Genomic DNA, 516,464 nt, shown 5'->3' on the forward strand with positions numbered 1-516,464 from the left:
CATGGATGACTCTTGATGACATTATGCTAAGTGAAATAAGTCAGCCATGAAAAGACAATTACTGTAGTATTTTACTGATATGAGGTGGGTGCCTAATGTAGCCCAATTCATAGAAGCAGAAACGTGAGTTGTGGTTGCCAGAGGCTGTGGGGAGGGAGAAGTGGGGAGGTGTTGTTTATTGGATATCACGTAGAGTTTCAGTTTTGTGACATTAAACAGTTCTTGAGTTTGATTGCATAAAAATTTAAATACATGTAATACTACTGAACTACATGCTTAAAGATGATTAAGATGGCAAATTTTATGTTATATGTATCTTGCCACAAGTAAAAGAAAGATCACCCAATATTCATGCCCTGAGGCAGAAGGTATCCTTCCTTCTCCTAGGAGTAGGCCCATGTTGCTCTCTTCTGTGTAAATAGCATGCCAAGTCACCTGAACACTGAGCCAGGTGTTTGCATTAGACTTGCAGAGTCATTCATTTCTGTGTACTGGGCTCACCCTCCCACTGGACTGGAACACCGCTTAGCAGAAGCTGCTTTGCCTCCTCAATCCCCTGGCAGCCCGGCTACAGTCTCCTCTCCATAAATATCTGTCACCTGCACAAAGTTAGGTGCGATGCCCACAGGGAGCCTCTTCCTCAGATGTGAAGGGCAGTGAGATTCAAGCATACAAGGCCTGACAGCCTCAGGGATCAAGGGTTATAAAAGACGCAGGTGAAGAACTAGTTCTACAGACTTTGAGAACATCACCCCGGAGGCCTTCGTGGGGGCTTAAAGACAGTGGCACCATGTCAGCCTGGGCTCGGGAGGGTTCCGATTGAGTAGATCTACACAGTACTGTCAAAAACACTAGATGGTGACTGGCAGAAGCATATACTAGAAGAATTTCCATTTGGTCTCCTTCCAAATACGTAGTAGGACATTATTGGCTTTAAGGTGTAACCAAAGGATTTACAGCATTTTGGTGCATCCAGTTCACTCTAGTTTGGGGTACACAGTCTCGAAGTGGATTGCCTTTCTTAGTCCATTTGTACTGCTACAACAGAATAGCACAGACTGTGTAATTTATAAAAACCAGAAATTTTTTTTCTTGCTATTTGGGTGGTAGGGAAGTATAAGATCAGTAGATATGGTGTCTGATGAGGGCCTGGTCTCTGCTTCTAAGGTGGTGTCTTGAAGATTTCACTGTCTGGAGAGGAGAAATCCTGTGTCTTCAGATGGCAACAGAGCAGAAGACAGGTCAAACTCAATCCCCCAAGCCCTTTTTATAGCAGCATTAATCCACTCATGAGGGCGCCACCCTCGTGACCTAAACACCTCCCATTAAGTCCCACCTCCCAATATTCTTGCATTTGGGGATTAAGATTCCAACAAATGAATTTTGGGAGGGAATACATTCAAACCGTAGCGGTGATCAACTGTCAGTTATCAAGATGACCCACATATTTGCGTATTTGGCATCAGTTGAATTGCTTTCTCTACAGCCATCCCCAAACTCTTAGCTTTTTATCATCATATTTTAGCATAGCCCTAGTGTTCTAAACAGTTTGCATACATTGGGTTGAGGGATTGGTAGGGAGGAGAAGGACAGAGGTAGGAAGTGGGGAAAGGACCAAGAGGGATGGGAAGAGAAGTGGAAAATATATTGTGTGAGCCTCTAAACCAGTGGTTCTCAAACTTGAATGTGCATCAGAATCACATGGAGGGTTGTTAACATGCCAGGTGCACCCGAGTTTCTAATTCAGGTCTGGGTTGGGGCCCAAGAATTGGCAGGAGATGCCAGTGCTGTTGGTCCAGGCCCACATATTTGAGGGTCACTGCTTTAAACAACAGTAGTGAGTCTTAATCATGGCTGAGCAGCAGACTCACCTGAGGAGCTTTGAAAATCCTACTGTCCCGGCCATACTCCAGGCCGATTACAAAGAATCTCTGAAGGCAGAACCCAGGCAGTAGGACTTTTCAAAGAGTCCCAAGTGTTTCCAATGGGGCAGCAAAGCTTGAGAATCACAGCTATAGGCTCTTCCTTCCGAATTTTGCAGGGCAGACCGGCAGCAACAGCATTGCTTGGGAACATCTTAGAATGCAGAATCTCAGACCCCAGCCCAAGCTGCTGAATTGGCACCTGCATCTAAACAAGCAAACATCTCAAGCCTCCATGTGCACTGGGAGCTCTGCAGAGAAATCGAGCAGTGAGAAGTAAGTCCAGCTGAGAGATATTTTGTGATGCTCACTATGGGATAAGAACCAAATATCTGTGATGGCGAGTGATGTTGAGCATTTTTTCATGTGTCTGTTGGCTGTATGAATGTCTTCTTTTGAGAAGTGTCTGTTCATATCCTTTGCCCACTTTTTGATGGGGTTGTTTTTTTCTTGTAAATTTGATTGAGTTATTTGTAGGTTCTGGATATTAGCCCTTTGTCAGATGAGTAGATTGCAAAAATTTTCTTCCATTCTGTAGGTTGCCTGTTCACTCTCGTGGTAGTTTCTTTTGCTGTGCAGAAGCCATAAAAAAGGATGAGTTTGTGTCCTTTGTAGGGACATGGACGCAGCTGGAAACCATCATTCTCAGCAAAGTATTGCAAGAACAGAAAACCAAATACCGCATGTTCTCACTCACAGGTGGGAATTGACCAATGAGATCCCTTGGACACAGGAAGGGGAACATCACACACCAGGTCCTATCATGGTGGGGGGAAGGATAGCATTAGGAGATATACCTAATGTAAATGACGAGTTAAAGGGTGCAGCACACCCACATGGCACACGTATACATATGTAACAAACCTGCACGTTGTGCACATGTACCCTAGAACTTAAAGTATTAAAAACAAAAAACAAAAACCAAATATCTGCAGAAACCGGAAGCTTGCTGCTGGTACTGACTCACTGGAGAGTGTGTGAAAGGAACAGAGCAGGCAATAGAATATGCTCGTGACTGAATCCACATATCAATGTTGATTTTTAATATGTCCAAACATGGTTTCTTGCAATGAGCCTTTCACTTAATAAATCAAATTGAGGCTGGGCACAGTGGCTCACACCTGTGATTCCAGCACATTGAGAGGCCAAGACAGGAGGATCGCTTGAGCCCAGGAGCTAGAGACCAGCAACACAGTAAGACCCCATCTGTAAAAGAGATTAAAAAATTAGGCCGGACACAGTGGCTTATGCTTGTAATCCCAGCATTTTGGGAGGCCGAGGTGGGCACATCACCTGAGGTCAGGAGTTTGAGACCAGCCTGGCCAACATGGCGAAACCCCGTCTCTAATAAATATTAGCCAGGCGTGGTGGTGGGCACCTGTAATCCCAACTACTGGGGACTAGTGGAGAGGCTGAGGTAGGGGAATCTCTTGAACCCGGGAGGTGGAGGTTGCTGTGAGCTGAGATCGTGCCACTGTACTCTAGCCTGGAAGACAGAGCAAGACTCAGTCTCAAAAAAAAAAAAAAAAAAAAAAAAAAAAAAAATCAGCTGGGTGTGGTGACACATGCCTGTAGTCCCAGCTGCTTGGAAGGCTTAGGTGGGAAGGATCACTTGAGCCCAGGATTTTGAGGCTGTGATTGTGCCACTGTACTCAAGCATGGTGGCAGAGTAAAACCCTGTCTCTAAAAAAGAAAAATCATAATAAAATCATATTGAGAAGAAACGCATTTTAAATCTTCATATGGATGAATTCCTTAGAGTAGTAAAACAGTCAATTTTACACTGAATGTGCTTAAAATACCGATAGCTACAATCGTTATACCTTGTAGCACCAAGAATAGCAGCTGCCTTCGTGGAGGGAAGGCCACCTGAGCAATTTCATCTGTGTAGCCCTTCATTTGGCCTCCCTGGCTCATGGCATCACCATTTTTCACATGCTGTTCGGTTCACTTTAAGGGTGATCTGAAAGTGCCAGATACGAGGTTCTGATCTTACCAAAAACAAAAACATCAGCAAACAATGACAACAACAACAAAAAAGCCAGAAGCGGCTCACATGGTGGAAAGTTACCAAAAGAGGCAAAGGGTATAGCAAAGCTTAGTGATTAGGCACAGGGGCTCTAGAGCCCAGCCTTGTGGGTTCAAACCGAGGCTGTGCCACTTACTAGCTGTGTGTCCTTAGCAAGTGACTTAATCTCTCTGTACTTCATTTTCTTCATTTCTAAAGTGAGGATGACAATGATAGTCCCTACCTCGCAGGGGTTTTGAGAGGATAAAATGAGTTGTTATGTGTGAAGCTTTTAATTCTGGCCGACTATAGTTGCTATATGATACTTATTAAATGTACAGGTTAAGAAACATAAGGATTTACATTGTTTTTTACATTTTTGTTTGTTTTCATTTTTTAGAGACAAGGATCTTGCTCTGTTGTCCAGGCTGGTCTTGACCTTCTGGCCTCAAGCGATCCTCCCACTTCAGCTTATGAGTAGCTGAGGATTTATATCCTTTTGCATAGCTCAACCCCAGGAAAAACCTGAAAGATAATATCTCAAGCTCTGATGCTGTGGTTGAGTCAATTTGGTGAATAAACTTCTCTAAAGAGGATGGGACATAACTCTCAGTTGTGTAGCTGAGTAACGGGAAGTAAGACGTCATTTGGAACAATGATAAAAAGGACATAAATTAATGAAGAGGACTATTTTTTTAAAAGGAAAAAAAAAGCACTAACAGTCAATAAGTCAATAATAACCTGAATAGTTAACAATAATCAATAAGGAGTTTAGAAAAGCCCCAGTTCTAAAGAAAAGGATTGGATACATTAAATTCAGAAAAAATAGGCTTTTGTCGACTATTTACACATAACAGAATTCATATTAGAATATTATTTTTTAAATGCTCTCAACAGACGAAATGAAAACTAAAACTTCCCCCACCCCTCTTTGGTAAATGGAAGGAGATGTCCCCAGCAGCCTTATTCAGAGGGTGTCCCTGGTCTCGAGGTTCTGTCTCTTGGGGCATGTGGGTCCCCCCAGCCGCACAATCCGAACATACTAGAAGCATGCACAGGAAAATAGAACCCAGGCTGTGTCCTCCACACCCAGAGCTTCCATGAAACCACAGGGAGCCGTACACAAGGATCACATCACATCCCCAAATCACACATTTCAAATGGGAAAAACAGTCTGGAGAGAAGTTTCTCCCTCCTAATTTGAAAGAAAGTTGCCTCTGGTCAATCCTTATCCACTTCTTTTGTTAGTTCCTTCTTTTCTTGGCTATCTTTTAAAGTAAAAGTCTCCTGTCCTTGACTTTCTTCTCGGTCACCACGCCCTCCCTCAAAAACCTCATTCTCATTTGCTTTTGTATCTCCAATGTAGACCTCTTTACTGAACTGCAGACTCATTGTACACAAGTGTCTACCCTTCCTCCGGCACATCTCTCAGATATCTGAAACCTATCACATCCAAAGGTGAACTCTGATCTTCTCCCCAAACCTCCCCCTTCTAAATCTCAGTGGAGAGCAACTTGAAGCTTCCAGATATCCATGCCAAAAACCTCAGAGCCCTTTCTAAGTCTCCTCTGTCACATCCAGCATTGGATCCACCAGGAAATCCTGATTCAGAAATTATCCAGAATGTGACCACGTCTCACCACCTCTGCTGCTGAACCACCCTGGTCTGTATCTTTCCTGGATTATTACACCAGCCTCCTAATCTTTTGAAAACATTACTCAGATCATGTCACTCCTCTGCTGAAAACCCTGCATGGTTCCATATTCTTTTTTTCTTTCTTTTTTTTTTTTTTTGAGATGGAGTTTCACTCTTGTTGCCCAGGCTGGAGTGCAATGGCGCGATCTCAGCTCACAACCTTCACCTCCCAGGTTCAAGTGATTCTCCTGCCTCAGCCTCCTGAATGGCTGGGATTACAGGCGCCCCCCACCATGTCTGGCTAATTTCTTGTATTTTTAATAGAGATGGGGTTTCACCACGGTGGACAGGCTGGTCTCAAACTCCTGACCCCGGGTGATTCACCCGCCTCAGCCTCCCAAAGTGCTGGGATTACAGGTGTGAGCCACTGTACCCGGCGGGTCCATATTTCACTCAGTAAAAATGAAAGTTCTCAGAACCTTCCATGCTCTGGTCACCCTCCTTGTTACCTCTCTGATGTCATTTCCCACAGCTCTCCCCCTCTCCTCTAGTTCTCCACCCATGCCAGCCTCCTTGGGTGTGTTCCATCCTAGGGCCTTTGCACCGCAAGTAGTCCTTTTCATTCTGGTCACCTGCATGCTCTTGACTCAGGTGACCACGTGGCTTACTTCCTCACTCCCTTACAGTCTTTGCTCAAAAATCATCTCCTCTGTGAGACCTACTCTGACCACCGTTTTTAAAACTGTAGTTTTCCCACTATATTCCCAATTCCCTTACCCTGCCTTACTTTTTGTTTCCCTTAGAACTTTTCATCTTCCGATACACTAAATAATTTACTCATTTACTATCTGTCTCTGCTTGCTAAACTGTAAGCACCGCCAGGTCATGGAAATTTGGCATATTTTATTCATATAGTAGTTACTCAATAAATATTTGTAGATTGAGTGAATTATTGATTGACTTGGCTCCTGGCATTAGGATTCAGCAATCCTATGGGGGCAGGGAGTCCCAACAATCCTGCTATGTCATCAGAAGGGGGTATTGCATTTAAAAGACTGAACAAGCATCCTCTTCCAGTAAGCTACACTGGGCTTTGTACCTCTGCAAGCCTATGCGTTTTCCCTGCTGGCTTCTCCCTCCTGGCCCCAATGCCCACTTGCCCCATCAAGTACCTGGCCACACTGATGGTAGTCCTGGTTAAGCTCTACCTCATACCAACCTGCTCAGGCTCTGGCACCTTCTGCCACCCAATCGAACCCAAAGGTATATAATTCAATGATACCAGCTGCCCTAGTATGCTGCGGCCAGTCCCTGGTCTAGCGCCAGGCTTCAGTAAATACAGGCATGTGTTTAGATCTGGTATCTTTAATTTTATACATTGTGTAATGTACATTCCCGTCACTGCCTTGGAACCAAAAGGAAAGGACAATGATACGAAACATAATGACACCTTATAGCCTAGCTCCTTCAGGGCCTCCATGAGGGCCATTTCACAGCCCTCCTATCTTTAGAATTGTAAAATGCCAGCTGGGCACAGTGGCTCACGCCTGTAATCCCAGCACTTTGGGAGGCCGAGGCAGGCAGATCACAAAGTCAGAAGTTCAAGACCAGCCTGGCCAACATGGTGAAACCCCGTCTCTACTAAAACAATACAAAAATTAGCTGGGCATGGTGGCATGTGCCTGTAATCCCAGCTACTTGGGAGGCTGAAGCAGGAGAATTGCTTTAACCCGGGAGGCGGAGGTTGCAGTGAGTCAAGATCGCACCACTGCACTCCAGCCTGGGCAACAGAGCAAGACTCAGTCTCAAAAAAAGATTAAAAAAAAAATTATAAAATGCCTATCCCTTAAAGCTGTAAGATTTGGTTGAGAAAGGTACAGATTCATTTCAGAACGAGTAGTCAGGGTGAGCCCCCACAGATTACTGAGAAAGCCATCAATCCCTGTCGTCTCAGAACCGCTGATCATCAGCCCATCTTTCTCTTTGCTCCAATTAACTCTTACTCTTTGGTTAAAACAAATAAGTTACAGGGGGAATTAAAGGAAATTCTGTATTGACAAATACATGGGGCTGAATGGTGAATATATGCTAAGTAAGAAAACATAGGTCTATTGGAAATTTAAGACTCTTTGCAGATGTTTACATAATTTATTTTTTCTTTCACTATACATACAATGATTTAAAATACGTTTTTCCACGAAAGAATAAATTATGTTTAAATAGTAAAATGACTATTGGCCTTGAGTTCTTCCAGGGAAGGCTACCAAGGTAAAAGCTAAGAAGTAACTAGAGAAGTCACATTGCTTTTGAGAACCCACGCTGTGCCAGCCACTTTCATATACATATGTCAACTTGTTAGATCTTCACAAGCACCATGAACGTTAGATGTTATACCTGTTTTACAGATATGGAAATGATGGTTTAGAGGGTGAAATAACTTGTCCAAGGTCACACAGCTAGTAAGCAGTGGAGTCAGGTTTTAAATCTGGGTAAGGCTATGCTAATACCTGGCTCATACCACACTTCTCCCCACTTGAGTCAAGGGCTACTGCAGTTGGGGAAATGACTCAGAATTAGAGATGGTGCATATGTACATTCTCTGGAATAGTTTCTGGTATTGAGTAGAGACTCAGTGCGTGTTAGTTTCTCACATCCTTTTCTCTAAGATGATTTCTGACAACACGTGAAGTCATGAAGGGGACACACATGAAGTGTGGCCTTAGATTAAAAATGTGCAGTGTAATCATAATAATACCAAATAGCCCCTACTATTTGGCAGGTGCTGTCATCACTTCAACAATCCCATGAAATATGTTCTACTTTTGTCACCCCATTTAACAGACTTGCCAAGGTTTCACATTATAGCTGGTAAATGAGAGAAATGGGACTTGAACTCAGGCAGTCTGTCTCGAGTCCAAGCCTTAACCACTATGCTATACTGCCCACTAAGTTATTAGCCTACTATAGCCTAGATACTGTGTACATATATGTGTGGGTGTGTACTCCACCCCTGAGAATTGCATTGATACGATTCACTGGGTTCATCTTACAATGCCATATCATGATTCCACAGTATGAGATTGTCCATTATCCTATTACAATGGCTTAATCAGACACATGCTATGAGCCAAGTGGTGGAGATGCCTTCAAAACACCCAAAGGAGTTGACCAAAGCCAAAGGGATTGACTTTTGGCCCCACCACTCTTCAGCTCCAAGCACAGCGCTGGAAACATGCACAATAAGGGAAAATTGACTTTGCAATTTGAGTTGCAGATTGTACTGATGGTGTGGTTTGAAGAAATAACATGCCCTTTGAAAGTCTTATCCTGTTACACTAGACACATGAGGGTTTTCCTATTCCTATTGCAGGCAACAGGCAAAAATCGATCTTCATCGCTGAAATCTGGTTTGGAATTCATTGCTGCCTTTCTGGAATGACCCTGTTTAATTCTGTCTCCTGGGTGTGTGACCCTATGGTCTCTACCTGCTTTGTAGATCTGTGAATAAAGCTCTTTGTAATGAGGCCACTTTTTGTGCAACAACAACAAAATGTTTCTGAGAAGGATGTTAGAGCCAGACTTTCTTTAAGCGGTGGTGTCTGGTGGTGTTTACTTTTAAAATAGTTTCTAGTGCAAGGGAGAATTGTGTCCTAGAAGAACTGTCCCAAGGAGCTCATGAACAGGAATAATGGTTTGTACCACTACTTTCTGGAAAGCAAATGGGGATTTTGATGTGAACCCAGAAAGGGGTCAGACCACATTGATATATATTTTCTGGTTTCTAGTCTTACCTCTACTGCCATTATGGACTGCATTACATAACCCTCTACCCTAAGGTCCAGCCACCCTACAGCCTTTTATCAGCTCACAGAATGGTCTCAGCACAGCATGAATCTAGATGAGGGCTTAGGGACCCGTGGGTGGCCAGACCTCAGGCTCTGGGCATCAACACCCAGACTTCCAGTTCTGTCCTGAAATAGAATTGTGATATCATTGTGAGCCAATCAAATTGCTGTCTGAGTCCAGTCCTGGATGCTCTGGGGTGGTAATCCCCAGATGATTTGATCTATGGTATTTTCTAGTAGTCTAAATAATTTGATAATGTCATGTAACTGAAAAATATTTCTCTCGTTACGGTTTTTTGTTTTTTTGTTTTTTTTTTTGTTTTTTTTTTTTTTTTTGCCAGTGTAGAAAGAAGTTAGGAAAGGGGGATTAGTTTTAATTTTTTTTAGTTTCACAGAACGTATACTAAGAAAAAAAAATCTCAGTAAGTGATGCTCACTATCCACTCAATTGTCCAATCCAAAATTTTAACTGGGAGTCATTTATGTGTCCTGTCTTTCACTCGCTGCTGATGTGCAATCCATCAGTAAGTCTTGTCCGGTCAATTCCTGAATTTGACTATTTTCATCATGTCCACTGTTAGGATTCTCATTCAAGGCATATCAACCACCCCATGTCTGGACCAATGCAACAGCCCCAACGCTGATGTCCTGCTCCCCTTCTTGCCTCTCTGTCTCCACACAAAGGCCAGAGAGGTCTTTGTAAAGAACGAGTCATATTATATCACTTTCCTGCTTCAAGCTCTTTAGTGCTTTCCCTTCCCAACCAGATGAAAATTCTGATTCCTTACAATGGATGGCCTGAAAGATATTGCATAGCGCCTGATCCCTGCCTCTCTCATTGACCCCATCTCTCTCCACTCACCACTGCTTTCACAGTATTCAGGCACATTAACCTTGTGCTTGTTTCAAAGCTTTTGCATTGATGGTCACTCTGCCTGGAATGCTCTTCTTCTAGATCTTTGCACAGCTGCCTCTTCCTTATCACTCAGGTCTAACTTAAATGGCACCTCCTCAAGGAGGAAAAATGCATATCATGGCAACTTGCACACTTGTAGAATTCCTGCTCCTGTGCTCCAAGTATGAACGCCATGAGGGTTGGGACAGTGCCAGTGTTATTCCTTCCTTTATCTGCAGTGCATAGCACCATGTCTTGCTCAAAAGAGGTGTTCAGTAAATGAATGAAGTAATTCATGGATCCCAGCTAGTTTGGTTGTTTGCTGCTGGGGAAGTTCTCTAGTATGACATGTAACAGGCACTTATGAACTGCGTTACACTGTAGTCCTATGATGATAATAAAAAGCACACTGATCTTTAGTTGTTTTAAAAACTTTTACAGACAACGCACCTTCATATTTCCTCCACGGCATGGGCCATTCCCACTGCCTTGCCTTTGGTATGGTTCTGGGAAAAAATAATACCCTTCCTCATAGCATTGAGGATAGAAGATAGAGTCAGCTGACCCATAGAACATAAAATATTCACATGAGAGGGAGTCACAAAGCAGGGTCACTAAAATGTGCAGAAATAAATCACTCCTGGTACATAAGCAATTAAGGATAGAAATTTTGCAGAGCATTTTGGAAAAGCATCTGTATTAGACAGGATAGGTAGGATTGTGCTGCAGTAACAAATGACACAAAAATCTCAGGGGATGAGCGCAAGTTTGTTTTGTTTGTTGTTTTTCACACCACAGTACCTGTTCAATGAGGATTGCTAAGAGACTTCCTGTTCATTGTAGTAACTATGGGACAGAGGCTTTATCTGAACATGGGGTTCATGTTTGTTGAAGTGGGAAAATGGAACATGGTAAAGTATGCACTAGCTCTTAAAGATTCTGCTTAGAAATGACACTTTTCACTTTTACTCATACTTTAATGATCAAAGGAAATTGCATGATCATCCATAACTTCAAGGGATCAGGAATATATAATCATACCATGCAACTGGAAGGAGACCTGGAACTATTTGGGGGAACTGCTCTAATAATAATCTCACTATCCTGGCAATCCAACTGATTAAAAAGCTGTACTTAGGGAACTCTGAGCAGCTGCAAATCTGCAAATGTATACAGTGGATGCATACACTGGCATGGGTCATACCGATATGGCCCAACAACATGTGAAATATGGAATCATAGAAGAACTATCAAATTGGGCATTAAGAGAAGAAAAATATGGATTGAATCAGACCAGAAACTATCCTTGTTACCAGCCCATATCAACCAGGATTTTATGAGAGAATTAATCCTTGATGTTATATGCATCTACAATGGTACTCTCCTATGTATCTTTAGGAGAATTGAAAAAATAGTTTTCAGTAATTTTCTCTAACAGCTTAATTCTCACATGGAATCCTGGTTGGAGAAAGGCTGTTTGTCATACCTATGTAAGTGTTTCCACCAAATCCCGAAGTAGGAGGGTGTGGTAATTCACCAGTGAAAATTATTTGAGATTACTTTTGTGTAACAAGGCTAAAGTCATCTAGAATGAGCTATACATATTTTGTTCCTTTCATGTGGATTCCATTATCTTCCATTTTTATGCAACTTCTTATATGCTATCAATTGCTATAACCTATCAGTCTTACTTTCTAAATTTCACTCCTTTCAAATTCTTTCTGTTTCTACCAACCTATCCAAGGTATCCAACCTCTATATCCTATCTTAGTTATAACGATAGCTTTCTAACTGGCTACCCCTCATGTGCTGTCATAACCCTCCAAACCAATTCATACACTGAAGCCAGAGTGCTTTTCAAAATTATTTCATGACACACACACAGCCAAAACTTTTTCAGTGGCTTTCCATTGACGATCAGGATCCTTAACCTGCTCTGCCAGAGCCCGGACTGTCTGACTCCAAACCTCTCAAACCTCATCTCTCACCACTCTGTCTCCTCTTCTCTGTTTGCCACACACACTGCCACTGCCCTGCCGCTGCTGCCACCTTCTTCTTTTTTGATCAGAGTAATAATGTATACTAATATATGATTAAACAAAATCAAACAACACTGAAAAGCTTACAAATGTAAAGACAACAGACAAGACCTCTATGTATCTACCATTCCTCCCCACCTAAGAAGCAACTTAACTTTTAGCTACTTCATATAATACTTATGGTCATATTTATATAGAATATGCTTATACTGCTACTTCACATATCCATTTTTATACATTACTTAGTTCCTGTTATTTGATGAGGGTCTGACTATTCCTCTACCATTCCCTTACCTCCTGTCCTTCAAATACTACTAATCACTACTTTATATTAAACTAAAACTTGAGTCAGGTGTGGTGGTTTATGCCTATAATCTTAGCTATTTGGGAGGCTGAGGCAGGAGGACTGCTTGAGCCCGGAAGTTTGAAGCTGCAGTGAGCCATGACTGTGCCACTGCACCCAAACCTGGGCCACAGTGAGACCCTGTCTCAAAAAAATAAAAAATAAATAAACTATCACTTGAGATTTATTGTATTATGATTATGTAAGTAAAATCCACTGCAGAACCAAGTATAGTATTATGATTGTCTTTCTTGTATGGATTTTTCCTAGGGGATCTAATTGCTTTATTATATTGCTTTCTGCTCATATATTTTTTATTTTTCTAAAACTCCATCATATTGACTTTTAAGATTCTTGAAAGACCTTCTTCCCAGGACTTCCACCTTTCCATTCCAATCCTATCTGATAGTTCCTAAGGTCTGCTGCATAGGTGTCATCCTAGGTTTTTCCTTCACTTATCTCCTGGAGTAGGTTCACTTATTGCTTCCTGTTTCTTTATTTACTTTGTTATTCTGTTGAATCATATTCTCAGGTAGTTCTTTTTTTGTATTTTTTTATTATAATACTTTAAGTTCTGGGATACATGTGCAGAACGTGCAGGTTTGTTACACAGGTACACACGCGCCATGGTGGTTTGCTGCACCCATCAACCCGTCATCTACATTAGGTATTTCTCCTAATACTATCGCTTTGCTTTCCCCCCCCACCCCACGACAGACCCTGGTGTGTGATGTTCCCCTCCCTGTGTCCATATGTTCTCATTGTTCAACTCCCACTTATGAGTGAGGACATGTGGTATTTGGTTTTCTGTTCTTGTGTTAATTTGCTGAGAATGATGGTTTCCAGCTTCATCCATGTCCCTGCAAAGGACATAAACTCATTCTTTTTTATGGTTGCATAGAATTCCATGGTGTATATGTGCCATGTTTTCTTTATCCAGTTGATCACTGATGGGCATTAGGATTGGTTCCGAGGCTTTGCCATTGTGAATAGTGCTGCAATAAACATACGAGTGCATGTTTCTTTATAGTAGAATGATTTGTAATCCTTGGGTATATACCCAGTAATGGGATTGCTGGGTCAAATGGTATTTCTGGTTCTAGATCCTTGAGGAATTGCCACACTGTCTTCCATAATGGTTGAACTAATTTACACTCCCACCAATAGTGTAAAAGCATTCCTATTTCTCCACATCGTCTCCAGCATGTGTTGTTTCCTGACTTTTTAATGATCACCATTCTAACTGCTGTGAGATGGTATCTCATTGTGGTTTTGATTTGCATTTCTCTAGTGACCAGTGATGATGAGCTTCTTTTCACCTGTGTGTTGGCCCATACATGTCTTCTTTTGAAAAGTGTCTGTTCATATACTTTGCCCAGTTTTTGATGGAGTTGTTTGTTTTTTTCTTGTAAATTTGTTTAAGTTCCTTGTAGATTCTGGATATTGGCCCTTTGTCAGATGGATAGATTGCAAAAATTTTCTCCCATTCTGTAGAGTGCCTGTTCACTCTGATGATAGTTTCTTTTGCTGTGCTGAAGCTCAAAAATAATGAGGAACGTTGTTTGCTTATTTGTTTTTCTGATGTGCCTGGAGTTTGCTGGCAGCATGATATGCTCTGGCTATTTCTTTGTTGTATGAGAAAAGCACTGACTCTCTTTGATTCAGTTTCTCTCTAAGAAAGGCCAAGGTGTGATCAAGGATGTGTGTAGGGTTGGGTTAGGGGAATTAAAACATTTTGCCACTGGAGGAAAACAACAACAACAACAACAACAACAACAACAACAACAACTGTATTTAGACTAACTTCCTTGCAGACAGACCTGCCTTGCCCTCCCTGGGGTCCCTGCCTAGATTCTTAGTTTGGGAACTTGGGCAAATCACTTTACTTCTGTGACTCTCAATTTCTTGTTCTGTAAATGGGAACTAATGGGAGGGTGTCCTACTTAACTCCAAAGGTGTTGTGAGTAACAAATGACATAGCAAATGGGAAAGGATGATGAAAAACTGCAAAATACTGGCCATAAATATCCATGGCAGATCATCTGAAATCTGGGCTGTTAACCAATTTAGCACATAAGCTTAAGGAGGCTGAAGTAAAATGGTTCAAGCTACTTAGGTTTTATCCTCAGGAAAAAGCTGTTCCAACACCCCTAGAGGTTAGTTATTCCCCCTAGGGCAGAAGGCTTAGGAGATAGATGAAGAACAACTTGGATGCTTTTGGAAAGAGAGGTTCTGAGAATCCAGAACCTTGAACAACCTGTTTCATCAAGTTTTTTTAAGGTTATAGACTATGTTGAGTATCTAAAGAAAGCTATGTCTCCTTCCTTAGGTTGAAAAATGCATCTCTGCATATGAATGCATAATTTTCAATATAATTTTAGGATTTGAATGGGGAATGTTTCTCCCAGAACCTCTGCTTTAGAGATATAGTGCCCGGCACTATGGGGGCACTGTCCATGTTTCCTCAGAATACTTCACCAGGATGACTCCATCTGGAGCTCGGCCGAAAGGGCTGGGTCTTCCAGCCTCTTTACTCATTTTTGATCTTCTCCTCTCCACAGACAGAAAGACAGAAATTTAGCTCCAAGAAACTAGTGTTTATTGGCCCAGCTTATTCTTTGAAGGCTAAATTGCACCAGCAATTCTCTGGACATTCACTTCTCTTCCCAACCTCTTTCTCCTTCTCCTCTTCCTCCTCTGCCTCTGATTCACCTCAGCTACTGCTGCTGCTTCTATCTCTCCTGCTCCACCTCCTCCTTCTTCGTTCAAAAAATATCCATTTAAAAATCATTTTACAAAATTGTATCATTAATGATAATATGCCTTAAAAGGCGTCTTAAAAAGGACATCACATAAGTAATGCAATCTCAGTGGAATCTTTTACTTTTATAGGAAAAGAATTCAGGTATTTATTATGTCCCTGCTGATGAGTGAATAGTATCACTTCATCCAAACTGCCCACCCCCTGACCCAGCATTTCGTGTTGTTGCAGAACGGCTAGTTTAGTTCCCCAGTATAAATGATTGGTTATAGGTAGACATGAACTCAGTTATCATCCATAGTATCCCACCTTTGAGGATATTTAGGGTTATAACCATTGAAGGATGAGGATCATCGGAAAAAATGAGCAAGACATAGAAGGACCAAGTGGGGGAAAAGAAACTATGACTCCAAAAATTCACAGACCATGACAATTGCAAAAAAGATGATATCAGCAAATGTGGTGATTTTTCTACGGCACTCAAATTCCTGTCCTGCATGTCAACTTAAAAGAATTTTGTCAGAAGGACATCACACAATAATCTACTCACACCCTGAGGTTTTGAAACTTTTAAAACAACAATTGAAAAAAAAATTGAATAGGGTTATATATTCCAATTAATCTGTGATCCCTCTTGATATTTTCTGATGATCAAACTGTTGACCACTTTACCACACTGTTTAAGGTCCATATTGTTTTTATATTTATTGTACATTATGTTGCTCAGGCTTAATTTATGAGCAGTTAAACAAAGGTGTTTCCTTTTTAAAGTACCTTTCTAGGTGTGGAAATGTTACTGAGTGAAAGTATAGCAAAAGGAAAACACTGTTGAACAATGTGTTTTAACAATTCTTTGAAGCTACAGACTCTACTGAAGACCCCATAAAAAGCTATGGCTCCTCCCCTAAAGGGGGCACAGTGCACCTATGCATATGAACCACAATTCTGAGCATAATTTCAGGATTTGGGTGGAAAAATGTTCCTAGAGTATTCATTATTCCCCAAGCTCTGGTAGGAAGATTGTAGTTTTCTCTAACTCATGCTTGTAGTTTCTATTTTATACTCCTTCAGGTAATAATAGTCTACTGGGAAGAATCATTAAATAAACAAACCAGGTGAAGTCTAATAGGAAACAGTCACTCTACTTAAAGGAAAATGAGAGTGAGCAACCGCACCTTTCTCTATGTTTCTATTTGGCTTTTATGAAAATCTTTTGGGTGTGGGAATTCAGTGTTTATAACTGTTAGATTTTCCATCCTTTGAACTTTGTTATTTGTACAGCAGCTGTAAAAAGAGGTGAAGGCCGTAAATAGGATCTTAATCGTCCATGCAAATTATATTTCATGGCATATGTTATCGTAGCATTTCAGAAGTTTTTGTAGGAAGTATCTATCTATTTGAATTGCCTGGTAAATATGAAGATGAACAAGGATACTACATGGACCATGATTTCCATACGCTCTGCAAGACTGTTCAAAAATCCCTACTGCCATTAACATTCATCTCTTAGAAGTGGTCTGAAAAAGATGTGTTCTGGAAGATGTTGTTTACTGTGGAAAAAAAGACTGGTTTTTTTTTGTTGTTGATCTCCTACTACTGAGAAACTTCACTCATTCGATAAATGTCTCATCTAATTGTCCTAGTTAGATTTTTCTCTGAAGAAACTGATTGCCTGTATGATAATGATCACCACATATTATCTCTATATTTTTTCACATTGGTAAAGATTAAACCAACTAGCCCTATAATACTGCACTTAAAAGAATTTACAAATAAGGGAAAGATTAGTCACACGTCCATGATTTGGGCTTCCAGTTCTGTTTCTTTTTCCCTTTTCTTGCCTCTCCTTAGGGAAATGTACCTTTAAAAAGTGCCCTTATTGAAAATGAGATGGAAGCTGGGAAAAATAAATCTCAGTGAATCAGCTGTACTGATTATGGACATGGCGTCTCATGCCTGTAATCCCAGCACTTTGGGAGGCCAAGGCAGAAGTATCACTTGAGCTTAGGTGTTTGAGACCAACCTGGACAACAAAGCAAGACTCCATCTCTACCAACAAATTTTTTAAAAACATTATTAGCCAGGCATTGTGGCTCAGGTCTATAATACTAGCTGCCTGGGAGGCTGATGTGGGAGAATCGCTTGAGCCCAGGAGGTCGAGGCTGCAGTGAGCTTTGATTACTTCACTGTACTCGAGCCTGGGAAACAGTGTAAGACCTTGTCACTAAAAAAGAAAATAAAACAAAAGAAATCAAAAACCATAATGACAATAATTTAAGGGTATGTTCCTCTATCACAAAGATAGTCACCACCGCAATCATTATTGTTATTATTGTCATTACTGGAAACATTATCAACTATTACCATGTGCCAGGAACTATGTTCAGTGCTTTCTTTGCAGGCCCTAATAAACTGCACTTTTATATGAAGTGGGGGCCTTTGCACAGGCTAGTTCCTTTGCTTGGAATGCCCTTCCCTGCCCCTTTCTGATGCACACTAGCCCATCCTGCTACCCATCAGACATTACGTCCTCTGAGAAGACCACACTGTCTCCATGTCCTTCTATGTCCCCTTATCTTTCTGGATTACTAAACTGCCAGCTGTGGAAGAGCAGGGACCATACGACTGTTTGCTCAATAGGCAGTATGCAGCACACAGCACACGACCTGGTACATGACACTTTGCGTTTGTTCAATACATGTGGCCCAATACATTGATATTAGATAATGACAAAGATAATCATTATCTAATATCAATATATGTGGCCCATATACCATATATGCAGCCATATAGCAGGAAGTGCCACAATGAGGATTCTATTACAGTACTTTTGTGGATCCAGAGATTTCACCACTGGAATTCCACCTCCTGCCTCCTCCTTCTCTTCTGCTGCCTCCTCCTCTTCCGCATCTTACTTCCTGTCCTCTTCATCACAACAGCATAGTGCGATGTGAAAAGTGCTGGCTCTACATTCAGAGTGTCTGCGTTTGAATCCAGATAGTACGTGCAAAACACTGAAAGCTCAATATTTACTGTTTCTAGAATTGCCCTCGTCCCCACTCCCAATATGTGGGTGGGGCGGTGTCATACCAGATGTGCTGGTGTGTCATTGGAAATAGCCAGGGCCCCTTCCAATAGAATTGATGCTCCAGAGAGGCATATAACACATATGTAGAACTGGATGAAAAATGACAAACTAACAGTTTACTAAGGCCATGGAAAAAGAAAAAGATCAAAAACTAATGATGCATCTAATGGTGATGGTAGAAGGATTCTGGTTAGAGAAAGCTTCAACCAATGAGGAAAATGTGGGAGCATGTGAATGATTCTAGGTTCTAGGTTACGGTGAAACCTTGGATACACTACTCCAATAACTGGGAAATGCCGAGAGTAGTGGATGAGAGAAATAGAGGGTACCTAGAAAAAGTTCAGGAAGTTGATGGTGGATATTAGTTAAGATACGAGGTGCACTGAGACGTTATTGCAAATAGAGAGACTGATCCAAATGCTAGGTGACAAAGATAATCATTATCTAAAAGGATGGTGGATTAGGATAAAGCATGGGTTTGCTACATGTTTGTTTCTTATTTTTCTGATGAGTATTTTCAAAGGTAGATTTTGCTAATTCACTGAGTATTTTATTACCCTTGACATTTGATAAGAATTCAAAAATTTAACCAATAAAGAAGACTAAACCAGCATCAAAACCTTTCTTAAGGCCAGGTGTGGTGGCTCACACCTGTAATCCCAGCACTTTGGAAGGCCAAGGCGATCTGATCTCTTGAGGTCAGGAGTTCAGGACCAGCCTGGCCAACATGGTGAAATCCCGTCTCTACTAAAAATACAAAACTTAGCTGGGTGTGGTAGCAGGTGCCTGTAATCCTAGCTACTCAGGAGGCTGAGGCAAGAGAATCGTTTGAACCCAGGAGGCAGGGGTTGCAGTGAGCCGAGATCACACCACTGCATTCCAGCCTGGGCGATAGAGCAAATCCTTCTCAAAAAAAAAGAAAAAAAAAGAAACAAACCTGTCTTAAGTTTATTAAAGTAATCATGATATGACAGACTCTGAATTTAAAAGGTCAACATGAATGATAAATAAATGAGAAAATTTTATATATTTGTGCACATGTTGCAAAATAGAGAAAAATCAACATATCCTAGAAATTGGTGCTATAATTGCAGGTTTAATTTTACCAGTGGTTACATTTCTCATAGTTTCCTGTGTTGGAGTATGGCATGGGAATGAATGACCACAGAATTAGCAATTATCCTGTAATTTTCAAAGTGTGGTTGAATTTGTTTCTGTTAGCATTAAGTTTTCCACTTACATAAAAACTTACTACACAAAAGCTTTGGGGAAAATGGATCAATCTTATGTTCTCTAGTGTTAGAAGCTAGTGCAGATAATGATATCATTAAACTCAATATCCTTATGAAAAAAAGAACAGTAATGGCTGATTTGTATCTCTAAATAGCTACATTAATTAAATTCTAGTCTCTTGAAACACTGAGATTTGGGGGGGAGAATACACAAAAGTTTTTAAATGTTAATTTTGTACAATAAAACTAAGGTTCTTCTGGCCATTCTTTTTTACTTATAGCACAGGGAGACTTAAAATAAAAAGCTGGAAATTCCCAAGATATATTATTCTAGCAATAATAAGTTCATGCTTCCATAGTGTTATGTGACTTTCCCTTGATTCTAGTTCCTAAGGGCAGGAAAACTGCAGTCACTTCTTTATATGTACGACTTGGCCCAGTGCAGGGCACAATAGTACCCAATGAGAATTTGCCGATGAGGGTGAATACATCTAGTGTGTTAGAATTCAAGTTCTGGAACATTGACTTAGTCACTAACTACCTTGGAAAGAATGTAGGTAGGAAACCTGAATTCACTATCATAGAAAATTCTCAGCATGCCATTTTCTCACTCCAAGATTCCTGGTTTCCTTAAGCAAAGGAAAGTGGGAGTGTGCAGCATTGGAGAAGCAGGAGAATTTTGACTACACAATCTCTCTAGACCTTGGGTTCTGTCTGGAACACATTGGTCTGTTACTTTGCAGTGAAGGTGGCTGGGTGGTGGCGCCCTCCCTCTTTAAGAAGACCTCGGAGGTGAATGGGCAGCAGGCAAATGTGTTTTCTTTCTGTCTGCCTGGTCCAGGAAGATGAAGAGCAAAGGCTTTGAGAGGGGAAAATTGTCCAATTGTCCCTTATCCAAGGGAGTTAGAGAACAAAACAGCTTGAAAGACTAGGAGCCTCAGTAGAAGCTCTCTTACTTTAGCTATGAGGGAGGCAGAGACATTTCACTTCTCTTCCTGAGGAACAGGAAGACCCAGCCCCACAGGAGGCTGACTTGACCATTGTAACCCATTAGCCTGTTGCAGAGTTGCAGAACACAGCTAGCTCTTTAGGTACTGGGGTATTTGGCTGGTTTGAACTTGAAAATTGAAAAAAACAAAAGGATCCTCTTTTTCCTGATTCTAAAGGTAATACATAGTGATTGCAGACATTTTGTAAAATACAGCAAAATAAGCCAGGCACAGTGGCTCACACTTGTAATCCCAGCACTTTGGGACGCTGAGGCAGGTTGATCACTTGAGGTCAGGGGTTGGAGACCAGCCTGGCCCACATGGTGAAACCCCGTCTCGGCTAACAATGCAAAAATTAGCCAGGAGTAGTGGCAGGTGCCTGTGATCCCAACTACTCAGGAGGCTGAGGCAGGAGAATCGCTTGAACCTGGGAGGTGGAGGTTGCAGGGAGCTTAGATCACGCCACTGCACTCTAGCCTGGGCAACAAGAGCAAAACTCCATCTCAAAAAACAAAAAAATTACAGAAGAATATAAATCAGGTAAGAATTACTTGGTGTGGAATCATCCAGAAATTATAACCTATTTCATTTTGGAAATTTTCTTCTTTTTTAAATAAAGTAATGAATAAGTACTTAAAATGGATGGGATCATAATATACATATTGTTTGTAACCTTATAGTTTCTCTCTTAGTATATTGTGAGCACTGACCCATATCATTACATGATTTTTAATAATTCCACAAAATAGGCATATAAATCACAACTCTATTTTGGGTTATTTACATTGTTTACAGCTTTGGAATTAAAAATAATGCAATGGGCAGTGGCTGGCAAGATGGTCAAATAGGAACAGTTCTGGTCTGCAGCTCCCAGTGAGATCAACACAGAAGGTGGGTGATTTCTGCATTTCCAACTGAGGTACCTGGCTCATCTCATTGGGACTGGTTAGATAGTGGGGTGTAGCCCATGGAGGGTGATAAAGGAGATATCACCACTGATCCCACAGAAATACAAACTACCATTAGAGAATACTATAAACACCTCTATACAAATAAACTAGAAAATTTAGAAGAAGTAGATAAATTCCTGGACACATACACCCTTCCAAGACTAAATCAGGAAGAAGTCAAATCTCTGAATAGATCAATAACAAGTTCTGAAATTGAGGCAGAAATTAATAGCTACCAACCAAAAAAAAGCCCAGGACCAGACGGATTCCCAGCCGAATTCTACCAGAGGTACAAGGAGGAGCTGGTACCATTCCTTCTGAAACTATTCCAAACAATTGAAAAAGAAGGAATCCTCCCTACCACATTTTATGAGGCCAGCGTCATCCTGATACCAAAACCTGGCAGAGACACAACAAAAAAAGAAAATTCCAGGCCAATATCCCTGATGTACATTGAGGTGAAAATCCTCAATAAAATACTGGCAAACTGAATCCAGCAGCACATCAAAAACTTATCCACCACGATCAAGTTGGCTTCATCCCTGAGATGCAAGTCTGGTTCAACATATGCAAGTCAATAAACGTAATCCATCACATAAACAGAACCAATGACAAAAAACACATGATTTTCTCAATAGATGCACAAAAGGCCTTCAATAAAATTCAACACCCCCTTATGCCAAAAACTCTCAATAAACTAGGTATTGATGGAACATATCTCAAATAATAAGAGCATTTTATGACAACCCACAGCCAATATCATACTGAATGGGCAAAGGCTGGAAGCATTCCCTTTGAAAACTGGTACAAGACAATGATACCCTCTCTCACCACTCCTATTCAACATAGCATTGGAAGTTCTGGCCAGGGCAATCAGGCAAGAGAAAGAAATAAAGGGTATTCAAATAGGAAGAGAGGAAGTCAAATTGCTTCTGTTTGCAGAGACATGATTGTATATTTAGAAAACCCCATCGTCTCAGCCCAAAAACTCCATAAGCTGATAAGCAACTTTAGCAAAGTGTCAGGATACAAAATCAATGTGCAAAAATCACAAGCATTAATATACACCAATAATAGACAAACAGAGTTCCAAATCATGAGTGAACTCCCATTCCCAATTGCTACAAAGAGAATAAAATACCCAGGAATACAGCTTACAAGGGATGTAAAGGACCTCTTCAAGGAGAACTACAAACCGCTGCTCAAGGTAATAAAAGAGGGCACAAACAAATGGAAAAACATTCTATGCTCATGGATAGGAAGAATCAATATCGTGAAAATGGCCATACTGCCCAAAGTAATTTATAGATTCAATGCTATCCCCATCAAACTACTGCTGACTTTCTTCACAGAAGTAGAAAAAACTACTTTAAATATCATATGGAACCAAAAAAGGAGCTCATATAGCCAAAACAATCCTAAGCAAAAAGAGCAAAGATGGAGGCAACACCCTATGTGACTTCAAACTATACTACAATGCTTCAGTAACCAAAACAGCATGGTACTGGTACCAAAACAGATATATAGACCAATGGAACAGAGCAGAGTCCTCAGAAATAACACCACACATCTACAACCATGTGATCTTTGACAAACCTGACAAAAACAAGCAATGGGGAAATAATTCTCTATTTAATAAATGATGTTGAGAAAACTGCTTAGTCATATGCAGAAAACTGAAACTGGACCCCTTCCTTACACCTTATAAAAAAACTAACTCAAGATGGATTAAGGGCTTAAGTGTAACAACTGAAACCATAAAAACCCTAGAAGAAAACCTAGGCTACACCATTCAGAACATAGGCATGGGCAAAGACTTCATTACTAATACACCAAAAGCAATGGCAACAATAGCCAAAATTGACAAATGGGATCTAATTAAACTAAAGGGCTTCCACACAGCAAAATAAACTACCATCAGAGTGAACAGATAACCTACAGAATGGGAGAAATTTTTGCAATCTATCCATCTGACAAAGGGCTAATTTCCAGAATCTACAAAGAACTTAAACAAATTTACAAGGAAAAAAACAAACAATCCCATCAAAAAGTGGGCAAAGGATATGAACAGACACTTTTCAAAAGAAGACATGTATGCGGCCAACAAAACATATGAAGAGAAGTTCAACATCACTGGTCATTAGAGAAATTCAAATCAAAACCACCATGAGATACCATCTCACGCCAGTTAGAATGCCGATCATTAAGAAATCAGGAAACAACAGATGCTGGAGAGGATGTGGAGAAATAGGAATGCTTTTATACTGTTGATAGCAGTGTAAATTAGTTCAACCATTATGGAAGACAGTGTGGCGATTCCTCAATGATCTAGAACTAGAAATACCAGTTGACCCAGCAATCCCATTACTGGGCATATACCCAAAGGATTATATATCATTCTAATATAAAGACACATGCATACGTATGTTTATTGCAGCACTGTTCACAATAGCAAAGACTTGGAACCAACTCAAATGCTCATCAATGATAGACTGAATAAAGAAAATTGGCACATGTACACCATGGAATACTATGCAGCCATAGAAAAGGGAATTCATGTCCTTTGCAGGGACATGGATGAAGGTAGAAACCATCATTCTCAGCAAACTAACACAAGAACAGAAAACCAAACACTCCATGTTCTCACTTATAAGTGGAAGTTGAACAATGAGAACATATGGACACAGGGAGGGGAACATCACACAAGGCAGCCTGTCATGGGTTGGGGGGCTAGGGGAGGGATAGAATTAGGAGAAATACCTAATGTAGATGACAAGTTGCTGGATGCAGCAAACCACTATGACACGTGTATACCTATGTAACAAACCTGCACGTTCTGCACATGTATCCCAGAACTTAAAGTATATATATTAAAAAAGGCAATGATAAACCTCTTTGTCACCAAACTTTTGTGCATATTTCTGAATATTTCCTTTTGATACATTTTCTACAGTAATCACATTTTTAAAAATTTATAGACATGACAAAAATGTTCTTAAAAGATCTTTAAAAAATTGTTTTTTAAAATGCCACTGACTACACATTCACAGATGCAGACACACAATAGAAAAGATTCAATAAATTTAAGAATACCCCAGGCCTCCCTCAAATCTTTAATGGCAGAATCTCCCACTTTTAACCTTCCTGTGCAGTCACCAGTGAATTGTGACCAGACATGTCTGAGAAAGACACCTCATTTAAAAAAGCATCACCCCGGGTGAGGTTACCCTGCAGTGGGGAATTCGTGATTTAGTGAGAATAATGAAGTAAAGTCCAATTTGATAAAACCTCTCAGTCCTTCCTTCACTTTCTCTGCCTTAGGGGAAGAAAAAAGAAAGCCAATTTTCAGACCTGATTTACTGACATTTTCCACAGTCTGGCTTTATGCTCATTTCCTCTCAGCCTGGTTGGCACTACTGGAGTCCTTCATTTTAAACTTCCCAGTCCTGCCTTTCACTCGGGATGGAAAAAGATCTCAACAGCTGTCCTTGCATTGTCTCAGTAAAGGTTTTGCAGATTTTAAGAGCCGTGAAGAATTTAGCAAATTGTCAGCTTTTAAATTCCACTCATGTCATTAGGCACGTGGAGTACTGAACAGGCTTCGAAATTAAAAGAAAACAGATTTTATTTTGGTAACCAGTAAGCCTTCCACAAGCCTTGAATGAACTCCACGGGGAGAACCTGTCTCATGTGACTGCTTCCCAAGCTGCCCTGATGTAACCACACTGAGGCAGCAGCTTGGGGACCCAGAATGGTGGCAAGGGGGAGGGAAGAACGGACAGAAACTGAACAGTATTAACACTCCAAAGGAATCTCAGTGCTGAGCCCATTGGTTCATCCATGCTCAGCTGGGATCAGGTCTGTAGCTAAGGCTGAGGTGGAGCAAAACCAAGATGGTGGAGATGTTGGCAAAATGGAATAAAATCAAGATGGTGGAGATGCTGATAAATGGAGCAAAATCAAGATGGTGGAGATGTTGATCTTCTAGCCATTCTCCATATTTATCCTACTTTAGTAGCTTTATTTTTCTCATATGCTCGTGGATTTTTAAAATATACCTGCATTATCAAGAGTTTCTTCCCAGAAAGAATCTGATAGATTCATTATCTCCACACTTTAGCCTTTAGCAGAAGTCAGAGATTGATAAACTGGCAGGGCAGGTGAGGATGGCTCGCCTCCAAAATGCTACCAGTCATAGGGGGCTCCGTTTCTTCTTGTAAGGAGAGTAACAATGGCTCTTTCTATTCCACCATTCTTGGAGAACAGTAATTTGTTGGAGAAAATGAAATGGAGTTTGTAAGTGAATGTGCATTTCAAGTTATAAACTAAAAAATAAAACTCTAGTACCAAATAAGGGTTTTCTGTGTATGTTTAAAGTCAAGAATAGTGGTGGTATAATAACAATAATCCAAATGGATCAGCAGATATACTTTTTCTCTTCTTTTGCTCTCCTCTACTGGGTGTCCTTGAATTCTGCTTCTTTGAGCAATGGTGTTCACTCATCTGGATTAGCATCTGGATTTTGGAACTTATATTCCACTATTGCTATTTGTTTTTACAGTTTTCAATTCAGCTCCTACTTAAGTTACTCAACGTCACTACCATAGTTGATCTGTAATACTGAGAGCATGCACTCTCCATGAGTTAAAAAACAATGTCCTTGTCCTTGAAACATATATTAATCCATAGGTACTAGAACAGTTGCTGTGAACTGCAGCTCAATAAGCAAGGAGGTTAGAACATCGTAACTGATGGAGAAAACTCATTTATTAAACATCTTCAACCCTGCCATTCCAGGTTGGTTGCAAGAATGCTGGGAAGGGAAGCTCAGGGAAAGGAATCCACAAGTTCAGCACGCAGCACTGGTGTGGGTCAGGCACAGCCAACTGCTGAAGGTGCGTTTTGTGTCCAAGCTGGGAGGTTTACTAGGGTATGCCTGTTGAAGATGGTGGGTAGCCTGGTTGGAGCCTAGAGTCAAGAATGTCAATGGGTTGGACTTTCTGATGAGTTATAGTATCATGTCCCAAGAGAGCTAGATTTTCACAAACTCATTTCCTCAAATTCAAGGTTTTAGAGAGTTTCTCTCCATGGCCAAGAGGAAATGAAAAGAATTAACTATGAAATAGTGATTCTGTCAGTCTTAGGGCTACTGCTATAAAACTTTCTGGCCATGTGGGAGGAGCTTGTTTCTCTGGTCTGATGTGGCCTGGTGTCACTCTCAGCATTGATGTCACTCCTGGCCAGGTGTGCACTGTCTGCTTGGGTATCGAGTCATGGTCTGAAGTTCATCTTCATTGATCATCTCACAGTGAAGTTAATTATTTCTGAGACTCTGAAGTCATGGTCTGTTGTGAGTTCAATTGGGATGAACCTAGAATCATTAAAAAATGAGGCGGTTACTTTCTTCCTGCACTCTGGAGAGTGATTTTCAAACACTCCTTAGCAGTAGACTCTTTTGGCCAAACACAACTTTCTGCAGAATTCCAATAAGGAAAATAGGTAAAAGTAGATGTTCTCTGGTACCCCTGGTGTCCAAACCACAGACTTTACCCCAAGACACAGCATGAAGCCTGCTCAGGAAGAGATGCCACTAACCAAAGTGGAAAAATCCTCTGCAAATTTGTACGGGAACAGAACCTGCTTGCACTGTGGTAGCACATGGAAAGAACCTGGCGACACTGAGGAATGTCATAGGAAGCAATTCTATGAAGCTTATTTCTGTGTTTACTGCAGGGATGTTGTCAAGGATGTGGTTGATGACATTCCACAGTGTTTCCTTTATGATGATCTGCTGAAGAAATTTTTCTCTCCCCTCAGGATGACGATTAACCACATTTCTCCTGAGCAACTGGGCAGCTGACATCTTGTAGGTACTGTAAATCGTGGCCTGTCCCTATGTGTACCTATAGGGCAGGGTTCTCAAACCTTACTGCACACTGGAGTCATCTAGGGAGGTATTTAAATGCCAGTTTCCAGGCTTACTCCAGACTAATTGCATCAGAATCTCAAGAGGGGGATCGGCATTTTTAAAGTTTTCTGGGTGACCCAATGTGTAGCCAGTTTTGAAAAAAACAAAAAAAGATTTATTTAATCAGGGAGCCTCTGAAGACACCAGTTTCTGTTGAATATATCTTTTTTTAAAAAAAAATGAGGGGAAATCCATGCATATGTATATATATATACTAGCTTATGATTATTAAATAAATGGTTAAAAATAATTGTCTTCTTTTAGAGTAAAATTCAATGATTCTTACAGCTTCCTCCTGTAGTAATGTGCTACTTAGGATTTTCCAAGAAGTGGACACCAAGTTGGAATTAGATGTGCAAGAAATTGACCAACAAGATGCCTGGGAGGGAAAATAGAGAGGAAGCTAGGAAGGGCTGTTACAGCTGACAGTGCCAGCTGTTGGTCTGACCTTTGGGAGGGAGAGAATGAAGGAATAAGGGGTGGGTGAAGAGTCCTAACTTGACTGCAGTTGTAGGTAAGCCTGGCAAGGCTGATGGGGAGCCTTGAGTGAAAGTCACCAGTCAGAGAAGCTTGAGGCTCCCAGGGACAGGCCAGACTTAGGACCCTGCCGTTGTCTCAGCTATTGATGGGGAGCATCCGAGCGAGGGTGGCGTGGGGGTGTGGGAGCTGGCCTTGTGCTAAGGCAATGGTGGATTTCAGAGCATAGCACTCAGGGCCAGCAATCCATGTGCTGTAGTTGTAGATCTGAGAAGCATGTTTTTCTGGCAGCCACAGTACATCACCTGAATTCCTTTCCCGCCCTGATTCTTCCCATCATTTGTGTTTAGAAATAGCAAAGGATTGTGAGGAATGAGGATGTGTGACAGGAGGATGAAAGAAAGCAGCAGGGTCAGGAGAGTGGCAAATGGGGCTCTGTGAAGGTGGCTGCAGGGCAGTAGATGGAGAATTAGTCCTGGTTCAGCAAGAGATCAAAGAGAAAGAGGCAGGGGAGAGGAGTGAGTAAAAAATTTGGAGCAGGAGTGAAAAGGACTGCTGGTTAGACCTTAGCAGAGACAGATAAAAGTGTGGGTGTTACTTGCTAATAAGAAATAGATGCATATTTTCACCTAGGGGTGGCTACCTCACCCCATCCAGCAAGGCACATTTCAGCTTTAATATGAAGAAACACACGTGATTTCTTTAGCATAGTGGTTTTCTTCCCTGGTCTTATGTTAGAATCATTTGGAGATCTTAAATATGCAAATATCTGAAACTTTAACAGAATAATTAAATGAGAATTTTTGAGGGCAAGTGCAGATATCAGCATTTTTTAAAAGCACCTCTGGTGGTGCCAACGTGCAGCTCAAGTTTAGCTGCTTTACCAAATGGGTCTAAAAACTATTAACAGAGCCTGTGAAGGACCCGTGAACAAAATGTGCATTTATTCACATAGATCTCTGAGAATATTTCAAGGGCACATGCATTGCATAAGATGCTTCAAAGTGCTAAGATTTTTAAACATTTAAATCATCCATGAAAACTGTGTTTTCAGCCTGACTCTCCCTGTTTGCATCAAAGACCATGATAAAAACATTATCTGCTCTGCCACGTCAAAACTGTGGATAGAACCGCTTCCCATTCCCTCTCACACATTTCTTTTGGAGGCAGAGTGAAAAGGGGTTTCCATTCTTAATAGGGCAAAACAGATCTGAAGCAAGAATGTACGGGCCCACTACACACACTGCAGAAGGCAATTCCTGGCTGAGGGTCCACTTCAACAATCATGCCTTAAATACTTACCCTGTGCTTGAGGGACAGTGAAGCAGATATGTGGTAGGACAGGATGACTTACTGGTACTCCTAGGACACCCAGACCCAGCTCTGCTTGAGAATGGGGAGGTCTGAAAATAGAGATCCTAAAAAGGTGGGGCCTTCATAGTGGAAAGAGGAACGCCATATAGATAGACATGAACCACCCAGGAGGCAGTTGTACATTGACTGAAGGACTAGTGGCGATGTGTGGTCATTTCGTTTTCAGTATAAATCAGCAGTCATTAATTAATGAAGAACCTCTTACGTGCGAAACACTGCAGGATGCTATGGAAATTTGTCTCACCTACTTTTTCAGAGTTCCCGGGTGCTGGCTTCTCCTTCTCCCGGAAATGTTTCTGTGGTAGGCAGAATAATGGTTCCCACCTCACAAATGTCCTAATCCTCTAAGCCTGTGACTGAGTTTCACTATGTGGCAAAAGGAACTTTGCAGATGGGATTCAGTTAAAGACTCTGAGATGGGCTTATTTAGGCAGGCTCAGTCTAATCACCTGTGTCCTTAAAAAAGGAAAACCTGACTGGGCACGGTGGCTCATGCCTGTAATCCCAGTGCTTTGGGAGGCCAAGGAGGGCAGATCACCTGAGGTTGGGAGTTCGACACCAGCCTGACCAACATGGAGAAACCCTGTCTCTACTAAAAATACAAAATTAGCTGGGTGTGGTGGCACATGCCTATAATTCCAGCTACTCGGGAGGCTGAGGCAGGAGAATCACTTGAACCTGGGAGGTGGAGGTTGCAGTGAACCAAGACCACGCCATTGCCCTTCAGCATGGGCAACAGGAACGAAACTCGTCTCAAAAAAAGAAGGAAAATCCTTCCTGGTTATAGTCAGAGAGGGGAATGTGACCAGGGAGGCAGATCAGAGAGATGGCAGTGTGACCGGCCATGGCTGGCTTTGAAGGAAGGAGTCATGAGCCAAGAAGTGCAGGCAGTTCCTAGAAGCTGAAAAAAGCCAAATCCTTCCATGGAGTTTCCAGAAAGGAACGCAGTCCTCTTGACACCTTGTCTTTAGTCCGGTGAGACCTATCTCAAATCTGACCTACAAAACCGTAAGGTAACAAGTGTATGTTGTGATAGGCCACTAAGTTTCTGGTAATGTGTTACAGTAGCAACAGGAAACATGTATAGTCCCTGAAGGATCTCAAATCCATTTGTAGCAAGAAGAGACATGCTGCTTAATTTCTTTAGGTTTTATTTTTAAAACTTTTGATTTTGAGATAATTATAGAATCACAGAAGAGTTGCACAATCAGAACAGAGTTTCCATATACCCTTCATGCAGTTTTCTATAACGTTAACATCATACCTACTAGTAAATTGATCCGTATTAAGAAATTAGTACTGATTCAATACACTTACCTGAACGATAGACTTTATTCATATTTTTCCAGATTTTCCACCAAAAGTCTTTTCTCTTTTTCTGTCCCAGGATCCCCCTTGGCATTTAATTGTCTATCTCCTTAGTTTCCTTCAATCCATGGTAGTTTCTCAGACTTTCGTTGTCTTTCAGAGGCTTCACACTTCTGAAGACTACTGCTGTTTGGTAAAATGTTCCTTGGTTTGGGTTTGTCTGGAATTTTCTCATGATTAGATTGAAGTCATGTATTATTGGGGAGATATCACAGAGGACGTGTATCTTTCTCAATGCATCCCCAGAGGTACCTGATGTTGACTTGTCTTATTACTAACCGTGTTAACCTTGATCACATGACTACAGGTTTTTCCAATGTAAAATTTCCATCTCTCCCTTTAAAATTACTCTGTGTATATTTTGGAAGATATGCTTTGAGGCTATACAAATATCCTGTTTCTCCTTAAACATTTGCTCACTTATTTTATCATCCATTAACAAATCTCGTCCTCAGCAATTTCCACTGTGCTGTAATTGTGGGGACTTTCTAGTTCCCTTATTCCTTCTACATTTACTAGTGGGAGTCTGTAAAGAAAAGTTATTTCTTCTCTGCCTTTTATTTATTCAGTTATCATTTGTATCAGTATAGAGTCAGGGATATTTATGTTATCCTTTGGGTTATGATCTAATGCTATCATTGTTTTGTGGCTCTGTTTTGCATTTGGCCATTGGAAGTTCTTTCAGGTAGGTTTCTGTGCCCTTTCAATATGTCCTCGTCCCCCCTCCCTCCTTGCCTTTTATTTATTTATTTATTTATTTATTTTGAGTACTGCTCATTTTGTATTTTCCCTGAGCATCAGATGTGCTCATTACTACTGGGGTGTCACTGCTTACAGGCCCTCCCAGCAGACAAAACTCGAGATATATGTATGTTTACTAACCCAATCCCCCTCACACATATTATATATGTGTATATATGTATATCTGCATCTATCTATGCATACATATGTATTTTAAAAATCAACTCACACTGATTTTTCCAACTTCAATCCCATACCACAAGGTTCATTTTAACCTTCTTTTTGTTTATTTCAAATTGTTGTCTCCAATTTCGAGAAGCCTGGCTCTCATTATCTATAATATGTTTACTTATTAGCTCATCCCTATTGTGCTTACAAAATTGTTTCAGAGTTGTGAAACCACCTCCCTGTGAAGAACAAATTTACCAACTAGACTGTAGTGTTTGTGTGCAGTTCTTTTCATGTTTAGCCTAACAGACTCCAGTCAAAATACTTTTAAAAAGATACTTAGGTTAATTGCTTTATTCCCCATTGCTTGTTTTTAAAATCTTCATTCTTGCAACTTTTTAGTATTTTAAAATGTGAGATGAATTGTAATTCATTCACTTTCAAGTGCTCAGCTTGAAAACATCTTTTTGAGTAGGAATAGTGCTTTTGCATCTACTCTAATTTTGTCTCAGAGAACGGAGTTGGAAAGCTGTGTCTTTAATGCTTTGACATCCAATCCCTTTGGCCTTGTTGGGGGGCATTCCTTATGTAATATCAATTTAATAAATCACTGTGCAGCACTTATCAATCCTGGATAGCGCTGGCAATTCCAACCTTCCATGGTTATTTGCCACATGTGTGTTTCTCACTCTTCCAGCTGGCTTACAAGCTTCCTGAAGGTCCTGAAAGAACTAATTCAGTCTTTCCACCCTTTTAGCAGACTACCTTGGCCACAACAGATGCTCAAATAGCTCCTTCATCTTTATCTATGGTCAATCTAAGTACAAGACTATTATAGTGTGTGTTGAATTTTCTGTTACAAAAAAGAGACAATCTCTTCTTCCACCCAGAACACTCTTGCCTGTGTCTCTTCCTGTTCACCTCTTGCCTAGCTGACATTTCTGGTAGGTTTAGATTGAGCTGAAGTATTCTTGGACTTTTCTCTCCCCTCCACTGTCATTAGGAGCTCTTTTTCTCTTCCATCAAATGTGGGCAGATGTAGAAAAAATCTGGATAAACCTTCTAGAGAGAACATATGGCTTTGTGGGGTAATTGTTGGTTTTCTGACCCATCTTCCTAAGGAGGTAATTGACTCATTGAGTGCTGGCCCTGGGTGTTCTTCACCTTAGTATCCCCATGCAGACGGTTGTAGCAAGTGGATGCCCAGCAGGTGCCCACTGAACAAGTGAGTAAATATGAGTGGTAAGAGGAGTCCCATTGCAGATGCACTAACATGTGTAGTCATCTTGTGTTGGGAGGACTCTCAAAGACTGGTGAGCATTTGCAGATAAAACCTAAGTGCACAGCTGTCTAACTTATGGGCATAGGACTCATTGGAACCAAAAAATAATTGAGAAGAGAAATAATATTTATCAAGTAGCTGTTATGTGACAAAAATTAATAGATACTTTTCATGTATCACCTCATTTTAACCTTCAACAATCTAAGTCAAGTGACTTTCTGTCATCACGTGGAAGAGAAACATCTAGTGTTGGGGGATAGGTGGTTTATAACTTGGCTACTCTTTTCCCCAGCTCTTACATTATGACACCACATTTCAACCCATCTCCCTCTTCTTGGTAAAGTCAACATGCTTCCTACCACATCATGTTATTTAGAGGGAAAAAATGCATTGAATTAATCTGTTAAAATACTAGACATGAATATCAAAGAACTTTATTTTATAAAATATAATAATGATTATTCAAAATGAACACAAAGCCTTACATTGAGGTCAAGCTGCTTTTCATTAGCAAAATATTCAGAGGCAAAATCTATCATTGCCAATACTACTCTTGACAAGTCTGCTAAATGGTGATTGAAATCCTTGAACTAGGTTTACAGGACTTGGAAAGCTCAAAACTGGCAGGCACTTAGATATCCTGTATAATCACCAGAAGTTTTTTGTTTTGAATATATGTCCTGTCATTTTCCTGAAGGTTCAAACAGCCAAGAGGTCATGGTACTGTTGATTTCCATACAAGAATCCAACAGAGCAAAGACTTCCCTTTGATTTCAATGGTCTCATGCATTGGATTGGAAAGCTGGATATCAACTCATTAAAATGTCATGCAATGTTTATGGGTCTAAACTTGGCTCCATGAGACTTGGCAGGGAGTGACGAGGAGTTATTTTTATTTACTTATTTATCTATATTTTTATTGATATGTAATAAAATACATATTTTCAGGATACATGTGATAAATTGACACATGTGTATAATCAAATCAGGGCAATTGGGATATCCATCAACTTAAATATTTATCTTTTCTTTATGCTAGGAGCATTTTAATTGTTCTTTTCTAACTTGTCTGAAATGTATGATAGCTTAATGTTAACTATAGTCCCTTTACAGATCTATTCAAATACCAAGTCTTATTTCTTCTGTTTACCTTTATGTATCCATTAATCAAGAGGAGTTTTTTTTTTTTTAATGCCCCAATTTTTTCAAATAGACTCTTCATAGACCACAGTTTCTGTTCTACAAATTATTATGATTAGAGTGGGGAAATTTGTTACAGTTCAAAATTTTCTCCAAATACTGTGTTGCAACTAGTTTTGCTTTCTAGCCAATTTTATGCTCTTGGGAAGCAAGTTATCAGCAAACACATCTTCAAATGAAACACGAACTTTCACTTCCCCATGGAAGATCACTCTTCCACTTCAGAGGACACTCACTGCCTCCAGAGTTAGACATGTGAGGGGTCAAGTCAATACTTTCCAAGTACGGCATTCCATTCAACAATGTGTAATTCTACTTTAATAAATAAAGCTGTTTAAAATGTTTACCAGTATTACATCCTTGTGACAAACAACTTTCTTACTCAGAGAAAACAATAATTGATAGTAAATGAGGAAGTGGAAAATGATTTAAATCATTTATTGGATGAGGAATGTAAACAAATAAAACAGACAGAAAAATGGTTAGCTGTTATTTGAAAGCCATCTTTACTGCAGCCAGTCTACCTAAAGAATCATGTCTGAAGTGATAAATTTTAGTAGTTTTTATTTAAGGAATGAAGAAAAAAACCCTTGGCTTTCTTTCCCCTTTACTCTTGCTTATACAAAATGAGAGACTGAAAATCTACAAAATAATTTAAATATAAAAGAAAATTATGAGGCTACCTTTTTGTAAAAGATATGCACATGAAAAATAAAAATCCACCCTTTGAACTGACAAGTAATTTTAATAGCTTGTTGAAGCTAAAGTCTTACAGCTGTGCTTGGGAAGCCTTTTTTTCTATTCTTTTTTTTTTTTTCTCATGCAAATAAAACCAAGAAAAACATACAGCCATGCAAACCTTACCTCAGACAAGTCTGAGAATGTATTATTTCTCAGAACTCAGTTGGACTTATGGTTATTTAGTGTGGATTCTGCTCTTAGAAGATAAATATAGGAAATAATTTCAAAAGGATAACACTTTTGCTTAAAACAAACAATTTTCTGGCTGTCCCTTTCTCTTACCATGCCGTGGCCCTAGACTTTGCTCTTCTCATTTCTAGCTCTTTTTTCTTCTTCTGCACTTCAGCTCTAGGCCCTAAGTGGGTGCTGAGTATGCCATACGTCCTCAGTACACTTTTTGGTATGAATTCTTGAGTTCTGGGGCTCCGTATAGGGATGTGTAATAAAAGCCTCCTTTTTGCATCAGACAAAAGTTGCTCTGCTATTACTTAGATTTTCTCCTGGCATAAGCCAGGCCTCCATTGCAAGGCATTAGATCTCTTCAAGTCACCCGTATATATATTATGGTATATTACTTAAACACCAGAGCAGTACACTAGAGTAACCACTCAGGGACTGTGATGGACACACTAGAGCTAAGTCAGACCCCAGCCAAACAAACTCAGAACCATCTTCCATTTTCTCATTAGAGGTGGCAGGAGATTACACTGGAGAGCTTAACTCTTAATATGGAACTGGAAAAAAAGAGTTGCAGGAAGCACGTTTTCCCCAAGCCCTCTTCCATGCTCCCATATACATCACATGCATGTGTACACATGCACACACATGTAAATATCAGGTGTTTATACACTATAAACAGGCTTGCAGTCAACTGTTATCGGAAAGAGCTTTAGTTAAATGGAATGCTGTTTTCTTGTAGCTGTCACCTGATTATCTTCCTTCTTCCCCTGGGGTGCAGCAGCCCTAAAGAAATATCTGCCATTATCCGAAGCCAGGTATCTCTTTGGTCAGCATGTTTGCAGATTTGTCTCTCGTGGACTAAATCACAGAAATATCAGGTTCAGCCTGCTTTTCATACGACCAGTAGCAGGTGGAGTCAGGAATATCAGATTGGAGATACCATATAGCAGGCTTCAGCTGGACTTGGCACATGGGCTCAGTAAGGCTTCAGTGGAACTGGGGTTCAATGGGCAGAGACTGACCAAGGCGGACCCACTGGCAGGGCCAGCAGCATCATATGGATTGTGGGTTGCTCAGAAACAAGAGTTAAGACCTGATAAGAGAATGAGGCACATTGGAGCTGAGGCTAGAGTAGGAACACAGAAGTTACTGTGGCAGAAACCAAGGCGGCCCTACAGATCTCAGGTTGACTTTTGCTGTTTTTCCCACCCAGCATCCACTCTCTCTTCTTGTGATTACAGCACTCTGATTTTATTAGACCCACACCTCCCTCACTATTCTACGTGTGGTTCCAGAGAAGTCGACTTTTCCCTATAGTCCAGGGTGAAGTTGGGCTAAGCCAGTCATTGCATTCCATCCCCCAGCCCCTGGGATTTGTTCAGGGATGGGTACAGGACCCAAATAAGGCCAACCAGGGGCCAATGACACTGAATTCCAGAATGACTATTTGAGTAGATGGGAAAGTGGACTCAGTATCTTTGGCTGGACCCAAAACCCAAAAAGATGTAAGGGCTGAATCTGGTGCCACTATCTTATTACCATGTGTACTCTCTATTTGATAGTCCTTGATTCCAAGGACTATGAAGAAAAATGGATCGAAGTCTTGAAGGAGTCGTCAACCAGTCATTGAAAACATTGGTTTCCAGTGGTCACTGAAAGCCTCTGAGACTTCTGCATCTCACGTATTCTTTAGTCCACTGCAAGTACCACCACGTGGCTGGATTTTTATTGTTTAGACTGTCTGTGGTTTGTGAAGTATAACCTAGTGAATTTCTCTGGATTTTCCAGATTGTCTCATACCCTTTGTCTTAGTGCTTTCTGACCTGGTGTTTTCTGCTGTTTCCTACTCTTACTGGTTGAGAGCACATAGGCATGTGCCCCTTTGGCAGCGGTTTCATATAAAAGCTTACCCAGTATTAAGGAAACAGGTACCTCTCTGCAGATCCATGTACACTTCAACCCAGGCTAGGAAATAGCTGAGCACTGCTGAGTCCCGTCACACTTGACTCAGGTACTTATAGAAAGAAACCAGGGCTGAGACCCTACGGCCTCAGTGTGGTGGTTCTGAAAGCCCTGGTCATGGGGTATTAGGTGATAGATCAGATTTGTGTCCATGATCTTCTTTCCTGTACCATGGACAGTGTGGGAACTGCCCTCCCACTATGAAGGGCTGGGAGAAGGGCAGTGTTTTTGCTGTGGTATCAGTGGGTCAAGTCACAGCGGGCTGGAGCTGAGATAAGGTAGGATGTTGGCCAAAAAAGTCAGGGAGGCAGTAGTGAGGGTGGACAGATTTATTGGCCGAAGTGAGGCCATGGGTTTGCTATCAGATGGACGACCTGACAGGACATGGAGGCTCTTTACACAAAAATCAAGTCCAGGGAGTGAATAGCACAGATCAGGCTTGAATAGCAAGGGAAATTAGGGTTGGAGAAGCAGCAGAAACAGAGCAAGATCAGAAGCAGAACTGGGATGAGCCCCCATGAGTGGACTTATTACTTTGGCAGGACACTGAAGATAACTGCAGATGTGTATTTTCCCTTAGCCTATTTCTGGGCATTGTTCTAGCTTTAGAGGGGTAAGACTCTGCATCTTTCTGAATCTCTTTTTCCCCCACAAAAAACTGTGGGTGCTGGTTAATATTTTCTAACTAGACCCCTACAGAGCTAATAAGGGAAGTCTGGCTCCTCTAGGTGCTGGAGAGGGAGCAGGTTCTTCCAAAGTCTGGAATTCCCAGTGGATTCTTCCTATCTACACCTACTTAATCTTGGAATGTGAGTTCTTGAAAGCTTGGTGGGTTTTATTTAAGCCTCAAGTGTTGCTGTCAGAGAAATCACTTTTATTACTTTGTTTTCTCAGATAACAGGACTTTTTTTTAAGAACATGAAATTTCTCACTGGCCATTGCTATTTGAGTGTTTTAAGCAATAATATAATGTATATAATGCTACACATATTTTAGAATTTGTATCCCTCCTACTTACAATAGAGTTTGAAGTAACCTGAAAAATAAACATTCATAAACTGAGACTATTGAAATTGAAAAAGAAAATTACAAACTATGCAGAAGGAGAAAACCAAATAGGTTACATTATCTGATATTTCTAAATAAACCAGGTCCTTGGGAGATACAATCTTTTTCCTGGTACTAAAAGGAACATATTGTGTGTGTATGTCCTAACACAAGGAGCACAGAACAGCTTAGATAATATCTTCAATAGCAGTTTCAGAAATGATGGAATAGTGTTCATGCGTACAAGCTTTGATGGCAAGTTGTATAGGTTCAAATCCCAGCTATGCTAATTTCCAGTTGTATGTCTAGAGAAGTTGCTTAATTTCCCTAGGTGTCAGTTCTTTAATTTGTAAAATGGAGACAATAGTAGAACCACTTTCATTTCATCTTGGGAAGATTAAATATATAAAGATATTAAAATAGTTTGTGGCACATGGTGTTTGCCCATCAATAAATGTTACTATTCTTGCTGTTTCTTGTGTGAATCCTCAATACAGATGAAGGTTCAACAAAGGTCTAGTTCGAGAATTGCCCAAGGGCCTCTAGAGATGAGTTTAGAGGCTCTAGGCTAACTATGTTTCATATTCCTCCTCATCCTTCAACTTTTGGGGGAACTTCTTTTAGAATCCCTGGCCTCCCCTTTCCCACAGACAAATTGTCTGCACCTCGTGCCCTCCCTGCCACCTTCCTGGTCTTGGACTCCCTGTAGCAGTGTTTGACTTGTGCTTCCTAATGTCAGGGATTCCTGTTCTGTTGTTCTTTTTACCCTTCCCTTCTTTTATACCTTGTGAAAATTAGCCTTTCCCAAGTACTGACCTCTCAGGAAACTGACAAATAAACATAATAAACTAATTTAAGCCAAGGTGTTTTGTGATCGTTAATCTTGTGTGTCAACTTGGCCAGGTTATGGTTTCCAGTTGTTTGGTGAAACACCGGTTTAGATGTTGCTGTGAAAGTATTTTTCAGATGGGATTAACAGTTAAATCAGTATACTTTGAGTAAAGCAGATCACTCAGTAAAGTGATCTGCTTTGAGTGATCTGCTCCATACATGGGTGGGCCTCATTCAATCAGTTGAAGGCCTTGAGAGAAAAGACTGAGGTTCTCCCACAGAAGGGGAGGAAGAAGGAAGGAAATTCTGCCTCCAGACTGTCTTTTGACTCAAGACTACATGGCCAACTCCTGCTGGAATTCCTAGCCTGCTTGTGTGCCCTGTGAATTTCTGACTTGCCAGTTCCCACAATTACATAAACCAATTTTATAAAGGAACCTTCATACACACACACACACACACACACACACACACACATCCTATTGGTTCTGTTTCTCTGGAGTCCCCTGACTAATACAGCATTAATACTTAACATGGCTAAATGTCTTATTTTCTTTGGTTGACATTTGCATTTTAATAAGGTCTCAGCTTTAAAAACTGAGTGATGTTAACATTTCTGAACACCATCAGAGAGCCAGTTAAGAGTGGAGGGGTGCTTCCTAGTGACTTTGAAATCACTTCATATAAGCAGTGGTCTATTCATGAGATGGCCCTGGGCTGGTTCCTATTTGGATTTATTTCCTTCTCCCTTGAAGCTGTGCATGGTACACGCAGAAATAACTTTAGCTATTGGTGCATACCACACACATTTCTTTTAGTCTGGGTTAATGTTTGGGAATCACATATAAATAAAAATAGCCTTTGTGTTGCTCTGTGCATCTGCTTTGAGTGTTGGTATAATTCACCTATTCATCATAAACATAACAGCAAGGTAAACATGAATCATTGTTTCCTTAAGAGTCTGAAAGGAAACAAAATCAAATTTTTCTCTGAAACTTCCTGGAAGAAAGCCAATCTTCTACCCATTACATTAGGGCAGAAAAATCAATCAGTCTAAAGTCAAAGTCTTTTTCTTTTTTAGCTATTCATGTGAAAGACTGTCATCAATAAATCCTCCAGAGTCATCATGGTTCTTACAAGGGTAGTAATATTGCATCCTTTCAGAAATGAGAGGACAATGATAACGGAAGGCAAGGTGGACTTTGGAAAAGAAATGAGCTCCACCTGAAATGTGATAAAATACCAAATGGTTTTGGTTTCTACAATGCAGACCACTATTAGGGGCATTTTTTTTCTCTGCATGAAAATCTTGAAAATTTGTATTCATTGATAGAACATAGTTACTATATTTCTTTTTTATTGTGACTGTTTTGACAATCACTTATTCTCATCCATTCGCACTCACTCGCCTGTTCTTTTTTCTGATTTTTTGTCTGCCTCGTGAGATCATGGATACCATAAATTGCAAGAAGCAGAGGTTGTGATTCCATATCTTGCAATAGAAACAGAGCATCCAGGCAGTATTCTCTATGACAATGAGGAAGGAAGTCTGCAACAGAAGAACAATGGCAGAAATTTTAAGAAAAGTTTACTGCCTGGGACTATGACTCACCTTTTGGGAGAAAATGTGACCCTTTGTGAGAGCTGGTTGAGAGCTCACTTTCCTGGGAGGAGTCGGGAGAAGGGGAGCATCAGCTGACGTAGAGGCAAAGGAGGCACCCAACAAGAAAAGCATAGAAGGACCAGGGATTTGGGATCAGGTCTTCCTCGTGATTCCAAGGGCTGGCATAAGATATTGCCAAGTGAAGGAAGCGAAGTAGAGCCAGCAAAGGAAGGTGAACTGTTGTTTCATTAGAAATAATATGTTGGGATAATTATACAAAGTACTAATTAGTAAATTTCTCTCCAACCTCAACACTCCAAAAATCCCTGTACTTATATCCTGAAGGCCTCTTCTTCCCCAAGCTGGAAGACACAGTCACTCATTAGTCACCCACTGTCACAGGAGTAACAGAGACTACAAACATTGGACAGGATGTAAGTGAGGGTCAAGCATCTGGATGCAGACGCATGAGAGAGGATGCAAGTCTTCCCAGCTCTCATGGACTTTGCAACAGATGCACGGAGTGAGGTAGGGGAGCAGACGAGGGAGGACAGTGCGGAATGCCACCATCTGTAGCAAGGCACTTCCTTGGCAAGAGCTGAGAGCTTGGCAGATGATGAGTAGCCACTGACTGGTCATTCTTGCTGCTGTCTTGTGGACAATTTCCATTCTGTGACTCAGTTACTCATAAGGCTGATGTGAAGGTGGGGACCTGTGCAGTGACAAGATGAGTCTAGACTAGGGTTGCTAGACTCTGGCAATATTGATATTTTAAGCTGGATGATTGTTTGTGGGGGGCTGACCTGTGCACTGTAGGATGTTTAGTAACATCTCTGAACTCTATCTACTAGATACTCTATCAGCAGCACCATCACCCTAGTTATAACAACCCCAAATGTTTCCAGACATCACCAAATGTCCCCCGGGAGGAAAAATTGCCCTAGCTGGGAACCACTGGTCTAGACTAAACTAGCTTAAAGTCTCCCACTGAGTCAGGATAGCAGTGAATAGACTGGTCCATTACAATAATCACTACATCTCTTAATTATATATGTATACATAAAATATCCTAAACACCTCTCAAATCTATCTTCTGTGCTCTGTCTCCAACACTGAGTTTGGAGCAGTCTAAGTTTTAGGCCTCTTTAGCCTGGACAACTGCTGCCTCCTAATGGGTCTCCTATATTCCCCCCTCTGCTATAGTTTGGATGTTTGTCTCCCTAAACCTCATGTTGAAAGTTGATCCCCAGTGTTGGAGGTGGGGCCTAATGGGAGGTGTTTGAGTCGGGGAAGTGAACCCCTCATGAGTAGGTTAACGCCTTCTGTGGAGTGGGTATGAGTGAGCTCTTATTCTTATTAGTTCCCATGAAAACCGGTTGTTAAAAAAAAAAAAAAAAAAGCCTGGAATTTCCCCCCACCCCCAACGCTTGCTTCCTCTCTTCCAATGTGATCTCTGCACACGCTGGCTCCCATAACTTTCTGTCATGAGTGGAAGCATCTGCATCCAGACGCTTGACTCAAGCTTATGTCCTGTCCATGAGTGGTCCTCCGGGTGCAGATGCCCAATCTTGAACTTTTCTAGACAACAGAATCTTGAGCCAAAGAAACCTTTTTTCTCTATAAATTCCCCAGCCTCAGATATTGCTTCATGGCAACACTAAATACATTAAGGCACCCTCTGAAAACCTATTCTCCACACTGAAGCCACCGTGATCTTTTAAAACATGTCTGTCTTGTGCTTAAAGCCCTTTGGGCCTTCCTATTTTCTTAAGATGAAGACAGAGTCCTCTGCTGCCTGGCATGGCCCTGTGTGGTCAAGCCGCTCTGCGTCCTCCTCTCCTCCCATTACTCCCTTGTCTTTTGGGCCCCAACAACCTTGCTCCACTTTCATTCTTCCGGTGTGCTGTGATCCATCCAGCCACATGGCCTGCACACATGCCATTCCTCTATCTGAGACTTTGTCCCACTTGTAGTGATACGTGCTTCTGGTGTTCATCTGTCAGCTCAAGCATCACTTCCTAGGGAGAGAGTTCTCTGACCACACAGAAAGAATCAGGCTCCGCCTGCTAAATGCACTGGTATCATCACGGAGGGCTCCTTTGTAGCACTTGTCACAGTCATGGTTTTACACTAGTGGGTAATTATGTAATTAACGTCTATCTCCTCTGGGTTGTAAGATGTAGAAGGCTAGTATTAACTGACTTCCTCCCTCCTTCTCTTCATCTTCTTTCCTTCTTTCCTTTTCTCTTCAGTTTTTATGGATACGTGGCCACCCAGGGCTCTCTAAAATATGACATCCATTTTTTCAGTTATTGATCATTCAACCAGCCTTTCCTTCTCTACCAACTGTAAGCTGTTCCCCAGCCCCTCCACTTTTCTGTGGAGAAGAAATCTTTTGAAGGACTTTTCTTTGTTTCCTTCTTTTTCTTTCTTTCTTTCTTTTTTTTTTTTTTTTTGATGACCTCTCGCTCCGTTGCCCAGTCTGGAGTATAGTGTCACAATCTCGGCTCACTACAACCTCCGCCTCCCAGGTTCAAGCGATTCTCCTGCCTCAACCTTCCGAGTAGCTGGGATTACAGGTGTCCATCACCATGCCTGGCTAATTTTTGTATTTTTAGTAGAGACGGGGTTTCACCTTGTTGGTCAGGCTGGTCTCGAACTCCCGACCTCGTGATCTGCCCGTCTGGGCCTCCCAAAGTGCTGGGATTACAGGCATGAGCCACCGCGCCTGGCTGAAGGACTTTTCATTACGGTCTTTTGAATGAAAGCTGCTGGCAAGATGTGCTGGAAGCTCTCTTTGTGGATCCCTCCAAGGTAAGAAAAAAAGTCCCAGTCTTTAGTTCAAAGGATAGGCAGTCCTAAACCTTCCAATCACATCTCAGCCACAGCAGTGCTGCTCAGGGCCCTAGCATGCATAATTGGTGATTTTTTAAAAATCAGATGGTGGCAGTTAAGTAAAATCTAATTCATGATTTTTTTTTTTTTTTCAGACAAACTGTACTTTAGCAGAACTTTTCACAGTAGGCAAGAAAAAAAACCAGTTAATGGTAACGGCTGATAGTGGTATTTCTGATGGGTCGTGAACTTGTCTGGCTCCTCAGTTTCTGGTTTGTGGTTCTATCCCAAGTCTGTAATGACATATAAAATAATAGACCACTTCTCCTGGTCATTCCTCCTCATTGCAAATCACATTTCTCGAGACAACACATGGCATTTACAGGATGTAAACGTGTCAGTACAGATGTGCATCATTCAATAGATTGCTACTGATTTAAGAACTCACACCTCATGTTCAACTGAAGCCTATTTCCGCCGACAGCTCCACTTTAAACAAACTCTCCTTGTTTCCATTTTGTCTACCCTCCATCTCAGCCCCTGCAGGCTGTTGAAATTCACTATTTATTTCCATATAAATGCTTCAGAATGTGTTATACACCAAGGAGTAATGAAGCCTTGAGCTTTTCCAGTCTTGACGAGACAGTGATGGGAATGTAGAGCTCATAATCATACTGCAGAAACAATAATGGGAATTTATTACAGATTTCTATAGGTTATATGACACTTTTCACATCCATTATTGCATCCCAATGACACCTGTGGGATGCAGAGAGAAAATTCAAGGCCCCAGGCATAGATGGAAGAGGTGTTCTTCTCCACTGGAAATTCCCTTTTACTTGGATTTCTAGTGTAAACTCCTGGGGCCACATTCTTGTTTGCTTTGCAAACTCAAGGAGAAATACTCACTGAGAAATTCACAGAGGAGCTAGATGGGGGATTTAGCTGTTGTCCTAGTAACTGGCTTAAACTCCATGATTGCAGAGACTGCATCTGTTTTGTTCAACCCCGTATTCCTAGAGCCCAGCAGAGTGCTTAGCATTTAATGTTCTCAGAAAATATCTGTTTATCTTCTGTATGTGTGGAAAGTAAACACAACATGGAGATGGCTGGGAAACCTCCCATGTAGACGGGAAGTAAGAGAAAATGTAGAAAATGAGGGAGAGTGGCAACAGGTGAGCTTACATTATTTTCTTTCATAATATTCCTTATTCAGTTATCTTTCCCAGGCTGTCTTTAAGACACCTTCTTAAAGGGATTGCTTCTTAAGGAATTGCTATTATTTCCATTGTTCACAGCTGGAGACGAAAGAACATAAAATCTGAGTTTCCTTGAGTGATGCAGTGAGTCTATTTAATCCTTTCTCTGTTTCAAAATATTTTTGCTTTTTTTTGACCTTAATTAGGCACACATCTGTCTAACATTGTTGGAAAGTTCTGTTAGACAGGGACAAAAACCATGCTACTGAAAACATGGTAGTCTAGACTAGTGAAACCTACAGGAGTGATTAGTTCCCAGTTTGTATGAACAAATTCAGTTTCTCTTTTGACCTTCCATGACACTGGAAGCCTTAGTCCTGTTGGAAGAATTTTCCTGGTGCTTGGGGATGGAAGTTTACGCATCTTTGTTTTCTCTTCTCCACTAGTATATAGTAGACATCATCAAAGGAATATGTTATAAACACTTTCTTAAGAAAGGGAGATGTCCATTAAGCACTGATTGGATGCCCTGCCCTATAAGATGTAAGGAACAGAAAATGCATGGTCCACTTTTTGCAGCTCAAATGTGGTGACAAAGCTAACAAGCTGGGTAAGGACAGTATATTACACAATAAAAAGACTGGCTTCTGATTCTCCTCTGAGGTTCAGGGCCTCGACAACTGCCTGCCACTCAGGCTTATATTTGCCACTCCCTGCTTCTATCTCTTTTCTAATTCCCAGGCTATGTCATGGTGCTAAAGCTACAAAGTCACATTACAAAACACACATACACAAGCAATTCCGTGGCTACTCATGATCTAATAGAACCACTCCACTGATTTTTTGAGTCTGAACCACTTGCTGCTAATTTGCAATTTAACATCAGTCAGAACACTAACCTTGTTGTCCTTTTTTTTTTTTTTTTTGTAACATTTGCCACTTGAAGATGTTCTTACTCATGCCACACAATATAGGTCTAGGAGATTTAGGGAGATATAAAGAACAAGAAACAAGTCATGTTTCTATTCCCAGAAGAAATTCAAATGCACTTAGAGTTGCTCCCGTATTTCATTGAATCTGCATCAAATCTGCATCAGTATTGCTTGTTAACTGCAGACTTATTGTATACGCCCTGAAAAAACCACAGCACGCAGCCAATTAAACTGTGGCACAAATGCTGTTTCTTTTTTTTAGAAAAAAAAAATGAGGTTCTACAGTACATATTGTTGTATTTATTTTTATTTTTTTAGAAATGGGGGTCTCACTGTGTTGCCCAGGCTGGCTTCAGACTCCCGGCTCGAGGGATTCTTCCCACTTACAAGGCATGGTGGTACATGGGACCACAGGCATGAGTCACCATGCCAGGCCACAATGGTGTTTCTCACAATAATTTTAATACATATTTTGATTTCAGAGATGTTAAAATATGAAAAAAAATCAACAAAACATGCATGTTCATTTCACCCATTGTTAGAGCCAGTAATATGGGCATTCCCAATGAAAGCTACATTTCATGCTTTACAAAGTAGGCATTGTCAATGATACCAACTAGTATTTCAGAAACACTCTGTTTTATCACAATTATCACGTGAATTCTGAAAGAACGGAAAGCTTGGACCTTCTGACAGCTGTTTTCCCGAGTGTGGATGGACACGGTCTAATGCTCAGCATTTCACTTACGTTACAGTTTTATTCTGCTTCCATGAGCCCATTTATTTGTTTTAAATCCAGCATTCTTTCTATGAGAATTTCTTTTAAAATAATAGCCACTCTTTGGTGCCGTCCACAAATAACCAGCCTTGCACGCTTGCTGCTGACTCGGCACTGCCAGTTAAACACCCTGTTTCCCAGGGCTGTTGGGGTTCCTTCCGTTCCACTTGAGGGATGCTAGGGCTGAGTGGGCCAGGATGTTGCAACCCTAACTGGCTTTGGAGGTACAAGCTTATCAATCAGGCTGCTGTCAGTCTCTGTTTAAAGGTGCAGTGAGGTTGATATTCTCCAAGGGAAAAATAGGAAAGTGTGGCTTGTTTCCTTTTTTCATTTTATAATAGGAAACTTTGCTTGGTGAAGAATAGTTACATTCAAAACTGTGAGAGGTGAGTTAGCCCCTGGGATCACTTTCATCAGGAATGGTGACGGAATTTTGATGGTTTGCTTACTTGTCAATCAGCCTGACTTTCGCCTGGGAGCAAGGCATAGGAGCTGTCAGGACAGAGGGGCCGGATGGAGAACGCTCTACGTTCCTCTGTCAATTTGTGTAACAGTAGCTATTATTTGCTGCAGGCTTACTGTGTGCCAAGCACTGTTCTAAGCAATTCACAAGCTTGAGCCACTTATTTCTGATAACACATACAATAGGTGGGTAATAGTACTAGCCTCATCTCACTGATAAGGAAACTGAGTGTTATGTGTTGCGTTGTGTCTCCTTAAAACTCATATATTAGAGTCCTAACTCCTAGCACCCAAGGATATGACTATATTTGAAGATAGGGTTTTTACAGAGATAATCAAGTTAAAATGGGGTCATTGGGGTAGGCCCTAATCCAGTTAACTGGTGTCCTTATAAGAAGGGAAAATTTGGACACAGGCATGCAGGAATAATTAACGTTAAGATGGTCATCTATAAGCCAAGAAGAGAGGCCTGGAACAGTTCCTTCCCTCACAGCCCTCAGATGAAACTTCCCTGCTGACAGGGGGTTTCTTCTAGCTTCTGGACTAACTAGGAAGGAACTCTCAGACTTCTAGCTTCCAGAACTATAAGACAGTAAGTTTATGTTGTTTAAGCCACCTAGGTTGTAGCACTTTGTTACAGCAGCCTAAGTAAACTAATCTACTAAAGTTATGAACTGACACAAGAACCTAGGTGTCTGAGTCTGGAGCGTGTGCTCAATTTGACACCACTCTCTGCATTCCTGACTGAGTTGGAATGAAATCTCTTCCTAGGCTTCATGCTCCATGAAAATGGATGAGTCCATCTGTGTGAGGTGCATGGTTCCTATACATTTTCAATATCGCACGGTAACCGGTTGTCTGCCATGTTACATTGTTGGTAAAATATCAGTTATATTATTATTCCCAACAGAGAAGCCAGGGCCAAATTGACCATGTACATTTGTCCTACAATCTGAAGACCCACACTGGCTCAGCACCAGAAACAGACTTCAGGGATGCTATTGTCCAGGTCAGCCTCTGGATCTGATGATTAGGGTCCCTATGACCTATGACTAGGGTGCACTTTTTAAGGCATTTAAAGTCTCCTTAAACTATATCTCTGATCATGTCATTCAATGCTCAAAGACTTAGATGGCCATCCATGTCCTTGACATGCAGAATAAAGTTGTTAGTCCTTTATCCAGCATTCGAGACCTCCTTATACAGCATTGGCTAGGCCTTTGTTGTCAGTCTTTGCTAGAATATCCATGCCTTTTCTCCCCACATGTGCACAAGGGAAGGCATGCACACACTCAGACCCATTCTGGGCTCACAGCCGTGCTGGCCTACCCCTGTTAGTCCAGGATTCACCATGTATTTCTCACACCTCGCCTCTGGCTCTAGATATTTTCTTGAGCTTAAACTTCTTCCTTTTCGTTTTTCATCTGAAGACATTCTACTCACTTGCACAGTCCAGTTCAAACCTCACAATCCCCAGACATTTCTCCCATCTCTTCATTTGAGTTATTTCCCCTCTAACTCAAAGTCTCAGGACCTGTTTCCCAGCCAGATTTCCAATGCACACAGTTATGACTCTTAGCCCCATGAGCTCTTGGAAGGCTCAGCCTTTGTCTTTTCAATTTTTGTGTCCTGCACAGTATTTAGCATGGCCTTCTTCATACAGTGGATACTCCATGAACTGTTGTTGGACTTAATGCACTATCTAGGTCACCCCAATGAAGGCTTCCAAGCAGTCTCCAGAAAGTTCACCAGCCTTCAGAGATGAAAAGTGGAGACTGGGAGCCTCACCCTTCACTTTCATTTTAAGCAGAGCCAGCTCATAAAGACAGAATCACTCTTTCTCATGTTTTTCCTGGAAGACAAAGTGTGGGCATATGATCACCAAGTGTGCTTTGTGGTCTCAGTTTCACTGCCTGCTAGCTTATAAGGTTTTATTTTGTTTCTAGACTTAACTACTTTGAACTCCAGGAGGAATATTACAGCATGCCCTGGCAATAACTCCTTTACCTTCGGTCAGGTAACAAAATGACAGCTCGGATAGCATGGTGGCCCCAAACAGAAACAATATTCAAGATCAAATTGGGAACTTCATATGGTCAAAGTTTACTGCATTTCTCTAGATTGCTTTCTTCTTAAGAAATGTGAAAGTAGCACCAAAGCAATATACTTCCCAGCTTATGGGCCTCACTGAGCCTCACTGTCCAGTTTAAAACTGCTCTTGAGCCTTGTGTCTTGATCGTGATAACAACAGCTTCATTAGCAGCATGATCCAAATCCTATGTCCCTTTGCCATGTGATAATTCATTTTGAATTTGATAGAAATTGTTCAGCCCTAAATGACAGCTGGGTGTAATTGTTTAGTCTTAACCTGGAGTCATTTGCCTGGGAACGAATCCCGGCTCCAGTACTTACTAGATCTTAGGGATCCGATATGTGACTTAACTTTCTGGACTTCAGTTTCATTATCCATAAACTGGGGGCATTTATTTATTTTAAACAAAGGACTGGTGTATAAAACTGTTATGTAAATTAATTGGCCAATACATGTAAAATGCGTTGACTAGGACCCTGGACATAGTAATTGTTGGATTTGTTAGATGTTACTATTTTAAAGTGATCTCTTCACTGAAAAAAGGGAATGGCAGAGAGTTCTATTGGCTTTGTTGTGAACTCTACCTCTAATTCCTTTCCCTCTGCTTCCTTTCTTTTTCTTTTCAGAACGTGTTGGAAATTATAAGCAAACATGTAAGTGATGTATGTATATTTAGTTTCATAGACAACCTCAGTGTTACTTTCTGGCATTCTTCCAAAGTATCTTACAAGTTATCAATCTTGCCAGCACAGAGTGTGTTTTCTGACCACTTCCCCTTTGCAATTAAGGACTGTGACCACTCGCTTACGCACAGACTGAGACCAGCAGCCTTAACCCCAAAGGAGGTCAGAAACTCCCAGCTCTCCCCGCCAAGGGGGCTAGCTGAGAACCCGATACTGTGTGTTTCAAGGCTGTGGCTAAGACTGTGACCATAGGAACTGGGAACACCCACCAACACCCTGTTTCCCCCAGCCCCACTTCCTTCGCTTCAATGCCATTAAGCATGGTTGCAGCGCCTTCGTGAATGTTTTGAGTAGAGTTAGGTTTCTGGTGTTTATTGTTGAATTGCTAAAGATTTGGAGAGAAGACAAACAGACATACAAAGAAGCAGATGGCAAACACCCCTGGACAGACTAGCACTATGAGCAGACACGCTCAGGATGACCCAGGGCGCTGCAGAGAGGTCCGGGAAGGTCTGGGTTCTCATCAGAACCTCAGGATTTGGTCAGTTGCTCTGCAAATAAAACCTGCCTTAGACATCCAGCAAAGAGGCTTTATTTGCATAGGAAATTTGCCAGTCTGGCCTCCAAGATAGTAGGTCACAGTGAGGGTGGTGGTGAGTTTTCCTGTTTACTGTCTACCTTTGTGGACACATCGAATGTGGGGGCTGAAAGGGGTCAGCAAGGGCTGTCTCCTCTCCTGTTTTCAGGTTTGGTGTCTCAGTGCAACCCAGTGCTTTGCCTCTTTGGTTGTGCTCTGTTTCAGTGCTCCTCAATAACATGTGAAGTGTAGAGAAGTAAAAGAAATGCACAAAGGTTTCTCTTCTGAAGGTGTGGGAGGGCATGGGAGTGGGGCTGGTTAGGCTGATGATAGAAAGGTCAGATTGCATTGTGTCGTCCACAGGCTTTCCAGCTGGGCAGGAAGGCTTCCCCCGCTGACTGCATCATGGCACTTCTTGTACATACTCACTTACCCACAGAAACTAAATTCCACGTGGGTAGAAGCCGTGCCTATGCTGTTGGCTACTGCACACCTAGCATCACCACAGTGCCTGGCACTATCAGACTCTTCCCGCCTATTTGTTGAAATGTCTACAAATAGACTAAATACATATCAATTGGAATGGTCTTGATTTAAAATATATTGAGCCTTTGCATCTACATTTGTGTTTGCCAGAACAATCATGCTGGCTTGGGGTTTTATCAACATGGTCGTTGCATCTGTTTTCCCTTTTCTGTGGTGGAAGCAGGGACAGTGGCCCTTCAAGAGCTGGGAAGAAGATACATTTGAGAACAGCATGTCCAGGCGTCTGTGATTTCCTGCGAAAATGGACTCCGAACGCTCTTCCCTCCTATTTGTGGAGTCTTATCACATGCAGCCTTCTTCATCCAGGATTGATTGTAATTCCTTGAGATCCTGGAATCCCATCTCTCCTTGGGGAGAAGTTAAAAGTTTAAAGAAACTGAAGTTACTGGATCTGCTGAGGAGGAAGTTGAATGGCCCACTTTAAGATGATAAAAGTTTACATTCTTTTGAAGATTGTGTTGGCTGCAAGACTATAAATTATAGCTTAACATAGGAATCAAGAGCCTTACGATTTTACCTTTTCATCGAGTAATTCTTTGAGGAATATAGCCTAAGGATAACATACGGAAATCAGTGAAAGATCCATACCCAGTAAAATTCATCACATTGTTACATATGCGAGCCAAAAGTGGGAAACAAGTTTAATGTCCAACAATGGGCAATGGCTGAGAAAATTATGGGGTACAGCTATTAAAGTGGGTAGTAGGACATTTTGTTGTGGCTCTTTTGATACCATGAATGTTTTCTGTCCCTAAAGAACAAACCACTGAATTTCTAAGTCAAAAAAAAAAAAAAAAAGAGTAATGTGTTTAATTCTTGCTGGTCTCTGGAACCCTAATTCTTTCTAGTTTTGACTCTAACCCCCAGGAGTTGGGGATTGGGTGGGTTTTAGAGATAGGATGAGGCCATCTACCTTTCTCATAATTTGAGATTTAGAATAAAAAGTTTAGTAATTTATTCTTAGTGCCACCAAATAACTGTGGATGTTAAAAGAAATATGACAACCAAAAACAGAGTCAAACTCTTACTTATGAAGATTCTATTTATTGATGATAAAATATATTTGTTGATGATATTGAGATAACTTATTGAGAAATACTTAGGAGATAACTTACTGAGAAATACTTATAACATCAAATAAAAGCAAGACACACATGTGCATACATTTACATAAATATACACAGGTATCATATACTCAGTTATTAACATTGATTTTCACCAGTAAGTGATTATGAATAATTATTACTTTCTTCTTAATATTTTTATATTTTTTCATAGATATACACTGATTTCACATTAAAGTAAAATTTTATGTTATACTTACATTAAATATAACATTGTATTAAATTAAAATTATAAAAACATTAAGATTATAGCATGATGGAGTTTGGCTAACTATAAAGAAAAACTTATTGATGGAAAATCAGAAAGTATTTAATACTGTACTTGAAATGAGCTCCTCAGGTAAAATATGTGGCTGCTTCTTCCTTGAGAGTTATGGAGAAAGAAAGCCAATTTTTCTCCCTGAAAGGTTAATGAATATGAGGGCTGGGCAACCCTGGACCACAGGACACCTCTTGTGTTCTAAACACCTGTTAAATGATGGTGACCCAGGAAGGTCGGCTTAGTGCTGCAGCCAGAAATGGGTCACTGTCTTGCTGGGCCATGTTTTTCTTTCTTTCTTTTTTTTTTTTTTTGACAAATGCTTTGCCAGTGAGGAGGCTCAAACACCTGTCCCAGGATATTTATTATAATGCCCTCTCTTAGTAAGTTTCCTACTTTTCACCTTCCTTAATAAGTTCCCTCCTTGTTATCACCTTCCTCCATTCAGGTCCCCTTTCGGTATAACCCCCATTACAGATGGTGGAACCCTGAGTGGTGGGGTTGATTTACTTCTCCCCACTGTTTCCTGTATGTTGTATTGTACTGGTGCATGAGTCATGCTAATGAAGTAAATGATAGTTTTAGTTGACAAAACCAGAAGCAGCCTAAGCTTGGCTCTGACCCTTGTTCTTGAACCGTGAGGTCCATTTTTCTCAGGGATATAGATCCAGACCAGGGTAGGCATCAGAACAAGGCAGAAGAGTCCTCTGTGGTCTTCAGTAGCCTTTGGGGTTCTCCAAATATGACTAACTGTCTAATAGAATGGCTGTAATATGGCCATCCTGAATGGTAAAAGGAATCACCTACTTGTGATGGGCAATAAACACATCTCATCTTTCAAGTAAAATGAAAGGCAATACACCTTTCATTTCATCAATAAGTTTGATTATTTGGGGGCAGTACACAGAAAAAAAATATTTTATGGAGCAGTTACTTTGTTCCCAGAGATCCTGACAAAACTACTACTGGGACTAGAAGAATCTGATAAGAGTTACTATTCATGGCAGCCTGGGTTTTCCTAGGGCCAACCTTGAACGAATTGACTTGGACTTGGGGAATCCTTCAGAGCTTCCCTGGCCCCCCTGGGGGCAGACTGGATCCTGGAGCTCTTTCCTGGACTAATTCATTCTGGGAAATGGGAGAGAAGAAAGAAAAGGGAGAGGAGTATCAAGTAAATTGACACAACTTATTTGTGACATTTAGGACGAAGGAGTCCAGGAAGGAAAAATAGCTCCAACCTAGGTCAGAGAAGTTCCCTGTGTTCCTCCTGGCTCTTTATTCAAGACAGTAAAAGAGGATCCCAAGCAAAGAGGTCCTATCCCTACTAAGAAGTCTGTGGCTTCACGGAGATGGAATGAGAAAAAGTCTGTATTTGTTTGCTAGGGCTGCTGTAACAAAGTACCAGGGACCGGGTAGCTTAAACAACAGAAACTTATGTTCTCACAGTCTTGGAGACCACAAGTCTAAAGTCAAGGTATTGACAGAGTTGGCTTATCCTTAAAGCCATTGGGGAATGATCTGTTCCAGGGGCTCCTCTTGACTTGTGAATGGCTGTCATTTCCCTGTGTCTTCACACTGTCTTCCCTCTGTATGTGGCTGTATTCAGATTTTCTCTTTGTATCAGGACAGTCATCAGATTAGATCCCAACCTAATTACCTCATTTTAACTTAAATACCTCTCTAATGACCCTGTCTCCAAATATGTCACATTCTGGGGTACTGAGGGCTAGGACTTCAACACAGGAGGGGTTTTTTGTGGGGGCTAGGGGGAAGAGGTGCAAAATTCAGCCCATTGACAAAGCCCATTTATTTCAGACTATTGTAAACTCTGACGTAGGAGTATCTTCTAATCTTTAGTGCCTATAGGTCTGAGGTCTTCAATCCTTTTCACCAGTAGGACAGCAGTGGTAAAACTCAGCCAGCAAACATTGCATGCAAGACTTCGCTCTTACAGCAAGTACTGAATGAACCATGTACTCAATGCCAGCCTAGTTGGACCTGCTGTCCTTCTAAATGGAGCAATTGCAGAAAAAGCAAAATTCTATGGTGAATCCAAACAGTCTGAAACCATGAAGCTGGGTAGTCTGGCTATGTGGTGGAGCCCATTCATTGTGGTGTGTCCTGATCATGTTTATTTGTCTAAACTCTTCTTGGTGTTGCCAAACTGCCCTCCTTGGACATTAAATAACAGAAAAGTGAGAAGCCATGCAGTTGTAGTCATCTGTGACTGCAGGTCTAAGGTGAGGAGGCCCAGCCAGACTAATAGGAAGATCTGGGACACAGGGAGCCATGCTGTGTCTCACTGGGATGGGGCCCTACAAGCCCCAGGCTCCATGGGGCACAGTTTTGGTGTGACTGGTGGGGTCCCTAGGGCCAACTGCCATCTCCTTTATCATCAGCCAAAAGTTGTGCAGGTTAAACTGATGGATTGGGGGAGGGGAATGGGTGATGAGGAGAGGGAAACACTCTCGAGTCCTTTCCTAAATGCCTTTTTCTGCCCCAGACTGTGGTAAAATAGAGCAGAGACCAGCTGGCCAGCCTTGTTTGTTTAAGTTGTTGACTAATCTCTGAGTTCATGTGCTGAGCTGGTTCATGAAGTTCTTGAACTTTTATTATCCTTGGACTTCTGACACAATGAGAATGAAATAAGAAACTGCTACTATATTTAAAAGCAGCCTATAAGATTGAGTGAATTAAATGTTTGACTTTGAATCCAAAGATTCAAGGAATTAAAAAAAGTTGTATAATATTCACTGAGAGTTACACTGAGCCAGGCACTTATTTGAAATATAATGCTTTAAATGGAAAATGCTCATAAGCAAAAGTAAATAAGAGATTCTAAAAAGTGGATATAGATCTGAGCTCTCCATTGTGGCAGCCACATTTCAGGTGTCCATAGCCACACATGGCTAATGGCTGCCATATTGGACAGTACAGATAGAGAACATTCTCATCATTGCAGAATGTTCTAGTGAATACAGATAATGAACAATAAATATGGACTCATATAGAATATTTTTTATTTCAAAACATTTTGCAAACTGCAGTTTATGACACCTGGAAGGGCCAGTTAAGACTGCTAGTTTATATGTCAGGACTGGAAATAACCTTAAAGATTACTGAGATTAGCTACCCACCCAATGATTAATCCACTCTACAACTTCCCCACCAAGCCTCTGTCCATGTTGGGCTTGTAAATTCCAACAATAGACATTTACCTTCAAAGGCAGTAGATTTTATCTGAACTTTTGTAGTCCAAGATGGTTAGTATAATTCAGTACATGGTTCTTAGAAATGCTAATTTTTCTTTGAAAATATTAAGAAATTTTATATTCTTATAAATGCCTTTAGAGATGAGTCATACAATTTCCATAAACATTGTGTATAGAAAGGGTAAATGTCAAATGTAGGTGTAAATGTCCACAATAAAATGAGGTTATGCAGTCTGCCCACTTGTCCTGTGGTGTCCTTAAGTATGTTAATAATAATAACATAAAAGAGTTTAGGCATATTAACATGCTAACAGATGACTTACTATGAACAATGACCTTATGTATTTCTCAATAATTTTTTTCTCAGAAAAATTTTACAATCGAAAAATAAGTAAATGTTCTAGATAAAAGATTAATCTTACCTTTTATAACACACATCTTGAGAGAATTATAACCAATCACAGTAGAAATACTTAAATATTATCTTTCTTTTTTTTTCTTTTCTTTTCCTTTCTTTCTGTTTTTTTTTTCTTTTTTCTTTTTTTTTTTTTTTTGAGACGGTGTCTTGCTCTGTCACCCAGGCTGGACTGTAATGGCACATCTTGGCTCACTGCAGCCTCTGCCTCCTGGGTTCATGTGATTCTCCTGCCTCAGCCTCCCAAGTAGCTGGGATTACAGGCATACACCACCACACTGGGCCACTTTTTGTATTTTTAATACAGACAGAATTTCACCATGTTAGCAAGGCTGGTCTCGAACTCCTGACCTCAAGTGATCCACCTACCTCAGCCTCTCAAAGTGCTGGGATTACAGGCATGAGCTACCACGCCCGACCATATTTTCATAGAATGCCTCTACTTGAGTAAACAGGGTATGCTGATGTACTCCGACTTTTCCTCAAGGTCTTGCCATGGTCGGCACCATGGGCCTGAATGGGACCATCGCCCTGCTGAGGGGCCCCTGCTGGGCGAGCCTGCAGCTGTCCTATTGTGTGCTCCTTGTTTCCTGTGGGATTCTTCTGGCTCCTCCCCAGCTTTCACCTATCATTTCTAACAGCCAGTGGCTGTCCTTTACTATAGGGGATGTCTAGCCTGTGCTTCGATTTTTCTCTCTTTGCATATACACTGGATTTATTTTCAAAGATAAGAGTCAGAATGATTACTCAAGATTCATTATGCTGCCACTAAGGAAAGTGCACGGACTTTGTGACAGTGCTTTTCCTCGGTGCCTTTCCTCCTACTTACGGGGCTGACTGATGTTGATGGAAATCTGACGGGCTGAATAATGATGCTGTGTAGTAGTCATTGTAACAACAACAACAAAATCATAATAGTAAAAAGAAGAATGGTGAGAACAACAACATGCATATATTAAGCACTGTTCTAAGGATCTGGTATAGATTGATTCATATTATACTTAACCCCATAAGTACTGAATCAGACCATTGCACCACTTAAGTGTACCAGCACTGGGACCCTGTAACCACTCCCATTGAGTGTTTTGTCTTTCAAATGATGAAACTAAGGCACAGAAATATCAACCAGCCAGTAAGTGGCAGATCCTGGAATGAATCACAGGACATGTGGGCTCAGAGTCCCTCTTTTTAGCCACTTTGGCTTAGGATAGATTTCTAAAGCTTTCATTCTGTAATGGAGCATAAATATATTCATGTGTAAGACAATCACTTATTTCTATTCTCTTATTTTGCAGGGGGTGACTTTGGTAAAACCTGTGTACAGTTTCATGAGAGGGAGCTTGTTATAACAGAGAGATACGTAAGATCTCCACTCAGACAGAGCTGATATGACATTGGTCCAGGCATTCAATCCTTCTTAACAAAGCTCCATCTGGATATCTCAGTTTTTACTCTTTTTCTTCTGCCTTTCCTAGAAGGCTGGCAGTACCTTGTTTGCATGTGATACATGTGTATTGTTGTGATGATGTCTGCCCCAGTGGGTATGTCTGATATGTGTTTGTTCAGAAACATCTTACCGTATCCATGTTTGCATCTGTATTACTGCTTCGATATTTTCAGATTCAGGAGGATCCACTGTATTCAACAACACTAATAAAGAGCCTACTACGTGCGGGCATTTTGCTAGGTGATGAGAGTGCAAATGATGAATAATACAGATTCTGTATCTTCAAGGCTTTTATAATCTACTAGAGAAGACACTCATATAGTTAAAGTCACTGTAATGAGGAAAGTGATAGGATAAGGTGAATGATAGGCCGGACGCAGTGGCTCACATCTATAATTCCAGCAATTTGGGAGGCCAAGTTGGGCAGATTGCTTGAGGCCAGGAGTTCAAGACCAGCCTGGCCAACATGCTGAAACTCCGTCTCTACTAAAAATACAAAAATTAGCCAGGCATGGTGGCACACGCCTGTAGTCTCAGCTACTTGTGAGGCTGAGGCACAAGAATTGCTTGAGCCTGGGAGGTGGATGTTGAAGTGAGCCAAGATTGTACCACTGCATTCCAGCCTGGGTAATGTCTCAAAAAGGTAAAATAAAACAAATAAAAAATAAAGGTGAGTGAGGAGCAAGAGAGGAAGGTCTCTTAGAAAATTCTGGGAATTTGGGAACAGCAGGAAGGAGATATCCTCTGGGCTGAGGTTTGAAGGTTGAAGAGGGTTGTCAATGAAACAAACAGAAGCAGGAAAGGCCTCACCAGCATCTCAGATACTATGAGTGTGAAGTGGAGCTTGGCTAACCTGCTCTTCCTCCAGACAGTTTCATTTCAGCAAGTGGCACCAATTCAGTTGCCAAAGACAGAAACCTGTGTGGCATCTTTGACTCCTTCCTCTTCCTCACCTTGCCATGGCCAGTCAGTCACCAAACTCGATGGACTCCACTTGGAAGGACTCCACTCCTAAGTGCCTCTGAGACCCATTGCCTCTCTCCACCCCTTCTGCCACCAGCATGCTCAGTCCTGGCCTGGATGTGGCCCGTGGTCTAGTGACCGGCTCTCTGAGTCCAGACTTGCTCTGCCCGTCTCTTTCTACCACCCTCCCTCAAACCTATTCTCCACATTGCAGTCAAAGCACATTCTAAATTACACAACAGACATGTCACTTTCCTGCGAAAAAAAACTTTCAATGACTCTCCATTGCTCCCGAATAAAATTCAAATTTTTATTGTGAGTGACAAAAGCTTTGTGACTCAATCCCTGCTTGTTTTCTAGTCTCATTTTTCACTATTCTTCCTTCCACTCTGATCAAGCTACACGAAACTTCTTTCAGTTCCTTGAATACATCCTGTTTTGCTTCTTGGCTTTTATATGTGTGTCTTCCCACTTTGCTTGGATAACTGACTCATCCCACAAGCCTCATCTTAAATATGGCTTCCTCCAAAAAGTCTTTTCTGGACTCCCAAGTCTAGGTTAAGAACTTCTCTCATGTGCTCCCAGGACACATTTTACTTACTAATTACACTATATGGTGAGCGCCTGTTTGCTTGTGGATCAGCATGTTAAAATGGAAACTAAATCCTAGGTGGCAAAAACTCCCATATTTCAAAGAAAGATACTTGTAGAGAAGGAATCTGGAAACCAAGTTAAGGATATACATCATTGAGGTTGAAGTAATCAAGCCATAGTTTGTTTAGAGAATCTGTGAGAGGGGCTTTGAGACAAGCAGTTGGAGAGGTTGATATTTGTTGTGAAGTTTCAGGTAACAAAGAGCCTGGGATTTGTCTCACATCTAAGAAGACTGAAAGCAAATGGTGTGGCTGAGGCTGCCTCTCTGGTGGCAGAGCTAAGACCAAGCTGCACGCAGTGAAAACAAACTGTGTTTTCGCTGACAACAAGGCAGAATGTGTACCAGGGATGTGACGTGCGCAACCAGGAAGGGGATAGTCTGAGGATCATTTTTAAAGGGACCCCATCCAAGAAGGTTTCTAGCCAGAGGCAGGCTGTAGCCAGAAAAAAAGAATGAGAGGTACTATTAGTTGCAGAAATTGAGGGGAGAATTGTAAACAGTCAGCTAGGGAGAGGGACTTTCAGTCAGATGTTTCCAGTGGGAAAATCGTTAAGAAAACACGAAAGAGTCCCATGAATGAAATAATTCACTCTGAACATTTTACCAAGCTCAGAGAGCACCAACCCAGGTTATAAATTTACTAGTCAAATAAGACCCCTCCAGCTCCATCCCACCCACAGCAGGCTCCCCTTCCCATAGTAAAGTTTCCAGACTGAAAGTTCTGAATTGAGGGAGGGAAGAAGATTTAACTTGAAATTGAATCAAAGCTTTTATTATTAACTTGGACCTCTTCTTTTAATTTTTGAAATGAGTGTGTTCTCAGGACTAAAAGTGACCAGAGGACTTTTTATTATTTAAGTAAGAACAAAGAAATTAGGCTGGATGTGGTGGCTCACCAGCACTTTAGGAGACTGAGATGGGTGGATTACTTTAGGTCAAGAGTTTGAGACCAGCCTTGCCAACATGGTAAAACCTTGTCTCTACTAAAAATACAAATACAAAAATTAGCCGGGTGTGGTGGTGGACACGTGTCAGACCAGCTACTTGGGTGACTGAGGCTTGAACCCAGGAAGCAGAGGTTGCAGTGAGCTGAGATCGTCGTGAGCTGAGATCGTGCCATTGCACTCCAGCCTAGGCAACAGAGCAAAAACTCCATCTCAAAAAAAAAAAAAAGAACAAAGAAATTATGAAACCTACCTGAGATTTCCAGCCAGAGGGAAAAAATATGGACTACTTGTTAGTTTTAAGGTTTTTTTCTTTGTCTTTGGGTTTTAGCAGTTTGATTATGGTGTGGCTAGGTGTAGATTTCTTTGTACATACCCACTTTGTGATTTTCTGACATTTTAAGTCAATGAGTTAATGTCTTTAATCAGTTTGGAAAGTTCTCACCACAATATACTTCTATGTTCCTTCTGTTGCATTTTTTTCCTGACCTTCTGAAACTCCAGTTATACATATGTTAGATCATTTCATAATGTCCTACATATTTCTCATGTTTTCTGCTGTTTAACTTTCTAATTATTTTTCCTCTGTTTTAGAAGTTTTCTATTGAATTGGCTTTGAATTCACTAATTTTTTTTGTTATCCAGTCTGTTATTGAGTCTAGTTAATTCTTAATTTTAGATATTTTATTTTTTTGTTCTAGACTATCCACATGCTTATTTTTAAAAACATACCATTTCTTTGTTGCAATTCTCTCTCTTCATCCATTTTGTTTACCTTTGCCTCTGTTTTCTTCACTGCATGTATAAGAATTGTTAAAAATTATTGTAGGCTGGGTGCAGTGGCTCACACCTGTAATCCCAGCACTTTGGGAGGCCGAGGCAGGTGGACCACCTAAGGTCAGGAGTTCGAGACCAGCCTGACCAATAATGGAGAAACCTCATCTCTACTAAAAATACAAAATAGCCAGGCATGGTGGCACATGCCTACAATCCCACCTACTCGGGAGGCTGAGGCAGGAGAATTGCTTGAACCCAGAAGGTGAAGGTTGTGGTAAGCCGAGATGGCACCATTGCACTTCAACCTAAGCAACAAGAGTGAAACTTCGTTTCAAAAACAACTATATATATATTGCCTACTATTTCCAATATTTGGGTCATCTGTTGGTCTGTTTTTAATTGGATATGTTTTCCCTCTTCATTATGAACCATGCATTTCAGCTTCTTGTCACGTCATGTGATTTTGAAAATTGTATACCAAGCACTGTATATAAAAGAACTAATGTAGATATTATTTTGAAGCTAAGGTGAGGACTTCAATCCAATCAGAAACTGAGCTGGGTTGTAGCTTTAAGTAGTTTCAGTGCAACTCTTGTTTCAAATATCCTGAAGGATTTTTTTTTGTGTTCTTATTTTGTTCTCTTTTTCTGGCAAGGTTCTCTCATACACTGGAAGATCTCTCTCTACCTTCCCAACCCAGTTCCCCAGCCACTTTGCCCAGTACTCAACAAAAAGTCTGTGGGAGAAGAAGACCAGTAATTGGAGAAAATAGTTGGGCATTTGTAGATTTTAATCTGTTACATTAGCTCCAGTAAAATCTCCCTGCCTACAGCAAACTCAACACTACACCTATCTGTGTTTATGCTTGACCTATGTTCCCAGGGAGGAAAGGGACCATTAATCTTTCTTACCTAGAAAATAATGTTCATGTGAAATTCCGTCCCTTTAGATTTTTTCTTTTTGCATTATCAGCTCATCGATAACTTTAAATATATATATATATATATATACACACACACTAAAGAAAAAAATATATATTTTTTGTAGTGTATCTGGGTGGCTTTGTCTAGTTGTTATTGTTATGGTAATGCCGTGGTCTGCTGAGATCTTCCATGTAATAAATAAAGCAGTTTACTGAATGGTTTTAAACTAAACTCTCACTGAAGGGAGGAAATAATATGCTTTATTTTCTCTTTGCATCTATTAGGTTCTATTCTTTCAATATTTCTACAACATTTGCCTTAGAGTGTGAGCTTTGTAGGCATGACAATTATCTATTTTATTCAGCATTATATTTCATGCCTACCAGAGTACCAGCCTCATGGTTGGTATGCAGTACATGTTTGTTGAATGACTACATTATTAGCATGAACAAAGAAATAGAGGTTTGAAATGAATAGTATGACATACAAGAAAACTACAAGTTATTCTTTATGTTTTAAAACTAGAAATTTAAGTGCAAGGCAGTGATGAATGTTAAGGCTAAAGACAGAGATGGGAAAAAAATTAAGGAAGAGTTTGTAAAGAGCCTGGACTTTATCTTAAGTGTTGGTAGGCTGCTGAGTGGTTTCAAGAGGGGAAGTTATACATACAGTTGTTCATGAAAAATAGATCAATCTGGAAGATGGGTTTAAGTGAGAGGAGACTGCTGGAAGGATGAAAGGGAAGCCATTTTAGTACTTAGGCAGGAAATGATGAGAGGCTCGTTTACAGACAAGAAGAAGGGAACAAGCACTCTGGGAATATGGCAGCATAGCCTTGTTCCTTGACACCCTCCCACTCCCATCTCAATAACACAGACAGTATGTGGGGATGCAAAGTCTACCTGAGGCTTTAGGACCTAAGGAGACAGTATAGGAACAGAAGAGCACAGGCCAACTTCTGGACAAAATTATTTACAACAATGAGCAGACCTAAGTATTAGTAGATTTGGGGAAGTCTGAAAAGAGAATCAATCCCATAGCTTATTGAGAGACTATAATCACTTGGCCAGGTGATCCCTATGCATCCCGAGAGACATATGGAATCTACTTGAAATTTCCAGCCCTGAGAGAGCCCCAGTCCTTCTTAAGCTGCCATCCTGGTGAGGAAGCACCTTCCTTACCCCTCACTTCATGGATGTCTACCATTGCCTAAGACCCTTCTAATAATCTGACATACCAGAAGCAATGGGGACCGACACCACTGGACACTGGTAGGAAAAGAAAGGTCAGGTATCACCCAAAGGGTCTCAGGAGCTTGCAAGAGGGACTTGAATCAAATAAACTCAGCAGCTTGTTGACCGAGAAGGTTTGGTAAAGAAACAGGTGAATTTATAAATGATTGTAAGGAGAATTATTGAGGAGGTACAAGAAGCTATTGTGAAAGACCAATTGAAGAGAAAAAAGGATTTCTTGAAATAAAATTTAATTTTGGACTTTAAAATCCAACAGATCACCTTAGTAATAGGACAGAAACTGCTGAAAAATTGAACATAGATCTAGATCAAATGAAGGAACATACTCAGGATGAAAACATAAACAAAGGCCAGGCACGGAGGCTCATGCCTGGAATCTCAGCACTTCGTGAGGCCGAGGTAAACAGATACTTGAGGTAAGGAGTTCAAGACCAGCCTGGGCAACAGAGCGAAACTCCATCTCTACTAAAAATACAAAAATTAGCCGGGCATGGTGGTACATGCCTGTAATCCCAGCTACTCAGGTGGCTGAGGCAGGAGAATTGCTTGAAACCAGGAGGCAGATGTTGCAGTGAGCCGAGATCACGCCACTGCACTCCAGCCTGGGTGACAGAAAAGACTCCGTCTCAAAAATAAATAAATAAATAAATACATAAATAAAATGAAACAGCAAGTTAAACAATGTACTATGGAAGACCTAATATGGTAAAAATAAGGGTTTCAAAGAAGAAATTATTAAAAAATTATTTTCTGAGGAAAACTCAGACAGATTCTGGCAACATTTAGGAAATGAATACAATAAGACCCTTTGATATTATTTAATTATGTTTTCAGAAACAGCGACAATCTTTCTAATTAATTTTTGTATTTCCCAAAAGTTTATTTAAAAGCTGTAATACTTTAGATTAATTTTATTTTAGGAATAAGTCTGAGATAATATTAATGAATTAAAAACCTATCATACAGAGTTGCTTTCTAGTAAGTAAGAGATAAAATGACTCTAAATATTTCTAGCATTGTGCATAGAAGAGATAAACAGTTATGGACAGGTTTACTTCCTTTCTACATGACCAAGATTTTTTTCCTCTCTCACCTCCCATACAGTTTTCCGTGATGTCTGATAATTTACCATTAAAAATGCACTCCTTTAGGGGTGAGAGCTAAACATAAAATCCTAAGCCTCCAAGCAACCGAATAGGCCCTGTTTGGCCAAGGGGACCTCAGAGAAACCTTAAAATAATTATAATAAAAAGACCCACCTGAGTTCCCGACCATGATGGGATGGTAGGTCAGACGCCTCATTATATTCCCTTCCTTTGCTGTTTAGACACAACAGCTGACAGCATTAATGTTAAAACAGAGATCATAAGAGTGACAGAATAGACTGTTTATGGCAATAAGATACCAAATTGTAAACAAGACCTATGGCCATGCCAGGCAAGGGTTAAGTCGCACACTTTGCACTTAACTGTGTTCTAATTCCCACAGGGTTTCTTCTCCCTCTTTCTCCAGCAGCTAAACAACACTGGCTTTGAGATCAATGATGTTGAAGCAGTTACAGCTCCCCAGCATCAGACACTGAATAACTGAGCCCCCACCTGTTACACAAGCCACAGTGACAGCTTTGATTGGACAAGAGACTGATTTCTGTAATTTTCTCCTGATAAGAGACCACCAACCATGGACTGGTTCTGGCTGGTTAAAAGGATGCACATTTGAGCGCCTTCCTGTCCCTTCTTCAACTAATTGTATACATTTAAATGTTAAATCTCCATCCCAATGGAACTTGGGACGCAGGTAACATGCATGTTTGCCTGTCATGCATGCTCACGCCCTTTCATGAATATTCATAGCTCTTCCTATGTCCTGTTGACTATGTATACTTTGCCAACCCCTTCAGCTTAAATTCCTGTGTTACTCTTCCCTCTGTTGAAGGGCTTGCTTTAGGTTTTTTCCAGTGACAGACTGCCCTTCCTGCCTGCAAGTTGTAATTCCATTCTTAGGAAATAAAACTCACCTTTCTAAATTTATAAATTGTGTGATTTAAGGTAACAAGGGTAAGGTAGTACATTTCCAGAAGACTGCCAATATAAAATTTTAATTCAATTGCCCATGGACACAGTCAATGTTAATTTGTTATCACTTATTAGTTAATTTGTTAGCTGAAGGGAATGTAATAAGACCAAGTTGCTTGTAAAGGGTAATGGGTAAGCTGGATTAGATTATTAGGGAGGCCAGTTCTATGTGAGAGGTTTCACTGGGTTTTCAGTGGGCAGCCTATGAGCCCAGACCTGAAATCAGAAGAGGGGGGAACAGAGAGAAAAGGAAGAAGAGTGATCAAAGGACAGATGGTAAGTACCAAAGACAAAGCCCACCAGTTTCATAAAGTTGCTCAGGCTGACCCCATTTCCAGGGTAAGATATTTTCACATACTTATTACTTATGATTATATACATTTTAAAAATTGTTATTAGCATGAGGGGCTGCATATATATTTTGTAATACCCACACTTATAAATTAGTTGTAACTGGCTTCAGATTTAGCAAATATATTATAAAGGGTCCTGGCAGGAAATAGGTGGCAAATCCAAAGGATTTAACTGAAAAGATTTTAATTTGAAGAGTCGCGGTCAGGATTAAGCACATTAACAAGGGATGGTAAGGAACCCAGGGGCCAGCAAAAGTGGGATGGCTTTCCCACACTGCAGTAGGTTGATTAATGCCCTCCGCCACCAAGGAATCCATATCCTAAGTCCCAGACTCTCTGAATATGTTACCTTACATCGAAAAATGGACTTTGCATATGTAATCAAGTTAAGGATCTGGAGATGCAGAGATGATCCTGGATAGTCTGGGAGGGCCCAATGTAATCACAAGGGTTCTTAATATAAGAGGAAGATATTAACCAGGCGCTGTGGCTCACGCCTGTAATCCCAGCACTTTGTGAGGCTGAGGTGGGTGGATTGTGAGGTCAGGAGATGGAGACCATCCTGGCTAACACAGTGAAACCCTGTCTCTACTAAAAATACAAAAAATTAGGCGGGCCTGGTGGCGGGCACCTGTAATCCCAGATACTCAGGAGGCTGAGGCAGGAGAATGGTGTGAACCCCAGAGGCGGAGCTTGCAGTGAGCCGAGATCTTGCCACTGCACTCCGGCCTGGGTGACAGAGTGAGATTCTGTCTCAAAAAAATAAAAATTAAAAAAAAAAAGAGGGAGATATTAGAGTCAGAGAGTAGTTGTGAGGACAGAATCAGAGGTCAGAGACTGGAGTAATGAGGTTTGGAGATGAAGGAACCAAGGAATTTAGGTGACCTCTAGAAGCTGGATCCTCTCTGGAGTTCAGCAAAGTGAAAAGTGTGTCATGATAATAATGAATGACTTCCTTTTTCATTTTCATTCATACAGTGAAGTTTTCTAGAGGCTGCATGATGTACAATATTGTAGCAGAGTGAGTGCAGGACTGAATGTGACTCTATCAGGCCAATAGCAGAGATGTGAAAAAATGTAAAACAGTGACACGTTTCTCCCTACTTATTTTTTGAAAATCTGTTTTTTAAAATAAAATAATTTTATAAAAGTATTATGAGTCAGTTATAAAATTATATTAACATTATGTTAACATGCTAATACGGTAAAATTTTCTGCTTGGATTTTGATTACACCGAATATTTATAAATATAACTCACACAAATAAAAGCTCTTTGTTGTTCTCAATAATTTTGAAGAATGTAAAAAGTTTGAAAATTGCTGACCTAGCAAATGACTGATCATGAACAGCTAGTATTTGTACCTGCCCAGCAGTGCGGCAATTCCTCATCCTTCTCATAGCTGCACTTTAATTTTCCTTTGACAAATATCTCTGCCTCCTCTCAGTCCATGACATGAGGTTCACATGGGGTTAACTTAATTCCCTGGCTCAAGGGAAAGGCACTTAATTCAGACTTGTATCCAGCCATTCCTGAAGCTAGACTTAGCCCTAGTTTTCAATAACATGAACCAATCCATTTTCACATGAGTCCAAAAGAATTCTATGTTAATACACTAAGGTAGTAGGAAATAGAGTTTGAGAAATGTTGATCTAAACATTGTGTTATTTATAGTGGAGTATTGACATAAACTTTGAATCTTCAATTATGTTCTGGGGTCTTGGCATCTCTTAATACCTATTAGCTTACAAGGCTTTCACTTAACTATTTTATTTAACTATTTTGTTCACATTAACTATTTTATAATTTTGATAAAGAATTGATTAATATATTGTTAAAATAAATATATTAATGAATGTATGATAAATAAGACAGACATGCAATTGGGAAGACATGTTAATAATACAATCACTCTCAGCTTAGGATAGCTTCTGGCCACTTTCTCTCTGGGTGGTGGTTACTCTGGGAGTAGTTCAAATCATTATCTTTGCCTAAGAGCTTTCTCTGACTCCCCACATTTGCATTGTACTTGCAAAGTCCAAGTACAGTGAGAGTCTTGTAATAATACTAGGGTCTAAAGACCTAATTGTATACATTTAAATGTTAAATCTAACATTTTTAATCTCCAGTCTAAAGACCCTAGTATCATTATAAGATTCTCATTGGACTTGCACTTTGCCTTCAAAGTACTAATCACGGTTTTGTTAGTGATTTGTGTGATGATTTGTTGAATCTCTTTTTTTTCCCCACTAGGGTGTAAGCCCCATGTTCTATCTTGATCACCACGTTTCTAGGATCCAGCCCAGTGCTGGCATATAGGGGTTCTCTCTGACATATCTGTAGAATAAAATGAAGAAATACGTGAGTGACATGACAGGAGAATTTAAGGGTGCCATGGGAGCATAAAACAGAGGGAGCCACCTGGGTTAGGAGACCTGAGAAAGACTTCTAGAGAAGCAACATTTGAGCTGAGTAAGGAAAGACAAGTGGGAGAGTCCTCCAGGTGTAGGAGTTGGAGAGAGGAGTACTCCAGTTAAGGGTAAGCATTTGAAGCTGATATAGAAAAGGAGTCTTGAGCCAACTTGTGAAGGAACATTAGATTTTTTTTTTTATCTTTTTTTTTTTTTAATTTTTGAGACAGAATCTTGCTCTGTCTCCCAGGCTGGAGTGCAGTGGCATGATCGTGGATCACTGCAGCTTTGACCTCCTAGGCTCAAGCGATCCACCTGTCTCAGCCTACTGAGTAACTGGGACCACAGATGTGCACCAAAATGCCTGGCTAATTTGTTCATTTTTTGTAAAGATAGAGTCTCCCTGTGTTCCCCAGGCTATTCTCAAACTCCTGGGCTCCAGTGATCCTATGCCTCGGCCACCCAAAGCATTGGGATTATAGGAGTGAGCCACTGCGCCTGGCCTATTGACAGTTTCTAATTTCCAGAGTTTCGACTTTATACCAACAACTCTTAGAAGCCATTAAAGAATTGCAGGTATGGAAATGACATATACTTTTTTTTTTTTAGAAGAAAATCCTGATCAGTATGCACAGAATTCTTCAGAAGGCTAGTGTGATTCATTCAGATAAGATGTAGTGTGGCTTAGACTGGGAGACTGGCAGAGGCTTTGAAGATTCTTTTGCTCAAATTTTATTCAGCAAGTATTTACTGTGCACCTACTATAGCAGGCAACAACATTTTAGGAAATGGTGAATGTTATAGAGGTGAATAATACAGCAGGAGTCCTTGAACATATGGAGTTTACCTATTAATTGGAGAGTGAATGTTGACAAAGGAATAAGTAAATACATGGGCAAGAAAAATACATTACCTGTGAAAGAGCAGCAGGTAGACTGACAGTGGAGTATCTAATACAGTCTATGGAAGCCAGAATATAGTAGGATGACATTTTTGGAGTGCTAGTAGAAATGTCATATGAAGAACTCTGTAGGAATGTAACATATGGTCCCATATATGAAGCTCCTGGGTCAAGCACACCTGAACATGATTTGAGGGACTTTCTTGCAACCTGAGGATCAAGATGTCAAGGAATTAAAAAGATGTATAAAACATTGTATAAAAACCCATTAAAAAGAATGGAAGACACTATAGTAAAGTCATTGTGGGTTTAGCTGTTATAACACATTTTTAAAATCTTTGATCCCAATAAATATTTATAAGAAAGAAGAAATACGGAATTATTTCCTGAGTCAAGGAGGGAGGAGAGAATGAGGAAAAAGAGGAGGAGGAGGAAGAGAAGAAGAAGACAATAAACCTACTTCCCAAAGTTAACAAACAAAAACTAGGAAGAGGCCAAAGACTACAAGTAGTAGAAGATTAACATCAATTGTTTGTATGTTTGAGTTTGAAAATTTTTTGTCCCTTCTCCACCAAGCTAGATACACATATAAATGCTAAAGGCATTTTTGAATTTGAATAGATCATTTTCTTTGTATGGGTGACTTTAAAAAAAAATCCAACCTGGTCACTCTTCTTTAACATTTACTGAGGTCTAAGTGTTCAATTTAGAACACATGCTTTAATAACTCGGAGACCTGTCATTTGTCACAAATGTTGCCTAGAGAAGTACTCATTAGCGAATTAGGCAGAAAGAGGATGCAAAATAAAAAGGCATAGTAGTCCCTTGATATCCATGGAAGGCTGGTTCCAGGACACCACCAAACCCCTGCCCGCAAATACCAAAATCCATGGATGTTCAAGTTTCTTAACATATCATGGCATAGTATTTGCTTTTAACCCACAGACATCCTCCCATATACTTGAAATTATCTGTAGATTTTTATAATACTTACTACAATGTAAATGCTATGTAACTAGTTGTGAATCATTTAGGAAATGATCACAAGAAAAAAAGTCTACACGTTTAGTCCAGACACAGCCATCCTTTTTTTTTTTTTTTTTTCCAAATATTTTTGATCCATGGCTCACTGAACCCACAGATGTGGAACCCATGGATACTGTGGGATGACAGTATTAATAAAAAAGTGGAAACATCCTAAGTTTCATGGGTGTTTAAATTGGTCAGCAACCTACTTCTGAAGTATCAGAATTTTGTGAGCAATGTTAATATTTTTGTTTTCTCACTAAGGGCCACAGTTCTGAATAGAGGTTTTTAAAAAGCCCTAGCAAGGTTTCTTTAGCAATGAAACTAACATTTAACTATATTATCAGCTTCGTGTTACATCTCTTTCCTGACGGTTGGGTGAGCCCTCCTCGGATGCTTGCTTCTGGCTACACACCCCTTTACCCTTTTCTCTGCACCGTTTTCACCTTTATAAAGTCAGAGTTAGTGTCTATAGGCTCTCTACTGCCACATTCAAGACCTGCCTCACTCAGTATCACGTTCAAGATGCAGAAATAGGGATATGGGAAGGGGATTCTGGAATTTTCGAAGTCTTCGAAAATACTTTGAGAAACTTTATTTGGAAGCACTTTGGGGGACGAGGTTGGACAGGAAGGGTCTTCAGAGACCATCAAATTCAACTTTCTAAATCCTAGGGAGGAAACCGAGACTCCAGGATGTGAACTGCAGGAGGAATGTCTGAGGTGCAATCCTTATCCTTTAGCAAAGGTCTCCTCTGCGTCTTCCTTAGGCCATCTCTTGGACCTCCAGAAAGACAGCTGAGAATGGCAGGCGGAGTCTGGAACCACTGGAGTCGCCCCCAGCCTCCTCCTCGGAGGGCCCCCACGAAGGAGGCCCTTCAGTGACAGTGATTGAGAGAGAGGGAGGGCGAAAGGAAGGAAGGCGAGCCAGAGGTGGGAGTGGAAGAGGCAGCCTCGCCTGGGGCTGATTGGCTCCCGAGGCCAGCGCTCTCCAAGCGGTTTATAAGAGTTGGGGCTGCCGGGCGCCCTGCCCGCTTGCCCGCGCGCCCCAGGAGCCAAAGCCGGGCTCCAAGTCGGCGCCCCACGTCGAGGCTCCGCCGCAGCCTCCGGAGTTGGCCGCAGACAAGAAGGGGAGGGAGCAGGAGAGGGAGGAGAACGCCGGAGCCAGAGGGCCGAGCGCCATGCGCCGCGCCAGCAGAGACTACACCAAGTACCTGCGTGGCTCGGAGGAGATGGGCGGCGGCCCCGGAGCCCCGCACGAGGGCCCCCTGCACACCCCGCCGCCGCCTGCGCCGCATCAGCCCCCCGCCGCCTCCCGCTCCATGTTCGTGGCCCTCCTTGGGCTGGGGCTGGGCCAGGTCGTCTGCAGCGTCGCCCTGTTCCTCTACTTCAGAGCGCAGGTGAGTGGCCACATTCCCATGGGCGCGCGGCCGGGAGCGCCCTTCTCCTTCCCCTGCACTTGAAAACTGAGTCCGGCCGCGGGGCTGGGCTCCCCAGAGCTTGCATATTCAGGAGGGGGAAAGTGACTCTGAGAGAGGGAGTGTCGAGTTTGGGGACAACTTGGCGCGGGGCTGTCGGGCACACTCTGCTCTCTCTCCGCGCACGCACCCCAGCTCCGCGGTGCGCCCAGAGCAGGCTCCCCTGGCCAGACGATGGGTTTGAATCTCACCTCGTCCCCAGGCTGGGAAACAACACTGGCCTCTCACCTCTTCTGGTAGTGATTGCATGCTTTTTCTCCCTGTCATTTCTCACTTGAAGTTGAGAATCAACTTCTGTTCATGTAGGAAAAAAATTTAGCGCCTTCACTTGGGCATCTACCTTTCTCTTCCCACCCACCACCCGGCGGATTTCGGTGCCTGCGCCTGGCTGCTCTGCAGGTGTGCTGGGGCCCCAGGGCTGGAGGGCTGCGCAGAGCGGGAGGTCGCGGTGCTCGTGCCCAGGTCGCCCAGTGGGTGGGCAGAATGACACGGCGCGACCAGAGAGGCGCGGGCTCGGCATGGGGGCTCTGCGGCTGTGGCGCTGTCCTGTGGGGGTGAAGGAAGAAGGACAGCCCCACGTGCCTGTCAGGGAGGTGGGCGGAGGAAGGAAGCGAGGTGTGTGTGATGGCACGGTGTTACTACAGTCTAGCAAATAACCAACCTTCGAAAAGATGAAGAGGTTTTTTGCACGACGGCTAGGAACTGCAGGGAGATAGTAGGAAGGAAGGGGTAAATTTGTAATATTATGCTTTCTGGTGGTTTATGCTCTTGTGTTTTCTTGGAAATTGCAGTGCAGTTGGTTGGATTCATTCAAATATTCTTGTCTGGTGCTGTGAACTCTTTCTCAGAGGAAGTGGGGGGCTGACTGTGCATTTTTTTTTTATGGGAAAAGAAAGTTGGGTTTGGACTACATTCGTTTTCAGATTCAAAGGTGATTACTAAACCAAACGGGATGCATCAAAACATGGCATTGCTTGGATTGTATGGTTTTTTGACATGTGCCAATGTCTCGAACTCCATTACTTTTAATCATAGGCTTTTTGTTAAGAATTCATTATCCGCTAGTTTGCATTTTCTAGAACTAGTGTCATTACCTACTAAAAGTAGAAATGCAATGAGCCACACTTAAGAAAATCTGCATTAAATATAATCTACCCATTGAGAGTTTTTTTCTAAAAAGACAACTTTTGAGTGATTTACTTGCAACACAGATAACACAAATCTATGTGAAAGGGACTAAACGTCTTTCTTTCATTGGAGTGTGTTGCAATAAGAATGGTTTACCCATTTTCCCATCCAGCATTTTGTTAATAATCATCCCATTTAGTGCTTGTGCATGGAATGCCAGCGTTGTGCATGGCACCATCACATGCCATGGAATGAATTAAGAATCATTTATTCAACACACAGTGTCCACTTACTATGGGCATGGAGCCGAGGGGCCTAATAAAACCATTAAAATTCTTAGTCAAACAAAAGAGCAACATTCAGAAAAGGGATCAAAGAGGCACTAGTTCTCCACTGTCTGTCTTTTCTAACACCTTAGGGATATGGCATTTTCATTGCCATAACAGTGAAGAGTGTCCAATGTTGAAAGAGCAGTCAGAAATGAAGGAGTTCTAGGAACCATGAACAGCTTGACTTGGCAGGAGCTGTGGAAATCGGTGGCATGGCTATGTAGGAAAGAGTGACCTGCTGGGCTCTTGTTAGAGTTGTTCAGCTTTTCCCTAGGAATTCTCGGTGGTCCCCGCGGGCTGAGGAGTCGGGGCTTTCAGTGATCTCCCATCATCATTTAGCAGTCTTGATGTTGTATGGATAAATAGTGAAACACTCAGAACTCTTTTTCAAAGTAAACATGTGAGTTAGTAAGTCTAGCCAGAAAATATTCCTTTGGAGAAGTTAATATCATCAGACTTCTGGGTACGGTTTTCTTAAATACCATGAAGATTCGGTTCCTTTGACTTGTGCAAAATAATTTAGCCATTACTCTGAACCCAATTTTGTACTGCATTTTAAAAAGGTCATCTCCTTCAGTAAAGAAAAAATATTAGGAACAATGTGTTCATATGAATATACCGCTAGATCTGGATGCATTTTACTGGCTATTGTGTCTACAATTGTTACCCAAAGGAGTCCTAATCATTTTGAGATACATTCTGAAATAGTTACAGATAAAACTGCTATGGTGTCTGGAATTTGTTTCAAAATAATTTCTGGTTGCTTACAGATGAAAAAAGATTTGCCATACATTGGTAATAGCTGAAGCGCTGATGGGTGCATTGGGGTTCACTCTGTAATTCTTTCCCGTTTTATATGTGTTAGATACCTTCTTTGAAAGTCCTAGCTAAGAGAATAGTCTCCATATGACCTGCCGCTGATTTAACATTTTCACTTATGTCGGCTCTTTTGGATTGGAACTTGGTACCAAATAAATCATAGTAGTTTTATGATTCCCACTAAAGTTGTGAATCAACTATTTGGGGTTTCTAAATGCATTTGAATGAGAACAAAGTATCTAGTAACATGTTTGTAGTTTACAGTTAAAAATGAGGAATTAGTTTTATTGTTTTTGTTTAAAGGTGGAGAAAAGGTATACAAATCCTCAAGGAAAAGCAGTTTGAGTTTTTAAATGCATTTAGAAGAATGCCCAGAATAGTGTAAAAATTACAGTGGCTATTTAAAAAGTTTTGTTTTCTTAAATGTGTGAATAGATAAAATTGAATCAGCCTCCTAAATGTTTGCAGATTGCGTGTGCCTCGATGTTAAAAAATATATATCTACTTGATCCAGTGTAGCTTGGCTTTTCCCCCACCACCCTGCCAAAGAGAAAATAGTGTGTGGCTTCTGCTATATATTTACCACATAGTATTCATACTTTGGTTTACAAAGAAAAAAAAAACCCTTTCAAAAAGTTGCTCTGTGTGTGTGTGTGTGTGTGTGTGTGTGTGTGTGTGTCTTTAACATCCGTATAACCATATTCAAAGCTTAGGGTTTAGCTATAAAGATAAGCTTTTCAGAAAACTCAAGATCTTGTGCTCTTTTAACTTCTTCCCTCGATCCCCCAATATGCACAAACCAACCTCCCTAGTTGTTTGTTAGCTAGGACAGCAGTCACTACTGAAAATCTGATGTAGAGGTATGCACTGCCTGTTTGAAAACACAGATAACGAAGTAGCACAAACGTCAAGCATCCTGCCTCATTTAACCCTACAAATGATTAAGTTTCAAGGAAGTTAAAAGAAAATGAGGCAGTTTATTTCATAGGCACCACGTTATCTGACAAATGCATTTTAACAGTCCATTTTAAGTAAGATATTCAAGATTCACTTCATGTTTTTAGACATGTCTAAGTACAATGAATTCATTTGCTACTCAGTTTACTGTGACTTTTGGTTGAATTTCTGCGTTCCTCAATGACGTGTAAGTTCCATAAAGACAGGGACTGCTTGCTTTGCACACCACCTTATTTTTGTTGTTGTTGTTGTTGAGATGGAGTCTTGCTCTGTCGCCCAGGCTGGAGTGCTGTGGCTGGATCTCAGCTCACTGCAAGCTCCGCCTCCCGGGTTTACGCCATTCTCCTGCCTCAGCCTCCCAAGTAGCTGGGACTACAGGTGCCCGCCACCTCGCCCGGCTAGTTTTTTGTATTTTTTTTAGTAGAGACAGGGTTTCACTGTGTTTGCCAGGATGGTCTCGATCTCCTGACCTCGTGATCCGCCCATCTCGGCCTCCCAAAGTGCTGGGATTACAGGCTTGAGCCACCGTGCCCGGCCTACCACCTTATTCGTAGCATCTAGCCCAGTGCCTTGTATGTCTAATTTACTGCAAAGTCTTTTCTAATAATTTGCAACACTACAGATATGTCTGTTTCTGATTGTAATATGCAGATTATCAGATTAGTAGTTAAAAGAGTATACTTTTTCAATCATGCAGTCCTCCAACCAGACTAATGTGTGCCAATAGATAAGTTGTTGGGTAGGTGATACATTCGTTCAGTCAGTTTGTGGGCATTTGCTGAGGGTCCAGCATCCGTCTGGCTCCCTCCCTGCTCTGCAGTTCCTTCAGCTTAGAGACCCTCATTTACCTGTGTGTGTGGCTGGCCTTGCACCCTGAACCTCTCCTCCTCCCTCTTCTCCTAGTATCCATTTTCAGGAAAGGAGAGCTGCAAGGGCACTGGAATGAGAAAGACATGTGGTTGTGGGTTAAAAATAAATTTCTAATGTGTGATCCTTGAGTAAACAAAATAAATGAGTATATTAAAAGCAATTATGCCATGCATTCTTGATTTCTTTTGGGAAAAAACAATGGATGGGGTTTTATACATATTTTAGCTCTAATGCTGCCTTCCAAAACAGTGGTTCTCAATTGCACATTTGAAGTATTTGGGAAGAGGTTCAATGATTGGACCCTACCCTTAGGGATGTTGATGAAATTGGCCAGTGAGGGTTGGGATAGGAGTGAGATGGGATCTGGATGTGGGCATTTTTTTTTAACAGAAAGGGGACAAAATCTTTGCATTGTACTTATTTGCATCAAATCAGTAACCGTGATTAACTGTTGGAGTATCTTTGTACTAATTGATGTCACTTGTGAAACAATTTTAAAATTGGTATCCAGGGAACTTTGGAATTGTTTTAATAGTAGAAAATCTATATTTTAAAGCATGACTTCTTAAACTGTAATGTGTGTAAGAATCACCTGGGATCTAGTTAAAATGCATATTCCCAGGCAGTATGCCAGGGTGAAGCCTGAAATTCTACATTTCTAGCAAGCCCTCAGTGAGCCCACGATGCTACTGAATGGACTACCCTGAGCATCAAGAATATAGGGGCCAGGCGCAGTGGCTCATGCCTGTAATCCCAGCACTTTGGGAGGCCAAGGAGGGAGGATTGCTTAAGCCTAGGAGTTCAAGACAAGCCTGGGCAACATAGCAAGACCCCATCTCTACCAAGAAAAAAAAAAGAAAGAAAGAAATTAGCCAATTAGCCAAGCATGGTGGCCTGCACCTGTAGTCGCAGCTACTTGGAAGCCTGAGGAAGGAGGATTGCTTGAGCCCACGGATTTCAAGGCTGAAGTGAGCTATGATTATGCCACTGCACTCCAGCCTGGGTGGGGGTGACAGAGCAAGACCCTGTCTCCAAAAAAAAGAAAAGAAAAAGAGAAAGAAAAAGAATAAAGGGGACTGCTGCTTCTGTTAGACAGCTCTTAGCTTGTTGGCAGGACTCCAGATTAACCAAGTTTAGGGTCCCCAGGCATTTCCCCACTAAGGCCACATTATTGCTTTGGCTCAGCAGTTTTCTGGTGGTGTGTCAATTCAGGCCTTTGCATGATTCTTCTTTCCTGAGGTCTAAACCCAGTGACCCTTCATATCAGTTGCCTAGGCTTTTCTGGTCTTGTGGGATACACACTGGCATAAGTAAGCCTTTTTTTGCCAAGTGTGTGATTGAAAACTTTCCTTGTATAAAAATTCACATATTATGACTTGTATTAATTATTCTAAAGAATATAGGAAAAATAAATACAGATTGTACACAGTTTTGCTTCACGGTGGTGTCTCTTGCGTGATGATTATAGATAGTCCTTATATGTGCAAGACTGGAAGAATAAAATTTGTATTAGTGAGTGTACATGTGTTAAAAGGCTATCATTTTGGCCAGGCGCGGTGGCTCACGCCTGTAATCTGCCTTGGAGGCCAAGGCAGGAGGATCACGAGGTCATGAGATTGAGACCATCCTGGCTAACAGGGTGAAACCCCATCTCTACTAAAAATACAAAAAAATTAACTGGGCGTGGTGGCGGGTGCCTGTAGTCCCAGCTACTTGGGAGGCTGAGGCAGGGGAATGGTGTGAACTCGGGAGATGGAGCTTGCAGTGAGCCGAGATGGTGCCACTGCACTCCAGCCTGGGTGACAGAGTGAGACTCCATCTCAAAAAAAAAAAAAAAAAAAAAAAGGCTGTCATTTCATTTTGAGATTCTCAGATATGGATAGGCTCTTTTTAGTTTATTTCTAACGGTTGGTTAATAAACTAACACATCATTCCGATTACTTTTTAAAAGAGAGAAAGAGAGACTTGTCATTAATTTGACTGAGCTTTGTAAACTTACGTAGCTTTTCTTTTTCGCCTAGTTTGTGCCAGCTAATAAGAGAATACAGATGAAGTACCTTGAATATTTAACAAACCAAGAGGACAAATTAAATTCTCATTATTAAAACAGGTGATAGCTAATTATTGCCACCCTTTACTTGGCAATTGAAACCGCTGCAAAGGCTTGGAAGGAGCAGGCTGACAATTTTAAAGAGTAGTCATTAAAGATATTCTAATGCTGGACACCTATTCTTAACAGGCAATCAGCTAATTACTCAATGAGTATATTTTGGGTGGAACAATTCCTTACATGACAGGAATCTTAGCATCCCTCCAGCACACATCTCTAATATCTGCTCATGCAGCCCCTCCACCCTAATGTGATGACACCAGATATCACCTGCACCCGTTCCCGAACACCCCCTGACAGGTATACCATTCCGGCTTGAGAAACACTGATGAGAGAGTCAACAAAAAAGAGAGATTACACGTCTGACTTCGAGTTTTGTTTAGAGGTAAAAAATGGATTTTTCTCTCCCTTCTTTGGCTGATTAAGGAAAAAAGGCCAGGCAAACATGGTGGTTCAAGATGATGTTGATTTCACCTGTTTTAGGTAGGCTTCATGCTTTGCATTTCAAAGTGGGCCTCATAATCCCAGCTAGCATGTTGCATCTAGTTGATTTAAAGACAAAAAGCTTCCTCTCCCTACAGTGATCACATGTGATTTCCTTGGTGCCCCTCCCCTCTATGAACACTTTCATGTTGTCAGACAATTTGACAATTTCCCCCATGAATCACGCACATACACTTCTGTCATTGTTAAAAGCCCACTGCAGGACTAACGGTGCCTTGTCCTGTGGATGACAGTCAGCTACTCATTCAAATGAATTAGAAGTCATGTTTTCACATCTTGAGGGTCATTGTATTAACTATTGATTGTTGGGGACATAAAGACTCTTGCAAGTATGAATTTTTTGTTCTGAAGTCACACTTCATTAAATAGCAGGATGATTAGTGATAAGCACTCTAACCTCCTTACTGTTTCTCCTCCCCAGATGGATCCTAATAGAATATCAGAAGATAGCACTCACTGCATTTATAGAATTTTGAGACTCCATGAAAATGCAGATTTTCAAGACACAACTCTGGAGAGTCAAGATACAAAATTAATACCTGATTCATGTAGGAGAATTAAACAGGCCTTTCAAGGAGCTGTGCAAAAGGTAAGTCCACACTGAGGCTGACAAGTCAAGGGCCCTTGCTGACTCTACCAATACTGAAAATTAAAACTGGCTAAGTGCTGTTGACTTTGTTCTTTTTATTCTAATAATTTGTAAAAGAGCTACAGGGAATGCTTTAAAGAGATTAGCGGAATTCTTTTGAAGTTGGTAGTGATTGATTATGGCAACCAGGGACATTCATGCAAATATTCTTTTCTTTCTTTTCTTTTTTCTTTTAAAGAGGAGGGATTTAAATTCCCGCTTGGAAGAGAGACTAAGGTGGCTGTGGCCTGTCTGTGAGTCAGTTTGCTAGTTTGAATTCCCTGACTTAGAAACCATCCGCTCAGTTCACAGAACTTTCTGGTAGCTGTTTCCTTTCTGTTTGGCTTCATAATGGCAGGACCCCCTATCGCACATCTGTTGATCCAGGGCTCTGATGAGAAGCAGTTGTAACTCTTGGTCCTTTGCTGTCATCTGCGGTGAAGTAGGGAGAGCAGGAAGCAATGTGAGATGGAGATTCTGTGTCCGTGTTCTCATTTTCTGGGAGAGCTGAGTGACAAGAGAAGAGCTAGGGACAGAGCAGACCAATGACTTCTCTTACACCGACAGCACCAGTTGGGAGACACTGTAATAACTGCCAGTTTTACTTTCCTGGACAAAACCACCTGAGAATTCTGCAGCCGGAGAATTATTTTACTCACTGACTCCACCAAAACCCAGATAGAACACAAACAGTGACCCCAGTGGAAAACCTGTGTGTGCGTTACATACCTGCATGCATGCATGCATCCATTTACACATCCCAGCCTCTATCTAGCAACTCCCTGGGTCTCTGGTCATTCCAGAGTAACTCTTGAAGTTCTCAAAGCCCTTACCTCTAAATTTAATTTTAATTTAGTTTATTTTTTTAGAAATCCACACGTAGTAATATAATTATTTAAAAAGAGGACATGTGTCAGAGGTAGAGGTAGGAAGATGTAGCTGTTGTGCACAACCAGCTAACAAAGGTGAACGTCTGTAATACCATCAGAAGTAGAGGTAGGAAGATATAGCTATTTTATAAAGCCAGCTAACAAAGGTGAACGTCTGTAACACCATCAGAAGTAGAGGTAGGAAGATATAGCTATTTTATAAAGCCAGCTAACAAAGGTGAACGTCTGTAATACCATCAGAGGTAGAGGTAGGAAGATAGAGCTATTTTATAAAGCCAGCTAACAAAGGTGAACGTCTGTAATACCATCAGAGGTAGAGGTAGGAAGATATAGCTATTTTATAAAGCCAGCTAACAAAGGTAAACGTCTGTAATACCCTGAAAGTTGAGATTTGCTGTATTTTATTGAATCTAAGATACCAATTTTCAGCCTACTTTGTTATTTCATGCATCACTAAGAAAGAAGAAACTGTTGATTAAAAAACTTAAACATGATCATCATAGGTTCTAGTTGCATCTTAATTCCAGAGCTATCAAAATGTTAAAAGTTGTGCATTGTAGAATGCATGAAGTACCTCTTAGTTTAATGTGTCTATAAGAAAACACATTGCTTATGAAAATTACTTTTTCCTTATAATTAGTGTGTAGGTGCTTGACTTTATGCAGAGTAGATATATATGTTTAAACTCAGTGATCCTTAATCTTACAGTATAATTTTTGAGCTATAGCAACAGCAATTCTGTTAATCTATTCATTTTTATTGTTCTGTTTTACATTTTGTTTTCATTCGTTTGCTTTTTATCCCATTTGTGAAGCTTATCTCTTAAATACTGAGTAATCTGTCTATAAACAACCTATTGACATGCACTAGGGGCAATCTGCTAGTTCAAAATGGCATTTCATATTAAGGTAATTCTGATTAGGCAAAAGATTGTGTCCTCATGTTCTGTTTAGATTGACCCATGTCGTAACTCCTCAAAATGACGAGATAAACTTTTTATTTCAGTGGTGTGCTGGTTCTTGAAAGTTACCCTTTGAGTTTCTTATGGAGGAATAAATATGGAAAATCAGCCAAGTTAATTCTGAAAATAAATAATATTATGAACGAGGGCAGGCGTGGGCTCACACTTGTAATCCCAGCACTTTGGGAGGCCCAGATGGGAGGATCACGTGAGTCCACGAGTTTGAGAACATGCTGGTCAACATAGTGAGATCTCCATCTCTACAAAAAGTTAAAAAAACATTAGCTGGACATGGCAACCTGTGCCTGTGGTTCCAACTACTCAGGAGACTGAAGTGGGAGGACAACTTGGGCCTGGGACCTGGATGCTGCAGTGAGCTGCGGTTGCACCAGTGCACTCCAGCCTGGCAGCCTGGGTGACGTAGCAAGACCCCGAAAAAAAAAAAAAAGAAAAGAAAGAAAGGAAGGAAGGAAAGAAGGAAGGAAGGAAGGAAAAAGATGATTAACATTATTTATGAGACTGCAAGAATGGTTCAATCCCAACGGGTTAAAGGAAAAAAATATATTATCATCTTATAGATCCTGAAAAGTGATTGACAAAATTTTGCACTATTTCTGATGTTTCAAATCCATTAGAAAACAGAACTGGATGGATTCCTGATGTTACTATGAATGTCTCAAACTAAAAGTTACCTAGTGATTAAACGTAAGAGCATGTTTCTTAAAGTCAGGAACACGACGAAGATGCCCACTGTCCTTACATTATTTAATGTCGGTCTGAAGGTGCCAGCTAATGTAATTACACAAGAGAATGAAATAAGAAAATATATAGAGAGAAAAGAGGGCAGAATTTGCATGTGATATGATTATATACTTAGGAAAATTCAAAAGAAGCTGAATTGCTACAAGCAGAATAAAATAAATCAGTTTGTAAAAATTAATAAGTAATAATCACTAGCTGTCCTTATTTCAAATAACTAGAAAACATAAATGAAAGATTTCATTCATAATTTTTTAAATGCTCTAAAAATAAACGTAACAAGAAATGTACAAGGTTTACAGGAATAAAACTAGAAACCACTACAGAGGCATTTAAAATACGATTGGATAATGTAAAGACATAACTATGCACAGTCATCATAATTTTTGCAGTATAACTTGGGCCAAGGATAGCAGACAAATCCATGGAAGAGAACAAATGGCTTACTGTGTGTCTCTCTGTGTGTGAATGTATGTGTGTGTATAATTTAATATAATACAACATTACTTTAAATAAGTGAACATCTTCTGAATTCTTAAAAAACATATTGTTTATCCTTTTTTAAAAGTTATAGTAATTTCTCTTGTCCTAAGTAAAAATAAATCCCAGATTGAGAGAGTACTTGGTAGCCAATTGTTGTTCACTGGCAATAGTGTCCATTAACACTTAGTGTGGCTTCAGTGAACTTTTCTACCACCTCCTCCCTCATCAGAACATCGTCCCACTTCCTTTGAGATTTCTAAGTGACTCAGGCAGTATGAAAAGCAATTTGTGTATAAAGGTGTTACTGAGCAATAATGGCTGAATTTTCACTAGTTTAGGATCCTTTTGGAGACATGATGCCTCATTCCAAATGAGTAACACTCATAATGAGAGATTCACTACTTGGCAAACCATAAGGAGAAAATTGGTGGTCAGGCGAGAATAATCAGCTGCACTTATTAAGGGCACATAGTCTTAATTATACTGATAGGTTACTATGACTCATAGGATGAGTAGAACTTTATTTCATCAATTTCACATTTGCTTTTGTTTTGTTATAGGATCTTAGCCTTTTTGCATAGGTAATAATATCAGACACAGGTAATCCTTTTTAAATAATTATAAATTAAAGCTGTTATACCAATGTGTGTTTGAAGGTAGAAGATGCCATTTCTTCCCCCAAGACAAGATGTTTAGGAAAGAGACGAGTCTTATTTATACCTTATCATTAGAATCAACCAATGTTCATTAAGTGCGTTTAATGTGCTCGGCACCTTGCCATGTCTTTCCCTATATCCAAGGATTTACCCTTCCCTTACTCTATTCAAATAATGATTTGTCAAATGTGTTGTCCTTCAATGAGGATTATCGGTTAATGTGACATTCTACACATCTTGCCAAAATAATCAGATTTCTCATTTCTCTTGCCAATGCTAAAAATAGGATGGATGCATTAGGCATTCTTAAGTCAGTTTGTACCTTAGTTTTATTTCTAATACAGATATTGAGTGAACCCTTAAAACAAAATTACATGTGTGGCTGCAATCATTATTGAGAGATCAACCCCTCCAGTGGTAACAGATACCAGACATAAGCACAATATCACATTATATGTGTGCGAAAGTGGTGTTTACCCAGAATGTCTTTGGTCAGACTTGTAATGCTGTTTTTTTCCCCATTTTTGTTTGTGGCTGGGTTTTCTTGGCTTCCCCCAACCCCTTTAGCACAGAACTCTGAAAGCCTCTTAGTGATCCAACCCTACCAACCACAATTTATAAAGTCTATCATAACAGTCTATGACAATAAAGAAAACACTAGTGCAAATATGGTGTCTGATTTATAAAGTGATTCTTGTTTCCAGTTTTGGCAGCCTCCCTGCTTCTGCCAGCCGGGGGGTGAGGAAGGAATGAGCTCAGATCCAAACGAGGACTCCCAGCATGGCAGAGAGGACACTCATACCATAGACCCCTGGCCAGACTGGGTGGAAAGCCAGCTGTGACTGCACTTGACTTTAGTGTGCTGGCTTGTTCATTTCACATCGGGTACCTGTTTGCAGATACCTTCCTGAAACTTACTTGCAGAGGTATTTGAAAGAATAATGTGCAGGAGAAAGGTCGATAAACAAATAGCACAAATCACTTTCTTCTCCAAAATGGGATGTTCAGTGCATTCAAGATTGTCTCCTGGGATGTGGGAAAGAAGCATAGGGACTTTCTGTATATGTATTTTTTAATATTAGCTTTTAAAAGCTGTGCTTTAGTAAATATTTTGTAATGTACAAATATACGGGCATGATTTTATTTAATATTTAAATAAATAAATATGTACATTTGAGAGCATGAAAACTTCTTTCCCTGTTGGAGCTGCACAGTCGGCCATTTTTGAAGATCATGGAGTGAAGCTGCAAGCTCCATCAGGACAAGGGCCACAGCCATTTCACACACATCTGAATACATCACTCTTAATTTATTCTCAGGAATGAACGGAGAAAAGCATGAACAAATGATCAATAACTTATTGAACTCTGTAAACTAATATTTTACATCAACCAACTCATAAAGCCATTCAGAAGGTTATGAGCCTGGTTCTCGTTTATACGATGCTGTCTTACCAGTCCTACAATTGATGATTGAGAATATGATAGCCTGAGGCAATAGTGCTTCAGTAGAACAATAACACAGGTTTATTTTTGCTAGAAGTTACCTCCAGCTGGCCCTCTCACATCAGTCACATTTTCATCAGGCTTCTTTGCCCTGCATAGCCTGCTATGTAGAGGGGGGCTTAAAATGTGAACTAAAAACGTGATTCTGGCTCCATATATGAGTTGAATTTTATAAAACTCTCTAACTTCCCTCCAGAATATGAAAAGCCAATGGTATTGTAATGACTGCCGATAAGTTATCTTGTTGTCATATCCTCGACCAACCATTTCCTGGAGTATAAGTCTTTGAGTCTCTAAAGACTTAACTGGAGAACAGAAAGTAAGACCAGGGAGCCATAATTATTCAACAATTCATTTTTACCTGAAATTATTTTTTTATTCCCTGGGAATCAGGTACATATTTGGCCTCATCTTCAGAATTCATAATGTAGAATTCAGAATTCACAGTATCCTCCAATATGAAGATTAACGTACTCAAAGATTTGTAGCACTTTGATCCTCAGTGAAGTACTCGCTGTTATTTGCTATAGTCTGAACTGGGTAACAAAGAGACCCATCCATTCTGTGAACTAACTAAGAAGCTGTTTCTCTCTCACATAACAATCCAGACATGAGTCATCCAGGACCAGTAGGGATGCGCCTCTGTCCTCAACATGAACCTTCCATCTCTGTTTCCAAGTTGGCTTCTCCATTTGCTGTTATTTCTAGATAGGGGAAGGGTAAAAGAAAACTGAAGACAGTACCTGGGAGTAGAGACATCACTTCTAGCAGCGTCGTATCGGCTGGAAGTTACTCATAAACCACATCTTGCTGCAAGGGAGGCTGGACAAGGTAGTCTCTAACTGAGCAGCCATTTGTCCACAAAGCTTGAGGAAGGGAGTTGCCTATAACTAATAGGCAAAAAGGAGTGGAAGGAGATGAGGGGACAATGAACAGTCTCTGACATTCACTAGACCCCATTTAGGTAGGAAGGTGGGCTTATCATATGAGCAAGAGTTAACTCTGAGAATACATAAGTCTACTAAAAATGTTAATGGTCAAGACTGTATTTCCAAAAGGTAAAAATACTTTGGGATTATTTAGATTGTGAGAGAGAGAGAAATTTGAAAGTGGATTCAACAGCATTCATCTTTTTGAGGAAGTTTTAAAGGTCTGTTTAGAGATTGCATCTGTGATTATTGAGTAAACCTGGATTGTCACCTGCACAGCTTTTGCTAGGTTTTGTAGATTAAAAAGAGCGTTAATTAAAAACTAGCAAGTTCATCAGTTAAGTGATTATGTTTTCTACATATGGGAAACAGATCCCCTTGAATTGCAATCTTCATTATTAAAGGAGCCCATTCTTATTTTAAGCTAAAGTAAATAAGAAATCAATTGAAATTTAGGTTGATTGTAACTGCTTGTGTAATTGTAATCATTGAAGTTGGTATATGCCACTATTTCTCATTTGCCTATTAGTTAAAAAAAGAGGGGAGGGATTAAACCCCATTCATTGCCTCTTTGCCTTTGTATACAAGAGTATGTGTCTGAAGAAAGTTTCTCATAAACCCACAAGGGTACTTGGGTTTTGGAGCACTCATGTTCCCAAGTCAAGATGTTAGTCATAGTCATGTAGTGGTTTTCCAATAGGATTTCATCTCTGTTTGCCATAATAGTTTTGGAAACTGCAATTCAACCCCAATCACATTTAGCGTTTATAAAAACTGTCTTTATGGGAAAGCTGAAGTAAGACCACAGAGTTTTCCTACAAAACCAAGGCCATCTATTGCCTTTAGCTCAACAATAAGTTATTGGCTTTGTACTCAACTTCAGGGGAGACCCAGGGAAGAAGGTAGGAAGCAGGAGGGTTTGCAAGAGGAAAATAACAGGTGAGTGATGTCAGAGGTGGGCTTTTCTTTATGCTACAAGTATCCCAGGATGGAAGAAAAGATATTCTGCATGGCATCTTCAAAGAAACAGAGAGCTGGAAGGACATGCCTGAAAGAGGAGCCTTCATTATGTGGCCTGGGATCTTGGGCTAACATTCCAGAAGTGGATGAAACTGAGGGTCCTTGGTTGGAGAGCATGACGACAAGGGATAGATTGGATTGTTCTACCAGCAGCGGCAGGAGAGGTACAGCCTGTGTAATTGAAGAGCAGGATGTGCCTTAGAGCAGTGTTTCCAAACCTGCTGGATCTTAAGATTCAGTTGGGGCCCTTGTTTTAAAAAGAGAAGAGAAAAGGCCTCCAGATCTATCAGTGGGGACTCTGATTTGGTAGTTCAGGGGTAGACTCTGTGATTTCTTCACAGCATCCTAGGAAGAGGTGAGAGGCACTGGTGGACAGGGAAGCCATGGTGAATGAAGTGACTGTATTTGAGAAGGAGGGTGAAGCCTGTGGTATAGAAGAGGTGGGTCCCGGAAATTGTCAAGAGCTGTCTGTTTCTGAGATAACCAGACAACAAACGCTTGCTCGAACCTTTACAAGTTCAGGGTGTGAGGGAGTTCCATTCTCACTTAGCTTCCGCATCACTAGGCTGCTACACCTGTCCTCAGTCTTTGCCCTTCAAGAACACTAGGTAGTGGCAGTGGTGGCAGTTGTAGTACCAGTAAAAATAATCATTATAATGATAAACCAGAAGGCTCATATGCATCAAAAAGTTTGAAAGCACTCAGAACTCTTCTTCTCAGTGCCCATGGCTGCTTCTTATTTCATCTAGTCTTTCATGGTGAATGACAATACCGTTATCTCCACCACCCCAAACTGGAAGTCAGAAGATGGTCTTATCCTTTTACTCATCCACTCTTCACCTCTCCCGGCTCCTGTGCATTCTACTGACTTACAAAACCTTCAAATATTGTCTCTACTCTGCTCACTGTGGTGGTCACATGTACAGAGTTCATCATCCTCTCTTGCCTGGGTCCTTGCACCTGGCCACCCCATCCTGGTCTCACTGCCGCTGGTCCATCCTTTCTATAGCTGAAGGACTTCTAAAATGCACATCTGAACAGGTCATTTCTTTTCCTGCTTAAAGCATCCTTCAGTAGATCGCTGTGGTTGTTGGGATGAAGTCTGAGCTGCTGAACGTTTAACAAAAAGTCTTCTGTATTCTGGAAAGCCTCGTTCCAGCCCCTGCCTCATCAGGCTTGTTACCTTGAGTGCTCCATGTCATCCCCTCCATCGCAACTTGTACTCCACGGTCTCACCACACTATGGTGCTGAATTCTCCTGACCTAGCCGTACCCTTTCACCTCTCCGCCTCTCTGCTGTAATCAGCAAGTGCAGAGAGGGCAGAGGGCATGTCTGTCCTGCGAACAGTGTCCTCAGAAACCCACAGGACGCCTGACTCTTAGCCTCCATCAGTAAACTTTGTTGAATGGATGAATAAATGAATGATGAGCCTTTGCGCATAGTCCTTTGTATGCCATTTCATGCCCTTCTTTGTGTAGTCGGTTTTGTAATTGTCTGTTAAAATCCAACGCAGGCATTACTTCCTGGAGAAGGAGCCCACGGATGCCCGCCCACCCACCTGTGGGGTTAGGTGGCCCTCCTGGACACACACAGGGCTTCTAGTAACAGCAGTAACCACACGGACCTGGGGTGGGCTGGTTCACTTGAATGTGAGCTTCCCAAGGACAGGGTCTGTGTGATGTTTCCTTTCTGTATTTCCAGCCCCAGTGGCAAGCACATAGTTGGTGCTCAATGAAAGTTTAAAGAACAAGTTTAATGAACACGCAAGTGACCTGTGCGCTCTGTGCACTTGGAGTGCTCAGGTGGCGAGTTATTTAATATTGCCAGAAGCTAGCCAGCCATGTGATCAATCCACAGGATTCTTAAGGGGCTGGAGGTCACTCGCAAGCTCAGTGTTTTCCTGCTTCTTGGAGAGGAGAGCGCTTTTCCTCTTTGGAGCGTGAACACGTGAGGGACCTTGGGGTTGGGGGTGCATCTTCACTGGCAGCCTTGGCGCTTTGCTTCCTGGCCTCATGGATCTAAAGCAGCTGGCCTGGTACCTCTGACCCCCTTTGCGTCTCATTCTTAGAGAGAAGTCTGTGAGAGCAAAGTCTTTCCCAGAAGAGATGAGGCTTTATCAACGTAGAAAGCACTGCCAAGGTAGGGTGGCATTATTTTTCAAATGGCAGAGGAAAACAGAGACATGGTAAATAGCACAATTAGTCCAAGATGCCACACTGCAGTTACTCTGCCAAACTTTTAGATGACACTTTTTAAACAATAGTATAGTGTAAGACATTTGAAAATTGGACTCTTTATGGAGACTAATATTGCTGTCATAAGACTACTTTATGAAAACCCAAGGGGACCTTTAGCTGTAGCAGAAGCTTCCTCATTTAAACCGTGAAGGTTAAACAATAAAAACTAATTTTCTATTCCCAGCATACCCATCGCACTCCCAGGAAAAGCATCCGTCTGCTTTATGAAAACAAGGACACACTATTCTTTAGCCCTTTGGTAGGTAGAGGACATGAGCTGTTTGCAAAAACGTGTCTCTTCCAGTTAGCAGACTCCTTTTGGAAGAAATGATCCACCAGTGACTGTATGTAGGGTTTGGGGAGGAGGCCAACTCACATATTGGTAAAGTGTTTCACTGAGGATTTTCATAGATGGACATGGGATGGTGGCCGGTGATTCAGTAGGAGCTGGAGCATTAGGAGGCTGAGTGCAGTGGTAGTGGTGGTGCGGAGTGTGTAGAATTCACGCTGAGAAGACTTTGGCTTTGGGAGAATTTGATTAGTCAGTACTTTTTATATTAAAAATAAAGAATTATAGGGGTCAGAATGTGAAGTTACAAATTTAAGATGAGGATGGCTTTTACCTTCAGGATGAGTGGGGTTTATACCCTACCTGCCTTCTCTCCTCCTGTCTGCCTGCTGGGCCACTGGACCCCTCGTCCACCTCATGATTTTCCCCCTGTCTCCGGGGAGGGTGAGGACCTGTGCTCTCACCTCCCGCAGTGCTCCTGTCCTCTCCCTTCCTGGTGTCATATAGGGCTCTGCTCTAAGGAACCTAGACTGAGAAGGGCAACCAACCATGATCTTTTATAACATGTATTTAGGCAACAGAGAACTCAATGAATCCTGCTCTTAAAGTTCCTTGATTTGGGTGTTTTTGCACTATGGACTCTTCATAAGGAACCTGTGGTCACCAGCTCCATCCAGGTGCATATACGTGTTCCCCCAGATCCTGTGGATTACAAGGTCAGTGTGAGCTTTAGGGGAGGGAGGAAAGCAAGAGGCTGAGGCAGCGATACTAAAGCCTATCTCATTAGCTATTGCACAACACCTGGCGGCTACTCTTTCTGTGCCTTGTTAGCCAAGAATGCCATGGAGATAAGAGCTTTGCAATTAAGGATGAGATATTGATGAAACACTGGCTAAGGCATCTTTCCAAGGGAGCAGCGTGTGCAAAAGTCTGCATGTACAGGAGGGTGGGGTTCTTGCAGGTGGAACTAACAGTAATTTCATGTGGCTGGAACCTATGGCATCCCAGAGCACCCTTCCAGGTGGTGAGGTTTGGGGATATAGGGGAGGAATAGTAGGGGGTTTGGCAGTGGTAACCAGACTAAGTGAAAAATTAATGTTTTTCTCTACACTCTCATAACCCGTCTGACACCAACTCTGTGGAGTTTGCCCTCACACGAAGCAGTTCTCCAACTCTTCAGACACTAACTGGGCGTTCTGCAATTCAATGATGACACTAACTCTTGGGAGGTAACACAGCCCCAGCAGGTTAAAGCCTCAGCCCCACAAGACTGCCCCACTTCAGATGCCAGTCACAAGTGCCAGGTTGTTGCCTGTATTTCGGACCAGCCAGCTACAAATTGGAGGTTCCCATGACCTCCTACTCAGGTTTGGTAGTATTCGTGAATGGCTGACAGAACTCAGGCAAGCACGTGACTTACTCTGACTGGGTTATTATAAAGGATACCATCAGGATCCACCCAATGGAAGAGATGCTTAGGGCCAGGTATGGGGATGGGGAGGGTCATGGAGCATCCACGCCTCTCAGGGCATGCCACTCCTTCAACACCTGGACATGTTCACCTGCTAGGAAGGCAGTGGTACCCTGGCTGAAGCCCATTGTTGAGAGGTTTTATAGAGGCTTCATTACATAGACATAATTTATTGAATCATTGGCCATTGGTGGTTAACGTCAACCGGGAGGTCAGGAAGTCAAAGGGTGTGATATGATTTGGCTCTGTGTCTCCACCCACATCTTACCTCAAATTGTAATTCCTATAATCCCCACGTGTCAAGGGCAGGACCAGGTAGAGGTAATTGGATCACGGGGGGTGGTTCCCCCATGCTGTTCTCATGGTAGTGAGTCTCATGAGATCTAATGGCTTTCTAAGCATCTGGCATTTCCCCTGCTTGCACTCACTCTGTCCTGCCACCCTGTGATGAAGGTATCTGCTTCTCCTTTGTCTGCTTCTCCTTTGCCTTCCACCATGACTGTAGGTTTCCTGAGGCTTCCCCAGCCATGCGGAACTGTGAGTCAATTAAACCTCGTTCCTTTATAAATTACCCAGTCTCGGCCAGTTCTTTATAGCAGTGTGAAAACAGACTAATACAGGCTAGGACTGAAAGGTCCGATCTTCTGATCACATGACTGGTCCCTCCGGAAATCAGAACCCATTCTCCAAGGGTCACATCATTAGCATAAACTAAGGTAAGGTTGGAAGGGGCTGATTATGAATAACAAAGGATGCTTCTATGACACCTGTCATGCAGGAAATTCCAAAGGCTTCAGGACCTCTGTGCCAGGAACCTGGGATGAAGACAAATTGCGTATTTCTTATTATATTACAATATTACACAGGCCTAGTTATGCAGGGCCTTCTAAGCCCTGGTAAGGAACGTGGACTTGTACCTGAAGTCTAGAAGCAGCCCCTGGAGGATTTTAAGAAGGGATGTATCCTTTAGGATGCACTCTCTAACCGCAGTGGATCAGCTTGAGGAGGGCAGGAGACAGGAAGAGGGGGTAGGAAGCTATTATGGTAGTCCTAATGAGAGGTGATGAAAACTTGAAGGAAGGCGGTGGTACCCAGGTTGGAGAGGAGGGAATGGATTTCCTAGCTCTTTACAAGGTGGAAATCTGCAGGACTTCTCTGCAGGAATTGGAAACTGGCTATTCATTTTCAGAAATAACCCATGTGTGGCATTCATGTGCTAACTCGGCTGATGAATGCACTATTCTTGTAACTAGGTTGGAGAAGAATTACATGAAGGGTATCATTAAGATGTTAAAATGAATGCATTACATATGTTAACAAGTGTATGAACCCTGTATTATATCTGGCAAACGGGGTGTTAAATCCTTGTTCAACCAGCCAGATGCCTCTGCAGCTGCTGCTGGTATTGCAGAGGGAGGCAGCCACCTGAGACCCCAGCTATGAGCTGGTGCCAGTGATTTCCAAAGCATCTGGCTGTACAAATTCCTTCTTCTATGCTCTGATTGACAGGTACCACATGGATCACACAATTCACATCACAACGCACAGGTGAGATTTTCAGTCTGATAAGCTCAGACTCCAGCAACGTCATTGACCTTTTCAGAATATCTTTGCAGCTGAGAATGTTCTCAGTTGGAGCTGAAATCTATTTATATTATTATTATTATTATTTTTGAGATGGAGTCTCACTCTATTGCCCAGGCTGGAGTGCAGCAGTGTGATCTCAGCTCACTGCAACCTCTGCCTCCTGGGCTCAAGCGATCTCAAGCCTCAGCCTCCCGAGTAGCTGGGATTACTGGCGCCTGCCACCATGCCCAGCTAATTTAAAAAATATTTTTAGTAGAGATGAGGCTTTGCTGTATTGGCCAGGCTGGTCTCAAACTCCTGGCCTGAGGTTGATCCTTCTGCCTTGGCCTCCCAAAGTGCTCGGATTACAGGTGTGAGCCCCTCCTCCAGGCCTATTTATATTATTTTGTAAGTTGGAAAAAAAAAAAAAACAAAAAAAACCAAACTGTAGTCAAACAATCTTAAAAACAATTTAATAACATTCTCTCCTGAATTGGAATGTTATCAAAGTCTTGTTTAGGGCAGTTATTCAGCTGAATTTACAAAGAGGGGCAGGCACATCCTTTGCTGTAAATGTTTAAATTGCCTGGAGCAAAATTCCCATAACTACTTAAAGGAGTTGAAAATATTCGTGTTTATATTTATTCTTACACAGTACCATCTCTCCTAAGTGGCCCTAGTTTGTTGAGATTGAGCCAGCTCTGAGATATCTCCCTCCTCCTTAAGTTTGGCAAATATCCTAAAACGTTTGAAAAGATGTTTAAAAGATCTGAAGGAAGCTGATCTCAATGGACCAGAGACAAAGTCTGCACAGCCAGGCTCCTGAGAATTGCACTTCTTGGATGCTGAGTTCAGGAGAGGCAGTACTAGAGACCACAGTTACACAATCACATTGATCTTTTGTGTACTTTGTTTCCTGGAGAAGAAATTGTGTAATCCCAGCATTTTTTTATGAGTCAAATAAAAGTTGAAATTAAAAAAAAAATCACATTGGTTGTTTTCCTGTCTGTTTAAATGTACTCTGACAGCAAAGATGAAAAGTTAATGCAGTCTAAATAGAAAAATACCACAATGAGAAGATTTTTAAAAAATATTGTGAAATGTCCTCATCTCTATTGTTTTTAGACATTGGAGTTTCAAATCTGCAAAGACTGACTGCGGCGATGTCCCAGGCTTGTCAATGTGGGACAATGTCCACTAGGTGGCAGTATGTCAGAAGGTTTCTTTTATCCTTGAATGGGCAGAGATTTCTTTGGTTGCTCTCTCTGGTAGTTTTTTTTGTTTTGTTTTTTGTTTTTTTTGTCTTGTTTTGAAGGGTTAAGTAAAGCTATCATAATTCACTTGTTTAAAATTGCTCTTATCTAAAAATGCATAAATTCGTTGCAAGGCCTACTTGTTACAGGGTGACCATGAATAAGTTTATTCATTCCTGTGAATTTTCTTGGTAACTTATTGTAAGTAATGATCCTAATTGTCATGGTTGCTTATAGAAACCACGGGGCAATTCTTTCTGCCCTTTGCATGTAACAGATGATGAATATGCTGTATCCTGAGAAGGTAGATCACAAATCCTCCTGGGGAGCTGGACATGGTGCTCATTAGCCAAGAGAAGAACTTAGGGTGCCCTTTGCCCAGCTTCCTCAGCCTGGGAACTGTTTCTGGCTTCTGCTCCAGGCTGTTTGTTGCTGAAGTTACCTGCACTTCTCTACACAAATCTACAGGCATTCTGATGGCGTGGGTAACATGTGGTTGTGTTGGATGTTTATTCAGAGTGTTAACTAACTGGTTTTTGTTAATTTACAGCTGGCTTAAAATAAGATAAAACATACATACATTTTTTAAAAGATCTCTTTCATGTGAATAATTTGTTCAGAAGAAAGGAGTCGGGATGTTCTTTTGTAGTGTTTTCCCAAAATTAGATTATCAGAACTTTCTGAATTCAAAGAAACCGGCAGTGCCGTCTGAATGATAAGATTTTGGAATAAAGAACTATAGAAATTTTAAAACACTCTAATTAATCTGACAGATGTAGAGGACTAATGTGGATGAAAAGAAATGTAAATGCAAAGCTTAGAAAATAAATGGGATTGTCAACTGGGGTGAAGTTTTGGGTTCTTAAGAAGGACTCCTATAATCCTGAAAATGAAAAATATTAGGGGGCCATCAAAAGGTCTGTGCTTGGCATGTGTGTAGCAAAGTCTCTGATCTTTGAGAAGATGGCAACACGGAATGGCTCCTGCTCTGTGGAGTGGACTCGAGAGGGTCATGTTTGGAGATGCAATGTCCCTTATCCACGTCCTGCACGTCTTAGTCTTGGGGGTTCATCAGCCATAAACCTGGGTTGGCCGGTTCTGAGCCAGTTGTTTTCTGAAGCCCCTGGAAATTCTGAGATCATGTTTTCTGATGTCCCGGCTCCTTTTTGTCAGATCCCAGGATCCCCCGATGCCAGTCAAGGTGAGCCACCTTTTCAGAGTTACTGCTTCAGGGAGGGAATCGCGCTAAGGATTCCTGGGCAGACTAGTGGTATTTTGTCCCAGCTTTCATGAGTGTGTTTTATGATGATACCTTGTAAAAGGATATGGGTGTATAGATCCAGAGACCAAAGTCAAGTCTCAGCTTTATTAGGTGAAGCCTTATTGTCTCTCTGCCTCTATTTCTTAGTCTGAAAAGTGAGGTTAGTAGTAGTTATGGTTTTCCAGCCTCTGATTCTAATAAAAATAAAATATGGTAACAAGGAAAATACTTTGCTGTCTACAAATGTAAGAGGTTATTAAATTTTCAATATGTGGAATATATATGCAAGTCGTGAGACTACAGTAAACCCTTAACTGAGATGTCACCAAACAACTATTCATGGGAACACTTAATTAGTAACAACGTTTCTCAGCACCTGCTACATCTTAGTATCATCTGGGAGCATCTTTAAAAAACTACCAAGTCACTGTCAGACTAATTGGGTTCGTTTTCCTGGCTGAGGTTGGGGTCAGGGTATGGGTATCTTCTAAACTGCCTAGGTGTTTCTGGAATGCATCAAGTACTACCTACAAAACTTCGGTTACAATCTCAAGGCCAGAAGACAGCCTAAAAGTGTAGTCTTAGAAGAATGTTATTTTTTATGATTGACATATGTGCACGTAAATAACAATGGTTTTAGAGCTCAAAAAGCTGGGGTGCAGATACAGATACTGGGAATACTTTCTTTGTACCTTGAGGTTATAGACACGTCATGTGCTCTCTTTTTGACTCTGAAACTTACCTATAAGGTTTCTGAGGGGAATTGCAATCCTTCGACACCCAAAAGATATAAAATGAGAGCATCATTACCTCATGGGTCTCTAGCTAGAGTTTTAATTCATCCTGGATCATGAAGCCTTTTTTTCTTTTCTTTTCTTTTTTTTTTTTTTTTTTTTTTTAAAGCAGATATTGAAAGTGCATCTGAGAGGTGCTGCTGGTTACTGAATTTTCTTGAAACAAAATGGATCTGTAGCAACTCTGACCTAGAAGTTTCTGATTAAATGGGAAAGAAAAGTTCATTCCCGGGTAGAAGAGGACAAACTTTCCCTGTCCCTTGAATCTGTGGCTTGAATCTGCTGCTGCTTTGGCCTGGGTCTCAAGCTTCCAGAAAATCTCCAGTCTGTGCCTCTGTGACTCTTTTAGGATGTGAAAGGGATTGTCATTCTTAGATGAGGCCCCAGGCCAGCAATGTCAGCTCACTGGTGCTGAATGCAAATTCTCAGGCCCCACCCCAAATCTACTGGATCACAAACTCGGGCTGGTCCCAGCAGCCTGTTTTAACATGCCCTCCAGGAGGTGGTGGTGCAATGCATACGTGCTCAAGTTTGAGGACCACTGAGCTAGGACAAAGACGCTTTTCCTGTTTTTCTTTTTCTTTCTTTTCTTTTTTTTTTTTTTTTTTTTTTTTAGACTGGGTGTTGCTCTGTCACCCAGGCTGGAGTGCAGTGGCACATCACAGTTCGCTTCAGCCTCTACCTCCTGGGCTCAAGCAATCCTCCTGCCTCAGCCCCCTGAGGAGCACAGGTGCATGTTGCCACACCCAGCTAATTTTTAAAAACTGATTTTTATAGAGAGGGGGTCTCCGTATGTTGCCCAGGCTGGTCGCAAACTCCTAGGCTCAAGCGATCCTCACACCTCGACCTCTCAAAGTAGTAGGATTACAGGCATGAGCCATCATGCCTTGCCTGGCTTTCTTGATTATAGGTGTGTTTGTATAGAAAAATCACAGAACAGGTATTTGTAGATATATGCCAGACTTAGTTCTGCTTCCTTCTCCCCTTCCCTGTCTCTCCTCTGATGGAAAGGCAGATCAGAGCTAGAGGGAAAATGAGGGGTAGCGTTAAATCTCAGAATTACTCTGTCACCAAGGTTCCTCTTCCAATCTGTAAGAGCCAGTAATCGAGTAAAGATATATTGTGTATATATAACCATATAAAGATATACACAATGTTTAAAGATACGCTGTATATCCAGCTCTGCTGGCACCAAAGTGAAGAAGAGATGAGCAGAGGAAGGTCTATTCCCTAAGGCCACCCATCCACCTGCGTGACAAGAGCTGGGTAGAAAGAAGAAACCGCTATTAAGGCACGTCCCTGTTGCACGTCAGATCCCTCCACACACTTCGACGCTTCCATTGCACTTGCACCTGCTGCAACAAGAAAATGCCCGGAAGCCACTAAACAAGTGGCAGCGTTGGAAGGATAAGGGGCCCAATGGCTGGGAAACTGCGGATGGGAGAAAGACAGCACAATTATACTCACATTTGCAGCAGGTAGTAGAGCACCATGAGCAGCTTACTAATGAGATTTTCCTATAGCCTTAAGGGAGAAAATAAAAACCTGCAGAAAGAAAGAAAGAAAGAAAAAAGACACACTATGTATAAGTCTGTCGTGAAGGCAGGGGAGACAAAACCAGGAAATTCTAGAAATTGGGCACCATTGAGGTCTTGAGGAAATCTTGGAAAACTGGAGGTCGACATGAGTGGGGAAGAAAACGAGGCCTGGTAAGGGCCACTCAACCCAAAAGGGGCCACCGTGTGCCTAAATACCCGCCCTACACACGGCGCTCCCAGAGCTGTGCAGTGCAGTGCCTGGGTCTAAGCAAAAGCAGAAGGTGGCTTTGGGTGAGTCCTAGGGTTTCTTTTGAAGTGTCAGCCACACTGTGACTTTAGAACTTCAGAACAGATCAGTGAAGACAGCTGTGCTGTCTCCTCCGATGGTCATTAAAAACAATGTAGATTCTTGTCTCTGTCTCAGACGTTTGGAAGCAGAAAGAAGAATAAATGTCATCTTATCTCCAGAATCCTTCCAGCTAATAACAATTGAAATTATGTTATTGCCTCTATCATCTATCTATCTATCTATCTATCTATCTATCTATCTATCTATCTATCATCTATCTATCTATCTATCTATCTATCTATCATCTATCTATCTATCTGTCTATCTATCTATCTGTCTATCCATCCTCTATCTCAAAGCACTCCTCTCTAGACAGTTAAAGAACTTAAGCTGCGTGGCCTGTCTTTCAAACATCGTGGGGAGAATGGTTAGCCTGAATAGTTATTCCAGTAATAGGGGAAATTAGGAATCTCTCTGGAGTGTTTTGTTTTGTTTTTTTTTTCAGTATCCATATAATAGATATCTCTTTTGTTTTTTGTTTTTGTTTTGAGATGGAGTCTCACTCTGTCACCTAGGCTGGATTACAGTGGTGCGCTTTCAGCTCACTACAACCTCCCCCCGCCCCACCTCCCGGTTCAAGCAATTCCCCTGCCTCAGCCTCCTGAGTAGCTGGGATTATAGGCACCCACTATCACACCTGGCTAATTTTTGTATTTTTAGTAGAGACGGGGTTCCACCATGTTGGCCCAGCTGATCTTGAACTCCTGACCTCAAGTGGTCTGCCCATCCCAGTCTCCCAAAGTGCTGGGATGATAGATATATAATAGACATCTAAATTTACCAGGCACTATGCTAAGTGCCTACACACATTATCTCCTTTAGTCTTCACAAGCACCCTGTGATGGGGTGCTGTTAATATCCTCTGTTTATGCAGGGACTTGAACCAAGGCGAAAGCCTGAGCTTTCATCCCCTCTACCTTACTCTTGCCCTAAGATGTGACATTTTAATGTCAGCTAATGGCTCGATACAGGTGGTTATGTGGTTACCTATTTCATCTTTTATTCTCAGGATTCAAATTGAGATATGCAATTACCTGTACTCTTTATGTTTTTTCTTTTTTCTGGCTTGTGCTTCTAACCCTCTATTTGTGGCAATATTTTAAGTTAATTATTGGTACTCTAAAGGCTCTTAGACTTCCATATAGTGCTTTAAGTACACTGTAACTTTAAAGTAAAAAATTAACCACTGGGAGCTAAGCATCCTTCTCTTTCCTGTGGGCTGAGCTTCAGTATTATAACAGAAATTCACTAATGAAATAGACATAAAAAGAGCCTTCCAGAAGATTTAAGAGGGTCATATATTCTGTGTAATTGTTATTTTCTTAGTTAACTTTATCTCCATTTGTGTACCTGCTGCAGATTTTTAATTATGTTTAATTATGCAATGGTTTATAATCTACATCATCTTTTATTTCCTCTTACTGCCCAAAGTATTTTGTTTGAAGTTGGGTATGGTCTCAAACATGTCAACACCAATTCTTTGGGGTGAACTGCCGTTGATAGCCACCTGGTACACATAGGAATTTCACTGCCAATGCTATTATGGCACCTTTGGAAGGAAAAGAGGGTGAATTTTTGCATATATAACAGCCCTGAATTCTTATTGCTTTACAGAAAGAATGATTTTACAAATAAAATTACTTTTCCTTTTTATTTCAGGAATTACAACATATCGTTGGATCACAGCACATCAGAGCGGAGAAAGGTAAGCATGGATCCATATGTATGTATGAAATGCCACAGGGTCACTACTCTTTCGGCTATAATAATACGGTTTCTCTCATCTCCAGCGATGGTGGATGGTTCATGGTTAGATCTGGCCAAGAGGAGCAAGCTTGAAGCTCAGCCTTTTGCTCATCTCACTATTAATGCCACCGACATCCCAACTGGTAAGCTCCATTTGCATCCAGCCTGAAAAATATTTTAAGAGTCATTTATCAGCCCATTTCAATACTGAAACCTGTTTTTAGTCTGTCACTGAATTTTTGAGAGCCCTTACTTCAAAGCCAAAGGAAAGACCATTCATCCTCAGGTGATGACTCACATCCCGGAAACCGTGATTCTCAAAAATGTCAGAATGGACATCATCACCCCATTCATTTTCAGATCATCAGAATGGATGCTTATTTTAAGTGTCTGTCAGCTGAGAGCCTGTAACCTGGAAGGACCATCCTTTGTTATGCTCATCTGTACTTTCCCAAGCTAAAGTTGACACAGCCCTGCTGCTGACCTCAGAGGTGAATGAATTCATCAGGTAGTCACATACTCAGCTATCTCCTGCAGACGTCCAGGGAGGACACTTTAGATCCCTGTTAAGTTCCTTAAGAGACAGTAACCCTCTAGAAAATGAGATCTCCTCCCCCTTCTCCAAGAGCTTATCATTTTCTCTGAGTAAATGTTCAGCTCAATGGACTAGAGACCTGATTATCTTGAAAATGAGGAAACCTGGAGCTCTCTGCCTACAGCTACCCTAATACACCAGTTATTCCATCACACAACCCCCACTGGTTACTTCGCCATGGGCTAGATAGCTATCAAAAATATAACAAAGAACGTTATGATAGAGTGACGATTGAACATTCTTGTTATCATCATGCCACTAATGGAACACTTGAAGATCTTAAAGGGAGATCTTGAAATGTCCTCGCTGGCACTCTGCAGGAGATGGCTGAGTCTGTGACTACCCGATGAACTCTTCCACCTGTCAATCAGGCATTTTCCCTTCCTCGTTACCTCTCGTCCTTACTGCAATCCTGCAAGGTAGGGATTATCACGCAGATTTTGCAGACAGGGAAACCGAATGATACATAGCTTGTCATTTGTTCCCAGTTCATGATGATGGTAGGATTAGAAGTTGAATTCCCGTCCCGTGGATTGCTAAGTCCGTGCTTTCCATGCTTTCTATTATCACATAAGCAGGCCACAAGGTATTTGTGGTCAGTTGGCTTGGCCAGAGGGAAAGAATTCAAAGCCCTTATGTTTCTCTTTTCCTGTGAGAAGTAGATTCATGTAACGTCTAATAACAGGGGTGCTAAAATCTGACTGCCTGGGTTTGAGGCTCCATTGTACTGGCTCTGTGACCTTGTACAATTCATTGGAATCACTTACGCTTCAGCTTCATCACGTCTGAAATGGGGATAATGATGGCATCTGCCTCAAGGGGCAGCTATGAAGATGAAATGATGTAGAGTCCTAACATTCTTGTGTGGACAAACAGCCAAGTAAGCACTTGTGAGTGTGACTTGTTATTTTTGAGTTTAATTAAGTAATTATACATACTCCACCTTTTTCCTGCAAATAATTTAAGGCAAGTCTTTCTTGGAGTTAAAGAAAGAAAGTTCAAGTTTTGCTGAATTATTTGGAAAACTTTATTACGGCATGGATAAGGGAGGGCTTTTTCCTGACCAAAGACACAGACGGGAGAAACCAATTCTTTGGCTTTTAGAGGATTTTCCAAATGACCTCTCCTGTCCCAGACACTTGTTTCATAAACAGTGTTTTCTCTCTGTGTGTCTATGCATGTCTTGTGATGGAGTTACACTAATTTTCTCCGAGTGGAAAACTGTTTTGCATGTTAGCAAAGGCAATCAAATAAATATGGATGCATATGTATTAATTTCTCTGAGTGGAAAACTATTTTGCATGTTAGCAAAGGCAATCCGATTAATACGAATGCATCAGCTGTGTGTGCTATTAATGTATTATCTTGTATCTTTTCTGTTCCCTTTAAATGGCATATGATAAATATTGCATTAGACTGTGTGCCAAAGTCTGTTTGGCAATAGCAAGCGTGTTTTAGTTATCAAACTCTCTCTGCAGGCACCTAGCATCAAATCGTTGCCAAAAACACAAGGCAAAACTCCTGGTTATTTTCTGACAGTTACTGAGTTTGTGACTGAGTGAAATGAGTTAGTGTATACTTCTGTTTAAGAAAATAGAATCTGTGGCTCTGGCTGGACCCACAATTCCTTGAGTCCATTTATTACCCAGTTTTGGCCAGTACTGGAGGTTTCAGAGGAAGTGGCTTTAAATTTGCATGTTCATTTTGGGGCTCTGTTTTATACTTATTTACACAAGTAAAATCAGAATCTGCTCTGCCTTATATGGACTGATACCACTTGCATTTTCAAAATGTCTTAGATGAAAATGCGTTGGGAAGTAGTTCATGAGGTCAGAATACATGGCTTTCTTTAGGAGGATACTCAGGCTAAATATTTGCAGAGACCTCTCCTGCAGCACTTAGCAGGAGGGTCTGAAGTGTAGGGCAGGGGAGGCTGGGAAAGCTGGCAGGCTGGAGTCAGAGGTTGTCGGTGTGCCTCAGTCATGAAAATCCAGGTTTCCATGCAAGGCCCGCCATGTGATCACTGCCTACTTTTCTCATGTGTTTTCCTGGCGTTGTCTGTTTCTGAGTCCTCTCTTCGCACTGACTGGCTGTGGTCCTTTTCACCCATACGTGCCGTGCATATTCCATTCTTTGCTCAGTTTCCCTCACTGACAATACCCTCCCTTTTCTCAGCCCATCCAAGTCTGACCCAAGGCCCCACTGTCCTCTGGCTTCTCTGTCCCCTTCCTAAGCTGAACTCTCCTGCTTGCCATGAATTCCTGCAGCTTTCACTTGGCAGTTGCATATTACTGAATGTCAGCCATGTGCTATGCAGCATGCAGAAGTGAAAATGCATTTTTATATGCTTATTTTCTATTTTCTCTACTATTAGTGGTAAGTGTCATTAGGGTACAGTTGGTTGATATAATTCTTAATTACGGACGGAGTGACTGTCCCTAGAAAGCACCACATACATATTGTGTGACTGATCAAAAGCACGAACCAGTGAATGTATGAGTAAGTCGGTGCACAAAAATAGAGAGATGTTTAGTGGGAAATAAGGGCACTTCTTCCATATGACTTACCTAACAATGGGAGTGGTAATCGGTCAAGGTTCCTGTCTTCTCCCGCCTCTCTATTTCATATTCTTTCCTTGCCTTCCTAGGCCATGTCTTGCTCTAACGCTAGCTGATTCAACCCATTGAGAGGGTAGACTTCTCTTCTGTTAAGAGATAACTACAAGAAAAAATCACTGATTGAACAATGAATTGACTATAAGAGTGGGATAAGAATGAGGGCAGCATGGGATAACTTGAGATGGGAAGCATCTTGAATTTCATGGGTTTTGTCAATGGATTCAAGGAATTGCTTTTACTAGTGTTCATGAGGGGCGTGATGATCATGCTCACTCATTTGGGACCAGATGATGGTATTTGTATCTGGGGTGCTTTAATCTGGGATGACCTGAAATAAGACCTCCAATGAAAAAGAAGTGTGTCTATTGTGGTGAGCCCAGGAGGCAAGAGGGCCTGTGATGACCCCGCTCCAGATAGGTTGTGGAGTTCAGGAAATACCGTGTTTCTGGACAGACAGATTGGAACCATTGAATTCTTGGTCTTCTCATGATGGGTTGCCCCACCATCAGATGGCCCTTGCTGCAATTTTTCTCCCAAGTGTTGAAAGAACTACCTATTTGGTTCCTGCAGCCTAGTTTTGAGGCTCCCAGATCACATCCCAGGCTCCCAGTTCTTTAGAGATAAAATAGTAGAACATTCTCTAACTTGTGGGTCTCTAGAGAAGGATGTAGATGTTCAAGGTCCCCCAAACCAGACTAGGCTGGGAATGTAACTAGTGTGTGTTTCCTTTTTTTCATTTGTTTTGTTTGTTTGTTTGTTTTTTGAGACAGAGTCTTGCTCTGTCTCCCAGGCTGGAGTGCCGTAGTGCGATCTCGGCTCACTGCAACCTCTACCTCCTGGATTCAAGTAATTCTCTTGCCTCAGCCTCCCTAGTAGCTGGGATTACAGATGCCCGCCACCACACCCAGCTAATTTTTTGTATTTTTAGTAGAGATGGGGTTTCACCATGTTGACCAGGCTGGTCTTGAACTCCTGACCTCATGATCCACCTGCCTCGGCCTCCCGAAGCGCTGGGATTACAGGCGTGAGCCACCGTGCCCAGCCATGTGTTTCTTTTTCTCTATGAGGCTCTCGTAAGGATTCACTCTAACCAGAGAGTTGTCAGTTTTGATGGATCTCTGGAATCCACTGTAAGTCTTCATCTCTGGGGGCTGATTTATCTCCCTCAGCATCTCAGCTACTAAGTTGTGGGTGGGTGTGACAGGCAGTGATGAACTTCTCGTGGCTGCAGGAACTCTCTCAACTCCAGTCTGAGACTCAACTCTGTTTTGTTTTGCTGATTTCAAACTGTTGACCACCTTAGTTTAGTATAAGTATTTACAAAATCCTCTGGAGCAAAAATGTATTTTTGTACTTTCCACAGTATTACAACTTTCCCACTATTAGTTACCAGCTTTTCCAGTTGAATAATACTGTCCACATCAATACAAATGTTTGATTAATTGGGTTTACCATAGAGGTATTGCCAATTTTTAATGACCCAGGAAATACACCAAGGAAAATACACCAAGGACCCGAAATATGAAAAGCACTGGATACACTGCTGGTTTAGAAGGTTCTTTAGAAATGTTTTACTGCACAGAAGCTGTAGCAAGAGGACCAGGTGCCACCTCATTTCAGGGGTGAGTAGGGCTAAATGAGAATTCTGGTCAGTCAGGAGAAGCTTTACAGACCTTTGGTCAGAAGGATTGTGTGAAGTTGTTAAGCTAGGGAGTGCAATGCTAAGAATATGTTCTTTTTGAGCTTCTCTGGGGTTAGCTTTTTAGTTATGCAAGCCAAGGAGGGAGATATTTGGGCTACTGGAGGTGAAGAAAATAGATTATGAGAATTGAGTTTAGATGTCTGACCTTTCAGCCAAAGTTACTGTGACCCAGTTTTTCATCTCCTACTTTCCCTCTTCATGAATTAGAAGAGAAGGTTGAGACTTGTGACATATGGAAATTGTCTTCCTATCCTAGTTTCTTGCTTTCCTGTCCCAGTTGCCTTTGGCGAATCTCTCCCTTCAACCTGGAATGACCTTTCTGCTCTCGTCTGTGTGGCTGAATCCCATTTCTCTTAAGTTCTCAGACTTAGCAGCAACTCCACAAAGGCATTCTTTACCCTTCTGGGTGGAAAGTTGTTCTTGTCTCTCCCTCCTTTGAGCTCCCATAGGAGTTACTGAACCTTGCCTATTGGTACTTATGCCTTACTTCTGTTGTGAACACATATCGTACTTACCCCGGTGCACTATAGGCGCCTTGAGGGCAGGAAAAATGGGTTTTCGTTTTCGTACCCTCTACCATGCCTAATAGAAGCACCAAGTACATCTGAATGTATTCCCCCCTTCTAGAAGGGAAATCCCAAGAAGTTATTCTCCCTTTGGAATAATGACTGCTATGCTATTTTTTTCTCCCTAACCTCATAGAATTGTGAAGACGTCCTTCTCTTTTAAGGACTGACTTTTAAATCATATGCCTCTCTTCTCCACAGGTTCCCATAAAGTGAGTCTGTCCTCTTGGTACCATGATCGGGGTTGGGCCAAGATCTCCAACATGACTTTTAGCAATGGAAAACTAATAGTTAATCAGGATGGCTTTTATTACCTGTATGCCAACATTTGCTTTCGACATCATGAAACTTCGGGAGACCTAGCTACAGAGTATCTTCAGCTAATGGTGTACGTCACTAAAACCAGCATCAAAATCCCAAGTTCTCATACCCTGATGAAAGGAGGAAGCACCAAATATTGGTCAGGGAATTCTGAATTCCATTTTTATTCTATAAACGTTGGTGGATTTTTTAAGTTACGGTCTGGGGAGGAAATCAGCGTCGAGGTCTCCAACCCCTCCCTACTGGATCCGGATCAGGATGCAACGTACTTTGGGGCTTTTAAAGTTCGCGATATAGATTGAGCCCCAGTTTTTGGAGTGTTATGTATTTCCTGGATGTTCGGAAACATTTTTTTAAACAAGCCAAGAAAGATGTATATAGGTGTGTGAGACTACTAAGAGGCATGGCCCCAGCGGTTCAAGACTCAGTATCCATGCTCTTGACCTTGTAGAGAACACGCATATTTACAGCCAGTGGGAGATGTTAGACTCATGGTGTGTTACACAATGGTTTTTAAATTTTGTAATGAATTCCTAGAATTAAACCAGATTGGAGCAATTACGGATTGACCTTATGAGAAACTGCATGTGGGCTATGGGAGGGGTTAGTCCCTGGTCATGTGCCCCTACGCAGCTGAAATGGAGAGGGTGTCATCTGGCACAATTGAAGGAGCATCTGAACGGGTAAATTCTTTTGAATTGTTACATCATGCTGGAACCTGCAAAAAATACTTTTTCTAATGAGGAGAGAAAATATATGTATTTTTATATAATATCTAAAGTTATATTTCAGATGTAATGTTTTCTTTGCAAAGTATTGTAAATTATATTTGTGCTATAGTATTTGATTCAAAATATTTAAAAATGTCTTGCTGTTGACATATTTAATGTTTTAAATGTACAGACATATTTAACTGGTGCACTTTGTAAATCCCCTGGGGAAAACTTGCAGCTAAGGAGGGAAAAAAAAAAAAAATGTTGTTTCCTAATATCAAATGCAGTATATTTCTTCATTCCTTTTAAGTTAATAGATTTTTCAGACTTGTCAAGCCTGTGCAAAAAAATTAAAATGGATGCCTTGAATAATAAGCAGGATGTTGGCCACCAGGTGCCTTTCAAATTTAGAAACTGATTGACTTTAGAAAGCTGACATTGCCAAAAAGGATACATAATGGGCTACTGAAATCTGTCAAGAGTATTTATGTAATTGTTGAACAGGTGTTTTTCTACAAGTGCTGCAAATTGTACATTTGTTGTTTTTTCAAAATAGAAAAGTTATTAGTGGTTTATCAGCAAAAAATCCAATTTTAACTTAGTAAATGTTATTTTATACTGTACAATAAAAACATTGCCTTTGAATGTTAATTTTTTGGTACAAAAATAAATGTATATGAAAACCTGCCTTGTGATTTTGTACTTCTCCTTCATGTCTCTTTTGCTGTGTGATCCTATTATTTTCAATATGGTAATGTGGCTTCTATCTCTTTCTAAAGGTTACTGGGAGAAATGCAGATTTAATTAAAAATTAGAAGCAGATTCAATTAAATTAATGATCCTTGGAATTTGAAAAGTAATTTGCAAGGAATTTGTATGCAAGGATATACCCAGATAGAAAATGGAGGCTTCTTCACTCAAAAAAGCCAAAATTTATATGATGTTGATATTGTGAGAAAAATACGGTGCTTAGTATAAGTTCATAATGTCTTAAAGAATAACTGTGCATGTTGTGCACATGTACCCTAGAACTTAAAGTATAATTTTAAAAATAGTAAGAAAATGCACACACACACAAAAGAATAACGGACCTGGAGGAACATCTGAACATTTTATACCTTACTATGGTAAGTAAGGAAGAATTAACAGTGTCCTGGACTCTTGTTCTCATGGAAATTTATACAGGAAAGCTGTCTGACCCAGGTTGGCTACTTATGTGGGAGAGATATAAGAAAATGAGCAGCTTGGGAGGCTTAGATTACACCGTAATCTAAGGCACTTTTCATTTATGGATAAATGTTTTTAGATGACTGTGACAGGATAGAAGGAGAGAAGAAACAGCAGATGTTACAAAGAAGAAACTGTAAAATTCACACAGCAGAGCTACAATGGTGGAACTCAATCATTGGCCAAAATAGACCTACTATTTAAAAACCATCAGTACGTCTAAGGTCAGTTGGTACAAAATACGACTTCTGTGTTGCATGTCCCAGTTGCTGAGCCTTAGTTTAAGGAAAAAATAATTTTGATAAGCAATCAGAGAGTTTCTCCACTCTCCATGGGCACTGTTTTCTTATGTAGAGTGCCTCATTAGCTACCCTGGCTCTCATGATACGATCCTGTTACGGGACTCACAGGTTCACGTGTCCACTGCACAGTAACAGTCCAAGTACACTGAGATAGCAGAATTTGCGGCAGAGAAAGAGTTTAATGATCTCAGGGCACCAAGTAAGGGGATGGAAGGGGACTCGGATTCATCTGCCCCGAGGAGTTCTGGGCTGAGGTTTTTAAGCAGATCAGGGAGGGTGAGGGGTTAGAAAATTGGGGTCATTGACTGGCTGGGGTAAGAGGGATGAAATCATCAGGATGTGGAAACTGCATTCCTCGGTGAGGGAGCTTCTCATGGGGTCCTCTTCAGACCAGCTGGCGTCAGCAGTTTTACTGATATGCAGGACCTGAAAGAATGTCTCAAAGGGAAAACTTCACATTTTGTGATGTTCAAGCTGTTATCTCTGGAGTATTTAAAGGGAACTATAATCTTAGAGTCTACATGATTCTAAGACAATAGGCAAATAGTGGTGAGGAAGGGGTCGGAGAGCAAGCTGACCTAGTGATGGATGCTGAGTGTGTTGCAAGCTTGCTTTATTTTTGTTTTCCCCACTCCTTGCTTCCCTGATACATTTTATAAAGTTTATAGGGACAGTTTCAAATCTGTCATTTCCAAAGGTGATTGACATTCATCCATTTGTTTGTTCCGTATTATTTCTTGAGTACCAGCTATGTGCTAGGCGCTGTACCAGGCACTGCAGATGCTATGGCACTCTCCTTACCCTTGAGAAGTTTCCATTCTGGTTGGGAGCCAGCCTAGCAAGGGTGTGTGTGGTCAGCCCTAGGGTGTGGACATACACAGTGGGCTGTGGGCACAGAGAGAAGGCTATGGAACCCATCTTGGGAGTCACAGAAAGTCTGAAAAGGATATCAGACTGGATAGGAAGAGGGGTTTTAAAAAGTTTTGAAAGTGGATATAGAATATCCGTTACCATTTTTAACTTAGAGGTAACTGAATGTGCAGTCTCTCAAAAAGGAGCTAAAAATCCAAGGTCTAGGAAAGAAAAAAACAAAAAACAAAAAACACCCCAGGACCTAGTGAGGTAAGACACGGTGGCACCAGCCAAACTGGAGAACTAACATGGTAGAGAGCCTGCAAAGCCAAGGGACAGCTCTTTTGAAGACCTCAGGCCGGGCGCGGTGGCTCACGCCTATAATCCCAGCACTTTGGGATGCCGAGGCAGGTGAATCAGGAGGTCAGGAGTTTCAGACCAGCCTGGTCAACATGGTGAAACCCCGTCTCTACTGAAAATACAAAACATTAGCTGGGTGTAGTGGCGGGCGTCTGTAATCCCAGCTACTCGGCAGGCTGAGGCAGGAGAATTGCTTGAACCCGGGAGGTGGAAATTACAGTGAGCTAAGATTGCACCACTGCATTCCAGCCTGGGCAACAGAATGAGATTCTGTCTCAAAAAAAAAAAAGAAGAAGAAGAAGAAGAAAACCCCAATAATGGAGCCTGCCTGTAATGTGAATTTTATGTACATTAGCACCATAGTAGGTCAGAGATGTTTTAGAGCTTTGCTGGAATGAATCTATGACTTAAGGAAAAGTGAGTATAAACTGGCCTATGCCTTGAAGGAGGCAGTGGTAGCAAGTGGATGTGCCAGGAGGTATGGAAAAGGCTTTTTCTCTTTTCTAGTCATGCTCAAGGCTTACCAAGCTGAGTTGTAGGGTCTAAAATGCAGGATGCAATACCCTACTTTCCTCTTCACATGCTACTTTTTTACTTCTGTTTTTCTTCTCACTCATCCCTTTTACCCTTTTGTGTGTGTTTGAACTCTTCCCTTTTTTCTTTTCCTGTTCCCTCCAGTGCCTGGCTCTTGCCGCGAATGAGCATTTCGTGTCTGTGGTGGGCCTTGGGGAATAAGGAGGCTGCTGCATCTAATAGAGACGGAACCAGGTCATGTCAACACTCAGTGACAGCTAAGTGTGTTGAGATGTGACAAAATCATGTCAGGAAACCAACACATATGATGGCAAACTCAATTGTTTGCCCATTTTAATGACTTCATTTCAATCTTATTCCTAGCACATGCCAAATCTGAAGGATGGAAAGAGTGTCAAATTTGAAGCCATCTGTCTTCTTGAATTGACTTACAACTACACCAGACCAGGCACCCTCGCACCTTTCAAAGCACCACATGTGCACCAATTCTTGTTTAGTATACTTGTTTCCCCCTCTTTGCCTATTCCCTTTTCTCTATTCATCTTCATTAGGCCATCCTAGAAAAAAACTATCCGGAGAGGATGATCTATTTCCCGAGTGACTCTGTGGGGAAGCTGGGCACCTCATGCCTATCCTTTCCCTCTGGGTCTGATTATTGGTTTGGCTTGAGCTAGTGCCATCAGGTTATACTCGTACATCTTGGGAGCACAACTTTGACTCAGATTTCACTTCTACGTTTAGCCTGGCCAAACATGTGCTTGCTTCACTTTTGGCTTTGTTAATCGATTCTTCAGCTTCCTTGCTATGAAATTGAAATATGTTTCCCAGTAGCTGCATTTATAAATGCTAATTAGTTATTGATTCACATTATTATGATTTAGCCTTGTGTCACTTTCTACAATAAAAAGCGTATACACAGTGAGTGTTAGATTTCAGTGATAAAGCAGAAATCTATCCTTTTGATTAATAACACTTTTATGATACTTCTACTCTTCTATTCTTGTAATTTACAATTTTTATTTCCTAATCATCTACCATCACCTCCCCTCTCCTTTGGTGACTGATTTCCTTTGTAGGGGCTTGTCATTATTGCACCTTGACCAGTGCTCTGGCTGTTTCTAGTGGTAGTCTCTTGATATTATCAGATGTGGACAAGTTATAACAATATTATTCATATTGATACTGGCTTTCAATGTCTGTAAAGAAAGCCTGTAGAGTCTTCTGTTTTGAAAATTCTTAGACGTGTCTCTTCCAGTTGACAAAGGAGTGAGCTAGAAGTTACTCCATTAGCAGCACCCAGGGGATCAGAGGTGGTTTCAGAGGCAAGGAGTTTTTCTAAAAAGGTTGATAGTTACTTCATTCTCCCTAAAGAGGGTCCTAGAATCACTGGATGTCACTCTCTTGGGCAAATGCCAGTTTCTTCCTTTTCCTGCAGACACTTCATTTTCTCAGAAGTGTGATCTCAGTAACCTCAGGTTGGTGGAACAAGACGCCTCATGAGATGTGAACATCTTTTGAAAGAAGGATTGCAGATTTAGGTGTCAGCCAGACCCAGGCCTGGAGTCTGATCTCCACTGCCTGGTACCCTGGGCAGGCGACCATCATTTAGATTCAGTTTCCTGCTTGTGAAGCACGAGTCATCCTGTCTGAGCTGAGTCATAAGGATTGGCGCAAGACAGGGCTCAGCAAATAGGAGCCACCATCACCATCCTCCTAGCCCATTTGCTACGTCCTTGTACAAAGCTTATGGTTTTTTTTTATCTCTAGATGCTGTGCAGGGCCTACATTAAGCAAAGTACTATGCTCTGCGTTGCGAGTGATACCAGAATAGATACGGTATTAATTCCCTACAGCTGCCTAGATAACAAATGACCACAAACTGGCTGGCCTAAAACAATAGAAATACATTTTCTCACAGTTCTGAAGGCTAGAAGTCCAAAAGCAAGGTGTGAGTGGGACCATACCCCACTGAAGACTCTCGGGAGGAATCCTTCCTTGCTTCTCCAGCTCACGGTGGTTGCTGGCAGCCCTGTGTGTTCTTTTCCTTGCAGCTGCATTGCTCCAGCCTCTGCCTCTGTCTTCACATGGCTTCGTTCCCATGTCTCTTCACGTGGTTCTTCCCCCTTGTGTGTTTTTTTGCGTTTGTGTGTTCTCTGTGTCTCCAAATCTCTCCCTCCTTACGAGGACACCGGCGACTGGATTTAGGGCCCACTCATCTTACCTTGATTAAGTCTGCACCGGTTCAGAAGGACATAAATTTTGGGGAAATGCTATTCAACCCAGCATAGATAAAAGGAACTTAGAGTCCAGGGGTGAAATAAATATTTAAAAGCCAAGCCATAAACAAACTAGAATGAAATAAATGCCACAATAGAAGCACAAGCAATGAGCTATTCAACTCACCTAACTCAGTGAGGGTTTGCTTTCATTGAAATATGAGTGAAACCGTATTTTGATGACATTTGAATAACTATAATGTGCTGGTGTGGGCTGTGTGTTTTCAAGAGATTATTTTGGGGTTGGGACAAGGCTCATATGCACTCCTTTTTACCTCCACTCCTTAGAAGATCCTTCCTACGTGCACACACACACATGCACGCACACACAATTCCCCCATCCTACACGAGGACATCCCGGCTCTGTAGGTGACTGCCACCTGATTTGTACTTGCTTCTTCCTTCTAATGGTGAGTGTGATTTTGCTCATGGGTTAGAGTTTAACCGGTTTGAAAGAGTCCATCTCTTTAATAAATATGGAATAAGATGAGAAAATGTGACTCCCTGGAGCTCCAGAGTGCAGAGGAAGGTGGACCAGCTAGACGGAGCTTTTCCCAGGGGGATTTGCAGGGCTGGAATTTAGTATGGTGCTCTGCCTGCATGCCAGGGGGCCACACGACGATCATATGGTGATGGCAGGAGGCACAGGTGAGCCAAGAGGACAGAACCATATTGGTGACTCTGAAGTCTTTGGTAAAGTTGCCAGCAACCTCATGAGTCTGTTATTGTTGCATTCCGGTGCGAGCCAGTGGAAAGGCAGAGTTTGACTGGCACTACCAGATACGGCATGCAGCAGGCTATAGAAGCAGGAGCAGAGAGAAGCACAAGGCCATGGCCCGACCTCAGGTGTGGCGACGCTGGTGCCTTGAGGCAGGGCCCTTGAACCTTCTCTGGGCACGGAGGCCTTCTTGTGTTAGTTAGTGTGCTCCAGAGATACTGAACCATAGTGTATTGGTGTAGGCTGGGAAGTCCTCTTCCTGCAAGCTGGAGGCCCAGGAAAGCCAGTGGTATAGTTCTAGTTCAAACCCAAATGCCTGGGAACTAGGATGGTGTAAGTCCAGGTCTGAGTCTGAAGGCCTGAGAACCAGGAGTGCTGATGTCTAAGGGCAGGAGAAAATGAATATCCCAGTTCAAGTTGAGAGAGCAAGTTAGCTCTTCCTCTATTTTGTTCTATGCAGATCTTCAATGGATTGGGTGATGCCCACCCACTCTGTGGAGGGTGAGTCTTCTGCAGCCAGTCCACTGATTCCAATTCTAATCTCTTCTAGAAAGCCCTTCACACACACATCCAGAAATAATGTTTTTCCAGCTATCTGGGCATCCCTCAGCCCAGTTAAGTTGACACCTAAAGTTAACTGTCATGCTGCACTGAGGACATTTGGGTCAGGTATAAAGTAGCTTGTTCAAATTTAGAAGGAAAACATCTTAAACCCTAATAGATGAAAGGGGAAAAGTCCACACACAACTCTAGGGGAAACCCAATAATAAACCAAACTTTAAAAAAATTTCTAAATGAAGCATTAAGTCATGAAATAGGGGATAAGAGTTAGTGTAAGTTTGCCTAAATAGCCAAGGTTCAGAGAGACGTTATCTATAGCAGCAGGGGAAAAAAAGACCCCAGATAGCGTCAAATACATGCAGCAGATGCAGGACAGGTGCAGCACCTTCCACTTCCCTCTGTTCTACAAAATCACCAACACAGGTGGCACAGGCTCCAAAAGCCGTATCTTATCTTGAGTTCAGGCACAAGTCAATAGCATAGAGCAATGACGAGTGTCTGATCCATGGGAAAGAGATAAGTGTGCAACTTGGGGGTGAGACTCTGTCGGTTGAAGCCTAACGGCAATTAACATGGAAACGATCTTAGTGAGTGGTCAAGGTCTCAGAAACAGGGATTCAGTTCTGGAAGAAGACTAGCAGAATCCCTAGAAGTGGGTCAGATCTCAGGTGACTGGGGTACAGGAAGTACCCCCTGTCAAGACACCAGGGAGCTGTAGGTGTGGGAAGAAACCCCAGGTGCCCATGATCACCGGGTAGAATGGGCCAGATAGGAAGACAGGCTCTCCTGTAGGGTAGATTCAGAAAGCAGCTATGAAATCTCGTCCTGGAAACTGTGAGAGGCTATTACCTTCTGTATTAGTTTGCTAGGGCTGCTGTAACCAATAATGACAAATTTGGTGGCCTAAAACAACAGAAATATATTCTCGTGCAGTTCTGGAGCCAGAAGTCTGAAATCAAGGCATTGGCAGGATCAGGCTCCCTCTTGGAGGATCTGAGAAGAATCCCTCTTTGCCTCTTCAGGCTTCTGGTAGCTCTAGGAGTTTCTGTGGCTGCTTCACTTTAATCTCTGCTTCTGTCTTCACGTGGCCTTCTCCCCTTCTCTCTGTATTTTTTCTGTTTTGGCTTTTTTTTTTTTTTTTTTGATAGGGTCTCACTATGTCACCCAGGTTGGAGTGCAGTGGCGTGATCTCAGCTCACTGCAGCCTCCTCCTCCCAGGTTCAAGCGATTCTCATTCAAGCCTCAGCCACCCGAGTAGCTGGGATTACAGGCATGCGCCACTACACCTGGCTAATTTTTGTATTTTTAGTAGAGGTGGGGTTTTGCCATGTTGGCCAGGCTGGTCTTGAACTCCTGGCCTCATGTGATCTGCCCACCTAGACCTCCTAAAGTCCTGGGATTATAGGCATGAGCTACTGTGCCCAGCCTGTTATTGGTTCTTATAAGGGTGCTACAGTAGATAGCTAGTCAGACATGAGTAGTGCAGGAGAACAACCCCCAACCAGGAATGTCAGACCACCATCAGATGATGGTCAGGTGGTTGTCAAACGCTCTAAAATAATTGGTCGCAGCTGGCGCCAGGGAAGGGCAGTCTCGCAATAGATAGAAACAACTGAAACTGGTGGTCAGCAGCTGCCCAGTAAGCTCCCTTAGAGTTGACCACGTGGGCTCACACATGCGCACTAAGAGGCAAAATGGCGGAGTTTAATAGGCATATGACCTTCCTCTAGGAACGCTCAAGAGGTAAGTGAATGACTCATCAAGCGAGCATGCGCACAGCTTTAGTAAACACACTGCACATGCAGCCCCTCCCAGGTGCTACTTCCCTCTATTCTACAAAATCACCAACACAGGTGGCACAGGCTCCAAAAGCCGTATCTTATCTTGAGTTCAGGCACAAGTCAATAGCATAGAAGCAGTGACGAGTGTCTGGTCCGTGGAAAAGAGGTAAGTGTGCAACTTGAGGGTGAGACTATCGGTTCAGGCCTAAGGGCAATTAACATGGAAACGATTTTAGTGTGTGGTCAATGTCTCAGAAAGAGGAATTCAGCTCTGGAAGAAGACTAGCAGAATCCCTAGAAGTGGGTCAGATCTCAGGTGGCTGGGGGTACAGGCAGTGCCCCTGCACATGCGGACAGCCCACCCCAAGAATCAGGGGAGAAAGGATGCAAGATCCCAGAAGTATGCCAAGGTATAAAACCCCAAGTCAAAGGTCAAACTGTGCACTTAGTCTCTCAAGTTGCCCACTTGGCCCTCCTCCAAGTGTACTTTACTTCCTTTCTCTCCTGCTCTAAAGCAATTTTTTTTTTTTTTTTGAGATGGAGTCTCGCTCTGTCACCCAGGCTGGAGTGCAGTGGGGCATCTCGGCAAGCTCCGCCTCCTGGGTTCACACCATTCTCCTGCCTCAGCCTCCCAGGTAGCTGGGACTACAGGTGCCCGCCACCACTCCTGGCTAATTTTTTTGTATTTTTTCAGTAGAAATGGGGTAAAGCTTTTAATAAACTTTCATTCCTGCTCTAAAACTTGCCTTGGTCTGTCCTTCTGCCTTATGCCCCTCAGTCACATTCTTCCTGAGGAGGCAAGAATTGAGATTGCTGCAGGCCTGTGCGGATTCATCACTGGTAACAAGGGCACTAGGCATTGGATTGAGGGTCTGCCCTGTTAATCCAGGATGTTCTCATTTCAAGATCCTTCACTTAATTACATCTGCAATGACCCTTTTCTTAAATAAGGCCATCTTCACAGGTTCTAGGCTTTAAGATGTGAATATACCTTTTTCAGGGTCACTCCAAATGCAGGCTGGGGTCATTCAGCCTGCAACACCCTCCGCTGGACTGTGTGCCAGTCCTAACTGTTAATGGGGCCAGGCACACTGCGATCTTTCCCCGGCTCCCAGAGAGAGGCAGGGAAACCTACTAGGAAGAGTCTGAGACTGGAAAACAATAAGTAAAATAAAGAATGATGCAAATGCCTAGATCTGCACATTTCTAAAAGGGTGACTGCAGGGAGACAAATCCCAGAGGGGAGAGACAAACATGAGAATGTTGCTGTATTGGAGAGATGGGATTACGGATGTTTTCTTCTTTTCAAAATTTCCGTGACTGTTGTTACATCGCCATTGAATTTAATAATAAAGAGCATTAAAACTGATCTTTTCAATAGAGAAATGAGATTGCAGCTTTTGGCGCTAAATGAATCTAGGCTCAGGACTGCCAGCCTGTGCTTTTTTGAAAAAGAATACACTAGGGGCTTGGGAAAAGCATGTCAGCCGGAGGAGAGAGGAGTGAGCAGCCAACTATTTAGAATGGGAGGAAGTGACTTCTCCCCAGCGTGCTGCCCTTCATTGTTTACAGCGTTTGACTTAGATTGTATTCAGAATTAGGGGTTAGAAAACCCTGCAGGAACTAGGTTTAGCATCCAACACCCCATTATTTCCTCCGAACACTTGTCTTCTCACCTTTCTTTCTTTTTTTTTTTTTTTTTGAGACGGAGTTTTTGCTCTTGTTGCCCATCTTCTCACCTTTCTTCCTGATTCCAGAAGACAAGATGAGGAATCAGGGCAGTATGAAAGGAGGATGTTTTCGTAAATGCCTTAAACAAACCCAAGAGGCTCAGAGTTAATTTTTTAAAGATGACTTGACAGCTTGTTCACCCTGTTTACTGACATCAACAAGGGAGTAAGCACGGCAGACAGAGAGAAATTAATTGAAATGTCCCTGTAGCATGTAAGCTGCTCGGGTAAAGATGGTATCCTTGTGGCGTGGCTGTTTAATAAGGTGTGTGTGTGTGTGAGTGTGTGTGTGTATGTGTGTGTGCATGCGTGTTTAATGAATTGTTGAAAGGAATTCAAAGTCAGCCGTACATTGTTTCGTGTGATATAATAAGGGTTTGTGAGAAAGTCTTTAAAATAGAAACCTTGGCATTTTAAACCAAGGAATTCCTAAGTAAGCCTCAGATATTGGCCCATAACATCCAGCTCTACAAGCTACAATGTCTGTAGAGCATCTCCTGGCCTGAAAAGAGCGTTAAGATTCTGGCCCAAGAGCGCTACAAGAATTCAGATTTCTTGTTAGTGAGAGCTGGCTAAAGGGAGAAAAACAAGCAAATAGGGTTTAGAAAATCTTTCTCATTTGTGCTTTACAATAAAATCCTTTGGAAATTTTATGCACTGTTAATATTAATACCTATAGTCTTTCAGTTATTAAGACAAGCAATTCTTATGACATAATTTTGTTTTTACAGGAGATTTAGGGAGATTTTTGCTGTCATTCAAGGTCCTGGATGTATCAGAATGCAGGTCCTGAACCACATGGGGCAGACCAATGTAGTCTACTTTAAATAACTATTTTGAGACTAGGCGCGGTGGCTCACGCCTGTAATCTCAAAACTTTGGTAGGCAGAGCCAGGCAGATCACTTGAGGTGAGGAGTTTGAGACCAGCCTGGCCAACATGATGAAATCCCATCTTTACTAAAAATAAAAAAAAATAAAAAAATAAAAAAATTAGCCAGGCATGATGGTACTTGCCTTTAATCCCAGCTATTCAGGAGGCTGAGGTGGGAGAATTGCTTGAACCCGTGTGGCGAAGGTTGCAATGAGCCAGGATTGCACCACTGCACTCCAGCCTGGGTGACAGAGTGAGACCTTGTCTTTAAATAAATAAATAAATAAATATTTTAAAATATCTGTTGAAGGTTTGTTTAGGACAGAGAAGAACAATGTATATGAAAGGACAGAGAAGAGTATTGCCGTGTTGCTGGTGGAAGCAAGAAGGCTCCTTTTGGCTGTCCTGAGCAGTTCAAATCTGGCCCAACCTTGCGTAGCTCACTCAGTAAAAGGATTCCTGAAGTCCATCAGAATCTCCCTTGATATCTGAGCAGCTCCCTTTGTTCGAGGAAACTGTTGTGGGAGATCAGAATATGTCAAACCAAAATATGAAGAGCTGAAGGCAGTCAAGAAGCAGATGCAGGAAAGCTCTGCCCTCCCTCTATTTGCTTTAAAGCAGGGCAGAGATTTACAAAAACAAAATGTATCCAGCCCCGCTCCCTACTCTACCAGGAAGAACAAAGGTTAGCCACTGAAGACAACTTTAGATCCTCATCAGACTGGAGATAATAGCAGAGGAATCTACATTAACAAATGGGACTAACTAGCCTTCACCTTTCATTTATTTCCCTTCCCCCCCTGTGGCTGCCTGTAGAGACTCAAATTCTTTTTTTTTTTTTTAACCTTTATCTTGTCACTTCTCTAAAAATTCTCTCTTATTTGTTCATGTTATATAAGCTGGAATTCAAACCACCGCTTTGAGAACTACTCCTTCTCTGGGTGTCTGCCACTTACATATGATATCTACATGTTAATACACTTGTTCATTTTTCTCTTGTTAATCTGTCTTTTGTAGTGGGGGTCAATTCCAGCTAAGAACTTATGGGGGTTATTATTTTCCCCCACAGTTCCCCTTTAGGAGCTTGACTCCTACAGGTGACCCCAGGAGCCAAAAATGTATTTCTTTCTGCATAGAGAAGTAAACATACTCTCCCCATTCCCATCTTCTTAAATTTCCAGTGCCTCAGGCACCAGCCACTCTGGTCCTTTCAATTTGGCCTTGTAGCACTGCAGTCACCAGTCTTTCCATAAACAATAACTTCCCTCTCATCACTGAAAAGGATTTATAGACTATTTTAGATCCAATTGTCAAAAATTATCAATTGTCTATTAAAGCATTTTTGTGTGTTTTTTGCTTTGTTTTGTTTTTTTTTGAGATGGAGTCTTGCTCTGTCACTCAGGCTGGAGTGCATTGGCATGATCTCGGCTCACTGCAACCTCTGCTTCCCTGGTTCAAGCAATTTCTCGTGCCTCAGCCTCTGGAGTAGCTGGGACTACAAGTGCCTACCTCACCATGCCTGGCTAATTTTTGTTATGTTTAGTAGAGACTGGGTTTCACCATGTTGGCCAGCTGGTCTCGAACTCCTGACCTCAAGTGATCCACCCACCTTGGCCTTCCAAAGTGCTGGGATTATAGGCATGAGCCACCATGCCATGCCCGGCTGTGTGTGTGTGTGTGTGTGTGTGTGTGTGTGTGTGTGTGTGAAACCAGGATCAATGCTTAAGAAATACCTAGGTTTGTTTCTTTTCAAAGATCCATGACAGCATATGTCTCATGGTTAAAAATTGTGAATTGGGCAGTAGCGGGACATGCTCCTTTTCTCTTCAGGTTAGCTAAAAAGTATGGAGACTCTCCTCTGTGCTGAGCATTATGCTAGGAGCTGACCTCATACATAATCTCTTTTAACCCTCACTATTATTCTGTGCTGTAACTGTTATTATTCCATTTTACAGACTCATAAATGGTAAGTGACATCTGGAGTGTGTGTGTGTGTTCGGGATCTGAATGTAAGACCACAGGGCTTTGTTTTGTTCACTCGGCTGTCACAGACAATGTGACCGATAGTTTCTTCTACCTGAACTGTCCTCCTACTTCTCACCTGGCCAGATTCCCACCGTCATTCAAATCTCTGTCTTAGCCCCGCCTCTCCATGAATCCATCAGTGATCTATTTCTTCTGTGAACTCCCATTGTTCTTTATGTTTTAATCACACAATCTAAGACTTGGTTATCTCTTGTCTTGGACCACCCATTAATTGTTTCCCGAGTCTTATCTCATCTTCCTAGAGGCATGTGAGCTGCTTCAGCACAGGGGGAGTGTGTTCTCTGTGCTTCTCTTGTGTTCCCAAAGGTGCTGAGTGCACAATGGGGGCAGAGAAGAGCACCATAGAGGCCTCTTGAATACATGACTGATGAATTCACCTGTGTCCTCTGTCAATTGTGGGCATCCGCAGCCCAGCTTTTGTCATGGGGCACTTAAGGGCCCTTCAAATTCTCACCCCAATTTCTTGCCGGAACCACATAGAATTAGGTGAGTGGAGGGGGTTAGGATGGAGACAAAGGGGCCATATTTCACTGTTGGTTTTTTCAGGTGTAGTGCCTTTACATATAATCCCATGGCAGTGAAGTATGGCAGAGTGAAAAGATGAATGAATTTGGTGTTGGGAGATAAGAGGTCTCGTCCTGTCTCTTCAATAATCATTTCATAACTTTGATAAGACACTTAAACTTTCTGTAACTCTACTTCTTTATTCATAAAATTGAAATATTAATAGCCACATCATCTATCTTGCAGAGTTGTTGAGAGTTCAAGTAAAACAATAAATGTGCAAACATCATAAAGAATAAAATGTAAGAGGAATTGAATAGAGTGCTATTCTCGAAGTCAGTAAGACCAGTTAGTTACACAGTTTGACCCGATGAACATCTCGCAGCTTTCCTGAGCTGCCTTCCCACTCTGGCTCCTTCATATCCCCTACCCGAACCAGCAATCATTTGCAGGGATTTGGTGCCACCTTCTGAACCAGAAATCATCTTTGGGAAAACTTGAGGGGCCAGTGGGGTCAATTCATGCCCTGGTCTCTATGGTAACCCAGATATTCAAATTAATTCTACCTTGATCTGACATTTGTAATGAGTTTTTTTTCCTCCTGTTGAGCTCTGGTTTTACATTCTAGAGAATGAGTTTGTCTCTTCAAACCTTTCTCTCTCCTAAATCAGAAGAGAAAGGAGGAAGGCAGGAAGGCAGTACCCTTGAATCACAGTTGCAATGGATCACTTTCTCCTTGCTGCAGGCAAAATAAAAATGTCCTCTAGGTAGAAATGAATTAGGGTCTCAGGGCCAAATCCATCTTCTTCTTCCTCTTCACTGAGCACTTCTGTACTTCCCTCTCTGCCTGGTGGAGCTGATTCGTCTGCAGTGAGCCTCATGGTGAAAATGAGGGGAGTCCAAGAAGATGGTGGCCTCTCCAATTCTTCTCCCTCATTTAAAAAAAATCCAAATCATTAAAGACCACCTCCATCTTTTCATTGTGTCTCTTAACCTATACTCTTCACAGCCTAGAGTGTCTAACATTTGGTAAGGATTCAATATATTATCAAATACAATTTAAAACAAACTTTAAAAAAATAAAGACTCACATTATATGGAAAAGACATTTGCACATGCATGTGTATAGTAGCACAATTTGCAATTGCAAAATTACGAAACAAATCTAAGTGCCCATCAACCAAGGAGTGGATAGGGAAAATGTGGCATATATACACCATGGAATACTACTCAACCATAAAGAGGAATGAAATAATGGCATTCACAGCAACTTGGATGGAGCTGGAGGCCATTATTCTAAGTGAAGTAACTTAGGAATGAAAAACCAAATATTGTATGTTCTCATTTATAAGTGGGAGCTAAGCAATGAGGAAGCAAAGGCATAAGAATGATACAATGAACTCTGGGGACAAAGGGGGAAGGGTGGGAGGGGAGGTGAGGGATAAAAGGCTACACATTGGGTGCAGTACACTGCGCAGTTGATGGGTGCACCAGTATCTCAGAAATCACCACAAAAAATCTTTTCCATGTAACCAGAAACCGCCTGTTTCCCAAAAACTATTGAAATCAACAAAATAAAATAAAATAAAAATAAACAGACTTAAAAGAACATTTCCCAGATATAGTAGAAAGAATATTCCCCAATGAAAGGGATGGTTCACTAAGGAATAGCATTTCTGACAGCAAGGACTGTCTAAAGAAGATAGATTGTGTGTGTCTCTGTGTGTGTGTCCATGTGTATTTGGGGAGTATAACTTACTATGCTTTTATTTATTAATATAAGTCACAAACAACTTAACTCAAAGTGGCTTAAAGAAATATAATTACGAAATTTGTTTTCTCAGATGGTAAGCAACCCAGTGGTAGATCAAGCTACCGGTGTGGTATGTCAGGGCTCCAGCTCCATTTATTATGGCCTTTGCTCTCTTCCCCTTTGTGTGTTGGCTTCACCCTTATGATGGTAACCAAATGGCCCCAGCGGTTCCAGCCATCAAAATCAGTTACAGCAATGTTCAGAGGAGGAAGGGAACTATCCCTTTATATCACTTTCTAAGGAGCAGGGGAACATTTCCTAAAGCACCCCAGGTAATATCTTCCTACTTCTGAGGGGCCAGGGATGGACCTAGGGCCAAGGGTCCCTTCTTAATCCCGTGTAGTGCCAGTTATGAAAGTTCTGAGGGTTCCAAGTGTGGGGCAAGATGCCACCTCTTAAATTCCCAATTCCTAGCAAAGTGTCCCAATGCTTGGTGACCCGTTTGGATTTCAAACATATCCCCGACTTGGACAGATGGCAGGCAGACAGTTTGTAGTCTCTTGCCCTACAGATCTTTCAACTACTTTGACGTTGATGGTGGAGACGGGAGCATAGTTAGGAAGCTCTTTGCGTTCTGAGTCCCACAGAGAGATCTAGAGTATAGGACTGTAGTTCCAGGCACCTTGAAGATTCCATCACAGTGGGAGTTGCAGACAGCCTTTTTTAGTCTACTACTTTTTCAGTGAGTAATCACTAAATAAGACACCCACACACCCACACATGCATCTTCCAAAGACAAGCATAAGTCATTAGGCTCATATAGTATAAATTCATTAGGAAGAGGAGGAACACATTACCAGCTGTTCAGACAATTTGCAAGACTCTCTTTTACCATAGAGCAAGAAAGGTACTGCTTTTCAGAACAATTGACATGTGTCCTTTTTGCAGATCAGAATTAACTCTTTTTCTTCATGTCCCTCTTCTTTCAAATAGTGTCATTTTTGCTCTCCTGGGAACAATAAACTGGCCTATTGCTGATTTATATAAAATGTAATGGTGGCTTCCTCAGCTAATAAAAGAACCCATGGAAGCTTTGCCAAGTAGGAGACTGAAGAAACCCCAAGTAGGGAATAGCTGTCAGTCCAGCAGGGTTTGGTGATGTGGGAACGGAGATGGGTGGGGGCTCTGTCTGGTTTCCCTCTTCTAGCAAGAGCTGCATGCCTTGAATCGGGACAGATCAATTCTTCTGAAAGCTGGCACCTTCCTTCTCTTTATGTGTGATCCCACTGTGGTCTAAGATTTTTTTGGCAGTGGTCCCAGGTTTTCCATTCTCCTTTTCACTTCCCTTCTCCCCTTTCCATAATGAGTTGATGCCAGAACAAGGGACTGTGATGGAAGAAAAAATGTTAGGAAAGCTCAGCAAACTTCCAAGTCTCAGGATGGAAATGGTCTTCCTGGTTCAGGTACCTGTTGTCTGCCTGGTGCTCTTTCTAGGTATTAGAGATTAATACTCCAATCTCAAAGACGCAAAGCTTTGGCATGTTTGCAACTCATAACTCTTGGGGTGTTTGAAATTTCTGTCTGCAGGAAAGGAGCATGAGGGATTTCCGTAGGACATTTGTTGGTACTATCCTAGGCTAAGAAGTTTCGCAGAAATTTAGGCCTTCATTTGTTTAGCATCTGCTAGTGCCAGGCAGTGGGGACAAAAGGATGAATGACAGGCCTCCTGACTTCTAGGACCTTTGAGGAGGAGACTGCAAATTTCCCTGTAAGGTGAAAAGTGTCATAATATAAATACAGTAGACCCCTCATTCATGGGGTATGCGGTCCAAGACCCTCACTGGTTGCCTGAAACCGTGGATAGTACCTAACCCTACATATTCTATGTTTTTTCTCCTATACATACATGCATATGATAAAGTTCAATTTATAAATTAGGCACAGTAAGAGATTAACAATGATAACTAATAATAAAATAGAACAGTTATGCCCAGTACACTGTAATGAAAGTTAAATAAGTGTGGTCTCTCTCTCTCTGTCTCTCAAAATATCTTATTGTACTGTACTCATCTGTTTTCAGGCCGGGGTAACTGAAACCACAGAAAAGGGGGTACTGCTGGATGCCCCTTAGGCTTTTGGAACACAAAAGAGAGGCACCGTGTCCATCCCAGAAAGTTCAGAGAGGGCTTCCAGGAGGAGATAACAGCTGAGTCAATCTTCCTAAAGTTTGGGTAGGAGTTAAGCAGGTGAAGGACTGGAGAGAGAAAGAGTGGAACTTAATTGGGATGGGTGAGAAGTAAAATGAAAGAATATAAAGCCACTGGGCAATTGAAGAGGGGAAAGGAGCCCCAGCAAAGGTAGAGCAGAGAAGAGGGTATGGAACTAGGGGTACTGGGCTGAGGCCCAACAGCAACTTCACAGTGTCTTTCCAGATCCTCCCTGTCACACCAGGGAGCAGTTCTCCATGCTCCCTAACAGTCAAAAATGAAGTCAACAGAAACGTTACCCTTCAGAATGGCTGTCTTTGAACATCAGTAGTGTAACTTGCCTTCATTTGTTTGGCAAAGCGCAGGGGGTATGCTCCCGTGGAAACTGAGAGTGAGGTCTGAAAGGGGCAGGTCACACCATAGAGCCGTCGCACCTGAGGCCTGTGGGAATCAGCCCCTCCACAGCCTGCTTCTTTTCCTACACTACACAATGAGATGCTCTCCCCAGGAGCTCAGCTCAGTGGATGCCTACTTCTGCTTTTGGTAGCAACTACTCGTCTTCATTTACATTCAGTTCTCTTTTCCTTTCCAATACACAGGCAGATTACACATCGACACCACCCTGCAACTGGATGAGGTCAGAACGCTGGTTCTAGAGCACGGGTTGTAGGCTTGGTGAGCATGGGTTGTAGGCTTGGTGCCATGTGTCACATCTGGGCCAGAGCATTTAATTCCTGGTGCAAAAACTTCTAGTGGTCTCTTCCCTTTGCTACCAAAATGGGTAGCTTTCCATATGGCATAGCTCCCAACATCCTGGGTCCTGGAGTGAGCATGAAGTAAGGCAGAGCCTCTCACTGATCCCAGTGGACATGGAATGTGAGCGATGAATCTTCTCTTGGTTTTTTGAATTTGGAGTTGCTTGTTGACGCAGCCTAATTGAGCCTACCCTGAAATACACAGAGGGCTACCTTTTCCCTTGGACTTAAGATGTTGCTTTCCTTTATGGCTGTTTAGTAATAAGAAGCACAGCTGGCCTAGGCTTGACCAGTGTCTTTGAGGGGCCCCCTGCGGTGAAAAGAATAGATTTGGCAATTCTCATAAACCAGCCTCTGGGTGGAATTCAAAGGAGAGCAGAGGGAGCTATATGCTTAGCTGATGGAGAAGCATATTGATAAGGACTTTTATGCCACTTTTGCATACAGAACACAAATTGGAAGATTTCTCTGCAGGAAAACCCCATTGAGCAGTCCTGCACTCACAGCTGTGCGACCCTCATCTGAACCCCCCCCACCCCCATGCTTACTTGGCTTACATGTAATGCTTTGGGGCTGAATTTCCAGCACATGTCTATTTTTCTGGAATCAAAAATTCCCTTAACATTTTCTGTTCTAGCCAATACACTGAGGATCTGGGATGAAATTGTTCTATTCCTTTAACATTAGCCCTTTCGGGCCTGATGGAGCCTAATTGAGGCTTGTTTTTCCAAATTTACTTGGCTGCTCAAAACATGAGATTGATAACGATTTTGGGTTCCTAGATGACTTGACAACTGCTTTGGATCAGCTGCACAGCTGGCACAAATGACTGCAGAAATTGGTCATTAGGATGACTGAGAAACATGTTTCAACTCAACAAGTCCATTTCGTGTCAGCAAGTTGATGTGGCCAAGCCCTAGTCTGCTCTTCTTAGCCAACTTTCACCTTGAGGAGGCTCTCAGCTCTCCTCCATAGCATCCGGCAGGATAATTTTCTAAAACACAGTTACAGGCCTATCACTCACTTGTCATGCCAACAGATTAAGTGTAAAACATCTACTGGCATCAACTTCTTTATGTGAGTTTTTTTCCTGAACTCTCTGTCCCCTGCTATGGCCCAGTCTCATCAAAATACCACCTGCTGCCTCATTAACCATGCAGGCCCTTCCACACCTGTAATTGTGCATTCTGATCCAGGCAGCCTTTCCCCTTTCTGTCTGGTTATCTGCTCCTCATCCTCGAGGTACACTCAAATACCCTCTTTAACATCCCCTCCCTTCTCCTTCCCTCCCCTATCCTTCCCTTCCCTTCCTTTTTTGTTTCTTTCTTTTTTTTTTTTTTTTGAGACAGGGTATCACTCTGTCATTCAGACTGGAGTGTAGTGACTGGATCAACTCACTATAACCTCGAACTCTGAATGCACCACCACACCTAGTTAATTTATTTTACTTTTCATTTCTTTGTAGAGATGGGGTCTTGCTATGTTGCCCGGGCTGGTTTTAAGTTCTGGCCTCAAGTGATCCTCCCATCCTAGGTCTCCCAAAGTGCAGGGACTACAGACAGGAGCCATTGTGCCCAGCCCACATGAAGCTGTCTTCACTCTCATGGCCGTAAGTCAGCCAATCCCTCCTCTGGACCCCTGTGGCACAGGGCTTGAGGGCTGTGTTGTAATTATTCAGTTCCCTATTTGCTCCCTCGCTAGTGTAGGACTTGTGTCTTATTCATGTTTCTGTAATGGTATCCACACACTGACCAGTAACTAGGGGCTAGCCAAGAAATATATATATATATATATATATATTTTTTTTTTTTTTTGAGACGGAGTCTCGCTCTGTCACCCAGGCTGGAGTGCAGTGGCGCGATCTCGGCTCACTGCAAGCTCCGCCTCCCGAGTTCACGCCATTCTCCTGCCTCAGCCTCCCGAGTAGCTGGGACTACAGGCGCCCACAACCGCGCCCGGCTAATTTTTTGTATTTTTAGTAGAGACGGGGTTTCACCGTGGTCTCGATCTCCTGACCTTGTGATCCGCCCGCCTCGGCCTCCCAAAGTGCTGGGATTACAGGCTTGAGCCACCGCGCCCGGCCGGAGCCAAGAAATATTTAATAAGAGAAGGAGGGAGGGAGAGAGGGAGTCATCACTTTGGGTGGGGGCTGTACTGGCTGTGAGGGGAGGGGGAGTGAGGAGAGGCATGAGCTGTGGGTGACACTCCAAGACCCCTAAGCATACTCCATTGTTCCATCAGACTTCAGTTGTAAAACACAAATTAAAATATAAAATTACTAAGAACTTCCAGTGCCAAATGTGGGGGGCCTTCTGCATGCAGGGCCCTGTGTGATGGCACTGGCTTCAAACTTGTGCTGTCCTCCAAGTGGCAGAGTTGGGCGCTCCCGGGCAAGTGGGCTTGGCAGAGGAGATGGTGCTGGCTCAGCCCCTGATGATGTCTAAAGGCAACATCAAAACACATATTTCAACATGTAAAACCCCAGTTCGGTTTCTTGCCTCAGGTCTACCTATTCCGTCTCCTCTGCCTTCCCTTTAGAGAAACTGCAATGGTCTTTCCTAGTGGTACTGGTTCTTGCTGACCATCACCCATGGGAGGAGGGGTTTGACAGTGATGTTCTGCAGACTGAAGTGGTTATGCTAAGTGAAAATCAACACAAATAAATCCCGCTTTCTTCACTGGGGTCACATGCTGGCTTTGGGGAGACATTTGCATCCATCTGTGTTTTTTACCGAGGCTTACAGTGGCAAAGTCACATTATTCACATGTCACTCTTAGACATGCATTTTATTAGACATAGACCCTCTAAAAACCATCACCCTTCAGCCAGCTTTGACACTCTGCTGCTACACAATTGCTGCTAACTTCACCTTCAGGAAGTGTCTTGTTTAGACAGGTCCTTTTTTTTTTTTTACTGGATTTATTCCTAAAAATGCCTCCTGAAAATGAATTGCTATAGAAGTGGGTTTCATTTCTCCAGATATATATATACACACATATATATATACACACATATATATACACACACATATGTAATATAAAAGCACGAATAAACTGCATCTTGCATAAAACTCCATAACTGACTATAAGTGTTCCTCATGCATTTTAAATTATGTGAACATTGCCTAAGAGTCCATTTCTGATGCATTACATACTTTATCTAAAATTATAATACTGGCTGTAGGAAATATTAATTAAACTCTTAATTAAGCAATGGAATTTTGTTAATTAATACAATGAATTGGATGATACAAATCTCCTTTAAAAATTATTCAGTTGAAAGGCATCAAGATCCTTAAAAAGTCCAAGTCCTTTCATAGAGAAATTCTATCCTAGAAGAATCAGAATTGGTGATAAATCTCTACATAAAAAGATGTGTGCTGAAGTGTTATTTGCAATTGCCAAGCACCGAAAACAACTTAGGTGTGGCGCATAGGAATGGTTATATAAGTGATGGCATTAGAAAGACAGTCTGGTCAAATGGTTAAAAGTGGGCTCTGCTGTCAGCCAGGTCTGAGTTTGAAAGCCAGCTCTTTCACTTACTACTAATTTTGTGACCTGAGGGATAAGTTAGTGTTGTCATCCATATATTATTAATTACCTATTGCTAAATAAAAAACTACCCCACAGCTCGGAGGCCTTAAACAACAATCGTTCATTGTTGTAGCTCACACAGGTGCATGTATGCTGGACTTGGCTGGGCAGCTTTGCTTCTCACTGCTCCACATCGCTTGTCCTCTTCTCTTATCCTAGTGGGACAGACAGAGCATGTTCTTCAAATGGTGTTAGCAGAGCCACAAGAGTGAAAAGTGAAAACACATAAGACAATGTCACATTGTAATTTCCACCTCATTGTATTGGTGAAAGCAAGTCACACTGGCCAAACCCAAGTCAAGAAGTGAAAAACAAAATTGCACAGTCAAAGGCATGATTCTACAGCACCTTGGCACCATTGGCCTTTTGGGTTCTTCACTGTAGGACTGTCCTGTGCATGGTAGGTTGTTTGGCCACATTCCTACCTCCCTTTACACACTGGATGTCAGTAGCACCCCCACAGGTGGAACAACCAAAAATATCTCCAAACATTGTTAGATGTGCCCTGGAGAGTGGACGGGAGAATCGGTTCCTGGCTATGCAAAAGGGTGAAGAATTAGGTACAATAATAAAATCTGCCACTGTGGGCTATAATATTATTGACCTTGTATTGTGTTCGGGACAATTAAATTCAATTGCTCTTATTTAATGAATGTTTAATAAATGTTAGTTTTATTATAGCCACATAATATAGTTATTAAAAATTAGATTTTTGAAGGATTTCTAGTATCATGGGAAAATGTGTAGGTATGCTTTTAAGTCAAAATGAAATGATATGAAACAATATATACACCAAAAAAAACAAAGTTTATAAAAAATACTTAGAAGGAAGAATAAGGTTGAGATACAATAAAGTATTAAAAGGTGATTTTCTAGTTTGGTCTAATTAGTATAATTCTAATTTTCTTTATGTTTTTCTGTTTTTCCCCCCAAATTTCTCACAATGAGACTGTATTTATTTTTTTAATTAGAAAACAAATTTCATACAAAAATATACGCAGCATAAAATTTGTTTAGGATGCTTCGGGCTGGCTCTTTTCTCCCCCTCCACCACTCAAATATTTCCTTAAAGCGAGAAGAACCTTTAAAAAATCGTTCTATTATCTTGGTTCTTTAGAGAAATATCGTTGTAGGTGGCCAATAAATAAGTTTGTTGTTGATTTTATTTCTTGCAGTAAAAAGCACTTACAAAGTTGAGGATGTATTAAATTGGGTTTTAAAGAGTTTTACAATATAAAAATATTAAGTATTGGAGATTATGTGAGGAGGGAGCAGATTTACATACAGCAGCCAGAATTACAAATTGCTACAATCATTCTATAAGCCATTTCGGCTTCCTTGAAAGTGTTTATAAACAACATTTCCATTTCTAAGTCTCTGTCTCTCCTGAGTAAATGATCCAGAGATGTATGGAAAAACTGCGAAATAAAGATGTTCACTAAAGCATTATATACTGCTGCCAAAATTGGGAAACAATGTTCAATGACAGAGGAATGTGATGAAATATCCTACAGCAAATAAAAATTTTGTTTGTAAAATCATTTAAGGATATTGGGAAATACTAATCATTCAACAGTGTGGAAGAGTTGCTCCTACTATCCATTTATGCATCTTGCATTCAGTAGTAGACCCCCACTCCCACCAAGTTTTAGCAAGGCACAGTTTCCCCTGCCTGCCTTGAAATTGAGATGTGACCAGAAATGACATGAGTAACTTGAGTCACATCCATCAAAGAAAGCAATTGCCTGCCCTCTCCTTCCTATCCACTCACCCTGGGCCAGAATGCAGATGCAGTACTTGTGGGCAAGCTTGAATAAAGCATTTAGGCTGGTACCCTAGCAGGTGAAGAAGCCACAAGACCACAGAGACCTGAGTTCCAGCCTGGCCTCATAAACAGAGATGCTTTCACATCCGCAACTCCTTATTTTGTGAGAGAACAAAATCAATCTATCTTCCAATACTGTGTTTTGGGGCCTTGTGTAACAGTAGGTTAGCCTGAATCATGGCTAAACATAAATTGGTACCAGAAATAGTACCCTGCAGGGGAAATAAAAATGCAAACTGTATCATTCTTGTGTAACTATTGTGTTACAGGCAGCAAGGAGACAGATATTGCAGGCTGGAAAGCTGGTGACCTCTCTGAAACCACGGCAAAGCATTTGGTAAAACTGGCCCTATGGTAACTTGGAAGGCAGGTGATCTATTTACCAAGCCTGGAGCTCTGGGGGAAACAGTGAAACAACATCAGAATGTTGGTTTCTGTTGGCTGCTCCTTGCTGCTTTTAGTAGAGAGAGATTTAGAGAGATAAAGTTTGGTAAGAATGTGTCAGTTTGCAAGTAGAGGTGGAAGGAAATACAGCTCTGATAAGGGTGTCTCCTGTGCTTGGGACTGCAGTGTGAATTGACTGTCCAGCAATTGAAGCTTCATGGAGCTGGAAAATTGGACTGCTCCAGCACCATAAACAGAAAGAGAGAATACTGTGTCTATGAGCCTTCCTCCAGGGCCCCTTCATGGAACCATGGGAGCCAATCCAATAGCAAATATACAATTAAACATATTGTTGTCTCACCCAAGCCTGTTATTTCAGATGGCCTCAAAGTTGCTACTGAGTTAGAAAGAAAATAGTCCAAGGACAGAGATGAGCAAACAAATGAGTGTCCAGGAACCTAAGATTTATGCAGACAAGACCTTTGGCTATCCTTCTATGTTCATGGAAATGATTGAAAGCAAACAGTTCAGAAAACTGCTAAGAATTTTGAAAGAATTATGGGATCAAAGAAACCACAAACCTGGCCTGCAAAAGCTGTAATTTTCTGATCCCTAAGGCAACCCCCAGGAAAGGAAAGTTGTCCATCCCCGAGGAAGGCATGTTTTCCCACACTCACTTTAGTTGTGGCCACAGAAGTGAATGGACAAGCAGAGTCTCCAAGAGGTCAGTGGACACAGGAGTTTCTGCCAGAGGGGGAGAACCGGTGTCTACTGACCAAGGAATTTTCTGCATTGGCTGAGACTTGTCACAATTTCAAACTTGTCACAATTTCTTCCCAATAAGATTACATTATTCTTTAGGACCATAATGACTCTGCTTCCCATTCACCTTTTTTTCAAATGGGAGTTTTTATCACTGCTTTCCTGTTTGACTCCATTATTGAACCATTAAGTATGGGGAAGGTGCCAGGAAACATGCTTATTAGTCTCTAAGTCCTCAGATCTCACCACCTTCAGTCCTGCTGGAGAGGACTTCATGTCATCCAGAAATCTTGGACTTTGAGTGGGAGTAGTAACTGGATAGTTACTACTCTGCCTCCCTTGGAGAAGGAGTATGCTCTATGTGGTTAGGAAGGCGCATTGAGTGATCAGGTGACTTGAGGCAGAGGCTGACAAATGTCTTCAGTATCTATTTTCCTCTTATATTTAGAAATAAGCTCTTTCATGCAGGGGTTTTACAAGATATATGGCTGTGCAATGGGTAACCAACTTTTCCCAGGCTCCTTTATAACTAGGTGTATTTATAACATGTTGTTAAATTTTGGCAAATGGCAAGTGGGCAGAAAAGAAGGGAGCAACTACCAGGGCATTTGCTTAAAAAAGGAAGCTGCTTGCCTCCCATTTTCTCTTCGTCTCCTTCTCTCTTTGGTGTGATACCATGTGGTACCGCTGGGTCTGCTTCAACCATAGGGACCAGCGCCACGCTCCTGGGAGTGTAGAGCAAGACAGTATAGACCTGGGTCTCTGGGCTAATGCAGGAGCAGAGCTGCCCAGGACCTCCTTCTCCCTACATGAGAGAGAAGAAAGCTTATATCTTATCGGAACCACTATATTCTTGTGTGTCTTTGTAATAGACACTTATCCCAAAACTCAATCTACCCTAATAAAGCAATTGTTTAGGTAAGAAAAAGAAACCGACATGTGCATGATGACCTAAGTTTTCTTTAAAAAAAAAGTACATCTGTAGAGAAAAAACCTGAAAACTTAAGTATCAAGACATTTATTTCTGAGTAGTAATATTACCAATACTTTGTTATTTCTTCATGATGTTTTTCCATATATTCCATTTTTTCACTTTGCATAGTTATTTTTATAATTAGACAGGCACCAGTATATGTTGTTATTAAAAAACAAATAACCACAGATCCCTTATTTCTGTCTCTCATATTATGAAAGACAGAACTATTAATATTTTCTCCAACTGCCACAGTTTTTTCAAAGCTAGGAGCATTCGACGACATAAATACCCTGAGGAAGCTCTAAGTGCTTTGTCTATCTTTTCACGCCAGGAGACCTGTTCAACACTTGGTTGATATCTATCAAAATACTTCAAGTTTCATGAAAAAAACTAGAAAAATAATTATCAGCTGATGACCAGAGCTTGTAGAAAGGCCCTCCTACAGCTGCTACGGACAGACGGGGCCGACAGAGTGGGCAGTGAATTACAAGGAGGCCAAACGTCCTGGTGAGGAACCCGCCTGCATTTGCTGTCTCTCCAGAAGCTTCTGACAAGCACGCTTCTCATAGTTTGCACGTGGTCATTAGGATTGTTTTTAAAAAACGTTTTTATGATACGCTCAAAACCTTCTTTCTCTCTTCCTACATCCAACCATCTAATAGGTAAATTGCTTCCAGATTAAATCATCTCTTTACCACACTCCTTCTCTGTGTCCTTGTTGCCATGATTCTATGGTTGGCCACTTTCGTGTCTCATTGAGGACTGCAACAGCAGCCACCCTCCCTGCCTCTCATCCTTTATCCTTTTAATAAAATCTCTGCCCTGCAATCAGAGTTGCTCTTTAAAAAGGCATATCTGATTTTGTCACTGTTCACCCTAATGCTTCTCTATCACTTTTATGATGGGGTCTGATGACTCACAGACTCTTCATAATCCAGCTAGTGTTTAAATCTCCAGTCTCCTCTCCAGACATTGTTCATCAAACTCTCAACCAGCAAGCACCACCCCCTCTACCCCAGAACAAACATCCTATCTGCCAGTCAGTGATTTAACTATATGGAATGTCTTTCTTCTTTATCAATAGACTTTAATTTTTAGAGTAAGTTTATGGAAAAATTGAGCAGAGAACACAGAGAGTTCCCATATATCTCCTACCCCTCACTCCAGTTTTCTTTGTTATTAAGACCTCACGTTAGTGTGGTACATCTGTTACAATTGATAGGCCAATATTGATGCATTATTATTAATTAAAGCCCATAGTTTACATTAAGCTTCACTGTTTGTGTTGTACATTTTATGGGTTTTGACAAATGTATCATGACATGTATCCACCATGATAGTAGTGTACAGAATAGATTTACTGCCCTAAAAATCCCCTATTCCCCATCTATGCATGGCTTCCTCCATCCTCCTTCCCCACCTGCCTGATAGCTATTGATCTTCTACTTACTCTACGGTTTTGACTTTTCCAGAAATGTCATATGGTTGAAATAATACAGTATGCAGCCTTTTCAGACCACTCATCTTGCTTGGTAACATGCATTTATGGTTCCTCTACGTCCATTCATGGCTTGGTAGCTCGTTTCTTTTTATTGCTGAATAATAACCAGTGTGTGGATGTACCACAGTGTGTTTATTCATCTCCTGTTGAAGGACACCTTGAGTCCTTTTAATTGCTGATGATTACAAATAAAGGTGCCATAAACATTCATGAGTAGGTTTCTGTGTAGACATATTTCAACCACTGAGTGTCTTTTAATTCTTCAAATGTCCCTTAGTTGGTTCTCTTATCTCTGGACCTCCAAGCATACTGTCCCAATGTCCTAGAATGTGCTTCCATCTTTGTTTACCTGGATAACTACTATTCATTTATCAGGTACAGCCTAGAAATTACTTTCCCAGGAAGTCTTTTAATCCCAGCAACCTGCCACTTCCAGTAGGTTAGTTGTATTTTCTAGGTGCTTCTGCAGCATTCTCTTCTATATCCTAGCATAGCAGGTATCATCCTAAACTGAGGATATCTATTTATTTCTCTGTATGATGCACTTGGCTCTGGGTCATTGAGGTCAATAAGGTCACTAACCATGTGTGCCTTGTCACCACTGTGTCTCAGTCATGTAGTACTCTCTGATACAGGGTAGGTGCTCAGTAAACATGTGTTGAATAAATAGCCACTGACCTCCCAGCATTGACCACCTAATCTCCATTTAGGAGTGTTTTACGTTGCTTGGTAACTGTTCTAAAGTCATCATGATCTTTACTTTTTAAAATATTTCTACCATCTTAAATCCAGAGCTTCAGTACACATCAAGGATTCCACAACGTTGCTGACAAACCAAGGGTTCTTGGTGAACTCTCATTTCTTTATACAAAAATAACACCAAATGTTTGCTCCTTTTCCTCAGAACTTTTCATTCAGTAAATGTTTTTCATTGTCCCTGAGACCCACTCTAAACCCAGAGATGTTCTCACCGAGGAATAGCCTCCTTCCATCATTACAATAATGACATTGCTATCATTTATGGGGAGCATTATGGCCAGGTATTGTGCTATGTACCTTCAAAGGAACTCAATACGTTTTACTAGTAATCCATTCCACTCATCAAGATTCCTGGAGAGGCAGGAAAACAGCATGGTCCTTGTTTCTGAATGTAGAAAAGGAAAGTCAGTGATTTGCTTGAATTCACCTACTTGGGAAGAGATGGTAACAGAGCACTCTCAATGCACAAGATCTTGGTCTGGTAAAACCCATCACACTTCACTCATCCACTTGCTCGGGAATCAATACTTCTGGAGAAGTACTCCACTGACAGTCACTGACTGCCTCAAATTTCTGTAATGATCCCACTTGCACAAAGCCACCCAGTTCTCAATAATTTCAAAGTCGTAATTTGAAGGACTATATTGTCTTTAAACCTTTTTCCCACTGTGCTGTACTGCCTTAAAAAACATTATTCAGTCCTCAGAAACACTGTAAAACTCATAGGGTTCATCGAATTATAAATCATGCTTGGGATGAGGGGGTGGAAGGAGGATGCCAAAAAATGAAGGCACCTCTTACCCTCTCCATGAGTTGACCAAGAGGTTTTCACAACTAAAAGTCACATGTAAAGAACACATTAAAATACATGTCAGCATGGTGTATGAATACTGTGAACATAGCAGCACATACCCATGATATAAGCCTACACATGGAGGAAGGACATACATCATAAATAAATATATCATCTCTCTTCACTAAGCAAACTCAGATACTGGATTTGTGCTTTTTTTGTTTGCTTGGTGAGGTCATTGCTTTGGTGAGGGCTCTTTTACAATGAAAGCCGACGGGCATTTCACCGAGTTGCTTGCATTGCAAACCCAGGAGCAAGGCTCAACCAGGTCACTTCCAGTTCTACCTTACCCGAGTGTTTCTCGTTTGATCTGTGGCAGCACGCTCAGATATTCTTAGGAGGGATGTCAAATTTCATCAAGGAAAGCTCAGTTTTGTTGTAATTAAAACTATGTCTGTTAGTGGAACTGTAATCGTAATAGGTTTGTTGCCCAATGCACACAGCAAGTCAATATTCTAAGACACCGAGTGGCAGCAGAGAAAGAGGTTTGATTGCAGAACAAGCAGATAGGCAAGAACTGCAAATCCATCTCCAGAGGAGTTTGGGGCTAGGGTTTTTAAGGGTTTTGGAGTCAGTCAAAGTGTGTAGATTGTTGATTGGTCAAAGAGAGCAGGATGAAGTCACGGGACAGGGAGATGAAGAAAGTGACTTCTCATGCTGATCCCATTCCCCTGTGGGGGGTCTTCAAACTGATTGGTGTCAGCTGTTTCCCTGAAATTCAGGATCTCAAAAACATCTTAAGCAATTTTTTTTGGAGACGGAGTCTCACTCTGTTGCCCAGGCTGGAGTGCAGTGGCACAATCTCTGCTCACTGCAACCTCTACCTCCCAGGTTCAAGAGATTCTCCTGCCTCAGCCTCCCAAGTAGCTGGAACTATAGGCACCCACCACAACACACAGGTAATTTTTGTATTTTTAGTAGAGACGGGGTTTCACCGTGTTGCCCAGGCTCATCTTGAACTCCTGAGCTCAGGCAATCTGCCCGCCTCGGCCTCCCAAAGTGCTGGGATTACAGGCGTGAGCCACCACACCCAGCCAACATCTTAAGCAATTATTAAACAAAAGACCTATGATTCTAAGGTCAGAAATCCTATCCATAGGAACAATGGGGATGCAAGTAGTCAGTATCTAGTGACTTTCAGTTACAAGGAAGTGAGTGAAAGTGCAGCCTGATTAATGCTCAGTTATAACCATTTCTGTCTAGAATTCTTGTTAACCTGTAAGGACGGCTTCAGAACATCATGCTGTGCCTGTTGTGTAGCTATGGATTGTGCAGGGCACAATTTACTCCATGTAAGAGAAACAAGGTACAGCAGAACAACAAGGCAATATCAAGGAAGATCCAGTGCTTTCTGGAATATGTGTGAACTTGGCCTCTTGAGCAGGGCAACAACAGTTCTGCTTTAACAGCCACAGGGCCTCCAGGTGAATAGCATGTTAATTGTGGGTACTTTTATTGGAATCTGTGACACAGTATAATGCTCTAATCTGATTATATCTAAATGATTGCTGACTTAATGCAGTTTTGAATCTTAAAATCTGTTTACGTCACTTTTTAAAGTTCTGTTATTGGAGAAAAGACGTCACAACACAAAAGACATTGAAAATTACTATTTCCACCTGACAAACTAAGTAGTTGTTTATTCTGGTTTGGAGTGTGGATTTTGGAGTCAAACAGCTCAAGTTGGCCACTCTTCCAATCACTCTCTACACTAAGCTTGGGTTTCCTCTTCACCCACCCCTTTATATTGCTGTGAGGATTAAACGAGACAACGCATATAAAACATTTCTTGCCATACCTGGCATATGCACCACACCTACCATAATAAAGGGTAGTTCTCAAAAAGAATTGATTTTAGACCAAATTGTCTCTCACCATGGCCCCAATTCATATGTTGGATCCCAAACCCCCAACATGACTGCATCTGGAGATACAGCCTTTAGGGGTATAACTAAGGTTAAATGAGGTCATAGGATGGGTTCCTAATCTGATAGGACTGGTATCATTATATTAAGAGGAATAGACAGCAGGTGTGGTGGCTTATGTCTGCAATCCCAGCACTTTGGGAGGCCGAGGTGGACAGATTGCTTGAGCTCAGGAGTTTGAGACCAGCCTGGGCAACATGACGAAAACCCATCTCTACAAAAAATACAAAAATTTAGCTGGGTGTGGTGGCTCGAGCCTATAGTTGCAGCTACTTGGGAGGCTAGGTGGGAGAATCTAGCCTTAAGCCCAGAAAACAGTTGTTTCAGTGAGCCCAGATCATGCCACTGCACTCCAGCCTGGGTGACAGAGTGATGAGACTATGTTTAAAAAAAAAAAAAAAAGAGAGAAAGAGAGGGAAGAAACAACATCAGGAATGTAGACAGAGGGAAAAAGACAATGTGAGGTCCCTGCAAGCCAGGAAGAGAGGCGTCACCAGACAACAACACTGTTGAAACCTTGATCTTGGACTTCTGGTTTCCAGAACTATGAGAAAACAGTTGCTCAGGCCACCCAGTCTGTGGTATTTTGTTACGGCAGCCTTAGCAGACTGTTACATTGAGAACTGAGTGGGTGAGTGAATAAGGCTGGGTGAGGTTGGGCCAGACAAAGCTCTAATATGTTGGGAAAGTCTTTCGAGGTCTTGAAAACTCAGTAGTCTAGTTTATTACCATCTCTCCCCAGCTAGATGAGTTCAAACAAATCGCTGAAACTTTGGGATTTTTTCCTTCCTACACTTCGAAACAAAGACCATGCTGCTGTTTCTCTGACTCCCCAGGAATCTTTATGAGTAGAAAGACTAGGAACACATCTTGAGTCCCAGTGAAGGTATCCTACAGAAGCAAAAATTTTCTTTAATGATTTCTTTAAATCACAAATGTAAAGATTTCTCTGTAGTGTTAGGAAAGACAACTGGGAATTCTTTGTGTTGTACTCCACACAGCCACCTAGAATGCTTGTGTTTGGGACTAGAAAAAGCTGCAGGGTGCTAAATGTGCCGGGTGAGTCAGTTGCATGCACATCAGAAACCACACCAAAAGAATAAACTTCTCAAATGTAGTCCTTAGTCCTTTCATCAATAATTTGAGATTCTCCCCTGTCAGACTCAATTGGCCTAGCTCTAAGTATAGCTTTGCAGGGAAGCTAGTTCTGATTCAAGCAGCTATAAATCATTGATGAACACAAGTGAACTCAGTTTTCTTCTGAGAGCCTGGCCTCAAATCATTTCTTACACGTACCCCTCAAACCAGCATATTTTAGCTGACTGCTGAAAAAAAAGAACATATCAGAAAGTCAATTGGCCTCCAACCCACACCCAGTGATGAAATCTCTGACTATAATGACTTTCATTTGATGCTTGAAGAAGAAAATAAATGTAAACAGAAAATACAATAACATAAAAATTGACCATGCAGGAGAATTCCTTCTCAACTACATCCAGTCTGTCAGCTCTCGCCACATGCCCACCATTCAGAGTAGGAAAACCATAGACTTCAATTTCTTTGGGTTCAGTGCTTCCAGGTTTTTAACCTCTTGTTTACTGGAGCAGAAGAGACTTTACAAGGCTGAGCAGCTGTCTCTGTTGGACAAATGTTTATACAGACAACATAAGAATTATTCATGTTGTGGGTTATCACTGGTGAATTCCAAACACCAAAAGACTGCTTTTGACTGGTCTCCTTTCTCCTTTCTTTTCATTAATTATTATGAGTTTAAAGAAGAGAGAGAATACTTTTATCACTCAATTATATTAGGAAAAAGCCCTCAAGATAAATTTGCCAAACTCCTAAGGCAATTCATTGAGTAGATAAGACCCCATAGCATTTCTCTTGCCTGATATAGTCTTTTTCCTAATCAATTGTCACTGTGATTGAGAGTTGATTGTACAAAGCCCATGTAAGTTACAAGGCAGGTGTCTCAGTCTATTTTGCGCTGCAATAATGAAGTACCACAGACAGGGTAACCTATAAGGAACAAATATTTGTTTAGCTCATGGTTCTGGAGGCTGGGAAGTCCAAGTTTATGGTGAGAACCTTCTGCTGTATCATCCCATGAGAGACAGTGGAAGGGCAAGAGAGCACGAAAGAAAGAGAGAGAGAGAGAGAGAGAAGGGAAGGGAAGGGGGTTGGGCTCATCCTTTTATTAGTAACCCACTCCTGTGATAACTAACCCATTCCTGCCATAACAGCATTCATCAGTTTATGAGGGCAGAGCCCTGATGACCTCATTACCTCTTAAAGGTCCTACCTCTCAACACCGTTGTAGTGGGAACTAAGTTTTCTTTCGTTTAAAAAAATGTTTAATATATTTTAAGGTCCAGGGTACATGTGCAGGATACGCAGGTCTATTACATAGGTAAATGTGTACCATGGTGGTTTGCTGCACAGATCAACCCATCACCTAGGCGTTAAGCCCAGCATACATGAGCTATTTTTCCTGATGCTCCCCCTCTCCCTGCCTTCCCCGACAGGCTCCAGTGTATCTTGTTCCCTTCCCTGTGTCCATGTGTCCTCATTGTTCAGCTCCCACTTATAAGTGAGAACATGCTGTGCTTGGTTTTCCGTTCCTGCATTAGTTTGCTAAGGATAATGGCTTCCAGCTCCATCCACGTCCCTGCAAAGGACATGATCTCGTTCCTTTTTATGGCTGCATAGTATTCCGTCATGCATATGGATCACATTTTCTTTATCTAGTCTATCATTGATGGCCATTTGAGTTGATTCCATGTCTTTGCTATTGTGAATAGTGCTGCAATGAACATATGTGTGCATGTATCTTTATAATAGAATGATTTGTATTCCTTTGGGATACCCAGTAATGGGATTGATGAGTCAAATGGTATTTCTGGTTCTAGGTCTTTGAGGAATCATCACACTGTCTTCCAAAATAACTGAACTAATTTACATTCCCACCAACAGTGTAAAAATGTTCCTATTTCTCCTCAGCCTCACCAACATCTGTTGTTTCTTGACTTTTTGATAATCACCATTCTGACTGGCAAGAGATAGTATCTCATTGTGGTTTTTATTTGCATTTATGTAATGATAAGTGATGTTGAGCTTTTTTTTCATGTTTGTTGGTGGTATAAATGTCTTCTTGGAAGTGTCTGTTCATGTCCTTTGCCCTCTTTTTAATGTTTTTTGTTTGTTTGTTTGTTTCTTGTACATTTGTTTAAGTTCCTATGGATTCTGGATATTAGGCCTTTTTCAGATGGATAGATTGCAAAATTTTCTCCCATTGTGTAGCTTGTCTGTTCACTTTGATGATAGTTTCTTTTGCTGTGCATAAACTCTTTAATTTAATCAGATCGCATTTGTCAATTTTTGCTTTTGTTGCAATTGCTTTTGACGTTTATGTCATGAAATCTTTGCCCGTGCCTATGTCCTGAATGGTATTGCCTAGATTTTCTTCTAGGGTTTTTATAGTTTTGGGTTTTACATTTAAATTTTTAATCCATCTTCAGTTAATTTGTGTATATGGTGTAAGGAAGGGGTCCAGTGTCAATTTTCGGCATATGGCTAGCTAGTTCTCCCAGCATCATGTATTAAATAGGGAATCCTTTCTCCATTGCTTTTGTCAGGTTTGTTGAAGATCAGATGGTTGCAGGTATGCAGTCTTATTTCTGAGTTCTCTATTCTGTTTCATTAGTCTATGTGTCTGCTTTTGTACAAGGACCATGCTGTTTTGGCTACTGTAACCAAAACAGTATAGTTTGAAGTCAGGTTGCATGACACCTACAGCTTTGTTCTTTTTGCTTAGGATTGCCTTGGCTATATGGGCTCTTTTTTGGTTCCATATGAATTTTAAAATAGTTTTTTCCAATTCTGTGAAGAATGTTAATGCTGTTCAATGTGAACAGCATCGAATCTATAAATTACCTTATTAAATTATAATATTTATTCTTCCTATCCATGAACATGGAATGTTTTTCCATTTGTGTACTGTCTACTTTCCTTGAGCAGTGGTTTATAATTCTCCTTGAAGATGTCCTTCACTTCCCTTGTTAGTTGTATTCCTAGGTATTTTATTCTCTTTGTAGCAATTATGAATGGGAATTCATTCATGATTTGGCTCTCTTCTTGTGACTTTTGCACGTTGATTTTGTATCCTGAAGCTTTGCTGAAGTTGCTTATCAGCTTAAGAAGCTTTTGGGCTGAGATGATGGGGTTTTCTACATATAGGATCATATCATCTGCAAACAAAGACAATTTGACTTCTTTTCTTCCTATCTGAATACCATTTATTACTTTCTCTTGCATGATTGCCCTGGCCGTAACTTCCAATGCTATGTTGAATAGGAGTGGTGAGAGAGGGCATACTTGTCTTGTGCTGGTTTTCAAAGGGAATACTTCCAGCTTTTGCCCCATTCAGTATGATATTGGTTGTGGGTTTGTCATAAATGGCTCTTATTATTTTGAGGTGTGTTCCTTCTACATCTAGTTTATTGAGAGTTTTTATCATGAAGGGATGTTAAATTTTACCAAAGGCCTTTTCTGTGTCTGTTGAGATAATCATGTGGTTTTTGTCTTTGGTTCTGTTTACGTGACGAATCACATTTATTGATGTGCATATGTTGAACCAACCTTGAATCCCAGAGATGAAGCCAACTTGATCATTGTGGGTAACCTTTTTGATGTGCTCCTGAATTCGGTTTGCCAGTATTTTATTGGGGATTTTTGCATCAGTATTCATCAGGGATATTGGCCTGAAGTTTTCTTTTTTTGTCATATCTCTGCCACGTTTTGGTATGGATGATGCTGGCCTCATAAAATGAGTTAGTGAGGAGTCTCTCCTTTTCAATTGTTTAGTTTCAGAGGTATCACCAGTGGATGCTGCAGAACAGCAAAGATGGCAGCCTGCTCCTTCCTGTGGGAGTTCCATCCCCCGATGCCGGAGGGAACACTCCTGTATAAAGTATCTGGCCACCCCTGTTGGGAGGTCTCACCCATTCAGGAGGCATGGGATCAGAGACCCTCTTAATGAAGCAGTCTGGCTGCCTCTTGGCATAGTGGGTGCATTGCTCTGGGTGGAATACCCCTCGTCCAGACTGCCTGGACTCTTCAGAGACAGCAGGAAAGAAAGACTAGGTCTGCTGCACTGCAGAGACCACGGCCATCTCTCCCTCTAGGGGCTCCGTCTCAGGGAGATCAGGGAGATCATTACAGACAGAATTCTGTCTGTGAACCCCTGGTTGGAGTTGCTGAAATTCCCATAGGGAGGCCCTGCCCGGTGAGGAGGGATGGATCCAGGTCCCACCTAAAGAAGCAGTCTGGTTATGATCTGCCATAGCCACTCTGCTGTGCTGTGGGGAATTCCTTCCAGTCCAAACCACCCAGTGTCCCTGGCACCCACAGGGGAAGATGGCCAACGGGAGCCACAGTGATGGTGGTCGCCCCTCCCCTGGAAACGAGATCATTTTAGGCAGTCTCCAGCCTGCTGCTGCTGGCTGCAACCCAAGCGGCTGCTGAGGGCCTGTGCAGCTCTGAGCTTGGGACCCAGGGCCCTGGTGATGTGGGCTCAGGAGCAGATCTCTTGATCTGTGTGTTTCACAGATCCATGGAAGAAGCATGGCTTCCTGGGCGGGGAAGCGCAGTTACTTACCACCTAGGCTGGGGATGGGAGCTCCCCTTGCCCCATGAGGCTCCCAGGTGCGCTGTCATTCCACCCTGCTTTTCTTCACTCTCCGTGGGTTGTGCCAACCACCTAGTCAGCCCCAATGAGAGAACCTGGATACCTCAGTTGGAGGTTCAGGATTCACTTGCCCTTTTCATTCTTCTGGCAGGGAGCCAACACCTGCAGCTGCTTCTAATCCGCCATCTTGGGGATTAAGTTTTCAACACGAGAACTTTGGGGGATACACTTAAACCATAGCAGCTGGGGAGAGGCAGAGGTCGGGTACCTTCTGTGTTTGCCCAGTATAGTAGGAGCTGAAGATTACACCTGGGATGATGGTCATTCGTGTCCTAAGAACTGTCACTTTTAGGACATAATTTTCCTCTGCTTGTAGAACAGGGGCTGCTTGTCTGACAGTCCTCCTTTGTATTACTATCCCGCTGCCAAACAGATTATATTCCTGTCATACAAGCTCTACACCTTTGCAATGGATTCCCGCTGACCTGGCCATTGACTGTAGTAGAAAGAACCCTCGAGGTGGTGTAAAACTTGGATTTGGGTCTGACTTCTGTTACCATTACACTATCTGGGCGACTTAAAATAATTCAGTGTCTGCACTTCATTTCTTAATCTGTAAAGAGAGGAATCTTTGCTCTGCCCAGCTCATGAGGTTATGAGAAGTAATGAAGCCATGGTTTGTATGTGCTTTGTAGAGCCTAAGGGCTGTAGAATAGAAGGGATGATGAGAATGCTTTGAGATACTGAAAGTGGAAGCTGCATTATTTTTCAGTGCAAGTTAAACTGTGAATACAAGACAATTTTGTGTCCCTGCTTGTTCATTTCTGCAGTAGAGAATGACACTTTTTTTTTTCTCTTTTTTTTTGGAGACAGAATCTTGCTCTGTCTCGCCCAGGCTGAAGTGCAGTGGCGTGATCTGGGCTCACTGCAGCCTCCACCTCCCAGGTACAAGCCATTCTCCTGTCTCAGTCTCCTGAGTAGCTGGGACTACAGATGTGTGCCACCACACCCAGCTAATTTTGTATTTTCAGTAGAGACAGGGTTTCATCATGTTGGCCAGGCTGGTCTCAAGCTCCTGACCTCAGGTGATCCACCCTCTTTGGCCTCCCAAAGTGCTGGGATTACAGGTGTGAGCCACTGTGCCTGGCCAAGAATGACACATTTTTAATCCAATTATTTTCCTTCTTCTCCTAGGCACATAGCTGGACTACATTTCCCATATTTCTTTGCTGTTGGATGTAGCTATCTGAGTAAATTCTGACCAGTGGAATGTGAATGGAAGTGACTATAGTATTTATGCAGATAGCCCTTAATTATTTCTCAGCACAATCCTCTATTCTCGGTTCATGGTGCTCCCAGGGACTTAGTAAATTTTTTGTTGTACTCCTCAGCCAAAGAAACACCTAACATTTCCAATTAAAATGTAGTTAGGTCCAAACAACTTAATAAATATTTATGTCCTAATAACTTTGTGCTTTGAAAAAATAGTACATGTGAATTAAAAGCCAAATGATATTTTTATTTCATTCTTAAATAAGCACAATTACTTCCTAATGGGATGCATACGCCTGTTTAAGCATTGCATAACTTCTTTAATCTGTAAATCACATTGGACACCACTATCTTCATTTCCTGTTGCGCACTGATTTTAATGCAGTACTTGCTTTTTATTACAGTGGTTGCTAAATACCCAGATTCAAAAAGATAAAGCATTATCAAAATTATTGTCGGATGATTTCATGATGAAATCGGGAACGGCCTTGAGATATTAGTTTTTGCACTGTCCAACAGATGTGGAGTATTGCTGGGTTTCTCGAAAATTTTTAAAATATCGCAGCATGACACCCTTGTGAATTCAGTGTAGCACTCCAGGGCACCTTGGTGCACAATTTGGGAACCATAGTGCCCTTCTTTTTCTCCATTTGCCAGTTGAATGGCGAGAACTTTGAGGATTTGGAGGATAATGAAGACAAAATGGAGCCTGAGTCCCTGAGTCTCCATAGAAGGAGAGGCAGCCGGGAGAACCACTCGACAAGAAACAACTGCTTTGGCCTATGACAGAAATGAGATATTGTGTTTCTTTTGACATTCCACTGATTTAGGATGTTGTTTATGAAGCAGTTAGTCTACCCTGGCTCATACAGTGTCCACATTCATGAATATCACTAGGGATGCTTTTGTAAATTCAAGCTTTGCTTCCTACTGGATATCTCTCTCCCATGGGGAATTAATGATGAACAAGTCAGACTATAGCCTTGGTGACTGACTTCCTGGGGAAGTCCAGTCAATACCCTGAGTAAGAGGCTTTTTCTCTAGAGGTAGGTGTTCCCGAGTCAGTGCAATATTTGTAAAGTGAGCAGGAGTATTTCCCAGTGACCACATTACCAACCAAAATGCAAATGCTCTTGGGGGGTTGGGGATGCCTGTTTTCCAAGAGAATAGAGCAGTGCTGAAGAAGTGAATTATGGCCATTTGTTCATTTGCATAGAGATGCCTTCTGAGTGGTGAGATGTAACATGCACCTTCACAGGAAGCCACACTCAAGCAGATTTACAGTCCCAGAAGTTTCCCCTGAAGGAACAACATAGCTCAGTTGTAGAATTATCAGTGTTCAAACTCAGTGCTGGGACCGGAGGAGCCATTTGCTCTAAAGTAGGTCACATTTTCTATTTAGGTCTTGTTTACTGACCCACGTAGAGAAAATGGTAGTTCAAAATCAGGTAAACCTTTCTGGGAAGCTTATATTTGATTATAACCTTTTTGGTAACATCTCTGGGAATTCCCCTCTCCCCTCAACTACCAATGATCCTCAAGAAGCATAGAGGCATTCTTTTCCTTCTCATGAATAATTAAATGTGACCAAACTTCAGAAAACCTCCTAGCATACATCTGTCTATTTTGTCTTGATTTAGGCAAGGTTTAAGCAAGATACCGAGACTCTTTGATTTGACATATTTAGAGCCCAGATCTTTCTTTTTCATCTGTTTATTGGCTTTCTTCATGCCCAGACTTCTTATTGGCTGAACAGAAGTAATACACTGCTCTCTGTGGATGGGAGAGTCAAGAATGAAGCTTTATTGGCCCAAGCCCCATGACTTTTGGAAAATATTCCAGAGAACATGTGACTCTCTGAAGGCATTTTTTTCTTTTTGAGACACAGTTTCTCTCTGTTGCCCAGGATGGAGTGCAGTGGTGCAAAACTGGCTCACTGCAACCTCTGCCTCCCAGGTTCGAGCGATTCTACTGCCTCAGCCTCCCAAGTAGCTGGGATTATGGGCACCCGCCACCACACCCGGCTAATTGTGTGTGTGTGTGCGTGTGTGTGTGTGTGTGTGTGTTTAGTAAAGATGGGGTTTCACCATGTTGGCCAGCCTGGTCTCGAACTCCTGACCTCAGGTGATCCACCCGCCTTGGCCTCCCAAAGTGCAGGGATTATAAGCGTGAGTCACCGCGCCTAGCCTGAAGGCCTCCTTTATGAAGAGTGGTTTGGGAAGCTGGTCTGGCATGGACCCAGTCACACCATTGAAATCCATCTCCATTGTGAGTTTTTCCAAAGAGAAAACAACTGTATTTTACTTTTAGATTTTTTATTTTTACTTTTTGTTTTATTATTAATGTTTTTAGAGATGGGGTCTCGCTGTCACCCAGGCTGGAGTGCAGTGGTGTGATTATAGCTCACTGCAGCCTCAAACTCTTGGGCTCAAGTGATCCTCTGTCCTCAGCCTCCCAAGTAGCTAGGACTATAGGTGCGCACCACTACACCTGACTAATTTTTTTATTTTTTAATTTGTAGATACGGGGTGTTGCTGTGTTGCCCAGGCTGGTCTTGAACTCCTGACCTCGAGGGATCTTCCCACTTTGGCCTCCCAAAGCGCTGGCGTTTTTTTCTTAATGTCGCATAATCAAATTTTTAAAAAATAACAGAATTTTTTTATTTTCTGAATTTTATTTTTCTTGCTGTTGAATCAAATTAAAAGGTGACTGATAAGAGAGCAGGTGGCTGACATTGAGACTGAAAATATGCCTGAAGAGAAACATTCAGGGGTGCTATGTAGAGTGCTTGGCATGGCGATCACAAGTTTATCAGAAACATTTAAAAGAAAATTGGGTTACTTTGGTTCTGTTCGTGGATAGTTGGGTGATTATAGTTACTTTCCACCATTTTTCAATACCTATTTGTAACAGGTAAAGAGCAGTGACATACATTTCTCTTTTTTTTTTTTTTTTTTTTGAGACGGAGTCTGGCTCTGTCCCCTAGGCTGGAGTGCAGTGGCACTATTTTGGCTCACTGCAAGCTCCACCTCCCGGGTTCACGCCATTCTCAGCCTCCGGAGTAGCTGAGAATTCAGGCGCCCGCCACCACGCCAGGAGTGACATACATTTCTATTCTACATGATACATCATGTGCTTGGCCAAATTTTAGCCCCAGTGACCTTCATGCCCTATTGTTATACCTTTGCATATGCTATGCTACAAGACAAAGGAGACTTTGCAGATGCAATGAAGTGACTAATCGGCTGACCTTAGACAGGAAATTATGCTGAATTATCTAGTTGGACCATCTGTAGTTATATGAACCCTTGAAAACAATTTTCTCCCAGCTCCAATTGGAAGTCTCAGATTCCAAGCATGAGAAGGAATTGTGTGCTATTGCGGGCTCAAAGACAGAGGGGGCTATGTGAAAAATGTAAGAAGGAAGTGAATTCTGCCAGCAACCCGTGAGCTTGCAGAGGACCCTGAGCCTTGGATTTGAACCACACCTCCTGCTGACACCTTGATTTAACCCGTGTGAAATCCTGAGCAGAGAATCCAACCACCCAGGCACTGAATGTCTAACCTACAATGAGGTAATAAATTTGTGTAGTTTTAAGTCACTAAGTTTGTGGTTATTTGTTATGGCAACAAGAAGAAACTAATATATGCCATGAAGTTCATTTGGAGTCAGGGGTTATAACCTGATATTAAAGGAATGTGTTGCTTCTCAGCTTGGTGAAGATGTTGATAAATACAGATGCAGGCAGAAACAGAAACAAATTTTTTTTTTATTTTTATTTTTTGCTTTTTATTCTCTCCTCTAAGGTCCAACGAATATTTATTGATCGCTGACAGTGTACCCTACACTAAATGCTTGTCATGCTTTCTTTTGTTTAGTGCAATGGATCCTGAAAATGACGACTTATCTTTTATGTAAGAAGAAATGGAGACTTTGGGAGCCGAGATAACTTGCCCATATTTCTGCCACTGGAATTTGTGATATTTGAACCCAGGGATCCTGACTATAGGCCATGGCTGTTTCCTTACTGCGTGCCAATTCCTAAGTCAATGGGGGTGATCTAAATATTAGTTGACAATCATGAAGATTAACAGAAGGTCACAAAAATAATGAATGATGGGGATTTTTATTTTAATGGAATATGGTAGATGTCCCAGATCAAAGATTCCTAGATTCTTCAGCTTGTTTGAAAATCTGACTCTCTGTCAGCAGTCAGAGCTGAGAAAAAACAGAATTCTGACTTCTCAGTTGCTGGCTTCCAACTGTTATTTCCATGGAAACCTATCAGATCTGAAAAAACAAGTTAAGTGCCTTAATATCATCAGCATCCAATGACTGAGACTTCCCATGTTTCAGTGTAGCTAATATCCATTTCCAGGGGTAAAAAGAGGAAAACTGGCCACACAGACTTGAAGGAGAATGCACTTATTTCATCTCAGCAGGTCGCTGCTGACCAAGAATGGGCATTGTTGCTTTCTAATTGCCATCCAATTTTAGGCAAAGATGAAAAGGCGCCTGTGAACTCTGCTTCAGGGGATAATGAACAGGAATCTCCTACTTACTTCTTGACAATCATCAGACATTATCATTGGCCAGCATTGCTTATTCGTTGCTGTAAATACCCAAGACCAATTTACATGCTACGGTTTTAAAAATGAGATAGTCATCACTGGCCCAGGAAATCAAAGAAAGCTTCAAATAATAGGGGGACCAGAGATTTTTCTATTCATTGTCTTGTGAATATCACTAAGAAACATATAAAGCAGGATTTGTTCCTTCTGTTGTTGCTCCTTTTCTATAGAGGGTTATATCACTCCCCAGCCACAATAGGAGGGCTAATAAGACAATGTGTCTTAAAGGCTTCAGAGGCTACAAATTGACTTTCTCTTAAGAAGGCTTGTAAACAAATACTGTGTCATTATAAGACCATTACAACATCTTGGGTGGGCTTTGGCTTTTTGCCCAGAGTTTGGAGGTTGAGACAAACAGCAGCATGATTACACCACTCTGTGGTCCATTGGTTCATGAGGCTGTTGGAGCTTTCATTACATCCATCAGTCAGCGACAACTCTGTGGCGCCCACTGTGTGCACAGCATTGAGCACTATGGGGAGCATCGGAGCAAAGAGAAAGCACAGCTTCTGCTCTTGAAGAGCTTGAAATTTACTGGGGCAGCCAGGACCACACAAATGAAACTGGGTAAGAAAGTAAGTGAGAGAAACAACCAATCCACCGCACCAAAACAAAATTCTGAAACACCACCATTTTCCTGACATAATTAGCTGTGTCGGGTTGGTTTGAATGATTGGATTGGCAAAATTAAACAGAGTTAGATGGAAATGTGGAGATTTTGAGAAGAAGAAGGGAAGAAGAAGAAGAAGAAGAGGGAAGGGGGGGAGGGGGAAGGGGAGAGGAGGGGGAAGGGGAGGGGGGGGAAGGGGAGGGGAGGGGGAAGGGGAGGGGGAAGGGGAGGGGAGGGGGAAGGGGAGGGGGGGAAGGGGAGGGGAGGGGGAAGGGGAGGGGAGGGGGAAGGGGAGGGGAGGGGGAAGAGGAGGGGAGGGGGAAGGGGGGGAGGAAGAGGAGAAGAAGAAAAAGAAGCAGAAGCAGAAGCAGCAGCAAAAGCAGAAGCAGCAGCAGCAACATTCACAAAAGAAGCAGAGGTTACTGGGCAGGCTCAGGGGTAAGAACAGTGGATGAGAAGTGGATGAAGCCGATGAGGGTTGCTTAGCCGACGAGGGTTGCTTGGATTTGAGCCATAAGCTCAGCAACAGGGGTGAGGACAGTTTCGTATGGGAGATGGTAAGTTATGGAGTGTAAAATTCTGGAACTGCAGATTGTTTTAATTTACTTTAAGACAGCCATTTCTAAAGTTTTGTGACAAAGAGCCAGATGTCATAGAATAAAGCCAAGAACAGAAGCAGAAAAGAGAAGAGGCACATTCTTCTGGATCACTTGGTGGAGAGAATTTGAGTCCAGGTCTTCCATGAAGCCCACCATGCCTCAATCTTTCGTTGAACATTTATAGTACTTAAAGGCTACGCCACATAATTTAACCCTCCATCACGCACATGTTTAGCCTATTTATATTAAATGAAATCAGTGCTAGGGACCATGCCTGACATACTATGCAACTCAATGATACTTACCAGCAATGAAGCATTTTCTAGAGGGAAAAGGGGAGGTGCAATAATTACTTTTCCAGGTTAAGAAAGAAACCTGTGAATGGGCACCAGGACCAACGTGTTGCTTTAAATTAGAATGTAAACCTCACAGGACTGAGGCAATCCAGTAGTTTGCATATTGGAGCAAAACAACAGTATTCACATTTTGGTATTTGTTTTGCTTAATGCTGGTATTTTAAAAAATGAGATATGGCCACCCTTGTCTTCTGCTCTTGTTGTTTAATGCGAGGCTGCCTAAGAAAAGCCTTGGTCCAGGACCAAGATTCCTTTGTCTTCTCAGCCTGAGCCTCACCTACAATGTTAATTGAAGAAGACACTGGTTAAAATAAATTATTTTAGGGAAGGAGTTAGACTCTGTGAGCCTAAACCAGACCCTAGGGGAGACAGTAGGATGGAGAGGAGCAGAGGGAATGTGGACTAGAGGGAAGGAAAGTGGTTGCTCTCCCTCCAGAATATCTATGAAATAACCTGAGACCCTCTCCTCCTCCTTCTGCAGGTAGATTTGGGTCCCAAACAGCTCTGGTTGAAATACAAATGACCAATTAAAACACATACAAAAAAACTCTCAGTGTCACCGGAACCCAATACATGGAAATTCCAAAAACATTGAATTATTTTTGAAAGATTTTCAATGAGAGAAATATAATGAGAATGCTTTCTAAATGACCTTTGTTTGATTTGAAATTTTAGCTCAAATTTTAACTAAGTACAGCCTCTACTTCAGATTTCAGATTTTTAACATGTTACAAACATTATAAATGACCATTTCTGTATTGAAAAATAGCTTAATAGCTGGGCACAGTGGCTCACACTGGCAATCTCAACACTTTGGGAAGCAAAGGCAGGAGGATCACTTGAGTCCAGGAATTTGAGATCAACCTGGGCACCATAGTCTGTAGATAGTCTATAGACCATAGTCTGTAGACACTCGTCTCTACAGATTAAAAAAAAAAATCCTTTTTTTAGGGTACTAAGAACTTTGAAAAATAATTTTTAAAAAAGGTAAAATAGCACAATATATCAGAACACCAAAATCTTACTGCAATGACAGCTTCAGCAGATTCAACTGAAGTGAGGCACATCAAAAATTATGACTTCTAATTGACGTCCCCACTGGAAATGATGAAAGCAGCTACACTTCTCCTATACCAAGTACTATGCAAGGCTTTGACAGGTGTTAGCTCATTTGATTTTCATAGGAACTCCAAAAAGTAAGTTCTTTTAGCTTGTCTCTTTTCCCAGAGGAAGAAACAAACTTTTTGAGAAATTAAAGCTGAATCATATAAAATTGCTAATGTTTGACTGTTTTTGACCCACAGATATGGCAATCTCATCTCACCTGGTTCAACCTGATAATGTGTCCGAGGTGACACAGTGGGCAAGTGTGGAGCAGAAATTATCCAAGGCATTGCACTCCGAACCCCACTAGGGAATATGACTTACTTCCAGCTAAAAGATGAGAGCAGGTGACCTTGGGGCCGAGATTATCAGACTGGTTGAAAAGTCACTGAAGGCAATCACATCAGGACACTTCAGAAAATATTTTTTGTATAAAGCCAGAGGAGTCAACTTGATTCACTGCAAGCTAGCAATGGTTTTGGATCAAGTGGAGTTCTGAACATTTCATTTCATATTTGCCACAAAATTGCCAAAAGTGACTTCCTCTCTGAGTCTCATATTCTCCTGTTAAATGGGTATGATAACCATGGTCATCTGAAGGATACTTTGGAAGGGATACATAAGCTGAATGGATCAGGAGAGAAGAGTCAATCAACATTTCTAGCAAGGAATGTCTAGGACCTGGGGAATGCTTAACAAAACGTCTGTCTTACTGTGTGTGTTTCACGGTGAGCAGGCCTATGAAAACCCACCCCAAAAGCCAAGGGAGCTGAGAGGCTGAAGAAAGAGGCTGACAACTCCAGTTTCTCAGAAAGAAATATTTAATGGGGACTCATTAACAGAAGTGATGTCTTGGGCAGCATTAAGATGGTGGATCCCCCAAACCTGCCCTCCAGAGAGCATCCTTTAAATAGCATGATTTTAGGTGGAAGGCATTAGCAGTTGATCACATTTCAGAGTTTCTTGCAAAACACATGACCACTAGGAAAGTTAGATAAGCATCTTTATGAGGGCTTATCTATACTACAGCCTGTTTAAAGATCTTGCTGAATACTTTGGTCTGCACAAATTAAACATCAGTTATCATGGTGATTTCACTCCAAGATGTTGTCACTCTTGCCATGCAACAGGCTGTTTTCTTACAGCATGGAAGAGAACACTGGACTAGGTACCTGTCAATATTCAGCAGAATGAATGAGCAGCCATTTTCTATTTCTAGATTGTTTGCTCCTTCAGAGTTAGGAGACCTTTGATGATTCAAGAGTTCTGACTCATTTTGGTGAGCCAGCTTGTTGTTAACATAAATGAGATGAAGTTGAAAGCCCACCTCAACATCACAAGGTCAGTGGCTGTTGTCACTGGAAAAGCTCCTGAGGCACTTGCTTTCATAACTGTATTTACTAAAAAGAGGTTTTAAGAAACATTTAGGTAAACAACATTTCACAGGGTATATGCAGCCAGGCTGCAGATGTAAACGATAACAATTTATTTTGAAATTTGCTCTTTAATTCTGATGGATTTTCTAAGCCAATGATTCTGAATCCAACAGCTGCTGGGTGAGCAGTACATACCTGGATAAATCAATCCATTTGTTACTTCTAGAGTAGTGAATAATATGTCTTAGTGCTGTAAAGATTTCTGCCTTCAAGATACAGAGCACCCGGGCACAACTTGCATGTGATTGCAAATATTCAAATGAAATGTACAGATCCTGTAAAAGTTGAGTAATAAATCATGTGTCAGGCAAGCACTTCCCCATTTGCATGGATTTCTGTTGACTTAAAAGAGACAGGAAACAAACTGGGAGCCAGCACAACACAAAAGCCAACTCAGGATGTCTGTTACTGTGTGTGTGACATGTGAGACCGGGTCTGGTTTTGCAAAAATTTAAATATAGGTTGATGTGGTCACTGCCTAGAAAACAGCATGATGAGAAGTGGGTCATAGAGTGTGCACCCCCTGGGGTTTATCCTTCTGCCTCTATGCCTCTGGGTGAGGAGAATATGAGCCAAAAAGCCCCTGAAGGGAAATGGATGTGGAGAAGTCCTGCCGTTCTCCCCCAAAACAGTATCTTGGAGTGGAGAAAGTGATAGGAGAAGAGAAATGTAATCATTGTATGGAGGAGATAGTAAAGCAATGGTCAATGAAAAGGAAGAAAACTCAGGAAAACAGAAAAAGGAGGTGAACAATTAATAATTATTTTTATTAATTTAGTAATAATCTTTATTACTAAATAAAAATTACTTTAAAATATTAATTTTAAATAACTTATTAATTTATTTTTATTTTCAAATTTTCTTATTTCTTTTATTTTTTCCTCATTTTTTTCTTTTTATTCCTCTTTATTGATTTTTTGCAAACACCAACTCAAAGCAGAATTAATGTTTTAATTGACAAAAATTGTATGTATTTGTGGTGTACAACATGATGTTTCAATATATATGCACATTATGGAATGGGTAAATCAAGCTAATTAACATATGCCTTACCTCACATACTTATCATTTATTTGCAGTGAGAACACTTAAAATCTATTCTCTTAGCAGTTTTCAAGTATACGACACCTTGTTATTAACTACAGTTTCCATGTTGTACAGGAGAAATCTTGAGTTTATTTCTCCTGTCTAACCGAAATTTTGTTGCTTTGGAACAGTATCTTCCTAATCCCCTCCTTCCAAGGAGTAGAATTTTTAGTAATGAGATATCAGGTTTTCAAAATGAAAACCCTCATAAAACTAAAGAGAATGCCTGCATGACACAGTGAAGCAGAGCTTGCTCACTAGATGAGGAAAGCACCTATTTCATCATTTATTTAACTTCAAAATCCTTCCAGATTTAACAGTTAGGATTTTAAAAAGCTGCATCTAGCTTTTCCTAGAAGTCTCGTTGCCTATGAATGAAAGGGTGTTCTAATTCGGAAAATTAGATTTCTTCACCCCATCTCTGAAAGCTTCCCTGATATTTATTGCAGACCAGAAGCATGAGTTGAAGGGTCAGAGGGTCTGTGCTTCTAATCTAAAGGTTTTGCTACAAAATGAAAAAAAGTGTAGGAATATAGAAAAGAAATGACCAAAGGAATCCATGTTTATATTTTAAGTCTTTGGATATCTCCATGGGATTGATTCAGATAGTTGTAAACACACAAAGCACAGTGAAAGTCTGTGTGCAGATGTTAAAACACGACTATTGGAAACCTATTATTTGGAAACCTATTATTCCAAGATCTGGGTGTTTAAAGTGGTCGGTGCGGTTTTGTTGGTTTTGCCTTTCTGGCTCCTTCTTAGCGACAGGGCAATCGTGAAATGTGTCCTCTTGTGGGATGTAATGCAGTTGTGTTGTGGTAGAAATGGAAGGACTGGAAAAGGCTCCTACATAGAACAAGGAGTCACGATTCCCCATGTTCCATCTCATGCCACTTTGGTCAGATTGCTCAGGTATCTGGGGCCAAAAGTCAGACCTAGCAGCTGGTGTTCCTTCCCCACCTGTCGTGAATACAGAGTCAAAGTGAATCTATCATGTCCATTTCCAAAACAATATAAAACACATCCTGAGCCAATGCTAATGTAGTACCATCTTTGTACACTTAACTCTGTTGGACTCTACCCAGGACCTGTCTTTTGCTGAAGTATATCCAAGTATACCTGTGCACACAAAGAGGTGGTTGTTGGAAATTTGTAGATGCCATGTGTCTAGATTTGGTCTGCATTTGCAGGCTAGTAGCTCACCCGAAGATTCTAGCTGCAATTCTGCTGGATGTTTTAGTTTCTAAGTCTTACCACTTGTGGCTTTGGGAAATCACTCACTGGGCTTTTGCATCCATATGTATAAAAAAAGAGCTTGGATTTCCAAAAGGTAGACGTTGGGCTGAGGAGTTTATAGCAAACTTGTATATAAACTAAAATTTCTTTGGTCTACTGTTATAACCGTCCTTAAACCAAGATTACTGCTAATAACTCTCCCAATGACCCTGTCTCTTGCCAGGCCGAGGTCTATTCCACAGGAAACAGTCAAAAAGGCTTTACCCTTTAAGCTCTGGTAGTAGTGGCCACAGCAATGCAGCCACCACTATCCTGTTGTCACAGGCAACTTGAGCTTTCCAAGAAGGGTCAGGCACTCGTCCTTATTCAGTAGTTTGCAGAAAGTCCTCCAACCAGGCTTGATCTAAGGGAACTAGCACTCTTTCAGATCCCCTTAAGCAGCTAGGGGAGGGAACCATGCTACAGAATCAGTATGACAATAGTTCTTTTCAGTGAAATTGCTTCAATAAGTCCTCTTCCTGTTATATCCTTTCTCGTTAAAGAGGAGTGTCCAAGAATGTTAAAATTCCACATGTGGGGAGAGTCAGCCTGATAATCTGAACCGAGGAGAGACTCATTTTAACATTCTGGAAAAAAAGGTAAATCATTTCAGCCCGCATTGAAATCACTCCTCCAACCACTGGAAGAGATACACATCTACACTCAAAATAAAAGCCTTCCCTTTAACACTCTTTAGCAAAAAACCTTCTAACACACAAATCTCAAGATTTCTATTACAATGATTTTTTCAAAGACTTTTGAAAGACACAGCCCATTCAACCAAGAATCATGCTTTCATTCCAGTTTAAAATTACATTCAGCCATTCAGAAGCGATTCAGAGCATCTACAGCCACACATTTCAGAACGTCTCTCAGGTACTTAATTCTACATTTGTGCAAGAATATATACTCCCTTTGTGCATCTGTTTAATACGTATTAATTGGTCTCACTATCATTTTTCGTGTTTTCTGAGATGCTCAGCCATCTCGAGGGGTATAGAAAAAGTCACCAAATAAATGTGAATTATGATGATTACAGAGATTCAAACTGAGGACAAAATCTCCTTATTCTACATTCAATTAAAATAATCTTCACGGGAGTAGTAAAGTGTAACTCCTTCCCGCAGAGGGCTGCAGTGACATAAACTGATGTGACAGATGGACACACCATAGCCCACCCTAATTAGCATTCATTAGCATACTAAGTTGTATCTTGATCAGGCAGCGAACACAAGGTGTGCACAGAAACAGCATTTTCATTAACCCCATCTGGCTAAGATACCTCTCTTCACCTTGGTGGGGGAACTTCATAGGATAATGATGCCATGATGCTTGGTGCTAAGTCCTGTGCCACAAACAGAAAACGTTTCAGGCTTAGGTGGAGGCAACCTAGAGAGGAGTGACTATCTCAAAAGAGAAACTTAGGTGAAGCAGGACACAGAGAAATGTGAGATTTAAAAGACATGAAGATCTCCAGAGATGGGAGAGGATTTGGAAGGGGAGTGGGAGAAAGGAGATCGTTTTTCACCTTTGTTTTTAGAGAAAAGTCATTCCCTGAAATTGAGGGGAGAGATCTTGTTTGTGTATCATTTCAGTGTGTCTATATTGTCTTTGCTGTTAGTGTGAAAATCCTTTTTATTTGAGCAGAAAAGAAATCAATAGAGAGAGGAAGAAAAGAAGGACAATGAGTGTACACCACCACCCGCTTTCCTGGGAAGATAGAAAGCATCAAAAGAAGATACATACAAGGTGTTTTGAGCACGTGTCTTTTTTTTTTTTTTTTTTTTTTTTTTGGCACTGCCCTTCAGGATGATGTTGGAAAAAAACAACAACTTTCTTCTTCTAGGGTTGTGGGGTCATCAATCGAAGGGAAATTGCTTCCACCAGCTGATGACGCCCAAATCCATACCTCTAATTTCAGATCCTTCTTTTGAGCTTGGTGCCTGTATATCTGGGGATTTACAGGACACTCATTCATATAGATGTCCAAGTATTTCTGGAGGATGTAGCGTGAGGCAGGAAGTGTGTAGTGGAGCATGTGGGCTGAGTTTATTATTTAGTTTTGGACAGAGACAAGTGAGAAGAAACTGTTACTGCCGAGAGGGAGAATCAATGCGAGGGAAGCAAACGTAGGTGCCCCACCCTGCCTGGGGCCATGGAGGCCAGGAAGTAAGTGACACTGGAGTCTAGACCTGAGATATGAGGAGGGACTGCCCAGAAGAAAGCTCAAGGAGAGGCCACAGAAGATGCAGGAAAACAAGTAAGGGCCACAGCCTTTTCAAACACCCGGAGAAGACAGAGATAATGGCATGCGTGATGGAGAAACAGTGATGTTTGAGATGGAAGGAATGTCTAGCAAGCTTCAGGCACTCCAACATCTAACTCTGCCCCTCCTTTTGTATTCTCTCTTCTTGTGAGTGACACTACGGCCATCCCACTCACCCACACCAGCCACCTGCACATCTTCCTGTTTTCTTTTCTTTCCATTCCTCCCGCAAATCCAATAAACCACCACCTTTCTTCTAAGAGTCTCGCAGACAGGGCTCCTCTTCTCCAAGCCCCTCCTCTCTCCCCTACACTACTGTGACAGTCTCCATGCTTATCCTCCTGTCTTTACCTTGTCCCCTCCAGCCCATGAGTCACATCGTTGTTGGAGTGCTCTCTGCAGAAAATGGAATCTGTCTCATCATTTCCCATCACCACTCCTCAGTGTCTACTCATGGCCCTCAGAGTTAGTTAGCATCTACTTCATCTCAGGGCATGCAAGGCTCGGTATGATCTGACCTCTGCTCAAACCTGCAGACCCCCCTATTTTCAGCCACTTTCCTGCATCTATCCTAAGATCCCATTACTTAGAGCTTCCTTCAGTTACCAGAGCTTGCCCAACTCTCAAATTGTGTATTTTGTGTTTATTCTTTGCTTAGATGTCTCCACATTTCCTGTCTAGTTAATTCTATTACACTATAATTCTCAGTGGAGACATCACCAGCTCTGAAATGCCTCCTTTGAAAGCCTCATTGCCAGTCTAGCTGGGGAAGCCTGCATGCTTCCAAGCAGCCTGTGCTCTCCTCTCCCATAGCACAAGTCACTGAGTCTGTCTGTTCCTCATCAGGCTCAAAGTGCTTTGAGGGGTAGGTATCCATTATTTCATCTGGTATTCATTTGAGCCTAGTACAGTGGCCCCAAGCATTCATTCACTCTATTCTGCTTTTTTAACCACCTCAAGACATTGTAGTATATTTCTGTGTAGTATCTGCCCCACTCTAAGGCAAGCTGGACAATGCCAGGGAGTTTGTTTTGTTCAATCCATTGTTGACAATGGTACCCGGCAGAGGATAGGTGTTGAAGTAATTGTGTATTTGTTGAATGAATGAGTGAATGAATCTGATGGTCATGCCCTGATCCTAGCGTTGGTCCATTACGACTCTATTTTTTCAGTTTTCTCTAACCCGAGATTCTCTAGTAAGTGGTTGCTGACTAACTATGTGACGTTGGACAAGTTGCTAATCCCCTCTCTGTCTCAGTTTCTCCTTTGGTGAGGAGAAATCTAGCTTCACTAAATTGACATGCAGTTAAATCTACTTCATTAAATTGACATGAGAGTTAAATTAGTTTATTCATGCACAATATTTAAACAGTACCTAGCACACAGTAAATGTCCAGTAAGTGCTAGCTATCGTCATCATCAAAATTACCTCCATCTTGTTTTTATATCCCACACTCCTTTAAAATCATCCTTTGGAACATTTTTCCTCCTACAAAGTCTTCAAGTAATAACTGTCCCAGTCATTTTAGGGGCCATAGGACAGCTTCATGCAGAGTCTCTAGCATAATGCTAGATGGTTATTAAATGCTTGACTAGAATGACAATTTGAAATTCCTCTTTTAAAATACTGGCATCTTGACGTGCAGGTCATCTTTTCAGATTGCCCCATACTGAACTGATCTGCACTATTCAATAGAAAATGAGTTTTGGGGAAACAAGGTTTTCTTGTCTATTCTCTCACTTCAGTTAGGAATAACAGTTATAAGCAGAATAACAATAGCATTTCTATTTTTATACATGAGATCCGTTCACCTATTTTTCAAAACCTGACACCTGAGCCAGATAGATTTCATCCTAGCTTTATTTTCTTTCTTTTTCTTTTTAATTTTTGGAGAGGCTGGGATAATACCTGCACAGTGAGAGCAAAGCCATGACCCCAGAAGCAAGGAGAGTTCATCCTAGGTTTAGAAAGGAACTTAAATGAGGAAAAAAACTTCCTCAGGTGCTCTAAGAACCAAATAAACACGTGGTCACAGTGGCATTTCCATAGAGATGTTAAAAAGCCAATCTGAGCATGCTATTCCAGTGAAGTTGAACAGGTGCAAGTTAAGCATGGCGTCTTGCATTCCTGTAATGCCAATAAAAGCTTTAATGCTCTGAAGATTTATTAATGATAAAAACAAGATCTTGCTGGCGTCTGTGATGGATGCTTGTGGGTATTGAATACATAGCCTGACACAGGTATGTGTGTCTGTATATATGTATCGAGTTTAAGCATTGTCCAAAAGATGGCACTGTTTGTGTTTTTATCATGTTTAATTGCAAACTTTATACTATCTGGGCATATTAATGAACTAAATTAAGACAGAGCAGAGATACCATCCTCCGCACAAATCAAACTGCTACTTTATTACAGGCCTTTTCAAACTCTTCATCTCGTTCCTCAGCAAGTGAATATACCCAAGCTGTTAAATGCAATAACGGCAATGTCAGCAAACCTTTTACTTATTAAATACTTTCTTTTCTATCTTAAAGGGGATTATAAAACTTACCTTTGAAATCATTACAGATACATGACAGAAGATGGATAATTGTGACATATTTAACTTTTCCATTTTGGAAATGTAACACACAACGGGTAGTTGCAGGTAAATATTAAAAAGCATTGTTCTTTGAGATTACTAACACAGCGAAAGGTGAAAGCTCCAAATAACTTATGAGGGCAAATAGGAAATTAGCTCCAATAACATTCTATAATCTCAAAATGTTCTGGGGATACTTCTGTGTGGGAGTGAGACATGCTGACAGATGGCCTTTTAGAAGCACTCTGATGTTGCAGTGGACATATACACTTTTGCCCGTACAGCATGTCTTTTGGAAATCACTATTCCTCATTCTTAAGTGACTTCCAGTCATTGTTCATTGGCCAAAGCAAGTCAAACGGCAACCCTAAATTCAATGGGTTGTGGAAGTGCAGGGCTGCCGTGTTTCTGAAAGACGGGGCTGGGAGGTGAAATATTTAGATAATGTGTACTATTACCTAAATTCACAGTATGATTTGCATAAGCCTACAAGCAAAAGCCAGTGAGTGGTTTCACCAAGTTGGCAGAGAAGGCGATTGTTAGATATGGAGATAAATAAAATTCCACAAAAAAAACCTTTCCCTAATGACAAAGAATCATCAGGGAGAAATGACACCGAATTTGCATTAATGTACATACCAGAGTGGGTTAGAATGCTTTTTACTCCAACTCCTACAGAGTCACTTATAGCCAAGGCTAGATTAGAGCTGTATAGAGCAGAAAACATTTTCCCTTTATGCAAGAAGTTTTCAGGGAACGAATGTTCTTTCTGATTCCAGCAGAAAGCAGTGTTAAGATCCTTTTAGTATGGTAGGTAGCGTTTGAAATATGTTCCCAGCAATGTGGAAGAGCAGCAAGGGAGTAGCCTGCTAAGAGTTCTGTAGCAATTAGGAACTTCCAAAGAACCAATAAAGATTTATGCATATTTAATAACAGCTGAAATTTTATGGTAGAGAACGCCAGGAATTGTGTGTCTTTGTGTTTGCTTTTCTTTATTTCTTGCTTCCTATTGCATCCTTTTTTTTTTTTTTTTTTTTTGAGACGGAGTCTCACGCTGTTGCCCAGGCTGGAGTGCAGTGGCGCGATCTCGGCTCACTGCAAGCTCCGCCTCCCGGGTTCCCGCCATTCTCCTGCCTCAGCCTCCTGAGTAGCTGGGACTACAGGCGCCCGCCACCGCGCCCGGCTAATTTTTTGTATTTTTAGTAGAGACGGGGTTTCACTGTGGTCTCGATCTCCTGACCTTGTGATCCGCCCGCCTCGGCCTCCCAAAGTGCTGGGATTACAGGCTTGAGCCACCGCGCCCGGCCTGCATCCTTTAATATCTATAATACTTCGTAATATTCTCTTAGTGGCTTCAGTATAATAACTTGTATTGGAATTATCTGTTTGTATTTTATGTTTCCTGAAGAACTGGGTATAAGCAGACAAAGATAAGATTCATTGGCATAGGGAAGTTGCTTAGATGCAGAGCAAGCACTGAAAAAATCTAAGACACTAACTGGGACAGATTTTTTTCCTATTAGTATCTGTGCATGTATGCATGAATGTTGTCGAACATTTGTTTTCCCTGATACTGTGTATCAGATGAGAACTGTTCAGTGACTTCTATAATGCATTTTAGGTGATCATTAAAAAGTAAACTTGGGGCTGGGTGCAGTGGCGCATGCCTGTAATCCTAGCATTTTGGGAGGCCAAAGTGGGAGGATTGCTTGAGATCAGGAGTTCAAGACTAACCTCGGCAAAATAGCGAGACCCTGTCTCCTCAAAACAATAAAAAAATAAGTAAATTAATAATAAAAACAAAAAATGAATTTAATAATATGGTTCACCTGCTGCAAGCTACGTATTGAATATTGTCAGGCTTCTGAGCCCAAGTCAAGCCACCGCATCCCCTGTGACTTGCCCAGATGGCCTGAATTAACTGAAGAATCACAAAAGAAGTGAAAATGCCCTGCCCCGCCTTAACTGATGACATTCCACCACAAAAGAAATGCAAATACCCTGTCCTTGCCTTAAGTGATGACATTACCTTGTGAAAGTCCTTTTCCTGGCTCATCCTGGCTCAGAAAACTCCTCCACTGAGCACCTTGTGATCCCCACTCCTGCCCACCAGAGAACAACCCCACTTTGACTGCAATTTTCCTTTACCTACCAGAATCCTATAAAATGGCCCCACACTTACCTCCCTTCGCTGACTCTCTTTTCGGACTCAGCCTGCCTGCACCCAGGTGATTAAAAAGCTTTATTGCTCACACAAAGCCTGTTTGGTGGTCTCTTCACACAGACGTGCATGACAAATATGAATACATAATAAGTCTTAATGTGTTTTTTTTGAGGTGGAGTTTCACTCTGTTGCCCAGGCTGAAGTGCAGTGGTGTGATCTCAGCTCACTGAAACCTCTGTCTCCCGGGTTCAAGTGATTCACCTGCCACAGCCTCCTGAGTAGCTGGGACTATAGGCTCCCACCACCACACCCAGGTGATTTTTGTATTTTTAGTAGAGTAGGGTTCACCATATTGCCCATGCTGGTCTTGAACTCCTGACCTCAAGTGATCCACCTGCCTCAGCCTCCCAACCACCAGCCTCAGCTGGGATTACAAGTGTGAGCCACCGAGCCCGGCCCAATACGTCTTAATGTATTTGAATACAGTAAAGAAGTTAAGTCATAGGCTTTGGAGTTGCCTATAGTGTGAGTTGCTCAGTGTGAAGCCCAGATGTTATTTGTTTACTGTGTAATCTTGCCTAAATCACTTCACCTCTCTGAGCTTTAGTTTCCTCTCCTGGCTTACCTAATCATGTTCACTTGAGTAATATTAAGGTAACCTCATAGGATTGTTTGGAGAATTATACAATATAACTTACGTAAAGAACCAGGCACAGTGTCTGAACATAGTAAGTAGTTAATAAATGTTAGCTATTAATGATTAAAGTACACAATTTTTTTTTCCAAAAAAATCTTCTTTGTCTCCTTAAGCCTTGTGCTGGGTAAACAGGAAAGGTATTATTGTGCTCTGCTGCAGGACACGGGGACTCAGAGGGTTTAAAGGATATACTTTCAGGTCACCTGAGGAGGTAGTGCAAAGCTGAGGTCTAGAGATGTCCAGCTCAGTGAAATTTTCCTGCCATCACCATGTGGATAGTTACACTAATAAGCACTCCCATCTGTAAGTCATCTACATCCATGGTTAGTTAGTTTTAAGTATCTAAATAGCTATACCATAGGATCCAGTGATTTAATCAAATGTGAATCTAGGTGTTATGAAAGTATTTTGTACATGAGGTTAACATCTATGATCAGGTGACTTTAGCTAAGGAAAATTACCCTTCATTATGTGGGTGGGCTTCATTTAATCAGTTGAAGGTCTTAAGTGGAAAAGCTGAGGTTTCCTGTAGAAGAAGAAATTCTGCTCTGAAACTGAAGCATCAGCACCTGCCTGAGTGTCCAGCCTGCTGCTCCACCCTACAAATCTTGAATTTGGCCAGTCTCTACAATCACATGAGTCAATTCCTAAGAATCATTCCTAATCTTTCAGCAGTGAATTTTAATCCCAGGCCTTTTCTAGCTAGTGTAGTCAGGGTTCTCCAGAGAAACACAACCAAAAGGAGAATACATATATATTCATGAGCCTCATTCTATGGATTATCCCCACCTTTCTTCCTCCTTCTTTGTTTATATATATGTGTATCTATCTATCTATCTATCTATCTATCTATCTATCTATCTATCTATCTGTCATGTCGGTTAGTTGTGTTTCTTTGGAGCATCCTCACTAATTCAATGTGTAAATTTAAACCTCCTAGAATATTCGTTTCTGGGGAGCAAGACAAACCCTGATTATAGCCACACTGTGTTAGTCTGAGCTTTACCTGTATCTGGTTACTACAGGAGATGGAGCCAATCTGCAGAATAGCTGCCTCCTCTCATTAACTGCAGTGCCTCAGACTGCTTTGAGTTAGAATTTTGTGTTGTCTCCTCAGAAGCATGGCATGTGACATTAACTGACCATAAAGACCATAAGCAAGAATACTTAAATGACAGCACACACCCACAAATGTGTGTACCTCCATTGGCATCTCAGCATCTGTAAGCAGGCTCTTGACCTTGAACACAAAAGTTCCATGTTGAGATGGTGTCTCCAGCCCCAACACATAGGACTTTCCTGGATCCCAGTCCCTACAGTTATACGATAAAGGGTCAGGAAGTGAAAGTGAAGCTTAATAGTACTCAAGTGAACATGATTAGGTAAGCCATGCAGATAATTATCTTACAGTTTTCTTTAAACCAAGAGATAGTGTGCTTTTCTTTTCCTTCCCAAACAGGTAAGTTTCCTATGTTTGTTTCCATCAGTACCTCATGACATCAAATCCAAGAGGAATGGTTATCCTTCCTGCTACCACACACCCCGCCCCCCACAAAAGCCCTATTACTTGTATTTTGGATTTCACTTCTTCCTGCCCTCTCAGGGCCCTCACTCTATCAATTGTCTCCTCCTTTCTGCTTTAACAAACTTTATTAGTGGTGGTGATGTTGTTGATGATGGTGATAATAGTAATGATGATCTCCACGTGTAAATAGCTGCACTGAATCAAGCTATAATCCTATGAAGTAATTGTTGGTCTTTTCATTGAATAGATGAGAAAACTGAAGCTTAGAGAAGCTGCCGGCCATGCCCATAGCTATGCTATTAATAGCTAGAAAAGACCTGGAATTTAAAACCAAGCCTGTTTGAATCCAGTGCTTTCCCCAATGGCTCCTTCATATCTTACTCAGCTTGCTCAAGTTTGTTCCAACAGTAATTTAGCACAAGGCATGAAGTCATGATTTCTTTAGCCTGTTTTAATTACAAAGCCTAGCTTTAAAAAAGTCTGCCAAACTGCTAAAATGGGGTCGGTCAAATCCTTACAAGTTCTGAGTTTTGCTACATCAGGTCTTCAGCCCAGGGTTCTCTCTCAGCCTGGTCTGCCAAGCACTAACAGCAAGGTTATGGGAGGGGGTGTTCTCTGAAGACAATTTTCTACTCTTTAAAAGCTGACGGTTGACTTCCGGTTTCTGGTCCAGCATATAAGAAGCTTGAAAGTAGCCACTATCTCCTAACAATAAGCAAAAAAACCAGAACAAACTGAAAACTCAACAAATCTTCTTAGATTTTGATACATTTTAGTATTTGTCCCTGCCCAAATCTCATGTTGAAATGTGACCCCTAGCTGGGCATGGTGGTTCTTGCCTTTAATCCCAGCACTTTGGGAGGCCAAGGCAGGTGGATCACCTGAGGTCAGGAGTTCGAGACCAGCCTGACCAATGTAGCAAAACCCTGTCTCCACTAAAAGTACAAAATTAACCAGGTGTGGTGACACATGCCTGTAATCCCAGCTACTCAGGAGGCTGAGGCAGGAGAATCGCTTGAACCCAGGAGGCGGAGGTTGCAGTGAGCCAAGGTTGCACCATTGCACTCCAGCCTGGGTGACAGAGTGACAGTCTATCTCAAATAAAAAAAGAAAAAGAAAAAGAAAAAGAAATATAATCCCCAATCTTGGAGGCGGGACCTGGTAGGAAGTGTTTGGATCATGGATTATGAATGTCTTGGGCTATCCCCTGGGTGATAAGTGAACTCTTGCTCTAAGTTCACACGATATCTGGCATGGCACCTCTCCCTAGCCTTCTCTCTCTTGCTCCCGCTTTTGCCATGTGATATGCCTACTCCCACTTCACCTTCTGCCATGAGTGTAAGTTTCCTGAGGCCTCCCTAGAAGCTGAGTAGATGCCAGCACTGTGCTTCCTGTAGAGCCTGCAGAACTGTGAACCAATTAAACCTCTTTTCTTTATAAGTTATCCAGTGTTAGGTATTTCTTTATAGCAATGCAAGAATGGCCTAATACAGATCTGTAAGAGAAGTGAGGTTACAGGGCAAACTGCTACCCTCACAAATTGGAGAGAGAGAGAGAGGTGGATACAGAGAATTAAAACCTATCAGAGCAGAAACCCATGAGCAGAAACCTCCACAAGAACCAGTGCTGGGTTCAAAAATCTTGAACTGTAATTGATAAATTTCTGGGGGCTCAGTACGGGCAAGAATGAGAATTAAAAACTCCAGGGGTCTCCAGTCACAGTGGTATCCCCACACATTTGTGAGTTTTACCTCCATGAGTTCAACCTGCTTCTCACAGTGAATATCAGAGAAAAATTCCTTCTTGCTCCAGCAGGGTGATAGGAAAAGAAGCCATTTTGAAATATGTCAGAGATTTCTATTGTTCTTAACAAGGTCTACTCTCAGGAGAAACTATTTAACCACAGCCTAATTTGCTGGGGTTTTAGCAAAGACTAACAGATCTGGGGAAAGGGAAATACCCAACTCCAGGTCATCTAGACATCTTGTCCCACTTAAAGGAAGGAAAACTGAGAAGCGCTTGAAAACTTCACAGTCCCAGAGGCACAGGCTCACAAAAAGACTTGAGAAGTAATCGTAGAAACTTAGAATGCTTTTCCTCCACAAGCATCTTATTACTACATTATGAAAGATCTATTTATAGCATTTTCTTCTACCCAGTGCATCATATCCAAGTTCAAAAATATTAGAAGGCACTCTAAAAGGCAAAAACACAGTTTGAAGTGATGGAGCAAGCATCAGAATCAGACTCAGATATGGCAGGGATGCTGAAATTATTAGACCAAGAATCTAAAACAGCTACGATTAATATGCTAAGGGCTTTAATGGATAAAGTAGACAGTATGTAAGAACAAACAATGTAAACTGAGATGGAAATTCTAAGAAAGATCAAAAAGGGATAAAAAATTGTGACAAATAGTGTATGATTTCACTGATATGAGATATCTTAAAAAGCCAAAATCATAGAATCAAAGAGTAGAATGATGTTGCTAGGACCTGGGGAGAGAAAGAAATGAGGAATTACTAACCAACAGTCATGAAGTTTCAGTTTAGCAAGATGAATAAGCTCTAGAGATCTGTACAATATTGTACCTACAGTTAACAATAATGTATTGCACACTTAGAATTTTGTTGAGAGGGTAGATCTCATGTTAATTGTTTTTACCACAATAAAATAAAGTTAAAACAACAAGAATAACAACAACACTGTAATAGAAATGAAGAATGACTTTGATGGACTTATTAGTAGACTGGGCACAAATGAAGAAAAATACCTGAGCTTGAATATATATCAATAGAAACCTAACAAACTGAAAAGTAAAGAGACAAAAGCCTGAAAAAAAAAAAAAAAAAAAAAAAAAAAGAACAGAATATCCAAGAACTGTGGGAAAACAACCAAAGGTGTAACATACATGTAATGAGAATACCAAAAAGAGAAGAAAGAGGAAAAGGAACAAAGGAAATATTTGAAACAAACAATAACAGAGAATTTCCCCCCAAATTAATGTCAGATATCAAACCACAGATCCAGGAAGCTCAGAAACACCAAAGAGAAAAAATGCCAAAACAACTGCATGTAGGAATATCACATTTACACCACATAAAATTAGAGGTAAAGAAAACAATTCTGAAAGGAGTCAGAGGGAAAAAACATCTCACCTACAGAGAGAGCAAAGATAAGAATTGCATCTGACTTCTCAGAGACCATGCAAGCAAGATTACAATGGAGTGAAATATTTAAAGTGTTGAGAGAGGGGGAAAAAATCATAACTGGAGTTATGTTCCTGGTGAAATAATCATTCAAAAGGAAAGGAGAAATAGATTTTCTAAGACAAACAAAAATTGAGGGAATTTGCTGCTAGTAAACCTGCCTTGCTTGCAAGAAATGCTAAAAAGAAAAAACAAGTTCTTCAAAAAGAAGGAACATTATACAGGTCAGAAATTTAGACTTACATAAAGGAAGGAAGAGCACTGAAGAAACAAAAAGTGAAAGTAAAATAAAAACTTTTATTTTTCTTATTCTTAACACCTGGGTATTTATCCCATGTATTCAAGGCTAGTTCAATATTCAAAAATTAATTAATGTAATTCATCACATCAAAAGGCTAAAGAATAAAAATCACATGATTATATCAATAAATGCAGGAAAAGCATTTGACAAAATCCAATACACATTCCTGATTTAAAAAAAAAAAACTTGCAGGAAAGTTGGAATAGAGGGAACCTTGCTGAACTTGATAAAGAATATCTACAAAATACCTCGAGCTAACATCACACATAATGGTGTGAAACTAGAAGTTTTCCCACCAAGATCAGGAACAAGGCAAAGATGTCCCTCACCATTCCTCTTCAACACTGTAGTAGAAATTTTAGCTAATGCAATAAGACAAGAAAAGGAAATAAAATGTATACTGAGAGTGAAGGAAGACATAAAACTGTCTTTGTTTGCAGATGACATCATTATATATGTAGAAACCCTGAAAGAATCATCAACAACAACAAAAAACAACTTCTGGAACTAATAAGTGATTATAGGAAGGTTGCAGGATACAAAGGTAATATACAAAAGTCAACTGCTTTCTTATATACCAGCACTGGGCAACTAGAATTTGCAATTAAATATGAAATACAGCTTATGCTAACACTTCCCAAAATGAAATACTTAGGTATAAATTAAACAAAATATTTATAATATCTCAATGAAAACCTATAAAACTATGACTAAAGAAATCAAAGTAGAATTAAATAAATGGAGAGACATTCTATGTTTATAGATAAGAAGACTCGATATTGTCAAGATGTCAGTTTTTTTTCAACTTGATCTGTAGATCAAATGAAATTCCAATAAGAAAAACCCAGCAAGTTAGTTTGTGGATAGCAATAAACTATTCTAAGGCTTATGTGGCAAATGACCCAGAACAGCTGACACAATATTGAAGGAAAAGAAAAATTTGGAGTACTGTTAATACCTGACTTCGAGATTTAATATAAAGCTGTAGTAATCAAGACAGCGTGATATTGATGAAAAAATAGACAAGTAGATCAATAGAACAGAGTCAAGATATAGACCCACATAAATATATTTAACTGAACTTTGACAAAGGGATTTAAGGCAATACAATGGCGAGAAGACAGTCCTTCAACAAATGGTGCTGGAACAAGCATGTATACATATATCAACACGTGAACCTAGAACAGACTTTATACCTTTCACAAAAATTAATTCAAAATGGGTCACAGACCTAAATGTAAAACACCCAATAATGAAACTTCTAGAAGATAACATAGAAGAAAATTTAGATGGCCTTAGGTTTGACAATGACTTTTTAGATATGACACCAAAGGAATGCTTCATGAGGGAACAACAGATACAGGGGCCACTTAGGAGTGGAGGATGGGAAGAGGGAGAGGATAAGAAGAGGGAGAGGAGCCTGTTGGGTACTAGGCTTAGTACCTGGGTAACAAAATGATCTGTACAACAAACCCCCGGGACATAAGTTTACCTATAAACAAACCTGCACATGTACCCCTGAACCTAAAATAAACGTTTTTCTTAAAAAAAAGAGGAGATTAGGACACACAGAGGCATCAGGGCCACACATGCATAGAGCGACAACCATGTGAAGAGACAGCAAGAGGGCAACCAGCTGCAAGCCAGGAAGAGAGGCCTCCCTGGAAGCTCAGGGAACAGAGCTTACCTTACGGCTGTCAGAGGAAACCAACCCAACCAGCACCTGATCTTGGACTTCCAGTCCCCAAAACTGTGAGAAGATAATTTTTTGTTGTTTAAGAAAAAAATAAAAAGGAATGCTTCATGTAAGAAAGAAATTATACGTTGGTCTTCATTAAAATTAAAAATTTCTGCTTTTGCAAAAGACACTGTCAAGAAGATGAAAGACAAGCCACAGATGGGGAGAATTTGCAAAACACATATCTGATAATGGGCTACTATCCAAAATATACAAAGAACTCTTAAAAATGCAACAATAAAATCCAAACGACCTGATTTAACATGTGCCAAAGACATTAATAGACACCTCGCAACAGAATGATGTCAAAAAAAATGTTCTTTATCACATGTCATCAAGGAAATGCAAATTGAAACAATCATATATCACTACATACTTGTTAGTGTGGTCAAAATCCAGACCACTGACAACCCCAAATGCTGAAAAGGATATGGAACAACAGGAATTCTCATTCATTGTTGGTGGGAATGCAAAATAGTACAGCCCTTTTGGAAGACAATTTAATGGTTTCTTACAAGACTAAACATACTCTTACCATGTGATCCAGTAATCACCTTCCTTGATATTTTTCCAAAGGAATCAAAAACTTATGTCTACACAAAATCTGCACACATATGTTTATAAGAGCTTTGTTTACGATTGCCAAAACTTGGAAGAAACCAAGATGTCCTTCAGTAGGTGAATGAATAAACTGTGTTACATCCAGAAAATGGCATATTATTTAGTGCTAAAAAGAAATGAGACGCCAAGCTATGAAAAGACATGGAGGAAACCTAAATGCGTATTATTAAATGAAAGAAGCCAATCTGAAAAAGCTACATGCTTTATAGTTCCAACTATATGACATTCTAGAAAAGTCAAAATGATAGAGACAGTAAAAAATTCAGTGGTTACCAGGGGTTTGGGAGTGGGAGAAATGAACAGGTGAAGCAGAGAAGATTTTTAGGGCAGTGAAAATCCTCTGTATGATACTATAATGGTGGATATGATATGTACCATTATACATTTGTCCAAACCCATAAGATGTACATCACCAAGAGTGAACCCTAATATAAACTATGATCTTTGGGTGATAATGATGTATCAATGTAGGTTCATTACTTTGTGTGTAACACTCTGTAAATAAATGTAAATGTATCACTGTGGTGTGGGATATTTTTAATGGGAGAAGCTATGAATGCATGGGAGCAGGGGCCGTACAGAAAATCTATGTATCTTCCTCTCAGTTTTTCTGAGAATCCAAAACCGCTCTTAAAATTAGACTCTATTAAAAATAAAGAAATAATGAGGGTTGCTGCTCTGCTATTTCCTATAGAGCAGAAAACTCATGCTTGGAGCTGGGAATTCTTGGCACTGGGGCCTCCCTGTGCTTTGAACTTCTGTTATTGTGGAGTGCCTGATAATATGGGCTCGCCAATCTCCACTTTTCTCCGTGGTCACTTGCCATCATGGACCCCTCCCATCCCTGCCATAATTTCTGTCTTGCCCTATGCTTAGGAATTTCAAGAGAGGTGATTTTTAAAACCCAATGTTTGTAGTTAAGAGCATGGACTTTAGAATCAGAAAGCCTTGAGATGGAATTCCACCTTAGTCATTTGCTATTTGTGTGACACTGGACAAACTGCTTAACCTACCTATGCCCTGTGTTTCCTCTGGAAATGCAACACATCCCTGCTTCAGTGGGTTGGCTAAAGGAATATAGTAGATTATGTGTGTAAGAAAGCTTATGTCACTCAGTGAATGAGGCAAGCTCCCAATATACGACATCTATTTTCATTCCTGTTGGATCCAGATGCTTGTACCAATTTTATGTAAATTACCACCTAACTGCATGTAGTCTTATGGTTTCCTCTTATTGCTCCATGAGCGAAACTACATGCTCCTTAAAGCCAAAAGAATGATGCTCACATTTCAGTACTGAACATACAACAATTGCTCCATAAGCATTTATCAAATTGATTTATGGAATTCCTACTGTATGTAGTGGGTGGTACATCAAATTAAATATTAGACTACAGATGTACCTATCTTTGAGGAATTTATGGTTTAACAAAGAATTTCTCAACAGAGCTTGTAATTCTGTATTTTCTCTCTTAACCAGTTCCAAATGTACTGATTGATAGAAATGAGTTAGTGGCTGGAAATGTAAGCGCATGGTATGTTTTCACATCTCCTCACATAAATGGACAGGCCCAATAAATCATAGAACCACGATCTGAAATGAAGTCGGGAGAAACTGTTTTCAGTACTCTAAGCAATGGCCTGAAACCCCTGCTCCCTGGCTGTATGTCTGCCTCTCTTAACACCAATGAGATGGTGAAGATATTTGTGTCATCTTTTACGTCCTGGGGTTTGCTCCCTCTTCGAGCCTCACAGTTTGCTCATTGGTAAAATGGAGTAATGAGAATACTTGTGACGATTACATTAGGCTATGTTAAGAAACGGCTAGCTTCTGACTTCTATTAGGCATTCGATAAGCAGCAGCTGGCATTTCTTGGCTTCACTTCTCAGTTGAGCTTTGGTGTCCCTCACCCTGGCTGCCCTTCCCCCATATGCCAACTTATCTCCCTCTGTTTCCCTTGGCAGGAATGGCTCCTGTCTTTTTCACTGCTGCATCCCTAGCCCCTCGCAGTGTGTGTACATGAATAGAGCTGTAAAGATGTTTGACAGCCAAGGATTACATTATAGATACAGGGGCAGCCTGGCTTCTTCCTATACTAATTTTCCCCATACAATATATGGTAGTTGCTCAACCTGCCACAAAAGGGCTTCTGTAAAACACTAAGAGGTTTTCTACATTTAAAATTTCTATTGGCTGGGTGCGGTGGCTCATGCCTCTAACCCCAGCACCTTGGGAGGCCAAGACAAGAGGATTGCTTGAGCCCAGGAGTTTGGCAATAGAGCGAGACCCTTTCTCTAAAATAATGTTTAGAAATTAGATGGGCATAGTGGCGCATCCTTGTAGTACCAGCTACTTGGGAAGCTGAGGTTGGAGTCTTGACTGAGCCCAGAAGGTCGAAGCTTCAGTGAGTCATGATCACACCACTGTACTCCAGCCTGGGTGACAAAGGAAGACCCTGTTTCAAAAAAAATTTTTTTTTAATTTATATGGTGATTCCTAAAATAATTAAACATAGAATTACCATATGACCCAGCAATTCCAATTCTGGGTATAAACTCAAAATAATGAAAAGTAAAAATGCAAACAAATTTATATACTCATAGCAGCATTATTCACAAAAGCCAAAAGCTGAAAAAAAAACCCAACATCCATCAAAGGATGAATGGATAAACAAGAGGTGTTATATACATACAATGGAATGTTATTCAGCCTTGAAAAGAGAATGAGATTCTGATACATGCTGCCACATGGATGAACCTAGAAAACGTGCTAAATAAAATGAACCATGCACAAAAGGGCAAATATTGTATGATTCCACTTACGCTGTATCTAGAAAATTCATAGAGACAGAAAAGAAGATAGTAGGTCCCAGGGACTGAGGGGGGCAGGTGGAAAGGGGAGTTATCAGGTAATGGGTACAGAGTTTCTGCTGGGGGTGATGAATAAGCTCTGGAGATGTGATGATGGAGATGGCTGCACAATGATGTGACTATACTTAATGCCACTGAACTGTACACTCGAAATGGTTAAAATGGTAAATTTATGTTATGTATATTTTATTGCACACACAAAGTCTTATTTAGAACAGTTCAACCCAGCAAGACAATCTGTTCTGCTCTTGCTGTTGGGGAGCAGGGGCAGGGAAGGAGCGCTTCCTCCCAGAACCAGCCCAGGCAGCATCCCCAGTGCTGCTTGGCACTTTTAATTATGACTAGCGTCCGACTGTTCCTCACAGTCTCAACTGGGGGCTGTGTCAGTTGGCCCCTGTCGCGTCCTGATTGCCCTGCAGAAACTGTCTTCCTGGGCTGTAACTGTCTTTTCAGATTACCTGGGTGCACGGACGGTAATCATTTGCTTGAACGTGATTGTGTCCTCAGCATGACACTAGCGGCTGGGCATAACAAAGCGTGAATAGAATTCTGGTGACTTGAAATTTGGTTTCCCCAATTGACTTTTTCCCCACCCCACTACCCACCCCTTCTCAGCTACATTGTGGCTTTCACTCCTTTGACAATATGGGCCGATTCTCTGGGTAGAAGCGGCATCTTGGTGCTCATTTGCGTTTTCTACTGATGACATCCATATCAGAAGAAACCTGTCTATACTGTAGATCAAAATGATTTTTTTCCATCCTTAGCTGCCAGAACAATTCTTATCACTGAAGATCAAATCTTCCATGAGCTCATATATCATCATTACCTACAATACAAATTCTGAAATCAAAGCAGACCTGGCAATTTTATTGATGTTCAGAGCGGAACAGAGCCCAGGTCACCCTGAATCAGTTGCACTGCCTTTGCCTTGCTGACAGCAACAAACATGTCACTGACAAAATTACCAAAGAAAAGATGACTCGGTAAGTTCCATGCAGAAGGTAACTTGTCAGTGACAGGGGTGGGATATTTTTATCCTTATAACTCAGTGCTAATGAAATTGGTGGGAAGAACATCTGACTGAGAATGTGTCCCCCAGGGAGCAGAGAGAAGCAGAAAGCACTGGAGTCGGCCTCTTTTCAAAGTCATTTTTCTCAATACTGCCATGATTTAATCAGGTGGTCTTAACAAGAGCTGAGGAGTGGAGGACCAGAAGCAATAACCAGTAAGGCCAGTTTTGTCATTCTTAAGCATGGCCTGTGGACAGCTCTGTAAGGCATGGACAATCTGTCATGCCTGGATCTCGGTTTTCTCATTTGTGCAGAATCACACTATATGGTCCTTTGCTATTTGGAGGATTAAATGCTGTTTGTCAAGTGATTTGAGATCTAAGAATAGAAAGAATTATAATACAGGCACATCTCACTCTCATTTTACAGTTGTTAGCAAGGATTGAGGTATGGAAAGAAAGATGCCCAGCCACGAGAGGTTACCATCTGCCCTTTACTGGCATTTGGGGAAGGAAAGGAAATTAGAAAAGAAAAAGATGTCAGTATATTAGAAGAAGATGAAGGGAAGGAGATAGGGTAAGACATTGTGCCGGTGGTCCCCAAGACCACCCTCAGGTTTGATGATTTACTAGAAAGACTCACAGGGCCCAGAAAAGCAGTTACACTCGTGGTTATGGTTTATTACAGCAAAAGGATATGGATGAAGCAGCAAAGGAGAGAGGTACATAGGTCAGATTTTAGGAAAGATGAGGTACAGAGATTTCAGTTGTCCTCTTCTGGTGGAGTTGCATAGACAGTGTTTAATTCTCTCAGCAACAACGGATGACAACATGTACAAAGTATTGCCAAACAGGGAAGCTCACCCCAGCCTTGGTGTCCAGTGAGTTTTACTGGGAACCAGTCATGTAGACAGGTAGTGCCCATAGGACTGGCCTTAGCTACTCAGTCTCCAGCTTCCCTAAAAGGCCAAACTGACACAGCATGGTCCACAACCTCAGGTGTACAAAAGCAGGCATCTACAATAAGGAACTGTGTCATAAACTATCTGGTGCAGCCCTAGGCCCCGGGTACACAAAGACAACCTTATCAGGCAGGATATTCCAAAGGCTCAGAGAATATCTTGCAGCAGCTGGTCAACAGCCAGTCCTTCCTTTGAAACGTGCTGGGTGTGGGGTCTGCTACACAGATATGTAAAGAAGTGAAGTCCAAATTCCTTCCAACTGCTCTCACTGAGGGCAGGACTGTGACTGCCTAACAGGTTCGCCTTGCCAGCTGCCTAGACATAGCCAATTTATCAAGACAGGGAACTGCAATAGAGAAAGAGTAATCCATGCGGGGATCACCGTGTGAGAGACCAGAGTTTTATTATTATTCAAATCAGTATCCTGAGCGTTTGGGGATCTGTGGTTTTAAGAATAATTTGGTGGGTAGTGGGGGCCGATGAGCAAGGAGTGCCGATTGGACAGGTTGGAGATGAAATATTAGTGAGTCAAAGCTGTCTTCTTGTGCTGGGTCAGTTCCTAGGTGGGGGCCACAAAATCAGATGAGCCAGTTTATAGATCTGGGTAGTACCAGCTGATCCATCAAGTGCAGGGTCTGCAAAATATCTCAAGCACTGACCTTAGGTTTTACATAGTGATGTTATCCCCAGGAGCAATTTTAGGAGGATCAGAATATTGTGGCCACCAGCTGCATGACTCCCAAATCATAATTTCTAATCTTTTGGCTAATTTGTTAGTCCTACAAAGGCAGTCTAGTCCCCAGGCAAGAAGATTTGTTTTGGGAAAGGGCTGTTGTCATCTTTGTTTTAAACTTTAAACTAAATTCCTCCCAAAGTTAGTTCAGCCTATGCCCAGGAACGAACAAGGACAGCTTGGAGGTTAGACACAACATGGAGTTGGTTAGGTCAGATCTCTTTCACTGTCTCAGGTATAATTTTGCAATGGCGTGGTTTCCGAACAATGTTAAATGTGCTGAAATCCTACATGCCGTGGAGCAACAGTTAAAGCAATATTGCAAACACATAATTCATCCATGACTATTCCTCTTTCTCAAACATCTTTTACTATTCTTCATTTTTCAGACTTGATTCACCAAATTTCTTGTAGAACTCAAGGCCAGGAAAACAATTACTCTTCATGTTCCCTTTTCACCGGCTTCCTTTAAAAGCCAATGAGAGCATCTTTCCCTCTTCCTTGGCTGCCAGGGTGTTCAGAGTGAAGTTTTGTGCTTATTGTCTGCAGCCTGTTTTCGGGCACAATTGCTCTCTTCTCTTCCCCTCCTCAGTGTGACAGAGTAAAAAGGCATAGTTTTGGACCCAAAGACATCGATTCAGATCCTGACTCTTCAACACACTGACTGTGTGGCCTTAGACCAATCACTTAACCCATTTAACCATGTGTCCTTGGTAAAATGACTTTTCAAGGTTGTTGAAAAGATTAGAGATAAGAACATAAAGGACCTGGTGCTTGGTAGGGGCTAAATAAAGGATAACTATCTTTTTTGTGTATTTTCTTTTCTTTTTTTTTCTCTAAAAAATGCTCTCCCAAAGTGCTGGGATTACTCTTTTAGTTATTTTTAAATGTACAGTAAATTACTGTGGACTGTAATCACTCTGTTGTGCTATCAAATACTAGCTCGTGTTCATCCTATCTAACTGTATGTTTGTACCCGTTAACCATCCCCACTCCCTTCCACCGTCAGCTACGCTTCCCAGTAACCGTCATTCTACTGTCTATCTCCAAAAGTTTAATTGCTTTAATTTTTAGCTGCCACAGTGAGAACATGTGAAGTTTGCCTTTCCGTACCTGGCTTATTTCACTTAACATAATGACCTCCAGTTCCATCTATATTGTTGCAACTGACAGGATTTCATTTATTTTCTTTTTTCTTTTTTCTTTTTTTTTTGGCTGAAGAGTATTCTGTTGTGTATATGTACCACATTTTCTTTATCCACTCATCTGTTGATGGACACTTAGGTTGCTTCCAAATCTTGACTATTGTGAATAGTGCTGCAATAAACATGGAAGTGCACATATGTCTTCAACATACTGACTTCCTTTATTTTGGGTATATGCCTAACAGTGGGACTGCTGGATCACATGGTAGTTCTATTTTTATTTTTTTGAGGAACCTCCATGCTGTTATCCATGGTGGCTGTACTAATTTACATTTTCACCAACAACATATAAGGGTTCCCTTTTCTCCACATCCTAAAGCGTAGTTATTCTTATTACCACATCTTTTTCTTTTCCTGCATTAATTATTTATTTTTAATCTTTGAGATGTTTTTGTTATTGTTGTTAATGCATTACTAAACCTCCTTAAATCTCCTTGATGCGGACAGGATTGCACACATGTAAATGACTTTTAAGAGGTCCTTTGTATGGTGGATGTGAGAAGAGGCCTCACAGGTTTCTGATTGCAGGAAGCAAATCGACCGATGGCCCCAACTGCTGTGCTTTGAGATCCACTGCTGCATTTGTGCTGAGGCCACCTTCCCGTTGGGCTGCTCCCTGACTAATACCACAGGCATACTAAGGAGGACCTCTTCCCAGGAAATGCAGTGTCCCTCTCATAAACAATTTTGCCCCATCAGGCTTCCCAAACTTTTCTTAGAACTGCCCTGTGGTCCAAGATGCATGCCCTCAACCCTCCTGTAACTGTAATAGGTCCACTGCCTGACGTGTGGCAAGTTAGTACACCGAGACACCAAGTTGCAGCAGAGAAAGAAGTTTAATTGTAGGGCTGCTGAACGAGGAGACAAGAGGGAACCTCAGTCTGTCTCCCCAAGGAGTGCTGGGCTAGGATTTTTAAGAGAGTGGAGATTGTTGATTGATGGAAGAGTGCAGGGTGAAGTCATGGGGGAAGAAACTGTATTCTCATGCTGATTTGGTTCCTCTGTGGAGGTCTTCAAACTGCTTGCCATCAGCTGTTCAGCTGTTTTGCTGGAATTCAGGACCTGAAAAACACCTAAGGCAATAGCCTCATTATTCTAAAGTCAGAAATTTTATCTCTAGGAACAACAGGGTTGCAAATGGTCAGTATCTAGTGTTATGGTGACTTTTAGCGAGAAGGAAGTGGGCCAGGGTGCAGCCTGATTACTGCTTAGTTATAACTATATGTCTGTCCAGAATTCTGGTTAACCCTGTGAGGATGGCTTCACTCCTTCCTTCTAGCCTTTCTCTCTCATTTGAGACAGACCTGCATTGTCACCTGATGGTTCTCTCAGTCTCTCGTGAATCCCTCCACATCTTCTGTAATACATTTTGTTCCGTGTTTAAATCTCATCTCAGCATCTGCTTTTTGGAAGCTCCAGAGTTGTCCACAGACTGTTGGCCTAGAATGTGGTGATTGACAGGGTGGGAAACTTCTCTCTTTATGGAGAATGAACTGTGCCCATTTGGGACGCAGTGTAGTAGTGGTAGTGCCTTCATCGAGCTGTGATCTCAGCACTCGCTCTGCAACAGATCTACATGTGTAGTAACTGGAGACATTCTTCTCACTCTTCCTTGGGGTGCCTGGTTGCATTCTAGAAGGAAGGAGTGGTCCACACCTTGCAACTTCCATCTTGGACACAAGATCTTCCCGGACCAAAAGAAGAATCACAAAGACCCTTTTTGTGTCTGGTCCTCAGGGGACTGAGCTATTTAAAAATTCTGATATGAATGTTTATAGGATGCATTTTCCTTCCTTAAGCAAAACACCTCCCACCATGGAGCATTCCTCCTTGACTGACTAAATTACATTTTAACGCAGATTCTCAGCTGTTTACCTGTCCTACCTTAATCAATAAGGCACCGAGAGCAAATAGCTTGACATCTATTAGCTGAATCAGTGTGAAAACATTGCGGAGCTTATTACTGCACCTCCAAGTCTGTTCAGATAACTGAAACTAATTGAAACTCTTTTACGAGCTCACGAATTTGGGACAGTTTTGATGCTATTCAGTCTCAGCCGAGACAGTGATTCTTCTGAATATATCTATATTACTAGAACATTACTTGCCATGTACGGCACTGTTAACCTGTTGTAGATACAAGCCCCAATCATAACCATGGCTCAGGCAAGCTCTGAACCCAAAGGACCCGCCTGAAGGGAGAGGGGAGCAAGTTAAGTGTGTGAAGGGTGTTCTAGGCAGCCAGAAGCAGACAGTTGGCCACACGTATACGACAGGTCAGGAGCTCAGCCTGAATGGGTGAAGCTCTGGGGCAAGGCAAGGGTATCTTGTAGCTGGTAATTGGTAGAAATCCAAGCACAGCAAATGACCAAACCTGAGAAGGCCCATCCGTCAGTGGTGTGGCTCCATTCCCTGAGATGGAAGGATCTTGGTCAGCAAAGTGCAGCAAAGACTCAGGTGGGGGCAGAAAAAGCGGGAAGCCAGTTATTAGCAGGAGACTGGGTAAAAAATAAGGCAGAATCCTACATGCTGGAAATGTATTCTGAGGTCAGATTGTTGTCCCACTCTGAGGACAGAGTGGAAGCAGTGTCAAAGCTGACAGTACTCCAAGGAAAAGCTTCTTACCTTCCTGACAAGGCAGAGGGTGGGTGTCTGATTGTAGAGTGTAGGAGAAGGCCGAATTTCCTATAAGTCTGTGGGGTGAGGCTGGGGACAGAGAAGGGAAGAAAAGGATCAGGGAAGGAAAGGGTTAAATTAAGAAAGCTCAGGAGATTGGGACACAAGCAAAACATTACAGCTATAAACTAAAAATAAAATCCTAAGCCTCCTAACCAACTGAACGGATTCCATCTTGGGCAAGAGAACCTCAGAGAAACCTGAAAAACTGAATTCTTGGCCCTGATGGGAAGGGAGATTGGACATGCCCTGTTATTCTCTCTCTTTTGGAGTTTAGGCATAACTGACCAGCATTAATGTTAAAATAGAGATCATAAGACTGACAGAATGGATTCCTTTTTTTTTTTTTTTTGAGACAGAGTCTCACTCTGTCACCCAGGCTGGAGTACAGTGGCGCGATCTCGGCTCATCGCAACCTCCGCCTCCTGGGTTCAAGTGATTCTCCTGCCTCGGCCTCCCGAGTAGCTGGCACGCACCACCACACTCAACTAATTTTTGTATTTTTAGTAGAGACGGGATTTCGCCATGTTGTCCAGGATGGTCTCGAACTCCTGACCTCAGGTAATCCACCTGCCTCAGTCTCTCAAAGTGCTAGGATTATAGGCGTGAGCCACGCACCCAACCCAGAATGGATTCTTGTTGCAATAAGATACCAAATTGTAAACAAGACCTAAGGCCATGCCGGGCAAGGATTAAAGTCATGCCCTACAAACCATAAAATCTTGTTAAATGTTTTTTTTTTTTAATTAACCTGGTATAATGTGGCTTATTTTCCAACATGACTCTGGTATAGCATCACGTGACAGAGAGCAGACCCCCTCATCTTAACTTAAGCATTCCTTTCTACTGACTTCAAGTCTTTAGATAAGGCTTAACTCTTTCAACAAACTGTCAACTAAAAAAATCCCTAAAACCCACCTTGATTTGTAAGACCTGTCTTCAAAATGTCCTGCCTTTTTGGACTGAACCAAGTATTCCTTCCATCTCTTGATTTTTTATTTTATCTCCAATTTCTGTCTCACTGAAACATATAAAACAAAACTGTAATCTAACCACCTTGGACGTACTTTCTCAGGACTTCTTGAGACTGTTTTCCCTGGGCTTAGAATAAACTTCTTTAAAATATATTACAGAACTTGGTTTTTTTATTAACACAGCAAAAATTAAAAAAAAAAAAAAATCAAAATCTAGAAAAAGGAAACTGCATTGTCTCTAAACTCCCACCAACACATTACTGTCAAAGACATCCAGGATATGAATTTCCTCCCTCTCAGTTCTCCAGCCCTCTGAGCAGGTTCAGGGATGGTTTCTGCATAAGGAACAAGGAGGCTATGTGGTTTCTTGTGGTAGACCAGCACCCCTCGGAGCCTCTGTAATTCAGCCCTCCTCTTCATGTTACTGTCACCCTAGATGCCAGTGCAGAGACTGGAGCTTCCATGGTACTGCAGCCAATTTTGTTAAAAGGAGCACTGACTTTAGGAGATTTACAAACAGAGGCATCACTGTCCATATATCTATAATATACCAAATTGGCCTCTTTTCTTTCCCTAGTGCCTCCAAACTTATCAGTTCATTCTTCTTCCCCCTTAATAGGGAAGTCAGAGGCATTTTCCCTTTGCCATTAGTGTGGCTTCTGAAACTATGAGCACCATGAAGCTGTGAGGTCTCCTGGTTCCACCCCTGGTCTCACCACTCATCCACTCTGCTGTATCCAGAAAGGATGATCCTGGTGTTCAGCCTCTGCTCCTACAATGACACCCCATTGTCATATCTTTGCTAACTTTTCCTCTTTTCTGGAAACTTCCATTTTAGCTGCTCATTTGCTTAATTACCTCTATTGCTGATACTTACAAAAAGACTGAACATGTAACAGATGGTGCCTTGGGATGGATGGATGTTATGGATGCAGAACTGTCAACACACCTATCTCAATTCCATTTTAACTTTCACATTATGTCCCCCCGTGGACTGTTGGCAATGAACTAAGCTGATGTGTGCTGCCGGCGCCCAGATTCACATCGAGCTCAGTAATTCTTTTTGCCTCCTGTGCTTCCTCCCACTCTCTCTCCACAGTATGTTTGGCTTCTCAGTGCTTTTGTAATGATCTCTGTAGCATCTTTAAAAACTATTCCACCTCATTTAAAATGTAGTATAAATGATGAGGTTTTGACAAATTAAATAACAATAAGAAAACATTTTCAATATTCTGTATTTTTCCATTAAGCTCCAAAAAAAAAATAGCCATTAAAAGAGCACCATTCTCAACCCACAGTTAACGACGTGTTAGTCCTGGTTTCATTAAACACCTCATTATTCAAAGACTTATAATTCAGTCCAAGAAATCTCCTCTGAAGTTGAAAATAAATCTGATCTCAGTTTAGAAACTTACTTTTACAGAATTTGAATTAAGATTGAGTATCCAATGAGGGCACTGGTTAATACAGAAATGTCTCAGGATATTGAAATGATGGACCAAAATCAACAGAATGAAACTTAGCATGGATTATTATTGAATGCTGTGTGAAAGCTGGAAAGTTATAAAATAGAAAGAGCAGATATTAGGCATTTGGGAGTGAAGAGGCCTGACTTTGATCCCGGCTCTGCTTCTAAACAGCTATTTGACTAAGCTATTTACTGGTGCTCTCTGGGACAAAGTTACCCCATCCATCTAAAGAAGACCTTTAAGACAGCTTCAGGCTCTTAAAGTGTCAATTGATTATCAAGTACAGATTTAATTCTCCACTAAAAAAGACTAGGGCTCTTTGGAGAAGTGGCTAATTCCAGGCTGGCATAGTGTAGGTAAGGCTGGAGAATAATCTTGCTCTGCTAGAAAGTAAGGAAGTGCAAACAAACAAACAAAAAAAACCAAGCAAAAACAAAAAACAACAACAAAAAAAGAAAAATGAAAAACAGGAAAAACAGGGCACGGAAAAGGATGCAAGAGCCAGCTGAAAGTGTTCTCACAGGTCAAGTTGGGACAATTTGAGCACCAACATAATTAAATATAATAATAAATTATGAGAAAGAGAGCAATTGATAAAGCAAGTGGAGTAGAATGTTAGCAACGGTGAATCTGGGTAAAGGATGTATGAATGTCCTTTTTTTTTTTTTTTTTTTTTTTTTGAGATGGAGTCTTGCTCTGTTGCCCAGACTGGAGTGCAGCGGCATGATCTCAGCTCACTGCCAGCTCTGCCTCCCGGGTTCACGCCATTCTCCTGCCTCACCCTCCCGAGTAGCTGGGACTACAGGTGCCCGCCACCACACCTGGCTAACTTTTTTGTATTTTTAGTAGAGATGGGGTTTCACCATGTTAGCCAGGATGGTCTCAATCTCCTGACCTTGTGATCCACCCACCTTGGCCTCCCAAAGTGCTGGGATTACAGGCATGAGCCACCATACCCGGCCATATGAATGTCATTTTTACTCTTATTCTTACAGGTCTGAAATTATTTTCAAAGAAAGAGAAAAAATTGCACACACGTGCAAGCATGTGTGTGTTTAATATGCAGACTCAGAGCTGCTTGACTTTAGAGCTCAGGTAAGAAAACCCAAAAACCTAGGTGACAAAATGTTCACTATGGAGCCAAAGTTCAATGTGCATGAAAATATCTTATTTAAACATTAAAACACATATCTGGGGTGTTGGAGTTAGCTTATTAAACTCATTGCTGAGTTTTGCTCATTAAATGGGAGTGAGAAACTGAGGTGCTTTTGCAGAAGGGTGACTAGTGAAGGGTTCGGGAATAAGCTATAAAAGGAAATGGAAAGAACTGGCAAGAGGAAACTGAGATGGGTGCGTGGGGGAGATGAAAGTTGTTATCAGATAGTTAAAAGACCAAAATACTCCAGAAGTAAGATTTATTCATTGTAGCTCCAGGGGACAGGAGCACAGATAGACTTGACTCCATAGAAGTAGTAATCCTTTCCTATTAGATTTTTCCGTGAATGAAATAGTTCCCCTACCAGGTAGTAAATTCTCCTTACTGAAAGTTTAGCCTCTCCAATAATTGACCCAGAAATGCTATCCAAAGAATTCTCACTGTGGGGGAAGGTTGGTCTAAATTGGTGCTTCCTAACCCGTTGACTAGATAATCTAGGAAATCCTTGAAATTATTTGAAGGGATGATTGATTAAATCCATGTATACCTCAAGTATAATCTTCAGATCCAATAAATAGTGTGCCTTCACTTTTATTCATTACCATTTTCCAAGTGTACATAGACGCTATTTGATTAATACAAATTTTCATTTAAAAATCTTTCAGAATTCATATTAGCCTTTTGATGTTACCCTTTGTTTCAGTATCCATCAGTGTTCATCCATACAACTATAATCATGTGTGAAATCTGTTATGTCCCTTCCTTTTTTTTTTTTTTTTTTTGAGATGGAGTCTGGCTCTGTTGCCCAGGCTGGAGTGCAATGGCCGGATCTCAGCTCACTGCAAGCTCCGCCTCCCGGGTTTACGCCATTCTCCTGCCTCAGCCTCCGGAGTAGCTGGGACTACAGGCGCCCGCCACCTCGACCGACTAGTTTTTTTGTATTTTTTAGTAGAGACGGGGTTTCACCGTGTTCACCAGGATGGTCTCGATCTCCTGACCTCGTGATCCGCCCGTCTCGGCCTCCCAAAGTGCTGGGATTACAGGCTTGAGCCACCGCGCCCGGCCTGTCCTTTCCTTTTTTAAAAAAATTTAAAAATGTGTTCTCCTGTGAAAGAAGCCTTAAATAAACAAAGAGGTAAACTATATTCTCCTACAGGAAAACCTAGCATTATAAAGATGTTAGTTTATCCTCAAAATAATTTATAAATTTAGTACACTTTTAATTAAAATCTCAACTGTTTTGTGGTGAGCAGATGCAGGGAAATTGGACAAATTGATTCCAAAATGTATTTGCCAGAATTAATGTTCAAGAGTGCTCCATCCCTCCAAAAAAGTATAATAAAAGGGTTCTTGTCCTACCAAATTGCAAATTCATTATAAAACTACAGTGTTTCAACAGTGTGATCATGGAGCTGAGGGAGATTTTGGATGAATGGAAAAGGAGAAAAGATCTTAAACCAGACTCACATAAGTAAGAATTCAGCATGTCATCAAGATACTGTACAGAAAATGAAAGTCACTTAAGGTGTTTTAAATACAAAAGGATTTAATTCAGACATCTGCTTACAAAGTTATTGAAAAAGCTAAAGGAGCTATTTCAGGGCAGGGTCTTTGGAATGACTTCCAGAATAACTGCAGGCCTGCCTGCCAGGAGCCCTATAATCTTAGGCCCCATCAGCAAGGGAGGAGATCAGAAGCCCCCCCACCCCACCACCACAGAAACTACAGAGTCTAAGAATGTGCTACCGTAGCTGGGATCCAGGAATCAGGAATGTGCCATCTCCGCAGCCTCAGTTTCTAGCTGAAGAGCTAACACTGGATTACGGCTGCAGAAATACGCCATGTTTCCAAAAACCTGCATGAGTGCACTTATCTTGCACAACCTAATTTGTGGTGAGAATTCTAGGTTCAAAATCAGTGCTTGGTTGAGAATGAAGATTGTAAAGAGTGCTTGGCTGATGGCGAGATACCAGAATATCTGCAACAAGTATTATCAGGAATAATGTATCATCAGGGAAAACAATAGTAATTTAATTATTTACATTTTGAAAAAAAGGGCCTGGGCCACTTATATTTAAAAAAGAAATAGTAATAACAAAAGTTGAGAACCTATGGTCTTGGTCAGAGGTTAGCAAACTTTTTCTGTAAAGGGTCAAATAGTTCATTTTTTAAGTTTTGTGACATATGGTCTCTGTCACAACTACTTTACCAGGACACCGTAACAGGTAAGCAGGTGATGCATAAGTGAATGAATGTGACTGTGTTCCAACAAAGCTTTATTTACAAAAACAGATGGGCTAGATTTGGCCCATGGGCTGCAATTTGCCAACATGTAGTCTGAAAAATAGTCATTGAAGTACTGTCTTCTGTTAAGACTGTAGCCCTGAAAAATGTGCTAATGTGATTATTGACAAGTGCTTATCTATCAAAAAAATTTTTTGTATATTCTGTCAGCTTGAAAATACTACTTGTAGAAATTTCATTTGACAGTAGAATAATTTGCTCCATGTGTTGTCAAGTTCAAAAAATAAAAGAAATTCTTAAAATGCCAAGCCATTTAACTTTAAAGTGTCTTTCAGCCTCAACAGTTCATTAATTCACACATTTTCACAGGGATGTATGACAGATGAACGGGCACCTTGGTTATGTCTTTGCGCTGAAAAGGGAGGGTAATCTAGAATTGGTATGTTTGAACTGAAGCATGACCTTGTATAAACTGTCACATTTTATCAACATTGCCAAAGAGCCTGAAAACGGGGTTTCTCTGAGGCAAGCTTACCTTTTCTCATCATGTCTATACCACTGTTCTTTCTTTCCTCTAAAATCACAAGCACACTTACCCACAAATGCTCACATACCTGCATACACTCTCACACAGAAGTGCATACATGTGAGTGCACACATACTGTCATTTTTTGATGACCTCAGTTTTTATAAACAAGTTTACAGTACACTCTCTTTGAGATGGTGAACTTCATGTAACAAGTTAATATGAACTTGTAATCATATTTCTATTCCATAATGCTAATGACTCCTACTATAGAACTACAGAGCATGCTGGGCTAAGAAGTAGTTGATGTTCCTACTGATGTTAGTTCATCTTAGCTCACCATTTATCCAACTGATCGGGGATTTTACAGCAAAACAAAAATTCTAGAATCAGATTTTTTTTGAGGTGGGATAGATTATAGAGATTATCAAGGCCAATCTTCCTCTTTTGCGTAATAAGAAACTGAGGTCTGGAGAGGGGAACCTACACAGCTTGTTAGTAGAGCTCAAATATTGAATACCTGCTCTTTTGGTGATTCAATCTTCTAATAAAAAGAGTTTTCTTACACAACAAACGACTTCAGAAATGTTTTAAAAATAGAAAGGACTGAGAGAAAAGCCCACTGGACTGCTCAAGAACATTTGGAAGAATTTCATGTTAATCAGTTTTCAACATAAGCTATTCACTCTTACCTTGTAGATGTCACAGGAGTCTTTTTAACTTCATCAAGTTAAGATAGATGGCTTATCTACATTTAAAATTTTTTAATATGTTCACTTAATCATATACAAATGACCAAAGAGTTTGGTTAATAAATAGAACCTCAAAAAATTATACCTCAGACATGAAGTAAAAGCAAAAATATAATGTCGAGTATTATTTTCAGATTTTATAGACAGAATACAATTCTATTTACATAAAAAAACTATAATCATCTCTTGCTTAATACTGGATGGTATTACCTTGGAGTTATTTCCACAACTGTCAGTATAGGGATGAAAATAACTCATGTTCTGAACATTAGGAAGGCTGATCTTCAACTCTGCTGCCTTCTTCTCTTAAGTGGGTTCTTGCCAACCTCTTTGGTCTGCACATTTGAAAAAAGATTCTTGTCAGCAAAATCTGGGAACTAGTTATCTTGGTGAATAATGGGAACATCTTGTCTCAGTAGAGGAGATTAATGCTACCTCTGTAGAATGGACTCTGATATCTGCAGGAAATTTAATACTAGAGGTCAAAGTTTCAGTAATGCACCTTTGAGAAAGCAGAGTTTGCTTGAAAATTTGTACTGCCCGAACATGGGATATAAGACAGAAAAATCATTCCTCATCACAGCATAGAAAAAGATCCAGCTTCTCAGTTATATTAAAAAATTACTAATTTTTCTAAAAGTGAAGCAAGGGACACATGCGGTTTAATGTGCTTAGCAAGTTTGAGGATAATGCAGAAATATCAGTAAACATAGAAATGAAGGTTATTGAGAAATTAATGCTAAATATATGTCAAGAAAGGCTGGGGAGTGAAATTCTTAAATTCCAAGGCAGACATGGCATTTAAGATTCTTTATCTCCTAAGAATAAAAGAGAATGATATAATAAGCCTTTTTGAGCAGAGTTTTTTTTAATTGAGTGTTTTAAAAGCAAAAATATTATCACATTTCTTTTCAAAGTGCATTTGAACCCAAGAGTTTATAAATAAGTTCAGGACTACCCATAATATCTACTGATTCTTCATTTACATTTATTAATTGATGTCAAGTTGTAAGAATGGAATATAGAATTATAGAAGTAAAACAATAGACAAGCTTAGCTTAAACATGTAATTTTCAAAAGAACTCAGGAAATTGACCTCTGATAAAATAAGGCAGACTATGTATAGAGTTTTTTTTTTAATCTCTCTCTCCCTGCTCCCTCCTCAAACCAGAACCATGCTAAATTAAAAAAAAAAAAATGATTCAGCAAATCAGAAACACTGAATTTATGGAAAATACAATGCAGATAGGAGCTATATAACCTGTTTGATATAATGGCTAGAGAACATTGCCAAAGAGCACTTTTATATGAGGTCAAAATAAGATATTTTCATATAGTCAAGGGTTTTGCAAATATTCTTCCCATGCTAGCCATGAAAAAACAACTTGAGTATATAGTCCAGCAAAACAAAAAAGGAAATCAAGAAATGAGGCACAACGTAGGTTCATAGAAATAGTGGAGCTAATCAGAAATGAATTGAAAAGAAATTTCAGTAAGAAATGTATGCAATGTGAGGACTATAGTAATAATAATGTATTGTATTCAGGAATTTTGCTAAATGGGTAGATTATAGTTGCTCTTGACACAGGGCAGAAAAATGGGTAACTGTGTGAGATGATGAATATATTAATTTGTTCCACTATAGTAACCATTTTGCTATATATGCATCTTATAATATCATGTTGTATACCTTAAATATGCACAATAAAATATATCTAAAAAACAGAAATCTGAGGGCTGGGTGCAGTGGTTCACGCCTGTAATCCCAGGACTTTGGGAGGCCAAGGCGGGTGGATCACAAGGTCAGGAGTTCAAGACCAGCCTGACCAAAATGGTGAAACCCCATCTCTACTAAAAAAGAAAAAAAAAAAAAATTAGCTGGGCATGGTGGTGCGCACCTGTAATCCCAGCTACTTGGGAGACTGAGGCAGAAGACCTGCTTGAACCCAGGAGGCAGAGGTTGCAGTGAGCCAAGATCGCACCACTGCACTCCAACCTGGGTGACAGAGCAAGGCTGTCTCAAAGAAAAACAAAAAACAAAAAAACCCAGAAATCTTTGTAGCCCCCACAGACAGAAATGAGTCCAAGAAGTCAGAGGGCTCCACGCTGAATATATTTAAGAATAAAATAGAGTTCATGCCACAAAACATGGATGTTTGAAATAATGGGGTGAAGGCATATATAACTTTGTTAACAACAAAAAAGAGGCAAAATTTCCAAAATGGAAAAAAAGAAAGTCTGAATAAGAAAGTCAAGATCCATGTATGTATGTATGTATGTATGTATGTATGTATTTATTTATTTATTTATTTTGAGACAAGGTCTCACTGTCTTACCCAGACTGGAGTGCAGTGGGGTGATCTCGGCTCACTCAAACTTTTACCTCCAGGTTTAAGTGATTCTCCTGACGCAGCCTCCCAAGTAGCTGGGATTACAGGCATGCGCCACCATGCCTGGCTAATTTTTATATTTTTGGTAGAGATGGAGTTTCGCCGTGTTGGCTGGGCTAGTCTCGAATTCTTGGCCTCAAGTGATCTGCCTCAGCTTCCCAAAATGCCGGGACTACAGGCGTGAGCCACCGCACCTGGCCAATGTACTTAGAAACTAACATAGAGTATGATTTGAGGTTCTGTAGAGTAAAAGAGAAAAGATTTAACATTATCTTGATGGCTTAAATATTCTCTTTGGAAAAGTTTAGTTATAATAACATAGGATTATATTTCTTTTCTTACGAAACCAATCATAATTCATCATTCTTTAACAAGTAAGAATGTCTTGCATTCTAGAATGTGAGCTCCTGAAGGTAAGAATTGGGTTTGTCTTATTTGATATGGTCTCTGTAATGCCTAGGCTAGCATGTGGGATATCATACATAGCAAATCACTATATGCAGACTGACTGATTATGGCAGCCAGTGTGGATTGCTTATAAAATAGCTATTCCCTGTCAGCAGCCCTGCTGCCTCCCCGGTTTGTTGTTAAAAGTTGACCGAGAACACTAAGATTTTTAAGCCACAGATTTGGCCAACTCTGGAACTTTTCAACTCTTTGTTGTGTGAGACGATAAATTCCTTTGGTTACTCTTTTTTTTTTTTTTTTTTTTAAGTGCTTTTTAAATTTCAGTGGAAGGTCTCCCAACTAATGCAGAATTTGTGGCCAGAAGTAAGGTGCTGGAAGTAACAGGTCCTAGAATGTGGAATGTGTTGAGGAAAGGAGTCATTTATAGAGGGGAAACAGAGCCTCTGCTTTCCAGACTGGGCAGCTGATGATCCTTGTTAGGTGAAGGTGAAACATGTTATCAAACTGGAAGCTTTTGTACCTTGGATTCAGAGCATTTGCTGAATGGAGTTACCATGTTAAATATGGTGAGAAGAATTACAGTATCATTTGCAGCTTTTAGATTTGTCTTAGAAAGACAAACATAGTCTGTAGGTAGTTCATCCTAAAAGCAGATTAGGAAGAAAATATAGCTTTGCTAAGATAGGATTTGCTGTTGACTTGCAATGTAAGTTAATGGTAAATACCATTAGCAAAGCTGTTATGATCATCTTTGAAGGCAGACGGGTCCTCACCCAAAGTTTAGTTTGAACGCCAAGACCGATGATGACACACACCAAGAGGACATAAAAAGCTTTGTTATTTACGTAAGTAGTGTCTCTGTAGGGAATAGGGAAGACCTCTTGAGCAGGTCCAAAATGGCTTGAGAGAGCAAGGAAAGGAGACTGGCTTGGGTTGCTATTGTGGTTAGGGGCTGGGGCTGGGGGTGGGGGTGAGGGTGGTTTGTGCACTGAAAAGGACTTGCATTGTTTGTATCTCCCATTGGAACAAAAGAAGGGAGCATCCTCACTTTCTTATCAGCTTGTCCAGATGTGGAACACACAGGTAAGAGGGAGGGGTGAGACTTAAAAACTGCAAGCAATAAAACATTTTAAAAATGGGGTTAGGTTTCTTGTTATGTAATACAAGCCAATACTTTATGACCTACTTCCACATCAGGTAGAGCACACAGAGGCAGGAAAACAATAGACTTAGCAGCAGAAGAAGATAAGACAGGAATTCTCAAAGGTTGTATGTAGGCAAGAGTCTAACCATTGATAGTTATATAGTTTATGGAAGTGGCTAGAAACAGGTACAATGAAAGTCAACTTAGTTGTTAAGGGGACTGTATTGCCAAATAAAATTCATGCGTAGTGACGTACACCTGGGATTGTTCAGCTTTTAAAAAGACACCAGGACTTTTGAACTCATCTGAGAGAAGTAGGGTGCTAAATCTCTGTAGCTCCTAGAACTCTTCAATGAACTGTGGTTTTAGAGTATAACAGGCAAGCACTGTTTTCCAAGATGGGATAATCAGGCATAAAAGATGTTGGGCAGGAGAAATCCTTCCAGAGAACAGAGTTAGCAAGCCACAGGACATGAGCCAGCCAGTCTTTTGTATACTTTCTTTTTTTTTTTTTTCTGTCCAGCTGCCTCTTTTTTTCCCCATAAGTTATTGGGGTACAGGTAGTATTTGGTAACATGAGTAAGTTCTTTAGTGGTGATCTGTGAGATTTTGGTGCATCCATCACCTGAGCAGTATACACTGCACTCTGTTTGTAGTCTTTTATCCCTCACCTTCTTCCTACTCTTCCCCTGAAGTCCCCAAAGTCCATTGTATCATTCTTATGCCTTTGTGTCCTTATAGTTTAGCTCTCACATACCAGTGAGAACACATGATGTTTGGTTTTTCATTCGTGAGTTACTTCATTTAGAATAATAGTCTCCAATCTCATCCAGGTCACTGAAAATGCTGTTAATTAATTCCTTTTTGTAGACGAAGAGTATTCCATCATATATATATATATATCACAGTTTCTTTATCCTCCTCATTGATTGATGGGCATTTGGGTTGGTTCCATGTTTTTGCAATTGCAAATTGTGCTGCTATAAACATGCGTGTGTAAGTATCTTTTTCACATAATAACTTCTTTTCCTCTGGGTAGATACCCAGTAGTGGGATTGCTGGATCAAATGGTAGTTCTTCCTTTAGGTCTTTAAGGAATCTCCACACCGTTTTCCACAGTGGCTGTACTAGTCTACATTTCCACCAGCAATGTAGAAGTGTTCCCTGATCACTGCATCCACACCAGCATCTACTGTTTTTTGATGTTTTGATTATGGCCATTCTTGTAGGAGTAAGGTGGTATCACATTGTGGTTTTGATTTGCATTTCCCTGGTCATTTGTGATGTTGAGCATTTTTTCATACGTTTGTTGGCCGTTTGTCTATCTTGTTTTGAGAATTGTCTATTCATGGCCTTAGCCCACTTTTTGGTGAGATTGGTTTTTTCTTACTGCTTTGTTTGAGTTCATTGTAGATTCTGAATATTAGTCCTTTGTCAGATGTATAGATTGTGAAGATTTTCTCCCATTCTGTGGGTTGTCTGTTTACTCTGCTGACTGTTCCTTCTGCCATGCAAAAGCTCTTTTAGTTTAATTAGGTCCCAGCTATTTATCTTTGTTTTTTATTGCATTTGCTTTTGGGTTCTTGGTCATGAAATCCTTGCCTAAGACGATGTCTAGAAGGGTTTTTCCAATGTTATCTTCTAGAATTTTTATAGTTTCAGATCTTAGGTTTAAGTTGATTGATCTTGAGTTGATTTTTGTACAGGTGAGAGATAAGGATCCAGTTTCATTCTCCTACATGTAGCTAGCCAATTATCCCAGCGTCATTTCTTGAAAAGGGTGCCCTTTCCCCACTTTATGTTTTTGTTTCCTTTGTTGAAGATCAGTTGGCTGTAAGTATTTGGGTTTATTTCTGGGTTCTCTATTCTGTTCCATTGGTCTTTGTGCCTATTTTTATACCAGTACCATGCTGTTTTGGTGACTATGGCCTTATAGGATAGTTTGAAATCAGGTAGTGTGATGCCTCCAGATTTCTTCTTTTTGTTAAATCTTGCTTTGGCTATGTGGGCTCTTTTTTGGTTCTATATGAATTTAGAATTTTTTTTCTAATTCTGTGAAGAATGATGGTGGTATTTTGACGGGGATTGCATTGAATTTGTAGATCGCTTATGGTAGTATGGTCATTACTATCATATAGTCTATCATGGAGAAGGTTCCATGTGCTGTTGAATAGAATGTGTATTCTGCAGTTGTTGTATGAAATATTCTGTATATATCTGTTAAGTTCATTTGTTCCAAGGTATAGTTTAAATCCATTGTTTCTTTGTTGACTTTCCGTCTTGATGACCTGTCTAGTACTGTCAGTGGAGCATTGAAGTCCCCCACTATTATTGTGTTGCTATCTCATTTCTTAGGTCTATTAGTAATTTTTTAAATAAATTTGGGAGCTCCAGTGTTAGGTGCATATATGTTTAGGATTGTGATAGTTTCCTGTTGGACAAGGTCTTTTACCATTATATTATGTCCCTCTTTGCCTCTTTTAACTGCTATTGCTTTAAAGTTCATTTTGTGTGATATAAGAATAGCTACCCTTGCTTGTTCTTGGTGTCCATTTGTATGAAATGCCTCTTTCCACCCCTTTACTTTAAGTTTATGTGAGTCTTTATGTGTTAGACGAATCTCCTGAAGGCAACAGATAGTTGGTTCATGAGTTCTTACCCATTCTGTGGTTCTGTATCTTTTAAGTGGAGCATTTAGTCCATTTACATTCAGCGTTAGTATTGAAATGTGAGGTGTCGTTGCATTCATTTTGCTCTTTGATGCCATTGTACTTGGTTTTTTGTTTGTTTGTTTTTTGTTTTTGCTTTTTAACTTGTATTTTTGTTTTATGGATCCTGTGTGATTTATGCTTTAAAGAGGTTCTGTTTTGATGTATTTCCAGGATTTGTTTTAAGATTTTTCTGTCTTTGTTGGATTGGGTTACATGTTGAGTATGTTTAGGTAAATAAACTGTCTATTTTAGACATAGGTTCCTGGGCCACAAGAAATCATATTTAGTTATTCTAATAGAGAATACTGCATAACTCCAGAGTTACATAACTTGGAGTTTAGTACAGCAACTGATGAGACTTGGGATCTTCTTCTTTGAGGAGTGGTTGAGTGTGTTCTGTGTGGCATTGATCATTTTTGAAAATTCTTTATGGGACAAAGTCTTTGTAGAGATGTTGGGTAGCAAAGATAGACACTGTTGCCTACTTAGCAATTATTCTCTCCCTCATTCTTTTCAACAATACTCAAGTTATGTTTAGAGATATATTACATGGGATTCACCTCAGTCCAGGGAATGAAGGATGATTGGTTTAAGCCAATCATGGAAACTCTGTTCTCCTTCCAAATGATTAGTGTAGGCACTGGCATGGGGTGTAATCTTGGCCAATGAGATAAAAGTGAAAATCTATTAGGAGGGTTTCCAGCAAAACATTTTCTCACTCCGTAAGAGGGACATAGGGAATGACTTGTTCCTTTCTTACTCTGCATGTTGTTTTATAAGGATATGATCTCTGAAGTCCCTATAGTTATGTTGCAGCTCTGAGGAAAAAGCCATGAGAATTATTTTACAAAAAAGCTCAAATGCTAAACATTCTGTAAATTCAAAAAAACTAACATAGTCTATTTATTATGTGAGGCAATAAACACTTTAGTGTTTAAGAGTTTTTAGCTACTATCAAAAGACAAACAACAAATTTAGTTATAGATCTAATTGGCTTTTATTTGCAATTCATGAATTGGAGCTCCCTCCATTCTACAAAATAGAAAGAGAGCTCACATTGGGCAATAGTAGAAGAGTGGGGTTTTAAAGGTCATAACAAGGAAACAGAGCAAAAGAATTTTTTTTAAAAGCTCATTGATTAACATCAGGTTACTGTTTTTTGGTAATGGTTAAAGGTAAGGGGACTTTCTTATTATGCTGACTCTGGTAGACTAGAATCTCCTGTTTTAAGGGAAAACTCATTTGTTTTTGGATCTGTCTGCTTCCTTAAAGTTCAGTTTAACTATGTGGCATTTAGCATGAGTGACTCCATTTTGGTTTGGTCAGGTCTGTTGGGGTATAGTACAGAAGCTCAGTCCAAAACAATGGCATTTCATATATTTTTTAACATTAAATATTCTATTACTTGCAGCTAATGGCAATCTAATGGAAACATTGATATTATCATAATACTGTAAATGCTGTTTGTTTCTTTCAATATTTAGAACCAATACATAGAAAGAACATGGAACACTTAATAGTTATAAAGAACAATGTAAATATTATAACCTTGACAATGTCAGAGTTGGTGGGTGGAGAAATAGAAGCTTTCAGTTTGTTATTTCAGCCAGTAAGCCCAGGCCTCAAGAGTCCTTGTGTGTTTCTGCTTGCTCTCCCTTGTACCTCTGCAGTCACTGTAAGAACACACCTGACCCAGCCCAGTGGAGGTTCAGAGCCACTCAGAGCAGAGATCCCACATGAGACGAGCCTGGATTTGCCAATGCAAGCTGTCTCCTGTACATGTGAGTGAGCACAATCAAAAGCAGCAGAGCCACCTATCCAACTGCCCCAGAAGCATGAGCAATAAACACTAATGTTGAATGCCATTGGGATATCTCAGTTATTTGCTATGTGCCATTACTGTGACAAGAGATAACTAATACAGGATAACTGATACATTCTGATTCTCTTCTTTTCAGGCACTTGGTAGTAGGTTGTTTTCGTTTGATCTTTTGAAATTAAGCACGGCCATATGGCTTGCTTTAATAAGTTAGATGTATGTAGAAGCAACGTGTGTCTGCTGGGTGCAGACATATGTAAGACTCAGGTATGACAAGGCAGCTCCTCTTTCCTCTGAATGGTGATAGTCTAGTACATGTTGAAATGGAACCATCATTAGCCTAGGTTCCTGAGTGAATAGAACAAGCAGAACTACCTTGGCAGCCTAGGTAGATGTATAACATGAGCTAGAAATAAATTTTTGTTGTGTTAAGGTGCAGAGCTTTGAAGGTTGTTATTATCAGAGGATAATGTTGCCTATCCTGACTGATGCACGTGTTCCTGGTAGGCTTCATTGAAGAGGTTGCATTTGAGCTTAGACTTGAAGGTGAAGGGGTTATCTGTATGGAGTCTTCTATTAGTTTGTTTTCATACCTCTATAAAGAACTGCCTGAGGCTGGGTAATTTAGAAAGAAAAGAGGTTTAATTGACTCACAGTTCTGCATGGCTGGGGAGGCCTCAGGAAACTTACTATCATGGCAGATGGGAAAGCAAAGACCTTTTTCACATGGTGGCAGGAAAGAGAAAGTGAGCAACAGCAAGGAAAACCGCCTTATAAAACCATCAGATCTTGTGAGAACTCACTGTCATGAGAACAGCATGGGAGAAACCACCCCCGAGATCCAATCACCTCCCACCTCGTCCCTTGACATGTGGGGATTATGAGGATTACAATTTGAGATGAGATTTGGGTAGGGACACAGATCCAAACCATATCATGTTCAGAGGCAAAATGTTGCGGGGAGAGAGAATAGCAAGTGCAAAGGCTCTAAGGCAGGAGCATGCCTGGTGTGTTCAAGAAGATATATGTATGGGGGCGGGGAGAGAAAGAGTAGTAGGAGATGAGGTTACAGCATCAAAAGGCATGGAGCCAAGGGATGGCACCCTCCAGATCATGTAGAGCCTTGCAGTTCATTCTAGAAATTTTCACTTTTGTGTTTCTGTGTGATGGGGTCTCACTTTCACCCAGGATGGAGTACAGTGACATGATCCTAGCTCACTGCAGCCTCAAACTCCTGGATTCAAGCAATCCTCCTGCCTCAGCCCCTTAGTAGGTGGGACTACAGGCATGGACTACCATGCCTGGCTAATTTTTTAAATTTTTTGTAGAGACAGGGTTTTTATGTTGCCCATGCTGGTCTTGAACTCCTTGGGCTCAAGCAATCATCCCACTTTGGCCTCCCAAAGTACTGGGATTACAGTCATAGCCACCAAGCCTGGCCTGAGACTTTGGCTTTAATATGAGTGAAATATAAAGAACTTGCAGAGGTTTGAGCAGGGCAGTGACATTCTCTGATTTAGAGTGTGGAGAATGGGCTGCAGTGATAAAAGCAGGGATAGTAGGAAAAAGCTGTCATCCAGTAGAGATGATTGTGGCGGCTGGGACCAGGTGGTAGCTTGGAAGTGATAAGAAGTGGTTGGGTTCTATATATATTTTGAGGGTAGAGTCTACAAAATTTTCTTAGTAGATTGGGTGTAGGATGTGAAAGCACAAAAGAATTAAAGGATGATTCCAAGGTTGTTGGCCTGATACAAAGGAAATTTGGAGGCAGATAAGGAAAGTCTTGAAAGTCAGGCAGGAAGGTTTGGATCTTTTGATGTAAACAAAGAAAAGGCATTTTAGGTTTGTGAGTAGCAAAATTTGGGGATTGTGAAGTGAGGAAAAAGATGCTGTAGGTAGATTAATCTGGTACCATACAGAGAAGACAGTGCTAGATCAGATAGGAGTGCTGATGTAAGAAGGTATCCAAATCAGCTCCCAGGAGCAGTAACCTCCAGGAATGGCTCAAGCCAAGTGTGAAAAAGGAGAGATTGAGAGGAAAGTTCAGAAGTGGACAATGAGGAAGAAGAAAGATGGCAAAGGGTACATTTTGCTTGGAATTAGAGTTTACTTTGCAGTGATGAAAAGCATTGTTGCAGCCATCCAGGTGGTTCAGGGAGAGGTCTGGTTTGTGCATCTTTTAAGCAGAAGATGTAAAGATCTCTTGGAAATGAGTAGGAAAAAAATGACAATGTGGACCCACTGTAGAGATTTGCTCCTTAGTCTCTTTGGTTTCATGCTGCTTTGGTTTAGATAGATAATGTTTCAATGGCAAGTAGAGGAACAGAAGGATACACAGATTCACTCATTTAGACTGAAGTAAGCTTAAAATAAATTGACTATGCTTAGCAATAAAGAAATAAATGGAGCTAATCCACTGATAAAAAAAGATATGCTTTGACCTTATCAGAGCAGCAGTAATAATCCCTTACCTTTATAAAGTACAACATGATAGAAATAAAACTGTGCTTGAAGATTTCAAAACAGTAAAGTGTATTTTTATAGCCCAAACCACATTTTATTCTAGGTATGCATTCTAAATTAAGCCTTTTATGAAAAGAATAACAACAATGATAACAAAAAGGTTATATATATCTATATGTATCATTCTTCTCTTGAGAAGCAAAAGCTCCTCATTCATTCCTGGCTTTCTTTCCTCCTGGTTAAATAAAGAACAATTCGAATTAGCCAGTAACTTGTCTTATTTATAAGAGTGAGAACTCATGAGTTCACTCATAAAGTAAAATCCAAGCTTCTTAGGTTGTCTCAAGGCCCCAACCGTCTGCCCCTGCCTGCCTCTCCACAATCATCTCAAGCCATTTTCCCCTTACTAGTGGGACTTCAGTCACATAGCCCTCCTAACTTCACAAACACTCCAGGCTTTTCCTGTATTGGGTCCTTCATCCACATGCTGTTTCCTCTCTTGCACGGCTCCTTCCAACTCCTTCACGTGGATCTCCTTTTTGTAACACTCAGGTTCTAGGCTAGAAACAGAATTCATACCACATGGACCAAGTTGAAGAGACTTCAGAGGCAAGGGCTGGGTTAGGGACAAATAATAAATGCGTCACAGGGTGAACCCCAAAACTGGAGAACTTGCAGGGGTTTGAGCAGGACAATGACATTGTCTGACTTAGGTTTTAACAGTCACCTCCTCACAAAGGCCTTTCTTGATCATTTTGTCTATGAAGGTCACTTCCAGAACTTTCAGCTGGGGAGGCCATAGAGGTTCTTGGCTTTGTGCGGAAGGAATTCCAGAGCGAGCTGGCAGAGTGAAGCGAAAGCAAGTCTATTAAGAAAGTAAAGGAATAAAAGGATGGCTACTCCACAGGCAGAGCAGCTCCCCAGGCTGCTGGTTGGTGTTTTTATGGTGATTTCTTCATCACATGCTAAACAAGGGGTGGATTATTTATAAATTTTTTGGAAAAAAGGTGGGGGATTCCCAGAATTGAGGGGGTTCCTCCCCGTTTCAGATCATATAGGGTAACTTCCCAGTGTTGCTGTGGCATTTGTAAACTGTCATGGTGCTGATGGGAGTGACTTTGAGCACACGAATATATTATAGTTAGTATAAAATGAGCAGTGAGGGCGACTGGGATTGCTATCATCACCATCTTGGTTTTGGCTGGCCTCTTTACTGCACCCAGTTTTATCAGCAGCATCTTTGTGACCTGTATCTTGTGAAACCAGCCTTGCCAACTCCTTTCTCAAAGGGTGAGACACTCAGAGACTAGCAACACCCCGAAGCCATGATCGGCCTGTGGGCTGAAGAAGTAAAGAGAGGAAGGAAGTGGCACTGTCTGAGCCCATTATGATCCGGAACCCTGGGGAAGGCTCTTCCAATGGGAGCTGCCTTGGGGAGGGATACAGCTACAGACACAGGTGTAATATCAAATCATGGGACACCCTGATCTCTATCCTCCTGCCCTCAATCTTTAGCCGCTGTCTCACTTTGTCAGAACCCACCAGCAAGCCTGAGGTCAAGGGAGCACAGGGAACGCGATCTTCAGGATCCAGGCCCCGCCCCCAGCATGAGGAAGGTCGAGAAAGGCAGAGAATAGAGTGCAATCTCTAAATGGAGGTTAAGTGGCACACTCTTCTTTACTTCTCTATTTATCACCTCCTCACAAAGGCCTTTCTTGACCATCCTGTGTATGAAGGTCACTTCTAGAACTTTCAACACCGTTCTTTCTCAGCTGTGATGATAGATGAGTCTAATTATTTATTTATTCGAATGCTCTTTCCTCCTAATAGATGCTAAGCAGTGTAAAGAAAGGGACCTGCTGCTTTGCTCAATACTGGATAATTGGTGGCTGGCTCATAGCAAATACTGAAAATATCTGTGGAAAGGAAAGGGAGGAAAAAAGAAAGAAGGAAAAGAGGAAAGAAGGAGAAAGGAATGTTCCTTTAAAAAGGAGAAAGATTTGTGTGTGTGCCTGTGTGTGTAATTTCAAACTCTTCACCTATCACATTAAAAACAAAACAGAAATGTTAAAAAATAAAATAATGAGAGAAAAATGTAGCAACCAAGTTGGGGAAAAGTGACAAAATAGTATGTATGGATTACTTATTTAGTACTGGTCACTCTTGCATGCTATGTCACTTAATTCCTGTGACAGTCCTGCAAGGCAGGGAGCATTATTCCCATTTTATATACGAGTAAACTGAGTTTCAGAGATGCTAAGTGGCTTATTAATGTTGCTTAGGTCTTAGGTGGTATTCAAGTCAGTTCAGATGAATTAAAAACTGGAACTCCCGTGATTAACTCTTGAGTATTCTGGGTATTGTGTGGACACATTCAGGGCCCTGTGTACCGTTTTTCTTTTTCAAAAAACTCAGCAATGTGTTCCTCAGGCTTTTATCTTAAAACATAATATCTATCTAAAAGTGACTTTTGTGAAAAGCAATTCAGCGAGATATTTTGTTTACGGGGGGAGAAGCAAAACCAACCATGCTATAAAGATGTTCCTCCTTGAGAATAAAAGTAGAAGAGTAATAGATTGGATGTTAATTGAGGCAGATGCCTGTGAGGATAATTTGAAGTAATCTGTGAGCAATAAAGCAAAGCGAGCACTCTTTCCCCTCCTCAAGCATCATCCACCTGATACATGTTCTTTCTTACAGTTGCAAGATGAGGAAAAATCCACAATGCAAAGCTCTTTGCTTGGTCCAAAAAGAGATTCTTTCAAACCAACCAACTACTCGAAGTTCTTAAGGTTTACATGACATAAACAATGTACAAAATATACCTCACTTCATTGTCATTCAATTTTTTCAATATGCATCAAATATCCACAGCATTCAGTGTGTTAGGAGCCTGGAGTGAGCACACATCTAGTGTGAAACCAAGATTTAAAAATTCAAATTATGTGTGTGTGTGTGTGTGTGTGTGTGTGTAGACAGAGAGAGAATGACTAGAAGTAATAACTTGCATAAGTAGCATACAGATATAAATACAGCAGAGAGAAATATGTTGGGGCATTGGAGTGTTTCTATTATCTTTTCCATTTCATTCTAAATTATTATTCATTATATTACACTAATTATTCATAACATTATTATTCTATTTCCCTCATTTCAAAATGTTAGGGTAGTCTAATTTTGACTGAGAATTTTCTCAACATAAGTTTCAATTTTGTTTTAAGCATAAGGTAAGTTATAATTTTTATTTTTCTTTGTTAAACATTAAAAGTAAATGTTGGCCTATTGCTTTGCACTGAAAACTCACAGAGTGTAATACCAAGACTTGGGAAGGTTATACTGATTTGATTTACTAACTGATGCTAATGAGATAATTTGAGCTTCCTAAAATTCTGCCTTTATTTACTTAAAAAAAACAAACGCTTGCTGGCTTTTTATATTGTCTCAAATTAGAATTCTTAGTGAAAAATTTACTTTCAAAATTTACCTACCAAAAAGTTATTTACCGATTTCTAAATAATAAGTAAATATTTGAAATGATTGACTGAAGCGCAAGGCTTGTACCATATTGGACAATACATCTCAGCTCTATCCATTGCTATTTACCATTCTACTTGGTTTGTAGTTCTCTACATGGATAAACAGGAAATCTTAAGAACAGGCTCTTCTTCTAGTAAAGCTGTAACAGACTGTGTTTCCCAAAGATAGCTGCACCAATATGCATATGAACTTTTCCTCCCTCCAAGGTCCTGGGACTGTGTCTCTTTTTGTCAAATTTAGTCAGAGCCTCGTGACTCTTCCAACCAACAGACCAATATGCCTGAAGGAATGCTATTTGACTTCTGAGTCTAGGTCATAACAGTGATTCAGCTTTTGCATTGCTTCCTCTCTCTCTCCCTCTTTCTCCCTTTCTCTCAGTTGCTTGTTCTTGAAACCCAGCCTCTTGGCTGTGAAGAAGCCTAAACTAGTTCATATGGAGAAGCTACATGAAGAGGCCCACATGTAGAGGAATGGAGGTTCCCAGCCAACAGCCAGCATCAATCACCAGCCATGTGAGTGAACAAGCCTTTAGTTGCCCCCACTGCCTTTTCACTGCCCTGGCCCACACCTAGTCGGGTAGAAATGAAATATTTTCATTGAGCCCAGGCAGGGTGCAGATTCATGAGCAAAATAAATACTAGGATTGCTCTAAGCTAAGTTTTGTTGTGGTTTGTTGCACACAGTAACTGCTACAATAACATTACCCATTAGAGAGCTTATTCAAATTAATTGGCTAAAGGCCTATTCACATTTTTTCTAAACACAGAGATAACCAAGTATTTAACACTCCACAACTTTCCCACTGCCCATTAGAATTCGTAAGCAAATAGGAATCACAGTTTGGGATCAGCATCCTAAGATGACCCAACTCAGCACTATTTTCTAATAGTGATAAGGAGATAATTTAAGAGAGAGTAAGATTTTTTTTCAAAGAACCTCCAACATTTGGTCTAAAACATTGTAGTTCCCCTGCCAACTTCTTATTGATAAATGTATCTTATACTTTAAAAAAATGTATTTATGCTTTTAGCTAAAACATTTCTTAGATTAATACAGTACAAAAGAATACATTTAAGATGTAAGTACTGGTTTTTGTGTTTGGGGATTTGGCTAACTAGTTCACATCGACCCTATCCATATCAGTCTCTTTCTGGTCTCTTATAGCTGTGTCCACTGGCATTTCCCATTTCTAAAGCCTAATCTCTTATTCTGTCCTTAAACAGTATTTTATAAATCTCCTCATCTAATTAAGCATCATCTCTGAACTCTTTTAGCTCTGTCATGTTTTTCTTAAGTTCCAATAACTGGAATTTTATAGAGTTTTCAATTCGCATTCAATTCCCTAACACATATTTATCCATTGCCAACTGTGTGTCAAGCACATTGTAGGAAAACAACAATTAACAAAAAAGAGACAACAGACAAAGTCTCTGGTCTCATAAAATTGACCATCTGGTTGGGGAAAACATGAATTAGATAACAATATAAATATTTAATTTCAAGCATAGATAAGAGCTATGAAGGAAAAACAGACAGCTATGAGATGATGTAACAGATGGATGTTGTACTTATTGCCCATTTATTCAACAGGTTGAACTCAGTAAAGTGCAAGTAGAGAACAGCTTTTTTCTTTCTCAGCCCTATCTTTTTAAACCTGTGTTATTTAATTGTTCTTCTTTGACCCTCATTAAAATTTTGGGCAGACCTCAGGCCTTTTTGAATCACTTTCAGATATTAAGTATTTAGAGTAGTCTAGTATCACAATCTTAATTTCTCACTCATTTTAAGGCTTTTCCCCTTTTGTAGTTGACTTAGCCTTAGAAGCCTGTACCAGGGAAGTGGGCATGGGAATTTCCTTCTTGTTTCCTGTTCCACCTCCTCTCCCTTGGTTAGAGGACATCCCTATGCTCTCTGGGTTTAGATCTTGTTGGGAGAGGGTAAAGACTTCCTTTGTCTGTTTTTCCTTCCATTGATCTTTCTGGTGATGTATACCACTTTGCGGGGCAGGGCTGTTGGAACAGGTCAAACAAATGTCCCCAGGAAGTAGTGGACAGGGCTGCTAGACTCTTTCCTAATATACATGGATTACAGCTCACATACTACCTTTGCTTCCATGTACCTGGTTTTATGGAATCTTCACAACATTTCATTCCAATTCATCTTTGTTGATGCAATATTTAGCTCTCAGGAAGGTCTAATATTGTTTGCAGTGATGATAATATCTTGCCACTTCCTCATTTGGATAATTTATAGATATGTTAAATAAAATGGGTACTACTTCCTGTGTCTTGGCAAGCTCTATCCTTACATTATTACATCCAACTTTTTGTGCTCTTAACTTCTTCTCCAAATCAATCCTCCCAGACAAAACTTTTTTTTTTTCCAAATCAGCGATGATGGCTTTTTTTTTTTTTTTAGTTTTGCTCTTGTTGTCCAGGCTGGAGTGCAATGGCATGATCTCAGCTCACTGAAACCACTACCTCCCAGGTTCAAGCGATTCTCCTGCCTCAGCCTCCCAAGTAGCTAGGATTACAGGCGCCCACCACTGTGCCCAGCTAATTTTTTGTATTTTTTAGTAGAGATAGGGTTTCACCATGTTAGCCAGGCTGTCTTGAACTCCAGACCTCAGGTGATCCGCCCACCTCGGCCTCCCAAAGTGGTGGGATTATAGGCGTGAGCCACTGTGCCCAGCCGATGACTCCTTTTTAATTGCACTGGGGGTGAAAGATTCTCAACTTTTCTTTTTAGACTAAATAATTTACATTCAGCAGTTAATACAATCCCCTTCCTTATTTATTCCTTCAGAAAAAAAACAAAGAATTAGTCAGATTTGTATTCTCCATCTAAAAACCACATAGTTTTCCTCTAGATAAGTTCTCAATAATCCTACTCTTTGTTATCAGTCTACCCATTTGCTAATATTGAAAAAACCCAATACGTAGGTATTCTAAAATCCTAGGGTCCCAACTATACCCTCGTCCATGAGCCACTCATTGGCAAACCACAGTCCTGAGGCATTGGGATCATTTGTAGTGAAGGTTGTAAGTTTTGGTCAATAGTTGCATAATTTCACTCTTAACTTTGTTCAAAACTTTCTTGGAGTAGTACTTCCTGAGTCAGCGTGGTGAGTCGGGAGGTTTTGGTGAACAAACCTGGGTTCAGATGCTGGCTTTACCACTTGGATATATCGTACTGTAGGCACTCAATAATGGTAGCTGTTATTGTTTTCTATACTAAGTTCATAAAATAGCTCTAGAATATTCTGGATAATAATTGGAATTAGGAATATCAACTTTTCCGATTCAAATGCTAATCTGGGAGTGGACATTATGTTAAATTCACCACTAGGAGCAAATTAGCCTATTAGTTGCATGAACATTAATGCTCATTTAATGTTCCCAGGTTAATAAGCCTGGACTTGCCCTTGGGCTTGCATAAGTAAATAATAATAGTAACACCATAGGTAGGGAGAGACCACTGTTAGAACCAAATCCTGAAAGGAAGGCTGCTGATCTGGGATCTCTATGCATGAATATGGAATCCTTCTTTTCCAGATATTTGTCTACAATAACATCTGGAAGAATTGAAGCTTTATGAACACAGTGTGAAAGAGAATCATGAATTTACTCCATAAAATGTATATTTTATGTATTTGAGCATATAATTAAAGAATAATTTATATAATGAAACAGAATATGACAGTGTTCTCATAATTTCCCATTTTCCATCCCTGCTAGTTGGAATCTATGCACATTTAAGAGACTTTCTCTTTGGTTTTGATGAATTTCTCTTCTTCTTCAGTCAACCATGTTCTAGTAACCCTTCTCTGACTAATGTGTCACACGTTTCTCAAGGCTGATGTAGTCACATAAGAAATTTTTCAATAGAATTCTCAAATAAGATTTTTTTCAATGTTACCCATAAGGGAGTTTTGTATCTTCCAACAGGCTCTGCAAATGGCTCCCACTAGTCACTTATCAGTCAGCCTAGGAATGTCACAGCCTTGCTGTCTACCCTGAGCAGCACTGTGTAATCAGCCTTCTGTCCCTATGGGTCCTGTCTAAACTGTGAAGAAGTGATGAGGCTTTTACCTACTTTCCAGCATGAAAAGTATTTTTATGACTGATGCTCCAAACTGAAAATAGATTCCCCTTTGAGCAGAAACATGGATGTTGCTATGCTTTCATGTTAATTCCATTAAGGTTCCGACCAGGCTGCTCAGTTCATCTTATACCCGCTCTAACGTGACTTGCCTTTTAAGGTTCAGTGTGTCCCAGAAAATATCTCCTGAGATGCTTATTGAAAAATAATTCCAAGGTAAGGCACACTGGGCAGTACTGCATTGCATACCATTCCCTTGGAAATCCTTATTGCACATTAGGGACTTACAGGCTCTGGTATGTCCTACAGTAAAGGCACTTGGCTTAACCTAAGCTTTCCCCAACTTAATTTGAGCTGGCAATTGAATTCATGTATTTTATTTTTGCAAAATACCTGTTAGCCTTTTTGGAGACTTATCTCCTTTTGGACACATTGGGAATGCTGGTGTAGGATTTTAAGGTAAAATGCACTGTCATAAAAACACTCAGCTAAACATCACAACATTTCTGAGATGCATTCATGGGCGAGAATCTAATTTTACAGAAGAAACTGATTCTTCCAGTAGTTAAGTAATAAACAGACAGCTTTCATGTTGGCAGCATCCGGTTAACTACTCTGCAGGCTGAAAGAAATGCTGATGTGGCATCACGTTTGTAAGAAATATGAATTGGTTTGTTGAAAAAGAAAATATCCCATCTGCTGAGACTCTGTGTGTGTGTTAGTGTGTGTACATGCACTTATTTCTGAGTGCATAAGCTTGAGTTGATCCCAACTAAGATTCTGAAAAGATGAGGATTGTTGAACTCAATGCATGGTCTGGCAGCATGGCCAAGTCCAGTCCCCCAGACCTGTGCTTTCAGAGCCTCCAACATCACAGAAGTCATTATGTTTTGTGGCCTGAGAAATAGGAGGTTACTGGTTTGAGCACAAGCCCAGAAACACAGACCCTCTTGGTACTCATCCAGTACTCACAGCACTTAAGAAAATTTAAAGATAGAACCTCTGTCAGTAATTTGGACACCAATCAGAGAAAACAAGCCATTGGTTTCTTTCTATTTTATTTTCCTCTGATTCATGGGAACTATGGTGCCACGTTGAATCTTACGTCTCTTACATAGGCAACCCCAGTTGTCAGATGCAGCCAGACATCCATGGCAGAATTTCCCTTTGTGAAAAGTAACTTACCAAAAGGATGTGTGGTTTGAAAAGTTCTTCCATGTCAGTCAGCAACCCAAGTGCCTGACTTCCCATTGCAGCTTATTAACAGGCAAAAGTCTCGTTAAGCTGGAAATGTCCTCGATACAGTCCTTCCAGAGCTTCTGCTGACGGAGCTTCAGCAATTCAACTGTGTTTTATCACTTTAAGTGACCTTTTAGCACAGCTTCACTGCTTTCGTAGCTAAAAGCTCTTTAGAATGAGGCTATTTTACCCAAATCCTAGTCTGATGAATATGCTTACATGCTTACTATACAGGAATTTTAGTAGGTAGAGTTCATGTTTTCATTATTTCTAAACTTATTGGAATAACTCATGGAAAGGGAGAACTGCAAACTTCTGGGATACTTATTTTTCTTTATTAGACTATATGTACATTTATAGATCTGGAGACCTGAGTTTAGAATCCAACTGGATCTCATAAAACATCAAGTTAAATCCTGATTCAGTTTGACACTTGTGTTCAGTTATCTAACATGGAGAAATGAAATGTATCGTTAGGGTAACCTAGGGTATTCTGACATCAAAGAGATGGGCAAATAAAAAGATCTGAAAGATATTTTTGAAAGCAGGGAGATTTCGTTTTGATTATGACACTAACAAAGCCTGTATGTTAATGCTAAAATGCACCTGAGACTCGTAGACAAATAGCTCCTGAGCCCAGCTCCCCGGCCACTCATTGCTGTTCTTTTTTAACAAATCCCTCCCTTCTTTTCCTTTACAACTGACCTCTTGAATAATTAGATATAAAATGTGATTTATATCTAAGTATAATTAGATGTAATATGTGCTACAAATGTCTGGTGCTGTGTGGAGAGTCTTATCAAGGACGCTGACTTGTCAAAAGTCACATAGCTGTTAGATGGCAGAGCTAAAATAAACTCTCTTAATTCTCTTGTTTAGAATATTTCCTACTCTGCCACCCTGCCTTCCTATGTTGATGAAACCGAGAAAGTGAGGGGTAAAGATGAAGGTGAGGAAAGGTGTATATAGCAGAAAAGAGATGACTGTGTGACTTGCAAAATAGGTGGAGAATAAAGAATTGGAGCAGCTACCCATAATATCTAGATTAAAAACACAAACACATTAGGATAATTGGAAGATGCTAAGTTGCTTACAGTAAGTGTATAATCAAATTGAATAAGTCTCCCCTTATCTGAGGGAGGATACATTCCAAGACCCCAGTTGATGCCTGAAACAGTGACTAGTACCAAACTCTATATATACCAATTTTTCCTATGGTAAAGTTTAATTCATAAATGTATAAATTAGGCACAGTGAGAATTTACAATAGTAACTAATACAGTGATGCATTGTTAATGATGGGGATACGTTCAGAGACGCTTGTCGTTAGGCAACTTCATCATTTTGCGAACACTGTAGAGTATACTTACACAGATCTTGATGGTATAGCCTGCTACACATCTAGGCTATATGTGTAGCCTACTACTCATAGGCTACGAACCTGTACAGCATGTTACTGCACCCAACACTGTAGACAACTGTAACATAATGGTAAGTATTTGTGTAACTAAACATAGAAAAGGTACAGTAAAAATAGCGTATAAAAGATTTAAAATGGTCCACCTGTATAGGGCACTTACCATGAATGGAACTTGCAGGGCTGGAAGTTGCTCTGGGTGAGTCAGTGAGTGAATGGTGAGTGAATGTAAAGGCCTAGGACATTACTGTATGTGACTGTAGACTCTATAAATACTGTATACTCAGGCTACACTAAACTTATTTTTAAAATTTCTTCAATAATAAATTAATCTTTACCTTACTGTAACTTTCACTTTACAAACTTTTAAATTTTTTTTAACATTTTAACCCTTGTAATAAATGCTTAAAACACAAACACATTATATGGCTGTACAAAAATAATTTATTTCTTCATATCCTTATCCTATAAATTGTTTTGTTGTTAATTTTTTTTTAATGTTAAACTTTTTTGTTAAAAACTAAGGCACTAACACACATATTATCCTAGACTTACACAGGGTACAGATCATCAAAGCATCACTAGATAATAGAAGTTTTTCAGCTTCATTATAAATCTTATGGGACCACCATGATATATCTGGTCCATGACTTTATATTATTACATGACTGTAATAGTATAAAGCAATTATAGCAATATACTGTAATAAAAGTTATGTAAATGTAATCTGTCTCAAAACATTTGATTGTACTGTACTCGCCTATTTTCAGAACATGATTGACTACAGGAAACCAAAGCCAAAGAAAGCAAAACCCTGAAAAATGGGTAACTGTTGCATGATGATCCATATTTCCTTATCCATAAAACTATTAAATATAATCAAAGAGCCCTGAAAGTAAAAACATTTTTGTTGATTTGCCTAAAAATCATGATCATTTATCAGTTTGATAACTCCTGACCTGAACTGACATTAGAAAAGTTATAGTCATAATTTTTTTGTATGAATATTCTTATTTTTGCCCTAGTGATATTAACATGCTTGATTTGGGGATGCTGGCCCAGACTCTCAAAGGATGTTCCATAAGCACCCTATTATTTTTCTAAACTTTGAAAAATTCTAACTTTGAAATATATCTCGTCCCAAGGATTTTGAATAAAGGATTATAGGCATGTCTTTTGTAAATTAATTGTTTTCACATAAAAAATTGTATGTACTCATTATGACTAGTCAAACAATATAGAAAAATTAAAGGAGGCAAGTTAAAAATTATTCCAAATCCTGCCACCCAGAAATAATCACTTCCTACATCTGGTGAACATTATCTGTGTTATTTTTCTATGCATTTATGCAGAGATCAAGATGATTAGGCATAATTTTCTAAAATAAGATCCTATTACGTAATAGAAGAAAACATTTGTTCATCATGAGTGCTATGAGTTTCTAAAATATTTCTCCAAGTTTAAAGGAAGATAATGAAAAACAACATGAGTTTCAAATCATGATGTGAATGTGTATTTGGTTGTGTTTTTCAGTGTTAGGCCATATCAATTGACTTCCCACTATTAATGTGAGAAAATTAATCCCCTTGTACTTATCCTGCCTCTCCTTCTCTTAACTCTCCAGTTTTTACATATACGTTATGTTTTGTCCTCATAATTCCATCTTTTTTATAGAATTTAATAAATAGATTCTATGTTGACTGTCAGGTCTTTTACCATAGCTTTTTCATTTCTGATTTTTATCTATTCTGATTCACTTATGGTTGAAAAGATACTGTCCTCAGATCTCGAGTATTTTTCAAGTGAGGCTCATGGAGAATGCCTTCTCTCATGTTCGAGAATGTCTGGGTGATAGTACTTGTATTCCTGACCCAAAGGACAACTTAGCTATGGACAAAATTTCTTGGGTTTATAACAAAGTTTTGTACACTCTGGACATTAAATATAATTATGAACAAGTTTAAGAGAATGTTTTTTTCTAAAATTTTGTAAATACTTTGAGTTTTCCACAGAAATTTTCCATGGGATATTTTCTTTATCCTTGAAATGCACTAACTTTTCAAATATTCAAGACTATTTTAAGAACATTTTGTAATAATGTACTGAACCCATGTACTGTTTGTTCTATTATTATTTTTGGATATGTCACTGTATTAGTCCATTTTCATGCTGCTGATTAAGACATACCTGAGACTGGGGAGAAAAAGAGGTTTAATTGGACTTACAGTTCCACAGGACTGGGGAGGCCTCAGAATCATGGCGGGAGGTGAAAGGCACTTCTTACATGGTGGCAGCAAGAGAAAGTGAGGAAGAAGCAAAGGTGGAAAGCCCTGATAAACCTATCAGATCTCATGAGACTTATTCACTATCATGAAAACAGCATGGGAAAGATCGGCCCCCATGATCCAATTACCTCCCCCTGGGTCCGTCCCACAACACGTGGGAATTCTGGGAGATACAATTCAAGTTGAGATTTGGGTGAGGACACAGCCAAACCATATCAATCACTTAGACAATGATGAAACTGCTTTGTCTTTAATATTTGTAATCTTATTTTGAATCATTTTTCCTATTTTTATATTATTTTACATGATTTTTTCTTGTTTTCCAATGTACTGCTGTTTTCAGCAATAATTAAATAAATACTTATAATTTAAATGTATATATGTGTCTTACTTATCTTTTACCTGTCTGCATTACTGAAATGTAAATTCTCAAGGGGATTAATTATTGTCTAGTTGTTCTCTGTTGTATTGCTGGTGCCTAAAAAAGCACCTGACACATCGCAGGTGCTCCATGGATATGTCTGATATGAATGAATGATGGTGCTATGTATATAAATGTCATCAACCGTCAGTGTGGCAACAGAGAGTAGTTGGAAAGCACTCCTACATCACATATCATGAAGGGCGAAATAGAAATAGATTTATTTTCAAGGCCCCTTTGAAACTGCCAGTCGGCTGCCATGTTTGCTCATGGATATCCTCCACTCCTCTCGAGGTGAATCTTCCCTACAGGGCTCAATGGGAATATGGATATGGATCAAGGGGCGAGTCCCTTTTTGCCCACAATAGTAAAGGATCTTTTCCTCAAAAAGAAGGGGAGTGGGTATGACAGAGGACTTCTTTCTTTTCTTGATGACAGGCAATTACATTTTCAGAAGGGATTCCCATGCACAGGAGAACTAGGAGCTGTCTTCCCAAAGGAAGTGTAGTCACCCCCAGAATTCAGTCAATCATCTTCAGGTATTGAGAGGACCTATGATAGAAGTACACAGTTTGGCGTGCCTGGATGAGTAAGGGAAAGAAGCTGTTAGTGGTTACATGTAATCTACTTTGGGATATCTCAAGGGCAGGATGAAGAAGAAGAAAACAAGATCAATTAGATAAGCAGAGGGTGAATTAGCCCTTTAATCAAGTACCTAAGCCATGAAGCACAGTTTTTCTAAGAGACACCATTATCCCTAATGGAGTTCTTTAGAACATCTTCAATTTTTCTAATGAAGACAGAAAGCCCCATCTTTAGTAAAGTGCCTCTCTTTGCTCATTTGACCACAAGATTATCTATTTCATTCATTCCCCTAGGGAGCTGATGCTCTCCCATTTTTGTTCCTCATAGAATTATAAAGAGAGGGAATCTGTCCAAATTATTTAATCAAATTATTCTTGATGAGGCCAATATGAGTGCTTCAATATCCACACTTAGTATGCATCCTTCTAATGATGTTCGCTTATCTAAAATTACCCCTTAATTGATAAGATATATGAGCAAAAATGCTATTAGACAAAATGTTGAATAAACTCGAACCATTTAAAATGTTTTCATCCCAACCCTTGAATTTACTTAATCTCCAATAAGCGGTCTAAAAAGGTAGGATTTAATCTTCACTCTAACTACCGTGAAACAGCGAAGGGAAATAGGTTGAAGACGAGGTAGCAGATAAGGAGGGGGGAAATGTTTTTTGTCTTTTGTGTCTTCACTGCACAAAACTGTATGATTTTTATTTGGTCCCTGCATTTCTCCATTTGAGAGAAGCATTGTAATATATTTGGAAATAGTGGTGCTATATGTTTCATACAAGTTGGCTAAAATGGTGTTGAAGTCACTGACTAGTAAGAATTACAACTTATTTAAAGCCAGGTTTACAAGGTATAATTTAAATACAGTACATATTGTGCTCAGTTTTGTGAGCTTTGACAGATGCAAATGTTATGTTACCACTACCATTCCAGTAAAGATATAACATATCCATCGCCTTCCAAAATTCTCTCCTGTCTCTTTGAAGTCAAACTTTTCCTCCCACTTTGAGGCCCTGGCAACCATTGATCTGTTTCTTCTCTCTGTAGTATCACCTTTTCCAGAATGTCATACAAATGAAACCATATGCTAGGTAGCCTTTTAAGTCTGGCTTCTTTCATTTACCATAATACATTTAAAATCCCCCATGTTGTTGCATGTATCAGTAGTTGATCTTTTTATTACTGAAGAGTATTTTATTTAATATATATACCAAAGTTGTTCATTCAGCAATTGATGGACATTTGGTTAGTCGTTTTTTTCATATATATTTCTCTGTATACATACGTTTTCATTCCTCTTACCTCGAAGTGGAACTTCTGGATTGTATGTCATGCGCATATTTAACTTTGTAAGAAACTGCCAAAATGTTTTTCAAAGTGGGTGTACTATTTTCCATTCCCACCAGCAATGTGTAAGAGTTCCAGCTGCTTTGCATCCTCACTAGTACTTGGTATTGTCATTAAAAAAAAAAAAAAAAAAAAATTAGGACCAGGTGTGGTGGCTTATGCCTGTAATCCCAGCATTTTGAGAGGCCAAGGCGGTGAGGATTGCTTGAGGCCAGGTGTTTGAATCCAGCCTGGGGAACAGAGCAAGTCCTTGTCTCTATAAGATAATAATAATTGAGGCCAGGTGCAGTGGCTCATGCCTGTAATCCCAGCACTTTAGGAGGCCGAGGTGGGAGGATCATGAAGTCAAGCGATCAAGACCATCCTGGCCAACATGGTGAAACTCTGTCTCTACTAAAAATACAAAAATTAGCTGGGCATGGTGGTGCACGCCTGTAGTCCCAGCTACTAGGGAGGCTGAGGCAGGAGAATGGCTTGAACCCAGGAGGTGGAAGTTGCAGTGAGCCGAGATTGCACCACTGCACTCCAGCCTGGCGACAGAGAGAGACTCCATCTCAATAATAATAATAATAACAACAACCGATAATAAAATTAGCTGGTTGTGATGGTACATACTTGTAGTCCCAGCTACTGAAGAGGCCGAGGAGGGAGGATCCGTTGAGCTCAGGAATTTGAGGTTGCAGTGAGCTATGATCACACCACTGCACTCCAGCCTGGGTGACAAAGTGAGACCATATTTTAAAAAATTTTTTTAGCTATCTACTAGGTGTGTAGTTATATCTTATTATGGTTTTAATTTGCATTTTCTTATTGATGAATTATGTTGATCATCTTTTTATGTGATTATGTGCAATCTGTGTATCTTATTTTGTGAGGTGATTATTTAAATCTTTTGCCTATTTTTTTTATTAGATTTTTTCTTATCATTGAATGACAAAAGTTCTTTATAGATTCCAGATACCAGTTTTTCTGGTAACTTTGCAGAGATTAATGGTTCCTCCACCCAAAATCTGGTTCAGATGTTGAGACTGATGTTGCCACACATGCACTAAGAGGGTAGGAAAAGATTTTTACTCACATAATGAGGCTTTCTGGGGACACCAGGGCAGGCTCCCAAGCAGGTCCAAAAATAGCTTAAGAGAGCAAAGAAAGGAGCCTGGTCTGGGGTTCACGGTGTTAGAGAAAGAGCTGAGGTGAGGGTTCCCACACACAGAGATGAGAGTTTGCAGGTTGGACATTCCTGCCAGTGCCAAAGAGGAAGCGCAGGGCCTCTCATCAGCTTCCACAGAGTGACAGAGAGGAGGGCAGAGCGGGGGAGCTCGGCGCTGTCAGCAGCAGACACCAAACATGGAGTCAGGCCCTTTATTATACCAGACTTTCCTCAAACAGGAGAATCATAGTAATCACATTTTTAAAATGTATACATAGTTGTGCTTTTGTCGCCCAGGCTGGAGTGCAATGGCATGATCTTGGCTCACTGCAACCTTCACCTCCTGGGTTCAAGTGATTCTCCTGTCCCAGCCTCCCAAGTAGCTGGGATTACAGGTGCCCCCCACCATGCCCGGCTAATTTTTGTATGTTTAGTAGAGATAGGGTTTCCCCATGTTGGCCAGGCTGGTCTCAAACTCCTGACTTTAGGTGATACGCTCATCTCAGCCTCCCAAAGTGCTGGGATTACAGGCGTGAGCCACTGCGCCTGGCCCGACATTTTTAACATCAAAAGAAACATGGCCGGGCGTGGTGGCTCAAGCCTGTAATCCCAGTACTTTGGGAGGCTGAGACGGGCGGATCCCGAGGTCAGGAGATCAAGACCATCCTGGCTAACATGGTGAAGCCCTGTCTCTATTAAAAATACAAAAATCTAGCCGGGCGAGGTGGCGGGCGCCTGTAGTCCCAGCTACTCGGGAGGCTGAGGCGGGAGAATGGCGTAAACCCGGGAGGCGGAGCTTGCAGTGAGCTGAGATCCGGCCGCTGCACTCCAGCCTGGGCAACAGAGCCAGACTCCGTCTCAAAAAAAATAAATAAAATAAAATAAAAAATAAAATAAAATAAAGAAACATTCAATAACATTTACTGTAGATGGTTTATCAAGTATATAGATTATGTCTGTATATATATACTTTAACATCTTTTAAATATACTTCATCTTTAAAAAAAGATTATCTAAACATATATTATTTGAATCTCTTCTAAGAGAAATGTCCATTCTAAATGGATTGGATTCAGATCTTTTGAAGAAAGGGCTGTGAATATTAGCAATAAAACATGAGTAATTAAGAGAACTGTGAAATCTCTTTTCCTTGTGAGAACAAGGCTCAATCTAATGGACTACTGTAATACCAACACCACTCATGCCCAGATGGGTGGCTCTGTCTCTAGTTCTGCTTTCTGTGGAAGGTTTGGGGTCTGATTGGTTATATGGCTGACTATAAAGCAGTGGGTCATATGGGGAAAGTCCCCTCAGGATGGTCATAATTCAGTTGTAAAAGTCTCACACATAATCCCTTTAATTGACCAAAAAAATGAGTTAAGCACCTACTATGTGCCAGCCATATGCTAGAATCTGGAGAATTAAAGTTAAGCAAGATAGAGTTTGGGTTGTCCAGCAATTTGATGTTTATTGAATGTGAGAAACATGAAAAAATACCAGAATCAAATCATTATTGAAATGCCTTGAGACTTAATTTGAAAGGACTATAAATAAAAGAGTGGGCTGCCTGGCCAATCATTCTTACAACTTCATTCCAAAATGAGCAATTTTAATTGGGAAATGCAATGGAATATATTTGGACCTCTTTCTCAGAACTATGCAAGCTGGCCTGGCATTTGGGAACCTTGCTTGTAACAGACATCACTAACCAGTATAATGAAGCATATTCCATACGCTGATGAAATTCAATGTTTGAAACAGATAAAATGTGTTTTTATATCTCACTAGGTTACTAAATTACAAAAGTAATATTTTTGTCAAATGTTTTCTTATGTTTGTGCCTAAATTCCTTTTTTTCCCGGGTGATGTGAAGGTAGCCATTTTAGGATCAATGCCATATAGGGAATGTAGGAGAGAGGAAGAGAGGAAACTAGTAGCTTTATTATTTATTAGTTGGGAGTCACGGCTGGATCCAGACATGCAGGTACTCTGAGCAAATTAGTAGTTAGGAATATCAAGAATGCTAATAACATGTCATTCATCAAACTGATTCTTTTTTAAAAATATGATGTTTAGGATGGAGAAGTAGCAGAGTAGTACTGCTGGTGACCATGATTGGCATCTTCTCAATGGTTTTCAAAGCATGTTCTCCACACTGACAACTTCATTCTCATCTGAGAAGTCCTTAGAAATTCAGATTCCTGGGCCTCATCCCAGAGCTGCTGAGTCAAAAACTCTGGGAGGGAGGCCCAGTACTATGTGTTAACAAACCCTCTGGGAGATGCTGATGTGTAGGGAAGTTTCAAAAGTATTCATCTGCAACAATTCAGCTTCAGCCACAAAATCACATTTGCCATTCAGAAAACCCAAAGTCTTACCCTACAAAGTCCATCTACCTACAAATCTTAGAAGATGACATAGCGAGCATTTATTGTTACTCAAGCCTGTGCTTTGGGGACCCCACACTTTATCCCTACCCTTGCCTCTGCTACCACCACTACCATTAACTCTCCCTGAAAGGAATTTTGTTAAATACACAATCTTTTTATTCTGTTGCATTTCCAGTGATATTTTAATGCCCATGAGGTATTTGTATCCTGATCCTGCTGGCCCTTTCTGGTTCTATGTGACAAAGTGGCAACTCTACTGGGCGGTTTGGAAATCTTCTAGAATGGTAGTGGGGAGGACAGGGAGGAAGGTTTTTCTACTTACACATCTATTGGTTGGTTTGTTCACCACTATTTTCCTAAAAGTAGTTGTAAATTTTGTAATGGAGTTACTGCTGTTTGGGGAAAACTGGAGACTTAGATCATAGATGTGATATGGTTAAAGGGTGAAGTTTTATGTTGATAATGTTTTCATTTTAGTTTATGCCAAAATAAAGATTTTAATAAATAAATAATAAAGTAATAATTAAATAAGTAAAATAAATGCTTGACAGATTACATATTATACACTTGGAAGAAGAAGGAGGAGAAAGAAGATGAGCAAAAAGGAGAGAAGTAAAAGGAGAATACACATATAATGCTTTGGTTGGGCCAGGTACTATGCTGAATACTTTACATCTATTGTCTCCTGTAATCCTCAAGACAAATTTCTAGGGCAAGGCTTATTATTCTCCCTATTTTACAGAGGAGAAAGTTGAGGTATTGAGAGATTAACAGATATGAAAAGGGTTCCATGGTCACATAACTATGTAGCACTGAGGTGTGTGGTAGAGTAATGGGTGAGCTATAAGACTGGAATGATTAGTTGGGATTAGGTTGTAAGGAGAATCAACAGCTATGTAAGGAGTCTCTAGTTCAAATTATGAGAATGGTACAGTAGAGAGAGACCTTGGAGATACTTTGAAGATAAAATTGATCTGACTTAACAATCAGATGGTAAAAATTGGGGGGAGTCTTTAGCTGAAGCAACTGAGTCTGATGGTGTCACTCAAGGAACAAAGGAGGAACGAGTTTAAGGGCAGAAGGAGCCAATGTGTTTAGTTCAATTATATCAAGTTTTGGGTGCCTGTGGAACATGTCCAGGTAGAAACGTCCAGCTGGAAATATAGCTGAGGCTCAGAAGCCAGATTAAGTCAGGAAGTATAGACTTAGCATCCATCAGCAGATTAACAAGTTCGGTCCACTGCAATCATGGAAGTGGTGCTATCACCCAGGAAGAAAATGTAGAACAGGAAGGGAAATGTACCTTGTGGAAATTGACTAAATGAGAAAGACAAAGCCATGAAAATGAGTATAAAATATGGCTAGAAGGTAGTAAGAGAATGAAAAGATGATAAAACTGAATGTCAAGTGAGGTGATAATTTCCAGCCCCCAGCATACCTATGACTGTGCTGGGTTCATGAAACCTTGAGTGAGCAGGCAATGGAAGTGACACTGAAGTCCAGGCATCCATCTGTCACCAAAAACCTCCTGCCTAATTGTGTAAATATTCTGAGGTCCTTTTAATACCTAGCTTGTTACTCTTCATCAGCAAGGTGCTGACCAAAGTAATATTGTAGAACTACAAAATAATAATTATTAACATATTCATCCTAAGTGAGTTAACAGATAGCTAATCCAAAATAATTTTGTAATGAGAAATCTGAATTATGCAACCCTTATATTCTATTCTGTTATATCGTGCAGTGACAAAAAATGGTGGTTAATGGAAAATTGTCAAGTGAGACTTGCTGGAGAGGGCTGCTTTGGTGGACAAGAAAGCAAGAAATATCTTTGCTTTTGCAAACAGACACCACTAGAAGATGTAAAGAATTTTTAGATACAGATTAAAGAGCCTCTTTGCAATCTCGTTTACAGGGTTTTTTTACTTAGGAAATTATTTTCCAAGGATAATTCAAAGGCTTCAGCCTCATTTTAAAAAACGATAATTTTTGTTGGTTAGCCCAGATTGATGAAGTCATATGAAATTTTCTGCTTCATTGTGCCTGTAGGACATTTTTCCTACTCATTCCTTTTTTTCCTTCTTCCACAGCCTCCTCAATTCCTTCTTGCCACCCCTTCAGATTTAGACAGACCATCTCTTCAATTCTGATGGCAACATTTCACACTAAATAACTATATACCCTAGCGTTGCCTCTCACACGTCCGGGTGATTGGCAGATGCTTGTTTAGAGGATTGGAAACAGCTAAAAGTCACATTCAAGGATTCAAAAACAGCTTGGTTGGGAAATAAATCTTTGCCTGGGAAAAATGTCTCTCTTTGCCAGACAATAGCCTTATAATTTATCATTTATTGGAAAAGAAGGATGCATTTTCAGAATTGCATCAGACTAAAACTGATTACGGATATTAAGCAATGTCTCTATGAGCCATTACTCACCGCGTATGTGAAAGCTGAGTGCCTCTGGAAGGCGGGCGCTGATGAGTCACTGAGTGTGCTATTGCACCATCGTAATTGTTAGCATCATAAACAACGGTATATGACAGGGTAGAGCAGATTAAAGAGAATGAAGTGTCTTGTGCAGTTCCCTCTAGAAAGAAGAAACAAGACGTTATTTCACTGTGACGTTAACTATTGATTCAGGTTTTTTGTTTGTTTGTAGCTCCTAATGGTTATGAGAGCTCAGAAGCAGTATTCACGGCTTATTCATTTCAAAAGCCACCATAAGTGATGGTTTAAGCTGTTCCAACTTTGTGCTGTTGTTTTTGAAATAAAAGGAAGGCTTTTTCTTTTCAGCGTTAGAAAAAGGGAAGACATTCAAGAGAGCTGAACCAAGTGCTAAGTGTTCAGGACCCCGAAGACCTTAGATTTGGCAAAAAATTATACCAAGAAGCAAGTGGTGTTATAATCAGAGGGACAGGGTAACGCTGAGCTGTGAACTCACAGAGCATTCATCCATTCCCTTCTGACTTTTGTCATTTTTTATCTATGTTGTATTTATTTCAGATCATGTTTTAGCTACATATTGTGACTAAAATATCTCAAAACAGAGATTGTGTATACTATTTCTCAAAACAGAGATTGTGTGTAGTATAGAAATACCATAAATATCTCAAAACAGAGATTATGTCTTAAAAAGTTTTGCTCTCTCCTCAGAACCTAGCTCATTTAGTAACTTGTTATTGCTGAATAAAAACTAATTTATTGATAAATGAATGTCATGAGTCACTGTATTTATTACAGCTCATCTCCCCATTTCCTTAATTCTGTGAAGACACAAAAGCTAGATTAACCAGTGCTGCAGAAGAGTAAACTAGGATGGTTCTCGAAATGGTCATGTGTAATTGTTTATATTTCTTTCCACCAGTCTTTAACTTATATTATTTTAAAAAGTGCTGATACTTAATAACAAACATATCATTTGGAAAGAGTTTTACTTTAGATGAAAAAAGTACACCTTCTGGAGAAAACATTTTAATGTCATGCCTTTCAGGCACCCACACCTTCCTCTTCAGAATATGAGGCAGTAATTATGACTACATAATTCCCTCTGGGGAAGCTAATTAAATGTGGATATTTGCTAAGGAAAAATAGAGAGCCTGTGAGTATAAACTCTGCAAATGCAAATATATAAAGGATCACAAATTCACATTAGTGCATTCTGTTAGACAAATCTTTCTGCAAACAGCAAGGCTAGCCCTGGAAAAAAACTGTGGAACAGCCAGAGGACAGCTTGAATATCCCCTGAAATCTTCTTTCTGGACACCTGCCCGCTACACCATGATCATCTCTGGTTATACTTTCCTTATGTTCTTTCTTATCTTTTCCATATTGAAAACCTGCTGTATTATTGTATAGTATTAACTAGTATGACAGTGACTTTCAGTAACAATGGTTAAACAATCAGAAGTTTATTTCTGGTCCAAAAGCCAAAACTGGAGCTGCAGCTCTGATCTGTGAAGCTGTCAGGGGCCCAGGCTCCTTCTACCTTGTTGCTCTGATATCCCTAGAGTGTTCTCATTATTGGTCTGTTGGTCTCATCAAAATGGCTCCCTACCCTATTGGCATTCCAGCTAGTGGGAAGGATGAAAAAGAGTTAGCAGAGGGAACTCTCCTTTTCTTTAAGAGCAGGACTTGCAAGCTTCACACATCACTGACTTTCTTACTCCATTGGCTAGTCACACGGTTTTCCTTAATAGAAATGTCCTTTTAAATATGGATCTACGCTCACAAAACTGTAAGGGAAATTCCTCATGGACAAATTGAAAAAACAAACTGTGCAACCAGAGGGGTAAACAAAAGCAAAACTGTAACAGCACTGGAGGCATTAGAGGATCTCGCTGTCAAGGTACTTAAGAGCTACGTGAAGGGCAGGAGACAAGACCTAGGCCCATGCAATGTGAGTAGCTGGGAGTGACACTCCACATCCAGCTGGGAACCTGAAAGGGCTATAATCTTGATGAAGGCATGTACTAGAAAATGATCCACCTAGGCTTTAGATTGCGGGAGAGGCTTCATTGGATATTAGTAATAAAGGCTTTCCCTCAGCCAGACCTGGGATTCAAATTCATATTACCTCCAAGATCCCAAGCCAAAATACCTAGTTCAAGGGGTGCTGGGTTGATAGGACCTTGTAACCACTTTAACCCTTTCTGGAGAGACCCACCCTCCATGCAGACTTCACAAAATCTTCATAGATAAATTAAATGATTATCAACCAAATACTTACCATATTACATTTTCATTCAGACATGAGTGCAAAATAAAGACATTTTTAAACAAAAAAGTACAAGTTACTTCCCATAGACTTTTACTAAAGGGACATCTAACAGACATATTTCAAGGAAAAGAAAATCATTCCACCTCCCCACTACACACAAAAGCAGATGTAGGAAAAAATATTGAGAAAATAAACAGGTCAACATGTAGGTAAGTCAAGAAATGCTGACTATATAAAGCATAAATAATATTATCCAGTTTGTTGTACAAAGGTACAAAAAGTACAAAATTACAAGATAGAACAAAAACACTACACAAAAATAATATGCAAGACATGGAAAAAGATGATTTGATTTAAAATGTCCCAATTCCATGTATTGTTCTAGAAGAGGGTAGACAAATGCTTAACTTGAAACTCTTAATAAGTAAAATATACACATTAAATTTTAAAATTATTCCATTAAGAAAATAGACCTATATTGCATAACTTGTGACCAGTATAAAGAAGCATAACAAAACTCTAATCAGTCCGAAAGAGGGAACAAAGGAAGAAAAAGTAAAGAAGAAGAAAATGGAGGAGCACAGACAATTCAGAGTACATAGCACAAGATAAAATGGTAGAAATTGGTTAAATATTCAGTAGCATATTAACCTCGCCAGTTACACAACAGAGATTATCCGTTTATAGTTTCAAAAATCCGTATGTAGACCAGCACTAGACAAACACCTTAATAAGACACACAATGCTTGGATATAAACCAGCAACTAAACAGACAAAAAATTAGTAGAAATATGTTTAAAAAATATTTGACCTAATACATCACATATTGGAATTTGAAATCTATAAATTAGTCATAAACATTCTTTCTGAACATATATATGGAAAAATTCGAAATATTATCTTTATACTAGGTCATAAAGCAATTCTCATCAAATTGCAAGAATTACAATCATGATCATGATGATTTTTAATTAGATTTTAAAAATCAAGAGCAATGACAAAAACTTAAAACTTTATAATTTGGAAATTCTAAAACTTGCTATTGGGAGACAATTCTTTATGGGTCTCTTTTGTTTCTTTGTGTCTGGAGAGCATAGGCACTGACTGTCTTTCTGGAATATCTTTTCATGGATATTTGCATAGTGAACAGCCTTGGAAAACATAGCGTCTCCCTCCAGAGCAAAGACCAAGTTGTTTATATTATGGCACAACAAAGTAAGGAAAATATCTTTCTTTGAGGCAAAGATTCAGTGACCCAATACAAAAAAATTGGTTTTTTTAAGCTCAGGATTCCACGGCTGTAGTGTAACCCACTGCATGTGAAGGCATCACCTGGCTCTTTTTGTGTTGGCCTAAGAGAATTGGGGTCCAGGGAACTGGCTCAAATGCAGATATTCTGGATACAATTATTGCTATGAATAATAAGCCCTCCTTTGTCTCTGACCCAGACGTCTCATGGCTTTTGCCAGCATCTAGCATTCTGGCAGACTAGCTCATAAGCTTGGAAGTAGGATGAAATCTCAGACCCTTCACTGTTCTTGACCTATGCTTTTAAATAACAATGTGTATTAGGAAATGAAATTTAAAAATACTTATATCTAAATGATAGCAAAATCTTCCAGGAGGAAGCAAAAGTAATGTTTAAAGGAATACATACAGACAATGATGGTAGCGGAAAAGGAAAAGCAGAAACTAAATGAGCTAGGTGCTCATATCAAGAAGTTACATTATAAAAGAATAAAACCAAAGAAAATACAATAAAAATTATTTTCTAATAAGAGCAGAAATGATTTAAAGCAGAAAACAAATGGAGAAGATCAGTAAAACAAAAACAGTTCTCTGGAAAGATTAATATAATAGCCACATTTCTGATAAGACTGATCAAGAAAAATCAGAGACATCACAAATAGAAAGTGTAACTATTAGAAATGGAAAAGGGGACACACTGTGCTGATATAAATCAAAGCAATGAGTCTTTGATGCTGGAATTTTAAGAACTGGTGATAGACTCCTTGGATCATAGAGAGAAGATTTCTTTCTGGCTGGAAGTTTTTGCTTTCTGTCTCAATTCATAGCCAATGAATGATTGCCTATTCACAAGCCAAATGTCATTATGCCAAGTGACTAAAGCTGAGGACTGTGTAAGATTAATTCTACAAAAAAACTTTATAAAAGGCAAGCTGGATCTTAATAAAGAATTAGCAAACATGAAACTAAATATAAAACACAGTGCCATAAAAAGACATTACTTCCAACATCTTTCATCATCCTAGCCATTATTCAAGATCCTTTTCAAAGGCCATCTACTTCATCCTGCTGTCTTTGATTCTTTTCTATTAGATATAATATTTTCCTTCTGTGACCATCTATAGCATTTCATGCTTGGTTTATGAGTCTAAAGCAATATTTTCACCTTCATGCTTACAATATTCTAAGCTTTCTACAAGGATGGACTGGGTCTTATTTATCTAAGTAATTCTGGTAAATAATAGTAATCGTAATAGCAAATAAACTACCAACAGCTGAGCGTGGTCAAAACTTCACTTGATAGGTGGTCAAGAAGTACAATGGAATTGAGTCACTAAAACTAAACAGCACTAGCTCTTTTATAGGAACTCTGGGATCCTGGAAGTGAACAAGTGTTAGAGCAGGAGGAGTCTCTAAAGTATACTTTATTCTACTGTCTGAACAATGCAGAGGATTACATTGATACTATCTCTGATGTCAGAACCCTTTTTGGGAATTTACCATGATGGGAACAGATAGAGCCATTTTAAGGTTGGTCAGCACATCCCATCTGAGGATGTTCCTACTCATGTTGGAATATCATCATCTATCCTCAAGTCATAATTCTGCTTTAAAAAAAAAAACTACTCAAATGTCACTTCCTCTAAAATGCCTTCCACATCCAGATCTGGTTTAGATGTCCTGTCATGTGCTTCTATAAGAAATTTAATAGCTACTTACCACATTGTATTGTAATTGCATTACATTGTAATTTACTTGTCTGGCTATGCCAGTAGATGATAAGCTCTTGGGGTGCCTACATTATATATCATTCTCTTTGTATTTCCAGCACACAGCACTGTAGCTGGACAAAATAACCATTCATAAAAAGTTCCTTGAATTGTAGAATGAATGATTTGGAAGTCTGCTGTGCTGAAAAGTTTTGGATTTATTCTTCGTGGGAATGTGGTTTCAGAAACTTCTAATCTAAACTGCTTCTGTTTGTCTCTAAGAGTTTGATTCGTATGATGTGTCCTCTAAGGTTCTGATGTAGGCAAGGACGGTTTCTGATAATATAGATTTTCTGTTTTGCTGTTGTGAAATGAGCGGTGTATGGGTGTTTTCACATACTGTAGTCCTGTGCAATGTCCTCATCTTCAATTTGTTCCCTGGGTACTACATTCTAGGGTTTCTAGTGCCTCAAAACAGGTCTCCAGTCTGTGAAGAAGGGTTGGTGTATTAGCTTCCTGTGGCTTCTGCATCAAATGACCACAAACAGAGTGGCTTAAAGCAACAGACATGTATTCTCTCACAGTTCTGGAGGCTAGAAGTCCAAAATCAAGATGTTAGCAGGGTCATACTCTCCAGAGGCTCTAGGGGACAGTCCTTCCTTTTCTCATCCAGCTTCTGGTGACTGTCAGCATTTCTTGGCTTGTGGCAGCATCACTCTGATCTCTGACTTTGTCTTCACACGGCCTTCTCTTCTCTCGGTGTTTTCCTTCTTCTCTTGGTGCCTTCCTTCTTCTCTTATAAGGACACATCTCATTGGCTTTAAGGCCCCCTTGGATAATGTAGGAAGATCTCATCTAGAGATGATTAACTTAATTATGTCTGCAAAGACCACTGTTTCCAAATAAGGTACGGTTTAAAAGCTTGGGATTTTAGATAATGTGCATATCTTTTGGGGGAGCCGCCATTTAACCCATTGCAATTGATAACTATAGGTCTGATTTCCAAATAGCATTGTCTACCTGCCTGGCAGCGCAGAAGTGCTGAATACTATTGAATATCTTTTTATAAACTCATGATATAAGCAGTATTTTATCTAACTTTCATCTTCCTAGTATCTTCTAGTGATCTTTAAAAAATTATTTTTGGTTATTAAGACTTGAACAATATAATTTGATTCTAAATTCCTGGGGGAAATGGTAATTTGGGGGGACATAAGTCATATTTCTATTTTTAAACAATTATTTTAGAATTCTGGTATTCAACACAATTACTTTTCATTGTATTGACCCAAGAGCCTACAAATAAATAGTGAGGTGATTTCCTTTTGCAAAGTCAGATATTGTGCTCTGAGTGCTTTGAGAAATCACCTGATTTTGATGAAATAATTTAATTTAAATGTTGTCATCAGGAATGAAGAATTTTCTCCATTTTTAAATAAGGAAATTGATGCCTTGGACATAATGTTTTACTCCCATAAGAGAACAATACGTATTGTTAGGTAGAATTTTTTTCCCCCCTAGCAAAGAAATTGCTACTGTACATTTTTAGAAACCAGGTCAATTTTTTTTTCAACTTCAATGTTAAAGGACTGTGTAGGGAAAACAAAATTAGAGTCATGAGTAATCTATGGCTCAAGGAATACAACAGGCTAAAGTATAGATTCAATAAGATGTGACCTTCACTTTTAAAAATATATATACGCTTTCCTAATTTAGAAGTCAAAGATGAGTTTGGGGAAAATTTTTTAAATGTAAAAAGCTATACAACTTGACTGGGCCAGGTGGCTCACTTCCATAATCCCAGCACTTTGGGAGGCCGAAGCAGGCGGATTGCTTGAGGTCAGGAGTTTGAGACCAGCCTGGCCAACATGGTCAAACTCCATCTCTATTACAAAAAAATACAAAAATTAGCTGGGTGTGTGGCGTGGGCCTGTAGTCCCACCTACTCAGGAGGCTGAGACAAGAGCATCGCTCGAACTGGGGAGGCAGAGGTTGCAGTGGGCTGAGATTGCGCTACTATACTCCAGACTGGGCAACAGAGTGAGACTGTCTCAAAAAAAAAAGCTATACAACTTAATGTAACATATAAAATGAGATTTGATTCTAGTGATTTGTATACGTCCCATTTCATATAGGTACATTTCTGATCAATTTTTATTAACAGATCCATTTTTTATTGAAACTGGTAACCTTAGTGAATGTGAGTATAGGTATGAAGAAATGCTTGAAAACATGTGTCTGAGATGAATTTAGAGCTTGGCCTTGATAGTGTGTACATAATGGCCCTAGTCTGTGGCTATATCATGCCCATCTTAAAGGGCTACTGCAGATTGTTGGCAACCTAATTAATTGCTGGTTGAATTGAATACTTGCTTCATCATGCAGCACATTACAAAAGTGATAACTATTTGCCTTTTCCCTGGAATGCCAACATTTTTTATTGCAGGGAGTCAACCATTTTTCCTCTTTCAGGGGTTAGTTCATATTTAGGTGAAAAATCACATTCAGAATTATCACATAAGATTGCCTTGGCCTCGTCTCTATCTTCATCAGAATCTTGAAGTAATACAATTTGGGATAGAAGAATATTCTAGAGGACATTCTTACCTGTAGATCTCACCGGTCTCTTCTGAGATGTCCAAGTAATGTACCCACCCCAGCCTCTCTTCTGAGTGTCTCCTTTGATATGGGTCACCATGTTTTATTCTATGTCCTTGCTACTTTAGCCTCAGCAGACTAGACCAGGGATAGGTCTCTACCACCTGTGAGCTGGCTGAGGGAGACCCTCCAGGTGCCTGGCACAACAGCTTTGCACGACAACTTGCCATATGCATGAGAACTAGCAGGCTTGGGCAGGGTCTCTTGGTGGGAGGTTGAATGAAAGACCTATGAAGTCAGCAGGGTGCAGAGTGACTCAGGCTTGGAGAGACAAAACATGAAGACAGTGTGCAGAAGCTGCGAAGCACCAGAGCCCTGAAAAGCAGAAAGTATGAAGAGTAGGAAGCATAAGAGTAGAAGGGGAAGAGAAGAAGAAAGTTGCTATAAAAGTAGCAAACAGAAGCAGTTAATAAAAAGCAGATGGAGGAACTGAAAAATAAGCTTGGCCCAGAAAAAAAAAATCTGTTTATGCCTTTAAGCTATTGTCAAACTATCAGAGCTGGTGCTGTAGGCGGCATGCAATGAACAGTATCACAATTCTCTGTGACCCCTAGCTCTGTGCTTTGGAGACAGCATCCAGTTTTTCATACTTTTCTTTGTATTCCCTTAACTAAAGTAACCTGCACCCGTTTCTGTTTTTTGCATCTGAAAGAGCCTAACAAACACGGTATCCTCAAGATGAAGCAAAGAACTGAGAAAAAATGAAAATTAAAATATAAAATCATAATTTTGACACTGAAACATAATCATTTATGGTATTTTCATTCAAAGCACTGTATGGCAGGCAATGTGCTTTGATGTTTCACATAAGGGCAAAGGACATACTCTGGAAAAGGCAGCCGTAAAAGCCAGAAAACTTATTTTAATTCTGGGTTTGAGTCACAAGTGGCTACTTCTGGAGCTGGAGTACCCAGAAGGTAATTAGATTGTCTGTCCAGGTACCTTCCAGACGAACAGGATTGCTACCTTTAGAAGTAAAAGCAACAGAAGAGGGTTGTCCCCAGAACCTTACTTTATTTCCTAAGGGAAGACCTTTACTTGCTGTATTATAAAATTAATATTACTTTGTCCCTGCTGGGTAGTCAAGAGCAATTTGTGGGTGATTGTCAGTCTGATGTCTCAGGATCAGCATTTCTTATTACCTCAGATGTGATGGAGAAGAAGAAGCGTTGTGTTGCTTTCCTAGTACACTAAGGGTTCCTCTCTTGTGACTCCAGCCTCTGATAGTGCCAATATCTGAACAATGTAAATTCACATTTTGTGTTTCCCTTTATATTTTTGTTTTCTTTTAATCAGGCTCATTTCTTTGCAGGCAAAAAACATGGCTTCATGGTCTTGCTTAGTTGAGTTTTCCTTAGCAGTTGAAAGAAATTATTTGAATTTACTAACTAAATTTGGAACAAATTGCATTTCTGTGGCAATAAATGGGTTATCTATCCCTAGTGGGGTGGAATATCTTCTTCATTAAGAATTATTCCATTTTTTGGTATGCCTTATTGCATTTTAGGGGTAAAACAACTGTACTGTTTTCTGTGGTGAGCTTAGAGCAGGCAAGTATTGATCCCTGGAACTTGTCATAAAAACCAAGGCTAGAGAAAGCGAACAATCACAATTATTTATTCACAATTTAATAATTTTCAGTGACAGTTTCTGATAAGGGCCTAAGATTTGAAATGAGAAGATATGGGCTGAACTTCCAGCTCTATTATTTCCTGGAAATGTGGCCTTGTGCAGTCCCGGAACAGCTCAGCTCCCCTGTAGGGACTTGGCAATAGCTACCTTATCTCCCAGGGAGGCTAGCTGTGAAGCTCCAAGGACAGAACCTTATGGAAAGTGCTGTGCAAATGAAAATCCCTCTCTAAAAGCAAGGTGTTAGGATGGTGAATGCTGTGACAAGAAGGCAGGCTTCAGTTCTTTGTTCGGAGTAATAATTATTGTGGATGAGGCTGGTGGGGGCGAGGGATGTAGACATAATGAGAGGTGTTCAGAAAGAAACGCTCAAAATACCCAAGACACAAGTATCAGCTCCTTCAGAACTCTACATTTACATAAATGTTTCTCTTCATGAAGTTTCCAAATTGAATTTGGGGCGACCACTCAGCTTTGTTCATTCTATTCACACCTCTACAGTATTGCCAGAAATGAGCTCAATTTCACAAAATGAAATAATAGCAATTTAGCCTAAGACTTGAAGACAATGTCAAGATGACAAATAAGATTCATTTTCCACTGCTTTTTTCTGTTTTTCACTCATTTATTTGAATAATTCACGTACTTTACATTTTGAAAGAAATAATTATAGTAATCAGAATCTGGCTTTTTATGAGCTATAAATTTTGAGAAGCTACTTATTCCTACTGGCATCAATATAATTTTAACTAATAAATATCTTTAATCTACCAATTATATAACATACATATAATGACACAGAGCTACACGATTCTGTGGTTAATCATTACTGAATGTGCAGGAGTTGATAATATAGACACTACCCCAGATCCCCAGATCTGAGTGAGTTATACATAAAAATATGTGGGAAAAGATAAATTTTAAAGAGCACTCCTTTTGGAAATAAAAGATAAAACAGAAATGAAAATGAGATGTTTTATTTTCCCTGAGCATTTTGTTCTTTTCAATTATGTGACAGTTTTGGGGACTAGTTTCTCTGTTTAGGATATAGACAAATGCTGGATTGCCAACTCAACAAAAGTGTTCCAAAGATCTAGGCCCTGAACTTGGGAGTGGGGGCACCGAGGTGTAGAGGTTATTCCTCTCTCTGGTCAAAGACATAGTTTGACATTTGAATACTATTTCTCACCTATAAAGCTATTTTTTCCATACTATTCCATGCCATTTATTTGAAATACAAAAATGTTTACTTTAAAACCCAGTCTAAATATCCTACTCCTCGCTAAGAAAAATTTTAGAGTGTGCATTCATGGTTAAAAAGAGATATATTAACCTGATAGGTGTACATTGGTTCAGCCTAAAGAAGTAGGATATTTTTTCTGTGCATTGTGATTCTGAAGTATGATACGTTTTCTGTGCATTGTGATTCTGATTATTCCTAAATAAAAGATGAAACATTTCATAGGTAGCACAGAGTGTGAATGAGGAAGGAAAAAGGAGATTCTTTATACCAAGGAGGAAATAAGTTTCCTGAGGCAGACTCCAGCAGCCTAAGGCCCCTGAGCAGTGGTTTAACATCCTCTTTCAATTGCCAAGAAGGCAGTCCAAGATGTACTTTCTATAAAATGAAAGTCTCAGGCGATCTCTAAAGCCCCATCTAGCTCTAAATTTCTAGAATTTTGAATGTTCCTGAATTTCAGCCTTTGCTTTACTTAGCCCAGGCATGTGTGGATTTGATCCACCTGATTTTTCTCCAACTACTTTTTCTCTTCCTCTGAAATCACAGTATGACTAGTTGGCTTTAGCTGACTGTCAGAAAAATGATCCTTCTTAGAAAAGGGCAAAAGAGAAAGCTAAGTGTTGTTGACAAGGGGGGAAAAAGCAAAATTTAAAAATTCTTTAAAATATTTAAAGAGGTTTATTCTGAGCCAACGTGAGTGACTGTGGCCTGGGGAATACTCTCAAGAGATCCTGAGAAAGTGTGCCTGAGGCAGTCAGGTTACAGGCTGGCTTTATACATTTTAGGGGACAGGAATTGTCTGTAACATCATAAACCAATACATGAAAGGTATACATTGGTTCAGCCTAAAGAAGTAGGATATTTTGAAGCAGGTGGAGTTCCCAAGTCATAGGCAGATTCAAAGATTTTCTGATTGGCAATTGGTTGAAAGAGTTAGCTTTGTTTAAAGACTTGAAGTCAATAGAAAGAAATGCTTAAGATGAGGTGGGGTTGTGGAAGCCAAGATTCTTGTTATGTAGATGAAGCCTCCAGGTAATAGCCTTCAGAAAGAATAAATGGTAAATACTCACTTTTTTTAGCATAATTTTTATATATATTTTATGCAGCTGGAAACCATCATTCTCAGCAAAATACTCACTTTTGAGTGGTAAAAGGTGCCAGACTCTTAGCAAATCTCTCCAGGTCTGGGAAAGCCTTGACTATATTAATGAAGATTCTCTACAGATGCAAATTTCCCCCACAAAAGATGGCTTTACAGGGCCGTTTCAAAATATGTCAAAGAAATATAGTTGGGGTAAGATATTTTGATTTCCTTCAGGGCCTACTATCTGTCATGTGATGCTCTACCATAGTCAGGTTGGAATTTCGTATCTTATTGCCACAAAGAGTCTGTTTTGCCAGTCTTATAATCTCTATTTTAATGTTAATGCTGATCAGTTGTGCCTAAACTCCAAAAGGAAGAGGGCATAACAGGGTGTGTCTAACCTTCTTTCCCACCATGGTCAGGAATTCCATTTCTCAGGCTTCTCTGGGGTCCCCTTGGCCAAGAGGGCGTCCATTTGATCAGTTGGGGAGGGCTTAGGATTTTATTTTTGGTTTACTGTCTTTACTCTGGGAATGGTGGACATTAGAATCTATATAGGTTACACTTTTGGTTGGTTTCTATTGACTGGGCTATTTCTGAGTTCTGTCAAGGTGGAATTAAGTTGTAGAAAATGAGAGAAGTGCATATAATTCTTATTCTTAGCAATGTAAATGGATTTTATCTGGTAAGCATATACATGATTTCTGGCCCGTAGAAAAGATTATGCCAAACATTACATTTTATTGCCTTTGAGAGTATTAACCAGCTTTGTATTTATTAGCAAATACTTTTAAATATCCCTGATTGCTCGGTCTTTAAATTCTTTAAACTTTCCAATAACGTCTTATTGGTTTACCCTTTAAATAAAGAGATAAACAAAATTTTTGACTTGTGTTGAATTGATATGAGTCATGATTTTCATCATTTTGAAAATTATACTTGAGCAGCAATTTAGCTAGTGAAATGTGTGTGTGTGTGTGTGTGTGTGTGTGTGTGAAAAAGAGAAAGAGCAGTTACTAAAGTCTTCTTTACTCATTTGTTAACATGTATAACCAAATATGATCAGCCACCCGCACTGGGCTTTAGCTATATTCACATTAAATCAGTATATTGTGTCTAATTTAGAAAGTTCATCATGGCCTAGGTGAATTGCTTTACAGCTTTATGGGGTTCAAGAAAGATCACAGAAGCTGGCATTTAATGTAATTATAGAATAATGATTACCACGTGTAAAAAATTTCTCAGTATAAAGAAGCCAGAACAAAACCTGTCTTCAAACTAAAGGGAGGTTATAAAAGGGCTAATTGGTTCAATTGTCATTTCCTCCCACTCAAGGTGTTCAGTCCTTGAACCTTTACCTTCCCTGGATGAGGAGTCTGTTTAGTAGCACTCTCAATGGAGAAAGAATTGGTGAGAGACACTGAGATAAAATAGATTGTGTTATCTGAACTTGAGAAATCTGAGAAAAAAGGACTGTAGCCCCACGTGGAAATTTTGCTACTTACACCAGGGTGTTGTAGTAAATAATGTAATGCTAATTCAATATTAGTCTTTCATTAAATGCGTTAAGGCTTTAACCTCTGCTTTTGCTGTAGGGTTTCAAATAAATGGGTATGAGATTAATTACCACTTGTATTTTGGAATCAGGGACATTAGACTAGCTAATCTAATAGCAATCTGAGGAAAGGGTAATAATCCCAACCAGCGAGAGGCATAGCTGAATCCCTCTTAATTCAACGCAATCTGCATTTCTGCTTAAAATGTATTAATACTGTGTGTACCCTCTATAATCTTTATTCATACCTTCCTGCATTATCAGTAGAGAGACATGAATTACAAATTAACCTCCCAAACCACAATTCACTTTAGGCTAATAGGTTCTTGAATCACATACTTAAAATTGAGCCAACTCTTGCTGAAAGAAAACCTCATAAAACAATTTTCCAATGTGGAAAGGATGATGAAGTGAGGAGATAGGCAAGAGACAGAGTCTATTTTCCTTTGCAGTGATTACAATAGGATATTAAAAATGTAAAATGCAAAACCCCAAATGAATTTGTGGAATCAATTTTTTTTATAAAGCAGAGATACTTTTTCTTTCACACCTTATTTTAAAATCCTAGAACATGATATTTATTGTGTTTATCTGTTTTCTACCTGAATAAAGTAGAAAACAGAGAATAGGTCTTACTCACGTTTGATCACTGAGATCTTACAATGCTTTTGGTTATTATCCTCATATGGTTTGGCTGTGTCCCCACCCAAATCTCATCTTGAATTGTAGCTGCCATAATTCCCATGTATAGTGGGAGGGACCCAGTGGTAGATAATTGAATCATGGGGGCGATTTCCCCCATACTGTTCTCGTGGTAGTGAATAAGTCTCACGAGATCTGATGGTTTTATAAGGAGAAACCCTTTTTGCTTGGTTCTCATTCTCTCTCTTACCTCCTGCTACCTAAGACACACCTTTTGCCTTCCACCATGATTGTGAGGCCTCCCCAACCAGGTGAAACTGTAAGTCCATTAAACCTCTTTTTCTTTATAAATTACCCAGTCTTGGGTATGTCTTTACCAGCAGTGTGAGAACGAATTAACACGTATCCTAAACTGTTGAGATGGAATTAAGCAATCACAGGGGAGGCAGAAGAATAGGAGACTGAGAAGAATCCAGGGCCATAATAAAACAGCAGGTCCCCTAGAATTGTGCAGTGCATAACCTGTACAACTGTATCTTTCAATCTTGAATGTTGCTAAGTTTAGCAATGAGAACTGGACTTCAAGCAGAATGGAAGTGTGATCCTAATTGGGGTGGCCAGACCTCAGAGACTCCTGGATTGACTACTTCAATGCAGTTTGCATCCTTTACCCAGCAATGAGCAGGACTGACCCATACTAGCTCTTAAGCAGATGAAAGAAGGATATAATTATCCCTAGGGCAAAATGCATTCTTATTCTCATACAGTCGAATAATAGTTTGCTCTGCGTAACAAGCTATTAAGTCCACCAGAAGCAGTGGACTCATAGTGAAAATTTCTACTTCCCTCTCTTGAAACTGTAAAGACGTGCCATAGAGGTAAAAAGACACCTTCCCACAGCCTGCTTCCCCCACCAACCTAGGAAGACCCAGATACATTCTGGAAGGACACTGAGCAAATGGTCAGCCTCATGTGGTGGTATTCTCCACAGTTCATGCCCTGGTATGGGAAATGTGGGGCTAAGGAGACTACATCTTCGAACTTCAGCTTGCTGCCGGACCTCCTGCCCTGTGCTCCACTCTTATTGCAGCAAAGTTCTTGCTTGAATCCTTTAAAGGAAAGGAATTTGTATTCTTTGCCTGTGTCTGTTGGCAACTTTCTGTCAGTCACTATCCCCCTAAGACAGCCACCCATCAGCACATCCCCGAAATTCAAACAACATCAACATCATCTACATCCCTGATGGGAAGTTTTGTTATCCTTTGCTTTTTTGTTTTGTGTGTGTGTGTGTGTGTGTGGATTTTTCATTCTAAGAATAGAGACTAGAAAATGAAGAGAAGATGAAAAAGGGAGTTTTATTTTACTGTATAATTAGTTAGATTCCTGTTAATGGAAGTTTTACATATTCTGTCTTTTTCTTTTCTTTTTTGACATCTCTGCAAGATTGATTCTGGCTGTTGCAGACCATAATTATAGGTCTATCCTCAGTGTATAAGATATTGATTTGCCTTCCTCAAGGAGTAAATTTTAGTGACAGGAATTATCTTTTGCCAATTTCTTTTGTACAATGCCCAGCTAGACATATAAAATAATTTTGGATATTTTTTTTGATGATAAGGTGATTGAGAACAAGTTACTCAACTTTTCAGTTTTGCTGTCTATGATAAAGACAGCATAAATGGTGAGCTAAATGTTTTAAGAAACTTACTCAGAGCAGAAGGGTGTTATTGTATTAATTTATGCAGGCTGATTAGCACATAGTGCCTGGCTGATAGAAGGTAATCAATAAAGAGTAGTTGTAATTATTAGTGTTATTATTAACGTAAGTTGAAAATGAAAGGATTTACCTTAAGAGATGGTAGGTAGGCCTAGGGCTGTGTGCTGATCCATGGATGAGGAGATCCTGATAGCGGAATCTACGGCCTGGACCTATGTCCTGGGGAAGAAAGAAGCAACTTGGATTTGGAATAATAATAAAAGTGAATGGCTTTGATTTATTAGGTATCTAATATATATTCTTTACCTTTGTCTCATGTAAGCTTCATAATAACACTACACAGTGTTTATTTTCCCTAGTTTTTGGTTAGTAAGCTGTAGCCCAATGACTTGCCCAAGGTTACACAGCTCATAAGCAATGGGGATGATCAACATGAAGTCACGTCTGTCTACTTGACTGTTTTTACTTTTCAACTTACTGAATGAAAAGAGGCCCATGCAAGCCTTCTTTACTACGGGTTCCAAAATAAATATAAAATGATGATGAGCCTGCATATTTATTTATGCCTGTTGCTACTTTCCAACTTTCGTGTTTACTCCCCACTGTCAAGACGATGTTTTTTGAGCTGAACAACGGAAGGCTGTAACAGGAGCCATGCCGTGCGCAGAGGAGGAAAGACAACTTACAATGTGATGATGGAGAAAAACTGCAATAGCAAGATGGTCCTCCAGATAAACCAAATCCCACCCACCTGTCCATATCAGCTGTCCCTACCGGAATAGGTTATTTTCCGTTATTCCAGTCTCCACACTCTCCATGTTGTGAAATTTCTGCAGCACTAAGACCCATACTCCAACACTCTTAAAACTGTATCATCTTGTATTACTTGCTGATTAGAATTTCAAAATAAAGTTAGAGGTGTCATAGATCACATGCCTAAATGGAACCTTTTACAGATAGAACCATAGAGCTTCTTGTATGCTGGGCGTGTCTTCCTAACTAGATCGAAGGGCAGGGATTATGCCCTACTCACCTTTATAGACCCCCTTTCTCACACTCTAACATAGCGGTGGGTACTCAGAATATACTAGATGATTAGCTCACTACCATATTTTACCAGGAAAACAATATACGTTAAAAAAATAGTTTTGTGGGCTTTTTCTTCCCCCTGTGTCTTTAAATTTTCAGGTTGTTTTACTCCCTTGCTCTGGGGAGTATGTATGTTTCACTTCGGACACATCAAAAGCCAATGTAGAATGTTTTATGTTCTCCAAAATGTCCTTCTCTCTTTGTTCAGCAGGCACACTGGGGTCCTCTTATTTCTTAATAATTATCTGTTGTTGAAATAATATTGTAGCTTTTCATTGATAATAAACTGGCAATCATGTAAGCACATAATGTAAGCTTTGACTTTAAAAAAAAATTGTTTTAAAAGGTAGTGTGTGGACACAGATTAAAATGTTAAGTGCACAAAGTTTTTTTAAAGTCCTGGTTTCCTTCCTAAAGAACAATCACTGTTACCCACTCTATCATTTCAGAAGAGGTGTGTTGTCTTAGTCTACTCTGGTTGCTATAACAAAATACCTTAGACTGGGTAATTTATAAACAATGGAAATTCATTTCTGACAATTCTAGAGGCTGGGAAGTCCAACATCAAGGTGCCGACAGCTGTAGTGTCTGGTGAAGACTTGCTCTCTCCTTCCAAGATGGCATCTTCTTTCTGTGTCCCCACATGGTGGAAGGGCAAAAAGGATGAACTCTCTCCCTCAGTCACTTTCATAAGGACACGAATCCTTTATAAATCACCTCCTAAAGGACCCAGCTCTTAACAGTGTTGCACTGGGTACTTTCAACATGAATTTGGAGAGGCGCAAACATCAAACAACAGTACATATATATGAAAAAATATTCTCTGTCTCTGTCTCTCTCTCCCCTCACTCTTTACTCTCCAACAAATATGATAGCATATTAGTCACATTCTTTTGCAAAACATTCTTTTTATTTTTTCACTCAACAATATATGTTGGTGATCATTTTTTAGCACAGACAGACCTACCTCAATATTTTAATGGTTGCTTAATATATCATTCCATTATCCTTCCAAAGACCCAGATATGGCCTCTCTCTTGCTTTAGGCTAGTTAGGGTATTTCCAATCTTTTGGAATTATAAAACGCTGCAATTAACATCCTTTTATACGTATAATTTCAAGCATGTAGGAGAAGTTCCCATAGAATCAAAGGGTTTTTGATGTGAAATTTTGAAAGATATTGACAAATTATTTTTGAAAATGGCTGTGTCCTTTCATTTCTCCATTAGCACTATTTGAGAGTGTCTTGGTAAGACAGTGTGTTATCAATTTTTTTATATTTGTCAATCCAATGGGTAAAAAATGGTTTCTTTGCATATTTTGTAAGTTGAGTGCTTTTGCAAATGTTTGGAGTTAATATACTTTCTTTTTCTATGAATTGTCAAGATACTATGGCCATTATCTATAGAGAGAGACCATGAAAGAAAGAAAAAAGCTTTTCCCCTGCTTTTGGAACAAAGGGAGCCCACACTTTCATTTTGCACTGAGCCCAAAAATTATATAGTCAGCCCTGGCTATTCTCAACCATATACAGTATACTTTTGTTATTTCTTTATCTTTATGTAAACCATATTATGTGTATCCTGCATCTTGCATTTTCATTAAATTTTTTGTATCAGGGCTTCATCTGTGTTAAAAGTTGTAATAGTAGCTCAGTACAGATAATGGTTCTTTGAATATACTTGGACATATCTCTGGGTGCCCCCGTTCAGGGATATTTTTAGGGATGGTGTGTACACATAAGCGTGTACAGTGTGTGAGTGTGTGTGTGTGTGTGTGTGTGTGTGGTTTCCTGGTCATAGGATATGCATATTTTTACTTTACTATGACAAAATTGTTATCCAAAGTGGTTGTAGAAAGCTACATAGCATAGATACACACACACACACACACACACACATATATATATACACACACAGTTTGTTTTGCAGTGATCTCCATCCTTACCAGCACTTTAGTATAAAACTTTAACTCATTGTGGTTTTAACTTGAACATCCTCGTTATTTAAAAGGTTGGGCACTGTTCATTTATTTCATAGCTATTTGGGCTGACTCTTCTGTGAAGTGTTTATTCGTATGTTTTACCACTGCTTTGTGGGGAGGCAGGCTTTTCCTTTTTGCTTATCTTTGCATTTAGGAATCTTTTGATTAAGAAGTGTTATTAATTTTAACTCCATTAACTTTCCTATTTTCATTTACATTTTTTCTTTTTGGGTCTTGTTTTCATCATTTTTTTCCTTCTCCAAGCTCATAGAAATATTCTATATTTTTCCCCAAAGTCTTAAGTTTGTGGTTTCCATATCTACATCTTTTTTCCCTTTTATTTATTTTTGTGTATGCTTTCTTGTGTCGTTGTTGTCCACATGGAAAAAAAAATGATCATAACATCATTTATTGAGCAACCCATTCTTTCCTCACTGATCTGTAGTGTCATTCCAGTTATACACTAGATTTCATTTTATGTACAGGCTTGTTTCTAAATGCTCTGTGCTGATCCACTGGTCTAGTCTATGTTCCTGAGCAGTATTATGCTCTCTTATATACAGGGCAATGAAAACTGGCAAAACAGCTCCCCTCATCTTGTTCATCCTCTACAGGAGTGTTTCAGCTATTCTTGTGCTTTGCTTCTCCAGAAAACTTTTAGAATCTACTTATCAAGTTCTATAAACAACTCTGGATTGAATGTGAAAGGAATTGCATTTAATTTATACAGAGCAATTTGAAGAGAAATGACCAAATTTTTAATATGTTGTATCTTTCTATCACAAACGTTTTACATATACAAAATAAATATAGGGCCAGGTGTGATGGCTCATGCTTGTAATCCCAGTATTTTGGGAGGCCAAGGTGAGCAGATCACTTGAGCCCAGGAGTTCAAGACCAACCTGGGCAACATAGTGAGAACTCATCTCAAAAAATAATGATAGATAAATAAATAAATAAATAATATATGCATCTAAATATGTTTACCTTAGTGTATTTTAATAACATACATAAGTTCAAAGAAGTCTTGCGCAAGTTTTGTTAGATTTTTTTCCTGGATGCATTATGATTTTGTTGGTATTTTAGGTGCTCTGATTTGTAAAATTATGTCCATATTCTTGAGGAGTTTCTATATAAACAATCTTATTACCTGCAAATAACAAAAGCTTAGCATTTCCTTTTATAATTTCTACGTTTTATTTTTCCTTATCTTACTGTACAATGTTAAATCAAAGGCATCGTTGTTGTTTTTTATTTTAAAGGGAATAAGGTTAATTTTTTATTAGTAAGTATTGTATGTGCTACAAATTTTTGGTAGGTACTCTTTCTAAAACAGCAATCATCACAGAGTAAGTTACACTGTGATAGCAAACAATATCCAGATCATGGGGGCTTACTGCAACAAAGATGTCTATTTCAGTTTCATAATGTGGAAACTGAGCTGGCCTCCACTCTGTTTCATTTTTGCTCCATGTGCTTTTTTATTGTGGAATGGAAGTTGAAAAAGCAACATTTATTTAGAAGTGAGACCTTTCAGGAGGGGATAGGAGAGAAGAATGACGGATAAAACATGTATTAGCTCTTAAAGCCTCTGCCAAGACTTAGTAAACATCATGTCTGCTTTCGTGCTACTCCTGGCAGAGCAAGTCACATGGCCCAGGCTGGATGTCAGCCAACCAGGAAGTACACTCCCCTTACAGGGAGGAGGTGTGTACAAATATTTGGGAACAATAATTCCTTGCTCCTTCTATTAAGAAAAACTATTATTTTAGTATGAGGTCTTTGGAGAGATAGGGGACCACATATGTTTAAAGTTCATCCAATACTATTGAAATAATTATTTAATTTGTTAATTTCATGAATTAAACTAGATTTTCCAATGCAAAATATATTTTGCATTTATAGGATGAATGCAAATTTATCATGGTGTGTTATATTTTTCATATATTCTTGGATTCAGTTTGCCAATATTTTTAAAGGATTTTTGCATCTATATTCATGAGTAAATCATTTTTTCTGTCTTGGCCCTTTTCAGAGCATCTCCTTATAAATAGACATATCTCAGAGGCAACTACAGAATGTGGACAGGAAGGAAGAAGTTTTCAGACATGTGGTAGAACTGGGCAAGTTCTGAGCTCAGTTCTGGACAAAGCACAAGCAGGTACCAGGTCCCAGAGCAATGCCTCATCTGTAATGGTCTCCTCATTAATCTGAAGCCCTGTGTATTGAAAAAAAGCACATGATAATACATAGATTGAAAAATAACAAGATGTGATTAGGAAATCATTTTGAAATACCTAAATTGGGAGATGCTATGAGGATAAAATATGTATATTCTATGCAAAGCAGAAAGCCCAAAATGCTCTGGTTCACTAATTAAAGTATTTTTCTATTTTCTCATACCTTTTCTTCCTAACTGTAGGGTGACTCCTGGCGAGATCTACCCTCCACTGCCGGCTTCTGCACAAAGTCGAGAAATCAATATTATAATCATGCACTGTTTCCATAGCAAGTGCTCCTGCAGCTCTGAGCAAAACAGCACTTTCCAAACCCTACCAGAGCATATGTGGCAAAGAAAGATTAATTAGCCACTCACTAATTGACAGTATTTCCCTCTACATCTGCTTGGGCCTGATGTGAGTTTAAATGTCTCTATTAAGTGCCTGAAGCTGATTGCACATGTATAAAATTTAATGTCCCTTCTGAAACCTCAGAGATGTCTGAGATCTGGGTTCCCTCTCTAAACAGTAGAGATGTGGGTAAAAGGCTTAGCGTGGACGGCAATTCTGGAGAGGCAACAGAGAACTGTTAGATTAGGGGTTGGGGTCAGCTAGAAGTGCAGTAGGGTGGAGTGGGAGAGCTGAGGTGTAGCTCTAGTTCTTCAATAACCTGCCATGTGGCTGGCAAACCACGCTGCTTCTGTGGACTTCTCTTCTCGCCCAGGTGTGAGATTCGACCAGTGCTTTTCTAACTGGGTTTTCCAGAATCCAAGAGAATCAGGGTCCCCTTAAGAAAATTCTAGACTCTAAAGCATATGATTAAACCAGGGCTGTTCAACAGAACTTCTGTCCAACAGAGCTTTCTGCAATGATGGAAATGTAAGATATCCATGCTGCCTGATGGGTAACCACTCATCACTTATGGCTACTGGGTCCTAGAATTGTGTATAATGTGTCTAAGAAACTGAATTTAAAAGATTTTTAACTCGCATAGAGCTATCTTAATTTAAATTAATTAAAATTAAATAAAATATAAAACAAGAATGGCTACCATATTGGACTGTGTGGCTCTGGAGGGTCTGGGCTCAGGCCTAAGTGAACAGTGTCCAGGGCTTAACCGAAACTGCAGTGATGTTATTTTAAAGAAAATCCTAAAGAGGAAGCAGATTCAATCATGAGGCTACTCCCACCCACCTCTTTAGCCTGTCAGTATCTCTATCTCCAAAGCCTACTCCTGCTTCAACCAGACACATCTGCCTTTGCTTGCAAAAAATTTGCTTCTGAAATAGTTTTCCCTGAGCAAAAGGACATTTGCAGCTAAAGGACAGCTAAAAGCCATTTGCAAACCACCGGATTAAATAATCTCCAGAGTTCTTGAACATTGCAAGATTCAAATCCCCCAGTCCTAATCTCCCTTTGTACATGGCAGGGACCAAACATACATTCCTGGGTGTGGCATGGGAGAGGGTGGCCTTCCTTGTGGTCCCACCCCACTTTGCCTGGCATGGGGGAGACGCCAGTGTCACTGATGTAGTGTCTAAGCTGAAGAGCATCCCGGCTCCTCCGACAGGGCAGAAGCCTTCCATGATGCTCACAGCTGCTCCCTCGGAACTGCTCATGGCTCTTCATAGCTTCTGCTCACCCTACACACTCAGACCATAGAAAGAAAACGGACCACAGGCCAGAAAAAATCTCAATGCATTTCTCAGCCTAAGTCTCTTTTCCCATACAGGTGAGAAGGAAAGACCAAAGATTGCCGAAGGAGTGATGCTCAGGGCTCTGCCACAGCTGCCCAGGGACGCAGGGAGGCTCTGAGGCCAGGCGCCCCACCACCATGGCCCTTTGAGGACTGTTGCTCCAGGGGCTGGGGCAGGGATGGTGATGAAGTGTGGGGGAGGTTGGTCAAAGCAGGGAGCCTGAGCTGCTCCTTTCCTTGCATTGAGATGTCAATGCCATCTATGAGATAGAAATCTCACATAGAAAAATATGTTTGGAAAATGATGGAGAAGTTAGGTTTAGAGTATTTCACGTCTCAGAACCACCTAAACAATCAGCAAACTACATGATGGAAAGCCTGTCTTGTAGAAAGTGCCAATCTCTGTCTGTGACTGTTGGAGAGAAGGGAGGGAAGGATTTTATAGCTCCTAGAGGCATCTTGCAGGTGAGGGGTTGTAGGGAAAGCAAACTTCTCAGACAGGCCAGTGTTCACATAGTTCCTTCAATTACAGTTCCTCGGTCTCCCTTCAAAGTGCCACCCCCAAAGGTAAGTAACACTCAGTAGCCCTCCAGAAGGTTTTTGTAAAAGGAAATGGCTTTGATATTTCATCTTTCTCAACCACACTGAAACAAACAGTGTGGCCTGTCGAAGTCAATATTTTCAAAAAAGAATACAACTGAGAGAACCACACTATTGTATATATTTTCCCAACCTCTCATTCTCACTTGGAGCTCAAATTGTTGACAGGAGTTTTGTGTTTTGCTGTGTGCTTGGGAGGGGATTTGGGGAAAACAGTGTGGCATTACGGGGAGGGCTTGTCACAAGAGTATCATTTGCTATAGTTTTTTTTTTTTTTTTTTGGCTTTATCACATTTCTGGTTGTCTCTTCTTATGGCTGGAACATGTTAAGTCACTTTCACCAAGCAAAATAACTAACACAATATGAATCTTAAGACACTAAATTATAATAGTAAGCATGGACACTTCCTTCTCTCCTGCCCTCTGGGCCTCTCTCATGTAGCACAGCCATTTACATCTCTGTTACACACACAGAAAGCAAACAGCCGCCCTTCTTATTCCTCTTGTTCCAGCAATATGAATATTCTTTACAACCAGTTAAGCAGAAAGAGAAGGTCTGAAGCCTGCAGCTACCCTGTTGTTTGGTTAGAAACACCGTCTGCCTGGGAGCGGTGACTCACGCTTGTAACCCCAGCACTTTAGGAGGCTGAGGCGGGCGGATCACTTGAGGTCAGGAGTTTGAAACCAGCCTGGCCAACACGGTGAAATCTCGTTTCTACTAAAAATACAAGCATGAGCTGGGCATGGTAGTGGGTGCCTGTAGTCCCAGCTACTCAGAGGCTGAGGCAGGAGAATTACTTAAACCCAGGAGGCGGAGGTTGCAGTGAGCCGGGATCGTGACACTGCACTCTAGCCTGGACAACAGAGTGAGACTCCATCAAAAAGAAAGAAAAAAGAAAAATAAGAAAGAAAGAGAGAGAGAGGAAAGAAAGAAAGATGAAAGAAAGAAAAAAAAGAAAGAAAGAAGAAAGAAAGAAAAGAAAGAAACAAGAAAGAGAAAGAATAAAGAAAAGAAAAGAAAGAAAGGGTGAGAGAAAGAAAGACCATCCACAGTCTTACCAACTTACTTTCCACCTCTTTATCCATCCACCAGCCACTGAGGGCTGTAGGGAGTTTCCTCAGGGTTTTCCTTCAGAGACAAAAGTCGATCAGATGGCCCCGCCTCAATCACTGATGCCAGGCACCGTCAATGCAAAGGTCTCCGTCAAGACTCTCCCAAGAGCAGCTGCGTTCAGTTGAGCACCATTCCCCTCCCCAACTTTTGGGGCAAGTTTTGCTGGCATGTCATCTGTTCAGTGTGTGTCTCCACTCAACTTGAGTCTCTAGGATAATGATAACATTTCCCCATTCAGTTAGCCAGTTACCTCCAGAAATGGAAGTAACCGAAACTGGAACTGCAACTCCAGTGATGTTATTTTAAAGAAAATCCTGGGCCGGGCGTGGTGGTTCACGCCTGTCATCTCAGCACTTTGGGAGGCCGAGGTGGGTGGATAACAAGGTCAGGAGATCAAGACCATCCTGGCTAACAGGATGAAACCTCGCCTCTACTAAAAATGCAAAAAAATTTCCTGGGCGCAGTGGTGTGCTCCTGTAGTCCGGTTACTCAGGAGGCTGAGGCAGGGGAATCGCTTGAACCTGGGAGTCAGAGGTTGCAGTGAGCCAAGATAGTGCTACTGCACTCCAGCCTGGGCAAGAGAGCAAGACTCCATCTTAAAAAAAAAAAAAAAAAGAAAGAAAGAAAGAAAGAAAAAAGAAAAGAAAATCCTAAAGAGGAAGCAGAATCAATCATGAGCCTACTCCCATCCACCCACCTCTTCAGCCTGTGAGTATCTATCTCCAAAGCCTAGCACAGGCTCTGATTCATGGCAAATGAATGAATGAATGAATGCGCTAAGCTGTACAGAGCTGGAAAGTAAGGCAATATTTTCAAATTAGATGCTGAAAAAATAATTGGCATAGCTCCTTTTCTTCCACATATTTTTAGTTTTTGGCCTAGGTTATAATTAAGTTAAAGATTTCTTCCTGGGGTGACTTCTCAAGTACAATAAAATAGGCAGACTTTGTCTACAGTGTCCCATCCTTGCATTCAGCAGCTCCATGCTTGTCCTTACAGGACTGGGAGATGCTATTTTCTACCTAAAAGATTGGGATGGGAAAGGCCACGTTATGAATGGAGGTCTCTCCACAGTGAGAACTCCTGCAGGCTCCTGTGCTCAGTAACTGTGCTGACTGCTTTGGAGGCTGCTTCTGCTAGTGGCTCAGTATGAGAGGCCTGGTTCTAATGGCAATGTGCAAGGTTAGGTTGTTGAGTCCATCAGTTAATAGCTGTGTGCCCTATGGAAGCTGCACCCTCAGCATGTCCATCCTGCTGCTGTTTGAAATCCAATATGCCAAAGCAAGGGCAGTGTCCATCTTGTTTCCAAGATCATTATTCCTGAAAGATGCAGGATAATTGCCCAGTCTACCAAGCAATGATTTCAGATGATTGCAATCAAAATCTCTGCCAGAACCTTCAAACATCCTGCAATAATAATTACATGTCGACTCTGGGGTTACTCTCTAAAGATTCTCCTTTTGTAGTGTGAATATCTCTTTATTATGGGCTGGAACCCATAATAAATTCATCATATGGAGCTAGGTCACAACTAAGTAAGAGCAATTTAGAACTGAAGAGTCCACTCGGCTCATTGCCTTCCCCTGTGCCGTTGACTGCTGGTTTAATAAATCCAACTCATCAAGTAGGACTTATTTCTGAGAAAAGACTGAGACCACCTCCCACTGGACTAGGGCACCTCTTTATGCCCCCTATTCACTGGAGCACTCTTACTCTACTGAGTATACAAACTCCTCAGAATCATTTCCTATGATTGATTGAGAAGCTAAAATCAAAAGTTATTGAGACTTTAAAAGGAAAAAAGAAACCTCAGGTTAGAAAAATGGAAAACTTATTTTGCTCACATTCTATAAAATTACTTATATTCTCGCAGGACTCAGCAGAGGATTTTGCCTGATACCTGCCTGGAGTCACATGGGATTCACTTTCCCGATTGTTCACAAGGAGGTGATTAATGATGAGCCAGAAAGTCACCACTCAGGAAGGCTGTTCTTTATGACTTTGGCCTACTTTTCTAAAAATGGACTCAAAGGAGTGAGTCTCATTTAAATGCCTGGAAGAGAAAGTAACCTACCTGATTATTGCAACCCAAAGGACTCGGGAGAGGGAGACTTCACGAGCAGAGGCTGAAGTAGAAGTTTGGATTAAAACCAAAGAAAAAGTAGTCAAGCAATGGAACATAAAACTGAAAACACAAAACAAATCCAACAAGCATTTGTAAGGAGAACCAGTTAGCAATACACTCTGATGGTGGATTGGTAATGATGTAAATACAAGCGGAATAACCTCCTCACTAGGCATCTGTGAGACACAATTAGGAGAGAGGCTCACAATTGAGTAAGGGAAAGAGCTATAGCAACTTGTAATTAAGCAAAAACAAGCTGCTCAGAAGGCATCACTAAGCTACGGTTTGTTGTTCTAACACTCACCACCACATAGCATATGCTTTTCTATTTTGCAGAATGCCATTCCATTGACAAGATGTATATAGTTTGTTTTCGAAGAGGTCTGTGCTTGCCCTTTCCATGGAAGCAATACTTCTATGATTACTTAGCCACTTGGGACATGTGCAAATGTAAACAAAACTACCACAACACTTCCAAAGTCGTGGCTCACTCACTGGGCAGCCTACTTGTTGCAGGACGTTCCCTGCGCCACCCTTCCCTTGTGGATGGCTCCCCTGATGAACTCCTGCCCCCTCCTTCCCACTACTTCATGCCATGGGGTGGGTGTAATTAACTACAAAATATGCCTATGCAGACCCCACGTTCTTTAGTCCAACTTGGGCTCCATGTGAGGAAGGGCAGATATGGTAGCCCTTACCCTCCTGCAGCACAAGGACAGCTGGGGAGACAGAGGGAATCTACATTGGACGTCCTAAATTTGCACAGAGCATAATGAAATCCCAAGCGTCACAGCCAGAAGGAGCTGTAACAATTCAGAGGAAGAGGAAGTCGGTAAGAATGAAAATGACCAAGAAATGCTTTGTGGAATAAATGCAGGCAGCATGGCATAGCGAGTACGTGTGTGGCTTTCAGAGTCAGCCAGATGACACTCAATGAGTTAATCAGTGTCTCTAAGCTTTGATGCTCTTACCCATTTTTTTCTTTCAAATAGAAAATATAATACCCACCCCACCACTCATAAGTATGAAAGGAAATAACTTATGTAATGCACTCAGCAGTGTTAAGCACATTGTAATTACTCAACAAATGGAACGATTACTCTTACAGAATTTTGGCTGGACCTAGAAATCTAAGATTAGGAGAGGGTGAAGAGGGTCATATTCCAAGCTGGAAATGAAAGCATAATACACAGTTTTTGCACATACATGTGTTCATTCTTACACGTGTGTACACTCAAGAAATACCTTTCTAATGACCAATGATTGGAGGCAGCAAGAAGAAGACCATGAGCCTGTGATGCTGAAGGGATCCTTGAGTAAACTTTTGACAAGGACTCATGAGTAAGGTCAAGGGTAGGAGGTGCTGGGGAAAAGAAAGTTAATAATAAAACCCATTCACTATGTTACCCTACTCCATGCACACCTTAAATCACCAGAGTAACCTATGAAATTGACATTAAAGGGTGAAAACTCAGGTTGTTTTCCCAATCCCTGGAACCCCAGAGATATTTGGCCTCTTTGATTTTATTATCTGAAGTATCCAATGTGACAAAATCAGGAAAAATCATACATACATTGTATTTTATTTCTGGAGGAAAAAAAATCTTAAGGTTTATTGAGAAAGCTAACTGGTCTTGTTAAGTCATTTCTTTATTCATTCTTTTAATAAGTACTTTATTGATTATCCGCTATATAACAAACATGTGCCAGAAATTGAATAGTGAGAAGGAAACTCTGGTCTCTTCCCTTGTGTATTTTAGAGCCTAATTGGCTGCAGAAGTCAATTAAATGATAATGTAAATATAAATTTATGAATTGTGAAAAGGGCCATGATGGACACATTACATAGAGAGCTAAGAATATGCATTACATAGAGAGCTAAGAATATGCACTTCCTGGTCCAGGAAGTGAGGATGGACATCTATAAGGAAGAGAGTTGCGGGCAGAGATCTGAACAATTCAGGGAATTAAACGGGGGATGGGGAATAAGTGGTTTAGACTGAGGGAAACATGAGTGACCTGAGACAGAAGGGAGCAAGTGTGGTCTGAGAAACCAAAAGATGGCTATGGCTAAGGTGTTATTAGGTTGACGCAAAAGCAATTGTGGTTTTTGTCATTACTTTCAAGGCAAAAGCTGCAATTGCTTTTGCGCCAACTTAATGGAAGCCCAGTGAACAGGGGCAGAAAGAAGCTGAACGTATGTGCAAGGACCTGGGCCATAAGGCTATGTTAGAAATTTGGGACTTTTTAAAGAGCAATAGGAAGCCATTGAAGTATTTTAAGGTCTCCCAGACTTGCTGGGGAGAATAAATGGAAGAGGAACAAGACTGAAAATATGGAGACCAAAATGTCAAGAGTCGTGGGGAGTGATGATGGTGGCTACAAAGAGGGTGATGGTGCTGAACATAATCAGAACTGAATAGACTTGAGAGATAGTTAGGATTTGAAGTCAGAGAGACATGGGGACAGATTGGTTATTTGGAGGTGCACAAGAAGGTGTCAAGATAGAAAAATAGGACAGGCAAGATCAGTGACCTGAGAGGCTGGACAGTCAGGGGAAATCTTGAGGAAACAGGGGACCCAAGATGCTTCCTTGGGTCAGCAGAGATAAGCAAGGGGTGGGGGGCTTTCCCTTGCAAGGTTAGGCTGTTGTGCAAGGTTAGGCTGTTGATTCCATCAGTTAACAGCTACGTGCCCTGTAGAAGCTGGACCATCAGCATGTCCATCCTGCTGCTATTTACAATCCCAAATGCCAAGCAGTGTCCCTCTCGTTTCCAATATCATTAGTCCTAAAAGATGCAGGACAATTGCCCAGTCTACCAAGCAATGATTCCAGATGATTACAAGTCAAAATCTCTGCCAGAGCTTTCAAAGATCTTGTGGTAATAATTACATGTCTGGGGTTACCCTCTAAAGATTCTCCTTTTGTAGTATGAATATCTCTTTCTCATGGGCTCCAGATCTAAAGGGAATGTATTGGCTTCTTCTGCCAAGAGGTGGGTGCTGAGGAAGTGCTACCTGGGAGCCCAAAAAAGAGCCTAGCAGTGAGAATATCTGGGCATGTTCCCCAGTAGGAGCAACGAGAGCTATTTGGAAGTTCTGAGGAGTGGTGTGGCACCCAGCAGAGCAGCTCCTGGGCATCTGAGAGTTGTCCACTGGAAACACTCAGTGAAGACAGCACAAGGCAGAGGAAGGTCCCAGGATGGTATGTGGCTCTCAGAACAGAAAAGTTCCTTTTCTACCCAGGGTCTGTACCTTACCTGGCCTTCTTTTCATCAGCTTTGGTTCTTCAAGAGGAGAGGAGTCACTGAATGCTCCTTGATACCTACTAGCAATGATAATTTAAATATATACGTGTGTGTGTGTATATATACATATATATACACACATACTTAATATATAGTTGTATTTGCAAGTTTTCTAAAGCACTGAGTTGGAAAAACTCGCAAGTGGCTGAGGGTTTCCCCAGGTCACTAAGAGCATCTACAGGACAAGAGCGTATTTTCTATACCATTGTATTCAGAGTGTTGAGCATGACTGAATGAATAAATGAAGTCCTGGTTCCAGGTTAGAGTAACAAGTGCATTTCAGAAGACCTCAGGCAAGGGATCAGTCAATAGATGAGCTTGGCAAAAGTGAAAATATCTTTCATTACTGTTTGTGTGTGGGTGTGTGGGGGCGACACTCTAGAAGTCTTATAAAATAGAATCTGGAAGGCTAATTTTAGCCCTGTTTCTACATCTTGCTTCCTTATTTTCCTCTGATGTGGAATAAAGCCGTGAAGAAGTGCCAAGGACTAACACTCACGGTTTTTATGCTCCTTCATTGGCAGAGGTTGTTTTGCCCTTCGTTGTTGTCAGCTGCCAGAGGAATTGCATCATCAAGCTGATGGCAGTCTTGCCCTGCTGCTCTATTCCTTCCATGACGGTGAGAGTGGGGGGCAGAGCACCTCAGACACAGGGGCTGTTGGAACTGATCCCCCACCACATAGGGAGCGGGGCCAGGCTTGAAAGTGTTCAGAGGCGTATGGCCAACCATCCTGTGAAAAAGAGGCTCATTTCCCTTGTCTGTCCTCCAACTTAAACTTCCTTTCCAAGCTTTGAATCTTGGCTGCCTCAAATTCCCAGACAACCCAATATACAATGCTGCCTATAATTTTGAGTTCAGATCTCTAGAGGGACAGTTTATATGCTTATAAAGTGTCGTTCTTCCAAGCCCTGTCTCCCCCATCAGCTGCGTATTTTATAACTCTGCCATCCTTCATTCTGGGTACCTTTGTTCGCTTATCAGTCTCCTCTTTCCACGGTCAGCAGGACCATCTGACTCACATAAGTAAACATTTATTAAAAATCGCATGATCAGAAATGCAAATTAAAATGATGCTGTATCTTTTTTGCCCATCAAGTTGGCAAATTTTTTAAAATGATAATACTCAATGTTGTCAAGTTGCCGAGAAAATGGGCACTGTCTTACACTGCTGTCAAGGATATAAATAGCTCAACCCTTCTGGAAGGTAATAGAGCAATTTTATCCTGTCTCGAAAATAGTACATATCCTTTGACCCAGCATTTACACACATTGATGGTCTATGCTAAGTCTCTCAATTTAACTCTCGGAATAATTTCATGAGGTAGTCACTATTATTATTGGTACTCACTTACTAATGAAAACACCGAAACTCAGAAAGGGTAATTTATTCCAGGTTGCACAGTAAATATATGGCCAGAACGGGACCCAAATACAGATCTCAAATGTGATACTAAAATCTCAAATGATGCCAATGTCTGTGTCCACTGGAAACACTCAGTGAAGACAGCACAAGGCAGAGGAAGGTAATTCTTACTTACTGTAAGAGTTATCAAGGATTTACTTATCTAATAGGGAATAATTGAAAACAACCTGAATATCCAATAATAGTGAGTTGATTTTTTAAATTACAGTGTAACTATACAGATATGTATATACAAAAAAGACCATATATTTATTTTTAAATGATATTATAGAAGAATATTTAACGATGTAGATATATGTTCATAATAGATAAGTAAAAAGACAAGGTCATACAACAGAGTGTACAATATAATCTCAACTTTATAAAAATATTGGTGTCCATATGCACAGGAAAAAGACCAAAAGAATAGGCATCAAAATGTTAATAGTGTTAATCTCTTACTCCTGGAGTTATGAGACTCTCTATTGTCTTCATCCTTATCTGCATTTTCTGCATTTTATATAATGTATGCATTTTTTTGTAAGGAAAGTAAATTATTAAACATGATTTAGGGCCAGACCCAGTGGCTCATGCCTATAATCCCAGAACTTTAGGAGGCCAAGGTTGGAGGATCACGTTAGCCCAGAAGTTCAAGGCTGCTGTGAGCTATGATTGCACCACTGCACTCCAGCCTGGGTGACAGGATGAAACCCTGTCTCTAAAATATAAAAATTTTTAAAAAGATTTAAAAGTCTTAAAAATCCATGTCTACTCCTCCACCCACATTCCCACCCTTTAGCCTGGTCGGACTCCAGACCCATAAGAGTAGCCTCCATTTACTACATATCTGCTACCTGCCTGGCCAGTAAGCTTTCAGGAGACAATTTGTGTACTTCTCACTATCAACCATTTTAGGCCCATGTCACCAATAAGAAAGCTGAGGGCTCCGTGACATTATACAACTTGTCAAAGGTGACACGGTTCGTAAGTGGCAGAGCTGGGACTGCAGCCCTGTCGTCCGATTCCAGAGCCTATAGAGCAGTGGTTGAGAGAAAGGGCCCTGGAGCAAGCGGGCTTGGGCTCAGATTCTGACTGAGTCACTTGCTAGCTCTGAGGAGTTCTTTCCTCTTGGTACTTCAATTGCCTCTTATGTAAATTTGGAAAATCATGGTATTTCTCATGTAATGATGAGAATTAAATTAGTTAATTATGTAAGGTGCTTAGAATAGCGCATGGTACGTAGTACCTGAAGGGCTATGATCAGTAAAAGGGCCCTACTAGTCGATGCTGGGAGGCAGCATAAAGTGACTGAGGGAACACGGAGCCAAGTACATCTACAACTGCAATCAGTGTTGGCCACTTAACTGGGTGACCTTCAGCAAGTTACCCGATTTCTCTGTGCCTCTATTTCATTATCTTTTGTGTCAAATGCCTGGTTCCTGGTAATTGCTGCTGATGACTATTGTCCTAATCATTCTACCTATCTTTTTTTTTTTTTTTTTTTTCCCTGCACAGTGTGATGCAGTTGCAGGTTAGGAAGCCACCCCTTTGCTCAGGCTGAGCTCTACCCCTGGACCACACTGAAGAGCTACTGCTGAGATCCATATGGGGAAGCTTAAGTACAATGATAGATGTACTGTGCTGTTGATCTTTTTCAGGAGAGGGATATGCTCTGATTCTGAAGCAGGAAAAGAAGTTCGCCAATTTAACACCTTTCTCCTTTACTTATTTGACGACAACAATAACAAAATCTTCAGCTCTGCCAGAAACAAGAAGCCCCAAAATGTTTTGCTTCTTTTAATAGCACACACACACACAAATCCATCTGCTTGCCATTTACCTCCAGAGCCTGGAAACATAACAATTCTCAGAGCAGTGGCAGAGATAGCAGTTTAATGGCTTTAAGGGTTTTTTTGACTGTATACAGCATGGGAAAATAAACACCAGCCACCATTAAGGTGTCTGTATGTTCCCCTGGGAAGAGAAGGGAAGAGGGAGAAATGATGTCAGCATCTCAGAGAGTGGCAGGATTCATGTTGTTTTCTTCTTTTAAAATTATAAGACTAATGCTTGCTGCATTCCCGCCCACCACTCCCTGTGCAATCTCTCCCAACTGTGCCAAGACCCATAATCCTTGTTCCCTTGGACCACCCACAAGGTCTGATTTGGAATGGCACTAAACAAATGACACCTCATCCAGACTCCAGGGAGCACCAATCCTGGGAGAATGACTCCAGATGGCAGTTGCTGTGGGGATGTAATCTAGTCCAATATCATCCCTCCCTGGGATGACTCTGGAGGGGCCACCTCAACTCCACACTTTTGGTTTATTTGGGGTCAGCACCAGAAGTCTGGCTCAGCATGGACTACACTACTGGTCTTGGGATAGAATAGCTGGAATCTGCTCCCATCAAGGTTGATCTGAGCCATAGTCAGTTCTCCTGCTGGGGAAGGTAGACCCTGGCTGAAGGGACACATACAGGCCTCCCTAGGTGAGATCCAATATCCCAGCTGAGCCATTTCCTCAAGATAAAGCTTTAAGGAAAACCAATGGCCTGGAGAGTATAGATCATGTGGGGGCCTCAGAAAGAAAAGGCTGTTGAATTAAAGATGGATTCTTCAGCAAAATGTGTCCTCAGTAAGAGCAAACCAGAGATGTTCTAGGGCAGGGGTCTGCAAACTGAGGCCTGTGGTTCACACCCAACCCACTGCCTGCTTTTATGCAGCTGGTGAGCTAAGATTAGTTCTCACATTTTTTAATAGTTGGGGGGAAAAAAGCAAAAGAATAACAATATTTTGTAACACATGAAAATTATATGAAATTCAAATATTAATGCTCATAAGTAACGTTTTTGTTAGAATACAGCTGTCTGTGGCTGTTCCTCATACAATAGAGTTGAAGAGTTGCAACAGAGGCCTTGTTGCTCACACAACCTAAAATAGTTACAATGTGGCCCTCTAAAGAAAGGGTTTGCTGACCCCTGTTCTAGGGCAGTGGTGTTCAAACTTCAGTGTGCATCTGCAATCCCCTGCAGGGCTTGTTAAACCAGATTGCAAGCCCCATTCTGAGTTTCTGCTTCAGTAGGTCTGAAGTAGAGTCCGAAATTTGCATTACTAAAAAATTCCCAGGTGATGTGGATGCTGCTGGGACAGTGGCCACACTTTGAGAACCAGTGTTCAAGAGAACCAGGAGCTGTGATGACTCACTGGATAAGGAGAGCAAAGGGAAAATGAGAGGAGACGCTGAAGGGAAGGGATTTCTGAGGAATACTAAACACGGAAAGGTAGGTAAAGAAATGCTCAAGGGAATAAACATGTGTTTGAGTGTACTCAGCAAACATGCACATGGAAACAGCAGACAGAGAGGAAAATGAAAGATTTGGAGCTTTAATGGGAAGGAGACACTTCTTTGATTAAAACATGTGGGCTGAAAAAAAACAAATTCCATTTAAGTTCACTACTCAAGGTCACTCGGCTTTTAACTATCTCACTCCCTCTAAGTGGGACTTGAAAGAGTAGCTTATCAAAGTACTAGGTTGAAAATGAAGAAGTTAGTTCTTAACCCTTTGGAGTAAGGGTGTTTTAATTCAAACTTTATTACTTCTCTCCCTTTAGGCAAAGGAGTCAGTTATTTGTTTGGTTTATCTATTGCTACATAGCAAACCATTCCAAACTTTGTGACTTAAGATACAATAACTGTTTTTTGTTGTTATTGTTGCTGTTGTTCAGGATTCTGTAGCTGGACTGGGTTCACCTGGGTAGCAGCCCTCCTGGTCTTGTCAGAGGCCACTACATTTAGCCACTGGGTTAGGAGGGATGCTGGTATATCCAGGATCTCAGGGTCTCCCCCTTGTTATGGGGCCTCTCCACGTGTCTTTCCAACAGGACAGCCGGACTTTTTACATAATGGTTTAGGGCTCCCAGATGCACAAAAGCAGAAGCTGACAGGCCTTTTTAGGGTTTAGGGACAGAACTGGCACAGTAACATTTCCGGGGCTTAAAGTGGTTGGCCAATCCAGATTCCAGGGGACACGACCACACAGGTATAAACACTGAGAGGCAAGACCCCAGTGTAACAGACTAGAGAGGGGTTTGTCTGGGAAGGATTTCCAGGAAACAAAAGGAAGACATAGAAAGAAGAGAGCGCCCCCAGGGAATAAATAGATGGCTTCACAGGGACAAAACTAAGATTGATGGTCATTTTTTGAGTGGCACTGTAGGACTGAAAACACTGGAAGCTTTTCAAGAACATTAATGATTTTTCTTTTTTCTTTTTTAATTGTGCCTACACAAGTTCTAGAATAGCAAATACTTCCTAATTTGGCTAAACTCACCTAGTTACTGGCAATTACCTTAATTGTACATTCATGAAAAACTCACCAGAGGTGAAATAAGATTACCTTTAAGGGATGTAATTGGTGGGTTTTGTATGTTTTTTTTGCTGTTGTTTTCTTTTTCTTTTAACACAAGCACACCGGTAGGTCCCCTTTGGAATGTTCTACAGGTATCTGCACATTACAGCTTGCATTTGGGGAGAAAAAATGGAATAACCACTTTCCTCCTAAGTCCAGTTCCTTCATTCTTTTTTCCATATTTATCCACTTATTTGTTTGTTTTCAATTATACACGGAGTTTGTTCAATACACATTTTAATGTACCTCACATTTTCATTTAACACTCTGACCATATGAGCATATACAACTCTATATTATTCTTTTTGATGGTTCCATAGTGTTTTATTACATTGTTTAGCTAATCTCTAATTGTAAGAGAATTAAAAACATATGTTCACACAAAAACTCGTATATGAATATTCATGACAGCATTATTCATAACAGCCGAACAGCAGAAACAACACTAATAACCATCAACTGATGAATGGATAAACAAAATGTGGTATGTCCATATGATGCAGTATTGTTTGCCAGTAAAAAGAAAAGAAGTACAAACAGTCCCTGACTCACAATGATTGACTTAAGACTTTTTGACTCTACGGAGGTGCAAAAATGATATGCATTCAGTGGGAACCATACTTCAAGCACCCATACAACCACTCTGCTTTTCACTCTCAGTACAGTGCTCAATGGCTTGACTTACATGAGATATTCCACACTTTATTATAAAATAGGCTTTGTGTTAGATGGTTTTGCCCAACTGTAGACCAATGTAAGTGTTCTGAGCACACTGAAGGCAGGCTAGGCTAAGCTATGATGTTCAGTAGGCTAGGTGTTTTAAAGCATTTTTGACTCAATAATATTTTCCATTTATGATGGTTTCCTTGGGACATAACCCAGTCATAAATCAAGGATTATCTGCACTGATACAGACCACAACATGAATGAACCTATGCTAAGCAAAAGAAGCCAGACACAAAAGGCCACATATTTTATGATCCATTTATATGAAATGCAAATCCATAGAGACACAAAGTGCATTTGCATTTCTTCATTCTTGACACGCTCTCTGTATTTTCACATTACTATGAAGAACTACGTGAGACTGGGTAATTTATGAAGAAAGAGGTTTAATTGACTCACAGTTCTGCATGGCTAAAAACTACCTTTATAACAACATCTGGACTAGTGTTTGACCAAACAACTGGGCATCCTAGTCTAGCCAAGTTGACACATGAAATCAACCATCATACTGCCCATAAGGCACAGGTGCACAAAGTTGGGGAGGAAAAATTTCAGAAGCTGTGAATAAAAATGTTATCTCCAACTGAGGAAAAATGGTGTTAACTTAGAGGCTATTTTGTATGCACTGTCTAAATTTACTAAGAATGTGCTTAAATATGCCTTTTTTATTTTGTCTTCTAATTTGCAAATAACCCATACCACCTCCTTCCATTGTGCCCAGATACTCCCTTCTCTGAACAAATGATTGCATCTGCCATTTCACCTTCTGGAATGCCCCTCCCCTTCCTCATGAAAGGCATTAATCAAGACACTTGTCCTCCACTACATTTTCCATGATGCCTCTCATCTAGCTGCGGGCTTCCTAGATGCTCCACAACTCATAGAGCTATAGAACTTTAGAACGTGAAGGGAGGATACTTAGTAGCCAATATAGTCAAATTTCCTCTTTTTACCTCTAAGGAAACTGGGTGCAATGACTCTCCTGAATTTGAGGTGAAAGCAGGCCTAGAATTCGGGTCTATTCTCGGCTAGCCTCAGGTTTTTATAGATGGGATAGGCAGGAGAGGACCACTGCCTACTGGAAATAAAACTAGCATGATGGAATAGATGAGATTCTGCCCTGGATATAACTAGTAGACCTTGACCAAGATTTTTAATCTCCTGGAATGTCAGTTTCCTGATTTGTTAAAAGGCTTAAATCAGTGCTTCTCAAACATTGATAGGCATATGGATCGCCTGGAATCTTGTCAAAACAGACTCTTTTTCAACAGGTATGGGTTGGGGCCTGAGGTTCTGCATTTCCCTTTTTTTTTTTAATTTTTATTTTTCGAGATGGAGTTTCACTCTTGCTGCCCAGGCTGGAGTCCAATGGTGCAATCTTGGCTCACCACAGCCTCTGCCTCCTAGATTTAAGCAATTATCATGCCTCAGCCTCCTGAGTAGCTGGGATTACAGGCATGCGCCACCACATCTGGCTAATTTTTGTATTATTAGTAGAGACGGGGTTTCTCCATGTTGGTCAGGCTGGTCTTCAACTCCTGACCTTAGGTGATCTGCCTGCCTCGGCCTTCCAAAGTGCTGGGATTGCAGGCGTGAGCCACTGCACCCAGTTGAGGTTCTGTATTTCTAACCAGCTTCCAGTTGCTTGCCTATACTACTGAGTGCCTGGATTTTCTTTTGAGTAGATGGGCATAGATAATGTCTAAGCCCACTTTGAGCTTTATGACTCTGTGATGCGGTGATTCTGTGATTGGAGATGGCAGTGTCAAAGGTGTATAAAATGGGCTGTAGGAAAAAAAACACTAAATTTTACCTGTACTTCTCTGTATACTTTTGCCTGTAGTATTTTCCTCTACATAGGATCACCATGTATTCTCATTTGCCTAAGAAAGTCTTGGCTTATGCCTATTTCCCATTCTGATTAATCGTAGAGACGCTTTCACATAAAAAAATGATATGGTCACTTATCTTCTAAGTTACTTTTTCTCCTTATCTGTGTCCACAGAATACAGAGTGCATTAGGTTTCCACCATTTGCCTATTTCAAGCCAAGGAAAAAAGTGTGTTCCAGATAGTTTTTTTACACAGTATGTTAGAACCCCATGATTTGCGAATTGCTGTTTTGTTTCCCTACTAACAGCATAGCCCGTTCAGGAATTTTTGGCAAGGGCCTTTCGCGTTCAGCCCGCCCAAGATGTGGGACCCTGGGAAAAACTGCTTGCTGTTTGTTTTGTGGTGACTGACAGCAGAGCTCGCTGGAAAAATTAAAAGCTACACGGAAAATACTTCATGGGTGATTTTCCCATTCCCTATTCTCACAGAATCCTTGTCTGAGTGTACAGTTCCCAAGTTCAGGGGCAGCTTCAGGGGGTGAACTTCAATGCCCACCTATCTCAAGGTGTTCCTCAAAGCACTGCATGGAGGGTGGGGTTCAGCCCCAAACCATAAACCCCTCACCCACTGTCTTTGTCTACTTTCTGTCTTGCATTGTATTCCTTCAAAGAATCCCAATCAAGGGATTATGTTCCCAGAAGCTTTAATATCAATTATTATTTATATTTTATTATTAGCTAGTGAGAGTCAATAATAGCTAGTGGCCTTTGTTCATTTTTCTATTCATTTAATAACTATTTGCTAAATGCATACAGTGTGCTAAGAGAAGATTATTTGACAGCTGAAATTAAGAACTGGACACAGGTTTAGTCTGTGGATCTTAGTCCCTAACCGAAAGACGATGGGAGAGAGAGAGGGTTGTTAGTGGAAAATTGAAGGGGTAATAAATGTGACAGCCTCTTGTTTTCTACAATTGATTCAGAACATAAGTGCCTATGCATAAAAAGGAGAAAGAGACATGTAATTAGTATCGGTCACGAAGGAATCACCCACTGCTCACCTCCTTCAAGTCTCCTCATTCACTGAGGATGCTGGGCCACCCAGGAGACCCTGACCACCTGTTTAAACCTGCAACTCACCCCCAACTCGAAACTCCAAATCTCTGTGCTCCTGTATTTTTTCCACTATGCTTGCCTTATAATATACAATATAACTCACCTTTTTATCGTGTTTATTGTCTACCTTCCTCCATTAGAATGTGTGCTCCATAAACTGGTTGAGTAAGTAGCTCAGACCTGTAAAATGTCAGATATGCAAAATTCCAGAATGAGCTGAAACTTGAAAACAATGTCAGAACAGAAGAGGATTTTTTTTTTTTAACTGTGGAAAGTAAGAAGAAACAGATAAACACACAGAGGGTTGAGGAATGTTGAATACACTTTAACAAATGACAGACAGCAGAATCACTCAACTCTTATTTTGCTTCTGTCTTCTCCAAGAAGAAAAACAAAATGGGAACTTGAAAGCACCAGGCACAGTAAATAATATAAAGAAGGAATTGCAATTCAGACCATACACTTTGCATGTATTCACATCTCCAGACCAGCTGAATGGCATCTCAGGTAGTAAGGGTGCTTTTGATCAACATCAAAAGCACTGTAGGCACTCTTGAACAAAAGCAAGTGTGCGAGAGATTTTTAAAGTATCCCAATTTTCTAGCGGGAGTAAGATTATACTATTATATATTCTTCATGCATAGTACACTGCAATTTTTTTTATGCAAAAGTTGTACAAGACAAGGTCCAGTGCTGAACTGCTGTATGTTCCTATACAGACATCATCTAGTTTGATCTGAAGTCATTGATCAGTATTTTTTTAGTAGAGATGTTGAATAAGCTTTCTCCTAGCACGCACCATCTTCAAGATTATAGTTCACATTCTTATTTCCAACAAGATAATCAGAGATTTTGTTAAGTACAATTATGCGTAGCATTCCTATAACTGAATAATGACCCTACTGAAAAGGAAATGAGGGAAGCATGACATAACTTGGTCTTGGTGAGCTCATGCTGACTCTAAGTGATGACTGTCTTTCAAGAGATAACTGTTTGCCATGAAAGTGGATTTTTTCTAAAAATCAACATAGCACATGTAAGATTTTCAGATCATGCAGAACATTTGGAAGTAGCTAATATAAAAGATAACATAATCCACAATCAAAATTATTAGGGTTGTTGCAAAAGTAATTGCGATTTTTGCCATTAAAAATAACGGCAAAACCCGCAAGTGGCAAAAACTGCAATTACTTTTGAACCAACCAAATACTTTGACAGTGTTGGATGCAAGTGTAAAATCAATAAGATAAAATTTAGTAAGGCTAAAAGTAACAAAATATCTATTTTACTATTACAGGATGAGATGATCATCCCTGGAAGATTTTCTTGCGATGCTTTAGTTGATCATAAATTTAATATAATTTAACTTGGCTTATCCAGATATGGCTTCTAAGAGAGCCAACATGGTCAAAGACAGTATAAAAAGGAGTACAATAGGCTGGGCACAGTGGCTCACGCCTGTAATCCCAACACTTTGGGAGGCCGAGGTGGGTGGATCAGCTGAGGTCAGGAGTTCAAGACCAGCCTGGCCAACATGGCGAAATCCCATCTCTACTAAAAAGACAAAAATTAGCCAGGCGTGGTGGTGTGTGCCTGTAATTCTAGCTACTCAGGAGGCTGTCACAGGAGAATCGCTTGAACATGGGAGGCAGAGCTTGCAGTGAACTGAGATCCCACCACTGTACTCCAGCCTGGTTGACAGAGCAAGACTCTGTCTCAAAAAAAAAAAAAAAAAAGAAAAGAAAAGAAAAAAAAAGTACAATATCCAAGTCATAGGAAGTGACTGGGTTCATAAGCGTCTAATCTGGTCACTCGTGGTATGTAGCTGTGGGAGACATGTTTTGAAAGGCTGCTGACAATCTAAGGCAGTCTCTAAGAGCACAGTGAGATTTAGGAGTTTAGAAAACACATGGAGACTGGCTCTAATTGCCTCAAGCAAGAAACTTGTTGTCAGTTTATGCCTTGTCGGGTGCTAAAGCTAGATTAGAGGCATGGAGTGGCATAGGAAGTTTCTAGCGAGGTGGGAATAAGGAGGAGAGCTGGGCTTGAGTGACAAGACAGAGAGAAGAGGCTATAAATTTACCTCCTGCACAGGAAAGGTGAAAGGGGAGCATAAGTCAGTGGTAAAAGAAAGGAGGAAGAATGACCTCATGCAGAAAAGGAAGCTTCAATCTTTTTTCATTTTTCCCTTTACCGAGATCATGTAGGGAGGGACAATAACGTCAATGGTAAGAACTACCAATATAGAGGCAGCCTAGTGTGGCGGTCAGCAGGGCATACTCTCGAACCAGCCTTCCTGGGCTTAAACCCTGGGATTACCACTTAGCTCTACGACTTTGAGTATGTCATTAAACCCAATTGTGCTGCAGATTTTTCATCTATCAAATAGGATTAACAGTACTTAGCTCATGGGGTTGATGTGAGGCTTAAACATGATATATGTAAAGTTATTAGACTCATGCTTGACACATAAGCACTGTGCAAGTTTACCACGGATTGAGCACTTGCTCTATCCTTACATTATCACAGTTAATGCTCAGAACAAGCCTGATATATATGGGAATTGTTGAAATAATCTTCTTACAGATGAGGAAGCTAAAACCATTTGAGAGGTTAAGAAATCTGCCAAAAGGTATTCAGATAAAATAATATGGACTTGGATTTTTCTGATTCAAACATCTGAGATCTTAATCTCTGGGCTTTACTGTCTCTAACTTGATGTCAGCATAACTAGGGAGCCAAGCTTGCAACTGTGGACAAACTGCCAAACTAGAGATAGTATAACTACCTATAGGTTTTGGAAGGGCTGAAGATGATGCCCATAAGGGCTAATCTCCAACATTAGATGGAGCAGAAGGCTGGAGTTTTGACACTTGTGCCATTAGTTAAGGAGCAGAGCTCTAAAATATTTTCAGGTCAGCTTCACCAAGGTGAGCTATTTGCAACTGGAGCACTAGAACCAAATGCAGTAAAATGCGAAGGATACGCCAGGATGAAAAGCCATTTCTCATTATCTGCAAGGAAAATAAAGCTGTGTTTCATTAGGCTACTGTTCTCTGGGTTTCATGTTGTATACTGAATAACCAATAAATGGTTTAAAAAACAAAACAAAGGATACAAAAGCAGAAGATCCAGCAAAACTGGAAAAAAAAAAAAAAAAAAAAAAGAGGAAAATAAGCAACAAGCCTGATGGGGAATTCAACCACAGAAGATTTCAATCTACTACATTTGCAATTTGGGCTGCCAGGGACTTTCCTTAGATCATTAATGGCAATTCCAGGAAGCATATTTTAGTGGAAGTTCTCCGAATCAGTATTTTTGGTGTGAAATCTCCTGATTAGTTAATGGTGGTCCCAGTTATTTTGTGTACTTACCAAGGTGGGTGAGCTCCCAAACCTGTTTATGTTATTGCACTTGTTATTGTAAATACATACTTTAATTAAATACTATATAAACACTTTAAATACTATAAAAGCTACTGATTACAAAAGTAGTTTCTACAAAAACTAAGTTAAAAGACTTGGAAGAATTAATAAATGAGTCACGAAAAAAGTGCTTCCCAGTAAGATGTGGATAAGATACTTGCAAAAAAAGGAAAAAGTAATTAAAAGCTAGGAGGATCCTGTATCCCATTTGTTTCACAAATGTCTTACAATATCTCCTTCCATTTTAAGGAAACAAAACTGGAAATCATAGATGATGCATTAAGAGTGTGCAATAATATGTTTTATGTTAGTTAATGTGAAATCCCATTAGCCAAACAATCCAGGGCTTCTCAATGAGAGCCCTATTGACATTGTGGATAAGTTGGTTCATTTAGCAGTACTGTTCAAAATTGAGACATTTAGCCTCTGGTCTATACCCACTAAACACTATAGTAGTGTAGCCTCCAGCCATTGGGACAATCAAAGATCCATCTTGGCACAGTTCCAAATGCTCCTTGTAATTAACACAGTAGTTTTAGTGCATCCTGCCAAACACTGAGTGCTGCTTGTGCTCAAATAAAAGGCCCTGGCCCTAACTCGAAGATTACAAAATGAAAGTATTAATATGTGTTTTAAATTAAAATGATATGTTTAAAACATATAAGCATTATTAACATTATTGTTATTACTATTGTTTTTAACAACAGAATCTCCCTCTGTCTGGAATGCAGTGGTACCATCATAGCTCACTTCGGTCTTGATGTCCTAGGCTCAAGTGATCCTTCTGCTTCAGCCCCCCTAGTTGCTGGGACTACAAGCACGCAGCATTGCACCCAACTAATTTTTTATTTCTGTTTTTTATAGAGACATTGTTGTCCGGGCTGTTCTCAAACTCCTGGTCTCAAGCAATCCTACTCCCTGGGCCTCCCAAAGTGCTGGGATCACAGGCTTGCACCAACATAGCCAGCCACTATTTTTAAAATAATTCCTGCTTCAATTGCCTTCCAGTGGTTACCAAGCCAGCTACTAGTCTTGATTGTTTTGGTTAAGGGATCTTCTTCTACATCTGACTACACAGAGGCTTTCTAAAAAATCAATATCACGGAAGTTACACACATGATACAAGGGATTGTTGAAGGAACTATTTTTCACCTTCAGAGGCAATAACTTAGAGAAAATTACTCATTTCACGCAGAGAAGGAACTATCCTCTGTGAGGGGAATTAAGTTTATTCTATGAGACTCTACATAGAATGTTCTAGAAATAACGATTAAATTGAATAAAGACAACATGGTATAATAGAAAGAATAAAAGTCTTAGTGCCAACAAACCTGGGATAAATCCTGGCTCTATTTTGTATGATATGTATACATTGTCAAGTTACTTCTCAAAGTCTCCATTATTTTTCCTCCATAAAAACTATAAAAATAATATTTATCTCAAAGGGTTATGAAGAATAAATAAAATAGCCTATCTTAAGTTCCTAGCACAGTTTCTGGCATATACTAGGCACATAATAAATGGTAGTTCTCTTCCTCATCTTCTTCCCTAGTACAAAGCAGAAAAAGAAAATTATTTGCTTAAACACACTGCATGTTAGTGTTTTCGTATTTTAAAATGTGGATAAAACTATAAAAATTCCTTCTTGATCACAACCCCATTGTTCCTTGCCTGTCTAAAAGCCATTTACCTCTTTCTTCCTTGTTAGCAGCTGTGTTAGTCCATTTTGCATTGTTATAAAGAAATACCCCAAGACTGGGTAACTTAAAATGAAAATAGGTTTAGTTTGGCTCATGGTTCTGTGGACCGCACAAAAAGCACAGTGCTGGCATCTGCTTCTGGTGAAGCCTCAGGAAGCTTACAATCACCATGGAAGGCGAAGCAGGGGCAGGTATGTCACATGACAAGAAAGAGAGCAAGAGAGATGCCAGGCTCTTTTAAATAATCAGCTCTCATGTGAATTAAGAGTGAGAACTCACTCATTACTGTGGGGAGGGCACCAAGCCATTGACAAGGGATCCATCCCAATGACCCAAACACCTCCCACCAGGCTCCACCTCCAACACTGGGGATCACAGTTCAACATGAGATTTGGAGGGGACAAATATCCAAACTATATCAGTAGTTTTGGATAAATGTTTTGTGTGTTTTGGATAAATGTCCTTTAGCTTCTGGGATGGTCAAGGTCACCTCCGGCCTAGGAATCGGCCTGAATCCAGTCCTTTTGTGGCAGAATAGATTATCCTTCAGCAAATATTTACCCCCTTCCCGTGACCTCCATGAGAAGAGCATACTTTCCTGCAACAGTGATTTTGACCTTGGAATATGGGCAGCAGGATGAGTGTGTCAATTCCAAGCCTAGGCTTGCCCTTCAGGGAGCTTGACTTTTACCATGAGAATGCATGCCCTGGGTAGCTCATGTCACACAAGAATAAGAGACACATGGAGTAGAGAAGCTTCCCTGGCTGATCTGCCAAAACTTGCAGCCTAAAGTAGAGAAATCCCAGCCGACCTGCAGAAATATGAGAAAGAAATAAACATGTATTGTTGCATGTCCCTGAGATAATTTTGTGGTTGTTTGTTCAGCTGACTGATACACCTGCCTGTGAGATATTAGGTAAAATTGCCTGAGAAGCTTCTGGGAGATAGTTTTACTCTCTGGTAGGAGAAAGGTACATGAAGATAAACTCCCTGCTCAGTGCCACATCCTGATATTGAATGAAGTAGCCACTTTTTCATGATGAGAAGGCGGCCAAGGTAATCACAGATACCAGCCCCCAAATCAATGAACCAATACTACCAACCATTTTCCTTCATTTCTTATAAAGTGACAAGAATACGTTTTTATTTGTTTAAGCTGCAATTTGTTAGGCACCAGCAGTTGAATGTATTCTCATTAATACATGTCAATATAGAAACCTAGAACTAATTAAGAATTTTCTGTTTTTATGACGTAAGCTAACATATTTGACAATTCCCAGAATTATTTCTGGTTTGTAAGCAGATGTTGTGTATTATATTTTTATTTATGACATCATTGGTTTATTCAGTCAGCATTGCCTGCTAATTCAGCAGATACCCAAGTGTTTAGGATGTCCCTCCACAAAACCATGTTCCCCATAGCTTCATTTGCTTCAAAGAATCTTCCTTTACTTTCAGGTGTGCCATCTCCCCATATCACAATATTCCATGTGTAATGGAGGTTTCATCTTGAATCTTTTTAGTCTGACCATCTTCCATGGACTTTCATGGTCCTCTCTGTCTCCTTAATACATCTGGGCCCAAAAAAATAAAAAATAAAAAAAGTAAGATTCCTACACAAATGGTAAGAAGAGCTGAAACAAGCACCTTTCCATTGACTCCTCATTTTAGAGCTAAACTCATGCCACAAACAAAGGGCACAGATGCTGCAGCATGGAGCAAGATTGCCCAAGTATAGGTCCCAAATCTCCTCCTTCCCAACTGCATGGATATGTGCTGCACCTTAGCTGGGGCTGCTGGAAAAAATGCCACAGACTGAGTGGCTTAAGAGACATTTATTTTCCACCATTATGAAGGTTGGGAAGTTTAAGACCAAAATGCCAGCAGATTCAGTTCCTGGTGAGGGCTCTCTTCTTGGCTTGCAGATGGCTGCCTCTTCACTGTGTCCTCACATGGTAGAGAGAGAAACAGCCTGGTCTCTCTCCGTCTTCTTGTATGGACACTAATCCTATCACGGGAACTCCACACACATAAGCTCATCTAAACCTAATCACCTCCCAAAGACCCACAACTGAATACCATCATGTAGGGCGCTAGGGCTTCAACCTACACATTTGGGGCACACAAACATTCAGTCCATAACAGATGGGTTATTTAACCTTCATTTACCTCCATTTGCTCGTAGGAAAGAATGACAATATTAACAGTATATACCTCATAGTATTGTTGAGAGGCTTAAATGAGTGTATAGCCTAGAACAGTTATGTAAGAATTGACCAATTTTCTTATTTTTATCAACTTAGAATGCTGAAACTTATGGATAGAAGGATGGGTAATATCCAGAAGGGGCAAGATGGCATGGTGGGGGTGCTCGTGAGATGGATGAGTGAGTAATATATGGCTTTAAGAATAACAGGATTATAGAGTTGGTGACCCAGTGTAATGCTTAAATACCCGGTACAGTGTCCTCGTCAAGTGAGCCTATTTTTCTTAAGACTTCTGGCAATATGAAGTTCATTCCTTCCTATGTTTGTCCATTCCATTAGAAATTTGTATCCCTATAGCTTCTACTTATTGATCCTAAGTTTTATTTTTTAGGAATATACAGAGTAAATCTCTTCTCTCTTAGATGTGCAAGTCCTTTGGATATTTTTTGTGACATTATGGTCCATCTCTAGCCCCTTCTGCCGTAGGTCTTTTCCAGGGTTGGTAGGTCTAACACATATGCCAGCACATCCTATAGCATGGCACCTTTATTTTATCTACACATCCCAGTTTCCCTATGTCCCTTGTGTGGACACAGTACTGCAGCACAAGGCACGTCGGGGCCATCCCAGCCTCTTCCTTGTTTTAGAAACTATATTTCTGTTAATGAAGCCTGTGAATCCCTCTAGCAGCCACATTAACTCATCTTGCATTCACTTCCCTTGTGCCTGAACAGCCCCTAAACCCCATTCCCTTTCTGTATTCATCCAACCAGCAATGAAACTCTGATGCAGATTCTTGTTTTTATTGTTATTATATTTCATCCTGTTAGATGCAGCCCATCACTTTAACTTGTCAAGGTCTTTCTGTATCCCGATTCTGTAACCTACTGCGTTTTCCATCCCATTTAGATCTCTGTCATCTGAAAATCTGATAGGCTTGACTACTGTGTTTTCATTAAAGTCCTTGAAAAAATGATGGAATAGATCAGGGCATGCCACCAAAAACCTGTCCAAATTGTTATTGATTCATTAGCCAACATCCCTTTGTATAAAATTTTAACAAGTTTCAAATTGCACTTATCTGTACATGAGGATTTCACAAGGCACTTTGTCAAATGCTGAAACACCAGATCTGCATCTAAAAGTCCCAGAACCCTATCCTTATTAACGACAACAATAACAACAAAAGGAAATGACACTGTGTGAAAACATAGTTTTTAGTATTCATCTTTATTTTTATTATTATAATTATACTTTAAGTTCTGGGATATATGTGCAGAATGTGCAGATTTGTTACATAGGTATACATGTGCCATGGTGGTTTGCTGCACCCATCAACCCATCATCTGCGTTAAGTATTTCTCCTAATGCAATCCCTCCCCTTGCCCCCTACCCCGTGAAAGGCCCCAGTGTGTGATGTTCCCCTCCCTGTGCCCATATGTTCTCATTGTTCAACTCCCATTTATGAGTGAGAACATGTGGTGTTTGGTTTTCTGTTCTTGTGTTAGTTTGCTGAGAATGATGGTTTCCAGCTTCATCCATGTCCCTGCAAAAGACATAAACTCATTCTTTTTTATGGCTGCATAGTATTCCATGGTGTATATGTGCCACATTTTCTTTATCCAGTTGATCACTAATGGGCATTAGGGTCGGTTCCAAGATTTTGCCACTGTGAATAGTGCTGCAATAAACATACGTGTGCATGTTTCTTTATAGTAGAATGATTTGTAATCCTTGGGTATGTAACCAGTAATGGGATTGCTGGGTCAAATGGTATTTCTAGTTTTAGATCCTTGAGGAATTGCCACACTGTCTTCCATAATAGTTGAACTAATTTACACTCCCACCAACAGTGTAAAAGCATTCCTATTTCTCCACATCGTCTCCAGCATCTGTTGTTTCCTGACTTTTTAATGATAGCCATTCTAACTGGTGTGAGATGGTATCTCATTGTGGTTTTGATTTGCATTTCTCTAGTGACCAGTGATGATGAACTTCTTTTCACATGTGTGTTGGCCACATACATGTCTTCTTTTGAGAAGTGTCTGTTCATATACTTTGCCCACTTTTTGATGGGGTTGTTTATTTCTCATAAATTTGTTTAAGTTCCTTGTAGATTCTGGATATTAGCCCTTTGTCAGATGGATAGATTGCAAAAATTTTCTCCCATTCTCTAGGGTGACTGTTCACTCTGATGATAGTTTCTTTTTGCTTTTCAAAAAACCACCTGCTGGATTCACTGATGTTTTGAAGGGTTTTTCATGTCTCGCTCTCCTTCAGTTCTGCTCTGATCTTAGTTATTTTTAGTCTTCTACTAGCTTTTGAATTTGTTTGCTCTTGCTTCTCTAGTTCTTTTAATTGTGATGTTAGAGTGTCAATTTTAGATCTTTCCCACTTTCTTCTGTGGGCATTTAATGCTTTAAGTGTCCCTCTAAACCCTGTTTTAGCTGTGTCCCAGAGATTCTGGTACATTGTGTCTTTGTTCTCATTGGTTTCAAATGACTTATTTATTTCTGCCTTAACCCAGTAGTCATTCAGGAGCAGGTTGTTCAGTTTCCATGTAGTTGTGTGGTTTTCAGTGAGTTTCTTAATCCTAATTTGTTTGCACTGTGGCCTGAGGGACAGTTTCTTATTATTTCCATTCTTTTGCATTTGCTGAGGAGTGTTTTACTTCCAGTTATATGGTTGATTTTAGAATAAGTAAAATGTGGTGCTGAGAAGAATGTAGATTCTGTTGATTTGGGATGAAGAGTTCTGTAGATGTCCATTAGGTCCACTTAGTGCAGAGCTGAGTTCAAGTCCTGAATATCCTTGTCAATTTTCTCTCTTGTTGATCTGTCTAATATTGACAGTGGGATGTTAAAGTCTCCCACTATTATTGCGTGGGAGTGTAAGTCTCTTTGTAGGTCTCTAAGAACTTGCTTTATGAATCTGGGTGCTCTTGTATTGGGTGCATATATATTTAGGATAGTTAGCTCTTCTTGTTCCATTAATCCCTTTACCATTATGTAATGCCCTTCTTTGTCTTTTTTGATCTTTGTTGGTTTAAAGTCTGTTTTATCAGAGACTAGGATTGCAACCCCTGCCTTTTTTTGCTTTCAATTTGCTTGGTAAATCTTCCTCCATCCCTTTATTTTGAGCCAGTAAGTGTCTTTGCATGTGACATGGGTCTCCTGAAAACAGTACACTGATGGGTCTTGACTCTTTATCCAATTTGTCAGTCTGTGCCTTTTAATTGGGTCACTTAACCCATTTACATTTAAGGTTAATATTGTTATGTATGAATTTGATCCTGTCATTATGATGCTAGATAGTTATTTTTCCCATTAGTTGATGCAGTTTCTTCATAGTGTCAATGACCTTTACATTTTGATTTGTTTTTGCAGTGACTGGTACTGGTTTTTCCTTTCCATATTGAGTGCTTTCTTCAGGAGCACTTGTAAGGCAGGCCTGGTGATGACAAAAATCCCTCAGCATTTGCTTGTCTGTAAAGTATTTTATTTCTACTTCACTTATGAAGCTTAGTTTGGCTGGATATGAAATTCTGGGTTGAACATTCTTTTCTTTAAGAATGTTGAATATTGGCCACCACTCTCTTCTGGTTTGTAGGGTTTCTGCAGAGAGATCCACTGTTAGTCTGATGGGCTTCCCTTTGTGGGTAACAGACCTTTCTCTCTGGATGCCCTTAACATTTTTTCCTTCATTTCAACCTTGGTGAATCTGATGGTTATGTGTCTTGGGATTGTTCTTCTCAAGGAGTATCTTTGTGATGTTCTCTGTATTTCCTGAATTTGAATGCTGGCTTGTCTTGCTAGGTTGGGCAAGTTCTCCTGGATAATACCCGAAGTGCGTTTCCCAGCTTGGTTCTATTCTCCCCGTCACTTTCAGGTACACCAATCAAACGTAGGTTTGGTCTTTTCACATAGTCCCATATTTCTTGGAGGCTTTGTTCGTTCCTTTTCATTCTTTTTTCTCTAATCTTGTCTTCACGCTTTATTTCATTAAGTTGATCTTCAATCTCTGATACCCTTTCTTCTGCTTGATCTATTCAGCTATTGATACTTGTGTACGCTTCACAATGTTCTCATGCTGTGTTTTTCAGCTCCATCAGGTCATTTATGTTCTTCTCTAAACTGGCAATTCCTCTAACCTTTTTTCAAGGTTCTTAGCTTCCATACACTGGGTTAGAACACGCTCCTTTAGCTCGAAGGAGTTTGTTATTACCCCACTTCTGAAGAGTACTTCTGTCAATTCATCACACTCACTCTCCATCCAGTTTTGTTCCCTTGCTGGCGAGGAGTTGTGATCCTTTGGAGGAGAAGAGGCATTCTGGTTTTTGGAATTTTCAGCCTTTTTGCGCTAGTTTTTCCTCATCTTCATGGATTTATCTACCTTTGGTCTTTGCTGTTGGTGACCTACAGATGGAGTTTTTGCATGATTGTCCTTTTTGTTGATGTTGATGCTATTGCTTTCTGTTTGTTAGTTCTCCTTCTAACAGTCAGGGTTCTCTTCTGCAGGCCTGCTGCAGTTTGCTGGGGATCCACTCCAGACCCTGTTTGCCTGGATATCACCAGCGAAGACTGCAGAACACCAGAGATTGCTGCCTGTTCCTTCCTCTGGAAGCTTTGTCCCAGAGGGGCACCCACCAGATGCCAGCTGGAGCTCTCCTATATGAGGTATCTGTTGACCCCTGCTGGGAGGTGTCTTCCTATCAGGAGGCACAGGGGTCAGGGACCCACTTGAGGAGGCAGTCTGTCCCTTAGCAGAGCTGTGCTGGGAGATCCACTGCTCTCTTCAGAGTTGGCAGATAGAAACGTTTAAGTCTGCTGAAGCTGTCCCTGCAGCTGCCCCTTTTCCCAGGTGCTCTGTCCCAGGGAGATGGGAGTTTTATCTATAAGCCCCTGACTGGGGCTGCTGCTTTTCCTTCAGAGATACCCTGCCCAGAGAGGAGGAATCTAGAGAGGCAGTCTGGTTACAGCAGCTTTGTGGTGCTGCGGTTTGCTCTACCCAATCCGAACTTCCAGACAGCTTTGTTTACACTGTGAGTGGAACACTGCCTACTCAAGCCTCAGTAATGGTGGACGCTCCTCCCCCCACCAAGCTCGAGCTTCCCAGGTCAACTTCAAACTGCTGTGCTGGCAGCAAGAATTTCAAGCCATGGATCTTAGCTCGCTGGCCTCCATGGGGGTGGGATCCACTGAGCAAGACCACTTGGCTCCCTGGCTTCATCCCCCTTTCCAGGGGAGTGAATGGTTCTGTCTTGCTGTCATTCCAGGCACCACTGGGATATGAAAAGAAACTCCTGCAGCTAGCTTTGTGTCTGCCCAAACGCCCCCCAGTTTTGTGTTTGAAATCCAGGACCCTTGCGGTGTAAGCACCCGAGGGAATCTCCTGGTCTGTGGGTTTGAAGACCATGGGAAAAGCATAGTATCAGAGCTGTATAGCACAGTCCCTCATGGCACAGTTTCTCATGGCTTCCCTTGGCTAGGGGAAGGAGTTCCCTGATCCCTCACACTTCCTGGGTGAGGCGACGCCCCATCCTTCTTCTGCTCACTCTTCGTGGGCTGCACCCACTGTCTAACCAGTCCCATTGAGATGAACCAGGTGCCTCAGTTGGAAATGCAGAAATCACCCCTCTTCTGCATTGGTCTGGCTGGGAGCTGCAGACCAGAGCTGTTCCTATTCAGCCATCTTGCCGGGATCAGTATTGATCTTTTAAATGTTTACAAAGTTGCATTGATAATCCATTGTGGAGTGCTGCATGGTATTTATTATCCAATTCACTTTTAAAAAAATCAGAATACACTTGGAGAATGTTTTTATAGCCAGGGACCTAAAAAAAGACTTCAATATTCACTATGAATTTGAATATGACTGGGTATATTCAAGGGCTGACTGGACTGGCTCACTGGATGCCTATTTACATGAAGACTTTCCAGGAGTTTTATTAGAAGGCCAATGACTTGGCATAGTAAGACTAATATCCTGCTCCAGAATTATGACCATATGTCTTTGTGAAACTGAAGCCTCCCCTTATTCAGCCAAGCAGTATTCCAGGTGGGAATGGAACACACCCAAGGACAGAAAGAATTGTGAGGCATGAATTTCATCTGTAGGTAATGACTGAATAAAAGGGATAATGTTCTATTATAGCATAGTGTGGGCTGCTTGAATTCCCTTTTCATTCCAGAGATCAAGGGAAGAAATCATAGATTTCAGGCAATCATGGATTTGAGTACTGACTCTCCTACTTAACAGTCGTGCTTATTGGGATCTGTTTTTAGAGAACCATTGCTAGTCTCTAATGAAAAATCCTTTTTGGTAAATTATGATTTTTAAAAATAACCTGACCTCGAGTCTAGAATTCTCTGAGTTCCCAGTGGACTTACTCTAGTTTCTTTTGATATCTTATCTCTTTCTTCTATGGATTTTATTTGAGATTATAGGGTTGAAACTAAATCTCTGGATATTCCCTTCTCAAGTCCACTTTAGACTTTTTTCCTGAATTGTTTGAAATCCGTTTTTCCAAAGTCTTAGCACATATCTGACCACATCCAGTTTTTCCTTTGCCGATAATCACTGCTTCTAAGTGTCCCAAGTAGTTTTCACTCACTAAAAGTGGTTCTTATCATCCAAACTAAGACTGACTCTAAATAACCCTGTTTTTGTGACCAGTGGCTCCAATAGGTTTGGTGTACGTGACAGCTTTTGTTTTGGAATCTCAGAAAAGTAGGGATTTTCTATGAAGAGGTCAAAGTAAAAACAAGATAATAAGGAATAACTAACTCCCCCTCCCCCACCAAAAAGTTTAAGTTCAAGGGACTACATAGCTCAATGGGAAATGAAAATCAACCAAGACTCTAGAAGACTAAGTAGAGTCCAGGGGATAAACAGCAGTAGAGTTGGGTGAGGGACACTGCCTTCTCTTCCTTAAGGAGCATGGAGTTCCTCTGAGGGCTTGGGTAGTCAAGGGAGCTTGTCAGTGCCTAGCAGAGGCATCCTCACGGGCATCTCTGCAGCTAAGAGGATCCTGGCAAAAGGATGTGAGCAGAGCATTTCCTTCTGGGTTCATAGTTTTTCAGGAAAGTGTGTACCTCCATGATGTACAGTGACACTCTCCCTCTAGCAGGTAGGTTTCTTTGAATTAGAGTTTAACTTCATCTTGGATTCCAATCAGGCGTTCCTCTTCCTCACTTGGTATCACCCATGAGGTCACATTTACCCTGGTATTCCATGAAAACACTTTATCACCCACCTTCTAAATAGCCAATGTCTTAAGCAGTGAGTCTCATTGCTGTACCAATATTTTAACTGTGAAATAGTACATCTTTTCTACTAATAGTTGACATCATATTCCCTATAGTAATTAGATTATGGGTGTTTCTATTCCTTTTTTTGTAATCAGTTTAAATTCTTTTTGAAATGTTAAACTACTCTTTGGGAAAACATTTTTTGTCCCAAACTTAGGATATACATTACTTCCTCATTCTTAAATTTTAAAATATGTCTACAAATTTATATCTCATTATTTGATACCATCTACATAGCTAGTTTTATCTTATTTCCTCTTTTCTTATAAAATGACAACTTTCAGTGATGTTAGGTAAACACTGACTGTATGTCTAAGTCCTTCAGTCTCCTGCCTGACTTCATAGGTCCCAAAGGTACCTCTTAGATTTGTGTTTGTGTTAGAGAGTGTCCACCATCTGTCAGCCTCATGTTGATTCTTCTATACCCTTCTCTTTATCAGAGTAGTAGGAAGACTGCAAAATACATTTCCCAAAATCCCTTGCCAGCTGGCATCCAATGGAGGGCAGGACATGAAGCCTGGAGGGAAGAAGCCATTTTAAAAAATTATTTTCTGCTTGCACCTATGGCAGTGCCAGCAGCAGCAGCCACATGGACAGCAACAGTAGTGACAGCAACAGTAGGATTAGCAGTTTGGGCAAGAACATAGAAGCAAGGGTGCCTGGTGAGTGCAGGTTCCTGAGGTGCTGCTCAGGGAGCAGTTCTCCAAAGGAAGCCGCCTCTATGGCACAGTGTCCATGGGCTGTGGGTAAAATCATTTTCCCTTTTGTCCTCCAGCTCTACGCGCAATTGCCAATGCTTGGACAACCTAACCCTCCTTGTTTTACTCCTCTAACCCATTTCTATATTTTCATAACAGATTCCTTACATTAAATGCCCTCTGTCAAACACCCAGATCTGTTACCGTTCTCCTGATTGAGTAGGGTCCAATGCAAGCTGGTAGGAATTTCAGCATGTGTGTGCATCATCAGCAGATGCAGTGCACCCAGAATGAATTTCATCATATCCTGGAACAACATTTGAGGAAGACTCGATTGACAATGTCAACTCTGCACACAACTGTTCTTTATCTCTTGGTAAAGAATCATCAACCTCTCAGATCCAGTGAAAGATTTTATGTTATTCACTGGCATTTACAGACACTTGTTTGTGCTGTGCTTATTTCCCGGGAGGTCTGCATTCAAATTATTGGGGAAAAAATGCAAGACTTTTGCATCTCTTGAGCCCTTTCTTCTTTAAGGCATATGATTCATCACTCTCATCTCCCTTCTTTTTACTTCCCCTTAGTCTCCTAAGAATTTTGAATGTGTTTTCTTTTGATATTTCTTCTTCCCTTTCCTCTAGGAACTCTTCATCTTTGCAGATAAGCTGGCATTCAGAAGGAGGACACTTGAGAAATAAAGGAAGCCAGTAGAATAATGCAGTCACAGAAGAAAGGATGAGGTCAGTGTGGACTCTGGTCTTATGCCACAGGTTCATTATCATCATGTGTAGCCTCAAATTAAGATAACATATGGAGAATATCTTACTCCCCCACAAAATGAAAAGGAACTTAGCTTAAACTATGGAATAATTTCATATGTTACCACAGTCAAAATCATGCCCATACCTCTATATTCAGGAATTCTTCCTTCATCATCCTGAGCAATGGGGAAGGGGACTACTGACTCCAAATTCTGGAAATATTTATGTCATGGCCCATTGCCCTGATGGATTTCTTGACCTTTAATATTTAGAATCTCAGCCTGTATGCGTGTTACTCCCCCATATCTGCACAGAACACAGATATGGTAGATTTAGAAGATGACACTTGATTAGACACAAAATTTGGAAGAAAAAATATCAACCTGTGTAGCTGAATGTTACCCAGAAGTGAAGAAAGGCATGAAGCCAGATTTCCCCAGCTCTTTGTTTCATCACATGATGTTGCTTGGATATCAGCTTATCAACAGACTTCCACCGCCACCACCATATGAACAGAGTCCGCATAAGAAAACTACACCGAATATGAATGCCAGCTTTTAAAAGTGGGGGAACTACAGTATAGGGTAAGTTCTTTTTAGGCAAATCTGTGTTTTTGTTTCAGATATATTATTTTGTAGATGTTTTTCCCTCTGAATTCCATGAGTATTTTAATCAAATTGTATCAGGTATAGGCCACTCGAATAGGTAAATTTATTCAGCAGTAGCCCCAGAAAAGCATACATGAATTGCTGCCATAAGAAAGAGCATCAGTCATTTCCTTATGCTATTTGAGGAGACAAGAAATCTTTTCAGCTTGAAGCATATTTATTCTCTGTTCTACAGATCTGGAAAATGGGAGGAGGGTTATTGAAATGATTTGAGTATAGGATAGAGCGTAAGCGTCAATCACAGAGAATATTAAAAGAGGATATCTTGGTTGGTATGGTTTCCGGAGTGCACACAGTTAAAATATGTATAGTTTAATTTATACGTTTATATAGCAGAAACAGTACACACAGAGATGTTGACTAATGTTTTCCTAATAAATTTCTCTTCTGGAAGAATGGAACCTTCAATGTGTGAACTCAAATGAGTCTCCACACGTATTACAATACTCCTTAAGCATGTGTATGTTTGTGAACCTATGTGTGTGTATGTGTTTGTGTGTCTGAACATGCATGAAGGTTGGGTAGAGAGAGAAGAAACTGGCATAAAGTGAGAGCATTCTATATTCACGATTTCAGTGAATCAAACACCCAGTGAGGTAGGCATTGTAACTGCTGTCATAAGGATGAGAGGCTGAGGCTTACAGAAGAAAAGAAATTCAAGTCTTTCTAGTTCTAAAGGCCATACAGCCTCTATTATAGTTTATTTTCTTCAGTTAGTACATGGTGCAGGTATTGATAATAATCTATGTTTAGCAGATTGTTACTATGCTTGATTTGCTGTGGTCTTACTTTCTATCATTCAGTAATTCACACTGCTAACAAAGACAAAGGAGTAAGCAGATGGGAAAATACTCTGGGTTTGCACTTTGTGACTTGGCAACTGATTCCAACATGTCTACTCTTGCTGGATTGTTAAATTCATATTATTATACACCCTTCAGACTCTAAACCCTAAATCACCAGGAAAGGAGACTTAATCATAGCAAATGTGACTCCTTTATTCTGTGTCTTTGTCAGGCAAGTGGAAACATGACAAGTTTAATAGTTTATTTTATAGTACAATGCTATAAAATTGCACATCTAAATTTGCAAGAAGTGGAGAATGATGTAAAGGCATACTATACTACCATTAAAAATTATATTTTTAAGGAATACTTAATGATCTGAGAAAGTGCACAAAACATATAAATTATGATCTCCCTTTTCTAAAATTACACACAATGTACACAGAAAAAATAAATAAGAGGAAAGTGAAACTCAACGTGGTGCCTCATACCTGTAATCCCAGCACTTTGGGAGCCTGAGGTGGAGGATAACTTGAGCCCAGGAGTTTGAGACCAGCCTGGGGAACATAGGGAGAACATTGTCTGGGAAACATTATCTCTAGTAACAATTTAAAAAATAACTGGGTGTGGGGTGTGTACCTGTAGTCCTAGCTACTTAGGAGGCTGAGGTGGGAGGATGGCTTGAGCCCAGGAGTTCAAGACTGCAGTGAGCTATAATCACACCACTGTGCTCCAGCCTGGGTGACAGAGTGAGACTCTGTCTCACAAAATATATATAAATAAATAAGTAAAGGAAATCAACCAAATACTAACAATAATTATAGATAATTAGATACAAGTTGAGTATGCCTTATCCAAAATGCTTGGGACCAGAAGTGTTTTGAATTCCAGATTTTTTTTTTTTTTTGATTCTGGAAAATTTGCATTATCTTTGCTAGTTGAGCCTCCCAAATCCAAAAATCCAAAATCCAATATTCTCCAATGAGCATTTCCTTTGAGCATCATGTGGGCACTAAAAGTTTTGGATTTGGAGCATTTCAGATGTTGGACTTTTAGATTTGGGATGCTCAACTTGTATGAGTAATCTTATTTTCTTCTTCAATTTTTAAATTCTTCCAAATCTTCCAAAACAATATATATTACTTTTAGAATCAGATATGATAATCAATAGTATTTAAAATTATCAAAAAATTACTATTATAAAAATAGTATGCTCTACAACCCAGCTGTTCCAAACAGTTAAACAGAAAGACAAGGGCTCTGAATTATTCCTTAACTTCATAAATAATTAATAATTATTTTCATAAATAAAGGGCAAGACTAAGAAAAGGTGTGGAATTAAGTAGTGTGGTGATGTCCAATTACTTGGAAATGTGAGCAAATGTTCCTACCCCTTAGAACAAATTACATTTTTAAAAATTCATTCACTTGCTTACTTATTTACTTAAGTACATCCCCAAAACTGGTTGAGTTAAAAGAAATTTTATGCTATGCTTTGTTGTTTCTTGGAGGTACAGGATAAACGATGGGACAAAACTGGAAAAGACAACAAAAGCTCTGGAATGTTCCACAGCTTCCTTTCATTCGAGTTCCTCACTCCATCTATGACACTTCCTTACTAAAGGTATGGCCTGCCTGCCTGCCTGCCTGCCTGCCTGCCTGCCTTCCTTCCTTCCTCCCTCCCTCCCTTCATCCCTCCCTCCCTCTCTCCCTCTCTCTCTCTCTCTCTTTGTCTTTCTCTCTTTCTCTCTTTCTTTCTTTCACAGATAGAGTGACCTGTCTGTCCTTCAAGGTCTGAGGACTTTTTCTGCTGTCTTTGTTTACCTAGCATTAGGAAGAATATTTGTCCCAAAATAAGCCCTTGCTGAATGTTGAAGGCCACGCATGAGTGAATGAATGAGCACTTGGGTAACCTCCTATACCCGCCCCATCTCAGGAGCTTTGGTAGACGGTCACCTCTTCATGGCTGACCCACTGTCAGCAACGGGAAACTTACTAATTGGCCACACTGTGGCTGCCTTTTGAAAAGCTCCTTTTAGTCAAAGTTAGTTAAAGCCATTCTAATAAATAGGCTGTAAAAATTTCAGTTCTCTCCTAAACCCTCAAGGAAGGATCAACAACAGGGTAAGAATATTAGTAATGTTACCTGCTACTTCTCATTTAGGAAGTTTAGGGTTTTACTAAGGAAAAGAAGTAGGCATTTTTTGCTTTGTAAAATAAAATCATCACTTTTAAGATTTTTATCTTCTATGGAAACTCCCATTGCACTTTGGAGTTCTGCTCTTGAAATTGGCTTCCAATTTTCATATTATCTTGTTCTCAATCATTTTAAAAGGCAAAATTAGTTATTCAGGAGTGGAATTCATTCTCTTCAAATATATTATCCTTTAAAATATCTACTTCAGAAACTAAAGCTGAAATAGTATCTCAAATTATGAAGCACTTGGCTTTGCTACTTTCACTCCAGATAGATTTTCGATATTAAGTTTAAGGCCAAAAAAATAAAAACAAAACAAAACGCTAACTCACAAATTTCAGGCCCACACAAAATGTCTAACAGGTAAAAGTCACCTTACTTTACCTTTACATATAATTATCTTAAGTTTAGTTTTTATTGCATAGTTACCAACTCATTTTGAAAACTCTATTATTGTTTTGAATGTTTTGGCCTAGAGTGAACTTATTTTATATTGATTTTTCTAGAATGTTGATGCCACTATCTGTTTCCCTATCTGTAAAGTGAACAGAATAAATTGTTCATCTCCTCGGATTGTTGAAAATTAAGAGATTATGCATGCAAAATACATGCAAATGTGAAGGCAAAATGCTGGGCACAGTATATAATGAACACTTAAGATATCTTAGGTATGTAATAGTAATTGAAGTCTTGACCCTTCTTATTTCTTTCTACTTTTAAGAAAGTAGCCTTCTAAATGGTCTGTCTACCAATGATCTCTTTCCTTGAGCCCATTCTCCACTGCAGGGCCATTTTTTTAAATGCAAATCTGGTCAGTTGAGAGTATGGTGTTTTGGGTTGGATCATTTGTTGGAAAGGTGTGGGAAGCTGTCCTGTGCTTTGCAGGATGCTGAGCAAATCCCAGGCCTCTACTCACTGAATGTAAGGAGCACCCCCTCCTCCTCTCACCAATTTGGACAATCAAAACATTTTGCAGGCATTGCCAAATGTCCCCTGGGAGTCAAAATCATTCCTGTTGAGAGTCACTGCCTTAAAGACCTTTGATGGCTCCTCATAGGATAGTTAATCCTTAAACTCTTAACATAGCTAAAAGGTTTCCATCATCTTCCCTTAACAGTCTTTTCACAATCAGACTCTATGTTCCCTTTGAACTAAAAAAAAAAAAAAGTTAGAATTTCTAATAGGTTTCCAGGTGTTGTGCATGCCATTTGAGAACCAGTATTCTAGTCCCTTAAGGAAACTCCTCATCTAAGACTCAGATAAGATGATCGTCTCATTTAGGAAACCTTCCTTGACTGTTTAGGGAGCTTGTTTACATTCTTTGTTTTCATGGCACCTTTTTACTAATGATATAATGAGCCCTTACCACATTATGCATCCATCTATTTCCCTTGCTTTTGAGAACTTTCAGTGGGAAATTTTCTACCAGTCCAGAGGCCTAGCATACTTCAGCTCTGTGTAGCTTATTACAACCTACTTTCCTCAATAAGGATCAATGAAATTATAAGATCCTGTAAATCTTTAGATGTCCCTCAGTTCAAGACAATTACCTAGAATTTTTTACTCACATATTTTCATCATTATACAGATTAGCAGAAGGCTGTTTAAGCAAATGAAGAGAGGAAACTCCCCAATTGTTATTTTCCAATTGTTGCACATTAAAAAAATATATATGTTTAGCAAGAGAAGCCTCTTATTTCCATAAAAGTTAGCTTTGAATACATCAAAATTTGAATGCTGTGGAACTCCACAGACTCATCAAAATCACCTGTTCTGTTCCGACAGGACCTCAACCAAGGGCAACAGCGCTACTTTTACAGCATTATGAGGATTTACAACTCCAGGCCCCAGTGGGAGGCCCTGCAGACCCGCTACATTCACAGCCTTCAGCACCAACAGCTGCTTGGTAAATTTAACTACGTGATCCAAACTAAGCACCTAAGGAATCAACTTGTGCTGTAGCCAGAAGTCGTTTCCAGATAAATAATTCAAGTACAATGGCATCTACTGGCGTGCTATTTTATCAACATAGTAGTTGGTTAACCAAGTTTCAAAGTGCTTATTCTTGACAATGGAAAGCAAGGTTTTATGGGTAAATTAATAGGGTTTAAAGAAATTCAAGTATGGATTGTGATAAAATGTCAACTCTCTGAGATTTGTGGGAACTTAAGTAAATCAGTGGGTCTGGGCTTACAAAACCAGGCGAGGCTCAAAGCACAGCTCAGGTCCTTGCTGTGTGCGAACTCAGAAACTTGGTTTACTCACGACAATAATAGTTACATTTATTGCTCATTGACCACGTTCCAGACATTGTGCCAAGAGCTTTACATACGATATCTCATTTTATCTCCAATTTATGGCATAGAAAATGGAAGCTCAGGCAAGTTATGTAACTTGATCAAGATCACACACAGGTAATAAATGTTAGTTAGGACTTCAAGCCAGAGCTGTCACCTCCGAAGTTTATACATTTTCAGCCCCATCCTCTGCTGTCTCTCCTCTTCTTTCAACCTCTTTAGATTTGATGAAGCACAAATGAAATAATGGTTGTGAAAGACCTTCACAAATTGTAAGCATCAACTTACCGAAAGGCATAATTGTTGTAAAGTCCCTTTTCTTGGCAGGAAATGCTTTCAGTTGCTGGCTGCCCTTCATCATACTGTTCTCCTAACTCCACTAGAGTGCTTTTTAAACAAAAATCTACTCACTTGGCTTTAGCACATCTACTTTATGCTGTTGTTTTTGTATTTACACAAACGGAAGGCATGGTTTGTGCAATTGATTTAATAAAAACAATAACAATAGGTACCTTTTATTGAGGGCTTCCTATGTGTCAGGTGCTCGTCTAAGAACTTTGCAGGTATTGTATTTAACGCTCAAACACCTCTATGTGGTAGGTGTCTTTATGACCTACAGTTTACAGAAGAGAAAACTAAAACATGGACAAGTTAAATAGCTTGACCAGGGTCATGCAACTATTGAATAGTAAACAGAGAAGCCAGGATTCAGTCTGGTCCCCATGATTGTCTGAAGTGGCACTAGAAGCATCATCTAGTAGCTTTGTTTTTATAGCAAAATTGCATAGAAGCCAATGAATCCAGAAGCGGAAGTATTCAATGCTTAGTGCATATAAAATCCACCAGGTACCTTATCAAAATGCAGATTTCCAAGCTTAACCCTCAGAGTTCCTGATTCAGAAGGTCTTTAGAGTCATAAATCTGCATTTTTAATTAGCATTTTGAAAAAGCATGTGGCCTCAGCCCAGTGATTCACCAGTTGGTGTTCTGCAGACTACATGTTGAGAAACACTGAGAGAGATCAAATATATCTTTCTGGTTTGAAGAAAGTTTTGATATCGAAGATATCATGGCTCAAGTCCCTTTCCAAATAATTTGACATGTTAATCAATGACTAAGTGTTTATTAACTTATTGAGTGAGAAATGCAAAAGAAGAAAAATACACTTCCAGTCTTCAAAGATCATATAATCTGGGCATGCTCACCACAAGAGTAGAAAAAATTGTGTACACATAAGTAAATAGTTGCAGTTTTGTTTTCTTATTTGCTTTGTAAAATTGTTGATTTTGAAGTTTCTCTCATTTCTTTCCCTTACGCTATATTACTCAACGGGAAGCCTTGTCTTATGCTCTTGTGCTTAGAGATTCAACCAAGAGAGCCTCAGCCAAGGTAGCTCCTCAAAGAACCATTTCACGGAAAACTTCAGCCATGACAAGAAGACGTCCATCAGTACTACCTGTATCTGTGGTTCTACTTAGGGCCCAAAGTAAAAGGGGCCAAATGCTCAGGAACTGAGACATGGCAGCATTTTTGGAAACAGGAAGTTTGCCCATGTATCCCTGGTATCTAGTGGGTGCTTAGTGCATATTTGTTGAATGACAGGGAATAATTTCTAATATAAACCCCAGACCTAAAAATAATCTCTGATTCATAAAAATTTTGCCAGCAAGACCAAGAGGTTTAAGAGCAATGGAGCCGAGAGTAAGCAAGCCTTTCCACATAACATCCGTAGAGTAAAAGGACTTTTAAAGCTTTCAAAGTAAAAGTTTCCTTTGAATTAGAACCTCCCAGAGAAGTCCTCAAAACAGTGAAAGGGGACAAGTGACCAGAAGGAGCCAGGTCCTCTGTCACTGGGTGACCATTTCTTGCAAACTATCGTGCATACATTTTGAAAATATACATAACAACACAGGGTTAACACAGATCATAGAGGGCTTACAAAACTATATCATCCCAGCAATAACTGGCCTGTACATTTCCTTCCTCTCCTCTTCCCCATCACGCAATGGCATTTAATATGGTCCCAAAGCTCTTTTAGTTCTCACCTGGTTTGATCACTTTGTGTCATCTTGAAACGTGCACTTACCAGTCTACCGCAGCTGAATTGATTTTACGCAGCTGTAACTGGTCTTGACATGGATAGGAGAAGTCATGCACACATCTTTCCCTGGCAGCTGAAGAAACACTCTTAAAAGAATGTGAAATAGCCCTGAAGACTTGATTTCAAGTTCAACCTTTCTGTGGCCTCAAATGCTTTAAGCAAAGTACACAAAACTATACTAAGCAAAAAGTGAGATAGCAGTGAGTCAGTTCATCATATAAATGGCATAGTGTTGCGTTAGTTATATTTAATGGTTATTTTCATCACCAGAGATTTTGTGTATGTGTGTGTATGTGTGTGTGTGTGTGTCTGTATGTGTGTTAAAAATCAGTCACCAGTTCTCAAGTAAAGTCAAAACAAAACAAAAAAATGCTTCTTCCTCATCATTTTAAAATACATCACCCCATTCAAATCAGCTAATGCCTATGAAAGGAATTGGTTGAGGTGGAATATAAACTTGATTGACAAGAGATGTGCTAACATTGATCTGAAAGGAATATGCTGCATTATTATCAGAAAAAAATCATTATCTTCTCTTTGCAATCATGAACATATAACATATAAAATTTGTCATGAGATTCTGAAAACTAGTATTGAGGTCCAGCACTACTTCTGAGCTCCTGTCTGACTTTTCTTTGGGAGGAATGGGAAGCGTGGTTGGCCCACTAGTCTGATAAGAAGTCTTGAGGAAACTAATACTGACCTTGCTGGGATCATTCACTTAATCATAAAGACGCTTCTTGACCTCTGCAAATTCTGGCCCTGACATGTATTCTAAATACCTTTATAGTTCTAAGTTAGAAATTGTTACATAGACTTAAAAGAAGAAAAGACTTCAGTGGGACTGGGATGAGCTGCATAATAGTCTCATAAAGCAGAGAGGTTGGTGGGAGACCTAACTTGGCCTATACTAACCTTCCCATTGTTTTCACAATGGGCCTTTTATATCCTCTGATCTGCTTGCCTGCACTTTTATCTTAGACTATTTTTTGATGGGCATAGGTATTTGCTGTGTAAGCCTTACCTAGTGATGCAGAATATCAAGGAGGCCACTTACAATTCTAAGCTGCATCCCTGTATCAAAAATCTCAGAAGCACCTTGCATCTGATAGAGGCTTTTAAGAGCAGATTGACAGGTGAATGTCACAGGTCCACAAGAAGGACAAATAGATTTAAGTTGGTACAAAAGTTTCCATTTGTTGGTTCTCCCTTTTAAGAAGATAATGTGCCCCTGCACTTGAGTACCTTACTTGAAACTTAAAGAAATGTAATTGGTTATGGTGCTGGGAGAAAGGGGTGTACCTGGGAGGACATTGAGAAAGATAAACAAAGGGGAAGGAAGAGAGGACAACCTGTAACTTTTAGCAAAGGCTACCACTTTTAACTGTTAGAGAAAATGCTATTGCTAGAACTCACAATGTCAATATACATTATCAGAACTTAAGTCCTGGAGATCAGAGACTGTTTCACCTGAAATTGCTAGCACCTAGAATGGCCCCTGGTTGCGGTAGGCAATCAGTAACACTCTTTGAATAATAACGAGGCCTTCAAAGATTCTGCAAGTCAGACTGGCCTCTGGCTTTGTGATATTGTTCTAGGGTCCCAGGAACCCACAATTGTTGATGAGGAGTAGCAGTAGAATATCAAGGACAGATGTGAGACAACAAGTCTACCCCACAAGGGGCAGGCAATAGAGGGTACACTGGAAAGAATTTTAAAACAATAATAAAGCTGACTACAAGTTGAACTATTTTTTATTACCACCACGAGCCAGCAATTCTAAATAATATCAGTGATAAAATATTCATCCCCCAAAATCTTTTATTGGACTAGGTTCTAAACAATTTCTGAGGTTACTGTTGAGTTTTAAATAATACATATATGTAAGCTTCAAAGTAGCGCATTTGTATGGCTTTTCTTCAATAACCATTTTACTCCACATGGAAAGTAATTCAGAGAACTTCCTGCTATATGGTCAGCTCTCAGTACACACAGTATCAGCTCATGTGTCTCTAGCCCCTGTAGTACTATATACTCTTGCATTTAAATGATAGATTTGAAATGAGCAATGATTGTGCCATGATTGTAAAGACAAGAAACATAACCTGAAATACTTCAATTTTTGATTCTATTGGCCGTTTAGAGTTTTTAAAACAATTTTTATGCATCATTTATATACAATAAATGAGCTCGAAGTTCAATGAATTTTTCTTCATTTCAATTACTACATTTTAATTTCAAGATCTATGTAATTTTGTTATAAATCTTTTTTGTAATCAGCTTTTATAGTCTATTTTTGCTTGTATATGTATTCCCTCTTTTTAAAAAAAATATAGATTCAGTGGGTACACATGCAGGTGTGTTACATGGGTATATTTCATAATGCTGGGGTTTGGATTTCTATAGAACCCATCACCCAAATAGTAAACATAGTACCCAATAAGTCACTTTTCGACCCTTGCCCCCATCCCTCTCTCTCTGTTGGAGTCATCAGTATCTATTGTTTCCATTTTTATATCCAAATGTACCCTTTGTTTACTTTTCACTTATAAGTGAGAATATGTGGTATTTGATTTTCTGTTTCTGCATTAATTGATTTTGGATAATGGCCTCCAGCTGCATTCATGTGGCTGCAAAGGAGATGTTTTATTCCTTTTTATGGCTGCGTAGTATTCCATGGGGTGTGTGTGTGTGTGTGTGTGTGTATTACATTTTTTAAATCCAATCCACTGTTGATAGACACTTAGGTTGATACTATGACTTTGCTATTGTGAATAGTGCTATGATAAACATACGAATGCAGATGTCCTTTTGAGAAAACAATTTCTTTTCCTTTGGGTAGATGCCCAGCTGTAGCATTGCTAGGTGGACTAGTAGTTCTATTTTTATTTCTTTGAGAAATCTCCATACTGTTTTCCATAGAGGTTGAAAGTTCAATGAATCTTGACAAATGCATACAGTCACATAACCACCACAATTGACATAGAACGTTTTCACTACCCAAATGTTACCTTATCCTTTTTGCAATCAATCTCCTCCCCTGAAGTCTGGCCCCATGGAAATCACTGAGCTATTCTCTATCACTCTAGTCTTGCCTTCTCTAGAATTTTGCATAATTGGAGTCAGAGTATAGTGTTTTACACCTGGTTTCTCTCACTAGCATGATGCTATTGAGGGTCCTCATGTTGCATTTGTCAGCAGTTTGTTCCTTTTCTTTGCTAAGTTACATTCCATTGTATGGATACACCACAATTTGCTTATCCAGTCACTGGTTGATGAGCATTTGGAGTTTTTGGACTATGAGGCATAAAACTTCTATAAATTTTAAATGTAGGCCTTTGCATGAACCTAAGTTTTTATTTCTCCTGGATAGTTTCCTAGGAGCACAATTACTAAGTCACATAGCAGATTTAGGCTTAATTTTTTAAGATACTGCCAAAGTGCTTTCCAAAGTGGTTGCACCGTTTTGCACTCCCACTAGCAATGAATAAGAGCCCTAATTGCACCACATTCTTACAATGTCCAACATTTTAATTTTTGTGTTCTAGTGACTGTAGCTGCTGGGTAGAGGAGAATTTGTGTATGTGGAAAATACAAGCATTGCAGCTACTAGTTACAGTTACCCTCTTACTGGTAACAGTGATAAATTTCAGGAAAGAGGATCATGATAGATATGGGGTGATGATACTGATAATCTTGGAGATTTAACAGAAGAAATTTCTAAGTTTAGCAGTGAACCCTGATAACTCTTCAGTTTATTTTTAGGGAAGAAAGACAGGGATTAGAGGAAGTGAGGAAAAGGAAAAAGAAGTAACCCCTGCAGGAAGGACCATCCCTGGAAAAAACTGTGGTATGAATTCAGTGTGTACTCATTAACTTCTTACCCTTCCTTGTTTGTATTGTTCTTCAGGTTCACAAATCAACACCCTATCACCACTACCAAAATCTTTATGCACTGTATTAGTTATTGATTGCTGCATAATAAATTACTCCAAAATTTCATGTCTTAAAACAACAATATTTACTACCTCGCACTTTCTGTAGTCAGGCATCTAGACATGGCTTAGCTGAGGCTGCTGGCTCATAGTCCTACACAAGGCTGAAATCAAAGTGTCCACTGAGGCTGTGGTCTCATTTGAAGATTCAAACAGGAAAGGCTCCACGTCCAAGCTCACTCCGGTAATTGTTGGCAGAATTCAGTTCCCTGGGGCCTGGTGGACTCAGGGCCTCAGTTCCTTACTGGCTGTTGGCTGGAGGCTGCTCTCATAGGCCCTGCCACATAGGCCACTCAACAGGGCATCTCGCCAATGGCAACTTGCTTCATCAGAGTTAGAAAACCAGAGAGTGTGTGTAATGTGGAAGTCACGATCTTTTATAACTTAACGTATCAGTTTCACTAAGTTCTATTCAATAGAAACAAGTCACTAGGTCCAGTCCCACACAAAGGAAGGTAGTCAAAGGTATGAATACAGAAGGTGGGCTTATTGGGAGCCATTTCAGAAGTGTCTACCAAAGCCAGGACTAGGGTGAAGTGAGTGGCATGCCAGGGGTACAGAATTGAAGGTAACACTTATTCTAGCACAGCCCTGAGAATGAATCCCACCAGATACCTCATTCACCTCACCCTGGTCCTGACCCTGCTGCCTGCCACATGCACCTAACACATCTATTCTGTTTTCCGCCTACCCAATTTGTGCTCCCTGCAGAGACACTAGCCTGAGCCTGTCTTCTCAGGCAACTAACTGTTCCATGGTGTGCATTTTCTTTCCTCCATGACCCTCTCCTGAGTCTCAGTTGTTTTTTGTTCCAATTTTCCAGCATGCTCTTGGGGAAAAATGAGATGAAATAAGTCTAAATATTTAATCATTAATACCTAATTCTTACATAATCTATATATTTAGACCAGTATTCATTAGAATACCTTCCACATACCCAACTCACTGAGGATACTTAATGAACATGCAAATTCCACTCCTGGGTCCCATTCTAGACCCAGTGAATCGGGATCAGAATCTGAGAGATAGCATCCCTGGTGACTTAAGTTTGTTAAAACATAATGGCCTTTTGCATTACGGAGTGACTTCATTAGTCATATGCCCTAACCCTAAAAAACTGAATTTCTATTCGGAAAATTTGCCAAAAATTTAGGGGCAAGAGCTGCGTGATTAGAGAGTCTTTTTTGGGTAGGGGAAATATCTCCTTGATAACCCTCAGTATCTTGTGAGATAAACTACTTATTATTCTCACTTAAAAGCTGGTTGAACTGATGATATATTTTAAAGCATACCTGAACCTACTCAAATGGTTTCTTTTTCCTTGGTATTACTAAATATGCATTACAGTGTTACCAAATGAATCCTTGGCTTTTCCTAGCAGTCCGTGTTTTGTGATGAAGTCCATAGGAATGTGTTCAAGAGTTGCTGTACCTTTTCAATTAAAATGAGTTGCTAATTGCATCAGTGCTTATAGAGGAAACCATTATATCAGCCTCATTGACTCTGTTTTTCCCCACTAAATTACAGTCAGTTGCCTGAAATGTAATCAATTCCTGTATTGAAAATCAATCCTGTGTCTGCCTCTAGAGAATTCTCGCTCATTTTTCTCCGTATTAGAGCTATCACACCATGGCAGTTACACAATGGATTCAGCCAAGTCAGAAGTAGAAGCAATGCCTGTCGCTATTGAAAACCACAGATTAGGTGCAGTGTCAGAGGCAATTACCCGATTGCAACGGAATCAAAAACTCAGATGTTATGTGGTGTGAGTTCCTAAGCATCCTCCTGGCTCATAGATCATGGGAGACCTGAGGGCAACCAAGTACCTGGTTGTAAATGAAGAGTCCTAGAGAAAGAAATTTCCCACTTTAAGAATAATGTAATGGGCTGGGTGTGGTGGCTCAAGCCTGTAATCCCAACACTTTGTGAAGTCGAGGTGGGAAAGGTCAGGAGTTTGAGACCAGTCTGGCCAACATGGTGAAACCCCATCTCTACTAAATATGCAAAAATTAGCTGGGCGTGGTGACTCACACCTGTAGTCCCAGCTACTTGGGAGGCTGAGGCACAAGAATTGCTTGAACCCGGGAGGTGGAAGTTGTACTGAGCTGAGGTCATGATTACACCGCTGCACTCCAGCCCAGGCAACAGAGTGAGACTGCGTCTCAAAATAATAATTAATAATAATAATAATAAAATGAAGGATATTTGGATATTTGATTTTCTAGAAGGACAATCAAAATGACTTGACGAGGTATCATTGAAAGTCAGTGCTATTTCAGAAGTCTAGCTTTCTTTAAGAAAAAAATCACATTCTTGTAAATATATACTTATTTGAATTCAGTAAGCCAATATGTGTTGCATTGTGCATTTATGTAAGAAAGTAAAGATCAGAAGGCAAAGCTCCATGTTTCAGGAGGTGTCTTTGAAACACAAAATGTAAGGTCAGGGAGGTAGGGAGGGGCTGGGGCTGGTTGAGGGCTGGGAGGCATGCTGAGGGGTCAGATGGTGTGTAAAAGGCATCGAGCAGGTGTCGAATGTGGCTTCATTTTCTAACTGAAGGACTAGAGAGCTAAAAACGCAGTCAGGGAATTAAGATCAAAAGAATATGTGTATAATCCATGCAAATTAAACAGCTTTTAATTCATGGAAGAGTCAGGCTTCAAGGTTCAAGCCATCAGGTTCTTTTCCACAAAAAGAAGAGAATACGCAGAACAAGAAAGTCATTTTAGAATTTAGCCTAATTCTTGAAAGAATCTACGTAATTAAAAAAAGTAACAAATGCAAAAGTTAATTTTTTTTCAAAATTGTAAGTTTATGATTAAGTATCTCATGGCGAAATGGTATATGTTATGTGGTTCTTCTTACGTTGTTTGGTCATTTATGTGTTTAAATATTTGCAAAACCTGAGAGACAGCAGGAATAATGTTCACTAACTATGATGTTTACAAGCGATTAGGTTTTGCTGAAGTACAGAGAACATACATACGCAAGCAGTGGGAAACAAGTCTAGGAAGACATTATGGCTTGGTCATGGAGAAACTGCACTAACTTTAGTTGGCAGAAAATAGGCAGTCACTGGAGCTGTTTTTAGTAGGAGGTTGGCCTGAGAACATGTTATGAGGACTGATTTCCAACACTGGGCAGGAAAAGTCAGGTTTAAAAAAAAGAAAGAAATCAGGGAAACATTTCAGGGGTATACCCCAACATTCCAGGAGCAGAAATGAGGAGGACTGAACTTGGAAATGAAATACAGGGAAAACAAGCAAAAGGCCTGGTGCCAGAAGAACCCAACTCGAGTAGGTGAAACATCCTGACATGTTCTGAGGCCAAACTCCTACTGAAACAGACCAAGGGGATCACAGGAGACCAGAGGAAAAAGCACAGGGAAAACGGCCCTCAGAAGAAAAGCTGATGTGGGGGACAGTGAAACATCATCTGGTTTGGGGCAAGTTGAGTTGAAGCTTCCCACATTTCACAGGCACTGACATGGGTGCCACAACACAGAGAGACGTCAGCCCTGGGAGTGGCGTTGCGGTGAATGGAGGGAAACAAACCAGGGAAGGAGGGCAGACGGGGGAGAGAACAGAACCAGGGACAGGACCTGGGGACAGGCAGGGTTGCAGCATGGAGCCCAAGAGGAGCCAGAGTGAACATTTAGAAAAGTAGGCGCAGAGCTAGCCTCACAGAGGTCAAGGGAAGAGGAAAATCAAAGAAGGAAGGGTTAATGCTTGCATGCGGAAAATAGGATAGAGTAAGTTAAGGCCATTGTGGGTAGGGGCCTGGTTAGTGAGCTTAGGAGAGCAGCTCTATTCAGATTTGAGGGCAGCCTCTGGACTGTGAAGAGTGAGGATTAAGGGGTAGGAAAGTGCAGGCACAGCACAATGCATGTCCAAGATGTTTGCTCAGCATCCATTCATGGTTCTGATTCTTTCATTCTACCTAGGCTTTCTAGAAATTCCTCTCTCAAGCCCATTTTCTCCATTCACTCATACAGAGTATTTCCCTTCCACCACAATGGAAGGCATTTTCACAAGCTGATACCAGCTGAATGTGTTAATGGAGTCTCATGATGAAATTCTATCAGGCAGAGCATATTGTTATTGCAATATATTTTATTAGTCTATTAGCACATGTTATAAAATACGTGCTTATGAACAATTACTGCTTGGATTTGATATAGCCAATCTATTGATGTAGGAATTTGGAGCAACAGAGTCATTTTTAGTAAAGAAATTGAGCTGAGTAAAGGTGAAATTCAAGATTCTATAGCATGTATGAAATGAAATGATCCATTTTAAAGACAAGATATAACTATGCTACCATAGATACACTTTCATTTAAGACAAACCATTTCATTTAGAACAGTTAAGAATACGTTAAAGCTAGGGAATTAAAGTCAGATAAAAATCTCTTAACAAAATATCAACTGTTTCATCCATAAAGAACAGCAAAGCCTTTTTTTAAAAAGCAAAAACCCACTCCACTTCTTTTGTGATTGTTTAAAACTCATGCTAATTTCAGTAAATGTAAGGATGACTATAGTCAGCAGTTAGAAAATGAGAAAATGAATGATTTAAGATGCAGACTGTATTAAAAAAAAATCTGATCTCTGTAGAAATTATCAGTGCCAACAAAGATCTATGGGGTGAAAAACACATTTAAAGTTGGTGCAGAACAGAGATATAGGGAATTTTTATATGAAGAAAAAGATAAATCAATTAAAGCAGGAACCATGCTGTTTATTGTGATAAATCATATTAATATAACTCTTCTGAACAAGATATTCAACTGAAGAGAGGAGATATATAAATAAATCGGGATTTTAATTCACTGCTTTTGCTTTTGGATGCCAGAAGACAATGCCACACATTTAGGGCTGTGTCTACACAACCGCAAACAAACGCTTTGCCAGGAAGCACCATGTGTGGCACTGTTGATGAGCGCGCCCACAGCAGGTCCCAAAGAATAACAGATTTTCAAAGAGGAGGAAAGATGGAGATCAGAGCTTTGCTCAGAATGACATTCTAACGATTCTCAGTAACAGCAAAAGGATTCAGTTTCATAAAATCAGTCAAGCCAGTTTTATATTTTTTTATTCTAGCTCATTCACCAGACATTTATTGAGTGCTGATGAGCAGGCAGGTCCTATGGAAGGCATTGCAGATTTTGTGTGGAATGAAATGCCTCTGCTTAGGTTGTCATTGCTGTTTACCTTGTAATATTGTGGCCCAGACTACCTGACCGTGGGCTGTGACTGATTGCAAGCTGACCTTTTCCACCAATGCTGGGAAGCTATGGCTGTAGATGATAGGATCTGCTCCTGTGTGAGTACTGATGAGGTGGTTCTCTTGAGACCTTCTACGTTTGCAGGACTCGATCTGGTAGGAGAGAAAAATGAAGTCCTAACAAGCTGCAGGGGACCCTACCTACAAATCCTTCTTCTGCCCTAACATAGGTCATTGTGGTTCTATAGGTGTGAAGGTGGTTTGTTTTGTATTGTTTTGTTTCTAAATCAGAACTAAGTATCTGGCTGGGCACAGTGGCTCACGCCTGTAATCCCAGCACTTTAGGAGGCCAAGGCTGGTGGATCACTTGAGCCCAAGAGTTCAAGATCAGCCCAGCCAACATAGCAAAACCCTATCCCTATTAAAAATACAAAAATTATCTGGGCGTGGTGGTGCACACCTGTAATCCCAGCTACTCGGGAGGCTGAGGTGGGAGGATCACCTGAACCTGAGAGGCAGAGTATGCAGTGAGCTGAGACTGTACCACTCCACTCCAGCCTGGGCAACAGAGTGAGACTGTCTCCAAAAAAAAAAAAAAAAAAAAAGAACTAAGTATCATATGATCGTACAAATGCAACCTGATCAGAAGTATAAGTTCTACCTTTTCTCCTCATGCTTGTTCTTAGTTAGGGTACTTAGTGCAATAGTTAAGAAAACAATCTGAAATCTGATTATCTAGGCTGAATTCTAAATGCAGTAAATGCTGTATTTAATAGCTATGTGATTGCATGAAAGTGATTCCGCCTCTGTGCCTCAGTTTCTCATCTGTAAAATGGGGATAATTATAGTTTCTACTTTGTAGAGCTTTGGGAGGATAAGCACACAATACCTGATATTGTACACATCCATTAATGCTAGCTAACTAATTAATCTTAGTTTTAAAAGTGTAAAAATTGTGATAACAGAATAACTGATACTCAGTATGTTCAGTGTTTCACCATTTTGCATGGCACTTTTTAATGTATTATGTATGATCAAAAGGTAAGGCCTGGATAAAGAAAATGTGGTACATATACACCATGGAATACTATATAGCCATTAAAAAGAATTAAGTCATGTCTTTTGCAGTGACATGACTGCAGCTGGAGGCCATTATCCTAAGCAAATTAACACAGGAACAGAAAACCAAATACTGCATGTTCTCACTTATAAGTGGGAGCTAAACATTGGGTACACATGGACATAAAGATGGGAACAACAGACACTGAGGATTCCTAGAGGGGAGATGGATGGAGAGTAGGAGGGGGACAAGGGTTGAAAAGCTAACTATTGAATACTATACTCATTATTTGGGTGACGGGATCAATTGTACTCTAAACCATCACACAATATACTCATGTAACAAACCTGGACATGTACCCCTTGAATCTAAAATAAAAGTTAAAATTATATATTTTTTAAAAGGTAAGTGTGGTCAAATGACTTCATAGAAGACAGTTTTCCAGAAAACGTTTGTAATGGCTGACAGTAAGTAAAGCTCCTCATCTCCTCTTTCCAACCCTTTTTTATTGTGGAAATTGCATTACTAAAGAGCAACAAGACTGACTGAAAAAGTGAGGGGCAGGGGAGATCCAAACTGGAAACTACTCAAATGTCCATAAATAATAAAATGAATAAGTAGTTGGGATTTATTCAAACAGTGAAATTTAACACAGCAATGAAAATGAATGGAAAATGAATGCATCATAGCACACCACACCATGGATAAATTCTAAAAACATAAGATTGAATAAAAGAAATCAGACACAAAAGATATATATTCAATGATGCCATTTAGAGAAAGTTCAAAAAGTCAGTATTTAGGCGTGCATAGTGATGATCATAAAAGTGAGTCATGATTACTGTGGCATGGAGGAACTGATGATGGGAAGAGACATGTGGGTGTGGCGGGAGATATTTCTGGAATTCTGCCAAAATCATATTTCTTGGTCTGTATGATAGCTACCTGAGTATTTGCACATAACAATTTTTAATGCTGTGTATTTACACTTTGATCATTTTCTTTTCATGTATTGTAGTTTACAAAAAGTCTTTAATTCCAGATGTAAGTTTATAATTTTTAAAATGAGAATAAACAGTTTGTGAGGAAAGGTATCAGAAATCTAAGCTAGAAGCAAGTGGAGTAAATCTCTTTGTTATATCCATATGCCCCATTTTTCCACATATTTCTCTGTATGTCTTCAACTCAATTCCCAACATCTTCCAATCATAAAAGGTTGAAGGATAATTATAAATAAATGGAGATTACTGCAACAAGCACTAAGGATATTCTCACAGTGTACATGAGGGATCTGATTCTGCTTAGATGGAAAGAACAAAACCTGGATAGTAGAGATGATGAATCATGTTGTTGAGAGATGCTCTTTTTTGAGGAGAAAAGTGATGAACATATGTTCTAATTTAGATAATCTGCTCCTCTTCTATTTCAGACTCTAAGTTTACCCAGCTAACCTTTTTACAGAAACAGGAAAAAGTGCTGGATAATAATGATTCAGTACCGGTCCACTCTCATGTTCCAGATAATGGCTCATAGCAATAGTTATTCTACGATCCATTTGTAACATTTTAAACAAGAAAAGTTATTCTGGCCTAAAACTAGTGACTTTGAAAATATCTGCCCTGTAATGTTGATCTTCTTCAGATAAACAATTTAAATGTATAAATATAAAGAAATAGAGTTAAGCAAAATCCATAAGATGAGAGAATACAACTGTCCTCTTTAAGACAACGGTCTGTAAGACTATATTGTTTTCTTGATATTGCCATGCTGGGAACCAGAAGGTTATATGGATTCCACCTGGTTCTGTTCTCCCTCTGTCACAACACCCTGGAAGGGTTATTGACCTAGGCACTTTATGAAGATGAATGAATTGAGAATGACTGAATCCACATAAAACTGATCTGGTACAACCTTGCTTTAGTTTGACCCTTTTGAGAGCCCAAGATAAAGTCCAATGAAACGTTTTATTTTGTATGAGGATATTGTTGGAGAATTTTCTCGCCACATCACGTTGGAAAGTCTCAGTACCAAGACCAACTGGCTTCCCCTAAATAACTGATGTTTGTCCTACAGATACAGTGATTCAAGCAACTGCCTCATTTTTTGCACTGGCTATAAGGAATTTTAGTGCAAAATCTGAAGTCTGTTATAAGCATAGGCAGACTTTGGTTTGATTTTATATCTTATAACCATATTTTGATTTTCCCTGGACTTCTGTATTTGCTCATTTTGATTGTTTAAGTTGCATTTTCCAGAATGTAATGGAGTGTAAGTAATTACATTTCCCTACCCCCAAACTGAAGCGTCTTAGTTGATTAGGTCTGTAGTTCTAGTCTCCCAAGGAACTGACAACTACATGACAGACTCCACCTGAATTTTGCATAAGCATATTAAATACATATCAAATTCCCAAAACCTAGTTTTTCTGCGTCCTCTACTCTGTCTTGATAAGTGCCACCATGCACTTGGTTACTCAAGTCAGTATTCTGGGTGTCATTCTTGATTTTTCTTCTCCCTTTATAATTTGCAAGAGTTTATATCACCTCAAACTCCCAAAAATCTCTTGAATCAATTTTTTAAATTTCCCTGCTGATAGGGTTTGGCTCTGTGTCCCCACCCAAATCTTATGTTGAATTGTAATTCTCAATGTTGGGGGAGGGACTTGATGGGAGGTGATTACATCATGGCAGTGGTTTCCCCCTTGCTGTTCTCGTGATAGTGAGTGAATTCTCACAAGACCGGGTTGTTAGAAAGTGTGTAGCACTTCCCCCTTCACTCTCTCTCTCCTGCCACCATGTGAAGACATGCCTGCTTCCCCTTTGCCCTTCCACCATGATTAAGTTTCCTAAGGCCTCCCTAGCCATGCCTCCTGTACAGCCTGTAGAACTGTGAGTCAATTAAACCTATTTTCTTTACAAATTTCTTTATAATTTCTTTATAAATTACCCAGTCTCAGGTAGCTCTTTATAGCAGTGTGAGAATGGACTAATATACCTGCCTATTGCTGGCCACTAGTTTCAGCCCCCTGCCCTCTTTCTCCTAAACACATGCTAACCCTCAATGGCATCCCCGCTCTAGTCTTCCTCCCCTTCCATCCATGGCACACACTCCTTCAGGAGGCATCTCTCTAACACTCAGATGTGAAACCATTACTGCCTGATTGAATGTTTTCTCAATAATCCTCATTATCTACAATAAAAAACAAAATTCTTTAGAATGATCATAAATGACCTTTATAGTCTGAACTCCTAGGCCTTCACCTCTGCTCCTTGAAAGCTTGTGGTGCTAGAAACATGCCAAACTCTTTAATTTTCACACACATGCCATTTCTTCCCCTTAAATTTCTTTCCTGCTTGGTCACCAAGGGCTACTTCCATTTGTCTTCAGGTCCCTGCATACCTTATCTCTGAGAAGCATTCCCTGACACTCAGGCAAGCTTTGGCATACCTTCCCTCATGTTCCTAGAGATTCTGGCCCATACGTCTACTGTAGAAATTACCGGGGTGCTTTGAATTTACTTCCTTGTATATTTCCTTTCTAGACAATAACCTCCGTGTTTTCAGGTACTATGTCTCACTTTTCTATCTCAGGGCCTAGCATAGAATGCAACCTCAGTTAAATAAATTGATAAGTAAATAGTAGATGGTAGGTTTATATTAGATGGGGACAGATACTAGATTCAGAAGCAATAGACTAAAGCAGGGGGCAGCAAACTAAGGCCCACAGGTCAAATCTGAACCACTGCCTGTTTTCATAAATAACACTTTCTTGGAAAATAACCATGCCTATTTGCTTACATATTGTTTACGCTGCCTTTGTAATTCAATGGCAAACTTGAATATATTTGACAGAGATTTCATGGCTCACAAATGCTGAAATATTCATTATTTGTCCCTTCACAGAAAATGTTGACTCACCCCTGAACTGAAGACATACTTATGAGCTAGAGTCATGGACCTCAGAGTGTGTCCTGCTCTAGTACAATGTCAATTACACTAAGTATACAGATTTACTCTATAAGCTTTCTTTTTCTACTGCCTTGCTCCCCCATAAAACCAACACACACACACCCCTCTGCAATCTGAACCCAGGTTAGCTTTCAAACTCCCTGCAGCCAACTCAAGCTTATTGAGATTTAGGCTCTTTTGTTTATCTAACTATAAGTGCAGAGGCTGCTAATTGTTCCTCCGTTTAGTCTTCCCTGATTTCTTTTAGTAATGTACTCCCCTGAGTTTTGCCTGGCACTGAACTGCCCACCCAGAGAATATCCTGCCCCGCCTCCCTTGCAAATAGGTTTCACCATCTGAGGATGTTCAGGCAAACAGAATGTCAACAGAGTGATGTGTGCAATTCAGAGTTTCTGCCCTTAAAAGAAGACTGTGCTCTACTTCCTCTCTCCTCCTTCTTTGGGTTGGAATATGGATGTGGAGGGGATGACCAACTCTGATCATACAGACAAGGACAATGCCTTCAAGAGCAACAAGATAGAAGAAACCTGGGCACCTTTTTCAATCTCATAGCGCACTCTTAACCTCCTGGACTACCCTCAACCCAGATGTTTTTGTAAGAGAAATAAAGCTTTCATCTCTTTTATACTACTAGTATTTCAATAATTGTTACAATGGCCAAACCAATACCCTAACTTTTCACTTAACTTCTCTCTCCATGTCTTGTTTTTCCTTTAATACTCAGATGTCCTCTCCCCGTATCTGACCTCAGCAGAGCTCTACTTTTTATCTTATCTCAAGTTAGAAAGCTACGCAGAAGTTTCACTTTCAACCACTCTTTCTAAACTCTCTTTCCTCGAAATCTCACCCTTCCTTAAAGCCCTCATCTTTCCAGTCCCTCCCCTTTTCTTTCCACCTCTATTATTTCTTCTGTTCCAAAAAATAAGGAAAGAAAAGGAAATTTCCAGCCCTTCTGATGCAGTTATTCATACTTTTCTGCTTTTCTTTCCTCATTGCCCCAATGAGGAACTGAGCTGGCAAGGACACAATCCTTCTTAGAGGATGTAAGAAGGGGAAAAGCAAAGTCAGAAAAGACTTACTCCTCTTTAATGGTAAAGAGAAGATGGCCATACATACTAACAGCTATAAATTTTTGGAAGTGTGACCATGGCAGAAGTTAAGAATTTGAAATGTGATGAACCTAATACAAAAATGCCATTAGATTGTTATGAAGGCCACTGAGTATTAGGTAAGTGGTGTTTTAGGGAAAGTATGCAGAAAGCAGTAGATTGAATTGGATGGTTTTTGGCTGGAAGCCAGAAAGCCATTTAGGAGGTAAGTAAGTCCTGTTCTAGGATGACGCAGTGGAAATAGAAAATAGGGAAACATACCCACTAGATATTTAAAAGAATAAAAGAGAGTTTTGATGGCAGATTGGATAGGGAAGCTCCATAATTGTCGTCCTTTCTAACAAGAATATTTTCCTCAATATTTGGTCATCTAAGTCCTTTGGTACTGAAGAGGGTATAAGGAATTTAAAGGAGGGAATAAAATAAGTGAATGTATTTCCAGAGCACTGCACAGTAAAATATATGCAAATGAAATCACAAGTATGCAAATGAGTAAACCTGGATGAAATGCCACTTCTTACATAAAATGGTTAACATGCTTTCCAAAGGGCATGTCAGGTACATGCTGGTGAATCTAATTCTGTTCTAGCATTAATAGCTTCAGGTTTGGGACCTCGATGAACAATTTAAGTTTAGCCTACTTTTAATTTCTTTGCACAATCCCCTCTAAGTTCTGCATGACATCCAGCCTTCAATGATTATTAAATATATCTAATGAAACTGAACTAACTAGCATTATGCAAATTATCCCTAATCTTTTGTCTCTCTGGAAGCATTGTTCATGAACCTCAGTGGAGTTAAGATTGGAATCCTCACAATGAAAACCAAAAAAAATTTCTTTTTTACTCTACTTCTGGAAAGCAAAAGTTCTACTTGCAGACAAAAGCAATGTGGTTGGTGGATAGGTGATGGTTCTGCATCCGAAGACCTCGGATATGTCTGGTGCTACCCAACTGCCAGCCATATATAATCCAAATATCACCATGCCCATGTGATGGCTAATTTTAGATGTCAATTTGACTGGATTAAGGAATACCGAGAGAACCGGTAAAGCATTATTTTGGGGTGGGTCTATGAGGCTGTTTCCAGAGGCAATTAGTGTGTGAGCCTGAGTGGACTAAGTGGGGAAAGATCTGCCTTCAAGGTAGTCAGGCTGAGGGCCCAGGGAGAATTACAAAGGAGAGAAAAGGATTTCCCTTCGCTTTCTCCTGGAACTGGGACGTGTACATTCTTCTCTTCCTGACATCAAGACTTCAGGCTCTATGGCCTTGGGAATCCAGGACTTACACAGTTGTCCCCCTCCCCACCTTTGCTTTCTCAGCTTCTCAGGTCTGTGAAGTCAGCCTGAGAATTACACCACTGGCCTCCACAGTTCTGAGGATTTTGAACATGGACTGACCATGCTATCGGCATCCCAGCGTCTCCAGCTTGCTGATGGCTTGCCATGGGACTTCTCAGCCTCCATGATTATGTGAGCCAGTTCCCCTAATAAATCCCCTCTCATGTGTCTCTCTATATATCCTATTGGTTCTGTCTCTTTGTAGAATGCTAATACACCCATGTGCCCAGGGCTTCTGAAAAGCCAAAACACTGCAAGCATTCCCACTCTTATCTCTTTCTTTCCCTTCTGAAGAAATTTCAAAAGTCTTCATATATTCATAATACAAAGTTAAACTTTAAAACCCTTTTCAGACATCTATCTCTTGGTTTAGACTTTGACAGGGAGGAGTCAAAGTCTCTTCTCTGTCCCACTCACTTCCCCCCACACATTCATACCTACAGGCAGCCTGCCGTTTCCTGCTAGTAACTCTCTCTTGCAGACACAGCCCCTTCATGGCTATTCTGGAATCTGTCCATTACCTCGACTCTGCACACCAGCTGCAGTGAGGAGAGAGTCTCTTCATCTTTCCACATTGATCATCTTTGAATCTCTAATCTTCTCCTGAGTCTTCCTTTCAGTATCTATGAATTGGGGATGCTACCTGCCTAGTCTACTCCATGATTGTTCTGAAGGCTCCATGTCACATTAGAGGCAAAAGTACTTTTAAATATGTTAAATTATTTTAAACGCAAGTCATTATTTTTAAGTCAGGTGTGGTTTTTTTTGTTTTTTGTTTTCACACTCCATGAACTTCTCTCAGGGCGAAAAAATGTTTTAAGTTCTCCCATCTTGGAGCTCTGCCTGACCTCTGTGTCTCCCTCAAGCAATATCCCTCTTTTTTTTTCCCTTCTGAGTCAAGCTTTTGGGAAGCATTGTTAGCATTCATTAGCTCTTCTTCCTAACTATCAGTTCATGCCCCACTGCTCCACTGCACTTCCTGTGCTTCTGCTAAGGACATCACTAGCTGGCAACCAATCCAAACTGTTGTGCCCACCCCCCTTCCTTCCTTTGATTCCATCTCTCAGAGACGGTCTCCTCTTACCTCTCCATCATATTCTTTCCCAGTGTCCTCTTCACTCAGGCCCTTTAAACGTCTGCATGACGCTGGGGTGTTCCTAATGATTGCACTAGGTACCAGCTCATCTTGAGCACCTACCATGCATCAGACACTTCACCTTCCCCATCTCACCCTCACAACAATCCTGTAAGATTGGTATCTTCTCTTCATCTTACAGATGAAGACACAGAGGCTCCAGGAGAACACGAGTGCTGGCCAAGACCACACACCCCATAAATCACGAAGCTACAATCCACACCCTGGGCTTCACTCTCCAGAGCCCGGCTGCCTCCCTCCTCTCTTCAGGCGTCGAGTCTGTAGCTTGGTTTTGTCATTTATTTGCTGAGCTCAAATCCTGGATTACTTAACCTCTCTAACTGCCCATTTCCTCATCTGGAAAATGAGGCTAATGATAACACAGACCTTTTAAGTTGTTGTGAGGATCACTAGATAATGTTTATAAACTACTCAGCAGAATGGCTAGTGCAGAGTAAGCCTCAATCAATGTTATTACTACTTTTTATTATGTTTGGTAGCGTTGTCTTTTCTCTGTATACACCCGCTCTTTGGTCAGGCTCACCTACACACACAACTCCCAGCAGCACCTACATGTGAGAAAGTCCCACCCTCCATAGCCAGCCCAGACTTCTCTACTGAGTGCTAGGTCCATATTCCCAGTCACTGGCTAGATTTCCTCCCCTTTGATATCCCATGCACACCTCAAATGTGACAAAACTCACGGCAGATCTCACCTGCCTCCTCCTCTAAATCTACCTCTTCTCTGACTGCCCTACGCTTGTGACTGGCAGGTCCCCCTGAGTCATAAACTTGGGCTTTGTCCTTCACTCCCATGACTCCCTGGTTTCACTGTTTCGGCAACATTTGATCAGTTACTTAATCCTTCCTCCTAAACATCTCTCTGAGTCATCCACCCTCTCCTGGATATTGCCTTTGTCACTGCTGAGTCTGTCTTGATTTAAATTTTTGATATTTTACTAAAAAAATTTTTTTGATATTTTGTTCATCATGTATTTGTGCACACATTTTTATTTCTAAAAATATTGCATTAAAATAGTATTTAATATTAACAACTTGGGGTTTTGGCACTTCCTTAAATTTTACATCAGAGATGAGTACCTCACTTGCCTTAACTTAGTCTTGGCCCTGTTGCCAATTTTTCTCCCAATACAATCTCCTATAGTATCCTGTCAGTATTGTATTTCTAAAACATAAGTAGCTCATGACACACCTTTGTTTCAATGCATTCAGTGTCTCCAGAGCTTTGCAATTCCACACCACCTCCACCCCTCCCCATGGACCCTCTGATCCAGTAACAGGAATCCATGTCTTTCTCTTAAGGTGGTCCCACTTTTACATCACTGTGCCTTTGGAAACAACAATAGACTTCGGATAGTGATCTTTTGACTATCCTTTAGTTATCTGGGATGGTTGGAAACTGGTTATCCTGGCAAATAGCTCAATGCTTAGACTTTTACTGATAAAATCTAAATTTCAACTATACTGTACCAAAATCCATCTGAAACTTATGAAACATCTCTGTGGTCTTCCATATATAATACATTCATGACTTAAAATGCTCTTTATGACTCAGCCTCATCATGCTAAGCCTCAGTTATGGTACTTTTCTATAATCCCATGATGTCAACCTCAGGAGCCATTGAGATTTGTAAGCTGGTGCTATGGTCTAAATGTTTGTGTCCTTCCCAAAATTCATATGTTGAAATCCTCAACCCCCAAGCGATGGTATTAGGAGTAGGGCTTTGGGGGAGGTGATGAGATTATAAGCCCTCATGAGTGGGATTATTGTCCTTATAAAAGAGGTCCAGTGGAGTTCATTCACCCCCTTTCACTATGTGAGGACACAGTTAGAAGGCGCCATCAGTGAACCAGGTCTTTAACAGATGCTGAATGTGCTGGTAGCTTCATCTTAAACTTCCCAGCCCCCAGAACTGTGAGCAATACATTTCTGTTTTAAAAGCTACCCAGTTTATGGTGTTTTTTTTACAGCAGCCTGAACTGGCTAAGATAGTCAGCTTGCCCCTAAACTCAATGTTCACATACAATTCATTCTTTTTCTTGTTTGGTTGCATTCTTCCAGAGTATCTTCTTGTTCCTTCTGATCTCTGCTCCCTGCTGTCACTGGTTCTGCTTTTTATTCTTCATCCCCAATTGCTTGGCCTCATTCCATTTTCTTTGTCCACATAATTCCAGCCTTAACCTTGCTCTTTGTCACTGTCTCCACTGTCTGTGCCATCCCAGTACTTCTCTTTGTGGGTGCTGACAGGGCTTAATAATAAAGTAGCCAGGTGCGGTGGCTCATGCCTGTAATCCCAGCACTTTCGGAGGTCGAGGTGGGTGGATCACTTGAGGTCAGGAGTTCGAGACCAGGCCAGTCAACATGGTGAAACCCTGTCTCTACTAAAAATTCAAAAATTAGCCAGGCGTGGTTGTGCATGCCTGTAATCCCAACTACTGAGGAGGTTGAAGCATGAGAATTGCTTGAACCCAGGAGGCGGAGGTTGCAGTGAGCAGAAATCATGCCACTGCACTTATGCCTGGGTGACAGAGCAAGACTGTCTTGCTCCATTTAAAAAATAAATAAAAAACAAAAATTATAACGTTTGCCAGCCTATGACTGTGCTATCTTTTGCTCTGCTAACTGATTCACCCATTTTATTATTCAATTGCTGTATTCTTGTCTCGTCTCATCTCCTTTTACTTCTGTATGTGCCATTGTTCTGATTAGTTAAGAGGTGCTGAACAGATAACTAATTATGGCAGTGTGAGCCACAGGATAATTCTCAAGTGATCTCTGCTGTAGCACCTCTCCACATAGGGCATCACGGGCAAGGTTAAGATGGAATTCTAACCTCGCATATCTGAGGACCTGACTCAGTTCTTATTCTCTATCCCTGTGCTCACAGAAAATGCCAATCGTAAGCTATTTGGGTGGGGTTCGTTGGAGAGACATGGAAAAGTACCCTGGGCAGCTGAAGTGTCTGTTGAATCTTACCCACATTTGAACAAATTCACTCTAACTTGACTTGGTTCCCCTTTAAAATGAGAGAAAACAAGGACTTAGACTGCCAATTGCCCCCTGAAATTACTGTTGGGTGCGCTAAAGAGCTCCACGGAATGACAGTTACTTTTTATTATCAAGAGTTTACTTGTAATTGTAAAGTATAGAGAATATACATAAATGCCAATGAATGAAGTATGGAAACACTAATACATTTAAAAATCCAACAGGCTCCTCAAACAACGGGGCCCAAGACAGAAACTGCTCAGAGAAAGATTTTCAAATAGATCTTTTTCTAGTGACTCAGATATTTGAGAAAAATTGGCATAAAGTAGAATCTGGAATCTTCTGTTTGCTTATTTTTCTGGCTATTATATCCTCCCTAAAAATAAACAAATAAATAAAGCGGGGGTCAGAGGAGGTACAGTACTTTTTGGATACTAAGTTCGGATAAGGCTTTTGCTTGTTTCCATAGCACTCCCTATCCCTACTTTCTGTATCCTTGGAAAGAAATGTGGAATAATGAAAACAGCAAAAGGCTTGGAAGCCAGGTAGACCCAGGTGTGATCTCAGCCCCACCCTTCATTCTCTGGGTGGCCTTGGGCAGGTCAAACTCTGTGAGCCAAAGGGTCACGAAAGTACCCTTCCTGGAATTCCTTTGAGGTATCAATGAGGGAGCACACAGTGAGTGGCGGTTCCCTTCCTATCCCCTGCTCTGGGCCAGGGACCAGGACCTGATGTCAGGGTCTTTACCCAGCACTGTACCTACACTTGCTCTCCAAAATGGGACTAGGGTGAAATTTCTTGACAGTCTGAAAATAATGGCCCAGGGAACGAAGCAAATGCCAAGAGCTGAGCCTTAGGGAATGACTAGTAGGCCCAGATTCTTGGGATGACTTCCTTCAAAGACTTCATTTGTTAACACCTTCCTTCCCTTCTTGTTAGTTTCAGTGGGAAGTAGGATTGGGGTGATTTGGAGAAGCAGTAGGGAATTTAGTTAGGGGAGACTCCTGGGTACCTGTGGGGACATAAAGAGGGATCGGTGTGGGATGGCAGGTGGAGGCCACGAGAGGCGGGCATAAATGCTACATGAAGGAGTTTGTTGTGGTTTGGTGGAAGAGGAGGAGGCGTGCATGTGAGGAGGGGTGGCCGTGAGCCTGGAGCTGTCCTACAGGGCAGTTTCTCTCACTCTGCTGTGTGTGTATGTGGCGGGCAGCTTTGACCCCCACTGCTCTTAAGTGTTTCTGAATGCTAGGAGTGGGAACAAACCTGCAAGGCTGATTGGATGTCTAGAAACACATATGTAAAGAGAAGTGTATACATGAAAACCAAAAATCCCTGGGGCTTTGAATCCTCCTAGAGCTCCTGGCCACCTTCTTCAGGACTGCAACTGACTGTGAAGTGCTTGACTTTGTCCTTCTTGCAGGTGATCTGGGCTAAGTAGTGAGATCCAGCTGGCCAGGAAGGAAGGCATGCATCTCCCCAGGCCTGTGGCTCTCCTTGTACTGACCTTGCTGCTTCCTGGGCTAAGCAGCTGCAGTGAGGGTCTGTTGCCCTGAAGCAGTTACGTCATTTATTAATCCAAATTCTGAAAGACAATATGGTGCTGAAATACTTTTTTTTTTAAAAGTCATAGTTCCATTGTCTTAGTCAAAGCAGGATTATTACATGATTATTTTCAATCAAATATATTTGTTTTAGACAGAGGGTCTTGCTCTGTCACCCAGGCTGGAGTGCAGAGGCATGATTATAGCTCACTGCAGTCTCCAACTCCTGGGCTCAAGTTATCCTCCTCCCTCAGCCTCCTGAGTAGCTGGGACTACAGACACCTGCCACCATACCCAGCTAACTGTCTTTTCAGTGTTTTTAGGGACAGGGTCTCACTATGATGTCCAGACTGGTCTTGAACTCCTGGCCTCAAATGATCCTCCCACCTCAGCCCTAAACTCATTTTTTTAATTAGCAATTTCAGGTATAACAAATTTGGAATAAAATGAATAGTGATGAAACCCCCAATATTCTAGATTGTGAGACTTTCCTCCTGTTGTAATTGGACCACATTTAAGGACTAAATTGGAAGGAAGGAGCAAGAGGAGTCCTTGACAAAACTGCAGTTAAGCTCTCTTTGAAGAAATCACACAGTATGGCTCTGTCTGAACATGCTCTGTGTCTACCCTTTTTCAAAGGCAAGATGGCCACGTTGAGACCAGTCAGACCATGAATAATGGCCTAAGCCCTATGCCACCAGGATGGAGAGGTATGAGCAGTACAGTGAACAGGCTTCGTCAGCAAAGGCTGATTCAACGCACCTCTCTCTGGATTCAATGGCATTCTTTCTGGAGGTTAGCCCATTTCTGTAAGTCAGCTCCATCCAAGTTTGATTGTCCTTCTTTGAATCTCTTCCAACAGCTTGATGTCCTTGCGGTTGAATAGCTGAAAACTTCACATAGCACAGCATTCCACACAAAACACCTTTAGAAATTTCTAGTTGAGAAGAACTTGGGCAAAGTCAAATCTCTCCATTTGATTTTGTTTGTGTTCCTCTCTTGGATTTGTCTTGGGCATGTTACTGTCCAAATAACTGCTATCATCATCATTGACATGCGAAAATGACATGCGCATCCATGTGAAGAGACCACCAAACAGGCTTTGTGTGAGCAATAAAGCTTTTTAACCACCTGGGGGCAGGCAGGCTGAGTCTGAAAAGACAGTCAGCGAAGGGAGATAAGGGTGGGGCTGTTTTATAGGATTTGGGTAGGTAAAGGAAAATTACAGTCAAAGGGGGGTTGTTCTCTGGCGGGCAGGAGCAGGGGTCACAAGGTGCTCAGTGTGGGAGCTTTTTGAGCCAGGATGAGCCAGGAAAACGAATTTCACAAGATAATGTCATCGCTTAAGGCAAGGACCGGCCATTTTCACTTCTTTTGTGGTGGAATGTCATCAGTTAGGCGGGGCAGGGTATTTGCACTTCTTTTGTGATTCTTCAGTTACTTCAGGCCATCTGGGCGTATACCTGCAAGTCACAGGGGATGTGATGGCTTGGCTTGGGCTCAGAGGCCTGACAATTATCATCATCAACAACAGTTTTAAGAATTATAATAGCAGTAAAGTTGACTTATCATTTTTGAGACTGGAAGTTTTGTTACCTGATATGGTTTGACCCTGTGTCCCCACCCAAATCACATGTCAAATTGTAATCCCAGTGTTGGAGGAGGAGCCTGGTGGGAGGTGACTGGATCATGGGGGCGGACTTCCCCTTTGCTGTTCTCATGATAATGAGTGAGTTCTCATGAGATCTGGCTTTTTGAAATGTGCAGCACCTCCTCCTGCTCTCTCTTCCTCCTGCTCCTGCCATGTGAGACGTGCTGGCCTTCTGCCATGATTGTAAATTTCTTGAGGCTTCCCCAGCCATGCCTCCTGTACAGCCTGTGGAACTGTGAGTCAATCAAACCTCTTTTCTTTATAAATTACCCAGTCTTGGGTAGTTCTTTATAGCAGCGTGAGAACAGACTAATACATTGCCCAAAACGAATTTTGGAAACAAATCAGCTCATTAAAAAGTGCAAGCACAGCCTCATACTAAGCCACCCGTTCACTGTGTTGCTGGGTTTTTTTTTTCCTCAATTTATTTTTATGAGCCAGCATTCTTTTGTGGATATCAATTGATACTGGACAATCAGGCCTTGTGGTCCCTCCTCTGGACTGGCCCCCTACAGACTTCCACACTCTGTGACACTCAGTGGCCACAGGCCACTGGAAAATTGGATGTGTGACTGAGTCTTTAAGAGGCGGAGTGACTTACTTTAATTCAGTAAGTCAGTATGTTTTAAATGCAGATTTTTCTACAACAGGAAAAAGCTGTTAAATTTCTTGTCTCAGCTCTGTCTACCATTACTTTGGAGGGGCTACAGGTATCAGTGAGAGAAACCAAAGTCAGATAATTCAAACTGGGGCATAAAATGTTCTGCTTGAGTGTCAAGAATGGTTCTTTGGGTGTGGTGAAGGGTTCATGACTACATTTAATTTTCAAAATGTCTTTCTTAAAAATATGCCAAAAAGATACCTAGAAAAACACGTGTCACTGATTGAAATATGTAATGCATTTAAATATACATACATACATATACACACACACACATATATGTTTTCATAATCACGCTAATATCTGCCCTGCTGATACTGATGATGGTCAAATATTTTGGGAGAGAACATCTGGCAGCCTCCGTCTACTCATCTTTTCCTCTACAAAACTCTTCCAATACCCTGTTCTAGCTATGATTAACCTTCCAAACTTATCAAACAGTCAGGTTCTGTCTCCACTCCACACATTGCTCAAATTGCTTCCACTGCCTCAAATATCCCACTCTTCCCGCCTTCTTAACCTGGCTACCTACTCCTAGAGTTTCAGTGATCTCTTCCAGGAAGCCTTCACACATGCACACACGAATACTTGACTAGCAACTCATGCACAGATACTTGCATACTTGACTAGTACCTCATGCTTACTTCTATCAGATTATATTGACTACCGTGTATAGAATGATCTATTTACTTATCTGTCCGCCGCCACACCAGCCATCGGGCATCAGGTTCACCAGGACTGGTGTCTTTATTGCTGCATGTTTCCATTCTTCACACAGCACCTGGAAAATAGGTAAATAAATATTAAGTGAGTGAGTGAATGAATGAATGGGATGAAGGAATGAATTCTTGCTACTGACTGGTGAATAACTGCCACTCGCATCCACCTCCAATTCAACTCTCATGCTGGAATCTGAAATTGAAGGCTGGTGGACAGAGAATTTAGTCTTCCTAGATAAAATGCAGCTACCTGACTTAACCATCCACACTCCATGTGGATGGGATAAAAACACCTAAGTCAGCCGGGTGCGGTGGCTCAAGCCTGTAATCCCAGCACTTTGGGAGGCCGAGACGGGCGGATCACGAGGTCAGGAGATCGAGACCATCCTGGCTAACAAAGTGAAACCCCGTCTGTACTAAAAAATACAAAAAACTAGCTGGGCGAAGTGGCGGGCGCCTGTAGTCCCAGCTACTCGGGAGGCTGAGGCAGGAGAATGGCGTAAACCCGGGAGGCAGAGCTTGCAGTGAGCAGAGATCTGGCTCCAGCCTGGGCAACAGAGCGAGACTCCATCTCAAAAAAACAAAACAAAACAAAACAAAACAAAAAAACACCTAAGTCAGTTTTTCTTGTCCTGGTGATTTTTGTAGCAGTTTGTAGCTCATTTTTATCAAGTCTAGATACAATTTTCTTTCATGTGCTATGCAGTCTTGGTTCCTGTAACACAAACCTCTTTAATCATTAGTCTGTCTGGTAGAATTTGATAGGGGCCATATAAAATGCTTCTCTTCATCTGCTAATAGCAATTTATGGACACTTACTATGAGCAATATACATTGCAAAAGACCAGAAAACTCACCCTCTGGTTATGATTTGGCACTGTAACATGATAGCCTGGAAACTAGTTTGATAGTTTAATCAGTGCTACGTGATCCTTATTTGTGGTTGGCTGCCTCATCAATTTTCATCTGGGAATTAAAATGGACTCTGAGGCAGATATGGCATTAATTATGGGAGGAATTGGTTGCAATATGCCTTGAGGTAAAACCCTTCTGATGGGAATCCAAGATTGAAAGAAAGCCAAATTATAAAAGGATGATTTACTGAAAAAGGCAACTGTATGCATTACCGTCACTGCTTAGCAGAGAAAAAGGAGCTGATAAACCAGAAAGATTGTGGAATGACAGAAAAGTGAGAAAATCTCTAGGTCTAGCTCTCTCAAAAAAAGATTTATTCTTATGCTGAATGCATTATATTTCCCCAGATACATACAACATTTTCCAAAAGTGTGCTTCAATTAATAGGCAAGCAAGCATTAATACTAGTTGGCAGGGTCCCTATTTTCTTCTAGATTGAAATATATTTTACTAAGAACTGAATAGGGAGCGTCTAGGGACACCAAAGTTAAAATTCATTTTACCAGTTATATTATCAGATGTTGTATCAATTTTCTTACTAAAATACCACATTGTTTTCCCTGAAGATTTCAAAAACCTTCTTAGTTAATACCTTATTTTTCCTGTCACTGAATCTTGATAAGGTAAAATACAGAGGCAAAGTCATAATAGAAATGACTATCCCCCATTTAATATGAGAAAACTGAGACATAGGAAGCTTAAGTTAGTGCATTGTTTAAAAGCAACGTATTTTTCTTCATTGGATACAAAACACAGTGAGTTATCAAGGAAAATACCAACTGGGAGTTAACACCCCTTCCCACATCTCACCCAGGAAAAGGTCAGCACTGTATTTTTATGAGTTGCAATGTGTTTACCCATACCCAAACAGAAAGTGAGGAGCTTTCGTGTTGCAGGTAGAGAGTAGCACAATACGGTGGTTAGCAACTGGGTCTGGAGCCAGGCCATGTGCACCCAAATCCTGTTTCTGCTACTTACTAGCTGGGTGACTTTACCCTTGGTCTCTATGCCTCAGTTTTCTCATCTGTATAACTGAGATAGCATAAAAGTACTGGCTGTGATCTTGAAAAGTAAGACAGATCCCTTCTTAAGGGGAGGAGTTGCAGGGACTGTTAGGGACTGTTCGAAGTAGATAAAGCAGATGTTCCTGGACCCCAGGGAAAGTTAAGGGTCCTAAGACCAAGAGTAGATTGGGATTTTGCAGGTTTCCACTAGTAGGAGGACCAAGTAGTACCCAGATGGGAGACGACAGGATACCTGAACCTGGGACTCTGGTTAGGAACCCAGGGGCCTAGAATTCCAGGGGCAGGTTTGTAGTTGATGGAGCAGATGGCCCTGGTGGGGCGTGTCTGAGTTGGTCTGCAGCCCAGCCAAAGCCAGAGGACCAAGCCTTGACTACACACCTGCAGCTAAAGGTGTTTTCATTGTGTATTCCCAACCTTTACACTGTCCCCGGAAAATTCGTAAATAAATGCTGAGTGAGTGCAGCCACTGTGAACCAAGTAGCTGGCATTTTCTCCATTTTTGTTTGTTTGTTTGTTTTGAGACAGAGTTTCACTCTTGTTGCCCAGGCTGGAGTGCAATGACATGATCTCGCTCACTGCAACCTTCGCCTCCCAGGTTCAAGTAACTCTCCTGCCTCAGCCTCCCGAGTAGCTGGGACTACAGGCGTGCACCACCACACCCAGCTAATTTTTGTATTTTTAGTAGAGACAGGGTTTCACCATGTTGGTCAGGCTGGTCTTGAACTCACGACCTCAGGTGATCCGCTCGCCTCGGCTTCCCAAAGTGCTGGGATTACAGGCATGAGCCACCACACCCAGCCCTATTTTTGTGTTTTTAAGCAACACCCCCAGCCCCAAATCTAGAAATCTTGAGAAGACAGAAAAACACAGAAATGACAGAGGATGTATGTCCCACCAACCAAATATGTGGACAGTCAGAAAGATTAAATTTGATTGAGAACAAAAAGGAAAATGTGCTTTTATCTCACTCTACTGTTGGGGACTAAAATCAATACCTGCTGAATCAGTCACAAACATATTGGTAACAAAACCCCTATTGGTAACAGAAAATATGGCAGTTTATTCAATCATGACAGAAAAATCTAGAATTAGACTACCCAGACTGTCAACGATACCATCAAGGTCTTCTTTCTGCTTTGCCATTCTTAGCGTGTAGCTTTTGTCTGCTTTGTTATAAGATGGCAGCTGGTCCCCTAAGTCATTTGCCCAGGGAGGAAGAAGGAACGGGGGGCAGGAAGGAAGGGGTGGTATTTAAATCAGAAAAGCAAACACTTCCCAGAAGCTGTCACTTTATATTTCACTGGCCAGGACTGTGCCACGTGCTCATCTTTCTGATGTGTGATGATGAAGCTATAATTTTCAGCTGGGCACATGGCCATGCTGAACTAAATTAGTGTCTATTAATGAGATTGAGAGGAAATGGACAGACAGAAGGAAAACAGCTAATAGTGTCTGCCACACACATTTTTCCCAACATCTGAAATCTACCTTTATCTATGTAAGAAAATTTGTATCTTGTTTAAAGCAAACCACGTAGATTTTCTTTAAATGACAATTTGATTTTAAAATGGGGCAATTTTACTTAAATAAAGAGTTTACAAAACAGGTGCCTGTAATCCCAGCTACTTGGGAGGTTGAGGCAGGAGAATTGCTTGAACCCAGGAGGCGGAGCTTGCAGTGAACCAAGATCGTGCCACTGCACTCCAGCCTGGGTGACAAGAGCGAGACTTCATTTCAAAAAAAAAAAAAAAATTTGATTTATATAATGTTTTTAATAATGCAAAAACATCTTTAATCTCAAGGAGGCCTAGAGATAATCTAAGCCACTCTTTCAAGGCACAGTTGAGAGACTGAGACCTATAAAAATGTCATACAATTTTCTCAAGTTTCTACAGTTAAGTAGTGGCAGGAAAGAAATTAAAAGTCTTGCAATAATGGATGACAAATTTTCAAGAATATCTTTACATTTTAGACTTTGAGTCTGTAAAATTGGTAAATAATAGCAGTTTTCATGCTGCTGATAAAGACATACCCAAGACTGGGAAAGAAAAGAGGTTTAATGGATTCATGGATCCACATGGCTGGGCAGGACTCACAAACATGGTGGAAGGCAAGGAGGAGCAAGTCCCATCTTACACGTATGGCAGCAGGCAAAGAGAAGAGAGAGCTTGTGCAGGGGAAACTCCTGTTTTTAGAACTATCAGATATCGTGAGACTTATTCACTATCACAAGAACAGCACAGGAAAGACCCAGTCCCATGAGTCAATTACCTCCCACTGGGTCACTCCCACAACATGTGGGAATTCAAGATGAGATTTGGGTGAGGACACAGTCAAACCATATCATTCTGCCCCGGTCCCTCCAAATCTCATGTCCTCACATTTCAAAACCAATCATGCCTTCCCAACAGTCCCCCAAAATCTTAACTCATGTCAGCATTAACTTAAGAGTCTACAATCCAAGCAAGTCCCTTCCACCTATGAGCCTGTAGAATCAAAAGCAAGTTATTTACTTCCTAGATACAATGAGGGTACAGGTATTGGTTAAATACAGCTATTCCAACTGGGAGAAATTGGCCCAAACAAAAGGGCTACAGACCCCATGCAAACGCGAAATCCAGCGGGGCAGTCAAATCATAAAGCTCCAAAATGATCTCTTTTGAGTCCGTGTCTCATGTCCAGGACACACTGATGCAAGAGGTAGGTTTCCATGGTCTTGGGCAGTTCCGGCCCTGTGGTTTTGCAGGGTAGAGCCTCTCTCCCAGCTGCTTTCACAGGCTGGCATTGAGAGTCTGTGGCTTTTCCAGTCACATGGTGCAAGCTGTCAGTGGATCTACCGTTCTGGGGTCTGGAGGACAGTGGCCGTCTTCTCACAGTGCCCACTCCACTAGGCAGTGCCCCAGTAGGGACTCTGTGTGGGGGCTCCGACCCCAGATTTCCCTTCTGCACTGCCCTAGCAGAAGGTCTCCATGAGAGCCCTGCCCCTGCAGCAAACTTTTGCCTGGACATCCAGGCATTTCCATACATCTTCTGAAATCTAGGCAGAGGTTCCCAAACCCCAATTCTTGACTTCTGTGGACTGGCAGGCTTAATATCATGTGGAAGCTGCCAAGGCTTGCACCCCCTGAAACCACAACCCAAGCTCTACATTCGCCCCTTTCAGCCATGGCTCTAGTGGCTGGGACGCAGGGCACCAAGTCCCTAGGCTGCACACAGCATGGGGACCCTGGGCCCGGCCCACAAAACCACTTTTTCCTCCTAGGCCTCTGGGCCTGTGATGGGAGGGGCTGCTGTGAAGACCTCTGATATGCCCTGAGGACATTTTCCCCATCATCTTGGGGATTAACATTATGCACATTTCTGCAGCCAGCTTGAATTTCTTCTCAGAAAATGGAATTTTTTCTATCACATTGTCAGGCTGCAAATTTTCCAAACTTTTATGCTCTACTTCCCTTATAAAACTGAATGCCTTTAACAGTACCCAAGTTGCCTTTTGAATGCTTTACTGCTTAGAAATTTCTTCCACCAGATTCCCTAAATCATCTTTCTCAAGTTCAAAGTTCCACAAATCTCTAGGGCAGGGGGAAAATCCCACCAGTCTCTGCTAAAACATGAGAGGCACCTTTGCTCCAGTTCCCAACAAGTTCCTCATTTCCATCTGAAACCACCTCAGTATGGACTTTATTGTCCATATCACTATCAGCATTTTGGGCAAAGCCATTCAACAAGTCTCTAAGAAGTTCCAAACTTTCCCACATTTTCCTGTCTTCTTCTGAACCCTCCAAACTGTTCCAACCTCTGCCTGTTACCCAGTTCCAAAGTTGCTTCCACATTTTCAGGTATCTACTGGTACCAATTTACTGTATTAGTCCGTTTTCATGCTGCTGATAAAGACATACCCAAGACTGAAAGAAAAAGAGGTTTAATGGACTTACGGTTCCACATGACTGGAGAGGCCTTCCCACAATCATGGTGAAAGGCAAGAAGAAGCAAGTCATGTCTTACATGGATGGCAGCAGGCATAGAGAGACAGCTTATGCAGGAAAACTCCCGTTTTTAAAACTGTCAGATCTCATGAGACTTATTCACTATCACAAGAACAGCACGGGAAAGGCCCAGTCCCATGATTCAATTACCTCCCACTGGGTTCCTCCCACAACATGTAAGAATTGTTGGAGTTACAATTCAAGATGAGATTTGGGTGGAGACAGGGACAGTCTTTAAATGATTAGTTAAATATAATACTAAATGTGATTTATTTTGAATAACTTTGTAAGGATGATTTCAAAAATAAGTACAAAAATAGATAATTCTTTATCAGAACATATGCACGTGATTTTCATTTGAAAGTATAAGGGTAATAAAAAGGGAAGTCTCTTACAAGGGTAAAATACTAACACTGCTGCTTACTAATGACATAATCCATAGGCAAGTTACTCACTCTCTAAGTGTCAATTTTTTCAATTATAAAGAAAGATGAAACTTTGCTATAAGATTTTTGAGGGGGCTAAATTAAGCAGTGTATAGATAGTATATAGCACAGTGCCTGCTATTTAATAGGTTTCCAATAAGTGGTTGTAGATATTGTTGTTATTCTCATGGTGTCATCATCATCATTATCATAAACTTGGGAAAAAACTCAGCCTAGGGTTCTTCATATTTATTATGAGATAAAAAACTGGAATTGTAAGAGTAGATTCAGAAAGGAAAAGAAGATACTGAGAAGGGATTTCAGAACAACTTCCTCTCTGAAGTAAAGAATAGTTAGGGAAGAACAACTGGCCACCTAGAGGTGCCTCGGGTAGCTGAGGATTCTCCCGGGAAGTCTAGGCAGAGAACCTACATTAAACTCTGCTCCTCTCGGGGCCTGGTGAGAGCTATGGAATGACGCACAGAATCCAGAGATTCCTTCTTCTTTATACCAGGGGCTGAGTTTGAGATGTTATGGCTCCCAGAGGTGCCTTAACTGATGGAAGCCTGTGACTCATCTGGGGGAAAGCCATCATCCATTTGCCCATAGATACCCTTCCAATCCCAGTGGAACCAAAAGGAAACTTACAGGTGGGTCACATGGCTCCCAATCTTTATGACCGTGATCAAAAGGGACCTGCAAGTAAAGAGGCTGCCACTCCAAGCTTCAACAGAGAGCTGGTAGTTTTACCCAGTTTGTTTATTGGTGGCTCACAAGAGTAGCAACTGCTGTGCCTTCTACTATTTATCTACTAGTTGTCAGCCCTCTAAAAAAGAAGCTCACAACCTGGCCTGCCTGTTAAGGCAATAATAGTTAAAAATAAATATATATACATATATTTAGGCAAAGAAAATTGCATGTAAGGGACTCAATAGCCAGACAGAAACAGACAAAGGAGACTAGAAATATCAGCTGGTTGCCAATATTGATGGAGAACTGGTAGAAAATAAAGAAAATATTTTAATTAAAAAGTAACAAGAACTTACTTCTCTTTTTGACAATGGCAGGGTAGGCCATTAGAACCAATCTTCCCACTGAAGCAGGAAATATATAATAAATATACACTTGAAATATTCAGAAAACTAATAAAACAATGAGAAATTAAAGAGCAAGATCTAGAGAAAACAGAAAAGCCTGCTAAGTAAGCCAGACATTTAGGGCAGCTTTCTCTCTAGGGGTGTCTGCTGTCATTTAAATATGCAACTGAGAAGACGAGCAGAGTTCTGAGAGCCTTGTGGAATAAACAGACAAATGCTGGAGTCCAAGGATTACCAAAGAAGGAGAAACTTGTGTACTTACAAAAGAAATACACCCTAGGAGTAAGGGTGACCTATGAGTAAACTGAACGTCACAGGGACTGAAGCCCAGCACTGAGTCATCTTATTTCCTGAAATTAAATCAAGGTGGTCTGGGATGTTGGTAATGTCTTCTCTCCTCATCTTTGGCTTCTCAGCCTGAAGCAGTTCTGAGCTGGGAGAAGGTAGAACCTTAAACTTTAAATGAAGTTCAGAATTTGTATTATTAAACTGTCTGCCTCTTCAAATTGCTGGACTTAGACTATCCTTGTGACTTGAAGTGATCGAGGACTTTTTATAATCTAGAAGTTACTGGAAAATCTATTGGACTTAAACAAGCACATTGAGCAGGTTTGAAAGGACCTCAGGAGGAAACATAAAGTTATTTTATGATTGCACCCTGTTGAGTTCATTTCTTGCTATGTGACAGTTACACCTGCCTAGGACACTATGAGCAATAATGAATAAAACAGCCCAGCTTGTTTAAAGGAGTACAAAATGAAGGGGGAAAGTCTTGACTTCCTTACAGTCATCATCGAACAGAGCTCTTTCCTCCATTTCCATTTAAATTGTAAACCCTATCTAGAGGAGGCTCACTTATTTCAGAAAGATTTCCCCAATAGTATATCATCTCTCTCAAAAGAGGGAATCATCCTGTCTCCCAGGAGTCAGATGGCCGATGAAGAGTACGTATTGGTCAAAGTGGTGTCACTACATCAGCCAGGATTGAAGACATCCCTCCAGAGTGGTTAATATAAAAGCAAAATGACTTTACTCCTACTATTGCTGTCTGATATTTATAATTCAGCTACACCTTCCAAGGAGTTACCAGAACCACAAAGCAATAATTCTCTGATCACTGCAATTACTAAGGAGGAGACACTTGATAATTCAGTATCTACAAATATTAAGGAAAGTCAGCTTTGCAGTCATATATCCTAAGCTTGTTAAAGAGTATGCTAACCAAATCATCTGCAAGAGTTGGCATGGCTGTTGGGGGAAATATGTTCATTCTTTCTTTTTTGCAGTTTTTAAAAAGTTTCCAGATTCACTCATTCATTCATTCATTCATTCATTCATTCCCTTTCATGCTTATTCCTCATTCCCATTCCCCTTTCCTCCCTCAATAAGCAACAATTTACTTGGGATGTATTCATTCATTTTTATGTGTTCTAGCAAAGTGTGCACTCTTTTGTGTGACTATATTTTAAATTTCCTTAAATGGTATTGTACTATAGAGTTCGTTCTACTAATTTTAAATTTTCACTTCTTTCACCAAACACTGAATGTGTTATCATCCAGCCTGTTGCTTTAAATGGCTACATAGTAATCCACCATGTGCCTCCATCACTACCAGTAATAAACAACCAGATTCCCTCCAACTTCTCATCAAAGCCCTGTGATGAAAATCTTCCTATAGCCCTTTATGAGCCTGTGGGATAAGTCCTTTGGGATATACACCATAAAGGGGAAATGCTGAGTCGTAAGGTCCGTATGCCTAGGTCGAGAATTATGATCTGACTGAGCAGCTCCACACTGTACTCCAGACCAGCAGCACCTGCCACCCTCCCACAGGCAGTCGACTGGCATTGCCACTGTCCACATCCCATGCATGTTATACAGCTCTCCAACTTTTGTCTGATGTAAAAAGTGATAACTAGTTGTTGTTTTAATCTGCACTTTTAAAATTATGAATATGTTTAAGCATCTTTTTATATACCCAATAGCCTTTTAGGTAAAAAGCCAGTTCAAATCCTTTGCCCATTTTTCTATTAGAGTTATTGCCCTTTTCCTTGTTGGTTTATACAGTTCCTTATAAATTCTGAATATTAATCTCTTACTGCTTTAGACATTGCCAGAATTTTTTTCAATCCATCATTTGTCTGTCTCCTTCATTGAACTGGAAACCTTAATTTTTATGTAACAAATTCATCATTCTTTGTTTGACTATTTTGTTTTTGTTCTTTAAGAAATCCTTCAGTGCCTCCATATCATAAATATATTTTGCGATGCAGTTTTATTTTTTAACTTTAGGATTAAAATTCATCTGGAACGTATCTTTGCATGTGGTATTTGGTAGCAATCCAATTTACAAAATCAGTATCTTTCCCATATAGAAATAGTAACCACTTAGAAAATGTAATGAAAAATGGCCGGGCGCGGTGGCTCACGCCTGTAATCCCAGCACTTTGGGAGGCCGAGGCGGGCGGATCACGAGGTCAGGAGATCGAGACCATCCTGGCTAACACGGTGAAACCCCGTCTCTACTAAAAAAAAAATGCAAAACAAATTAGCCGGGCGAGGCGGCGGGCGCCTGTAGTCCCAGCTACTCGGGAGGCTGAGGCAGGAGAATGGCGTGAGCCCGGGAGGCGGAGCTTGCAGTGAGCCGAGATCGCGCCATTGCACTCCAGCCTGGGCGACTAAGCGAGACTCTGTCTCAAAAAAAAAAAAAAAAAAAAAAAAAAAAAAAAAAAAAAAAGAAAATGTAATGAAAAATATATACATAATAGCACAGACACAGTAAGATATTCAGAAAAGAAAATATGAACATATAAAACCTATATAAAAAAAGATAAAATTTTGTTAAAGGATATTAAAACAACTCTTGAATAAATTAAGAGATTAATACAATGTTCACCAATGAGACAATTCAATATAACAACGATATCTATTCTTCCCATGTTAATTTATATATTCAATCCAATTCCAACCAAAATGCCAAGATAGTATTACAAATTGAATTTAATATGGTTGCTTGAATGTTTATTTGAGGGAAAAATATGTGAAAGGGTAGTTGAGAAAGTTTTGAAAAGTGCTTGATACATTAGGTATTAAATATACTATAAAAAGTACAGCAACAAAATAAATGTTGTAGTGACAAAATTGACCAACAGGAAAAAAAAAAACACATACATTTCAGAAACAGACCCATATATATATGTATTAGAATTAATGATAAAGGTGGATCTAAAAGTACGTAATTTCTATCTTACTCAAAAGATGAAATTAAGGCAATTGGCTATATATTTATAAAACTTAAAGTTATATTTTCTTCTTACATATATAAAACTAAATCTCACATAGACAGATGAGCTACACCAAAAAGAAAACTATTTTTAAAAGTGCTAGAAAGTACATTTTAAAACATAATATTAGGGTGTAGAAGGTCGCCACAGCACCCAAATGCCATATAGGAATAAATGGACAGATTTTACTAAATAAAAAATTATAAACTTCTATCTAGTAAAAGGAACCACAAAGCTAGATGTAGGAAGAAAAAGAGCTGTAAGATTAAAATACGAAGTAAAAAATTAAATGTCCAATTTATAAAAACTTCTCTTTTCTATGTCAATGAAATAAACAACCCCAGGAAAAAAATACATAGGATATGAATTCTGAGAAGAAATAAAGTTGGCCAGTAAACATGTGGAAAATTTTCAATCTTTATTATTTAGGGAAATGTAAATTAAAACATTAATATCATTTTTCTTTAATCGGATTAGAAATACTATTTGTTAATTCCTCATCGTTGTGGGGAAACAAACATTCCAAAATTTTTTGGTAGGAATATAAATTGATACTTTGTTTTTGTTGTTGTTGTTATTTCCATGAATCAACACCTAACTTTCTGTCTCAGTGTAATCTCCCATGGTGTATAATCAAACTGGTAGGTGCACTCGTCTTCTATAATGAATTGTAGGGGCCAGATCATAGCCTTAACTAACAGAATTCCCCTCCCTAGATTTCAAATTTTAGGCAAGCATCCCTTAGATAAAAGATGTTGTTATGAACTAAATTGTGTCCTCTCCTCACCCCAACCCAGTTTATATGATGAAGTCCTAACCCCCCATATCTCAGAATGTAACTATATCAGAGATAGCGTCTTTAAAGAAATAATTAATTTAAACTGAGATCATGAGAGTAGGCCCTAATCCAATATGACTGGTGTCTTCATAAGAAGAGGAGATTAGGCCACAGACATGAAGACACAGGGAGAAGACCACCAAGGAAAGAGGCTCAGAAGAAACCAACCCTGCTGCACCTTGATCTTGGACTTCTAGTCTCAAGAACTGTGAGAAAGTCAATTTCTGTGGTTTAAGTCACCCAGTGTGTGGTAATATTGCACGGCAGTGCTAAGAAACTAATACAAAACTGTTGAATTTCATTTGCTATAGAGACTGGTAAGCTCTGTTAAGAGCCAGACAGTAGGGGCCAGGTGCGGTGGCTCAAGCCTGTAATCCCAGCACTTTGGGAGGCCGAAACGGGTGGATCACGAGGTCAGGAGATCGAGACCATCCTGGCTAACACGGTGAAACTGTGAAACCCCGTCTCTACTAAAAAATACAAAAAAACTAGCCGGGCGAGGTGGCGGGCGCCTGTAGTCCCAGCTACTCGGGAGGCTAAGGCAGGAGAACGGTGTGAACCCAGGAGGCGGAGCTTGCAGTGAGCTGAGATCAGCCACTGCACTCCAGCCTGGGCCACAGAGCGAGACTCCGTCTCAAAAAAGAAAAAAAAAAAAAAAAGAGCCAGACAGTAAATAATTTTGGCTTTGGGGGCACGGAATCTCTGTTGCAATAATTCAACTCTGCCATTGAAGTGTGCAAGCAGTCATAAACAACATGTAGATGAATAGGAGAGTCTTGTTCCAATAAAACTTTATTTATGGAAACAGGTGGAGGGCCAGCTTTGACCGAGGAACTGTATTTTGCTGTCCCTTGATGTACAGTGGCATCGTGCAATTTGCTTTGGAGAAATTGTATATTTAATGGTACAACAGTCAAAAGGCCACATGCAGCTCCACATCTACTGCCAGTATCAGCAATGGCTACAGTAGTGTCATAATCAAACCATCCCTGCCGCCCAACCTTTAGAGTGCCTTGGTTTTTACCGATTTTTGAAGGTTGCCTCCAGTCAATACTGACTCCTACATTTTCTTAGCAGGAGAGAATTTTTTGGAAAATTATTTGTTTAATGTAGCCTGGGCTTTTGTTGCTTCCAACTGAGAATACAGATTGACACAGAGGGCAATTTATGAGCAACTAACAAACTGAAAAAGAAAAAAAAAAAGCCCTTTTATCCTTCAATAGAAAAGCAGAAAAGTATCCAAAGAGATTACTTTATATATGCACAACTAACATGTACAGGAATATTCATTACAGTCATTTTGTAACGTCAGCATAGCCCAGGATTTATTTCTTGACCCTCATCTTTTGTTTGTAGACATTTATTCTCTAGGTCATTTTATTTAGGGACACAGCCTTAAATATCACCTATATGCTAACAATCTCCACATTGATAATCCAGCCTGGACTACTTCTATGAATTCCAGAATTCTACAGGCAACTCTCCACTCAATAGCTCCTATGGATTGCTAATAGGTTTCCAAGCATAACATGTCCCATTTCTCCAGTAAAGGACAATGAGTTCAGCCTCGACCCCTTAAATCTCACACTCTATATCTGATCTTGTTGGCTCTACTGTTTAAACATTGCCAGAATTAGAACACTTCACCTGCTGTCACTGCCATCCAAGCCACCATATTCTCTCACCCAGATTATGTCAACAGCCTCCCAACAGATCTTCCTATTTCTGCCCTTGTTCCCTCCAGTCTGTACTCAACAGTTTGATGCCATGAGATTGTGTCCCTTCTTTTCTCAAAACCCCTCAATATCCTTCCATCTCACCCAGAGTTAAAGCCAAAATAAGTACCAGAAGACCCATGAGATCTACATGATCTGACCCCCTACACCTCTTTATTATCTTCTACCACTATCCCCCTTGCTCAGGCCATTCCAACTACACTGGCCTCCTTGCTGCTCCTCAAAGCGTTTGCACCTCGCTGGCTCTCTGCCTTGAATACTCTTCCTCCAGATATTTACAAGGCTGGTGCTCTTGCTCCTTCAGGTCTTTGCTCAAGTGTTACCTCTCAAAAAGGCCTTACCTGAACACTCTGTCTGAAACTCCTACACTCTGCCCACAACAGTTCCTATCTCTCTTCACTGCTCTATTTCTTTCCTTGCTATCTATATTATACATTTTGCCTATTCATCTTGTCTGCCTTCTCCAGGAGACCGCACAAGGGCAGGAAATTTTATCTAGTTTTTGTTTTTTGTTTTTTTACTGTGAATCCCCTGTACCCAGACCAGTGTATGGAGATAGTAAGCATTCAAAGAGTAGTTTCTCTATGAATAAATGCATGAATTAAAGAAATGAAAGCATTCTCAGTGTCCATTAATGGTGATAACTTAAATGGATTATGGTAGATTCACAGGAGGGCAATATAGAATAAGGACTCTAGAATCAGATTGCCTGGAATAAAATTCTGTCCCTGACACATGCTATCTCTGTGGCCCGGTAAACTTACCCAGCACCTTAAGGCCTCAGTTTCCCCTTCTGTAAAATAGATAATGAAAGTACCCATCCCTTAGGATTGGTGTAATATTAATGAGATTATCATACCAAATGCTTAGCACAGTGCCTGACACACAGCAAATGCTTCAATAATGTTGACTATTACTATTACAATGGAATACTATATGTCTGTTAAACGTATGAGGTTGTTTACACATGAAAAACCCATAGATGTTACCAAAAAATGACTCCAAAACAAATAGGTATAATATGTTCTCACATGTAAAAATACATCCCTCTGTGTGTATGCATGTGTAGATTAAATTGGACAAAAGGAAACAGACTTCTATCAATGGTTGCCTGTAATGAAAATTATGTGGATGGCAATGAAGCGGACTTTAACTTTCTGCCCTCTATATTTCTTCACCATTGGAACTGCTTGATTGAATTATTTTAAATGAGCCCCAATTCATTCCATTTTTGCACATAAAAACTTTTAAAAATGGGGTGAAAGATTCCTCCTACACCTGCCTGCTCAGAGGATGATCTAGACCCATGAGGTATGATTTTTAAAGGTGCTAGAGAAAGTCTCTGACTGGACTTAACAAAGTATATTAATCTTTTAAAAGCCATTCCCTTACTGATACATATTTAAGGTTCCTTTTATAATTTATATTTTCCCAAGTATAAAATCTGATTTGAGAGTAAAAAATTTGCTTTTTCAAACTACACTCCCCTTCTCCCTCCCATTCAAGATTCTGAAACACTATCTTAAAAGCTATGCCTCCTTGTTTCTCTTCCTAAAAAGTAACCTAGAAACTTAAGTAGGTTCTAATATCTCATTACCAACTTAATGTCAGAAATTCCTGACCAATGAGAGCCAGAGAATATCTTCATTCAGTAGCAGTTCTGCTGTGCCTATCCCTTTTTCTATTGATAATGAATACCCCTCCCATTTCTATATTTCACAACTTGAGTGTTTTTTAACTTTTCTCCCCCATCATCTATCACGTCCAATTTGTATTTAATAACCAGAAACTCATCAAACGTTTACTGAGGACTTATGCACCAGGCACAACACTAGGGGTTAAGAGACACAGTAAATCAGATATGGTCTTTGCCTTTTAGGTACTTAGAGTCTAGTGGGGAAATAGACATGCAATCAAACAACATACTCTATAAAGCACTACAAAAATACAGAAGAATAGCCACTTTTCCCCAATAACATCTCTTGCACCTGTTCCTTCTGCTACCTCTCTTGTCTAAACCTCTCACCTACAATTTGTTCTGTCACTCATCTCTCCATGTTTAACATTTTCCCATTCTAATGTACACTATATGATATGGTTTGGCTGTGTCTCCACCCAAATTTCACCTTGAGTTGTAATAATCCCCATATGTCAAGGGCAGGACCAGGTGGAGATAATGAAATCATGGGGCAGTTTCCCCCATACTGTTCTCATGGTAGTGAATAAGTTTCACGAGATTCGATGGTTTTATAAATAAGAATTCCCCTGCACAAGCTCTCTTTCCTGCCACCATGTAAGACATGACTTTGCTTCTCTTTTGCCTTCAGCCATGATTGTGAGGCCTCCCTAGCCATGTGTAACTGTGAGTCAATTAAACCCCTTTCCTTTATAAATTACCCAATCTCAGGTATATCTTTATTAGCACAGTGACAACAGACTAATAGACTATACAAAGCAGCCACAGGAATCTTCCCAAATCAGGATTTTCCATAATTTAGTCCAATACTAAAAATAGTCTTCATTTTTCATTGCCAACATTGCAAAGTACAAATTTTTTTGCCTTAGTGTCAAGGCCAGGACATACTATACTCTCAATAAATAACTGATGAATAAATGACTCTGAACTGAGCCTCCCTATTCAGACTTATATTTTATGATCATATGGCCCTAGATGTACTACTTTATACACATGGATGTAAGTTCTGTTCCAAGGATGCATCAGCACATTTGTGTCTGTGCCTCTTGCTAGTGCCACCTTTCCTGTGTCTCTGGGAAGCCCTCCTAGCTGCCTCCTCACTGCCATCATTCTAAAGCTCAGTCTTGGCCCACCTTTTCAACAGACTCTTCTCCAAACACCACTCTCTTTCAAATGTCTTTAAAACTCCTTGTCTGCACCACTCACTTGCTGCCTTAGAATATGCTACTGGAAATTGTTATCTTCTGATAAATGTGGCCTGTCTTCCCAAATAGGACCCCCATAATTTATCAGCGTCTTTGAAACTGGAAACTACAATTGTTAGCTCTTCTATCATAACTACTTAGAGTACTGAAACAACACATTTGGAGGAGAAAGTAACATTTATTCTCCATAGGTATGAATGACACATTCCCATGTCTACCCCCACTGCAGGCTGAAAAAGGACCTGACAGGAACCCACGAGGCAGCAGCCCTTCCTAGCGTGACAATGAATCAGAAACCTATCGACATCCTCTTTCCCACCAATGTGACAGAATTACAGATCTATTTCATAATTTATTTGGTTGAATTACTAAAGATTCAGGCATTTTTAAAATTAGGAGGTGGGACAAAAAGATTAGGAGGTCTTCCTGGACTCTTTGTGCTAAATTAAAATATCCTCCTGATATAACCCCGCGGCCTTCAAGCCTTGGAGAAGAGTCAAGTAGCAAATATCCATGTTTTGATCCCATTCCACAGCATCATCCATTCCACTCCAAAGTTCAAGAGCCAAAGGGGTTATAGAAACAATCTGTTTAACTTATGACTCAAAGCAACCGAGACAGGCCAGATCTACAGGCTAGTTGAGCTTTTTCCAAAGCCACTACCCACAAAGATGAGAAGTCCTTCCTGGACGTCCCAGTGATGGTCCAAACCCTCCCCACCCCCACTTCATGACGCAACACTCTCGGGGACATTCTGTCATGCCACTCAACACAGTGTATTTAAACTTTGTGTGCCTCTTCACTCCAAATGGAATATAATGTCCTCAAGATCAGGGCTTTTGTATCCTTGTAACTTCAGTCCTCAGAAGAGTATCCAGCGAAGAGTAGACCTGTACTGCTTACGGTGAACAAAACCTGACAACCTCTTGTGATTTTCAACATGAGATTATCCTAACACCGTTTCAGAAAATGTAGGCTGTATGCTCCACTTCACCATGGATGCATACTGCAGTTACACTCGTCTCGATGGATTTTCAAAGATTTTTTTCAACAACTATTTGCATAATGTATTAACATTAATGAGGCATTTTCACATATGTTATGGAATTAATCCTCACAATACCTGTAAGGAAGGTATTATTATTCCCAACTTACAGGTAAGGTAACTGAGGCTAGGAGAGATCAGATGTAGTAGGCAGAATAATAGCCTTCCGGATATATCAGGTCCTAAGCATTAGAACCTGTAAATGTTACTTTATCCGGAAAAGGGTCTTTGCAGAAGAGATTAAGTTATGGATCTTGAGATAAGAGATCATTCTGGATTATCTGTTGGGGCTTAAGTGTATTCTTATAAGAGGAAAGTAGAGGGAGAGTTTATACACACACACACACACACACAGGCATGGTAGCAAACGTTGGCCTGGTGCAGCCACAAACACGATCTCTTCCAGAGCTTCCAAGGGAGCACAGCTCTGCTGACATCTCAATTTTGGCCCAGTGGAATCGATTTTGGACTTCCTGCATCCAGAACTGTGGAGGAATAAATTTCTGTTGTTTTAAGCCACAAAGTTTGCACCAATGTGTTACAACAGCCACAGAAAACGAACACAATAAATATAAATGGTCAGCTAGGAAGTAGATGGCATGGCTAACTCCCTCCCATTTCCTCCTTAACACTGAACGTATGTTTGTGTGACATGCCCAGTCCCAAATGAAGCATTTTATATGAATTATATTTTTCAATACTCACAGGTTTGTTCATTAAGATGCAATTGTTATACCCATTACAAATGAAAAAAGATGAAGGTACAAAGAAGGTAAATTATCCACAATAGCTTAGACATACTTTAGTAAGTTATTTGCACATCTAATAACAAATGTGCAAAATAACATTTTTAAAGTTTTAAGTGTGTTCAATCTCCCTCCCAAATCTGCTTCCCCTCTCCTTGGATTGTCTTTGTATGTCCCACAAAATATCTCCCCCAACTTCAGTGAGACATTATGAAGCACCCACTACCTTAGGAATATTGGGGCAGAGAGAAGAGAACAATGGAGTGAAATTATTTACTGACGTGTGACAAGCTAAAGTGCAGGTACAAGATGGTACAGGGTTGGAAAAACAGACACATCAGTCCATGTCCATCAGTCTAGAAAACAATTTCCTGGCTCTGGAGAAGGGGAGAGAGGGATTCCATGGGCAGGAATGGAGGACCATCAGGAGGCTGTTCAGATTTGGTACCTCAGAAGCTTTGTGGTGGCAGAATCAGCGCTCAGCCCACGGTAGTCTGGGCGTCACTCACTGACGGACAAGCAGGAGTGAGGCTCATCTGACTTTTGCTCAGTTCTGTCCAACCCACCTGATAAGGACAATCACCTCCCCTCCCTCTTCAATGACCTGGGTCGCCCAAGTAACCACAAATAACTGAGAAGGAGGGCAGGGCCTTGACACATGGAGGGATGGGGGCAATGGCATCGGGAGAGCCCCTAGGACTGACTGAACTGAACCATTTGGTGGTCTACCTTGTGCTTCCCAGGCTCTCCTGCCTCTCACCCCTATCATTAGGGCAATCAGGCACTAACCCATTCGACCAAGAATGTATCTCATAGACCCATTGTGCATCGTAAGTTATGGAGGGGCCTGATGCAATTGGGTTTGTCTGTTGGGAATCTGACATAAATAGTGACACTGATTTACTATCAATATCTTCTAGATTTCTCCACAATACTCAGAGATTTGTATAATATATTTGGTCCGTTATTTCATCATGTGCCATACTATGGGGGCTTCCTGGGTCATCCTGCAGATATTTCTCTTAACTCATTCATCTCTGACAAATGATTCATTAGTAAACCAACGGCAGTCATGGAGCAATGCACACGTCAGCCTCCCTTCCCTTTACCAACGACATAGGTCCCATTTGTTTAACCCAGTGCCAGGCCTGGTAACGATTTAAGAGCTGGAAAGGTTAAAGCACCAATTACAGTCCATAAGGCTTGGTCTGCTGGGTGAGGAGGAACTAGCAAGCTTGACCATTTTAGACGTATGCTAACATGTAGGTCACCAGGATCCACTTAGTCAAAGACCTTTTCTGAACCACTTCAAATAATTAACAGCATCTCCCACCATAAGCAAATAGATCTTTTTTTCAATCTACAGAAACAGGCTCAAAGCACACACACATACACATATTAATATATATTAACATATACATATAATGTTAAAAGTTCTCTTTCATGGGAATATGTGGGGGATTCTTAAAAGAAGGGAAATGGAGTAATATTATACAAGATGACAACATTATTGAGGGCGGGCTCTAAGAGGCTATTTGGCTAAAATGGTATGGTGTGTCTAAGGCCATACCACCCTAAACGCACCCATTCTTGTCTAGGATGGAATGGTGTTTACAACATATCTTTTATTTAACACTATTCCATAAATATCTTCATCAATTTTCCTTCTTCGTTTTTTTTCTTTTCTCTTTTAGAGATAAGGTCTCGCTCTGTTGCCCAGGCTAGAGTGCAGTGACGTGAATGTAGCTCACTGCAGCCTCAAACTCCTGGGCTCAAGCCATCCTCTTTCCTCAGCCCCCTGAGTGGCTGGGACTACAGACACATGTTACTATGCCAGGATAATTTTTTAATCTTTTTTTTTTTTTGAGACAGGTTCTCACTACATTGCCCATTGAGAACTCCTGGTCTCTAGTGATCCTTCTGCCTTGGCCTCCCGAAGTTCTAGAATTCTAGAATTGCAGGCATGAGCCACCTCACCTGGCCAGTTTTCTATTGGATATTATATGTTTCGCCCTGATGAAGCACTAGGGGAAATAAAATTCGATTCATTTGCCTTACAGAAGTCACTAGTCCCCTACCTAATGCCCACCCAAGGAGAATTTGCCCTGCCATTGTCATGTCTTCTCATTAAATATTTCTTGGGCCGGGCACGGTGGCTCAGGTCTGTAATCCGAACACTTTGGGAGGCCAAGGCGGGAGGACCACTTGAGGTCAGGATTCAAGACCAGCCTGGCCAACATTGTGAAACCCAGTCTCTACTAAAATACAAAAATTAGCCTGGCATGATGGCTGGTGCCTGAAATCCCAGCTACTTGGGAAGCTGAGACAGGAGAATCACTTGAACCCAGGAGACAGTGGTTGTAGTGAGCCGAGATCATGCTACTGCACTCTAGTCTGAGTGGCTGAATTTGACTCCATCTCGGAAAAAAATATATATATATATTTATATATATATAATATATATAATATTTTATATATATATTTATTATATATATTTTATATATATATATTCCTGGCACATTAAATCATTCCAAGTCACAGGCAAGGCCACTAAAATGACCCATCTTTGCCCTTTGGGATGCCATAGCTTACAGCATATGGAATTCATTAAAGTTTGAGTTCATCCACAGGAGCGTCACCGAGCAGAAACCACAAGTAGCACAGAGCAGAGTCAGACTTCACGTTAGTACTCTGCCACTCTCACCATGAGAAAACAATGCTCTTTCTCTTTAAAGGCCTCCCAGTTAGCTTGCAAGCCCCTTCTACATCCCTAAGGGTGAATTACCCTTATAATTATGATCAGTATTGAATGTTTACTAAGCACCCATACTGGGTGAGATCATGAAGTTGTTTGACATGTATATACGGCAGAAATATTCCAAGTGCATTTAGCCACCGTTAATGTTCTTCCAGAGTTGGAAATAGCAGAGAAGAGTGTACTTGACCTGAACTTTTGCATGTCGACTCCTTTAAGCCTAAACAGAGCAGAAACCTTGCAATCATAGAAGCGTTTGCAAAAGGGAGATCAGGTCAGAACATGAGCAGCAGATGGGGCTTGAGAGCCAAGAATGAAAATCCCAGGATGTGGCCAAACTCTGTAAATCATTATTGACTGAGCTCCATGCCGTCTTAATGGATTTTACTACCTCTTGGTTCCAATTCAAAGTGCATATTAAAGCAAGCAGCATTGCAAAGACCAGAGGGGCTAGAATAGTAAACTACCCATAGCTTAGTAATCATTATGCATTAATTATTCAGAAGCTGGAGCTCCTCTTTGCAAACATTAAAACCAGTGACAGCAAAGAAATATGCCCCTCTTTTGGAGGATGAGAAGGAGTAGTGCTATTTGGGGTTGATGCTGGCACAATATTTAGCAGAGCATGACAGCTTTAGTAGATAAAAAACGTGATGTAGTATCATACAAACTGTTAGCAATGTATTGGAAGACTCAAGTATTCCCCGTGGGGCATTTACATTGGATTTGCTATGATTGCAATATCTGCACAGTGATGCATTACGTGTTTTATTCTCTTTATTATATGTTTTCATTACTTTGTGTGTTAGAATGCAATAAAGAAAGCTGAAGCAATAAAGGTTGATTGATAATAATAATTCTGCAAAGATGCAACTTCCTTTCGAAAGCAGTTCCAGAGTTGGAGGAACCAATGGCATCTGATCATCTGTTCTTTTGTAAGATTTATCCTCCTTTCTGATAAAGAACTAGAAATTGGTTTGGAAGCAGCTTTCAGTGACAGCTGGCACTGCATGGTAAAGGAGGAGAAAGGTAGGGCAGAATGTGTTCTATTTAGAAGGCTGAATCCTGCATGTGGTTCAACTCTGCTTCTCTCTTTTCTTTCATATTCTACAACTCAAATATCAGATGTTCTCTTTTAAAGGAAAGAAAAAACATTTTTCAGGATCAACACTGCTTGGGCTCTCTAACTGACAGCCTATCCTATTCTCTAAAGTGTGTTTAAACCTCTTCTCTAGGATTCTTTTTAAACTGGGATCATTGAAATCAGGAACTTAACACGTGGGTGTGTGTTGGGGTCCAGGCTCCCAACCTAAGCTTAAAATGTGCTTCAGACATGGCTGAGCATGTGTGATACACTGGTAAAATTATGCACTTAGAGTAGATTTTTCACAGTGGTTTTGTTTGGGGCTATTCATGTTCATCCAGGGAATTGATTGGACTGGAAACACAAGCTAGCGTGTGTCTGGGGTGTTGGAGAGAGGAGCTGCATGCAGAAATTGAATGAAATGGTTTTGCAAGAGGCTTTGGAGACCTAGGTAAATAAGAGTACTGACTAGATGGGGACAAAAACCAACAACACAGAGTCAGGGCAAGCAGCACCCTCCCCACTTCTATGTCAAGCACAGAAGGGCTCCATCTGAGTCAGGATGCCTGGTGACACACTCCCAGCTTCCCAAGGATTTGTGGCTATGGAGCACAGAGAGAGAGCACCTAGTCCTGGTCATGGATATCAGCAACTGTGGAAAGAAGGTCACAAGGCTTCCAGACATGGAGCAGCACAGCCTAAATGATTCCAAGAAAAACACACATCAGCCCATAGCATCGTGCAAGAAAGCAGGGCTAAGAGAACCTTCCAGGCACCTCCCAAGACCTCCCAGAAATACTTGGGGGAAATTATGTGGGGAATTGAGATCTTGTATTATGTCGGTGTGGGCATGAATCATGGAAATTTGGGTTATAGATGTTAAGTGGCTTTATTTGTACACAAACAGATAAGGTTTTGGGGAAACGGAGGTCATATATGAAATTTTAAAAAACCACTCCATTTGTGATTGCAAAAGACAGTCACTCTCAGTATGTGATTTTCTGAAAGGATCACGCACTATAAGCAAGCATCAGTTAAGCACATTAAATGGAACAGAGCAATGATCTATTCAGGTCAGGACAGTGAGTCCTCACATGTGGGAGAGTCATTGCAGAAGATGGCATAAAGCATAGAGGCACCTAAAAATTGACATCAAACTGGTAGGGCGTTACTTATAAAAATATTGACCATATGATTTGGGAGGTCAAGGTGGGCAAATCGCCTGAGGTCAGGAGTTCAAGACCAGCCTGGCCAACATGGTGAAACCCAATCTGTACTAAAAACACAAAAATTAGCTGGGCTTGGTGGCTCACGCTTGTAGTCCCAGCTACCCAGGAGGCTGAGGTACAAGAATCACTTGTGAGCCAAGATCACGCCACTGCACTCCAGCCTGGGCAACTGAGTGAGACTCTGTCTCAAAGAAACAAAAATAAAACAAAACAAATACTGGCCACATGATAATCAAGTAGAAAGCTTGTTAAAGTGCAGATTACATGGGCTCTGATTCCCAGGGGTTTTGACTCAGTCAGCTTAGTATTTTACAAACTCTACTCCCTCAAGGTAATCTTGATAGAAATGGTCTTCAAATCCCTCTTGGGTAAGCACCATCGTGTTTAAGGTATATCATAAGGGTATGTCAAGGCCATCTGGGTCTGCATTGTCAACCTAGAGGCTAAACCATTGTCAAGGAAGTCATGCACCAAGGCTGTGCCCAGAAGAGAGAGAATGCTGTAGAGGAAGAGAGTGAAGTGAGGAAGGCAGCATGGAATGCTGTGACCAGCCTCAGGGGCAGAAAACAGGAAGTCAGGAGGAGGAGAGAAATGAACTAGGGGTGGGGCAGGACCAAGGAGACACAGGGCTATGGAGTCATGGCTTTTACATAGTGCTCTTGGGTTGATGTCAGAGGTTCCATGGTGGGAGGACAGTGATGAATAATCTTCAAGAGATAATTAACTCTGATCATTTATTTCAAGTGATTTTGTAGCCACTATGTGTGGTGAGCATTTTTAGAGATGCCAAATTGACTTAAGTACATTTTTTTAGTTAGTAGAATTATTTGCTATTGAGTTACAGGTGTATTAGTATTCAAGTCCAGCTTTTGAAAAGCTCTTTATTTCTTCACAGATATCATTACTCAGAGGTTACCTTATACTAGTATGGTAGAAAGAACATGTATTTTGGAGGCAGAAAGACTGAAATTCAAACCGTAACTCTACTCACAAACTGGGTGACATTGGACAAGTTATATGACCTCTTGGAGCATCAGTTCTCTTTTCTATAAAATGGAGATAATTATACCTAGCTCACAAGTTTTTTGTGGATTAAATAAAACATATACACAGTACCCCTCACAGTGCTTGAGATTTAATAGTTAGTAAATAAATGGCTGCTATTACTATTATTACCAGACTGGTTTATAACTGTGAATAGCTCATCTTTCTAAAATTGTGCTGCTTAGGTTACTATACTTTTCCAAATTTTAGGTAAAAACTGAAATATTTTTCTTAATACCTCAGCATAAACACTTACTTTTATATGTATTATATTAAAATAAGATACATGATTAGTGTGAGTTTCAAAAAATGTATCAACATTTGGGGAAGATTTTTTTTTCACATGCTTAATTGATTCCTCATTTTTCTTGAACTTAAGCAAACTGTGTCCGGTACTCTGACAATTCTTGATTTACATATGCCTGTTTTCTGTGCATCCTCCAGAAACAGATGTTCACCTAAGAACAGCAGACCCAGATAGACCACTCTGGAGTCACAGAAAAAAGAGCAAGGTGGGAAGTGACAGGAGAAAAGGTAGTAAACAGGAAGAGGAAAGTTCATCCCTATGGAGCCACTTTTTCTGGGTGTTCGCTATTCCAATGTCTCGTAATGGATTACTAGAATGCTACTGGTACATTCTATAAAATGATGAATTTACAAGGTGCTTTAGGAGCACAGAAAAGAGAGCACAAATAAGAGGCAAGTTCAGGATGGCTTCAAAGAGAAAGTGATATTTGATCTGGGTCTTGAGATTATGAAGGTGGAAGACAGTCAAGAATAATGCAGGCACTAGCCGGGCGAGGTGGCGGGCGCCTGTAGTCCCAGCTACTCGGGAGGCTGAGGCAGGAGAATGGCGTGAACCCGGGAGGCGGAGCTTGCAGTGAGCTGAGATCCGGCCACTGCACTCCAGCCTGGGCAGCAGAGCAAGACTCCATCTCAAAAAAAAAAAAAAAAAAAAGAATACTGCAGGCACTGAGACTAGTATGAGCAGAGAAAAAAACAGCAAGTAGCATGTTGTTAAAACTGTGTGTGTGTGTGTGTGTGCGCACGCGCGCACGTTTGGAGATGGTGATAGAGGACTGGAGATTAAGACCAGGTCAGGATTGGACAAGGAATCATGTTTAATCCAAGCTATGAAGTTAACACTTTATCCATAAGATTTAACTAGCTTTAAAAAAGTGGTTCCAGTGGCATTATCTGTATAAATTGTAAGGAACAAGAATAGAGGTGAGGAGACCAGTTAAAAGACTGAAGTCTACCGCATCATCTTTTACCTGTTAGTACTTCTTACACAGCACCCCCACTTCCCACAGTAACACAAAGTAGAGGTGAGCCTACAACAGAAGAAAAGCCCTTAACTTAGATTATCAGTGACTCAAAATGAAATTCAGCCTTTGTTTATGTCCAGCTAAATTTCATTTAAGACCTAGAATTGTAGATTTTGCCAATTTAAAAGGCTTTTTACTTTTAAAACAAATATGTTCCAGATTTGCAACTTATTCTATCAAAAATATTAGTTACTGGCCAGGCTCGGTCACTCATGCCTGTAATCTCAGAACTTTGGGAGGCCAAAGCAGGTGGATCGCTTGAGCCTAAGAGTTCGAGACTAGTCCGGGCAACATAGTGAGACCTCGTTTCTACATAAAATAAATAAAATTAGCCAGGCATGGTGGTGCACGCCTGTGGTCCCAGCTTCTCGGGGCTAAAGTGGGAGGATCGCTTGAGCCTGGGACGTAGAGGCTGCAGTGAGCTGTGATTGCACAATTGCACTCTAGTCTGGGTGAGACAGTGAGACCCTACCTCACAAAAAGAAAATGTGTGTGTGTGTGTGTGTGTGTGTGTGTGTGTGTGTGACCTAGACTTGCAAAACTCAGATTCTGAAGCCAGATTCAATCTGATTCTCACAGTACATTCAAACTACTTAGAGCTCTTCTCAGAAGATCCATACTATCATGAAGTGGCCACAATTTGGACAAGGGGACATGACACTAGGTCTAGAAAGCTGCTGCTGTGACCTAAGGGAGAAGAAATGAGCATCTCAAAATTATGTAGAACCCACAAAAAATCAGACTGTTTGCACTTGATTTTCTTCAATCCCCCAATATAATTGCAGTTTCCTCCCTTCCCTTAAATCACATGACCTCTATAACTTTGGACAATTAATGATTAAAGGTTTATTTAACCAATCAATTTAGTCAAGTGTCATTTGATTTCCTTCAAATCCTAAACTAATTGCCAAAACTAGACTCAGTAATGCTGCAAAAGTTCTGAAGAAATTTTTGCCAAGTGAATTTTGCCAAGTGAATTACTGAATAAAGCAATACTTACTTAATAAAGCAATACTTCAAAAGAGAGAAATTCTGTTCTTTGATTTCTTTTGTGATTCATTGAAATGGACTTCTTAGGCCTTAGGTCTTCTATTGTCAGACGTATTCAACAATTTTCTTCATATCTTCCTACTTTTCAAGAAAATGGGCAAAATTACCATTCTTTTCTGTTTCAAATTATAGTTTCATGAGACTTTCATTTCATCGTGAGTGAAATACCATGAGCAATTTAAAAAAGTCTCCGTATTTAAATGCCACTTATGTAGTAGAAAACATCATCACCTTCTAATGAGAAAATCCATCAGAGAAACAAGAACAAAGCAAAAAGTAGTTCAATTTCAAAACTCCATTCAACATCCATTTAAGGGCAATAAAAGTTCTGACCTCAGCCCATCTTACTGCCTCTTCCTGGAAGCCCCCATCCTCCTTTGATGTCTTCTGTCATCTTCAGTTCTACATAGATGATAGACGCTCTATCTTGAAGACACCATGGAAACATCAAAGAATGATGAACTTGGAGTCCAATTCCAGAAGATTTTGGTTCCAATCTAGTCTTTGCCACAGACTAGCTCTGTGACCTAAGGCTAGACAATTAACCATTCTGGCTCAATTTCCTTAGACATAAAATAAAGGTAAAAATAGCCTACTTCCTATATGGTGTGTGTGTGTCTGTGTATGTATATTGTGCATATTAAAACACCTTGATAATTTCCAGTTACCCTCAAGGGAAACATTTAAACTTATTAGTGCACAAAAGGAGTCTGCTCACACAAACTCACAAAAGAGGATGGAAGAAATGGATCCAAATATATCAGTAATACAATTGATATAAATGAATTCAATCACCCAAAAGACAAAGAATGTTAAACTATGTATACTTATATATTGAATATTTTTTAAAATAGTCCCACCTCGGCTGGGCACTGTGGCTCACGCCTGTAATCCCAGCACTTTGGGAGGCTAAGGCAGGCAGTTCACCTGAGATCAGGGGCTCGAGACCAGCCTGACCAACATGGTGAAACCCCATCTTTACTAAAAACTACAAAAACTAACCAGGTGTGGTGGTAGGCGCCTGTATTCCCAGCTACTTGGGAGGCTGAGGCAGGAGAATCGCTGAACCTGGGAGGTGGAGGTTGCAGTGAGCTGAGATGGTGCCATTGCACTCCAGCCCAGGGGACAGAGTGAAACTCCCTCTCAAAAAAAAAAAAAAAAAAAAAAGTCCCACCTTGAAAGAGAATTTACAGAAAGCATATTTAAAACAGAAATTTACAGAAGGATTAAAAGTATAGAAAATATATATATTAGGAATTAAAGACCAGGCATGGTGGCTCACGCCTGTAATCCCAGCACCTTAGGAGACCAAGGCAGTGGATTACCTGAGGTCAGGAGTTTGAGACCAGCCTGGCCAACATGGTGAAACCCCATCTCTCTACTAAAAATACAAAATTAGCCAGGCATGGTGGCACATGCCTATAATCCCAGCTACTTGGGAGGTTGAGGCAGGAGAATCGCTTGAACTCAGGAGGTGGAGATTGCAGCAAGCTGAGACTGTGCCATTGCACTCCAGCCAGGGCAACAACAGTGAAATTGACTCAAAAAAAAAGAAAAAGAAAAAAAGGAATTTAAAAACCTAGTGCAGTTAAATTAATATCAGACAGAATATTAGCTTTAAGGGAAAAAAATTATTATATCAATGGAGAGAGTTTCTCCATATTAATAAAAAGGAAATTCTCCAGAAGAATACAAAAATTCTAAACATGTATGCATACAATAAAACATCTTTGAAACATATAAAACATAGTTATAAAATGGAAAGAAAAAATGATAAATCCACCATTATGGTGAAAGATTCTAACATCTTTCAATAATTCATAGACCAAGCAAGCAAAGAATCAGTAAGTATATGGAATATTTAAGTAAACCAATTATTAACTCCTACTTTAATGTACATTTATAGAACATTCTATTCAAGAATGCATGGAATGTCTATTAAAAACTGACTAAATAAGGAAAGGTTCAATAAATTTTAAAGACTCCTATCAGAATCTGCATTTGCTGATCTCAATGAGCTTAAATTAGAAATCAATGTCACCCATATCCATAAAAGAAATTACGCCAATTTTAAAATTTTTCATAAAGGGAAACCCAGGATCAGACAGTTTTACATGGAAGTTCAAAAAAATATTTAATGAACAAGTAATTCCAGAATCAAAATGTACTTCTTTTTGTGTGTTGGTCAAGAAATACTTTTTAACTATAAATGTTAGCTATTCTACATTTTCTTAGAAAAGTTGTGAAGTTTTGCCCATCATATTTAAATTGCTGTTACATTTGAAATTGATGTGAAGTATGGGTCTAATTTTCTAGTTTTTCATATCCTAATAATCTACAGTGCCATTTCTGCTCTGTATCAGATTTTCATACATAGTTTATCTGTTTCTAAGCTTGCTGTCTGCTGCATTGATTACTTACTACCACCATGCCAATATCTACTAACATAATTACCAGTTTTTAATGCTTGTAAGTAGCCAAGCCTCTCCCACCCTTAACTCTACGACCTTGCCAACTTATGCTTCTTTAAGAGCATCTGGACTATTTATAACACTTTGTTCTTTCTTGCAAATTTTAAAAATATACTTAGAAAGTTCCGTAAAAATTCTTGTTGAGATTTTGATTGAAATTTCTTTATACCTGCAAACAAATTTGGTGAGAACTGACATATTTACAACACTGGTACAAAACATGGTATTTCAACATGTTTTTCCATAGAAAAGTTCAGTGTTGTGAATATGTTCATTTCAACATTAAACTAAAATATGTTCAACATTCATTTCTAGCTTCTTTAGGGTCTTTCAATAGAATTGCTGTATTTTGTTCTTATTGGTCTTTTTACTTTATTTGCCTTATTCTTATACACTTTGTAATTTTACTGCTGCTAATTAAATACATATACTTTCTATTTAATACAGTAATGTATATTGAGCTTTATCCAGCAAACTTACTGAGCTCCCTTACTCATTTTAATTTTTATCCCTACATTCTTATGGGTTTTTCTACAATAATTTCATCTATAAGTAACAAAATTTTTGTTCCTGCTTCTCCAGTCTTTATAATTATCATTTCTTTTTCTTGTGGGTTTGCTTTCTGAAAATTTTACCAATACATTGCATCTAAGTAATAATAGTGGGTGTATTTGTCTTGCTGCTGTTTTTAAAAGAAATGTAACATTTTGCCATTGAGTTTCCTGTTGTTTCACGTTTGTTATTTTAGGTATGCTTTATCAGATTAAGGAAGTTTCTTTCTACTTTTAGTTTCCTGATAGCATTTTATCAAATGCTTTTTATGTATTTATTGAGAAAGACTTTCATCTGTTAATATGGCGTTTAAATAAGCTGCTTTTCTAATGCTGAACTTTGCTTTTCTGGTATGTGCCCAACTTGGTCATATGTTGTCTTTTTTACGGATTCCTGAATTCACATTGCTAATATTTTAGTTACTACTTTTGCATCTATGCTCACGAGCATAATTAGTCTGCAGAGTTTCTTTCTCATGTTCCCCTTGTCAGGTTTTGATATCAAGACTTTGCTAAAATATCAATGAGGTTCAGTGGCAAATAACAAACCACTCTAGCTATTTTAAGCAGAAAGAGAGTAAGATGCTTACAAATTTCTTAGACGAGCTGGTTGTCATAGCAAGTTCTAAGATGAAACTCCAGGATAGATTTCTAGAAGAATCCTGCTTAAGTGGCCCATGAAGTTCATTGTTATCTCTGCCACAGTCAGGAAACAAGATGTGACGGTTAATTTTATGTGTCAGTGTGGCTCAGCTATGGTGCCCAGTTGTTTGGTCAAACACTAGTCTAGATATTGCTGTAAAGATATTTTGTAGATGTGATTAATATCTACAATCAGTTGACTCTAAAGAACATTACTTGTAAAAATAATGTGGGCACATATTATCTAATCAGCTGAAAGTGTTAAGAGCAAAAATTGGGATTGTCTAGAGAATGGAGAATTCCACCTCACCATTTTATTTATTTCACTTTTTGCCTCAACATTTTAATGTAAATCCTGCCTAAGTTTCCAGACTGCCAGCCTGTCTTACAGATTTCAGACCCAAGACTACATCACTTCCTATCTCAGTTTCCAGCCTGCTGGCCTGTCCTACAAATTTTGGACTTGCCAGTCCCCAAAATCACTCAAGCCAATTCTTTAACATATATATCTTCTATTTTTTCTGTTTCTTTGGAGATTCTTGACTGATATATGAGGGAATCAGGAAAACACTTCAGGATTACAGTAACTTATCTGTACTCTCTGCAGTCTGGGAATTAGAAAGCTGCTAAGAGCTATGGGCTTTAACATGACTTTGCTTCTGCTAGACTCCAAAGAGTGAATGGTGCCTTCAGCACTGCTGCCACTAAAATTTGCATCAGGTTGGAAGTTAAAACATATTGAGATCCTTCAAAACAAGGATACCTGACAAAGGCTATATGGAAGAGCAGACGAGAATGAAATAGTACAGATGTCAAACAAGACAATCTACCATATCTGCCACATCAGCTTTACATAATCAGGGGGCAATATTCCTTTTACATTTATTCTTTAAAAAGGTTTGCATAAGTGTCATGAGGACTTGAGATTATATAAAGAAGACATTCTCACTTTGTTGAGACAGGCTTGAGCTGTCTTCAACTTAAGTAATTAAAAAAATGTGGCTAAATTTTCGTTTGTCTATAAACAGATGAAGATGATATATCAACACTGAGAATTCCAGGCAGTTATGTGGCAACAGCTATAGGCTTTTCTAATTGATGAGCCTAAGGGAGACCAGCATTAGACAGAGAGTAAAGGGAAGGTATGATGAGTGCCCCAAAAGACATGAGTTTGTTTCAGGAAATCTAGCCTGGGACAACTATCACACATTATATTTCACATACACACACAAGCACACACACGTACACAAGCACATACATTTCCCAAAGTTATCATGAATTTAGAATTGAGTATTATAATGTTTCATCCAATATCCCACCAGGAAAAAAAAAAAAAAACAGAACAGGCGGAACTCCCAGACTATCCAACTCATCAGGGCGCAAGATCTTATTTTTATCACAAAAGAGAAAGTCATATTTCTTATCAAAATGAAGCTATGTGGCAGGATAGTTGTATGAACTTGGATAAGCCACTTACCCTCTCTAATCCCCAGTTTCTTCCAATTAAAATGAGGATAAACTAAATCACAAAAATTAATTATGTTCAAGTATCTGGCATTTTTCTTAGAGGGAACCTAATAAATGTGAACTGAATTAAACTAAATTAAGCTGGGGCTATTTCCAGCATATAGAGGTTCATAGAGTCATCCTAGCTGTTATGAGTGAGGTCCTTTGAGGCCTTATAGGTACAGGGTCACAAGAAAAGGCTCCTTGTATTTCTATGGGACATGCTGCACACAGATCACTTCCAGCTGGATCCCTTCTGTACCAAGATAAGCAGGTCAGATGTCTCACACACCTGCTGAATGTTTAGAAAATCGACTTCTAGGTACAGACTGCCTCAGAGCCTGGTCACCCAGCCAGCAAAACAGCCTTCCCCAGGGCATAGTGCAAAGCCTTCTTACCACCTCCTTCCAGGACCTAGCTCACATCTGGAGCACCCATATCCAATGAGACACTAGCCTATTGTCCAACATCTCCAAGACAGAGTCTTAGTAACAACATATAAACAACCAACCAAACAAAAACAAAGGAAACAACAGAATCCAAAAGAAAGCACATAAGAAGTTGGGTTGCACAAAGAAAACAAACAAGCCTTTGGGATTTAGTCACCTTCTTGGCTATAAAGCCTATTTCTTAATTGGGCACCTTCTCCAATGTTGTTCAGAGGCAACTAGCATCTCTTCTATCCCACCTATGCCAAGGGTGAGGTCAGCATTCAACAAATAAGAAAGAAAAATGATGGTAAAAACGTGAGGTTAAAAACCTTAGGCAACTCTTGGCCAACTCCTGTTTTTGAAATTCTAAATTGCAAGCTGAACCATGTGGTTCCACATACCTTCCTGACTAGTGACATCTCTCTTGGGAAATGACTCACATGTGTGTTTGTCTTTCTGGGAATGGCTGAGTTTTCTAAAAGCCCACTGTCCTCACAAGCCTACATACTCTTTGTTGAAGGAAAACCTTGTGAAAAGCAGAACATTGAAGAGTCATTAGTAGGCATACACATAAGCATTCATACTTACCCACAGCCCTCTGAGCAGGCCTCCCTGTGGTTACGAAATTTTTTTTCTTGCTGCCATTTCCCAGCATGCTCTAGGATTATCAAGTAAAGCCAAATATTAAGAGGAAAATCTTGAAAATCCTTCAGTGCCCAGGGTGGAAACAAATCAGACAAGCTCTCCACTCTGGCACCAGCCAGCTGAGCCACAAATACTGACCTGTCCCATGCTGAGAAGACTCAATCATGAGTTTCTATTCAAGTTTCCAGAATACATTGCAGTCTCACAAATGGGAGAAATGAAGTATAGAAAACAGTGGGAACATTTGCAGAAATAACAGTTAATATTTGTATCAGGCATTCATCGGTACATGGAAAAGTTGAGATATTTTTCTCTGGGCATTTCTTTCTGCCTTCAAGGCCTTAGGTTGGATAGATTCTGAATTTCTTAATCATAGAAGCTATGCACCATGTTTCAATTTGCAACTCAACATAGCTTTTGTCAAAATAAGTGCCAAATCCAGAAAACAGTTGACATTAAAAATGAGAAAAGGCTGAGCTGGAGACAAAAACATGAAAGCCTATATTTCTTGGTCAAATGAATTTTATCACAGTGTGTTTTTAGTATCTTTTTAATATATTCTACTTGGTTGCTCAGATTGTGAAAATTACAAAATAAAAATTAAGTGGCTGTGTAATATCTGACTTGTCAGCTTTTCCATCTGGCATTTTTTTCTCTTGCAGCATTGATTCACTGTCTCAAGGAGGAGATGCATGAAATGTGGAAAACCACCTGTCTCGTTTAGTGGAATGAGAAGTGTAATGGGCTGGAAGGGAACCCACCTCTACAACATTATGCTTTCTGTCCTTAAGCAAATACCTGGGCCCTACCTGTGTTTAAGCTTTTACAGGAAATGTCATTCTCAGTAAAGAAAACAGAGTCTAAGATTGTTGCCTATGAAGGAGAATCTCTGAGCATGGAGGGACATGTTTGCCAAATACCCAAGTCTGAATAACCTGAATAGCCCAAGTTTATTTGTCAAGTAAAACTGGTGTTCATGGGAAAAGCTGCTAGTTTAGCTAGAACTCAGTTACACAGGTACTATTTTGTGTACTTCTGTATGTAACAGAAGTGCTTTATTTGTACTCCCCATAACATCACACACAATATTAAAAATACATGTAGTACTGAAGGATAAAGATTTAATAAATCATGTTACTCCTTCATCAAGGTCATTCTTAAGTCCAATTCTTTTTATGTTTCTTTGTTTTCTGCCAGTCATGAAGATGAAGAATAAGATGTTTACTAGTGCAATTGCTGGTACTGCCATTTGTCCTAAGGTGTCAGCGGTTTCGCCTATCGTTGCTTCTGCACTATCACTGCAAATGTCAACACAGTGAAAAGGGAAAATATGAGAACAGATTTGGCCTCCCCCTGTAAGAGTCTCAGGGAGCTCAAAGTGTCCATGAACAGTGCTTTGAGAACTGCTGTGTTAGTATACTAATATAAAGACATCATGGTAACACATCTGGCTTCAGGATAGCAGACACAGAAACAAGGAGAGAATGAAGGGGATCCATTTTTTGAAATACAAAGTTTCATCGCCGAACCTAATAATCAGACATCTGCTTCTGTAGTGCAGATACCTTGTGTTACTCCCTTGATATTACCAAATTAGAGTATATTAGCTAATAAAACCATATTGGTATATGTATTTCTTTCCAAGCACTGCTATAACAAATTACTACTTCTGTGGCTTAAAATAACAGAAATGTATTCACTCATAATTCTAGAGGCTAGAAGTCCAAAATCAAGGTGTAAGCAGGGCCATGTACCCTCTGAAGGCTCTAAGGAAGAATTCTCAATGCCTCTTTCTCCAGTCATTGGATTTGGGGCTCCTGTATCTCACAGGCTGAAAAGTCTCTCTTTCCACATAAGATCACATTCACAGGTACCAGTGTCAGGACTTGAACATATCTTTTTTGGGCATACAAAATGAAGGACGGAAATTGTTGTTCATTATTATTATGTAGTATCGTAGGTTTAATTGTGTCCCTTTAACTCACTACACTAAATAGTCATATGAACTAACAGCAACTCCTGCTCCTCATTTTCTTTAGATCTTCAGAGAGTTAGAAATAGTGAGCAAGAAATGTTATTTTTAAAAACAGCTTAATTGGGGTGTAATTGATATGTAATAAACTGTACATATTTATAGTGTACAATTTGATAAATTTTAACATATATATCCCCATGAAACCATCACCACAATCAAGGTAGTAAACATATCCATCAGCCTAAAAAGTTTCCATGCGCCCCTCTGCAATCCTTTTTTCCTGCTCCTCTCTACCCCACCCTATGTCCACAGGCAATGTTGATCTACTTTCTGTCACTATGTTAAGTTTGCATTATATAGAGTTTTCTATAATGGAATCATAGAGTGTGTACTCTTTTTTTTTTGCTTCTTTCCCTAAGCATAATTTTTTCATAATTCATTTATATCGTAACACATGTATCAATCATTCCTTCCTTTTAATTACTAAGTAGTATTCTATTGCATGGCTATACCACATTTGTTTATCCATTAACCTGCTCGTGGAAATTTGCTTTTTTTCTAAATTTGTATTACAAATGAAGCTAAGCAAGAATTTTTAAATCTTCCAAAAGCTAAAACTTTACTTCAACAATATGTCGTATGTTTTCTTTGTTTATGAAGCTAACAGAGCACTTGCTGCTGTAAGTCAAACTTAGCTCTTGTGCTTTCCAAGAAGGTGGATTCCTCTGGTATAAACTGTGAAAAGCCTTTTGGAGAGAGAGATGAATGATAAATCAGGAGCCAAACAAAATGATAATTTTCTACTCCATAATCCCACTCTTAGGACTTTTGCCTAAAAGATTAATTTTTTTAAGCAAAGGTAAACTGGTGAAGATATTTCTATAGACCTCTCTAGAATAGTAAAACACTGGAAGCAACCTAAATATATGAGGAAATATTTTTAAAACATGAGAAAGTGCTTTAGAGAAAACATTTAGTTCAAAAACGCATAATATGAAATTATATCTAGACCATGATTGTAACCATATAAAATTCAGATATGTGTGCGGATAATGGAACTAAAAACTATTAGTATGTTACAGTAATGGAATTGTGAATGATATTTCTCTTTATTTTTGTCATAAAATATACATAATAACAAACATCAGCAGGAAACAGTTGACTGCCCTAAAATGACTAAACCCATAGGCTTCTTGATGGTGTGCAAACCTGTATGTGTTCATTTGACCCATTCCCTATCACCAATGAAATAAATTAGGATATTGTCAGAGTTCCAGTCGAATTTGCCCTATATATATTGCTACACTTTGGACAGAACTTGGAGGATGGTATTAGAAAGTCTTCTGTACTCTGGGAATCTTCTTCAACCTGAAAGTTTCATATATATATGAAAATGAGGGAAACTATCAAGTGTTGGGGAGCGTGTGTGTCATCCAGAGCTTTCACACACTGATGGTGGGAATTTGGTTTGGTACAACCACTTGGGAACTCTTCGGCATTATCTAATAAAGCAGGGTATATTGCATACACTGTGACTATAAATCCCCCTTCTAGATGCACACCCAACAGAAATGCAGATGTATGTTCAGCAAAGGTATGTAGTAGAATGTTGACAGCAGCATTATCTCTAATAGCTCCAAACTGGAAACTGCCCAAATGCTCATCAACATAGAATAGATAAATTGCAATGGAGACACACAATGGAACACTAGATAGCAATTCAAATGAACAATCTACAATTACATGTGTTCATATGATTGAACAGCATAAATATTGAGAGAAATAAGCCAGATGCAAGGAAGTATGTAGTGTATAATTCCACTTACTTTAGTACAAAGACAGGCAAAATAAATCTATGCTTTTAGGGATCAGGATAATGATTGTTCTTGGAGGAAGAAGGGCAGAGACTTACTGAAAGTAGCATAAAAAGGCTTCAGGCGTACTTATAATGGACTATTTATTGATCCAAGTTCTGGTTATATAAATGTGTTTGGTTTGTGGAAATTCATTTATGTTTAGTTTTCTGCAATGTATGTTATACAATAAAAGTTTTTTTTTATAAAGTCTAAAAGCATTATCAAATGCTTTAAGAATGTTACCAGGAAATTTCTTTTTTATGTAGATATGAAAAGAGGGATAGTTGACAGCACGGTGTTGTGAATTTACAATGAATTAGAAAATCAGGATTATATAGCAGGGTACATCTGGGGAACTTTGTGGCCAGCCAGGAATAGTTATTGCTAGTTACAGAGCTGAAAGCTCTCAATAAATTTTGTTTTCTCCATTGCACACTGCCTGATGATTGGCAAAGAATAAAATATAGAATCAAGAAGACCAGAATGCCCTCTGCAAGAACAAAACGTACTGCCAATGTGGCATGCAGCAGGACCTCCATCCACAGTTGTACGGAGCTTATGAAAGGTCCAAGCTGCTATATGACCTGGAGAGCTAGCATGCATCTCATTGCCAGGATCACAGTTAGAAAAAGTAAACAGAAAACATGTTTCTACCAAAATCCATAAGAGAAGAAAGGAAAACTGTTCTCCAACCAAAAGAGGAAGAAGGAGAGGGCATCATCTCTCATCTTATTAAAGATGAGCTCCAGGAAGCAAAGGAGAATTCTCCACCCAACTGAATAAGGACATATTTCCCAAGAACCACTGGGTTGCCAGAATTTCAATTAAGAGTTCCAAGCATTCTCAGATTATTTTTCAAGGTTACATTTCTACTAATTGTGTAAGGCCTATAAAAAGCTTCTTGAGCCATGTTTTCCCATCTTCAACATGACTTTGCAATTGAAAGGCAGGATAGAGCAAAACCGGACACTAAGTGAATGCCAGCAAGGGAAAATGGTTAAATATTTCATGGTATGTCATGGAGTGCCACAGAATCATTAAAAAGATAGTAAATTAACTTCTAGAATCAAGATTATGTTCTCTAAATGCCATTTCTCACTAAGGAACCAGTCCACTTTGGATAAATGACTCAATCTACATCTAGTGTAGAAAGTATTCTGGGTAAGTGGAGGATATTCTATTTACGAGAAATCAAAGAAGTCATCATAAAGTACTGGGATCTTGTCAAAAGAAGACCAAAGGAGCAATTCTGTGGAGTGCCCACTGGCCAAGAATGAGATCATCTGAGTATCAAATGTAATAAAATTCCATAATCTAAAACACATTTAATATATAAAAATATCTGAGTCCAACAATGTTATTGATCACCATTGGAGGTTACTAAAGCACCATTTCATTATTCAGAAAATTGACAACCAAAAAAAAAAATCAACCTTTATTATGCCTCTCCTATACAAACTATTATTCAGGATTACCAATGATTGACAAGAGAGAGTTCTTCATAGAATTCCAGCCAATAAAGGCAGAAAGATTAATAGATTTAGAAAATTATCATTTTACAACTCTGAGTGAAATAATGAATGTAGGTAATGTTCATTACTGAATGCTAAAACCGTTAAGTCAGGGTTGATGAGGAATTTTATACTGGATAGATAAAGCTGACCACACCTGATCCCACTGGCCAATTTCAGCATCACTTAAAGTGGGCTGGCCAATGTTGTATTCCTCCTATTCCACACTTCTGTGATGCAATAGAAAGTACACAGTACCAACTATTAAGTATTCTAGCCAAATGAATTGAGCCAGAAATCTAGTCAATCCTCTATATTCAACTAAATATGTAAAGGAAGCACAGGGTAGGTGTTAAGTGACACCACGAGAATGAAATAAGACAAATCTAGAAGGTGGGAAATTCTACAAGGAAAATAACCTTGTTTCTTCAACAAATAGAAGCATTAACAGAGAAGGGGAAGGGAAAATCATTGTAAATTTTAGAGACATATCAGGCAAATGCAGTGTTTGGCATTTGAATCCTCATTCAAACAAACCAACTGTAAAAAGATGTTTTTGAGGCAATCAGGGATATTTGAACATGAACTGGGTATTGGGTGATTTTAAATAACTATTATAAATTTTGTTATAGGTGATATTAGTATAATTGGTTATGTTCTTAAAAATACCTATCTGTTAGTGATGAATGCTTAAGTGTTTACTGGATATAAACAACATAAAGTCTGGGATTTGCCTTAAAATATTGAATAATAAGAAGTAAAGGATACACAACAGTAGTATGAATCCATTTTCGTAAACAGTGACCTGGTTTTGTAAAATACACATGTACATTTACTTTTAGGTAGATGTTTAGACATACACATACATGAATGTTTACATATGATTTTATGAGCACTGAGAATTATTTGGAAGAGCCCATGCTACACTGTAAATATAGACTAGCTGGGGTTGGAGGATGATATGGATAGGGAAAGATTAAGTAAGGGCAAATTTTTAAAAAGATTTCATTTTTAAAAGGTAGGATGATGTGCTCCAATGTATGGATTTATATAAAATAATCAAAAGATCTGTATTTCTACATATATAAAGAAGATTGTTTTTAATCTTTAAAATATTGCAAAATCTGTCCACATTTCTGAAACAGAAACAGTGCTGGTTTCCTAGCACTGAAGCCTGGTAACTGCAGTCCATTTCTGCCGGTCTACCCATAAGCAGAGTGATAACACACTAGAAGCTCTCAGGTAGCAGCGAGCGGTGAGCTGAAGTGAAGCAAATAGAATTGGGTGTGTGGTGGGGTCTTTGGGACGGGGGCTGACTGGAAATCGATACTTCAAAAATGCACTGCAACACTCACCACCGCGGTGTGTTAACATGGATAGCAAGGAAACAAAATGAAATGTCAGCTGAGTACACCACAGAGAATGAATGTCTTTCTCAGAGCCCAAGTAGCAGGCAGAATGCTCACCAGCTTGAGGCAGCCATGGGACAGAAAAAAAGCACTAACCCAGGAGTCAGAGGAGGTTTAGGTCATACCTCGGCTCAACCACACACCTCGGCTCAACCACACACCAATTGCATGACCTTGAGAAAGAAACTTGACCTCCTGTCCTCCACATGTAAAATGAGAATAAAAATAACATCTCAGCTGTCATGATCATCACATGTACTCTACAAAGAGGTAAGCTAAGAAGCGCTCTACATGTAAAAGTGTCAGAAAGGTTGCTGCCTGCCCCCATGCGCACGTGTGCACACACACACCCACACACATCTCACTGTTCACATATATATATATCAGCACATAGAAATATACACCATTCACATATAGAAATGCTATATATGCATGAGTTTGACAGCAAAACAACCCTCCTCCCAGCTCGTAGATGGGAAAATCAAAGCTTAAAGAACTTAAAAAGCTAATGGTTACATAGAATTCAGTTATAATAATGCTGGAATTTAGCAGAGGTATATGTGTTTAAAAATAGTCTCATTCAAGGCCAGGCACGGTGGCTCATGCCTATAATCTCAGCACTTTGGGAGGCCAAGATGGGAGGATCACTTGAGGCAAGGACTTCAAGAGCAGCCTGTGCAACATAGTGAGACCTCATCTCCAAAAAAATTTTTTTTAATTAGCGAGGCCTGGTGGCCTGAGCCTGCCGTCCTAGCTACTAAAGGGGCTGAGGCAGGAGGATTTCTTGGGTTCAGGAGCTGGAGGTTACAGTGAGCCGTGATCATACCACTGCACTCTATCCTGGGTGACAAAGCAAGACCCTGTCTCAGAATAAAATAAAACAGTCTCATTCATGGCTGCTAAATATGATTTCTGACTTATGGAAAGTTCTGACCTGGAAAAATTACAAAGCCAATTGCTATGGACTGAATTGTATACATGAAATTCATATGCTGAAGCCCTACTCTTCCAGGTGATGGTATTTGGAGGTGTGGCCTTTGGGAGGTAATCAGGGTTGGATGAGGTCATGAAGCTGGGGCTCTCATGCTGGGATTAGTGCCCTTATTAGAAAAGACACCAAAGAGCTCATTCTCTCTCTCTCTCCTCACTATGTGAGCAATAACTAAAAGGCAGCTGTCTGTAAGACAGGAAAAGAGTCCTTATCCCAAGTGAACACTGCTGGACCTTGATCTTGGACTTTGCACCCTTCAGAACTCTGAGAAAATAAAGGTCTGTAGTTTAAGCCACTCAGTCTATGAAATTTTGTTACAGCAGACCAAGCTGGCTCAGGTACTGGGGTCAAGAGCCTCTACTTCATGTTCTTACAATATCCTGAACTTCCTGTATCATAACATGCATCATTTTATTGTTAGCATTGTTAGTTCTACTTCCTAGCTACATGCCCTGGGGCAAATTACTTAAAATTTCCCTCTGCCTCAGTTTTCTTTTCCAGACAATGGGGGTAATAATGGAATCTTTCTCCTAGGACCTTCCTGCATCTGTGTAATGATTATCTTATCATAATAATTAGGTGACTGAATACATGACTTCACCTAGAACAGTATCTGGCAACATAGAAAATACTTAATAGGGATGACAAGATGATGTTCTTGTTGTTTTTGCTGTTGTCTATTTGACCAACTTATAAACTTCATAAGGGCCCAGAGACCTCTATTATCTTGCTCACAATTGTTAGCCTATGAACAAACTAGCATGGCACATAAATAAATCTTTGCTAAATAAACAACTAGGTGATGAGAAAGGAGAAAATGATTCAGTGAGATGGCAAACATTTTCAGGAAGTACATACTGTACCTATAAATAGAAACAAAAGCTATTTTCTTAGATATTGTAACCAGTAATTTATAAGTTGCAATTTAATTGATTCAACACACAGCCAAGAAGATGAGGAAAGAATGGTATAGTATAATATTCCTTGAACAGTTTTCCTGTGCATAGTAAAATACCCATGGAAGAATTGTCGGGGGTGTGCTCCATTCTAAAGCTCATCAAAGCTGCTTGAACAACCATTGCACAGGTTTTGCTTTTTCATTTAATTTTAATAAAATATTTTACTGGAGGAAACTTTGGGGTATGATAGCAATGAAGTGTGTCTACTGCTTTAGGTGACATTTCATTTCATTTGTGGACACCTGTGGAGATGAATAGACTAATCTCAATGCCTGGGAATTTGGGTTGCTGGTTGTCCGAAAATGAAATGTCATGTACAGAAACTTATTTTTTATTGTTTAATTTCCAACTGTCTGCTAAGCAAATCAGAATGACAAAGACAACAGCTATTTCAAGATAAGGCACCACATGCATTATAGAAAATGCATCTCATTTGGAACTTTAGTCCTGTTCTTGATGAAAGACCAATGAAAATGTGAAATTTAAAATATTCCCCATTGCTTCCCGAGCACGGGTGATAATGAGCCTTTAATTTTGTTTTGACTGAAATCGTAAAGCAAAGCCATGGATATATTGTACAGTTGCGCCTCACACTCCACATAAACAATCCACATCTCTAGGCAAACCTTTTATAGCCTAAATAAGTCTGGGAGACAATGAGAGCAGTAAGTTAGATTTAAACTTGAGATGGTGATCTGTAGCTGGAGGAAGCCAGAGCAGACAGAGAGCCTGTTCATTCTATTACCAGAACCACAACTGACTGTTTTTCAACCTTATCGTATATCTCAAAACATCAGAGCATAATCCCCACCTTGGACTAAATCATCTGAAGAGATTTGGCAATGTTGCCCTGTTCCTCTGAAGGATAAAGAAGCTTCCCAATTCTATGAGTTGTCTTCCCAAAATGAGAATGGAAAAAATTCTTTTCTGGTCTATTCTCAGTAGCCTCCAGGGCTACTTACAAGATAAAGCTTCTCAGAGATTTAGATCACAGCTATTTTTATTAGATAATATCCATGTGTCATCTGTGTCAGAACCCACCACACTCGCTCCCATGGACAAGAAGGAAAGAACTAATATGTATGAAATCACTCTGTATGTTTGTTTGTGCAGGTCAAGTAAGGTTAGAGAGAGAACCAATAAATTTTATTTATATTATCTTGTGCAAATTCATAGCACCCATCACTAGGGTCTCCATGCATTGAACCTCTGACCAGCAAAAGCAAAAGTTAAGGTAATTAGGTAAATTTCTGATAATGTTGCTCAATTTCTTCATGTAAAGCCCTTCCCTCATTGTACATGTATTCATTCAGTGGCATTATCCTGTAGCTCTGACTATATCACATTGGAGATTGTTTCACAAGATGTATTGCCTTGTTTTGTCTTTTCTTTTTTTTTCTTTTCTTTTTGAGATGGAGTCTTGCTCTGTCACCCAGGCTGGAGTGCAGTAGGGCAATCTCAGCTCACTGCAAGCTCTGCCTTCCTGGGTTCACGCCATTCTCCTGCCTCCGCCTCCTGAGTAGCTAGGACTATAGGCACCCACCACCATGCCCAGATAATTTTTTGTATTTTTAGTAGAGACAGGGTTTCACCGTGTTAGCCAGAATGGTCTCGATCTCCTGACCTCATGATCCACCCACCTCAGCCTCCCAAAGTGTTGAGATTACAGGCGTGAGCCACCGTGCCCTGCCTGTCTTGTCTTTTCTAACAATATTTTCCTCTTCCCCTGGGTGCTACCATCTACTAGTGTGGCTTTAAATATTATCTCTATGCAGATGACACTTAAGCTTATATCTCTCTGACTTCTGCTTGAGTTCCAGACTTAAATATCCTTACTTGATTTATTCATTAGGATAAAGAATAAAAATCTTAAACATAAATATTTTCAAAACAGAACTCTTGATTTCCATCTCACACCTATTTCTCTTACAAGCATCCACTCACTTGCTCAAGCCCCAGATCTACAATTCATCCTTGATCATTTATTTCCCCATCAGCAATTGCTGTTAGCCTGGCCTCTGAAATAAACAAGTAAAAACACAAATTAAAAGTATAATTAACATAGTGATATGTGTCATGTAGACTATGACATGTTGTGAGGGTGTTATGAGAGGGAGGGAGTGACAGCGTGATCAGGAAAACCCTTTTTGGGAAGGTGATAGGATTTGGCTGTGTCCCCACCTGAAGCTCATCTTGAGTTCCCAGGTGTAGTAGGGGGGACCCGGTGAGAGGTAATTGAATCAAGGGGGCATGATTTCCCTTGCTGTTCTCATGGTAGTGAATAAGTCTCATGAGATCTGATGACGTTATAAGGTGGAGTTTCCCTGCACAAGTTCCCTCTTTGCCTGCTGCCATCCATGTAAGACATGACTTGCTCCTTCTTGCCTTTCACCATTATTGTGAGGCCTCCCCAGCCATGTGGAAGTGTGAGTTCATTAAACCTTTTTCCTGTATAAATTACCCAGTCTTTATCAGCAGCATGAAAATGGAGTAATATAGAAGGTGACAATTCTGTGTTCTGGATGTCAGAATGCACATGTCCATGCAAAGATCGAGGGACCATTTCAGGCAGAAGGAACAGCTAGAACAATGACTCTAAAGCAAGAAAGAAGGCAGTTTGAATGATGCAGGGAAAAGCTTAAGCCCTGGTTAGATGGGGAGATAGGGTCAACTCATATAAGACATACAAAGCCAAAAGGAGTTTGGAGTTTAAGTGCAATAGCAAGTCATTGAAATGATTTAACCTGCAGAGTGATATGATTTATTTCATTCTTCAAAGATCATTCAAGATCCTTGGGCAACATGAACAAAATTAATTTACATCCTTCCGCCAACATCACCACTACACCCAGATACCACTGATCCTATTGAAAACACATAGGAATGCTGGGTTAAAGTATGGAGCAATAATATAGAATAAAATTCTACACTCAGAAGAAGGAAGAAGAAAATAAAAGGAAAGAGAGGAAAGGAGGAAATCTTGGAGAAATCAGAATAAAAAAATAACTCAAAACAAGACTGGTAATTCTTACAAATGATGAGAGAAGAATCTCAGAGGGTGTGAGTAGGATATCAGCTCTGAATGGGATTTACACCATACGTAAGCAATGCAAGCAAAGGAGACGTGGGTCTGGGGCACTGAGAGGCAAGAAGCTGGAAATAAGAAGCTGGAAAACCGTCTAGAGAGAGGTTCCTCAAAGGACTGCTCTGTCTGGATAAAGAAAACTGTAAACACTCTACCCACCAGCTGAGGGAAGGGAAAAGGAATCACAGGGAATCTGAATGGAAAACAAAATCTCCTGTGAAATTGAAATAGATACGGTATCAGAAGTTACAAAGTCTAACCAGTTTAATAAACTCAAACCAAGAGAATATTCTAAAAACTGCTCCTGCAGTAGGGAAACCCTAAAATTTACTTGCAAAAGCAAATGCAAAATTGAGCCATGAGGGAGGGCATGATTTACATAGGAAAACAACCCCCAGTTTAGCAGGAGCTAACAGCAAAAACTACAAACAGCACAATAAATGAAACCACTTGGAGGAGAATCAGCAGACACAACAATCAGGAGGTGCAACACTGAATTCCAAAGTAGCTGATCAAACAATCTGAAAGAGATTATCAAATAAGTATGGAAACTAAAATGAAAGAGCTGGGCTATGAATAAAGGAGAGGCAAGTCAAAAATAAAAACAAAACATGTGACTGTAGGTAATTAACATTAAAACTATCATTAAAATGTAAAAACTCAATGAGTAGGTTAAGTAGCAAATGAAAACCAGCTCTAGAGAAAATCAGTAAACTACAAGACGTATTTGAGGAAGTAACACAAAATGCAATGCAATCCAATACAAACAAATATGAAATAGGCAAGGGGGATTAAGGAAGGGGAAAAATAGAAGAAAACATTCAACATGTATTCAACACAATAGGAAGAAGTAGAGAATAGTGAAAATAAACAGTACAGTACACCGCTGAGCACAGTAGCTCATGCCTATAATCCCAGCACTTTGGCAGGCCGAGGTAGGTGGATCATGAGGTCAGGAGATCGAGACTATCCTGGCTAACACAGTGAAACCCTGTCTATACTAAAAATACAAAAAATTAGCCAGGCGTGGTGGCAGGCACCTGTAGTCCCAGCTACTCAGGAGGCTGAGGCAGAAGAATGGCGTGAACCTGGGAGGTGGAGCTTGCAGTGAGCCGAGATCACCACTGCACTCCAGACTGGGAGAGAGAACAAGACTCTGTCTCCAAAAAAAAAAAAAAAACTACAGTATTTAGGTCTGCCTAATCACAGTATTCTGCAATCCTGGACATAAGGTTTGGTCCAAGGGTGAACACATATCCAAACAAGTCCAAATAAAATCCTCCCACCATCCCCCAGGAGAGATATGTGATGTTGGGAGCCTTAAGATCTTTTCACTTGGCCAGGCTCAGTGGCTCATACCTGTAATCCCAGTGCTTTGGGAGGCCGAGGTGGGAGGATCACTTGGGGCTAAAAGTTCAAGACCAACCTGGGCAACATAGTGAGATTCTGTCTCTATTCTTAAAAAAGAAAATTAATAAATAAGATTTTAATAAGGATCTTTTCACTGGGTTGCTGAACTGTGTGGTAAGATATAAAGTCAGGGAAAGGGTCTTGTGCTTTGGGTGGTGGGGTTAGAGAAAGGAGCACTGCACCATGGAATGAAAAACTTTTCTAGCTCCTTAGTGTTTCCCCCTACACAAACACTCATTTTCTTCATTCCTTATGCAAGCCATGTCCCGGGAGAAAGGAAAACATTTTTTCTTAGCACCCACTCAACCAGACACTTTCCTAGGCAGTGGGAATGATAACCTGAATAAGACCTGATCCATGGCGAACCTGAGTGCCAGGGGCTGGACGGGGCTGGACCCCATGTCTCCTGATGTCAAATCCAGGGCTTCTCCTGCTCTCTTCTTCCCTCCTAATTTTACAGCACTGTGTACCAGACCAGGTGCGACAGTGATTGAGAGCTAAGTAAAGGCATTTTAACCTTCGAGAGACCCTGGTTGGAGTTCAACATGAAATGAAATGCACCAGCCTCCCTCTGGTAGCCAGAGTCTCTGGCCGTGCTCTTGTAGCAGAAGCTTCTCATTTGGAACAGCTCGGACTCCCTGGGCTCTTTGAAAGGATTGGTGGGGATGAGTTTCTATGTTTTACAATTGCGAAAAAAAATCCTCTGCTCACAGCCTAAGGGAGAGTGGAGTGGAGTTCGGGTTGAGGGCCAAATAATCATGCACGGGACACGCAGCCAGAGTGCCTGGGATGCCAGAGGGGGGCCTGTTAAGCGATTAGGACAGGGCAGCAGACACAGTGATTAAATGGAGAGAAGGGGTTGCTGAAAATGAAAGAAAATGCTGCAACATTGCAAAAGCACGGCCATGCTACACCACAGACAGAATGGATTAAATAATCAACGTAAATCCTTTTGCATCTGGGTGAAACCCAAGTGAAACCAAGTAAATTAGCTCAAAAGGTTTCTGGACCAGCAACTTACCTTCAAGGCTGTTCAATATAAGTTGTTCTTTCTCCCTTAACTTCACTGTAGACAGGGTCACTTTTTCCTGATTCACTTAGGACAGTCCCGGCTTACACTTTCTGTCTCAGTATCTTAGCTCTTTCAGCATTTGTCCGAGATTTTTAAAGGAAAGTATGATGGTTAATAGTTGCAGTACAGTTAGCCAGGATGGGTTCAGCAGACTTCTGGAGCGGATGCTGTGATGTCATCCCATACTCTCCTCAAGACTGAAGGACTAGTCCACCAGCTGCAGCGACGGCTTCTGGCAGAGAGCCCCAGCTGTCAGCCCTCATCGGAATTGCCTCAAATGAAGAGTGTCATCCCACCCACGACCATGCCCTCTTCCCAGGGTGCCCACACCCAAGAACTGGTTTGTAGGGAGGTATAAAAGTCTGGCCCCTAGTGTGTCTAGAGCTGGCCATGTGGTTGGTCTGTTGAGGCTGAATCATGGGCTGTGATGGTTAATATTGAGTGTCAGCTTGATTGAATTGAAGGATGCAAAGTATTGTTCCCAGGTGTGTCTGGGAGGGTGTTGTCAAAGGAGATCAACATGTGAGTCAGCGGACTGGGAGAGGCAGACCCACCCTCAATCCGGGTGGGCACCATCTAATCAGCTGCTAGAATAAAGCAGGCCGAAAAAGGTGGAAAGAGCAGACTTGCTGAGTCTTCCGGCCTTCATCTTTCTCTCACGTTGAGTGCTTCCTGCCCTTGAATATCAGACTCCAAGCTCTTCAGCTTTTGGACTCTTGGACTTAGACCAGCGGTTTGCCAGGGACTCTCGAGCCTTCGGCCACAGACTGAAGGCTACATTGCCGACTTCCATACTTTCGAGGTTTTGGGACTTGAACTGGCTTCTTTGCTCCTCAGCTTGCAGACAGCCTATTGTGGGACTTCACCTTTTGATCTTGTGAGTTCATTCTCCCTAATAAACTCCCCTTCATATATACATCTATCCTATTCGTTCTGTCCCTCTAGCAAACCCTGACTAATGCATAAGCCAACTTCTCTTCCTGCCCCATCCTTCTTCCCTTCCCCTTCCAGAGGTGGTATTCCCAAGACCACTCCCTAACAAACCTCCTGTCCACCACTCTCCATCTCCAAGTCTGCTTCCTGAGTAGGCCACAGCCTGTGACAACTGCCACTTGGTGCCTTCACTTTTTTTTTTTTTTTTTGAGACAGGCTCTCCATCTGTTGCCCAGGCTGAAGTGCATTGGTGTGGTCACAGCTCACTGCAGCCTCGGCCTCCTGGGTTAAGTGATCCTCCTCCCTCAGCCTCCTGAGTAGATGGCACCATAGGTGTGCACCACTACACCTGGCTAATTTTTTAAATTTTTGTAGAGACAGGATCTCACTATGTTGCCCAGGCTGGTCTCAAACTCCTGGCCTCAAGCGATCCTCCTGCCTCCCTCTCCCTAAATACTAGAAATACAGGCATGAGTCACTGTTCCTGGTGGTGCTTTCACTTTCTGCTGTGAACTTGTCTAGTGGTATATGAAACAAGAGCAGTCAACTGAGTTCCCACTCTTGTTAAACCAGAGGATGCCCAGGGATAACCGACCTCACTTTTCCCAACCTTATCTAGACATACTATGTGGTAGACAACGATGTGATGTCCAGCTACCTCTTCAGAGGAGGACTTGAGGAGGAGGCTGAGGCAGGAGGATCGCCTGAGCCTGGGAGGCTGAGGTTGCAGTGAGCTATCATCATGTCACTGCACGGCACATACCCCACTGTGGACGGTACAGAGACAGCCTCTGGCCAAGACTTTGTCATGCCCGTATCACCCCTGGACATCTTTCGCTGCCCAACCCTGCTTCTTCTCTCTTCCACAGGTATTGGTGCCAAATAAACCTCTTGGGCCCCAAACTTCTCAGCATCTGCCTCTGGAGAATCCAACCTGCAACACAACTTAACTAACACTTTCTTTTCCAGAAAAGCTTATGGGGTGCTCCCTTAGCAGAGAAAGTGTGCTAGCAGCTACAGGCAGCACACTATTTTTATCTGGGATAATGGGGAGAGAAGATTTGGTACTGTGGCCCCTGCTGGTCCCTTGATGTACCAGTCAACTGTAGTGACTTCAATTTGAGATGCCTGAAGACAGCAGGCTGCCATTCAGTGCTATCAGTGGAAAACACAGGATATTTTAGTCTAGGTATGTATACAATATTTACGGGAAATAGAGGTCGAGCATTCCTCCCACATAGCATATGAAAAAGAGTCTAAATGCTCTTGCAACAGCAGTTTTAACATTAATGGTATGCTGTATAAATCGACAACTATTAAGTAATGTTATTTGGTAACGCGTTTTAACTTTGCAAAAAATGTTTCGGCATTAATGGGCTCAAAAAGTGAAAGGAAATGTGTAACGGAAAATCAAATACTTTGTTCATGAGAATGACAAACCTATAAATTCCAAAATGTTTATCAACATTTACCCTGGGGGCCATATGACATCAGTGACCACATGAAAAATAGAAGACACGAATCTGCTGAAGTATTAGTATCTACTCTCAAATACTGTGCATGAACGCGAGGACTTGACACGTGCAGACGAGCAAAGTATCCTGTGAAGCATGGCTTTTCATTTGGATCAAATAATGATTATGTCATACTCTTCACCCTATTATATTTCTCTACGAGTCTCCTCTCTTCATCAAACCCAGCATAAAAATACACAGGTTTAAAAAATACACAAGTTTAACTGTTTCTTCAGGTATTTATTTCCTTACGAAAGCTCCTATTTCATGTAAAATGTATGTTAAATAAACATGTAAGCTTTCCTCTGATTCATCTGTCTTTTGTTATAGGGGCCTCAGCCATGAACGTAAGCTGCAGAGAGGAAAAGCAGGTCTCCTCCCCTACAAAGTGATAGATGGTAAGGTGCCGGATCCAACGGCAGAAGAGAAGTTTCAAACAATTAAATGATGCCACTTTTATAGAAATGGAGTCAGATGCTTCAAATTGGAAAACAGTTATTTTCAACAATGATTCCTTTTTTTTCATCCAATTCATGGTATCAAAGTAAAACATTTGGAATTTTATTTTGCTGATGGTAAAAACACCTGACATTACTAGAGTGAGATATCATTGTAAATCCAGTTAAATGAATCAGTGCTATCATAAATTGTTTTTAAAATTTCAAACTAAAGTTATCTTTGCATCGTAATTAAGTACAAATTTTGGTATAGCACAGTGTCATTGTAAAAGCATGTTTTTTTCTAAAGAATTATGGAGCAGAAATGTACTTGGAATTAGATGTTGTGCAACATGATTGGTACTTGTACTCAAACAAGTAGTAATAATCTACCAATCAAAATGGTAGCAGTCACTAAGAATTTATCAATAATATATATACGTATACACTTAAAATATCTAAACTAGTTTTTGCAAAAATGATTTTAAATATAAGGCAGTATCATGTGTTTTTCTCTCTTTGCTGTCTGCCATAAGGAGAATTTCAGAAATATTTGAGCCTTTGAAGAAATAATTTGTAAATCAATCTAAGTATCTTTTTGTTGAATTCTAAGAATTAGCTCTCTAAATCTGGGCTGAATTTGTCCAAATCAGTTAGAAATCTTTTATCAACATTTTCAATGAATGGAATTTCAAAAAACTTTAGCTTTCCACATGTTTAGACAATTGGGATTATTAGTAGCAAGTCTTAAAAACAAGAAGACACCAAAGTGTATCCCCACCAAACATGAAGAAACTAAACAAATAAAGTACGTTAAAGAGAGTATATTCTCAATCTTGATATGGTCTACAGAGAAGGTTCCTTTCAAATGTATTAGTCATTAAATGCAAATTTGAAGAAAATATTGGACAATTTTATTTAAAATCTTAACATAGCAAGACCATATAAGGAAAAGAAAACATTCTTTAGAAAAATAGAATGATATGGTATTCAAGACAAATGTGTTTTTAAAAAATGACTAAAGGGGTAATTATTCTGATTACATTATTTTAAAAGTTCTACTTTTTAATATATGTAAAGACATTTCAAAAGTTTTCTTTGGTGTACACAGATATATGTTATTCTACTTTCTAGAAAAAAATGTTTTTGAAATAGTGTTTAAATATAATCATTTGGCAGATCTATCAATACAATAAAAAAGTATTTATCAATTAGTAAATAAATATTTCAAAAAAGATACCAGGATTTTTAGCACTTCCTTTCACTCTTAAAAGTGTCCTGATTTGAAAGACAAATTCTATGGTATCAACTTAAAAATCACAAATTGAGAAAGGAGACTTTATTTGTTATAAAGAGTCACAGCCTGCAGTGTGGCCATTCTGACAGGCTGAGAACTGTAGCTTCTGTGAGAGGCCTCTGTCAGTTAACAGGTACTTTGACGGAGAGAAGGATGAGATATACATGTTGTTGAACAGGTTGGCCAAATATATGTATATATTCAACAGGTTATAGGAGCAGATATACAGTCTTTCATCCAGATATTCATGAAGGGGGAACAAGGCATACACACTGAATAAACATGCATGTTACATGCATCTCATGTTTCCCCTGGGTGGAGACTTAACATTGAAATATATTACAATAAGCCCTATGTGTCAAAAGGTGAAGCAGGGAAAGGAAGGCACTCAAATGCACAGCATCTGTAACCCGGCCAGAACTAGTCCATCTGTAGGTGGTCTCTTATCAGAAGAAAGATACTGAAACCAGTCTTTCATTCAATCAAAGCTGTAGTTCTGGCTTGTGGAGCAGGGGGCCTCAGTCAGCTCTGCTGGTGGATGAGCTGCAATTTTTTAATATTGCTTATCTCAAAGCCAGTGCCTGTTTAGCTGCTAGAGAAAAAGAAAAGCCTTGTGGCAATTGGAACATAGTTTCTTCTTTAACTGTAGGAGTCCATGACTTAACCATGGACTTCGGTCCTGTTTATAATGTGGTATGTCATTGTGAACAAAAAGTCTGTTCTGACAGTCTCGTGATCTCTATTTTAACATTAAATGCTGGTCAGATGTTGTGTCTAAACCACAAAAGGGAGGGAAGATAAAGAGGTGAGTCTGACCTCTTGTCCTGTGATAGCCAGAAACTCAGTTTTTAAAAGGTTTCTCTGGGGTCCTCTTGGCCAAGAGGCAGCCTGTTCAGTCGACTGAGGGGTTTAGGACTTTAGTTTCAGTTCTCAATAATCATCCTAGTTATACAGTCATCAGACTCACCACATCCCAAAGAAAATGAATGTTCTGTGGTTCCTCTTTCTAGGGTCTCATAGGATCAAAGTTTCCCCAGGTTGCAAGGGCTCTCAAAAAAAGGTATGTTAACTCTCTTGAAGTTTCCAAATGTCAGTGTACCTGGGGATTTTCCTGGAGGCCCTGTTATGCAAATTCCTGGTCCCTGGTAACAAGATTTGTGATGTAAGTCAAGGATGGGGCCCAGGAGTCTGTATTTTTTCCAAGACCTCACCCTCTCCCCAAGGGATTTCTTGAGAGACATACCTGGTCAACTCTGAAATCAACTTCTATAAGCTTTTCTTGGCACAGAGTAGAAATCTATATCCCTAAAGTACCACCCTCTAGTTCTAACAGTCACATGGAAAAAAATGGATTTCTCTTCCCCATGATAGACCTTTAAGTATGGGAGATGACTGTCATCATTTCCAGAGTTTTGTTTAATTCAGCCTAACTACTTCAGTCATTTCAACTCTTCTTCAATACACAACACATACACACACATAAACTCATACAAGGTTACTGAGAATAAAACGTATGCCAGCAAATACAGATTAGGGTGATATGACTCAGGAACAATGTGTGTGAAAAAGTTTAAAGATTTTAGCAGATAGTAAACTCAGTATGCGTCAACAGTATGAATCATTACCAGAAGAGTAGGAGAAGGAGCAGGAGAGGAGGAAAAAGAAGACAGAAAAAGGAAGAACAAGAAAAAAATCTCTGCCTCTGGTTGTTGATGGTATCAAATGAGATGCTGATTATGCAGACTTCCCCTAATGTACTCTGCTGTCATGTACAGTTCTTTGATCAAATATCTTCCACTTCCCGGAATACCAGCTCCACTCCTCCCCCAAAGCAACGAGCTATTTTCAAAATCATTTATCTTTCAAGATTCAGCTCAAACATCAAGTCCTCAACTGCCCCGGGATAACTTACCTCTCTCTCCTTTGAACTCCCAGTGTTCCTTACACAGCTCATCATACTCAATTGTTTACACATGGCTTACTGCACCTATGCCTTCTAATGTGCTGCCTGCATGATTTCCTTAGATATTATTCTTATTGTTTTGTATCTATCTGTCCTAGAATATGAGCTTCATGAGGGCAGCTTCTTTTTTTTTTTTTTTTTTTTTTTGAGACAGAGTCTCGCTCTGTCGCCCAGGCTGGAGTGCAGTGGCCGGATCTCAACTCACTGCAAGCTCCGCCTCCCAGGTTCACGCCATTCTCCTGCCTCAGCCTCCCGAGTAGCTGGGACTACAGGCGCCTGCCACCTCGCCCAGCTAGTTTTTTTGTATTTTGTAGTAGAGACGGGGTTTCACCGTGTTAGCCAGGATGGTCTCGATCTCCTGACCTCGTGATCTGCCCGTCTCGGCCTCCCAAAGTGCTGGGATTACAGGCTTGAGCCACTGCGCCCGGCCAGCTTCTGTCTTTTTTAATGCTATATCTCTGGTGCCTGGAGGAGTGCCTGGTGCATAGTGAGCATTCCTGGGGAAAGATAATTAAAAATGAAATGTCCTCCTAACCCAGAAAAGCTTTCTACAAAGGTAAAAGGAAAACAGTTTTATTATTAAATAAGCATTAAACCAGAAAGTGATGCACATTACAGGCAATCTGCTAAAGAAATGGCAAAGACCAGAAAGAATTCTCACTCTTGTATAGCTAAGTGGATACATCCCATTACCGTTAGTTAGGCTTTGCAATTTGGAGTCAGACAACAACTGAAGTTAGACCCCTCTCCTCTTAGGAAACCGGAAGCTAAAGCCTTAGCTTCCTTGTTGATTACATTTAGAAGAGATGACACCCAGGTCCTTGAGGAAACACTCCAGATTGTGAGGTAGCCCAGAGGTTTATTTAGCCACTAAAAAGATTCACTTACATAGAAAAGGGCAGGGAAACCATTCTGAAACAGAAAAAAGGAGTTGGTAAATTTCTTCACTCATTTTCGACAGGAAGATTTAAGCTTCTCATCTTACATTTTTATTTGCTCTTTCTGCACTTAATCACTACATGTTGAAAAAGTAAAAACTAAAATCAGATTGTTTTCCCTGTAATTAACTATAAACACCTAAGGGCAAGAGCTATGTCTTATTTTCCTACACACCACCAATATAGCGTGCACTCAACAAATGTCTGTGGAAAGAAGGAAAGAAAAGGAAAGAAAGAAAAGAGAAAAGAAAGAAAGGAAGGAAGGAAGGAAGGAGTGTTATGCCCAGACCGTTTATTCCCCGAAGAAGACCACCAGAGTCCAGAGTCAAAGCTAAGCAGCAAGGATCTTTATTACAGGTTCGAACCTGGAACTCTCACTCGCTCGCGAAACAAGACGGGCAGGAGAGCTCCCCCACTGAGCTCCGAGCAGTGTTATATAGTCTAAGAAAAGTGGGCATAGAGTTATTATACAAATCAGATATATGATTGGCTAGTGTTTGAACAAGGCGATTTGGCTAACTATGATTGGTTCCCGCCATTTCTGATATTTCGGTTCAACCTTTGAGGCGGGAGAGCAGGTTTATGGCAGCAAGAGTTTATCTTACTTCAACATGTCTTGTGACCTTGCCTCAGAACTTACAAAATCTCTGGTACGTGCAGAAAAACAGATACTCACAGAACTTACGAAATCTCTGGTACGTGCAGAAAAACAGGTACTCACAGAACTTATGAAATCTCTGGTATGTGCAAAGATTAGAGAGCAGAACAAAGGGTGTAGCGTGGTGGGGGGCGGGTACATATCTATCTTTGTGTCCTTTCGGGAGAAAGATGATTTTGACAACTGTAAAATGATCTCCACATTAAGGACTAAGCATTAAGGGAAGAGAATCAAATACCAGATAAGCTGGGCCTATCATAAGAATCATTGACTCTTTGTAAACCATCTCTACATGTACATTTAGTTATGCATTGGGTAATGGTTGAAGTAGATATCTAGGGTCCTTTCCAAAACTGGATTCTACAATTCCCGGGTCATGGGCTTGGCTTATCTCCAGTTGGCCTGCTTTTGTAATTGCCTAGTGGGTTCTTCTTGTCTACTGCCCAGATAGAGCTGATTTATGAAGGCAGGGGAATTGCAATAGAGAAAGAATTTTACACACGTAGAGCCAGCTAAACAGGACACAGGAATTTATTATTACTCAAATCAGTCTCCTTGGAAATTCAAAGGCTAGGGTTTTTCAAGGATAAAGAGATGGGGGCACAGTTAGGCCATGGGTGCTTGCTGCTGATTGGTTGGGGGTACAATCATAAAAGTGTGGGAAATGGTCCTCATGCACTGAGTCACTTCTGGGTGGGGTCACAGGAGCAATTAGTGGGTCCAGGTGGAGCCAACAGTGTCAGACATGCATAAAACTTGAAAAGACATCTCAAAAGCCAATCTTAGGTTCTACAATAGTGATGTTGTCTGCAGGAGTAATTGGGAAGTTGCATACCCTGTGACCTCTGGAATAATGGCTGGCAATCGTTTATGTCTACACCTTAGCAGAATTCAGGCTCCCATCCTCCTCCTAGCCTGGTGGTCTCTCATTAGCTTTACAAAGGTGGTTAAGTTTGCAAGGAAGGTATTATCATTTAACCTATAAACTAAATGTCTCCCAAAGCTAGGTAGACCCAAGCCCAGGAATAATTAAGGGCAGTTTGAAGGCTAAAGGCAAGATGGGGGTTGGTTAAATCAGATCTCTTTCACTGCCATAATTTTCTCACTGTTACAATTTTTGCAAGGAAGGTTTCACTTCTCTCTCCTTCTCCACCTCCAAAGCTCCCCCCTCTTAAGTAGGGAGAATTCATTCGCACGTTTTTCAGAGCTCTGCACTGTAATTCATTCAGAGCCAGAACTTTCGGCTCATTTACAGCGGATGCATGCTCTCGCATAATCTCTACACCCATCTTGGGCTTCAATTTTCTCTTAACAATGTTCATTCTACCCTATTCAGTCCAAAGATCACTCTCCTTGACAGAGAAGACAGGACTAAATGGGAGGAAAGGAGTTCTGTTTTCTTCATGTCATCCATCAACATCACACCACTGGCCTCAGGCAGCGAGCCTCTTCCTCCCTTATTCTTGCTCTAAATTTAAGAGCTCTCCGTTATCTTTACTTTTTTTTTTCTCTAAGCCTCAGCTCACTCTGGTCTTTGGTCCTTCTGATCTATTACTGGTTCTTGCCTTTCTTTCACATAATCTTTGGCAGCGTGCCTCTTTCCACTTTTTGGCACGTCTTTTTAAAACTCCGAGTTTCTCAGTGGGAGTGTGCAGCCACCTTGGCTCTGAATGTCTTTTCCTTTTGTCTGCAGCATGGACAACATGTGTGATTGCAAAGATAGAATTATAATTTTGAAAGCTTACCGATTCTTTTGAGTTTCCTCTTGAGAAGTAGAATTAAAACAATCTTTTCTTGAATTCATTAAAACCTGCCTTCTCCAATTGTTGAGTACCTATCTTAGCATTCCAAGCCTTCTCCCTGCTTGGCTAGCACAAACCTTAAAAAGACACACGCACTTCCTCAAAAGATTCCTTTGTGCCATAGAAGTGAAGTGCAGGAGGCAAAAAGACCCAATGGTTTTTTTCTGACAATGGTCTCTGTAAAACATCTCAAGAAACCAATTAAAGAGGATGGTAGTAAACTTGAAATAAAAGGGAAAGTTGCTAAAGATATTGTGGTGGTAGAATTGATCATCCCTGCCAATCAATTATGCAGGGATAATTACGAGAAGAGAGGAAGACTGTTGAGGCCTGCATGTATACATGGCCAGGTGATCTAGAAAATGGTGATAAGGTAGGAAGAAAGAAGGACCAACATTTTTAGTAATGAAGAGAGGAGTTGAGAAAGTATCTTTTCATTCAAAAATAATATAGCATTTCCCTGCTACTCTCCTACCTTGCATTCACATTTACCTTTTAAGAGCACTTATCCCATCAGTTTGTCTACCACCTATCCTATGAAGTAAAGTGGAGATAAGAAGTTTGTCTAAGGTTTCAACATTAGTGAGTGGCAGAGCTACATTCTCATATCTTCCAGAAACCCAGTGGTTCCCCTTTTCCAAAATGCTATGGCTCATGGCATTGCTAACCATCTGCAGGGATTAAAGGACAGGCATTGCCAACTCCCTTTTTGCCTGTAAAGGGGCAAAGCCAGCCCTTTGGTTTGCATCAGCAGCTGCTATTGGCGGGGCTTGGGGCTTAATATGATATCCTTATCCCAGGAATCTTTCTATCCTCGATTACCACACCTGGGGTTGGCCAATTAACTGGGACAAATTCCAAAACATTGAGAGAAGTTCTGTTCCAGGGTGTTTCTCCTCTCCTATATCTTGTCTCCCACTTCCGAGCAGCAACCACACTAGTCTTCTCTCTCTCTCTCTCTCTCTCTCTCTTTCTGTCTCTGTGTGTGTGTGTGTTCTGAGGTGAGCAGACCTATAAAAACCTACTCCCAAAGACCAAGGAAGGTGAGGAGCTGAAGAAAGAAGCTGACAATTCCAGATTCTCAGAATGAAATACTTAATAGGGATTTATGAACAGAAGCCATATCTCAAGTGGCTGCGAATGGTGGATCCCTACACTACACTGTTACCCCACAGACCCAGGGCTTACAAATCATAGGGAATTTGCCTAAGGGGAAGATGTATGTGTTTACGATAACATCAAGGTTATTTTGACTTAAGGGCAGGAATTATTGGTAATTACACACTCTTAACAGTAGATAAAATAGAAATTTTAGAGGCATTTTCAGAACTGGGATTAATCAGAAGTCAACATATCAGATTAGTATACAAGATGGAGTTACTCTAGCCTCTATATTCTCCCTCCTCAATGTCCCCTAAACACATGCTCACCACCATCACTGCATCACTGTGGCTTGCTTTAAATGTCCCTGCACCCAATCCTTCACCAACCACCACCATACTTATTTCTTTCCATCTGTAAAAAATTTCCTCTTTTATCAAATCCATTCATTTACCAAATACTTATTGAATCACTACTACGTGCTAGGCACCGTTCACGAAACTGAGAATACAGCATTGAACAAAACAATGTCCCTGAGCTCATGGAATTTTATTCTATAGTCTTTGAAACTCTTTATTGACCACACCAAATCTCCCTTCCTCTGAAATACTACAAATTTTGTCTTTATGGCTACATCACCATCAATGTATTTACACAGGCTAGAAATATGAAACTCATCTTCGATTCGTCAGTCTCCATCTATATCTACTCATTCACAAAGTCCCCTGTTTTTTAATATCCTGAGAATTACACATGCTCATTCTTTTGTCCTCATCCATACTCTCACGGCTCTAGCTCAGGACTCTCATCATGGGTCACCTTGAACTGATGTAATCACCTCCAGCCTTCTAGCAGATTGCCCTGCTTCTGGGCTTTCCTCCCTCAAACCTATCTTTCTTGGGTCCACTCATGATTTATTTAAAATAAAAAGCTAAATCTAATCAGGTCCATGCCCTGCTTATAACCTTTTAAAAGTTCAAGCTACTTGATATGGTACCAAAAGCTGTTTGTGTTATGTTTCTTGTCTCATTGCTTTGCATAGTTTCTATCTCATTTTTCCCACTCTCTCTCTCTCTTTCTGTGTGTGTGTGTGTGTGTGTGTGTGTGACTCATACTAGAGTTCTTTAGTGGCTGGTTTGTACAATATTGTAGTCTCCATGTCTAGCACAGTGCCTGGCCTATATTAGTTCCTTACTAGAGTTTGAATTGAACTGGGTTTTTGCTATTGTTTTATATTTCTTTGTGTCTTTGATCTTAAGCTTTCATATGTCTGTGTCTTCCTTCTTCAACTGCAGAGTGTGTTCCTTCTGGGGATAATTCGGGTTATTTACAAATGTTCTTGTTCTCTTCCTCCTTTGTACATTGCAGAAAATTGTAGGATTTTCTTTCCCACACTTTTAAAATTAGGAATAGCCACATGATTTGTTCAGGCCAATGACATGTGAACGGAAGTAGCATGTGTCATTTCCTGGAGAAAGCATTTCATTGCCTCGCACAGAATACTGCCACCATCTCCTCCTCTTGGTGTATGGAAAGCATAAGAACAAACAGAGCCTTTCTCAGTCCTTGACTGACTAAGGTGAGCAGAGGCTTCTGCTGACCTGTGCATGAAGTGCAGCATGGGCAAGAAACAAGTGTTGCTAATCCAAGGAGAAGTGGGGGCTGCTTTTTGTAGTCACCATAACCTAGCCTATTCTGACCGCTCCATTGCCTAAGGACAGGACCTGTACCACTTAACTTTGTGTCTTCATTGTGCCACATTTAAAACAAACTCTAGACATATATTTAAATGTTGATTTCTGATTTTTTTTAATTTACAATGTCCAATTTCAAATATCCCTCTCCCATCAGTTTCTGCTCTCTCTATACTAAAGCACAATTTCTACTCATTTTAGCTCAACTATGCTTTCTAAAACATAGAAATTTCTAATCAGTTCATAATCTGGTGGCGGTCACTGGTGTAACGTTTTGTAGAGAACGAAATGTCACCCCCCGATGACTGACGATGATTCCTTCAGCTCAGCTGTGGTCAGTGTCCTCCAGGGACGGTGAGAAGGACTGCTCGGACCACATGCCCTACAGCTGAGCAGCAAAGCAAAGGGGTTGTAATAAATCAGCTTCCTAGGGGAGGTGCGTGTTGCAGTACAGCTCTCCCTATAGCCTCTGTCCCAGCAGATGGCACAACAACATGGCAATAAATGTCATGAAAATGCTTCTCCCATATGCCTTTATATGGCTTAAAAAAAAAAAAAAAAAAACCTTCACTTTTGAGCATGTAATTCTATAAGCAGAAAAAAATAATAATCCTCTGTGATCCTTTTTAAACTCTATTGTTAAACAAGGGAATATTTTTAAAGGGAGGGAGGAATTCCAAATCAGAGCCCCTTCCTTAAAGGAATGCCTAATATGTATTTATTCTCTCTGCAATCCTCATGGTAACTGGAGAGGTATATTCTTTCTCCATATATAAATGTTATTATACCTCACTCCGATATTATTTCATGCACATCAGCACGGCGCTAGTTTCTAGATGTGCTAGTCCACTGAGTTATTAAAAAAGAAGAGCCCACAACTTTCTATTTTCTTCAACCTGCTGATAGTTCTAACACAATTCCTTTTCCTTCCTCTGGCAGCCACACTTCCAAACACGTCCTCTCATAGCTGGACAAACAAGTCCAGCTAATTACAACCTATCTGCTTAATACCCTGAAATTTAAAATTGAGCTTGTAGGCACTGTTTTTATGATTACATGTTTTTAAAAATTAGAAGTTTTTAGCCAGAGTTATCACAGAAATTTGAATTTTAACTTGAATTTTTCGGCTTTATAAATGTCAAGGATTTTACTTCAAAATATGTCTACATTTACTATAACTACAACGTAATTTTTCTAAAGATACTTTCTGAAAGACAACCAAATCTCAAAATTAAATATGTGGCCTTCTTGATTTTTAAAAAATCAATCTAAAGAAAAAAATGCAACGTTTCCTTTGAACATAAAGTATTTAGGGACCACAAGAAATGTCTCTAGTGTGAAAACATACAAAACATGTACAAAAAATGTGAGTTCTCAGGCCTATCCTGTGAATGGAATAAGATCTCCTGACCTGTATTATCTATAACCGTTAGCAGCAGTGAATCCGTACTGGTCTGCCCCAACCTCAATTCTTGCTTCCTCAGAAGTTCAACCAAGGGGCATAAGGCAGAGAGACTGAGACAAGTTTTAAAGCAGGAGTGAGAGTTGATTAAAAAGTATTAGAGGCCTGGCACAGTGGCTCATGCCTGTAATCCCAGCACTTTGGGAGGCCGAGGCGGGCGGATCACCTGAGGTCAGGAGTTCAAGACTAGCCTCACCAACCCCGTCTCTACTAAAAATACAAAATTAGCCGGGCATGGTGGCACATGCCTGTAATCCCAGCTACTCGGGAGGCTGAAGCAGGAGAATCGCTTGAACCCGGGAGGCAGAGGTTGGGTGAGCCGAGATTGAGCCACTGTACTCTAGCCTGGGTAACAAGAGCGAAACTCCGTCTCAGAAAAAAAAATTAGAGCAGGAATGAAAGGAAGTCACATACACTTGGAAGAAGGCCAAGTGAGCAACTTGGGAGATTGGGTACATGGTTTGGCCTTTGACTTGGGGTTTTATATGTTGGCAGTCTTCTGGGGCCAACGATTTCCTTGGGGTGGGCTGTCTGCATGCGCAGTGGCCGGCCAGCACTTGGGAGGCACCGCAAGCCCAATGTGTTTACTGGAGTCGTGCATATACTTACTTGAGACGTTCTTCCCTTACCAGTTGAACGTTCCTGGAAGGTCATGTATCAGTTAAACTTTGCCATTTTGCCTCTTAATGCACATGCTTGAGCTTTCTCGCCCAAATCCTGAGATCTTATCAGAAGCTGCTGACCACCAGTTTCAGGTGTTCCTATCTATTGGGAGACTGCCTTTCCCTGGCACGGGCTGCAACCAATTATTATTTTAGAGAGTCAGCTTAACAACTGGCTGACCGGCCGGGTGCCGTGGCTCATGCCTCTAATCCTAGCACTTTGGGATGCTGAGGCGGGTGGATCACCTGAGGTCAGGAGTTTGAGACCAGCCTGGCCAACATGGCAAAACCCTGTCTCTACTGAAAATACAAAAATGAGCTGGGTGTGCTGGCGGGCAGGTGCCTGTAATCCCAGCTACTTGGGAGGCTGAGGCAGGAGAACCTCTTGAACCCGGACGGCAGAGGTTGCAGTGAGCTGAGGTCATGCCACTGCACTCCAGCCTGGGCAACAGAGTGAGACTCTGTCTCAAAAGAAAAGAAACAACAAAAAACACTTGGCTGACCATCACCTGATGGTTGCCTGACATTCCTGGTGGTGGGGCGGGGGGGTCTCTCCTGGCCGGCTCCTATCTGCCTATCTACTATAATATAACTAAGCCCAGTAGTAGAGGAAATCCTTTATTTTGTTAAAATAGGCCACTGGGTAGAGGTTGTTGCTTTGCAATTTTTAAGATCTATCAACATAATACTAAGAATAAAACACAAAGGAAAAAGTGATAAATCCAAACACGAAGGTGTTTAAAAGTTTATTAAATATTTTATTACACATCTGCATTGCCTAAGGTTTCTATAACACACACCTTACATTGGAATGATCTGTTTCTTGTTTTTATTTTCTACAAAAAAAAAAAAAAAAAAAAAGGGATGTTAAAATTAAGTATAGAAATGGTGGAACTTTGGGATTTCCTGTCCAGAGTTATCTACGAGTCAGGTTTTATTCCAGCTGATTCAACATGGCAGATTAAATGTGAAAAGTAAAGTGGTGGGCTCCCTTAGGCAGCAACTCTTGCTTCTTTCCTGGTTACCTCTGCCTACATAGATAATTGATCAAGAAAGATGCTTACACCCCCACACATATTCTAGATAGTTTTGGTCATGAAGTCACAAGTTTCCATATCTGCACAATTTTTAAAAGATAGAACTACACATTTGCACAAAATCTTGGAGTGGGGGGTAGGTCAGGCAGTGGAGGAGAAACTGACACCAACTTCCCTGAGAGCTTCCAAAGTAAGAAAGCATACCTTTTTCCTACATGAACTCCTGGTTGCATGCTGGAAAATGCAGCAAGTGAGGCACACCAAGCAGAGACACAAAAATCCGAACACAACCGTAAGGTAGCCAGGCCGGCAGGTGTAGGGCCAAAATGGCTGCACGCCATCACAGTAAAATGTCTGCTACAGCCGTACATTGACAATCAGTTTGGTGATGTTTCCAACACGGGCTGGGGGACTGAGTTTCCCCCATATAAGGCAATGACAAGGATTTCAAATGGACCAAACATTTTGTATTAGTGTCAACAGCATGAACACAGCTTCATCTGGCAGAGGAGACGCAACCAAGAATATCTGCATTATTTACTCCAGAGACATTGCCTGACACCATCTGTTCTCTGTCACCTCCCACCCATCAATGTGGCGCTTTCCTAGCGCACCCTTGCCCAGCTCTGTGAACCCCTCAGTGATGTATTTTGGCCCAAGAATTTCAAATCCCCATGTTTTCCTGAATAAAGAGATTTGGAAAGTTCATTTCAACAGAGTGATTGGTAACACAGAAGATCTCTTAATGCCGCAAAGTATTATTGGTTGTCCAGCTGCAAAGATGATTTGTTGTGTTTACCTTTATTCTAGGATTGAATACAATGCTTTCGCTATACAATGTGGTGGCTGGGGGATGGTGAGGCGGAGGGGACAGAGGGACTAAGCTAGAGTGCACAGCATAGAAAATCAATACTCTTACACTCCAGGGTCTGTGAACTGGTTCAAGGTCACAGAAGTGAATAAGAAAGCGAACTAACTAGCAGTAGGAAATAGGTTGCACAGAGCAAAGAAAAAACAAATTTCTGAAACACCTACAAACCACATATGATGTCTATATTTGTGTCTAGCTGATTTGTATACAAACATTGGCCTTTCTGGAGATAAACTGTTCCCCTCTGAAAATCACGGTAACACTATTAGTAAGTCAAGACCCAAACAAGAGCCAACAGTCATGACAGTACTATATTTCATCTATATGGCCGGGAAAGGGGAATTAAAAGGAGGCCCTTCAAGAGAGAAAACCCCAATAACTTTTCATTAAAAATAAAAATGACCGATTTGTACAAGAGTAGTTCAAAATTTATTTATAAACTTGTTTAAAAGAATATAAGACATTTTTCTTTTGTGCATATTTGTACCGCAGATTAAGAAAGTAGGGATTAAAATCTAAAAAGACCCCCAAGCTTTCCAAAACCTGATCTGAGAATTAGATAAGAATGTGTCACTTAGAAAGACAAGCCTAATGCTAGCATTAGGGACAGCATTAGGAGATATACCTAATGTAAGTGACGAGTTAATGGGTGCAGCACAACAACACGGCACATGTACACATATGTAACAAACCTGCACGTTGTGCACATGTACCCTACAACTTAAAGTATAACAAAAAAGAAAAAAAATATTTCATAAAGAAAAAAAGAATTCATGGGGCAGAAAATGTAAGGGGTTCTGGAAACAGAGAGTTTAAGTCCAGAAATGAGCTATAAATAAACTGCTAAAAAAAAAAAAAAAAAAGACAAGCCTGTAGCACCCATAGCTCTGATTAACCTGAAAGCATCAAGCGACTTCCTCTTTTTCTACCTTACCAACATTAATTATACTTCCAATTAGAAAAATAATGTAGCATTTCCCTGGCAGTAGAGATTACATGAGTTCAGTAATCAGCTCCTCCAAACACGCATAAATGAGGACAGGGAGAAGCCAGTCACTCCTGACTGCACGGTCAAGTGTGTGGGCAGTTGAAATCAAGGTAAAAACAGTGAAGCTGAACAAAATCACATTAAGAAAAAGCATCTCATGAGGCTTTTCGAGGTCAGTTGATGAAGGCCAGATAGGAGTCAATATTTTCTCATATACCCTGGAAGAAAAAGAAAACGAAAATAACCACAAGCAGCAAAATAAAAGTCAAAGCCTCTGTAGTCAAAAATGAAGTTCCTGCAAAGAACGCTCTTACTGCATCAAGCTAAAATGACCATTTTTAAAAATTAACAACTGAAATGACCATCGAAACTATTTTCTTTCACGTCACATTGCATTTGATTCCCAAAATAGTCTTGGTCAATAATGTAATGGTTTGTCAAGTGATGTCTTATTGGCTGTGTTCTTAGACTAACAGAGGTCACAAATAATATAGTTCGAAAATGTTGTCACCCACCTCCACAGTTACAGCTAGGACAGGAAGAACACATGTGGAACAGAGCCATTTAAATGGAAATGTCTCAAGTAGGGTTATGCTGTATTATGCAGGAGAAAGGTGACTTCTAAGAGGACCTTGAGGTAGGGAGATAGACTAATGAGTCTCCACTCACACCATGTACAAAGGGTCAAGAGACCTCTATCAAGCCTTCCGCAGTGCTGGGCCACGTTATGTATGGAATACACACTATTGCTGTTTCTTCTAACACTTGGGGAAATTAAAATCTCAGGTTGCCTCATTGGTCATAGGAAATGCTGAACTGCCCTTGAAGACATAGGATTAAGAGTTTCCACAGCATCCCAAAGAGCCTCACCTGCTGTATCAGAGGAAATATCATTTAAAGGGATTTGTTTAAGTGACCCACCTTAGGTGCCTCAAAAAAACTAATAGAGGACCCTAGAAAAATCAAAATGTATTTTTTTACATATAAAAGCAATTATTGAATAAATGTATATGTTAAGAAATATGAGAAGACTGATTTAAATTAACAATCATTAAAAAATAAAAATCAGTCCACCTAACATACACACTTATTAGGGGCCTACTGCTTAAGTGTCTATATGACATTTCAAGAAGCCACTGCTTCTCTCCATGGCTTGGTTTTATCGTAATTTCTGCCTTCTTCCTTTTTCTCTCTGGCTCTGACTTCTTACTAGTTCTGCTATTTCCTCCAAGCCTCTGTAAATTGAGGCATAACTTTCTTCTTTCATTCCTTGGAGAAGCTCTGTCCTCATCTATCAGTCTTTAAATGGTGACATGTCCTTAATTTAGTAGTAATTCTAACATATTAATACAAGTTGTTAATCTATATATTAATTGCATCCACTTGTTATTTGCAAAACATGTCCTAAATAAAAGTTTAATTTATGTCCTCTCGTCTTACTTTTGTATGATATTCTTTTATGAACAGATGTTTTAAAATTTAATGTAGGTACAGTTACTTTTTTGGTTTTTTTTTTTTCTTGGTTTATACCTTGGGTCTTACAAAATCCTTCCTCAGCTCTATTTTATAAATAGCCTGTCTTATTTTCTAAAACGTAAAAGTCTTCCTTCCTATTTAGAAGCTTTAATCCACTTAGAAATGTTGTGAATTATGTCGGGACCTAATTCCATGTAAGTACTCAATCGTCCCAACAGCATTTGTTGAAGAGTCTGTTTTCCCCCAGTGATGTGCTCTACCCCTTCTCTCATACAAAAAAATTTAAAAATTCAGAAATGTTGGGTGTGCTGGTACCAATTGCATACCACACTAAATACACAATTAAGTTCCCATCTATACTTCTTTGTCTTTAGGAATAAATTGGTTACTCTTGGTTCTTTGCTTTGATTACAATTTATTTGAATCTATAACTTATTTGAGAGCTCATTCCTATCAATTAACAAGGTATAACTCTTCATTTATTTATTCCACAGTATCTTTCTACAAAATTTTAGAATTTTTTTTTTCTTTTTTCTTTTTTTTTGAGAAAGAGTCTTGCTCTGCCACCCAGGCTGGAGTGCAGTGTAGCCATCTCAGCTCACTGCAAGCTCCGCCTCCTGGGTTCATGCCATTCTCCTGCCTCAGCCTCCCGAGTAGCTGGGACTACAGGCACCCGTCACCATGCCTGGCTAATTTTTTTTGAATTTTTAGTAGAGACGAGGTTTCACCATGTTAGCCAGGATGGTCTCGATCTCCTGACCTCATGATCTGCCTGCCTCAGCCTCCCAAAGTGATGGGATTACAGGTGTGAACCACCATGCCCAGCCAATTTTAGAATTTTTTAAAAAGGCTCATGCATATCTTTGATTGGATCTTTTAATTAGATTTATTTATTCCTAATGTGTAGAAATGTAGTTTTTACATATTGATCTTATATCTACCAACATTGCCAAGCGTTTTTTTCTTCTAATAATTTGAATGTAAATTCTTTTGGATTTTTAACATAAATAATTGTATCATCTGTGATTTATAAAGGTTTTTTCCCCCTTTTCAATCTTTATATCTCTTGTTTAACAGAAATTTTTTTTTTTTTTTTTTTTTTTTTTTTTTTTTTTTGAGACGGAGTCTCACGCTGTTGCCCAGGCTGGAGTGCAGTGGCGCGATCTCGGCTCACTGCAAGCTCCGCCTCCTGGGTTCACGCCATTCTCCTGCCTCAGCCTCCTGAGTAGCTAGGACTACAGGCGCCCGCCACCGCGCCCGGCTAATTTTTTGTATTTTTAGTAGAGACGGGGTTTCACTGTGGTCTCGATCTCCTGACCTTGTGATCCGCCCGCCTCGGCCTCCCAAAGTGCTGGGATTACAGGTTTGAGCCACCGCGCCCGGCCTAACAGAAATATTTTTAACGTTTTTTTATTATTATACCGTTTTGATCCCTTTATGAGGCAAAGAAATTTCCCTTCTATTCCTAGTTTGCTGGAAGATTTTACCATGAGAATTGTAATTTAGCAAATGCTTTTTCTGTACTCCTTGAGATGATCATATGGAGTTTCTTTTATAATTTATGAGGTGAATTATCTCAGTAGGTTTTTTGTTTTGTTTGCAATAAGCCAAGCTTGCAATTCTGGCATAAATCCTATCTCATCAGGGTATGTTATGCTTTTTCATATTTATCCTGTCAAAATCTTGTGATTGTTTGGAATCTATGTTTATAAGTGATACTGAGTCTATTTTTTTTTCTATACAGTCTTTGTCTAATTTTAATTCAAAGTCACATTTACCTGCTTATTCATTTTGGATAATACTTCCTTCTTTTTAATCAGAAAAACTTTCTAGACATTTGAAATAATTTGTTCCTTGAACGTTTAATAGAATTTTGCTCTACTATGTACAGGCCTGGTCTTTGTTTAATGGGAAGACAGTACGACATTGCTGTTGATAGTGTTTGTATCACTTTGCATGTCCACCAATGATGCATAAAGTACCCTTTTCCCCACAGCCTTGCCGACAGAGTATATCGTCAATCTTTTAGGGTTCTTTTTGCCAAATAATTGATAAGAAATGGCATTTTGGTCTAATTCTTTTTCAAGTCTGCTTGGTTGTCTTTCATTGTCGCCTATTTTTTGCTCATTATTTCAAATCCAATTTTTATTTCATCAAATGTTTTTTAAATTCAGTATCTAATCATTTTAGCAAACGAAATCATCTGGCCCTCAGTCTGTCTGTTGTGTTTGTGATGTTGAATCACAACCACTTGTTTCCTTGTGTGTGCGGTAAGTTCCAGTTATTGTTTTATGCCTGGGATACGTCCGTGAACACAACAATCCAATGGCCCCGCCCTTGTAGAACGTGGAACATACATCAATCACCACAGGGAGAGGTGAAGAGTAAACAGTCAACAAAACGTACAAGGAAATTATGTTTTAAAAGTATCTTAGAAGTTGAAGAGTGCTGTAGAAAAAGGGAGGGGAGCCTAGAAAGGGAAATGCAGGAGCCAGAGTGAGAGGACAGGTAGCAGCTTTAACTAGGATGCCAAAGTAACCACTGAGACCGTGGAATTCAAGAAAGTAAATGAAGGAGGACAAACCATATGGATATTATGGAGAATAGTATAGACAGAGCAGCCAGTGTCTCAGCAAGAAAGCTGGTATGGCTAGAGAGAAATGAAGAAGGAGAGCCAGAGGCCTAAGAAGGGGTCTGGATCATGCAGCACCTGGTAGGCTGCTGGAAGGACTTTGGCTTTTACTAAAAGTGATTTGGGGGGGTGGTGGGAGCCATTGGAGGGGTATGCAGAGACAGAATCTGACTTCTGTCACTCTTGTATTGAGAACAGACTGTAGGTGAGTAATTGTGGAAGGAAGGAAACCGTCTAGGAGACTACTGCAAGTATCTGGATGAGCACTGAGAGAGGCTGGAAGCAGGATAATGATGATGAGGATGGTGAGAAGCTGTTGAATTGGATGTATTGGGAAGGAAGAGTCAAGAGGATTTGTTGATGGCTAGCTGTGTGGGTGTGAGAGAGAGATTGCACCATTATGGAAACAGGAAAATGTGCAGATAAAGCACTGGGGTAAAGGGGATCAAAGGTGAGGTTTTAGACATGTTAAGGCTGAAATGTGTATTACATACCTTGGATAAGTAGAGATGTGTTGGGTAGGCAACTGGGTACACAAGTCTGGAGTTTGGAGGAAGGGGTCTGGGCTTGAAATAGAAACTTGGGAGTCATGAACATATAGCGAGCATCTAATTTCGTAAGAATGAAAGAGGTCATCAAGGTATTAAGTGAACATCAGTTCAGAAAGTGGTCCAAAGTAGATCCCTGAGGCACTTCACTGTTGAGAGGGCAGGAAGATGCAAGGAGTTCAGCAAAGAGGAATGAAAAGGGGTTATCACAGAGGTATATGAAAACCCAAGAGAGTACAGTGTCCCAGAAGCTAAGTAAAGAAACGGTTTCAAAGAAGAGGGAGTGATTCACCGTGACAAAGAATGGCGAGCAGTCAAAAGATGAAGATTGAGAAATAATCGTTGGATTTTGCAATGTGAACACTTTTAGTGACCACGAAAAGAACATTCTTTTTGATGGGTAGATTCTAAAACCTGATAAGAGTGGGTTTAAGAAAAAATAAAGAAATTAGAGATAGCAAGGATAGGCACCTTTTAATGTTTTAGTCTGAAGGAGGACAGAGAAACAGGGCAGTAGCAAGAGTTCGGAAATGTGCTATCAACAGAATTGATAATTGATTTATATTTTATGCTGATGGAAGTGTTCTAGTTGAGATGGAACATTCAGCAATTCAGTAGAGAGGAGAGAGTATTATTAGAACAAAGTCCTCCAGGAGGTGGAGAAGATAAATCACAAAGCAAAGCAAGCACAGAAGTGCAGATGTCTGGAGGTCAATACAGGTGAAGGTGGGCGCCTGAGGAACTTCCCAGATGTCTCTTGCTGCTTCTTTTAAGTAAGGAAAACACTGATAAGCCCTGTGGTCTTGGATATGGCCATCCTACTAAAAATTTCACCCAATCATCTTTGCTATTACATCATGAGAAAACAATGCTCCTCTCTTTGATCTGTGAGGAATCTAAGCAGAGATTTGTGGCTCACCAAGGCCTGCCAATAGTCATTGGTGAGCCAGATTGCCACATCCTCACGTCCTCAGAAGCCTATGTGATATCCATTTACGCCCTCCCATCATCTTCCCCTCAGCCGCAGATAGATACTTTCTAAGTTTTAAGAGCGTTTCCATAGAGAAGAAATGACAACCATACAGCGTGTTTCCAAGCCCTGACAAAATCTCAATTCCAATCACGTTTCACAACTAAGTTATACAAGCTTGGATAATGTCTTCAACTCACAATGGCCCATTTTCCACATGACTCCTACTCACATATTGTTACAAGACAGTATGTGTACATCACATCGCACAATGCAAAGATCCTGCGTTTCAGTTATTTTCTCTGTTCCATACTGTCCCTATTCTGAATGCCAGAGTGTAACAAATGAGCATATATTAGGGATAAATAGATACATCCAGGAAGCGTTCTCTGCAAATTTGCTTATGTTCAATTATCTTAAATATGTATACATTTATAAAATCCATTCATCCATTTAAACTACTAGATTACTAGATGTGTTTCAAAGGTACATGCTATAAGATTTCTAACAGATTGACTTCTCAAACATGATCGTTGGTCTGTCGAGTATTTATTAAAGGAAGATCTTCTCTAGACTTTCTAGGTCAGCAAGCACTTGATTATTTTGTTGTATTTTCACCAGTTTACAGATTTCTATCTGATGTGTGTGTATATAAAGGGAGTGAGTGTGAGAGAGAGAAGGCAGTTACGCACTTGGACTTCAATTAAACTGTGAGGCCTATGGTCTTCAGTTTTTTATTTTATACACATTGCAAACCTCACAATTATATATATTCCAAAGCTTTGGTGCTCGTTCAATAATATATTGTGCACACAAAATACATTAAACACATATTACAACACAGTTGCAAGGTTTTCATCACAGAAATATGTAAGGATATTTCATTTTTTAAAAGTGCCTTTTGCTATAGGGTTTTTAAAAAATCATTTTGTAGTGAAAAATTAACTACTGGTTGCTTTGATGTGTTAGTTTGACTGAAAGAATGTATTACTAGAGAATGCTTATTATTTTTATAACCATATTTCATTTAAAATCTTTCTGAAAAAAAAAATGTTCATTTGTTTTTTTGTAGGTCTGGGCAAGGGATGATAAAAAGCCTTAGAGTCCAGGCAATCATGCTGAAAACAAAGGGCAGGTGTCATTTTTTATTGTGATTGGCCAGAGCTGAAATCAGGACTTTCTCCCTCTCTCAGAAGCTATTGTGGAATTTACAGTAATCCCCCTGGCTGACTGCCCATCACACTGCTGAACAGCATAACAACAACAAAAACATAATATCTGGGGAGAAGGCCAAAACATATATTAAAAATTCTCATTGTTTTTATTCTTCAACATTCAAAGATGATTTTTTTAAGAGAAAAGAAAAAACTCACCCAGCTGTTACCGCTATTCATATTCCAACAGCCTCCAGATTGCTCGAGGCCACCTGGTTGACTTTTGCCTTGGAGTCGGTCCAGAAAAGCATTATTTACCCTTTAAAACAATGAAAAATGTGTGTGAGTAGAAAACTTGCTGCAGAGCTGAGAGATTTCTGAGAACCTAATGTGTTGTGTGAACTGACCGTGGGGATAGCTTCCCGGCTTCAGCTCAGAAGAAATCTACAGAAACTTCTCTTCATACTAACCATATGACACGCTATTAACCGCTCTTTACTGGAGATGGTGCCAATCTTGGCTCAAGCCAAAGAGGGTATGAATTCTTAACCTGGGAGTTTCAGGCACTCATCTCCTACCAGTTCAGCAAGACCCTAGTTCAAGAAAGAAACTACAGCCCTCAGAGTCATGCCAGGTATGAACCTCAGAGGCTGGAGAAAGAAGCCTCAGCACGAACCAAAACATGAAGAAGAACCAAAGATAGCTCTATGGCATTATTGTTGCAAGATAGATGTCCTTCCCATGTTCCCTGCACTCCACTGCCAGTCTTGCTAAAGTGAACCCCACACATGAAAAGCAGAAATGGAAGGTAGTAGGGTGATGGTTATATTATTCTATTTCTGGAGCTCGCTACCTGGTTGTTCACTTTATAATGAATCATTATAAATATCTGCTTTATGGACCTTTTTGTGTTTCATATTACAATTTTTAAATTTAAAATAATAAATCACAGGTAACACCATGTTCTCAGTTGCCCATGTATGGCTGAATAGAGTCAGGGACTTGGAAGCTGAAGAAATGGCACTGCAATAGGTACCTTATGATATCAACAGATTATTTAGGAAGTGCAGAAATAAGACTCTAAGCTTCTTGGAAGCAGAAACACAACGCCTGGTGCATAGCAGCAAATATACATTTATGGAAGGACGGAAGGCAGGAATCAGTCACAGGAGCCTCTCGTTCAGTCATGAAGATAAGCAGAATGTGGTCATGGTGAGTGGCTACAGGCCGGTGACTGGGGAGGTTTGGGAACTTTGAGGAAAATAAAGGCTGGGTGGCAAAGTCAAAGGCTGGAGGGGGTTTTTGTCTGACTGTGCTTGCTCAGTGCTAGCTAAGATGCCATCCGTGTGTGGGTTCAGTTGCTGTTTCTCAACAACTCTAGGTCCCATCGGGCTGTGGTTCCACCTCCGCTATTGTAAAGCTTCTTTCCTGTCTTACCATAAAATCCATCCAAGTGCCATATTCTAGTCAGCCTGTTTCACTGCCAAGCTCCATGTTTAAGTCACCTTCTCTGAATCTGTCAGCATGCAGATAGAATAGTATCCAACTTCGCTGGAGACTCGACTATCAAGAAAAGGAAACTGACCCTGCTCCCCATTAAACAACACAACCACTGGTATCCTGGACTGCCTACATGCCTGGGGCTGTTCTTATCCAGTCTTTTTTGTCATTAACAAAGATGGGCTTTCATTCAGCATCCTCCACCCCACACCCAAACCACTGCAAGGCTTGTTAGCTCTACCTCCTGAACACATCCTAAATTCACGCTTTCCTTTCCATGGATACCATTCTAGTTTAAATTACTATCTCCTCTTCACCTTGCTAGTACTTTCACTCCCACCTTCCGTAATCTAGTCCCCATACAACAACCTTACTAGATTATGAAAGAAATCTTGTCTTCCTTTAGCTTAAAATTCTCCCATGACTTCCCATTGGTCTTAGAATAAAACTGGCTTATAAAATGTGTTATCTTGCTCCTGCCTACCTTTCCTCCCTCACTGAGTATTATTCTCTTCTTCACTCACTATAATCCCATCACATGGGGTGACGTGTGGTGGCTCATGCCTGTAATCCCAGCGCTTTGGGAGGCCGAGGCGGGTGCATCACTTGAGGTCAGGAGACCAGCATGGCCAACCTGGCAAAACCCCTATCTCTACTAAAAATACAAAAATTAGCCCAGCACAGTGATGGACACCTGTAGTCTCAGCAACTCAGGAGGCTGAGGCAAGAGAATCACTTGAACCCGGGAGGCAGAGGTTGCAGTGAGTGGAGATGATGTCACTACACTCCAGCCTGGGTGACAGAGCAAAACTCTGTCTAAAAAAATAATAAAAATCAAAAATAAAATAAAATAATCATAAAATCCCATCACTTGGGACTCAAAAAGTCCAAGCTCATTTGCACTTGAGAGCCTCTGCGCTTGCTTCTCCCCTGTTCGTAGGCCATCTAAGTCCATGCATCTGCCCCCAGTCTCTATGTGGCTGGTTCTTCCTTTTCCTTTGATGCACCTCTGCAGTGAGGCCTTCCTAAGTAACCTATCACCTCCAGTTTCTTCCTTAACATCCCCTTGTGATATGGTCCTCACAGTACACATCACCATCTGAAATAACAGTGCCTTTGATTGTGGACTTCCATTTCTCTCCTCCAGATTATAATTTCCATATGGTCAGGGACCCCTTCTGCCATGTTTTGCCCTATTCCCGGGACCTAGAACTAAACCTTTATGGAACGTGACCTGATAATGTAGTTACTGAATGAACAAATCTTCCTGGCACACGTTCTTCACCCTGAAAACAACATGGATGATGAGTGCAGACTGCAAAACAGCTCACTGGCAATTGCTCTCAATTCACTCAAACCCTGCGAAGACTGATGCCTTGTCACGAAGACATAAGGTAATGTGATTCACTTTTGAGCATCAGTTACTAAGAGGACATCAGAGTGGTTGAGCACTCTTTGATACTATAGGAGTGTCCTCAACTTGCCTATGTCCACGGCAGTGTGAGTCAGCCAGAGATAATGGGGGGGAAAGAGTTTGCTTCTCTCAATTCCTATCAAGAATCTAAATGGGAGGGAAAAGAACCAATTTCTATTTTTGTTTAATAGTTTTAGAAAGTGCATACATGCTCCTGCGGTCAAAGTTGTGCTCTGGGTTTTCTTCTGAGGGTTAATTTGGATAAAAACTATTATTCAGGGATGCTTTAAGTTTGAATAAATCAATTCAGTTCATCCCAGTTTTCACCTCACGGCCCAAATCCTTTCAAGTCCTTGACCCCCATGCTCTCTCGTTTCTTGCCAGAGTTTCTACTTGTCTTCTCCTACTCAAATACTTACAACGGGTCAGGTCCAGGTGCACCCAAGCTCATTACAGGTTCACTGAAAAGCTTGTCAGGAATCTCACAGCTTTCTATTATAACACTCAGAGTTGAGTTTTCTGCAATGTGAACTTTTAAACTGTAGAAAGCACGTTGTCTTTTTGATGCCAATAAAATTGTGCCTCTGGAGAAAACCTAATTTACATCCCCCACACACATACTATATAGCTTGTGGTGTTGCCTTGAGTAAGAATGGACACGGCTATTTTATTAAGAGTTCATTGAATATGTAGTCTCACATGATAACATGGGAAAGCTCATGGCACGCTTTGAAGGCAATACAAATGTAAGCTCTTTTCAAAAATTGATGAAGAGCATAAAATATATATTTAATAACTTGATCAGAGACTTCAAAACTAATTACTGAGTTTATTATCTAGAAAAATCTCTTCTTGGATTAAATTTGGAGCTATACATTTATTGGATCTATTTAAGTAGAATCAAAAGAAAGAGAAAATAACATATAGAAATTAAACAGCCCCACCAATATTTAGGTATTCAATAATACGGAAATAAAGAATGAGAGCCAAGATTCCTATAACAAAAAAGTTATCTTTTCCACCTCTAATCAAATAGCTTGGGTGTTTATTAGGTGCCCATCAAAGATAAATATTTTAGCAATGGAGCCTATTAATGTGACACATCACTGTTTAAGATGCTTAAAGTCTTACAGTTCAATTAATCCTCAGAAGTCCAGAGAAATAACTGGCTACTACTGGCAATCAGTTTATAAATACAATATCAAGTGTTTTTTTTAAACAGAAAGTATTTTAAAGAAAAAATAGGCCAGGTGCAGTGGCTCATGCCTGTAATCCCAGCACTTTGGGAAGCCGAGGCGGGCGGATCACCTGAGGTCAGGAGTTCAAGACCAGCCTGGCCAACAGGTGAAACCACATCTCCACTAAAAATACAAAAATTAGCCGGGCATGGTGGCATGTGCCTGTAATCCCAGCTACTCAGGAGGCTGAGGCAGGAGAATCACCTGAACCTGGGAGGCAGAGGTTGCAGTGAGCCAAGATCCCACCACTACACTCCCGCCTAGGCAACAGAGTGAGACTTTGTCTCAAATTAGAGAGAGAGACAGAGAGAGAGGAGGAGGGAAGGAAGGAAAGAAAACAGTAATAAAATGACTAAATTATGGCCTACTTTATAATAAATAGTTAGCATCCTTCCCCACCACCATCTTATCCAACAATATAGCCTAACCAACATATCAGAGTTTTGATATTTCCTTAAATGAGAAAAAATATATAACTCACATTTGTAGTTTTAAAACTATTTTGACTGGACTATGGGAACAACATAGTCCAGCCAAATAAATGTGAGCCCGCCGCCCACAGTTAGAGGCACCATCAGAATAGGGCACTTCCACTGAACGCTTTTTAAAGTCTCTCATTTAGAAAATGAAACCACCATAACTTAAAAACACACATTAGTGACAGTGAGAAGGTTAAATACATAAAAGAAGCCATTCACTATCAAAAGAATTTGTTCCTTTACATTGTGAAAACCCTTACATTCTTCTCCAAGATACTCAAGTACACCCCTAATGAACTCCAACAACCCATGTACCCCCTAGAAATCTTAGAATAATGGCAGACAATATGGTGCTTATTGGCACTGTCCCAACAGTAACATGATATTTTACTAGGTATTCTTAAGTCTGACATTAGGATTAAGATGGAGGGTGCTCAGACTATTTGAAAATTACTTAATGGTTCTAAGATTTTTTTCTCTAATGTATTTGTCAATATTAAATAACTTTAATGAGTTTTTGTCTGAGCTTTTGTACTCAAGTATGGGTATCTGACCATCTATATTAACGTAATTATTCTAATTAAGTCTATAAATGGTACAGCATCATCTCAAATTAGGATGCTCTGTCCCATGGAAGGAAAATTAAACATACCCTAATTGAACACACAGCTTAAGAACATGATTCAGTTTCCTAATGTGAGTTTATGCCACCTATCCAAGAAAATTGGATATTTGTGTGCATGCACATATGTACACGTGTGTGTGCTCATATATATAGCAGCTGGCATACCTCATACATATATCACATCTCAACAACAGATTTAAATGTAATACACATTCCAAAACCATAATAATAATGTTACTGTAATGTTTTCCTAAAACACTGTACAAACTTTGTAGGTAATTGATTTAACCAAGGATGCTTATTTTATCAGCCAGTTATACCTCCTGTGTTCAGTCTGGTGGACTTTGGCTCTTTCTTCCTCTTGCTGCTGCCGCTTAAGTTCCAGTAATTCACTCTAGGAACAATAAAAGTTTTAAAATATGGTTTTCAATTAACATGGTTGTATAGAAGACACCCAAATCAATTACATATTTAACCTCAACTGGTACAATATTTCATTTTTGAAACTTTTACTTAAGTACTATTTGGATGTGAAATTATTTTCTTATATACGTAGGTAGCAAATAACTGTGGCTTAGTCAAACAGAATTGCTCTGTGAGTGTAAAATCGCTAGATTAAAAGCCAATGTGCATGGTCAAGATACTAGACCAATAGGTACAACACAAACAGAGAAAAATACAATGTAAGTCAAATTCATCTATGTCTTACAGAGAAAAACAAATCAAATTAGTTCCTTCAGGAATATCACACAATACTATTTCTTGCTATTTCTCTAGCATTTCTTTCCTAATAAATTCATAGCAACTTACAAATAAATATTGGACTCAATCTTGTAGTACAATTCTCTTAATAAAACATTCTCTATCCTGGAGAATAAGCAATCACCTATTATTGGTTAGTTACTTCTTAATACCAGCAGAACTTTGAGATCTCTGGAGGAGATAGTTTGCTTCATATAAATCACATTATTATAACTACATCTTTAGCTTCCAACAGTCTGCTTATCTTCTGGGAAGATGCAACTTAACTTCCAGACCCAGCTACTATGTTTACAGTATTATACCAAAGAACCAATCCCAGGATTTCTCTAATACCCAACTGTCTACCCTAAGGCAGAATAAATTTTAATCCCATTTCAAAGACAAAAAAAATGCAAAGAGAAGAAAATTATTAGGCCCAAGTCATATACCAGTGCCTGAGTCAGAGAGACTTTCTGGTAGAGAAAATACTGTGTCTTAATCAACACATACCAATAAAAGGTTGCTATTGTTGTTTTAACTCCCAAACTTCCTTGATGAAAAGTATACAAAAAACTCAGAGTTCAGGTTGACATTTTATTAACTTTGTTCAAAGACCCTCTAATATTCCACAGTCCCCCAAAATAAAAAGACTTGTTTCTTATACTGTGATATTCCAAATAAATTGCTCATCAATCCCTAAAGCACATTACTTAACTCTAATTCCTACATAACACCAAGGGGAAATCATTGAATAATATTTGAGTTTTTGAATCAGTGAATAATATTTGCCCACTCGATAAGCATTTATTATGCACCTAGCTGCCAAGTTTTATGCTCAAGTCTCACTCTTGTACAACAGGATCGTTTTTTAGTCTACCAAGTATTAGTACTCCTTATCAGTACTACCAAGTATACCGATGTGAAAGAAGCTCCTGTCCTCTCCCTCGTCTCCACAATCATTTTCAATTCCTGCATGTGGTTTCGTCAGTAATTATCTTCTTAATAGTATGCATGTTTATTCATTTCTTAATGTTTAAAAACCTGTATCGTCTTTTGACTACCTACAATGGAAAAAGATTGATGTCTCTATTACTACCTCCACCCCATCCCAACTTCCTCTCATAGTACACCCCCAGCCTCATTCTCTTACAACATTTCTTTTATTAACATTCAGTGTGGTGAGAGAGGGATCTAGAAATCCTATAGCTCCTCATTCAAGTTTCTAATTCATCCTCCTGTTTTCAAGTCTAGGCTTCAAAGGTACCAGGTGCCTCCGATTCCTGAACTTAACCAACTTCTGTCTTACTGCTTCTTGCAAATGAGTTCTGGCTTATCCTGCTCCACTAAATCAGTTACCACTGACCACCTAGTTCCAGATTTAAATTTTTGGCTTGTATCTTTGCTGCAGTCTACTAGCCTGTTCTTTTACTCTTGTTGGCTTATGGCTTTTTAAAAAAATTCCTGTATTTTTAGTGGTATATGGGGAAAGAGTGATAAAACATAAGCAAATGAAATGCTTTTGATGTGCAATGTTTAACCAGAAAACCTTAATATTTTCTAATATAAGTTTTACCAGAATTGTATTATTTGATCCTAACAACAATTGCAAAGGTAGGCAGGCAAACAAAGTATTATGTGGTAAATGAATGAGCAATATCATCCTCACCTTACAGATGAGGAAACGGGATCAGAGACAAGTTTTAGTAACTTGTCAAGAGCTAAATAGCTTATTAGTAGCAAAATAAGGACTGGGGCTTACATTTTCTTGTATCTAATAATCTTCTGCAGGATGCATTCAAAATAAATGGTTGGAATTGAGGATATCTTCATGGTGGTTCATCATACTCAAGTATAAACAGTCACGTCCAGAACTATAAGACCCATTCACATTCAAAAGCTTTAGCAGAATATGTGGTAACCCAAGCACAAATCTAAACCCTTCTTGCCAAAGGAGGCTGATTATTCTCACATTGATTAACCCTATTTCTCCAAGGACCAACTTCTGGTATCTGGCCCATTTTGAGTTTAATACAATGAACTCTGAACAAACTAAACTCTCCTTAGTTCTGGAGTATGACACAAAGACAAAAAAAGTATTTTTATATATATATATATATATGCATATTATGACATGTCACTTTAAAATAATTTTTAAGATAATTTTTTCAGACTTGGCAAAATGATCATGAAACTTGTCTGAGAAAAAAAATGCAATCGTAGCCATAAAAAAATCCTGAAAAACAAAAAAATGAGAAAGAACCAGCTTCATCAAATATTGAAAGACATCATATGAGAACACGTGGATGGGGACAACACACACTGGGGCCTGTTGGAGTGGAGGATGTAGGGGGAGGGAGAGCTAATGGATGCTGGGCTTAAAACCTAGGTATTGGGTTGATCTGTGCAGCAAACCACCATGGCACATGTTTACCTATGTAACAAACCTGCACATCCTGCACATGAACCCCTGAATTTAAAAGTTGAAGAAAAAACATGTCATAAAACTATAGTAATTAAAACAATTCGAGTCTAAGAAGAGACGTGATACATATGGAGATGTAGTTTATCATAGAGTTGTTGTGCTAAACCAGTGCAGGAGACAGAGTTTCATGAATGATGATGGACTAGCCAACTACTGTAAGAAAGATCAAAACTGGATCCTTAACTTTGATTAAATAAATTTTATAGAAGTCTAAGATTTGAGCCTAGACGATGGGAATAGAAGTTTTCAAAGGCGGCACAGGTGAATTTATTTATAAACTTGGAGTGAGGAAGTTCCAGAAGTTATAAAAAGAAAAAGACTGATAAATTTGGCTGCATGAAAATTCAAACCTTTCATTTGGAAAAAACACCATAAAATTTAAAAATGAACTGTTAATGAATGTTTAGGATACACAAAGGCTAATTCCATTTTCATTTATTTATTCATTAAATATCTGAGTGTCTATTATGAGCCAGGCTTGCATCTACATGATAGGCTATAGTAGTGAACAAGATAGATGAGATCCTTGCTCCTTTAGAGTTTATGTTCTAGAGAAAGGCAACCCATAAACAAGTGAGAAAAATATCCAACTATAATCCCAGGCAGAGGATTAAAACACACTGATGTGAGATTCAGTAGCTCAGTGACTATTTTAGGTTGAGACTCAGGAAATGTCCCAGAAAGCGGGTAAGGACTTCACATAAACCAATGAGGAAAAAACCACCAAACAGAAGAAGGGCCAAGGGATAGGAACAGGCAGTTCACAGATAAACTACAGATTGCCTGTCCGTTCAAAATGGTCATTATCTTCACTCAAAATCAAAGAAAAATTAAAACAATGAGATAAAATGTTTCTATTGCATTGAAGAAAATCAGAAAAGTTTGACAGAAAACACTCTGGTATAGCATCTAAATTAGTGAAACCGAATTTGGTTTTTGGAGGTCAATTTAGCAATAAGCACCAAAATGTAAGATGTATACATCCCTTGCAGAAGTGTTCAAAGATGTATGTATATGAATAGTCACAGTTATATTATTGAAACTGTAAAAGTTCAGGGAAAAATGTTAATGCCCACCAACAAAAAACTCGCATGATAAGTGAGACCATCAGCACAATGGAAGACAATGAAACAGTTACAAAGAATAAGATGGATGTTTTGTAAGGCAGAGCGGGGGCCTATGGAGAGATCTCTAAGATACATTAAGTGAGAGAAGATAGGTTCAGAGCCGTTTTCTTGGGATGCTTCTACATAAATAGAAAACACATACATTCATTCATTTCGACTTTTATATGCTGGTGTGTATCCAAATCATTTAATGAAAAACTACACAAGAAAATGTTAACTGTAATTAACACCGGGTAGCGGTGCTTGAAGTGTGAATGGACAAGAAAAGGATGCTTTACTATCTTCCATAGGTTTTGTTTATTAACTTTTGAACCATGTGTATATATGATTTCCTCATACCATCAGTAGGAATTTATTATCAGTGTGAGAGGCTATTTCTGTTTCCTTATACTTTCCTTTATTTAAAAATCCCAATAAATATGTAAATTTTAACACAGACAGATATAAAAGAGCAAAAAACTACATATGAAGCTAAGAACTGTTAGGGAGGAAGAAAAGAAGATGGGAAGAGAGCAATATACATCATCCTATTATGGAGGCAAGGAAAGGGGATAAGAGATAAAGACCAGGAAGGAAACGAGGACAGGAGCTGATGAGGCATCACCATGCAAGAACATTGCTCCAGATGGCCGAAGGGAAGGTGCTGGCATCGCTGCACTCAGGATTATTATCCTATAACTAGCAAAGCATATTTACTAAGGAGAGGCTGGTTTTTCTTCCATACTAAGAAGGATAATTTCAGCTAATTAATTTGTTCTGCTGAACTGACAGCCACTGAGGATGTGTCTGCATGCCTTATAAGCATATTCTTGGTTCATTTACTGAGATCCCACACAGAAGTTCAATATCTAGAGTTAAGCAAATAAAAAATAAGTTGTTCTTGTTCCAAGGACCAAGCTTGGGACAAGAAAAGCATCAAAGCGCTCTAAGCAGGAGGACAATGACAGCAACATCTGAGACATTGTTAAGGCCTGGCCTACTCAATGCATATTGTCACACGCCAACCATTTTCCAGATACCTGGGTTCATGCTAAAGGTACAGATACCAGCACAGCTCCACCCTGAAGTAAATCACAGTATAATGAGGCAGACAGACCCAGAAACAACTCTGATACAAGGTAAAAAGAAATGAGCCGCTAAACACAACTTTAAGCCACATGACACGGGAATACAAGGAGGGAATGCAAACAAGAGAAGGGTGTTCAACACTTTGTGTTCGTGCATTGTCTTATCATGGTGCTATGCAAACCCCTACATCCATACAGAGCTGCACACAAAGGAGGGTATGTTGGTGATATGATAAACAAAATACCATCTTAGAGATTGAAAGTATGGAACTTCCTATAAACATCGGCCAAGTGGTATATGGTAAATGAGGACAACACTGCAAATAGCGCCACTGCCTGGGGCCACCCAATGCAGTGCTCACCCAGGAGGGCTGCTCTGCTGGGGAGCTGCAGGATGGCACCAATATCTCTGCTTGGAGCCCAAGCCAATAATAAGAAGAAGAGGGGTTGCCATTTCCAGCAAGAGGTTGCAAACATCATTTCTCCGGGCTCCAATTGTCTGATGGTGCCCTGTTCTACAGAAGGGTCAACTATACAACAGACAGTGGTGTGTAAGGCTGCATGCTTAAGAAACCTGATGAGCTAGAGGGAAAGCATGCTCCAAAGCAAAGTTTCAGTGTCGTAACTGAAGATGAACATGGGGTCATTTTAAAACCATGTCTGAATCCCAGCAGTGTGTGTTCCGACATGGTTCAGCTTGACTGCTTTATGTAAACATGAAAATGCCACTGCCTGGCAGGACAAACTTCTCCCAGGAGAGCATGTTCTCTCAACACAACGAGAGGGAAAGGATAGTGGAAGCAGGAGAGTTGAGACCATGAAGTCATGAAGTTCAAGAATGCCTTCCTTTGAAGGTTTAACACAGAAGAGCTTTCAGGGGTGAGAGGAGAGTTTAAAGAAGTCCTGATTCTCAGGCATCCGCAGTAATACCTTTGCCTTGAAGGAGAAAGATGGCCTTGGCTATCAAGAATGGGAAAAGGCACCAACTACCACCCAAAATTTACAGAGTACCAACCAAATGAAGGGAAATAAATAGTAATGGGTGAAGCAGAGCTTTAAAATAACACAAGTCGTGTACACTCTCCTCTTACTAGCTGTTGTTAGTTTTTAATTTTTAATTTTTTCATTGATAGTTTGTACATATTTATAGGATACAATTTGATATGTTGATACTATATATGTTGCAAAATGATCAAATCAGGGCACTTGGTGTGTACATGATCTCATGCATTTATCATTTATTTGTAGTGAGAATATTCCAAAGCCTCTTATCTATTTTGTAAGGCACACTATCTCACTGTCAACCACAGTCACTCCACTGTATAACAGAACATCAAAACATATTCCTCTTATCTAATTGTAACTTTGTACTTGCTATTGCTAGTTCTATCATTTTAACATAGAGAGAAATTAACTTCCAGTTACAATAATCATGGAATCACAGCTCTATGTCTCCCACCTAAAAATGTTTCCTGCACAAAATGCAAGGAGGAGGTAGGTTTCAAAACTTATCTGCACTCTATTTTATGATCTTTGTTTTCATTTTCATATATGTGAGCATATTTCTATTATGTCATTAAAATGTGGTCATAATTGCTGCATATTTATTCCAAACTCCAAAACCTTCAAATCGTCTATCACTGAACAAACTGTTTCAAATTTCCCATTAATCTTATGTTAAAAATAAACAACCTTGTACATACATCTTGTGTGCATCTCTCGTTATTTCCTCGGAATACATGTATACCTTTAGATCTAACATTTTTACTTTTGGGAAACTCTTCAGAATTTGATGTTGCCAAAGTGCCTCTCAGTTTATCCTCTCACCAGTAACAGTACTTGAGTGTTTGTGGTATATATTGATGTCGACTAGTGGAAGTTCTCCTTACCCCAATAAATCCATAAATTATTATTCATATTTTTCTAAAGTTTAAATTTCATTATTATTCTCTCAGTTGAAATTTAGAAACAGTATTTTCAAATTACCTCAAATTCCACTGAAATGTATTACTAGAATTGCATTAAACTTACAAGTAAATTTGGATAGAACTATAGTTACTGAAATACTGAGTTTTAGCATTTGGGAATATTTGCCATCTCTGCTTTATTCAAATTGACTTTTATGTATAATAACCAAAACAGCGTGGTACTGGCATACAAACAAACATACAGACCAATGGAACAGAATGGAGAGTCCAAAAATACATCCACACATGTAGAGCCAACTGATTTTTGGCAAAAGTACCAAGAACATAGGGGAAAGGACAGTCTCCTCAATAAACAGTAGTGAGAAAACTGAATATCCGCATGCAGAGGAATGACGTTAAATCCTTTTCTCTCATCACATACCAAAAACAACTCAATCTGACAGTTTTCATAAAACGCGTTAAAAAATAATCAACTCAAAATGGATGAAAGACTTTAAATGTAAGACCTGAAACTGGAAAAGTACTAGAAGAGAATACGGGGGAGGCTGGGCACGGTGGTTTATGTCTGTAATCCCCACGTTTTGGGAGACCGAGGCAGGCACATCACCGGAGGCTAGGAGTTCAAGACCAGCCTGGCCAATATGGCAAAGCCCCGTCTCCACTGAAAATCCAAAAATTAGCCAGGCACGGTGGCATACACCTGTAATCCCAGATACTTGGGAGGCTGAGTCACGAGAATTGTTTGAATCCCAAAGGCAGAGGTTGCAGTAAGCCAAGATGGTGCCACTGCACTCCAGCCTGGGTGACAGACACTGTTTCAAAAAAAAAAGAAAGAAAAGAAAAAGAAAATACAGTGGAAAAGCTCCATGACATTGGTCTGGGCAAAGATTTTTTGGATAAGACTTTAAAAGGACAGGCAACAAAAGCAAAAACAGACAAATGAGATTACATCAAACTAAAAAGTTTCTACACAGCAAAGGAAACAATCAACAGACTAAAGAGACAATCTACAGAATGGGAGAAAATATTTGTAAACTATACATCTAATAGGGGGTCAGTACCCGAAATACATAAGGTACTCAACTCAATAGCAAGAGAACAAATAACCTAATTTTTAAAATAAGCAAAAAGGGCCAGGCACAGTGGCTCACGCCTATAATCCCTAGACTTTGGAAGGACGAGGTGGGTGGATCACCTGAGGTCAGGAGTTCAAGACCAGCCTGGTCAACATGGTGAAGCCCTGTCTCTACTAAAACTACATTAAAAAAAAAAAAAAGCTGGGTATGGTGGTGGGCTCCTGTAATCCCAGCTACTCAGGAGGCTGAGGCAGGAGAATCACTTGAAAATGAGAGGCGGAGGTTGCAGTGAGCCAAGATCATGCCACTGCACTCCAGCCTGGGCGACAAGAGCAAAACTCCATCTCAAAAATAATAATAAAAATAAAATAAAATAAGCATAAAGCTTGAGTAGCTATTTCTCGAAAGAAAACACACAAATGGCCAACAGGTATATGAAAAAATGCTCAACATGACTAACCATCAGGAAAATGCAAACTAAAACCACGATGAGCTATTGTCTCACCCCCATTACAAGGGCTATCATCAAAAAGGACAAAAGATAACAAGCGCTGGCAAGAATATGGAGAAAAGGGAACCCTTACACGCTGCTTGTGGGGGTGTAAATTAGTACAGCCATTATGAAAAGAGGTATTAGGTTTCCTCAAAAAAATTAAAAACAGAAGTACCATATGATCCAGCAATCCCACTACTGGGTGTCTATCCAAAGGAAATAAAACGAGTATGTCAAAGAGATATCTGCACCCCCATGTTTATCGCAGCACTGTTCACAATAGCCAAGATATGAAATCAAGCTAAGTAAGTGTCCATCAATGGATGAACAGATAAAGAAAATGTGGGATATATACACAATGGAATATTATTCCACCATAAAAAGAAGGAAATCTTGTCATTTGCAACAGCATGGATGAACCTGGAGGACATTATGTTAAATGAAATAAGCCAGGCACAGAAAGACAAATACCACATGATTTCATTTACACATGGACTTTAAAAAGCTGATCTCGTAGAAATAGAGTAGAATCGTGGTTACCAGAGGCTGGGGTGGTTAGGAGGAAATGGTGGGGTACAGGGAGATATTGGTCAAAGGATGCGTAATTACAGTTAGATATGGGGAATAAATTCAAGAGGTCTATTGCACGACAAGGTTAATGACAATAGTTATAGTTAATGACAATAATGATCATTTATTATATTCTTGAAAATGCAAAGAATGTTAAGTGCTCTCACCACAAAAATGGTAACTGTGAGGTAATGCATTTGTTAATTAGCTAGACTTAGCCATTTCACAATGTTTATATACTTCAAAATATTATGTTGTACATTATAAATACAAATAATGTTTTGTCAATTAAAAATGGACTTTTGTGGATTCCAGGAAAGTTTTTAATTTTTTTTTAGCTGTTGAACAATTATTTATATAGTTGCTTTTTGATTAGACCTTTTTGTCCCATAATGTATTTTCTAATTAATTTTTGCTTGTATTTGAGAAAGTTGTTGATTCTTGTATATATTTTGTAACCAATTCTCTTTTTTCTTTTTTCGGTTTTTTTTTTTTTTTTTTTTTTTGAGACAGTGCTTCACTCTCGTTGCCCAGGTTAGAGCGCAATAGTGCAATCTTGGCTTACTGCACCCTCTGGCTCCCAGGTTCAAGCGCTTTTCATTCCTCAGCCTCCCAAGTAGCTAGGATTACAGGAGCCTGCCACCATGCCCGGCTAATTTTTAGTAGAGATGGGGTTTCACCACATTGACCAGGCTGGTCTCGAACTCCTGACCTCAGGTGGTCCACCTGCCTCGGCCTCCCAAAGTGCTGGGATTACAGAAGTGAGCCACCACGCCTAGCCCAACTATTTTATTAAACTCCATTCATTCTCATCATTTTTCAGTTGATCCTCTTAGTTTGTACAGGCAAATTGCTCCCATCCATAAATAACAACCTACTTGCAATAATTAGAAAAGCTCCTTTATTTTTAGTTTTATCAAGTTGGTTAAAAAATATCCAAACCTTGTTCCATTCAGTAAAAACAGGGTTTTTTTATTTTTTTTATTTTAGTTAAAAAAGTAAGTTTTCCATCAAATAACTTTGAGTAGCACGAGGTTGGAATTTTCAGAATAATATTGGGTAACATCCATTTTATTAGGGGTTGCAAACATCCTTATGTTGTTCATAGTTTTAGTATCTCACCACTGAATATAATGTTGGTTATTGGTTTAGAAGACTACACGTTTGTTAATAAAATATTTTTAGTTCACTGAAGTGTTTTTTAATTGATAGTAAAAATTAAAATTTATCAATGTCTTTTTGTGTAACTAAAGAGATAGCCAAATATTCTTCTCACATGATCTACCCTATTGCAGTGATAAGATATAAAAAGTTTTAATACACAGCTAGTTATCTTTGCACTCCTGGAATAAACTCTACTTTGCCTTGGTAAATTGCTATTGAGAGAAAAATTTCATTAACTAGAATTTTCTTTCAGATGTTAATCTCCATCTTTATATGATTGGTCTACCTGTAAGAGAGTGAGAGAGAGGGAGAGAGAGAGTATGTGTGTGTGCACACGTGCGTGAGTGTGCACATGCTTCATCAGACTGTGACATCATGGGGATAGTGAAATAAAATTCTAAAATGTTTCGTCTTTTTTCTTACTCTGAAATAATTTGTAAAGCATAGGGAAAAAAACCTGTTCCTTGAAAATTTGAAGGAACTTGCCTCTAAAATTATCCAAGTTCAGCCTCCTGGGGGAAGTAATTCTCAGAAAACTTCAGAAATCACTTGCATTTTCATTGGTCTTTATGAATAGAGTTATATATTTTCCTAGAAAATAATTCACTTAATCCAAATTTTTAATTTATTACCACAGCATTGTCTACAGTAACACAATTTTAATCTTCTCCAAATATATGGTTCTATAGTCACTCATTTCTAATGCTGTATATTTGCATTTTTACTAATCTCTTCTTGATTAGACTTACCAAAGATGTGTTCATTTGTTGACCTTATCAAAGAACAAGCTGTTGGATTTTTATAACAGCTGTTTCTTAGAGTTTTATTATTAATTTCTGTTCTTATCTTAATTACTTTCTTCAGGATCATTTATTGTTTTTGTTCTAAATTCTTGGATTAGATGCTTAATTCATTTATTTTCTTTTTTTAGTATTGAATGGATTAAAATGTTGCAATTTTCTTTGAGTACAGCTTTACATGAATTTCCTATAAAAGGCTCTCACTATAATTTTGTATGTGTTCTACAATAATGATTTCCTCTGTCACCCAATCGTTTATTTTCTGACTTTCAGTACTTTACTGATTCTTGTATATATTTTGACTATAAAATCAATGACTTTCTAAATGACTATAAAACCAATAACCATGAACAATCAATAAGTGCAATCAGCTTATCAGATATTTTAAGACATTTCTGAAAGAGAGAAAGGAGACAGGTTACATTACAAGGGAAAACCAATGTGCAGGATAAACTGGAGCTAAGTCCACCTGCTTCTGAAGGAGCTCCAGGAGGGAATACTGGGACGGTCATTAAGATGATCAGTTAGGAAACTGCACTGAGAGCAGCTTGGTAGTGGGTTCTTTCCCCTCCCACACTTGCACTACATAGTAGGCTGCACCATCATGGCCCATAAGGTAAGACGTGAATGGGAGAGCGATGGCTGGGCTCAAGGAAACAGGGCAACGTCCCAAGTACCTACTGACTATAAGAGAACACGAGGCTACTCCACACAGAAGACAAGCTCCTACATACCTCACTCAGCAGCATATCCAAATATATATAAGGAGATAAGAATAACCAAACATTTGAGAAAGAATTCCATGGGAGATAAAGATTAAAATAGAAAGAAAAAAAAAACAGTTAATATGGTAAATAGAAAACTTTAATGTTTGTATAGCTACAAACATACAAACATTAAGTAAAATGAGATGAGAAAGAATACTGCACTTACAAAGCAGAACACTGCTACTTCCCAAATCAGCAATCTTGGTAAATAGACATACTCAACATGTGCCAAATAAGCAGAACGAAAAGCCAAGAAAAAAATTTAGTGAGCAGGATGATCTAGCTAAAGCTTTCTTCCAGAATCCAATTAAAAGAAAAAAGGCCAAAGGGATAAGAAGTATAAGAAAACAATGAAGGTATACACAGAATAGATCTGAAATGTCCAAAGTCCATTTGATAGATGTCCCAGAAATGGAGAGCAAAGACAATATGGGTAAAGAGACATAAAAGAAAATTAGGAAGAAAAAAGGAGAACTGAAGAGAGACATGTATTTTCAGATTAAAAGAGACAACCAAAGGCTATGCAAGATTAGAAACAAAAATAGAAACACTGAAATTTCTTATAGTACAGGAAGGGGCAGTGGAGAGACGAAAAAAAACAGTAAATAAATGAAACAGAAAATTCAGTGTCAGTAAAAAAAAAGAAAACATAACTAATAAAAAGTAAATCATGTAGTAAGAATACAAATACATGCAAATGTGCTAGTAATCATAATAAATGAGAACACATCAATCTACCCATTAAAAGATATTCTGAAACTAGGTAAAAGGAAAACCATTTTTTCCACTCAAAATCTACTTCAAACCATGATACAGAGATGTTAAAATTAAGTGATCAAAGAAATGTCATGTAAATGCTAACAATAACAACAAAAAAAACTGGTTGAGGAATTATTAGAATCAGACAAAACAATCAAAAAAGAAACCCAGCTGACAAATCATTAAATGCAAAAAGTAGTATACTTCATATTGATAAAATCTATCCTCAAAGGTAGGTTCCCCTTAGTCTCATTGGTCAAAACTGTATCACATGTCCACAGTGAAACCAATTGCAGTCAAGGAGAACGGCATTCTCATGAAGAGTTAAACCACTTTGGGAATGAATCCTGGAGCTGGGGTAGAACCTGTCTTTTCTGAAACACAGTTCATGCAAAGTGGAACGGACACTTGAAGAAAAATCAGAGCTGTAGAGAGGCAGGCAACCAACAATATTTGATACATCACTCTGAAATTATCACAACACTCTGAAATTATCACAACACATAATTTATTTCCTTGTAGCATTGGGGTTATGGTTTGGCTCTATGTCCCCAGCCAAATCTCATGTTGAATTGTAATCCCCAATTTGGGGGGAGGGACCTGGTGTGAGGTAATTAGATCATGGAGGCAGATTTCCTCCCTGTGTTCTCATGATAGTGAGTTCTCAGGAAATCTGTTTGTTTAAAAGTATATAGCACATCCCGTTTTGCTCTCTCTCCAGTTGGCCATGTGAAGATGTGCTTCGTTCCCCTTCGGCTTCCACCGTGATTCTAAGTTTCCTGAGGCCTTCCCAGCCACGTTTTCTGTATAGCCTGCAGAACTGTGAGCCAATTAAACCTCTTTTCTTTATAAATTACCCAATCTCAGATAGTTCTTCATAGTAATGAGATAACTGACACAATTAGTTACTACAAATAACTACAAGGTGATGAATCACTAGAAAATTTACAAGTATAATATTGTATTTGTTTGTCTCCTTTTAATAGTCTACTTCCTCCATTAAAATGTAAATTTCAGGAGAGCTGGAAACTTGTCTATCCTGATCTTAATTATAGCTTCAGCAACTTGCGCAAGGCTCAGTATATAACAGGAACTCAATACATGTTTGCCGATAGAATGAATGAATGAGTGCCAGGAGAGATTACTCTGAGACAGATCAACCAGAAAAATACAGTTAAAAAAAAAAAAAAAGCCAGAAAAGGAAAGCTTTAAAGTGGTGTTAGTGTTACAGAGTTCAGGGAAAAGACAGGAATTACAAAAAGACCACTAAACTGTATGTTCAGAAGGGACTTTACATTTAGGAAGCAATTTCAGTAACAGCATTTGTGAATATAAACCAGATCATAAGGAATTAAGGATGAAGTGGATAATCAAGAAGTGGTTACAGTAAAATTACCTTTGTCTTTTTTTAAATTTGCTAGAAGCAGAAAAGGTAATATCTCCGAGGATAGCAAAATCAAGGAAGGGGTTAGCTGGTTTATTTTAGAATGGTAAGATGAGATGAGAAGTTCACGTGTGCTCTATCATCTTCTTCATGACCTACTGGCACCAACCGTGGCATATTTCTGACAAAAAAAGGAAGTATCTGATGGAGAAGAATGTATTGAAGATATAGAAAAAAGAGGAATTACAAATAAATTTCTAGAAGAAGGAAGTGAATCACATGTAAAACATTTAGAGTTTAAGCTTGAGGAGGCTCTTTTTGTCCCCAGAGCCAAGAGTAATTAAAAATGTGAAAGTCAGAGAGACACATAGAACAAAACTTATGTGCTATCACCTAAACTTAACCTAGATTATTTACCTAAGAATTATTCCATAGTAGGTATCCAATAAATATTTGTTGAATGAATGGAAAAAACAAACATAAATGGGTGCAATGATAAAAATGTATTGTGTTTTGTATCTTCTTATAGTAAACATGATCCTCCCATTTTCTTAAGGTAAACAATTAAGTAATAAGGAATGAAAGGGTCTACAAATAAAGAAATGCCTTAGGCCGGGTGTGGTAGCTCACGTCTGTAATCCCACTTCGGGAGGCCAAGGCGGGTGGGTCATTTGAGGTCAGGGGTTCGAGACCAGCCTGGCCAACATAGTGAAACCCCGTTTCTACTAAATACACAAAAATTAGCTGGGTGTTAGTGGCATGTGCCTGTAATCCCAGCTACTTGGGAGGCTGAGGCAGGAGAATCACTTGAGCCTGGGAGGCGGAGGTCGTGAGCCGAGATCACGCCACTGTACTCCAGTCTGGGTGACAGTGAGACCTGGTCTCAAAAAAAAAGGAAATGCCTTCAATGAACATTTCCCAACAACAACACGTCAGGCAAAACAAGAGAAAAGCAAAAGTAAGGTAGAATAGACGGATAAATATCCTTGTGTAGTCTACTGTTACTGAAATCCCTAATGATGGAATTATTTATATATTAAAGTTATTCATTTTACTGAAAGCTACAGTAAGTAAAAGGAAATAATGTATGTAAAAGGATATATAATAAAAATATGGTCAATCAATAACCAGAAAATATATATATATCAATATTTATCTAAGCCTAGAATAAAAACAAGATTAAGAAATAAAAAGTTTAATTTTCACTCTTTAAAATAACTGCTCAACCCGAAAATTAAATCCTAGATCTAGTATTCTAATTTGTTAAGCATTCTTTGTCAAATGTTCTACTTTTAATAGTTTTTATGTTCCAAATATATATACCAAACTTTTAAAAACGCTATTTAAAATCCACTAGAAGTTATTTAAAAATAAATCATATCTACAACTGACTTTGCAACATTCACCTTAGTATGCTACGTACATCACAATTTTATGTTAAGTTAAAAGCTCATAGAAACAGATGAACACCTTTATGTCGTTTGGCAGACATCACTAAAAGTACAACATGACTATGTACCAGATTTAGCTTCTACTTGTTAACTACTAGAATCTTACCATAACATTGCCTATTTAATTGATTTCAAGATTAGGATCTTGTCAAGACAAAAAGATATTTATTAAAAGAAAAAAAACACTAAGAGATAAAAGTGTTTCATGGTTCGTCTTTGCTTACATAGGAGCTAAATAAGTAAATTTACAACTGACATGATTTCTTTCAGTGATTTAATAATGACCTGTGGTACACAAAATACCCTAGTGACACATTTATACCATATGCTGGGTGAAACTATGAATGAGAAAGGATTTCCACAGTGTTGGGAAGAAGATAGCACTCAAAAGGGTCAAATTCTAGCAACATCAGTTAGTACAAATAGTTCATTTTTCAATGGAATTTTTATACACCATTGTTGTAATAAGTTACCTTGTTGGGGAAAGACAAAGAAAAAGTAAATTAAACCAAATCAAGGAAATCAAAATGGGAGCTAGAATTCTAGTTAATTATAGAATTGAAGATAGAGATTTCAGAAATGTTCTATAAGAAATAGTGACAGGATTTGTCAACCACTAGTATAGCAAGAGGAAATGTTGGAAAATAAGAATGTTGGGAAAGATCAATTATTTAGTTAGTTCCAGCCCCACCCCACTCCCTTTCTTTCTTGTTTAAAGGATCTGAAATAAAGTGGCACTTTGGAGCTAACCATGGGTCTTTCTCGTCATTCTCATTTCATGCTGAGGAGCTTCTGGCCTATTAAAAGCAGGTATGACCGCCAAGTATGCCACTGACTATTTTCAGTTACCATACCAGAAATTTCATATTGTAATGAAGATTATTCTTTAAGCACTTTTCTTAGAACACTCTGCATTCATTTCACTGATTTCCATTGCTCAAAACATATGGAATGCCTCACATATTTTTATACCCGTGTAGTGTAACTTTGTTTTAATGTATGTGTATAACTATTTTTAGTGAATATTTATGTCAGTTTCATAACTTTGCAAGCCTACTTTCTTATACATTATCACATTCTCTGGATACCATCTCTTATGTATCTTTGGTTTAAAAATAGCAATGATGGTGGTGGTGTTTTGTTTTGCAGATAGTTCACCAGTGCTCTATCATCTTCTTTGTGACCTACTGGCACCAACTACAGCAGATCCCCTGTGACTCCACGAGGCTAGGTACCATGAAAGTTTTGACCAGAAGGAGCCACCACCATACTCTTAAGACACATCCAGAAACTCACCTTTTACCTTCAATGCTTGTATTCTTGTTTTCAAGATTTTCATGTTTCTAAATATTTCTGTTCAGAAATTCTTCAAAATTATCTAGTACCTCAAATAAACAGTTAGCAATAACTAGTAGGGGCTTGTAAGTACCTTTTGATGTTGTTCATCCTTCATCTTTTGCAATTTTCTATTTTCTTCAGCCCTTAGAGAATCTCTATAAGCCCAGCTTCTGGCCTGTAAAGGTAGAGAGAGAGAGAAAAAAAAAACAACTTGATAGAATAAAGTATTGTCACAGTACACCAAGCTGCCTACTATGGGCCTGGTGCTAATAACTCAACCTCTGTACTGAGCATATAGTAAGCTCTCCATACACACTTGGTTATTGAGTGATTTACGCAAATGTCTGAAAATGTCCCTTGGGATATACAAAAAGAAAACAAGTGTAAGCACAATCATCCTGCACATTTGAAAGGATGATCTAAATGTTTAAGTAAGCTTTAAAAATATCCCCTCAGAGATAATCAACATAGTTTATTCCTTCTAGTGGAAAGTTTAGGACATTTTCCAGAATATTCCAACTAGTTGATCAGTCAGTATTAAAGACAAGCAATAGTGGCACTGTCTTTAGAAGAACTGGCATGTCTACTGCTCATTAATGATATCTGATTAAGCAGCTTGTCAACTAGTGGTTGATACCATATAATTTCAAGGATGCGTATTTTCTAAGTGCTTGCATCCCTAATCTGAATGAAGCTTATTTCTATTTCTGAAAAGCAAAACAAAGCCTGTTCAGGAACACATGACACCAAAGCCTTTGGCAAGCCAGCACTGAGGGAGAATGCCCTTCAGTGTCTCTGACCCACCACGCCAGAGTTCCACACCCGGGCACAGTGACCGTGTGTTCTGAAATGTATGGCATTTCAAGTGTTCTGTTTATTTGTCATATGCTTTCTCTCCTTCAATTGATCTGCAGCCCCAGCTTCTATAAGGCAAAGAGCTAATGCTTAGGAAATTATGTGGATCTCATAAAAAACTACCAGCAGCATCATGGCAGCAGGTTACATACTTCAGACCTAGTTCTCAGGACTAATAACCCATAAAGTTCAGGTAGGCTGGTTTCCCCCTTTTTCCAACCTACATGAACTTTTATATAACTTTTCTCAAGCACTTCTTAGTTCACTCTCCCATTTCTGTCACTATAAAAATCCACATACCATCAAAAAATAAGAACCACTTCCCAGAAAAAGAGAGAAGCCTTCAAAATGGTATCATCTATGGTACTGCCAGCTGGAAAACTGGAGCTTCATGTGTTCAGAAATCCCTGGTTTACCCAAATCCTGGGCAAGTAAACATACATCCTATGACTTTCTCTTACTTGCATCCTAAACTCAAGGGGACTGTGCTAAGACATAGAAGGGGAAAAGTGATTCTCTGATAATCCCTTCTTTTTATTTCTGATAACCCCTTCTTTTTATATTAGAGAAGGCTAGTCTTTATCACAAATATTCCATGTAAGACCTAGTGAGGAAGGGAAGAAGGGAGGGAGAGAAGGAGGGTGGGAAGAGAGGACAGGAAAGAAGGAAAGGAGAGAAGACAGCTTCTACTTAAGACGTTAAAAGGTAGAATAAAATATTTAGTTAATGCAAAATTACAACTTGAATGAGGTATCTAAATTCTATCTGAATAACCTCCCTTTAAACTTGTCATTTTTGTCGTTCTTTTATTAGAATACACGTCTTAGTTTTTGACTCAGAAAAAAGTGGTTCTTAAATATCTTATTATTAAATAAGGTGCCTTATAAAGGTCCACAGAAACTGGGAAGTCACATGGCATCTGAACTTACGAAAAGTTCAGTTACTTGCAATCCTAATGCTTGCTTACCCAGCTGTGATCCCTAGGCAGGACAGGAAGTTTCTGTTCAAAAATAATAGAAGGGAATAAATTGATCACTATTTTTCTTAGCTCTAAACACCAGAAATTTCTAAGTCACTGTATTCACACAATTTTTCTAACACTGAAATATCCATTTAATACAATATCAATGCTATATTTTGTCATTCAACCAAAATACACTTTTATTTATCCTCCCCAAAAGCTATGCTTATAATGTACTCATTCAATTAACAGTCTTTAAGCCTTCTCTGTGCAAGCACTGTGTCAGGACACGACTTCAGACCTCAAGCATTTATAGCTTAGTGTGAAAGTCAAACTAGAAGATTAAAGGTTACAGTACAGCATGATAGCTATTATGATAGAAGAAGCCAAAAAGAAGGATATTTAATTAAACTAGATTGAGGACACTTTCCAAATCAAGTGAGACTAAGTTATATTTCAAAGAGTGAGTAGGAATCAGACTATGCAGGGAGAAGAGCATCAAATGAGCAAATGGAAAATAGCAGTGCATGAGTTTGCTAGGGCTTCCATAACAAAGTATTATGATACTGGTGGCCTAAAGAATGGAAATTTACTATCTTATAGTTCTGGAGGCTAGAAGTCCAAAATCAAGGTGTCTTCAGGGTTGGTTCCTTCTGAGGGTCATGTGAGAAATATCTGTTCCAGGCTTCTCTTTTTGGCCTGCAGACTCCATCTTCATTGTGCGTGTCTTCATATCCTCTCCCTTGTATGCATGCTTCTGTGTCCCGATTTCCCCTTTTTATAAGGACATCTTTCATAATGAATTTGAATCCACCTAGGAGCCTCATTTTAACTTATTTCCTCTGTAAAGATGCTACCTCTGAATAGGGTCACATTCTGAGGTGCTAGGGGTTAGGGCTTCCACACAAATTTTGAGAAGTGTGGGTCTCGACCTATGACAAGCATTAAGTTCTCCTTTCAGGATGGTGGAGTAAAGATGTTCCTGTTCCATTCTCCCCAAAATTACCCGAAACAGAGCAGAAAATGAAATATACACAAGCTCTATCTTCAAAACCCAAGAGATCCATATTCACAGAGGAAAATCTATGAAGACAAAGTAGATAAAGAAACAGTAAGTGACTTAGAGAGGAAAAAGCAAACCTGAAGACTTGCTGGAAGGGGCCAGAGGACACGCATGGGGAGCCAGTTCTCTCCACAGAGCAACATGAGGGCCCAAGAAATGGAGGCATCAGCTGTTGAGGAAGACAGCTGGGTAACAGGCAGGTAAAAGAAAGGAGTTACTAGACAGTCTCAGTAGAAACCCTTCACCCCCATATACCTGCTCCTGCCTTGAAAATCCCGGTGCTAATTCACCCAACACCAATAGGAAATGAAAAGTGTATTTTCTGGAGAAACTAAACCGGGCATACATGTAAAGACAGCAGCAGTGGACAAATGCCAGGCAGAGAATGAAATGACTCTATAAAGTACTGCATACTGACCAGTGAGCCTCTGAGTCCCTCTCTTTGGAGTTCTCTTCTGCTTCCTGTACTGTTTCTGCTGAGAGGTAAGAAATTATATATATATATTTCTTTTTTTTTTAAGTAACAAAGAAAAAAGGAGGAGTTTGGAGAATTTTTTTTAAAATCTCCCCTTCTTCCCCCAAAAAAACCCAAATCAGTAAAATATTTAGAAGATAAAGTCAAGAAAATACACCAAAATATAGAAAAAAGATAGTCAAAGATAACTTACAGGAGAAAATCTCTAAAGTTAGAAGATAAACCTGGGAGGTCTACAATTTGAATAATAGAAATTCCAAAAAGAGAAAATGAAGGGATATAAATCAAACAGATAACACAAGAAAATCATCTAGAACTAGAGATGAATTTCTAGATTGAAAATCAATTTCAAAAAGACTTTCACACTAAATCACATCATTACAGAATGCCAGAAAAAGAAAAGATGATATTAAAGTATTTTCAGGGGAAACAGAGAAAATCCCCCACATAAAGCCTGAAATTCACATGGCCTTGGATTTCTCAGGAACCAGTACCCAAAGTTAGAAGAGCAATGCCTCAAAATTCTGGAGGAAAAATATGTCCAGTTTGGAATAGTCATCAATAAAAATGCAAGCAAAGTGTGAGAGCTGAATAAAGATAGTTTCAGACATGGAAGGACCTGAACATGTTTACCTTCCATGTGTCTTCTCTTGGGAAGCTACTAAGTAATATGCTCCACCAAAACAAAGAAATAAAGCAAGAAAATAGAAGAAATGAGGCTCAGAAATCAGAGAACCCAACTTAGGAAAGCAATAAAAGCAATTCCCAAGATAACTTTAAAACAGTGATTCTCAACTTTGGCTGCACATTAGAATCACCCGGGGAGCTTTTTGAAACCCTGAAGCCCAGGCCACAATACAGCAGGCTCTCTGGAGGTGTAACCCAGGTGTCTGTGATTTTTAAAGCTCCCTAGGTGAATCCAGTGTGCAGAGGAGGCTGAGAACTATTGTGTTAAAGGAAAGTCCCAGAACAACGGCTGTGCACCAGGCCTACAAACACCCAGGACAGGTTAAAGCAGGAGGAAAGAGGGATCCAGGAGAGAGAGGAAAAAAAAAAAATCGACAGGTTATCTGACAGGTGTAATTTGGAAAATTGTTTAGAAATCTGCATCAAGAGGCATTTTGTAGAACAGTCACAAAAGCTGTCAGAAGACCGTCAAATGTTCAAAGGAAACTAAGAAAACGCTAAAATAAAATATGTTCAAAGAGTTTTACAGGAAGATATAACCACAGTATACCAACTGGCTTGGCAGTGAGAAAATGTTTATATAGTCATAAAAGGGAAAGCTCAAATTACTGAATAATTATAAGAATGAGAGGAAGAAATGAGTTAATAAGGTCTAAAATTGATTAGTCAAGACATATCAACACATATTAACAGATATTCAGAGCTAACTAAGAAAAGAAACAGGTGGTGGGTTGCATAATGGCCCCCCAAAGATGTCCCAATCCCTGGAATCTGTGAATGTTTCTTTATATGACAAAAGGGACTTTCCAGAAATTAAGGATCTTGAAATGAAGAGATTAGCCTGGATGGTCCAGGTGGGCCCATTGTAATCACAAGGGTCATTATAAGAGGAAGCCAAGAAGGTCAGGGAGGGTGCAGAAGGTTGGGTGAGATGGAAGCTAAATTGGAGCAATGCAGCCATGTGCCAAGGGTTTGGGGGGACAGGGGACAGATGCCCCCTGGAGCCTCCAAAAGGAACCATCCCTGTTGATAACCTCATTTTAGCATTTTAAAACTCATTTTTATTTCTGATCTCCGGAAGCGTAAGAGAATAAATGTTTGTTCTATTAGGTCACTACATTTGTGGTAATTTGTTACAGCAGCAATGGGAAATGCTAAGTGTTCCAAGTGTTGGGGTGGAAGTGGAATTCAAGTGGAGCAAAGGGACACATAGTAAGTATTTTATTTGACTTCGTAATGAATGAGCATGTGACACGTAGATAAAAATTACAATAACCAACCTGCACTGAGTGCTCACAGTAGTGTGAGAGAGGACAGCTGGAGAGGCACGAGCTAGAGAGCTCGGCCCCTCAGACATCAACATGCACACACATCTCCCATGGATTGTGTTAAATGCAAGCTCTGATTCAGGAGGCCTGCAGTGGGGCCTGAGATTGGTCTGCATTGAAATCTTTGCTCCTGATTTCAAAAGCTTTGCTTCCCCTTACCCCTTTGCAGAAGCAAAGATTTAGACTCAAGGCCAGTCCTGCAGACCCTAGAGGACTAAAAAGGGGCCATTGTAAAGAAAGAGACAGAATCTAGAATTGAAGGAGGGAGGGAGGGACAGAGAGAGGAAAGAGCTTTGTGCCTAAGCTATTTTGATTTTATCCTTGAAGATATGGGGGACCACTGAATGATTTGGGGAAGTGAAACACCAGGATGAGATTTTTTCACATCGTTATTCTTTGTTGAGGAAGTAGAGACGTAAGGCCTGGTGCGGTGGCTTGCACCTGTAATCCCAGCACTTTGGGAGGCCAAGGTGGGTGGATCATTTCAGCCCAGGAGTTTGAGATCACCCTGTGCAATGTGGCAAAACCCTGTCTCTACAAAGACTACAAAAGTTAGCAGGGCATGGGGGTGCATGCCTGTGGTCCCAGCTACTCAGAAGGCTGAGATGGCAGGATGGCTTGAGCCTGGGAGGTGGAGGTTGCAGTGAGCCAGATCACGCTACTGCACTCCAGCCTGGGTGACAGAGTGAGACCCTGTCTACAAAAATTTAAAAAATAAAAGATAAAAAAAAGTGGGGGCATAAAACCAGAGACTAGAAACCATTTCACATTTAACTAGAAATATGCAGTGATGGTTGCTGAGGGAGGTCTGATGATGCTGGTACTTCTGCCTACCCACACAATACAGAGAACTGCATTAATCCACATGTAAAAGTGAACCCTGTAAATATCTCTTGTCTGAAGTCCTAAGCCAAAAGGAACTTTCTTGTAACCACTAAAGGATTTTTCTTGTAATCTTTTACATTGACATAATTTTCCAGTATTTATTAAATCCCAATCTGCCAACGGCAGATCCACTTTTAAAGGAGAAAAGCACAAGAGGAAAAATCTTAGGAAAGTTACATTAGGTAGTAAAATTAAAGTATTAAAAATATACATATAAATTCTTCCAACTCATCACACCCCATATAGATGGGAATCACAGAGCGTTCACATTCTATACGTTGACCATAGCTACAGTAAACTGCAGGTGTCCTCTTTTTCCAAAGAAATGTTCTCCACAGAAGTGCAAGGTACATATTTGATTTTCCTAAAGCATTAGAAATGGTTCTGCAAAGCATTCTCAGAAGAATTCTACGCATATGGATTAGACAGAATGAGAAGAGTATAATATGGGTAAAAAGTCAATTAAATATATTGAACACTGAAACTGTATTAACAGTTTGGGGTCAAAATTAGAGCAGCTATTGCGTGCAGTTTATAAGGAACCATCCTGGGTCCAATCCCACTCCATATTTTCTATTAATAGCTCTGAGGATCCTATGACAAATGCACTAATCAATCCACAGAAAATGCAGCTCTGGGAAACATTGCTAATGCTTTGGACGACAGTATTAAAATTCAGGATGATCTTGTTAAATTGAAGAAATGAGCCAAAATCAATAGAGCAGCACACGCAGTTCTGCCAGGTGTTCCACATCAGAGGACACAGGGAGCCCTCAAACGGAAAGGAAGACCAGCCTGGTAGGTGAAAATCCAGTCGGTAAAGCTATCCAACTCCTGTTCTCCCTCTCCCTCCCTCACAGCCACAAGGATATCCAGACGGGTGTTTAGGGCTGCCATCTACACATGATTTAACTCCACTGCCTACAGCTCTCAACTCTTTCCCCCAGAGCCCTGCAGTGAGGGAAGAGATGATGGATTTCCTTTAATATAACTTGTAGGGCCCACACTCACGAATTTAGACTTTAGAACATCACATTAGAAGCAGAAAAAAAAAAAAAATAGGAAACAACTAAAGGTTTCTAAGTAGGAGTATAATGACCTCTTCCTAAGGAGTGTCATAATATCTTCCTGACATTTAAAAACACGGTCTCTATCGAGACAGGGGTAAGGGGAGATGAAGATGAGGGTTCTATTGAGAAAGCGGTAAGGGGAGATGAAGATAAGGGTTAACAACTGATTTAGCTACCCAAACCCTGAGAAACCTGAGACTTTAAGAAACGTAAATTCATCTTTTCTTTCAGCTACAACCCTTACCCAGAGTCATCCTTAATAACACTTACTTTCTTGTCCCCAATTAGCAAGTCAATAACCAAGCCCTGCTGCTTTCACCTTCTAAGCAGTTTTCTGACCTGCACTCTCTTCTCCATCCTCTCCCCTGCTGTCCTGGCTGAAGTCTTCATCATCCTTCACCCAGACTGATACAGAAGCCTTGGGGGGCCTCTCTGCTTCTCTATGCCTCTAGAGCCATCCTTCGCAATGTTACCAATGTGATCCAGAATGAAAACACAAATCCAACCCTGAGATTTCCCTGTTTAAAAATTTTCAATACCTTCAGTACCCACAGAATGAGGTTTAGGTGTTTCAAGGTGGCATGCAAATTTCTGTGGTGGTTTTCTACCAGGAGCACCACGAGCAGGCAGTATGCGGGTATTTCTACATGTCTCATTGGTAAGCACTGTGTGGGGGCATTTCTAGATGTCTCAGTGTCTGGGTGGCGCTACTAACCCTTCATGCCCAGGGGCTAGGGATTCTAAACATCCTGCAGGACTCAAGACAACTCACACAATGAACTGTCCCATCTGAATTTCCAGAGGTAACACCACTGGGAAAGGGTCCTCATGGTTCCTGCTCACTTCTATATCCTACTAGCTCACTTTTCTGCACTGTGGCTACATAAATCTTCTTCTGCAACACAAGCCATACTTATTTCTTGCATTTATACCTTAACTGTTACTCTATGTATCTTTATTAATTCTGATACCTGGAAAGACTCATCACTTTACTGATTCATAGTTTAAGCTTCCACTCTGGTGTCATTTCCCAGGAAGCATCTAACACACATGGTCTGACTTAGATGCTTCTTCCTCATAAGGCAGTAGTGCTCTCTTATCGTGATATGCTCTGGGCTCAGCAGTTTGCTTTAAAACCAATGGTGTTCTCCTTTACTAAGCTTCACTGGGCAGAAACTGTAGGCACTCAGTAGGCCTTATATAGACCTATGAATTTAAAGAATGGAAGGATGGAAGGATGGATGGATGGGTGGGTGGATGAGTGGCTAAATGAATGATTGGGTGAGAGGAAGGACTTCTCTGAGGCTGTTTTAGTCCAGGTGCCCATAAAATAATACAAGCATTATTTCATAGCTCAGGCAACAGTTGAGGTCAAAGTTTCGGATCAGGTCATCTGTCTTTAGTTCCAGCATTCTGTGATGTACAAGTCACTCTATATCCCTAATCTTCAGTCACTAAATACCTCTATAAAATGTGCCAGGCAGCACCCTGCATAGCATTTCACTTACCCATGTTGAGGATTGTGGGCCACAAACAGCACTTTGACAGGCACTTCTGTCTGGCGATTCTACGTTCAGTTTGCTCAAGAACTCGGTGGTTTTGCTACCAGGAACACAAACAGGTGTTAGTGCCTTCACAAAAATATGAATATAATTCTTTATTGTTCCTTTGGATACTAACCTAGACTTATGTGGGTGATGACTAAAATTGTCCTCGGCAGAACAGAAAGTTACGCTGAGAACAAGGTGTAGTAGAAATCAAAACAGAATGCGATTGCAAGATTGCATTCTTCAAGAACAATATTTCAAAAATATAAAACTACGTTTATGAAAGGTGAACCTATGGCCTCATTTTTTCCACTTTGTGTTACTGACATAAATACAAGTCCTCTCTCAGAGCACATTCCACCGCACGGGGCCCTAATTTCCTATCTGAACATTTAATGCTTAACACTCAGACTTCAGGGTGGAGCTGCCGAACATTCACGCCCTACAACATCCTGCTTCACGCCAGTTTTACATTAAGCCCTTTACCCTCTCATCTCATCTCCCTCATGGCTTTGACCGCTGTCAGGATGCACAGACCCTCTAATCCAGCAGCTCTTTTCCATTTATGGATCACAGAGCCCTTTGGGACTCTGAAAGCAAAAGTGGACCCTCTGTTGACACACACACACACACACACACACACACACACACACACAGTCCTTTGCATTTTGTTTCAGAGAGGGGAAAAAGCCTCCATAGAGGTTAAAAAGTGCTGCTGATTCTAGATTGCATTTCTAATATCTCTTTTTAGCTCTGAAAAACTGACCTAGAAATGTCCTCAGTTTAAATAAGAAGCTCTCTGTTTTTACCTTAAAAATCCAAACCACCACCCCAATTTCCCCTCTCACTTATGCCAAGCATAGAACACTGGATTTCCTAGCCCTTACCCTCAGTGCCTGGCCTGTTCTGCCTACCTTGATTAATTTCTACCCCTCTGTCCTTTTCTCATGTAATTTGTGGGATTTTTATGTCTTCATTGCACATTCACAGCCACATACCTCATTGAGCACTGACTTATATTGCCCCAGACTTGTGCAGCCTGCTCCCATCTCCCTCCCTCCCTCCTGCTAGCCCTCTGCTTCCCCCTAACATTTTAAGCCTAATGCTAAGATCTAATTCATCAAGTACTTAGGACATGGGCATCAAAGGAAATGCAAAGTATCTGGTAAGAACAAATGGCATCCAGTGTAGGGGGAAAACAAGGAATTAGAAATTAAACAGGTGCCAACACCACTTCAAATAATTACTTAGGTAGAACATGGCATTTGAAAAAGGTCAGAAGCTTGATCTGGGGAAGGAAGAAATAAAAGTGAAGCAACGTACAGAACCCTGAGAAACATAACCCTGAGAAACATTCAGCAGTTGAGACGAGCAGCCTTTCCATTTGTCTTGGATTACTTATCTTGCCCAGAATAGACAAGGAGACTAATGAAGTCGCAGGGTCTGGAAGCTGCCCTACTGTCTGGGGCTTTATGAAGTCATCAGTCAAAAGTATAAAAAGAAGAGCGATGCCAGAAGTTTGGATGAGATCTCTATCCTGAGTGCAGACCATAGGAGAAAGCAGTGAAAAAGAAACACTGTGACAAGCAAGGAGGAAACTTCAGACGAAGTTGACAGGCAGCCCCTCAGTTTACTGACTGCTGCATCTTACCTGCCAACACCAAGCACAAAGCTGTCTGCATAGCTAGCCTCTAGCTGTGGCCCTTGTGCCAATTATCACTACCCCACTCATGCTGCAGGATATAAAGCAGAGTGACAGGCCACAGGACTGCCAGAGGAATACAGGTAGGGGCCTGCAGAGGATGTGGATTACTGTCAAGTGATCAACTATACAAAGGAAGTCCCATTTTACTACACTAACTCGTGTTTTTCTACTATTAGCATTAGTCCCTGGTATATAATAAAATTTCCATATATTGGTTGAACTGAAGTGGGATCCCTGTAGGTAACTGTGGTTATATTTAATAAAAGTAAGATGTAGAACCTGCTTGAGGGGCAAACGAAGGAAAACCAACCTTGTGGGAAGTCCAACTGGACTAAGAACCCTGGACTCTAGCACTATTTTCACCTTGCCCTTCGGGTTTCTTGGTATTATCACTACTGTGACTCTGCAGCCTGTTGGAGAGGGGTGGTTCTCTTCCACTTTGTCACTCTGATCCAAGCATAAAAGATTTCTTCCTCTATTCTCCATAGTACAAAATAAAATTTACTCATGTCCAACTTAGGATTTTTAAGGATCCTTCCTGCTCATTCTTATGTTGATTTCTATGGCATATCCTGAAAGGTCTCTTCAAGAAAATCTTGCCTCAACAGAATACAGTTGTAGCAGAGACTGCTAAATGGTCATGAAAATTTACATTCTCCTCTTCTGGCCACACAACTTGGCTACATTTCCTAGCCTCCCTTGCAGCTAAGGTTGGCTATATGATCGCGTCTTGACCATTGGAATGTGAGAAGTGATGAATGCCACGTCCAGTACTAACTTATTAGAAAATTCCCACGCATGTGCCTCCATACGTTGTTCTCCTGGATGGAACAGAGACAGCCCTCAAGGAAATGTTGGAAGTTGTGCATTGAAGGTGGTGGAGTCTCTATCAGTTTTGGTTCCTAAATACCTGAGTGGAGGAGGCTGCCTTTCAAATTATGATACAATGATATTTTAAAAAGCAGTCTATGCTTTTTGCGAATTCACTTATAGGTAGTAAAATTAGAAGCACTTGCCAAGTGAGAAGAGCAGCTCCTGGCATCCAGGAATTGATCTGATGCTCACGTCTAAATCTCAGTGTTATTATAAACTGATCTGATCCGACACTGAAGTTAAGCCTTGTTCCACTGTTGGATGTAAGTAGTCACACAGAATATCCACTTCACACAAGGTCATCATGCAATCCACAAAGTACCAAACATCATCTCCTCTAAGTGAATGACTGCTACTTCTTCACTAATTACAGCTTCATAGTCACTCTAGGTCCTTCCCATAGGAAAGATTTACTGAGATATCCAATCATAAAATTGTCCCCACAGTCTGATGGCGTCCAATCCAGAGTAACTCCCTGCCTCCGTAGACCTCCCCAAAATTACCCAACCAAAACACAAATCCTGTAGTAGGGTCTTTCTAACACTTTCTCACGGAGATAACTCACCATTCCCTATGGTATGCATTTTCCTTTGCTGCAATGAGTAATAAACCCAACTTGTTCAACTACAGGTATGTTCCTGGTAGTTTTTGGTTAAAGCACATTGACAAATGTTACATACCAGGACAGTGGTTATTGCTAGGGAAAGACAGAGAAGGAAAGGATGAGGGTGGAGGGATAGCTGTCTTTGTAATATTTATTTTTTTAATTAACCGAATATAAGTAATATCTTAACAATATGGCCTTAGTGGTTGATATATATTTTCTGTGTGTTTGAAATGTTTCTCAAATAAAAAGGGAAAAAAACTCACACAGACTATGGTGGTGTTTACTAGGGAGACTTGGCAGGTCCCATTCCAGATTTCATAGAACAGTAGTTTCCAGAATGCCAGTGGGAAGACCAGTGTGGCGCTGGCTACATGAGAATCACCTGCGGTGCTTCCTAGAAATTACTGGACTTAAGCCTTTGACTCTAATTCAGCACGTCTGGAGTGGGATCTGGGAATCTGCGTTTCTTAAAAGCACCCCTGGTGATGGTAAGAACTACTACAGTAGTACAGATGGATATTCAATGTGCATAATTATCTTAAGTCTACATGATTCTGACTTATGAATAATTCATGCTATATAACACATTTGGAAATAAAACCTCAGTGTGTCTTAGGAACTGTATAATCTAATAATGCATTCTACATGTACTTTGCAATAGCTTCACAAACCTGAACTTTGCCACCATGAGGTTTAGGTAAGTAATCATTCGTACAGGCACGCATATATTCATGCAGGCAACAAATATTTCCTGAGTCTCTGCCATGTGCTTAGCAATATGGGTTGTAGGACAATCTAAAGAAGTATTATTTTGCTCGAGTCAGTTTCACACAACTGGGTATGAGCAAATGACATTCACACACCTACAAGCACTCACAGAGCCTATGTAAGTAAGAGAGTGAGAGAAAATCTATTGGGATACACAAAACCTGTTTAAGAGATCACAAGAACAAGATTTATAAAACAAAACATGAAAGTGAGTAGTAATGCTGGGAGAACTTTGTACTTAATCAAAGTAATCAACCTATTACATAAACTTTAAGGAATTCTTTCCCTTCATTTATCTGGTCTTTAATAATTTAATTTTTAGTTGCACAAGTAATACATAAATACGAGTCAGAAAATAGAATAGAAATTAGATAAAAATATAAAGAAAAAAGTTAAGGTCCTATATAACATCTCTGTCAACCTGACTCCTTTCCCCAAAGGACATCATGAATTCTCAAGTATGTATCCTGATTATTTTCTATTAATTGATAAATATCTATTTAAAATTACATACAAATGAACAGTGATTTACCTTGGGGGAGGGTAATTAGGATAAGGCAGAGAAGGCCAGCTGTTCTCTAAAATGTGTTTCTCTGCTTCCTGGATATATAGCTAGACTACATTTCCCAGCTCCCACACAATTAGATGTGACCTAGGAGCATATATCTGCATTCTAGTCAATGAAATGTGAGTAAATGTATGGGCCAGGCTGAAGTGATCCACATCAATAACCTCTCACAGGATTCTTAATACTCTTTCCTCCTTCTAACTGATGATGGTGGGCTTGCAAGGCATTTGCAAAAGATAGTAGAGTCACCCTTTGCCTGAAGCTTTTAATGCCAGGGGGCAAAAGCTAACCTGACTCAAACATCAGCCCTGGATCATTCCACAAGAAAGATATAAACCTCTTGTTCTTTAAGTCACCGAAATTTTGGTGTTTACGTTTTTTAACTACAGCTTTTCCTACCCTAACAGACTTTTTTCTTTAAGTGGGATACTATATTTTGTTCTGAAAATAGATTTTTGTCATCTAACCACATCTTCGAGATTTTTCCATATTTATAAATATATATCTTATTCCTTTTGGCAGCTGACTGGCATTTTATGATATGGATATAATACATGTAACATTCTTATGGATGGATATTTATGGTTTTTTCCAGTGAGCATCCTGGTATATACATCTTGTTCAAATACATAAATACTTTTCTAGGATATAAACCTAGAAGTAGAATTTTATTCTAATATAGGTTCACATAAATAGATATACAAATTTTTGGTTTTGTTTTTTGAGACAGGGTCTCACACTGTTGCCCAGGCTGGACAGCAGCCTTGACCTCCTGGGTTCAAGTGATCCTCCTACATCAACCTCCCAAATAGTTGGGCTACGGGAGCACACCACCATGCCCAGCTAATATTTTTTTAGAGGTGGGGCCTTGCTGTGTTGCCCACGCTGATCACTTCTGGCCTCAAGTGATCCTCCCACCTCAGCCTCCCAAAGTATTGGGATTACAAGCATGAGCCACTGCACTCAGCCTATGCATGATTAAACCATGCTTAATAGTGCCAAGCTGATCTACACAAATTTATATATATTCACCAAAAGTTAACTTTATGAAAGTGCCAATTCAGAACCAAGGATAACCTCCTTTAAGTACTAGTCCTATCCTGTCTTGCACATTCCTATTTATCTCCATCACCTCCGAGTGTCCCAGTCTCACCCATCATTCAATATCACTCAATGTCTCAATCCCACACTGCCCCGTATGTCAGCCACTTAAGCCCCCACACCTCCCTCTAGTCTTCCAAACCTTTCCAAGGGGGCAAAAATCTCTTTATCTTTAACCAAGAGTTAACAACTCAGGATTCTTAACCTCACGTCAGAAAGTCTCCCTCAAATACAAAATGACTATTAGGCAAACACCCAGGTAAAAATAAATTGTGGGCAAGATCCATTTACAAATGCTAAAATCACTGGGCAAAGGTTTGCAGATAACAGGATATTAGTATAGTCTTAAAGGATCTCTCCGAAGACATTCATCAACTGCAAAGAGAAAAACAATAACTCAACAGTGGAGACCACCTCACCAAATGATCCAAGTAAATATCACCAGTGATAAGGATACTGACCATCATGTACCCTCTGACGTGATGCACTGAGAAGGACACGGCATCACTTCTGTAATTTTCTTGTTGGAAATTATAACTTCAAGCTATTCATGAGAAAACATCAAACAAACCCAAATTGGGGGACATTCTACAAAGTAATTATCCAATACCCACTGAAAGTGTTAAGTTCATGAAAGAGAAGGGAAAAAAATGAGGTACTGTCACATATTGGAGGAAATTAAGGAATCATAGTGACTGGGTGTTTTATGTGATCCTGAATTGGATCCTGAAATAGAAAAGAAGCACTGGAGGGAAACTGATGGAATGTGAATAAGGTCTGTAGTTTATATTAATAGTACTGTACCAATGTTAATTTTCTGATTTTGATCATTGTACTATGGCTATATAAGATATTAATGTTAGCTAGATGAAGGTTTTATTGGAAACCATTTTTCTACTATTTTTGTACCTTTAAGTTGGAAATTATTTCAACATAAAAAATTAAAAAAAAAAAAGAGTCGGCCTCACTTTCCCACATTGTCTGAAACCTGACCACCTCTTGAGAAGAGTACTTCCTCCGACCGCCGGATATGGAGCTATTTTACTTCTCATATACATATTCCTTGGTGCCTGAAAGTGAAGCAGACATCCTGTTTGCTCCCAATCTACTTCCAGACCATTACTTCCCCCATCACCTGCAAAACATGTTTGCTCCTGTAGTTCCCACAACACAGAATATACCATCCTCTTTGCCATTGTCATCCTTCAACCTTCTGGTCAACCATCTCTCATTTGTTTAAGATTTCAGCCTTTGGTGCACCCAGGAGGCGTGGGCATCATGTAATTGGCAATTGGTCAAGGCTGGTGCCAGACCCAGCCTCCTGAAGGAACCATGTCCTGCAGCTTTGGGTGCTACTCGCCATGTCAGGCAGACACTGCTGCCCAAGAGGAGCTGCTTTTTGAATTCTCTGTGAATGTTGGAAGGAGGAACGCCAGAGCTGCTGGCTGAAAATCATCCAAACAAGAGGAATACCCCACAGCATGGACTTCCTGGTTTTCTTCCTGCTCTACTGGCTTTGGTGCCAGTTGGTTATGTTGTGACCTGTTTTTTGCTAGAAAACCCATGATTTGAAATGCCTGGTCAGGGCAGGAGCACAGATATTTTCCTGTATAATTCCAGAATGTCTTCAGAAAGCCATGTAAAGATTGCTTCATTACATTTCCCATACATGAAACCATACCTTCATTATCCTTCACCTGGTCTTGCAAGGGATGGTGAATGCTGAATATACCTGGGAAATACCTGGCTACCATCAAAAGCTAGTTCTCCTGTATTACCTTCTTCTGCCCTATCTGCTTCTGATTGTAGACCCGTTTATTTCCACCCTAACTTATGTAACTGATTCTGGCATTATAACAAAAGCAAGTGAATTATTTCTTCAAGTTTATAAATTCAATGAAGTGATGTTTCTAAAGAGGTGAGGTGCTCTACTTATGATTTACGAACACCAGCTCGATCTAAGCACTGACTGCAGTGTGTGCACCGTTTTGATCATCATTGGGTTTGGGTGAACAACTGCATCTGGGCTTGGAACACCAGTTATTAATACGTTCTCATCTACCTCTTGATGTTGATGACCTCGGCTGCTGCCATGGCCATTGTGAGCAATGCGTTTCTGGTCAACTTGGTGGTATTGTTGGATTTGCACTAGACTTACACTGATGACCTCAGACACTTCCAGTTTATAGACTTGATTTTTCTTATTCAGTACCTGTTCCGGACCTTTCCAACAATTGTCTTCATGCTGGGGTTGTGGTTGGGGAGGATGTTGTAATGGTCCTGAGCTTCCTCCTGAGTGCTTTGCTCTGTACCTGGTTGCCACCAACCAGACTGCTAATGAGTGGTACAGAGGTGACTGGGTCCCATGCCAGCATTGCCCCCTCACGGTCTGACCCCATCAGGAAAGCCCTAAATCTACCAGAACATTCACTCCCATGGGCTCTGGAGCAACCTTTGAGAGATCTTTCTACCTGCCATTCCATACTATGAGAGAAAGAAGAAAGAAGAATGGAAAGAGTATTACTGCCTTTTAAATATAGTATGCATTTATTTATTTTTAAAAAACCCTTCAGCCTTCCTCCTTATCTTGACTACTGTTAACATGGATATCTTATGTGCTCTCCCCAACCACAAGCTGTGTTTCTTGATTTCTTGGTCTCCAGTAACTCTTCTTCACTCTACCTCAGCCATACTGCCAGGGCCGTACCCTTGTCATTGTTGTCATGAAAAAATGTCCTCTCTCCAAACTGTCTGATAAATTCCATTCCTGAACACAACTTTCTGTCATTCCATGTTCTTTCAAGTACTATCAATATAACAACATTCCAGTCTCTCTGGGATTTCTAAACCACTGATTCCCCACCTCTTTCTAACCATCAGTTCCCATCTATTTTAATTCTTGTGCAGCTTAGAGCCCATAGTCCAATTTTTAAATCTTTCCCTTACAAATTCCTTTCTTCTTCTTCTCCCTGCTTCCATCATATATGTCTGGAAAAATCTCAAACTTAGATCAAGCCAACTATCTGTTTTCTCTGAGTCTGCACCAGAACAAACAAACAAACAAACAAACAAATAAATAAATAAAGTTGAGAAAAATAACATATTTGGTGTTTTGGGATGGGAGGTATGAAGAAGGATGCAGTGGTGACGTAGACTGGCTTCAAATGAAGTCCATTAACTCTAGCTTCATCCTACTGAATTCTACTACTCCATTTCACTCATAAATTCTTTTTTTTTTTTTTTTTTTGAGATGGAGTTTTGCTCCTGTTGCCCAGGCTGGAGTGTAATGATGTGATCTCGGCTCACTGAACCTCCGCCTCCTGGGTTCAAGTGATTCTCCCGCCTTAGCCTCCTGAGTAGCTGAGATTATGGGCACCTGCCACCATACCCGGCTAATTTTTTGTATTTTTAGTAGAGACAGGTTGGTCTCAAACTCCTGACCCCAAGTGATTCACCTGCCTCAGCCTCCCTAAGTGCTGGGATTACAGGCATGAGCCACCATGCCCAGCCCACTCATTAATTCTTCTCCTGTACCTTTTGTTTGTTCTCAGTTCTCAGCTGACAATCTTCTCATACTTCATTGAGAATAGAGAAATAAGTATTTCATCTTGTCAACACAAAATCTTTAAGTCTTCCTATATCTGTACCTATCTTCCTTTAACAAAAATGTAAAGAGTGCTTCCTTAATTAAAGGGAAGTACTCTCCTTTTAATCATTGACTAATCATTAAGCATTGGTTACGTATACTCAGGAAGCTATTCATATAATCTTTCTAGTGTCTAGCCTTCCCCTTGTGTCTAGTCTTCCCCTTGTGTCTAGTCTTCCCCTCCTCTCCTGGATCATTTCTATCAGCATACAAACATGACCCATTAAGAAAACTTTTGATTCCACAGCCTCATCCAGTTACTGCCTCATTTCATTGTTCTCACTTTCAAATTATTCAAGAGTTACTGCTAAATGCCAAATCTATTCCCATATCTCCATTTACTCATGAGTCCAATTCAATCAAGCTCTAGCCCCATCATCATGCCCAAATAATTCCTGTCAAGATCACAGCCATCGTCACTGGTCCTCCTCTCATCTGACCTTTCAACACTGGTGGAGAATTGACTGATTTCTCCTTTCGGAAACATGTCTGTCCTGTTTTCCATGATACTACACTCTTGATTTGCCCAACCTCTCAGATGTCCTTTAGTATCTACCTGAACTCTACATGATAGAGCTCCTCTGTATTTGGTCCTGGGCCCTCTTCTCAAACCTGCAATTTCATCTTAAGTGACTTTATCCATTTTCATGGCTTTATATTTACATGCTAATAATTCCTAAATTTGTTTCCCACACATCTGCTCAGTGAGACCAAATTCATGTGTACAACTGCCCATTTGATATCTCCAAATCATCTCAAACTTAAACTCTTGATATTCTTCTAAATATATAAGCTTAAACTTAACTTAAACTCTTGATTTTTTCTTCCCAAACCTTGGTTTTCACCTAGTAGCCCCCATCTCAATACATGGCATAACTACACCTCCAATACTTCAAGTCAGAAACTTGGGAGTCATCCTTGATTCTTCCTTCTTCTTCATCCCCAATATCAATATGTCCTGTTGAACTTACATACAATATGTAGGTATAGTCATATGTCAGAGATACTGTGAGTTTGCTTCTAGACCACTACAAAAAAGCAAATCAAACATTGCAATAAATTGAGTCACACAAATGTTTTTGTTTTCCATTCATATAAAAGTTGGGTTTACATTATATTGTAGTCTGTTAGGTGTGCAACAGCACTATGTCTTTAAAAATGTATACCTTAATTTAAAAATACTTTATTGCTAAAAAAGTGCTAACATCTGAGCCTTGGGTGAGTTGTAATATTTTTGCTGGTGGAGGCTCTTGTTGATACCTGCTGACTAATCAGGGTGGTAGTTGCTAAAGGCCAGAGTTGCTGTGGCAATTTCTTAAAATAAGACATTGAAGTTTGCCACATCAATTGACTCTTTCTTTCATGAAAGATTTGTGTGTAGCATGCAATGCTGTTTGACAGCATTTTACCCATAACAGAACTTCATTCAAAATGGAAGTCAATCTCTTAAACCCTGCCACCACTTTATCAGCTAGGTTTATACAATATTCTAAATTTTAAGTCATTTCGTCAATGTTCACAGCATCTTCTTTTTTTTTTTTTTTTTTTTTTTTTTTTTGAGACGGAGTCTCGCTCTGTCGCCCAGGCTGGAGTGCAGTGGCCAGATCTCAGCTCACTGCAAGCTCCGCCTCCCGGGTTCCCGCCATTCTCCTGCCTCAGCCTCCCGAGTAGCCGGGACCACAGGCGCCGCCACCTCGCCCGGCTAATTTTTTGTGTTTTTAGTAGAGACGGGGTTTCGCCGTGTTAGCCAGGATGGTCTCGATCTCCTGACCTTGTGATCCGCCCGTCTCGGCCTCCCAAAGTGCTGGGATTACAGGCTTGAGCCACCGCGCCCGGCCCACAGCATCTTCATCAGGAGTAGTTCCCATCTCAACAAATCCTTTTCTTTGCTCATCCACAAAAAGCAACTCCTCATCCATTGATGTTTGATCCTAAGATTGCAACAATTCATTCACATCTTCAGATTCCACTTCTAATTCTAGTTCTCTTGCTATTTCCACATCTGCAGTGACTTCCTCCACTGAAGTTTTGAGTCCATCAATGTCATCCATGAGGGCTGGGATCAACCTGTTCCATATTCCGGTTAATGTTGATATTTTGACCTCCTCCCATGAATCACAAGTGTTCTTGATGGCATCTAGAATGGTAAATCCCTTCTAGAAGATTTTCAGTTTAGTTTGCCCAGATCCATCAGAAGAATCACCATCTATAGCCTTTAAAAAATCGATTTCTTTTTTTTTTTTTTTTTTTTGAGACAGAGTCTCGCTCTGTCGCCCGGGCTGGAGTGCAGTGGCCGGATCTCAGCTCACTGCAAGCTCCGCCTTCCGGGTTCACGCCATTCTCCTGACTCAGCCTCCCGGGTAGTTGGGACTACAGGCGCCGCCACCGCGCCCGGCTAGTTTTTTGTATTTTTTAGTAGAGACGGGGTTTCACCGTGTTAGCCAGGACGGTCTCGATTTCCTGACCTCGTGATCCACCCGTCTCGGCCTCCCAAAGTGCTGGGATTACAGGCTTGAGCCACCGCGCCCGGCCTAAAAATCGATTTCTTAAATAAGATGTGAACATCAAATTTCTTCCTTGATCCACAGGCTGCAGAATGGAGACTGCATTGGCAGGCATGAAAACATTAATCTCCTTGTATATCTTCCAGGCATCTCAAACTTGGCATGTCTGTCCTTGAACTTTTGATATTCTTCTTCCCAAACCTTGGTTCTTCGTTTTGATATTTGGTTTAGAAATACTGCCAAATATCCTAATAGGTATTAGAACCAACGTTTGGGAAGAAAAAATATCAAAAGTTTAAGTTTAGATATGCTAACTTTAAAGGCCTGGGAAATATAGAAGGAAATTAATGTTGTTTTCATGGGTGATTAGGTGCATTGTCAATGAGCAGCAATATTTTGAAAGGAAATTTTTCTTCTGAGCAGGTCTTATTAGCGGGCTTAAAATATTCAGTAAACCATGTTGTAAACAGAGGTGCTGCCATCTAGGCTGTTATTCCATTCATAGAGCATACACACAATTTAGCACACTTTTTTAAGGGCCCTAGGATTTTCAGAATGGCAAATGAGCATTGGCTTCAACTTAAAGTCACTATCTGCATTAGCCCCTAACAAAAGTTAGCCTGTCCTTTGAAGTAGGTATTGACATCTCCTCTCTACATATGAAAGTCCTAGATGGCATTTTCTTCCAATAGAAGGCCATTTCATCTACATTAAAAATCTGTGGCTCAACCCCTGTAATCTCAGCACTTTGGGAGGCTGAGGTGGGCAGATCACCTGAGGTCAGGAGTTCAAGACAAGCCTGGCTAATATGGTGAAACCCCATCTCTACTAAAAATACAAGAAATTAGCCAGGCATGGTGGTGGGTGCCTGTAATCCCAGCAACTCAGGAGACTGAGGCAGGAGAATCACTTGAACCTGGGAGGCAGAAGTTGCAGTGAGCTGAGATGGCACCACTGCACTCCAGCCTGGGAGACAAAGCAAGACTCTGTCAAAAAAAAACAAAAAAAAAATCTGTTGTTTAGCATACACATCTTCATCAGTGATCTTAACTAGATCTTCTGGATATCTTGCAGTTTCTACATCAGCACATTCTACTTCACATTGCAAGTTTATATTATGGAGCAGGCTTTTCCTTAAACCTCATGAACCAACCTCTGCTAGTTTCTAACTTTTCTTCTGCAGCTTCCTCATCTCTCTCTCAGCTTTCATAGAAATAAAGAGTGTTAGGGCCTTACTCTAGCTTAGGCTTTGACTTAAGGGAACGTTTTGGCTGGTCTGATGTTCTATCCTGACCACTTGAACTTTCTCCATATTAGCAATACAGCTAGTTTGCCTACTTATCATTCACATGTTCACTGGAGTAGCATTTTTTATTTCCTTTGAGAACTTTTCTTTTGCATTCACAACTTGGCTAACAAGTGCAAGGGGTCTAGCTTTTGGCCTATCTTGGTTTTCAACACGCCTCCACACTGAACTTAGTCATTTCTAGCTTTTGATTTAAAATGAGACATGTGTGATATTTCCTTTTACTTGAATGCTTAGGGGCCATGGTAGGGTTATTAATCGGCCTAGTTTCAGTATTGTTGTGTCTCAGGTAATAGGAAGACCCCAAGAGGAGAGAGAGATAGACAGGGGAACAGCCAGTCAGGGGAGCAGTCAGAACACATGCAACATTTATTGATTAAACTCACTGTCATTTGTGGATCCCCAAAACAATTACAATAGTAACAACAAAGATCACTGATCACCAAATCAGATGTCATCATAATGAAAAGGTTTGAAATATTGCACAGATTACCAAAATGTGACACTATGACCCAAAGTGGAAAAATGGCACCAATAGGCTTGCTCAACACAGGGTTGCCACAAACTGACAATTTATAAGATTTTAAAAATGGATTAACTGTGAGGTGCAATAAAGCAAAGTCCAATAAAACAAGGCATGCCTGTACTTTTCTCTGCACTGACATCACTTAAGCTGAGCCACCACCAACTCTTATCTGGACTACTACATAACATCTTTAGTAGTTTCTCCATTTCTTCTCTTGCCTTCTCAAATCTATTCACAACACAGCAACCAGAGTAGTCATTTCTTTCTGAAAAATAAAAATCTTCTACAGGTTATCCTTGTGGCTTGAAAAAAATGCAGACTCTGTGCCATGGCCCATGTGGTCCACTTGACCTGCCTAGCTCCTGCCTGCCTTGTCAACTTCGTGATCTCTTTTTTTCACTTCAGCCCATACACACCAGCTTCCTTTCAGGTTGCCGAGTACCCTATATGCCATTGCCTCAGCCTAGAACTTTCTTTCTGGTTCTCTGTATGGCTGGTTCCTTCTCATCCTTTTGTCTCCAGTTCAAATGTCATTTTCTTGGAAAGTCAGGTCCTACCTATCACGCTAAGGAGATTTTCCCTTCCCAGTCCCATTATGCTCAATCACTTACCCTATCTCTAACACTATGTTTCTTCATAGGAATTGTTCGAATCCTACACAGTTATCCTACACAGTTCTTTGTTAACTTGTCTATTAATTTCCACACTTGCTCATGGAGCCATAGTTGCTTTACTCACAAATACATGCCTAGAACCTAATATAGTGCTTGACACACACTAGGAGCTTATCGATTTAGAGGATTTTTCTGTTTGGGGTTTTTAAGTGATAGGGTCTCCCCTGAGTCACCCAGCCTGGAGTGCAGTGGTGTGAACATAACTCACTGCAGCCTCAAACTCCTGGCTCAAGTGATCCACCTGCCTCAGCCTCCCAAGTAGCCAGGACTGCAGGCATGTGCTACCACACCTGACTCATGCTCATTGTTGAATAAATGAAAGCTCCTTTCCTAATATAAAGTATTATCAGTCCATTGACATTTTTGCCACTGTATAATAAAATCTATATTTGTGTTTCCCTAATCATTAGTGAAGCTGAATATTTTGATTCCTATTTTCTTTTAACTGCTTGTTCAAGTAATTTGCCAATTTTTGAGTTGTTATTTTCTTATTATCCTATAAACATTCTTTGTGAAATTAAGCCTTTATCCATTTTGTTTGGGGCAAACATTTTTTCCTAGATTATTATTTGCTTAAAACGTTCTTCATTATATCTTGTATGACAGATTTTAAAATTTTTATGTACTTAAATCTATGGTCTCTCTTTATGGCTTCTGAGATTTGATTATTGCTTAAAAAGGAGTTTCTACTCCCAAAGTATAAAATCATCCTTCATTACATTTTTATTGTGTTGAATCAATACAAATTGTCAAATTGTCTATTCTTTTGACATTGGTTTGAAAGAAATACTTTCATTCATAGCTAAAGTCCTAAATACTGAATTTTTATATAAACATGGGTCTACTTTTAGATTCTCTATAGCATTCAATGAATCAATTCATAGATTAACTACAATGCCAATAACACTTTGTTATTCCAACAGGCTTTAAAGTTTTTAGTCTTTTTATCTCAAAGTAATTTCAGTTTTTGTTTTAATTTTTCCCCAATAGTCATTTTTAAAGAAAATCTAAATTTTTTAATTAAAAACTTAGTGGGGCCTAGTGGTGCACACCCAGAGTCCTCCTACTTGGGAGGCTGAGGTGGGAGGATTGCTCAAGTCCAGGAGGTCAAGGCTACAGCAAACCATGGTCATGCCACTGTACTCTAGCCTGGGTGACGGAGCAAGACACTGGGGGAAAAAAAAAAGAACAGTAAAAAATTTTTTAAGTAAAAAGACTTCATAATTTCATATTCCTTAATTTCTAATTTTACTACGTTTTTCTCAGGGACTGTGGCTTTCTAGGATTTGGGGGTTTTTTGGAGGTTACCAAGAGTCTTTGAGGCCTTGAAGAAGGCCAATTTTGTGGGAGATTTTAGTCAGTCTTTTTAAAGTCAGTATTGATGAAGAATATTTGTTTTCACAGATTGGGTACAACATTTTATGTCTATACAATTATGCTTAGCATTGTTATTCAAATCCTCCTTCCCTTACAGAGTTTTTTGATTCACTTGGTCTGTTAATTTCTATGGAGAATTAGTTAAATAAAAGGAAAATTTGGCAAATCCATAGTCTATATTCGAGACAAATAGTTTTTGTCATATGTATTTCAAATCTATTTTGATAAAGATTTTTGACTTGCATTTTCCTTTGGATTATATATTTTATCTGCATAAAATATCTTTTATCATGTTGAATGTTTTTCACCTTGAATTCAATTTGTCTCATACTAATATTGCTTCTTTTGTTAGCATTTAGGTGTATAACTTTGTTTTCAACTCTTGATTTATAGATATCCTGTGTAATCAAATATAGCTAGATTTGTATTTTTTTAGGCAATCCAAGAGCTTTTTTTCTAATAAGATAATTTAGCCTGTATACCTTTTTTGTGAATGCTGACTTGTTGGACTTAATATTTTGCTTTTTTGTTACTTTTTATTGGAAAATTCCACCTTCTTTTCCGCCTTTTATTGTAAAGGCAGAAATTGATGATCACATTTTTATTTGTTGTATTATACTTACATGTTTTTGTGTTGTTATCCTAATTTGTACATATAATTAGCACATAATTAAACATAATAAGAACATTTATTTTTCTATGAATCTCTGGAATTGATATCAATATCTAACATTCACTCATGCAAAAAAGGAAAAAAATTTATTGTAGTTCATATCCCTGTCTCTTCCTTGTGCCTCTTCTAGTGCTAAAATCCTCCATGATTTTAATTAGATCCTGTTGATTATTATTTAAACAGAAAAACAAGCATATATTTGACCACAAATGTCACTGTCTTCTTTGTTCACAATTGTTCTGGTATCTATGCCTTCCTCTTTCTTGGATTTATTATTTGTTCAACTAGAGTTCATTTTCATGTAATTTTTAAAATAAGCCTCTTAGAGCTCACATAGAAGTGATGAAGTTGGCTATGCAGATGGCTTGTCTCCAGGATGGGGACCACATATTTCCCCAGGTATAGTATGTTTACCAGGAGTACTTTCTGGGCCCCAGGGCCTTCTTAGTGAATCTTATGCATCAAGAAGAGGTTCTCAGGCTCTATCATTGGGGGTAAAGACTGAAGTTGGCTGCTCACTTTCCCTCACTTTTTCCTCTGCTGTCCTTGATGGAGTCACACTGTATTCAGCATCTCTTTCCAAACACTATCCTAGATCTCTTATGTGCATTGTATCAATTAATCTTCTTCTGAGTTAGCAGCTATTGTTACCCCCTACCCCAGGCTATATGTGAGGAAACAAGGCCCCAAGAGGTTAAATAATGTTCTATTAATGAGGAAAAATGTTGTAATTTAAACTCAGGCAGTCTAACCCCCAGATACCCTGCCCTCCCAAAAGGAAAACATGGATGGTACTAGGTTCCAGTGATAAGAAAACCAAGTGAAACTATTTTGTAAAAAAGGAACTAGTCAACTTTTATTTTTTACCAATTATTAATTGCCTACAGAGAAAGACAAAAACTGGCCTGGCCAACCTACAGAACGGGAGAAAATTGTTGCAATCTATCCACCTGACAAAGGGCTAATAATCAGCATCTACAAAGAATTTAAACAAATTTACAAGAAAAAAAACAACCCCATCAAAAAGTGGGCAAAGCATACGAACAGACACTTCTCAAAAGAAGACATATATGCAGCCAACAAATAATGATGCAGCCAACAAACAAACAATGAGCTTTTATGAATAAAAGCTCACTATCATTGGTCATTAGAGAAATGTAAATCAAAACCACAATGAGATACCATCTCATGCCAGTTAGAATGGCAATCATTAAAAAGTCAGGAAAAAACAGTCACTGGAGAGGATGTGGAGAAACAAGAACACTTTTACACTGTTGGTGGGAGTGTAAGTTAGTTCAACCATTGTAGAAGACAGTGTGGTGATTCTTTAAGGATCTAGAAACGGAAATATCATTTGACCCAGCAATCCAAATACTGGGTATATACCCAAAGGATTATAAATCATTCTACTATAAAGACACATGCACACATATATTTATTGCAGCATTGTTCACAATAGCAAAGACTTGGAACCAACCCAAATGCCCATCAATGTTAGGCTGGATAAAGAAAATGTGGCATATATATACCATGGAATACTATGCAGACATAAAAAAAAGGATGAGTTCATGTGCTTTGCAGAGACATGAATAAAGCTGGAAACCATCATTCTCAGAAAACTAACACAGGAACAGAAAACCAAACATCGCATGTTCTCATTCATAAGTGGGAGTTGAACAATGAGAACACATGGACACAGGGAGGGGAATATCACACACCAGGGCCTGTAATGGGGTGGGGGGCTAGGGGAGGGACAGCATTAGGAGAAATACCTAATATAGATGACGAATTGATGGGTGCAGCAAACCACCATGGCACGTGTATACCTATGTAACAAACCTGCACATTCTTCACATGTATCTCAGAAATTAAAGTATAATTAAAAATAAAAATAAAAAATAAACTGGTCTGGCACTCACAGCTAGGCCTTGGTGTTCTCCTGTTTAAAGAAACCAATGTCACATAATGTCAACATCAGAAGAGGTCACTGTGACTATAATAGCTCATAACGAAAACAAGATCACTCTATAACATGTCTGAACACAGAAAAATACATGGACCTTGTACAAACTACAAGAGTAACCAAACATCCCAAAATTATGGCTAATATGAGTGACTGCTGCTTTTTTATCAATTACAGCGTGAGTCTCACTCTGGTCTTCCTTCCTTCTAGATGGGATTGATTAAGATACCTCATCATAGACCTACCCCTGCTTCCTGATAACATTCAATACAGAGCAAAGCTCTGCTTCCTTAAACCTTCCCCTAAATCACCTATGTATTAGTCCATTCTCACACTGCTAATAAAGACATACCTGAGACTGGGTAACTTATAAAGAAAAAGAGGTTTAATTGACTCACAGTTCCACATGGCTGGGGAGGCCTCACAATCATGGCGGAAAGTGAAGGAGGAGCAAAGACACATCTTACATGGCAGCAGGCAAGAGAGAGTGGGTGCAGGGGAACTGCCCTTTATAAAACCACCAGATCTCATAAGATGTATTCAGTATCACAAGAACATCAATGGCAAAGATCCACTCCCATGATTCTATTACCTCCGACCAGGTCCCTCCCACAACACATGGGAATTATGGGAGCTACAATTCAAGATGAGATATGGGTGGGGACACAGCCAAACCACATCAACATGACACAGACTCAAATGCTATAAGTCCTTTCTGATATCTAAGATGGCCCATGGTTCGCCATGGTGTGGCTAAGGAGTCTGGAATTCATTTTATAGGCAGCAGGAATAGGAGATAATCAAATCTGTTCGACCAGTAGAGTGACATGAACAAAGCTGTGTTTTAGAAAACTAAACTTGACAAAACATGTAAGACAATGAAGAGACTGTTTGCAAAGATAGTAACAAAGTCATTGCAGTAGCTCGGGGGAGACAAGGAATCACAAAAGACACAGGCCATGATTCAAGTGGCATGTGATAATACATCAGGGCAGTGGCAGTGGGAATGAAAATGAGGTAACATACACTAGGATATCTGCAGGGAGAATTGATAGTGGGTAGAGATTTTGACAGGGTTTTAACCATCAACGTAATTTTACATTCAATAGGTAGGAATTCCTCTGACCAGATTTTTCATAAGCTGTTCAGTCTTATTCTGAACAAAATAGATATGAGATTTTTGTATCTATAAGTTCACTTTATTAGCATAAGATGGAAAGTTATGAATAGGATGACTTTCTATTCACCTTTCCTGGATTATAAAATTCAAGGTTGGATTTAAGCCTACCATATGGATAAGGGATCAACTGAGCCCTTAAGTGTCTTTCAGAAGCTCCCATGAAGGGCATTAGAAGTTTTGTGAGCATATTGGAAAGCAAACTTGGTGCCTATGTGTGCATATTCAGCAGACTTGCCTGGATTCTCAGCTCCAGGAGACTAAAAAAGATGAAGATGTGCCCCATAGGAACTAATCATACTATTATTCACATGAAAGTAAAAAAGATGCACGGTTTCAATGGCAAAAATGAAGAAAACTTCCCAATATTATAATCGACAGGCTGAGCTCAAGGTGGTACAAGGCAATTTAGAAACAGGAAGGCCCTATTTTGGAATCGGCTTGGTTCCAAGAGCTTTTCCAACTGAGATTTTTACAACTGAGCCCCTTCTCCCCTAGAAATAATGCTGGAAATGGTACCCAGGAATCGAGTGCAGCCAGGAGAGGTCACAAAAGCCCATCTATCCTACAGTAAGTTTAATTATGGTACTAATCCATGTTGGGCCTGGGAAGAGGAGGTCTTCCATATATGCTGATCACAGAGAAAGCAGACACATTTCCTCAGCTTTACTTTTGCCTATTCTAGCAAAATCTAGATCTTGGCAGGAAGAAATAGAAGTCAACTGACCAAGTCTTTCTCTCTGAGCTGTCTGTCCTACCCTCTCCAGCAGTCCTCTCCACAGGTAGCCTGTGTTTCTACAGTGCTCACCACCCCTACACCCTACTCAGATATTCCTGACCTTCAAAGTACATATTATGCCTCTCAATTACCTATTTTCCCTAACCCCCAAAAATCTAAAGACCTAGATTTAGTTGCATCACTTACTGTCTCTGTGACTTTGGGAAATTTTAATTATCCAAGCCTCCACCTATAAAATGGAGATGATACATCCCTAATAGGGTTAATCTGAAAATTAAATGAAAAAAAGCCTATATGAAATGTGCCAAATATTGAGCCTGACATTCCACAGGTTCAAAATTACTTAGCAGGTGTTTTTCAAGCTTTTAAAATAATCTTTCTTCTTTAAAAGTAAACTAAAAAAAACACAAGAAGCAAAGAACAAAGTCGTCCACAAGCACAAGCAGTTGTAAGTTTGACATGTCCTTCTAGGTCCTGTGTGTATACAGAAACAATATCCAATTTTATAGGATTGAGATCTTATGTATCATGCTTTTTCATACCATGAAGATTTACCAATTGAAAACCCCAAAGTTATATAAGTATTTTGATAACCAAAAATACACTACACGAACTCTATCTGTTAGAAAAAAGAAAAAAGAATGTAGGTGGAGCTTCTAAGATGGCTGAATAGGAACAGCTCCAGTCTACAGCTCCCAGCGTGAGTGATGCAGAAGACAGGTGATTTCTGCATTTCCAACTGGAGTACCAGCTTCATCTCACTGGGGCTTGTCGGACAGTGGGTGCAGGACAGTGGGTGCAGCCCACAGACCATGAGCCGAAGCAGGGCGAGGCATCAACTCACCCAGGAAGCGCGAGGGGTCAGGGAATTCCCTTTCCCAGCCAAGGGAAGCCGTGACAGACAGCACCTGGAAAATCAGGTCACTCCCACCCTTATACTGTGCTTTTCCAACGGTCTTAGCAAACAGCACACCACGAGATTCTATCCCACACCTGGCTCAGAGGGTCCCACGCCCACGAAGCCTTGCTCACTGCTAGCACAGCAGTCTGAGATCGAACTGCAAGGCTGCAGCAAGGCTGGGGGAGGGGCGCCCACCATTACTGAAGCTTCCGTAGGTAAACAAAGCAGCCAGGAATCTCGAACCAGGTGGAGCCCACCGCATCTCAAGGAGGCCTGTCTGCCTCTGTAGACTCCACCTCTGGGGGCAACAGAAATACAAACTACCATCAGAGAATACTATAAACACCTCTATGCAAATAAACTAGAAAACCTAGAAGAAATGGATAATTTCCTGGACACTTACACTCTCCCAAGACTAAACCAGGAAGAAGTTGATTCCCTGAATAGACCAACAGCAGGCTCTGAAATTGAGGCAATAATTAATAGCCTACCAACCACGAAAAGTCCAGGACCAGACAGATTCACAGCTGAATTCTACCAGAAGTACAAGGAGGAGTTGGTACCATTCCTTCTGAAAGTATTCCAATTGATAGAAAAAGAGGGAATCCTCCCTAATTCATTTTATGAGGCCATCATCATCCTGATACCAAACCCTGACAGAGATACAACAAAAATGGAGAATTTTAGATCAATATCCCTGATGAACGTTCATGCAAAAATCCTCAATAAAATACTGAGAAACTGAATCCAGCAGCACATCAAAAAGTTTATCCACCACGATCAAGTGGGCTTCATCCCTGGGATGCAAGGCTGGTTCAACATACACAAATCAATAAATGTAATCCAGCATATAAACAGAACCAAAGACAAAAACCACATGATTATCTCAATAGATGCAGAAAAGGCCTTTGACAAAATTCAACAGCCCTTCATGCTAAAAACTCTCAATAAATTACATATCGATGGGACGTATCTCAAAATAATAAGAGCTATTTATGACAAACCCATAGCCAATATCATACTGAATGGGCAAAAACGGGAAGCATTCCCTTTGAAAACTGGCACAAGACAGGGATGCCCGCTCTCACCACTCCTATTCAACATAGTGTTGGAAGTTCTGGCTAGGGCAATCAGGTAGGAGAAAGAAATAAAGGGTATTCAATTAGAAAAAGAGGAAGTCAAATCGCCCCTGTTTGCAGATGATATGATTGTATATTTAGAAAACTCCATCATCTCAGCCCAAAATCTCCTTAAGCTGATAAGCAACTTCAGCAAAGCCTCAGGATACAAAATCAATATGCAAAAATCACAAGTATTCCTATACACCAATAACAGACAAACAGAGGGCCAAATCATGAATGAACTCCCATTCACAATTGCTTCAAAAAGAATAAAATACCTAGGAATCCAACTTACAAGGGATGTGAAGGACCTCTTCAAGGAGAACTACAAACCACTGCTCAACAAAATAAAACAGGACACAAACAAATGGAAGAACATTCCATGCTCATGGATAGGAAGAATCAATATCGTGAAAATGGCCATACTGCCCAAGGTAATTTATAGACTCAATACCATCCCCATCAAGATACCAATGACTTTCTTCACAGAATTGGAAAATACTACTTTAAAGTTCATATGGAACCAAAAAAGATCCTGCATTGCCAAGACAATCCTAAGCCAAAAGAACAAAGCTGGAGGCATCATGCTACCTGACTTCAAACTATACTACAAGGGTACAGTAACCAAAACAGCATGGTACTGGTACCAAAATAGAGATATAGACCAATGGAACAGAACAGAGCCCTCAGAAATAATACCACACATCTAAACCATCTGATCTTTGACAAACCTGACAAAAACAAGAAATGGGGGAAGGATTCCCTATTTAATAAATGGTGCTGGGAAAACTGGCTAGCCATATGTAGAAAGCTGAAACTGGATCTCTTCCTTGCACCTTATACCAATTTAATTCAAGATGGATTAAAGACTTCAATGTCAGACCCAAAACCATAAAAACCCTAGAAGAAAACCTAGGCAATACCACTCAGGACATAGGCATGGGCAAGGACTTCATGTCTAAAACACCGAAAGCAACAGCAACAAAAGCCAAAATTGAGAAATGGGATCTAATTAAACTAAAGAGCCTCTGCACAGCAAAAGAAAACTACCATCAGAGACAACAGGCAACCTACAGAATGAGAGAAAATTTTTGCAATCTACCCATTTGACAAAGGGCTAATATCCAGAATCTACAAAGAACTTAAACAAATTTATAAGAAAAAATGAAACAACCCCAACAAAAAGTAGGCAAAATATATGAACAGATACTTCTCAAAAGAAGACATTTATGCAGCCAAAGACACATGAAAAAATGCCCATCATCACTAGCCATCAGAGAAATGCAAATCAAAACCACAATGAGATACCATCTCACACCAGTTAGAATGGCAATCATTAAAAAATCAGGAAACAACAGGTGCTGGAGAGGATGTGGAGAAACAGGAACACTTTTACACTATTGGTGGGACTGTAAACTAGTTCAACCATTGTGGAAGACAGTGTGGCGATTCCTCAAGGATCTAGAACTAGATACCATTTGACCCAGCCATCCCATTACTGGGTATATGCCCAAAGGATTATAAATCATGCTGCTATAAAGACACATGCACATGTATGTTTATTGTGGCACTATTCACAATAGCAAAGACTTGGAACCAACCCAAATGTCCATCAGTGACAGACTGGATTAAGAAAATGTGGCACATATACACCATGGAATACTATGCAGCCATAAAAAAGGATGCGTTCATGTCCTTTGTAGGGACATGGATGAAACCATCATTCTGAGCAAACCATCATTCTGAGCAAACTATTGCAAGGACAGAAAACCAAACACTGCATGTTCTCACTCATAAGTGGGAGTTGAACAATGAGGACACTTGGACACAGGGTGGGAAACACCACACACCAGTGCCTGTTGTGGGGTGGGTGTTGGGGGGAGGGATAGCATTAGGAGATATACCTCATGTAAATGACAAGTTAATGGGTGCAGCACACCAACATGGCACATGTATACATATATAACAAACCTGCACATTGTGCACATGTACCCTAGAACTTACAAGTACAATAATAATAATAAAGAAAAAAGAATGTAATCACACCTTTCTTGAGACAAAAGTTTCATAGAAGACAAAAATGGACACAGGCCTCTAGATAAATGTATTGGCAGTGTTCCAATTAAAATACAGCATTCCCTTAATGCTGAATTTAAAATGAAACATAAAGCAACAGAGTATATTAAGCATAATGTTTCTAGGAAAATTATCAGATCTACATTAAAATATTAGCAAGATTGGTATGTTTCCATTTAATTACTTAATGTATTCCTGTAATACGACCAAAAGAGATACAGCTACCTCAATGGCTAGCAACAAAACGTAAATATGAACACATTTGCATGCATCTCTCCCTTTTTATTTCGTTCGACCCCTCTGCTGCCAACTTAAAGAACAAGCCCTGACCTACACTGCTCAGAAGTGGTTTAACAATTCCATGTCCAACATGCATCTTTTTTTTTTTTTTTTTTTTGAGACGGAGTCTCGCTCTGTCGCCCAGGCTGGAGTGCAGTGGCCGGATCTCAGCTCACTGCAAGCTCCGCCTCCCGGGTTTACGCCATTCTCCTGCCTCAGCCTCCCAAGTAGCTGGGACTACAGGCGCCCGCCACCTCGCCCGGCTAGTTTTTTGTATTTTTTTTAGTAGAGACAGGGTTTCACCATGTTAGCCAGGCTGGTCTCGATCTCCTGACCTCGTTATCCGCCCGTCTTGGCCTCCCAAAGTGCTGGGATTACAGGCTTGAGCCACCGCGCCCGGCCGACATGCATCTTTTTTTATCAATTATAACCAAAAAAAAAAAAAAAAAAGTACAAATTGGCTAATTCACTAGCTCTACTTTTTATCATACATTGTTACCTCAGGACATCTATAAAGCTTAGATATTGCAAAATAATTAACTTGGTCCACAATAAACACAGGTACTTTACTAAAAATGCACATATAGACCTATGGTTATAATCCAAGACATTCTTCTATATATGGAGATACTAGCAAAAGCCCTTTCTTTCACCCTCTTCCACCATTCTAGTGACTAAGTACAGAACGACGTCTAGCTCCAAGAGGCAGGTTAAGAAAGGTCACTCCCAGAAGACAGGACTTCCTAAAAACTAACAAAAGGACATTTGAAAAGGAATTATTTTACTACCTCTACTTTTAACAAACTTTTAGCATTAGGACTTGTTTCTCCTTTGAAACACACCAATATTAATTAAAATGCACATGTACAACAATGGTTAGATAATCTGAACTAATCTAACTCACAGCTTCTCTCAGCATACTTGCTCCTCCCCGCACCTGCCACCATCCAATGAACAGTCAGCACACTCTCCAAAAACACCAAGCTCAATGACACTGTTCCCAAATGCAACCACTCCTGTGAAATAACAACAACAAAAAATACCTAATGGGTGTTACTTTTGTCTTCTACTTTTAACGTGTTGTGCCTTTTTAAACATCTCGAATGACTAGCTATTTTAAATAGGACTTAAGTTTTCCACTGTAGAGACTAGATATGAAATAAGAACCCATTTGTCCAGTATGTACACAATACATAAAGTACAGCAAAGTTAAATGACATGTACATATCATGCAGGGCGACGGATTAGCTGAAATTTTCTAGTATGTACTAGCAAAGCAAAACACCTTTTGCAACTTCTTCCCTCCCACCCCCCTCAACCCAACAAACAAGTACTGAGAGTAGTATACTGTTCACAGAGGTGGTTTAACAATTCCACTTCTGAAGACAGTATTTCCCATTTGTTTTTAAAAGCTATTTACAGGCCGGTGCGGTGGCTCAAGCCTGTAATCCCAGCACTTTGGGAGGCCGAGACGGGCGGATAACGAGGTCAGGAGATCGAGACCAGCCTGGCTAACACAGTGAAACCCCATCTCTACTAAAAAAATACAAAAAACTAGCCGGGCGAGGTGGCAGGTGCCTGTAGTCCCAGCTACTTGGGAGGCTGAGGCAGGAGAATGGCGTGAACCCGGGAGGCGGAGCTTGCAGTGAGCTGAGATCCGGCCACTGCACTCCAGCCTGGGCGACAGAGCGAGACTCCGTCTCAGTAACAAAAAAAAATAATAAAAGCTATTTACAAAAAGCATTATTCTAGTAGTCCTACTTTTAAACATACCACACACTTCTAAGTATACAGAAAGACTAGATATTTCATATAAGAATTATCCAATATGTACACGGCACTGTTGAATAAAATTGTACACACATAACAATGATTAGAATCTCAGGCATCTTCTAAATATGACCATTTGGGCCTTGAACCATTCCCTCCTTACTTCCTTCCCTCTGCCTTCAATGCTGTTGACAAGTATAGACCATGTATAATGCTTAGAGATGGTTGAACAAATTCATATCCAGAAGTGACTTACAGAAGACAAGCTTTCCTATGAATCTCAAAACAAAGTATATGGAATGTACTGGTTTTACCAGGTACTTTCTCATGTACTGGCACCTCTTTAGATGTTGCAAAATTAGGACTCATTTGTCCATTATATACCCTATACACATAGCAAAACTAAACGCACTAAACATACAGAAAATGGTGCTGAAAATATCCAAATATAAACGCTAGCATTTTACCTTTTGCAATTCCTTCCTTCCCACCTGCCCTAAAACACTGTACAAGTATGGATAGTAGTATACTGCTCAGAGATGATTTATCAATTCATTTACAAAAGAAGATATTTCCTATCCAATGTAGCAAAAATATATTTAAAAAGCAATGTTTTACTACTTCTACATTTAACATTTAACTGGCACTTCTAAACATCTAGATAGCCTAAATATTTTAGATAAGGGGTTAATTTGTCTACTACATATACAGTAGTCTTGAATAAACTGCACACATATAAGGATAGTTATCATTTGAAAATGCTTTCAAACTATGAACATTCTGGACCAGAACTCTTTCCTTCCCCATCAACTCAATAATGCTCAAATTTTCCGAAGACAGTATTTCCTAGGAATTGTAAAACAGAATTTATACAATATATTAGTCTACAAACTCTACTTTTGCCATACACAGGCAACCTCTTTAACATCTAGAGGGACTGGATGTTATAAATTAGGACTCGGTTGTACTTTATATCAGGGGTTCCGAACCCCCGGGCCAGATGGGTACTGGTCTGTGGCCTGTTAGGAACTGGGCCCACAGCAGGAGTGAGTGGGCAGTACCACCCAAGCACCACCTCCTGTCGGAACAGCAGCGGTATTAGAATCTCATAGGAGCAGAAACCCTTTGTGAACTGCGCATGTGAAGGATCTGGGTTACATCTCCTTATGAGAATCCAACAAATGCCTGATGATCTGAGGTGGAACAGTTTCATCCCAAAACCATCCCCCTTGCCCCATTCACGGAAAAATTGCCTTCCACAAAGCCAGTTCCCTGGGCCAAAAAGGTTGGGGACCACTGCTTTATATACACTGTAAACACAGATAAGTAAAACAACACTCACAGACATAAGGACAATGGTTACTCTTGCCTCACTATGGGCACATGGGCACCGAGCTCTTTGCACCTCCACCTCCTCCCTCCTCCCCTGAAACACAACGTTGTATTACTGAAGAGGTGGTTTGGCCAGTCCCCACTAAAAACATTTCATATGAATGTCAACAAAAAGATATTCACAAAATGTGTTATTTTACTACCTGTACTTTCAACACATATCAGGCACTTCAGAACATCCAGAAGAAAACCCAGACATTTCCAAACAAAAGTAAAAAAAAGTACTTAATATTGTCAACCATGTATACAGTAGTGAGGAATAAAATACACACACAAAGCAATGGTTAAAATATGAAAATGTCTCCTAAATATGATCATTCTGGCACGGAGCCTTCTCCTCCTCCTTCTCAGGTCTTCCACCCCAAGTCCTCTTACCCACTGAACAAATGTGGACATGTCATCCCGATGTCACTTGCAGAGGTGGTCTCACAAATCCATTTCAAAAAGTCATTCCAGAAGACATTTTCTATGATTTTTTTAAGAAGTGAGCATTTGCAAGATGTGTGATTTTATGACTCTTTTATCATAATTTAGCAAAACCTCTTTACATCTAGAAGGGCCAGATGTAGCAAGCGTTCTTTTAAAAGTTTGGGGAGGTCAGTTGAGAGCAGTTTTTCCTATTACATACACAGGTCTTCTATACAGGGCCAGTACATCTCTCCAAAGACCAGTGGGTCCTGGTCCTTCCAGTTGCCCAAATGTGGCTTATTATCCTACCATTTCTCTTCTGATATGAAGGTATGGTAGATGGGAGATCAACCCCGCCTGGTGGATTCTAGCAGTTTCATCCGTCAGGGCTCTGCTCACCTTCTGGACCACTAAGGCCTTGCTTGGTCCATTGTCATCAAGAATGAGGCAGGCATCACCCAACTGGGACAGAGTGGTCACCCCAGGCCTCGGTCGTGCAGGGTTCTAGGCCTACGGAGGTGGCAGAGTCGGGTCCATCTGCAGACCTGCCTTCCAGGCCTCACCCCACAGCGCTCTCTCCACGGTGTTCCCACAGCTGCCAGGCTTCCCACCCCACACACCAGTGCCACCCAAAGGGGCTGCATCCTGAAGGCTTCATCTAGGCCAGGCGGGGTTAGGCCAGGAGGCCCAGCAGCCAGCTGGGTCTGGGCTGACCAGAGGCGGCTGCCTGATGGTCAAAGAGGTGGAGTGGAGAGAGGGGTCCTCCTCTGCATCAAGGCCTGGGCCCTGCTGGTGCACAGCCATGGCAAGGGCTCCAGGTGCCTGCAGGGCAGAGGTTCGCTTGTCCTTGGACCCCAGCTTTCCTGGGAGGGCCATGGAGGAAGTGGCCATGCTCCAATTCTCACCAAGCTCTCTGCAGGAACTCCAGAGTGGCTTTTTTTTTTTTTTTTTTGGTGAGACAAGGTCTTGCTCTGTTGTTCAGGCTGGAGTGCAGTGGCGTGATCATAGCTCACTGTAACCTCAAATTCCTGGCCTCAAGCGATCCTCCCACCTCAGCTTCCCAAGAAGATGGGACTACAGGCATGCACCACCACCCCCAGCAAATTTTTGTATTTTTTGTAGAGATGAGGTCTCCCTACGTTGCCCAAGCTGGTCTCGAACTCCTGACCTCAGGTAATCCACCCATGTTGGCCTTCCAAAGTGTTGGGATTACAGGCATGAGCCACAGCACTCAGCCTCAGAGCAGCTTCTTATTACTTTATTTGATTAAAAGAACAAAGCACTTTGTAGTTTAAAACCATATGAATATATAATCTGTTACATTTAATGTGTAAAGAAAAAATAAAATCCCAAGCGCCCCCAACAGACTGAATGGATCCCCTTGTAGCCAAGTGAATTCCAGAAAGAAAAACTAAAAGAGAAACTAAATTCCAAGTTCTAAATGCTCCCTCCCTTTTGGAGTTTAGGCACAACTAACCAGTACATTAAAATAGACATCCTAGACTGCCCTAACAGACTCTTTGTGGCAATAAGATACCAAATTCCAGCCTGACTCTGGTACAGCATCACATGACAGAAAGCAGACTCTGAAGGAAATAAAAATATTTTACCCCAAAATATATTTCTTTGACATATTTTGAAATGGCCCTGTAAAGCTGTCTTTTGTGGGGTAAATTTGCATCTATAGAGACACTCTTACCCCTTCCAGGTCTTTCCCAGATCAAGGAGAGATAAGTGAGAATCTGTTATTTTTAAGGGTTGAAAAGAGAGGCTTTGAGCCAGGCACGTGGCTCATGCCTGTAATCCCAGCACTTTGGGCGGCCTAGGCAGGTGGATCACAAGAGGTCAGGAGTTCAAGACCAGTCTGGCCAATATGGTGAAACCCCATCTCTACTAAAAATACAAAAAATTAGCTGGGCATTGTAGTGCATGCCTATAGCCCCAGCTACTTGGGAGGCTGAGGTGGGAGAAATCATCTGAACCCAGGAGGCAGAAGCTGCAGTGAGCTGAGATTGAGCCACTGCACTCCAGCCTGGGCAACAGAATGAGACCCCATCTCAAAAAAAAAACAGAAGAGAGAGACCTTTCCTTTTTGGTCATCAAGTGGTTATTAGACATGAGTTTTAAATTGTTAATGTTTAAAATGTAGCCAATTCTTACATCTCCAGAAAATTCTTAAAAGAACACTTTTTCCTAATACCCACACACAAAATGCATCTGTCCTGCTTCACTCATTTTCCTACCCTAGCTGGTTAAATAGGCTCAAAATTCAAACCTGTCTTAATACTCATCCAAAAAAACACAATTGGAAAGATGACTACACCCCACCACCACCAACAACAAATTACCAATTAACATTTAAAATGCTGAGATTTATTTTACCCCATGTTTTAAAGAACCGAAATCATAAAATCCTATGATTGTTTTTTTAAAAAGGCTTATCAACGGTTACTTCACATCTTCTACCTAATAGAAAAGTCCACCCAAAGGTATCACGCATGAATTTTTATAAGTAGTAAATAATTACAGAGACTAAAAATAACCTTGAAACTTAGACCAAGGCTAACGGCCGATTTCTACCCTGTTTTCAGGCTCAAGAATCCTAAAACGAATTCTAAATTGTGAAATTGGAGTCTGTCCCCAGCCAGAGTAGCAGACTTAATGCACGCACCATTCATCTGTTCTGCTCTCAGCCGCTCATTGAAACAGTCACAGTCGTTCGATTTTTAGGGAAAAGACAGTACTGCAAAAGTACATTCCAGAGGTCCTTCCATAAAAACCATCCTGTGTGCTCCATCTGCATGTGCAATCTGCTTGTGTATTTTCAGCCAGCTTGCACGGGCAGATTACTGCGTACAATTAGAAAGCAACCTCACGGGCATTCGATAAACTGCCTTCATTATTACACTCAGGAGAGTCCCTTTGGATGTCAATAAAAGCCTAGTTTTCTGCCTGTTAGCTAAATAATTGACAACACTAAAAATAATCAGAAGCAAATGAACGAAGTCAAGAACAAGGTGTTAAGAAAGAGCACATTAAGATTCTCATGGTGGTGCCCCAGGTCGCTATCGTGAGCTTTTTCTCCAGCAACTTGGATTTACAATCCGCTCAAGTCCATGGTTGCCCTCTCTACAGAAAACAGTATCATTCCTGGTCTGCTGTGCGAATCACACATTGCAGCATGGGGAAGCTAGCAAAGTACTGACTGGTTTGAAAGAATTTCTTATGCGTGTTTCTATTTTGTGTTCCTTCGTTTGACAGTTTCAGGAGAAACTAATTTGGGAGGTGGGGGTAGGCAGTCTGGTTGGTCTGGCAAAACCTTTGTGATGTTAAAAATCCAAAGAGCTGGCTGGACTCGGTGGCTCACACTTGTAATCCTAGCTCTTTGGGAGGCCAAGGCAAGTGGATCACTGGAGGTCAGGAGTTTGAGACTACCCTGGCCAACGTGGTGAAACCCCATCTCTACCAAATATACAAAAATTCACCAGGTGTGGTGGCATGCGCTTGTAATCCCAGCTACTTGGGAGGCTGAGGCAGGAAAATCACTTGAATCCAGGAGGCGGAGGTTGCAGTGAGCCAAGATTGAGCCATTGCACTCCAGCCTGAGCAACAGAGCGAGACTCCGTTTCAAAAAAAAAAAAAAAATCCAAAGAGCTTTCCTAGACGTTTTTTTCCCACCACAAACTGATTCTAAGAAGGTATGACAAAGACTTGTCATATAGAGGATCCATCTTTTCTAAATCTCTTTTATGTTTCTAACTATACAATTGCTGCTTATTTCATGAGCTATTGGTCTTTTAATTTCAAAAGTAATTCAAAACACAATACTCTTTCAAAGAACCTCACGCATATACCTCTTCTCGTGTTTCTCAATAGGCTTTAAAAATCAATTTGAGATCCTTCTCGTTTTTAGCCAACCTCTCTTTTTCTTGGTTACCTGGGACTTTTACAACAAGCAGAAGAAAGAGCAAGAGTGAAATGTGCGTGTAATTGAATTCAGCTCCACTGACAGTAGGCTGGGTGGCTGAGGGCAAAGTTTTTTTTTTCTTTACAGAAAAAAGAGTGATTGATCTTCTGTATTTAGTTGTTTTACTAAGACTCAAGAAGCTAGAACTATAAAAGAAAGGAGGTTGGACGCACAACTTCTAAAGTCTTTTAAAACTTCAAGAATCTCTTATCCTTTACTTTGCCGTATTTAGAACTCTCCAGAGAATGAACCCATTCAACTATCCAGTCCTGTGCCCAAGGCCCCTCACTGCTAAGTAGGTCTTCCCTCTTCTGATGTAAAACTAGTATGTCATAGGACAATGACATTTGTTCTCATTTGTGACTCTAGGCTACCAAAGTTGAGAGGTGAAGCCAGCTGAACTTCTGGGTCGGGTGGGGACTTGGAGAACTTTTCTGTCTTACAAGAGGATTATAAAATGCACCAATCAGCACTCTGTAGCTAGGACTGTAAAACACACCAATCAGCGCTCTGTGGCTAGCTAGAGGTTTGTAAAACGCTCTAATCAGTACTCTGTAAAAACATACCAATCAGTGCTCTGTGGCTAGCTAAAGGTTTGTAAAATGCACCAATCAGCACTCTGTAAAATGGACCAATCAGCACCTGTAAAATGGACCAATCAGCAGGATATGGACAGGGACAAATAAGGGAATAAAAACTGGCCACCCCAGCCAGCAGTGGCAACCTGCTTAGGTACCCTTCCACACTGTGGAAGCTTTGTTCTTTCGCTCTCCACAATAAATCTTGCTGCTGCTCACTCTCTGGGTCTGTGCCACCTTTAAGAGCTGTAACACTCACCACAAAGGTCTGTGGCTTCATTCCTGAAGTGAGCAAGTCCAAGAACCCACCGGAAGGAATCAACTTCGGACACAAAGCCACCAGCACAGCCCCTAATCTCTCTCACCTCTTCAGGCTGAGTCTTGAAATAAATTATCATTCATTCTCTACCCATGAGAGGAAAGGCAATGATACATTCACAGCGGTCATCTAGTGCCTTCCTCCCACCATATCTCCGCAAGACAGACAGTTTCTCCTGGTGCTTAGCTCCTTAGTTTCCCACTAGCTCCTCACTCAAATGCCTTCCTTACAAGAAGAGTGGAGAGAGACAGGCTAAGGATTCTGTGATGAAAATTAGAGTGAGGCTCCTTTTTAGCTGAGGAGGATGACATCACTTACCAACACTTTCATCCTACCCAATCCCATCTCCCATCTATTTTCTGGCCTGGGTAGCAGAAACACAGTATCTAACTTGTTAAGGAGCAAGCAGCGGGTTGAGAAACTTCTCTTCCATTCCTGCCTCTGAATCTTAAAGCAAGAAAGGGCTGCTTATGATAGAGGCAGGATAATTTTAGTGGCGTGAGAAATCAGAGGATACTGTGCTGAGGAGGAGGAATATGTTGGAGGGTGTCACAAATACGCTCACCCCGACATGTGAGTGATCTTAAATTCTGCAAACAAGGAACAACAATGGAGCGAGAGATCAGGAGGCAGGCAGTGAATATTTCATATGAAAGTGGAGCGCCCACTACTGGTTCTGGTGGGACCAGAAATTCACGTACAGCCTCCATAAAATAGAAGTTATATGAGCCTACTCAACAAGGGCCACTGTAAGAAGGATCATTTCAAGTGCCTGTAATAGGAACTTTTATGTCATTTACATATTTTATGTAATTCTTGCAAATGGCCTATAAGATAGATACGATCTCTATTTAAGAAAAAAAAAAAGGCCGGGCGCGGTGGCTCAAGCCTGTAATCCCAGCACTTTGGGAGGCCGAGACGGGCGGATCACTAGGTCAGGAGATCGAGACCATCCTGGCTAACACGGTGAAACCCCGTCTCTACTAAAAAATACAAAAAACTAGCCGGGCGAGGTGGCGGGCGCCTGTAGTCCCAGCTACTCAGGAGGCTGAGACAGGAGAATGGCCCGAACCCGGGAGGCGGAGCTTGCAGTGAGCTGAGATCCCGCCACTGCACTCCAGCCTGGGCGACAGAGCGAGACTCCGTCTCAAAAAAAAAAAAAAAAAACAAAGAACGCTGACATTCGAAGAGTTTTAGTGGGAGCTAGGACTTTGAACCCAGATCTGCTTGGTTCTATTTCTACCACATTTAGAATTAATGTAGGGCCAGAAATAGGATTCTTTGGTTTTGTCTTTTAATCAATGTGCAGGTAACCTGGCTACCAAGAGTTAGTACATGAGCGTATCCTTCAAGCCTACATAACAAAGTAGATTGCGTTATAAAGCACGTAGTAGTTGCCCCGTATCTATTAGCTGCTGTTGTTCACAAATCATACTGCAAATTACCTTGCTGTATGACCACCAGTGGAGAGTTTTGCCAATAACTACTAAATGACTTCTCAATTCTTGTCTAGAAAAAAATACAGGTGTATAGCAGTCCATTAGATAAATCCCTGGTCAGTTTAGATTCTGCTTAGGCACTTCAGTGCACACACTCTGTTCCTTATATTGGTATCCTGGAAGTCAACATAAGCAGAAGTACCTTGGATCACCAAAGGATCAAGTCTTCCAAGTCATTTATAATGGAGAATTTCTCAAATTTAGTGTTATTGACTACTCAAGGATACTTTGGTGAGTAGACATGACTCCCACCTTACTTACATGGTGACAGAGTTCAATGACATAATTAATATAACAGCCAATAACCCAATACCAGGTGTTTTGACAAGTGACCATCACCTGAATTTAAAACCTGTATGAACAATCTGCCTATAAAGGCACAAAGTTCTGGAAACATTAACTTACTATTGTTGATGCTCTCTAAATGCTTCTCTCCTAAGGTTTTCTTGAAGTCTTTTTTTCTCCTCCAGTTTATTGCTCTGAAATTGCAAATATCAAAACATAACTTATTAAAGATGCTTTAAGCAGAGCCATGATGCTAAAGTTACCCAAGGTCCAAAATCCTAAGGTTCAAGCAGCCTTGATAGTCTAATACAGTATCCTGCCAGAGGCTCCAAGATGGTATTCCCTGTCAGACCCACGGGCACTGGACTGAAAGCCAGGAGCTCCAAGTTCTTTCCACAGCTCCCTTCTCCCAACTTGATTGGTATAATCACAGAACCAGTATTTTGCGTTTTTATTCTTTAGTTCAAATGATAGCAACATTTATTTTTTAAGCAGTGCTTTCAAAATGTTTTAATGAAAACATGAAATTTCCATACCAAGTATGTTAAATTAAAATTATAATAAATGGTTAAATAGCTCATACAAAATTTATATATACACCCAAATTCTACTAAAGTATTCAGGAAGAGATTTTCAATAAGACAATCCAACTCCCTTCTGACTTAGAATCACATACTTAAAGCTGTTGAGGGACTGAACAGCACATGTCATAAAAGAAGCCATCCACTTGAATAGAAAATAGTTTTTTTTTTTTTTAATTAGCTGTTTGGAGAGCCTGGAGATAAAGGGCTTCATATTTGATATTTCTGTCACCATGGCTCTGGCATATTTTAATCCAATTTAAATAACCCAGGAACATTTGCTTTTTGCTCACCATGACACTCTGTCATTTTTTAACTTGCTATGACCTATGAAAAACAAGTAAAATTCCTAGACAACAAATTTAATGGGGAGTTGAAACACATTCTACTATCCAAGAGGATCATGAAGTTTTAAATGAATCCAAGAGAGACAGTAAGCAGCTGGGTTTACTTTAATAAAAAATTGGATTTGCCCAGAAGAGGACCTGTGAAAGGAGAAAAATGGAAATCATCACTTTCAAGCCCAAACATAAGTCTGGTTCCATCTTTCAAAGAAAGGAAAAACCTGCTTGTATTGTTCATTTCCATGAAAGTCTTCATTCACTTAAAACTAATTACTAGTCCCATTTTGAAAGGCAAAATGGATGATTTCGGTTTCAGAAAAAAAACTAAAGGAAATTTACTACAGTCCAAGAGAATCAATTATAAGGCAAGCAACTGGATTATTAATGAAACACAGAATTCTAGGAGGCAAACTAATGGAAAATTATAAAAGCAAATAAACATGATTCTAGTCTAGGAAAAAATCCTGACTCATGAGCACAAAAGTGTTCAATGGTGATGAGTTCCCTGCCCTCCAGGGTGGGGACTAGGGGGGTTGCGGTGGATCTCAAAGGGTGAAAGACAGCAAACAAGCAGTAAGTGTTGATTAAACCAGTATTCAGAAAGCTACTCAGAGAACAGTGAGAAAGCCACAAAAACAGCTAGAGACAAAAGGCTGGATTCCTTTAGCAAAGTCAGAAATTAAGACCACTGGTTTTAACCTTTTCACTAATAGATTCCAACTCATAGTCACATAGTAGCTAAATTGTATCCAACAAAAGTCTACTTATGGCTGGGCACAGTGACTCATGCCTATAATCCCAGCTCTTTCGGAGGCTGAGGCGGGCAGATCACCTGAGGTCAGGAGTTTGAGACCAGTCTGGCCAACATGGTGAAACCTCATCTCTGCTAAAAATATAAAAATTAGCCAGTCATAGTGGCAGGCACCTGTGATCCAAGCTACTTGGGAGGCTGAGGTAGGAGAATCACTTGAACCTGGGAGGCGGAGGTTGCAGTGAGCCAAGATCACGCCACTGCACTCCAGCCTGGGCGACAAGAACAAAACTTCATCTCAAAAAAAAAAAAAAAAAAAAAGGCCGGGCTTGGTGGCTCACGTCTGTAATCCCAGCACTGTGGGAGGCCGAGGCGGGCGGATCACAAGGTCAGGAGATCGAGACCATCCTGGCTAACATGGTGAAACCCCGTCTCTAGTAAAAATACAAAAAATTAGCCGGGCATGGTGGTGGGCGCCTGTAGTCCCAGCTGCTCGGGAGGCTGAGGCAGGAGAATGGCATGAACCCGGGAGGCGGAGCTTGCAGTGAGCCGAGATAGTGCCACTGCACTCCAGTCTGGGTGACAGAGCAAGAGTCCATCTCAAAAAAAAAAAAAAGGTCTGTTTATGCCTCAGAAGTTAATAGTTGATGGAGAAGTATTTTGGGGGGAAAAAAAGTAGTAGTAGTAGTATTTCTGGAGTAGTTGAAAAATTATATTCAATCCCTATTCATATCAAATGCCTGTTATATGCTTGGTACCATGTTAGATGCTGGGAATACAGCTACAAACAGAGCAGTGCCCATTCTGGAAAATGTTACAGCCTCGTTGGGGACACAGACAAGAAAGCAATGATGGCAGTGTGCTAAACACATTAGGGGAGAGCAGTCTGCAAATAACATAGTAAGAATGTAGAAAAAGCACTTAAATGGATTGTCAGGAAATGCTTTCAAAAGTTCCACAGTCACTCAGTGCCTACTTAGTATTAGACTCCATCCTCAGCACGAGAGCCAAGAAGTTGAATAACACTGGGAATATGGTTTCTAACTTCGGGTAAGCTGCATGTTACAAGGGTGCTTCCTTCTATGGAGAGTAGACTCACAGCTTTCTTCATATTCCCCAAAGAACTGATGACTAAATAAAAGGATAAATACCATGGATCTAATGAGAGATAGAAATTCTAAATCCAACCTAATCTTAAGCAAGAGTGTTTCAGGAGGAGGAGAAGGTAGGAACAGGGTTACTACACTCCATTATACGGGTTGTTCAGCCCAGGGGGTCCCAGCAGGTGGGAGGGGGGTAGGAAAGGAAAGATAGAGCCACTGTTAACCTCACCAAGATTTGTACTGCAGCATGTGGCTGCTTTAGCACAGAGGAGGTATGTTTTTCTGTGTCACACAAAGACACTATCTATCAGCAGTCTGAGCACCCACAGAATTGACTGCCTGAATGCAGAATTGGTCTCTAATTTGCACAAAGACAACCATGGGCTGGTAGTAACCCCGGACAGGAAAGGGGCGTTCCCTGAACTTACATTTTTTTTTTTTTTCTTTGAGGCGGAGTCTCGCTCTGTCGCCCAGGCTGGAGAGCAGTGGCCGGATCTCGGCTCACTGCAAGCTCCGCCTCCAGGGTTCACGCCATTCTTCTGCCTCAGCCTCCTGAGTAGCTGGGACTACAGGCGCCCGCCACCACACCCGGCTAATTTTTTGTATTTTTAGTAGAGACGGGGTTGATTCACCGTGGTCTCGATCTCCTGACCTTGTGATCCGCCCGCCTTGGCCTCCCAAAGTGCTGGGATTACAGGCGTGAGCCACCGCGCCCGGCCCAGAACTTACATTTTTAATATACAAAGGCACAAGAGAATATGTCAGCTCAAGGAAATCCAAGAAACTCATAGATAAATTGAACAATGTTTATAGAAAGAAGTAGAAGATAAGGTTGAGAAAGTAAGAAGGAATAATTATATAGGAACGTATGTGCCAAGCAAAGGAGTGTGGACTTTATGAAACCCAACAGTAAGCCATTATATTAAGCAGGAAAGGAAGTGGCTCACTCTTTTTTTTTTTTTTTTTTTTTTTTGAGACGGAGTCTTGCTCTGTCGCCGAGACTGGAGTGCAGTGGCCGGATCTCGGCTCACTGCAAGCTCCGCCTCCCGGGTTTATGCCATTCTCCTGCCTCAGCCTCCCGAGTAGCTGGGACTACAGGCACCCGCCACCTCGCCCGGCTATTTTTTTGTATTTTTTACTAGAGACGGGGTTTCACCGGGTTAGCCAGGATGGTCTCGATCTCCTGACCTCGTGATCCGCCCGTCTCGGCCTCCCAAAGTGCTGGGATTACAGGCTTGAGCCACCGCGCCCGGCCAGGAAGTGGCTCACTCTTATAACAACATGGAGGTTAAACTGCAGCAAGGGCCACAAATACACAAGAACCCCTGGGGTGATTCTCACAGTAATCTAGGCCTTAAATTATGAGCCCCAAATTAAGTCAGCAGATATAGGGGACAGAGAAGAGAGGACAGTCTTGAGAAAAACTTAAGGGACAGAAATAATAGGAAGTATCACGATATGGATATGGGACGAGTAAGAAAAGGAGGAAGAGTCTAAGATTACTATCATTTAAGAGCATCAGAATGAACTTATGAGTTCGATTTTGAATTTATTGGATTTGAGGTATATTTGTGGAATATTTAGGGAGAAATATCAAGCATGCGGTAAAATATATGGTTCTGGAATTTAGAAATATGGTCTGGCCTGAAGATACGGACTGCAGAAATCAGCACAAACAATAACTAAATCCTCAAATGTGGAATTTTTCACCTAAGGAGAGGGGCCTAGGCCCAGCAGTATCAGAGGAGACCAAGGGATGGGATCTGGTAAGCATCAACAGTGGAAAAATGAGTAGCAGAAAAGGTTCCCAGGGATGTTCAGGAGGGTGGAATTTGAAGGACAGAGTACTTATAATCGTTAATATTAAATTTTAATTTTATTTATGTATTTATTTATTTGAGACAGGGTCTTGCTGTATCACCCAGGCTACAGTGCAGTGGTGCCATCTGGGCTCACTGCAATCTCTGCCTCCCAGGTTCAAGTGATTCTCATGCCTCGGCCTCCTGAGTAATTGGGATTATAGGTACGTACCACCACACCTGGCTAATATATGTGTTTTTGTAGAGATGTAGAGATGGAGTCTCGCCATGTTTCACAGGCTGGTCTTGAACTCCTGGGATTAAGCAATTGGCCTGCCTTGGCCTCCCAAAGTGCTGGGATTGCAGGCATGAGCCACTGCACCCAGTCTTAATATTCAGTTTTACACAAAGCAAAAATAAGTGAGGAATTTAAGAATCTTTCCTGGGTTCTTTTCTTTCTTTCTTTTTAAGAGCCGGGGTTTCACCATGTTGCCCAGGCTGGTCTCAAAGTCCTGGGCTCAAGCAATCCTTCCTTCTTGGCCTCCCACTGTCCTGGGATTATAGGCATGAACCACTCTGCCCAGCTGGATTTTTCAATTAAGAACACCATTGGTGATCTTAGTTAGATTAGAACCAGAGAAGCATTAGAAAGAAAAGCCAAACTCAGCCTACCAACAAATGAGGAATCAGAGAAGGAAAGGAATCAGAGAAGGTAAATTCTTAAGCTAGCTGAGCCATGTATCCCCTGGGGAACTTTTTTTTTTTTAATAGAGATTCTTTGGTTCAGGTGATCGTTAGAGAGTCAGTCCACAGAGTGACATTTGGGAACCAAATGTGGTAGAGGAGTCTTTGAAGAAGTTTGAACCATAATGCTTAGGACAGAGGAGTTGAAAGCAGACCACTATACAGAAAATTTTTTACCGTGAGAGATTTGAGTAAGATTAAGTCCTAAGAAAGAAAAACAAAAACAAAACAAACAACAAAACCAGAAAGTGAGAGGAGAAAGGGAGCATAACTGATGGAGAAGCAAGGTCCCTAGGGAGATAGGAGGGAAGATGACATGGTGAACACAGGTGGAAGAATCTATAGTACCAATGAGGAAAGGGACCTTCTGATTCCTCCTGAGATAGGATGGGGGTAGGTGCAGCAAAGGGAGAGTAAGAAAAGAGAAAAATAAAGATACTTAAGGCCAGTGGCCTTTATTTCCTATGAAGTAAGAGACAAGGTCACGTACTGCAAATGAAAGGAGAGTATAAGAAGAATATAAAGCCAGCAAGAATCTTGGTAATTGGGGTTGGTCCCCAGTTACAATGCAAAGAAAAAAAAATGCTGGGCATTGGGCATTGTGAAAGACACAGCTGAGATGAAATCTCAGAAATGCGGTGTAGCAAAAGAAAAAACAAAAGTCACATTTGTTTTTCTCTCCAGCAACCTCATTCATGTGGGTTTAGTAGAAATGAAATAATTGAATCCATCCAATTCATGCATAAAAATAATAATACTCTCTATGCCTCCCTTCCAAGAGGTTGATATAATAGATCCAATGAGATAGTGTTAAAGCACTTCTTTACATTTATAATTAGGTTAGGGAACCTTTACTGAGTGCTCACCAAGTGCTAGGTATCGTGCTAAGATCTTTGCATATATTGTATCCTCTAGTCCTGCCAGTCTCATTATTACATTATTATACCCACTTTACAATTAAGGTAAGTGAAGCACAGAGAAGCTATCAGCCTACACTCTTAGTACCACATCTTTATTTCAGAGATATTAACATTACAACATTATGAAGTTAATTAGTGAGATCCTATTACATTTCAATGACCAAAGGTTTAATGCCTCCACCAATTCATCTACAAAGAAATGCATGATGTAGGAACCACATTTCTTGGAAACACTGATGTTCCCTGAAAGTTTTCAGAAATGGAAATGTTTCCCAGTCTATATAAACAACATTGAAATAATTTCCTCAATGTTGAGTTTACCCCTAAAATTTTTCTTAAACTGGTAGCCCTTGCTACTACTTGCTTCCTACAAATAAGAAAGCAACAAGTGTAATTCCTTAACATGTACTTGTATGCATCTCTGCATCTAATATGCAGAACTTATTTTCTACCAGTTAATTCCTACTTCACCGTATGGCATTAAAACTAACTGTGCTTCTCAGTGTCTGCATAAAACACTGTGACTTCCAGTGCTTCAAATGACTTTGGCAGCCATAGCTTACTGGAAAGAGCAAGGAAAGGTGTTGGAAGTCACTCAGATCATTAGCTGGTTTCCTGAATTCTCTGAGGTTATGAGGTTGGGGGATCAAATGAAGTACAGTTGGGCCTCCTTATCTATGAATTCCATATCTGCTGACTCAACCAACTTCGGATGGAAAATATTCAGGGGATGAGGAATAGATGGTTGCATCTATACTGAATATGTAACACTATTTTCTTGTCATTATTCCCTAAACAATGCAGTATAACAACTATTTACGGCCGGGCGCGGTGGCTCAAGCCTGTAATCCCAGCACTTTGGGAGGCCGAGGCGGGCGGATCACAAGGTCAGGAGATCGAGACCACAGTGAAACCCCGTCTCTACTAAAAATACAAAAAATTAGCCGGGCGCGGTGGCGGGCGCCTGTAGTCCCAGCTACTCAGGAGGCTGAGGCAGGAGAATGGCGGGAACCCGGGAGGCGGAGCTTGCAGTGAGCCGAGATCGCGCCACTGCACTCCAGCCTGGGCAACAGCGTGAGACTCCGTCTCAAAAAAAAAAAAAAAAAAAAAAAAAAACAACTATTTACATAGCATTTACATCATATTAGGTATTATAAATAATCTAGAGATGATTTAAAGTATACAGAAGAAGGTACATAGGCTATTGTAAATACTACTCCATTTTACATAGGATTTTGGTATCCATTGTGTTGGGGGGGTGGGGGAGGCAGCAACCAATCTCCCATATTTAAAGGGTGGCTGTATTTGGAAACTATATAATACTGCATATTATCTCAAACATATGTAGATCAAAAGCAGAGTAAGATGAACCTAGGAAATAGACAGAGTCTTTAGAATGGAGTTAGAAGATTTCATAGTTTAGGTTTGTGGGTATCACGAAAGTATGGGAAAATAAAATTATTATTTATCATGTGATTATGGGGGGAAAATGTGATTTACTCCCATAGCACTAAATTTGGGTGAAATGCTTGCTGTGGGGAGTTAGGAAAATCTGTCTATTTATGCTGAAAGAACCAGTGGCAAAACACTCGCATCTGGTAGACTGCTTTTTTACTCTAATGCTCTAATGTCTTAGAGACATTGTCTCTGCTTTATAGATTTCTTGGATAAGAAATCAATGCATTGGCCGGGCGCGGTGGCTCAAGCCTGTAATCCCAGCACTTTGGGAGGCCGAGACGGGTGGATCACGAGGTCAGGAGATCGAGACCATCCTGGCTAACATGGTGAAACCCCGTCTCTACTAAAAAAAAAATACAAAAAAACTAGCCGGGCGAGGTGGCGGACGCCTGTAGTCCCAGCTACTCGGGAGGCTGAGGCAGGAGAATGGCGTGAACCCGGGAGGCGAAGCTTGCAGTGAGCTGAGATCCGGCCACTGCACTCCAGCCTGGGCGACAGAGTGAGACTCCGTCTCAAAAAAAAAAAAAAAAAAAAAGAAATCAATGCATCATTATAAAACCACATGAGTAGTATTAGTTTCCTATTTCTGCTGTAATAAATTACCACAAAGTTAACAGCTTAAAACAATATACATTTATTATCTTACAGCTCTGGAGGTCAGAAGTACAAAATGGGTCTCAATGGGCTAAAATCAAGGTGCCAGAAAGGCTGTGTTCCTTCTGGAGGCTCAAAGGAAAATAATCAGTTTCCTGGTCTTTTCCAGCTTCTAGAGGCTACCTACATTCCTGGGCTAATGGCCCCTTCCTGCATCTTCAAAGCCAGCAGCGGTGGGCTGAATCTTTCTCCTGGTATCATCTCTTCTTTCTCTAGCTCCCTCTTCCAATTTTAAGGGCCCCTGTGATTATATTGGGCACCTGGATATTGCAGGATACACGCTCTAAGGTCGGTTGATTAGCAACCCTAATTCCACCTGTGACCTTAATCCCCTTACCCATGTAAGGAAACATGTTCCTAGGTTCCACGGATAGAACGTGGACATCTTGGGGTGGAGCATTATTCTGCCAACTACATGAATTAGAATCTATTTTTAAATCAATAAATATCAAACACACAATAGGCCAGCTATTTCCCCAAATCTTTGCTCTCCCTAGCCCTCTGAGACTTGGCTTTAGAATGTGGATGGTAGAAGAGGGTAAGAAAATACCTTTTTCATTTAGTGCTAAGCAGTGGTGTGCTGGTCAACATTTAATCAGGTCTAGCAGGTAGGAGGAGGGGAAATTAATCTGTAGCATTTACTGATTTCCACATCATAAATATTTTCCAGCACAGTCGGTTTTAAGCTGACAATGATGAAGCCAAGTAGCTCAAAAAATCCTGAAAATGTCACAATTCTCACAGTACAAGCCAGTACCAGGAAGCTACAGCACATCACTCGAAGTATATATACTGTGACAGACCCTAGTCTAGGGAATGCAAGTTACATTCCTGAACTGAATACAACTGAAGTATACCAGTGCTGTCTCCAAATTTCCCCTTTTACCCATAGGATTAACTCTTCATGGGCCCACCTGACATGACTGAATACTAAAGAGCTGGTTGACTTTCACACCTTTCTGACTATGAAGGATCAAAGAACATGCACAAATGCTGGCCAGGAATCCAGTCTACTCTTCCCTCACTAAATGCTGCATGCAGAGATGATGACCAATCAGAATGAGACCCAATGCCCCCTGACTTCTTTTGGGAGAGAAGGAAATGAAGGCAGAAGGGGACCAGCGGCCAGTGGGGGGAAAGTCAGAGACAAAGCTAGAGGCTCTTGGGCGACAGTGGGCTGCTTGGATTCTACGTGGCTCAGAGTTTTCTGGGCAGCAGCCATTTGCCTAGGGAGGAGGGCAGTGTGTTTACAGGCTGATGTCCGTGTGTGTGTTTGCTGTGCATTTTAAAAAATAAGTGCTCCATAAGCACAGCCATTATCACTTCCCTCAGCCATTTCCACACTGGCAATGTGAAATATCTCATTTCTAGATGGCTAATGTTCATTTTTCTTATTTGACACAAGCTACTAACTAGGCTCACATTTAACATGAAAAGCTACAGATTTATCTACAGCAGGGAAGGCTGGGATCATAGTGACAGTGCAGGCCAATCGGCCAGAGAAATCACACCTGTGGAAGAACAAGGATGGGTCACTCCTTCTTTTGCAAGGTCATTTAAATTAATGCTCCTCGAACTTTTATGTGCACAAGAATTACCTGTGGAGGCCGGGCGCGGTGGCTCAAGCCTGTAATCCCAGCACTTTGGGAGGCCGAGACCGGCGGATCACGAGGTCAGGAGATCGAGACCATCCTGGCTAACACAGTGAAACCCCGTCTCTACTAAAAAATACAAAAAACTAGCCGGGCGAGGCGGCGGGCGCCTGTAGTCCCAGCTACTCGGGAGGCTGAGGCCGGAGAATGGCGTGAACCCGGGAGGCGGAGCTTGCAGTGAGCTGAGATCCGGCCACTGCACTCCAGCCTGGGCGACAGACCGAGACTCCGTCTCAAAAAAAAAAAAAAAAAAAAAGAATTACCTGTGGAGCTTGTTAAAATGCAGATTCTGATTCAGTAGGTCTGAGGTAGGGCTAAAGATTCTGCTCTTTTAACAAACTCCCAGATGATGCCAATATTGCTTGTTCAAGGGCCATATTTTCAATGGTAAGGGTCTACAGATCAACTCTCTCTCCCCACCTCTCACATCCTGGCAAATTTATGCCAATAGAATTACAGTTATCATGTTAGGAAAGGGAAAAAAAAAACACCACTTTTAGACAATGTTAAAACAGTTTAGGCCAGGCATGGTGGCTCATTCCTGTAATCCCAGCACTTTGGGAGGCCAAAGCAGGTGGATCCCTTGAGCCCAAGAGTTCGAGACCAGCCTTGGCAACACTGTGAAACCCTGTCTCTACAAAACACACACACACACACACACACACACACACACACACACAAAATAGCTACAGTGGTATTAACCTGTAGTCCCAGCTACTCAGGAGACTGAGGTGGGAGGATTGCCTGACCCCAGGAGACTGAGGCTACAGTGAGCTGTGATCACACCACTGCACTCCAGCCTAGGCAACAGAGTGAGACCCTGTCTCAAAAAAAAAAAAGAAAAAGAAAGAAAGAAAGAAAGAAAACAGTTTCAACTACACACATTTATGAATAGTGTACACTATTGACCCATGAAGAAATTAGCTGTAAATGACCCACATGCCAGCCAGTTATGGGTATTAATTGACAACTAATAAATGACCTTTAGGACAAGAGGTTGTAATGCAATAAATATTAAGGGTCTGCAAGCCTCTTCACCCTATTCCTGGTGATGACTTAACGACTGTCTTTGTTCTACCTGAAATACAGACTATGCTCCATAAAGGGAATACCTCCTCTAAAATCACAAGACCTAAGCATGAATCTTCCTTTGAAGGATAAAATGGAAGGAAAAAAATTGGATGAGGAAAAGAAGGGAGGGGATAGAAACAGAGAGAGAGAAAAAGATGGGTAAATTTTTAAAGTCCCTGTAATAAAAATCTTCTACAATGAAACTATAATTGTTGATCAGCAAATGTGAACTAACCCTCCTCCTCCTCACCTTCTCTCTCTGAATTGCCTTCATTTTTTGGAGTTCAGCTTCTTCAGCTTCCTTCTTGATTCTTACAGATTCTTCTCTTTTTAGCTAAATTGTATTGAAATTACAGAGAACGAAAACAGTTACCATTTTTCAGTCTGAACCCTGGAACACAAAATTATGATGAAAGGCAAATTACAGTATTGTTTGTGCTATACCTCACCATGATTATAGGTTGTTACTTCAAGCTACTTAGATCACAGAGAATGGCCGGGCTACATCTTCTGCCTGTAAAATTTCTGTCTTTGTGTTTCTTCCTTGGTGTCTCTCTTTTTCAATGTCTCTGTCTTTATCTATCTCTGTCTCTCTCTCTCTCTCTCTCTGTGTGTGTGTGTGTGTGTGTGTGTGTGTGTGTGTGTGTGTGTGTGTATTGGGGAGGGAAAAGGGAAAATAATTTTTCCTGATTACAAAACTCAGTGTTCATTGTAAAAATCGCTGGGAATCTTAAATCTTTTTTGTACTACTTCCATGACTGGCATTCAGTAAACAAATCCACATTCTTAGAACCAAAACATTCCAAACATAGTAGACTTTAAACTATAGTTAAACATAGTTAACCTAAACGAGAAAAATAATTCCCTTAATAGAGGGTCTTACTGAGTGATAAAGGGCTTGGGTAAGAACTGAAGGTATCCGTCTCTTCACTTCTCACTTCGTGATAGCTTTGATTTTGAAAGCTGCTGTTTGCAGTTGGTTGGAAGGTTTTATGCTTTTGGTAAAGTTACTGTGTTATTTCACGGTTACTTGAAAGAGCTGGTACTCATATTCCTTACCAAAATTAAACTAAAAGAGATGAATTCTGACCTTTTGCTGGTATTTAGATTGCATCAGCTGGAGTTGTTGCTTCTGTCTGACTTCAGTTTCTGACTGGCTTCCACCTTAGGAAAAAAAAAATCCACAAAGGTGAAACATAAATATTAAGCTGAAATGTCAGCCATCGAGGACTAATTAATACATAATAAATCTGTTACATGAGTTTCCTTAACATTCTCATGCTCTTAGAAATAAGAACATAACCAGTTTTCCTAATAAGACCTTAAAGAAGAATCACTTAGAAGAAAGAGCTGGATAGAAAGAGGAGGCCACATTTTTAAAACAAAAGAGCACTTTACCAAGGTTTTCCAATCATGTAGGTATTAAAGTATTCACTTGGATTGAAACCATACCTAAAGGTCTGTGCTAAATAGAAGAAATAATGCCTGTCTTGGAAATTGTAGAATATTCTTCCTGCTTGAATATGACCATGCCTGAACCTAGTAAAGACGGTGATCAAAGGTGCTTCTATTGCTTTTCTTCTTCTAACTCTATTGCTTTATGTTCAAGCAGCAAGGCTCAGGAAGCTCTCAGAGGTCTTGCCACTAGACAAGTATGTAGTCTTTATAACCCAGTTTCTAAAAATACAATGGGAATATTCCAGTTAGTAACTGATCCATACTATATATTGTTCTTTCCTTATATAGTCAAAATAAAAATGTGGATGTGAGATGATTTACTTGCTCTCTCTTAAACCTAAAAGAATTTGAGGCAGCTTGACAATCATCTAAGAATTGCTGTTTAGGGAATCCTCACTGTTTATGCAAGCTCGGTGTGCGTATTATAAAGATTCCTTTGAAATAATTCTCTGGTGCTTTGGTCACTAAAAGTGTCAGCTCTCTGCAAGATTCACTCTCACAGAAGATGCATTAAAACAATTTGTGTTCACTATAGATCTTATAATTGAACTGAGAAAGATACCATAGGGACTTTTCTTCTGAGATCCAAAAGATAGGCCTGTTTGGTGTTGGCCTTTTGACTGCTATTGTGGGGAATGGGGGATGTTTCTTTCAAGACAGTGAGGAATGTTGATGCTTTTCTCTAATGTTACAACAACTTTTAGTATCTCCTGCAACCATTCCAATATTGTAAGGGGTAGAGAAGTAGAGGAGGAGTTGAAAATTCGAAGAAATGGAGGAAGTCAGATGTTTAAGCATTTACAAGTTTTGTTCAAAACTCATCTCAAAGTTTAATACATTCTAGAATTTTCTTCTCTACCCCCAAGCCCCTCCCACACACACATACCTGATTATCCCTAGATAATGCATATAACAGGAAGTCAAAATGAGAATCCTGCTCATTTTCTGCTAAGACTTCAAGACAACAGATGCCAAGCACTTCAAATTCCAAAGTGAGGTAATGGCCCCTCAAAGCAGGATCCGCAAGGAGATAACTGAAACCTACCTTGGGGAACCTTAGCTAACTTCACCCTATAAAAGAGGTTGGTCAGGCCAAAGGGAGGCAGAAATCTGAGGAAAGATGTCATTCTGCCTCTCTTCTGTGTTTTGAGGAAGGAGAAATCGTCACATCAGATGAGCAGGAGAGGTTTAATGAAAATCAGCTGGAGACCTCAACCTGCATTTTTAAGAGTCTGAGGGTCCTAGTGGATTCATGCCTAGAACAGTTAGAGCCTAAAGGTATAAGGCTGTTGTCAGTTGGCCACTGAGATGAGTCCTCAAGAAGAGGTAGCTACATTATAAATGGCCCATATTCACAGTTTATGAAAAGAAAGAATGCACAAGTATTCCCTGTACTTTTAATGTTATTCTCATGAAAGAGAATGCCAACATAAAGCCATCTAAAGGGACTTGCCTATGAGGGCCATGTCAAGAACAATGGAACCCTAAAAGGAGTCTACCAAGAGCCAACAGTGAGGCCAAGCCCTGCTGACAGGAAAGGAAATCATATCAGGGAAATCCAGGTGGGAGATGGGTGGCAGAGAGTGGAGGATGCTGAAAAACTCGAAGAATCCCAGGAAGGAGAATGAACAGTCAGCGCAAACCTAGGCTCAAAGAAACCAGGATCACTACACTACGAACCCCGACCTCTCTTATCTCCACTTCCTGCTTCAACCCTAGAAAGGTCAGAATCTGGGAACAGAGCAGTGAATAGAGAAAAGTCCAGCCACACCCTGATCCACTTGCTAGATTCCTACCTGAAACACGCCTGGGTTAGAGCAGGGCAGCAGCTCTCATCTCCATTAGTAACAGAATTTTGATCAGTACCTAAGACTAAACATTAATTACTGAAACGAGACTGTTTTAGGCCTAGAATTAGCTAGGTCACCCTATTGTTTGAGAAAGACCAAAAAGCTTTAATTTCTTACAGCATCCAAAAAGCCTGGGAAAGACTGGTCTCACACAGCCAATCTCAGGGGCCAAGTTAGGAGATATTAAAACTGTTTTCTGATTGTATCCTTCGAGTCTGGCTCATATGCACAAAGGAGGCACTTGAGATTAGCCCTTTTCATGAAATACAGTGGGATGATGATAATATTACTATTACTTCCTCTCATTAAATAATTTCCAAATTAGATTTTTACCTATGTTCTCATGTTCTTGGCGGGGTGGTGGGGGGGCGGGTGAGGGAACTGCTCTAAAACTGTTGCAACAGAAAGTGGCCCGTGACACAAGACTTGCTTGTATTAACTAAATCTGTGGACACTGTGTGTCCAACCCTTTAAATTTTCAGCTGCTGCTAGAAGAGAAAAAGCAAAGAAAAGATGTGAATGATTCCCATTAGGTGGCATCCCCTCTGAATGATTCAAACACCAGCAAAGGCGGCCCAGACAATTCATCACACTGGCAGCACCTGCTCCAGAGGCCCAGAGGTCTCTATCTGTAGAATAAAAACACAGGTGATGTTTCTCTTCTACCCACCACCAGGTTTCTAGCTCACTCTCATCTTCCTTTTGGAACTGACTCTCCACTCCTTTTCTTCAGATTAACATTTAACTGCCATGATTAATATGCTCGTGCTAGCATTTACTCCCATCCTGACTAGTGCTATGACAGGGCATATGCAGCGCCCCAGGTAAGCTTTCTTCAGAGTCAATCATCTAAGAGGCTCTAAATTATTTGGCAATTAAGCCATCACTGTGTTCCCATAGAACTTGGCATTACAGGTTTGCTACTTGCAGAAAATCAGGAAAAAAAAAATGTATACACACACACACACACACACACACACATATACATTAAACGCATTCCATCCAAGCAGCACAATGACCAAACAAACTACAATGGACATTCACAGACAGACATATGCAAGCTGCTAACAGGATCCATAGGTGCCCCCGCCCTCTCGCATTCAGGCAGTGGCTGTGCTTGCTTACCTAGCCGCCTGGGCACCAGGTGAACTGGTTTAGCTCTGTTCTGCTCCTTCCACTTCTCCAGGTTGGCCAGCTCCTGTTCCGCAACTAAGCCAGGTGAGAAATATCAAATCGTCAGTTACTAGACTTCTAAAAGAAAACCAGTCCCTTCGAAGCATAAGAAACAACTATTAGAAGTCAATTAACTACATATGAGCATGAGTGAACAAGACTTCCAGGTTAGAAACACAATATTCAGCCCTGACCCCTATGTGTCACCCTGGGCCCGGCCCTGTGGCACTTCTCACCAAGAATCAGCACAGAGGGTTCAAATTTGAAAAACCACCTGGGCTCCTACTAAAACAAGGAAGTATAGCTTTTCCTACCATTCTGGCATTTTTAAAACTCTGTATCAAGTTAATTTTTAAAGTTTCCTATAGATAATGTGTGCAAAACTAGAATATTTTCATGTCAATAAGAACTTTCCACACACAGGTAAACATATCCCCAGAGAATTCTGATGCCCATACTCGCTTTATGTTCAATGCTCCCCAAGCTTACTGCAACTCTAGGGAGCGAGGGCTCGGTGCCACAGGTGGGGACCCTGGCTCTGGTTTCGGGCACTCCGGACCGCCATGCAGAGTCGGCTTCCGGGGGAGCTGTGCTCATTTCCTAAATGTTCACTGTGCACGACAGCAGGGGGCGCCAGAGAGAAACTAGTTCTGTCACTCCACCGCCTTCCCTTATCTCCTCATGAGATCCAGACCACATTGAGACTTAAGCTCCTGTTAAGTATTTAAATCAAAAGCTTGTAAAATACCAGATCGGCTGGCAGTTCCTGTAGTCCCTGCATGGCTGTGATTGTCATATTCTGCACTGACCCACTGTCCCACCCGGGACTACATGTCTGGTGGGGACTCCTTAGAGCGCTTTTTCCCTTTTGTGCCTTTCTGTCCATCATTAGTCATGAAGTTAAATTTCGTACCAATTATCTAATAAAGGAGACCATCGAATTTCAGCATAGCCCCACAGCTGAACTTGAACAGCCTACTATTTCTTTGTGAACTAAATGAACTTTAGTTCTCTTCCACCTCTAAAGCATAATGCTATAACTTTAAATGGCAGCATTTATATTTACCGTACATCAGTAAAACACGTTATGCACACATTAAGTACAGAGAGCACAAAAACGAGTAAGATGTGGTCCCTGCCCTCAAGGAGGTTTATTGGCAATAAGTGTAAAGTTTTTCAAACCAGTAGAAATCCAGGATCTACCATCATGTCATGAGTTGTTACTAATGTAGAGAAACAAACTTAGAAGTGTTAATAGAATATTTTTAAAGGTATAATCAAAACTGCTGATGCTTTAAAAAAAAAACTTTATGAGATTTGGTGAGTCTATATAAATCAGAAAATAAAAATACTTCACACCAAAATAAACCAATTGTAAAAAGAGAGAAGCATTCTGAATGTTAAATGAATAGCTATACGTACTTCTTTGTATCTGATTTCTCCGGTTTACATTTGGTGCTATCAAGGTATATGCACTTGTGCTAAAAGGAAGAGAAAAAAATGCTTATTACCATGAGAAACTACCAATGCATATAAACCACCAGATATTTTTCCTTCTATTATACTGTATTTATGATCATTACCATCAAATAGGCACCATGAAAGATAATCTTCTTAAGTCCCTGGTCTGTTCTCTGGGACCTCACAATCTTGATGTCAAAGTAAAACAAAGGACATGACCAAATAAGGAAATATAAAAAATTCGATGAAGAGTGACAAGTGACTAGTTGGTATACTGTCCTTGTAGGGCTCCACCATTCCTCTAGGTGGTGCTCGTGAGTAAATTCCTTTAAGATTGCTTTAGATTGGCATTCTCTTCCGTGTGACCACACCGAGGTACAGGAAACATTGGCACATTTTTTATTCCCACAGACTGAGCGTAGAGGCCATTTGCGATGCAGCCACCTCCTCTTGATGACCTGAGTAGCTAACTGGCTTTTAGGCTTTGACTTTTCTAGGCCTATGTCCACTGGGTCTCTTCTTCTAGGGACACAGGTTGAGCATAATCAGGGGCTCGGAGAAGCAAAGAGTCATTTCAAACAGGGGGATCAGGGAAGACTTTTTAAGCAAAAATATTCAACTCCATGACACTAGGAAGCTGTTATAATATTGTGAGCTTTTGAGGGCAGAGAGTGTGCTTGATTGATGTGTATTCCAAGCCCCTGGCACAGTGTCTGGCACAAAGACACTGGCTGCTTGATAAATGTGGGCTGAATTAAAATAAAATGATGCTACAGACCTAGCCTGTGAGTCTGTGTTGGGGTGGCTCTTTTTTGAGATGATACATGTGATCCCACAAGAGCATGAATACTCCGTTAAGCAAAAATATAGCACAGCAACAGACTGCAGCATACGTGTAGGTACAGTTTTAAGAGAAATGCTGTGGATAAACACAACCAGCTTATAACTGTAGGATTTAAGAGGGGGAAAAAAAAATCCACCCAGATACTCTTGGAAGTCTCTCTCTTCTACCTGAATATACCATTTCAAAGGGCAAATTAGCAAAGATTGAACAGTAGAGACCAAAAGCACTGATCAACAGAAGCCATTTCCTTCCTTATCTCATTATTTTTCTAGCAGCTAGCCTTCAGCCAGCTTCAAACTGGGCTTTAAATTTAGACTTGCAAATGTGAGGTGTGCAACAGCCTTTGCATGCAAATGGGGCTGCTGGATGCCCAATTACCTAATGTATATCAGCAGACGTTGCATGTGTAGCCTAGCATGCATACAACGTTATGAATACAAAATTAGGAGGCTGCCACTGGAAATTAATCCTTTGTCCATTGCATATTCTTTGTACACCCTAAGAAACATTTTTCACTCCTGAATTGCCAGTACTTTATAGGAGCTTGGAAGCTGCAATCCTGTGGGTAGTCCCTGGAAACTTGAATATGGTGCAGTGGTGAGCCATTCTACAGAGACTGAAAGCTGAAACATGAGATACTAGATGTAAATGCCCATCATGAAACTGCTACACAATCTTCAATGTCGGCTAACATTGTGGTATAGAGCTTTTCTCTATGAAGTTATGGGGTCCAATGACTTACATTTTTAATGAGTTCCAAGATGATGCTGTTCTTGATCTAGGTACCACACTTGGAAAACCACTACTATAGAGCAATCAAGCTATCTTAGAACACTTGGGATAAAAGAAAACTTAGGGATTCATAAATCACTGGTAAAGACAGAGGTTGAATCTCAGACCAAAGATCACCAGGTCAACTGAGCAACAGTGATGAGACTCCAATCTAGGACTTTTGACTTAGTTGTCTGTCTGCAGCTAACTTTTCAACTCAATGTGCAAAGCATAAAATATAACCATCCTTTAACTTTAGCCCCCTTGATAGACTTCCAAACCGTGCAACCTACTTAACTGAGCACTTACGGATTTATTATATTAGGGGCTTGTAGAGAATGAGGGGAGATTCCAAAACAGGGATACTAATCACTTTAACAGAACTTACACTTTAGTTAGGAACAAGTCAAGAAAACACCAAAGCACCCCCACGAGAATATCCAACCACTCAACATGAGTTCTGGATGGGGGAAAAAAACAAAAAAAGAAATAAAAAATAAATTAAAAAAGAATATCCGAACAGGTCTTAAAGTGGGATGATGTAAGTACTCAGAGATCCAAAACAGTAGAGATTCATAGAGACCTCAGAGGAGTAAAAAACCGAATAGCACGAAATAAGAATAGCGAGTTGAGGCTCAAAGAATAGGATCTGAAACAGCAAAAGTGTTTCTTTGCCAGGACTTTGCCAAAAGCAGCTTCACAGAGAATTTTCCAAGTCCATGAGTCTCTCTTACAGAAATTTTGCAAAAGGTTTGGAAAGAAAAATCAGTTTGTTTGTAAAAGATTGTAGTCTACAGTATCTAATCTGGTTAAGTTTTTAACTCTGACATCATACTAGAATCTTCTGTCTTAGGAATAGGACTTCAGTCAATCTACGGCCAATGTGTGTAGCCTACAGGTACCTAATAGAGAAATGTAAAATAAAGGGAAAGAATTAGCTCTGAATTTAGAGGGTTTTTACTGAAAGCATTTTAGCATAAACCCAGGCAGTGGTCCCAGTAATAAACATTTTACGTACATTTTATGTGAATTCCTCGGCAACCATCTTAACAATATTTTATTGACTGAAAATGCCAAATCTAAAACATGTTATAATAGTCCCAAGAAAGCATTGCCAAGTAAATGGTAGGAACTTAGCTTCTATTTCTATTTCTTAACATAGGAAGAAGAGCTTAAGTCAAAGGATATGCTTTTTATTTTTTAATATCATGTGTCACAGTGTAATGCCTTCGTAGATACACATATTCATCCCTTCTTTCTTAGCTTTCTCTTGACATGAATAGCAAGTATAATTTATTAATGTTTTCAGCCAATTAGTTTCTACCCACAGCAAAAGCCTTTGCTGTTTTAACCTATGTGCTATCTCTTTTAACAGCCTGACTCTCAAAGCTGCTGATCTAGACAAGTCCAACAACCAACATTTCGTATTCTCGTCATTTCCTGATTAAGCAACATTCAAGCCACTGAAATAAATGTATATATTTGAAAATGAGTCTTCTTAATTACCTCATTGAAATTTAATGAAATATCTCAATTTGTAAGATTGTTTTCACTTTCCAACAGCGCACATCCATGAGATATACTAAGGGAGAATATATGAAAGAACAGACAAGATAAAATGTTTTTCTGCACCACATGTAACGTAAAATAAAAAGATATTCAAGAAATGTTTGGCCAAGTGCAGTGGCTCATGTCTGTAATCTCAGTACTTCGGGAGGCTGAGAAGGGTGGATCACTTGAGGTCAGGAGTTCAAGACCAGCCTGACCAACACGGTAAAATCCCGTCTCTACTAAAAATATAAAAATTTGCCAGGCGTGAAAGTGCACGCCTGTAATCCCAGCTACTCGGGAGGCTGAGGTAGGAGAATCGCTTGAACCCAGAGGGCAGAGGTTGCAGTGAGCTGAGATCGTGCCACTGCACTCCAGCCTGGCTGATAACAGCGAACCTCTGTCTCAAAAAAAAAAAAAAGAAAAAGAAAAGCAATGTTTTCCTTGTGAGGTCTCTCGAGTTACACAACTGCATCTTGTGTGTACATTCTTGCACAATTTTTATAACCTTTTATCAACAAGTACTCTGAAAAAAATGTTATGTTGAAGTTATCAAAAATATCTTGGCTGGCTAAAAGTATTACATAACTATATCCCCTGGTGTGTACAAACTGCACCAGATGTAATTTAAATTTCTAATTAGGAACAACACTGGTTTGACTGAAAAAGAAATGTAGTTAAGAGCAAAAGTTCAGAAAGAGAAAATTAAGTGAAAAACATAATTTCAAGCAGAATAAGGCCGGGCGCGGTGGCTCAAGCCTGTAATCCCAGCACTTTGGGAGGCCGAGGCGGGCGGATCACAAGGTCAGGAGATCGAGACCACAGTGAAACCCCGTCTCTAATAAAAATACAAAAAATTAGCCGGGCGCGGTGGCGGGCGCCTGTAGTCCTAGCTACTCAGGAGGCTGAGGCAGGAGAATGGCGTGAACCCAGGAGGCGGAGCTTGCAGTGAGCCGAGATCGCGCCACTGCACTCCAGCCTGGGCAATAGCGTGAGACTCCGTCTCAAAAAAAAAAAAAAAAAAAAAAAAAAAAAAAAAAAAATTTCAAGCAGAATAGTAGACAGGTAAAGTCTACAGTCCTACAAAAAGTTGAAGTTTTCATAGTTCAAGAAAATCTTATCCTTGGGTATACATAAATTGAAAAAAAAAAAAAAAGACTTGGAGATAATCAAAGGCATTTGGATACTTACCTTTCTAGATAAGACTTTCCATATTGGTTTTTGTTACACGACCTTCAATGTAGGAATCTGAAACTTACTGTTTTCAGTCAACACTGAGTCAAAACTTTTGAGGCATTTAGGTTTCCAAAAGTTTTTTCATACATAGACCAAATTCCCAAGAAAAACAGAAAATGATGACCAGGCTGAGCGAATTGCCCTTGACCCCTAATCCTATATCATAGCATCCCTGATCAAGTGTTCCACATCTCCAGTGTGAAAACGTTTATGAATTGTCTTTGGCCTCAGAAACTACAGAGGCTAAGACACTCTATGCACACCCAAGAAGCTAAGGTGTAATTGATTAGCTCTTTCATCAATACAACTCATAGCTTCTGTTAGAGGGCTGAATAGACACACAGTGGGTAAAGACAGATAAATAAGCAGAAAATCATCAGGGCCTTTGTTTATAGGATGCCTTTACGAAAATTAGGAGCACACACACCCAGGATCCCATGGCTTAGTGAGACATTGTAAATTCATGCAAACTAGAAAATAAGTGCTGCTTCTTTCAGGTGGAGGTAAGGACACATGGTTTGGTATGTATCTCAGCCACAAATCACACCTTAGCTAGGCAAGTGTGTGTAGTCACCAATCTGCGCAACCATATAGAATGGACCTGAGATGATGTATTTCTTCACTTAAACACGCACCCATGGCCGGGCGCGGTGGCTCAAGCCTGTAATCCCAGCACTTTGGGAGGCCGAGACAGGCGGATCACGAGCTCAGGAGATTGAGACCATCCTGGCTAACACGGTGAAACCCCGTCTCTACTAAAAAATAGAAAAAAACCAGCCGGGAGAGGTGGCGGGCGCCTGTAGTCCCAGCTACTCGGGAGGCTGAGGCAGGAGAATGGCATGAACCCAGGAGGCGGAGCTTGCAGTGAGCCGAGATCCGGCCACTGCACTCCCGCCTGGGTGACAGAGTGAGACTCCGTCTCAAAAAAAAAAAAAAAACACGCACCCATAAGTAAAAGCCACACAAAAAAAAAGTTAGCAAGAAGGAGTCACACTAAAAATATAAAGAGTGTATACAAAGTACAATATTGTAGAGACTCACCATCTTTAAGAGGCCAAAAACCAATGATGGGACCATCATTGAGATGGAGACCAATTGGTAGGTATACTTACAAAATGTCTTGTAACTACTTCCTCAGTAAAAATAACTATAAGAAATTCATATTTTTAAAACAGAGATGTCAGGTCTGGGATTTGATTGGATTCTACTTACAAGCTATTAAGTTAGCCTGTTACTGTTTCACAGACACTGGCAGAAGACATGAAACTCCTGGATCAGTGACAAAGACTTTATTACTCATGGCACAGTAGGCAGCATGAGCAACAGTTTATTTACATCTATTCTCTCTGGCCTCGAGTCTTATGGTGGGAGCAACAGGATGGATGCTGCACACATGGTGTGTTTGCATTGCAGCTGAGGAAATGCTTGGGGAATACACCATTTTTACGGCAGATAGTAAGTGAGCCTGGTCTTTGTCCTGGGAGAACAAACCTCATCTCTGAAGGTTCCCAGCTAAATAAACAACTCAGAGAAATAGGTTAAAGAGTGGTCTTGGCACATCCAACAAAACATAAAAGTACAAGAGGCCCTAGGGGGACTCTCTTTTCCAGCAAGAGATTATTTAGTATTAACATTCCTATTAAGAATGGCTTAATGATAAAGAAATTGATCTTTGCAGAAAAACCACTTACTTATGAAATGTGCTATATATTTTCTCTTCCCATTATTTTTGTTAATAGACTTAGAACAGATTATGTCTATGTCTCAAGCAGTACTCAAGGTTATCTATAACTTAAAGAAAAAAGAACACAAATGCAAGACATAGTGATGTATTCCAAAATCTGTGCATAGAACATTTAGAAATGAAATTCATGTTTTCTTTCTGATTTTGAAAGAAACACACTTGTAAAGGAAAATTCAGAAAACTATTTTAGAAACATTAAAAAGTCACGCATAATCCCACCTCTCAAAGACCACAATTACAATTGTATTTGGGTGAATTTACTTTTCATCTATGTTCTATATATATAATTACACAGTTGCAATCATATTTTAAGTACAGTTGTACATCCTGCTTTCATTTATAAGTGGTTTTCCTAACTTGATTATACATGTAACATGCTTAATGCTCAATGGCTACATAGTATTTCATGACATTCGTGCATCATATAACCACTCATCTATTGCAACTGTTTCAATTATTCACTATTACAAATAATCCTACAGGATGTACAAAGCATAACACTTTCAGCAGAACATTATCCAGAAGAAAACGGGCCGGGCGCGGTGGCTCAAGCCTGTAATCCCAGCACTTTGGGAGGCCGAGGCGGGTGGATCACGAGGTCAGGAGATCGAGACTATCCTGGCTAACATGGTGAAACCCCGTCTCTATTAAAAATACAAAAAACTAGCCGGGCGTGGTAGCGGGCGCCTGTAGTCCCAGCTATTTGGGAGGCTGAGGCGGGAGAATGGCGTGAACCCGGGAGGCGGAGCTTGCAGTGAGCCGAGATTGCGCCACTGCACTCCAGCCTGGGAGACACAGCGAGACTCCGTCTCAAAAAAAAAAAAAAAAAAAAGAAAACGCTAACAGTCCTCTGAAATCAATACTCTAAACAGGAATGTGGGCTACATTTAAACTTTTCTTCCTAAGATATCCTATTTACATTTCAAAAATCTCAGAGACAACATAATCACATGATTAATTTCCACTCTCATGTTTGACTCCCTTTATTCTTAAACCAAAAGAGCTGTAGGCCCTACCCAACATTCACTCTCCCTTCCTCCTTACTAACAGCACTTCTGTATTATTCAGACAGACAATGTGCCCAATTGAAAGACTACAGCCACCAACCTTTTGTGTAGTTAGGTATAATTATGTGATGAAGTTTGAGAAATTGAGATGTAAGTGGAAGCCATTGAGAGGGATTTCTAGAAAGGCTCCTTTACATAGTGATAGACAATAGAAAAAGCTGTTTTGTTACTTTCCTTCTTCCCAGAAGGCTGAAGTGGTGGCTGGTGCTCAAGCAGTCCATGAGGCACCGGCATATGGAAGACATGATCAGGAATGGCAGAGCAGAAAGACAGAAGCAGTCTGGGGCTCTGTGACCGCGAAAACACCACATCACTGGTAATCTATTGCTGTACCGCTCAACTTCAAACCCTAATTCTGTTATTTCCTATCTGTACAACTTAGAGCAAATTATTTAGTTTTTCTATTTTTTCACCTGTAAAATCGTAATACCTATCCACTTCATAGGATATAAAGTGCTGTGAACCCCGAATATCTGAGGCAGGCCTCAGTCAATTTAGAAAGTTTAAAGTTCGGGTGCGGTGGCTCACGCCTGTAATCCCAGCACTTTGAGAGGCCAAGGCGGGTGGATCACGAGGTCAGGAGATCGAGACCATCCTGGCTAACACGGTGAAACTCAGTCTCTACTAAAAATACAAAAAAAAATTAGCCGGGCGTGGTGACAGGCGCCTGTAGTCCCAGCTACTCAGGAGGCTGAGGCAGGAGAATGGTGTGAACCCAGGAGGCGGAGCTTGAAGTGAGCTGAGATCGCTCCACTGCACTCCAGCCTGGGCGACAGAGCAAGAAGACTCAATCTCAAAAAAAAAAAAAAGAAAAGAAAGTTTATTTTGCCAAGGTTGAGGACGCACCCATGGACACAGCTTCAGGAAGTCCTGATGCCATGTGCCCAAGGTGGTCAGTTTGGTTTTAGACATTTTAGGAAGACATGAAACATCAAAGAACATATGTAGATGAACATTGGTTTGGTCCAGAAAGGCAGGACAACTGGAAGCAAACGTGGGACAACTCATAGCAGGGAGGGGGCTTCCAGGTCATAACAGATAAGAGACAAACAGTTGCATTCTTTTGAGTTTCTGATTAGCCTCTCCAAAGGAGGTAATCAGATACACATTTATCTCAGTGAGCAGAGGACTGACTGAATAGAATGCAAGGCAGGTTTGCCCTGAGCAGTTCCCAGCTTGACTTTTCCCTTTAGCTTAGGTATTTGGGGACCCCAAGGTTTCTTTTCATTTCACAGTGCTTAGAACAATGCCAGAAAATAACAAATATTCTATTATAGTTTCCCATTATTTGTATTAGATCAGCCCTAGACTACCTACCTTCAGACTTATTTTATGGGAGAGAAATAAACAAAGACATAGGTACTTACTTAAGATACCTAAGGGGACATCTATTGCTTTGTATGTAATTATAATAACTATATATAACATATATGACATCTATTTTATATGTAATAAAACCTAGCCCTGAATCACTAGGACGTCTCCTTTCCTCATGCTGTGACTGATTCCCTTTGCTGCATCTTCTTTCATAAATATATATCATTAAGTTTCTTTCTTTATATCCCTGTTTCTGGCTCTTCCCTTTAAACAACTGTATCCTGGTTCCTGATTCTTTCCTTTGAATACTAAGGACCACGGCATGAAACAAAGTAGTATTTATAAATAATACATCTTAAAAATTAGTACATATTTTTTCCCCTGTAAATGGTAGCATGATTCTGAGCCCAGGCTTTTTTCATTAAATTATTTATTAAAGAATAATGTACCTGCAGAAAACGGCACAAATTTTAAGCACACAGCCTCATAAGAAAAGCTCTTTTACATTCTCCAGGTTCCAAAAGAGAAAAGGAAAAAAATAACAAGAGGCACAATAAGTTTTAGAATATCACCTAAAATTATTATATTTCCCCCAATGTCTTAAGAAATTTTAACCCTAACAATATTATTAAAATGAATACCCATATACTATTTACTTATATTTACCAATTGTTAAATGTTTTCCCACATTTACTTTTTCTCTTTTAATCACATGAAAATAAGCTGTAGGGTCATAACACATCATCCCTAAATATTTTAGCATGTATCGCCTAAAAACAAAAGCAGTCTCCTACTTAAACATAATATCATTATCACACCCAAGAAATTTAACATTAATATTGCCTAATAGTCTATATTCACATTTCCAAATTGTTTCCATTTTAATATTCTTCCCTACCTTTACCTCCCCCTAGATCCAGTTATGGATTACACATTTTGTTTGACATGTGTTTGTAGACTCTATGTGTTTGTAGACTCCTATAAGATCAGACAATTTCATTGACTTTTTTCTTTCTTTCTTTCATGACTGACATATTTGAAGAGTTCAGGTAACTTTTCTTATAGAATGCTTCACAATTTGGATGTAAGGAGATTATTATTTCCTCATGATTAGATTAGGTTACACATTTTTAGAAACAGTACTAGATAGGACATGTTATCCAAGATGCCACTGTGAGAACAAAGGTTGTTTCCTTGTGCAACTAAATAATAAGCCAATGTGAAAAACAGTATCTGTCTATATGATGGAGTGCAATAATCACAGTTTAAAACAAAGATTAGAAAAAGAGTATCTGTCACCTTCTACTGGCAATAGAAATCAAAGGGCATTGTATTAGTCCATTCTCATGCTGCTAATAAAGACATACCTGAGACTGGGTGATTTATAAAGAAAAAGAGGTTTAATGGACTCACAGTTCCACATGGCTGGGGAGGCCTCACAATCATGGTGGAAGGCAAAGGAGAAGCAAAGGCAGGTCTTACATGGTGGCAGGCAAGAGAGCACGTGCAGAGGAACTGCCCTTTATAAAAGCATCAGGTCTCATGAATCTTACTCACTTAAGAGAACAGCACAGGAAAAACAGCCCCCATAATTCAATTACCTCCCACGGGTCCCTCTCATGATACATGGCAATTATGGGAGCTACAATTCAAGGTGAGATTTGGGTGGGGACACAGCCAAACCATATTAGGCATCATGGCCCTAAGGTTTTCCACTTGAAATAAAGAGTCATAGAGTGCAACCTGTACTTTAGAGATTTCTTTACACTAAACTCTTTGAAAAGTTTATTTCTAAGGGTCGGAATCGCAGGGGACTTTCACATTCTGTATTATTTTTGAAATGCTTGAGTTTTTATAACAAGCAGATATGACTTTACTTTTATAATCAGAGAAACATATTCCAAAGATTTTTAATAGAGAAATATTTAATATAAAAATTTCTTGGGGGGGTGGGGAGGGGTTGCATTGGGAGTTATACCTGATGTAAATGACAAGTTGATGGGTGCTGACGAGTTGATGGGTGCAGCACACCAACATGGCACAAGTATACATATGTAACAAACCTGCATGTTATGCACATGTACCCTAGAACTTAAAGTATAATAATAATAATAATAATAATAATAAAGAAAATAAAATAAAATCATTCCAGCCAGTCACAAAAAGAAAAAAAAATTTCTTAAAGCAGGGGCTCAGCTTTTCTTACAAGATTAGGTAGCATAGGTTTCTGCTCTCACTAGTACCATAGTAAAACAAACACTGGGCAATGCTAGCCCTTGAGTTTTAATGATGGTAAATGTCTTCAGTTCTTCTACAGGACTTTAACAGATTTCCTTTTAAGTCTTCATATTTGCAGGGGGTGGGGGCCAGGGAATTACAAACATTACAGAACAAAGGAGCCATCATCAGCCGATTCTCTGATATAGAATAGACCCTTCAAATGCAGTCATTTCCCTTTATTTTCTTTCCTCTTAAGCTTTTGTTTCAGATTCAAATACATTCTGAATAGACGCAATTAACCTTAATATGTATAACCTTACAGCACTCTACTGACTTTGAAGTAAGTAACCTTACTGTGTAATTGAACTAAGTTTCTTTTTTTTCTCATTTCTGCTATGGTTCTACTGATTATTATAGGTATTATGTGTTTTCAAGCTTTCATCATCCTGTTGATTTATTGTTTCACTGTTCCAGCTGTCAAAGACTTTTTGAGCAATTCCCATTCATTTTTGATATTGTATTTGAACAAAAATGATTGCTCCCCAAGCCTTGGCAGACCACAAATGCATACCATACTGAGGAATGGAATCCAGTGCAGAAAAGTTGGAAATTCCTTCTATACAGGACCATAATTTCTACCCTCCTGCACAAACAGGAATGTAAATTTGATCTAATCAAACCAAAATTATTTTTTATTTTCATCCACTCTCTCTCTTCTGTCATGCATAGAACTGTGCTTTTCAAACTGTAGGAGGTAACCCTCTAATGGGTTATGAAATCAATTCAATGGATTTATTTTTAATGCACAAGAATAGAAACAGTCAGAGGACATCACATATAATAAAGGTGAGAATTGTTTCGTGTAATTTTAGTTATATATACACTAATATATACTCAGTCATGTACTAGGTCATGATGTCAAATGAATTGCTCACTGTAGGCTATGATCAGAAGTCTGAAAAAAAAGTCACTGGAAGTTACTGTGTTGTTGAGGTTGCACAGTGAGAGTGAGATAACTGCTCTAATGTCAGAGATGTTTGAGCCAGAGAGACTCCATCTTGAATAGGGGCTGGGTAAAATAAGGCTAAAACCTACTGGACTGCATTCCCAGACAGTTAAGGCATTCTAAGTCACAGGATGAGATAGGAGGTTGGCACAAGATACAGGTCATAAAGACCTTGCTGATAAGACAGGTTTCAGTAAAGCCAGCTAAAACCCACCAAAACCAAGACAGCAACGAGAGTGACCTCTGGTTTTCCTCAATGCTACACTCCCACCAGCATCATGACAGTTTACAAATGCCATGGCAACATCAGGAAGTTACCCTAGATGGTCTAAAGAGGGGAAGCATGAATAACCCACCCCTTGTTTAGCATAAAATTAAGAAATAACCATAAAAATGGGCAACCAGCAGGCCTCGGGGCTGCTCTGCCTATGGAGTAGTCATTCTTTATTCCTTTACTTTCTTAATAAACTTGCTTTCACTTTGCTCTATAGACTTGCCCTGAATTCTTTCTTGTGTGACCTCCAAGAACCTTCTCTTGGGGTCCGGATCAGGACCCCTTGCCAGTAACACTGATACCAGGCTACCAAGCTCACCTGTCATTTGTGAAAAGCAGCAGAACAAAGGGAATCCCCAGAGAAACTTTTCTCCTGCAAACTACTTCTCTATTCAAATCATTTTAAAACTATGGTGGGGTTCACGACATGTTATCCCAAAATACGGACCTTGGCATTTGAGAAAACAGCAAAAGCAGGAAGTCCTCTCTGACCTTCTCCCATCTTTCTCCCTGAAGCAAGCCACAAAAAATTTCTCTGACCGGCCGGGCGCGGTGGCTCAAGCCTGTAATCCCAGCACTTTGGGAGGCCGAGGTGGGCGGATCACGAGGTCAGGAGATCCAGACCATCCTGGCTAACACGGTGAAACCCGTCTCTACTAAAAATACAAAAAATTAGCCGGGCGTGGTAGCGGGCGCCTGTAGTCCCAGCTACTCAAGAGGCTGAGGCAGGAGAATGGCGGGAACCCGGGAGGCGGAGCTTGCAGTGAGCCCAGCTCGCGCCACAGCACTCCAGCCTGGGCGATGAGCAAGACTCCATCTCAAAAAAAAAAAAAAAAAAAAAATTTCTCTGACCTTCCTCTAAGGTAGGCCATAAGATCCTCGTTTCAGAGGGATCCTCCCTCCTCCCTAAACCCATAGGAAAGGAATGGAGACATAGAGACACAGAGAATTTGAACAAACAGGCCTTGCTAAGCTTCCCCAGTTTATGTCATTAGACCATACACCTTTTTCACCAATCATACTTCTATACACTATCCACTCTTCATCAAACCTAAGCATAAAAAGACACCGTTTTCCCTGGTTCTTTGAATCTTCATTTTTGGAAGCTCCTATGTCCTGTAAAACTTATGTTAAAGGAATGGGTATGCTTTTCTCTTGTTAATCTATATTTTTTTATAGGGATATCAGCCATGAACGTAGGGCTAGGTAAGGAAAGAAATCTTCCCCTCTCTGCAACTGTAAATGTCACATTACTGCTTCCATATTCCACTCCCTTTAGCCTATAGAACTTCTCTTTTCTTAATGTCAATATAAAACAATGATAGGGCTGGGCGCAGTGGCTCATGCATGTAATCTCAGCACTTTAGGAGGCCGAGGCAGGTGGATCACGAGGTCAGCAGTTCAAGACCTGCCTGGCCTACATGGTGAAACCCTGTCTCTACTAAAAATACAAAAATCAGGCACAGTGGTGGGCACCTGTAATCCCAGCTACTCAGGAGGCTGAGGCAGGAGAATCGCCTGAACCCAGGAGGCAGAGTTTTCAGTGAGCTGAGACCGCACCATTGTACTCCAGCCTGGGTGCCAGAGCAAGACTCCATCTCAGGGGGAAAAAAAAAAAAAAATGATGATAGGACCTTAGCTAGCTGCACTATCACTCCTTCTATCTATCCTCCCTCTATACATCATATTCAAGATCCAGAATTTGGTAGATAGACGTAGGTTTGAATACTGGTTCTGTCACTCAAAAAGCCATGAGATCTTGGAAAATCATTTTATTTTCAAGACTCAGTTTCCTCATCTTTAAGGTAGCAAATGGCTTATCATGAAGAAACTATTCAATAATGTACCTGACATACTTAACACAAGGTCTAGCACATGGTTAATCATTGAAAACACACGAGCTACTAAATGTTATTTTGGTTTGTCTCTCAGGAGTACCCAGTTTAATTATTCCAGGTCATAACTAATTTACTTCATGCTACAACAGGATTCCAATGCTTCATTACGTTTCTCATTTCAAAAATAAGTCAAATAGTATTAGTATTAGTATCTGGTAATCATTGAGACATCTACCCAGCTCATTGAGACATGTCATTAGGAAGAGTTAAATACTATCTGTTGCTTTATAAACTTTCTGCATGCTAAAGATTGACTTAGATAATCCCCTAATGAATAACCATCTATATTGAGCCATCAAGAAGATTGCTCATTACAATCAATCACAGATACTCTCTTCCAGTGTACTATTATTTCATAACATTAAAAGGAACTCCAGCATTATTCAATTCTCTATTTCCAGGGAAGAACACTAGCCTGATGCATTCAAGCCACTTAGCATCTATAAGCAGAGTTTTATAATTTTATTTTCTCATAATCATATAGAGAAGGAAATTGAAAACATGGACATTGCAGTGAGGAAGCAATAGTGAAAACAGTTCTAATATGCTCTAATAAGTTTGTAAAAACTTGCACTTAATTTCAGAATATTGTATGTGGCTTATTCAGATGCAAATAATGTGAGTCAAAATGACTTAAGTTCTGTCTTAGACATAAGAAACCATACTTCAGGATTTCAGAAAATAGACACTAAAGAGTGATATTTATAAAAATTTAACACTATAACTTAGTGACTTTATTATTGTATATCCCACCTTGTATTCCATGTTATAATTACAGAATACTTTACAAAATTTAACAATGCTTTTTAAGGAGAAAAGAGAAAAATCAGGACTGGCCATGATGAACTGCTCTTACCAAACCAACATTGATTCTCCTTTTATCTCCCTTGAGAGTTTGGGGATGAAGAGAAGGATTGCAAAGATTATTTCCTTCCTTCGAGCATAACAAACCGGTGGGATGCATTGAGATTGGATCAAGGAAATTAGGAAATGTGTTTTCTGGGTCCTAAAGGAAGAAATGAGAAAAAGAATGGGTTTCTCCAATCTGCATAGATAGCATGCCATCAACAGACATAAATAAGATGTCTAAGTGTTGAGGTTGCAGTAGGGTGTTTTAGAGACTGTATTAGTTTGAGTCCTTCAGAAGCTGACACCAAGACAGAGTTAGACATGCAAGAGATGGATAAGGGGGAATGCTTGTGAAGGATGAAAGGGGGAGCAGGGGTAGGCAAGGAAAGCCTTTTTTTTTTTTTTTTTTTTTTTGAGACGGAGTCTCGCTCTGTCGCCCAGGCTGGCGTACAGTGGCCGGATCTCAGCTCACTGCAAGCTTGCAAGCTCCGCCTCCCAGGTTTACGCCATTCTCCTGCCTCAGCCTCCCAAGTAGCTGGGACTACAGGCACCCGCCACTCGCCCAGCTAGTTTTTTGTATTTTTTAGTAGAGACGGGGTTTCACCGTGTTCGCCAGGATGGTCTCGATCTCCTGACCTCGTGATCCGCCCATCTCGGCCTCCCAAAGTGCTGGGATTACAGGCTTGAGCCACCGCGCCCGGCCGGAAAGCCTTGAGAACAAGACCGGGTCTGATTCCTATTGCCAAAACCTAAATAAAAGACAACGAGAGAGGCTCTCCTAAAGAAAATTATATTTATTCTGGATTGAGCATTGCCATAGGAATACAGTGGGTATATTCAGCAAGGCAAAGGAAGACCAGGGTTTTTAAAGGAAAAGTGAGGAGGGTGATATAAGTTGTTTGAGACAAATAGCCTTGGCTACAAGAATCAACAAGGGTAGAATCAATCCAAGGTTGGACACACAGTTGCTAGGCAGATGTCCTTGCAGAAGTATTTTTTAAGGTTGTAGCTTTTGTGCAAAGTTATAGTTTTTGCAGAGCCTTTTGTGAGAGTTCTTGTTATCAGGCATATGTGCGTGAGAATCCTCCCTTCATGGCCCCAGCTCCACATGTTTGACACAAGTGACCTCATTTTGAGTCTGACAACTTTCATTCTATGAAAGGACGGAAGGAAAGAGGATTGAGTAGCAAGATCCTCAGAGTGTTATACAGTTCTGAGAAAATCTTGGACAGGAATATGGGGAGTCTTCCAGCAAAAGTTGCCTAATAGAGGAGTCCCACGTGGGCCAGGAATAGGCTAGCACTAAAACCATCCCAAGAAAATTGTACAAAATTGAGCAAGAGAAAAATAAAACAATAAAATGCAACCGGGCTTGCAGCAGCAATCATTAAGCCAGCTTGCCCTTTGGTCTACTTCCTTGTAGCCGGTTGCTGCTCGCTAGCCCAGCTTTGAGTTGTCCAACGGACAACCCCAGATTTTCTAGCCCCTCACTCTCCATGAATCCCCTTAAAAACCCTTGCCCAGTACCCATGGAAGAAACATATTTGAGGCTTGAGAATTCCTCCTGTTTCTTCACTGAGAACGTCACAATGATTAAACTCTTCCTCTGCTGCAAGTGCCATTGTCAGTATATGGGTCTGTTGCTGCACAGACGGCATATAAGCCTAGCAATTCTGCAACAGCACTGGCACCCTGGAATGCTCAGTCATTGGCTGGGATGGGTGCGGCACAAGCCAGCACTCACAGGCAAGGTGTAATGGATCCAAAAGGGTGGCAGCTGGGGCCATCAGCTGACTATGCTCCCCACTGTAAGTTCTTCTGAAGACAATCTGAACAACAAGTTTCTCTGGCTGTTCAGAGGCCACTTAAACTCCTGTGATATAATACAAAATGAATATTTGGTCATGGTCCCTGGTTCCTGGGACAGAGTTCCCAAAACCCTTGGGATTCCCAGAGTGCTAAGTGTCTACTGTATGCTAATGACTGTTGGTGAGGTCCCTAGACAGCTAGCTTAAGAACCAAGACTGGTAGCTAGAAAAACCAACTATGAGATTGGAGGGTTAAAACTTTCAGCCCCATCTCCATTTCTGGGGAGAGGAGGGGGCTGGAGATTTCATCACCAATGGCCACTGGACTTATTCAATTATGCCTAGATAATAAAGCCTCAATAACAGTTCTTGAACTATAAGGTTTGGGGGTCTTCCAGGTTGACGAACACATCAACGCACCCACCTAGAGTATGGAAACTCTTCACACCCCACCACCTACCCCTTCATTCCCCCAAGGGATGCCTTACGCATCTCTTCCACTTGACTGAGTTGTATCCTTTATGATAAACCTATAATCATAAATATAGTAATTTCTGCAAGTTTTGTGAGTCACTCTAGTGAATTATCAAAACTGGGGAAGGGGAGATGCATGGGAACCCCCAACTTTGTAGTCTGGTGGGGAGACATACAGGTAGCCTGGAGACCCCATTTGCAGCTAGTGTCTGAAGTCTGTCTGGGGGGCAGTTTTGCAGGACTGAGCCCTTAATTTGTGGGGTCCACACTAACTCTGAGTAGTTAGTGTTAGAACTGAACTGTGGGACACCTAGTTGGGGTCAGAGTTAGTTGGTGTTAGAATGACATATTTGGTGTCAGGAAAAAAAAACAACACGCAACTCCTAATGATCCTGTAGACCAAAGCTCAAATGTCACGTCTGAGGAAAGATCTTCCTGCTCCCAAGACCAGCTCAGACCCTGGCTTTCCTTACAAGCTTGTCCAGCCCAGGGCCCACAAGGTGCATGTAAGCCCAGGCGACTTAGGACGGCTTTGAATGTGGCCCAACACAAATTCATAAACTTTCTTAAAACATGGAGTTTTTCTTTTGCGATTTTTTTTAAGCTCATCCACTATCATTAGTGTTGGTGTATTTTCTGTGGGGCCCGAGACAATTCTTCCAATGTGGCCCCAGGAAGCCAAAAGATTGGATACCCCTGCTTTATAGTATACATATTTATTCACATTTTAATAAATGTCTGTCCCATCAATTAGACAGTAAGCTTCATAAGGGCTTATTTTTTGTTGAATAGTTATTTGTTCCTAGTTTTTAATTAGTTCTTTTAAGCTAGAGGTCCTCTCATTCCATGGTGGTTATGAGGATTGAGAGTCCATATACATAGTGTGCTTTTACATACTAGGCACTGCATAAGTGCTATGGTTATCATTGCTCATGTTGAAATCTCTACAATACTAATACGAATTAGGCCACAAAAATGTTAAGATTAACATAATTTACATACAAATTCGGCTCAAGTTAACTGTAAAATAAAATTCCATATTATAGGTTCGTTTTCAAAATATCTTTTTATTTTCCTCAAACAGCATCAAGCTAAAGGACCAGGTATGGTTAGACAAGTACAAGAATGTGAACTCAACCCTGTATTACTAGCACAGGCAAGACCCCATTTCCCAGAATTGGATACAAACTAGGTAAATGCATGTCTTTGTCTTATATTTATCTAGAGGTGATATAAATAATGTAAAATATTTACAAACAAGCAGAACATTAAAAGGAAGGATAAAGGTTTACTTTGGATTAGAAGTTTGTGTAAGCTTTTTTCTCTTTTAATTTGTGTAGATAGCTTTGATATTTAAGGACAAGATAAAAATCACCACATAAACTAATTGAGAAAGCCAGTATGAATTAGTAAATACTTGTAATAACTTAAATCCAAATTCCATCAAGAACTCAATCTTGTCTGAGAGTCTATCAGAGGTACTCAGAATCATTTAATATATTGATAGCCATAGATTTTTACTAGTATACTTTGTTTCTATGCAAGTAGGTGGTTTGTTTATTTATTTGAGACAGGGTCTCACTCTGTTAACAGCCCAGACTTGAGTACAGTGGTACAATCACAGCTCACTGTAGTCTTGGAGCTCCTGAGCTCAAGCTATCCTCCTGCCTCAGCCTCTCGAGTAGCTGGGACACAGGTATGTGCCACCGTGCTCAAAAAAAATTCATTTTTTATTTTTTATTTTTATTTTTTTGTGGGGAGACAAGGGCCTCCCTATGTTACTCCTGGACTAAAGCAGTCCTCCCACATTGGCTTCCCAAAGTGCTGAGGTGACAGGCACAAACCCCTGCACCCGACCACAAGTAGGTGTTTTAAACCAGTGTTTTCTTGTGTGTGTTTTTAACAAGGCACAAACACTCGACTTAAGGGTGACAGCATAGTACTTTACCAGGCATAAAGTTACGCTCTACACATATATATATGGAAAAATTAAAACCCTTTGAAGTTGTTATTGTCTCATATTAAGTAATGAGGAAACTGAGGCATAAAGTAGCTAAGGATTTTGTTCAAAGAGCAAGTGATGGCATAATCAGAACTGAACCCAGGTGTACCTGGCATCAGAGCCCATATTCCTAATCCCCACGCTGGGGCTGCAGGAGGAAATTAATGGAAGGATGCACACAAAACAAGACAAATCTTCTACCATATAAATAAATTCACATTATGAGTAGACAAATGAAGCTGTAGTATTAAAGCACTTAACTCTATCCTCTTTTTTTTTGTTGTTTTGTTTTGTTTTTGAGACAGAGTCTTGCTCTGTTGCCCAGGCTGGAGTGCAGTGGCACGATCTTGGCTCACTGCAAGCTCCGCCTCCTGGGTTCACGCCATTCTCCTGTCTCAGCCTCTCAAGTAGCTGGGACTACAGGCGCCCACCACCACACCCGGCTAATTGTTTGTATTTTTAGAAGAGACGGGGTTTCAACGTGTTAGCCAGGATGGTCTCAATCTCCTGACCTCGTGATCTGCCCGCCTCAGCCCCCAAAGTGCTGGGATTACAGGCGTGAGCCACCATGCCCAACCTCTTTATTTTTTTAAATCAGAAAGTGTTTCTAATTTTTTATCCCCAAAATAAATAAAGACTTCTTTATTTTGGGGCAGGGGGTGGGCAGCTAATTCTACTGAGATATGTGCCAATCATTTTCCTTGGTTTTCCAACTCCATTAAAGGAAACAAGTGAGAAAGTGAATCTAAGTAACTAATGGAGATGCAACAAAAATTCAAAGTTGTCCCAACAGGATCTCAGACATCAAACCCCTAAAAGGGAATATATAATTCTGTACTTACTGCAACTGGTTTATGTGGGGGAAAAAAAAAAAAAAAAAAAGGAAGACTCAGTGAGAGATAACTAAACACTTCCTGGTATTTTTTAATGGTTTATTTGAAAATCTTTTTAGGAATTGCAAAACAGTGTGCAATGAGGTCTTCAGGGTATTAAGGCCTGGATAACCCATCCGAAAACTGCCTATTTCTGAGCAGTCTGGTCTAGCAAGATTCTGGGGTAATTACAACCAAATAAGAAAATAGATGCAACAGTTAACACTTATGTGATGATATGAGCTTGAAAATAAATGGTTATATCTAAATAAATGCTTTTTAACAGAAAAAAGTAAAGCAAATCATGTTCATCATTAACTATTCACGGACATGAGACCATATGTCTATGACCTTTGTTACTGTTAAGTACTATAGCTTGTAGATATGCGGGTTACTTGAAAGTAATGGGCTGCTTCTATCGTGGCAAGACACCAATTATTCTGAGGAGGAAAGAAATGCAACAATCTCTAATTGATTTCCAGATTATCCACCCCATCTAAGGGTAAACCTAAGCTGAATAATATTAAAGGCCTGGTACTTTCAAAAGCTAAGGGATGAAAGAAAATCTACTGTTTATCGGCCGTAAGGTTACATACTGTTTCTTAGCAACCAGGGTTTGTCTTTCATAGGACTAGAAGTCGATGAAAAAGGAGACACTAAAAATAAAACCATTTGGACAGTTCCAATTCACAGAGGCAGCACTTCAAAGGCAGTGATGTTGTGATAAACCATACTGCTGAGTTAAAGAAGTTCATTCCTTTGGCTGGAAAGAGAGGCTTATGACACTTGCATAATAAATGTTTCCCGGATACTCACTGCAGTCCCCGAACCAAAGACCAGGAATAAATGCTACCTATCTGTTCTTGCATAGAGCACGTATCAACATCAGGGACAAGAGTTACTACGGTCACTCACCTCCTCACTCACTCAGCTCCACTCCTCTGGTTGTAAGAGGTTAGTTTATCTGGGAGTCTTGCTGGGACACAGATTTGCTCCTACCTAGAGGCAGAATTTGAATCTTCTACCCCATATCACATTTCTTGTTGACCCTTACCTGTTAGTGTCTGATATAGTAATTCCATTTAGGGCACCAAGTTTTGTTTTTTTGTTTTGTTTTGTGTTGAGACAGAGTCTCGCTCTCTTGCCCAGGCTGGAGTGCAACGGTGAGATTTCGGCTCACTGCAACCTCCGTCTCCCTGGTTCAAGCGATTCTCCTACCTTAGCCTCCCAAGTAGCCAGGACTACAGGCGCGTGCCATCACACCCAGTTTATTATTTTATCTTTAGTAAAGACAGGGTTTCACCATGTTGGCCAGGCTGGTTTCAAACTCCTGACCTCAGGTGATCTGCTTGCCTTGGCCCCGCAAAGTGCTGGGATTACAGGCTTGAGCCAACGCGCCTGGTCGGGCACCAAGTTTTTAAAAAACAGTAAAGGAAAAATTATTTCCATACTGGTTGGAGTATGAGCTCTGGAGATACCTGGAAAATGACATCTTACTGGATGCCTAGGCAGTTCCTACACACCCACATCTTTCAATCCCGTAGCCAGTCACAAAAGTCAGAAAAGTAGTGTTCCTAGAAGGAACCGGGCTGGTTATTTGGACTGCAAACTAGCAAACTCTATTTATAAGGTAAGGCATGGATGCTTTCATTTAAGCAAATGAGCTTTCATTCGGTCAAAATCCCTGTTGTTGGGCCCCTGTAGCTTCAAACTCCAAGGACCAAGAAGGTGCTTGTATGTTTGGGGCCCGGGCTCCCGCCCCGAAGCCAGGTTGTTAAAATACTCACTGTCTCTGGCCAGCGTGCACGATGCTCTCCCGCGAAGGGCTCTCAGGGGCTGCCGGCAAACCCTGTCTCTGGTCTTCCAGCGGGCCCAGCTCCCCGTGCCGCCCGTAAGGGCCCCGGGGGTCCCGGGTCGGGCGGGAGGCAGGGGAGGCGCCGAGCCCGGAGCTCACCACTCTGCTGCGTGTGTACATGGTTCACAGCCCGCGGGTCCCGGGCCGCCGTCGCTGCGGGAGGGATGCGGCTGGGACGCTTAGCGAGTCTCCGGACGGGATTCCAAAGTGCAGAGGCAGCGGTTTTAACAGCTGAGTTTCGGTTTCTCAGAATCAGCGGCAAACTGCGCCCGCCCCAGAGAACTTCCCCATCTGTTCTCCACTGAGGCCCCCTCCGACCTTATCGCGGGTTCACAGCCCGGGATGTTGACTTGAGCTGGCTTGATTGGCTACAGGTGAGAGGGTTTAAGGCCTCACAATCACCTTAGAGGTTAATCAGAATAACTGGGATCAGCCACGGACACCTGGTGAGCGATTAGCCCGCAAAGTGACTACAATCCTGAAAGATACTTGAGAAACTGTTTAACAGGCAACTCTAATTTGAGGACCGCTGGATATTTGAGACTGTAAAAAACATATTAACCTCAAAATACCAGAGATTGGGTCAATAACTAAAATCATCTCAACAAAATGTCGCCTTTTATCAGCAATGACTGCGGTGTGGCTGTTACCAAGGCACATACTTTCAAGTTAGAGGAAATGGAAACTGAAATCAAAAGAAAACCAAACCCCACAAAGCTGGAGAAGTAAGCTAAGGTAGACGTGATTCTCCGGGCAGCCTTGCTAAGTAATTGACTAGACATTCGAGAACTGTTAAAATAAAAAAAAAAAAAAAAACCTGCTCTGTGCAGAACAGTGTGCAATGGTGATGTGGGGACATTTTAAAATATGGATTTGTAAGGCTCAGTTTCTGTAGGTCCAGGGGTGAGCTCTGGCATTCATATTTTTGAAAAGCTCCCAGATGGTTCTGATGTGTGCCAGGGTTGGTCACCAGGGTCACAATGCCATCTACACAAAGATGAGTGAAGGCTCCTCCCTCACATTACCTGCATTCTAGGAGTATCCTAGTAGACAGGTAAACAAATGGGAATGCCACTTTGGGATAAATGAAATGACAGGCAGCTGTGGAGGCACAGGGAAACTAGGGATTAGCCCTCTGAGTAATTCAGGAACAGGGACATTTGAGAATGAGCCACCAAAGACATAGGAATTCACCAGGAAGAAGAAGATGCTACGGCAGAGGCTTGTCACTTAAAATGACATGGTGTGTACTTAATTCCAGGGCTTGTCATGTGGCTGGAGCACCCCAGCCCTAGGTCAGCAAGGCACTTAGGAGCTGGACTGTCTTGCTTTTATTATTGGTGCTTAGAACAAACAGACAAATGCAGGTTTGATAGCTAACGAAAGAATGAAATTGAAGTGTAGGCAAGGGTGGGAGAGGAGAAAATAATGACAAGGAACATGGTGGGAAAGGCAGTCAGGGTTTCTATGCCATCCTAAGACACTGGGGTTTTGTAGACTAGGCCAGAGTTTCACAAAGTAAGCATCAGAACCACTTGGAGGAGGGTGTGTTAAAACAGATTTATGGCCAGGTGCAGTGGTGGCTCACTCCTGTAATTCCAGTACTTTTGGAGGCCAAGGCAGGAGGATCACCTGAGGTCAGGAGTTGAAGACCAGCCTGGCCAACATGGTGAAACCCCGCCTCTACCTGGGTGACAGAGACAGACTCTGTCTCAAAAAAAAAAAAAGAAAGAAAGAAAGAAAGAAATAGTTTCTGATTCAGGTCTGGGATGGGGCCCAAGGATTTGCAGTTCTAACAAATTGCCAGGTAATACCAATGATGCCAGTCTCAGGATCATCCTTTGGGAACCACTGTTGTAGGCAATGTGGAAGGCACAGAAAGTTTTTCAATAAGGCAGTTACACTAATAATATCTGTTTCACAAAGTTAGCTCTAACAATGTGAAACGGAGATTGAAAGATGAAGAGACTGAAATTGGGAAGATAAATTCAGAACCTAGTTATGGCTAGGTAAGAAATACAGATCTGAGCTAAGGCAATCCAGAAAGCAGGGAGCAAAATTAAGACATTTCACATGGGCCAGGGTTAGTTGCTCATGCCTGTAATCCCAGCACGTCTGGAGACTGAGGCAGGAGGATCACCTGAGGCCAGGAGTTTAAGGTCAGCCTGGGCAGCATGGTAAGACCTCATCTCTACAAAACAAATAAATAAAACATGAAAGGCACGTCACATGAGAGATTAGCATAGATAAAAACTAGAAGAAAGAGAGAATTGGGTACTGGAAGGCAGCAGAGAGAAGGGGAGATGGCTTTTATAGTACTTTGAGACCAGCTCTGCCATATACTGGTCACACAACCAAGGCCAAGTCCCTTAATTCCTCAGAGGTCCAGTTTCCTCCTCTGCCCCATGTGGGTATTGTGAGGAATAGAGATCATACACATCAGTGGTTCTCAAATGGAGTTGATTTTTCCTCTAGCAGACATCTGGCAATGCCTGGAGATATTTTTGATTGTATAGCCTCAAAGTGGGTAGGTGCTGCTAGCATCTAGTGTGTAAAGGCCAGGGATGCTGCTAAACATCCTACAATGCACAGAATAGGCCCACGCGACAAAGAGTTATCCTGCCCCAAGTGTCAGTACTGTTGAAATTGAAAAATCCTGATCTTCATGATATGCCTAACTTAGAGCCCCAGTAATTTAATGGTTGCTGTCTTTATGGTGACTTTTAACTTTGTGACTGGATAGGATAACCTAGAGGAGGGACAAGCTTTGAGGGAAGTTCTAAGAGTCTGTTTAGGTGCTGTTGGGTGTGAGGTACCTGCAGGGTAAGAAACACAGACCTAGAGATCAACAAAAAGAGGAACAGCATGGTCTTTCTGGAGGCCATCTTCCACATTGTACTTTACTAGGAAAATACCCCTGGAACTCTTGTTTCAAAGGAGAAAATTATTTTGGTAGTTGGATGAAATTTAAAGTTTGAGGAAGGGAAAACCCACATTGGGGGAAAACCAATTCTCCAAAAGGAGCTAATAATAGACAGGTTGGCCTCAAGAATACACTTAGTTGACCATATTTGTTTCAGAACATAACCACATCTCACACCAAAGTTCTAAACCTGAGATTTCTCACTCCATTCACTTCTTGTTTTGCCACATTCTCAAAGTGTTTTAAAAAATGTGAATGTGATTTATTATGGCAACAGACATCTACAGGCTCCTTTTGGACGCCCAAGAATGGGCTCTCTACTTGTGTATCATCCATTCTTTCCCCGTAGGTGTGTGCATTTGGGTGCAAATATGGGCTGGCCTCTTACTGGAGTTGTTCCACAGTGGTGGCTGGTGAAGAGAAGCAGAGGTGAGTGGGGAGGGTCCTGGGCCCCCATCCCCATTTAGCCAAGTACTTTAGCCCTTTATCTCTTCTACTCACTCGGCTACTGCCTAATTTTATTTGAAGCAAGAATTCAATGGCTTTTAAATGTTTGAAAAACCACCCGTACTAGACAATTACCTAGGAATATGTTTTAAGAGATATAAGAAAGTCCTGAAATCTAGGATTGTTAGATTACCTGAAATTTGGCCAATTAGAGATTCATTAAGAAGTTTTTCTTTTCAAATGAAACTGCCTCTGGGGAATAATCATGTATTCGTTCCTTTGGTAAATGAGTTTATTTGTTTGTTTGTTTGATTTTTTTGAGAGGGAGTCTCACTTTATTGCCCAGGCTGGAGTGCAGTGGTGCGATCTCAGCTCACTGCAAGCTCTGCCTCCAGGGTTCACGCCATTCTCCTGCCTCAGCCTCCCAAATAGCTGGGACTACAGGCGCCCGCCACCTCGCCCAGCTAATTTTTTTGTATTTTTAGTAGAGATGGGGTTTTACCATGTTAGCCAGGATGGTCTCGATTTCCTGAGCTCGTGATCCGCCCGCCTCGGCCTCCCAAAGTGTTAGGATCACAGGCGTGAGCCATCATGCCCGGCCAGTAAATGAGTTTAATCCGAGCAAAAGACATTTTGGTTGGGGAAGAGGAGAACTGAGTGAAAAGAAAAAGGATTCCAAAAATTGTGTAAAGAAAAATGTAAAATGAGGCGTTGTTGGGGAATGGAAATTCAGAAATACAATGAGCAATTTTAGCCAGCCCTATGAGCTTTAAGAGAGAAGATTAAATCAAAAAGAAACTTTAGGCTGGGCGTGGTGGCTCACTCCTGTAATCCCAGCACTTTATTTCTATTCTGAAAGGGATTTCAAGATAAAACACACTCACCAGGTGTGGTGGCTCACGCCTGTAATCCCAGCACTTTGGGAGGCCAAGGCAGGAGGATCACCTGAGGCTGGGAGTTTGAGGCTAGCTTGACCAACATGGAGAAACCCTGTCTCTACTAAAAATACAAATTAGCAGGGTGTGGTGGTGCATGCCTGTAATCCCAGCTACTTGGAAGGCTGAGGCAGGAGAATGACGTGAACCTGGGAGGTGGAGCTTGCAGTAAGCCGAGATCATGCCACTGCATGCTAGCCCGGGCGACAGAGCAAGACTCCATCTCAAAAAAGAGACTCCGTCTCAAAAAAAAAAAAAAAAAAAACACCAAAGATTTGGCTCTGTAATGCTTTAGCAATTTAAAACCAAAAGCCACTGAAACTGAAGTTAAGAATCCTTGAGGACAAATTTAAGTATTATTAGAAAAAATATATAAAGCTCTTACATTGACAACTCAAAAATTATAACATCAATTTATATTGCATCAAGGTGCAATTTATGGCCCTCACAAGCTTCTAAAAGGTAAATAGGACAGGTGGGGTTATTATGATTAATATTTCCATCATACAAATAAAGCAACCAAAGTTCAGAGAGTTTCAATGATTGCCTGAGGTCACAAAACTGTTTAAATGGCTTTGCCAGGTCTCAAGTTCAGGTCTTCTGCCTTTGTGGCCATTACTCTTTCCACTGTACCACATGTTTTCTTACATACCTGGTGATATTTACAAAGGACTATGAAGCTCACAAAAGTGATGGCTTGGAGTTAAAACATCAGAACAATTAGGAGTTCCCTAAGAAGGGGCATCTTTGAAAAAGGAACAGATGTTGGGTAAAAATAACTGGTACTTTAAGGCCGGGTGTGGTGGCTCATGCCTATAATCCCAGCACTTTGGGAGGCCGAGGCAGGCAGATCACTTGAGGTCAGGAGTTGGAGACCAGCCTGACTGAGCAACATGGTGAAACCTGGTCTCTACTAAAAATACAAAAATTAGCTGGGTGCGGTGGTGCACACCTGTAATCCCAGCTACTCCAGAGGTTGAGGCTGGAGAATCACTGAACCCTGGGAGGCAGACATGGCAGTGAGTTGAGATCATGCCATTGCACTCTGGCCTGGCTGACAGAGTGAGACTTCGTTTGAAAAAAAAAAAAAAGTACACACAAAAAATGAAAAGTACTTTAGAGTGTTTCTGTTTGATTCATTTATCACAGCTGAAGAAACCCTTCAGGGTAATCTCCCTGCCAACGCCACTGACAGAGTCTACAGAAGTTTCCCCAAAGTTAAGGGAAATTCCTTCCATTCCTGTAGCCAGCAGACATCTTGTGACAGCTACTACATAGTGTTAGAACCCAGATATGGCAGCTGTTACCTACTCCTCAGATTTGAATTGACAAACAAGGAAATTCCTACTTATCTGAGGGTAGGAAATATCATTTAAAGCACATTTCTCCATTCCTAATTTCCCCAAGTGACAGTACACATTGCCATCCGAAAAATAGTATATCTTTCCATTCTTAAGTAGAATTCTTTGCGCTATACTCTAAGGCTTACTATTTTAACACCGTTAAAGAAAAGACATTTTAGGCCGGGCGCGGTGGCTCAAGCCTGTAATCCCAGCACTTTGGGAGGCCGAGACGGGTGGATCACGAGGTCAGGAGATCGAGACCATCCTGGCTAACACGGTAAAACCCCGTCTCTACTAAAAAAAAAAAATACAAAAAACTAGCCGGGTGAGTTGGCGGGCACCTGTGGTCCCAGCTACTCGGGAGGCTGAGGCAGGAGAATGGCATAAACCCGGGAGGTGGAGCTTGCAGTGAGCTGAGATCCGGCCACTGCACTCCAGCCTGGGCAACAGAGCGAGACTCCATCTCAAAAAAAAAAAAAAAGAAAAGACATTTTAGCCCAAATATAGCATGTTTGCAATTCATGAAATTTTGACAAGTTGTATAAAACAGTATCATTGTAGAGATCATTTGATCATGTAATTATAGGGGTAAATATTGGAATGTTAAGATTTTTATTAATGTTGATTCTGATAGGTTCAGAAACTTTGACATAATCATTTTGATTTTATAAAGTAATGCACAGCTGCTCATTGGGATAATTATAATAAGTAAAAAACATGTCAAATTCTGAATTTTGTCAAAAGAGACATTTTGTCACAATCATCTTCCAAAATATGAAAAGCTAAACTTGGGGCTCAGAAGACTTAAATTTATGTTCTAGCTATGCCAGTAGTTTGTGCACAATGCTGGTGAGTCATTTGGCTTCTCTAGCCTCTGTCTCCTTATTTAAAATAAAGTGATTAGATGCTCTTAAATATGAAGCTGGAATAACAAGATTCTGTCTGTTCACCTTTCACTTTTCATATAGAAAAGTGTTTATAGCTTTTCTTACCAATATAGAAATGCCTGGCACAGAATACAGTTTCCAGTGAAGCTGGAACTCTGTTGCCATAACTAGGAGACACCGGGCATTCCATAGACATTTTGTGACAATGTTCCATCCTGATATCTTCTGGTAGCTAACAAGAATTTCATTTCTGTGGATAAGGCCTTGGGTTCTCCGGTTTGACTTGACTTAGAAAAGGAGTCATTAGGAATTTCCATGACCTTTCATGTTTCCAGGACTGTGATATAGGGTTGGGGTTCGCCATAGGCACATCACATGGGTTAGAGTTCAAGACTTTTCAGAATAGTTCCCAGTAGCCCACCAATTATTAGGTTGGTGCAAAAATAATTGCAGTTTTTATCATTAAAAATAATGGCAAAAACCACATTTACTTTTGCACCTACCTAAATATATGGCTCCTCTCCTTGAATTACCAGTGAGACAATCCTTGACCAAGAGAGAGTGATGAGAATTGTTAAGGTAATGAGGTTACATGTGGTCTGAAGAAAGTGAGTGGTCCTATGTTATCTATCAATGCAGGACACTTCTCCGAGTGGCCATGAACCAATCCACTTCTCCCTCATTTCTTGTGCGTGGTTGTCATGTGCTGGGAATGTTGTATCCTGAGATAGAAAGAAACTGCCTGAAATAGCCCAGGCCTTGTTTCTGTCCCTCCTAAGCAATGTAACATCTTGAGTTAGAGAGGGACTGCCTGGGACAGCCCAGGCTTTGTTCCTCTGTCCCTTAGGAGCAGGATGTCCTTCAAAGCTTTGCCCAGTGGCATGGCCTCTAAAGCGGATAACCCAGGGCAGACTGCTTTTCGGGGTCCCTCAGCTGTGGTGCAAGTGGGGCATGCACAGTCAAGACCGCATCCTTCCTGGGCAGCTTTCTTGAGCCTTAGGGACTTGTTCACAATGGATCTGAGATATCTTCTGTTCCTTGCTATCTGTAAGTAGTAAACCAGTTTCATATAACTTGTGCGTGAGTGTGTTCTGTCTCGTTAAACTCAGGCAAGTAGATGACCAGTATATGGTGGACCTAAATAGTAGCCCACGATGCAGTGGGCATAAATATATGGACTCCTGTTTCTGATGTTTGGCATAGTGAACTTTGCTATTCTCCATGCAGTGGAGGTTCTCACTCAGGATTAGTAATTAGCGAACCTGCTTCACAACGAAAGGTTTGCTGTTCAAGCTTCTGGTTTTGTTAAATAGTCCTGTGTTTAGATTTTGGCACTACTATGTACAACTGAGTGACTTTGGGCAAATTACTGAACATCTCAGGGCCTCAGTTTCTTCTCCTGTGAAACAGGAATAATATTTACATGACCTACTGAATAGGGTGGTTGTATACATTAGGTAAGTATGAAATGCTTCATATCATGTATCCAACATAGTATATTCAATAAATGCAGTGATCATTATTATTTAAGCTCTGAAAAAACAAAGTAAGCAGAGCAAAATACTTGAACAAGCACTTTACACACATACACACAAATATCCAAATGGCTAACAAATATATAAAAAGGAACTTAATTTGTCACAGAGGAAATGCAAGCTACAATCATAATGAGGTATCTCTATACACTCAACAAAATGGTTACAATGAAAGAGAAAGACTATTTTGGGCAAAGATGTGAAACAACTAAAATTCTTGCACTCTACTGGTGGACTAGTAAATTAATACAACCTTTTTGGAAAACAGTTTAGCAGAATCATCTAAGGCTGAATGTTTTTATATCCAGCAATTCCATTCCCAGATGTCCAACACAACTGTGTACACGTATTCACCAAAAGTCGTATATGAAAATGTTCATATCAGCATTATTCACTGGAGTGTAAAACTAGAAACTACTCAAATGCATATCAACCATAGAGGAATAAATTGCAGTATATTCCTACAATGTAATACTACACATGAGGAGTTGCTATATTTGTTATTCTGTAAGTACTAGTTGGCCATTATCTTACTTCCTCAGGCCATCTCCATGTGTCGTTGGACTTCTGTCTAACTCATCTTATATAAGTTATGTAACTTATGTTAGTTAAACTTTAGGCTCAGCTGCAATTGTAGAGAATGAAAATAGCTATAGTTTAAACACATGGAAGTTTGCTCTGAGATACCAGTCCAGGCATATGCAGGCCAGGGGCTAGGATGAGGACTTAACGGAGTCAAGGATCTAGGCTTCTCCAGTTGCTTTGCTCTGCCCTATCTACCATGTTGCTCTTATTTGCATCCCACACATACACAATGTAGCCAGTGAGAAGGGGGAACAGGATACTGAAGGGAAGTTCATTCCCTTTAAGGGTACAACCTAAAGATTGCATACAATGCTTTTATTTACGTTTCACCGGCCAAAATTTAGTTACACGGCCAAACCCAGTCACAAGAGAAACTGAGAAATGTGGTCTTAATTAGATGCAGGCATACTGTAGTAGCTAGCCTCCAAAGAGGCCTCCAATGGCTCTTGCCTTCAGGCATTTATATTCCTATGCTGTTTGTTTCCTCCAACATTGAACAGGACTATCTGGTGTAACCTTCAGCCCCCATCAAGTTGACTACAATTCTAGTTGACATCTTGACTGAAACCTGAGGCAGAAACATGCAGCTGGCCGGGCGCGGTGGCTCAAGCCTGTAATCCCAGCACTTTGGGAGGCCGAGACGGGTGGATCACGAGGTCAGGAGATCGAGACCATCCTGGCTAACACGGTGAAACCCCGTCTCTACTAAAAAATACAAAAAACTAGCCGGGCAATGTGGCGGACGCCTGTAATCCCAGCTACTCGGGAGGCTGAGGCAGGAGAATGGCGTGAACCTGGGAGGCGGAGCTTGCAGTGAGCTGAGATCCGGCCACTGCACCACTCCAGCCTGGGCGACATAGCAAGACTCCGTCTCAAAAAAAAAAAAAAAAAAAAAAAAAAGAAACATGCAGCTAAGCTGCTCCTGAATTTCTGACTCTTAGAACTTATTTGAGAAAATAACTATTTAATGTTGTTTTAAGCCACTATCTGTCAGGATAATTTGTTATAAGCAATAGATAACTAAGACAAGAATGGAGGAGAGGAAATTAAAGTGAAAAGAGAACTGGGGTGGGTGTGGTGACTCACGCATGTAATCCTAGCACTTTGGGAGACCAAAGTGGATGGATCACATGAGGCCAGGAGTTCAAGACCAACCTGGGCAATATGATGAGATCGCTTCCCTACAAAAAATACCTAAATTAGAGGTGTGGTGGCATGTCGTGGTGGTCTCAGCTTGGGACTTGGGAGGCTGAGGCAGGAGGATTGATTGAGCTCAGGAGGTTGAGGCTTCAGTGAGCCGAGATCATGGCACTGCACTCCAGCCTGGATGACAGAGCAAGATCCCATCTCAAAAAGAAAATAAGAAAAGAGAATGGGATGTGGTATATGAAATTTTAGATGGCGTGGCCAGGAGAAGTATTAATGTGGCCTCTGAGTAGGGACGTAAAGGATGTGTGAGTACAGGAAGAGTATTTTGGGTAAAATCACGTTTATAGTCAAAGTGTTTATCAACCAGTATGCCACGGGCACTGACAAACCAGAATAGGTGCCCAAACAAATAAACACTGAGACAGGTCATAAACATTCATCAGGGCCTCATGTGGAGCCCCAGCTGCATATCAGCTATGAGCAGAGGGAAAAGAAGTCAAAGACCCTGGGTAGGAGAGTGCCAGTGTTTGATGAACCTCAAAAAGGCCAACATGAGCAGAGGGAGAGAGCAGGATGAAATGAGGATAGAAATATAACATAACATAACATAACATAACATAACATAACATAACATGTGGGCCATACAGTATAGTGTCATTTAAGTCATAGCAAAGCCTTTGGCATTTATTCTGCATGAAACGGAAAATGTTTGAAAGATTTTGTGGAAAGGAACATGGTGTTACATGTTTTAACATCATCACTCAGGCTGTTAGACTGAAAACAGACTGAAGCAAAATGTTATAGATTGAAGGTTTGTGTCCTCCCTAAATTCCTGTGTTGAACCCTAACCCCCGATGCAATGGTATATACAGGTATGGCCTTTGTTTAGATGAGGTTTAGATGAGGTCATGAGGGAGGGGCCCTCATGATGAGATTAGCGGTCTTTTTTTTTTTTTTTTTTTTTTTTTTTTTTTTGAGACGGAGTCTCTCTCTGTCGCCCAGGCTGGAATGCAGTGGCCGGATCTCAGCTCACTGCAAGCTCCGCCTCCCGGGTTTACGCCATTCTCCTGCCTCAGCCTCCCGAGTAGCTGGGACTACAGGCGCCTGTCACCTCGCCCGGCTAGTTTTTTGTATTTTTTTTTTTAGTAGAGACGGGGTTTCACCGTGTTAGCCAGGATGGTCTCGATCTCCTGACCTCGTGATCCACCCGTCTCGGCCTCCCAAAGTGCTGGGATTACAGGCTTGAGCCACCGCACCCGGCCGAGATTAGCGGTCTTATAAGAAAAGGAAGAGAGAGAGATCTCTCTCTTTCCATGTGAGCACAGAGGAAAGGCTGTATGAGGATAGTGAGAAGGAAGCCTTCTGCAACTCCAGGGGGGAGTCCTCACCAGACATCGACCCTGCTAACACCTTGGTGGACTTCAAGCTTCTAGATATGTCAGAAAATAATTTTTAGTTGTTTAAGCTACTCAATCTATGGTGTTTTGTTATGTCAGCCCAAGTCGTCTAAGACAAAAGGCAAGGGTGGAAGCAGGGAGAGCGGTTGGGAGGCTGTTGCAATAATTCAGATGAAAAATGATGGCGGCTTGGGCCAGCATGGTGCAGCAGAGATGGTGAGAAGTGGTGAGATTCTGGATATATTTGTAAAGTATAATGAACAGGATTTAAAAAGGAAGATGAACAAGAACAGATTGGATGTCAGGTTTAGAGAAAGAGTCAAGGATGATATCAAGGTTGGAATTTCTATCACTGGCAGGATGGAGTTTTCATCAGCTAAGTTGGGGAAGGCTGTGAGAGGCGTTTCTGGTAGTCGTGGTGAACCAAGGTATTGTCATGAGCTCATGTTTGGACTTGTTACGTTTTGAGAGCCTGCTAAATATCCAAGTGGAGTAAGTTATTGAAGTGCAAGTGTGGAATTCAGGGAAAATGCCCAGATTGAAGATATGAGTTTGGAACTCATTGTCACATAGAGTATATCCAAAGCCAGGTGATTAAATGAGATTGCACAGTAGTAAGTTTAGATCAAAAAGGGTTTGGGTAGCCTTGTCCACAGCTTTAAATTGTAGGCGCAAATTTAACACTATCAAAGGAGAACTAGAATTCTCTCCCTGCTTACTCCAGTTTCAGAAGTTTAGTTAGTAAGAGTGCATGGTTTCCAGGGATGGATATTACTGAGCTGGGCCAATGTCCCAGTATATAAGGTCAACACTAACAGTGTAAGAACAGACAGACATATCTGAGCCTCTGAATCTGAAGTCCAATCAAGAATATTGTCATGGACAAGGGGGAAATGCTGTTGACTAGCAGCTGGAAAATCAGTGGTTCTCAATGTTGGCTATACTTTGGAATCACCTGGCAGGTTTTAGCATCACTGAGGATTGGGTCCTACCCCAGGATTCTGATTTTATTGGTCTGGGGTGCAGCCTAGACTCTGGGAGTTTAAAATGTTCCCCAGGGATTCTGAGGTACAGCCAAGGTATCTCAGTAGCTAAAGAACACTAGAGTTAATTAGTCATCATTATCAGCACCTTTATAAGCATCTTTATAAGTTTGCTGTTTGTTCAGAAAGATGTTAGAGAGAAGTGACTAAACTGTGACAGAATGACAGCTCAGGAGGCTAGAAATAGACAAAGTAGCCGGGCAGGGTGGCTTAAACCTGTAATCCCAGCACTTTGGGAGGCTGAGGAGGGTGGGTCACCTGAGGTCAGGAGTTCGAGACCAGCCTGCCCAACATGGCAAAACCCCGTCTCTACTAAAAATACAAAAAATTTGCTGGGTGTGGTGGCGGGCATCTGTAATCCCAGCTACTCGGGAGGCTGAGGCAGGAGAATCACTTGAACCCAGGAGGCAGAGGTTACAGTAAGCCAAGATCATACCACTGCACTCCAGCCTGGGCAACAAGAGTGAAACTCTGTCTCCAAGAAAAAAAAAAAAAAAAACAAAGTATAGGGAGAAGCATTAAACATGTATTTTAAGTTGTTTCTAAGTAGGTATTTCTCAGAGCATTAGGGCAAGACCACAAGGATGTGTGTAAACGGAATAACAATTTGGGCTTTTTTGTTTGGTTTGTACCACAGTAGGTGGTGTGCAGTGCAGCAGAAGAATCATTGGCTGGTTTGTGAGGGAAGGATCACAAAACATGCAGAGTGTATTCAAACATAGGCAATGTGAGTGAATTTAACACTTTTCAGAAGAATGTAGAATAGGTAAACATATACAAATCATTTATTTTTATTTTTATTTTTTCTTTTGAGACAGAGTTTCACTCTTGTCATCCAGGCTGGAGTACAATGGTGCGATCCTGGCTCACTGCAACCTCTGCCTCCCAGGTTCAAGGAATTCTCCTGCCTCAGCCTCCCGAGTCGCTGGGATTACAGGTGCCCACCACCACGCCCAGCTAATTTCTGTTTTTTTAAGTGGAGCTGGGGTTTCACCATGTTGGCCAGGCTGGTCTTGAACTTCTGACCTCATGTGATCCACCCAGCCTCCCAAAGTGCTGGGATTACAGGTGTGAGCCACCATGCCCGGCCACAAATTGTTTATTGATATAAGACATTTTTAACTGTTTGAATAGTGCTTTCAGAATTCCTTCAAACATATTTCTATGTTTGTTTGCCAGAGTATAGCTCCATCTGAACCCCACTTAGTTGACCCCGAAAAGGCCACTCTGTTCTTGTGGCTACAGTATAGGGACATCACATTGATGAGACAGGTAGGCTTCACGGCACAGAATTGTGAAAGATAAAAGTATTTTGGGCCGGGCGCGGTGGCTCACGCCTGTAATCCCAGCACTTTGGGAGGCCAAGGCGGGCGGATCACAAGGTCAGGAGATCGAGACCACGGTGAAACCCCGTCTCTACTAAAAATACAAAAAATTAGCCGGGCGCCTGTAGTCCCAGCTACTCAGGAGGCTGAGGCAGGAGAATGGCGTAAACCCAGGAGGCGGAGCTTGCAGTGAGCCGAGATCGCGCCACTGCACTCCAGCCTGGGCGACAGAGCGAGACTCCGTCTCAAAAAACAAAAAAAAACAACAAAAAAAAAGTATTTTGAAGAGCAAACACATATCACCCTAAGTTTCTTTTGCTTTCAATAACTTAACATGACCCTATGTAGAGAGGACAAGCAAAGTGCTAGAAAAGTGGTACAGTTTGTGCTATGTCAGCATTAGATTTGGTGTTTAATTTAGGTTAAGACAATCCAGCAGACCTTGTCCCAAAACCTCACGTATTCATGCAGAATCTGGCCACAAAAACAAAGCTGAGACCTCAACGAAAACACAATGTTTTCTATTTCTTAGTTGTTTGATAGCAATGCTTTTTCTGAGGCAAAAGGACTTGGATCATCACGCTGTTGTAGGGTGTATATAATCCAAGAAAAACGTGCTCCTGGGTTATAGAATGCTAAGGTTGAGTTTTAAACTCACTGGGAAAATAAATATAGCAATCAAATGTATCCTGTTGTAAATAGTAATGGGTGGATTAGCTCTTGGGTACTATCAACAACCTGTGCTTCAAACCAGATGTTTAATTCTGGCTAGAATCCCAAACTGTGTTCTAAGGAAATGACTGACACTGGTATTTTAGGAATGTTAAACAAGAACATTCTCTGTATTGTCTTTTCTTCTTAAAAGCTACATGACCTTGAGCAAATTACTCAACTCTTCTTAAATTCATTTTCCTTTTCTGTAAAGCCTCTGCTATTTGCTTTTACATGATCTCAGGGACAAATGTGATTATTCCACATGAAAAATTATAAAGTGCTTTTTATAGTTAGTACTTAACAAGTTAACAATGGCATGCTGGATAATCTGCACTTGCAGATAGTATTGTAGCATGCATTAGTGAAATGGTACCATTTTTAGAGATAATGTGTATGTTCCCAACAAGGGAGTTTCAAGATCAAAAAGAAATTTTACATTTATTACCACATTATTTATCCTGATATAACCTGTGAAGAATGTTAGTTTTTCAATTTTTAAAGATGACACAAGGAGCTCAGAATTATTGTGCAATAATTAATATGCACATACATATTTACATATTGTACAGTAATTAATATGCACACGTATATTTACGTACACATTTAGTGGGCTACTGCTATGTGTCAGCCATTGTTAAGCATTTTCACCTATGTTATGTTAGTTCCAAAAACAGGCTTCAAATCTAACTCATTAAACTCTCTAATGTTCTCTTTACTAGCAAACTCTCTCTTTTATTATATTGGGCATTTTAAAGGAGGCACTATGCAGCAAAAAAGTGAGAATTAAAATATATAGTGACATCATACACAAGGCTCCTATAGGTATATGGATGAAAGACACATGCAGAGAAAAATGACAAAATATTCTTTTTTTTTTTTTGAGACTGAGTCGCTCTATTGCCAAGGCTGGAGTGCAGTGGCACCATCTCAGCTCACTGCAACCTCCACCTCCCAGGTTCAAACGATTCTCCTGTCTCAGCCTCCTGAGTAGCTGGGATTACAGGCGCACACCACCACACCTGGCTAATTTTTGTATTTTTAGTACAGACAGGGTTTCACCATGTTGGTCAGGCTGGTCTCGAATTCTTGACCTCATGATCCACCCACCTCGGCCTCTCAAAGTGCTAGGATTACAGGCGTGAGCCACCGTGCCCGGCCAAAATATTCTTTATACATACATAGTGCTGAGGCTCCGAAGCCCATACTCCAAAGTATGGCACTTTGACATGCTGAACTGAAGAAGCCTCAAGGTCTCTCTGACCTTCCCCACTACCCCATACTGTCTCTCCTAAAGCACAGAATGCAGTTGAAATTCCTTTATCTGCCTAAGATCCAGACCAACCAAAAAGAACAATTGGTTTTTTCCCCCTCCCTGAAAGACCATGATATAAACATACCTGAATAAACCCTTTCACAAGATAATGTAATCTCTGTTCCCTGATCTATTCCTCCTCCCTGGTAATCCCCTCAACAGAATTCCTCTTTTTCCCCCTCCCATAACTTGTTTTGCCAGCATGGTGTATGAGCTTCTGAACCCCTGTTGGGGGATGAGTAATCACTTTGTGAAAGGGGAAGTTTCCCTACAATAGGAACGCATTGTTATAAATCTCTTTCAGATGACTTTTTAGAATTTCAAGTTCAGAAAATTGCCTACCTAAGAAGCTGATGTTAATGCAAGCAAACAAAGGATTTATATTGTGACCAAATGCAGGTTTAGCCACTGGCTGCTTGCAAAATCCAACGACAAGGACGAAGTGCGGTACAACGAAGGTGACTTCGTGTTTTGAAGCTAGCGGTGGGGAAGTGGTTCAGGCTCCTGCCTTAAGAAAAGCACTTTAAAATTCTCAGGCAAAATGCTAAGGTTTAAGAAGCGGGGAGGTGGTGAGGCAGTACAGGTCTACATGACCTGTTCCAGTGACTTGTGTTATTGCCCCAACTGGTGAATGGGCTGTCACCATCTCAGACTTGTCCAGGTTGTCAATTAGCTGCAGGTAATCTCCTGTGGGGAGAGAAGTCCACAGGCACCTGAATTGTCTCAAGACCCGGTCTCTGGAACTTCTTTTTTTTTTTTTTTAAGATGGAGTCTCGCTCCATTGCCCAGGCTGGAGTGCAATGGCACAATCTCGGCTCACTACAACCTCTGCCTCTCAGGTTCAATCTATTCTCCTGCCTCAGCCTCCTGAGTAGCTGGAATTAAGGTGCGTGCCACCACGCCTGGCTAATTTTTGTATTTTTAGTAGAGATGGGGTTTCACTGTGTTGGCCAGGATGGTCTTGATCTCCTGACTTCGTGATCTGCCCGCCTCAGCCTCCCAAAGTGCTGGGATTACAGATGTGAGCCACCACGCCCGGCCAGTCTCTGGAACTTCTAAGTAAACTTAACTAGATAAGCTAGCAATGCAAGCTTATGGTGGAAAGAAGGAAAGTAATTATTATTTTATCACTAAAAAGTTAATACAAAGGGCGGCAAAAGGAAAAGGGGGAAAAAACCCTTAAAACCAGGGTTCTCAGTTATAGTATTAGTGTCTTAGGGCTGCCATAGCCAAGTACTACAAACTGGGTAACTTAGAACAACAGAAACTTATTCTCTCACAGTTCTGGAGGCTAGAAGTTCAAAATCAAGATATTTGCAGGGTTGGTTCCTTCCTTCCAGGAGGATCTGAGGGAGAATCTGTTCCATGCTTGTCTTTCAGCTGCGGGTGTTTGTCAGAAATCTTTTGGCATTCCTTGGCTTGCAGCTGCCTCACAGCCATCTCTGCCTCTGCCATCATGTGGCCTTATTCCCCGTGTGTCTGTGTGTCTCCAAATCTCCCTCTCCTTTCAAGGACACAGGTTCACCCTAATCCAGTATGATCTTAATTTGATTACATCTGCACAGGCCCCATGTCCAAATGACATCACATTCACAGATATCAGAGGTAGGTTTTCATAGGTTGTCAACATTTCTTTTGGGAAGGCACAATTCAACACACAGAAGGTTTTTAAAACTTTTTTTTTTTTTTTGCTGAAACATTTCAGTGTAAGTTGTAATCACATTGCTCCATTACTCCTGAATACTTCCGTGTGTATTTTCCTTTTTTTTTTTTTTTTGAGACAGTCTCACTGTGTCACGCAAGCTGGAATGCAGTGGCATGATCTCGGTTCACTGCAACCCCCATCCCATGGGCTCAAGCAATTCTTGTGCCTCAGCCTCCCGCTCAGGTAATTTTTTGTATTTTTAATAGAGAAAATACAAAAGGAATCTTGCTATGTTGTCCAGGCTTGTCTCAAACTCCTGGACTCAAGGGATATGGCTGCCTCCACCTCCCAAAGTGCTGGGATTACAGGCATGAACCATCACACCTGGCCGACTTCAGTGTGTATTTTCTAAAAATCAGGACATTCTCCTTCATAACCACAGTATACCCATAAGAATCAAGAAATTAACATGAATGCCTATTACCATCAAATACACAGATTCCATTCAAATTTTGCCAATCGTTTCAGTAAATTATTCATAACAAAAAAAAACCAAAAGCAAATTTCTCCCATGTTGCGTTCTTTCTTCATGATCTAGGATCCAATCTAGGACCATTTAGTTGTCCTATCTCTTTCAAGCTGGAACCATTCCCAAGTTTTTCCTTGTCTTGAATGATTTTGACATTTTTTGAAGAGTACAGGCTCATAACTTTGCAGTGTCCTTTAATATGGGTTTGTCTGATGTTTCCTTAAGATTCCAATAAGGCTCTGTATTTGGACAGGACTATCACAGAAAAGATGCTGTGTTTTTCTCAGTGCATCATATCGGGAAACATAGGATGCCAGTTTGTCCCATTATTGGTAGTGCTGACTATTATCACTTGGCGATGATGGAACACGCTGGGTTTCTCTACACTGTGGTTATTGAATAATTAATAAACAGTTGATATGCAATTTTCAGGGAGATACTTTGAGGCTATGCAAATATCCTGCTCCTCATCAAACTTTTACCCACTGGTTTTAGCATCCATTGATGTTTTCTGCCTGAATCATTTATGACTGTGAAATAGTAATTTCTAACCCCATCATTCCTTCTATACTTATTAGCTGGCATTCAGCTGTAAGGAAGAACTTTCCCTTTTCTCTTTGGTATTCATTTATACAAACAAGCACTCATGGATATTTATTTTATTCAATAGGTTATAATTCATGACTATCATTACTTTGATTGTCACATTTGAACAGTGAAATCAGCTTCATGCTGGCCCCTGTATCCTTTTTGTTTGTTTGTTTCCATTTTTTAAATATAGAGATGGGGTCTCGTTGTGTTGCCCAGGCTGGCCTCAAACTCCTGGGCTCAGACAATGAGATTACAGGCGTAAGCCACTGTTGCCCAGACCCCTGTATCCTTTTGGCACGTCCTTATCATTCTTTGAGTGCTCCTTTGCTTTCTGGTATAAGATGTTCCAGATTTCTCTTGTACTTTTCCTGCCTCAGCCATGAAAATATCCATTTCAACAAGGAGCCATGTTTCCTTTTAGTGGGGAGTGGTATTTAGAACCCAAGATTTGGGTGCAAAGTATACTGCTTTTTACTGGGGTGTCATTGCTTCTAGGCCCTTTCAGAAGACATATATAGGAAATATGTGTATGTATACATGTGTACATATGTCTCTATTTCTGTGTCTATCCATATAGATATCTATTGACCTAGTGACAAAGTATGGATAGTATGGTAGACAGAATTCTAAAAGCGGCTTTTCTGAGATTCTTGTCTCCTGGTTATTCAATCAAACATTACAGTAGGTACTGTAGTGAAGGGATTTTTGCAAGTGTGATTACAGTCCTAAATCATTTGACCTTAAGATGAGATTATTCAGGTAGCCCTGGTCAATTCAAGTGAATCTTTTAAAAACAGAGTTTCCGCCAGCTGGGAACAGAAGGGAAGTCAGAGAGATTTGTAGCATAAGAAAGTTTGATGTGCTGTTGCTGGCTAGATGATGGGATTAGAGAAATGTGATGAGGAATACAGGTGGTCTCCGAGCTGAAGACAAGAAAACAGAAACCTCAGTCCTACAAATGCAAAGAACTCAATTCCGCCAACAATGGCTTTGGAAGCAGATTCTTTCCCAGAGCCCCCAGACAAAGGCTAGCCTGACTGATACCTTGATTTGGGCCTTGTGATGCCTTGTGCCTAGAACCCAGCTGAGCCCTCTTGGACTTCTGACCTATGGAACTCTGAGTTAATACATGTGTGTTGTTTTAAGCCACCAAGTTTGTGGTAATTTGTTACATTAGCAATAGAAAACCAATACAGATAGATATTAATATAAAAATAAAACCACAAATTTACACCAATTCTAATCCAATGCCACTGAGCTTTTCTAGTTTCCCCTTTTCATATCTGTACCTCCAAAAATTAATAACTCGATTCCCACTATCTTCAAGATATTTATTCACTCAATCTCCTCATATGTAACCAACCTCTTTACCACGTGGATCATCTGCTTGGCCTTGGCCCCACAGCACACAGTGGTTGTGCTGGTTAAGTGCGCCTCAATCCTGATCCTATCACATATAGTAAATCTTACTGTTTGAGATGGCTCCCAAGCAGACCTCATCACTCACAGGGCCTATGCTAGCCAAGTTGCCCCTGGCCTATGGACCCATGGATGATTTATATTTATGTATGTTTTACTTTATTTAGCATCATTTCAGAGACAAATTATTTGAGAGATAAATGGTAGGTATATACCACTTCCTCCTCTAACAACATTATCACTTCCATTAATATGAAACAGGATTTTGCTAAGTCCCATTGTTCTCAGAATTGTATTGCATAGGCCAGGCGGCAGTGGTTCACGCCTGTAATCCTAGCACTTTGGGAGGCCGAGGTGGGTGGATCACCTGAGGTCAGGAGTTCAAGACCAGCCTGGCCAATATGGCAAAACTCCATCTCTACTAAAAATACAAAAAATTATCTGGACATGGTGGCAGGTGCCTGTAATCTCAGCTAATCCGGGAGGCTGAGGCAGAAGAATTGCTTGACCCTGGGAAGGTGGAGATTACAGTGAGCCGAGATCGTGCCACTTTACTCCAGCCTGAGTGAAAGAGCAAAAATAAACTAAAATAAGTATTGGCTAGATATTCTGAAGCAATTCTAGATGAGCAATAGGATGGCCACCGTCAAGCCAACTTTTTTTGTTGTTGGTGGTGGGGGGTCTCGTTCTGTTGCTCAGGCTGGAGTGCAGTGGCAGGATCATAGCTCACTGTGGCCTGGACCCCCTAGGCTCAAGTGATCCTCCCACCTTAGCCTCCTGAGTAGCTGGGACCCCAGGTGTGTGTCACCATGCCCGGCTTTAGGTTGTTGTTGTTAATTTTCTTTACAGATGGGGCTTATTATATTACCCAGGCTGGTCTCAAACTCTAAAGTGCTGGGATTACAGATGAGAGGCACCATGCCCAGGGAGGCCACCAATTTTTTTTTTTTTTTTTTTTTTGTCTGAGATGGAGTCTTGCTCTGTCGCCAAGGCTGGAGTGCAGTGCTGCGATCTCAGCTCACTGCAACCTCAGCCTCCTAGGTTCAAGCAGTTCTCCTGCCTCAGCCTCCCAAGTAGCTGGGATTACAGGTGCCTGCCACCAGACGTGGCTAATTTTTGTATTTTTAGTAGAGATGGGGTTTCACCATGTTGGCCAGGCTGATCTCGAAATCCTGATCTTGTGATCCACCCAACTCGTCCTCCCAAAGTGCTGGGATTACAGGCGTGAGCCACTGGGCCTGGCCCCATTTTTTAATGTGGTAAAGCGTAGAATAACTAGGACCCTGAATGGATAGCTGAACTTTTACTTTGCCTGACACTTTTCTTTTTTTTTTTTTTTTTTGAGACGGAGTCTCGCTCTGTCACCCAGGCTGGAGTGCGGTGGCCGGATCTCAGCTCACTGCAAGCTCCGCCTCCCGGGTTCACACCATTCTCCTGCCTCAGCCTCCCGAGTAGCTGGGACTACAGGCGCCCGCCACCTCGCCCGGCTAGTTTTTTGTATTTTTTAGTAGAGACTGGGTTTCACCGTGTTAGCCAGGATGGTCTCGATCTCCTGACCTCGTGATCCGACCGTCTCGGCCTCCCAAAGTGCTGGGATTACAGGCGTGAGCCACCGCGCCCGGCCTGCCTGACACTTTTCTTCAGAATTTGATAGACTGTCTCATCTGTTTTTTGTTGTTGTTGTTGCTTTGTTTTTTCTTTTAACACCACTCAATGATCTCTCATGTCATTTTGAGATGTTTTTGTAAACAAACATACTGTGATATAAAAAAACGTATATTTAGTCTTTGTCCTAGTCCATTTTCTGCTGCTGTAACAGAATGTCACAGAGTAGGTAACTTATAAAGAAAAGTAGTTTATTTGGCTCCTTGTTCTGGAGATTGGGAAGTACAAGACTATGCATGGTGTCAATATCTGATGAGGACCTTCTTGCATCATAGCATGGTGAAAGACGTCACATGGTGAGGAAGCATGCACACAAGAGAAAGAGCGGGGGCTAAATGTATCTATCAGGAGCCCACTCCCATGATAATGGCATTAATCCTCTCATAATCTAATCACCCCTTAAAGGCCTCATTCCCAATACCATTACATTGGCAATTGCATTTCTTTTCTTTTTTTTTTTTTTTTTGAGACGGAGTCTCGCTCTGTCGCCCAGGCTGGAGTGCAGTGGCCGGATCTCAGCTCACTGCAAGCTCCGCCTCCCGGGTTCACGCCATTCTCCTGCCTCAGCCTCCCGAGTAGCTGGGACTACAGGCACCCGCCACCTCGCCCGGCTAGTTTTTTGTATTTTTTAGTAGAGACGGAGTTTCACTGGGTTAGCCAGGATGGTCTCGATCTCCTGACCTCATGATCTGCCCGTCTCGGCCTCCCAAAGTGCTGGGATTCCAGGCTTGAGCCACCGCGCCCGGCCGGCAATTGCATTTCAACATGAGTTTTGGAGGGGACATTCAAATCATAGCAGTCTTCATCCACAGTTCCTGGCACAGAGGTCCTAATACCCTTAGAATTCCTGAGCGATAGGAGTCACAGGAGCATCTTTCGTTACTCATAAGAGGCTCCTTTCAACCATACCATATCATAAACATAACATAAATCATATCAAACATATGACATAAACCATATCAAACATATCAACTGTGTCATAAACATACTGAGTTTATGATAATAAGGTGACTCTTAGATAATGGAAGCTAATTGTCAGGGAAGCCAACCATGTGTTTAGGGAGTTGGCACTTTTAGCCCCACCCGCTAACTTTCAGGGAGGGGAGAAGGGCTGGAAATTGAGTTCAGTCACCAATGGCTAATGTTTTAATCAAGCATGCATATGTAATAGAACTTCCTATTACTTTTTTGTAATTAAAAAACCCTTACATGGCCGGGCGTGGTGGCTCACGCCTGTAATCCCAGCACTTTAGGGGGCCGAGGCAGGCGGATCACGAGGTCAGGAGATCGAGACCATCCTGGCTAACACGGTGAAACCCCGTCTCTACTAAAAATACAAAAAATTAGCCGGGCGTGGTGATGGGCGCCTGTAATCCCAGCTACTCAGGAGGCTGAGGCAGGAGAATGGCATGAACCCGGGAGATGGAGGTTGCAGTGAGCCGAGATGGCGCCACTGCACCCCAGCCTGGGGGACAGAGCAAGACTCTGTCTCACAAAAAAAAAACAAAAAAACAAAAAAACCTTACACTTATTAAAATATAAACCCTAAACAACAGGATTTGAAAAGCTTCTGGGCTGGTGAACGCGTTGAGATGATGAGAGGATGGGGTGCCCGGAGAGGGCATAGAAGCTCTGTGCACCCCTCCTCCTGATACCTTGTCTTGCGCATCTCTGCCATGTGGCTGTTTATAACAGTTATATCCTTTATAATAAACTAGTAGTAATAAATAAAATGTTTCACTGAGTTCTGTGAGCCATTACAGAAAATCCTTGTACCTGAGGAGGGGGTGCAGGGGGTCATGGGAACCTCTGATTTGTAGCCGTCAGTCTGAAGTACAGGTGGAAACCTGGGACTCGCAATTGGCATCTGAAGTGGGGGTGGTGTCATGGGACTAAGCCCGCAACCTGTGGGGTCTGTGGTAATTACAGGGTAGTCAGTGTCAGAACTGAATTGTAGGACACACACTTGGTTTCCAGGAGTGTAAAGAATTGGTTGGCATGAGAAAAAAACCCACACATTTGGTATAAAAAGTGTCGTGTGGGTAGCCAGAAACGATTTTTCCTTTTACAGGCCATGTGTTTATTAGGAACATACTTTCTACACATTTCTTCTCTTTTTAGGACAGAGAGAGAAGAGGGAAGAGCTGAATTTGAAAAAATGTAAAACATAATAAATTTTAATTATAATAGGTAATACACAGAACTTGTTTTGCTATCTAGTAGAAAAAGTCCTCCTCTCTCAACTATAAATTTGGCTGAGAGACAAGGACAAAATAATTATATATTCACCTCCATCTTTCAGTAAAGGCAGAAAGAGCTTTCCATTTCAAATTTGTTTTGTTTTGTACCACATGTGGGTTAATTAGATAAAACCATGTCATGTGCCAGATTCAATCAGCCTGAAAATAATCAGAAAACTGAGTTTGGCATTGTTTATGCTGTTTTGGCTCAGCTAGACAAAAGCACAAAATGTAAATTGGCTCCAGAAAGCAACATATGTGTACGGGTGCCAGCTTTTCTTTCATGGGATTATCTCTAGCTGGCACCTGAGCAGCAGAGGCTGCTCTGGGTGACCATTAGACAAATCTACATGATGTAGATATCCATTTTCCTCGATTAGACAGTGGACACCATCATGAAGGGGACTTATTTTACTGCTTTGACATAGGCCAAAACTAGCTTGCCAACTATTGGCTGTCAGTCAATTGAAAATACATGTTAAGGTTAAAAAAATGAACCCACATTTTTGTTTGGCATATCCCCTTGTGGCTTCCTTTAAGCTCATTTCTTGATTTTTAATTGGTTGTAAGATTAAAAATAAAGGCTGGGCACAGTGGCTCATGCCTGGAATCCCAGCACTTTGGGAGGCAGAGGCGAGAGAATCACCTGAAGTTGGGAGCTCGAAACCAGCCTGCCAACATGGTGAAACCCCATCTCTACTAAAAATACAAAAATTAGCTGGGCGTCATGGTGAATGCCTGTAATCCCAGCTACTCAGGAGGTTGAGGCACCAGAATTGCTTGAACCTGGGAGGCAGAGGTTGCAGAGAACCAAGATCGTGCCACTGCACTCCAGCCTGGGCACCACTGAACTCCAGCCTGAGTGACACAGGGAGACGCTGCCTTAAAAAAAAAAAAAAAAAAAAAAAAGGTTAGAAATAAAGCCCTGAAACCACTCCTCAGTTGTATTTCCTTGTTGTAGGCAGTACAGTGAAATATTATTAAAGAGAAGAAGGCAGAGCATTTCACTGTCTTCCTACCTTACGGTGATTTTTTAGTGTTTCAAGGGACAAATATTTTAGCAAATATCCAAGCAATCACAGAGTGAGAAATAGTCATTTCAAAGACCTAATCATCTGACTGATGATGATAAGTTCCACATGAATTGGTTTTCTCTTCTCTTTTTGCTGTATAAACTATTTGACATTGCTACACAGAAAAATAGTATATGTTGTTCTTTTTATACTTTTTTTTAAAGAATACTTTCTAGAATATTCTAGAATGTGGGATGGGTGGTGATCATTGTCTCTAGTATGAATTAAACTCTTCTTGCTGAGGTCACCAGTGATCACCTAGTTGCAAATCCCATGAGAGCATTTTATCCTTACATTTTATCCTTACTTGACTTATCTGTGAGCACCTGGCATTTCTCAGTTGTTTTTTTTTTTTTTTTTTTTTTTTTTTTTGAGACGGAGTCTCACTCTGTCACCCAGGCTGGAGTGCAGCGGCCACTTTTTGTATTTTTAGTAGAGATGGGGTTTCACCATGTTGGTCAGGCTGATCTCAAACTCCTGATCTCATGATCTGCCTGCCTCAGCCTCCCAAAGTGCTGGGATTACAGGCGTGAGCCACCATGCCGGCTCTGTTTTGTTTTTTTAAAACTTACTTTGTTTCCATGACCCCACTCTCTCCTGACTTCTTCTATCTTTTCGTTTTTTATCTATAGTTTCTGTCACCTCCTCCCCTCTCCTTCCACTGTCTGTTCCTTGAGTCTTGGTGTCTTTAGAGTGTAATCTTCACTTTCTTTTCTTACTCTGTATATTTTTCCTAGCTTGGTAGTTGCCAATGAAATAAATCTAACAATCACCTTGGATCCTCCCTTTTCCTTATCTCTCCTATTTGTTCAATCCCCAATCATCTTGACTCTATCCCTTTATCATCAGGTTCACTCCTTGGATCAGTTAGAATACTGTGGTTGCAAATACAGAAAATCCAACTAAAACTTGGCTTTAAAATAAGGCAATGATTTTCTCAACAAGTTAATATATTTAAAAAGGTGGAGAAAGGGAATTTTTAAAATAAGATAGGACTAATATGACATAATGATTGTCTTCATCTAGTTTTTGTTGCTATAAAAGAATACTACGGACTGGGTAATTTGTAAAGAAGAGAACTTCATTTCTTCTTTTTCTTTTTTTTCTTTTTTTTTGAGACGGAGTCTCGCTCTGTCACCCAGGCTGGAGTGCAGTGGCCGGATCTCAGCTCACTGCAAGCTCCGCCTCCCGGGTTCACGCCATTCTCCGGCCTCAGCCTCCCAAGTAGCTGGGACTACAGGCGCCTGCCACCTCGCCCGGCTAGTTTTTTTTTTTTTTTGTATTTTAATAGAGACGGGGTTTCACCGTGTTTGCCAGGATGGTCTCAATCTCCTGACCTCGTGATCCGCCCGTCTCGGCCTCCCAAAGTGCTGGGATTACAGGCTTGAGCCACCGCGCCCGGCGAGAACTTCATTTCTTACAGTTCTGGAAGTTGGGGAGTTGAAGGGCATATGGTGCTGGTGTCTGATGAGGGCCTTTGGGCTGCATCATCCCACTGTGGAAAAGTGGAAGGGCAAGTAAGCACGTGCAAAAGATAAAAGCAGGAGGGGCCAAGCTTGCTTTATAACAACTCACTCTAGTAACAACTAACCCTATCCCATGATAATGGCATTACTCCACTTATGAGGAAGGAGCCCTCATTACCTAAACACCTCCTATTAGACATCAACTCCCAACACTGCTGCATTCAGTATTAAGTTTCAACATGAGTTTTGGAGGGGACATTCAAACTATAGCAACCATTTACTGCTATGTGTGGACTTTGTTTGGATCTGAGGTGAACAAACTAGCTATTTAAAAGTTTTCTGTAACAATGAAACTTGGATATTAGATGACACAAAAGGTGATCAGTAATTTTTGTTAGATGTCCCAATGGTGCAGCTATGTCAGAGATGTCCATATTTGGGAGGAATGCACACTGAAATGTCCAGAGTGAAATTTCTTGATGCGTTTTAAATAATGAATCGGAAAAAGGAAAATAAATGAAGAATTGTGGCAGAATCTTGAAAATAGTTGAAACTGGTTTTGGGAGATATGAGAGTTCGTTATACTATTCTTTCAACTTCTTCAATGCTTGCAATTTTAAATGCACAATTAAAAAATTATAATAAAGGAAATTTTTACTCTCATAACTAAAAAGTTTAGAAACGGGGTAGCCATCAAGTGAAGCTTCATATAGTCAACAATATCATCAAGGACTCAGTTTCTTTTTAATTTCCTCATGGCTTTCAGTGGTGTTTGCTTTATCCTAAGGCCATCTCTTCTCATGGTATAGGGACCACATATCCTGGTTTGCTAGACAGTCTCAGTTACATCTATTGTCCTAACATAATTATTTATAGCACTATGTTTCTTTCAAATGTGACCTCGTTTTGAATGATAAATTAAATAGTCACCCTAGTTTATGGTTGTCAAATGACTGCCAACCACAATTAGTGCTTCACGCTTCTCTGTTCATGTCCAGCTAAAGAGAGAAGCTGCTGTCCCAGAAATAACCAACAAACTTTTCCTATAATCCCAATGTCCCAGAAGGGCAAGGTGTCCATGCATGAAACAGACATCATGGCTAGAGTGATGGGATGCATTGGTTGGCTTAGGTCAATCAGGGGCTACCCTGAGAATAGGGAACAAAGTCAATGGATGGGTCCATGGTAGGTGGGGCCAAGAGGGATTAAACATGGGGAAGAATCCAGTCAAAGTCACTATACTCCTCCTTGCCATATCTTCTGCCAGTGCTGTAGTTTAGGGCTCAGCATCTCTTAGACTATTGCAATAACTTTTTAGCTGATCTCCCTCCTTTTGCTTTGGCCTATCACTACACTGCTGCCACAATGATCTTCTTAGTATGTAGATCTGATCATGTCACTGCAAGATTCAACAGTTTTTGATGTCCTGCTTTCACCTATGAGATAAAATCTAAATACCTCTGCTTATTATATAAAGCTGTTCAATACTTGGCCTTTGTCTGGTTATTTGTCCACCCTCATCCATCTTCAGTCTCTTCTTTATGCTTTAAACTTTAGCAAAACTGAATGACTTTAGTATTGTTTACATACAAGGCTTTCTCACACTTTTTTTTTTTTTTTTTTTTTTTTTTTTGAGACGAAGTCTCGCTCTGTCGCCCAGGCTGGAGTGCAGTGGCCGGATCTCAGCTCACTGCAAGCTCCGCCTCCCGGGTTCACGCCATTCTCCTGCCTCAGCCTCCCGAGTAGCTGGGACTACAGGCGCCCACAACCGCGCCCGGCTAATTTTTTGTATTTTTAGTAGAGACGGGGTTTCACCGTGGTCTCGATCTCCTGACCTTGTGATCCGCCCGCCTCGGCCTCCCAAAGTGCTGGGATTACAGGCGTGAGCCACCGCGCCCGGCGCTTTCTCACACCTTGCTTCTCCCAGTCTGCCTCATATTTATCAGTTCAGCAAATTTGTTTTCATCCTCTCATTGTCATCTTGATGCTGACTTCTCCGACTCCTTCTATGAACATTTCAGGCCTGTTTTTGGTGCCCACTGCACTTTGTCATACAGTAAAGCCAGTCTCTTTTCTGACCAGACCAGGATAGTGGTTGGTGGGTTAATTGAAAAACCAATTAAAATCTGAGATCACAACAATATACATATTTTAACCTTTTTTTTTTTTTTTTTTTTTTGAGACGGAGTTTCACTCTTGTCACCCAGGCTGGAGTGCAATGGCGCGATCTCGGCTCCCTGCAACCTCTGCCTCCTGGGTTCAAGCAATTCTCCTGACTCAGCCTCCCGAGAGGCTGGGATTACAGGCACCCATCACCACACACAGCTAATTTTTTTTTTTTTTAGACGGAGTCTTGCTCTGTTGCCCAGGCTGGAGTGCAGTGGCATGATCTCGGCTCACTGCAACTTCCACCTCCTGGGTTCAAGCCATTCTCTGCCTCAGCCTCCTGAGTATCTGGGATTACAGGAGTCCGCCACCATGCCTGGCTAATTTTTTGTATTTTTAGTAGAGATGGGGTTTCACCATCTTGGCCAGGCTGGTCTTGAACTCCTGACCTCATGATCCACCCGCCTCAGCCTCCCAAATTGCTGGAATTACAGCTGTGAGCCATCATGCCTGGCCTGTAACTTTTGTATTTTTAGTAGAGATAGGGTTTGATCATGTTGGCCAAGTTGGTCTCGAACCCTTGACCTCACATGATCCACCTGCCTCAACCTCCCAAAGTGCTGAGATTACAGGCATGAGCCACCACACCTGACAACTTTAACCATTTTTTTTCTTTTACGTCATATATACATCACTGTTTCTCAACCTTTGTTTTCTTCATTATCTCCACCCAAAAGCTTTTTTTGACTTTTTCCCTAATAACACTCCCTCTACCCACCCACATGAAATTTTAGTGTCACAACAGACATATTGTATATCTATTCATGTACTCTATGTGTATCTGCAGGGCTGCAGGGCCAAGGCCTTTTACTTGGATGTGGGTCCTCTGGTTCAGTTCTGCCTTGGATTTCTTCCATGCTGATAATCCATCATCTGATTCCTAACTTGAGTTTGTTTAGAACGAAGGTGGAGCAAGACATTTTAAAAGCAAACAGTATAGAATCATAGACAGTGTTTGTGATTCTCTTCCCATGCTCGCCATTCAACAGCTTTTTAAAAATAACTTGTTTCATTAAATCTTTCCAAGGCATTTAATTTCATTTTCATAAAAACAACTATTTCCTCTCCCACAATTATATTTTATCACTATGCAATGTTAGTCCGATTTTGTAATTTCGAAGACAAGACAATTGGTTGGGGATCAACACAACTGCTGGGAGAATGAGGCAGAGCTAGTGAGAGAAAATACACGAAGAAATAAATTGGTGAAAGAGGTAATATAAAGAAAATAGTAGCTAACAATTTTGTAGAAGTTACTAGGTATGAAGCACTGTTCTAAGAGCTTTACAAAAGAACTCATTTAATTCGCACAAGGGAGTGCTATTATTATCACCTACTTTACTAATGAGGAAACTGAGGCACTGAGAGGTCAGTTGTCTTTGTCAAAAGTCCTTTCCAACAATAAATTTTTAGAACATTTTCCACTGAGATGTTTTGAAGACATACTACCAATGCAATCTGCCTTTCTTTTACAAAGTCTATTGAACATAATGGAATCTGTCTTTGAAGTGGCATAACTAATAAAAGTAGGCCAGTGAAAATTTAATGTGTCCTCCCTTTTGGGTTTTACAAAAATATTTTTCTTTGTTCTCAAGAAGCCAGAAAATTGAGTTCAGCTAAATCAGGAAGAGATCCTTGTTGGGAAGAGGAAAGGACTTCATTGCCCTTTTTTCCATCCTTTCTTTCCTGAGGAGGGTGAATTTACCAAAGAACCAAGGACTGGGAACTGAGTAATCTTTGTGGATGAAATTTTTCTTTAAAATTGGCTACATCTGCAGGAGTGGATACCTGAGGCAGCGATGGAATGAGATGAGTCAAGTTTACAAGCAGCCAGCCATCTGCTCTCAATAGTTTGGGGTCTGAGCTGAGATGCAACCCTGCTGAGTCCACCTCACCTCCACCTTGCTATATTCTCCCCTTCCCACTTCTTCTATTCCCCCTTTTCCTGGCTTCTGCTCTGAAAGCTTCTCTCCAGTCCCTGAGCAGGAACAGTAGCTGCCCTAACAGGAGCTGAAGCTAACCTGGGTCTTGCTCTAATTGTTCATTTGTTCCAGGCCAGCAGCCTGCTACTGCTAGGGCCCAGCGGCTAGGGTACTCCAAACTCCAAGGAATCAGAGACCTTATTTGTATGTTTGACTCTATAGGTCCAATGCCTAGCATAGTTCCTCATACCTAACAGATACTCAATAAATATTTATTGAATAAATAAATGAATGGAAGAATGACCTGTAGGCCTTGATCCAATTCATTTGCTTAGGTTACTAGTGTCCTTCATAGTTGTGGATCTGTCTAACAAAAATTAATTTCTGTAATGAGATTATTTTTCTGAAGAGTCCTGGAGTAATTTTTACCCAGTCCTGTGAATCACCGTTTTTCATTTCCTTCCATTTGTTTCCAGTTGAAATGTCTGGCATTTCCTCTCTTCCATCTAAAAAAATCTTACCCATTGTTCATTACCTCATCTCAATGGCTAAGTCTTCACTAAACCTTCTCCGATGACCCCTATTAAAAGTGGCCATTCCCTCCTGTAAACTCTGAGAGCATTATGGTTGTAGCTCTTTTCATAAGTGCATTATACAAATTGCTTTCATATCCTCTTGTTTTCTTTATCCTTATGTAAACGAAAAGTTTTCTGAAAAGTAATTTAGAGGAGAGAGACTATCCCAATAAACAGTTTGCAAACCTGAGAGCCACAGATTTCGGTGTAAAAGGAAGGTTTGGTTCTATTTTAAGTTAGTCCTAGTTAGCCAGTTGGGATCCATCTTGAAGGATTGGCTCTTTGAGGTTTGTTTACACAACTTCCCTGAGTCAGAATGTTGGGCAAATGTTATTCTCCTTTTACGGGTAAGATTTGGAGATGTTAATGGACATGTTCAGTTATACAAGCCCAGAAAATAATGGAGGTACACTAGAACTCAGACCTCTTCCTTATTCCTGTAACCACCCAATGGGTTTACTCTGCTGGCAGTCTAGACAGAGCCAATTTATTTATTTTTTATTTTTTTTTTAATTTTTTTTTTTTTTGAGACGGAGTCTTGCTCTGTCGCCCAGGCTGGAGTGCAGTGGCCGGATCTCAGCTCACTGCAAGCTCCACCTCCCGGGTTTACGCCATTCTCCTGCCTCAGCCTCCTGAGTAGCTGGGACTACAGGTGCCCGCCACCTCGCCCGGCTAGTTTTTTGTATTTTTTAGTAGAGATGGGGTTTCACCGTGTTAGCCAGGATGGTCTTGATCTCCTGACCTCGTGATCCACCCGTCTCGGCCTCCCAAAGTGCTGGGATTACAGGCTTGAGCCACCGCGCCCGGCCAACAGAGCCAATTTATAAAGACAGGGGAATTGCAATAGAGAAAGAGTAATTGACGCAGAGCTGGCTGTGTGGGAGATTGGAGTTTCATTCTACTCAAGTTAGTCTCCCAGAGCATTCAGGGATCAGAATTATTTATTTATTTATTTATTTATTATTATTATTTTTTGAGACGGAGTCTCGCTCTGTCACCCAGGCTGGAGTGCAGTGGCGCCATCTCTGCTCACTGCAACCTCTGCCTCCCAGGTTCAAGTGATTCTCCTGGCTCAGCCTCCGAGTAGCTGGGACTACAGGTGCGTGCCACCACGCCCAGCTAATTTTTGTATTTTTTAGTAGAGATGGGGTTTCACCATGTTGCCCAGGATGGTCTCAATCTCTTGACTTCATGATCCACCCGCCTCGGCCTCCCAAAGTGCTGGGATTACAGGCATGAGCCACCGCGCCTGGCTGGGAGCTGGGAGCAGAAATTTTTTTTTTTTTTTTTTGAGATGGAGTCTCGCTGTGTCTCCCAGGCTGGAGTGCAGTGGCGTGATCTCGGCTCCTGCAAGCTCTGCCTCCCGGGTTCACGCCATTCTCCCACCTCAGCCTCCCAAGTAGCTGAGACTACAGGCGCCCGCCACCACGCCCGGCTAGTTTTTTGTATTTTTAGTAGAGAGGGGTTTCACCATGTTAGCCAGGATAGTCTCGATCTCCTGACCTCGTGATCCACCCGCCTCGGCCTCCCAAAGTGCTGGGATTACAGGCTTGAGCCACCGCGCCCGGCCAGGAGCAGAATTTTTAAGGACAACTTGGTGGGTAGGGGGAAGCCAGTGAGCTGGGAGTGCTAATTGACCAGGTCAAAGATGAAATCATAGGGAGTGCATGTTGTCTTCTTGTGGTATCAGTTCCTGAGTGGGGGCCACGAGATCAGATGAGCCAGTTTATTGATCTGGGCGATGCCAGCTGATCCATCAAGTGCAGGGCCTGCAAGATATCTCAAGCACTGGTAGTTTTTACAATAGTGATGTTAGCTCCAGCAACAATTTGGGGAGGGTCAGAATCTTGTAGCCTCCAGCTGCATCCCTCCTAAATCCCAATTTCTAATCTTGTGGCTAATTTGTTAGTCCTACAAAGGCAGTCTAGTCCCCAGGCAAGAAGGAGGTTTGTTTTGGGAAAGGGCTTTTGTCATCTTTGTTTCAAACTATAAACTATGAATTACTTTCCTCCCAAAGTTAGTTCGGCCTACAGCCAGGAATGAACAAGACAGCTTGGAGGTTAGAAGCAAGATGGTGTTGATTGGGCCAGATCTCTTTCTGGGTTTAATTTTGCAATGGCGGTATCATTCCCAGTCCAGTTCTCTTTATAGTGCTGTGCAATGCATGTGCTCATGTTCTGGTATGTATTATTATTATTCTGTGTCAGTGTTATCTTCCCTACAAGATTGTAAATTTCTAGGACCTAACTTCTTTTTTTTTTTTTTTTTTTTTTTTTTGCAGTGGCCGGATCTCAGCTCACTGCAAGCTCCGCCTCCCGGGTTCACGCCATTCTCCAGCCTCAGCCTCCCGAGTAGCTGGGACTACAGGCGCCCGCCGCCTCGCCCGGCTAGTTTTTTGTATTTCTTAATAGAGACGGGGTTTCACTGTGTTAGCCAGGATGGTCTCGATCTCCTGACCTCGTGATCCGCCCGTCTCGGCCTCCCAAAGTGCTGGGATTACAGGCTTGAGCCACCGCGCCCGGCCTCTAGGACCTAACTTCTTAGGCATGCTAATAATATTAACTCAGTGAACAAATTAATAGACCCTCAAAACTTTAAATTCAGGAATAGAAAACAAAAATAAAGATTTTTCTTCCTGTCAACTGATTCTGCAAAGGGTATAAGGAGCAACAGAGCTGCCAAGTTGGTACAGGAGTTGGAAAACACCGTAAGCTTCAACTGCTGGTTAATTTTTGCTTTAAAAAGCTTGATGGAGGCCAGGCGCGGTGACTCACGCCTATAATCTCAGCATTTTGGGAGGCTGAGGCGGGCGGATCACCTGAGATCAGGAGTTTGAGACCAGCCTGGCCAACACGGTGAAACCTCGTCTCTACTGAAAAAATACAAAAATTAGCCAGGTGTGGTGGCACGTGCCTTTAATCCCAGCTACTCGGGAGGCAGAGGTTGTAGTGGCCAGAGATCGTGCCACTGCATGCAGCCTGGGCAACAGAAGGAGACTCCGTCTCAAACAAAACAAACAAAACAAAACAAAAACAAAAAAACCTTAATAATAAAATGGGCTTTTATATATACAAATCAGCACAAACTCATTTGAGGGAGAGTAAGATTTACAGACTTGCTTACAACTCTCTTTCCCTGCTCAGGCTCTTGAGTAGCTTGGATTACAAGGACGCGCCACCACACCTGGCTAACCTTTGTATTTTTAGTAGAGCCGAGGTTTCACCATGTCGGCCAAGTTGGTCTCAAACTGCTGGCCTCTGTGATCCACCTGCCTCGGCCTCCCAAAATGCCGAGATTACAGCGTGAGCCACCGCGCCGGGCCACAACTTTCTTCTGTGTAATTTCACCTTAAATACAGCCATTTACTTGGGGGTGGTGTAAGCAAATTGTCTCTTCAATTTCTCTCCTGGGGTGGGAGAA

The 516,464-nt window shown here is 40.5% G+C and overlaps 3 protein-coding genes, 1 long non-coding RNA gene and 1 pseudogene across 32 annotated transcripts; 4 read left to right on the forward strand and 1 right to left on the reverse strand.

Moving 5' to 3' along the window:
• The first annotated feature begins 70,481 nt into the window (after positions 1–70,481).
• TNFSF11 (TNF superfamily member 11) lies at positions 70,482–105,224 on the forward strand. The gene is made up of 5 exons (XM_001092669.5): positions 70,482–70,890; positions 78,107–78,274; positions 97,935–97,980; positions 98,066–98,164; positions 103,704–105,224. The coding sequence occupies exons 1-5, from the start codon at positions 70,672–70,674 to the stop codon at positions 104,123–104,125; spliced, it is 954 nt and encodes a 317-aa protein (XP_001092669.1). The 5' UTR covers positions 70,482–70,671; the 3' UTR covers positions 104,126–105,224.
• A 42,924-nt stretch (positions 105,225–148,148) lies between these two features.
• On the forward strand, positions 148,149–151,605 carry LOC144336352 (uncharacterized). Its single transcript, XR_013408044.1, has 2 exons — positions 148,149–148,353; positions 150,056–151,605. It is a non-coding gene; the product is annotated as an uncharacterized LOC144336352 (long non-coding RNA).
• Positions 151,606–176,355: 24,750 nt separating this feature from the next.
• On the reverse strand, positions 176,356–482,384 carry EPSTI1 (epithelial stromal interaction 1). 29 transcript variants are annotated; one of them, XM_077974416.1, is made up of 22 exons: positions 482,091–482,384; positions 460,335–460,393; positions 458,865–458,948; positions 455,522–455,595; positions 454,682–454,765; positions 443,475–443,548; positions 408,514–408,607; positions 402,638–402,745; positions 401,504–401,536; positions 399,773–399,856; positions 382,855–382,928; positions 377,498–377,597; positions 306,111–306,201; positions 256,677–256,753; positions 243,727–243,778; positions 241,606–241,860; positions 233,082–233,170; positions 217,189–217,339; positions 187,672–187,964; positions 185,546–185,670; positions 178,164–178,244; positions 176,356–176,611 (listed from the first exon to the last, which is right to left on the reverse strand). In XM_077974416.1, the coding sequence occupies exons 1-14, from the start codon at positions 482,276–482,278 to the stop codon at positions 256,710–256,712; spliced, it is 1,191 nt and encodes a 396-aa protein (XP_077830542.1). In that variant the 5' UTR covers positions 482,279–482,384; the 3' UTR covers positions 176,356–176,611; positions 178,164–178,244; positions 185,546–185,670; positions 187,672–187,964; positions 217,189–217,339; positions 233,082–233,170; positions 241,606–241,860; positions 243,727–243,778; positions 256,677–256,709. The 29 variants fall into 29 exon arrangements, with proteins under 29 accessions (XP_077830542.1, XP_077830554.1, XP_077830556.1 ...); XM_077974428.1 differs by lacking the exon at positions 402,638–402,745; XM_077974418.1 differs by lacking the exons at positions 176,356–176,611; positions 178,164–178,244; positions 185,546–185,670; positions 187,672–187,964 and adding exons at positions 209,467–209,851; positions 211,166–211,310; positions 211,826–211,923.
• On the forward strand, positions 275,594–280,140 carry FAM216B (family with sequence similarity 216 member B). Its single transcript, XM_015120988.3, has 3 exons — positions 275,594–275,755; positions 278,114–278,234; positions 279,941–280,140. Exons 1-3 carry the CDS (start codon positions 275,657–275,659, stop codon positions 280,138–280,140), a joined length of 420 nt encoding a protein of 139 aa, XP_014976474.2. The 5' UTR covers positions 275,594–275,656.
• Positions 415,589–416,969, forward strand: LOC144336351 (palmitoyltransferase ZDHHC4-like; annotated as a pseudogene).
• Positions 482,385–516,464: the final 34,080 nt, after the last annotated feature.

The sequence above is a fragment of the Macaca mulatta genome, chromosome 17 (genome assembly GCF_049350105.2).
Source record: "Macaca mulatta isolate MMU2019108-1 chromosome 17, T2T-MMU8v2.0, whole genome shotgun sequence".
NCBI lineage: Eukaryota > Metazoa > Chordata > Mammalia > Primates > Cercopithecidae > Macaca > Macaca mulatta.

Excerpts from the sequence above, each read along its gene's own strand:
- TNFSF11 (XM_001092669.5), top strand. The coding sequence starts at position 70,672 with ATGCGCCGCGCCAGCAGAGACTACACCAAGTACCTGCGTGGCTCGGAG. Across the intron at positions 97,981-98,065 it reads GCACATCAGAGCGGAGAAAG|CGATGGTGGATGGTTCATGG; the intron begins GTAAGCATGGAT and ends TCTCATCTCCAG. Across the intron at positions 98,165-103,703 it reads TGCCACCGACATCCCAACTG|GTTCCCATAAAGTGAGTCTG; the intron begins GTAAGCTCCATT and ends TCTTCTCCACAG.
- FAM216B (XM_015120988.3), top strand. The coding sequence starts at position 275,657 with ATGGGACAAAACTGGAAAAGACAACAAAAGCTCTGGAATGTTCCACAG. Across the intron at positions 275,756-278,113 it reads ATGACACTTCCTTACTAAAG|GACCTCAACCAAGGGCAACA; the intron begins GTATGGCCTGCC and ends CTGTTCCGACAG. Across the intron at positions 278,235-279,940 it reads TCAGCACCAACAGCTGCTTG|GCTATATTACTCAACGGGAA; the intron begins GTAAATTTAACT and ends TCTTTCCCTTAC.
- EPSTI1 (XM_077974414.1), bottom strand. The coding sequence starts at position 482,278 with ATGTACACACGCAGCAGAGTGGTGAGCTCCGGGCTCGGCGCCTCCCCT. Across the intron at positions 460,394-482,090 it reads GTGCACGCTGGCCAGAGACA|CACAAGTGCATATACCTTGA; the intron begins GTGAGTATTTTA and ends TCTTCCTTTTAG. Across the intron at positions 454,766-455,521 it reads AATCTAAATACCAGCAAAAG|CTAAAAAGAGAAGAATCTGT; the intron begins GTCAGAATTCAT and ends AATACAATTTAG.